The sequence below is a fragment of the Symphalangus syndactylus genome, chromosome 11 (genome assembly GCF_028878055.3).
Source record: "Symphalangus syndactylus isolate Jambi chromosome 11, NHGRI_mSymSyn1-v2.1_pri, whole genome shotgun sequence".
Lineage (NCBI taxonomy): Eukaryota > Metazoa > Chordata > Mammalia > Primates > Hylobatidae > Symphalangus > Symphalangus syndactylus.
Window position 1 is genome coordinate 24,261,955 of NC_072433.2, and position 575,558 is coordinate 24,837,512.

General features: G+C 44.9%; 11 protein-coding genes, 3 non-coding genes and 4 pseudogenes across 45 annotated transcripts in view; 10 read left to right on the forward strand and 8 right to left on the reverse strand.

Annotated features, from left to right (window-relative positions):
• Nucleotides 1-2,496: 2,496 nt before the first annotated feature.
• On the forward strand, nucleotides 2,497-38,384 carry TERF2 (telomeric repeat binding factor 2). 3 transcript variants are annotated; one of them, XM_055297787.1, is made up of 10 exons: nucleotides 2,497-2,911; nucleotides 3,011-3,106; nucleotides 3,775-3,905; nucleotides 16,849-16,935; nucleotides 18,569-18,715; nucleotides 21,470-21,576; nucleotides 23,367-23,759; nucleotides 29,087-29,172; nucleotides 36,388-36,431; nucleotides 36,894-38,384. In XM_055297787.1, exons 1-10 carry the CDS (start codon nucleotides 2,533-2,535, stop codon nucleotides 37,050-37,052), a joined length of 1,629 nt encoding a protein of 542 aa, XP_055153762.1. In that variant the 5' UTR covers nucleotides 2,497-2,532; the 3' UTR covers nucleotides 37,053-38,384. The 3 variants fall into 3 exon arrangements, 2 of the variants coding, with proteins under 2 accessions (XP_055153762.1, XP_063467723.1); XR_010114153.1 differs by having other exon boundaries at nucleotides 2,520-2,911; nucleotides 36,344-36,431; nucleotides 36,894-36,952; XM_063611653.1 differs by having other exon boundaries at nucleotides 2,520-2,911; nucleotides 36,391-36,431.
• A 138-nt stretch (nucleotides 38,385-38,522) lies between these two features.
• On the forward strand, nucleotides 38,523-51,758 carry TMED6 (transmembrane p24 trafficking protein 6). The gene is made up of 4 exons (XM_055297796.2): nucleotides 38,523-41,698; nucleotides 43,885-44,011; nucleotides 45,591-45,739; nucleotides 50,576-51,758. Exons 1-4 carry the CDS (start codon nucleotides 41,486-41,488, stop codon nucleotides 50,807-50,809), a joined length of 723 nt encoding a protein of 240 aa, XP_055153771.1. The 5' UTR covers nucleotides 38,523-41,485; the 3' UTR covers nucleotides 50,810-51,758.
• LOC129457976 (U6 spliceosomal RNA) lies at nucleotides 47,903-48,009 on the reverse strand. The gene has a single exon (XR_008649491.1). It is a non-coding gene; the product is annotated as a U6 spliceosomal RNA (small nuclear RNA).
• Nucleotides 51,106-54,882, reverse strand: NIP7 (nucleolar pre-rRNA processing protein NIP7). Of its 2 annotated transcripts, XM_055297797.2 has the most exons (5): nucleotides 54,636-54,882; nucleotides 54,430-54,516; nucleotides 54,190-54,328; nucleotides 53,219-53,359; nucleotides 51,106-53,006 (listed from the first exon to the last, which is right to left on the reverse strand). In XM_055297797.2, the coding sequence occupies exons 1-5, from the start codon at nucleotides 54,689-54,691 to the stop codon at nucleotides 52,887-52,889; spliced, it is 543 nt and encodes a 180-aa protein (XP_055153772.1). In that variant the 5' UTR covers nucleotides 54,692-54,882; the 3' UTR covers nucleotides 51,106-52,886. The 2 variants fall into 2 exon arrangements, with proteins under 2 accessions (XP_055153772.1, XP_055153774.1); XM_055297799.2 differs by lacking the exon at nucleotides 53,219-53,359 and having other exon boundaries at nucleotides 54,636-54,850.
• Nucleotides 54,867-66,207, forward strand: COG8 (component of oligomeric golgi complex 8). Of its 6 annotated transcripts, XM_055297780.2 has the most exons (6): nucleotides 54,867-55,350; nucleotides 57,834-58,041; nucleotides 59,188-60,015; nucleotides 61,962-62,130; nucleotides 63,733-63,909; nucleotides 65,646-66,207. In XM_055297780.2, the coding sequence occupies exons 1-6, from the start codon at nucleotides 54,887-54,889 to the stop codon at nucleotides 65,801-65,803; spliced, it is 2,004 nt and encodes a 667-aa protein (XP_055153755.2). In that variant the 5' UTR covers nucleotides 54,867-54,886; the 3' UTR covers nucleotides 65,804-66,207. The 6 variants fall into 6 exon arrangements, with proteins under 6 accessions (XP_055153755.2, XP_055153759.2, XP_055153756.1 ...); XM_055297784.2 differs by lacking the exon at nucleotides 63,733-63,909; XM_055297781.2 differs by lacking the exon at nucleotides 65,646-66,207 and having other exon boundaries at nucleotides 63,688-64,015.
• Nucleotides 66,208-70,324: 4,117 nt separating this feature from the next.
• VPS4A (vacuolar protein sorting 4 homolog A) lies at nucleotides 70,325-84,629 on the reverse strand. 2 transcript variants are annotated; one of them, XM_055297788.2, is made up of 11 exons: nucleotides 84,338-84,629; nucleotides 79,761-79,872; nucleotides 79,501-79,648; nucleotides 76,605-76,666; nucleotides 76,380-76,499; nucleotides 75,780-75,936; nucleotides 75,042-75,190; nucleotides 74,597-74,678; nucleotides 74,093-74,312; nucleotides 72,667-72,807; nucleotides 70,325-71,154 (listed from the first exon to the last, which is right to left on the reverse strand). In XM_055297788.2, the coding sequence occupies exons 1-11, from the start codon at nucleotides 84,356-84,358 to the stop codon at nucleotides 71,053-71,055; spliced, it is 1,314 nt and encodes a 437-aa protein (XP_055153763.1). In that variant the 5' UTR covers nucleotides 84,359-84,629; the 3' UTR covers nucleotides 70,325-71,052. The 2 variants fall into 2 exon arrangements, with proteins under 2 accessions (XP_055153763.1, XP_055153764.1); XM_055297789.2 differs by having other exon boundaries at nucleotides 76,605-76,663; nucleotides 84,338-84,587.
• A 2,295-nt stretch (nucleotides 84,630-86,924) lies between these two features.
• Nucleotides 86,925-211,345, reverse strand: SNTB2 (syntrophin beta 2). Its single transcript, XM_055298445.2, has 7 exons — nucleotides 210,698-211,345; nucleotides 148,158-148,371; nucleotides 133,600-133,810; nucleotides 126,983-127,125; nucleotides 113,495-113,691; nucleotides 96,256-96,440; nucleotides 86,925-95,195 (listed from the first exon to the last, which is right to left on the reverse strand). Exons 1-7 carry the CDS (start codon nucleotides 211,275-211,277, stop codon nucleotides 95,103-95,105), a joined length of 1,623 nt encoding a protein of 540 aa, XP_055154420.1. The 5' UTR covers nucleotides 211,278-211,345; the 3' UTR covers nucleotides 86,925-95,102.
• LOC129457613 (small ribosomal subunit protein eS6-like) lies at nucleotides 105,309-109,118 on the reverse strand (annotated as a pseudogene).
• Nucleotides 128,968-129,691, forward strand: LOC129457614 (zinc finger CCHC-type and RNA-binding motif-containing protein 1-like; annotated as a pseudogene).
• Nucleotides 211,346-223,553: 12,208 nt separating the features above from the next.
• Nucleotides 223,554-223,660, forward strand: LOC129457977 (U6 spliceosomal RNA). The gene has a single exon (XR_008649492.1). It is a non-coding gene; the product is annotated as a U6 spliceosomal RNA (small nuclear RNA).
• A 6,962-nt stretch (nucleotides 223,661-230,622) lies between these two features.
• Nucleotides 230,623-269,475, reverse strand: UTP4 (UTP4 small subunit processome component). 12 transcript variants are annotated; one of them, XM_055298433.2, is made up of 17 exons: nucleotides 269,352-269,475; nucleotides 268,424-268,530; nucleotides 264,869-265,060; nucleotides 263,852-263,936; nucleotides 261,869-261,958; nucleotides 258,586-258,797; nucleotides 250,725-250,896; nucleotides 250,528-250,619; nucleotides 247,772-247,868; nucleotides 246,996-247,060; nucleotides 245,471-245,593; nucleotides 244,221-244,377; nucleotides 240,684-240,790; nucleotides 237,671-237,766; nucleotides 234,331-234,516; nucleotides 232,678-232,788; nucleotides 230,623-230,823 (listed from the first exon to the last, which is right to left on the reverse strand). In XM_055298433.2, the coding sequence occupies exons 3-17, from the start codon at nucleotides 264,968-264,970 to the stop codon at nucleotides 230,707-230,709; spliced, it is 1,812 nt and encodes a 603-aa protein (XP_055154408.1). In that variant the 5' UTR covers nucleotides 264,971-265,060; nucleotides 268,424-268,530; nucleotides 269,352-269,475; the 3' UTR covers nucleotides 230,623-230,706. The 12 variants fall into 12 exon arrangements, with proteins under 12 accessions (XP_055154408.1, XP_055154407.1, XP_063467709.1 ...); XM_055298432.2 differs by having other exon boundaries at nucleotides 268,424-268,584; nucleotides 269,352-269,446; XM_063611639.1 differs by having other exon boundaries at nucleotides 247,772-247,820; nucleotides 269,352-269,445.
• On the forward strand, nucleotides 269,429-284,347 carry CHTF8 (chromosome transmission fidelity factor 8). Of its 2 annotated transcripts, none has more exons than XM_055298455.2 (4): nucleotides 269,429-269,560; nucleotides 280,864-280,921; nucleotides 281,187-281,304; nucleotides 281,708-284,347. In XM_055298455.2, exons 2-4 carry the CDS (start codon nucleotides 280,899-280,901, stop codon nucleotides 281,930-281,932), a joined length of 366 nt encoding a protein of 121 aa, XP_055154430.1. In that variant the 5' UTR covers nucleotides 269,429-269,560; nucleotides 280,864-280,898; the 3' UTR covers nucleotides 281,933-284,347. The 2 variants fall into 2 exon arrangements, with proteins under 2 accessions (XP_055154430.1, XP_055154429.1); XM_055298454.2 differs by lacking the exon at nucleotides 269,429-269,560 and adding an exon at nucleotides 269,813-269,955.
• DERPC (DERPC proline and glycine rich nuclear protein) lies at nucleotides 281,929-284,347 on the forward strand. The gene is made up of 2 exons (XM_055298453.2): nucleotides 281,929-282,250; nucleotides 283,837-284,347. Exons 1-2 carry the CDS (start codon nucleotides 281,929-281,931, stop codon nucleotides 283,911-283,913), a joined length of 399 nt encoding a protein of 132 aa, XP_055154428.1. The 3' UTR covers nucleotides 283,914-284,347.
• On the reverse strand, nucleotides 283,644-304,648 carry HAS3 (hyaluronan synthase 3). 7 transcript variants are annotated; one of them, XM_055298449.2, is made up of 5 exons: nucleotides 303,426-304,648; nucleotides 296,954-297,056; nucleotides 292,696-293,331; nucleotides 288,778-288,879; nucleotides 284,666-287,979 (listed from the first exon to the last, which is right to left on the reverse strand). In XM_055298449.2, the coding sequence occupies exons 3-5, from the start codon at nucleotides 293,329-293,331 to the stop codon at nucleotides 287,056-287,058; spliced, it is 1,662 nt and encodes a 553-aa protein (XP_055154424.1). In that variant the 5' UTR covers nucleotides 296,954-297,056; nucleotides 303,426-304,648; the 3' UTR covers nucleotides 284,666-287,055. The 7 variants fall into 7 exon arrangements, with proteins under 7 accessions (XP_055154427.2, XP_063467704.1, XP_055154424.1 ...); XM_063611633.1 differs by having other exon boundaries at nucleotides 296,954-297,059; XM_055298452.2 differs by lacking the exons at nucleotides 284,666-287,979; nucleotides 296,954-297,056; nucleotides 303,426-304,648 and adding exons at nucleotides 283,644-284,007; nucleotides 296,425-296,610.
• A 13,471-nt stretch (nucleotides 304,649-318,119) lies between these two features.
• The window catches only part of TANGO6 (transport and golgi organization 6 homolog), a 263,274-nt gene continuing 5,835 nt past the window's right edge, over nucleotides 318,120-575,558 (reverse strand). Inside the window, exons 2-18 of one of the 5 annotated variants that reach the window (XM_055298415.2) lie at nucleotides 562,659-563,299; nucleotides 559,508-559,624; nucleotides 555,972-556,113; nucleotides 548,206-548,342; nucleotides 545,215-545,377; nucleotides 542,704-542,786; nucleotides 521,141-521,253; nucleotides 519,160-519,336; nucleotides 513,772-513,904; nucleotides 511,960-512,151; nucleotides 501,369-501,503; nucleotides 491,747-492,262; nucleotides 489,535-489,592; nucleotides 444,193-444,333; nucleotides 389,431-389,582; nucleotides 368,376-368,489; nucleotides 318,120-319,828 (exon numbers count right to left, since the gene is read on the reverse strand). In XM_055298415.2, coding sequence (XP_055154390.1) covers nucleotides 319,652-319,828; nucleotides 368,376-368,489; nucleotides 389,431-389,582; nucleotides 444,193-444,333; nucleotides 489,535-489,592; nucleotides 491,747-492,262; nucleotides 501,369-501,503; nucleotides 511,960-512,151; nucleotides 513,772-513,904; nucleotides 519,160-519,336; nucleotides 521,141-521,253; nucleotides 542,704-542,786; nucleotides 545,215-545,377; nucleotides 548,206-548,342; nucleotides 555,972-556,113; nucleotides 559,508-559,624; nucleotides 562,659-563,299 — 3,191 coding nt within the window. In that variant the 3' untranslated portion in view covers nucleotides 318,120-319,651. Of the gene's footprint in view, nucleotides 319,829-368,375; nucleotides 368,490-389,430; nucleotides 389,583-444,192; nucleotides 444,334-478,467; nucleotides 479,485-480,266; nucleotides 482,658-489,534; nucleotides 489,593-491,746; nucleotides 492,263-501,368; nucleotides 501,504-511,959; nucleotides 512,152-513,771; nucleotides 513,905-519,159; nucleotides 519,337-521,140; nucleotides 521,254-542,703; nucleotides 542,787-545,214; nucleotides 545,378-548,205; nucleotides 548,343-555,971; nucleotides 556,114-559,507; nucleotides 559,625-562,658; nucleotides 563,300-575,558 lie in introns of those variants that run through there. The other 4 variants (XM_055298416.2, XM_055298418.2, XM_063611558.1 and 1 more) reach the window with 4 other exon arrangements.
• LOC129457615 (deoxyuridine 5'-triphosphate nucleotidohydrolase, mitochondrial-like) lies at nucleotides 381,400-385,328 on the forward strand (annotated as a pseudogene).
• Nucleotides 408,199-408,298, forward strand: LOC129457877 (uncharacterized; annotated as a pseudogene).
• Nucleotides 492,877-492,940, forward strand: LOC129457891 (U7 small nuclear RNA). Its single transcript, XR_008649432.1, has one exon. It is a non-coding gene; the product is annotated as a U7 small nuclear RNA (small nuclear RNA).

Here is a 575,558-nt window from a genome sequence, read left to right on the forward strand (position 1 = left end):
AGGTTACACAGCTAGCAAGTAGAGGAGTTAGAACTGGCTGGGCGCAGTGGCTCACGCCTGTAATCTCAGCACTTTGGGAGGCCACAATGGGCGGATCACTTGAGGCCAGGAGTTCGAGACAGCCTGGCCAACATGGTGAAACCCTGTCTCTACTAAAAATACAAAAATTAGCCAGGCGTGGTGGCACATGCCTGTAATCCCAGCTACTCAGGAGGCTGAGGCAGGAGAATCACTTGAACCTGGGAGGCAGAGGTTGCAGTGAGCCAAGATTGTGCCACTGCCCTCCAGCCTGGGCAACAGAACAAGACTCTGTCTCAGAAAAAAAAAAAAAAGTTAGAATTGAAAGGCAAGTGATTTGGCACCAGGCATAGTAGCTCAACCCTGAAATCCCCAGCACTTTAGGAGACCAGGGTGGGAGGAGTGCTTGAGGCCAGAGTTCGAGACCAGCCTGGGCAACATGGCAAGACCTCTAACTCTACAAAAAAAAATTTCAAATTACCCAGGCATGGTGGCACATGCTGATAGTCTTAGCTACTCAGGAGGTTGAGGCAGGAGGATCACTTAAGCCCAGGAGTTCAAGGCCGCAGTGAGCACGATTGCGCCACTGCACTCCAACCTGCATTACAGAGTGAAACTTTCTCAAAAAAATTAAAATAAAGGCAAGTGATTTGGTTCCTGGTTAAGGCAAGCAGGCTGGAATGGAAAAGCAGCTATGGGCCGGGTGCGGTGGCTCACGCCTGTAATCCCAGCACTTTGGGAGGCTGAGGCGGGCGGATCACGAGGTCAGGAGATGGAGACCATCCTGGCTAACACAGTGAAACCCCGTCTCTACTAAAAATACAAAAAAGTAAGGCCGGGCGCGGTGGCTCACGCTTGTAATCCCAGCACTTTGGGAGGCCGAGGCGGGCGGATCACGAAGTCAGGAGATCGAGACCACGGTGAAACTCCGTCTCTACTAAAAATACAAAAAAATCAGCCGGGCGGGGTGGCGGGCGCCTGTAGTCCCAGCTACTCGGAGAGGCTGAGGCAGGAGAATGGCGTGAACCCGGGAGGCAGAGCTTGCAGTGAGCCGAGATTGCGCCACTGCAGTCCAGCCTGGGCGACAGAGCGAGACTCCGTCTCAAAAAAAAAAAAAAAAAAAAAAAAAAAAATACAAAAAAGTAGCTGGGTGTGGTAGTGGGCGCCTGTAGTCCCAGCCACTCGGGAGGCTGAGGCAGGAGAATGGCATGAACCCGGAGGCGGAGCTTGCAGTGAGCCGAGATCATGCCACTGCACTCCAGCCTGGGCGACAGAGTGAGATTCCATCTCAAGAAAAAAAAAGAAAAAAGAAAAAAAAGAAAAGCAGCCATGATCACCAAAGATTAGTCAGACTTAGAGGCCTCTTCTCTCATCCCGGAACGTGTACTTCATGGAACTTTTGGCTTTCCAGGATACTATACATATTAAGGTCCTGATATAATTAATTCACAGGTCCAGCATGGGATTCACATCCTCAAGGACATGGCCACCTGCCCTTCTGAGTTGTCTTTGATTGGCCCCAAACTGGATCTTTGCAGGTTCCAGACTAGTGGGGGTGGTAGGACAATATTTGAAGCTAGACCAGTTACTGGGCCTCTCAGGAAGAGGCACCCACAACCACCATCCTGAACTAAGGTCTGAGCTGGAGGTTCTCCATTTGGTCAAGTGCCGGTTGGTGAATTCCAAGAGTATCAGAGATATCTGAAAGTGACTCAGACCCCCTATGGCACTATGGGTGGTCCTTTTGCTTATTTTTCTAATTGTTCTACAACAAAATGTGTTATTTTTGTGATTACAAAGAGTATATGTCTAGAGGCTGGGTTGCCAGGTGCATTCTATTTATTGGTATCACACTGGTCTTTGCTTTATAATTATAGTATTTGTTAAAATACAAATTTGTTTAAAGACTTTCCTCTGTGTATGCTCTTTTCCACAATTTTCAAAGTGCTTAATAAGGTGCACATATTTGGTTTTCTTTTTTTTTCTTTTTTTTTGAGACGGAGTTTCGCTCTTGTTGCCCAGGCTGGAATGCAATGGCGCTATCTCGGCTCACCGCAACCTCCGCCTCCCGGGTTCAAGCGATTCTCCTGCCTCAGCCCCCGAGTAGCTAGGATTACAGGCATGAGCCACCACGCCCGGCTAATTTTGTATTTTTAGTAGAAATGGGGTTTCTCCATGTTGGTCAGGCTGGTCTCGAACTCCCGACCTCAGGTGATCCACCCGCCTCAGCCTCCCAAAGTGCTGGAATTACAGGGGTGAGCCACCGAGCCCGGCCTGTTTTTCAGTCTCTAATACACTGTTCCGCGTCCCTAGCATAGTAGCTGTTTTCTGTAAATTCGGAGCGAAGTTGACTGCAAACCCCGCCGGGTTCACCGTCCTGGGCGGCGTGGACTTCAAGCCCCAAGAGGCATTGCGGCCGGCACATGGGGAACTACGGCATCTGAGAAGGGGGCCGGGCCCTCCGGTCCTTTCCCTCCCAGAAGCCCGCGGGCGGCTCGGAACGCTGTTTCTATCATGGCCGCGGGAGCCGGGACGATGCGCCCCGCTTCCGGCCCGGGCGTCGTGCGTGACCCAGCGGCGTCACAGTCGAGGAAGCGGCCGGGCAGGGAGGGCGGGGAGGGCGCGCGGCGATCGGACGCGATGGCGGGAGGAGGCGGGAGTAGCGACGGCAGCGGGCGGGCAGCTGGCAGGCGGGCGTCCCGCAGTAGCGGGCGGGCCCGGCGGGGGCGCCACGAGCCGGGGCTGGGGGGCCCGGCGGAGCGCGGCGCGGGGGAGGCACGGCTGGAAGAGGCAGTCAATCGCTGGGTGCTCAAGTTCTACTTCCACGAGGCGCTGCGGGCCTTTCGGGGTAGCCGGTACGGGGACTTCAGACAGATCCGGGACATCATGCAGGGTGAGGGCCGGGCCGGGGGAAGGGGGTTGGAGCGCCGGGGAAAGGGGGACCGGGAGTCGGGACTGGGGGTCGCCCAGTCAACGATGTCTTCTCTCCCAGCTTTGCTTGTCAGGCCCTTGGGGAAGGAGCACACCGTGTCCCGATTGTTGCGGGTTATGCAGTGTCTGTCGCGCATTGAAGAAGGGGAAAATTTAGGTATGGCTATTTTTGTGTTCTTCTCTGGGCTTACTTGCGTAGGGTTTTGTTTTAAAACTTGTATCTGGAACTGAAGGATTCCAGGTTAAAGTGCGATAGTTTCCATCAGAGTGGTCTTTTCCATTCTACGATGGGTCTGTTTTCTGTCTCTACCGGCTCTAGTTTTCTCCGGTTAAGGTTGTCTTGGCTGCTTTTCTGTGTTTTTTTAAATTTTCTCCCACCTGTTAATTGCTCACCCCAACTTTGCTCCTATCTAAAGTGAGTTATGTTCATATGGACATCTGTTTTCCCCCATGGTAGAGTGTTTTTCAGAGTAGAAGTACATTTTTCCCCTCTGAATTTAACTTGAAAGCTATTTAGCTGTTGTCATTTTCTTGCCACTCGTATCTGAGGAGGATGGGTATATTCTGAATTTGAGCGGCAAATGCATGTATTTAAAAATAATTTTTTTGCCTGTCTTGACAGGTATTAAAAAATGGTCACGTTAAATTCATTGATTTGAATTTGGACCCTTATTGGGTATATCAACCTGTAGCAAATATGTCAAAAAATTAAATGCAAATCTTACCATATTTGCATGCTCCATTTCCATAAATATATATAATTTTTGGACATAACTTTTTTGCCCTTAGAAAAGAGCTTAAAATGAAAACTGTGCTTTGTCCTAGACTGTTCCTTTGATATGGAGGCTGAGCTCACGCCACTGGAATCAGCTATCAATGTGCTGGAGATGATTAAAACAGAATTTACACTGACAGAAGCAGTGGTCGAATCCAGTAGAAAACTGGTCAAGGAAGCTGTAAGGCTCTATTTTTATTTATTTTTTCTTTGACCAAAAATCAGGGGTCTTTGAGGATACAGCACTTACTCTTTACTGTGTGGGGCGGAGGAAAACAGGAATGGGGAGAGATTGAGCAAGCAAGAAAGCACACACACAGACATTATCTCTTCAGGTGTCTCCTTTCCCACCCAGGCTTGGGAAGTAATGGCAGGTGCTCAGTTTTTGTGATTTGGGTGGTCTTCCTTGTGGCTTTGGCATTGAAGCTCTGACATTTTGGAGGTTACTGCACCATTCGGGAGCACTCTGTAAGGGCCTTAAGTAACTCTGGCCTAGGGTTTGGTCACCCTTGTTTATAATAAACCAAGGAGATAAGTTGGGGCCTTGGAAAATGTGGTACTGACTGAGTTCTTTCTGTCTGCAGAAAGAGGGGCTTAGAGAGCATTGCTTTTGAACAGATAGATTAGAATCAGAGGTGCTGGGATAATGAGCCAGCTAGTAAAATAGTAATGGTAGAAGAATGATAGAAAGCTGGCACAGGCAGTGTTCTTGAATTCAAGAAAAAAGCTAATGGAGTGTCTAGGAATTTGGGATTGTCACTGTGTTGTGGCTCAGGTAGCTTCAAACAGTAGAAATTATTTTAATTTAAAACATAGAAGTGGCTGTGGGAACCAGTCAGAAAAAGATTTTTCTTCCCCCAAAACCAAGGCTGGGGGGTGTGGAAGCAGATGCAGAGGTGAAGATGGAAAACATCAGCTAAGCATTGCCCTGGTGGTAGAAAGTAGGGAAATGGTTAAGAAAAGAGCACCCCTAGAAGGATGGGATCCCAAAGATGGGGGTGGGGTAGAAAGAGAAAACCTTGCTTCGCAAGGAAAACCTTCTGTCTCTTGGCTGTGTACAAGGTACTTGGGTACCCTATTAAAAAACAACTAGTGTGCATGAGGTGCACATATTTATTTAATTAAGGACCTTGGGCAGATACTACTTTTGGTCTTGTAAAAAATGCTTAAATATTAGTCATTTCCAAGGAATAATAATTTCAAGAGTACATTTTTAGTATAGGAAAATCAGGTTTAGGTTGAGGGGGGGCATATACCAGAAAAGACATTATCAAGGGAGGAGAAATTCGTGCCTACTTTCAGAACTGTTAAGGATCTTTTGAATGGGTACCAGTTCAGAGTAATTCATTTAACTTCTATTAAGTACACATTGAGTATCCCTTATCCAAAACGCTTGGGAACAGAAGCATTTTGGATTTCAGATTTTGGAATATTTGCATTAAATTTAGGTTGAGCATCCCAAATCCAAAAATCTGAAATCCCAAATGCCCTCAAATCTGAAACTTTTGGGTGCCAACTTGGCGCTCAAAGGAAATGCTCATTGGAGCATTTCAGATTTTGGATTTTCGGATTTAGGATGCTCAACCTGTAGCAGCTCCTTTAGAACACAAGGGCTATAGATTTGCCATCTGGCCCCTTTTCTGGAAGAGTCTTTGTGGGCTTTCATCTTTCAGCTGCGTTTTTATTATTATTATTTAGGCTAATAGAGCTCCTTGTTTGGGTGGTTCATTAGGAAAAATCTATTAGAAAAATCTAAGCTCTCAAAGTAGCCATTTTCTTAGGTTGACTCTGTTCTGCTTTTCCAGTCTCCACCAGGTACTAGATCTTATGCTTATTGTTACTGCAGTGTAACAAGTTACTCCAAGACTAAGCAGCTCAAAACAGTTAATACTATCTTTGAATTTCCGAGGATCAGGAGTCTATTCGTGGTTTAACTGAGTGGTTCTGGCTTGGGGTTTCTCATGAGGTTACAGTCAAGCTGTCAGCTAGGTTTGCAGTCATTTCAAGACTCAACTGCTTCCATACTCACATAGTTGTTAACAAGACTCACTTTCCTACTGGCTGTTGGCTGGACACTTCAGCTCCTGGCCTCTCCACAGATAAGGCTGCTTGCAACATGGCAGCTTTCTTCTCCTAGAGCAAATCATGCAAGAGAGCAAGAACCCAAGACAGAAGTCTAATTCTTGTATAGTCTAATCTTGGAAGTGACACATTATCACTTCCGCCATATGCTCTTGGTCATACAGACTAGACTCACTCTGGTAGAGTGTGTGAATGGGACTCCGCAGGAGGTGAGGCGCATTGGGGGCTGCCTTTGAGGTTGGCAACCACAATTACCTTGATCTCCTAGTTGTTAAATGATATTATTTCATCCATCTCTTCAATTTACTTTGTAAAAGTTTCTCATTTAGAGTCACGGAATCTGTTAATGATCGGGAAAATTCCACAGACGCCTTGGTTCAGTGAGCCTTGTTCATGCATTTAAGCTCTGTAAAGTGCCAAAACTATTTATTTAAAAGTGTATTGAATCTTCCGCAAAGTTTATCAAGTAAGTTTTTTGTTAAGTTAGAACCCTCAGTGCATGGTCTAGGGATCTCTGGAGGTCCCCAGGACCCTTTCAGAGAAGCCATGAGGTCAAAACTGTTTTCATAAGCAAAATCAAAACATTATTTGACTTTTTCAATGCATTGGCATTTGCACTGATGGTGCAAAGCAGGGATGAGTAAAATGGGTGATTCCTTAGCATGATCAAGATGGTAGTAATTGTACTAGTAGTCATTGTATTCTTCACTGCCACAATTTTTTTTCCTTTTTTTTAAAAAAATTTTATTATTATTATACTGTAAGTTTTAGGGTACATGTGCACAACGTGCAGGTTTGTTACATGTGTATACATGTGCTATGTTGGTGTGCTGCACCCATTAACTCGTCATTTAGCATTAGGTATATCTCCTAATGCTATCCCTCCCCCTTCCCCCCACCCCACAACAGTCCCCAGTGTGTGATGTTCCCCTTCCTGTGTCCATGTGTTCTCATTGTTCAGTTCCCACCTATGAGTGAGAATATGCGGTGTTTGGTTTTTTGTCCTTGTGATAGTTTGCTGAGAATGATGGTTTCCAGTTTCATCAATGTCCCTACAAAGGACATGAACTCATCATTTCTTATGGCTGCCACAATTTTTTTTAAAACTACCAATTTTAATTAAGAATGTTAGTCACAGTTGTTTAAAAGCCCAGAACTCCCATTAAAAAAAAATTTTAAAAAAGAAAGAATGCCTTTGGTAAAGCAGCAAAAACTGGATGAATTTTATTAACTCTAGAGCCATGAGTAAACATCTTTTCAGGATTTTGTGTGTTGAAATAGAAAGTATGGGCCAGGTGCAGTAGCTCATACCTGTAATCCCAGCACTTTGGGAGGCTGATGTGAGTGGATCGCTTGAGCCTAGGAGTTCCAGACTAGCCTGGGTAACATAGTGAAACCCTGTCTCTACAAAAATACAAAAAGTTAGCTGGGTGTGGTGGTGCGCACCTGTGGTGCCAGCTACTTGGGAGGCTGAGGCAGAAGGATCACCTGAGCCCGGGAGGTGGAGGTTGCAGTAAGCTGATATCACACCACTGTAGTCGAGCCTAGACGACAGAGTGAAGACCCTGTCAAAAACAAAAAAAAAAAGAGGAAGTATGCCTAAAATGTTTCTGCTGCATGCCAAAACATGATGGTTACCAGGAAAAGCACTTGTGTTATTATTAGAGTTGCATGCTGAACTAGCTGCTTTTTTTATGGAATACTATTTTACCTGAAAGAACAACTGACAAATTATAGTTGTTCACACTTGGGTATTTGGCAGTCATTTTCTTGAGAATGAGTAAAGCAAACCTGCCACATAAAACAAGTGACAGTATTTGTTGCCAGTGATAAAGTTTAAGCTTTCTAGTGAAAAACAGAATTTTGGAAAACTTGTATTCGTGTGCGTGATAGCTTCCCAATACTTAGTCTTTTCTGAAGATTGGTAATATTAACAAATGACATTTAAAAAATATTTTTTAGGCTGGGCGTGGTGGCTCACGCCTGTAATCCCAGCACTTTGGGAGGCCAAGGCAGGTAGATCACCTGAGGTCAGGAGTTCGAGACCAGCCTGGCCAACATGGTGAAACCTTGTCTGTACTAAAAATACAAAAAAAATTAGCCAGGCATGGTGGTGGGCACCTGTAATCCCAGCTACTCGGGAGACTGAGGCAGGAGAATTGCTTGAACCCAGGAGGAGGAGGTTGCCGTGAACCGAGATCACGCCACTGCACTCCAGGCAATAGTGAGACTCCATCTCAGAAAAAAAAAAAAAAATTAACGAATGTGCCAACATTTGAAGATCTTCGTAACTCAGTGAACCAGTAGTTTCCAGATGACCAATGCATGATGTTAATGAAGTCATCCACGGATGAAAGATCTATTTAAACACAAGATAGACTGATGGATTTTTTTTTTTTTTTTTTAGATGGAGTCTCTCTCTGTCACCCAGGCTGGAGTATAGTGGTGTGATCTCGGCTCACTGCAAGCTCCACCTCCTGGGTTCAAGCAGTTCTCCACCTCAGCCTCCCAAGTAGCTGGGATTACAGGCGCCCACCACCACCCCTGGCTAATTTTTGTATTATTATTAGAAATGGGTTTCACCATCATGGCCAGGCTGGTCTGGCACTCCTGACCTCATGATCTACCCGCCTTGGCCTCCCAAAGTGCTGGGATTATAGGAGTGAGCCACGGCTACCAGCTGACTGATGGATTTTAATGTGACAGATAAAGAAAAGTTTACTTACTGCAGTTTCGTGTAGAATTAAACAAGAATAACCACAGTTTTCTGAAAAAGCTATTAAAATACTCCTCCATTTTCAACTTCGTATGTGTATAAAGCCAGATTTTTAAAAATGCCTTAACCATCGGTAGGGCATGGTGGCTCACACCTGTAATCTCAGCACTTTAGGAGGCTAAGACGGACGGATCACTTGAAGTCAGAAGTTTGAGACCAGGCTGGCCAATATGGTGAAACCCTGGCTCTACCAAAAATACAAAAATTAGCTGGGTGTGGTGGCACGGGCCTGTAATCCCAGCTACTCGGGAGGCTGAGGCATGAGAATCGCTTGAACTCAGGAGGCGAGGAGGCTACAGTGAGCTGAGATCACATCACTGCACTCCAGCCTGGGTGACAGAGCAAAACTCTGTCTCAAAAAAAAAAAAAAAAAAAAACCCCACTCTGGCCGGGCACAGTGGCTCACGCTTATAATCCCAGCACTTCGGGAGGCCGAGGCGGGCGGATCACAAGGTCAGGAGATCGAGACTACGGTGAAACCCCGTCTCTACTAAAAATACAAAAAATTAGCCGGGCGTGGTGGCGGGCACCTGTAGTCCCAGCTATTCGGAGAGGCTGAGGCAGGAGAATGGCGTGAACCCGGGAGGCGGAGCTTGCAGTGAGCCGAGATTGAGCCACTGCGCTCCAGCCTGGGTGAAAAAGCAAGACTCTGTCTCAAAAAAAAAAAAAAAAAAAAAAAAACCCCACTCTACTGAAACAACACATCACAACAGATTGAATACAGAAGCAGTTATGAAAATCCAGCTATCTTCTATATTAAACCAGATATTAAAGAGATTTTCAAAATGAAAAACAATGTCACCTGTCACCCTTCTCATTAAACTTTTATCTCAGTAAATGCCGTAATTTTTCATAAAAATGTTATTTATGTTACCCTGTAATGAGTTTATTGTTATTTTTAATGAATTAATAAATATTTAAAATTTTCTGATTTATGTTTCTAATACAGTGAATATCAACAAATATAACCTACATAAACAGAAAGCTCTTTGAGGGTCTACATTAATGTTTTAAGAGGAATATAAAAGAATCTTGAGACCAAAAATTTGAGACCTGCTTCTGCAAGTTGTTAATTATATCAAGACTATATTTGTTTTCTCCTCATAACTAAAGGAGAGATTGATCTGTTAGGTTTCTTTGGAGAACAAGGGGTAGCAACACACATAGCATGTCCTTGAAGCATTTATGTGTTGCTTTTTACTATGCAGCATTGTCCCCTACACCTTTGGCAACAGCAGCTTGATGTTCTTTGAGGGCCTTAGCCCATTTGGGGTGCCTGTATATCAGATACACTCTCTTAGAACTTTACATTTGAAACAAAAATATTTGTTGAGGCTTTTTAAACATTGCTACTTCCCAGGACAGCCTTGCTTCTTTTTGCATCTGCTTCTTTGTTCTTCAGTTCTGTGAGTTGTGGTCTTCTTCTCTTCCTTTGTTCATATATGTGCTTTCTGGCATTTCTTCCCAACATAAACCTACCTTACCTATTTTGAAAATCTGTGCTTGGAATTTCCCTTTTGTTTAACTTATCCAGAGACCATCGATATTGCTTATACCCTAGAAACCGTAACAAATACGTAAGAGAAGAAACTATACTTACTTCTGAGAACTGCCAAGTGAAAAAGCAGTGATTCATCTTTTTAATTTTTTCCCCCCACAGGAAATTAATACATAGTTTTAAAAGATAAGCTCATAGCACAACCTTTGAAGCAGACTTCTACATTTCAATTTGAAAGCATTCGTATTTCCTTTCTTGCTTCACACATTAAATATAGAAGGGTATGTGTTCCAATTCTGGAGAACATAGAGTAAACATACTCTCTTCTGTCTCTCCCTCTTAATGTAATTATAAGTCTTGGACAGAATGCATGGAGTAGCTATCTGAGGATTCTATCTGGAAATAGGCATATAGGGAAGGAGACCAGAATTTGAAGTTCCACCAAACCAGTGATGAATAGTTTACCATTTTTTCCTTCTCGTATCACCCAGCCCAGACTCAAAGGCAGCCTGAAACCTGGAAGTGCACTCCAGGTGTGAACAGAAAGAGCACCAAGAGAAGCTTTCTCTTTCTGGTCTGAGGAGCAAGGAAGGATCTCTTAAGGGTCAGAGATTGTGAAAGAAATCCCAGTTTTTTTCTCTTTTTTCGCTTCTTTCTTGTCCTGGCCCCCAGGCAATACTATCCTGGTGGCAGCACCTGCCTAGCAATGACAGTGGCAACAGGGCAGATATCTAAAACTGAAGGAAGATAACTCTTTTTCTCACCAAAGGAGCTGTGATCCCCAGAACATGGAACAAATTCCATAGCCTTCCACTGTCTGTCCTGCTGCTTGGCCCTGGATGCAGATGCAGTTAGTGTGTGACAGAGTGGGGAAACCAAAGTCCAGGAATGCAAAGCTGCTTCAGTATTTGAAAATCAATCAGTCTAGTCCACCATATTAAGAGAAAAACCATATGATCATATAAATTGATGCTGAAATTGACAGAATTCAACATTAGTTCATGGTAAAAACACTCAGCAAACTAGGAATGAAGGGAACTTCCTCAACCTGATAAAAGGTGTCTACAAAAAGCCCACAGCTAACATTCTTAATGGTAGAAATTGGAATGCTCACCACTTGTATTCAACATCATACTGGAAGACCCAACCAGTGCAATAAGGCAAGGGGGAAAAAGCATACAGAATGAAGAGGAAATAATAAAATTATTTCTTTTTGCAGATGGCAGGACTATACAGAAATCTCATGAAGTATACAAAAAAAAATCCTGTCCTAAGTTTAGCAAGATCAACACAAAAATCCGTCATACATCACATGAAAACAGCATTTTAAAGTAAAAAAAGAAAAGTCAGTCATATTTCCATACACTAGCAGTGAACAATTCAAAATGAAATTACCAAAACAATGCCATTTACAGTGGCTTCAAAACAGAAAGAAAAAGAAATACGTATAAGTCTAGCAAAATGTGAAGGAACTGTATATGGAGAAATGTAAAATGCTGATGAAAGAAATTAAGGCCAGGCAGCACTTTGGGAGGCTGAGGCAGGCGGATCATGAGGTCAAGAGATTGAGACCATCCTGGCCAACACGGTGAAACCCTGTCTCTATTAAAGATACAAAAATTAGCTGGGCGTGGTGGCATGCGCCTGTAGTCCCAGCTACTTCGGAGGCTGAGGCAGAAGAATCGCTTGAACCTGGGAGGTGGAGGTTGCAGTGAGCCGAGATTGCACCAGTGCACTCCAGTCTGGCGACAGAGCAAGACTTCATCTCAAAAAAAAAAAATTAAGACCGAATGTTCATGTTCATGGATTGGAAGACATAGATTAAGATGTCACTTACCTCCCATTGCTGTATAGAGTTAATACAATTCCAGTCACAATCTCAGCAGGATTTTCTTTTTCTTTTTTTTTTTTTTTTTTTTTTTTGAGATGGAGTCTTGCTCTGTTGCCCAGGCTGGAGTGCAGTGGCACAATCTCAGCTCACTGCAACCTCTGTCTCCTAGGTTTAAGCGATTCTCATGCCTCAGCCTCTTGAGGAGCTGGATTTACGGGTGTGTGTCACCACACCTGGCTAATTTTTGTGTGTTTTTAGTAGAGATGGGGTTTCATCATGTTGGCCAGACTGGTCTCAAACTCTCAGCCTCAGGCAATCCGCCTGCCTTGGCCTGCTGGGATTACAGGCATGAGCCATCACACCTGGCCTAGCAGGATTTTCTTTCTTTTCTTCATCTCTTTCTCTGTTTTTTTTTTTGTTTGTTTTTTTTCTAGATGAGACAAGGTCTTGCTCTGTCACCTGGGCTGGAATGCAGTGGCATAATCATGGCTCACTGCAGCCTCGACCCCCTGGGCTCAGGTGCTCTTCCCACTTTACCCTCTTGAATAGCTGGAACCACAAGCATGTGCCACCTTGCCTGGCTAATTTTTTTTTTTGTTTTTGGTAAAGATGGGGTCTCCCTATGTTCCCATATTGCACAGTCTGGTCTTGAACTCCTGGGCTCAAGTGACGCTCCCACCTCAACCTTCCAAAGTGCTAGGATTGCAGATTTGAGCCACCTTATCTGGCCTCAGCAGGATTTTCTACAGATACAGACTGGCTGATTCTAAAATTTATATGGAAAGGCAAAGGAATTTAAATAACCAAAAAGTGTTATATTGAAAGAGAAAGTCGGACTCACACTACCCAATTTTAAGAATTATGAGAAACTTAACAGTACTTACAACTATAGAGACTAGTAGAACAGAAGAGAGCATCTAAAAACAGACCCACACAAATATGACTAATTGATTTTTGACAAAGATATGAAGGCTATTAAATGGGAAAAGGATAGTCTTAAACAAATGGTGTTGAAACAATTGAATGTCCATATGCAGAAATGAACTTTGACCATAACTCACATCTTGTACAAAAATTAACTCAAAATTATAATCTAAATGTAAAATGTGAAACCATAAAACTTAGAGGAAACATGAAGGAATCTTTATGTCCTGGAGTTAGGCAAAAAAATCTTAGATAAGAATTTAAAAACATCCATAAGAAGAAAAACTGATGAATAGGACTTAATCAAAATTTTAAACTTTTGCTCTGAGAAAAACACTGTTAAGAGAATGGAAAAGCAACCTACAGATTGGGAGAAGATATTTACAAATCACACCTGACAAAGAACTGATATCTAGAATATATAAAGAGCTCTCAAAAGAAACAAGCCTATACAACCCTAGTTTTAAATGGGCAAAAGGCTCACCCAAAAGAATATAGATGGTAAAAAAAAATTACATGAAAAGATGTTCAACATCATTTACTCATTAAGGAAATACAAATTAAAACCACAGTAGATTCAAATACCAATTAGAATGGACCAAACTTTAAAAAATACTGATAGTGGGGCGTGGTGTCACATGCCTGTAATCCCTGCTACTTGGGTGCCTGAGGTAGGAGGATTGCTTGAGGCCAAGAGTTTGAGTTCAGCCTGGGTGATATAGACCCTATCTCAAGAAAAGTTAATTTAAAAAACTAACTGTAAAAAGTGTTAGTTACATATTTCAAAACATCACGTTGTACATAAGTATGTACAATTGTCATCTGTTTTTTTAAATAGAGATGGGATCCCACTGTGTTGCCCACGCTGGACTTGAACTCTTGGGCTCAAGTGATCCTCCTACCTTGGCCTTCTGAAGTGCTGAGATTACAGGCTTGAGCCACCACACCTAGCCTATTTTTTAAAAAGCACTAGTGAGGATGTGGAGCAACTGGAACTTTCATATATTGCTGATGGGAATGCGGAATGATACAGCTACTCCAGAAAGTAGTTTGGCCATTTCTTATAAACACATTTTCCATGCGACCATGCAATCCTATTCTTGGATATTTACCTTAGAGAAATGAGAAGTTCTATTCATATCAAAACCTGTACATAAATGTTTTAGCATCTCTATAATAACCATGAATTGCAGACATCTCAAATGTCCTTCAGTGGATGAATGTATAAACTATAGTACATCCATGGAATGGAATACTGCTCAACGACAAGAAAAAGTGAACTATTGATAGTGCACCAACATGGATGGACCTTAAAGGCATGATACAGAGTGAAGGGAGCCAAGCTCAAGGCTGCATCCATTAAAAAAAAGTCCTACATACTTAACGGCTCTTTTGTTGTTCTTGTTTTTTGAGACAGATTCTTGCTCTGTTGCCCAGGCTGGAGTGCAGTGATGCAATCTCAGCTCACTGCAACCTCTGCCTGTCAGGTTCAAGCAGTTCTCCTGCCTTAGCCTCCCAAGTACCTGAGACTACAGGTGCACACCACCATGCCCATCTAATTTTTGTATTTTTAGTAGAGACAGGGTTTCACATGCTGACCAGGCTGGTCTTGAACTCCTGACCTCATGATCTGTCCACCTCAGCCTCCCAAAGTGCTGGGATTACAGGCGTGAGCCACTGTGCCCAGTCCTTTTTTTTTTTTTTTTTTAAAGAGAGAGAGCGTCTTGCTTTATTGCCCAGGCTGGAGTGCAGTGACATGATCATAGCTCACTGCCGCCCTCAAATTCCTAGGCTCAGGTGATCCTCCTACCTCTGCCTCCCGAGTAGCTAGGACTACAGGCACACGCCACCATGCCTGGCTACTTTTTTGTAGAGATGGGTTTTCACTGTGTTGCCCAGGCTGGTTTCAAATTCCTGGCCTCAAGTGATCCTCCTGTCTCAGTCTCCCAAAGCACTGGGATTACAATTATGAGCCACCAGGATCAGTGGTTGCCAGGGTTAGGTGTGACTACACAGGACAGCCAAGGCAGGTTTTTGGATCCTCATTGTAGTGGATGATATAGGGGTCTGCATGTGTTAAAATTCCAAACCAGATGCCCTAAACAAGTTAATTTTGTTGTATGCAAGTTAAATAGAATTTTAAAACATAGTAAGATCTGTATGATTAAAAAAGTAAAAACTTTGTATTCAAGAATGCAAGTATAGTTTGAGCATATGTTTTTCCGCTGAAAGTGACATATAAATGGATATGGTCATCTGAGTAAAATGAAGACTTATTTTGTACCTTCCCTGCGCAGCAAGAACTTACGGTTGTGCCTGCATATTCAAGGGCATTTGACGTCAGTTGCCTTCTGCCCTGTATGGCTGTGCTCAGCACGTTGAAGATAGAAGCAACAGAGAGTAGTACTTCATGGATTTCCTTGCTATTCTTCCCCTTAGTCTGTGTCTCTGTACATTCTTCTGTGTGAAGATCGAAAATATCTATGAACCAATTTTCCTTTTATTGTTTGAGATGGGGTATCGCTCTTTCACCCAAGCTGGAGTGCAGTGGTACAGTCACTGCTCACTGCAGCCCCGATCTCCCAGACCCAAGTGATCCTCCTACCTCAACCTCCTGAGTAGCTGGGACCACAGGCACACACCAACATGCCTGGCTAGGTGGTGTTTTTTTGGGGAGAGACAGGGTCTCCCTGTGTTCCCCAGGCTGGTCTCAAACTCCTAAGCTCAAGTGATCCTCCCACCTTGGCCTCTCAAAGTGTGGGAATACAGTTGTACAGTTGTAAGCTACCACACCCAGTCCGCTTGCCTTTTTTTGTATGGTGGTCTTTTTAAAGAATCTGTGTCTCTCTCAGACAGGATTTGAGGTAGCTACTTTATTCTATCATATAACTTCAAATACTCCCAATTTTTTGTTGGCTTTTCTAATTTTTAAAAATGTTCATATATATTATAACTTCCTTGTAAATGTTCAGTCACTGTTATTTTTCCTCAAGAGAACCTCATTCTCTTGAGGTTTCTTTATGGAAGGACTCTACTTTCTCTCTGTGGCTGATGAGACCTTATCTTACCTGGAACTTTGCCCTTTTTATTTGCTGCTTATGAATGACCTGGGTTTGTTGGCTTCAGTAGTTCCCTAGATGCTTTAATTGAAGTTGCCAGCTGGGGTTTATGGTAGTAAGGGGTTGTCCTTTCATTCTCCTACAGAACTAGCCTTAGGCCTTTCCAGAATGGAACTAGCAGAACTCTGTGGTCAGCAAATCCCTTTTTTTCCCCCTACAGTGTGTCCTCCCTCCCTCATCCCCCCTCCCCCTTGCTTTAAAGCTTTTGCATCCAAAAAGAACAGCATCAATTGTTCTGGGGACCTGAAATTACAGGACGTAGAATGACTCCTGTCCATTCTGTCTTTCCTCAGGAGGCCCTATTGAAATTGGTTAAATGGTCTGTAATCCAAGGGATCAGATTTTGCTCTATCAGCCATGTAACAAAAGCCATTGTATTGTTGAAAAGCGACAACCTTACAAGCAGAAGGAGACAGCTTCCAATGGTTCTTAACACTTGAACAATAATTGTTAGTTGTTTTTTTTGTTTGTTTTTGTTTTTATTTTTTTGAGATGGTGTTTTGCTCTTGTTGTCCAGGCTGGAGTGCAGTGGTGCTATCTCGGCTTACTGCAACCTCTGCCTCCCGGGTTCAAGCAATTCTCCTGCCTCAGCCTCCCGAGTAGCTGGGATTACAGACATGTGCCGCCATGCCCGGCTAATTTTGTATTTTTAATAGAGATGGGGTTTCTCCATGTTGGTCAGGCTGGTCTCGAACTCCCGACGTCAGGTGATCCACCCGCCTTGGCCTCCCAAAGTGCTGGGATTACAGGTGTGAGCCACCGAGCCTGGCTTAATAATTGTTAGTTTTTAAGTACAGAAATTTGATATGATGTGAGAGAGTTATTTTGATGTTTGATATTCTGATTACACCTGTCATTACAAAAGTAAAAAAAGATTTTTCCCCTTCTTTTTAGGCTGTCATTATTTGTATCAAAAACAAAGAATTTGAAAAGGCTTCAAAAATTTTGAAAAAACATATGTCCAAGGACCCCACAACTCAGGTAAATTTGATACATTTTTGCTCCTGTGACTTAAATTCATCTCATTGCTTTTTGTGGGGAAATAGGGAAAGGGTTCTTGGTCAGGAATATTACCTAAATAGTCTCCTTTCAACATGTAACACCTGCAGCAAGTTTTCTTTTATATCCAAGATAACTCACTGTAAGATTGGCTTTTCAAAATTTAGTTTTTATTAGAGAAATTTACATAAATTATTCACTTGCCTTATTTCTGTCTAGTTTATAACAGAACATTGATTTAAATGATCAGCACCAGGTATGGAGCTGACAAATGTAGTGCTTCTAACTTTATTTACATTAAATGTTGACCCTGCAGGTGCGAGGAAACTTCTTTGGTGAGAACATAGCACCTGTTTCCTGGTGTCAAAAGTTCTGTTGGTCCCCTGCTTTTATTTTTTCTTCTTCCTTTTTATTCATTTGTTTATTTATTTATTTTTGAGGCAGAGTCTCGCTTTGTTGCTCAAGCTGGGGTGCAGTGGTGCAGTCATAGTTCACTGCAGCCTCAACTTCCTGAGCTCAAGCAGTTCTTCCACCTCATCCTCCCCAGTAGCTGGGTTCACAGCTGCATGCCACCACACGTGGCTAATTTTTTAAACTTTTTGTAGAGACAGGGTCTCTTTATGTTGCCCAGGCTGGTCTGGAACTCCTGGGCTCAAGTGATCCTATGACCTCGGCCTCCCAAAGTGCTGGGATTACGTGAATCATCATGCCCAACCATTTATTTCTTCTATATACCTTTTTTTTTTTTTTTTTTTGAAATGGAGTCTTGCTCTGTTGCCCGGGCTGGAGTATAGTGGCTCAATCTTGGCTCACTGCAACCTCTACCTCCCAGTTTCAAGCAGTTCTCTTGCCTCAGCCTCTGGAGTAGCTGGGATTACAGGCATGTGCCACCATGCTGGGCTAATTTTTTTAAGTTTTTAGTAGAGACGGGGCTTTAACATGTTGGCCAGGCTGGTCTCAAACTCCTGACCTCAAGTGATCTGCCTGCCTCGACCTCCCAAAGTGCTGGGATTACAGGTGTGAGCCACTGCACCTGGCCTCTATATAAATTTAAATTTTATTATTTGAAAAGGTAATACATGTACCTAATACAGAATTCAAAAGGTATAACCAAAGAATTTGGTGAAAATACTCTCATCTGTGACCCTCAGCCATCTTCTTCCCTTCAGAGGCAACCAATTTCTTTTTTTTTTCTTTGATCCTTTCAAAGATCCTCTATGCATGTGCAAGCAAATTGTGTGTGTGTGTGTACAGACATCCACGTAGATCCATTTTCCCCATTCTTCTCATACACATACATGATTGCATATCCTACACACTAATGTGAACACTTTTCTAAATTGCTTTTTTCACTTAATATTATATCTTGGAATCATTCTGTGTTAGCATATAAGGAACTTCTTTATCTGTTTTTTATAGCTGCATAGTAACCCACTGTGGCTGAACCTGATTTATTGACCAGTCCTTTGTGTTGGGCTTCCCTTCCTGTATGTGTGCCAGTGATTTGCATTGACGGCATTGCAGAAGTTCTCATAGTGTCTGTCTCACCTCATCATCATTGAATTTTTACTGGAGTTCTACTTTCTCATGTTGCAAATATCGGTCCATTGTGTAGAAGCTGAGAAATGATCTCCTGAATATTATTCGAGAAAAGAACTTGGCCCATCCTGTTATCCAGAACTTTTCCTATGAGACCTTCCAGCAGAAGATGCTGCGCTTCCTGGAGAGCCACCTGGATGACGCCGAGCCCTACCTCCTCACGGTGCGCCTTGGCCCTTCTCCCATAACCATGGTGTGCCCTTGAGGATGTGCGGGGAATCAGAATATATGAAGTGAAAAGAGTCGATGTGTGAAAAAGACATTGAATTGTATGCACTAGCTTTCTTTTTTTTTTTTTTTTGAGACAGAGAGTCTTGCCCTTTCTCCCAGGCCAGAGTGCAGTGTCACCATCTCGGCTCACTGCAAGCTCCACCTCCCGGGTTCACGCCATTCTCCTGCCTCAGCCTCCCGAGTAGCTGGGACTACAGGCACCCGCCACCGCGCCTGGCTAATTTTTTGTATTTTTAGTAGAGACGGGGTTTCACCGTGTTAGCCAGGATGGTCTCGATCTCCTGACCTCGTGATCCGCCTGCCTCGGCCTCCCAAAGTGCTGGGGTTACAGGCATGAGCCACTGCGCCCGGCTGCACTAGCTTTCTTAATTAAATACCTTAAAAATGCAAAAGCAGGCCAGGCACAATGGCTCACGCCTGTAATCCCAGCACTTTGGGAGGCCCAGGCGGGTGGATCACCTGAGGTCAGGAGTTCGAGACCTGCCTGAACAACATGGTGAAACCCCATCTCTACTAAAAATATAAAAATTAGCTGGGCATGGTGGCACGCACCTGTAATCAGCTACTTTGGAGGCTGAGGCAGGAGAATCGCCTGAACCCAGGAGATGGAGATTGCAGTGAGTCAAGATTGTGCCATTGCATTCCAGCCTGGACAACGGAGCGAGACTTCGTCTCAATAAATAAATAAATAAATAATACAAAAGCAGAGATACTGGCAGAGGCAAATGGAACACACCTGGTCTCTCTCATCTACCATTTTTATCTCCTTTACACATGGTTAATCTGCCATGGTTGAAGTAGAACATTCGCTTGCAATCGATGGTGGTTCCCAAAGGCGATGACTTGTGAACTAAGTTTGGAGGAAGAGTGGTTTGGTAGATGTGGTACGATGGAGTTGCTAACAGGAAGAAGGCATGGTGTGGAGAAAGGTGTCACTGAAAGTAAAGTTGAAAGAAGCCAAATGAAAACATTCTTTAATTGGATCAAAGAGATAAAAGAATGGAAGCAGTGAGGCTCAGGACAGCCTAGGGAAGAACTAGACCCAGCTGTCATAGGTGGGAGACTGTGGTGAAGGAACACTGAGTGAGAGTGGTTTTGTTTTGTTTTTGAAACCAGGGCTTTGGCCAAGTGCAGTGGTTCACACCTGTAATCCCAGCACTTTGGGAGGCCAAGGCCAGCAGGTTGCTTGAGCTCAGGAGTTCAAGACCACCCTGGGCAACATGGTGAAACCCCGTCTCTACAAAAAATATGAAAATTAGCCAGGTGTGGTGGCGCGCGCCTGTAGTCCCAGCTACTTGGGAGGCTGAAGTGGAAAGATCACTTGAGGCTGCCAGTGAGCTGTGGTTGTGCCACTGCACTTCAGCCTGGGCAAAAGAAACCAGGACTTTGAGAATGTGGAAAATATTCTGTCTCATAACAGATCTGCCAGGCCCATATTAGGATAGGATTAAGATCACTCCATGATCTTAGCAGTCGTTTGGCAAATCTCAGATTATTTATAAGCAGGTAGTTTGGGGTATTCAGGGAGCAGGTGTCAAGATAGTTGAGCCTGGCCTAGGGTCCTTTCTTTTCCATTCCAGGTAACTGGAAAATATCCTGCTGTTGTCTGTGTGTGTGGACAGAACTCTTGGCTTTTAGGACACCACACATTACAGATAGACATAACCGAAACTGAATGACACTGGACTGATTGGAAATGTCTAAAACTTAAGCCAGAGGGAGACAGATGAACAGATGGAGTTAGAGCAAGATTAGCCTACTCAGGGCTCTTTGTGTTATATAGGTAAGGATTCTCAAACAGTTGTTAATAGGCCGGGCGCGGTGGCTCACGCCTGTAATCCCAGCACTTTGGGAGGCCGAGGCGGGCGGATCACGAGGTCAGGAGATCGAGACCATCCTGGCTAACACGGTGAAACCCCGTCTCTACTAAAAATACAAAAAATTAGCCGGGCGAGGTGGCAGGCGCCTGTAGTCCCAGCTACGTGGGAGGCTGAGGCAGGAGAATGGCGTGAACCCCGGGGGGCGGAGCCTGCAGTGAGCCGAGATCGCGCCACTGCACTCCAGCCTGGGTGAAAGAGCGAGACTCCGTCTCAAAAAAAAAAAAAAAAAAAAAAAAAAACAGTTGTTAATAAGGCAAAACATTTGTAGAAACAGTTATAAAAAATTCTATACACAAACTGGAAGATACTAGTATAAACATTTATTGCTGGGCATGGTGGCTCATGCCTGTAATCCCAGCACTTTGGGAGGCTGAGGTGGGCAGATCACTTGAGGTCAGGAGTTCGAGGCCAGCCTGGCCAACATGGTGAAACCCCGTCACAAAAATTAACTGGACATGGTGGTGGGCGCCTGTAATCCCAGATACTTGGGAGGCCGAGATGGAAGAATCACTTGAACCCAGGAGGTGGAGATTGCAGTGAGCCGAGATCGCACCACTGTACTGCAACCTGGGTGACAGAGCAAGACTCCCTCTCAAAAAAAATTTATTAGTTATCTTAAGTTTGAATAAAAAAAGCTTGATTTATAAGCCTTATAAGTTCTCTCCCATTTTATGTCCTTCGTTTTATGCCTAGATTGGATTTGTAAGTGAACTTGTTTGCATATTGAGTATATTCTTGGTGAAAGAAGCAGAGAATTAATGCAATTCTGTGGCCTCTTCTTCCTGATGACATCCTTCCTTTCCCAGATGGCCAAAAAGGCTTTGAAATCTGAGTCCGCTGCCTCAAGTACAGGGAAGGAAGATAAACAGCCAGCACCAGGGCCTGTGGAAAAGCCACCCAGAGAACCCGCAAGGTAAGAAGATGCTCTCTTGTGATCTTGGGTAAAACACTGGGGTGGTCGCTGGAAGCAGTCTCCTCCTTAGGCCAGGATCAGTTCCTCTCAGCAGTCTGACCTACTAACGTGTTACAAGGTTACTCATACAGGGCACTGTGGGAGACAGCACACCCTGGGAAGATGAGGAAACAGGATGCCTGGGGTCCCTGACAACTTCCTGATTGGCCATTCCTCAAAGGCTCTTTCACCATTTCTGTCTCCTTGCCTCCCCCATATTGACTCAGTACTTTTCTTGTGGACACCTAATCTTTTAATACATTCAGGAAGCACTGTTCAGATCTGTGAGTCGAATCCCAAAACCAGTTCCTAGGCCGGGCTCGGTGGCTCACGCTTGTAATCCCAGCACTTTGGGAGGCCGAGGCGGGTGGATCACGAGGTCAGGAGATTGAGACCACAGTGAAACCCCATCTCTACTAAAAATACAAAAAATTAGTCGGGCGTGGTGGCGGGCGCCTGTAGTCCCAGCTACTCGGAGAGGCTGAGGCAGGAGAATGGCGTGAACCCAGGAAGCAGAGCTTGCAGTGAGCCGAGATTGCGCCACTGCACTCCAGCCCGGGCGACAGAGTGAGACTCCGTCTCAAAAAAAAAAAAAAAAACAGTTCCTAAAGCAGGGGTCACAAGCTTAGATGCCCTTTGAGGGCCTGGTAGGAAACCTAAAGGAACAAAGTGGACCTAGGCTGAGAGCATGGGGCTGGGAACCAGGGGATGTGCTTTTCAGCTTCTTGTGGTTGTTGCTCTGTGGGAGTATCCAAGGATGCTCAGGCTTCAGGTACTCAGATTTTTGTATGAGATGTCCAGGGTTTTCCGTGAGATTTCCCAATTTTTGGATGTTGACAGTTGATCCACTTTAAAATTTTTTTTTTCACGTGGGTTAGACAACAAGACAGGTTGCCAGATGGATTTGGCCTGCAGGCTGCCAGTTTGCCCCCCTCCTAACAGTTTTTCCCTAAAACATACGAACTGTTCCAAATGATAGATGAACTTTATTTTTATTTTTATTTTTTTTTTTTTTGAGACGGAGTCTCGCTCTGTCACCCAGGCTGGAGTGCAGTGGCGCGATCTCGGCTCACTGCAACCTCCGCCTCCCGGGTTCACGCCATTCTCCTGCCTCAGCCTCTCCGAGTAGCTGGGACTACAGGCGCCCGCCACCACGCCCGGCTAATTTTTTGTATTTTTAGTAGAGACGGGGTTTCACCGTGGTCTCGATCTCCTGACCTCGTGATCCACCCGCCTTGGCCTCCCAAAGTGCTGGGATTACAAGCGTGAGCCACCGCGCCCGGCGAACTTTATTTTTAAAAGGCAGTTTCTCATTGTTCCAAGACTGTGTGGCATGCCTTTTACACAGAGAATTCTCAAGATCCTGCTCATAAGTGTGTTGTAGGCTGGGTGTGGTGGATCACGCCTGTAACCCTAGCACTTTGGGAGGCCGAGGTGGGCGGATCGCTTGAGCCCAGGAGTTCTAGGATACAGTGAGCTGTGTTCGTGCCACTGTATCCTATCTCTCTGTCCTATCTGCTGTCTAGGACAGACCCGGACCCTATCTCTAAAAATAAAATGAGAAGTAAAATAAAGGTTCTCTAACTTGGAGTTTTAAATTCATAATACAACTTACATACTACATTTAAAGCCTCCTCAATTGGAGGAGTCCTCTATCTAATTTGAAGCTTCAAACTTCAAAAAAGTTGTGGCTGTTTGGATGAGCATCAACAGTGGTGAAAAAGATCTTTGTGCCTATGCTTTATTTGCAGGCAGCTACGGAATCCTCCAACCACCATTGGAATGATGACTCTGAAAGCAGCTTTCAAAACTCTATCTGGTGCACAGGATTCTGAGGCAGCCTTTGCAAAACTGGACCAGAAGGATCTGGTTCTTCCTACTCAAGCTTCCCCAGCATCCCCAGCCCTCAAAAACAAGAGACCCAGAAAAGATGAAAACGAAAGTTCAGCCCCAGCTGAGGGTGAGGGTGGCTCGGAACTGCAGCCCAAGAACAAGCGCATGACAATAAGCAGATTGGTCTTGGAGGAGGACAGCCAGAGTACTGAGCCCAGCGCAGGCCTCAACTCCTCCCAGGAGGCTGCTCCAGCGCCACCATCCAAGCCCACCGTTCTCAACCAACCCCTCCCTGGAGAGAAGAATCCCAAGTATGAAGACCTTCTTTGTAGAAATTTTGGGGCTGGTTGGTGGTCCCGGTTGGGCCTGGTATTACTTCTGTGAATGAAGTAACTTTCAGCTAAGTTACTCACCACCAAGGCTTGCTCAGACTGCTAGAATGTGACGCAGGAGTGGGCAGTGACGACGTAGCCATCCCTGCCGGTTCTGAAGCCCCACATGTGGGCTTCCAAGCCTTGTACTAGGGCATGAGTGGGGATGGAAAGGTTTCAGAGCCTCCTACTCATCGCTGCTTTCATTTTTAGCAAACATCTGAGTGTCTTGACTTCTAAACATTAGTCTTGTGTGTTGAAAGAAATTTGTTTGCATTGGGCCACATTATACTTTGACCCTTAAAAAGAGACTGATGAATATGTATAATTTTGCACCCTTCTGAGCATTTGAGACTTGGCAAGTTCAGTAAATACTTACTAATCTCCCATATCCTGCTAGGTACTGTGGGGCAGTGGCTAGAATACTTTAATTTTGCTCCCCATTGTGATTCTCATCCTGGCTTTGAGTTTTGCTTCCCTTTGTGTCCTGTGGCGGATCCTCCCTCCAGGCAGACTGGCCTGCTTGCTGTCTGGAACACGTTGTTTGTTTCTACCACTGTACTTTTGCTTCCTCTCATTCCCCACAGTGGACTGTCATCCCTTCATCATTGCTTGTCCAAATCCCATTTGTCCTTTAAAGGGAAGAAAAGCCATTGTTGATGAAGTGCTTTCTGGGGGCAGAGCACTTTCATGTATCATCTTACTGAGTCGCTACAATCCTCACTCTGTGAGGTGATGATATATTAGCCCCGTTACACAGAGGAAAAGGGCTCAGAAAAGTTCTTAGCTCACCTGAAGTCACTGAGCTAAAAGTGGCAAAGATGGGCTTTGGATTTTTAATCCAAGTCAGTCTTGACAGAAAAGCCCGTGGCCTGTATACCATGTACAACAAGTTGCCTCTCTTAAAATTCTCCTTCCTCAGTCTGGGTGCGCGGGCTCACGCCTGTAATCCCAGCACTTTGGGAGGCTGAGGCAGGTGGATCACCTGAGGTCAGGAGTTTGAGACCAGCCTGGCCAACATGGTGAAACTCCGTCTCTACTAAAAATACAAAAATTAGCCAGGCGTGGTGATGGGCGCCTGTAGTCCCAGCTTCTTGGGAAGCTGAGGCAGGAGAATTACTGGAACCTGGGAGGCGGAGGCTGCACAGTGAGCCAAGATTGCACCACTGCACTTCAGGCTGGGCAACAGAGTGTGACTCCATCTCAAAAAAACAAAAACAAAAACAACTTCTCCCTTCTCCATAGATTCCTCCCTGGTCAGCACTTCCCTGCTGTAAGTGATCCACCTTATGGATCTCCCAAGGCCACCTCTGCCTCTGCTCTGTGTTGTATTATTTGGGGACCTGTGGTCTGGCATGCATTGGACTTGGTGCCCCAAAGGGCTGTGGCATCTGATAAGTGATTTATCCTCAGGCACAGATTTGCAGTATGTCACCACTACTTGTATGTAGAAGTGAGTCACCGGCTGGCAAATGGTCATAGCTGCTGGGCAGTGGATGCAGCTCTATGCACGTTATTCTCATTTGATACAGGATCTCATTGGCTTCTCACAGCAATCCTGTGCAGCATAGGTATTGCTCCCGGGAACAGATGAGGAAACAGGAGAGTGCGAGATTCCAGTAATTTTGTAAATGGGAGGATTTGTGAAGGTTTCAGACATACACCCTCTCTCATATGTCAAGGATATGAAGTCTAATGAATCCCCTAAAGCAGCAGGGGTTGGCAAGCTGTGGCCCTGGGGCCAAATCAGCCTGCTGCCTGTTTTTGTAAATAAAGTTTTATTGGAACACAGTCACACCCATCATCAATGTATTATCTAGGGCTGCTTTCTGTTCATTGGTAGTTTGTTGAGTAGTCACAGCAGAGACAGTGAGGCTTGCAAAGTGAAAAAACTATCTGGCCCTTTACAGAAAAAAAGGGTCAGTGTCCCTGCTCTAAAGAAGTATGTGTGAGGTGCCCTGGCCGCTTGTGGGAAGAAAAGCTGAGCCTACTCAGCAAGATTTTAGGTGGCTCAGATCTTGTAGAGGAACAAACATTGAGCTGGCCTGGGAAGGATGAGCAGAAGGTCGTCGAGCGTGTTGGGGGCTGGGGGACTCTAGGCAGTGGGAGCTCCTTACATACAGGCATGAGAAAGCCTGGTGTGCCCCTCAGAGTGCCATGGAGCCTATGGTAGGAGAACACGGTGCACAGGAAAGAGTGAAGGTAGAAGAGTCTGCATGCTAGATGGGCCAGGCCTGAGATTTTTGTGGTCTAGTGTGTCAGGCAGAGGCTCTCAAGCTGGGCTTCATGACACAATGACCTGTAGAATGCTCAAAAAATACATAATTCCCAGCTCCTGGCTACTGAATTAGAAGAGGCAGGAGAATGCCCTTTAATCTGCTTTTTAAACCATGCCCCAGATAATTCTAATACAACAAATTGGAAGGCCTGATGAGACCCCACTCAGGGAAGGGAGGAAGGGAGGAAGGCTGGAGACTGGAGACCGCTGCCAGGGAGCAGGGAGCATCAGTGGGATCAGGAGGGAAGGCAGGGTTGGCAGTGTCACCTGGACAGGGCCATCATGCCCTGATCTTGTATCTCCCACAGCACCTTGCACATAGCACGTGTTTACTAGGTATTTATTCACCAAGTAAAATGAGGATTCTTTGTTCTTGCATTTTAAGGAGTGACACCCAAAACACCTGTAAAAAGCCAGCAGAGGGTAACATTTTAGGCATTTTGGGCCACGTGAGTTGTCTGTCTGTTCCATATTCTTTTCTTGTTTTTTCTTTTTCTTTTTTTCTTGAGACAGGGTTTCGCTCTGTCACCTGGGTTGGAGTGCAGTGGCACAATCTCGGCTCACTGCAATCTCTGCCTCCTAGGTTCAAGCGATTCTCCTACCTCAGCCACCATCCCCGCCCCCATCCCAGTAACTGGGACCACAGGTACGTGCCACCGCACCCGGCTAATTTTTGTATATTTTGTACAGATGGGGTTTGACCATGTAGGCTGGTCTCGAGGTCCTGGACTTAAGCGATCCACCTGCCTGGACTTCTCAAACTGCTGGGATTACAGACGTGAGCCACTGCTCCCGACCATCTTTTTTTGTTTTTTGTTACAACCCTTAAAAAATGGGCTTGCCATTCTCACCCCAAGCTTCATGGTACACAAGCCACAGCAGCCAGACCGTAGCTTGGCAACACTTGCTAGACCATTGCTCTTCACGTTCAAACTGCCAGTCAGGAGCACAAGGACCAGGAAGTGGCCTGACTTGGCCAGGACCACTCAGCCCATTACAGTTAGGAGGAGCAGCCAGATCTCAGCCCCGTCCACATGGGAAGTCAGGAGAGGTAGTGAACATATCACCTGAAAGTCAGAGGTCTTGCAAAATCACCACCAAAGCATGTATTTGTACAGGTAATAGTGCTGAGAGTTCAACAGAGGACAGGGAGAAGGTGACCTGTGAAGACTGCAGGGAGGGAGGACAGCCACTCAGGGAACATGACGGACCAGCTGGGGACTGAGGTTCCAATTGGTTTTATTCCAGCACTGGGATAAGCACATAGAAAACAAACTAACCCCATCTGATTTTTATTTATGAATAGTCATTAACACAAGAATATCCTGAGAAGGAAAAGCCTCCTGTAAAATGTTTTCACTTTGTCTCAAGCAAATTATTCTCAAGTAACATTTGGGGATAAGATCCAATGTAAAAACAAGAGAAAGTTAGGTCTACCATTTGTCTCAGCCACTTAAGTAATTTCATAGAAAACTTATGGAACTCAAGGAATTTTTTCAAGCCTATGTACTTACTCATCAACTTGCTTTTATTATTCATTTACAAAATACCCAAACAGCATTAAAAATAAGTTTTTTCTTCATGGCGGGCAAAGAATGCAGAAATTTGTCTCTACTCTTGGTTAACTTTTGCGGGTCATTTGATTTATATAAATTCCTCAAGACTCTGAATTCAGACACCTTCCATGTTTGTAAAAGATGTTATAATTCTGAGGTCAGATTTGTGCTTTGCTCTGTTCCCAGGGCAGTTATTAATCAGGTAAATGCAAAGTTGATTAGAAGAAATGGGCTATAATTTTCATTGAATAATTTGGGTTTGGGGTTATTTTCAGCTTTTGTACTTTTTTTAGCCATACCCAAGCACTTAACGTTTCATGTTCACAGAAAGGATTCTTGTTTGCTTTTTACTGTAATCTTTGATGGTATAACTCCCTTGTGGCTCTCTGACAATCGCAATGTTAGTTCAGCTAATATGTCTGCAGCTCACATTGGGGTCTGTGTTACTGTACTGGGTGTGCTATGTGTTTGGGATGGACAAAGGAAGATGTGGCCCCCGCCTTTGAGGCAGTCCTGGTTAGGGGCACACTGCAAAGTGGCACTTGGTGTGGTGGAAACAGAACTGCAGGTGGGAGGAGAAAGGCTTTCTGTGTGTGTTGGGGTTGGTAGTTAGAGGAGGCTTCACTGAGAACCATGGCCTTGAAAGATGGATGAGATGTCACTTAGCAGGGAAGGGACTCCCAAGCAGAGGGGCTATGGGGAGGCAGGAAAGTACAGAGCTTATGGGAGGAAGAAAGAGCAGAACAGTGTGGCTGTGCTGTTTGCACAGGTGTGGGCATCGTGGGGCGGTTGGTTAGAAACTGACAGGCCAGACTGGATGGTCTGGACTCCCCCATACAGGCCTGTAGATGCCATTGTTCAGGCAGAGAGAAGCCATTAGAGAATAGAAGAGGCATGTGGTAATTTTAGAATGATTGTCCTAAAATCATCTTTGGCTTTGGAAGGGGAAGAGGCTAGCGGCAGAGACTCTAGTTAAGAGGCTAGTGGAATACTGATGAAAGGCGCTGTGAGCTTGAACAAGGGGAATGGAAATGGAAAAATCAGTCCAGATATAGGAAGAAGGCATGTCCAAGGAAGAGAGGGAGGAGTTTGCAGGTTCTAAATCAGAAAAATACTGAGACCTTTAAAAAGAGTCAAAACCAAACAAGCAAAAAACAGGAAAATGAACAGATTTTTTAGAGGGGTGGTGATGTGCTTCATGTACTCAGTGCTGAATTTGAAGGGTGTCCTGCAACCTGAGGGGTGTTACGTGGAGATGCCTGGCCAGCCAGGAGAAAGGACAGTGGCTTTGGAAGGTGCATGCAGGCGAACCTCGATTGTGGTCACAACGGGACAGGAAGGAGTACAGGGCCAAGAGTGAGCCAAGGCCAGAATCTGGGACAATCCAGGATGAATCTGTTTTACACCTCGTGCTCTCCTTGATCTCCCCTCAGAGTACCCAAAGGCAAGTGGAACAGCTCTAATGGGGTTGAAGAAAAGGAGACTTGGGTGGAAGAGGATGAACTGTTTCAAGTTCAGGGTAAGCAGAAGATTCTCCTTGGCCTCTTCTTGATGCTTGCTGAAGTACAGATGCATGTTACTGTCATGTTAATATTCCAGAAGCTGCTTGTCTCCAAACTAGAAAAAGTTCAGTAAGTTCCCGACCTCATTTTAGTTCATGAAGAATCAGTTTTGTTTTGTTTTTCCCTTTTCAGACAGGGTCTTGTTCTGTCACCCAGGCCGGAGTGCAGTGGTGTAAACATGGCTCACTGAGCTTCAACCTTCTGGGCTCAAGTGATCCTCCTGCCCCAGCCTCCCAAGTAGCTGGGACTACAGGTGTGCACCACCACACCTGGCTGTTTTTTTCACTTTTTGTAGAGATGGGGTCTCACTTTGTTGCTCAGGCTAGTCTCAAACTCTTGGGCTCAAGCGATCCTTCCACCTCAGCCTCCCAGAGTGAGTCACTGTGCCCTGGTCAAGGAGTCAGTCTGATGTCCTCTCCCAGTAAATAATGGAGACTGTCAGAGTAACACCTTATGTTTAAAGAGAGTTCTTGGTTTTGTCTTAATAACACTTATGATATTTAATTATAGTTGATGTTCTTCCTAAAATCCTTCAATTAGATGCGGTAGTAGGGGGGTCGTTCCCTGCATTTCTTGTTTAAAGAAAAAAAAATCTTAACAGTTTCTATATAGAAATCCTTTTTTCTTTTTTTTTTGGAGACAGGGTCTCACTCTCATCCAAGCTGGAATGCAGTGGTATAATCTTGGCTCACTGTAGCCTTGACATCCTGGGCTAAAGCAATTCTCCCATCTTAGCCTCTGGAGTAGTGGGCACTACAGGCCCTTGCCACCACGCCCAGCTAATCTTTTTTTGTATTTTTAGTAGAGACAGGGTTTCACCATGTTGGCCAGTATGATCTCAAACTCCTGGGCTCAAGCAATCTGTCCGCCTCATCCTCCCAAAGTGCTAGGACTATACTTGTGAGCCACCATAACCTGCCAAAATTTTTTTTCTTTTTTTCTTTTTTTGAGACGGAGTCTTGCTGTGTTGCCCAGGCTGGAGTGCAATGGTGTGATCTCAGCTCACTGCAACCTCCGCCTTCCAGGTTCAAGCAATTCTCCTGCCTCAGCCTCCTGAGTAGCTGGGATTGCAGGTGTGTCACACCATGCCTGGCTAATTTTTGTATTTTTAGTAGTCGGGTTTTCAGCATGTTGGGCAGGCTGCTCTCAAACTCCTGACCTCAAGTGATCTGCTCGCCTCAGCCTCCCAAAGTGCTGGGACTACAGCTATAAACCACTGTGCCCAGCCCAATTTTTTTTTTTTCTATGATAAGAAACTTTTCTAGCTAGGCATGGTGGCTCACGCGTATAATCCCCAGCACTTGGAGAGGCTGAGGTGGGAGGATTGCTTGAGCCTAAGAATTAGAGACCAGTCTGGACAATATAATGAGAACCCCAATCTACAAAAAAAAAAAAAAAAAAAATTAGCCAGGCATGGTGTCACACACCTGTAGTCCCAGCTACTTGGAAGACTGAGGCCCAGAGGTTGAGGCTGCAGTGGGCAGTGATCATACCATTGCATTCGACTGGGTAACCGAGTGAGACTTTGTCTCAAAAAAGAAGGAGAGAAAGAGAGAGAGACAGAAACTTCCATAATTAATAACTTCATAGCATTTGCATTAGAATCTCTTCCCGCCACATTTTGCATTCTAATGGAAATATCTAAGGGCTAAACCTTAATGTAGGGAGTTGTAAAGACTTTTGTAACATAGCAACAATAATCCTTTGCCAGTCCCAGAGGTTTTGTCCTTGACAATTACCTTCATTGGCAAAAATGTAGTTGGCAAGATAAGATCATGTGGAAAGTGGGGGAAGTAACAGAAAAGCAAGAAAAATTACATTAAATATTTAAAAACAACAGGATATAAAACTTCTAGAAGCTGTGCGCAGTGGCTCACACCTGTAATCCCAGCACTTTGGGAAGCTGAGGCGGGCAGATCACCTGAGGTCGGGAGTTTGAGACCAGCCTGACCAACATGGAGAAACCTCGTCTTTACTAAAAATACAAAATTAGCTGGGCATGGTGGCACACACCTGTGATCCCAGCTACTCGGGAGGCTGAGGCAGGAGAATCGCTTGAACTCGGGAGGTGGACGTTGCGGTGAGCCGAGATCCCGCCATTGCACTCCAGCCTGGGCAACAAGAGCAAGACTCTGTCTCAAAAAAAAAAAAAAAAGTTCTAGAAAAGAGCAACTTCTAATGCAGTCCAGATTTGTTAGCTTTAGAAACCTGCTTTCACTGTATATGAAGTAGTTCATAATTTAAAAGTAATCTGTTCCTGGCCAGGCGCGGTGGCTTACACTTGTAATCCCAGCACTTTGGGAGGCCGAGGCGAGTGGATCACCTGAGGTCAGGAGACCAGCCTGACCAAAATGGTGAAACCCTGTCTCTACTAAAAATACAAAAATTAGCTGGGTGTGGTGGCGCATACCTGTAATCCCAGCTACTCAGGAGGCTGAGGCAGGAGAATCACTTGAACCTGGGAGGTGGAGGTTGCAATGAGCCAAGATCATGTCATTGCACTCCAGCCTGAGTGACAAGAGCAAAACTCCATCTCAAAAAAAAAAAGTTAATAAAAATTAAAAAAAAAGTAATCTGTTCCTGTCAGTGTCCCTTTTCCAGAGCATCTTCTTCCATTGTTTAGGAGATACTGCTTAGGACATCGGCATCTGCTGAGATAGACATTCTAGCAGGTTTCATGTTTATGTAATGTTCCCTTTTCTTTTTTTTTTTTTTTTTTTCTGAGATGGAGTCTCGCTCTGTTGCCCAGACTGGAGTGCAGTGGTGCAATCTTCGCCCACTGCAAGCATCGCCTCCCAGGTTCACTCCATTCTCCTGCCTCAGCCTCTCCAGTGGCTGGGACTACAGGTGCCCACCACCATGCTTGGCTAATTTTTTGTATTTTTAGTAGAGACGGGGTTTCACCGTGTTAGCCAGGATGGTCTCAATCTCCTGACCTCATGATCCACCTGCCTTGGCCTCCCAAAGTGCTGGGATTACAGGCGTGAGCCACCGCGCCTGGCCTTTTTTTCTTTTTTTGAGACAGAGTCTCACTCTGTCGCTCAGACTGGAGTGCAGTGACGTGATCTCAGCTCACTGCAACCTCTGCCTCCGAGGTTCAGGTGATTCTCCTGCTTCAGCCTCTCCAGTAGCTGGGATTACAAATGCCCGCCACTATGCCCGGCTAGTTTTTTGTATTTTTAGTAGAAACGGGGTTTCACTATGTTAGCCAGGATGGTCTCGATCTCCTGACCTCATGATCCCCCCGCCTCGGCCTCCCAAAGTGCTAGGATTACAGGCGTGAGCCACCGTGCCTGGCCTTTTTTTTCTTTTTTTGAGACGGAGTCTCACTCTGTCGCTCAGACTGGAGGGCAGTGACGTGATCTCAGCTCACTGCAACCTCCGCCTCCCAGGTTCAGGTGATTCTCCTGCTTCAGCCTCCCCGGTAGCTGGGATTACAGGCACACACCACCATGCCCGGCTAATTTTTGTATTTTTAGTAGAGACGGGGTTTCACCATGTTGCCCAGGATGGTCTTGATCTCCTGGCCTCGTGATCCGCCCATCTCGGCCTCCCAAAGTGCTGGGATTACAGACGTGAGCCACCATGCCCAGCCCTTGCAGCTTTTTAACTGGCTCCCATTGGCTTCAAATGGCATGTCTTTTATACTTGTATACCATCTCCCATAGCCCTCTGGTGTTTTATTTATTTATATATTTTATTTTTATTTTTTGAGACAGAGTCTCCATCTGTCACCCAGGCTGGAGTACAGTGGTGTGATCTCGGCTCACTGCAACCTCACCTCCTGGGTTCCAGTGATTCTCCTGTCTCAGCCTCCCAAGTAGCTGGGACTACAGGCGCCTGCCACCATGCCCAGCTAATTTTTGTATTTTTAGTAGAGAGGGGGTTTCACCATGTTGGCCAGGCTGGTCTTGAACTCCTGGCCTCAAGTGATCCACCCGTCTCAGCCTTCCAAAGTGCTGAAATTATAGATGTGGGCCACCACACCCAGCCTCCCTCTGGTCTTTTAAAAAATCCAGAGGTTGCTGGGCGCGGTAGCTCATGCTCACTGCAAGCTCCGCCTCCCGGGTTCACGCCATTCTCCTGCCTCAGCCTCCGAAGTAGCTGAGACAACAGGCGCCCGCCACCACGCCTGGCTAATTTTTTGTATTTTTAGTAGAGACAGGGTTTCACTGTGTTAGCCAGGATGGTCTCCATCTCCTGACCTCGTGATCCGCCCGCCTGGGCCTCCCAAAGTGCTGGGATTACAGGCGTGAGCCACCGCGCCTGGCATGATCTCTTATCTATAGGGTGAGAAGGGGAGCTTGAGCAGATCTCAAGCTTCCTCTTGCATGGAAGTGGAAAGCAATAATTATTATCCCATTCTTCTGTTTAGGGAACTGAACCAAATTGTACTTTTTTTTTTTTTGACACAGAGTTTCGCTTCTTTGCCCAGGCTAGAGTGCATTGGCGCGATCTCGGCTCACTGCAACCTCCGCCTCCCAGTTTCAAGTGATTCTCCTGCCTCAGCCTCCCCAGTAGCTGGGATTACAGGCATGTGCCACCACACCCAGCTAAATTTTGTGTTTTTAGTAGAGACAGAGTTTCACCATGTTGGCCAGGCTGGTCTCGAACCCCTGACCTCAAGTGATCCGCCTGCCTCAGCCTCCCAAAGTGTTGGGATTACAGGTGTGAGCCACCACCCGGACCCAAATTGTACTTCTATAAAATGAACAAGGACTTGAAAATTCTAGGCTGGGCGTAGTGGCTCATGCCTGTAATCCCAGCACTTTGGGAGGCCGAGGCAGGCGGATTCCTTGAACTCAGGAGTTGGAGACCAGCCTGGGCAAGATGGCAAAACTCCATCTCTACAAAAAATACAAACAAAAAAAAAATTAGGCCAGGAGTGGTGGCTCACACCTGTAATCCCAGCACTTTTGGAGGCCGAGGCAGGTGGATCACAAGGTCAGAAGTTCGAGACCGGCATGGCCAATATGGTGAAACCCTGTATCTACTAAAAATACAGAAATTAGCCAGGCGTGGTGGCGGGCGCCGATAGTCCCAGCTACTCAGGAGGCTGAGGCAGGAGAATAGCTTGAACCCAGGAGGTGGAGGTTGCAGTGAGCTGAGATTGCACCACTGCACTCCAGCCTGGGCAAAAAAATAAAATAAGAAAAAGATTAAAAAATGAAGGAAAAAAAAATTTTAGTACAAAACAGCAAAACCATATTTTTTTGTTTGTTTGTTTTCGAGACAGAGTCTTGCTGTCGCCCAGGCTGGGGTGCAGTGGCGCGATCTTACCTCACCGCAACCTCCGCCTCCTGGGTTCAAGCGATTCTCCTGCCTCAACCTCCCAAGTAGCTGGGACTATAGGCATGTGCCACCACGCCCAGCTAATTTTCATATTTTTAGTAGAGAAGGAGTTTCACCATGTTGGCCAGACTGGTCTCGAACTCCTGACCTCAGCTGATCCGCCCGCCTCGGCCTTCCAAAGTGCTAGGATTACAGGCGTGAGCCACCGCACCCAGCCAAAACCATATGATTTCAAAACAGTGGTTAGCAAGGGGTTATAATGCAGAAATTATACATATAAACACACCTATAGTCATGTGCCACATAACGAAGTTTTGGTTAACGATGGACTGCATATATGGTGATGGTGGTCCCATTAGGTTATATATAGAGCTGAAAAATTCATATGGCCTAGTGACATTGTAGATGTCATAGGCATTGTAACATTGTAGTGCAGTGCATTACTTTGTCTATGTTTAGATACACAATATTTACCATTGTGTCACAGTTGCATGTCACACGCTGTACAGGTTTGTAGCAGAACGATAGGCTACACCATATATCCTAGGCATATTCCTTTTTTGCAGAGGTTGGCTAAGGTAATAGTAATCGGTAAGATTAAGGGGAGTAGGACTGTTATAACAGTGGAAGAATACATGTTTGTTACTTTTATTTGGAGTTGCACCAATGTTTTTGGTTCCTAAGTCCAGTGGATGACTCTAGTCCTTTAAAAGTTGAGAAAGCCATGTTGTTAGACATGGGGACCTGAGTTAGCAGTTGTCAGATACTTTCTTGGTAGATAAGAAGTTGCAGTCTAGAGCCTAGGCTCTACCATCTAGGTTTGTGTAAGTCACACAAGGATGAAATCACCTAACGATGCATTTCTTAAAACATACCCCCATTGTTAAGCAACATACGACTGTATGTATACATACACACAGTAATACCTATATGTATATGTTGACATACATATACATAAGGGTTTTAAATATGACCTTCCCTCAGTAATTTTAGAAAATGATGTTGGGGCCGGGCATGGTAGCTCACACCTGTAATCCCAGCTCTTCGGGAGGCCGAGGTGGGTGGATCACTAGGTCAGGAGATCGACACCACCCTGGCTAACACAGTGAAACCCTGTCTCTACTAAAAATACAAAAATTAGCCGGGCATGGTGGCTTATGCCTGTAATCCCAGCACTTTGGAAGGCCGAGATGAGCGGATCATGAGGTCAGGAGATCGAGACCATCCTGGCTAACACGGTGAAACCCCGTCTCTACTAAAAATACAGAAAAATTAGCTGGGCATAGTGGTGGGCGCCTGTAGTCCCAGCTACTCGGGAGACTGAGGCAGGAGAATGGCGTGAACCTGGGAGGCGGAGCTTGCAGTGAGCCGAGATAGCGCCACCGCACTCCAGCCTGGGCGACAGAACGAGACTCCGTCTGAAACAAACAAACAAAAATTAGCTGGGCGCGGTGGCGGACACCTGTAGTCCCAGCTACTCGGGAGGCTGAGGCAGGAGAATGGCGTAAACCTGGGAGGCGGAGCTTGCAGTGAGCCAAGATAGCGCCACTGCACTCCAGCCTGGGCGACAGAGCGAGACTCTGTCTCAAAAAAAAAAAAACAATGTCGATTTTACTGAGGAGCTTGAAACCCATCACTAGCCAGCATTTACGGATGCCTGTTTGTAAAGCACTTGCATTGTACAGGTTCTCATAGGCTGAAGTGACTGGTGTTTGCAAATAAAGGAGAAAAGTAAATTATCCTTTAGTGATATGCTTTCTCTTCTCAATGCTTGTGAAATTTGAAAAAGTTTTCCCTTTGGGGACATTCCGTGTCTTTTTCTTGTGGTTTGTGCAGAGAAAGGTGAACTCTGAAATGAGTCTACTTTTAATGTTTTCCAGCAGCACCAGATGAAGACAGTACAACCAATATAACAAAAAAGCAGGTAATTTAAAATTCTCATTTCTGATACTGGTTATGTGGGTAGAGCAGAGGTAAAATAAGCCCCCTGTCTCATAGGTATAGACTGGTTACGTACCCAGTAAAAACCTTTTTTTGAGATTTTCAGATAATCCAAACTAAGTTAAAGTAATAATTATCTTCTGGAAGAAAAGCCTAGGAAGACAGATGACACATTTTCCGGAACATGAATGATGTAGATATGTTTGCAGTTTGGAATGCAGAAGTGATTGTTACTTAAGGATCAAATGGCAGGACATCAAGAATTCCTGTGTCCAGATCCACAGTGCTCATATCCTGTCCATTCCATGTTTTAAAAACATAAGCTGTGCTTTCAGGTTCAGATGATCCTCCTGGGATTCTTGAGTTTACCTTATCACTACATTGGAGAAAATGTAAGTAAGTGGAGAGGAAAGGTGGTGATAAATCTTTTGGTTTTCTTTTGCAGAAGTGGACTGTAGAAGAAAGCGAGTGGGTCAAGGCTGGAGTGCAGAAATATGGGGAAGGAAACTGGGCTGCCATTTCTAAAAATTACCCATTTGTTAACCGAACAGCTGTGATGATTAAGGATCGCTGGCGGACCATGAAAAGACTTGGCATGAACTGAAACAGGCTTTCATTTCCACAGAATTCACAGGAGCATGGTTCCTAATAATAGCCCCTGATAGTCTGCTGTTTCTTTTCTTTTTTTTTTTTTTTTTTTTTGAGACAGAGTCTCGCTCTGTCACCCAGGCTGGAGTGCAGTGGCGCAATCTCAGCTCACTGCAAGCTCTGCCTCCCAGGCTCACGCCATTCTCCTGCATCAGCCTCCCGAGTAGCTGGGACTACAGGCGCCCGCCACCACGCCCGGCTAATTTTTTGTATTTTTAGTAGAGACAGGGTTTCACCGTGTTAGCCAGGATGGTCTCAATCTCCTGACCTTGTGATCCGCCCACCTTGGCCTCCCAAAGTGCTGGGATTACAGGCATGAGCCACCGTGCCCGGCATCTGCTGTTTCTTTCGGAAGCTGGGCTGGGATGAGAATTTTGGGCAACCTCCTTTGACGTGGGGGAGGTCCCAGTTCCACTTCATCACTGTTGGAGATCATGGAGCTAAGAAGCAGAGCCAAGTCCACCCATGTCCTTGGCAGAGATGACAGGCACACAGCTTTTGCAGTGCCAGAATATCATTAGTGTTTCCCTTCTTTAGTGGTTTGCTTAAATTTAAATCCCTGGTAATCTGTAGAACCTTCTCCTAGGAAATGGTGAAGTCGATTAGGAGCCACTTGTGACTCCATGACCTGTTAAAACCAGCAGTGTGAGTATTATTTGGAGTAAATTTGTTCCACGTCAAGTTCTGGCCTTCTGATGCAAATGCAAAGGAACTTAGTCTGTTATGAACCCAGGTTGATGACAGACCAATCCTTGTGGAATAAGATTCCCTTTAAAAACTCTTTAGCCAGTCGTGACATCAACCCTAGACCTGTCTGCCTTGGCATTTGCTCTCAACATCTGCTGGGCTATGTAGGCAGGTTTATCCTCCACTTCTCATGTGGTTGAACCAGTGTGTTTTTTGGTAAAATGGTGATTGTAGATAAGCTTAGTTCCCCGATCCCCTGCCCCCTGTCCCCTGCCTCTTTTCCCAATTCCCTTCCTTATACTGGACTTTTAAAGCTTAAAAAAAAATCCTGATTGAATATAAATGCCTAATTTCATTCTTTGTGAAATGGTTGCTTCCTCCTGATTCCCTAATTGTGCTGTGTTCGTGTCTTGCACTGGAATTCAACATTCCCTTCTCCTTTTGTACTGTGTTGTGCTTGCTGTCTCTCCCGACACCCTTAAAGACTGTCTTTTTAGCAAAAAATTTCAGTAAAGTGTTTTCTGTAATCTTTTTTTAAAAGGTGAGAACTAATTATTGTCCATACTTGTAGCATTCTTCATTAAAGTCTTGCTTCTCTCAACTGTAAGTAGCTGTTTAATTGCAGCACAGCATGTATTCACAGAGGGAGGTAGCAAAATGTTGAACAAACTTTGCTGAACTATTTTGATCAAGAAGCTGATGTCAGACTTTATTGAATGTTTTAATCCTTGGAAGCTATGTCAAACAGATGATGTGGAAGTTTCCTCTTAACCTTTCAGTTTCGTCATATATCATTTCTGGGGACAAAAGAATTCCCCCTTTCTCACTTCTGGGTGAGTGAAAGGCAAGGTTTAAAGAAATGCTACAGTTTTAAAATTCATCCATTAGGCCAGGCATGGTGGCTAATGCCTGTAATCCCAGCACTCTGGGAGGCCAAGGCAGGAGGATCACTTGAGGTCAGGAGTTCAAGACCAGCCTGGCCAACATAGTAAAACCCTGTCTGTACTAAAAATACAAAAATTAGCTGGGCTTGGTGGCGAGCGCCTGTAATCCCAGCTATTCAGGAGGCTGAGGCAGGAGAATCACCTGAACTCGGGAGATGGAAGTTGCAACGAGCCAAGATCATGCCATTGCACTCCAGCCTGGGCAACAAAGCGAGACTCTTATCTCAAAACAAAACAAAACTGGCTGGGAGCAGTGGCTCACCCCTGTAATCCCAGCACTTTGGGAGGCCAAGAAGGGTAGGATCACCTGAGGTCAGGAGTTCAAGACCAGCCTGGCCAACATGGTGAAACCCCATCTCTACTAAAAATACAAAATCTTAGCCATCCATGGTGGCAGGCGCCTGTAATCCCAGCCTCTCGGGAGACTGAGGCAGGAGAACTGCTTGAACTTGGGAGCCTCTGCCTCCTGGGTTCACACCATTCTCCTGCCTCAGCCTCCTGAGTAGCTGGGACTACAGGCACCCGCCACCATACCTGGCTAATTTTTTGTATTTTTCGTAGAGATGGGGTTTCACCATGTTGGCCAGGATGGTCTCGATCTCCTGACCTCAATGATCCGCCCTCCTCAGCCTCCCAAAGTGCTGGGATTACAGGCGTGAGCCACCGCGCCCGGCATCAGTGTTTCTTAAACTTGAGAATGCTTATGTTCATTAATATTTTTTCACATAATTCAGTGTTGTTTTTATTACAGTTATTGAAATGTATACAAAGATAAAACTATGCTTACAGCTTCTGTAGAACTATAAAACTTACTATGAACTGACGATTGTTTCGCCGAAACCAAGTCACTGCTTATGACGTGACCAGTACTAGGACTGCGACGGTGGTGCGACTCAGGTGGGGGATGCCTATGCCACGTGTGCTGATAGAAGTTCCCAGACTCTTCTGTCACTTGAGCGAGACTGCCACAGAGCCACTGTGCTCCCAGAGTGCTGTGATGTCATTTGGCCGTTGCTAGAACTGAACCACACGTATAGAGTCTGTTTTCTGCCTACTTAGCCTGTGATGCTTTGAGTCAATGCAAATAATTGCTGGAAGGTGTTAATGCTGTTTTGTGTTTTGTTTTTAAGGTTATGACTAAGGCTAGGCGCAGTGGCTCCACCTGTAATCCTAGCACTTTAGGAGGCCAAAGCATGGGGATCACTTGAGCCCAGGAGTTTGAGACCAACCTAGGCAACATGGCAAAACCTCATCTCTACAAACAGTACAAAAATCAGCCAGGTGTGGTGATGCACTCCTGTGGGCCCAGCTACTCAGGAGGCTGAAGTGGGAGGATTGTTTGAGCCCGAGAGGGTGAGGCTGCAGTGAACTATGTTTGTGCCACTGCACTCCAGCCTGGAAGACAGAGTGATACCATCTCAAGGAAGCAAAAAAAAAAAAAGATATGACTAAAAAATGTTTAGGCAGTGTCAGAACTCAGAGACTGAGAGCTTGAGAATGAGAAACACTGGCCTGCCTGGTGGTTAAGAGCATGAGCCTCCACCAGGGACCCAGCTCTGCCAGGTATGCTTGTGGGAGCATGAGCCACCACTGGAATCTCCGAATGTCTGTGTCCTCATCTCTAATGCCAGAGCTCACAATACCTCCCTTGCAGGGCTATTGTGAGAATAAAATAAGATGCAGTTAAATCTTAGCTCAGTGCCTGCCATGAAGGAGGTGAGTGTTGAAATCATGAATAAAAGAATAAAGATTAAGGATGTGAATAATATAATTGTCTTTAAGTGGGTTCTGGATAGCTTTTTCCCCCCATGGGTGCTGAAGAAGACCTGAATAAAAGAAAGATCAAGGCCGGGCGCAGTGGCTCATGCCTGTAATCCCAGCACTCTGGGAGGCCGAGGCGGGCGGATTACTTGAGGTCAGGAGTTTGAGACCAGCTTGGCCAACATGGTAAAACCCCGTCTCTACTAAAAATTCAAAAATTAGCCGGGTGTGGTGGCAGGCACCTGTAATTCCAGCTACTCGGGAGGCTGAGGCAGGAGAATCGCTTGAACCTGGGAAGTGGAGGTTGCAGTGAGCAGAGATTGTGCCACTGCACTCCAGCCTGGGTGACAGAGCTACACTCCCTCAGAAAAAAAAAAAAGGAAACATTGAGGCTTTGGATAATGTAATTCTTTCGGTGGGTTTGGATAGCTTTAGGTGACTGTTAGGTGGAAGGCATCAGGACAAGGACTGTCAGTGGAGGGGTCTGAGCACCATCCTGGCACTATATTCATCCATTTACACCTTTGCGCACACATGCTGTGATTTGCTCTGAGTTGCAGCATTGGGCATAGAGAAGTGTTGCCCCATGTGTTTATAGGAGCAATTTGATGTAAGAGAACAATCTCCCCAGCCAACTTTTTGTCAGTATATTCAGAAAGTTGTAAACTTATCCAGTATTATATCCCCAAGAAGCAGGAACTAAAAAATGACAGCCCTAATGAAGGGTGGAAAGACCTCTTCTGAGGTGATAGATTCTCTGTAGCACCCATGAAGTAGGTTTGGTAAGCCACTGAGTTTTTGAGGTGAAAGCAAAATTTCCTACTGTGAGCCAAATATGGGAGTATCATGGCAGTTCTATTATGAATATCTATGTGTGGCCCTGAAATGGGCCTAAATGTGACTTGTGGAGTTAATCATTAGCCCAGCAGTTGTCTGAACGACTTGACTCCCTTGGGCTGCGAGCAGTTCACCTGCAGAGGAGGCTCCAGAAAGCGGCATGTCCCCCTTGCTCTTTGGGGCTGGGCTGGTCGTTCTGAATCTAGTGACGTCTGCCAGGAGCCAGAAGACAGAATTTCTAAGTGGCTCTAGGGACCAGCCACTCTTCCGTGGAGCTGATCGATATGACTTTGGCATCGTGATGCCTCCAGGAGGCACGGAATGCTTTTGGCAATTTGCCCACCAGACTGGATACTTCTATTTCAGTTATGAGGTACGTGGGTGACTGGCCATATTGGGTTTTTTTTTTTTCTCCTTTGCTCATAAATTGGGTCAGATTTTAGGCCAAAACAAGGTCTGGTTGCCTTTATTGTGCTGTGATTCCCCACCTGTTAATGAAATGGACCTGCAGTTAGAGGGAAACTCCAGCTGGGTGAATAATCACCAACAGGAGCTAAAACATATGGTTTGGCTTCTCACATCAGGGGCCACTCTTAAAGCCATGGGGCACTCTCCCTGAAGAGGTAATCATTACATGTACTTGGATTTGGGGATGAGAGGGGAGAGAATACATTTTTAATATATTAAAACAAAATGTTGGCCGGGCGCGGTGGCTCACGCTTGTAATCCCAGCACTTTGGGAGGCCGAGGCGGGCGGATCACGAGGTCAGGAGATCAAGACCACAGTGAAACCCCGTCTCTACTAAAAATACAAAAAATTAGCCGGGCGTGGTGGCGGGCGCCTGTAGTCCCAGCTACTTGGAGAGGCTGAGGCAGGAGAATGGTGTGAACCCGGGAGGCGGAGCTTGCAGTGAGCCGAGATTGCGCCATTGCACTCCAGCCTGGGCGATAGAGCGAGACTCCGTCTCAAAAAAAAAAAAAAAAAAAAAAAAAAACAAAATGGATAATGGTGCTTTGGAGACTGATCCAGAGATTTCAAAGAAAGCTGCTTCAGCTTATGGGGGTGGGGGAGTAAAGGCTCTGCTGCCTTTAGGAGCAATTCTGGCAAATCAGAGATTCACTAGCTCAAGTTTTCTGTATTCAGCCAGTTAATCCTATTTTTTTTTTTAGGACGGTAAGTGTTTTCAAGTTACCTATTCAAAGGTCAAGTACTTTTATCCATACTATGGTTTTATATCATGCTGTCCAAGGATGGTGAACTCCATATGAAAGTTAGAGGCTGTTCATTTCCTTTGCTCTTTATCTTAGAAATCTGTTAACTTTCTAATTTTTGTTTACATAGTAATAGAGTTTGTTGATCTTACTCCACTCCAGTGTAACAACATTTATTTTAATAAACTTATCAGAGACTTTTCTTACCTCTGAATTTCTATTAGAACAGCAGCCACTACTAAGCTCACTATGGCCTGGGCTAATCAAGATCTAGCTTGGGAGCGAGTGTCCATGGAGTGCTTGCTGTAGGTGTGCACTGCCAAGCAGCAAATGCCCAAATCTGGGACATCATTGGGGAGCTCAACCACCAAGCAAGTTCATTCAAGAACTTTACAGCCAGGCGGGGTGTGGTGGCTCACACCTGTCATCCCAGCACTTTGGGAGGCTGAGACAGGCGGATCACCTGAGGTCAGGAGTTCGAGACCACCTTGGCCAATATGGTGAAACCCCATCTCTACTAAAAATACAAAAATTAGCCAGGCTTGGTGGCGTGTGCCTGTAATCCCAGCTACTTGGGTGGCTGAGGCGGGAGAATCACTTGAACCTGGGAGGTGGAGGTTGCAGTGAGCCGAGATCGCGCCACTGCACTCCAGGCTGGGTGACAGGGCAAGACTCCATCTCAAAAAAAAGAATTCTACAGCCAGAATCGTACTTTTTTTTTTTTTTTTAGACAGAGTCTTGCTCTGTTGCTCAGGCTGGAGTGCAGTGGTGCGATCTCGACTCACTGCAACCCCCGCCTCCTGGGTTCAAGCAATTCTCCTGCCTCAGCCTCCAAAGTAGCTGGGATTATAGGCGCATGCCACCATGCCAGGCTAATTTTTGTATTTTTTAACTAGAGACGGGGTTTCACCATGTTAGCCAGGCTGGTCTCGAACTCCTGACTTTGTGATCTGCCCGCCTTGGCCTCCCAAAGTACTGGGATTACAGGCGTGAGCCACTGTGCCCAGCCCAGAATCATACATTTTAACGGATCCACACCAGCTGTGTGGTCCCAGCAAGGCATATCTTCTTCACACGGGTGCTGTTGGCATTCTGGGCAGTTCTTTGTCCTGCTGTACTGTTTCTTACATTGCAGACGTTGAGCAATGCTGTGCTGCCTCCCCTTAACACCATCACTGTGACACCTCAGAATCCTCCAATCAATTCCAAACCCCAGCAGGGGGTTGGGCAGTCCCACCCCAGACAGAGACCGCTGTGCTCATGACTGTTGGACGTCACTCTTACCAGTCAGCTGGCTTCCTCGCGATGTAGCAGGGGTTCTGCTACCTATTTAATGTGTCTTGGCAGGTTCAGCGGACAGTGGGGATGTCACATGACCGGCATGTTGCTGCCACGGCACATAACCCACAGGGATTTCTCATAGACACCTCCCAGGGTGTCCGGGGCCAGATTAACTTCTCTACCCAAGAGACAGGTCTGTTTTCATTACCATGGCTATTATAATAATCATAGGGTCCTATGAAATTAGAGAAATAATGAGGAAGTATACAGAGATGTTTAAACAGTAGGAAAAAAATTCAGCCTTTAACACCAAAAACCAGTGTTCCTGGAGACTGCTGACCTCCAAGGATGCCAAGTGGCAGTCTACTGACGATCTGGGGGCAACACTCCAGGTGAGCATTCTAACTCTAGGGTTCAGCAGCTCAATTTTATCTCATCATCTCCAGTTGATCAGATTCTGGGAAAGTAACCAAAAAACAGAGACCCATTTATAATACAGAATTCCAATTAACATGGATTACAGGGAAGCATTTCTTTCCAGTCATCAGAATATTTGAGTCAGTTACTAAAAGCAGATTCAGAACCAAAGACAATGCATGATATCCATGTGAGATATCCACACTCCACAACAAAGCACTCCTCCAGCCAGTTCAAGCCTGTTCCACTTTGGACAGCACCAGTGTCTTAACTGCCCTCTTTCATAGCCAGCTGCACTAAAAAAGACATTTTCTCAACAGGGACATCAGACAGTCCTTCACTATGAAGCACAGGATATGTATCAGTGTTAAAAGATCTTGAACAGGCCTGGCGCGGTGGCTCATACCTGTAATCCCAGCACTTTGGGAGGCCGAGGCGGGCAGATCACCTGAGGTCAGGAGTTCGCAACCAGCCTGACCAATATGGTGAAACCCCATCTCTACTAAAAACACAAAAATTAGCTGGGCATGGTGGCAGGCGCCTGTAATCCCAGCTACCCAGGAGGCTGAGGCAAGAGAATCGCTTGAACCCAGGAGGCAGAGGCTGCAGTGGGCCGAGAGCGTGCCATTGCACTCCAGTCTGGGTGACAGAGCGAGACTCGTCTAAAAAAAAAAAAAAGATATTGAACATCTTTGGCCCCTACATGCCAGTAGTGCCTTCCAATCATTTTGACTTTCACACACTGCCAAACCTTTCTAATCCCACCCCACCCATCTTCCACAGGTCCTCTCCACCTCGATCCTTCCCGTCTGCCACCCCCTCCCGCCCCCGCACACACAAAAGGAGGCAACCCCAGCCCCAACAGATGTCCCAAACCATGAGTCACTGCACAGACCGCCTTGGAGGCAATCACTCCAGGAGAGCTGCTTTCATGCACTATGCATCCATTTTTTTTTTTTTGTCTTTCCTAATTTCAAGTTCAAGATGGTGTCCCTAGCTCTAATGGTGTACAAGGACCAGGCAAACACTGTGCTCTTAACTTCAACTCAATCTGTTGAGCAGGAGTTCCTTAATACAAGATGTGGGAATTATATGTTGGAAAAGAGAAAACGTTGTTTGCCACTACCCAGTATGGAAAGAACTAGTTACTAAAATTTGGCCAAATATAATAAGTAATATTTAGCATAAGTTTAACATAAAGTCCGTGTCTTCTGTGTCAAAAACGGGATCTTTGTACTTTCCAAGTAAAAAGGTCCTGTAGTAGAATCCCAAAACTAGAGGACAGATACCTCCAGGGAATCCTTAACAAAGGGGAGGAGACCAAAGACTTGGTAATGATCTCAGAAATCCTACAGGTTTTTATCAGCTTTGTCTAAGTAATCAGCATAATCACTTCGGTTCTGTGCAAGTGTACCTCAACTTTGGAGTCTTCTATGAGGGCCCTGAGACTGACCACAAACAGAAGGAAAGAAAACAACTGAATGATACTCTGGATGCAATAGAGGTAAGGAAGTGTTTTGTGGAAGAGAAACATCTGTGGAAACTGATTTTTAACTTCAGAGGGAAGATGACTTCATTTAGGTAGAAACCAAACAGGCAAGGGGATGTGAATTTCTTAATAAATTATGACTTGGCTGGGCACGGTGGCTCACGCCTGTAATCCTAGGACTTTGGGAGGCCGAGGCGGGCAGATCACCTGAGGTCAGGAGTTTGAAACCAGCCTTGCCAACATGGTGAAACCCTATCTCTACTAAAAATACAAAAATTAGCCGGGCATGGTGGTGCGCACCTGTAATCCCAGCTACTTGGAAGGCTGAGGCAGGAGAATCGCTTGAACCCCGGGAGGCAGAGGTTGCAGTGAGCTGAGACCACACCACTACACTCGTCTGGGATACAGCGAGACTCCGTCTCAAAATAAATTATAACTCGAGGCTGGACGCGGTGGCTCACGCTTGTAATCCCAGCACTTTGGGAGGCCGAGGCGGGCGGATCACGAGGTCAGGAGATCGAGACCACGATGAAACCCCGTCTCTACTAAAAATACAAAAAATTAGCCGGGCATGGTGGCGGTCGCCTGTAGTCCCAGCTACTTGGAGAGGCTGAGGCAGGAGAATGGCGTTAACCCGGGAGGCGGAGCTTGCAGTGAGCCGAGATCGCGCCACTGCACTCCAGCCTGGGCGACAGAGCGAGACTCCGTCTCAAAAATAAATAAATAAATAAATAAATAAATAAATAAATAAATAATAACTTGAAGCTCTTGAAATTCCATCTTCGTTTTATACCAAGGGTTGGCAAACTATGTATGGCTGACAGGCCAAATCTGGCCCATTGCCTGTTTAAATTGAGATATAATTTATACACCGTAAACCATCTAAAAGTATATGTCAGTGGTTTTTTAGTATATTCACAAGGCTATGCAACTATCAGCATCTAATTCTGGAAGTTTATCACCCACCCACCCCCCAAAATCCCACTACCCATTAGTCATTCTCCATTCTATTACCCCAGGCCTGCCTATCACTGTTCTACTGTCTCTATAGATTTACCTATTCTATACTTAATTTTTGAGACAGGGTCTCACTCTTGTTGTCCAGGCTGCAGTGTGCAGTGGCTTGATCACAGCTCACTGCAGCCTCAACCTCCTGCACTCAAGCAATCCTCCCACCTCGGCTTGCCAAAGTGCTGAGATTCAGCACTTTAAGCCACTGAGCTGAGATTACTCAGCATTTTGAGCTACTGCGCCGAGGTTAATCAGCACTTTGAGCCACTGTGGCTGGCCTATATACACTTTATTTAAGTGGAATCACACAGTACATGGGATTTTGTGACTGGCTTATTTTTATTATTTTTTGAGATGGAGTTTTGCTTTGTTGTCCAGGCTAGAGTGCAATGGCGCAATCTCAGCTCACTGCAACCTCCACCTCCAGGGTTCAAGTGATTCTCCTCCTCCCAAGTAGCTGGGATTACAGGCACCTGCCACCACGCCCGACTAATTTTTGCCTTTTTAGTAGAGACAGGGTTTCACCATGTTGGCCAAGCTGGTCTCAAACTCCTGATCTCAGGTGACAGGCCTGCCTCGGCCTCCCAAAGTGCTGGGATTATAGGTATGAGCCACCGCGCCCAGTCAAGACTGGCTTAATTTAGCATGTTCTCAACGTTCATCCATGTCGTAGCATGTATCAGTACTTTTCTTTTTATGGCTGAATAATATTCTCTTTTATGGATACACATTTTATTTATCCATTCATCAGTTAATGGACATGATGGACATTTAGGTTTTTCCACCTCTTGGCTATCATAATGCGGCTATGGACATTTGCATGGAAGTTTTTGTGTTAGCATGTTTTCATTTGTGTATACCTGAAAGTGGAATTACTGGAGACTGTTTACCACAGTGGCTAAACCATTTTAAACTCTTGCTAGCAGTGTATGAAAGTTCTAATTTCTTTTTTTTTTTTTTTTTTTTATTATACTTTAGGATTTTAGGGTACATGTGCACAATGTGCAGGTTTGTTACATATGTATCCATGTGCCATGTTGATTTCCTGCACCCATTAATTCGTCATTTAGCATTAGGTGTATCTCCTAATGCTGTCCCTCCCCCCTCCCCCCACCCCACAACAGTCCCCGGAGCGTGATGTTCCCCTTCCTGTGTCCATGAGTTCTCAAAAATATGGAACGCTTCACGAATTTGCATGTCATCCTTGCGCAGGGGCCATGCTAATCTTCTCTGTATCGTTCCAATTTTAGTATATGTGCTGCCGAAGCGAGCACGAAAGTTCTAATTTCTGTACTTCCTCATCAACACTTGTTATTGTCTTTTTTGTTACAATCATCCTAGTGGGTGTGAAATGTTATCTTGTGGTTTTGAGTTGCATTTCCCTAATGATTAATAATGTTGAGCATCTTTTCACGTGCTTATCGGCCATCTCTCTATCTTCTTTGGAGAAATGTCTATTCGAGTCCTTTGCCCATTTTAGGCTAGGCCATTTGGCCCAACACCTGTAATCCCAGCACTTTGCGAGGCCGAGGTAGGATAGCTTGAGCCCAGGAGTTTGAGACTAGCCTGGGAAACATGGTAAGACCCCATCTCTACAAACAAAAAAACTTTTTAAATGACCCGGGTGTGGCACATACTTGTGGTCCCAGCCACTTGGGAGGCTTAGGTAGAATTGCTTGAAACCAGGATGTCAAGGCTGTGACAGTGAGACCCTATCTGAAAAAAATGAAAATCCTTTGCCCATTTTAAATTTTTTTTTTTTTTTTTTTTTTGAGAGAGTCACTCTGTCATCCAGGCTGGAGTGCAGTGGTATGATCTCGGCTCATTGCAACCTTTGCCTCCTGGGTTCAAGTGATTCTACCTGCCTCAGCCTTCTGAGTAAGTGGCATTACAGCCACGTGCCACCACGCCCAACTAATTTTTGTATTTTTAGTAGAGACGGGGTTTCACCATGTTGGTCAGGCTGGTCTTGAACTCCTGACCTTGTGATCTGCCCACCTCAGCCTCTCAAAGTGCTGGGAATACAGGCGTGAGCCACTAAGCCCTGCCTGAATTGTCTTTTTATTGTTGAATTTTATTTATATATTCTGGATACAAATCCCTCCTAAAATATGTGAGTTGCAGATATTTTCTCTCATTCTGGCAATGTCTTTTCACTTTTTTTCTTTTTTTGAGATGGAGTTTCATTCTGTCTCCCAGGCTGGAGTGCAGTGATGTGATCTTGGCTCACTGCAACCTCCGCCTCCCAGGTTCAAGCGATTCTCCTGCCTCAGCCTCCTGAGTAGCTGGGACTACAGGCGTGTGCCACAATGCCCAGCTAACTTTTGTATTTTTATTTATTTATTTATTTATTTATTTATTTATTTTTGAGACAGAGTCTCGCTTTGTCACCTAGGCTGGAGTGCAGTGGCACAATTTTGGCTGCCACCTCCGCCTCCCGGGTTCAAGTGATTCTTATGCTTCAGTCTCCCAAGTAGCTGGGATTACAGGCGTGTGCCACCATGCCTGGCTAATTTTTGTATTTTTAGTAGAGATGGGGTATCACTATGTTGGCCAGGCTGGTCTTGAACTCCTGACTTCAGGTGATCTGCCCAACTTGGCCTCCCAAAGTGCTAAGATTAACAGGAATGAGCCACCATGCCCAGCCACTTTTCACTTGCTTTTTTTTTTTTTTTTTTTTTTTGAGACACAGTCTCTCTCTGTCGGCCAGGCTGGAGTACAGTGGCACGATCTCAGCTCACTGCAACCTCCGCCTTCTGGGCTCAAGCAGTTCTCCTGCCTCAGCCTCCCGAGTAGCTGGGATTACAGGCGTGTGCCACCACACCCGGCTAATTTTTGTATTTTTAGTAGAGACGGGGTTTCACCATGTTGGCCAGGCTGATCTCAAACTCCTGACCTCAGGTAATCTGCCCGCCTCGGCCTCCCAAAGTGCTGGGATTACAGGCGTGAGCTACCGAGCCCAGCCACTTTTCACTTTCTTAGTAATCTCTCCTAAATGCACAAAAGCTCACTGCCTGTTTTTGTAAATGGAAGTTTTCTTGAAACACAGCCATACTCATTTGACAATTACATATTGTCTGTGGCTGCTTTTGTACTACAATGGCAGAGTTCAGCAGTCACAAGGGCCTGCAAAGCCAAAAGTATTTACCATCTGGCCTTTTAATAAAAAGTCCACAGGCCCTTGTCTTCTACCATATACAGAGAACATAAAACATCACCTGGAATGGTAACGACATGCTGAGTACATCTAAATCTAGAGGTTCTCTGGAAGAGCTCTCTAGTTTGAGAACTGAAGTTTTCCATTCTTTAAAAACAAAACAAAACAAAAGGCCGGGGCAGTGGCTCATGACTATAATCCCAACACTTTGGGAGGCCAGTGTGGGTGCATCTCTTGAGCCCAGGAGTTCGAGATGAGCCTGGGCAACATGGCAAAACCCTGTCTCTACAAAAAAAAACAAAAACAAAAACAAAAACAAAAATTAGCTGGGTGTGGTGGCATGTGCCTGTAGTCCCAGCTACTAGGGAGGCTGAGGTGGGAAGATCACTTGAGCGCAGAAGGTTGAGGCTGCAGTGAGCTGTGACTGTGCCACTGTACTCCTGCCTGGGCAAACAAGTGAGACCCTGTCTCATAAGACAAAAACAAAAATTTTAAACTCAAGTCCAGACCATATTTCATACATAGCAAACACAACATTTATCAACAACTATAATAGTACTGTACATCTTAAAATCATATGGGTAAATTATTTGATTTCCAGATAGGTTAGTGCTGGTGAGCACCCAGGTGAGGCTAGATGGAGGGGTTTGGAAGAATCCCCTTTAAAATTTTCTCTCTCACAGGACAGCACACAAAAGGTGCAGAACAATATCTTTCACATGTGGCGATACTACAACTTTGCCCGGATGAGGAAAATGGCTGACTTTTTCCTTATCCAATCAAACTATAACTACGTGAACTGGTGGTCGACAGCCCAGAGCCTCATTATTATTCTTTCTGGGATCCTGCAACTGTATTTCTTGAAGCGTCTCTTCAATGTTCCAACAACTACAGACACAAAGAAGCCAAGATGCTAAGCTAAGGTGACTATAGCACCCTGGCTCTTTTCTTCTGGGGCTTAGCCGAATCAGCTTTGTAATGTTATGGGACAAAAATCAATTTATCTCATTAATGCTTTAGTCTGCTGCACACATCTAAAAAAGCAAAATGGCAATAAAATAATAACAACGAAAAAGTTCTGAAGAAGTATGTATTAAATGTATGCATCAAAATACTGTTCATCATATAGCAGTCCCTTAGCCTTCATTGAGTCTACTTAAAGGCTAACAGAAAATCTTAGAAGGAAGACGAACTGAAAGAGGCCACAATCAAGTTTGCTTACATATAAAAGCAGGAGTTGGTAATGTTTTATTCTTAAAGACTTCACCTTTGGAACTTAAAATAAGCAATATATTCATTAAAGAAATAGTTTAATTTTGCAATACAGGTAGTCTTTAAATTTTTTGTCTATAAAATATTAAAGAAATATTCTAAGGATCTTAAAATAACTTTGGGAGGCATGGGGAAGGACAGAGGAACTGAATTTTTTTTTTTTTTTTTGAGACGGAGTCTCGCTCTTTCACCCAGGCTGGAGTGCAGTGGCGCGATCTCGGCTCACTGCAGGCTCCGCCCCCCAGGGTTCACACCATTCTCCTGCCTCAGCCTCCCACGTAGCTGGGACTACAGGCGCCTGCCACCTCGCCCGGCTAATTTTTTTGTATTTTTAGTAGAGACGGGGTTTCACCGTGTTAGCCAGGATGGTCTCGATCTCCTGACCTCGTGATCTGCCCGCCTCGGCCTCCCAAAGTGCTGGGATTACAGGCGTGAGCCACCGCGCCCGGCCAGGAACTGAATTTTTATGTTGCGGTCTCTGATCAGTGCTTTTAGTCCAATCCAGTCAAGTAAGTAAAGTAAAGGTTCATAGAAAAAATTATGTTTTATAAAATCATAGTGATGAAAAAAACTTTCCAGCCTAGGATCATCCCATCCAAGAAAAATACTGAGAAAACAGCGTGTAAAAAAGAAAGTAATATAATCAAATTATACTCATAAAACTCTACACTTAATAACAGGAATACATTATATAATATAAAAATAATTCTTACCATTTATTCCATATTTATCATTTCCAAGGCACTGTACACTGTACTAGATGCTTTACAATCAGACGGAGTCTCACTCTGTTGTGCCCAGGCTGGAGTGCAATGGCACGATCTCAGCTCACTGCAACCTCTGCTTCCCCAGTTCAAGCCATTCTCCTGCCTCAGCCTCCCAAGTAACTAGGAACACAGCCATGTGCCACCACACGGCTAATTTTTTTTTTTTTTTTTTTTTTTTTGTAGAGATGGGGTTTCACTACGTTGGCCAGGCTGGTCTAACTCCCAACCTCAAGTGATCCGTCTACCTTGGCCTCCCAAAGTGCTGGGATTACAGGCGTGAGCCACTGTGCCCAGCCTACAGTCATGATTTCTAATTCCAAAAATCAGAATTTCGAATTCTCAGGTAGATGGCCAAAGCTGTTTTTTAAGTTTCGTGTCTTTTTAAGCAGAAGAAAATGAACCTTATTAAAGCTGAATGACTCATTCAAGGCCATATAGCTGGTAGGTGGCAGAAGTGGGGTTTGAACCCGTTTTTCTTCCATACCACACACTAATTACTGTATAGAAAAATAGCTGAATTGCTCTTATTAGCCAAATTTCATTTTTAAAACCCCACATGTGGTTTATTATTCTGTTATGGCAATGTCTATGTTGCATATTAATAAAAAAAATCCTTGTGTTTAGAAAACAAAGTGTTATCACAGATAACAATAAGCTATTCTTGTTCCTAGTTCCAATGATTTTGAACCTATTTCTCAGAACAAGAAGCCCTCTGATTCAAATATGAAACAAGAGTATTCTATTTCGTCACAAAGATCTGAAACCCCATTTTTGAGCCATCTCTGTATATAATAAGAATCCAGCCTGCATTTGTCAGTGATCGAGAGTACAGTAAATAAGTCCCTGAAGAGGTCAGAGTGTTGACAAACTTCAACATGATGGTGGAGTCCACACAAACACAGGAAACAAAGCTCGGCCCTTCCACACAGCCGTCTGTCCTTGCAATGACTTCGTTTTAAGTCAACGTCTCTTCATGCCGCACATATTCCCCAATGTCTGCTTGATGAAATACCACAATCGCCATGGGGTCTACTTTTCTGCAGTCTTGTGTAGATTTTGCTGCCACCCCAAAACCCTGGGATTCAAAAGAAGAGACACTAACTCACTGAAGTCATTCAATATGCCCATATTGAGGGCTGGAAATAACAAAGACGGAAAAAATACAGTTCTGGTCTTTCTGGGATTCAAAACGTGCTGAGAATTTATTCTCTCAAGCACTCAGATTGAAAACATATCCTTCTTGAATAAGAGTACTTGAGTTCTGTAATGCCTACCATCTCTACTCACCAAAGGGATGTCTGCCATGGAGTACACCACCACGCCCTGGTACTGAGAAGTACTTTCAGTGATTCGACCCAGACCAGATTTCAACACATGGTTCCCATACAGGAAGGACTGCTCTGCACCAGGCTTTATCCAAACTTTATACTATAAGAGAATTAAAATCCAAGAAACATAAAAACGTTACTATTTCTATCCATGCAGACAAGCTAGCTGCCGGATCTGTGAATAATTTTCTGAATAATTTTAAGGGAAACAGAGACTCATGTTTTCCTCAAACTGTCCATCTCCTGAACAGAAATGCAGGAAGTTGCCCCGTGCAGTGGCTCACGCTTGTAATCCCAGCACTTTGGGAGGCCGAGGCAGGTGGATCACTTGAGGCCAGGAGTTCGAGACCAGCCTGGCCAACACAGCGAAACACTGTCTCTACTAAAAACACAGAAAAAAACAGCCAGGTGTGGTGGCACATGCCTGTAATCCCAGCTACTGAGGCACAAGAATCGCTGGAACCTGGAAGGCGGAAGCTGCAGTGAGATCGCACCATTGCACTCTAGCCTGGGCGACAGAGTGAAACTGTGTGGGGAGAAAGAGAAATGAAAAGAAAAAACAGAGCGAAAAAGAAAAAGAAATGCAAAAAGTTATTTTCTCAACTCTACAAGGACCATCTTCTATGGCCAGGTTAACAGCTCTTTTTCTGGACCCCGTTGTCTTCATTGCTGCCACTTATTTGCTTTCTCATCTCTAGCTGGGTCTGCCTAGGCTTTTCTACTTCGCTGGAGAAAACTAACCCTACGCAGCCACATAGCATTCCTATCCCATAGCCCTGACCATGCCCAAGCTGCAAGACCTCTACACATCTCCATGTGCTGACACTCCTCCAAGCACACTGTCTGGGACTCTGGGAGAGAAGCTGCCGGACAATCTGCCTAATCCTTGACTTCATCGCCCGTGGCAGAATTGGAAACCACCCCACAAACCTTGGCATAAGGTGCAAGGTAATCCAGAGCTGTGACGTGCAACCGAAACTTGTGGGTTTTAGTGAATTTTCCAAAGCAGGTCCCCAGCGACACCAGCTTGTCCCCGGAAATATTGGCGGCCAGCTTCATAATCTTCTCACTAAAAGGGTAAAGGGAAAGCAAGGTTGCGGATGAAGGAGGCTGGTGGGACCCAGGACCCCCCTCCCCTGGGTCCATGCTGCCTGCCCGGCCCCGCCTCACCTCACATAGTACACCCGATCGTTGTGCAGACGGAAACAGTAGGTGCCATCGGGCCGGTCCACCAGCAGCTGAAGATTCTCCCCAATGCTGAAGGCAAAAGGAGGACTGGAGGCCGCGACCGAACGGAGCGGTCTGGGCACCGCGCCCCCACTCCACCCCTGGCCACCACGCCCACACACTCCCGCGTCCGCCCCGCGCGCTCTTACTATTTCGCGATCTTCTCAAACATGACACGGGTCTCCTCTTCAGTCAAAGGCCGCATTTTTCCCCCGGGTTGGAACACCGGATCCTCGTGCCTTGCTAACCGGAAACGGAAGTCGGTCGCTCGCTGCTCCCCGGCAACCCCACAGCCTTCCTCTCTAGCCCCGTACCAATAGTTCCTCTCGCTAGCGCCCAATAGTCTGGACGACCGCCGGGGAAAGCAAGCCGGCCGGATGAGAAAACGTAGAGACCGGAAATGTGCCTGTTTCTTCCTGTCCTAAATTCGGAGTCAGCGCCCCCTGTGGTCCGGAGGGGAAGTGACGTTGTTGCTGGGAAGATGGCGACCGCGGCGACTATCCCATCGTCAGCCATGGCCACGGCCACGGCAGCGGCTCTTGGCGAGGTGGAGGATGAGGGGCTCCTGGCGTCGCTGTTCCGGGACCGCTTCCCCGAGGCCCAGTGGCGCGAGCGGCCCGATGTGGGCCGCTACCTCCGGGAGCTGAGCGGCTCTGGGCTGGAGCGGCTGCGGCGCGAGCCCGAGCGCCTGGCGGAGGAGCGGGCGCAGCTGCTGCAGCAGACGCGCGACTTGGCCTTCGCCAACTACAAGACCTTCATCCGCGGCGCCGAGTGCACCGAGCGCATCCACCGCCTGTTTGGCGACGTGGAGGCGTCTCTCGGCCGCCTGCTCGACCGCTTGCCCAGCTTCCAGCAGAGCTGCAGGTGCGATGCGCCTGGCGCTAAAGGGGCTTTTAACTGTAAAAGCTGACGTTTACGATGGTAGAAATAACTAACACTTATAAAGCGTTTACCACGTTCCAGGTTCTCTGCTGAGCGCTTTATTAATCCATTTAAACCTCACAACAGCCCTCGAGGTAGGTACTGTTATTCCTTTTTTTTCTTTTTTGAGACGGAGGCTCGCCCTGTCGCCAGGCTGGAGTGCAGTGGCGAGATCTCGGCTCGCTGCAACCTACCTCCGCCTCCTGGGTTCAAGTGATTCTCCTGCCTCAGCCTCCTGAGTAGCAGGGACCATAGGCGCGCGCCACCACGCCCCGCTATTTTTTTGTGTGCTTTTAGTAGAGACGGGGTTTCAGCATGTTGGCCAGGATGGTCTCGATATTTTGATCTCGCGATCTGCCCGCCTCGGCCTCCCAAAGCGCTGGGATTACAGGCATAAGCCACCGCGCCCAGCCCTGTTATTTCCATTTTACATATAAGCAAGTCAAGACAGAGATTAGTGACGTCCAAGGACACAGCTAGGAGGTTTCGAATTCAGAACTGGTTGCCCAGAAGCACGTCCCTCCCTCGAAGGGCTGTTGTGGGCACTAAAGAAAAAGGATTCATGCAAAGCTCTTATTAGCGGGTCTGACATAGTTAACATTATAGGTGTGAGCTGAATATATGTGCCCATTTATATACTTATTTTATACGAAAGCTTGGACCGGAGGTCATCTGCTTCAAAACTTCCATTGATGGGAAGCTGACAAGGAAATCCTCCCATTTGAGGGCATCAGATATCAAAAAGTCTCTCCATTTGGACGGCTGGATGCAGTGGCTCAGCCTGTAATCCCAGCACTTTGGGAGCCTGAGGCTTGAGCCCAGGAGCTCGAGAGCAGCCTGGCCAACATGGCAAAACCCTGTCTCTACAAAATAAAAAATTAGCTGGGCGTGGTGGCGTGCGCCTGTAGTCCCAGCTACACAGGAGGTTGAGGTGGGTCAGTTGGGCCCGGGAGATTGAGGCTGCAGTGAGCCATGATTGTGCCACCGCACTCCAGTTTAGGAGGTCGAGGCTGCGGTGGGCTCTGATTGTGCCACTGCATTGCAGACTGGGTGACAGAGTGAAACTGTGTCTTAAAAAAAAAAAAAAGGCTGGGCGTGGTGGCTCACACCTGTAATCCCAGCACTTTGAGAGGCCAAGGCAGGCGGATCACGAGGTCAAGAGATCGAGGCCATCCTGGCCAACATGCTGAAACCCCTGTGTCTACTAAAAATACAATTAGCTGGGCGTGGTGGCGCGCGCTTGTAGTCCCAGCTACTCGGGAGGCTGAGGCAGGAGAATTACTTGAACCTGGGACGCGGCGGTTGCAGTGAGCCAAGATGGTGCGTGCCACTGCACTCCAGCCTGGTGACAGAGCAAGACTCCGTCTGAAAAAAAAAAAAAAAAAAAAAAGTCTTTTGTGAGTCATATTCTGTCTCCATAGATCCTCAGTCCATTATCCCTAGTTTTGCCTTCCAGCTTTTCATGATTAAAGTTTAATTTTTCTTTTGAGCCTTTGGATATTTGACAGCAGCTTTTGTACCCTTCCATGCTCCAGAATAGATAGGGGACTTGATAAAGCAGGTCTCTGCAAATATGGAGAAGTGTTGAAAGTAGACTGTGGCAGGAACTATGGTTGAACATTAGCATAGGAGAAGATGAAGACCTGAGGGAATATGGGGAAAGGGTGTGGATTCTAGGCAGTTAGTGCTTCATTATGAAAATAATGATAGCTATTGTTAAATATTTAATTCTGTCTCTTTTACTATTTTTACTTTGACGCATTCGCTCTGTTTCAAGTTCTGTGTTAAATGCTTCACACACATCATCTCATTTAGTTCTTACACACTTATGAGGAGGGTCCTATGTACTTTTTTTTTTTTTTGAGATGGAGTCTTGCTTTGTTGGCCAGGCTGCAGTGCAGTGGTGCCATCTCTGCTCACTGCAACCTCCACCTCCTGGGTTCAAGTGATTCTCCTGCCTCAGCCTCCCAAGTAGCTGGGACTACAGGCGCGTGCCACCACGCCTGGCTAATTTTTTGTATTTTTAGTAGAGATGGGGTTTCACTTGAACTCCTGGCCTCAAGTGATCCGCCCACCTCAGCCTCCCAAAGTGCTGGGATTACAGGTGTGAGCCACTGCGCCTGGCCCTATATACTGTTTTACCAATGAGGAAATAGGTTCAGAGAGGCCAAGTACCTTTCCACAGCCAGCAAGTGGCATATCTGGATTTCCATCTGTTAGATTTATTAATTGTATGTTTTTGGACAAGTTGCTTAACCTCTCTGGGATTAAAAATCTCCTCAGTTGTAATAATACTTACCTTATAGGTGGGGTGTGAGGAATAAATCAGATCATCCAGCCCAATGTTCATAGCAGGTGCTTGGTAACTGTAGCTAAGGTTTGGGTACAGAGCAGTGAAGGACCAACATTCTCCTGATTATTACTAGGAACTTTGTGAAGGAAGCTGAGGAGATCAGCTCCAACCGCCGGATGAATAGCCTGACCTTAAACCGGCACACAGAAATTTTGGAAATACTGGAGATTCCTCAGCTCATGGACACCTGTGTCCGGAACAGTTATTATGAAGAGGCCCTGGAGCTTGCAGCCTATGTACGCCGACTGGAGAGGAAATACTCTTCCATCCCTGTCATCCAGGTAGCCAACTTGCCCAGAGAGGACTCAAAGTAATGTTCTTGTAATCATTTATTCTGTGGTCAAGACTGAAGCTTTAGGTAGAAACGCTTGCATGTTTCACATCAGTTTCTGCTAGCCAGGCATGCCTGAACGGAAAACATTCATTTGTTCAAAATACATACTAATCATGTGCCAAGCACTGCTCTATATGCTGGGGATACAGTGTGAATAAAGTGGTCCTGGCTCTCATGCAGCTTACGTGCTAATAGGAAGTCTGATAATTGACAAAGAAATAAATGATATCATTTCAGATAGTGGTGTCTGAAGAAAAAAACAGGGAATGGGGTAGAGGGGGTCTAGGGTAGGTTTCTTTAGGGTGATCAAGAAAGACTTTTCTGGGGAGGTAATATTTAAGCTGAGACCTAAATGAGAAGAAGGTGCCAGCCCACAAAGATCTGGGGAGAGAGCAAACCAGAAAGTGCGAAGAACAAGTAGAGAGAGCTGAAGTGGGCAGAAATTGAGGTGTTTAAGGGATACAGAGGCAGCCAGGGTTAATGGATTGTAGCAGTGGGAGAGCACTAGGAAGCAGGTGAAGATGAAGAACGAGGTAGGGCCACCAGTGTAAGTCCCAACAAGTGGTTGGAATTTTCTTGATTGCAGTGGGAAGTCACTGGAGGATTTTAAGCTTTTTTTTTTTTTTGAGACAGAGTCTCGCTCTGTCGCCCAGGCTGGAGTGCAGTGGCGCGACCTTGGCTCACTGCAACCTTTATCTCCCAGGTTCAAGTGATTCTCCTGCCTCTGCCTCCCAAGTAACTGGGATTATAGGCCTGCACCACCACACCCACCTGATTTTTATATTTTTAGTAGAGACGGGGTTTCACATGTTGGCCAGACTGGTCTCAAACTCCTGACCTCAAGTGACCTGCCTGCCCACAGTGCTGGGATTACAGGTGTGAGCCACTGCACCTGGCCAAGTTTTAAGCTTTTTAAGCAAGAGAGTTAACTAACCTGATCTTTGTTGGTGAATGTACAGGCATCAGCTTTAGGAAATTACTTCATATTTCAGGAAAGCCATGGGAATGTTGGTCTGCAGTCGTCAGAGTTAGCGGAATGGGTTCTAGAAAGCATCCTTCCCAGCGCAGTGTGACTCTCTCTGTGTATTGTCAGGGCATCGTGAACGAAGTGCGCCAGTCCATGCAGCTGATGCTAAGCCAGCTGATCCAGCAACTGAGGACCAACATCCAGCTTCCCGCCTGCCTCCGTGTCATTGGCTACCTGCGGCGCATGGACATCTTCACTGAGGCTGAGTTGAGGGTGAAGTTTCTTCAGGCCCGAGATGCTTGGCTCCGGTCCATCCTGACTGCCATTCCTAATGATGATCCCTATTTCCATATCACAAAAACCATCGAGGCCTGCCGTGTCAATCTCTTTGATATCATCACCCAGTACCGTGCCATCTTCTCAGACGAGGACCCACTGCTGCCTCCTGCCATGGGTGAGCACACTGTGAATGAGAGTGCCATATTCCATGGCTGGGTGCTACAGAAAGTCTCACAGTTCCTGCAGGCGCTGGAGACTGACCTTTACCGGGGCATAGGCGGCCGCCTGGACTCTCTGCTGGGCCAGTGCATGTATTTTGGGCTGTCCTTCAGCCGGGTGGGAGCTGATTTCCGGGGTCAGTTGGCTCCTGTTTTCCAGCGGGTGGCCATCAGCACTTTCCAGAAAGCAATTCAGGAAACAGTGGAGAAATTCCAGGAAGAAATGAACTCCTACACACTCATCTCAGCTCCAGCCATCCTGGGCACCAGTCACATGCCTGCTGCTGTGCCAGCCGCCCAGCCGGGGACGCTGCAGCCACCCATGGTGCTCCTAGATTTCCCACCCCTCGCCTGCTTCCTCAACAATATTCTGGTCGCCTTCAATGATTTGCGCCTCTGCTGCCCTGTGGCCCTGGCGCAGGATGTGACTGGGGCCTTGGAAGATGCCCTTGCCAAGGTGAGCACATTCTGTTGGTTTTCTGCTACCCTGGACCTTCTCTGGTAATGGGTGGCCAGATTTTTGTAATAAACCCATCTATTTGACAGTGGTGTCTGCTGACATGGAGAGGTCTAGTGTGGTTTTGGAGGTTCTCCTGATTGAGCAGCTCTGGCCAGTTGCCCTTCATGGGACCTAGGACAGTCCATGAAGTGACTTGCCTATAGTAACAATTCAGTAATGCACGTATTAGCTTTCCAGTGCTGCATAACAAATTCCCACAAACTTAGGAGCTTCCAGCAACACATTTATTACTTCCCAGTTTTGGTGGGTCAGGAGTCCAGGCACAGCACAACTGGGTCCTCTCTGCTCAGGGTCTTACAGGGTTGCGTGTTGGCTGGACTATGGTCTCATCTGGAGGTTGGGGCTCCATTTCAGACTCATTCAAGTTGGCGGGGGTCAGTTCCTTGCAATTGCAGAACTGAAGCCTCAGCTCCTAGAGGCTGTCCACTCCATAGGCAGCTGACAACATGGCTGTTTGCTTCCTCAAGGCCAGCAGGAGAGCTCCTCTCTTGCTTGAGTCTCTTCTTTTTTTTTTTTTTGGAGACGGAGTCTCGCTCTGTCGCCCAGGCTGGAGTGCAGTGGTGCGATCTCGGCTCACTGCAAGCTCCACCTCCTGGGTTCACACTATTCTTCTGCCTCAGCCTCCCGAGTAGCTGGGACTACAGGCGCCCGCCACCACGCCCGGCTAATTTTTTTTGCATTTTTTTTTAGTAGAAACGGGGTTTCACCATGTTAGCCAGGATGGTCTCAATCTCCTGACCTCGTGATCTGCCCGCCTCGGCCTCCCAAAGTGCTGGGATTACAGGCGTGAGCCACCGCGCCCGGCTGAGTCTCTTCTTTTAGGTACCTCCTTTTAAAAAATTCATTTGATTAAGTCAAATGATTAGGGACTTTTAATTACATCTGCAAAACCCTTTACCTTTAGCATATTCTTTTATTTTTATTCTTAAAAGTGTTTTATTTTACAGAGAGGTAGTGTCTCCCTATGTTGCCTGGGCTGGTCTCAAACTCCTGGACTCAAGTGATCCCCCTGCTACAGCCCCTCAAAGTGTGGGATTACAGGTGTGAGTCACTTGAACCCAGGAAGTCCAGCACCAGAGTCTGTGTTCTTACCCTGTCGCCATGCCACATATCTGTAGTGTCAGCTAGGCTGCTCTGTTGGTTTTGAAACTTCTCTTCCCTAGCTGTTTTCTTACAGTTTTCCAGTGGTTCTAGCTTTCTGAAACCTCAGAGGCTTAGTAGAAACCTTGCATAGTTTTGCTTCATTTTCCTGGATCCAGCACAGTTCTGGTTGGTCCTCCATGGAAGTTAAGAACCATGTATTGGGCCGGGTGCAGTAGCTCACACCTGTAATGCCAACAATTTGGGAGGCTGAGGCAGGAGGATCTCTTGAAGCCAGGAGGTCCAGATCAGCCTGGGCAACAAAGCAAGACCCTGTCTCTACAAAAAATTTTAAAACTTAGCCAGGCGTGATGTTGCAGGCCTGTAGTCCCAGCTACTTGAGAGGCTAAGGCGGGAGTATCCCTTGAGCCCAGGAGTTCGAAGCTACAGTGAGCTGATTGTGCCACTGCACTCCAGCTTAGGTGACAGAGCAAAATCCTCTCTCTAAAAAAAAAAAAAACCCAAAACCATGTATTCTCTATAGTTTTATGACACTCCTCCACTGGAACCGGAAACTATACCCGTAATGTAACAAGTTGGGTCTGAACTTCACATTAATAAAGTGACACAACTGTGGAGAACGACCATAATTCTGAGTTTAAATGAGACAGTAAAATAATGTACTGTTAAATTACTTTGTTCAGGAAAACTTGAGGGGTATACCTTTTTTTGCCTAGTTTCATGCACTGCTGTCCCGGTGGTGATAGGCTGTCCCAGTGATTGACGGTGCCTTTGTCTCTTAGGTAACTAAAATAATCCTGGCCTTTCATCGCGCCGAAGAGGCTGCCTTCAGCAGTGGGGAGCAAGAGCTCTTCGTCCAGTTCTGCACTGTCTTCCTGGAAGACCTTGTTCCGTATTTAAATCGCTGTCTCCAAGTCCTTTTTCCACCAGCTCAGATAGCACAGACTTTAGGTAAGAGAATGAAAATTTTGTAAACTGCCTTACTGATATGTAATTCACATACTAAATAATTCACCCATTTGTGCAAGTCAGTGTTTTTTTGTAAATATGAATCCAATTTTAGAATATTTCCATCACTCCAAAAAGATCCTTCATGCACGTTTGTAGTCATTCCTCGACAGCATCCTTAGCCCCTGGCAACCTACTTTCTGTTGCCATAGATTTGCCTTTTCTGGACATTTCATAAAAATGGAATCATATATTATGTGGCTAAGCGGAAGAAGCCAGTCACAAAAGAACCACATACGTATGATTCCATTTATGTGAAATGTCTAGAGAAACGGTTTTTACAGTCTTTTTTTTTTTTTTTTGAGGCGGAGTCTCGCTCTGTTGCCAGGCTGGAGTGCAGTGGTGCAGTCTTGGCTCATTGCAACCTCCACCTCCCGGGTTCAAGTAATTCTCCTGCCTCAGCCTCCCGAGTAGCTGGGACTACAGACTCGCACCACCACGCCCAGCTAATTTTTGTATTTTGGTAGAGACAGGGTTTCACCATGTTGGCCAGGATGGTCTCAATCTCTTGACCTGTGATCCGCCCGCCTTGGCCTCCCAAAGTACTGGAATTACAGGGGTGAACCACCACGCCCGTCTGAAAGTCTTTTTTCCAATTCACTTTCACTTCCTTGTCCTCTTGTGATGGGAGAGGGGCTTGGTTGAGGCGCAGCTTCTCAAAGGGCAATGGGTCAGTGCATCACACCTGCAAAGCCTGGCTGCCCTCTGCTTTTTTCCTGGTGCTACCTGAGGTCTGGGTTCCTGCTGCAGGCGCCCTACACTGCTGCTCCGTTACCTTCTGCTTCACAGTATGGCTTCCCGTTCCCTGTGACAAAGGTGGTTTTTGCTGTATTGAAACATAGTAATTGATAGCTGGGCGCAGTGGCTCATGCCTGTAATCCCAGCACTTTGGGAGGCCGAGGCGGATGGATCACCTGAGGTTGGGAGTTTGAGACCAGACTGGCCAACATAGTAACCCCGTCTCTACTAAAAATACAAAAATTAGCCTGGCGTGGTGGCAGTGGGCTGTAATCCCAGCCACCACGCAGGCTGAGGCATGAGAACTGCTTGAACCTGGGAGGCAGAGGTTGCAGTGAGCAGCAATCACGCCACTGCACTCCAGCCTGGGTGACAGAGCAAGACTCTATCAAAAAAAAAAAAAAAATAGTAACGGCTTCTGTTTTCTTTTCTCTTAAATTCTTTTTTTTTTTTTTTTTGAGACGGAGTTTTGCTCTTGTTGCCCAGGCTGGAGTGCAATGGCGCGATCTTGGGTCACCACAACCTCCGCCTCCTAGGTTCAAGCGATTCTCCTGCCTCAGCCTCCCAAGTAGCTGGGATTACAGGCATGCACCACTACACCCGGCTAATTTTATATTTTTAGTAGAGATGGAGTTTCTCTGTGTGGGTCAGGCTGGTCTTGAACTCCCGACCTCAGGTGATCCGCCCACCTCAGCCCCCCAAAGTGCTGGAATTACAGGCGTAAGACACCGCGCCCCGCCTCCCTTAAATTTCTTTATTGAGTTTTATTAACTTTTTTCCATTTTGCTTTCCCCACGTCTGGGTCAGGCATTCCTCCCACTCAGCTCTCCAAGTACAGTAACCTCGGGCATGTGAACATTGGCGCCATTCAGGAGCCCCTCGCCTTTATTCTGCCAAAGAGAGAGACGCTCTTCACCCTGGATGACCAGGCGCTGGGGCCCGAGCTCACAGCTCCAGCACCAGAGCCGCCCGCCGAGGAGCCACGCCTGGAGCCCGCGGGCCCAGCCTGCCCGGAGGGAGGGCGAGCGGAGACGCAGGCGGAACCGCCCAGCGTGGGGCCCTAGCCGGCGTCCCCTGCCTCCAGAACGCGGTGCGTCAGGTGCCCTGCGCGGGGCGGCCAGGACTGCCTCGCCCTGGGAGGTCCAGGGCGGGCTCCGGAGGCAGGAAGGCGCTCCCGGGAGGAGAGCGGAAGGGGGCGGTGCTCACTGCCAGTCTAGGCAGAAGGCGGAGATCTAGTCGCGGCTTAGTTGTTCGCTGGCCGACGGCGCTTCCCGGCGTGCCCGGCGCTGCGCCCGGAAGGGGCGGGCCGAGTTACTGTTGCGGGGGCCGCCATGGCTCGGCTGTGGGGCGCGCTGAGTCTTGGGCCACTGTGGGCGGCCGTGCCGTGGGGAGGCGCGGCATCCCTTGGTGCCCGGGCCTGCAGCTCCACGGCCGCCCCGGACGGCGTCGAGGGCCCGGCGCTCCGGCGCTCCTACTGGAGCCAGCTGAGGCGCCTGGTGCTGGGTCCTCCCGAACCGCCGTTCCCGCACGTGTGCCAGGTCGGGGATCCGGTGCTGCGCGGCGTGGCGGCCCCCGTGGAGCGGGCGCAGCTGGGCGGGCCCGAGCTGCAGCGGCTGACGCAGCGGCTGGTTCAGGTGATGCGGCGGCGGCGCTGTGTGGGCCTAAGCGCGCCGCAGCTGGGGGTGCCGCGGCAGGTGCTGGTGCTGGAGCTCCCCGAGGCGCTGTGTCGGGAGTGCCCGCCCCGCCAGCGTGCGCTCCGCCAGATGGAGCCCTTCCCCCTGCGCGTGTTCGTGAACCCCAGCTTGCGAGTGCTTGACAGCCGCCTGGTCACCTTCCCCGAGGGCTGCGAGAGCGTCGCCGGCTTCCTGGCCTGCGTGCCCCGCTTCCAGGCGGTGCAGATCTCAGGTGCGGGCGGCAGGGGCCGGGGCGGCTGGAGCAGCGCGCGCGTCTCTTCTCCCGACTCCGGCGAGAGCGCAGAAGTGGTCGCGGTTCATACGCCGGACCTCCCGCAGAAACGAAGTGGGACGCGGGAGCGGGGAGGCCTCAGGACAGATAGAAGCTCCTGTGGGGCAGAGCCCGCTCAGATAGGACGCAGGAGCGAGGAGAGGTCCCTTAATTCCACTGTTACCTGACAGCCTGGCGTCTGCTTTCTGCTCCCTTGCTCTCTGAGGCAAACACCCTCTTTGGCCCCAGTTAGATGCGCCACGGTGGAGTTGGAGAAGTGAGGGTTAGCCCCCCAGCCTGACCCAGCCCAGGGGGCTAGGCCATTCCCCCTGTGGTACCACAGGATGTCTCGCGGAATGCGGGCTCTGCTGGGATCGGGGTGATTGTTCCTGCAGAGCAAGCCCGTCGGTTCAAGAGGGTCAGAAAAACAGTGGGGTCTCAAGCTGCAGAACGTCTGTTAGGAGTTGAGAGCCCACAGGTCCCTCAGAAGTGGGCGGAGTGTTCGGAAGGGTCGCACCGTAGAAAGATGATTTCTCATGTCAGCTCTACAGTTAGCTGGATAACCTAATTACCAGAGTTGGGAACCAGGTTGAACACTTGGTAATGGGCCGAGATGAGGCACGTTTTCCAGTTAAAAGAGGAGCTGCTGTCTATATTTGCCATTTGCTGTTGCCTCTTGTCAATGGGAACAGCCAGGGCCGGGGGCAGGGGTAAGGAGGTTGAGGATGATGCAGTTCAGCTGCTCCCACTCAGCAGAGCTGTAACTTCCTTTGCAGGTCTGGACCCCAATGGAGAACAGGTGGTGTGGCAGGCGAGCGGGTGGGCAGCCCGCATCATCCAGCACGAGATGGACCACCTGCAGGGCTGCCTGTTTATTGACAAAATGGACAGCAGGACATTCACAAACGTCTATTGGATGAAGGTGAATGACTAAAGCTTTGTTATTGGGGCTGAGGATTCCGGATACCAAGACGCAAACACTTTCACTTTGAGCTGGGCACATCTTACTTGGCATCAACTTGGATGGCTCGCATATGACAGGAAACTGGATTGCCAAGGCATGGCAGACTGAGCTGGAGGAAGATGTCAGGAATGTTTGCCCTGAAATCAGTTATGGACGAAATGTTGTCTACAACTTGAGGAGAAAAATCACCCCCAAAGGAGTGGACATTTCCTAACAATTGTGTATGGAGGAAGGTGGGGTAATTGCATTCGTCTGCAGTAGACACGAGTTCCTCGGACCTGTATGATCTACTCCCAAAGCCAAGGTTTGGTAATAATGTAGTCCCCAAATATCTGAAAGCTGTCTTTAAAAATGCAGGTAAGCATGTGACTGGCCATTCGTGCCGAGTTCTTATTTTTACAGAGGGCTTGTGGCCTTGGACGCCAGTTTGCTTATGGAAATGAAACAGGACAGAATAGTCCCTGCTCAAGGATGTGTTTCATGACAGCACGAGTGTAAATGAGTGCCCACACATTTTAACAGCCTTGGGTAGGATTTTGCTGCTGAGATCCCTAGAGCAGCTGGTTCTTGGCTCATTCTTGGGGTAGAGGCCATGGATCAGGGCTGGGGGCAGGGGTGACAATTGAGAAGTGCACTGAGCCCTTTCCTGTTAACAATTGGGACAGACACAGAAAGCAGGACTAGTACTTCCTGGTTATACACTTATTTTGTAAAAATAGAATTAACATCACACCAACCAATGTGTAGATTTAAGAAAGTGGCCAGGTGGAGTGGCTCACGCCTGTAATCCCAGCACTTTGGGAGGGCGGGGTGGGTGGATCACGAGGTCAGGAGTTCAAGACCAGCCTGGCCAAGATGGTGAAACCCTGTCTCTACTAAAAATACAAAAATTAGCTGGGCGTGGTAGTGAGTGCCTGTAATCCCAGCTACTCGTGAAGCTAAGGCAGAGAATTGCTTGAACCCAGGAGGCAGAGGTTGCAGTGAGCCGAGATCACGCCACTGCATTCCATCCAGCCTGGGTGACAGAGCAAGACTCAAAAGTACGATTCTGGCTGTAGAGTTTTTCTTTTTTTTTTTTTTTTTTTTTTTTTGAGACGGAGTCTTGCTCTGTTGCCCAGGCTGGAGTGCAGTGGCGCCATCTCGGCTCACTGCAAACTCTGCCTCCCGGGTTCACACCATTCTCCTGCCTCAGCCTCCCGAGTAGCTGGGACTACAGGTGCCCACCACCACACCTGGCTAATTTTTGTTTTTGTATTTTTAGTAGAGACGGGATTTCACCGTGTTAGCCAGGATGGTCTCGATCTCCTGACCTTGTGATCTGCCTGCCTCGGCCTCCCAAAGTGCTAGGATTACAGGCGTGAGCCACCGTGCCTGGCCAGAGTTTTCTTTTTTTCCGTCTCAAAAAAAAAAGTGTCAGCTTTGTCAAGAGGTGAAGGAACTTGTTTTATTCTTTTATTATTATTATAATTTTTTTTTTTGAGACGGAGTCTTGCTCTGTCGCCCAGGCTGGAGTGCAGTGGCGCAATCTCAGCTCACTGCAAGCTCCGCCTCCCGGATTCAAGCCATTCTCCTGCCTCAGCCTCTCCGAGTAGCTGGGACTACAGGCGCCCACCACCATGCCCGGCTAATTTTTTTGTATTTTTAGTAGAGACGGGGTTTCACCGTGGTCTCGATCTCCTGACCTCGTGATCCGCCCGCCTCGGCCTCCCAAAGTGCCGGGATTACAAGCGTGAGCCACCCCACCCGGCCTTATTATTTTTTTAAGATAGAGATGGGGGTCTTAACTGTGTTGCCCAGGCTGGTCTCAAATTCCTGGTCTCAGGCAATCCTCCTGCCTCGGCCTCCCAAAGTGCTGGGATCACAGTTGTGAGCCACAGTACCCAGGCAAACTCCAGTTTTAGTTAAATTGTTTCAACTCATTTTTATGCTGAGTTCTGTAAAGTAGGTATTCTTGCTAAACAGAGTCCTGAAAATCAAACTATACAAGTAATAGGAAGTCCAGTAAGCTGTCTAGAGGAAAAAGTGTTTTAAATGGCAGTTAAATGAACGCAGCAAAGACCCGTCCTCCTCTGTGGCTTTCTCTGAGGCCCCATGAGGCCAAGCAGAAGCAGAATGGCTCTAGGCGCAGCCAGACTTTGAAAAGGAATCCTGGCCAGACTTGGTGGTTTATGCCTGTAATCCTAGCACTTTGGGAGGTCAAGGCAGGCAGATCACCTGAGGTCAAGAGTTCAAGACCAGCCTGGCCAACATGGCGAAACCCTGTTTCTACTAAAAATACAAAAATTAGCTGGGCGTGGTGGTAGGCGCCTGTAATCCCAGCTACTTGGGAGGCTGAGGCGGGAGAATCGCTCAAACCTGGGAGGCAGAGGTTGCAGTGGGCTGATATCTTGCCACTGTACTCCAGCCTGGGCCACACAGCAAGGCTCCGTCTCAAAAAAAAAAAAAAAAAAAAAGAATCCCAACCAGGTACTGGTGCAAGGTCAGAGACGTAGCCAATGGAGAGATTTATAGAAAGCTCATTGATGCTGAAAACATGGGTCTTTAAGAAAATTAGAATTCAGTTGAGACTACTTTCATTTGGGCAATGTTCATAAGCCCTTGCAGGGTGCTATGGCGATATTTTGATGCTGCTTATAGTCTTCTGAGGTTAACGCTTTTGTGGTGGGCACCGGTAGCAATAAAATGCAAATTTTATTGCATTTCTAATAAAATCTCTCCCACTTCAAGCAGGAAGCACTCACAAAAAACGCATATACATGTCAACATTGTGAGCTAATCAAAGTTTTTTTTTGTTGTTTTATTTTTTTTTTTTTTTTTTTGAGACAGAGTCTCGCTGTGTCACCCAGGCTGGAGTGCAGTGGCGCAATCTCGGCTCACTGCAAGCTCCGCCTCCCGGGTTCACGCCATTCTCCTGCCTCAGCCTCTCCGAGTAGCTGGGACTACAGGTGCCCGCCACCACGCCCGGCTAATTTTTTGTATTTTTAGTAGAGACAGGGTTTCACTGTGGTCTCGATCTCCTGACCTCGTGATCCGCCCGCCTCGGCCTCCCAAAGTGCTGGGATTACAAGCGTGAGCCACCGCGCCCGGCCGCTAATCAAAGTTTTAGAAATCAACTTCCACAGTGAAAGCCAATGTAGGCAGAAGGTTTATAACAGAATCCCCAGGCAGAGAAGTGAATTTCAGAGCATTTCAGGGAGGAAACTCCTCTGCACATGTCAGCATGTTTAACATTGATGATGGCAGGTTGTGTGCTGGCAGCTAGAGTCTGAGGCCACTGTCCAGGGTTCAGCATCAGTGGTTCCTGTTGCTGGTCATGGAGAGAGACAACTGGAAAGTCAGGTGTCTTCACGCTCTAACTAGAGCACAGGGATGGAGCATAGCCGTGCTAACCTTTGTTAACCCCTAGGACTTGTCAAGATGTTTAAGCAGTAGGAATGAGGAAACAACGTTGTGATTCAAGTAAGTGTAACTAGAAGTAAAAATTTTAAAACTTGTAAGCTCACTAAAGTGAAGCTCTGCAGACACGGTTCATATCCTGGTGGCTGAGGGCACATAACCAAGAACTTACACAAGCAACCCCAAGCCACAAAGATCCCAGCTGCTATGGTTGAGGGGTAACCCGCCAGCGCTGGAGCCAAGTCTTGGAGCTGCTGATCCAAAGTTAGCTCACTTCTGCAGAGGCTCCGAACCAGAGCAAAGAAATGGCCCAGTGCAAGGCCAGTGTGAGCCAAGAGTTGGCCATGTAATCAGTTCTGGCCCAACCAGGTTTGAAAGGTAGAGGAGCAGTACTGAGTTTTGGAGAGGGAAGGTTGGAACAAAGCCCTTTGCAGGCTACAAGCTTCATTTACTAGGCCAGGTCTTTCTGTGTGACTGTGCTTTGACTTTGGTCTGTTCATATGCATGGGGTAAATGTGGGACAGCCTCTGCAGCTTCACTGCCTGCTGGACGTGTGTCCAGGGCTGCCAGCTCTGGGCCCTTGGTCTGTTGGGGGTCACAAACTGAAATGGCCACAGGGCTATCTGGGCAGGCAACATAGATGACTGGGAATGGGGGACCCCTTCCGCACAGAGCAGGCTCTACTTAGTGGCTGCTGACAGGCTGCCCCATGAGGACGAAGGCCCAACATTACCTAATTTAATCTTCTAGAAGTCAGAATTCTGAATTTTTATGTCAACTCTAGACTTTTAAATGTTAGCCGCAGACCAAACCACAGCTGCAGGACGGGTCTGGTACGCAGGGCTCCCACTTTGCAGTCTCTGATCTGCAGGCTGAACGGCAAGAACTGTCTGGATCCCACAAACACCCCCAGCCAAACTTCTGAGGCCTTAAGGGGAGGAGGCCTTGCACACCTGACTGGAGAACAGGCCTAAGAACTGCAGCGTTCCTGTTTCCTGCTCTGCTTTAGAAAAGAGACAGAAAACCAGAGCGTCTTTTAATTGGAAGCAAGGGTGGCCCTTCAGAGTCTCAGTTAAGAGTCAAAGGTGAGATCACTTGGGTAGCTCAAGAAGGGAAAAGGATTTATTAGACCATTTCCAGGACAGGGACCAAGGGGCAGTGGCTGGGTTCAGTGTTCTCACACTCAGAGGAAGAAAAGGCAGTGGTGAACACCCGCCTGACTGCCTTCCCCTGATCTAAATGACACCATCTTCTTCCCCAAGGAAGACACGGCCCTGGATGCGAACCTAGGAGGGTGGGAATGGCTTATGTCACTCGGTCTTTGAGGCAGAGCTTGGGCTGGGGTTGCAGGGGCATCAGCCAATCTGCTCTCAAGGAGCAAAACTTGGGCGTAAAAGGAGTGGGCAGGGGGGCTAGCCGGCTGTCTGGAGGTCTGGGTGACCTGGCAGCATGGCTGCTCCCCCTACCCCACTCCTTGACGCTTCCAGGTGATTTTATCTTTATAAACAAGATGAAAATCCAAGCAGCATTAATTTAGGGGAACAAAAGATGGAAAAAAGGGGGGGGCAGAAGGAGCTGATGAGCATCCAGGAGAGGAGGAGGAAGGAAGAGCCCGTGTCCACGGTGTGCACCAGGGCAGCAGAGTGTCTCTGTGGCTGCAAGGCCCTTCCTTCTGGCTCCCTGGCAGGCGGCCAGACAGCAGAGGGGACTCTGTATTGACTTTGGGACAAGCCCTGGAGCCCTGTCGGGCTGTTGACATGGGGAGTGCCTGGATTTGCCCCAGTCAACCTCCCACCTTCACCATTGCCCAAGTGAAGGAGCTTTTAACTCTCTTGCCCAAAGTCCTCTGAGAATTTCTTCACTTTCAGGAGGTCGTCTGCGTTCACCGTGGGCCGGGTGGTGGCCAGAGACCGCAGCATGTCTGACTGTGAAGGCAAGAGTATGTGCCTGAGCAGGAGCCAGGCTCCAGGTCCCCAACCTCCCCTCAGCACACAACAGGCACAGTTGAGGGTGGGAAGAGGTCTGCCTTCAAGGCCACCCCAGAGGCCCGCTTGAATCTGCCTATGGCAGGGACCCTCTTCCCTCTCGAGGCAGCTCAGATGGGCCTCCTCCTGGTCTCAGAATCTAAGCTCCATCATCTCCTAACTCCCCTTAGGAACTTGCTTGCCTTTTTTTTTGAGACGGAGTCTCACTGTTGCCCAGGCTGGGGTGCAGTGGCACGATCTTGGCTCACTGCAACCTCCACCTCCTCGGTTCAAGTGATTCTCGTGCCTCAGCCTCCCAAGTAGCTGGGACTACAGGCATGTGCCACCACACATGGCTGATTTTTGTATTTTTAGTAGAGACGGGGTTTCACTGTGTTGGCCAGGCTGCTCTTAAACTCCTGACCTCAGGTGATCTGCCCACCTCGGACTCCCAAAGTGCTGAGATTATAGGTGTGAGCCACCACGCCCGGCCAGTAGCTTTCTTAACTGCATACCCCTAACACCAACCATAAGGGCAGACACTTGCCAGGATGGCACAGGCCTTAATGAGAAGGCCAGGCTATGCAGATGAGGGGCTGCCTTTGCAACTACATCACAGTAAGCCGTCTTGACACATTCACTGCCTCACTGCACCACAAAGCCAAACCCATGGATTGATGTATTATCTGGACCTGACTTTACTTGCTAAAGAATATAAAATGCAGGCTAGGTGTGGTGGCTCATGCTTGTAATCCTAGCACTTTGGGAGGCCATGTTGAGAGGATCACTTGAGCCCAGCAGTTTGAGACTGGCCTGGGCAACAGGCGAGGCCCTGTTTCTAAAAAAAAAAGAAAAAAAAAAGGAAAAAGGAAAAATTAGCTGGGCATGATGGTGTGTGGCTGTTGCTACTCAGGAGGCTGAGGTGGGAGGATTGTGTGAGGTCGAGGCTGTAGTGAGCCATCACTGCATCCAGCCTTTCTCTAGATGTACAAAATGCTAATGCTGCCACCTGCATCCTGGGCCCCCAATGAGTGTAATGCCAGCTTCCCTGAGCTACAAAGGCCATTCTCAACAGCCCAGGACATAGAAGAAGACTATTTTTTATTTTTGAGACAGTCTCGCTCTGTCACCCAGGCTGGAGTGCAGTGGCCCAATCTCTGCTCACTGCAACCTCTGCCTCCCAGCTTCAAGAGACTCTTCTGCCTCAGCCTACCGAGTAGCTGGGACTACAAGTGCACACCACCACGCCCGGCTAATTTTTGTATTTTTAGTAGAGACGGGGTTTCTCCATATTAGCTAGGCTGGTCTTGAACTCCTGACCTTGTGATCCGCCCACCTTGGCCTCCCAAAGTGCTGGGATTACAGGCATGAGCTACCATGCCCGGCCTGGAGAAGACTCTCTTTATTCTGGACCCATGCCCCCAATTTTCTGGGCTCTGTGCAGCCCTCTTCCCTCCCCTGCCAGTCACTTACCATGCAAACCACAGGCTCTAAGAGTTTGTCCCCAGGGACATCCATCCAAGTCATCTCCATGGCTCCTGGGTCCCCTGGTGAGCATGGAGTCAGGAGGTCATCAATCATCATGCTGGGGTTGGTGCGAGAGGGGCCACAGACCTGAAACCAAATGGATCTGACTGGAGCAGCTGCCCCTCAGTGTCAGAGGGGCTGGACCCCCTGGGTCTCTTAAGGAAGTCCCAAAGAGAATGCTCTCTGGGTCCCTAGCATCTGAGGAGGACGGGCTCCTTCAGAACTCGGGCTGGGTGGTCTGAGCGACTCATGATTTGCATGCGATTCTGGCAATCTGTAGCCCGGATGCCTTGATGTCTTCCTCATTAATACTGTCACGTCTCACCAGGAATACAGTGACATTAAACGTGTGATATGGTTTGGTTGTGCCCCCACCCACATTTCAACTTGAACTGTATCTCCCAGAATTCCCACAAGTTGTGGGAGGGACCCGGGGAGGGGGTAACTGAGTCATGGGGGCTGGTCTTTCCCGTGCTATTCTCGTGATAGTGAAGTCTCACGAGATCTGATGGGTTTATCAGGGGTTTCCACTTTTGCTTCTTCATTTTCTCTTGCCGCCAGCATGTAAGAAGTGCCCTTGGTCTCCCACCATGATTCTCGAGGCCTCCCCAGCCATGTGGAACTGTGAGGCCAATTAAACCTCTTTTTCTTCCCAGTCTCGGGTATGTCTTTATCAGCAGCATGAAAATGGATTAATACAAAGTGGTTTTCCAACTGAAGTCCGCTGCCTTGGCAAAACATTCCCCCAGTGTCCACAAGGCTCATTCCTTCACCCCTTCACCTCCTGTCTCAGGTATCACCCCAGTGCCATCTGCCCTTCCCTCCATGCCTGAGACACCTCTCTCCTAACCCTGCTCCATCCCCATCCTCCTCTGAGAAATTCACTGTTGATTGTCTCCCCCCCAAGAACAGAGGGTCTAGGGTTTTTGTCTGTTGGTCACTCATATCTTCCCAGCACTTAGGACAGTGCCAGGCACACAGGAGGACCCACAGCAAACACTCAGCAGAGATCTGCTGAATGAATAGACAGGTCTTCCTGGTCATTTTATATCCAACACTTTCCAAACACTGATGATTTGGTGTCCACCCCGCACAAGAGCACACAGTGCTGACGGAGGAGGCCGCAGCAGGGTTAAGACGGTAAAGTGGCCCTGTCCTCTGCTTTCACACACCCTGAGATGGCCACACTCCAGAAGAGCTGCAGGGAGGGGACAGTGGGTGCAGCCCCCATGGCACTGGCCCTCAGCTCTCCAGGAGGCCTCAGAGACTGTGTCACCTGAGCAGCTGGCGAGCAGGACCAGGAGCTGGGGAAAAAAAATGAACATCCCGCTCATATTATGAGATTTTCTCAGCAGTGGCCGCAGGCACTCACCTTTTTGAAGTGTGTGGCCGACTGCACCTTCCTCACGGGCTGCATGAGGGAGTCCCGCACGATGATGCTGATGTCTGCGCCCGAGTAGCCTTCCGTCTTCCGGGCCAGCTCGTGGATGTTTGCATCCGTGAGGTTGTGGGGAGTGCTCCCGAGATGCAACCGGAACATCTGGGCGCGGGCAGCTTCCTCCGGCAGGGGGATATAAATGCGCTTTTCAAACCTAGAGGGCCCAGCACACGGCAGGAGTTGACAGCTGATGATGGAATGGTATTCACGGAAGGGAAGGCACAAAGATTTGAGTGAAATGGACGCACTTCATGGGCCAGTGATGCTGGCGGCACATCCTCAACAAGCCAGCCTCACAAAGGGCTCTGCTTGGCAGGCAGACGGGAAGACTCCAAGGAAAAGGGGCCAGGGCCAGGCCGCACCCAGGCTGCCAGCAGCAGGCAGACCATGACCGTGGCGGGAGGAAGCCTCCAGCCCTGGCTCCTGGGGAAGACTCACCTCCTCCTGATGGCCGAATCCAACACCCATGGGATGTTTGTGGCTCCAAGAACCAGAGTCCCATCATTGTTATTCCCCACCCCTGTGGAGAAAGGAAGACAAAGATCCAGACTCTGGACACCTGCACGGGTTAGTTGAAACCTGGGGACAGACCCCGGGGGCTTTGTGTGTCAGCAATTGAAGGCATCCCTATGCCACCCACCACTGGCAGGGTCCCAAGTGAGATTAAACCACGTCTTGGTCTGGCTGTGCCAGGTGAGACCTATGGCACTGCCTGCCATGGAAGAGGTGGAGTGGCCCGCGAGGCAGAGGCCTCAGGCACCTCTTGGGAATTGAGGTCCACTTGTGGCCTGAGGACAACCAAATCCAGCCGCAGCTCAGAATAAAGCCCAGGGTTGGCTTTAGGTGCAACAAGAACCAAGGAGGCCCTGGGCCAGGCACACACCCTGCATCTGGACCAAGAACTCCGTTTTGATCCTCCGGGCAGCCTCACTCTCATTTTCATTTCGGGACCCGCAGAGGGAATCCACCTCGTCGATGAAGATGATGGAAGGCTTGTGCTGCCTGGCCAGCTCAAACAGGTTCTTGACCAGCCTGTGAAGGTGTGAAAGGGGGTGAGGACAAGACGTTCACGTCCGTGCCCGCCTGGGCTCCTGGCACTTCCCTCTTCTCACCCTTCCCACAGGGAGGCACAGGCCACGGTCATGCTGGGATTGCGCAAAACATGGTGAGGAGCCCTCGGGCCACACTGCACCAAGAGGAGGAGCACACCTTGGTGTCAGCCCCAAACGCAGAGCCTCAATCCCAGGAGCCCCATGCGCTAGCTCTGCACTTGGGACACGTCAGTCCCCTTCTTCCGAGCCTGTCTCATCATATGCAAAACAGGAGTCTGTGGGGAACCATGTCCCTCACACATTGCCCCAACAGGGACCACTACCCAGACCCCAAAAATATCACTTCCTTTCCCTTCTCTTCTAGAGCACTTCACCTCTCCCAGGTCCCTTCCACCTTCACTTGTCTTTGTTGGGACAGTGTCTCAGCCAATAAGCTAGCGACACACTGCTCTTGGGTACCCTCCCTGAAAAGCAAACCGCTCCTCCGGGAGGTGATTCTACAGGGTGGGCTGCTGGGTCACTAGCAGTGCCGGGGTTGCTGGCAGAGCATGGCCTGGTGGCCGACTTACTTTTCACTCTCCCCCAGCCACTTGGACATCAGATCTGAGGAGGACACAGAGAAGAAGGTGGAGTTGTTGGCCTCTGTTGCCACGGCTTTGGCCAGGTAGGATTTGCCTGTGCCAGGGGGTCCGAACAGCAGAATCCCCCGCCAGGGGGTGCGCTTGCCTGCAACAGAGAATCCACAGAAGTGAGGCCTCCTGACTAGGGAAAGGAATAGGAAAAGAAGAGGGTCTCGAGTCCCATACATACAGCAAGAGAGGGCATTCTGTGAAACAACGGACTCTACCAGCAAACGAGTGATAGAAGCTACATTCCCTGCTGTGCCCTGTGCTATGACCCCAATACCTTGCACAGTGCCCCTGCTGTGACCCCATGACCTTGCACAGTGACACCGGCTGGCACTGCTTCCTGATCCTGCCCACCCTGTGAGGTAATCGTCATCTCATAGCTCCAGCCACAGCAGTGTCGTGGACACCAGCGAGCAGCCAGGCCTGGCCCTCTGCAGGCCATGGGAGCTGAGTCGCCACTGACTCCCAGGTGCCTCGGAGTGGCAGCCCTGCGGAAGCCTGGAATTTTTACACTGGGGCTTGAAATGGCTCAACTCTCACCTGTGAACAAGTGTGGGAATTTGATTGGCAAAATGACAGCTTCTTTGAGGGCCTCCTTGGCCCCCTCCAGCCCGGCCACGTCGTTCCACCGTATGTTGGGCTTCTCCATCACAACGGCACCTGCAAGAGGGAGGCCAGCCCGGACCCGGCCAAGGGGCATGAGCCAACCCAGCAGCAGACCCACTCGCATCCCCTGCCGCTGCCACAGGGCCGCGAGCCACTTACCCATCAGCTGTTCTTGCAGTTTCTTTTTCTCCGGATTATCCCCTTCACTGTCACTGTCACTGCTGGGAAAGGAGACGGAAAGTCACAAGCTGGCCCTTCAGCCTGGAGCACAGAGGTGTTCCCAGCAAGTCCAGGTTCTGCTGCCTGCACGCTGGTTAAGGAACGAAGCCTTCCTGGCTTAACAGTGCCGTGTGGCCGGGCGCGGTGGCTCACGCTTGTAATCCCAGCACTTTGGGAGGCCGAGGCCGAGGCGGGCGGATCACGAGGTCAGGAGATCGAGACCACGGTGAAACCCCGTCTCTACCAAAAATACAAAAAAAATTAGCCGGGCGTGGTGGCGGGCGCCTGTAGTCCCAGCTACTCGGAGAGGCTGAGGCAGGAGAATGGCGTGAACCCGGGAGGCGGAGCTTGCAGTGAGCCAAGATCGCGCCACTGCACTCCAGCCTGGGTGACAGAGCAAGACTCCGTCTCAAAAAAAAAAAAAAAAAAAAAGAAAAACAGTGCCGTGTGACCCACAAGCAAGTACTTCAGTGACATTTGGGTGGATGCTCTCAGCAGCTCACCTCAGGACCCCCCCAGCAAACACTCCTATAACCCGCCCTGTTTCTTCGTGGAGGGGATGGGAATCCGGGTCGGCCTTCTCCTGAAGACCGTAAGGGAAATGTGCTTCAGCTGGACCTAAAGAGCAGCCCAGGCCAGGTGCAGTGGCTCACCCCTGTAATCCCAGCACTCTGGGAGGCTGAGGCGGGAGGATTGCTTGAGCCCAGGAGTTTGAGACCAGCCTGGGAAACAGCAAGATCCTGTCTTTACAAAAAACACAAAATTAGCCAGGCATGGTGGCACGCACCTATGGTGCCAGCTACTTGGGAGGCAGAGGTTGCAGTTAACCAAGATCGCACCACTGCACTCCAGCCTGGGAGACAGTGAAGCCCTGTCTGGGGGGGAAAAAAAAAAAGAGCAGACAGTCAAGCAACGTAGCTGCCAGAAGCCTTTTTTTTTTTTGAGATGGAGTGTTGCTTTGTTGCCCAGGCTGGAGTGCGATGACACAATCTCAATCTCAGCTCACTGGAACCTCCGCCTCCCGGGTTCAAGTAATTCTCTGGCCTCGGCCTCCCGAGTAGCTGGGATTACAGGCACATGCCACAATGCTTGGGTAATTTTTTTTTTTTTTCTTTTTTTAAGATGGAGTCGGCCGGGCATGGTGGCTCACGCCTGTATTCCCAGCACTTTGGGAGGCCGAGGCGGGCGGATCACGAGGTCAGGAGATCAAGACCATCCTGGAGAACATGGTGAAACCCCATCTCTACTAAAAATACAAAAAAAATTAGCTGGGCGTGGTGGTGGGCGCCTGTAGTCCCAGCTACTCGGGAGGCTGAGGCAGGAGAATGGCGTGAACCCGGGGGGCGGAGCTTGCAGTGAGCCGAGATCACGCCACTGCACTCCAGCCTGGGAGACAGCGAGACTCCGTCTCAAAAAAAAAAAAGTCGGAGTCTCACTCTGTCGCCCAGGCTGGAGTGCAGTGGCTCGATCTCGGCTCACTGCAAGCTCCGCCCCCCGGGTTCACGCCATTATCCTGCCTCAGCCTCCCGAGTAGCTGGGACTACAGGTGCCCGCCACCATGCCTGGCTAATATTTTGTATTTTTAGTAGAGATGGGGTTTCACAGTGTTAGCCAGGATGGTCTCGATCTCCTGACCTCGTGATCCACCCGCCTCGGCCTTCCAAAGTGCTGGGATTACAGGCATGAGCTACCGCGCCCGGCCTATTTTTTTGTATTTAAATAGAGACAGGATTCACCATGTTGGCCAGGCTGGTTTTGAAATCCTGACCTCAAGTGATCTGCCCACCTCGGCCTCCCAAAGTGCTGGAATGACAGGTGTGAGCCACCGCACCCCGCACCAGAAGCTTTTTGTAGAGACTTAGGGACAGCATGTGCCCCTGACTCCAAAGCAGCCACTGCCAAAGGACAGAGGAGAAGGCAAAACCGAAATCAAAAGGGAACTCCTGGGGAGAACGCAGCCACTGCTGTCACCCAGGGCTCCTTCCTCCCTGGATGGAATTTGTCATCCTCAAAACTTTAATCCTTCTTGGAGATCTCTGGCCTCCACCCCTGCCTCGCCAGACCTCTCCCTCTGCGGATGAGAACCCAGTGTGGACCCTCCATCCAGGAGGAGGCCTCACCTCTGGTGAGGCAGCTGACACCACCCACCCCTCTCCTGCCTGGGGGACCCCCTTACTTCCCCTCCCACGCCTCTGAGATACCACCAGCATTTGTGTTCACATGACTAGGATCACCGTGGTGGGCGAACCCGGGACCTGGGGTGAGAGGCTGTGGAGTGGACCCTGGGTGGGGAATCAGGGCCACCCACCCTGCATTGGGGGTCCAGGCTCCACCCTGTGCCACCTCGGCAGGGCTCCTAACCCAAGCAGGCCGTCCCACCTGTTGGAGGCAGGTGACTCTTTGACAGTCACAGCAGCTGGCACTCTGCGTGCTCTCGTGTGCCAAGCTCCAAGGGCACTGCCCACGTCATCTCACTGCTCCCTGCGGCAACGCTCGGAGGGGAGTTCCACGACCTCCCCCCTTCCAAGATGTGGAGATGGTAGGCACACGGGGTCCTGGCACTAGGCTGGGAGGCGACAAAGCTGGGGTCCTGTCCTGAGCGGCTCTACGATCGGCACCAAGCTCCCCGTCTCCCCATGGCTTGTGGGTCAGATCCAATGAGAAGGAGAACACCGAAGGGCTCCAGGCCATGCTCCCTGAAAGGAGCTGCTGGCACTGTCATCCCTGCACTACAAGGACCATTCCCACAGGGAAGTCCAAGGCAGCATGAGCACCAGGAATGATGGGGAGCCGTGAGGAGGGCGCAGGCGCCTGGGCAGACACCGCAGACACTCACCCCTTGCCCTCACTCTGGTTCTCTTTGACTGGCTTCTTGCCGTGTTTCTCTTTGCTTCGTAAATAATCCTTCAGCTTCTCAGCCCGGTCTAGGTACTGCACGCATTTGGCTCGAATGCTCTCCTTGGCCTTGTCGCTGTGGGCCTCATCTGTGAAAGGGAACACAGAGGGGTCCCTGTGAGGCTTATGCGCCACCCCCTCCCCTCCCCTCCCCTCCCCTCTGGAGTGCGGCAGCCTGAGGACCCCGCGCACGTGACTCACACTTGATGGCATGGAGGAAGTACTCCACCGCATGCTGGTACAGCCGCAGCGCCTCCTCGTAGTTCTTGGCTTTGTCCTCTTCTGTGGCTTTCGTCACCAGATCAATGGCTTTCTGGAAAGGCAAAGCAAATGGCTCAGTGCTTCCTCGGAGACGTGGAAAGTCCCTGGGGTCACAGGCATGGGGATGAAACATGATGAGGGATGCCGCTGGGCCTGTGGATTTATTGCTTGCGGGCCGTTTCATTGGCCTACTTTTTCAACATCGGCTAGAAAGGCCTTCAAAGGAGGCTTTAAAAACCAGCCGGCCGTCTTCACAATAAGTTCAGACGGTTAAAAGCCACGCTCTGGATTTCAGCAAGTGGAAACCTGACCTAATATCTCAGGTCAGGGCTCAAGGGGCGAGTTCACGGAACCTTCTATTCTGCTGCCTCAAGGGAAAGAGAAACAGACCCGAGCTGAGAGCCTGGCAGAAGGGACATGCGGGAGCAAGTGGCTGCTGGTTTGTTTAGCAAGGAGGCCAGAAACTGCACCCGGCCTTGGCCAGAGAAGAGCCAGCCAGAAGGAAAGTCCTGCCCAGACTGCAAGTTTGTACAGGATACACTGAAAGCCCTCTCTCCTCCTCCTACTGGCTCCACGCAGCTTGCTTCTCCAGGCTGCAGAGAGAAGATAGTTTCCTTCGCTGTCTAAAGTGACACCCCGGGAAGGGACGCTTACACACAAGGCTCCACATAGCAGTAGCTCCAGTAAGAAAAGTACTTGCTTGCTCCGTGCTGCCAACAGAAGGGAACTATGTCCCTCTGGAACCTTCTAAGAGCTCTGTAGAGTGAGTGTTTTTGGGAATCTCATAAATCCTGTAGGCCAGTGCCCTAGGCTGAACTGAAAGCACCTACGTGGTTTTATTTATTATTATTATTTTTTGAGACAGAGTCTTACTCTGTCATCTAGGCCAGAGTGCAGTGGTGTGATCTCGGCTCACTGCAGCCTCCACCTCCTGGGTTCAAGTGATTCTCCTGCCTCAGCCTCCCCAGTAGGTGGGATTACAGGTGCCCACCATCACATCGGACTAATTTTTGTATTTTTAGTAGAGACAGAGTTTCACCATGTTGGCCAGGCTGGTTTCGAACTCCTGACCTCAAGTGATCCACCCGCCTCAGCTTCCAAAGTGCTGGGATTACAGGCATGAGCCACCGCGACCAGCCAATAAAGCACCTACATGGTTTTAAAACCTGGTTTTAAAAACCACAGCTTCACCAACGCCTGCAGGAAGCATGACCAGAATTCTCCTCCTCAGATCCCGGACCAGTTACCAGGCAGACAATCCCACCACAGACCCACAGTTCCAGGCACAGCAAACAATAAACCTCCTGACCGGCTCTTGGCAGGGCCGGGGCATTTGTTCAGCCCTCTCTCATCTCCAAGGAAGAAGTCTCCGAAAGAAACACACACAGACAGTTCAACAAAACAGGCCGGGGGAGGCTGGGCCGGGCTGATGTGAAATGAACTCAGTGGATTGAAGAGATGAGAAGAGGGGTGAGTGCTGGCCATTATTTTCAAGCCTCTGCCCCCTCTACTACCTATAATGAATGGCTGGGAGCCCCAGACCTTCTTGGAAATGAGCTTAGGCACAGGCTGCCCCTGTCTGCCCTCTTCTGTGTGATATTCCTTCAGATGAGACAGGAAGGCAGTGCTCCTCTCCCTGGTAGCTTCTTTTCTCCAGAACAAACATCCCCAGTACCTTGGACTTTTTCACTCTCCGTAGCTTCATGCTTGGGTCTATCCTTAGAACAATACTGAAGGTGTTCTTTGTCCCATAAGGAGCAGCACTGACCCATCCTCTCCCTCATTCTGGAAACTCTAGTAATGCACCTAAGAGTGCACTGGGGCTGGGCGCGGTGGCTCATGCCTGTAATCCTAGCACTTTGGGACACTGAAGCGGGCGGATCATGGGAGGTTAGGAGATTGAGAGCATCCTGGCTAACACAGTGAAGAATCATCTCTATTAAAAATACAAAAAGTTAGCCGGGCGTGGTGACGCGTGCCTGTAGTCACAGCTACTTGGGAGGCTGAGGCAGAAGAATTGCTTGAACCCGGGAGGCGGAGGCTGCAGAGAGCCGAGATCGTGCCAGAGCGAGAGTCCATCTCAAAAAAAAAGAGTGCACTGGACTTTTCTGGCAACCACATACAGTTTTTCACACATAGGGGGGTCCAAGTTTCAATGGAGAGAAACAGTTTTACAGAACAGGAGGGTAAGGTGACAAACTGCCAGCCCCGCTGCATCTCTAGTAACACGTATGGCAAAAGATGAGGATGAAAGAAAAGAGTGCTAATGGGGGCTGGCAAACGCTTACTGTAAAGGACCAGATGGTAAATAATTTAGGATTTGCCAGCCAGCCAATCTCTGTAGCAACGACTCAACTCTACCTTGGTGGCACAAAAGCGGCTGTAGACAGTATATCAATAAATGAACAGGGATGTGTTCCAATAAAACTTTATTTATAGACCTTGAAATGTGAATTTCATAGGATTTTCATATGTCATGAAATACTTTTTTTTCAAGCCATTTAAAAAATGTAAAAACCTATGACATTATGTTAAGTCATCATGAAAGAAGCCCGCCACAAAGGACCACCTATTGTATGACTCCATTTATATAAAGTGGGTTTCTCTGTAGGCAAACCCACAGAGAAAAAAAGTAGATTAGTGGTTGCCCAGGGCTGGGAGACAGAGGTGTTAGGGGTGAGGGGTTGCTTTTGGAGGTGATGAAAATGTTCTAAAAAGTGATTGTGGTGATGGTCACACAACCATGAATATACTAAAAGCACTGAATTATACACTGTAAATGGGTGAGTTGCGCTGGGCAGTGGCTCATATCTGTAATCCCAGCACTTTGGGAGGCCGAGGTGGGCAGATCACACTTGAAGTCAGGAGTTCGAAACCAGCCTGGCCAACATGGTGAAACCCGTCTCTACTAAAAATACAAAAAAATATTAGCTGGGCATGATGGCAGTGCCTGTAATCCCAACTACTCGGGAGGCTGAGGCAGGAGAATCACTTGAACCCAGGAAGCAGAGGCTGCAATGAGTTGAGATTGTGCCACTGCACTCCAGCCTGGGTGACAGAATGAGACTGTCTCAAAAAAAAAAAATTAATAAAAATAAAAATATATAACGGGTGAGTTATACGATAAGCATGCAAGTTATACCTTAATAAAGCTGTGTTTAGGCCAGGCCCGGTGGCTCATACCTGTAATCCCAGCACTCTGGGAGGCCGAAGTGGGCATATCACCTGAGGTCAGGAGTTCAAGACCAGCATGGCCAACACGGTGAAACCCCGTCTCTACTAAAAATACAAAAATTAGCCAGGCATGGTTGCGGGTGCCTGTAATCCCAGCTACTCAGGAGGCTGAGGCAGGAGAATCGCTTGAACCCGAGAAGCGGAGGCTGCAGTGAGCCGAGATCACACCACTACACTCCAGTCTGGGCGACAGAGACTCCGTCTCAAAAAACTAAATAAATAAAATTAAAAAATAAATAAAGCTGTGTTTAAAACTGAAAAACATTCTTGGTTCACAGGCCATAAAAAACCTGCCTGGGCAGACGGGATCTGCGGCTTCTGCTGGTGGATGGTGGGATCTGCCTATGGACTCTAATTCCTAACCTGGTACCCAGCTCACTCCATGTCTGCTCCTATTTCTGCCCTCCTCCACCTCCAGGTCTCTGCTACTGGAACTCTGATGTCCCTTTTTCCATGAAGTCTTGCCTAACTCTCCCAGGCACTTTGTTGGTTGTCACTTAATGGACACCTACTATGTGCCAGCCATACGTCAAGAATGCTTTACCGTAATTATTCAATTTAAAGCTATCATCACAACAACCTAGAGGGCATTACCCCATTTTACAGACCAGGAAACTCGAGAACCGAAGATGAAGAAAAAAAAAAAAAAAAACTAGCCCAAGGTCACTTGCTGGTGAGTGGCAGAGCTGAGATTCAAACCCCAGGATGAGGCCTGAGCATGTTGATCTCTTCTGGCCCCGCAGGACTGACAGCACCTACAGGGTGGGTCAGTCGTTCACCCAGGTGGCGCCATCCCAGCACCACCCTGCAGGATCTAGGGAATGAATGAAGGGTCGCTGGCCGAGAAGAGGAAGTCGAAGATTGGGGAAGGGCCGGGGCTTGTTCGAAGTGGAGTCGAGGGACTTCCAGGACCCGGGACAGGAGAGGAGGGAGCGAGCATCGCTGTATGAGCGCCCAGCCGGACCCCGGGCAGAGCTTCCCAAGGGTGCCTGTGCGGCTCGCGTGAGGCTGATCCCCACGGCGGTACCGGGGCGCGGGGTACACGAAGCGGCCCTAGGGCTGGGCCAGCCGGGCAGGGCTGGAGGGCCTGAGGGCGGAGATGCCACCCGGCTCCAAGCGCGTGGAAACAGACACGGGCGGAAGCGGCGAGGGGGCGGACGGGGCGGGGTCGCGAGGCCGGGGCTGGGAGGCGCCCACCTGACCACCCGCCCGCCGCCCGGTTCTGCGGCCCACAGGCCCCGCTGCCTTCGGCCTCCGAAGTCGGGCCGGGCCGCACCAGGTACCTGGAGGGTTGACGTTGTCATTTCATCTCCTGGGTCCGCCCCACACCCCGCGGCGCTGCTTGCGGCCTCGGTCCGGCCCCGGGGAGCCGAGGTACTGGGTCCGGCGCGGGGAGCCCAGCTGTGGGCGCTGAGCGCGGTGCGCGGGCAGGGCGGCCGCTCGCAGCGGGAGCCGAGTCCGAGGGCAAGCGAGGAGAGCAGCCCAGAGCGGTCGGGCCCGAGCCGAGCGGCTGCCCCCTAGCGGCCCCGGCCCACACTGCAGGCACCGCTCCCTGCCGCGGCGAGGGCAGGGGGCGGTTCGAGAGGCGGGACGGACTGGGGGCGAGGAGGTGGGACTAGGGCGAAACGGACAGGGGGCGGGGACGCGGTGGGTGGGACAAGGCCGGGGCGGGGCCTGGCGGGACCTACGTTCTCAGGGTGGGGCCAGGGGCGGAGCGGGGTAGAATCCGGAAATCCTGACCTCGCTCGAAATAACAACGCACACTGGGCAGTTTTATTCTCACAATAAAACGAACTTATCAGAGCTTTGGTTTCTCCATGTTTAATACTGCACGATCATAATTAGCACCTGCCTTGTCTGGCCTTTGTGGGGAATAAATGAGCTAGCTAATGTAAACAGAGAGTGCCCCACACTGGTGGGACGCCGCTAAGTGTTCAAAGCCAGTTTTGTTTTGCTTTGATTGGTTGACTATTGATTGATACGGAGTCTTGATAGTGGCATGATCTTGGCTCATTGCGACCTCTGCCTCCTGGGTTCAAGAGATTCTCCTGCTTCAGCCTCCCGAGTAGCTGGGATTACAGGCATGCACACCTACTGTGTGCAGCGTTGTGTGCTAGTTTCTGGGGATACAATGATCAAAACAGTCCTAGGGCTGGGTGTGGTGGCCCACGTCTGTAATCCCAGCACTTTGGGAGGCCGAGGTGGGCGGATCACAAGGTCAGGAGATCGAGACCATCCTGGCTAACATGGTGAAACCCCGTCTCTACTAAAAATACAAAAAATTAGCCAGGCATGGTGGCAGGTGCCTGTAGTCCCAGCTACTTGGGAGGCTGAGGCAGGAGAATGGCGTGAACCCGGGAGGCGGAGCTTGCAGTGAGCCGAGATTGCGCCACTGCACTCCAGCCTGGGCGACAGAGCGAGACTCCGTCTCAAAAAAAAAAAAAAAAAAAAAAACACACAAACAAAAAAAACGCAGCAGAGACAAGTGATCCATTTGTCCACAAGTCTATCCTGTGAGAGAAAAAAAATGGAGGGCAACAAACATCCAAGTTGAGGCTGGGTATGGGGGCTCATGCCTGTAATCCTAACACTTTGGGAAGCCAAGGCAGGCCGATTGCTTGGGCCTAGGAGTTCGAGAACAGCCTGGGCAACAGATGAACCCCCATCGCTACAAAAAATAAAAAATGTATCTCGGCATGGTGGCGCACACCTGTGTCCCAGCTACTCTTAAGCTGAGTTGGGAGAATTGCTGGAGCCTGGGAGGTCGAGGCTGCAGTGAGCCGTGACCGGGCCACTGTAGTCCACTATGGGCAATGAAGCAAGACCCTGCCTCCAAAAAAAAAAAAAAACCAAAAAACTGGCACACCTTAATGTCTCTTCACAAAATGCTAATTAAATACAAAGGAGAGGCCAGGCGCGGTGGCTCACGCCTATAATCCCAGTACTTTGGGAGGCTGAGGCGGGTGGATCACCTGAGGTCATCAGGAGTTCAAGACCAGCCTGGCCAACATGGTGAAACCCCGTCTCTACTAAAAATACAAAATATTCGCCGGCCATGGTGGCAGGCGCCTGTAATCCCAGCTACTTGGGAGGCTGAGGCAGGAGAATTGATTGAACCTGGGAGGCAGAGGTTGCAGTGAGCCAAGACCACACCATTGCACTCCAGCCTGGGCGACAAGAGAGGAACTCCGTCTCTAAATAAATAAATAAATACAAAGGAGAAAACAATGAGGACATTAGCTTGACTAGGCGACCGAAGGGAGCACCCCGGGTGGTGGGATGCGTGGCCCTCGTGTGTCTCCCGACATGATACCCTGAAGAGAGCATGGCATCATGGCATCTCTGCCAAGAGCGTATGACACAGCCTGGTTGTGAGGCAACACCGAACAGAGCCAGCTGGAGAGCTGTGCTGCAGGATCAAAGCCCTGTGCTGAGACTCAGGCCCATGCCAATTAGAGTGAGGCTGAGGAACATTCCAGACTGAAGAACTGATGAGACACGACGACGAAAGGCATGAAAGTGGTAGTGGCCAGGATCCAAGGCCAGAGAGGAAAACAGGACATGGCCGGGATGGCTGTATCATTTGAATGTGGTCTATGGAATGAGTGGTGGTGTGCCAATGTTGATTTCTTGATTAGGAGGGCTGTATGGTGGCAATGCAGGGACTGTCCTTATGTTTTGGAGGTCCTCACTAGATAATTTAAGGGTGCTAGGGAATCATATTAGAAAAAGACAAGGTAATGGAATAAATATGACAAAGTGTGAACAACTGGGAGATTTGGGTGAAGGAGATTTGTACTGTTTTTGTGACTTTCCTGTAGGTTCAAAACTATTTCAGCATTTTTAAAATTGGAAAAAAGAAACCCCACGTGACTAAATCAACTTTTTTATTTACAGTATAAAGGTTACAAAGGTATATATGTATTTATATATATAATACCCTTAAGTTACACATTTTCATTGTAATGTACAATGCTGTATGTTGATGTGCTACTCAAGGGGAAGTGTTGTTTATGCATCTATATTTATAGAGTATACATAAAGCTTTTTAAAATTAGGAACACAAATACTGCCCTGTTTTACGCGTTGGGTTTTTGATTTGGTATCCAGAAGATCTGAGACTTAAATTTCAAACAAGACTTAAAAAGAAGTCTTGTTTAAATACAGGGTTCTAAAAAGAAGGAAAAAACCCAGAACATCACATACTTTTAATTATTTGTAAAAGCATTATTCTAGTTTTCTAAGTCTTATACTTAAAAATGAAAGCAGTGTGGGAAAGAATCCACATAAGCAGGTATCATCAGCATTTGCACAGATTAGCCAAAACAGGCCTTCAATAGGTAGTGGTTTTCCACATTATCTTCCAAAAGACCTCAGGTTTGGTACCAAAAAGGACACAGATTTTTTTGGGCACCAAGGTCTTATAATGCTGCACTCATCCAATGGATTGTAAACATAATACTGGAGTCGTATAGTGGAGGGAAAATTCTGAAACCTGTTCTTACGATAAGGGCAGATTTGCTACAAAGTGAGAATATCATCGAGAATGATGATTGTGCCAAACCTGAAACTTAATTTACATCATCATTTCCTCTCCCCCCAATTCTATTAATTCACAAATCGAGGTGAAAAGACACAACTGACACCCGCTTTAACAGGACCCAGATAGAAGGAAAAGCATTTCTTCCAACCTGGGAGGAACACACATTTACAATACTTATGTGCTGGTTTTAATAATACACAATCATTAGCACCTGATTGTCAAAGGGCAGGTTTAAAGAACAAGACACTGAAGGCATGACCTAATTTTTGTACACAACTCCAAGATACTTGAAAACCAAGGGGAGGGCACCCATGTGGTTCGGTTTCCTGTGCCATTCCAATCACTGATAGCTTAGGTACCTTCTGGGCAATGACTAAGGATGTTGCCTGAAAAGCTAACCCTAGAGATAAATGGAAGGCAAGCTGGATAGAAAGGGACTGTTATTGTGTGAAAATTATGGAAAACATTCAGTCAGCCTTATTTTCTTTAGGTGCCCTTTTCACTGAGTCCGAATGCCAGCGTGTCCTGGAATAAGTGAAATTTTAATTTTTATTTATTTTTTAATGTTAAAAAAAAATTTTTTTTAAAATTTTTTAGATGGAGTCGGGGTCCCACTGTGTTACCCAGGCTGGTCTGGGCCTCCTAGGCTAAAGTGATCCTCCTGCCTTGGCCTGACTTTGTTAACTTTTAAATATCTTCATTTTGATCTATCATTAATGGAGAAATAATCCGTCTACCAGGTATATAAAGGACTTTCAGCATATGAAATGCTTAAATAGTTTAAGGGTGGAAATGAATACAGCAAAATTTAGAAATAAGGGGTTGATAAAACATGCATTTAGTTTTGCTCTTATAGTTAAAGAAGCATTTTTTAAGGAAGACTTTCTCATTTATCTACTTTGGGCAATAAAACTTAATTTTTGTTGTGATTTATCTTACAAAGGATAATGTATACTGTTCTCTTTCCCAGACTAAAGTCTAAATTTGCATTAAAAAAAATCATGCATGATGAAAAGACCAGCCTACTTAAATGTGCTTGGAGTCCTTTCATGTTGGCATGGATCAAAGCCTGAGTATCCCTTCAAATATTTTCCAGTTTGCCAGATCCAGATAAACAGACTTGTAAATATACTTTGGTAAAAATATTAAGTGATGAACTACTTAACTGCTGAATGATAAACAGATGGCATGGTGTGACTGACAAATAATGGATTATGTGCTACTTGAGGGCAGGAACTTTCTTTTGGACCCTTCAGAATGCCTGATGTAGAACTATACATTAATGAATGTTTATTAGGTGAAAGAACACATGAACATGTCATTAATTAGCTTTCCAGTTTCAAAATTAGTGTCAATAGCATGGATGTAAGATTATTGCAAACTGAGAAAGGTACTTAGAGGACTCAGAAATTATAAATCTTTTTCTTCTTTTCCTTTTTTTGGAGATGAAGTCTCACTCTGTTGCCCAGCCTGGATCGTGCAATGGCACGATCTCGGCTCACTGCAACTTCTGTCTCCTGGGTTCAAGCGATTCTCCCACCTCAGCCTCCCGAGTAGCTGGGACCACAGGCGCGCGCCACCACGCCCAGCTAACTTTTTGTATTTTTAGTAGAGACGGGGTTTCCCCATGTTGGCCAGGCTGGTCTTGAACTCCTGACCTCAGGTGATCCATCCACCTCGGGCTCCCAAAGTGCTGAGATTACAGGCATGAGCCACCCCACCCGGCCAGAAATTATAAATCTAACCAGGATTCCCAAACATACAATACAATGAAATATCATTTCTCTCTTATAGGTTTTTGGTTTTAACCAATCTATTTTAAAAGGGGCAATTAAAGGATTATAGCTTATATGGTGGATTTCTGTTGAATATGATCAAATGTTCACTGGAGAACAAGCAATAATTTGCAAAAGGCATATTTATGCATTACATTAAATGTGGATCCTCTTTTCTAAAACTAGAATAAGCTTCAGTTCAGTCGCTCAACTTGGGAAGAAAGAATAGAGGTGGCAAGAAATGAAGCACAAGTTTATGTTTTGAAACAAAAGAAGAAACTTATTAAAAGATTCTTCTGAGTTACTACATAACAACCATTCTTCTAGTTGGCAGTTTAGCTAGTCAAAGAGAGACAAAAAAAAAAAAAAAAAACAACAAAAAACAAAAAACAAACAAAAAAAACAGATGTGCTCTATGTGCCTATTTATTGTACCTTATCCTTAACTTGAAATTCTATCCTTTAAGAGAATGAATTTGTGCCACTCATCTGCCAGATGTTTTTGTTTTTTTAGAGAAAGCGTTTCAAATCAGCCACTTAAGCAGTCTATTATTAGTGTAAAATAAATTCCATTTAACATCACAGCATAGGAATAATGATATTGCTCAAAAATACATAACCCTGATATATAGCAAATTATTTTAGAACTATCATCACACATTTATCGAGTGTCTATGTATCCAGCACAGTGAAAGATTTAGCTTAAAGGGTGGAGGGGGGCAGATTGCTACAACTGGTTTTTAAAAACAGTATGTGGAAAGTCAGAATAATTTTAGATTACCAAGCAATTAGGGGGCACAGAGAAAGAACAGCAGGAGATGGCAGACTGCTCTACTTCCATCTTCAGTGGGGTTAAAAAAAAAAAGCCACAATAACAACGGAAATTTAACTGAAAGTGATTTCCAAACTCAAAGTAGAGTATAATACCACCTGGTACTTAATGTCATACCTGACAGAGATATATAAAAAGAATGAATATGACTACAGTCAAATTCAACTTTAAGCAGAATCCCAAATTTAAATAAGTCTCTTTTCATTACATAGATATTTGATCTGATCAGAGCAATTTGCTTTGAGACCAAAGAGATCTGGCATTTTACTTATTCATTAGGGATTGAAAAAAGAAGACCTTTGGCTTTCTAACCAGCCATTTCATTCATGGCATCAACAGCCGATGGCAGCCACATGGAAATGTATGCTGGATATTTGGATAGCTTAAATATTATGTACAAGGAATAGCTTATAACCAGTGAAAATAATAAGAACATAATTCAGCGTAAGTGTCCAAGATAAGATACAAAAAAGCAGAGAAAGTGCTTGAGTCTACAGGTCTTCCCTGAAAGTTTCAAAAATGTTTAACTCTTAAGCAGGTAGGGCTTTTAATAGAATTTGCATAGCAGCATATAAGGTAATTTGCATTAAAATATATGAACAGAGATTCTTCCATGGCTTTGAAAACAAATATATCCACATGCATATAAGTTAAGCAAGAAGACCTGGAGTTTCTCACAAAATAAAAAAAAAAAATCTATTATAACCTTTTCTCACACTTTTGTCCATCAAAACCATTTAGAGCAAAACCTGTTTCTAGGAGAAACATAGCCTTGTCCAGATTCCACACAGCTTAAATCTTTTTTTAAGCATAACTTCTGGGGCCAGGTGCAGTGGCTCACATCTGTAATCCCAGCACTTTGGGAGGCTGACGCAGAAGGATTGCTTGAGCACAAGAGTTCAAGATTAGCCTGGGCAACATGGCGAAACTCTGTCTCTACAAAAAAAAAAAGAAAAAAAAAACGCATAAAAATTAGCCGGGTGTGGTGGCACACACCTGTGGTCCCAGCTACTCAGGAGGCTGAGGTGAAAGGATCATTTGAGCCCAGAAGGTTGAGGCTGCAGTCAGCTATGATCATACCACTGCACTCCAGCCTGGGTGACAGAGTGAGAACCTGTCTCAAAAAAAAAAGAAGAAGGAAAAAAAAGAACAAATTCTGGTTTATCAGCTAAGTGCATTCATTCAGCTCGAAAAGCTTTGTTACCATTCAACTTAGGAGGATAAATTAGAAAAACAATCAGTAATAATGTTAGGTATTTGTTGTTTAGAAAGATTTTTTTACTTATAAAAATATAAGAAATAAATAATCCAATCTCTCCTGCCCTGCAATAATTTTCAGTAACAAAGTTTGTGAGAGTACAGAACATAAAAACAGCCACTATCAGACCTTCTTTGGCCTAAAAAGTGCTAAAACATGGCTTTAAAATAGGTGAATGACATTTAAAGTAGTATTTTTGACTGCCTATGTATGTTCCAGTATTTAACCTGAAACTCTTATCTACTAGGAAGGTGAGTTTACAGTTACAACTATCTAATAAATACTGTAGGAACATATATTTAAGTATTTCTTCATATAAAACATTAGAAACTAATTTCCAGATAATGTTTCATTTGATGACTTCAGGAAAGGACTTACCTTTTTCAGAAAAAGAAAAACTGAATGTTTTTCTTTTGTTCCTTTCCTTTTCTTTTTATGGAGAGAAAGGAGAGAAGTTTTAGGAGAAAAGGTGGGAGACTTTTCATATACCAACTCGCTGCTCCTAGGCATCTGTGTGGAATGTGGAGAAGCTGTCGAAGCCCCGGGTCTGGGGCACACAGGAAGCAGTCCCTCTGAATGGGGAGCAGACACTATTCTGCAGTTCCCTTTCCATTCCACACACTGGAACCCACAACTTCCTCAACAATTTTCTTGATTCAAAATGAAAAAGAAATGAAAAGTGAGCTGGTTCTATAAAAAAGGTAGAATATCGAAAATGCCCACTTGTAGTTATCATTTGGAAATAACTTGCCATACTTTGTCATCTAAATATAAATACGTATTTATCATGGTGTCCCATTCATTACAGAGCACTTCATTTGTGGACTGAAAATCCCACAAACACATTTGATTGAAGAACAACCTTGGTCATCATGATTGGAGAGTTGTTAGGTATGTAAGACAAGCAGCAAAAGGGTTCAGGTTCTTCGGGCTGCTAATGGACAAAGGAAACCTCCCATACTTTCATTTCACACCAAGACTCAAAAGATATTATTAAGAACCCTACAGACCTCAGTGCTATACGTGTCAGTTTAACCTTGACCAAAATGAATGAAAATGCATAACATGCCTTGCCTTCCCTGCTCACATTTTAATTCCACATCTTCATATAACCAACGAGCAGGGTGGTTCAGAAGCTCCCCTGCAAATCTCAGTGGCTTAGCCTTTCACATTAACACAGAAAAACCTCAGCCAAATGGCTTTGCTGCTGAAGTCTGTAAAGGCATCGTTCAACATCTCATATTAATAATGCTCTCACTGCATAGAGGGTTCAAGATTGCCTACCTGAGGGTATTACATATTGAAATTCTGATTCCAGAAATCATTTCTGGACCTCCAAGAGATTTTTTTCCTTCCCTGAAATGAAAATTTATTGTGGGCCAGGCATGCTGGCTCACACCTATAATCCCAGCACTCTGGGAGGCCAAGGCAGGTGGATCACTTGAGGTCGGGAGTTCAAGACTGGCCTAGCCAACATGGTGAAACCCTGCCTCTACTAAAAATACAAAAATTAGCCAGGTGTGGTGGTGGGCAGCTATAATCCCAGCTACTCAGGAGAATCACTTGAACCTAGGAGGTGGAGGTCGTAGTGAGCCGAGATCGTGCTACTGCACTCCAGCCTGGGAGACAGAACGAGACTCCGTCTCAAAAAAAAAAAAGAAAAGAAAATTTATCTCAGATGGAGCCAATCTTAGGTTTATGAATTTTCAAAACATGAAAAGCTCTTGAAAGACATATTCTTGTCTAGATTTTAATTTCCAGTTTTAAGCAGTTCAGATAATTCATTTTTGGAACTTCGACAATTACATGAAGCTGGGGGAAGAACAGGCATCTCTCCCCAACCTCTGCATATTGTTGGTTTCACTGTAATGAGGAAGGGGGACTGACTTATGGGTGAAGGAGGACAATGGAGTTACAATGTTGACCTAGAACTCTCTCTGCTCATGGGTCCTCCCCATCGGTCAGGCTGCACTGAAACCAAATAGCTCATTTTGCAGACAGGTGTGTTTTTCTCTTCTTTTCTCCCCCTGTGCCTGCCCCATCTGAAGTGACACCCTACTCCACCCTCCATAGCGCTCACATTCTTCTATGGCACTCTTGATCAATCAAGCAAACAAGAACTTTCCCTAGACCTTTCTTCAGACAGCATAAAGAACATCCAAGTCAATATTACCTATTCTTTGAGATCCAGGGACTGTGCTAATTTTGACATTTTATATTGATATTATACCATTTTAAATGTTTGCAGATATATACCACCTTCAAAATTAGGAAAAACAAGCTGAGTGTGATTTTCTAACACTACAAAATCAGCATTCTTTCTGCTACTGTGTCCTAATGATATCTGGCAATCTTAACCAAAAGCAGGTAGCTGTTCCATGGTCTCATCACCCTGCTCACTGTAGGGTGTGCTGTGAAGCCAACAGTAAGTCTTGAATTAGCAGTTGCTTGTCCATGCCACTGCTGCCACAAAGGGCCAGGCCACAGCCAGGATGCTGCATCCTGTTGTTTTTGGGCAGCCCAAAACAACTCAACATGATGTTTGTGTGGAAGAGCTGGCTTCACCCACCAAGTCTACTCCTCAAGCAGGCTGGCTCTTTAGGATTTATCTTGCTCAAAGAGATCTGCCTACTAGAAGAGATGCCATTAAGGAAACCCACCTCAAAGACTATTCCTCAAAACTAGGATAGGTGATCGCCTTGAAACGGCAGTGATTTCCAGTTATTCAAATAGTGACTAATAAAGCTCCACTAACCCTAACCAAAGGCACATTTGGTAAGCAATAAAAAAAATGGCTTAACCTAGGAAGAGGATTTTCATTTAAAATAAAACTTATAATATCCCCTGGCTCCTAACAAAAATAAAATGGGAAAAACCTAAACCAAGCAAAACTTTTCTTTCAAAGCAGTGGCTTCCAACTTGCTTTTCCACTCAGTCACCACTAGAAAGGAAGTAGAAGGCAAGGCAAATCAAATTTGCAAGTTCTAAGTCCTAGAGACAGCACTTAAGAGTGGCAAAGCTTGGGATAAGGTGAGAAGTGATGGCCAGGCTGAGATAGAGGGAGAGCCAGAGCAAATGGAACAACCCTTTGGTGATACAATTCAAGGACTTCCTATGGTGGAAAGAGCTAGTGACAACAGTAAATTCCAAGACATACGACCTATCTGGAATGCTCACGAAGCAACAGGCTGCTGCAAGCTAGCACTTGGGAAGGGACAATTGTTCTGAACAAGAGATCAAGGCTAAGCACAACACAAATCCTACAGGGAGAAGAAAAAGAAAACAATGCTTGGGTATTTGATTATGTCTAAAAATGAAAACAATAAAAAAAAAGAAAACAATGAGCCATTCATTTTAGCAGGAGAAATAAACCTAATTACTCATAAACCATACTATGAAACGAGAATAAATCAACAGCTTCATTTTGGAGCCTTTTAGAGTCCTAGAATATCTGGCCAAGGTAGACTGTGAAAGGTAGGCTCTTCTTTAAACATGGTTATGGTTCAGCAGTGATTTGCAGGTCCTTGGGAAGGCACTGTGCTGAAGGAGAGCAAAGAGTTTTCTTTTTGTGCTTTTTTTTTTTTTTTTGAGGTGGAAATATTTCTTGTGACAGTCAAGGCTCTTTTCTGATTTTTTGTTGCTCACACAAGCAGTCCCATACGAGTGACTTTGGCCGATAAGAACGTGTGCAACACAAATACAATCGGCTTCGGACAAGAGTGCAGGTCCATGGTCTGTGGAGAAAGGACACTAAGTATCACTACCTCACTACCATATACAAACAACTTAATAAATGAAGATGCAAAGTAAATTTACTTTTAAGGTAGGTAAAGAATGTGCCAGGGCTATGGAAACTCTTGGGAACTTAAAGCCACAGGCAAAAGTGCACTATGGAGTAAGGTTATTCCATGTCATAATACTGGTGTGAGGTTTCACATCCCCAATTAGGAGACAACTGGTGGTGTACTGGGTTCCACCATGCCTGGTAGGAAGAACTAAATAGTAGAGGATTTAAAATCTAAGGCCAGGCGTGGTGGCTCACGCCCGTAATCCCAGCACTTTGGGAGGCCGAGGCGGGCAGATCATGAGGTCAGGAGATCGAGACCATCCTGGCTAACACGGTGAAACCCCATCTCTACTAAAAATACGAAAAATTAGCCAGGCATGGTGGCACGTGCATGTAATCTCAGCTACTTGGAAGGCTGAGGCAGGAGAATTGCTTGAACCAGAGAGGCAGAGGTTGCAGTGAGCTGAGATCATGCCACTGCTCTCCAGCCTGGGCGACAAAGCGAGACTCCGTCTCAAAAAAAAAAGAAAAGAAAAATGACAACAACAAAAACCAACACCCAATGCCATCTTGAAAACTAAAGAACAGCAGATACAGTGGCTCACACCTGTAATCTCAACACCTTGGGAGGCCAAGATGGGAAGATCACTTGAAGCCAGGAGTTCAAGACCATCCTGGGCAGCAAAGCGAGACCTCATCTCTACAAAAAATACAAAAATTGGCCAGGTATGGTGGCACACGCCTATAGTCCAGTCTCAGTTACTCGGGAGACTGAGGTGGGAGGATCACTTGAGCCCAGGAGGTATAGGCTGTAGGGAGCTATGATTGCACCACTACATTCCAGCCTGGGCAACAGAGACCCCATCTTTAAAAAAATTTTTTTTAATTTAAAATTTCATGGTTTTAAATGGAATGTCAGTCCATGATTTTGTATATAAGGGGTAAGAAGTAATGAGAAGGAAAGAGAACATCTATTAGATAAACATGTGTTTCAGAAACACTCTTACCAGTTCTCCCTCAGGACCACCAAAATCCAAGTATAGATTTCGGATGCCATCATCAGCAGACATCTTCAGCCTTTCAAAGGGGTAGCGGTACAGTATGCTGCTGGAGCCTCCATTTTCCCTGGAGATGGTGAACCCATTTTCATAGTGAATAGTAAGCCTCACCTCTTGGCCATTTAACATGCAGCCTGTTGAAGAAAAGCAAAAAACATTAGTTGTAAAGTTGCTATGTCAGTTATCAAGTGAAAAGGGATTCTTCTGACTTCAAAATAGGAAAAATATTTTCTTCAGAATGTGTGATACCTAACCTATATGGAACCTTCTAAAGTGTGTTTTGTGCTGGGCACGGTGGCTCACGCCTGTAATCCCAGCACTTTGGGAGGCTGAGGCAGGCGGATCACAAGGTCAGGGGTTCGAGACCAGCCTGACCAACATGGTGAAACCCTGTCTCTATTAAAAATACAAAAATTAGCTGGGCGTGGTGGCGGGCGCCTGTAATCCCAGCTACCCAGGAGTCTGAGGCAGGAGAATTGCTTGAACCCGGGAGGCGAAGGCTGCAGTGAGCCAAGATTGTGCCACTGCACTCCAGCCTGGGTGACAGAGCAAGACTGTCTCAAAAAAAAAAAAAAAAAAAAAGTGTGTTTTGTTTTGGTCACTGAGATGAGCAGAAATGACCATAACTCTCCTTGACATCTGTTCAATTTAATTCCACAAGTACCCACTGAACACTCGTAATGGCAAGTGTGTGTAGGCTGTGCACGGCACTGGAGAAGTAAGAGGCACAGTCCCTGCTCTCAAGGACTTTACATAAACAGGAAATCCCCAACTGTGTAAGGCAGAATGTACAGAACACGAGCAAACACCAAACTGAATGAGGCCAAAGTCAAGAAATGTTTCCTGGAGGAGATGGGCCTTCAGATAGGCCCTAAAGAATTGGTAAAACTGGCCAGGTACAGTGGCTCACACCTGTAATCCCAGCACTTTGGGAGGTCGAGGTGGGCGGATCCCTTGAGGTCAGGAGTTAGAGACTGGCCAACACGGCGAAACCCCGTCTACTAAAAATACAAAAATTAGCCAGGCATGGTGGCACATGCCTGTAATCCCAGCTACTCGGGAGGCTGAGGCAGGATAACTGCTTGCACCTGGGAGGCAGAGGTTGCAGTGAGATGAAATCACGCCACTGCACTCCAGCCTGGGTGACAAGAGCGAGACTCTGTCTCAAAAAAAAAAAAGAATTGATTAAAACTGGACAGGCAGGGAGGAAGAGGCAGAAGGACTGAACTGGGCAAGAAGGAACAACCAAAGGAGCAAAGGCAGAGAGGCCTTTCAGGAGCCGTGACATGGTTTGGTTGGCATTTGGGATGAAGATAAAGATTATGTTCATCAAAGTTAAAGGCTATACTCAGCAAAAGTCACACAGTCAATGCTATCAAAGATATAATTCAAAGGACACCTCTGAATTGACAGGATACAAACAATTTTGGTCATCAAGACTGGCAAATGCCCCACGTGTGGTGGCTCATGCCTATAATCCCAGCACTCTGGGAGGCTGAGGCAGGAGGATCACTTGAGGCCAGGCGATAGAGAACAGCCTGGGTAAAATGGCAAGATCTCATTTCTATAAAAATAAAAAATGTAGCCGGGCATGGTGGTGTGTGCCTATAGTCCCGGCTACTCAGGAGGCTGGGGTGGGAGGATCACTTGTGTCCAGGAGTTCAAGGCTGCAGTGAGCTGTGATCATGCCACTGCACTCTAGCCTGGGTGACAGAGCAATGTCTAAACAATTTTAAAAAGATTTAGAGATTCTTTTTTTTTGTTTGTTTTGAGACGGAATCTCCTTCTGTCACCCAGGCTGGGGTGCAGTGGCGTGATCTCAGCTCATTGCAACCTCAGCCTCCTGGGCTCAAGCAACTCTTCTGCCTCAGCCTGCTGAGTAGCTGGGATTACAGACGCACACCATCACGCCCGGCTAATTTTTTTGCATTTTTAGTAGAGACAGGGTTTCACCATGTTGGCCAGGTTGGTCTTGAACTCCTGACTGCAAGTGATCCACCACCTCGGCCTCCCAAAGTGTGGGGATTATAGGCGTGAGCCATCGCACATGGCTTTTTTTTTTTTGAGACAGAGTATCGCTGTCGCCCAGGCTGGAGTGCAGTGGCGTGATCTTGGCTCACTGCAACCTCTGCCTCCCAGGTTGAAGCGATTCTCCTGCCTCAACCTCCTGAGTAGCTGGGATTACAGGAGCGTGCCACCACACTCGGCCAATTTATGTATTTTTAGTAAAGACAGGGTTTCACCATGTTGGTCAGGCTGGTCTCGAACTCCTGACCTTGTGATCTGCCCGCCTCGGCCTCCCAAAGTGCTGGGATTATAGGCATGAGCCACTGTGCCCGGCCTCCCTTTTTTTTTTTTTTTTGAGGCAGAATCTTGTTCTGTCACCTAGACTGGAGTGCACTGGCACAATCTCAGCTGACTGCAACCTCTGCCTCCCGGGTTCGAGCAATTCTCATGCCTTAGCCTCCTGAGTAGCTGGGATTACAGGCGGGCACCACCACACCCAGCTGATTTTTTGTATCTTTTAGTAGAGACAGGGTTTTGCCATCTTGCCCAGGCTGGTCTCAAACTCCTGAGCTCAGGCAATCCACCTGCCTCGGTCTCCCAAAGTGCTGCGATTACAGGTGTGAGGCACTGTGCCTGGCCTGAGAGATTTTTTTTTTCTTTTTTTTTTTGAGATAAGAGTCTCACTGTCATCCAGGTTGTCGAGCAATGGCGCAACCTCGGCTCCCTGCAACCTGCACCTCCTGGGTTCAAACAATTCTTATGCCTCAGCCTCCCGAGTAGCTGGGATTACAGGTGTTCACCACCACACCTGGGTAATTCTTGTATTTTTAGTAGAGACAGGGATTTCACCTCGAACTCCTGACCTCAAGTGATCTGCCCACCTTGGGTTCCCAAAGTGCTTGGCCCTTGAGATTTCTTTTTTCTTTTTTTTTTTTGAGACAGAGTCTCTCTGTCGGCCAGGCTGGACTGCAGTGGCACGATCTCAGCTCACTGCAACCTCCATCTCCCGGGCTCAAGCAATTCTCCTGCTTCAGCCTCCTGAGTAGCTAGGATTACAGGCATGTGCCACCACGCCCAGCTGATTTTTTGTATTTTTAGTACAGATGGGGTTTCACCATCTTGGCCAGGCTGGTCTCAAACTCCTGACCTCAGGTAATCCACCCACCTCGGCCTCCCAAAGTGCTGGGATTACAGGCATGAGCTACCACGACTGGCCTGAGATTTCTTAAATGTTCTGTTTTGGATTGTTTCCCCTGGAGAAGGAAAGAATGGAAAGCAAATGTGACTGTGTGTGATTCTGTGTGTGTGTGTGTCAAACTTAATGTATTTAGGTCTAGATATTGAGCTTGTTTTAGTTTAAATTTTTATTTTATTTTTTTTTTGAGACAGAGTTTTACTCTTGTCACCCAGGCTGGAGTGTAATGGCATGATCTCAGCTCACCACAACCTCCGCCTCCTGGGTTCAAGCAATTCTCCTGCCTCAGCCTCCCAAGTAGTTGGGATTAAGGCATGCGCCATCATGCCTGGCTAATTTTTTGTATTTTTAGTAGAGATGGGGTTTCTCCATGTTGGTCAGGCTGGTCTCGAACTCCCGACCTCAGGTGATCCACCCGCCTTGGCCTCCTAAAGTGCTGGGATTACAGGTGTGAGCCACCATGCCCAGCCATAGTTTAAAATTTATAATTAATACCAGATTCTTCTGAATGAGACCGTGACCTGGTCATGTAAATTGTGTGCCAAATAGAACCAATTAAACAGTTTTTCCCTAAACATTTAGTAGATCACACAGGTGAGGCAATGATGATTAAGTGCCTGACACCCCTTACCCTTTTAGGAGTAATGAACCAAAGGGAGATAAGGGAAATAAGCCTTTTACTCTGATTTAACAGCTGTGTGTGTGTGTATGAGAAGTGGTTTTTTTTTCTTTTTCAGTATAAATTCCCCATTTAGCAAGAGGAGTGGCCCTTTTCTGATGGGATAGCATCTGGGGCTTATTAGTGGAGCTGTTGCAGCTGGCTCATTATGTCTTGGTTCACTTAGAGTGCTTTTGGATGGGTATATATCCACTATGCACTCCAATTTATAGATAAGTCAGTAAAAAATTCAGTATGTTGATTTTGTTTAACAGGGTTGTTACCAGAAATAGAAAAAGACACACAATAGCAGCACAATAGTAAGTACTGAAGTTAAAGGGGTAAAAAACTAGTTTTGGCTGGGCGCGGTGGCTCACACCTGTAATCCTAGTACTTTGGGAGGCCGAGGCAGGTGGATTGCCTGAGCTCAGGAGTTCGAGACCAGCCTGGGCAACATGGTGAAACCCCATCTCTACTAAAATACAAAAGAAATTAGCCAGGCGTGGCGGTGTTCGCCTGTAATCCCAGCTACTCGGGAGGCTGAGGCAGGAGAATTGCTTGAACTTGGGAGGCAGAAGCTGCAGTGAGCCGAGATTGCACCACTGCACTCCAGCACTCCAGCCTGAGTGACAGAGCAAGACTCTGTCTCACAAAAAAAAAAAAAAAATCAAAAACTACAATTCTTCAGGTATCAAGAGAGGAAGGTACATAAACACAGGGCTCTGCAGTGGGTGCTTTTATTTTTATTTTAGATGGAGTCTCGCTCTGTCGCCCAGGCTGGAGTACAGTGGCATGATCTCGGCTCACTGCAACCTCCACCTCCTGGGTTCAAACGATTCTCCTGCCTCAGCCTCCCTAGTGGCTGGGACTACATGGGCACACCACAACGCCCTGCTAATTTTTGTATTTTTTTTTTTCAGTAGAGATGGGGTTTTGCCATGTTGTCCAGGATGGTCTCGAACTCCTGACCATAGGTGATCTACCCTCCTCGGCCTCCCAAAATGCTGGGATTACAGGCATTAGCCACCATGCCCAGCCTGTAAAATTCTTTATAGTGATAAAGAGTTTCAGTGTATGGGACTGATGGCTCTTTAGTCAAAAAATAATTTTTTTTTCCTGATGATACAAGCATGATATAACTTTAAAAATTCAAACAACTGGCTGGGCACAGTGGCTTATGCCTATAATTCCAGCACTCTGGGAAGCTGAGGTGGAGGACTGCTTGAGGCCAGAAGTTTGAGATAAGTCTAGGCAACATAGTGAAATTCTATCCTTACCAAAATTACAAAAATTAGCCAGGCATGGTGGCATGCACCTGTAGTCCCAGTTACTTGGGAGGCTGTGGTGGGAGGATCGCTTCAGCCTGGGTAGTCGAGGATGCAGTGAGCTGTGTTCGTGCCACTGCACTCCAGCCTGGGAAACACAATGAGACTGTGTCTCTAAAAAAAAAAAAAAAAAAAAACAACAACAACAACAAAAAACAGAAAATAAAAATTCAAACAATGTAAAAGTGGCCTATAACTGCAGTTGGATTTAGGGATGGAGAAAAAGCCAGGGATGTCTATGGCCCAAATTACTGAGCAGTAAAAGGCATTGTCCACTTCAACAGCCAAGATAGGCTCTACATCTTCCTCCGTTGTTTCTTCTCTTCCATCTGTCCCTCTTTCAGGCTAAGGCCAATCCCCTCACATCTGCCTTGGATTGCATCTACCTCCACCTTCCTAGAAACTGTGCAAGACTGATTACTCCTTCTACCTCCTGTGTTTTCAACACGTCCCTCTGAATCAGATCCCTCTCATTCACTTTTTATTTTTATTTATTTATTTATTTTTTTTTTTGAGGCAGAGTCTCGCTCTGTTGCCCAGGCTGGAGTGCAGTGGCGCGATCTCGGCTCACTGCAAGCTCCACCTCCCGGGTTCACGCCATTCTCCTGCCTCAGCCTCCCAAGGAGCTGGGACTACAGGCGCCCGCCACCACGCCTGGCTAATTTTTTTTGTATTTTTAGTAGAGACGGGGTTTCACTGTGTTAGCCAGGAAGGTCTCGATCTCCTGACCTTGTGATCCGCCCGCCTCGGCCTCCCAAAGTGCTGGGATTACTGGCGTGAGCCACAGCACCCGGCCCCATTCACTTTTTAAATGCTCAAGCCTCTCTCATTATTAAAAGAAATGCCACTACTCAACTCTATAGCTTACCTCCAAGGACCACTCCCCCTCTCTCCTCCTCTTCATATCAAAATTTCTGAAAAGAGCTATCTACTCAGTTTGCCCATGATTCACCTCATGTCCACTCCTCACACCTCTGCAATCTGCCACTGCCATCACATCGTTTTGCATCTCTCCCCAAGGGCATCAATTATCTCCATATTGCTAAATCCAACCTGCTTTTTCAGCCTCATCCTACTTGGCACTTGTAGTACTAATTGTTGGCTGTCTACCAGCTTCTATTTCTCTATTCTTCTTTACGGGCAAACCCCAATTTTACTCAGGTTTTTACTGTGTCCTAATGTGTTTCAGGGAAGGGTACTCCCGACTTGTGGATAGACAGCTTCTGGGCCAATCAGAGCATGGGTTTCCCCTGGTGATTGTTCTGGTTCAGACTGGACATATGAGCCAAACTGACTCAATCAGATTGAAAAGATCTAAGACTAGGAAGAGAAGGCCCCTCTCTCTTTCACTCTTGCTCTTTTTTATGCAAGATATTTAATATTTATTCTAGTTTTAGTGGCCATGCCCTATTATTTTTAGCATAAACCATCCCAACTGATACATTTACTCCTACTGACTTTTCCTCCCTTGAAATATCTTCCTTTGGTTTCCATGGCCCTTACCATCCCCACCAATCCTGGTTTTCCTTCTACTGCTCTGACTACTACTACTCAGATTCCTAAGCTGGGGATTATGGGGTGAGGCATTGGCTTTTTCACACAACGGGGATGTTGTTAAGTATAAAACATACATTAGAGATGGCTTTCTAAGAAGTTCCCTGATAGTAATTTAATAAAGCTAGGAGGAAAACTTACTCAATAAATAATAAATAAAAAAATTGGTGTTATAATAAGGTGAACACTGGGCCGGGCACGGTGGCTCATGCCTGTAATTCCAGCACTTTGGGAGGCCAAGGTGGGTGGATCACCTGAGGTCAGGCGTTCAAGACCAGCCTGGCCAACAGGGTGAAACCCCGTCTCTACTAAAAATGAAAAAAAAAAAAAAAAATTAGCTGGGCATGGTGATGGGCACCTGTAATCCCAGCTACTCAGGAGGCTGAGGCAGAGGTTGCAGTGAGCCAAGATCGCACCATTGCACTCCAGCCTGGGCAACAAGAGCGAAACTCCGTCTCAAAAAATATATATATATACATATATATATATATACACGTATATATATATACACGTATATATATTTATAAATATATATATTATTAAATATATATATTTATAAATATATATATTATTAAATATATATATTTATAAATATATATTAAATATATATAAATATATATTATTAAATATATATTTATAAATATATATTATATATTTATAAATATATTATTAAATATATATTTATAAATATATATTAAATATATATATTTATAAATATATATTATTAAATAATATATATTTATAAATATATATTAAATATATATATTAAATATATATATTTATAAATATATATTATTAAATAATAAATTATATTATATAAATTAAATTATATAATAATAAATAATATTATATATTATTAAATAATTAAATTATATATTTATAAATATATATTAAATATATATATTTATAAATATATATTATTAAATAATATATATTTATTTAATAAGGTGAACACTGGTAAATACAACCAGTGTTGTATTTATCCACTTTGTGTAGATAGTACAACCAGTGTATATGTTATCCACTTTGTATCTATGTATTTATATTTATTTTTTTGAGACAGAGTCTCACTCTGTTGCCCAGGCTGGAGTGCAATAGCGCAATCTCGGCTCACTACAAGCTCTGCCTCCTGGGTTCACGCCATTCTCCTGCCTCAGCCTCCTGAGTAGCTGGGACTACAGGCGCCCACCACCACACAGGCACCCGCCACCACACCTGGCTAATTTTTTGTATCTTTAGTAGAGACGGGGTTTCACTGTGTTAGTCAGGATGGACTCGATCTCCTCATGATCTGCCCGCCTTGGCCTCCCAAAGTGCTAGGATTACAGGCGTTAGCCACCGTGCCCAACCTATTTATTTATTTTTGAGACAGGGTCTCACTCTGTCGCCCAGGCTGGAGTGCATTGCTGCAGCCTGGACCTGCAGGACTTAAGCAATCCTCCCACTTCAGCCACCTGAGTAGCTGGGACTATAGGCATGTGTCACCATGCCTGGCTAACTTTCAAAATTTTTCATAGAAACACGGTCTTACTCTGTTGCCCAGGCTTATTTTATTTTTTATTTTTATTTTCTTTAGAGACAGGGTCTCATTCTTTTGCCTAAGCTGGAGTGCAGTGGTGTGATCATAGTTCACCGCAGCCTCAAACTCCTGGGCTCAAGTGATTATCTTGTTTCAGTCTCCCAAACAGCTGAGACTACAGGTGCATGCCACCATGCCCAGCTCATTTTTTTTTTAAATAGAGATGGGGTCTTGCTGTGTTACCCAGGCTAGTCTTGAACTCTGGTGTCAAGTAATCCTCCTGCCTTGGCCTCCCAAAGTGCTGAGATTACAGGCATAAGCCACAGTGCTGGGCCAACTATGTGTTTATTTAAATGAGAACTGCTGGTGGTTATCAGTGTGTCATAAGGGACAAAGAACCTAATGACAGAGTTCTATGCTACAGGTCCTGTTTCTGGGGCTCTGGGGGGCTCTATCCAGTGTTTCCAGCAAGTCCCCTGACCCATCTCTCTCGCAGCCATAGGACTGTGTGTGTTATACTCAGAGCAACTCAGAAGGGAGTAGGTCTTTCAGGTTAGACCTGGCCTGACTGCCCAGAAATGTCTCAGAGAAAGGCTGGACCATCCTTCCCAGTGACTGCACATAGGAAAAGCCAGCCCATCAGGTATAAGCAACAGGCTCATCATGCCCAGGGTCACAGAAAAGAACATGACACTGTGTTCTTCTCTTATTGCTATTTGGTCAAAGGCATGAAGTACATCTTACTTATTTTTTTTTTTTTTTTTTCCGAGTCTGATCTTATTTGTTACTCAAAAAATCTTATTTCTGACTGGATTCAGACTTAGAAGTAGAAGCTCGCAGAGAGGAAAGTCTGCGTCTCTTCGCAGTTTGTTCCTGGCGCTTCTCCTTAGCCTCCTTCATTCTCTTGGCCAAAAGTTTAGCATATTTTGCAGCCTCTTCCTTATTTTTCTCAGTAGGCTGCTTCTTCAGAGCAATACGCCGCCGTTTGTGCCGCAGTACACGTGGAGTAACAAGACGCTGAATCTTGGGTGCTTTGGTCCTAGGTTTCTTACCTTCTTTGTTTAAGGGCTTTCTTACAACATACTGGTGGACATCATCTTCTTTGGAGAGACTGAAAAGTTGGCGGATTCTGCTAGCTCTTTTGGGGCCCAGGCGGCGAGGCACTGTAGTATCAGTCAGTCCAGGAATATCCTTCTCTCCTTTTTTTACAATAACCAAGTTGAGAACGCTCAGATTTGCATCCACAATGCAACCACGAACTGATTTTCTCTCTCTCTCTCTCCAGTTCTCCTTGGTCTGTAACAGGAATGACCTTACTCAGTAGCAGGCACACAAGGCCATGGGTCAAGACACCCTGCTTCATGGGGAAACCTTGTTTGTCATTCCCACCACTGATTCGGACCACATAACCCTTCCATTCTTCACCCAGAGCGTCAGCAGCAACTTCTGTGGCCATACGCTTCTCATAAGAAGTACGAAGTTTGCATTCACCATCCACTTCAATGAGTTTCTGGCAGCCAGTGGCTAGGAGGGAGATGTTCAGCTTTATCTTGAAGCAGCTGAATGCCTCCGAGGCGCCGTGGAAAAGAGCTATTTTTCTTTTATTACAAAGCACGGCACTTGATAAATACTAAAACACTCAGTAAATAGGTATTAACTTAACAAATTAGACTGATATTGTATGTCCTTCAGAAGTTTAACCTGGTCATAAGTATGAGTCATTTAGAGAAATTCAGGGCTTAAGGCTCTAGTTTTGGAGCCCAAAAAGGCCCCAATTCAAGTCCTAACCATACTAACACCAGTTCCCATATCTTGAAAATGCAGGTGACAACATCTGCCCCAGAGAGTTGTGTGTGAAGGTTAGATGATGCCTGTATTTCATTTATGCCTTATGACAATCCTGATACATACCTATTATTCTTTTGGTTTCTGTCCTTCCTACTTGAAAAATAGGGGCTATGCTTACCTTATTTTATTACAGCTAGTAAAAGCACATAGTATATACTGAAAAATATTTGCCAAATAGATGAGTAAAAAGGACTCAAGATAATTTCTAAGAAATGGTGAACAATATGGTCACAGAAAACTGTTTCCTCATATATTTTAACAATATAAATCCTTTTAAATGCCTGTTTTTCTTCTCTTCTCCCAGATTTTCTTCATTTTTATTAATGTAATTCCTACATATATTTACTGCTTCTTAGTCTTCATATCATCAAAACTACAGACATATATAAAGTACCTTCATAAAGTTCTTGTATGACTTAAAAACTTTAATGGCTTAAATAATTGGTATGATGAAAATAAGCCTTTAAAAGTATACTATACAATTTTTAAAATAGTTTCAAATCCTGTGACAAATGGAAAATGGCTTTATGTACTTGAGAAAGAGAGCTGCATTCTATGCCTACTCATCTTGAAGTTCATATTTGCAAGGAGGAGAAAGTCCTTCTGTACCAGAGGGATCACTGATAGCTCTACTATAGTTAAGCTTTACTTAACTATAGCCTAATCAAGGTTTAAAACTAAATGAACATTAGGAAGATTATGTATTGCATTTACTTGTCACATTTTGTAGGTACTGAAATTTTTCTAGATGGGTAAACTATAACCAAAACATAGAGACAAGGAACAGCTTAACTGATTTATTTTTGCCAACTATAGTTTTAACAGACAGTTCTGAATCTCCCAACAATTTTTTTTTTTTTTAGACAGGGTCTTGTTCTGTTACCCAGGCTGGAGTGCAGTGATGTAATCACAGCTCACTGAATCCTTGACTTCTCGGGCTTAAGCAACCCTCCCACCTCAGCCTCCTGAGTAACTGGGACTACAGGCACACACCACCAGGCCTGGGTAATTTTTTTATTTTTTGTAGAGACGGGGTTTCGCCATGTTGCCCAGGCTGAGCTCAAGTGATCCACCTGCCTCAGCCTCCCAAAGTGCTGGGGTTATAGGTGCGAACCACAGTGTAATCTTTTTTATATTACTATGTAATATTTGTATATATCTTAGGGGTACATGCGATATTTTGTTAGCTGATACTTTGTTACATGTGTAAAATGTGTAATGATCAAGTCAAGGGATTTAGGATATCCATCACATTGAATATTTAACAATTCTATGTGTTGGGAACATTTTAAGTCCTTTCTTCTATTTGAATTATACAATGCATTATTGTTAACTATAGTCACCATACTCTGCTCTTGAACATTAGAACTTATTCCTTCTTTCTAATTGTATGTTTATACCCATTAACCAACCCTTCTTCACAGCCCCTCACAACACACCCATCCCAACCTCTGGTATTTATCTTGTACTCCCTACATCCATGACATCAATTTTTTTTTTTTTTTTTTGAGACGGAGTTTAGCTCTTGTTGCCCAGGCTGGAGTGCAATGGTGCGATCTTGGCTCACTGCAACCTCCGCCTCCCGGGTTCAAGCAATTCTCTTGCCTCAGCCTCCCGAGTAGCAGGGATTACAGGCATGCATCACCACGCCTGACTAATTTTGTATTTTTAGTAGAGACGGGGTTTCTCCATGTTGGTCAGGCCGGTCTCGAATTCCTGACCTCAGGTGATCCGCCTGCCTTGGCCTCCCAAAGTGCTGGGATTACAGGCGTGAGCCACAGCGCCTGGCCACTTTTTTAGCTCCCACATAAGCGAGAGCATGCCATATTTGTCTTTCTATGCCTGCCTTATTTCACTTAACATAATGACCTCCAATTCCATCCATGTTGCTACAAATGACATGACTGCATTATTTTTTATGGCCAAATAGTATCCCATTGTATATATATACCATATTTTCTTAATCCATTTGTCTGCTGATGGACACTTAGGTTGATTCTGTATCTTTGTTATTGTGAATAGTGCTGCAATAAACATGGAGGTGCAGGTATCTTTCTGATACCCTGATTTTTCTTCTTTTGGATAAATAGTAGTAGGATTGCTAGATCATACAGTAGTTCTATTTTTAGCTTTTTGAGAAATATTCATACTGTTTTCCGTAATGGCCATACTGATTTACATTCCCACCAACAGTGTATAAGAGTTTGCTTTTCTCTGCATCCTCGCCAGCATCTGTTATTTTTAATCTTTTGAATAATAGCTATTCTAACAGTTACCAAGGTAATATTAAAATACAGCTGTATGGCTTTAAAGGGAAGCTGATTTAAAAAAATACAGCTGTGAATAAGAACAAAAAAGTTTAAAATTACCAAAAAATATGTTTCTTTTGTCTATTTAAAAATATAAGGAACCAGCTGGCCCTCACTCTTCCTTTCCTCTAGCCATCATATTTAAACAACTATGAGCCTGGGAAGCTTTATCCTGCAAAATGAAATTTAGCTGCTAGACACCAAAGAAACAACATGAACTAAAAGATGCTGAAAATCCAAGTTGCACTCTTGATTTTGGGAAGCATATCCCCTTGAATTCTTGAGGACAATACAGTGACCCCAGATGGTAGCAAAGGGCATGAGTGTGCTGGCCTCACCCCTCGACTGCCCACAGGAACACAGAGCATCCCAGTGTGATTCCGGTGTAAGCCACCATGCCCCACCTCCAATACTGTATTTTTTTTTCAACCTCATTTACTTTTTTTCAGTAGAGATGAGGTTTCACCATGTTGCTCAGGCTGGTCTTGAACCCCTGGACTCAAGTGATCCGCCCACCTCAGCCTCCCAAAGTGCTGGAATTACAAGCGTGAACTACCCTGCTTGGCCCAACACACATACACACACACACACGTATTTTTTTTTTTTTTTTTGAGACAAAGTTACAGAGTTTCCCACTGTTGCCCAGGCTGGAGTGCAGTGGTATGATCATAGCTCACTGCAGACTCCACCTCCCAGGTTCAAGCAATTCTTGTGCCTCAGCCTCCCGAGTAACTGGGACTTCAGGCATGTGCCACTATGCCCAGCTAATTTTTGTATTTTTAGTAGAGATGGGGTTTCACTATGATGGCCAGGCTGGTCTCGATCTCCTGGCCTCAAGTGATCTGCCTGCCTCGGTCTCCCAAAGTGCCGGGACTACAGGCATAAGCCACCGCTTCCAGCGTTTCTATTTTTGGAAACAGTCTCACTCTATCTCCCAGCTTGGAGTGCAGTGGCACGATCTTGGCTTGTTACAACCTCCTCATGCCTCGGCCTCCCAAGTAGCTGGGATTATAGGTGCCTGCCACCACTCCTGGCTAACTTTTGTATTTTTAGTAGATATGGGGTTTCACGATGCTGGCCAGGCTGGTTTGGAACTCCTGACCTCAAGTGATCCACCCTCCTTGGCCTCTCAAAGTGCTGGGATTACAGGCATGAGCCACTGCGTCCAGCCCCAGCCTGTATTTTTTTTTTTTTTTTTTTTTTGAGACGGAGTCTTTCTCTGTCCCCCTGGCTGGAGTGCAGTGGCGCGATCTCGGCTCACTGCAAGCTCCACCTCCCGGGTTCACGCCATTCTCCTGCCTCAGCCTCCCAAGTAGCTGGGACTACAGGCGCCTGCCAACACGCCCGGCTAATTTTTTTTTGTATTTTTAGTAGAGATGGGGTTTCACCGTGTTAGCCAGGATGGTCTCGATCTCCTGACCTTGTGATCCGCCCACCTCGGCCTCCCAAAGTGCTGGGATTACAGGCTTGAGCCACCGCGCCCGGCCTAACCCAGCCTGTATTTTTAAAGGTTTTTATTTTGTCCAAAGCCAAAAACAATTAAAAAAAAAAAGAAAAAAATTTGCAAATATCTATATGTATACATACATGTAAATATATATAAAACAATACTCCATGACAACTAACCACAAGAGGGCGCTTCCACAATGGAAAGAAACCACCAACCTTATTTCCTTTACTTATTTGAGTAAGTGTTGGGCACACATTTTCAAACTTTTGTAGAGTAACTCCTATTTCAAATCCTTTATTTTTCCATAGCCATAAGCTTGCTAGATACTCATATTTTAAGGGCGTCTATCCACAACTTAGATTTCAATCTTCTTAATTGGAGAGTCCATGTATCTAGTACTTGGTAAATGAGTCCTTACATTATTTTTTCTTTTAAGAGACAAGGTCTCACTATGTTGCCCAGGCCGGAATACAGTGGCTATTCACAGGCTTGATCATTGTGCACTACAGCCCTGAAATGGGCCCAAGCAATCTTCCCACCTTAGCCACCTGACCAGCTGAGACTACGGTGTGTGCCACTATGTCTGGCTATTTTTTTTTCATTTAATTAAATTAATTTATTTATTTTGAGACTGGTTCTGGCTCCCATCACCCAGGCTGGAGTGCCATAGCACTATCACAGCTCACTGCAGCCTTGACTTCCTGGGCTCAGGTGATCCTCCTACCTCAGCCTCCTGAGTAGCTGGGACTACAGATGTGTGTCACCACTCCCAGCTAAATTTTTGTATTTTTAGTAGAGATGAGGATTCACCATGTTACCCAGGCTGGTCTCAAACTCCTGGGCTCAAACAATGCGCCAGCCTTAGCCTTCCAAAGTGCTGGGATTACAGGTGTGAGCCACCGTACCCAGCTTCATTTTTCATTGTAGAGATGGGGTCCTCAATATATTGCTCAGGCTGGTCTTAAAACTCCCAGCACTTTGGGAGGCCGAGGCAGGCGGATCACGAGGTCAGGAGATCGAGACCGCGGTGAAACCCCGTCTCTACTAAAAATACAAAAAATTAGCCGGGCGTGGTGGCGGGCGCCTGTAGTCCCAGCTACTCGGAGAGGCTGAGGCAGGAGAATGGCATGAACCCGGGAGGCGGAGCTTGCAGTGAGCCGAGACTGCGCCACTGCACTCCAGCCTGGGCGACAGAGCGAGACTCCGTCTCAAAAAAAAAAAAAAAAAAACTCCTGGCCTCAAGCAATCCTCCTGCCTCAGCCTCCTGAGTAGCTGGGATTACAGGTGTAAGCCACCTTGCCTGGCTAGTCTTTACACTATTAAATGCAGATTAAATGACAACTGGCCTGGCACAGTGGCTTGTGCCTATAATCCTAGTTACTCAGGAGGCTTAAGACCAGAGAATAGCTTGAGGCCAAGAGTTGAGACCAGCCTGGGCAACACAGTAAGATGTCATCTCTAAAAAAAAATAATAATAAACCGAAGGCCAGGCATGGTGGCTCACGCCTGTAATTTCAGCACTTTGGGAGGCCAAGGTGGGTGGGTCACCTGAGGTCAGAAGTTCAAGACCAGCCTGGCCAATATGGTGAAACCCTGTCTCTACGAAAAATACAAAACTTAGCTGGGCATGATGGCAGGTGCCTGTAATCCCAGCTACTCGGAAGGCTGAGGCGGGAGAATAGCTTGTACCTGGGAGGCAGAGGTTGCAGTGAGCCGAGATCATGCCACTGCATTTCAGCCTGGGCGACAGAGTGAGACTCCATCTCAAAAAAATAAATAAGTAAACTGAAAAGGCCAGGTGCCACCGCCTGGAATCCCAGCATTTTGGGAAACTGAGGCAGGAGGATCTCTTGAGGCCAAGAGAGTTTGAGACCAGTCTGGACAACAAAGTGAGGCCCATCTCTACTAAAAAAAGAAAAAATTTTGTTTTGTTTTAATTAGCTGGGTGCTGTGGTAGGCACCTGTAGTCCCAGCTACTCGGGAGGCTTGAGGGAGGATCACTTAAACACAGGAGAGTTCAAGGCTGCAGTGAGCTCGCATCACATCATTGCACTCCAGCCTGGGTGACAGAGCTAGACCCTGTCTCTTTAAATAAATAAATAAATAAATAAATAGAAGCTCAAAGCTGCTGCAGTGAGCTATGATGGATCATGCCACTGGACTCCAGCCTGGGTGATACAGATCTCCACTCTAAAGAAAAAAAAAGAGATGAACTCTTCATTCATAAAAATGTCATGTTGTACATACGGTATTATAAATGTGCTTCGAGTCATATACTAGGCTTAAAAAAACTTTGCTAGTAAAATAGAGAAAAAACCAGGTTTCTTTCTATCATTATCACTTTTAGCTGCCATACTTTAGCACATTTTTAAGTCTGGCACAAATGATTAATAGTTTTACTTTAAAACAGATTATGATACAGTCATGCATCACCTAATGACAAGAATATGTTTGGAGAAATGCGTAGTGCATCATGAGATGATTTCGTGATTGTATGAACATCATAGAGAGTACTTACATAAGCCTAGATGGCATACCCCACTATACACCTAGGCTCTATGGTATTGCCTATTGCTCTTAGGCTACAAACTTATATATTATGGTACTGTGCTGAATAATGTAGGCAACTGTAACACAATGGTAAGAATTTGTGTATCTTTTTTTTTTTTTTTTTTTTTGAGACAGGGTCTCACTCTGGTTGCCCAGGCTACAGTGCAGTGGTATGATCTCAACTCACTCAGTCTCCCGAGTAGCTGGGACTATAGGTGCACACCACCACCCTCAGGTTTGTTTTTGTTTGTTTGTTTGTTTTTGAGACGGAGTCTCACTCTGTCGCCCAGGCTGGAGTGCAGTGGCGTGATCTTGGCTCACTGCAACCTCCGCCTCCAGAGTTCAAGAAATTCTTCTGCCGCAGCCTCCTGAACAGCTGGGACTACAGGTGCATGCTGCCACGCCCAGCTAATTTTTTGTGTTTTAGTAGAGATAGGGTTTCACTGTGTTGCCCAGGCTGGTCGCAAACTCCTCAGCTCAGGCAATCCACCCACCTCGGCCTCCCAAAGTGCTGGGATTACAGGCGTGAGCCACTGCGCACGGCCTATTTTTTTTTTAAGTAAAGACGGGGTTTCACCATGTTGCCCAGGCTGCATTTGTGTGTCTTAACATATGTACACTTAGAAAAGGTATACTAAAAATATAGTATTACAATCTGAGGGGATTGCTGTCATATATGCAATCCATCACTGACTGAAATGTCATTATGCAGCACATGACTGTATAACAGTTCCATTTAATTACTACTAGAAATAAAAAGTCAGCATCTCTACCTAGAGAGACTTCCTTGATCAGCTCAGCAGCAGCATGGCAACCCTGAACAAGTATCCTGGTCCAGGATGACAGATCCCGATGTGTCTCCACCCTGAAGAGATGCATCTCAATGCCCTGTCGAGAGCCTGTCCTGGTAGCAAATGTAAGGTCAGATCCAAGAGAGGGGGATCGACATCCGGAGCCAGAATGAACCAACCTAGGACCACAAACAGAGCAGAGATCAAAAGTAACTACATTATCAGACGAAAATGTCAGGAATTTGTGCTCATTGATAAGCAGAAACTTATAAAAGCAATCAGTAGTTTTTGGATATAGATATTTCAAAGCAAGATTATAGTCTGTGAAATACAGACCATTCTGTTTTCCCATAAAATGACCCCTGGTGTCACAGTCAGACAAGATACCAGTCTTGAACTCCTGGGCTCAAATAATCCTCCTGCCTCAGCCTCCCAAAGTGCTGGGATTACAGGCGTGAGCCACTGGGCCTGTCCAAGATACTGGGCTGGATGAACCGTGGCCCTAATTTTCCATGAGCTCCTCTATGCTCCCAAGAGGTTATGTGTATCAACAAGATATGATTTTGATTAGGAAATAAGTAAATTAACAGTAATAACTTCAGAGGAAAAATACGCTTCTGTAAGAAAAAATGGATAGCTAACAGCGTTTCAAACATTTCAGCCAAAGAGCTTAAAAAATATATATTTTTAACGTCAATCTCTTGTCCAATCACCAAAGAACTTCCAATGGTAGAAGGCAGTGAATATCTCTTCTGGGGAGATGCAGCTAGTAAAGATGCACAGTGAACATAAAGTCGGGTTTTATCTAAAAATTCATGCTGCTTTTGCATTTGACTCTAGAATTCCTTGGCCTGTGAAGAAATGTGTGAAAAAAGTGATTCCAAAATAAATAAAACTGTCTTTGTTTGCAAATGACATGACTGTCTACATTTTTAAAATCCCCCAAAACAGACAAAGGAAATAAAACATCTGGATGCCTGCAGTGACTCACACCTGTAATCCCAGCACTTTCAGAGGCTGAGGCAGAAGGATCACTTGAGCTCAGGATTTTGAGACCAACCTGGGCAACATAGAGATACCCTGTCTTTACAAAAACAAAACAAAACAAAAACCAAAAAACAAAAAAGCTCAGCATGGTGGTATGTACCTGTGGTCCCAGCTACTTGGGAGGCTGAGGTAGAAGGTTGCTTGAGCCCAGGAGGTTGAGGCTGCTGTGAGCCATGATTATGCCACTGCATTCCAGCTTTGGCAACAGAGTGAGACCCTGTACACAACTCCTAAAACTAATAAGCAATTATAGCAATGTTGCAGGATATAAGATTAATATACAAAAGTCAGTTGCTTTGAACAATTGAAATCTGAAATTCAAAACATACCATTTATGTCAGTTACCATAAAATGAAATGCTTAAGCATAAGTCCAACAAAATATGTATAGAATCTCTATGAGAAAAACTTCAAAACTTTCCTGAAAGAAAGCAAAGATGATCTAAATAAACCAAGAGATATTTTACATTCATGGGTAGAAAGACTCCATATTAAGATGTCAGTTCTCTTTTAGGTGATCTACAGATTGAATGCCATCCCATTAAAATCCCAGCAAGTTATTTTGTAGATACTGATAAACTGATTCCAAAGTTTGTATGGAAACTCAAAAGACTCAGACAGTCAACATAATACTAAAGAAGAACAAAAGTTGAAAATAAATCTGTATACTGGCACCACTCAACTTTGACTTACTATAAAACTACAGTAATCAAAACAGTGTGAAATTGGCAAAAGAACAAACAAATTGATCAATGGAGCAGAATAGACAGCCCAGAAATAAACCCACACAAATACAGTCAACTGATCTTCGACAAAGAAACAAAGGTGATTCAGGCCGGGCGTGGTGGCTCATGTCTGTAATCCCAGCACTTTTTGTTTTTTATTTTTTATTTTTAGTAGAGACGGGGTTTCACCATGTTAGCCAGGCTGGTCTTGAACTCCTGACCTCAGGTGATCTGCCTGCCTGGGCCTCCCTGAGTGCTGGGATTACAGGCATGAGCCACCGTGCCCGGCCAATCCCAGCACTTTGGGAGGCCGAGGTGGGCAGATCACTTGAGGTCAGGAGTTTAACTCCAGCCTAGCCCACATGGTAAAACCCCATCTCTACTAAAATAACAAAAATTAGCCAGGCATGGTGGTGGGCGCCTGTAATCTCAGTTACTCGGGAGGCTGCGGCAGGAGAATCGCTTGAACCCGGGAGGTGGAGGTTGCAGTGAGCCGAGATCACGCCACTGCACTCCAGCCTGGGCAACAAGAGAGAGACTCCCTCTCAAAAAAAAAAAAAAAAAAAGAGAGAGAGAAACAAAGGTGATTCACTGGAGAAAGAATGGTCTTTTCTTTTTTTTTTTTTCTTAAGATGGAGTCTTGCTCTTCTCACACAGGCTGGAGTGCAATGGCACGATTTCAGCTCACTGCAACCTCCACTTCCTGGGTTCAAGCGATTCTCCTGCCTTAGTCTCCCGAATAGCTGTGATTACAGGCTCCCGCCACCATACCCAGCTAATTTTTGTATTTTTAGTAGAGACAGGGTTTTACCATGTTGGCCAGGCTGGTCTTGACCTCAGGTGATCTGCCTGCCTGGGCCTCCCAAAGTGCTGGGATTACAGGCATGAGCCACCGCACCCAGCCAAGAATCGTCTGTCTTTTCAACAAATGCTGCTAGAAATAAGTAGACGTCCATATGCAAAAAAAAAAAAAAAAAAAAAAAAAACAGACCTTACATACTTTTCACAAAAATTAACTCAAAATGGATCTTTGACCTAAGTGTAAAACACAATACTAAAATTTATACAAAAATTAGCCGGGCGTGGTGGTGGGCGCCTGTAATCCCAGCTACTCAGGAGGCTGAGGCAGGAGAATCGCTTGAACCTGGGAGGCGGAGGTTGCAGTGAGCCGAGATTGCGCTATTGCACTCCAGCCTGGGGGACAAGAGCAAGACTTCGTCTCAAAAAAAAAGAAAAAAAAAATTTCTATAACATAGGAGCAACTCTAGATGATCTAAAAGGATATAACATCAAAAGCACAATCTCTGAAGAAAAAAATTGGTAAGCTGGACTTCATTAAAATTAAAAACTTCTGATTTGCAAAAAATACTGTTAAGAGAATGAGGCTGGGTGCGGTGGCTCACGCCTGTAATCCCAGCACTTTGGGAGGCCAAGGCAGGTGGATCATGAGGTCAGGAGATGGAGATCATCCTGGCTAACACGGTGAAACCCTGTCTCTACCAAAAATACAAAAAATTAGCCAGGCATGGTGGCGGGCGTCTGTAGTCCCACCTACTCGGGAAGCTGAGGGAGGAGAATGGCGTGAACCCGGGAGGCAGAGCTTGCAGTGAGCCAAGATTGCGCCACTGCACTCCAGCCTGGGCAACAGAGCGAGACTCCATCTCAAAAAAAAAAAAGAGAGAGAGAATGAAAAGACAAGCCACAGACAAAAAAATTTTGCAAAACACATATCTGATAGAGGACTGGTATCCAAAATATATAAAGAACTCTTAAAACTGAATGATAAGAAAACCACCTAGTTAAAAAATGGGCAAAGGACAGCCAGGCGGGGTGGCTCACACCTGTAATCCCAGCACTTTGGTAGGCCGAGGTGGGCAGATCACGAGGTCAGGAGATCGAGACCATCCTGGCTAACACGGTGAAACCCCGTCTCTACTAAAAAAATACAAAAAATTAGCCAGGCATGGTGGCAGGAGCCTGTAGTCCCAGCTACTCGGGAGGCTGAGGCAGGAGAATGGCATGAACCCAGGAGACGGAGCATGCAGTGAGCTGAGATCGTGCCACTGCACTCCAGCCTGGGTGACAGAGTGAGACTCCGTCTCAAAAAAAAAAAAAAAAAAAAAAAAAACTGCAAAGGACCCACTTCTTGGCATATATCCAAAAGATCTCAAAACAAGATCTTGAAGATATTTGCACACCTATGTCCACTACAGCATTATCCACAATAGCCAAGAGATGGAAGCAACTTAAATGTCCACTGACAAAAGAAAGGATAAACACGATTTGGTATAAATATACAATGGAACATATTATTCAGCCTAAAAAAGGAAATACTGTCATAATCTACCACACTTAGCCAGTCACAAAAAGACAAATACTACATGAAGTCTATTTACATGAGGTATCCAAGGTAATCATACTCATAACAACAGAAGGTAGAATGTGGTTATCAGGGGTTGAGGGAGAGATGGAAATGGAGAATTGTTCAATAGATACAAAGTTTCTGTTTTGCAAGATAAAGTTCTAGAGATCTGCTACACAACAATGTGCACAGAGTAAACACTAATCTACTGTACACTTAAAAAGAATTAGATGGCAAATTTTGTGAGTTTTTTAAAATAAAAATTTATCTGCTAAGGCTCTGTCATCCATGTTACGAGTTTTTTTTAGTATATGTGCTGCCGAAGTGAGTACACGTTACGAGTTTTTTAACACACGCACACACACACACACACCATTTCCCACCTCTGTCCATCAATAAACAATAACCAACCCAATAGCAAGAAGTGTCCTTAGTGCCCAGATTGAAATCATTCCCTCCCCCAAAAAGATGGTGAAGCTTCTTAGGAAATACATAAGACTGCAATATTGGCTGGGTGTGGTGGCTCATGCCTGTAATCCCAGCACTTTGGAAGGCCAAGGCAGGCAGATCACCTGAGGTCAGGAATTTGAGACCAACCTGGCCAACATGGCGAAGCCCCATCTCTAATAAAAATTCAAAAATGAGCCGGGCATGGTGGTACACACCTGTAATCCCAGCTACTTTGGAGGCTGAGGCAGGAGAATTGCTTGAATTTAGGAGGCGGAGGTTGCAGTGAGTCGAGATTGTATCACTGCCCTCCAGCCTCAAGACTCCATCTCAAAAAAAAAAAAAAACCCTACAAAAAACAGTGAAGTATACATATAGGAAAACCATAAGAAAAGTAATTTTCCAGGCCGGGCGCGGTGGCTCACGCTTGTAATCCCAGCACTTTGGGAGGCCGAGGCGGGCGGATCATGAGGTCAGGAGATCGAGACCACAGTGAAACCCCGTCTCTACTAAAAATACAAAAAATTAGCCGGGCGTGGTAGCGGGCGCCTGTAGTCCCAGCTACTCGGAGAGGCTGAGGCAGGAGAATGGCGTGAACCCGGGAGGCGGAGCTTGCAGTGAGCCGAGACTGCGCCACTGCACTCCAGCCTGGGCGACAGAGCGAGACTCCGTCTCAAAAAAAAAAAAAAAAAAAAAAAAGAAAAGTAATTTTCCTTAAGGTCATGAAACTATTCAGTATTTTGCTTCATAGTTTATTCACTTTTTTAAAATTTTTCTGACAAAAGAAAGGATAAAGACAATTTGGTATAAATATACAATGGAACATATTATTCAGCCTAAAAAAGGAAATACTGTCATAATCTACCACACTTTTTATATTTTCTTTTTTTAAATTTTCATTTTGAGACAGGGTCTCACTCTGTCCCCCAGACTGGAGTACAGTGGCACAATGTTGGCTCATTGCAACCTCCACCTCCCCGGCTCAAACAATCCTCCCATCTCAGCTTCCTGAGTAGCTAGGACTATAGGCGTGCACCACCATGCCCAGCCCATTTTTATATTTTGTGTAGAGATGTGGTCTCATTATGTTGCCCAGGCTGATCTTGAACTCCTGAGCTCAAGTGATCCTCCCACCTCAGCCTCCCAAGTAGTTGGGACAATAGGCGTGTGACGCCGTGCCTGGCTATATTTTTTTTATCTTGTGTAGAGACAAGGTCTCATTATGTTGCCTAGGCTGATCTTGAACTCCTGGGCTCAAGCGATCCATATGCCTCAGCCTCCCAAAGTGCAGGGATTACAGCATGAGCCACCACTCCTGGCCTCACTTTTTATATTTTCCCTATTTTAAAGAAGCATTAAGTAGATCAGTGTTAACAGAACAAAATATTACCTCATTTATAAGGATTCACTCACCTGACAATGTTTTCTATACAGCATTTTTTAAAATTTGGTGAGGAATGTACATCAAAGAGAAATAAATAAAATCTCTTTAATGTCTAGCTTAAAAATAGCTGAATTTTGACATCTGCTTCAGCATTCTATTGTAATACACAGTTACAGCCTCACATAGATATGTAGTTGGAAAAGGGAAGAGTATTTTAATAGCCCATTTAGATCATGTGGATAGCCTTCTGCCCACAGAACCAAAACTCAACAAGTGGTTTGGTAAAGATTAATTGCAATGTGGAATCTGAAACCTTATCAATAGTTTCTGTATCATGTTTACATTAAAAATCAACTGGTTTCTCTTGAAATTTCAATGGATCTTTTTTATGCATGCATAACTTTGCAACATCATATATCATTCATTTGGAAAAATATTTGTTCATTGAGTTACACAGATTTTCCATGTTAAAAATGGTTCCTTATAAAAGATCAAAAAAATCTCATTTGGTATTACCACTAATCTCCTCAGAAAAGCAAGTACTGGGAAGCTGTCAAGCTCACAGTAGCAGATATGAGTTTTCTAGCATTCTAATTTTTGCTTGAAAGCTACAATTTTATCATTGGCAACAAATACTATCAGTGTTTTCCTTAAGTTACAGACTTATTTTGGTGATCTGACAAATACCCAAGTCTCACTAAACGTGTTTGTCAATCAGTCATTCTTTCAAGTAAAAAATGATGTTTCCATGAAAAAGCATGGAGTTCAGCTGAGAATTCAATCACACGTGTGCTTTTCCTTGAGACAACAGTCATTCTTCAGTATGTAGCAGAAGTGCTCCACGAGTACTTCCCATTTCATCACATAGAATGTTACAAAGATGAATACTCAAGGGTCAAGATTAAATAAAATTAATATTTTTTACTATTTCAGCAGAGACATTTTGAAGTTAAACTGGCATTTTTTTCCCTCTGCAAGTCCACGTGGGGACGGATACAATGACTCCCAATACAGTTTGGTGCCAAATGCCTTGATTCATGCTAAGGTGCCAGCAATTTTACCCATCCTCGGTGTAAATGTCAATAATATGAAAAAAAGCAAATTACATTTTAGTATTACTATGAAAATAGCTTTGAACTCACAAGGCCCCTGAAAAGGGGATCCGCAGAGGTCCATGAAGTATACTTTGAGAACTGCTTTACTGAGCTGATTCCCAAAAAACCAACATGCCAATTAAACATTAGCTACCTCAGAAAGAGTTAAATTAAGTTTCAAAATTACTCCACATATGATCCAAGTAAGACAAAGTGTTGGGGAAAGCAATAGATATTCTATCATATTCAGTTTGAACACTAATCCCAAAACAGACATTAAAAAATATAAAGTCTAAGAGAATTTTTTCCTACCGATTTGATTATGAAATATTTGGCAAAGGGAATCTAATTCAAACCAGATGCTGGACTCTTGCTGAGCAGCGGTTGGTTGGGAACACTGCTAAAAGGCCCCCCTTTTGTGGAGAGGCCAGATGAGTTCATGGAAAGGCATTTTGGCAGCTTTTGCCCCACAAGTCCCATAAGCACAGCACTACTCAATATTCCACATTCTAAAGTCACCACACTATTTTTTTTTTTTTTTTTTTGAGATCTTTTTTCTCTTCCAAAGAAAGCTTATAGGAAAAGACAACAAAATCCATATCCTGAAAAATCCAGAGCACCTATAAAACCAGTGTCTTTCTATCTGTGTCGTGTATCTGGTTTTAATCTCAAGAAATGTGTAAAATAAAAATCCTCTTCATTTATCACTTTCATGCTTTACTTATTCCTCATTGGCCTGAACTATCAGCTATTAAAACCCATGGGCAGAGCTTTGGTTTAGAAGAATCAATGTGCAATCCAATATAAATGGCAGCTCATGGTTAATTTACATTACTCTAAGGATGTTATTTGATTTTGAACTACAATCAACTCTTAATTTTTCAGGGTTTATCTACTTTTTTTAACATAATAAATGTCCTTAATTTCTTTTCCTTACCTATGTGTTTATGCAATCCTTTTTTATTCTGTCTCATCCACTCATAAGAACATGGTCCAAAGTATTAACAATAGAATTAGGGAAATTAAACATTCAGCCCTTTCTCATTACTCACTTAAATCTCAAACACTCCCTTTCCCCTACATTAAAAACACTTTCTGGCCTTGCCTCCCTCTGCAGGATACCTCCTGGTCTGGTTTCATCTTCCCGTCTCTCTCAGGGTTACCCTTTACCCGCCTCTGGTCGGTAGAGGATGATTAAGCCCCACTTAATTCTATTGTGCTGTGACTTCAACCAATTCTACCTTGCCAACATGGCCACATGGAAAAACTAAACCTTTCATCTGTCATTTTTTATTCTAATCCACCAGTACTTCCAGAACAGAGTAAAGAATCTCTGTTGTTACATTAATTAAACTTAAGAAACAACATGAACTGGTATGGTGGCTCACACCTGTAATCCCAGAACTTTGGGAGGCTGAGGCATAAGAATTGTTTGAGCCCAGGAGTTTGAGACCAGACTGGGCAACACAGCAAGACCCCACCTCCACAAAAAATTAGCCTGGCATAGTGGCTTATGCCTATAGTCCTAGCTACTCGGGAGGCTGAGGTGGGAGGATGGCTTGAGCCCAGGAGTTTGAAGTTACAGTGAGCTATGATCCTGCCACTGCACACTCTAGACTGGACAACAGAGTGAGAGTTCATCAGAAACAAAAAAGAGAAGGAAGGAAGGAGGGAGAGAGGAAGGGAGGGGAGAAAAGAAAGGAAAAGGAAAGGGAAGGGAAGGGAGGGAAGGGGAAGGGGAAGAAAAAGGAAAGGGAAGGAGGAAGGAAGTCAGACAATCAGTCTAGGAAGCTCTATTAAGACCAACCCATTTAATTAATGGTGAGTTTAATTTGCATGAATGAGCATGTTTGAATTCCTCACCTTTAATATGAAACTTTGACTATCTATAAAAATTGGTGGCAGATCAAAAAACTGCTCCTTTTCCTTTCTTTTAATTTTTTTGAGACCAGAGGTCTCACTAGCCCAGGCTGGTCTTGAACTACTGGGCTCAAGTGACTCTTCCAGCCTCCCAAGAAGCTGGGATTACAGGCATGTGACATGGCACCCAGCTGAGAGCTCCTCTTTTTTTTTTTGAGACGGAGTCTCGCTGTTGCCCAGGCTGGAGTGCAGTGGCGCCATCTTGGCTCACTGCAGGCTCTGTCCCCTGGAGTTCACGCCATTTTTCCTGCCTCAGCCTCCTGAGTAGCTGGGACTACAGGCGCCTGCCACCTTGCCCGGCTAATTTTTTGTATTTTTAGTAGAGACGAGGTTTCCCTGTGTTAGCCAGGATGGTCTCAATCTCCTGATCTTGTGATCTGCCCACCTCGGCCTCCCAAGGTGCTGGGATCACAGGCGTGAGCCACCACGCTGGGCCAGAGCTCCTCTTTTAACAATGACCAAATTAAACTAATTATTATACTTTTTTTTTTTTTTTTGAGATAGAGTCTTGCTCTGTTGGCCAGGCTGGAGTGCAGTGGTGCAATATCAGCTCACTGCAACCTCTGCCTCTGGGGTTCAGGCAATTCTTCTGCCTTAGCTTCCCAAGTAGTTGGGATTACAGGAGCGTTCCACCACACTGGGCTAATTTTTGTATTTTTAGTAAAGACAAGGTTTCTCCATGTTAGTCAGGCTGGTCTCAAACTCCTGACCTCGTGATCCGCCCGCCTCGGCCTCCTAAAGTGCTGGGATTACAGGCATGAGCCACCGCACCTCGCCTAATTATTATGCTTTTTACAAATAATTCTTCTAGGGCATAATTTTCATTTAATAATAAATATTATAATTAAAGCAGCTAACACTTGAGCAGTTACAATGTGTCAGGCACTATTCTAGGCAATTTATTAGTATTAACTAATTTAATACTAACACCCACCCTATCTCATTAGGGTGCACTTAACAAATGAAAAATATGTGACACAGAAAGGTTCAGTAGCATGCTATCACTTACTTAGTATAACATTTAGTTTATTACGAATCAATCTTAGTCTCTCTTTTCAATCTTGTTGGGTTTAATTATTTTATTTAAATAACTGAATTATTAAAATATAATTCACACACCATACAATTTATCCCTTGAAGTACAATGGTCTTTAGTATATTCAGAATTTTGCAACCATCACCACATTCAATTTTAGCGTATTGCCATCATCTCAAAAAGAAATCCTGTACCCATCAGCCCCCTCCCCCTGGCAACCACTAACCTACCTTCTTTCTATCTTGGGTTTGCCTATCCTGAACTTTTCATATAAATGGAACAATACAGTATGTGGTTGGTTGTGTCTGGCTTCTTTCACTTAGCATAATGTTTTCAAGATTCATCTACATTGTAGTGTGTATCAGAACATTATTGTTTTTAACTGCAGAATAGTATTCCACTGTGTGGATATGTCACATTTTATTCATCCATTCATCAGTTGATGGACACTTAGGTTGTTTCCACTCTTTGGCTATTGTGAATAATGCTACTATGAACAGTCATATATAAGTTTTGATGTGGACATAAGTTTTCATTACTCTTGGGCATAACTTAGGAATGGAATTGTGGGTCACAGGGTGACTCTATGTTTAGGTTTTGAGAAACTGCCAGACTGCCTTGCACAGCAAGTATACATTTTACATTCTCACCAGCAGTGTATGAAGATTCCATTTTCTCCACGTCATTGTTCACACTTTTTATTTTATCTATCTTTTTAATTATAGCCATCCCAGTGGGTGGGAAATGATATCTCACTGTGGTTTTGATTTGCATTTCCCTGATGGCTAAGGATGCTGAACATCTTCTCATGTTCTTATTGGCCATTTGTATATCTTCTTTGGACAAATACCTATTCATATCATTTTCCCATTTCTTTTTTTTTTTTTGAGATGGAGTCTCGCTCTGTCGCCCAGGCTGGAGTGCAGTGGTGAGATTTCAGTTCACTGCAACCTCCATCTCTGTGTTCAAGCAATTCTCCTGCCTCAGCCTCCCAAGTAGTTGGGATTACAGTCCACACCACCATGCCTGGCTAATTTTTGTATTTTTAGTAGGGAAGGGGTTTCACCATGTTGGTCAGGCTGGTCTCGAGCTCCTGACCTCAGGTGATCCACCCGCCTTGGCCTCCCGAAGTGTTGCGATTACAGGCGTGAGCCACTGAGCCCAGCCCCATTTCTTAATTGGGTAATTTATCTTTTCATTACTGACTTGGAATAATTATCTCTTTTTTGTTTGTTTGTTTTTTTGAGACAGAGTCTCACTCTGTCACCCAGGCTGGAGTGCAGTTGTGCAATCTCAGCTCACAGCAACCTCTGCCTCCCATACCCAAGCAATCCTCCTGCCTCAGCCTCCCGAGTAGCTGGGATTACAGGTGTGCAACATCACACTGGCTAATTTTTATATTTTTAGTAGAGATGGGGTTTCGCCATGTTGGTCAGGCTGGTCTTGAACTCCTGACCTCAGATGATAGGCCTGCCTCAGTCTCCCAAAGTGCTAGGATTACAGATGTGAGCCACCATGCCCGGCCAAGAATTCTTTATATATTCTAGATACAAGTCTCGTCAGATATATGATTTTCAAATATTTTCTCCCATTCTGTGAGTTATTTTTTCACTTTCTTGATGGTGATATTTGAAGCACAAGAGCTTTTAAGTTTCTTAAAGTCCAATTTATCTTTTTCTCTTTTTAACTGTGCTTTTGGTATCATATCTGAGAAGACTCTGCTTAACCCAAAGTCATGAAGATCTACTATATTTTATTCTACGAGTTTTATAGTTTTAGCTCTTAAATCTTGTCTATATCTTTTCCCTACTTGCAAATTAATACCACTGACAGTACATACACCACCCCATCTCCTTCTTTAGTACCAAAGTGCTTTGGTGGTCCACGCCTAATCTACTCTATAGCCAAGAAATTATTTCCTTATGGCATTATAATTTCTAGTATTAAACAAAAGCTCATCTATGGAATGTGGTAAAATTTCATGCTTCCAGGTGCACACATTTTAAAAAAGAATAAAGCTACCCTCCTTGCATTCTATGATCAGAACCAAAGTGTAGGCTGATTCTACAAAATTTAAACTTAAGGATCTCCACAACCATATTCCTAAACTCTAAATCTTTGGAAAATATAAATAATTGCTCTAATTATAATTACTAAGACATGGTCACATATTTTTGTAGAATTACTGTCAAGTTCCTAATGTAACCATGACAGAGAAACTATAACTTAAGAATTTAATTCAACTAAGATTTATTGATGGACTACTACATGCAAAGCATTGTGGGAAGTGCTGAGACGACTAAGAGTTCTTGACTTCGAGGAGGTTATAATTTAGTGGGGATTTAAAAAACCAAATATTAAGAAATTTACAATAAACAATAGTGTATATCTTATTTTTCTTAAAGAGAAACTGAGAATTCAGTCTTTCTGCAGGACTATTCTGTCTTGAAGGAATTAATGAGGGCACACCTCCCTAATACTGAGGCTCAGCAAATCCTTTATTTCATTCTGTGATCTAGGAGATCCAGCTCTAAATTACGGAGATACTACTGGAAGGCCATGTGAAAATTATATTTTTTATAAAAAGAATAATATATGTAAGGGAAGAATAATACATGTGGCAAGTTAAAGGAAATCTTTTAAAGTGAAACTTTTCCTGTAATGCAAAGAATACTCCGCTTTACAAGAATCTTTGTCTCCTCAAAGCAGGAAATCCCCGCTATTCCCACTGGGATATTCCAGATAGTTTCATCATTTAGCTCTTTTGACTACTGGCGCTCTTCTTTAATGTGTAGTTTTTGAGTTATATCAACACCTGATTCTTTTGTAAGTCCAAAAAAATTTGAATTTGGATATGTTTTCTAGTTTCACAGTTATGATCCCTTAAGACACCTTGGCTCCCAAGTCTAAATTTCTCTCTTATTTTCCCTTTCAGCCCTGCATATCTAGAATGCTAGAAACACTCTGTGGCTTCAGGTCAAATCAATGTTTATTTCATAGACTCAAAATGATGTGTTCTTACATTAGAAAGAGAAGTTGAAGAATATTTTGGCTGAGTTACGTGGTTTATCCACAGTACCACATTCTGGTACTGTTTCATCACTCAGTCAAAAGGCTGCCACAGTTTCAGTGGTTTTCTAGTCACAGTCAATAAAATAAAGAAAAAAAAACCCCTATAATCTTCATGACTAAGCAAGTCTTGAAAGGGAACAGTTAGGAAGTTCCTTTGACAACTTAAAAGGTACACACAAAAACGCTCATGATAAAAACAATTTATTCTGAGCTAGGAGCTGCAAAATGATCAATAAGGTTGTAAAAGAAAAAATTTTTGTCTGCATCAACTATATCCACTACTTAAATGCTCTTTTAGGCACCTAAGATAACAGAATTCACTTTAAAATTCTTTTGTAGATTTAGAGTAGGATAAATATTTTACTTCCTTATCTTTAGTCTTACCTTGTGGCAACAAGTGGGTAGCTGTGGCATGGTGATGCCCAGGCATCTCTTGTCCACGGCATACAGTCATAGAGCAGCAAATCCTTCTCAGTCACAGCCATGAGGACAGGTCTCCATTGCTCTCTTCCACCATCTAGTTTTGCCTGTTACAATGGAAAAATTCAGAAATCAGGGCTAACTATAATCATATGTCTTTGTAAAAGTTCCTTCAATGATGGCCTAACACAATGGGTCTCCATTTTGTTTTCCCAACCTGATGGACTTGACATACAGGAAACATTTCACCAAGTTTACACTGTTAGTGACTCTCCACTGGGAGGTGTAAAGCGGCGTGTGTATTAGAGCTATAAACATTATCTAGTGATACAACATAGTTTTTCCCCATTCCATAATAACCGAACATTGCCAATTCTGTTTTTTCTTTTTTTGAGATAAGGTCTCACTCGGCTTCCCAAAGTGCTGGGATTACAGGTGTGAGCCACACGTCTGGCCAGTATTGTCAATTGTGATTAAATATATAGTAATATGTTCAAAATTATAAGTTTCAGAATGTCTGATGTGTAATATCTTCTAAACATAGGACAGAAACTCCTACTACCAAATAAATCTGTATAATCTAAACATCAAAGTTTTTTTTTTTTTTTTTTTTTTTTTTTTTTGAGACAGAGTCTTGCTTTGTCACCCAGGCTGGAGTGCAGTGGCGCAATCTTGGCTCACTGCAAGCTCCGCCTCCCGGGTTCACGCCATTCTCCTGCCTCAGCCTCTCCAAGTAGCTGGGACTACAGGCGCCCGCCACCACGCCCGGCTAATTTTTTGTATTTTTAGTAGAGACGGGGTTTCACCGTGGTCTCGATCTCCTGACCTCATGATCTGCCCGCCTCGGCCTCCCAAAGTGCTGGGATTACAAGCGTGAGCCACCGCGCCCGGCCCGACATCAAAGTTTTTGATCAAGACTTACAATAAGAAATACAGTTTACATTGCAACCCAATATACATATACATAGATAGTTGAATACAATATTTTCCAAATAACACAACTCTCTTATTTTGTGCAATGTAATCTGTTAATGTCTTTTTTTTTTTTGAGACAGTCTCGCCCTGTCACCAGGCTGGAGTGCAGCGGCACAATCGTGGCTCACTGCAACCTTCACCTCCTGGGTTCAAGCGATTCTCCTGCCTCAGCCTCCCGAGTAGCTGGGACTACAAGTGTGCGCCACCACGCTCAGCTAACTTTTGTATTTTTAGCAGAGACGAGGTTTCACCATGTTGGCTGGGATGGTCTCAATCTCCTGACCTCATGATCCACCTGCCTTGGCCTCCCGAAGTGCTGGGATTACAGGCATGAGCCACTGTGCCTGGCCCACCTATCGTATTTTTTAAAACACAGATCACGATTCACCACGCCTGGCTAATTTTTTGTATTTTAGTAGAGAGGGGGTTTCACTGTGTTAGCCAGGATGGTCTCGATCTCCTAACCTCATGATCTGCCCGCCTCAGCCTCCCAAAGTGCTGGGATTATAGGCGTGAGCCACTGTGCCCAGCTGTTTTTTTTTGTTTTGTTTTGTTTTGAGACAGGGTCTTACTCTGTCCCCCAGGCTAGAGAGCAGTAGCACAAACACTCACTGCAGGCTCACAAGACTCACTGCAGCCTCGACCTCCTGGGATCAAGTGATTCTCCCATCTTAACCCCTCGAATAGCTGGGACCACAGGTGCCCACCATCTCTCCTAGCTAATTTTAAAAAAACTTTTGTGTAGAGATGGGGTCTCACTTTGTTACCTAGGCTATTCTTGAATTCCTGGGCTCGAGCGTTCCTCTCTCCCGCCTCCCAAAAGCTGGGCTTACAGGCATGAGCCACTGTACCTGGCCTTTGGCTTTTCTAATTAACACCCAGGCCTGGGTCTCCCACAGTCGCGAAGAGGCACTGCTGCTGCTACTATCTTGTCTCTGCACCTGACCCTTCCCAGGACATGTGACGCCAAGGCCATTGTGAGGGGCAAAAAAGTCAGGATTTAGCCCCAGCTAAGCCGACGGCTCTCGCTCTTCTGGTCTCCTGGGTCTGCCCCACCTGAAGACATGAGTGGTGAGTTGGCTCCAAGTAAAAGCACAGAGCATGTATCCACCTCGCCCGTTCCCTGACAAATAATGACTTATATTGCGTATTTTCCAAGCATGGCAAAGTTGTAAAGGTTACTATAATGAAATATAAAGATACCAGGAAGAGTAAAGAGGTTGCATTTATTTTATTTTTGGATAAAATACTCTGCACAAAACAGTACTAGGGCAATAAACAACGGTTATTTGGTAGAGTGATAAAAACAAGCATCACTATTGACAACAGAAGAGTAGCTGAGTTCACCCAAAGGCAGAACTACCTTGATGAATCTAAGTGTTATGTTTGTGGGAAAAGTGGACACCTAAGTTACGCCTGTCCGAAAAATATGCTTGAAGAATGTGAACCTCCAAAGAAGAAAGAAAAAAAAGAAAGTTCCTGAACCAGTAGAAGAAACTGAAGAAGTAGAAGACAGTGAAGATTAAGGGGAGAATCCTACTCTTTGACAGCCTTATGCCACAGCATTCCAGCAAGCCAAAACTGAGGAAGAAGAAAAAAAGAAAATCCAGTTCAGGAGGTCCCTCAACATCAGATGATTCAAGACGTTCAAGAATAAAGAAAAGCACATATTTCCGTGATAAGGAAGAACTTAAGTGATTAAAATTACATTTCTTGGCCGGGCACGGTGGCTCACGCCTGTAATCCCAGCACTTTGGGAGCCCGAGGCGGGCGGATCACGAGGTCAGGAGATCGAGACCATCCTGGCTAACATGGTGAAACCCTGTCTCTACTAAAAATACAAAAAATTAGCCGGCGTGGTGGCAGGCGCCTGTAGTCCCAGCTACTGGGGAGGCTGAGGCAGGAGAATGGTGTGAACCCAGGAGGCGGAGCTTACAGTGAGCCGAGATTGCACCACTGCACTCCAGCCTGGGCAAGTGAGACTCTGCTGCAAAAAAAAAAAAAAAAAAAAAATTACATTTATTTTGTATATATCACTAAAATTAAAAAGTCTTGGCAAACAAAGTTAAAAAAAATACTCAAATGCTCAAAAAAACTCATTTAATAGATAACACATGTCCTCCATTTGGTGGACTCAAAAAAATTTCCTTTTAAGAATATAACCGGCAGGGTGCGGTGGCTCACACCTGTAATCCCAGCAGTTTGGGAGGCCGAGGCAGGTGGATCACTTGAGGTCAGGAGTTCGAGACCAGCCTGACCAACATGGTGAAACCCCATCTCTACTAAAAATACAAAATTAACTGAGCATGGTGGCACACACCTGTAATCCCAGCTACTTAAGAGGCTGAGGCACGAGAATCGCTTGAACCTGGGAGGCGGAGATAGTAGTGAGCCAAGATTGCACCATTGCACTCCAGCCTGGGCAACAAGAGCGAAACTCCATCTCAAAAAAAAAAAAAGGACATACCCAGGCCGGGCACAATGGCTCATGCCTGTAATCCCAGCACTTTGGGAGGCTAAGGTGGGAAGATCACCTGGGCCCAGGAGTTTGAGACCAGCCTGGGCAACACAGTGAGATCCTCTCTCTACAAAAAATAATTTTAAAATTAGCCTGGTGTGGTGGTACGTGCCTGTAGTCCTAGCTACTCAGGAGACTGAAGTGGGAAGACTGCTTGGGCCCAGGAGGTTGAGGCTGCACTGAGCCATGATTATACCACTGCACTCCAGCCCAGGTGAAAGAATGAGACTCTGTCTCAAAAAAAAAAAAGTAGAATGGAATGGTAGTTCCTAGAGGCTGGGATAAGGGGTGGATGGGGAAAGTGAGATGTTGGTCAAATGATACAAAGTTTCAATTAAACAGGATGAATAAATTCTGGTAATCTTTTGCATAGTATGGTGACTATAGTTAATAATAATGTATTGGCCGGATCCCAGCACTTTGGGAGGCTGAGGCGGCTGGATGACCTGAGGTCAGGAGTTCAACACCAGCCTGGCCAACATGGTGAAGCCCCATCTCTACTAAAAATACAAAAATTAGCTGGGCATGGTGGCATGTGCCTGTAATCCCAGCTGCTTGGGAGGCTGAGGCAGGGGAATTGCTTGAACTTGGGAGGCAGAGGTTGCAGTGAGCCGAGATTGCACCACTGCACTCCGGTAGCCTGGGCGACAGAGTGAGACCTCATTTCAAAAAAATAAATTGTATATTTCAAAATACATTAAAATAAAAAACTTTAAATGTTTTTACCACAAAGAATGATAAATATTTGAGGTGATGGATATGTTAATTAGCCTGATTTGAGCATTCCACAATGTATAGAGTTATCAAAACATTATCCCATATCCCATAAATATACATAATTATTTGCCAATTAAAAGAAAAACAACACTGTAAACATGGAAATTAAACGAAACAAACAAAAAAACAAAAACCAATATAACCAGTTAAAGGGTAAAATCAGTCACATAAAAATTAGTATCAACGACCCGGGAGGCAGAGCTTGTAGTGAGCCAAGATCGCGCCACCGCACTCCAGCCTGGGCGACAGAGAGAGACTCCATGACAAAAAAAAAAAGAAATATCCCCTACCCACTGAACTCTCACTATCCAAACTTAGGAACTGATGTGAACCTTTGGATAAATCCCTTACTAACCAAAGTTTTACTATTTGCTGTCAGAAACTTAAGAACTGAATATATGCAGATAATGTTGATATCCTTATCTGATCTACCTGGACATAGGAGCCAAAGGATCTGGACAGTGCATGTGTGAAAGGACACAGGTGCATGCCACCACACCCAGCTCATTTTTTATTTTTAAATTTTTTGTACAGATGGGGCCATATTGACCAGGTTGGTCTCAAACTCCTGGTCTTAAGCGATCCTCCCACCTCAGCCTCCCAAAGTGTTGGTTTTACACGTATGAGCCACCACACCCTGCCTCATATTTTCTTTCTATTTGCATAAAGAAACTCTCAAAAGATTCAATAGAAAGGAATAAGAGTTGCTACCTTTCCAGGGCAAAGGGCATAACAGATGGATAGGTAACGGTAATGAGGGCAAGACTTTTCACCCATTAATTTTTTGTTTGATTTTTCAACCACGTGAATGTGTTACCTTTTTAAAATCATGAGGATTTTGAACAATGCCAAAAGCACAGAACAATTACCATTCAATTCAGTTTTTCAACTAGCATATAAAATACACAAACAATGATAAATACAACTAAAATGTTAAAATTTTCAAAGTCATAAGTACTTATACCATGACTTTCATTCATTATTTATTCTAATTATGCCTTATAGAAATGATCACTGTACTAATATTACATTCTCATTTATTATAATTTTATTTGAAATGTTCATAAAAAGTTGAGAAGAGGCAAAAAATTAAATAAAAAAATTACCCTCACTGGTGACCAAAAGTGGCTCCTCAATTCCACAATTACTTGGTACCACCAAGATCACCAGGCACCACCACAGACCTACCACATCAGAACTGTTTTGGGGACAATATCCTCCTCAAATAAATAAAATCAATCTCAACTTAAAAAAGTTAGAACTATGTTGGGACGGAGGGTGGGAACCAGTGGGAAACTGTACTTGAAAAGAAAAAAATCAAAAATGAAAGAACAAAATCCTTCCTGTGCCGATTCTGCTTTTTTGGAAACCAGTTATTTAGTCCACTCCCTGGCCCTTTGCACGCACAACTAGGATTCAAAACGTAAGTTTCGAAAAGACTCAAAAGCAGTGAAAAACCGAGCTAGCACTTAAACACTCATCTCTGAACCCCCTAGTCCAGTCCTTTTTTTTCAAGCCCCTCTAGCCTAGTTGATGGTGAAGAAAAAAGATATAACATAATGTCACATAGAACTTTTACTCTCCTTTTGTCAAACCTGGGATCTAAAATAACTTGGGTTTTCAAGTTCTTCTTTTCCTTTCACTCAACATCCACTCAGGCTTTCTTGTTTCTCTTTTTTTTTTCACTTTTCAGTTATGAAGACAAATGTACCTCTGTCTAATTGTAAAATATTTTGTATATTTTATACTTTTCCCAGAGCAGGGGAATCAACTACAGCCTGCTGCCCCTAGAAGCTCTTCCAGTAGGGAACAAGGGTTGGGACACTATGACCCTTGGGCCAGATCCAGCCAACCACCAGTTTACTTGTTTTTGTAAATGAAGTTTTACTGAAACGCAGTCACACCTGTTCATTTTCCTATTGCCTATGACAGTTGTCTTGCTACAACAGAAGAGTCAAGTAGTTGTGATGCTATCTTGCCCTTTACAGAAAAAGTTAGCTGACCCTGATCTAAAATCATGAAAATTATCCTCTGTCATTAAGGATAGAGATAGTAATAAGAACTTCTTTTTAGTAACAGTATGATAGTGATTATTATGTCAGCTACTTCTGGTTGAGTGGATAATTAGCAACAAATAGCCAAAGGTCGAAGGAGAAAAAAGGAGGTGAAACAAAATACCGAAAAACAAAAGATCTGCAAGCTAGATATCCAGGACCTAACTGCATGGTAAGTATTACAGATATATTAAATGAGGAACCATCCTGGCACTGAATGCTAACCAGGTGATACTCTGCCCTGCCTCCCAGCCTACCTGTTCTGCCAGCCAGGCAATATGCTTGACCTCCTTACTGCCTCCTGCTGTACTGGTTGCCCCAAGCATGGCGTTGAGTTCAGCCAACACCTGTGGGAGGAGAGCCATTATGTTGGTGTGGATAGCTACGAACCAGGAGTGTGCTGTGGCTGTATCTTTGCAGCGTAGGATCAACGTGTTCCTGCTATCAGGAGAATGTAGCTCTATCAATCTGTGTGGAAAAAGAAAAAAAAAAAGTGAGCTAGGACAGAAGTCACCAAACCTGCCAGGTTTAAAATACATAACTGCAAATCTATTTTAATTTTGCATTCTTCAAATAAATTTGTATACTCAAATAAAGATACTTTCTCAGCTGGGCACGGTGGCTCACGCCTGTAATACTAGCACTTTGGGAGGCCAAGACAGGCGGATTGCCTGAGCTCAGGAGTTCGAGACCAGCCTGGGCAACACGGTGAAACCCCATCTCTGCTAAAATATAAAAAATTAGCCAGGCATGGTGCTGGGTACCTGTAATCCCAGCTACTCAGGAGGCTGAGGCAGAAGAATCGCTTGAACCCGGGAGGCAGAGGTTGCAGTGAGCCAAGATCACACCACTGCACTCTAGCCTGGGCGACAGAGCGAGACTCCATCTCAAAAAAAAAAAAAAAGATACTTTGTCTTAATCCCCTAGAGTCCAATTCCAAAGAAAACAACATATGGAAAGATGAAAATCAGAGGCCAGGCACGGTGGCTCCCTCCTGTAATCTCAGCACTTTGAGAGGCCAAGGCAGGCGGATTGCCTGAGATCTGTAGTTTGAGGCCAATCTGGCCAACACAGTGAAACCCTGACTCTACCAAAAATACAAAAAATTTAGCCAGGCGTTGGGGTGTGCGCCTGTAATCCCAGCTACTGGGGAGGCTGAGGTAGAACTGTTTGAACCAGGGAGGTGGAGGTTGCAGTGAGCCGAGATCCAGCCTGGGTGACAGAGCGAAACTCTGTCTCAAAAAAAAAAAAAAAAAAAAAAAAATCAGAAAGACCAACTTGGGCTAGTTACTGAACCTGAGAAAAAATTAAAAAAAGAAACACCAACTGCTGGATCTGTCATTTCAGTGTTAATGTAATAAGCTGAGGGAACCTACTGTAGAGTCTACAGTAGATCACTTTGCCTTAATTTCTATGTCTAAGAAATGAAAAGCATGCTTGCTGAACCACATAGGCACACTATAAAGAAGGAACTGATACCCTTTTAAACATTTAGGAAATTCTGGTATAAAGTAGTGCCAGCTTAAAAAGGTGTACTGCCATATAATGAACTGAAATTTACATTATGTGAAATAAATAGAAAATTAGCGGCCAGGCATGGTGGCTCACGCCTGTAATCCCAGCACTTTGGGAGGCTGAGATGGGCAGATCACCTGAAGTCAGGAGTTTGAGACCGGCCTGACCAACATGGCAAAACCCCATCTCTACTAAAATATACAAAAATTAGCCAGGCGTGGTGGCACATGCCTGTAACCCTAGCTACTCGGGAGGCTGAGGCAGGAGAATTGCTTGAACTCGGGAGGCTGAGGCAGGAGAATTGCTTGAACCCAAGAGCCGGAGGTTGCAGTGAGCCAAGACCGCGCCACTGCACTCCAGCCTGGGCGACAAAGCGAGACTCCCTCTCAAAAAAAAAAAAGAAAGAAAAAGAAAAAAGAAAATTAGCAGAAGATTATTACTCTTCATGAAAATTTGGAACTGTGTTTGGGTACTTTTATATGATTACACCTCTAGTGAGTTATGGTAGAAAAATAGTTAAGAGATCAACACTATGACTGCTCTGTATTAGTTAATGCTCACCGAGAACAATCTATATTTCAAAAGTAACCTTTAGAAAATAGCTAAAATATTTTAAATATACATTGAAAAATTATTTATAAAGCAATCTATTGAATATTGTTTTGTGTTTTAATCAAAGTTCTTACAAAGATGAATTTTAAAAGTCAAATAAATAAATAAATGACTAATACATATAACTGCTGTGAGTATATGTATGTATGTATCTTTTAAAATGGAAAAAAAAAACCATTAGGAGTGTTTTTCATGGTAGGCTACAAATTGACAAACTGCCAATGACCAGGGAGAGAGTTTTCTTTGCATTATTTTCTGAAGACAGATTTTGCTGCCTAAAAGCACTATCATCAGATTCTATGCCACTTGTCAAAAAGATAAGCAATTTACAAGTACACTAGCATTTCTGCTTTGAAGCTCTTTTTGTCAGTTTCTAAACCCTTTATAATTCCAAATACTTTAAGTTGTAATATTTTGTATTGCAAATATTCATTTTCATTTGAATTCCGGTTGGTCTATCCTTTCTTAAATAAACATTTATTGAGCACCTACTATATGCCAAATATTGTGTTAGGCACTGGTACTGGAGATACAGTGATGAAAAAAGTAGATCATCTAGCTACTTCCAGGCCTACCTATCAGTCTATCCATCTTTTATATGCTGTCAAAATTCTATGGTAACAGCAAAATAGGACAAAAGTTCTAGAAAACAGAAACATAAAATAAGAGTTGTGAACAGCCAAAAGGCTTAAGAAAAGTCCATATTTGAAAGGTCATATTACTCAGAGGAAAACCTTTAGATACCAAGTTTTAAGCTATTTGCTTTTTATTTAGATACAGTTCCGATGAGCTCTTTATTTGATTTCCTATTCTATACCTAAACATATTAAGACGTAGCTTGGTTCCAGAATTTAGAGGGTCTTGAATAGCAGGTTAGGTCTGAATATTAATTGGTAACTTTTTTTTTTTTTTTTTTTTTTGAGATGGATTCTCACTCTTTGCCCAGGCTGGAGTGCAGTGGCACGATCTCGGCTAAAACCTCTGCCTCCCGGGTTCAAGCGATTCTCCTGCCTCAGCCTCCCAAGTAGCTAGGATTACAGGCACACGCCACCAAGCCTGGCTAATTTTTGTATTTTTAGTAGAGACAGGGTTTCACCATGTTGGCCAGGCTGGTCTCGAACTCCTGACCTCAAGTGATCCGCCTGCCTTGGTCTCCCAAAGTGCTGGGATTACAGGCGTGAGCCACTGTGCCTGGCCTTAACTGGTAACTATTAGTAACATAGAATCACTTAGAATTCTCAACAGGAGGGCAACATGATCAAAACAATGAACTTAAAAACTAATTTTATGAGACATTTGTACACCCATGTTTATAGCAGCATCATTCACAATAGCCAAAAGGTGGAGGCAACCCAAATGTCCATCAATGGATGAATGGATAAACAAAATGTGGTATATACATATAATGGCATTATTCAGCCTTAATAAGGAAAGAAATCCTAACACATGTTGCAACATGCATCAACATTGAGGATATTATACTAAGTAAAATAAGCCAGTCACGAAAGAAGAAATAATGTATGAGCCTACTTTTATGAAGTATCTAAAGCAAACTCACAGAAAGCAGAATGGTAGGTGCCAGGAGCTGAAGGAAGGGTGAAATAGGGAGTTTTTAAATCAGTAGAGAATTTTAGTTTTGCAAGAAGAAAAATTTCTGGACGTTGGTTGTACAAAAATATGAATATTTAACACCTCTGACCTGTACACTTAAAAACGATTAAGAAATTTTATGTGTATTTTACCACAATTTAAAAAAATTAGGCCAAGTACAGTGACTCATGCCTGTAATCCCAACACTTTGGGAGGCTGAGGCGGGGAAATCACTTGAGGCCAGGAGTTTGAGACCAGCCTGGGCAACAAAGTGAGACCCCATCTCTACAAAACTTTTTTTTTTTTTTTTTTGAGACGGAGTTTCGCTCTTTCACCCAGGCTAGAGTGCAGTGGCCCGATTTTGGCTCACTGCAACCTCCGCCTTCTGGTTTCAAGTGATTCTCCTGCTTCAGCCTCCCGAGTAGCTGGGACTACTGGTGCCCGCCACCGCGCCCGGCTAGTTTTCGTATTTTTAGTAGAGACGGGGTTTCACTATGTTGGCCAGGCTGGTCTCGAACTCCTGACCTCATGATCCACCCGCCTCAGCCTCCCAAAGTGCTGGGATTACAGGTGTGAGCCACTGCACCGCCCCGCACCCCAACCAATTTTTTTTTTTTTTTTGAGACAGAGTTTACCTCTTGTTGCCCGGGCTGGAGTGCAATGGCGCGGTCTCAGCTCACTGCAACCTCCACCTCCTGGTTTAAGTGATTCTCCTGCCTCAGCCTCCCAAGTAGCTGGGATTACAGGCATGTGCCACCACATCTGGCTAGTTTTTGTATCTTTAGTAGAGAGGGGGATTCACCATGTTGGTCAGGCTGGTCTGAAATTCCTGACCTCAGGTGATCCACCCGCCTCAGCCTCCCAAAGTGTTGGGATTATAGGCATGAACCATCATGCCTGGCTCCCACAAAATCTTTTTTTTTTTGAGATGGAGTCTCGCTCTTTCGCCTAGGCTGGAGTGCGGTGTCGTGATCTCGGCTCACTGCAAGCTCCGCCTCCTGGGTTCACGCCATTCTTCTGCCTCAGCCTCCAGAGTAGCTGGGACTACAGGCGCCCGCCACCACGCCCGGCTAATTTTTTGTATTTTTAGTAGAGACGGGGTTTCACCGTGTTAGCCAGGATGGTTTCGACCTCCTGACCTCGTGATCCACCTGCCTCGGCCTCCCAAAGTGCTGGGGTTACAGGCGTGAGCCACTGTGCATGGCCCTCAAATTTTTTTTTATTAGCCAGGCATGGTGATATACATCTGCAGTCCTAGCTACTAGGGAGGCTGAGGCGGGAGGATCTCTTGAGCACAGGAGTTCAAGGCTAGAGTGAGCTATGAGAGTACCACTGTACTCTAGCCTGGGTGACAAAGGGAGATCCTGTCTCTAAAAAATAAATAAATAAAATAAAAATAATAATAAAATAATTTTATGGTGGGATGTGAGATGAATTACATAAAGACAGAAATGGCCTGGTGAGATTTAATTCAATGCAAGAAGAATAAGACTACACACAGAAGTCATCAGTAGGGACACAGATTACTGGGCAGAAATTCTTCCATCCTAAGAGACCATTGCAGCCATGACCATACAGGTCTCAAGTGATCCTTCCACCTCAGCCTCCCAGTTAGCTGGGACTACAGGTGTGCACCACCACACCCATCTACTTTAAAAAAAATTTTTTTTTTGTAGAGATGGGGTCTCACTATGTTGCCAGGCTGGTCTTGAACTCCTGGGCTCAAGTGACCCTCCTGCCTTGGCCTCCTAAAGTGCTAGGATTACAATCATGAGCCACCATGCTTGGCCCCTCTGTATATTCGGGATACCAGTCTTTTATTGGATATGTATTTTGTAAAGATTTTTTCCCAATGTGTGGCTTGTCTTTTCATTCTCTTAAGTGTCTTTTGCAGAGCTGAAGTTTTAAATTTTAAAGCAGTTCAAGTTGTCAGTTTTTTCTTTATGGATTGTGCTTCTGGGGTTGTATGTAAGAAATTACCACCAAACTAGAGGGGATTTTTTTAAAAGCATAATCTTACAAATCCAAGAACAGGAGAGGAGTGACTAAAACAAAATTTTGGAAGCTAGTAAACAGACGAGTTAAATGACTTAGCTGACTTAAGAAAAGTGGAAAGAGCCAAATCCCAGCCAATCCATGTTGGAGAATCCCTAAGAGGCCGGGGAAGCGGTGGTACCAGTTACCTCTGGAAGTGGGAGTAAAGCATGCAGCTTTACTCTACGTGGTATGGTTGAAAGCCTGTCAGCATTCCCCATGAGTGGCCAGTGACTGCCCCACCCTCATTCTAGCAGAAGATTCAGAATCAGCCTCATCCACCAAACTGGGTGGGGGAGGCAATGATGTCCTTATTTCAGATAATATATCTGGCTGACTATTTTCTAGACGGACTATTTATTTCCATCTAGTTGCTTTGGCACTGTAACCAGTATAACATCTTTTAAGCACATGCTAAAAGTTCAGCTGCAAAACCTTGACCAGAAATTTCCTTCACTCCTCCTACTGACCTACTTAGCACTACAGATAGCAATCAGTTCATCCTTCTTGAGGCACAGAATGTTCACCTTCTGAAAGTCTTTACACATCATACAATTCCTAGGACAATCTCTCAGACATTTCTCCTTTGACACAGTCTGAGTTCTGAAAATCCTGATGTCTCAGATCCTAGTTATTAATAACTGGAAGAATGGAAAATAAATCTGTTATAAAATAAAACTAAGCCTGATTAAACACAAGTAGATGCCGGGACCACTGGGCTGAAAAAAGATGATAGTAGACAGTAAGTTATTTCCCACTGACAGTTAACCAGTTTTTTGTTTTTGTAATGCCTGGCCAGTTAATCAATTTTTTATGAAAAGAAAAATTTTGTGATTTTTCTTGAAAAGGGATTGCGAAATAGAAAATTAAATTAGAAGAAACAGAAAAGAAGCTCCAAAATAGGACTGATGAGTCTAGGATCCAAAAGAGTCCACCTTTGAAGAAACCATTAAAACTGACAAAGGGGGCCAGGCACGGTGGCTCACGCCTGTAATCCCAGCACTTTGGGAGGCCAAGGTGGGTGGATCACAAGGTCAGGAGATCGAGACCATCCTGGCTAACACAGTGAAACCCCGCCTCTACTAAAAATACAAAAAATTAGCCGGGCGTGGTGGCGGGCGCCTGTAGTCCCAGCTACTCGGGAGGGTGAGGCAGGAGAATGGCATGAACCCGGGAGGCGGAGCTTGCAGTGAGCCAAGATCATGCGACTGCACTCTGGCCTGGGCAACAGAGACTCCATTTCAAAAAAAAAAAAAAAAAAAACTGACAAAGGGGACAAAGTAATTTGTAAAGCCTACTGCTATTTTAAAAGAAAATTCCAATGAAAACTTTGCTAATAAAAATATGGAGACAATCTGCCAGTAATCATTTGGGTCCACAAGGGAGAAGAAGAGACAGCTATAATGTGTGAAGTTTTGGCCTCTTGTCAAAGCAGACGATTTTCTGAGAAATGCAATTAACATTTTGATCAGATGAATCAAATCAGTGTTTAGGTACACAGGATTCTTTTTTTTTTTTTTGAGACGGAGTCTCGCTCTGTCACCCAGGTTGGAGTGCAGTGGCGCGATCTCGGCTCACTGCAAGCTCCGCCTCCCGGGTTCACGCCATTCTCCTGCCTCAGCCTCTCCGAGTAGCTGGGACTACAGGCGCCCGCCACCATGCCCGGCTAATTTTTTTTTGTATTTTTAGTAGAGACGGAGTTTCACCGTGGTCTCGATCTCCTGACCTCGTGATCCGCCCGCCTCGGCCTCCCAAAGTGCTGGGATTACAAGCGTGAGCCACCGCGCCCGGCCAAGGTACACAGGATTCTGTAAGTCTAACTTACTTTACTTCTGTTTAGCAAAGTCTTTGATATAACTTATGTGTTCAACTCAGTAATAATCATATAATTTTACACATTATAAAGGCAAAACTTACCCTTTACATGGAAAATAGCCAATGTGAAGATGACTGAGGCACTGTGAACCAGTGCAAAGAACACGGATTTACATTTCCGAAAGGAGTGTTTAAGAACACCTTGTTCTTCCTAAACTTCACACTGGCTATAATACTGATTGCTAAGGAAAGGGCTCATGTTCTCTCCTTGGACTTCATCATTATTTAATAAGTGTTCGTTTTCCAGAATGAAATACTTATAATTACCAGATGCATCAAGATGCATCCAGCGAGGTCTTGAAAACTCAAGGTAGAGGAAGGGAGTAAAATTCCTCTTCCCCTGTACTTACTCATTCTGATCATTAGCACTTTTTACTTTTTCTCAGCTCTATGAAACTAAATCAAAGTAGTAAGGCAGAAAAAAGGGTATTTCCCTCTAATATCAAACACATTTTTAGTTTAGAAAGTGAAGGCTTTAGATAAGAATGAAGGATGAGCCACAAAAAGATTCCACTATGCACCCATCAGAAAGGTAAATATTAAAAAGACTGACACCTTTTGGTGAGGATGTGGAGCAATGAAAACTCTCATATATTGGCATGAACATAAAATGGCACAATTACTTTGGAAGAAAGTCTGGCAGTTTACCTTTTTTTTTTTTTTTTTTTTTTTTAGCAGAGATGGGGTTTCGCCATGTTGGCCCAGCTGGTCTCAAACTCCTGACCTCAGGTGATCCACCCGCCTCGACCTCCCAAAGTACTGGGATTACAGGAATAAGCCACTGTGCCCAGCCTGGCAGTTTGTTGTTGTTGTTGTTGTTTTTGAGACGGAGTTTCACTCTTGTTGCCCAGGCTGGAGTGTAAGTAATGGTGCAATCTCAGCTCACCGCAACCTCCGCCTACCGAGTTCATGCGATTCTCCTCCCTCAGCCTCCTGAGTAGCTGGGATTACAGGCATGAGCCACCATGTCTGGCTAACTTTGTATTTTTAGTAGAGACGGGGTTTCTCCACGTTGGTCAGGCTGGTCTTGAACTCCTGACCTCAGGTGATCTGCTCACCTCGGCCTCCCAAAGTGTTGGGATTACAGGCGTGAGCCACCATGCCTGGCCTAGTTTGTTTTTTTTTTTTTTTAAACTAAAACATGCACCTATCCTTTGACCCAGCAATTCCACTCTTACGAATTTACCCAACAGAAATGAAAATGTTTCTGAGGCCTTCAAACCAGAAGGAAAACAAAAAAAAAAAGGAAAGTACAAAAATATTCAGTAACTTTATTAATACTAACTCCACACTGGAAATTGTTCAAGTGACCATCAATAAAAAACAGATAAACAAATGGATATTTCCTTTAACAGAGCTGAGATAAATTTAAGGACCAATGAGCTCCAAGTTATTTTATTATTTTATTTTTATTTCTTTTTGAGACAGAATCTCACTCTTTCACCTGGTGTGTCCAGGCTGGAGTGCAGTGGCACAATCTTGGCTCACTGCAACCTCTGCCTCCCAGGTTCAAGAGATTCTCATGCCTCAGCCTCTTGAGTAGCTGGGATTACAGGTGTGTGCCACCATGCCTGAGCAATTTTTTGTTATTTTTAGTAGAAACAGGGTCACAAACTCCTGGCCTCAAGTGATCTGCCTGCCTCGGTCTCCCAAAGTGCTGGGATTACAGGCATGAGCCCCCAGCCTTGAGTTATTTTATAGATATTATTCTCATTCTGAAGTACATAGTTGAGCAGATATTATGTCCATTCTACAGAGAAAACAGGGGGACAGAGAAATTAAGGAACTTATTTAAGGTCACAAGGACACTAACAATGCCTATAATAATAACTTGAGAACTTACTGATTCTACAATTATTGTCTTATTTAATCCTCCTATAATCTTATTTTATACAGGGGAAATGCAAGGCTTGTGGAAAACAAGTAGCTTGACCAACATTACGAAGCCTATCTTCCTAACTTCTATCTTCTCTCATAACTGAGGTCTAATTAGTTAATGGTTCTGTACATTTTTTCTGCCAAGACACACAGATGTTCACATTCCCATGAGTATAGCCAAAGTTATGCATATTTTTTGCAAACTCCTTGTAATCCTACTGCTTTTATGACTAAAAAGCACATGGAAATGCAAGTATAAGTGGTATCAGCATAGGAATAACCTTGAATCTCTTCCAATTTATATTTTACAAAAAGCAAATCATTTGCAGCATTTTTTATTTAAAAAAAATTTTTTTTGAAACAGAGTCTTGCAAAGTGCCGCAATCTCAGCCCACTGCAACCTCCACCTCCCGGGTTCAAGCAATTCTCCTATCTCAGCCTCCCGAATAGCTGGGATTACAGGTGTGCACCACCACACCTAGCTAATTTTTGTATTTTTAGTAGAAATGGGGTTTCACCATGTTGGCCAGGTTGGTCTCGAACTCCTGATGTCAAGTGATCCACCCGCCTTGGCCTCTCAAAGTGCTGGGATTACAGGTGTGAGCCACTGCACCCGGCCAAATTTTGATATCTTAAGTAAAATTAGAACAAGTTACTTTGCAGCATTAAGACTGAGAATCTCAAAACTAGCATGGATCTTCTAAGACCTTTCCTTATATAGTATGCCATGGTCAAGTAGACAGATCATTTACTGAAAAGGAAGGTATAATAGTACAACTCTTGTAGCCCCAAACTGCCCTCTCCGTTTGGTTCTGAAAATCTATTTCACATCTGACCATCACCAAATGTCTTTAGTGTATAAATATGTCAAAGAGAATTCAGCCCCCAAGTTTTAACAAAGACCAAGGTTAACTGGACTTCAATCCTTAGTGAATGATGAAGTAGCACAACGTTTAGCAATACAGCCAAGTCATATCATCTTCTTCCTTCCTTCTTTGCCCACTCCCACAACTCCGGGTTTCTACAGAAACTTTATAACGTTTTTGCCTGCCTGCCCTCCCTCCCTCCTTCCCTCCCTCCCTCCTTCCCTCCCTCCCTCCTTCCCTCCTTCCTTCCTTCCTTCCCTTTCCTCTTTCTTTTCTTCCCTCTGTGGCCCAGGCTGGAGTACAGTCGGCTCGCTGCAGACTCCCTGCGTCTGGCTCCCGTGATTCTCCTGCCCCAGCCTGCGGGCTGCCTGGGATTGCCGGGGCGCGCCACCACCCCTCCCTGGTTTTTCTCCCTTGGCTGGAGGCGCGGTTTCGCCATGTCGGCCAGGCTGGTCTCCAGCTCCTGACCTCGAGTGGTCTGCCCACCTCGGCCTCCTGAGGTGCTGGGACTGCAGACGGAGTCTTGCTCACTCGGTGCTCAGTGTTGCCCGGGCTGGAGTGCGGTGGCGTGGTCTTGGCTCGGTGCAGCCTCCGCCTCCCAGCCGCCTGCCTTGGCCTCCCAGGGTGCTGGGATTGCAGCCTCTGTCCGGCCGCCGCCCCGTCTGGGAGGTGAGGAGCGCCTCTGCCCGGCCGCCACCCCGTCTAGGAAGTGAGGAATGTCTCTGCCTGGCCGCCCATCGTCTGGGATGTGAGGAGCCCCTCTGCCCGGCCACGCATCGTCTGGGATGTGAGGAGCGACTCTGCCCGGCCGCCACCCCGTCTAGGAAGTGAGGAGCGCCTCTGCCCGGCCGCCCCGTCTGGGAAGTGAGGAGCGCCTCTGCCCGGCCACCCCGTCTGCGAAGAAGTGAGGAGCGTCTCTGCCCGGCCGCCCCGTCTGGGAAGTGCGGAGCGCCTCTGCCCGGCCGCCCATCGTCTGGGAAGTGAGGAGCGCCTCTGCCCGGCCGCCCATCGTCTGGAATATGAGGAGCGCCTCTGCCCGGCCGCCCCGTCTGGGAAGAAGTGAGGAGCGCCTCTGCCCGGCCGCCCCGTCTGGGAAGAAGTGAGGAGCGCCTCTGCCCGGCCGCCCTGTCTGGGAAGAAGTGAGGAGCGCCTCTGCCCGGCTGCCCCGTCTGGGATGTGGGGAGCACCTCTGCCCGGCTGCCCCGTCTGGGAGGTCTACCACAGAGGCCAGAAGCAATGTGGGGGCTGAACGTGGTGGCTCACGCCTGTAGTCCCAGTACTCTGGGAGGCCGAGGCGGGTTGATCACTTGAGGCTAGGAGTTCGAGACCAGCCTGGCCAACATGGCAAAACATATGAAAAATACGACAAATCAACCAACCAACCCAGCGACGACAAAACAGGTCTACCCTGGAGTCATACTCTAATTTTTTCTATTTTCCTCCCTTTCTGATCCTTTATCCCACTTTCTTTTTCTTCCTCTTCCTTCTCCTTCTTCTTTGTCAAATAGAGGATTGAGTTATTATCATTGATCCATACAAAGTCCCTCTCTCATTTATTTTCTTTAATTCCCACCCCCCATTTCTATTCCCCGTCTTCCCATGTGCAACCTTCCTAATATGTTTGATATGCATCTTTTTGTTTGTATGTACTTTCAGAAAATGTTTATTGTTTTGTGTGCAAAAAAAAATTAATAAAATAAATAAATAAAAAAAGAAACTTTATAACGTTTTGTCTTTTTCTTCACTACATCAGCAGCACTATAGGTACCTATTCTCAGAAATGATTTATGGCCGGGCGCAGTGGCTCATGCCTGTAATCCCAGCACTTTGGGAGACCAAAGCGAGTAGATTGCTGGAATCTAGGGAGTTGGAGACCACTCTGGGCAATGTAGCAAAACCCTGTCTCTACAAAAAATACAAAAATTAGCTGGGCACAATGGCATGTACCTGTAGTCCCAGCTACTTGGGAGGCTGAGGCAGGGGAATTACTTGAGCCCAGGAGGCAGAGGTTGCAGTGAGCTGAGCCCATACCATTGTACTCTAGCCTGGGCAAGGGGAGTGAAGCCCTGTCTCAAAAAAAAAAAAAAAAGAGAAAAGAAAAGAAATGATTTATAACAAAATTGGCTGTGTACTTTTCTCAGCCTGACAGCTAGTTGACAAATGTAGTTGCAATTTGTTCTTCTTTATCACATTGTTTCTCTATTCTATTTAATCCTCTATGGCCTCTAACTTAAAAAAAAAAAAAAAAAAAAGCCCATGATTAACAGACGAAGGGCTCTCTCTCTCTCTCTCTCTCTATATATATATAATATATCTCTTTTTATATAAAAATATATCTCTTTTTTTCTCTCTCTTTTTTTTTTTTTTTTTTTTTTTGTAGAGATAGGGTCTTGTTATGTTGCCCAAGCTAGTCTTAAACTCCTGGCCTCAAGCAATCCTCCTGCCTCAGCCTTCCAAAGTATTGGGATGATAGGTGTGAGCCACCACCGTGTCTGGCTCAAATGTATCTGATTTGTTTATTTATTTATTTTATTTTATTTGAGACAGAGTCTCGTTCTGTCACCCAGACTAGAGGACGCAATCTTGGCTCACTACAACCTCTGCCTCCCAGGTTTAAGCAATTCTCCTGCCTCAGCCTTCCAAGTAGCTGGGATTACAGGTGCCTGCCACCACGCCTGGCTGTTTTGTATTTTTAGCGGAGACAGGGTTTCACCATGTTAGCCAGGCTGGTCTCGAACTCCTGACCTCAAGTAATCCACCTGCCTCAGTCTCCCAAAGTGCTGGGATTACAGGCATGAGCCACCTCGCCCAGCCCAAATTAAATTCTTACTTTATGAAAAGAATATAAAATTCCTTTAAAGATCAACCTGTGTTGCACTTAGATGATTCAACATACACACAACCTTCCAGAAATAAACCTATATGTAGCACAAAGTAATTTCTACAATGTCTTGAAGTTTTAAAACAAAGCCAACAATTTAAATATATCAGAATATAATTTTCAAAATGTGTTTACATAGTAGTCAGTTAAGACTTTTCTTAAGAGACAGGATATTGTTCTGTCACCCAGGCTACAGTGCAGTGGCACAATCCTAGCTCACCGCAGCCTTGAACTCTTGTGTTCAAGTGATCCTCCCACCTCAGCCTCCCAAGTAGCTAGGACTACAGGTACACGCCAGTATGTCTGGCTAATTTTTTTTAAAAAATGCTATAGAGGCGAGGTCTCACTATGTTGCCCAAGCTGGTCTTAAACTTCTGGCTTTAAGCAATTCTCTAACCCTGGCCTCCCAAAGTGCTGGGATTACAGGTGTGAGCCATTGTGCCCAGCAGAGTTAAGACTTTTTAAAAATACTATTTCTTGAGAACCTACTGTATGTGCTTGGCTCTGTGTAAGGGCCTTTATAGGTGCCATCTCATTTAATCTGCACACTAAGTACCATTACCCCTTTTTTACAGATGATGACATGGCGGTATATGGAAGTGAAGGGACTTGCTCAGAACCTTACTTTGAGCAGGTGACCTAGTTGGGATTCAAACCAAGGTCTGTCTGACTGCAGAGCTCAGTTCATTCCAGCAAACCACGTAATATACTACAGAGCAGAAGCTTTAAAGCCTTTAACACCCAAGGAGGCCTTAAAAACCCAAGGAGGCCATTCAGTTTCTTGGTGTCTTCTGTGTTCCATTCCATCCTGATCAGGGACCTGGCTGTGCATTAAGATCAGAGGAGACCATAATAGTGAAAACACATTATAAAAAGTCTGTCCTTAACTATGTCTTTGGGAAAGTTATTTTCATCTTATTTTTTCCCCTAATCTCTAACCTAACATTCGGTCTACCAGTGCCACTTCACTGAGTTAATGAAGATAAAGTTATAGAACACATATGATTATAGAACTAGGACGGACATCAGAAATTATCCAATCTAATTTTCTCATTTTGCAAATCAGGAAACTGAGGTCAAGGGAAGCTAACTTGCCAGAGTCACACTGCTGGTTGATTCAGCCAGAACCATAATGCAGACCTCTAACTCTATACTACCTACAGTATAAGGAATTTCCATCTAAGGAGATATTTAAAAATTTCTCTTTAACAAGACTTCTTTCAATTATAAAGTAGTACATATTCATAGCGAAAAAAGTATTAACATTACAGAAAGATATAAAAGGAAGAGAAGATGCCCCCTCTTTCTTTTTCTCCTTTAATCTTATTTGACACCCTAGAGGTAAAGCCATTAATAGTTTCTTGTGTGTCTGTCCAAAATTTTTTCTACACATATACATGTATATATGTAGAATAACTTAAAATGTGGAACCCCCAAAATGCATCTCTCACCTCAGACTCATGTTTTCCTCTGTATAACTGAGTTAACAGAGTCATATAATACTGCAACATGTCCTTAAATTTGTAACGCTGTAGGTACGATGTTCTTGTTAGGTACACCTCACCTGTTTTCCAGATCCGGCATGCTTAGGTTTCTAGCAGCAAAGCACATTTTGAGAGGGATGATCTTCCTGTCCTTGGTGCTGTTCTGGTGTTTTGGCGAACCAGAGTCCTCACTGCCACTAAAGCTTGGTGACTGGGGGGCTGCACCTTCCCACGGCAGATCTGACACTAATGATGGCTTCTTGATATATGGTGTTACTTCTCGGATGAACTTGACTATGAACAAAAAAATCAAAGAAGAAGGTTAGTAATTTTGCTTCCTATAATAAGCGATAACTAAAGTATTCACATACATGCTATATCTATAACAAAGTGGGGGAAATGGCTGGGCACGGTGGCTCACACCTGTAATCCCAGCACTTTGGGAGGCTGAGGCGGGCGGATCACTTGAGGTCAGGAGTTCGAGGCCAGCCTGGTCAACATAGTGAAACCCCGTCTCTACCAAAAATACAAAAAAGTAGGTGAGTGTGGTGGCATGCACCTGTAGTCCCAACTACTCATGAAGCTGAGGCAGGAGAATCACTTGAACCCGGGAGGCAGTGGTTGCAGTGAGCTGAGATTGTGCCACTGCACTCCAGCCTGGGCGACAGAGCAAGACTCTGCCTCAAAAACAAACAAACAAACAAAAAGTGGGGGTAAAAAAGTTAAGTTAAGGCTGGGCACGGTGGCTCATGCCTGTAATCTCAGCACTTTGGGAGGCCGAGGTGGGCAGATCACGAGGTCAGGAGATCGAGACCATCCTGGCTAACACGGTGAAACCCCGTCTCTACTAAAAAAATAAAAAAATTAGCCGGGTGTGGTGGCGGGTGCCTGTAGTCCCAGCTACTCAGGAGGCCGAGGCATGAGAATGGCGTGAACCCGGGAGGCGGAGCTTGCAGTGAGCCAAGATCGTGCCACTGCACTCCAGCCTGGGCGACAGAGCAAGACTCTGTCTCAAAAAAAAAAAAAAAAAAAAAAAATTTAAGTTAAAGAGCCATGAATCCCCTGGAGATAGATTCTAAGACAGACCTATCTAGGCTTTAGATGACTCAACCTTTAGAAACTTCTCCATACTTCTACCCATTGGTTCCCTGTCTTCTCAAGCCATATAGAACAAACTTAATCTCTCTTCTACATGAGAACTCTGTAATTATCTGAAGACAGATTTTTCTCTTCTCTCTCCTCCCCATACTAAGCTAAGTATTTCTATTTCCATTCAACTCAATCAACTTTTATTAGCTACCTATCAAGTGTCGAGAATTAGGCTAGCCAGTAAAGACACAAGGGCAAATGAGCCATGGATTCTATCCCTCAAGGAATGCCCAGCCTTGCAGAGGAGACAGCTATGTAAACAGGTCATTACAGTTCTTAAAATCAGTGCAAAAATAAAGTATATTCAAGACAAGGTATGATTAATAAGCACAAAGCCAACTCAACTGATCCCCCTTGCTTGTTCAAAATACTCTATTTCCATTAATGTAGCCCCAAATGAAAATCAAGCTTTAAGTAGATAGGAAGCTTTTTTAAGTTCAATTTTAAAACTCACGAAATACTTCTTTTACTTCAGTCATGACTACAATTACTGTCACTTGAGGCACGGTGTTCTTGTTTCAAAAACTAGACAAACTGGCTGGGCACAGTGGTACACACAGTTTCTCCTGTGAATAGGTAATACATGCACATAAAACAAAACTCAAGAGGTATAAAAGCTTTTATAATAAAAGTCCAGATTTCTAGCTACCCTGTCTCCATTCCTGGAGGCAACCATTCAAAGAGATGCCTGGTATGCTAAGCATGTATGAAAATAAACACATACACGTGGGTGTATATCTGATCACACGTATGGTGGTATATTATGCTTACTGTGCTGCGCCTTAGTTTTTTATTTAATAAGGCTGATAGTCTTTACAGGCCCAATAGTTGACAGCTCATTCTACAGCATAATGTGGTCATAGAGATGCCTTTGGCATCAAGAAGACCTGGTTCAAATCCTAACTGTGCTTGCTACTCAAAGCTATGTGACCGCACTTAACTGTTCTGAGGTCCTCATCTACAAAATGGGAGTAACACTAAGCAAATAAAAATTTCAGGCACGTACTAAACATTCAATAAATACAGTAGGTACCTTTCTTTTTCCTTCACTAAATTAGAAAGTTAGAGAAGAATTAAAAAATTGTAATGGTAATCAGTAGAAGAACTAAAGTTATTTTCTTATACATTATTAAAAAAGATTTACTGAAATGAAGTATAATAATAAAAAATTTAACAATTCCAATACTGGAATTTAGATGTAATAGAGCTCTGTGCTTTTTGTGCGTAGTTATAATACCTGTGCTTCTGGGTAGAGTAAAAGCTAGTTGCCTCAGGTCACCAAGGAGATTTTTTTACCCTAGAAAAATCAGCAGGAGTGCAGTCAGTATATGCCTTGAGCAGCTGACTCAGGCATTTTAATACATACTTCAGCTTTATGCTTTGAAGGACTTTGGCAGAAATTCCTAAGGTTTCCAGTTACTGCAAATGGCAGAGGCATGCTTTTTGAACATTTAAGGCAGTACACTATTGGGCTACCAACTGGAGGAAATTAAAGACATTCTAAATGAATTCTTGAATAATATAGTGGTTGGAAAAGAACCCTTAATGATCTACTCAGAAGTTCATTCAATCACACAGTAGCATCACTGAACTGATTACTACACACATCCTAAAACAAAAACAGATATACACATACAATTTATGTATTGCCTCATTAAAAGAGCAATGAATTTTATCTGAGTTGATGGCAATGCAGTCCATACCCCCATCTAATTAGCCATCCAGAATGGCTGAAGAGCTGTGGATGGACATCTGTTTCTATGTTTGGGAATGGCGAAAAGTTAAGTCTTCTGTTTCAGTCCTATGTTAAGGCCTTAACCTGGACACGTGGCTGGATAAGCAGAGCCTTTACACCCCCACATGGAGCTTTCAGTTCAACTCAGAACCCGCAACGTATTTCAGAATCATTTCATTTTTCCTGATAGTTGAAGATAATCCTTAAAATATTTAATCAAACACTGATGTTTACAAACTGTTTTGAGTGTTCAGATGCTGAAGCTAATTTTTTCTTCCATTTAGGTATCCCTTTTTTTTTTTTAGATGGAGTCTCACTCTGTCGCCCAGGCTGGAGTGCAGTAGCACGATCTCAGCTCACTGCAAGCTCCACCTACTGGGTTCATGCCATTCTCCTGCCTCAGCCTCCTGAGTAGCTGGACTACAGGTGCCCGCCACCACGCCCGGCTAATTTTTTGTATTTTTAGTAGAGACGGGGTTTCACTGTGCTAGCCAGGATGGTCTCGATCTCCAGACCTCGTGATCCGCCCGCCTTGGCCTCCCAAAGTGCTAGGATTACAGGCGTGAGCCACCACGCCTGGCCTCACGTATCCCTATTACTGAACATGAAGGTGGCTTCCTCCCACCCCAAAAGCATTACTGTGATCCCTTCTCTTCTTTAGAGTGACAAAAACACATACATGTACTGCACAGATGTACCTGTAAAGATGTCTGGAAGGAACTTAATCAAAATATCAATAGTGCTTACATACAGGTGTAGGATTGCATTTTTTTCTTTATGTCGTTCTGTATATTTAAAAATTTTGTAAGTCCATAGTATTTATTTTAAACATTTATTTAAGAAATGAAGAAAATTTATTTTGAGACCTTGTTCAAACTCTGTCTTAATTTTATTTTTGAGACAGGGTCTCACTCTGTCCCCCAGGTTGAAGTGCAGTAGCACAATCATAGCTCACTGTAACCTCAAATTCTTGGGCTCAAGTGATCCTGCCTCAGCCTCCTGAGTAGCTGCAACTACAGGCACACACCAACACATCTGGCTAATTTTTTAATTTTTTTGTAGAGACGAGGTCTTGCTATTTTGCCCAGGCTGGTCTCAAACTCCTGGCTTCCAGCAAGCCTCCTGCCTTGGCCTCTCAAAGCACAGGGATTACAAGCATGAGCCACCACCCAGCCTCTTGCTCAAACTTTAAATATGAAAGACATGTAAACTGAAATCTTGTTGAGGCTTCAAAAACTATAATGCACTGGATGGGATCCAAAATCCAACTGATTCTTACTGAATTCTAAGCTCTAATGAATAAGGTTATGAAGAGTTCCATGTTTGGGGCATCTGATTTTAAGCTGAATGCAAGTGGCTTTTTTTTTTTTTTTGAGACAAGGTCTGGCTCTATCACCCAGGCTGAAGTGCAGTGGCATGATCTCAGCTCACTGCAACCTCTGCCTCCTGGGCTCAAACCATCCCCCTATCTTTCCTGAGTGGCTAAGACTACTGGTGCACACCACCATACCCACCTAATTTTTGTATTTTTAGTAGAGACAGGGTTTCGCCATGTTGCCCAGGCTGGTCTCTAATTGGTGAGCTCAAACAATCCACCCGCCTTGGCCTCCCAAACTGCTGGGATTATAGGTATGAGCTACTGCACCCCAACTGTCAAGTGGCTTTTTTTTTTTTTTAGTAGAGACGGGGTTTCACCGTGTTGGCAAGACTGTTCGCCAACTCCTGACCTCAAGTGATCCACCCACCTCGGCCTCTCCCAAAGTGCTGGGATTACAGGCCTAAGCCACCACGCCCACCCTGGCTTTTTAAAGCTTATCTAGGCCAGTGCTGAGCGTGGTGGCTCACACCTGTAATCCCAGAACTTTGGGAGGCCGAGATGGGTGGATCACAAGGTCAGGAGTTCAAGACCAGCCTGGCCAAGATGGTGAAACCCCGTCTCTACTAAAATATAAAAATTCACTGGGTGCGGTGGCAGGCACCTATAATCCCAGCTACTGGGGAGGCTGAGGCAGGAGAATCGCTTGAACCCAGGTGGCAGAGGTTGCAGTGAGCTGAGATTGTGCCACTGCACTCCAGCCTGGGCTAGAAAGTAAGACTCCGTCACAAAAAAAAAAAAAAAAAGCTTATCCAGGCCGGGCACAGTGGCTCACACCTGTAATCCCAGCACTTTGGGAGGCTGAGGCCGGTGGATCACTTGAGGTCAGGAGTTCGAGACCAGCCTGGCCAACATGGCGAAAACCCATCTTTACTAAAAATATAAAATTAGCCGGGTGTGGTGGTGGGTGCCTATAATCCCAGCTACTTGGGAGGCTGAGGCAGGAGAACTGCTTGAACCCGGGAGGCAGAGGTTACAGTGAGCCAAGGTCATGCCATTGCACTCCAGCCTGGACAACAAGAGCAAAACTCCATCTCAAAAAAAAAAAAAAAAAAAAAAAAAAAAAAAAAAAAAAAAAAAAAAAACAAAAACCTTATCCAAAAAGATATATAATAGGGCAGACAAAGCCTATGGCTGCAAACACACATATTTGGATAAATGGATCAACCTCTTTTATAAACATCAACTTCTCATATAATCGTTACTTTCCTCTTATCTCTAACTCTTACCTTTTTCATGCCCCAACTGGTGATCTTTACTATGAGTTTAAGTGAAACTAAGTCACACAACATTATTTCCCCTGCTTTTGCAAGCAAGTTTGTTCCTGGATTATTCTCAGAGTGGAAGATCTGGCTATGCATTTTACACAGGAATGAGTTATGTTGACAGTCACTGTTAAAGTATTCTCTCAGGAGGATTCTCTCCAACCTCATCCCAAGCTCCTCTCTCAAGTCAGGAGGCTGATAAATGACCACCAAAAACATGAGGAAGGAACTGCTTTACTTTGAGTAAAAAGCCTTTTACATTCTCAACTTGCAGGTGTCTTTCAGCTCAAGTCTCCTGGCCATTTGGGGTTTGAGTAGAACGCAGTCTAGAGTCTGGTGACATGAACCTTGAATGAGTTCAGAGTGACTCTTTTCACTCTTCCTCTTCATTCTAAAATAACATAGCAAATCACTAATTTATTGAGCTCCTACTATATACCAGAAATTGTCTTAGGCATGTAGAATTCTTAGCCAGTGAATAAAATATGCAAAAAGTAACAATGTAATTAATAATTTAATGAAATTCTAGAGAAATGAAAACTTACATTCACACAAAAGCCTGTACACTAATGTTCTTAGCAGCTCTATTCATAAGTACCACAACTGGAAGCAACCCGAATTTCCTTCAATGGAAGTGAATGGATAAACTGTGATACAGCTATAGAATAGAACACTATTCAGAAATAAAAAGGAACAAACTATTTATAACTCTGTAACTTAGATGAATCTGAAAGGCATTATACCAGTCTCAAAAGTTATATGATCCCATTATTGAAAAGAAAAAACTATATGATGAAAAATTCAGTGGTTTCTAGCCAGCCGCCGTGGCTCATGCCTGTAATCCCAGCACTTTGAGAGGCTAAAGTGAGCAGATCGCTTGAGGTTAGGAATTCAAGACCAGCCTGGCCAACATGGTAAAACCCCACCTCTACTAAAAATACAAAAATTAGCCAGGCATAGTGGCGCACGCCTGTAATCCCAGCTACTCAGGAGGCTGAAGCAGGAGGCTTGAACCTGGGAGGCGGAGGTTGCAGTGAGCTGAGATTGCGCCACTGTGCTCCAGCCTGGGCAACAGAGCAAGACCCTGTCTTGACAAAATAAATAAATAAATAAATAAATAAAAATAAAAAAATAAATTCAGTGGTTTCTAAGGGTTAGGGGTGAGAAGGGATATGATTATAAAGGGATAGCACAACAGAGTTTTCTGAAACCATGGAACGGTCCTGTATCCTGATTGTGGTGACAGTTACAAGAATTTATGTACGTGTTATTTATGTATGTGTCCAGATTCAAAGAACTGTATACCTTAAGGGCAAAAAATTCAATTGTACAGTATGATAATTACAAAATAAAATAAGTAAATTATACAGTATATTAGAAGATGTTAAGTGTAATGGGAAAAGGAAACACAGCAAGCGAAGGGGTCAGAAATGCTGCCTGGGATGTCAGTTTGTAATTTTAAATATGGTAGTTAGGGTAAGCCATTAAGAAGATGTTTGAAAAAGACTTTAGGAGATGGGGGAGTTGGCCATGCAACTATCTGGGAGAAACATTCCAGCCAGGGAGACAGCGTTAGGACAGTAACAGGAGTTACTAACAGGAGTGTTAGACAGTAAGGAGACCCAGAGTAACTGGAGCTGGGTAAGTGAGGGGGACAGAGTAGAAAATGGGGTCACAAAGGTAACAGGGCTGGGAGGCAGACCATGTATGGCCTTTTAGGTCATGGCAAGGACTTTGGCTTTTATTCTGAAACAGGAAGCTTTTGGGAGATTTTCAGGAGCAAGTGACCACTATGTTGAAAATAGAATGAAAGAAGGCCAAGGCAAAAAGCAGGAAGACCAGCTGGCAGGTTATCAGGGATGAGAGATGATGGGAGTTGGACCAGGGGAATAGTAATGGAAGTGGTGAGAAGTGGTCAGATTCTACATCAGATTACATAAGGGGGTGGCAAAAAGAAGAGTCAAGGATAATGTCAAGATTTTTGTCCTGAACAACTAGAAGGATAGAGTTCCCCTTGACAGGTTTAGAAGAAAGATTAGGAACTTGAGACATACATTAGACAACCAAGTCTAACAGGCAGCTAGATATATAAGTCTACAGTTCAGGAAATGGGTGTAGGCTAAAAACGTAAATTTGGGAGCTATTAGCATATGGTTGCTATTTAATGCCATGAAACTGGATGAGATCACTGTATCAGTCAGGATCCCAGCAGGAAACGATAGTAAGGGATTTAATAAAGGGACAACTTATGAAGGTGTGGGCAGAGTGCAGAAAAACCACATGGGAAAATAGAGTGTAGTATCCCAGGGCTATTAGCTATTTCCACACCTAGGCCCGAAGGAAATAGGAAACAAAGTAGGTACCAAACCCAGAAAAGAGCCCTATAGAGACCGACGTGAGAGGAGCAGTGACTCAGTCAATTCGGCCAGATTGCAGTGACCTGCAAATTGGGTGCCAAAGGGATAAATGCTCCAACCTCACCCTCCTTCTTTCCCTCCAATGTCCTATTGGGGCTCTACATCAGCCAAACCCAACAAAAACCAAAGGCCAAGGAAGTCTGTTGATGTTGTCCATGCATGTCAGCATCCTGGGACAGATGGCATGTACAGAAGGAGTGGACCTAGAAGGGCCAATGGAAGACTTCCAGCACAAGCAAGGAAGTGAGTATGGAAGAGAAAGCAGACACTCCACTACCAAAGGGGAGAAAAGAAGGAGGTAGGCAGAAGATCCACGAAACACAAGTACTCCATAGAAATACTGGCTTAACGGGCATGGTGGCTCACACCGGTAATTCCAGCACTTTGGGAGGCCGAGGCGGGCGGATCGCCTGAGGTCAGGAGTTCAAGACCAGCCTGACCACATGGAGAAACTCCATCTCTACTAAAAAAATACAAAATTAGCCGGGCATGGTGGCACATGCCTGTAATCCCAGCTACTCAGGAAGCTGAGGCAGGAGAATCACTTGGACCTGGGAGGCAGAGGTTGCAGTGAGCTGAGATCGCGCCATTGCACTCCAGCCTGGGTAACAGAGCAAAACTGTGCCTCAAAAAAAAAAAAAAAAAAAAAAAAAAAAAAGAAAGAAAGAAAAAGAAATGCTGGCCTAAAATAGTACCAAGTTTACCCAAACTGAAAAAGCACTCCCTTGACCTGATGAACCCAGACTTGGCTCTTCCCTCCCTTCCCCATTCCTTGAAAATCAAAACAAAACAATTTCTGCTTATTGTTTCTATTTTCTCCTTTCACTCCTTAATCGCTTCTGAATTAAAACAGCATTCTAAAGGGCCAGCAATGTTTTCTTACCCAATCCAAAGGCCCTTTCTCAATCCTTATGCTCGACCATTCCAATATGTACAGCAATGCACTCTACCAGCTGTTTTGTATTCCTTCTTTCTGGCCATTTATTTTTTAGTGCCTTTTTTCTCCTCTTATCCCTATAATCTAGGTGTTCCCTAAGGCTCTGATTTTAGCACTTCTCACTTTATCCTCTCATCCCTGTCAGCTTTCTGTTGGATCTCCAGTTTAACACAGCTCTCTAGAACCAATATCTCCTGTTGGCCCCAATCCCACCACCTGGGTGCTGCCCCATCCTTCAGATTCAACACATCCAAACAAGAACTAATCTTCATTATCCTTTATCCCCTGCTACTGTGCTCACTCTTGTAGTTATTAGGATTAGCATCATCATCTTTCTCGCCAGGGAGGATCTAAACCAGTACTATAGTTAGCCTGGTGTGAAGTACACTCTTCTGCATTTTATTAAAGGTTGCCCAGGTGGTTAATTCTCATGCTCAACCAAGGTTTGGAAAATGCTTCTCTAAACCTTTGCAGACCACTCCCTGTCCCTACCCGCTACATCTAATCAGGTGCCAAACCACATCTGAAACTGTTCTCTAGCCTACCTACTCCCCTCAGTTTCCACTGCCCACATGCCTTGGTTAACCTAGACGGGCCACAGTAATGGCTGCTGCTGCTGCTACTTCATTTTGTTTTGTTTTGTTTTTGTAATTGTAAAATATACACAACATAAAGTTTACTATTTTAATCATTTTTTTTACACGTACAGTTCAGTGTATTAAGTATTCACATTGTTGTGAAACCACAACCACCAGCCATCTCCAGAACTTTTTCATTTTCCCAAACTGAAACTCTATACCCACTGAACAATTACTCCCCATTCCCCTCTCCCCTGGCAACCACCATTCTACTTTCTGTCCTTATGAGTTTGACTACTCTAGGTACCTCACATAGGTGGACTCATACAATAGTTGTCCCTTTGTATCTGTACTGGCCTCTTAACTGATCTCCTTGCCTAGACCCTCTTCCCTTCTCTCATTCCTTTACACAAGGTTGCCAGGTTGATTATCCTAGACCCCAACTCATACCAGGCCACTCCCGATTTAAAAGAGTCTGTATGGTTTGCTATTGCCTAAGGAAATAAAGTCTTGTGTAAAAATTCATCTTTCCAGCCATCTCTTCTCTTCTGTCCCCTCAAATATCTTACTACTTAAACTGCTTGCACAAGAAAACCCACCAAAAGATTTCAAGCACAAGCACAGGCCACCACAACCCAGTAAACTACTTGCAGAAAGGTATATTCTGACTTTTCCTGTGTCCTTATTTATGTTGATTCCCTCATTTCTTCACTTCCATGTGTCTAAATCATACCCATTTCCCAAAGCACATCTCAAATTCCACCTCTATTTCCTAATGCAAAAGTAATGGGAGCTTACTAAGATCTAGCACAGATAAACCAATAATTCTATCTATCTAATGGGACTGCATCCACACAACTCTAAGAACAGTTGTAGAAGTTGTAGCTAACGGGTTCAAACTCACCACAATTCCAGGATATTTGAAGAAACTTAGTACAGCAGCTGATGTGCCCCTGATATTGGTCAGACAGAAATTTCCTCATTATAGGCCTGAAAGCAGAGAAAAAAATTCCTGGTACTATGTTGTTAGCCCTGGGGATACAGCAGTTTGAAGCTGTCATATTGGTGCCAGGGTTTTTTGTTTTGTTTTCTTTCTTTCTGCTCCTCACTTCCCACCTTTCTTCCTTTCCCTTCCTTTTAGTTCCCCAGTCCCCGACTTTGGTCTCATTTCTAGGACTCTCGCAGGTATTCTGAAGGACATTTACAGTGATTAAACTCTCTAAAAAACTTCACCTTTCTCCACCTATATAGAAACTACAGAGAAAAGCCCAGTGTTCTGAAAGGCAATCACACTGGCTAATGCTTGAACAAGATGTTACTCAATATTGTTTCTATAATATGGATACACACTACAGGGGTTTTGAGATACCACTAAACATTTATGCTTAGAATAGTTCTAGGCCCAGGAAGTGAACAAGAAGGGAAGACACCCATTCACCTATTCTACGTAAAATTAAAACTGGCTAAGATGTTCCAAACACTCATCAGAACCAAGCTGAAGGTCGGGCACGGTGGCTCATGCCTGTAATACTACCACTTTGGGAAAAAAAAAAATTAGCCGGGCATGGTGGCGTGTGCCTGTAATCCCAGCTACTCAGGAGGCTGAGGCAAGAGAATTTCTTGAAACCAGGAGACAGAGGCTGCAGTGAGCCAAAATTGCACCACATACTCCAGCCTGGGAGAGACTCCGTCTCAAAAAAATAAATAAATAAATAAGTAAAAAACCAAGTTGAGAGCCGGGGCAGTGGCTCACACCTGTAATCCCAACATTTTGGGAGGCCAGAGTGGGTGGATCACCTGAGGTCAGGTGTTCGAGACCAGCCTGGCCAACATGGTGAAACCCCGTCTCTACTAAAAATATAAAAATTAGCTGGGCATGGTGATGGGCATCTGTAATCCCAGCTACCTGGGAGGCTGAGGCAGGAGAATTTCTTGAACCTGGGAGGTGGAGGATGCAGTGAGACAAAATCATGCCACTGCACTCCAGCCTAGGTGACAGAGCGAGCAAGTCTCAAAAAAAAAAGAAAAAAAAATACCAAGTTATATAACACATAACGTCTTCTGCATCTCTGTACTCCGGTTTTGTTCCTTTCCTTATCAGTTGTTTGAGAACAGCCATTAAAGCTAATCTTTATTGGCTGGACTTATTCTTTCCTTTCAGATAATTAAACTGGAAATACTGAAAAGAAAAAGAAAATAAATACAAAAATTCCTAATTACACTGTATTTTCTTCCAGTCTGTTTAGTCCCACACTTAACAAATGAACAAACATTTCTCCATGTTATACAAACTCTTCACAAGTATCATTTAAAAATAGCTATATAGTATTCCATATTGTGTGTTTACCATAATTTATTTAGGCATTCCCTAATTATTGGGCACTTATTCTTGTGAGACAAGATCTCACTCTGTTGCCCAGGCTGGAGTCAAGTGGCATAACCATGGCTCACTGCAGCCTCAATCTCCCAGGCTTAAGTGATCCTCCCACCTTAGACTCGACAGTAGCTGGGATTACAGGTGCACACCACAGTACCCAGCTAATTTTTGTAACTTTTTTGTAGAGACAGGGTTTTGCCATGTTGCCCATGCTGGTCTTGAACTCCTAGGCGCAAGCAATCTGCTGCCTCGGCCTACCAAAGTGCTGGGATTATAGGCATGAGTCACCGTGCCTGGCCCTCTTTTTTTTTTTTTTTTTCCTTTTTTTAAAAGAGACAGAGTCTCATTTTGTTGTCCAGGTCGGAGTGCAGTGGCACAATCATAGCTCACTGCAGCCTCCAACTCCTAGGCTCAAGGGATCTTCTTGCCTCAGCCACTGGAGTAATTAGGACTACAGGTATGCACCACTGTACCTGGCTAATTTTTTTGGTTTTTTGCAGAGACAGTGGGGTCTCGCTATGTTGCCAAGGCTGGTCTTGAACTTCTGGCCTCAAGTGATCCTTCTGCCTTAGCCTCCCAAAGTGCTGGGATTACAAGTATTGAGGCACCACACCTGGCCAGGGAACTTAGTTTAGTTAACACTACACTGAACATCTTTTTCAGCAGATAAATTACTGGGTCAAAGTAACATTTAAGCATCATGGTAAGTACTGCCAAATTCCTCCCCCCTAAAATCTGTACCTTTTATGCTCCCACCTGCAATATATAAGCATGTCCATGTCAGTACACTTGCCAACATGAAGTAATCCCACTTAAAATAACCCTTGCTATTTTAATAGGTGAAAAATGGTATATATGCCCACCCAATCTTGATCTCCTGTCTCAACAAATGCAGGATATTATTATTTTCTTCTACTTAAAAGCAGGAAATCCATGTCTCTTAATGCTTTTATTTTGTCTGAAGAACTGGGAGGGGCGATTTGTGATAACAGTGGAGAGTTACAGGACAGTCACCAGAACCTCATATCTCACACAAATTGAATTTGAGTTCTTGATGTAGCAGCATATCTAAAGTCACACTTAATTTCCTATTATTGCCTTGTCGTTTAACTCTGTGAAGTTAGTTCCTTTCCTCTTGCTAGGCATGAGGGGAGAAAAGTCGTCAACAAGAAAACCAAGCATGCCCTAAGAAGCAGTAGTGTTTCCCAGATTTATAAGATGTGATTTAGGTTTATGGTGATCTTGGAATTTTCAGTTCAGTTCATTATCCATCTTTCCTTCTCTGTTCCAACTTAAGCTCTGGTCCAAATCAATAAAAGTAGGAGAAATATCCTTTTTTGAAGATCTCAAATTACTACTGGGATAACAAAAAAATTCAAGTATAATTTTAAACTTCTGAGCTATAGTGAAATAAGTCCAAATAAACCAAAAAATAAGGTAGCTCTGAAATTTGTCCCCAGCAATTAAAATTTCAGGATTTAAAAATTATGGCCTTTTGGCCGGGGGCGGTGGCTCACGCCTGTAATCCCAGCACTTTGGGAGGCTGAGGTGGGCAGATCACGAGGTCAAGAGATCGAGACTACCCTGGCCAACATGGTGAAACCCCGTCTCTACTAAAAATACAAACATTAGCTGGGTGTGTTGGCACACGCCTGTAGTCCTGGCTACTCAGGAGGCTGAGGGAGGAGAATCGCTTGAACCCGGGAGGCAAAGGTTGCAATGAGCCAAGATCAGGCCACTGCACTCCAGCCTGGTGACAGAGCGAGACACCATCTCAAAAAAAAAAAAAAAAAAAAAAAAGGCCGGGCGTGATGGCTCACCACTGTAATCCCAGCACTTTGGGAGGCTGAGGCGGGCAGATCACAAGGTCAGGAGATGGAGACCAACCTGGCTAACACGATGAAACCCTGTCTCTACTAAAAATACAAAAAATTAGCCGGGCGTGGTGGCGGGCGCCTGTAGTCCCAGTTACTCGGGAGGCTGAGGCAGGAGAATGGCGTGAACCTGGGAGGCGGAGGTTGCAGTGAGCCAAGATCACACCACTGCGCTCCAGCCTGGGTGAAAGAGCAAGACTCCATCTCAAAAAAAAAAAAAAAAAAAAAGAAAAAATTATGGCCTTTTACAATTAATTTATACAAACTGGCAAAAAAAAAAAAAAAAAAGCCCCAGTATTTTTTAGGCCTCATCAAAGTCTAACTTGAATATCTATTACTTTTATACAAAAGTATTAGCCTTCATGCTTTTACATATAAAAATGTAGAATAACAAGGAAGACTGAAATAATTTGGGGCTTTAGACTATCTACTGTATAAATTCTCCTTGGTAAACTTCTTTAACTACTGATCTAATATGGTAAACTAGTTCTTGGTCATTTATAAAGTAAATATTTCTTAATTGAATTTAAAAAGTGTTTTTCTTTGGAATGTTTCCTCAAACTACAAAAGAATATGCAAGCTTCTCAATTTTTTATAAAAAATGTTTTAAATATCTTGAGTTTGCATTTTTAAATGTTTTTGTAAGGAAGACAGCTACCGGCAAATTTCCCTGTGGAAATTGCCATATAGTAGATATGTTTGTTTAAAATTCTTTATATAATTAATTGAAAATCTGGGAGACACTACATCTGAACAATCACTTCAAATTACATATTTTTCTTAGGTTTTTAGTATTAAGATTTATATTTATTTTCTAGGCTACATCTGTTTTGTTTGTTCGTTTTGAGACGGAGTTTTGCTCCTGTTGCCCAGGCTGGAGTGCAATGGCATTATCTCGGCTCACCGCAACCTCCGCCTCCCGGGTTCAAGCAATTCTCCTGCCTCAGCCTCCCGAGTAGCCGGGATTACAGGCACGTGCCACCATGCCCAGCTAATTTTGTATGTTTTAGTTGAGACGGGGTTTCTCCATATTGGCCAAGCTGGTCTCCAACTCCCGACCTCAGATGATCCGCCTGCCTCAGCCTCCCAAAGTGCTGGGATTACAGGCGTGAGCCACCTCGTCCGGCGGGCCACATCTTTTTAAAAAGTGAATTCAACCCTGTATACTTCTGTCCCCTAAAAAGCAGCACTGCTTTATGTGAAACAATGTTACAACTTGTTTTATATCCTTCTGCCTACTTCAAAACACACAAAGCAAATGAGAGGATTGTTGACAGTGACAGTAAAAAAGTTTATTTAGGATTAGAACAGATAAGACTTAATTTAATTTCATTTTCACTAAGGCAGCAGCAATGAAAAAGGCAGTTTGCATAAGAAACAGGTTGGTGCTGGGCGCGGTGGCTCATGCCTGTAATCCCAGCACTTTGGGAGGCCGAGGCGGGCGGATCACGAGGTCAGGAGATCGAGACCATCCTGGCTAACATGGTGAAACCCCATCTCTACTAAAAATACAAACATTAGCAGGGTATTTTGGCGCATGCCTGCAGTCCCAGCTACTGGGGAGGCTGAGGCAGGAGAATGGCGTGAACCCGGGAGGCAGAGCTTGCAGTGAGCCGAGATCATACCACTGCACTCCAGCCGGGGCGACAGAGCGAGACTCTGTCTTCAAAAAAAAAAAAAAGAAAGAAAGAAAGAAAGAAATGGGTTGGTTAGGAATAATTTATATTCCTCTTAGTCTCCTGCTCAGATTATTAGAGGTTACTTTTTGAAAAAATGAACCCGGCCAGGAGCAGTGGCTCATGCCTGTAATCCCAGCACTTTGGGAGGCTGAGGTGGGTGGATCGCAAGGTCAGGAGTTCAAGACCAGCTTGGCCAACGTGGTGACACCCCATCTCTAGTAAAAATACAAAAAATTAGCCAGGCGTGGTGGTAGGTGTTTGTAATCCCAGCTACTCAGTAGGCTGAGGCAGGAGACTCGCTTGAACCTGGGAGGCGGAGGTTGCCGTGAGCCGAGATTGCGTCATTGCACTCCAGCCTGGGAGACAGCGAGACTCCATCTCAAAAAAAAAAAAAAAAAAGACTCATATACTATAAAATTAAGGGTATCAGAGTTATTGGTCAGTGATTAAAGCAAGCTCTAAGTTTTATATATTTAAAAAAGTATATATAGATCAGTATGTTAATAAAGTGCTCAAGAAAACATGCCAATTTGCTAATAGTGGTCACATTTGTGAGTGCAATTACAGGAACTTCCGTTTTAGAAATTAGGCATTTCTATAGCGTTTGGACTTTCTATAATAAACATGTGCTGTGTAATAAATTATTATAAAGTTAACTTTTAAATACATGCCATCAGGCCAGATGCAGTGGCTCAGGCCTGTAATCCCAGCACTTTGGGAGGCCAAAAAGGGAGGACTGCTTCAGGCCAAGAGTCCAAGACCAGCCTGGGCAATATAGTAGGACCATGTATCTACAAAAAGTTTAAAACTAGCCAGGCATGGTAGCACATGCCTGTAGTCCCAGCTACTTGGGACATTGAGGCAGGAGAATCCCTTGAGCCAGGAGTTCAAGGCTGAAGTGAGTTTTTTTTTTTTTTTTTTTTTTTGAGACAGGGTCTCGCTCTGTCACCCGGGCTGGAGTGCAGTGGCACGATCTTGGCTCACGGCAACCTCTGCCTCCCAGGTACAAGTGATTCTCCTGCCTCAGCCTCCCAAGTAGCTGAGACTACAGGCGTGCGCCACTACACCCAGCTAATTTTTGTATTTTTAGCAGAGACAGGGTTTCACCAGGCTGGTTGGTCAGGATGGTCTCAATCTCTTGACCTCGTGATCCGCCCACTTCGGCCTCCCAAAGTGCTGGGATCACAGGTGTGAGCCTCTGCACCCAGCCTGAAGTGAGCTATTACTGCACCACTGCACTTCAGCCTGGGTGACAGAGTAAGACCATGTCTCTTAAAAAAAAAAAAAAAAAATTCAGGCAGGCCACAGTGGCTCACACCTGTAATCCCAGCACTTTGGGAGGCTGAGGAGGGTGGATCACTTGAGCCCAGGAGTTCAAGACCAGCCTGGGCAACATGGCAAAATCCTATCTCTACAAAAAATTAAAAAAATAGCCAGGTGTGGTGGCACGTGCCTGTAGTTCCAGCTACCCACGAGGCTGAGGTGGGAGGATCACCTGAGCCTGGGTGGCTAAGGCTACAGTGTCTTGATCGTGCCACTGCACTCCAGCCTGAAGGACAGAGTGAGATCCTGTCACTAAATAAATAAATAAATAAATAATAAAGTGCCATCAAATAATAATGAAAAAAATTATTAGAAAAGTAATTTCAGAAATAGATTCAATAGCAAAACAATACAATGTCGGGGGAGTCACTCTTTAATAAATACTGAAGAAATAAGGGGGTATCAGTATGGAATTGCCTTACATCTATCTGTATCTTATACCCTATAATGAATTTGCATTAACCTACGATTGATGCTTTCTGGATATTTTTTGTAAAATCATTAATGCATAGCAACAAGCTTTAAAATCAAATGAACTGAACCTCAGCTCGTCTTGATATTACCATCTATCTGTTGGGAGGTTTGAAGATTACCTCTGAGCCTCCGTTTCTCATTTGCAAAACATAACATACCACCCTTAAAGTGCTGTTGTGGGGGATTAAATGAGATAATGTGTGAAAGGTACATAGGCCTGTGCTTGAGGGTTGTAGGCACTTAGTATGTGTATACTTACTTAGTGTGTATGTATAAATATACTTAGTGTGTATGTACATAATTAATAGAATATGCTTCAGAGAGAGTATAGTATAGTGGACAGAGTCAAAGATGTGAAACTAAACAGATCCAGATTTTAATTCCAGTTCTGCCAATTGCAAACTTTGTGATTTTGGACAAATAATTTCACTTTAAAAATCTCAGTTTATAATCTATGAATTTTTTTTTTTTTTTTTTGAGATGGAGTCTCACCCTGTTGCCTAGGTTGGAGTGCAGTGGCATAATCTCAGCTCTCTGCAACCTTTGCCTCCCAGGTTCAAGCCATCCTCCCACCTCAACCTGCCAAGTAGCTGGGATTACAGGTGTGCACCACCACGCCTGGATAATTTTTGTATTTTTAGTAGAGATGGGGTTTCACCATGTTGGCCAGGCTAGTCTCGAACTCCTGACCTCAGGTGACCCACACTCGTCCACCTCCCAAAGTGCTGGGATTACAGGTATGAGCCACCGCACCCGGTCATAAACTATGAAATTTTAATACTAACCCTAATACTAACTTTACCAAGTAACTGAGACGTTAAAGAAGCTTAACTAATAAAAGTAAACTGCTTAACAGTGTCTGAAAGACATTAGGCACTGAATATAACCTACAGAGTGAGGTTATTATGTACTATATCATTAAAGAACATCTAGATGTGGTAATTAAGATATCTCCAGAAAAGCTGGGCATAGGGGTGCACACCTGTAGTCCAAGCTACTCAGGAGGCTGAGAGGGGAGAATTGCTTAAGCCCAGGAATTTGAGGCTGCAGTGAGCTATGATCATGCCACTGAACTCCAGCCTGGGTGACAGAGTGAGACCCCATCTTACTTATCTTAAAAAACAAACAAACAAAAAAATCCAGAGAAACAGCAAGCTAACCATTCTTTGTCTCCCCTTCAGGAAAAGACCAATTTTAACAGAATAAAACCTTCCTCATCTATATTCCTCTAACACTCTACATATCACTGACATGGCATCTGCCATATGTCACAGTTTTTGTTTTGTCTGTCTTTTCCACTTGACCAATGGGACACTGAAGGGATTAAAACTCAAGACACTATAAAAGTCAACAATAATTACAACACATCACTTCTACAGAGTTTATTCATAGTCTTTTAACTTTTCTCCTAGTCACCCTTCAGAACTGTGTTGCAGTTTGTATAGAGCTATTAGGCCTTGAATACATTCTTTTGCACATTCATAAGGCAAAATTCATGTCTTTTTCCAGTCTACACCCAATATTTCTGTGACAGTGGCTTGAAATTAATTATGGTTGTTTCTAACCTCTTAAAGCAAGGTGAACCCCACTCTATATGGCATCACTGTAACAATATGCATACAGAGGTGTAGCACAAATAAATTTTATACATTGGTCAAAAATTGTCAGTGCATTCAGAAACAGTTCATAGCAGGAACCACTAATGCACAGAAGATGTACAGTCATTATTGATTAGATGAATTATGAGAGATTCTACACAAATACAGATATACTTTTGCAGTCCTAATTTGTCTGTCCTAGTGAAATTCTCAGAAATATTTGTGGAATGAGTAACACAATTCAGTTACATGTTGTTGCTAATTGCTCTAGATTAAGGATTCTTGCAACTATTTGAATAAAAGGCCCTTGGTCAGCCCCACTATGTGCTTACGAATATTTGGGACACGGTCACTCTCTCCATATACTGAAGGTTGTCACATAGACTCTATATGTATAATCTTATCTGCTGAGGGGGTTAATTCAGCTAAATTTCTTATTAAAACAAATCTGCCATAAGAGCAAAATTCTCCTTAGTAAACAATTATAAGCTTAAACAAATGGCTTCTGAATGAGCAGTTTGCTCCTGCAGTAACATAAAAACATAACCTTAGGGCCAGGCACCATGGCTCACACCTGTAATCCCAGCATTTTGGGAGGCCAAGGCAGGATTGCTTGAGCCCACAAGTTCAAGACCAGCTTGGACAACATAGCGAGACCCAGTCGTTACAAAACAATTTAAAAATTAGCCTGGTGTGGTGGCATATGCTTGTAGTCCCAGCAACTGAGGACACTGACGTGGGAGGACTGCTTGAGCTTGAGAGGTCGAGGCTGCAGTGAGCCACAATCCCACCACCACACTCCAGTGTGACAGTGGGAGATCTTGTCTCAGAAAAAAGCAAGAAAGATAAATGAAATCTTATCGTAAGGAGCACAATAATGGATTAAAATATTCTTATTAGAAAGTCAGTCCTTGCCTCACAAACCCAACATATAGGCTTTTATCTATCGCTAGCACATATGATAGGAAACGAAGCTTTTTTTTTTTACTTTTAAGAATCATAGGGTGGGCATGGTGGTTTACGCCTATAATCCCAGCACTTGGGGAGGCTGAGGCAGACAGATCACCTAAGGTCAGGAGTTCAAGACGAGTCTGGCCAACATAGTGAAACCCTGTCTCTACAAAAATACAAAAATTAGCTGGTCATGATGGCGGGTGCCTGTATTCCCAGCTACTCAGGAGGCTGAGGCGGGAGAATTGCTTGAACCCAGGAAGCAGAGGTTCCAGTGAGCTGAGATCACGCCATAGCACTCCAGCCTGGGCGACAGAGTAAGACTCCGTCTCAAAAAAACAAAAAACAAAAGAATCATAGGCCGGGCATCTCATGCCTTTAATCCTAGCACTTTGGGAGGCCGAGGCGGGCAGATCACTTGAGGTCAGGAGTTTGAGACCAGCCTAGCCAACATGGGGAAACCCCATCTCTACCAAAACTACAAAAATTAGCCAGGTGTGGAGGCGGGCACCTGTAATCCCAGCTACTCAGGAGGCTGAGGTAGGAGAATCACTTGAACCCAGGAGGCGGAGGCTGCAGTGAGCTGAGATCACACCACTGCACTCCAGCCTGGGTGACAGAGTGAGGCTCCAACTCCAAAACCAAAAAGAGCTACAACGTTCCCCCTTTTCAACAACTCTCTCCTATGTGCAAAGCGCGTGGATCTTTAAAATGTTTGACACACAAATCTCGTCCTCAAGTTGTTTACTTGAGGAATAAAAGGAAGACATGTGTCCCCTAAAATAGGCCAACTAATAAAGTAGAACTTATAATAAGGCAAAACATGATACATGCTATAGAGGTGTAAATACAATGTTATACATAATTGGATGTAACAGCAGCAAATAAAATGAAATAACTGAAAAATACTTATATAAAAATACTAATGCTTTTCCACTAGACAACAAAACTTCCACTAGACAACGAAATTTCCACTAGACAACAACAAAAAAACCATAGCCGTTCAAGTGCAAGGAAATCCTTATCCGTATTTCTGTTGCTAAGTGGATATGTTCTGGACTAGCTGGATAAACCGGATGCTTTGTTTTAGATCAGCACCCTGAATGATAAACTATAGACGGAAATACAATATTAACCCAGCACAATAGCTGTGTTCAAAGGGTCAGCAACCACTCCATCCTGAACATCCAGTCAGAGTCACCACTTAGGAACAAGTCCTCTAAGTTTCCATGTCTTTAAACACTTGATAATTTTCTTTTCTCTTTTTTGTATAAAAGAAATGCTCTAAGTAACTGCCAGGCCTTCACTGTTATTAGAGCTTTTCAGACCAAATAGGCAGAATTAACTGAGTTCAGGAAAAGAGAAAAGACAAAGATGTCTTCATGTTCTTTCCCTCTTCATTCTTACATAACACATACTAATGATTTCCACTGTAGTAAACTGAGAACTGTCAGAGTTAATAGCAATCAACTACTGCATGTTAACTAATATTGTGTGACACTGGTCAACCCACATACTATAACTTTATCCACTGATAATTTGTTTTATTAATTTTCTTAATGAAAAAGTAATAAAAACAAAAGCTGGAACAATTTGAGCACCACAATAAATAACAGTAATACAGGATTATAACCCACAGAATAAAATAAATATCCAGGAGTCCACAATAATATAAATAATTTAATAAATACATAAATGGAGGAGAAGGGTCAGCTCTTTCTTTTTTTTTTTTTTTTTGAGACGGAGTCTCGCTCTCTCACCCAGGCTGGAGTGCAGTGGCACAATCTTGGCTCGCTGCAAGCTCCACCTCCTGGGTTCACACCATTCTCCTGCCTCAGCCTCTCCGAGTAGCTGGGACTACAGGCGCCCGCCACCACGCCCGGCTAATTTTTTGTATTTTTTGTAGAGACGGGGTTTCACCATGGTCTCAATCTCCTGACCTCGTGATCCGCCCGCCTCGGCCTCCCAAAGTGCTGGGATTACAAGCGTGAGCCACCGCACCTGGCCAGTCAGCTCTTTCTTACAGAAGAATTCTCATTAGTAAGTGTAGCAGGCCAGAGAAAAATAGAAAATCATCATTAAAACACAATAGTAATAATTGTTGCAGTCAAGATCCACTGATTTATGCTAAAATTACTGGGCAAAAGTTTAAAGAACAACTGTGTGTTTGCATAATCTCAACATATTTTCCAAGATATTTATTAATTACAAAGGAAACAGTGGCTCATGCCTGTAATCCCAGTACTTTGGGAGGCCAAGGCAAGCAGATCATGAGGTCAGGAGTTCGAGACCAGCCTGGCCAACACAGTGAAACCCCGTCTCTACTAAAGATACAAAAAATCAGCCAGGCGTGGTGGCGCAAGCCTGTAATTCCAGCTACTAGGGAGGCTGAGGCAGGAGAATCGCTTGAACCCGGGAGGCAGAGGTTGCAGTGAGCCGAGATCACACCACTGCACTCCAGCCTGGGCAACAGGGTAAGACTCCGTCTCAAAAAAAAAAAGAAAAAAATTACAAAGGAAAAATAGTAACTTTATGTGGAGAAACATGACAGTAATCAAGGTTTATATGACTAGATTAAGAAATATTGAAGTCATACCCAACCCCTGCCCAATATGATACATCACTTCTCTGGTTTCCTTCCCAAGAATGCGGTAACCTCCATATATTCATGATGAAACAAAGAGACAAACCCAATTGAGGGGCCGGGCGCGGTGGCTCACACCTGTAATCCCAGCACTTTGGGAGGCCGAGGCGGGCGGATCACGAGATCAGGAGATCGAGACCATCCTGGCTAACACGGTGAAACCCCACTTCTACTAAAAAACACAAAAAATTAGCCGGGCGTGGTCGCGGACGCCTGGAATCCCAGCTACTCGGGAGGCTAAGGCAGGAGAATGGCGTAAACCTGGGAGGCGGAGCCTGCAGTGAGCCAAGATCGTGCCACTGCACTCCAGCCTGGGTGACAGGGCGAAACTCCATCTCGAAAAAAAAAAAAAGGAAAGCCAAGACTGAAGAACTGTCGGCCAGGCGCAGTGGCTCATGCCTGTAATCCCAACACTTTGGGAGGCCGAGGAGGGTGGATCACGAGGTCAGGAGATCGAGACCATCCTGGCTAACATAATGAAACCCTGTCTCTACTAAACAAAATACAAAAAAACTAACCGGGCGTGGTGGCAGGCGCCTGTAGCCCCAGCTGCTTGGGAGGCTGAGGCAGGAGAATGGCGTGAACCCGGGAAGCAGAGCTTGCAGTGAGCCAAGATTGCACCACTGTACTCCAGCCTGGGCAACAGAGCGAGACTCCATCTCAAAAAACAAAACAAAACAAAACAAACAAACAAACAAAAAACTGTCACAGATTGGAGGAAACAAAGGAAACATGACAACGAAGTGTAATGTGGGATCCTGGAACAGAAAAAGGCCATTAGTGGAAAAATGGGTGAAAACCATAAAGAGACTGTAGTTTAATAATATCATACTAATATTGGCTGGGCATGGTGGCTCACGCCTGAAATCCCAGCGCTTTGAGAGGCTGAGGTAGGTGGATTACCTGAGGTCAGGAGTTTGAAACCAGCCTGGCCAACATGGCAAAACTCTGACTCCACTAAAAATACAAAAATTAGCCAGGCGTGGTGGCTCTGGCGCCTGTAATCTCAGCTACTTGGGAGGCTGAGGCAGGAGAATTGCTTGAACCCAGGAGGCAGAGGCTGCAGTGATCCAAGATCGCATGATTGCACTCCAGCCTGGGCAACAAGAGCAAAACTCTGAATCAAAAAAAAAAAAAACTTCTTAGTTTTGATAATGCTTATGTAAGATGTTAACATTAGGGGAAATTGGAAACTCTGTATTATTTCTACAACTTTTAAGTCTAAAATTGCTTCAAAACAAAACAATTGTAAGTAATAAGAACAAAACGGCTAGGCATGGTGGCTCACCTGAGGTCAGGAGTTTGAGATCAGCCTGGCCAACATGGTGAAACCCCATCTCTACTAAAAATTAAAAAAATTAGCTGGGCGTGGTGGCATGTGCCAGTAATCCCAGCTACTCGGGAGGCTGAGGCAGGAGAATTGCTTGAACCTGGGAGGCGGAAGTTGTAGTGAGCCAAGATCACACCACTGCACTCCAGCCTGGGCAACAAGAGTGAAAACTCCGTCTCAGAAAAAAAGAAAAGAAAAGAAAAAAATCACAGAAAATCTGGAAAAGAGATAAAATAATCATCTTTATTGCCAATAAAACGTATCTTTCCTTCTAGTCTTTTGTCTATGTCTTTTTTTGTCTAGGTATTTTAATAGCTATAATCATACGCAGAATTTTTATCTTGCTTTTTAACAAATCTTATAAAATCTTTTTTTTGTTGTTTTGACAGTCTTGCTCTGTGGCCTGGGCTGGAGTGCAGCGGCATGATCTCGGCTTACTGCAACCTACACCTCCCAGGTTCAAGTGATTCTCCTACCTCTGCTTCCCGAGTAGCTGGGATTACAGGCACACACCACCATGCCCAACCAATTTTTGTATTTTTAGTAGACACGGGGTTTCACCATGTTGGCCAGGCTGGTCTCGAATGCCTGACCTCAGGTGATCTACCCACCTTGGCCTCCCTAAGTGGTGGAATTCCAGGCGTGAGCCACCACACCTGGCTGATAGCCTTTTAACTATTACTTGATTGTGCTTTGTAAAAGCTATATTTATCACTTAAAAGATAAACATTAAAAAATTTACAGTTGGTATTTTTTATGTTGTATGTCACAGAAAAGCAGAAATAATAGAAAATATTGCGAAGAACTTGCAGTATGAGACAATTAATTTAAAACGATACCATAAATAACTATGATTTAAAAACCAGTTTGCTTTTCTGGACTATCTAGGAAAAGATCTTTTGGAAGTTTTACAACAATGTTGTTCATGGCAAATAATACCTAAACATTTGAGTTTAAATGTCAAGTATGCAGTGTCAACAAAGACTCAAGCTTTGTGCTATTTTGCAACCAGAGGCTTCAGTAGGTTTTGTTTTGCTTTGCTTTATATCTATCAGCTCATACCTGAGTTCCATGAGTCTTCTAGTAGAGACAGGTATTACAGGTATTAACCAAGATCTGAATTCAAGCCCTAGATACACCACTTATTTGCAAAGAGAATTGTTCTACACTGACATAACAAATTTCTTTTTTTTGAGATAGAGTCTTATTCTGTCATCCAGGCTGGAGTACAGTGGCATTATCTGGGCTCACTGCAACCTCCACCTCCTTGGTTCAAGCAATTCTCGTATCTCAGCCTCCCGAGGAGCTGGAATTACAGGCGTGCGCCACCATGCTTGGCTAATTTGTGTATTTTTAGGAGACAGGGGGTTTTGCCATGTTGATCAAGTTGGTCTCAAACTCCTGACTTCAAGTGATCTGCCCACGTCAGCCTCCCAAAGTGCTGGAATTACAGGTGTGAGCCACCGCACCCTGTCTGACATAACACATTTCTTATACAGAAGTTTCAAGATTTTTGGTAGAAAATTTCTAGCCATTCTATTAGTTTCTTATAAGTAAAACAGAGAAAACAATACCTATAAAACTCAGGAATTAGATAAAAATTTTAGAGAATTTTTCGAAAGAAACACATCATCCATCACTAGAAAATCATGTATCAAGCATTTATTACATTGTAGAAGCAATGTGTTAGGTGTTCAGGAATTCAGGTTTAGAAGGAAGTGGGACACGTAAACACTAAATGCAATGGAGTATGTAAGTGTGAACTATCAGTATTCGTTACTACAAAGTTTACTTTTAGTTTCAAATGTTTTAAACCTTTGTATTCTTTTTTTTAAAACATGAAATGCCCACAATAAGTGCTACTATATTGTATTTGTAAACGTTCTTCAAATCTGACTTTCTTACCAGAATCAAAAGGCTACATACTGTGTGAGTCCACATATATGACAATCTGGAAAAGGCAAAACTATAAAGGCAGAAAACAAAGTAGTGGTTGCTAGAGACTGGCTCTTGTTGGAGAAAAGGACTAACTACAAGTGAGGAACAGGGGAACTTTTGGGGGTGATAGAAATATTATCTTAATTGTGGTGACAGTTATAGACCATATACACCCATCAAAGCCTATAGAACTGGGCCGGGCACAGTGGTTTATTCCTGTAATCCCAGGGCTTTGGAAGGCTGAGGCAAGTGGATTGCTTGAGGCCAGGAGTTTGAGACTAGCCTGGGCAATATAGGGAGACCTTTTCTCTAAAAAAATTTTTTTAATTAGCCAAGCATGCGGTGGCATGCATCTTTAGTCCCAGCTACTAGGAAGGCTGAGGCAGAAGGATTGCTTGAGCCCAGGAGTTCAAGGCTGCAATGACCTATGATTGTGTCACTGCACTCCAGCTTGGGTGACAGAGTAAGACCCTGTCTCAAAAAAAAAAAAAAAAAAAAAATGGAACTGTATGCCTAAAGAGTGGATGTTACTGTATGTAAATTATATCTCAATAAATCTGACATTAAAAAATCTGACTTTCTTGGCCAGGCGCGGTGGCTCACACCTGTAATCCCAGCACTTTGGGAGGCCGAGGAGGGCGGATCAGAGGTCAGGATATCAAGACCATCCTGGCTAACACGGTGAAACCCCACCTCTACTAAAAATACAAAAAATTGGCCGGGCATGGTGGCGGGCACCTGTAGCCCCAGCTACTCAGGAGGCTGAGGCAGGAGAATGGCGTGAACACAGGAGGTGGAGCTTGCAGTGAGCCGAGATCGCGCCACTGCACTCCGGCCTGGGCGACAGAGCGAGACTCTGTCTAAAAAAAAAAAAAAAAAAAATCTGACTTTCTTGCATTGGAACATACATTTTCTAAATACTTACATAAAACCATCAAGAAGCTTAAATAAGTTATAGGTACCTTCACTTAAAAATGCAAAATCTGGGGCTGGGCACAGTGGCTCATGCCTGTAATTCCAGCACTTTGGGAGGCCAAGGCAGGCAGATCATGAGTTCAGGAGATCAAGACCATCCTGGCCAACATGGTGAAACCCCCGTTTCTACCAAAAATACAAAAATTAGCTGGGCGTGGTGGCACATGCCTATAATCCCAGCTACTCGAGAGGCTGAGGCAGGAGAATCGCTTAAACCAGGGAGTCAGAGGTTGCAGAGAGCCAAGATCGCGCCACTGCACTCCAGCCTGGTGATGGATGAGACTTCATCTCCAAAAATAATATAAAATAAAATAAAATAAAATAAAATAAAAATCTGGTTTCTATGACTATTGGGTACAAACTATTAAATAATTGAAGAAATTTACAACCAAATGAGAGGGGCTTTTTAAATATACTAGAATCATATTCATTGCCTCAGAGAACTGAGTTCTTTTCTTTTCCCCTCTTGCACTATTACTGACTCACGACATGGACTTAAGCAAATTATTTAGTCTCTAGGCTTGTATTCTAATCATATGTGTAGTAATGACTGTTAACTGCCATTACATGCACTTAAGATTCTCAGCTAAACATAAATCATCACATACTGCAATACTATTTGTTCTGCCTTTGGAGGGACTGCCTCATATTCCAGAGATATATTAGAATATTCTTTGAGTTGACATCTCCAGTGATCCAGCCATTAAATTAACATCTCCCTATTCCCCAGCTCTTCCATGATGGCCCTGATCTAATTTTCCTTAGGTTATTTAATCTTCCCTAATATCAACCAACTGCAGTTCCATGGTTCATAATATGGTATTTATGGCTAAATAATGAAAAGTTCCTGAATCAGACCTGATGTCTTACGGGTACTGCAAACTTAACAAGTCTGTACTAGACACTTGGATGGCTAATCCAATACCCACTCCCAATCCTCCTCTCTCTCCTATCTATCTTCACCATAAAGTTAAATACTCATTGGCCAGGCGCAGTGGCTCACGCTTGTAATCCCAGCACTTTGGGAGGCCGAGGCGGGCGGATCACGAGGTCAGGAGATCGAGACCACGGTGAAACCCCGTCTCTACTAAAAATACAAAAAATTAGCCGGGCGTGGTGGCGGGCGCCTGTAGTCCCAGGTACTCGGAGAGGCTGAGGCAGGAGAATGGCGTGAACCCGGGAGGCGGAGCTTGCAGTGAGCCGAGATTGCGCCACTGCACTCCAGCCTGGGCGACAGAGCGAGACTCCGTCTCAAAAAAAAAAAGTTAAATACTCACTTCTCCAATGCCCCTTGCAGTTACTGGTAACCATTCAACTAGTTATGGCCAACAAGATGTAAGCTAAAATCTGTAAGGGGCATCTAGGAAAGCTTTTCTTGATAAAGAGAACAGACCCAACCAGTATCTTTCCCTTTGCCCTTCTTCCTGCTTTGAATTTATGCCTCAAGGCAGCTTTGGATATGATGTCTGGAGTTGCAACCATGAGATAAACAACCTTATTATGAACAACAGAAAAAACATGATATCATAGAGTGCTGCATCAGTCCTAAAAGAGTCTACCTTCAGACCTCTTATGATTTGAGATTTTAAAAAATTATTTGTAGCAGGCCAGGCACAGTGACTCATCCCTGTAATCCCAGCACTTTGGGAGGCTGAGGCGAGTGGCTCATGAGGTCAGGAGATCGAGACCATCCTGGCTAACACGGTGAAACCCTGTCTCTACTAAAAATACAAAAAATTAGCCAGGTGTGGTGGCGGGCGCCTGTAGTCCCAGCTACTTGGGAGGCTGAGGCAGGAGAACGGCGTGAACCTGGGAGGCAGAGCTTGCAGTGAGCCAAGATCAAGCCACTGTACTCCAGCCTGGGCAACAAAGCAAGACTCCATCTCAAAAAAAAAAAAAAAAAAAGAAAAGAAAAGAAAATTGAACCATCAATGCTTTGAAAACATCAAATAATACTGTCATTTTAGAACCATCTACATTTAATTCCAAAATTCCATGACAAATATTCTTGTCAGGTAATATTAATACTATAGAGCAGCTTTGGATATGTGGAAGTTTGCCCTTGCAACTGACAGCCAAATATGTGTTAATATTAGCTTCCTATAATCAGTAAGCATGCTTATCCAGTGATTATATTTATCTTTATGCATGCTAAATCCTCCTCTCTCTCCTGGAGCTTATTCTAGGAAAGAAGAAAGATTCACCACTATAATACATATACATGAATTTTAGAGCTATACCCAAATATAGCCTAGTTAAATTACCATACTTAGAGAAGATTAATGAAATAACTATTAATTCCAAGTTTATTGTGTTTACCACCTGCCCCTCCACAAGCGAAGTATCCTGTGCACAAAGACAATAGATAACAGAATTTCAGAGCCACAGGAGACCTTAGTAATAATTCAGTCCAATAGTTCATTTTTACCTAAAATTTTTTTCATACAGCTCTCTCAACAAGGATAAGAGACTCCTACAACATGCTTATTTATAAAGATGTTTAAACTGAAACCTAAGAAATCTGAGGCCTAAAGAAATCAGAAAACTTCTTCTAAGTCACATTCAGTCTATGGCAAAGCCATGGCTAAAAACCCTTGTCATCTGCTCCTGAATTTATCTCCAATCTTCAATTTGCTTTTTTAAGATAGCATAAAATCATAAAGCACTATTTGTATAGATTACTCAGCAGCCAGTACAAATGAGTCAGAACTCAAGTTTGCCCACCAGGTCTTTATAGTTAAAAACTGAAGCAGTCAGCTTTTATCTAAGATTAACACAAAAGTCTCACCAGTTATGAGAGTAAGTGAGCATTTTAAAATTTTTAATTTTATTTTTTTGAGACAGGGTCTTGCTCTATTATCCAGGCTGGAGTGCAGTGGCTTAATCATGACTCACTATAGCCTCAATGTCCTGGGTTCAAGCAATCCTCCCACCTCAGCCTCCCAAGTACCTGGGATTACAGGCTCATGCCACCATGTATGGCTAATTTTTGTATTTTTTTGTAGAGACAGGGTTTCACTATGTTGCCCAGGCTGGTCTTGAACTCCTAGGCTCAAGCAATCTGCCCACCTCGGCCTCCCCAGTGAGTGAGCATTTTAATTCATGTTTTAAAAACCGGAAAAAAAGGAATAAGAAGGGCCAAGCATAGGCCTTGGCTAATAATCTAACAGAAGGCTACATTTTATTACTTTACCATTAACATACTGTAAAAATTCAGGCCACAGTCCTTTCACTCGGAAGTAACTCATTTTTTCTATGTCAGATAGCCAGACTTAAAAAAAAAAAAAAAATCAGAGATCAAGATTTAAGTCAGTAGGCTTCCCACTCTGGAAGCAAATGGTGGTTTTTGAGCCATTGGAAGCACCAAGAAGCCTGGACAGTCACAGCCACACTCTCCTTCCCACTCATGGGCTTTGCAGCAATGACAGGGGAAGAGCATGGTTAGAAAAGTGGCACAGCAACCCCAGCCAAACTAAAAGTAGATAAATGGCACCAGAGAAGAATAATATTTTTCAAAAGAAGTTTATTACTTTTTAGAAGAGATTGTGCTTCCCATATGTCCATCCCTTCAGAGCTTAAATCCATGTACGTGGTTTAATTCCATTACTTCTATTTTTTTCTTTTTTTTCTTTTTTTTTTTTTTTTGAGACAGGGTCTTGCTCTCTCACCCATGGGGCTGGAGTACAATGGTGCAATCACGGCTCAATGCAGCTGTGACTTCGCGTGCATAAGCGATCCTCCCATCTCAGCCTCCTGAGTAGCTGAAACTATAGGTGCACACCATGCTCAGTTAATTTTTTTTTTTTTTTAATTGTAGAGGTGGGATTTCATCACGTTGCCCAGACTGGTCTTGAACTCCTGATCTCATGCAATCCTCCCACCTTGCCTCCCAAAGTACTGGGATTACAGGCGTGAGCCACTGTGCCCAGCCTGATTTCAATTTCTTTATATATAAAATCGTAATACCTATCCTTAGGGAATTATTATGAAGATTAAGTGAATTAACTTGTGAAAAGTAATTTTAAAAATTGTGAAAGCCATACAAATTTGAGGTATTACCATTTGAAAGCCATACCAATTTGAGGTATTACCTAATTCAGCAGAACTTGACATTTTCATGGATTTCGGACATTGACGGGGTACATGGTAAAGAGCAGGAGCTCAGTGTTTATTGAATGAATTAACAAAATAATTAGAACCTCCTTCCAAGCAGTATTATCGTATATACATAATGGGCTGAGTGCAGTGGCTCCTGTCTGTTAATCCCTGCACTTTGTAAGGCCAAGGACGGAGGACAGCCCAGAAGTTCGGGACCAGCCTGGGTAACATAGTAAGACCTCCCCACCCTCATCTCTACAAATTTTTTTTTTAATTAGCCAGGCACAGTGGTGCATACCTGTGGTCCTAGCTACTCAGGAGGCTGAGGTGCAAGGATCACTTGAGCCTAAGAGTTTGAGGTTGCAGTGAGCTGTGATCACGACACTACACTCCAGCCTGGGCGACAGATCAGGACCCTGTATAAAAAACAAAAGAAAAACCTCTGAGCCTTTCTGAATCTGACCTATGCATGCAATAGAACTGCTGTGACGGTTAATGAGATAAAGCACATAACGCAAGCCAAGACTCTAAAGAAACATGCTCCTCTCAGCACCTTCTTAAATATATGAGCCTGTCACATTAACATCATAAAGGCCAGAAAAAAGCTGAAAATTCAAGTTGTAATAGCTTTGGTACCAACTGCACACACATCTACAAATCTTTAAAACGCCCCAGTGCTCTAATTTAATAATTAAGTTTTTATTTTCTGTTGGTGGAAATCCTGGAAGCAGAAGAAAGGTAAACAAACATTATCTCAGTAACAATGCAAAGAAGTACCTGGAACGAGTAGGAGAACATACACGTATGAACCATAATGGCTTCTTTAATAGGAAACATCTCACTTTTCTTTTTTTTACTTTTAGAGACAATCTTTGTCACCTAGGCTGAAATGTAGAGACACAATCCCACAGCCTCGAATTCCTACAGCCTCAAATTCCTGGGCTCAAGGGATCCTCCCACCTCAGCCTCCCATGTAGCTGGGACAACAGGCACGCATCACCACACCTGGCTAATTTTTTAATATTTTCATAGAGACAAGGTCTCACTGTGTTACCCAGGATGGTAAGTAACCCTTACTTAAAGTTAAAATAGGCCGGGCACAGTGGCTCACGCCTGTAATCCCAACTCTTCGGGAGGGAGTGGGTGGATCATCTGAGGTGGGTGGATCATCTGAGGTCAGGAGTTCAAGAACAGCCTGGCCAACATGGTGAAACCCCATCTCTACTAAAAATACAAAATTAGTCAGGCATGGTGGCACATGCCTGTAATCCCAGCTACCTGGGAGGCTTAGGCAGGAGAATCACGTAAGTCTAGGAGGTGGAGGTTACAGTGAGTCGAGATTGCACCCTGCACTCCAGCCTGGGTGACAGAGCGAGACCATATCTCAAAATTAAATTAAATTAAATTAAATTAAATTAAATTAATATTAAGATAAAAAACAGGCCAGGCGCGGTGGCTCATGTCTGTAATACCAGCACTTTGGGAGGCTGAGGTGGGTGGATCACCTGAGGTCAGGAGTTCCAGACCAGCCTGGTCAACATGGTGAAACCCCGTTTCTACTAACTATACCAAAATTAGCCAGGCGTGGTGGCAGGCACCTGTAATCCCAGCTACTCAGGAGGCTGAGGCAGGAGAATCACTTGAACCCTGGAGGTGGAGGTTGCAGTGAGCCAAGATCGTGCCACTGCACTCCAGCCTGGGCGACAGAGTGAGACTCTGTCTCAAACATACATACATATAAAATATATGTTTATTAGAGTTGTATATATGTTGAAGCCACAACACAGTATACAAAAACTCTAAAATAAGACCAGGCGCAGTGGGTCACGCCTGTAATCCTAGTACTTTGGAAGGCCGAGGTGGGCAGAACACTTGAGGTCAGGAGTTCAAAACCAGCCTGGCCAACATGGTGAAACTCCGTCTATACAGAAAAATACAAAATACAAAACAATTAGCCAGGCGTGGTGGTGCACACTTGTGATCCCAGCTACTTGGGAGGCTGAGGCAGGAGAATCACTTGAACCCGGGAGATAGAGGTTGCAGTGAGCCAAGATCACACCACTGCACTCCAGCCTGGGCAACAGAGCGAGACTCTGTCTCAAAAAAAATAAATAAATAAAAATAAAAAATAAAAGGCTGGGTGTGGTGGCTCACGGCTGTAATCCCAGCGCTTTGGGAGGCCGAGGCGGGTGGATCACGAGCTCAGGAGTTAAGACCAGACTGGCCAAGATGGTGAAATTCCATCTCTACTAAAAACTACAAAAAAATTAGCCGGGCATGGTGGCAGATGCCTGTAGTCCCAGCTACTTCGGAGGCTAAGGCAGGAGAATCACTTGAACCTGGGAGCAGAGGCTGCAGTGAGTCGAGATCATGCCACTGCACTCCAGCCTGGGTGACAGAGTGAGACTCTATCTCAAAAAAAAAAAAAAAAACAAACTCTAAAATAATAGTATTTTATCAGCTGGGCACAGTGGCTCACGCCAGTAATCCCAAAACTTTGGGATGCCAAGGCAGGTGGAACACAAGGTCAGGAGTTCCAGACCAGCCTGGCCAGCATGGTGAAACCTCATCTCTACTAAAAATACAAAAATTAGCCGGGCATGGTGGCACGCACCTGTACTCCCAGCTACTTGGGAGGCTGAGGCAGGAGAATCACTTGAACCCAGGAGGCAGAGGCTGCAGTGAGCCGAGATCATGCCACTGCTCTCCAGCCTCAGTGACGGAGTGAGACTCCATCTCAAAAAAAAAAAAAATAGGCCGGGCGCGGTGGCTCACGCTTGTAATCCCAGCACTTTGGGAGGCCGAGGCAGGCGGATCACGAGGTCAGGAGATCGAGACCACGGTGAAACCCCGTCTCTACTAAAAATACAAAAAAATTAGCCGGGCGTGGTGGCGGGCGCCTGTAGTCCCAGCTACTAGGAGAGGCTGAGGCAGGAGAATGGCGTGAACCCAGGAGGCGGAGCTTGCAGTGAGCCGAAATTGCGCCACTGCACTCCAGCCTGGGTGACAGAGCGAGACTCCGTCTCAAAAAAAATAATAATAATAATAATAAGAAGAAGAATAATAGTATTTATCATAGTACAGACTATTAGAATGAAAATTTTTTTCAAAGTATGTAAGTCAGAACATACAGAAAAGTGGGTGTGAAGATCTCATGGTAGTGGACAATTATCAACCCACTGAGTAAGCATTTTCTGAAGAAACCTATCATAGGCAAAATACTGAGAATAAAACACATTCTATGTTTTCAAGAAGCCAATATAAAAGAGGACACACATGAAATCACCCCTTCCACTACCAATTTAACATGCAATATATGCCAAAAACAGAGGTAAGTGCTTTGCTTTATGTGTATAATTTCATTTAATCTCACAATAACCTTATAAAATGGGCACATTATTACTCCCATTTTACATATGAAGAAACTAAGGTCTTAATGATTAAAAAAAGACTTGCCACTGTCACTCTGCCATTAAATAGCAAAGATGTAAAGATCAAGCATGTAATCAACTATTATACTCTACTAATGAATAAATAATTACAACTTAGTATATTAAGCACTATTATAGAAATACATACAAAATATACAAAGTAAAAAAATAACATAGGCTGGGCAAGGTGGCTCATGCCTGTAATCCCCAGCACTTTGGGGCCGAGGCGGGTGGATCACCTGAGGTTGGGAGTTCGAGACCAGCCTGACCAACATGGAGAAATCCCATCTCTACAAAAATACAGAATTGGTGGTGGTGCACGCCCCCCACCAGTAATCCCAGCTACTCAGGAGGCTGAGGCAGGAGAATCTCTTGAACCCGGGAGGGGGAGGTTGCGGTGAGCCGAGATCGTGCCATTGCACTCTAGCCAGGGCAACAAGAGTGAAACTCCGTCTCAAAAAGAAAAATAAAGGCTGGGTGCAGTAGTTCACACCTATAATCCCAGCACTTTGGGAGGCCAAGGCGAGTGGATCACCAAGTCAAGAGATCGAGACCATCCTAGCCAACATGGTGAAAACGCATCTCTACTAAAAATACAAAAATCAGCTAGGCCTGGTGGTGCACGCCTGTAGTCCCAGCTGCTTGGGAAGCTGAGGCAGGAGAATCGCTTGAACCCGGGAGGTGGAGGATGCAGTGAGCTGAGATCACACCACTGTGCTCCAGACTGGCGACAGAGCGAGACTCTGTCTCAAAAATAAATAAATAAATTAATTAATTAATTAATTAATTAAATAAATACAGACACAAAGGAGTGCTCAACTTTGAAGTGGGGGCGGTAGGGTGGAGTCAGTCAGGAAAGGTTTCACATAGGACACTTTGATCATTAAAAGACAAGTAGAAGACTCTCAGGCAGATAACCTAGAAATAAGCCTGTCTGGCTGGTGTTACAGCACAGAGGCAAAGACTTAGAGGCAAGGGGAAAGAGAAACATTCAGAGAAATGAAAGTAGCTAGGAAAGGCTACAGTGTAGGATTCAAGGTAATAGATAATCAGGGAGTTACTGTTGAAAGGTTGTTGATAGTCAGTTAAGGGTTGTAAGACATCATGAAAGGTAGTCTTGGCTGTTAGGGATTATTCCTCCTTAAAGAGCTACCAAGATAAGTACACAAAGGAAAGAAGTACCCTAAAACCTATAAAAGACTTTTTCCTTAAAGCAGAGCTTAAGATCACGACCAAAATACAGATTGCAAACTTCAGAGGATAATGAATAAGGGTCTATTTTTGAAGAACTTAAAGAAAGGACACAACGTATATCTCACTCATGTATCAAACACATCACAACCTTGTGACCAGGATGTTGGTATAAGGTGTTTGCTAAGGGGGCACCACCCTCAAGTAATAACACATACTCTAGTAAAGGCATTTTCTGTGTATTCCAAAGACAGCTGCTCAAGTTATCCCAAATTTGGCCCTAGCTTTAATCTATAAATCCACTTAAAACAAACAAACCAACTAACAACAGAAGGCACATAGGAAATCTTTTTCACTTCCACCTGTTTTTCTTTTCTTTCCTTTTTTTTTTTTTCCTTGAGATGGGGTCTCATTATGTTGCCCAAGCTGGACTTAAACCTCAAACTCCTGGGTTCAAATGATTCTCCCACCTCAGCCTCCTGAGCCAAGTAGCTGGGTCTATAGGTATATGCCACCATGCCTGGCTTTGTTTCCTTTTTTAAATTCAAGTTTATGTTGAAGAGTAAAGAATGATTAAATGGTATTGGGATATTTACATTTGAAATGGTTAATAAAACAACTTTAATACATACACTCAAAAGTACTGGGCATGAAATTAAAATTATAGAAGTTGTTTCTCTCCAAAGTGTCCCAGAATATTACCCTAAGCTTTGGTCCAATTAATAGATTTTTTTTTCATTGCTTTAAGGCAATTTTATATTTATTGGGATTTTTTAAATTAGCATATTAAATTTTTAAAATTTAATTTTTTTTAATTAACAGAAATTGGACACTTTGGGAGGCCAAGGTGGAAGGAATGCTTGAGGCTAGGAGTTCAAAACCACCCTGGGCAACACAGCAAGAACCTGTCTCTACAAAATAAATTTCTCTTTTTTTGAGACAGTCTCGCTCTGTGGCCCAGGCTGGAGTGCTGTGGTGCAATCTCGGCTCACTGCAACCTCTGCCTCCCAGGTTCAAGCGATTCTCTTGCCTCAGTCTCCCTAGGAGCTGGGATTACAAGTGCACCACCATGCCCGACTAATTTTTGTATTTTTAGTAGGGATGAGGTTTCACCATGTTGGCCGGGCTAGTCTGGAACTCCTGACCTCAGGTGATCCGCCCACCTCAGCCTCCCAAAGTGCTGGGATTACAGGCGTGACCCACTGTGCCCGGTCTACAAAACATATTTCTTAAAAATTAGCCAGGCAGGGTGGCACATGCCTGTAGTTCCAGCTACTTGGGAGGCTGAGGTGGGAGGATCCCTAGAGCCCAGAAGTTCCAAGCTGATCACGCCACTGCACTCCAGCCTGGGCAACAGAGTAAGAGCCTGTCTCTAAAAACATAATATGGCCGGGTGCGGTGGATCACATCTGTAATCCTAGCACTTTGGGAGGCCGAGTCAGGTGGATTGCCTGATATCAGGAGTTCGAGACCAGCCTGGGCAACATGGTGAAACCCTGTCTCTATTAAAATACAAAAACTTAGCCGGGCATGGTGGCATGCGCCTATAATCCCCCAGCTACTTGGGAGGCTGAGACAGGAGAATCGTTTGAACCTGGGAGGCGTAGGTTGCAGTGAGCCAAGATTGCGCCACTGCACTCCAGCCTGGGCAACAGAGCGATACTCCATCTCAAAAAACCAAAACCAAAACAAAACAAAACAAAAAACCGTAATACATTTTTTTACATTTCTCTACTAAAAATACGAAGTTAGCCAGGCGTGGTGGTATGCACCTGTAATCCAACTACTTGGGAGGCTGAGGCAGAAGAATTGCTTGAAACCAGGAGGCGGAGGTGGCAGTGAGCCGAGACTGCGCCATTGCACTCCAGCCTGGGCAACAAAAGCAAAACTCTGTCTTAAAAAAAAAAAAAATTAAATTAAATAACAAAAATCAGAATGTCAGAATGTCAAACTTACCAAAATGAAGAAATTACAATAATGGGGATCTCTAAGATTGTGCCATGTCTACACTATTTTGCTAAACTTTTAGCATTTTGAATGGGAACTTTGTGAGTACACTACAAGATCTATATAGTTTAAACATCTTGGAATGGGGGACTCATTCTGTTATGTAAGAAAAAGATGTCTTTGTACTGTATCTCTCCTTCTAAATTAGATATAAGTTTAAACGCAGCATGAAGAATTAAGAAGCAAATTTCCTTTTTTTTTTTTTTTTTTTTTTTTTGAGACGGAGTCTTTCTTTGTCCCCCAGGCTGGAGTGCAGTGGCGCGATCTCGGCTCACTGCAAGCTCCGCCTCCCGGGTTCACGCCATTCTCCTGCCTCAGCCTCCCGAGTAGCTGGGACTACAGGCGCCCGCCAACACGCCCGGCTAATTTTTTGTATTTTTAGTAGAGACAGGGTTTCACCGTGTTAGCCAGGATGGTCTCGATCTCCTGACCTCGTGATCCGCCCGCCTCGGCCTCCCAAAGTGCTGGGATTACAGGCTTGAGCCACCGCGCCCGGCCCTTTTTTTGTTTTTTGAGACGGAGTCTCGCTCTGTCGCCCAGGCTGGAGTGCAGTGGCGCGATCTCGGCTCACTGCAAGCTCCGCCTCCCAGGTTCACGCCATTCTCCTGCCTCAGCCTCCCGAGTAACTGGGACTACAGGTGCCCGCCACCGCGCCCGGCTAATTTTTTTGTATTTTTAGTAGAGACGGGGTTTCACCGTGTTAGCCAGGATGGTCTCAATCTCCTGACCTCATGATCTGCCCGCCTCGGCCTCCCAAAGTGCTGGGATTACAGGCGTGAGCCACCGCACCCAGCTAAGGAGCAAATTTCCTAAGTCATTCAACAAAAACTTATCTTGAGCAAAATCATGTGCATTCAAGTAGACTAAAAACATATTAAATATAGCTATTAAAATATGAGCTATTGTGATAGCTACAAAAACTGTTTAAAATATTTCCACCAATGGCCAGATTTCAAACAAGCATCTCTGCAACAGTGACTAATATGTAGGGGATGTTCATTCAATGTCTGCTGAATTAAATACTGGTTGAATTACCATAAAGCAGAGTATTTCAAAATAACAAATTTAATCTGATGTCAAACTTTTAAAACACAGAGAGAAGCAATGATATAACACTTCTAGACAGAATTAAACATACCAAGCTTATAGTAAAAGGCATGTATACACACAAATAATAATGGAATTGGTAGAAGCAATAATACAGCAATGATAGTTCAGGCTAATTTCAATAATATCTTCCCAAACAGCATGGGAAAGAGAACCTAAAAGTTGATATAAAACATTCAAAAATTTGGCCAGGCGTGGTGACTCACACCTGTAATCCCAGCACTTTGGGAGGCTGAGGCAGGCAGATCACGAGGTCAGGAGATCGAGACCATCCTGGCTAACACAGTGAAACCTGGTCTCTACTAAAAATACAAAAAAATTAGCTGGGTGTGGTGGCAGGCACCTGTAGTCCCAGCTACTCAGGTGACTGAGGCAGGAGAATGGCCTGAACCTGGGAGGCGGAGCTTGCAGTGAGCCAAGATCGCACCACTGTACTCCAGCCTGGGCGACAGAGTGAGACTCCATCTCAAACACCATCTCAAACACACACACACACACACACACACACACACACACACACAAATTCAAAAATTCATCTAGTTTCTCAATCACCTCTTTGTTCATACAACTAACAAATATTTGAATAAGGTACTATGCTAGGTATAGAAGGAAATATGTGTATTTCTGGTTCTTGTACTTCAGATGTGTTTTTTTTTTTCTTTTTTGTATTTTTAGTAGAGACTGGGTTTCACTGTGTTAGCTAGGATTATCTCGATCTCTTGACCTCATGATCCGCCTGCCTCGGCCTCCCAAAATACTGGGATTACAGGCGTGAGTCACTGCGCCCGGCCTAGATGTTTTTTACCAAGTAAAATAAGCAAGGTTTTATCAAAATATTTGTTTTATTCTTCACTGTTTTAAAGATCTTTTCTTTTTTAATTCTGTGCCTCTGGCAAATATAGAATCTCTCTCTGAACCTCTTCTACAGTAGAATGGATAAATTGTGAAAAATTCAAAATATGCAGTATAACAATAAGAATAAATAAACTACAGGTATACACAGCAAATGGTTTAAGCTCATAAAAGTAAGCTAAGGAAAAGAAGCCAGACACAAAAGAGTACATACTATACTATATCTTCTTTTTTTTTTTTTGAGATGAAGTTTCACTCTTGTTGCCCAGGCTGGAGTGCAGTGGTGCAATCTCAGTTCACTGCCACCTCTGCCTCCTGGTTTCCAGAGATTCTCCTGCCTCAGCCTCCCGAGTAGCTGGGATTACAGGCATGCACCACCATGCTCAGCTAGTTTTGTACTTTTAGTAGAGACAGGGTTTCTCCATGTTGGTCAGGCTGGTCTCGAACTCCCGACGTCAGGTGATCCGCCCACCTCGGCCTCCCAAAGTGTTGGGATTACAGGTGTGAGCCACCGTGCCTGGCTTCTTTTTTTTTTTTTTTTTTTTGAGACAGAGTCTCACTGTGTCACCCAGACTGGAGTGCAATGGTGCAATCTCGGCTCACTGCAACCTCTGCCTCCCAGGTTCAAACAATTCTCCCATCTCAGCCTCCCCAGTAGCTGGGATTACTGTCATGCACCACTACGCCTGGCTAATTTTTGCATTTTTAGTTGAGATGGGGTTTCACCATGTTGGCCAGGCTGGTCTCGAACTCCTGACCTCAGGTGATCCGCCTGCCTCAGCCTCCCAAAGTGCTAGGATTACAGGCATAAGCCACCACACCCGTCCTATTTTTTTCATTTTTACATGAAGTTCAAAAACAGGGAAAACTAAGCTACAGTATTAGAGGCTACCCTTGGATGGGAGGTGAAGTGTCTGAAAATGTGCATGAGTAGGATTTTAGGTTTTGATAATGTTTCCTGATCTGGGCACTGCTAACAAAAAGTATGCTCGGCCTGTGAAAATTCATCCAGCTGTATGTTTTTATGATTTGTGCACTTTTCTGAAGGTATGTAATAAATCAAAAATTATTTTTAAAATATGCATTTAAACTGAATCTCGACGATGGCCGTTTTCTTCATCCAGCTGTACATTTTTATGATTTGTGCACTTTTCTGAAGGTACGTAATAAATCAAAAATTATTTTTAAAATATGCATTTAAACTGAATCTCGACAATGGCCGTTTTCTTATTTTCTTATCTACTTTATAGTCAGTCAACATAAAATGTAAGATCAGATAAAATTTTGATTTTGAAAAATCTATACTTTGACCAGGGGCGGTGGCTCACGCCTGTAATCCCGGCACTTTGGGAGGCTGAGGCAGGCGGATCACCCGAGGTCAGGAGTTTGAAACCAGCCTGGCCAACATATAGTGAAACCCCACTCTACTGAAAAAATACAAAAATTAGCTGGGCATGGTGGCACACGCCTATAGTCCAAGCTACTCGGGAAGCCGAGGCAGGAGAATCACTTGAACCCGTGAGGTGGAGGTTGCAGTGAGCCGATATCGCGCCACTGCATTCCAGCCTGGGCGACAGAGAGAGAGACGTCATCTAAAAAAAAAAAAAAAAGTACCGGATGTGGTAGTGTGCGTCTGTAGTCCCAGCTACTCAGGAGGCTGAGGTGGGAGGATCACCTGAGCCTGGGAGATGGAGGCTGCAGTAAGACACGATCATGCCACTGCATTCCAGCCTCTGTAACAGAGTGAAACCCTGTCTCAAAAAAGAAAAAAAAAATTCTAACAGTTCATAAAGTTCACAGCCTACATTTAGTAGTAACTACCATACTATTTTCTATTATAAACTAGGAATGTATGTTTGCTCAAAGTAATGCCTACTAACTAGGGACATATGAGGAGTTACTCCTTGCTTTCTTTATAAGCCTTAAGACACAAGTTAGGAAGCACACGAACAATGAGAAAGCCTCCAAGTCAGAGAACAGAGGAGACAGGGCCAGAGACTCCAGCCCCTTCACTAAACAGTAAGTGACTGCACAGAAGTTTGCCTCAGTCATGGTTAAATGTGAAGGGATAACTGAAAGGCTGGGGACAAAAAGGTATAGCTAAACATTACAGACACTCAGGTAATAGCTGAAATTAGAGGTGCAGATGACCTAAACATCAGGTGTAAACAAGAAGAATGAGTCAGGGCCCTATCAGCTTGTGTTGCTTCACCGGTCTGCTCCTAAACTAAGCAGCATTCGTTTCTCCAGACATGCAGACTGATATCCTGAAGCAATTTTCCATCCAGGTATGAAGCATAGAAGAAGAGAATTATCAATTTTAGAGGCACTCAAAAATAATAATAATAATACTATTGAATTCTCATGTTTTAACCAAACTCAAAATTATTACCCTCCCAATAAGAAATCTAAAATAACTATTCAAACTCTTTTTTCTGACAATCTGAGAATAATTTCTCAAATATTTTTGGTTTTTTGGTTTGCTCTGGGCTTTTTGTTTTGTTTTCTGAGAAGTGGTTTTTTTTTTTTTTTTTTTTGAGACGGAGTCTGGCTCTGTCGCCCAGGCTGGAGTGCAGTGGCGCGATCTCGGCTCACTGCAAGCTCCGCCTCCCGGGTTCATGCCATTCTCCTGCCTCAGCCTCTCTGAGTAGCTGGGACTACAGGCGCCCGCTACCACGCCCGGCTAATTTTTTGTATTTTTAGTAGAGACGGGGTTTCACCGTGGTCTCGATCTCCTGACCTCATGATCCGCCCGCCTCGGCCTCCCAAAGTGCTGGGATTACAAGCGTGAGCCACCGCGCCCGGCCTGAGAAGTGTTGTTGACAATAAGTATAATCTAACAAAACTAACATTCCTTTCAGCTGTACACTGTATCCAAACCTGGCTAACACCCAATGATTTAGCAACAGTTACCCACCCTCAATTTTAAACATACATCTCCTTCATAAAGAATTTTAGATGTCTTCAAATGGATAAAATACCTTACTAAGCAGTATTAAGGGATTTTATGTTCCCACCTCCCTAATCCTTTCTATTTTGCTATTTTTTTTCCTATTCAGCACCACATCAACATCACATAAATAAGTTGGCCTGCTGCTTTAAATACAGAGCTCCATTTAAGAGTTTTACAAGTTATAAGATGGCAACTTTTTGGCTTAGTGCATTCTCTCCCATTTATTGGTGTTAATGAGGTGTCCTTCTAGTTCAGTGACATTAATACTATTTCAAGGCTAACAATATACAAGGTGCTTAAATAAAAGGTAAAGAAGGCATCAAAATCCATTAAATAAGCATCCGTTCACATGTAATATTTATTATTTCAGGTGGTAACTTTTAGGCCAGGATGCTGTTTTCCTATGGCTTTCCTGAATGTTCTGCTTTCAAACCAGGCCCCTGGAGGCCCTGAAAGTATGATGAGGAGTAATTATTTTAAAAAACAGAGAAATGGCCGGGCGCAGTGGCTCACGCTTGTAATCCCAGCACTTTGGGAGGCCGAGGCGGGCGGATCACGAGGTCAGGAGATCGAGACCACGGTGAAACCCCGTCTCTACTAAAAATACAAAAAAAAAATTAGCCAGGCGTGGTGGTGGGTGCCTGTAGTCCCAGCTACTTGGAGAGGCTGAGGCAGGAGAATGGCGTGAACCTGGGAGGCAGAGCTTGCAGTGAGCTGAGATTGCGCCACTGCACTCCAGCCCGGGCAACAGAGCCAGACTCCGTCTCAAAAAAAAAAAAAAAAAAAAAAAAAAAAGGCAGAGAAATGACTTGATTTGTCTGAGATTTCAGCGACATATAAACGAATTGGCTGCAGCAACTCGGTCAAGTGTTTGGTAAAAGTTACAGACCAGTCTTCTGCCATTACCCCACAAGAAGGAAATAATGAGTATCTCTCAACTTTATCAGTCAGGCGAGGGTAAAGTAAAAGCAAACAAAAATAGATTCAATATACAAAAATTACTTCAGGATGGATCACAGGGCCAGGCTCGGTGGCTCACACCTGTAATCTCAGCAATTTGGGAGGCCAAAGCTGGAGGATGACTTGAGCCTAGGAGTTCAAGACCAGCCTGAACATCGTAGCAAGACCCCCATCTCTATTTAAAAAAAAAAGCAAAAATAAAATAAATAAACAAAACAAAACAGAGTACAATATAATGAAAACTCACGTACTCAATTTTATCAGTGTTAACATTCTCAGTTTTACTAACAAAAAACCCCCATCAACCTCTCCTTGACTCCATTTATCTTCCTCCTGCTCTAGCAGTTATATCCTAAATTTGATGTATCACAAATGTGTTGTTTTTCTTACATTTCAATTGATGGTCCTGAAAAATAAAGCATATTCCAAAAGCATTTTTAGGTTATTTATATTTTTAATGATCTTTTCATACCTGTAATCTGATGTATATTCCACCCTTCTAGTGGAAGGATGGTACAGTCTGGAGGAGCAGAATGCCTGACAGAAAAATAATTTCATACTAGCGTGCTGATGCTAAGAAATAGGTATTAAATTTCTGTAAAAGAAATTGATTCCCCACTTTGTCAAAATACGCCTAATATCTAAATTCCTAAACTCACTGTGAGCAAATGTGCTTGACAACAATGGCCAACACAAATAAGTATAATATTTATGTTAAAAACGTTCCCCTCCTTTGGGAGACCGAGGCAGGTGGATCACGAGGTCAGGAGATTGAGACCATCCTGGCTAACATGGTGAAACCCCGTCTCTACTAAAAATACAAAAAAATTAGCTGGGCGTGGTGGCACACATCTGTAGTCCCAGCTACTCAGGAGGCTGAGGCAGGAGAATCGCTTGAACCTGGGAGACGGAGGTTGCGGTGAGCTGAAATCGCGCCACTGAGCTCCAGCCTGGGCGACAGAGGGAGATTCCACCTCAAAAAAAAGTCCCCATCTTCCCAGTAATAGCATGGATCTAAAATAAAACATTTTTTAAAAGTCCCCCTTTCTCCTAATTTTTCACACTAAAAAGTGGAAGGAATTATTTGGCATCTAAGTCTTAAACTTTGGCCTTTCTTTTCAATATTCATTAAGATTGCAAATCTTCATTATGAGAGTCTTGCCCATTCACTAAAGAACAAATGAAGACACCTCAAGGTACACAATAATCAGTGACAAAATTAACTGCAATCTAGATTGCTCAATATTTCTCTCTTTGCTAAGCAATTCATCTGTGCTTAAGAGGAAAAGATCAACTTTTTTTTTTTTTTTTTTTTTTGAGACAGCTTTTCACATGTTGCCCAGATCTGGAGTCCAGTGGTGCAATCATGGCTCACCAAAGCACCCACCTCCCAGGCTCAAGTGATCCTCCTACCTCAGCCTCCCAACTAGCTGGGACTACAGGCGTGAGCCACTGCACCAGGCCAACATTGATTTAATGAATGCTGCCTGTGTCGATTTGAAGGAGATTAGCTGCTAGTTAAAATGAAAGGTGGAAGAGCAAAAGCCGATTTATCTGCAAATCTACAACATAAAATATTTTATCTGGCACTTCTCCACATCTTTAGCCCAATAAATGAAGCTCACAATAAGGTATTGTAAATCTTGAGGTTCCATCTGAATCATCAAACTAAGATTCAATTATAGCTAAAATATTTTTAGTGTTAAAAATCATTATTACAAGCCAGGCGCAGTGGCTCACGCCTGTAATCCCAGCACTTTGGGAGGCTGAGGTGGGTGAATCACCTGAAGTCAGGAGTTCAAGACCTGCCTAACCAACATGGAGAAACCCGTCTCTACTAAAAATACAAAATTAGCTGGGCGTGGTGGCATGCACCTGTAATCCCAGCTACTCGGGAGGCTGAGGCAGGAGAATCACTTGAACCTGGGATGCAGAGGTTGCAGTGAGCCGACATTGTGCCATTGCACTCCAGCCTGAGCAACAAGAGTGAAACTGTCTCAAAAAAAAAAAAAAAAAATTATTATATTCTAAATCTCTGACAATCCATGCATTTGTGTACAGTCAGTTCATATTAACTCTTCATTCTCTATTTCATATTTAGAATTGTAAAATATGAGCTGGAAGGGATCTTATTTTTAATAGATAAGAAACATACTGCTTATAATGCTGAAATTATTTTTTGCCAAGGTCACACACAGTTAACAGCCATCCGAAATGTTTTGCTGTATTTTTTCCCAAGAAAAATCAGGTAATTTTTGTAACTACATCCAGATGTTTGGAAATGTCTTAACAATCTCAAAGATTTCTTTTCAGACCCAAGCACAGAGGAAGTAGGACAGGACATGAGAAATAAAGAGAATAATGGAAGGAAACATGTAAGTGGTAGAGGAATAAGAATGGACTACATCTTCCTACCAACCACACACAAACTCCTTAAAGCAGAGGAAGAATGTGCAATGAAGTCACTTCTCTTGTCAAAAATATACATGTGAAAAACAGGCCAGGCATGAGGGCTCACATCTGTAATCCCAGCACTTTGGGAGGCTGAGGCTGGTGAATTGCCTGAGCTCAGGAGTTCGAGATCAGCCTGGGCGACATGACGAAATCGTCTTATCAAAAATACAAAAAACTAGCTGGGCGTGGTGGTGTAAGACTGTAGTCCAAGCTACTCAGGAGGCTGAGGCAGGAGAATCTCTTGAACCCAGGAGGTGGAAGTTGCAGTGAGCCAAGATTGCCACTGTACTCCAGCCTAGGCAACAGAGAGAGATTCTGTTCCCCTACCAAAAAAAAAAAAAAAAAACAAATCAACTCTGTTACATTGTAAAGGACAACAGAGATCAATATCAAAACATCTCTGGTGAAGAATGGTTTTCAGAAATTCACTTTAGTCTTTTATTGTTGTTTTTAGCAGAATTTATATTTGCCCAGAGCCAGTTTAATTTTTTCAATTACTTTCACTTAATGTTCATTGTAAAAAATATGTATTTTTATCCTAGAATGTAATTAATAATCTTTGAAGAGACAATACAGAATATTTATCCATAGTCCTCAAAAATATTATCTATACTACTAGTGGTTTTCTAAAATGTTGCCATCCCTTACTGCAATGAAAACAGAGTTAACAATGTAAATACTTTTACTGGTCAACAATTACAGCAAAATAAGGAAGCAAACTGAAGACATTTAGTGTTCAGTAAAACAGATTTTGTTTCATTTGGGCAAAGATTTACTTGTAAAGATGACTATACTTTGGAGAATGCTACTTTGTTAAAAGTGGTGTTTTCCAAAAGTAAAATAACATAGTAATATATCAAAAGTAAAAGCAGTAACAAAAAAAGTTTGGCTAGAATAATTACAAAAGAAAAATTAATTTTTACATTACAAAACAGTTTGCAGATAATGAATACAATTATTACAAGATATTTCAGAAGTCAGTTATATTACTAATAAAATATTTAAATTATTTTTAAAAAGGGGTACAGAGCCTTGAAAATGGGCTATTTCATCAAATCTGTTTGCTGAAGTTTGAACATCACTGCTTGTTCCAGTCTTTGCTCTCTAGACATGCCTTTCCCCTCTAAACATGCCCTCCATCCTTCCCACCTCCCACACCTATTCCATGTCCCACCCTTCTCTCACCTGACCCAAAATACATTCCTACTACTTGCTCACTTATTCCAAGTTCTCTCAGCATTTGTCTACCACTTATGATGTATGAAATACTTTGAATTCACTTATGTGCAGTTTATTAGTATTTACAAACCCATTTTGGGTAATTCTTAAAAGTAAAATCTTTGGGGCTTATATATTCTATTTCTCTCAGAGTGTCTAACAGAGTGTAGTTATTCAATATGAGTTGATTAATTATATACAGCTTTAGGTCCAGCATGAAAAAAAAATGAGGAAAAGACTGGGAGACATTAACTGGATAACCTCCAGATAGATGCAACAACACAGAATCCAAAGCACAATTTTCCTGAAAATTAAGCCAATCATAACAATAAATCCTGTTAGTCTTTAGACTTGCTAGCTTCTTAACCCAAACTGATCTACCACAGAGGCAGTCTATTATAATGGTTAATATCAAAGGCTGTGTAGTTTGATAAATCTGAGTAACTAATCCTGCCTCTATCACCTACAAATTCTATAACCTTGCACTGACTGTTTAATCTTCCAGGACTCAATTTATTTATATTTTATATGGGGATGATGCCACCTGACTCACAGGGCTGTTAAAAGAATAAGTTGTGGCCAGGCACAGTGGCTCACGCCTGTAATCCCAGGACTTTGGGAGGCCGAGGTGGGCAGATCACAAGGTCAGGAGTTCGAGACCAGCCTGACCAATATGGTGAAACTCCATCTCTACTAAAAATACAAAAATTAGCCAGGCATGATAGAGTGTGCCTGTGATCCCAACTACTCAGGAGGCTGAGGCAGGAGAATCACTTGAACCCAGAAGGCAGAGGTTGCAGTGAGCCGAGATCACGCCACTGCACTCCAGCCTGGGCGACAGAGCCAGACCCCATCTCAAAAAAAAAAAAAAAAACAAGAAAAGAAAAAGTTGTGATAATAAAGAGCTTAGCAGAGTAAGTTCTCCGTGTCATTATTATTTTGATTTCCTTTTGTTTTTAAAAATTTACAACTTAGCTACTTTTTTTTTTTTCTCTTTTTGAGACAGGGTCTTGCTCCATTGCCCAGGCTGGAGTACAGTGGCTCAAACACGGCTCACTACAGCCTCAATCTCCCGAGCTCAAGTGATCCTCCCACCTCAGCCTCCCAAGTAGCTGGGACCACAGGCACTCGCCCCAACACCTGGCTAATTTTTTACATGTTTTGTAGAGACAGGGTCTCGCCATGTTGCGCAGGCTGGTCTTGAACTACTGGGCTCAAGTGATTCCACCTGGACCTCCCAAAGTGCTGGGATTACAGGTGTGAGCCAACATGCCCGGCCAAAATTATTGTAAGCTCTATAGCCTGTTATAGTGAACATAAGTTAACCTAGCAACCACCCCACTCCAGATTTCATAGTCTGGTGAGGCTGCCAACCTCAATACACAAGGGATGGGCACGTGACACAGGTCTAGATTGCAGTCTCCATCATTCTGGTAATAGTGATAGGTCCGATGAACTGGCAAAGCAGAACTACTGGAGTCCTTCCTATCTCCAAACTGATAATGTGAGTGGTAAAAGAACCCTCCAGTTTTTCTTACAGGGGTTAGTTATTAAGTTAAGGCAATATATTCCTACAGCTGCAGGCACCATCTTAGCTGACTATACAGAATTAGACCCTCCACAGCAGGAGATGTTGCAGCCAAGATAATTTGAGCCTTTGGATCCCACTGAACCTAAACCTAGATCCACCCCCAGTCTCAGGAGTTACATAAGGCAGTACATTCCACTTCTGCTTAAATTAGTTGGTTTTGGGTTTCTGCAACCAAAATAATTCTTACTAAAAAAAAAAAAAAAAATGCAAGCCAGGAACAGTAGTTCACACCTGTAATCCCAACTACTCCAGAGGTTAAGGCAAGAGGATCACCTGAGTCCAAGAGTTCAGGGCTGCAGTAAGCAATGATCATGCCATTGTACTCCAACCTGGGCAACAGAGTGAAACCCTGTCTCCAAAAAAAAAATAATAACAATAAATAAATACTTTTAAAAAATTAAAAATAAATTATATATGTCTATTTTGATAAACAAAGATTTTTCTCCATCTCCGACTTCAAAAGCTGCCCCTGAGCTCCATATACTTTTGTTGAGCTCTATATACTTTTGTTGTTCTACCTATAAAAATATGATCTTAATGCACACTTACAAAGTTGCTTGAAATTCATAGAAATGTGATGTTCAAAATACCAATAAAGTACTGAAAATAATTTATTATTCACTTGACATGTGAAGCATTTTTTAAAAGCTCCAACAAGCTCACCTGTACCTAAGCAAATTTATTATTCTGACTTTCATTTTACAGCTGTCTATAATGTTTCTAAATCTCTTAATATGGTGGTTTCTCATTTAATCTATATTATCATCTTCTGATGGTTTTACAACAATGTAATGAATGTCTGCTATTTATGCTTGCCTAGCATCCATTCCCCCTTCTTCTGTTAACATCACCTTAATTCTCCTTTGAGAAACCCCCACTTTCAGTCCATGTGGTTCTAGGAAAATTGCCCCATTCCCTGGGTACAGGTCTGAGGTGACCTGATACACGCCTGGCCAAATAGAACATCTGGTACCCCTCAGCCATATGATTGGAACATGAATGAGTCAGGCCCAGTATTTTTGGCTGGAATGACTGGGAAAGAGATATTACAAAGACATCAGTTCTCTCCAAATTAATTTACAGATTTTATATAATTTTAATCAAAATCCCAGAGGATTTAAGAATGATAAAATCATTCCAAAATTTATCTAGAGAAATAAGTAACTATACTATACCAGCCAGCAATTGTCTATTGTTACTTTTCAAATTTTTCTTGGCTGGTAGAGTCCACTTGAATTACCAGATATTAAATGTTACAGCTACAAAACACAGTGTGGTATGTTACAAAACACTAAAATGGAATATAATAGAAACTCCAGAATCAGAGCAGAGAATATAAAAAGTGCTATTTAAAAAGGCATATTTAAAATCAATGAGGAAAGGACAGGTCATCTCATCCCAAGAGGGGCAGATGTATAGCATGCATATTGCACCCCATCCTCAGGCACACCCATTGCAGACATCACTAATTAAGCATAGCACTTGTTACTGCTGAACCCAGATATGGCCTTGGATCTTTCCCCATATCGCACTCTAGGCAGCCACCACCAAGCTGTCAGACCAAGCATGCAAGAGGATTATTTGACAAATAATGCTGAGGCAATCAGTTAACTATTTGGAAAAATAAATAAAGTTAAATCTCTACTGCATACCATATGCCAAAATAAATTCTACATAGATTAAGAAGTTAAATGTAAGAATTGAAACCATAAAAGGACTAGAAAAAAGCTGTTGCAAAAGACATTCTCAGACAGAAACAGAGAAACTGCAATGAGAAGAAATGGGAGACAGTAAGAGCAACTGTCCTCAGTACTGCCTTAGGTTCATGACATTTCTGAGGCGCAGCTCTTCCTGAAGTCCTGAGACCTGTCTGGTTCTTTATAATATCTCCATCCTTTTATATGAACTAGTTTAAATGGGTTTCTGTGTTTTGAAACCCAAGGGGCCTTGAATAAGGCATGTGCATTTTCTTTCTTTTTTAAAATTTTTGTTAGTTGGTCAATTCATTTTACTATAAATTAGTCTAGGCTGGACATGGTGGCTCACACCTGTAATCCCAGCACTTTGGGAGGCCGAGGCAGGTGGATCACCTGAGGTCAGGAGTTTGAGACCAGCCTGGTCAACATGGAGAAACCCGGTCTCTACTAAAAATATAAAAATTAGCCAGGCATGATGGCACATACCAGTAATCCAAGCTACTTGGGAGGCTGAGGCAGGAGAATTTCTTGAACCCAGGAGGCGGAGGTTGCAGTGAGCCGAGATGGTGCCTCTGCACTCCAGCCTGAGCAACAGAGCGAGACTCTGTCTCAAAAAAAAAAAAAAAAAAAAAAAAAGTCTATGCCATCTGAGTCTCTTTCAATGAGCAATTTTTTTTTTTTTTTTGAGACGGAGTCTGGCTCTGTCGCCCAGACTGGAGTGCAGTGGCACGATCTCGGCTCACTGCAAGCTCTGCCTCCCGGGTTCACGCCATTCTCCTGCCTCAGCCTCTCCGAGTAGCTGGGACTACAGGCGCCCGCCACCATGCCCGGCTAATTTTTTTTTTGTATTTTTAGTAGAGACGGGGTTTCACCGTGGTCTCGATCTCCTGACCTCATGATCCGCCCGCCTCGGCCTCCCAAAGTGCTGGGATTACAGGCTTGAGCCACTGCGCCCGGCCTCAATGAAAAATTAAAGCTTCCAATTTTTCTAAGTGTAAGGTGTAACTTTTTTTTCATTTTTAAAATACAGATGGGGTCTCACTAGGTTGACCAGGATGATCTTCAAGTGATCCTACCGCCTCTGCCTTCCAAAGTGCTGAGATTACAGGAATGACCAACCACACCTGCCTAGGTGTAACATTTTACATGAAAGACAGATTAAATTCAAAAACACACTGCTCAACTTTCTCATCTATTTCATTAAGTTTACTTTCCATGACACATTCAAGACAATTTACAAATTTTAAAGCAAGAGGGTCAGAAGACAGCAGAAAGAAAAATGTTGTAGAAAAATCAAAGCAAAAAAAAATTGCATTTCACATATTCTCAACTAATTGTAGCATTCTAGCATTGTCTTGGGGGCCAGAAATAAAGCCAAGTTTGAATTTTATAATTCTTTTATTATTTTAAAAGGCAAATCTATGATACCATAATCACTAGCATTTTGTTCATATATAAAATTATTTCATAAGTTTTGTTTTTATACTAAAATCAAACACAAATTTTATTAAGGAATCGGTGCATTTTCCTCAGAAAGACACTTAAATAAAGTAACCAAATCAACTGTATTTCTCCAGGCACAAAATATTAAACATAAGTGACCATACCATCATTTCTCCAAAGGAATTCAAAAGCTCTTTTCTCTAATCTAGAAAAAAGACCCTTTAAAGGAAGAATATGCTCTCATTCCATGTGACCAGATATAGTATACTGTTTATAAACTAAAATTTTTCATCTCAAACCCCAGAGACAGCAGACAGAGTTACATGGCTTAAGTGCTTTACAACAAAGCTGAATAGTATGAGGGTAACACTCTCCAAATTATTCCACTTTTCCACTGATAACCATTCTTCTCCTGTCCCTGGATAGAAATCTCAGGGCTAATTCACTATATCCAATCAACCACTGTATCCTATCATTTCTTTCTTTGAAACAGTGTCTCTCAATTTTTTCCACACCAATGTTTCTAAAGGATCAAACACCTGTGCCAGTAACAAAAACTCACTGCAGGAGATTCTCTGTAAGTATCAAATTTTTGGATGCACGGGCAGTTGGAAGGAGACTATCTAGGTAGGAAAAACTTCTCAGTGGACTCTACTATGTCCCCTGATAAGCATCAACTGGTTTAAAGTATTTCTTGAATTGAATCCTCCTCTCTATTCCCACTGCCACTACCATTACCAGCTCCAAAGGTGATCACCTCTGGCTTGGATTACTTTTCACTACAACAGCTGCTGTTTTTCCCACCTTTGGTCTTTCTTCTTTGCACTGCATCCAGTGCTTCCACTGCTGCCAACCCAAAATTCTGTTCCCATCACATCACTTCCTGGATCAAAAATGAATTGCATCAGTTTCCCACCTCTTCTATCTCTTCAACCTCTCACTCTTTCTGTTGGCTGGCCTTTTCTCTTGCTATACAAATCTGTACCAATTGTTTTCCCATTTAAAGCAAAACAAGGCCGGGCACGGTGGCTCACGCCTGTAATCCCAGCACTTTGGGAGGCTGAGGCAGGCGGATCACGAGGTCAGGAGATTGAGACTATCCTGGCTAACGCAGTGAAACCCCATCTCTACTAAAAATACAAAAAATTGGCCAGGCATGGTAGTGGGCGCCTGTAGTCCCAGCTACCCAGGAGGCTGAGGCAGGAGAATGGCATGAACCCGGGAGGCGGAGCTTGCAGTGAGCTGAGATCGCACCACTGCACTCCAGCCTGGGCAACAGAGTGAGACTCTGTCTCAAAAACAAAACAAAATAAAAAAAACACCAGTAAATAAAACCTTTCTTGGATATTTCATTCAAATTTAGTTACTGCCTTTGCTTTTTTTTTTTTTGAGACAGGATCTTGCTGTTGTCCAGGCTAGAGTACCATGGCACAGTCACCACTGTAGCCGCGACCTCCTGGGCTCAAGCAATCCTCCCATCTCAGCCTCTGAGTAGCTGGGATTATAGGTGCATGCCACCACACCCAGCTAATTTTTGCATTTTCTGTAGAGATGGGGGTCTTCCATGTTGCCCAGGCTGGTCTCAAACTCCTGGCCTCAAGTGATCGTCCCACCTCAGCCTCCCAAAGTGCTTGGATTACAGGTGTGAGCCACTATGCTTAGCCGCCTTTGCCTCTTTCATTTTGCTGAGAAGCTTTTTAAAAGCATACCCTAGACCAGGCATGGTGGTCCACGCCTGTAATCCCAGCACTTTGGGAGGCTGAGGCGGGCAGATCACAAGGTCAAGGATTGAGACCATCCCGGCCAACATAGTGAAACCCCATCTCTACTAAAAATACAAAAAAATTAACTGGATGTGGTGGCACACAGCTGTAGTCCCAGCCAATCGGGAGGCAGAGGCAGGAGAATCGCTTGAACCTGGGACGCAGAGGTTGCAGTGAGCCGAGATCATGCCACCGCACTCCAGCCTGGCAACAGAGAGAGACTACGTCACAAAAAAAAAAAAAAAAAAAAAGCGTAGTCTACTCACTGCCTTCTGCTCCTGTCACTGCTGAAACTGCTCTTATGGGGACGGGGACTCCAATGGTCTTGTATGTTAATGATCAAACCCAATGGACTTCTTAGCTCTCAGCTTTCTTCGCATCTGTAATATCTGAAGATGCCAATCACCCCCACCTCCTCGAAATTCTTGTCTGTCTGACTACTACTGCACACTTTTCTCCAGATTGTCCTCTTACCTCCTCGACCATTCCTTTCCAGATTCTTCTTCCTTCACCCTGGCTCTAAATGTAGGGGTTCTGCAGGATTCCATTCTGATTCTACTTCTCAATTTGCACTACTTTTTTTTTTTTTTTTTGAGACGGAGTCTCCCTCTGTTGCCCAGGCTGGAGTGCAATGGTGTGATCTCAGCTCACTGCAATCTCCACCTCCTGGGTTCACGCCATTCTCTTGCCTCAGCCTCCCAAGTAGCTGGGCCTACAGGCACCCGCCACCACGCCCGGCCAATTTTTTTGTATTTTTAGTAGAGACAGGGTTTTACCCCATTAGCCAGCATGGTCTTGATCTCCTGACCTCGTGATCTGCCTGCCTCAGCCTCCCAAAGTGCTGGGATTACAGGCATGAGCCACCATGCCTGGTCTACTCTCTCAATGATTTCATCCACACTCATGCGTCAATTACCACTTGTACCCTGATATCTCCTAAATCTTCATCTCAGTTGACATTTCTCTTGATTACAGTCTTGAACGTCCAGCTGGCTACTGACCTTTTCCACCAAGATGTCACACAGGTAATTCAAATTCAACATGCCCCAGACTAAACCTATCTTCACTCAGAAAACTAGCTTGCCCTCTGTTCATTTTGGTTTCATAGTTACCCAGCTTCTCAAGCCAGAAATCCAGGAGTTAGCCTCCGTTTCTTTCTCTTAAGACCTCAAACATTTAGGCCTGTTGTTTCTATCTCACTATTTCTCTGCTTTATACTGTCCTATCCAGTCTCACTATACTTATGCTGTCACATAGCCTCCTAACTGCTTTCCCTTACCTCATGTCTGGAGCTCCTATACTCCATCTGCCACTCTCAACTTTCTAAAACATTTTCCCTCATTTAAAGCACCTTGGCAGCACCCTGTGGCCTAAAACTTTTTCAGAGCACATGCACATCAGTAAAAATTTGAGTATATGCCCTCAATCTATGAATATTTATTAATGCATATATACTATAAACCATATGTAAAATACAGAAACCAAGAAAGACTGAGATACAGAAAAATATATAAGATATAAACATAATCCAGATGAAGTCATTCTATCATTAGCTACTATACGACTCAAAGTACAATACATTCTTAAGGTGAAGTTCATTATCAATGATAATGTGTATATATATCCATATTTCAAATAGTCTTCTTGACAATTTCATTTTTTAGGCTGACTCCTTGACAGATATAATTACCTTGAAATGTGACAAAGAGCTCCCACCAGGAGGAGAAATGTCAGTTCTACCTTTTTGTTACTGTTTGCAGTGTTAAAATTATCTTTAATCTACTATTTCTTGAGCAAATCTCTACGCCACTTGTCCATTTTGTGAAGATTAATGTAATTAAATGCAGATAATATAAATCCACTCAACCAGGCTCAAGTAAACTGCAATAAGTTGCATTCTGATAATGGCAGCCAAACTAGTAAGGTAAGGTCACCACTGTCAATTCCTCGGCTTTATGAAGCTTCTGTTCCTGTCACTTTGCTGAAATTGCTCTTATGAAGACTCCATCATAAGACATCAGCTTGTATATCGAGTGTGTAATGGCACCATCTTAAAAGACTGAGAGAACCAGTGTTATCTATATATTAAATATTAATAAAGCTCAATTTCTGTTTTTCAAGTTGAAAAAGTAAATATAAACCTCATTTAGAGACAATTGCTTAGCACTACATACAAGGCTCTCGATGACCTGGCCTCTGCTCATCTTTCCAGACTGCTCTCCTGGCACACACGTCCTGTACCTTACCACACTTTACTTCTCTCAACAAACCCGCTACTTATCACTTTCTTTTTTTTGAGACGGAGTCTCGCTCTGTCACCCAGGCTGGAGTGCAGTGGCGCAATCTCGGCTCACTGCAAGCTCCGCCTCCCGGGTTCACGCCATTCTCCTGCCTCAGCCTCTCCGAGTAGCTGGGACTACAGGCGCCCGCCACCACGCCCGGCTAATTTTTTGTATTTTTAGTAGAGACGGGGTTTCACCGTAGTCTCGATCTCCTGACCTCGTGATCCGCCCACCTCGGCCTCCCAAAGTGCTGGGATTACAAGCATGAGCCACCGCGCCCGGCCTACTTATCACTTTCTTACCTTCGACATGCTGTCTCCTTTGCACTCCTACCTCCAGTGCCCCGTGTTCTCACCTCTATTAAAGCATCTATCACAACCTGCAATGACTGTTCCTTACTAGCCTAAAAGGGCAGGGATTACTCCCAATTTGGAATTCCCAGCATCTACCACAACACTTTGTTTGCAGTAGGTACTTAATAAATGTTGGGGCCAGGCATGGTGGCTCATTCTTGTAATCCCAGCACTTTCGGAGGCCGAGGTGGGTGGATCACGAGGTCAGGAGTTCGAGACCAGCCTGGCCAGGACGGTGAAACTTCAACTCTACTAAAAATACAAAAATTAACCAGGCGTGGTGGCAGGTGCCTGTGATCCCAGCTACTCGAGATGCTGAGGCAGGAGAAGCACTTGAACCCAGGAGGCAGAGGTTGCAGTGAGCCAAGATCACGCCACTGCACCCCAGCCTGGGTGACAGAGCAAGACTTCGTCTAAAAAAAATTAGTAAATAAAACTAACTAAATAAATAAATGTTGACAGAATGAAAATGGTCTAAATTCCTCTGGTTGGCTTTCAATAACTTGCATAATCTGGCTTCAATCTATCTACTCAACTTTATTTTCTTCCCACAAGTCCATACCAATCAGCCATTCCCCTCACTTTGTATCATATGTCTTGCTCATTTTGGCTTTTGTTCAGGCCATCCCCTCAACCTGAACTGACTTCAGTCTACAGAGAAGTAGCCTGTCCCTCAAGCCTGAGATCAAATCTCTTTTCCCTAGGAAGTCATACTCAATTCTTTCATCCCCCAATTAATCATTCCCTTTAGTGAACTCTTGAAGAGTGAGTTTACACACTTCAGCAACTATTTTCTATGGGGTAGTTTTTCTTTTCTTTTCTTTTTTTTTTTTTTTTTGAAGACAGGGTCTCGCTCTGTCACCCAGGCTGGAGTACAGTGGTGCAATGTGCAACCTCCACCTCCTGGGTTCAAGTGATTCTCCTGCCTCAGCCTCCCGAGTAGCTGGGATCGCAGGTGCACGCCTCCACGCCTGATTGATTTTTGTATTTTTAGTAGAGATGGAGTTTCACCATATTGGCCAGGCTGATCTCGAACTCCTGACCTTGTGATCCGCCCGCCTCAGCCTCTCAAAGTGCTGGGATTACAGGTGTGAGCCACCGTGCCCGGCCAGTGGGGTACTTTTCTTTCCCTAGTTTCTCTCTAATGATTTGATGCCAAGGACCATCTTCATTTTACTTTGCACATTGATCTCACAGCACACTGCAACATAACAAAACACAGGAGATGCTAAAGATATGACTGATTAGTTGTAGGTAGCCCAGTCCAGAGGAGGAAGCACTGGACTGGGTTTTAGTCCAACTTCTACCAACTAATTTGTCAGGTGACCCTAATCATGTCACTTAAACTCTGAGCGTTCATTCCTTATCTACAAGATCAGACATTACCAACTTTAAACAATCCAGGTAAGATATTTCTTCTAGTCCAAAAGAAAAATTAAAAATCTTCCCTAAAAATCAAGAGAAATTCTGAGACCTTCAGTAACTCATTTACTTTTGGTGAAACTCGGTTTTAATCATTTATACAACAAATATAAACAGCCTATCTCAGAGGACTGAATAAAAATCCAATGAGAGGCCGGGCGCGGTGGCTCACGCTTGTAATCCCAGCACTTTGGGAGGCCGAGGCGGGCGGATCACGAGGTCAGGAGATCGAGACCACGGTGAAACCCCGTCTCTACTAAAAATACAAAAAAATTAGCCGGGCGTGGTGGCGGGCACCTGTAGTCCCAGCTACTCGAAGAGGCTGAGGCAGGAGAATGGCGTGAACCCGGAAGGCGGAGCTTGCAGAGAGCCGAGATCGCGCCACTGCACTCCAGGCTGGGTGACAGAGCGAGACTCCGTCTCAAAAAAAAAAAAAAAAAAAAAAAAAGAGAAAATATAGATATAGATAGGCCAGGTGCATTGGCTCATGCCTATAATCCCAACACTTTGAGAGGCTATGACGGGAGGATTGCTTGAGCCCAGGAGCTCCAGACCAGCCTGGGCAACATAGTGAGACCCTGTCTCTACAAAAAACAAAAAATAAAAATAAAAACATTAGCCAGGCTGGGCACAGTGGCTCACGCCTGTAATCCCAACACTTTGGGAGGCTGAGGCGGGCAGATCACAAGGTCAGGAGATCAAGACCATCCTGGTTAAGATGGCGAAACCCCATCTCTACTAAAAATACAAAAAAAAAACAATTAGCCGGGCGTGGTGGCACACGCCTGTAGCTACATCCCAGCTACTCAGGAGGCTGAGGCAGGAGAATCACTTGAACTCGGGAGGTGGAGGTTGCAGTGAGCCGAGAATGCACCACTGCACTCCAGCCTGGGCAACAGAGCGAGACTCAGTCTCAAAAAAAAAAAAAAAAAATTAGCGGGCATGGCAGTGCACACCTGTAGTCCTGCTACTTAGGAGGCTGAGGTGGGAGGATCGCTTGAGCCCAAGAGGTTGAGGCTGTAGGCAGTGAACTGTGATTGCGCCACTACACTCCATTCTGGGCAACAGAGAGAGGCCCTGTCTCGAAATAAATAAAATGCATAATTTTAAAATCCTGATTAAAATGTAAGGCATTATTATACTATTTAGTGGAAGATGCAAGCAAGCAGCATTATTTGTTGTCCACTTGGTTACCACAGTATACTAACCTAGCCAGGAACACTGGATCCTCGAAAAGTCAGCTGATAACAGCAAAACACTGTTCTACTGCACTCCAGCTAAGCAACAGAGCAAGACTCCGTCTCAAAATATTTTATTTACTTATTTATTTATTGGCAGTGTTTCTGTTCACCCAGGCTGGAGTGCAGTGGTGCAATCATGGCTCCCTGCAGCCTCAACCTCCTGGGGTCATGCGATCCTCCCACCTCAGCCTCTCAAGTAGCTGGGACTACAACTGCACCACTACACCCAGCTAATTGTTTTACTTATTTTTTTTTTTCAAGTTTTTGTACAGACAGGGTCTTGTTATGTTGCCCAGGCTTGTCTCGAACTCTTAGCCTCAAATGATCTTCCTGCTTTGGTCTCCCAAAGTGCTGGATTACAGGCATGAGCCACCACACTTGGCTTTTTTTTTTTCTCTTTTCTTTCTTTTTTTTTTAAAGCTAGTCAAGTGAAGCAGTCAGAGTGGAGAAGGAACAAATAATCTGTAACTAGTTGTGATCAATTAGTTGTAAACACCACTGCACTCCGACCAGCGAAAACTCATTCTTAACCTAATCACCTAAAATAATTTTTATCATGTATTCTTCTTCAGGTAAAAACAGAGCCCTGGATGTTATTTTAACGACTTGCCATCCTGGCTATTTTGAGAGTGTCTTTGTTAACTCGTGGCATACCTTCGTGACCCGGTCCTACCTTCCTCATTCAGACCTGTGCTGTTCATTGCTATATTCCCAGTCCCTTAAAAAGTACTCAACACGTGAATTGTAAAATGAATTAACAACTTTGAGGGAGGTGTTATTATCATCCTGGCTTTACAGATGAGGAAACTAAGGTTTAGCAAGATTAAGTAACTTGCCTAGGGGTTACAAACCACTAGCCAGAAACAAACCCATATCTGACCACAAAGTCCTTGCTTCTACCCTACCCTACCCTGCTTCTAAAAAGAATAACTTTTTAATGTCTTGCACTTCTGTGTCTTTACTGGCGGCAGCTCTCTCTTCTAAAGGAGAAGCTCAATTTAAGCTTCATCAAGCTGGGCATCCTCAACCTCTGATTCCCATGATGGACCTATATAGGCCTCTGTCTCCTTTCAGTTGTGCAAACTTCTATTAAAACAGCACTTTTAGTCCTCTGCTGTACTTATTTACTTCTCCTCCGTTTCCCGACATCTCAACTCTAAACTTCCTGAGGACAGGAATCAGGTACCTTCAAGTGCCTCTGGCATGAGTTAAGAGTTAAGTAAATATCTAATGAATGAATAAATAACTCCTGCAAATCCCTGAGATAAAAAGGAAACTTTTAACTCAATTCCCTAACCACAGGCAACCAAAGACTATATAGCTTGCCCTGGTGTGGGATTGGCAAAAGCGTGCCTGAAAAAGCGTGCCTGAAATTCCCTGCCCACACCACAAAAAAGCATCACTGTGCAATGATATGGCAGTTTTTCAAGTTTTGAGACATCTAATGGAAGGACAATATGGTACAGCCTGAAAACTTTATAGACTAAACTTAAAATCTATCTTTTAAAAGTGGCCTACCTGGATGGGACACCAGCTCTCAATTTTAAATAATGTTTGACTAGTTCAATTAAATAATCTTTTTCAGTGGTTTTACATATTTTGAGTAATTTTATTTTTGCACGCAGTGGCTTGAAAATGCAACGTCATAAATCTACTATATTGACTTCCTCACAACTTGTAAGAACAAAAACTGCTTGTCTTGTACAAAGTGGGAAAATAAAGTAGAACCTGTGTGTTAGGTAAAAAGGCATTCAACAAACATGTTATTATGCTGCCATCTTTCTAAAAGCGCACGTGGCCTATTTTAGCCCAATAAAGACTGGGAAGCATTTACTACAAGGTTTTCATTTTACTGGTCTGAATACTAGGTTCAAACGATACCTATACAAAAAGTGGGTTGTTTGTTTTTGAGACGAAGTCTTGCTCTGTCATCCAAGCTGGGCATCCAGGCTGGAGTGCAGTGGTGAGATCTTGGCTCACTGCAACCTCCACCTCTGAGGTTCAAACGATTCTCCTGCCTCAGCCTCCCTAGTAGCTGGGATTACAGGCATCTGCCACGACGCCTGGCTAATTTTCGTATTTTTAGTAGAGACGAGGTTTCGCCGTGTTCTCGTGACCTCAGGTGATCTGCCCACCTTGGCCTGCCAAAGTGCTGGGACTACAGGCATGAGCCACCACGCCTGGCCAAAAGGTTTTTTTTTTTTTTTTTGAAATATGGTGTAAAAGGTTCAACTGTCTGCCCATCACAACTGAGGACTACATAAATAGTACTAAATTCAATATTCTGGATGTAAGAATTTATAACCAAATGCTTAGCTAGACCAATTTCAAGGTACACGTTTAGAGTAACAATTTTTTTTTAGACACACACCCAAACCACAATCTATAATTTTACTCCTTCTATTAACACTAATTTCCGAGCAGTGTCTAGCCCCACCTAGACGTGCAACATAAATAAGGTTTATAAATAGGATATCATAAAGGTGGCACACTGGAATTTCACAACTGGTGTACATGAAATCATTTCTGGTAAACCAGTATTTTTCCAAATATTCACAAGCTGATTTATAAGAAAGTGAAAATCCATTGTGCCAAGTTGGACTTCTGGCCTCTCGGTTTGATGATTGGTCCTTCTTCACCAGCAGCCCCCAGCCCTTCCCTTTTGTCCTTCCTCTGCCAGGAATACCCTCCTGACTCATCCCTGCCTGCCTGTGTCCATCACTTCCTTGGAGACCTGGCTCAAGATTCAGCTTCGGGAAAAAGTCCTCCCTGGCTAATTCCATCTCCACGAACTATTTTCTAACTTTGTATTCCTTTGGCATTTAAATATAGTTTGCACGACGTAATCACCAACTTCATTCCTTTCCTCCCTATAAGTTGTTTTGTATTTTTCTATCATTTCTCCAACTAGAGACCAAGTAGGGACAGCATCTTCTTTTATATTCTTTTTAACACAGCTAGCAATCACCACCAGTGAAAGAAAGCTGACCGCTCAAAAATTTCTGAAGAAAGCAACTGACTTTTCGTTTATAATTTACAATACTCTATCACCTCCAACATGCATGAGTCCTTAGAGGAGAAGAATTTTATTTTTGCCTTAGTTCAAATTCATCATGAAAGATCCAATTTACAGATCACATACATATAACTTAATGTAAAGAATAATCCTGGTTATTGAAACCTATCGTGATTTGCCATTTCAAGTTTCTTACAAAAACCCTAAGAGTCTTGAAGCAGCGCGCCTGTGAGTGGTAGGAAGCTGGCAGCAGATTTGCAAAAGGGGCAAAACTCTAGTTGGCCGTAAATGTTCAAACACGTGAGCCTCCACTGTTGAACAAGGTTCATTAACCACACAGACTTGCTGTTTCAGCTTTCTGGCTTCAATGAAATGCTATGATCTCCTTTGGTTATTGTTGAGAGCCAATGATGGGTTAAATTCCCATAAATTAACCAGCGCTTTGGTGGTTTGCCCGAGCATACCGCTGGCATCGGTGTGGATGGACTTTTTTTTTTTTTTTTTTTAATAGACCCGCCCGCCCCGAGGAGCCAGAGGTGAGTGAGTTAAGCGCCAACCCGGCACTTCTCAGCGGGCAAACGGAGACAGACCCACTCGAGCTGTTCGCTCTCCCTCAAGTTCTTAGTGTCAGCTTATCGGGCCGAGGTGGGGCTTCATAGGCAGCTGCTTTTTACTCAATTTCAGCCAAGACTTCCCTAGGGGCTGCAAGCCACACTTCGGCGGCTGCCCAACTTTTCCTGCAAGAAGCATCCGTTTTTCCACACTGAAACCTCCAGAAACCCGAGTTTGGGGACAGAGGGGAGAGAACCGGCTTGCCCCGCCGGCGGGGCAGGAACAAAGTGAGCTCCCGCGAGCCCAGGCCGCCGCGGCCCGCCCACCCTCCCGCCCGGCCCCGCTCACCCTCCCGCCCGGCCCCGCTCACCCTCCAGCAGCACCTCCTTGCCCGCGCGCTTCAGCGCCTGCACGGCCTGGTCGTGGGTGGCCTGGCGCAGGTCGGTGCCGTTCACCGACAGGATGGCGTCGCCCAGCCGCAGCGCCCGGCTCTGGTCGGCAGCCAGCCCCGGGAAGATCTTGGAGATGAGGATCGGCATCCGGTTCTCGCGGCCGCCCTTGATGCTGATGCCCAGGCCGCCCGCCTCCTGCTTCACCACCCGCACCCGGCGCACGGGCGGCGACGCGCCCACCTCACCCGCGGGGCCCCGAGGCGGCGCCGGCGGGCTCGGGGGCCCCAGGCCGCGGCTCGGGCTCCCGGGCAGCGAGTCGCCCGCGCCGCCGCCGTTCGGGAGGCCGTTGAAGGCGGCGGCCGCGGGTCCCAGAGCGGGCTCCAGCTCGGCCGCGGCGGCGTCGCCCGTCAGGCTCAGGCTCTCCCCGCTCAGCTCGGCCACCACTCGGACCCAGCGCTCCCTCAGGAGCAGCTCCACCAGCCCCGCTTTGGTGGCCCGCGTCCACACCGCCATGGCCGGCCCCGCTCCAGCCGCCGCAGTCGCCGCAGCTACCCTCATTCCAGTCAGGCAGCCTCGGCGCTTCCCTCTTCCCGCCCGGAGAGGCGGGCCCGGCCCCTCCCCCGCGCGATTCATTATTCATGAGGCCACGCCTGCCTCCGGAGGGGCGGGGCCGGCGCAGCCGCTTCCGGGAGGTGCAGAAGTTGTCCGATCCCTCGCCTCTCGCCGGACGTGGGCAACCCGAATGCGGTGAGACTGCATTTCTCATCCTCCTTCCATTGGCTCCCCACGGACCCCCCAGAAACTTCTGACCTCTACCGTGCAATTCACGGGAGCTGCCCGGGCACGGAAAGCAAAATCAGCTTGGAGAAACACTTTGCAAGCCTGCAAGACCCGGTGGCACGTTCATTCTTGCATTGATTGGTTCGTACCCTGTATACTGAGCGCTTAGCCCTGTACTCCGGCTCCTTTTGAGGCCCTGTACTTAAGCTCAATAGTACCAACAACAGCTGAGAGTTTGCGGTCTAGTGGGGAAGGCAAATGCAGAACCAACCAACTAGGTGTGATACTATGTGGTTAAGTGACATGCAGAAAACGTCCCCAGAACAGCATAAAAGGAACATTTGGTTAGGCCTGGGGTTAGCTTCACAGAGGTAACAACGGACAGTGAACAGCTCAAGCAAAAGTCCAACAGCATGATCCAAGCCTTTGTCAATGTTTTGTAATCTCGTTTACTTGCCTGTAATTCAAGAGGGAACGATGTCTTCTTAAACCCCGAAGCCACAATTGGCAGGCCTCAAGGATATTTGCAGAACAATAGTGCCTTAGGGTTCTTCAGAGAAACCAACTAATAGGATATATAGAGATATATAAATTTATTATTATTATAAGGGACTAGCCACGAGATTATGGATGCTGAGAAGTCCCACAATCTGCCATCTGCAAACTGGAGACCCAGGAAAGTTGGTGGTGCACTTCCAATCCAAGCCCAAAGGCCTGAGACCCAGAATCAGTGGTATAAACCTGAGATTTAAAGTCTGGGCTGGGCGCGGTGGCTCAAGGCCAGGCAAGGTGGCTCAAACCTTTAATCCCAGCACTTTGAGAGGCTGAGGTAGGCGGATCACCTGAGGTCACGAGTTCGAGACAAGCCTGACCAACATGGAAAAACCCCATCTCTACTAAAAATACAAAAAATAAGCCGGGCATGGTGGCACATGTCTGTAATCCCAGCTACTTGGGAGGCTGAGGCAGGAGAATTGCTTGAACCCGGGAGGCAGAGGTTGTGGTGAGCTGAGATGGCACCATTGCACTCCAGCCTGGGCAACAAGAGCAAAACTCTGCCTCAAAAAAAAAAAAAAAAAAAAAGTCTGGGCCGGGTGCAGTGGCCTACACCTGTAGTCCCAGCACTTTGGGATGCCGAGGTGGTGGATCACCTGGGGTCAAGAGTTATAGACCAGTCTGGCCAACATGGTGAAACCCCGTCTCTACTAAAAATACAAAAAAATTAGCCGGGTGTGGTGGCAGGTGCCTGTAATCCCAGCTACTCAGGAGGCTGAGGCAGGAGAATCGCTTGAATCCGGGAGGCAGAGGTTGCAGTGAGCCAAGATTGCACCACTGCACTCCAGCCTGGGCAACCAGAGCAAAACTCCACCTCCAAAAAAAAAAAAAAAAGTCTGAGAAGGGGGCCGCACGTGGTGACTCACTCACGCCTGTAATCCCAGCACTTTGGGAGACTGAGGCAAGCAGATCACTTGAGGTCAGGAGTTCGAGTCCAGCCTGGCCAATGTGGTGAAACCCCCGTCTCTACTAAAAATACAAACATTAGCCAGGCATGGTGGTGGGCCCTTATAATTCCAGCTACTCGGGAGGCCGAGGCAGGAGAATTGCTTGAACCCAGGAGGTGGAGGTTGCAGTGAGCTGAGATCGTGCCAGTGTACTCCAGCCTGGGTGACAAAGCGAGACCCTGTCTCAAAACAGAAAGTCGAGAAGGGGGTGAGGGTGGGAGTTGGGGCGGGGGGACAATGATGTAAGTCCCCGTCCCAGCGCCAAGGCCCGAGGGCCAGATTCACCAAAGTCTGAGGGCAGGAGAAGATGGATGTCCCAGCTCAGGCAGAGAGTGAATTCCCCCTACCTCTGCCCTTTGTTTTGCTCAGGCCCTCAACTGATTGGATGCTGCCTGCCCACATTGGTGAGGGTGATCTTCTTTAGAGTCTACCATGGAAATGCTAATCTCTTCCTGAAACACCCACACATGTATACCCAGAGGTTATGTTTTACTAGTTATGTGGGGATCCCTTAGCCCAGTCAGGTTGACACAAAATTAACATCACAGATGGTTACTTAGGAAGATGCCAGAATTCCAATGTGAACAGAGGATAGGGTCAGTGGAAATGGGAGGATATGAGTGTGAAAAGCATCTTTTTTTTTTTTGAGACAAGAGTTTCACTCTTTTTGCCCAGGCTGGAGTGCAATGGCGCGATCTCGGCTCACTGCAACCTCTGCCTCCCAGGTTCAAGCGATTCTCCTGCCTCAGACTCCTGAGTAGCTGGGATTACAGGCATGTGCCACCAGGCCTGGCTAATTTTGTATTTTTTAGTAGAGACAGGGTTTCTCCACGTTGGCCAGGCTGGTCTTGAACTCCCGACCTCTGGTGATCCACACGACTCGGCCTCCCAAAGTGCTGGGATTACATGCATGAACCACCGCACCCAGTCGAAAAACATCTTATAACAAAATACCGAAGAGTTTGGACTTGACTTTATAGATCTTTTTTTTTTTTTGAGATGGAGTCTCATTCTGTCACCAGGCTGGAGTGCATGGCTTGATCTCAGCTCACTGCAACCTCCACCTCCTAGTTTCAAGCAATTCTCCTGCCTCAGCCTCCCAAGTAGCTGGGATTACAGGCGCATGCCATCACACCAGCTAATTTTTATATTTTTAGTAGAGGTGGGGTTTCACCATGTTGGTCAGGCTGTTCTCGAACTCCTGACTTCATGATCCGCCCGCCTCAGCCTCCCAAAGTGCTGGGATTACAGGCGTGAGCCACCGCGCCTGGCCACAGATCTGACTTTCTTAGCCTGGAGGCCGTGGCCTTTTGTTGGGGCAAGTGTACATGGGCATTCCCAAAAATTGTATGCAAAATTTGGTCTCTAAGGTATTTTTTTGAAGCCTGTGATTCATCCAGTTGTCAGGAAGTTTCCCTGACCAAAGGCCATGAGCCACTGCTGTGCACATTGCAGAGCCTGCAGTGGCTTTTATCCAGACATGAATGATAAAACCCACCCACCTCCTCCAGTTTCATGGACTAGAAGAGCTAAGAAAACTGAGGGCCAGAGAGCCAAAGACCATGGCCCAAAGTCCATAGGAAGGAGGCAGAGACAACTCAGGACTCCCAGCCTCTGGATCCAGGGCTATTTTCACTATACAGTACCCTTCAGACCTCCAAAATAAGGGTCCAAGCTGGGCACAGGGCTCACGCCTGTAATCCCAAAACTTTGGGAGAGTGAGGCAAGCAGATCATTTGAGGTCAGGAGTTCAAGACCAGCCTGATCAACATGGTGAAACCCCATCTCTACTAAAAATACAAAAAACAAACAAAAAAAATTAGCCAGGTGTGGTGGTACACACCCCTATCTCAGCTACTCAGGAGGATGAGGCACAAGAATCTCTTGAACCCAGGAGGCAAAGGTTGCAGTGAGCCAAGATCGCACCACTGCACTACAGCCTGGGCGACAGAGCAAGAGTTTGTCTCAAAAAAAAATAAAAATAAAAATAAAATTAAAAAAAATTAAAAATAAACTAAGGGTCCAGAAAGCACACTGTTAAGAAAGCAAGTGCTCAGCAAAATCATGAGGTCAGGGTGTCCTCTAACTTTTCTTCAGCAGTAGTAGCAAAAAATCCCTGTGTTTTCATGTGGGCAGGGACAGGGGCAAGCAGAGGGAATGTGCACCAATTCCTGTAAAAGGGGCTGTAAACTTGCTTGCTCATGAAGTGCACGTTGAGGCTTGTAAACTGTGGTCATGCACCACTCTGTGAATGCATGTTCACGTGCGGGCAGAAACTTCTGAAGAGCCTCCTGTAATAGAAGTTAAAATAATAAATGTAGAGGCTGGGAAGTGTCCAAAGCCCAAATGAAGAAAGAATTCAAAATGAGAAAAGTATCTTACCAAAAAAAAAAAAATCATTACAGCAGAATCCTCTTTGCAATTAGTGGAGTCGGATTTTCCAAGCTGCAAATGTCAGCAAAAGCTCAACCCTCCAGCCCTCTCCTAAATCGACTGCAGAGGCCAGCTTGCTGTTCCAGCAGGTCCCAATGTGCCCAAGTGCACCTGCGGTCACAGACATTCTGGCTTTGCTCCAGCTGAGGCGTGAGCCCCCAGAGGCCTGAGTTATGTGAATTTTCTGCTTATTAGAGAGTGTTTGGCAGCTGATTCCTTAGAGTATGAGTGCTATTTTAAACACTTTTGCATTTGTAATCACCCAGGAGTTGGGCACTTGAGGACACCTTTATTAGCAAAAGGGAAGTGCTGGGAATTCTCTGCAAGACTATCAAGACCTTTTTGCCAATAGAGTTGGAGTAAGTCACAGATCTGCTAACTAATAGTGAGGGCACTTACATAACGCAGCAAGTTATATAACAAAATATTTAACCCTGGAAGTAGCTAATGGAGATAGATTGGTATTGGGATTACTTGAGAATTTTTCCTTTAAAGATTATTTTCAGGCTGGATGAGTTTGCTCACGCCTGTAATCCCAGAGCTTTGGGAGGCCGAGGCGGGCGGATCACGAGGTCAGGAGATCCAGACCATCCTGAGCAACATGGTGAAACCCCATCTCTACTAAAAATACAAAAATTAGCTGGGCGTGGTGGCATGCACCTGTAGTCCCAGCTACTCAGGAGGCTGAGGCAGGAGAATCACTTGAACCCAGGAGGTGGAGGTTGCAGTGAGCCGAGATCGTGCCACTGCACTCCAGCCTGGGTGACAGAGCAAGACTCCATCTCACAAAAAAAAAAAAAAAAAAAAAAGAAGGCCGGGCGCGGTGGCTCACGCCTGTAATCCCAGCACTTTGGGAGGCCGAGGTGGGCGGATCACGAGGTCAGGAGATTGAGACCATCCTGGCTAACACGGTGAAACTCCGTCTCCACTAAAAATACAAACAAAATTGGCCGGGTGAGGTGGCAGGCGCCTGTAGTCCCAGCTACGCGGGAGGCTGAGGCAGGAGAATGGCGTGAACCCCGGGGGGGCGGAGCCTGCAGTGAGCCGAGATCGCGCCACTGCACTCCAGCCTGGGTGAAAGAGCGAGACTCCGTCTCAAAAAAAAAAAAAAAAAAATATTATTTTTAAATATGTCCATAAAAAAAAATGCCCCAACTGTCAAGCTGTATCTGCAAGGCCTTCCATCAGAACCGAAATGAACTTTTCAACATTGCCTTTCATCACTACCTTCAGATGAGCCCAACTCATTCAGTCAGTGTCTCCCAATGATGTTTTGCATGTTGTCTAAGTCCTTCTTTCCAGACACCTCCTGCCTCCTCCGGCTGAATTCCCTTACCACCTAGCAAGCTTTCATTTCAGCTTGGCCTGACTACTCAGTTCATTGGGAATTTTCTTTTGAACAGTTTAATTCTGTTCCTGGCTTGTCTGGCCAAGTAGATTATAAACTACAGGAGGGCAGGGACCACCCATCAACTTGTATTTATTCCCCACTATTCCAAAAAGATTACCTTGCAGAGAAGGAACTCATTAAACATATGATTGATTGAAATTCAGTGCCTTCTGCACTATAGTCCTTTCAAATAATTCCTCTGAAGGTTATTGGTTCCTTGCAGAGTGAAAATTACCATCTAGGAAATCTCAAGGAGGCCGGGCGCGGTGGCTCACGCTTGTAATCCCAGCACTTTGGGAGGCCGAGGCGGGCGAATCACGAGGTCAGGAGATCGAGACCACGGTGAAACCCCGTCTCTACTAAAAATACAAAAAAATTAGCCGGGTGTAGTGGCGGGCGCCTGTAGTCCCAGCTACTCGGAGAGGCTGCGGCAGGAGAATGGCGTGAACCCGGGAGGCGGAGCTTGCAGTGAGCCGAGATTGCGCCACTGCACTCCAGCCTGGGTGACAGAGCGAGACTCCGTCTCAGAAAAAAAAAAAAGAAATCTCAAGGAGTCAGTGGAAATCTACATACTGTGGATAATGAAATCTGAAATAAAAAGAGTGCACATCTGTTTCCACAGTTTCTTAAGGACAGTGAGACAAGCTACGATCATCCTTTTAAGAGTCATGTTACTTTACCTCTAAAAAAAGGAAATGGCGGCCGGGCACAGTGGCTCACACCTGTAATCCCAGCACTTTGGGAGGCCGAGGCGGGCAGATCGCTTGAGGCCAGGAGTTTGAGACCAGCCTGGCCAGCATGGTGAAACCTTGTCTCTACTAAAAAATACAAAAATTAGCCTGGCGTAGGGGTGCATGCCTATAATCCCAGCTACTCAGGAGGCTGAGGGACAAGAATCGCTTGAACTGAGGAGGCAGAGGTTATAGTGAGCCGAGATCACGCCATTGCACTCCAGCCTGGGCAACAGAGTGAGACTCTGTCTCAAAAAAATAAATGAAAGGGCTGGGCACGGTGGCTCACACCTGTAATCCCAGCACTTTGGGAGGCCAAGGCGGGTGGATCGCAAGGTCAGGAGATCGAGACCATCCTGGCCAACATGGTGAAACCCTGTCTCTACCAAAAATACAAAAATTAGCTGGGCGTGGTGGTGCGTGCCTATAATCCCAGCTACTCGGGAGGCTGAGGCGGGAGAATCGCTTGAACCAGGGAGTTAGAGGTTTCAGTGAGCCGAGATTGCGCCACTGCACTCCAGCCTGGCGAAAGAGCGAGACTCCATCTCAAAAAATAAATAACAAAATAAAAATAAAAATAAATGAAAAATAAAGGCTGGACACAGTGGTTCACACCTGCAATCCCAGTACTTTGGGAGGCTGAGGCGGGCTGATCACGAGGTCAGGAGATCGAGACTATCCTGGTTAACATGGTGAAACCCCATCTCTACTAAAAATACAAAAACCCCGTTTCTACTAAAAACACACAAAAAAATTAGCCGGGTGTGGTGGCATGCACCTGTAGTCCCAGCTACTCGGAAGGCTGAGGCAGGAGAATTGCTTGAACCTGGGAGGCGGAGGTTGCAGTGAGCCGAGATAGTGCTACTGCACTCCAGCCTGGGCAACAGAGCAAGACTCCATCTCAAAAATAAATAAATAAATAAATACCCATTGCTGTTATTATTACCAGTTGACTTTCAGCAGCACCAACAATAAAACCTTTGATAGAAACTCTTGGCTGGGCAAAGTGGCTCAAGCCTATAATCCTAGCATTTTGGGAGGCCAAGGCAGGAGGATCACTTGAGCCTAGACCGGGCAATGTGGCAAAACTCCATCTCTATAAAAAATACAAAAATTAACTGGGTGTGGTGGTGGGTACCTGTAGTCCTAGCTACTAGGGAGCCTAAGGTGGGAGGATCACTTCAGCCCAGGAGTTCAAGGCTATAGTGGGCTGTGATCAGACCACTGCACTCCAGCCTGGGTGACACAGTGAGACCCCTGTCTCAAAAAGAAGGAAGGAATGAAGGAAGGGAGGGAGGGAGGGAGGGTGGGAGGGAGGGAGGGAGGGAAGAGAGAGGAAGGGAGGCAGGCAGGGAGGGAGGGAGGGAAGAGAAGAAAGAGAGAGGAAGAAAGGATGGAGGGAAGGAAGGAAAGAAAGAAGGGAAGGAAAAGAAGGAAGGAAGGAAGGAAGAAAAAAAAAAAAGAAACTCTCCAGCTGCTAGTCTATACTTTATCTAGGAATGAGTATGCCATAACACCATTTGATTCCATGCTTAAAGGGCAAATGGCCAAATTAATTTCGGCGACAAACAGATCTTGTATAAAGCTACACTTTGGCTGAAATACAGTATAGATTGCCAAGAGTCCGTCAAAGGAAAAGAATTAGTGGATCTGGGGCTGGTTCCAAGGTTTGAGTGTTGTGTAATTTCATAAGGAAGGAGGGCCTCAAGCAAAATTGCAGCCCTTAGCAAGCCTGAAGGTCACTACCACAAAGGTGGCCTGATGCCAGACGAACAAAAGCAGGAGCCACTCAATTACTACTAAGGAAGAAGCCAAAGGGAGAAATAAGCTTATAAAATAACTGATCCAACATCCAGCTTTGAAAAATTATCTATGCATAACTCTTCCCCACTTAGAAGACAGCAGTATCAGTTATCTTTTTCAACGAATAGTACTACTTTACCTTCCAGTAGAAATACCCTGCAATATATTTTCACTCCAGCACAAACATGTCACGAAAGAGAGAAAGGTGCATATGTCCTTTAGCTGATGCAAGCACATTTTTTAATTCATCCCACCAAGATAAATCACTAACCATCTGAAACCTGCAAAAATGGATTAACGATCTCATACAGCATGACTATGAAAACCCACATCTGCTAACCACATTCCTAATAAGAAGCAGCTGGTGACAGTTTTGTAGCACTGTGACTTTTTAAAGGAAAATATTAGCAAGGACACACTAAATAGAAGTTTAGTTTCACTGAATCCACTTAGTTACAGAAAATCACCAGTGTTTTTTCTTTTTTTATTGACAATCATGGAAATTATGTAATTTGTCATGAAATTCAAATAATATCTAAAAATAAAAGTCAGCCCAGCATGGTGGCTCACATCTGTAATCCTAGCACTTTGGGAGGCCGAGGTGGGTGGATCATTTGAGGTCAGGAGTTTGAGACCAGCCTGGTCAATGTGGTGAAACCCTGTCTCCACTAAAAATACAAAAATTAGCCAGGCATGGTGGCAGGCGCCTGTAATCCCAGCTACTTGGGAAGCTGAAGCAGGAGAATCGCTTGAACCCGGGGGGCGGAGGTTGCAGTGGGCCATGATCATGCCACTGCACTCAAGCCTGGGTGACAAAGTGAGACTGTCTAAAAAAAAAAAAAAAAAATTAAAAGTCTACTTTCTCCCTTCACCAGTTTTTTTTTTTTTTTTTTTTTTTTTTTTTTTTTGAGATGGAGTCTCGCTCTGTCGCTCAGGCTGGAGTGCAGTGGCCTGATCTCAGCTCACTGCAAGCTCCGCCTCCTGGGTTCACGCCAGTCTCCTGTCTCAGCCTCCCGAGTAGCTGGGACTACAGGCACCTGTCACCATGCCCCGCTAATTTTTTTATTTTATTAGAGACGAGGTTTCACCGTGTTAGCCAGGATGGTCTCGATCTCTTGACCTCATGATCCGCCCACCTCGGCCTCCCAAAGTGCTGGGATTACAGGTGTGAGCTACCATGCCCGGCCTCTTTTTTGTTTGATTTTTTGTTTGAGACGGAGTCTCGCTCTGTCGCCCAGGCTGGAGTGCAGTGGCGCAATCTCGGCTCACTGCAAGCTCCGCCTCCCGGGTTCACGCCATTCTCCTGCCTCAGCCTCTCCGAGTAGCTGGGACTACAGGCGCCTGCCACCACGCCCGGCTAATTTTTTTTTTGTATTTTTAGTAGAGACGGGGTTTCACCGTGGTCTCGATCTCCTGACCTCGTGATCCGCCCGCCTTGGCCTCCCAAAGTGCTGGGATTACAAGCGTGAGTCACCGCGCCCGGCCTTTTTTTTTTTTTCTTTTGAGATGAAGTCTCCCTCTTGTTGCCCAGGCTGGAGTGCAATGGCACCATCTCGCTCGTTGCAACCTCCGCTTCCCGGGTTCAAGCAATTCTCCTGCCTTAGCCTCCCGAGTAGCTGAGATTACAAACGCCTGCCATCATGCCCAGCTAATTTTTGTATTTTTAGTAGACTTGGGGTTTTACCATGTTGGCCAGGCTGGTCTTGAATTCCTGACCTCAGGTCATCTGCCTGCCTTGGCCTCCCACAATGCTGGGATTACAGGTGTGAGCCACCACACCCAGCCTGGAGATCGAATCTTTAAAGAGGTAACTGAGTTAAAATGAGGCCACTGGGGTGGGCCCTAATCCAGTTTGACTGTTTTCCTTATAAGAGGAGATGAGGGCGGAGACATATGCATAGAGGGAAGACCATGGGAAGATGAAGGGAGAAGATGGTCATTTACAAGGCAAGGAGAGAGGCCTCAGAAGAAACCAATCCAGCCTGGCGTGGTGGCTCATGCCTGTAACCACAGCACATCCGGAGGCAGGAGGATCACTTGAGTCCAGGAGTTCGACACCAGCCTGGGCAATATAGCAAGACCTCGTCTCTACAAAAAGATAAAAAGCAAGAAAAACAAGGCCAGGCATGATGGCTCACGTCTGTAATCTCAGCACTTTGGGAGGCTGAGGCTGGCCAATCACTTGAGGTCAAGAATTCAAGACCAGCCTGGCCAACATGGTGAAACTCCGTCTCTACTGAAAATATAAAAATTAACTGGGCATGGTGTTGCATGGTTGTAATCCCAGCTGCTCAGGAGAATCACTTGAACCTGGGAGGCGGAGGTTGCAGTGATCCAAGATCGCTCCACTGCACTGCAGCCTGGGCAACAGAGTGAGACTCTGTCTCAAAACCACCACCACCACCAAAAAAAAAACCAATCCTGCTGACACCTTGATCTCAATCTCAGACTTTTAGTCTCCAGAACTATGAGAAAATAAATTTCTGGTCTGGCACAGTGGCTCACACCTGTAATCCCAGCACTTTGGGAGGCCAAGGCAGGTGGATTGCTTGAGTTCGGGAGTTCTAGACCAGCCTGGGCAACATAGTGACACCCCATCTCTACAAAAAAATAGATCCTTGATTAAAAAAATAAAAAAGAAAAAGGCCAGGTGCAGTGGCTCGCGCCTGTAATCCCAACACTTTGGGAGGCCGAGACAGGTGGATCACTTGAGATCAGGAGTTTGAGACCAGCCTGACCAACATGGTGAAATGCCGTCTCTACTAAAAATACAAAAATTAGCTGGGTGCGGTAGCACACACTTATTACCCCAGCTACTTGGGAGGCTGAGGCAGGAGAATTGCTTGAACCCTAGAGGCAGAGGCTGCAGTGAGCTGAGATCATGCAACTGCACTCCAGCCTGGGCATCAGAGTGAGACTCTATCTAAAAAAAAAAAAAAAGAAAAAGAAAAAATGACAGTTTGGGCTATTAAAAAAAAAAAATTAGCCAGGTGTGGTGGCGCACACCTGTAGTTCTAGCTCCTCAGGATGCTGAGGCTGGAGGATTGCTTGAGCCCAGGGGTTAAGGCTGCAGTGAGTCAAGATCGAGCAACTGCAATCCAGCCTGGGCAACAGAGCCAGACCCTGTCTCAAAAAAAAAAAAAAAAAAGAAGTTATGTTGTTGAAGCCATCCCAATAGTACTTTGTTATGGCAGCCCTAACATACTTACATAGACCCCATGTCACCTACACAACAGCCTGTTTTTTCCCTCCCTAATTTCCAGTCTCTTCTGCCCCTTACACAAATGGGCATTTTTATTGTCATTCCATTGAATGTGTGAGTGACTCACAGCTGTGTTTTCCACTGAATGAAAATTCTGGACCACAGACTGGAAGGCCCACCCCAACTGGTCTTACTTCTTACTACATGTTGGCTCAAGAACTCTGTATCCAAAACAACTTGTCTTTTCCACATACTTTCCTAAACTGCTTAGCTTCCTTCTGTGGAAACCACTCTATGGTATGGTGTGTGTGTGTGTGTGTGTGTCTGTATGTCAGGGTCTTGCTCTGTTCTCAGGCTGGAATGCAATGGTGTGGTCCCGGGTCACTGCAGCCTCAACCTCCCAGGCTCAAGCAAGTCTCCCACCTCAGCCTCTCAAGTAGCTAGGAAACACAGGCATGTGCCACCACGTCTGGCTAATATTTTAAAAATGTTTTCATAGAGATGGGGTCTCACTGTATTGCCCAGGCTGGTCTTAAGTTCAAGGAATCCTCCTGCCTTGGTCTCCCAAAGTGCTGGAGTTACAGGCATGAGCCACTGTGCCCGACCTCACATAGCATGACTGATCTACTTGCTTCTCTCCCCAGCTAGGCGTTATAGTTCTTGAGGGCTGAGGCCATATTTTTCTTCTGTTTTTGGTGAGTTGCATATAGTAGCAACTCAATAAATGTGTAACTGTTACTAAATTCTATAACTTCCTAAAGACAATGAACTGACACAAAGCTAAGCCTCAATGTCTAGATCTGTGCTGTTCAATATGAAAGCCATTAGCACATGTAGCTATTTAAATTAAAATTAAAAATTCTGGCCAGGCACGGTGGCTTACACCTGTAATCCCAGCACTTCGGGAGGCTGAGGCAGGCAGATCACCTGAGGTTAGGAGTTCCAGCCTGGCCAACATGGTGAAACCTTGTCTCTACAAAAAATATAAAAATTGTGCTCGCTTCGGCAGCACATATACTAAAATTGGAACGATACAGAGAAGATTAGCATGGCCCCTGAGCAAGGATGACACGCAAATTCGTGAAGCGTTCCATATTTTTTGCAAACCATCCAAAAGACCACCACCCGCCGGACAGTGGATGGCAAAGTGGTGTCTGAGACCAACGACACCAAAGTTCTGAGGCACTAAGCCAGCAGAAGCAGGGTACCCTTTGGGGAGCAGGAGGCCAATAAAAAGTTCAGAGTTGAAAAAAAAAAAAAAAAATATATATATATATATATAAATTAGCCGGGCGTGGTGGCGCATGCCTGTAGTCCCAGCTACTTGGGAGGCTGAGGCAGGAGAATCGCTTGAACCCAGGAGGTGGAGGTTGCAGTAAGCCAAGATGGTGACACTGCACTCCAGCCTGGGCGACAGAGTGAGGCTGTGTCTCAAAAAATAAATAAAACAGAAATGTTTTCTATTTGTGCTATGCCGTAAGATAGTTACTAGGCACATGCGACTACTGAGCACTTGCAATGTTGCTAGTGTGACTAAGAACAGAATTTTTTTTTTTTGAGACGGAGTCTTGCTCCGTTACCCAGGCAGGAGTGCAGTGGTGCGATTTCGGCTCACTGCAACCTCTGCCTCCCAGGTTCAAGCGATTCTCCTGCTTCAACCTCCTGAGTAGCTGGGATTACAGGCACACGCCACCATGCCTGGCTAATTTTTGTATTTTTAGTAGAGGCGGAGTTTCACCACGTTGGTCAGGCTGGTCTTCAACTCCTGACCTCGTGATCCGCCCACCTCAGCCTCCCAAGGTGCTGGGATTACAGGCATGAGACACCTCATGCTGGCTTCGAACTCCCGACCTCATGATCCACCCGCCTCGGCCTCCCCAAATGCTGGGATTACAGGCATGAGCCACCGTGCCCAGCCTTACTTATTTATTTTTGAGACGGTGGTCTCACTCTGTCACCCAGGTTGGAGTGCAGTGGCATGATCTCTGCTCACTGCAACTTCCACCTCCCAAGCTCAAGCAATTCTCCCACCTCAGCCTACCAAGTAGCTGAGATCATAGGCATGCGCCACTACATCCAGCTAATTTTTGTATGTTTTGTAGAGACGGGGTTTCATGGTGCCTAGGCTGGTCTCAAACTCCTGAGCTCAGGTGATTCATCTGGCTTGGCTGCGATTACAGGCATGAGCCACCATGCTTGGCCTACTTTTCTATCATCACAGAAGGTTCATTGGACCGTGCTGATCTACATCATAAAATACCTTGAAATACTAAAAGAAAAAGACAACGCGGCTGGGCACGGTGGCTCATGCCTGTAATCCCAGCACTTTGGGAGGCTGAGGTGGGCGGATCACGAAGTCAGATCGACACCATTCTGGCTAACACAGCGAAACCCCGTCTCTACAAAAAATACAAAAAATTAGCCGGGCGTGGTGGCGGGCACCTGTATCCCAGCTACTCAGGAGGCTGAGGCAGGTGAATGCCTTGAACCCGGGAGGCAGAGCTGGCAGTGAGCTGAGACTGTGCCACTGTACTCCAGCCTGGGTGACAGAGCGAGACTGTCTCAAAAAAAAAAAAAAGAAAGAAAGAAAAAGACAACACATTAGGGAAAAAAAGGAGAAAGGGTTATGAATATGTAATTCGTGCAATTGGCCAAACAGCCAAACACATAAAGTGAGCAACCTCATTAGTAAACAGGCAAATGCAGAGTAAAATGAGATAGCATTTTTCACCCATTGGATAGGCTAAAATTAGTCTGCCAATACATTGGTAAGGAATAAGGAAACAAATACTTTCAAACACTGCTGATGGGAAAACAGCCAGTACGAAGGCCAAATAAAAGTGAAAGAAAATGGACACAGTATGAGCCACACCCAGGAATTGGCCCAAGAAACACCCAGACATGAGCACCAGGAGACAATGTCCTACATTGTACATTACTACACTCTATATGACTAACACAAGAGACTGCCCACATAACTCAATGTTACAGCTAGATCAAGTGCTCAAACACCTTCCCTGTAGCCTACGAAATGGAAAATCCTTTGTGTATCATGCCGGCTAATCACCATGTTACAGGAAAGGGGTCCCAATCCAGACCCCAAGAGAGGGTTCTTGGATCTTACGCAAGAAAGAATTCAGGGCGAGTCAGTAAAGTTGAAAGCAAGTTTATTAACAAAGTGAAGGAATAGAAGAACGGCTACTCCATAGACAGAGCAGCCCCGAGGCTTGTTGCCCATTTTTTTTTTTTTTTTTTTTTTTTTTTTTTTTTTTTTTTTTTTTTTTTTGAGACGGAGTCTTGCTCTGTCACCCAGGCTGGAGTGCAGTGGCGCGATCTCGGCTCACTGCAAGCTCCGCCTCCCGGGTTCACGCCATTCTCCTGCCTCAGCCTCTCCGAGTAGCTGGGACTACAGGCGCCCGCCACCACGCCCGGCTAATTTTTTGTAGTTTTGGTAGAGACGGGGTTTCACCGTGGTCTCGATCTCCTGACCTCGTGATCCGCCCGCCTCGGCCTCCCAAAGTGCTGGGATTACAAGCGTGAGCCACCGCGCCCGGCCTTGTTGCCCATTTTTATGGTTCTTTTTTTTTTTTTTTTTTTAGAGACAGAGCCTCACTCTGCCGCCAGGCTGGAGTGCAGTGGTGCGATCTCGGCTCACTGCAACCTCTGCCTGCCCAGTTCAAGTGATTCTCCTGCCTCAGCCTCCCTAGTAGCAAGGACTATAGGTGTGTGCCACCATGCCCAGCTACTTTTTTTATTTTTTTTTAGTAGAGACGGTTTCGCCAAGTTGGCCAGGTTGGTCTGGAACTCCTGATCTCAGGTGATCCACCCACCACGGCCTTCCACAGTGCTGATATTACAGGCATGAGCCACCGCACCCAGCCTTTTATGGTTATTTCTTGATGATATGCTAAGCAAGGGGTAGATTATTCATGCCTTCCCTTTTTAGACCATATAGGGTAACTTCCTGACGTTGCCATGGCATTTGTAAACTGTCATGGCGCTGGTGGGAGTGTAGCAGTGAGGACGACCAGAGGTCACTCTCGTGGCCTTCTTGGTTTTGGTGGGTTTTAGCCGGCTTCTTTACTGCAAACTGTTTTATCAGCAAGGTCTTTATGACCTGTATCTTGTGCCGACTTCCTATCTCATTCAGTGACTTAGAATGGCTTAACTGTCTGGGAATGCAGGCCAGTAGGTCTCAGCCTCATTTTACCCAGCTCCTATTCAAGATACATTTGCTTTGGTTCAAATGCTTCTGACAATCATATTTATGATTGGGTACCTATAACTGAGATAGTAGGGGAATAAGCTGAAGAATGCCACTTTGGCCTCTAACAAATCACTGTGTGACTATGGGAAAAATTACCTCTTCCCTTCTTGGTCTCCCATTTCCACGACTGTAAAAATGAGACTGGCCGGGTGCGGTGGCTTACACATGAAATCCCAGCACCTGGGGAGGCCGAGGTGGGTGGATCACTAGGTCAGGGGATTGAGACCATCCTGGCCAACATGATGAAACCCCGTCTCTACTAAAATACAAAAAATTAGCCAGGCATGGTGGCCGGCACCTGTAGCCCCAGCTACTGGGAACTGAGGCAGGGGAATCGCTTGAACCCAGAAGGCGGATGTTGCAGTGAGCCGAGATTGCACCACTGCACTCCAGCCTGGTGACAGAGCAAGACTGTCTCAAAAAAAAAAAAAAAAAAAAAAAAAAAAAGAAGAAAAAAAAGGAAAAACAATGAGACTGAGAGTCACATTTCTTTTACAAACTCCTGCTTTATCTCCACCCAATAGGAATAACTTCATTTTTATCTACAGCATACATTGTGGTTCAGTATTAAGTACCATTTAAAGAAAGGTTGATGCTCAAAAGAAAGCTTAAACACCCCCAAATTTGATGGTCTCTATCTTCCAATATTCCAAGATTTTAGTTCTTCTTAGTTGAATTTGCTATACTCTCCACGGTACATGTGAATTATCCATTCAGAGATTAGTTTACTAACCAGTACATGAGAAAAGTGAATTTTTAAAGCATTTGAGTCAGATTGGCAAAAGAGACCTTTCCTGGGCTGGTTTCAAATCAGAATTTTTCTGTACAACCTAAGAATGAGCAGAGGTATGCAAAATGGCCAAAACAGAAACATAACGCCAAGAGGGAAAAGTTTTAAATATCTAGGTTACACAAACCCCCAAGTAAAAACACCCTGAAACCCATGCACTAAAGCAGTCCCCTTTTTCAATACGGGTTTCCCTTCCCTTCCCCTCACATCCCCTCCCCTCCTCTCCCCTCTCCCACAGTCCCTTCCCCTCACATCCCCTCCCCTCCTTTCCCCCAATTTCTCTAACTTGCCCTAGTCAGTTTCTGCTTCATTTGTATTCCAAGTTTTCTACTTCGGAAGAATTTCAAGGCCCAAAGCACTTACTTCCCATACCATTTAAGGAAGTCCAAATCACTGGCTGGAAAAGTTGAAAAGGAATGCTTTCTACTTTCAGAACTTCTACTTCCTCATTCAGATGATCTGTGGGCTCTCTCTGTGAGAATTACATCCTCCACAACCCACAAGATTTTAGAATTTAAGTAAGTCAAGCCATAAACTAGATTCCAGTTGACAAGGATTCTCTGAATTTACAGCTCTACAACTAGTGAAAAGCAAGTGAGTTAATTTATTATTTTATTTTAAGATGGAGTCTCACTCTGCGCGATCTTGGCTCACTGCAACCTCTGCCTCCCAGGTTCAAGCAGTTCTCCTGCCTCAGCCTCCCAAGTAGCTAGGATTACAGGCACGTGCCATCATGCCTGGCTAATTTTTGTATTTTTAGTAGAGACGGGGTTTTGCCATGTTGGCCAGGCTGGCTTGAACTCCTGACCTCAAGTGATCTGCCTGCCTTGGCCTCCCGAAGTGCTGGGATTACAGGTGTGAGCCACTGCACCAGGCCACAAGTGAGTTACTATTTAAGGCATCCTAGCCTCCATCTGTTCACAAGCATTCAATGTAGACGAGCGACTTGAACTTGTCATTTCAACCACTTAAAACATTTCTTAGAAAGGACAGGATCTTCAGTAAACTAAAAAGGTCCCTAATAGTCCAATCTAATCCAGATTGGAAAAATATACCTTACAGAAAAAAATTTATTCAACAAGAGGCGAGTTTTTTTTACACAGGTGACCTAAAAAGTTGCAGGTATTTTGTTTTGTTTTCTTTGAGAGAGGATCTCAAAAAAATCTAGGCTGGAGTACCGTGGCGTGCTCAGGGATCACTGCAGCCTCTTCCTCCTGGGCTCAAGCAATCCTCCCACCTCAGCCTCCTGAGAAGCTGGGACTACAGGTGCTTGCCACCATGCCTGGCTAATTTTTGTATGTTTTGTAGGGATGGAGTTTCACCATGTTGCCCAGGCTGGTCTCAAAGTCCTCGGTTCAAGCTATTTGCCAGTCTCAGCCTCCCAAAGTGCTGGGATTACAGGCGTGAGCCATGGCGCCTAGCAGGTATTTGTTTAAATTACTCCTATCACTGTAAAACCTAACAGGTGGGGCAGAGGCAAAGACATCCATTATAAACCTTATCATATCTGTTCTTTCTTATCAAACCTAAAATAGACTGTCCTTTATGTGATAAATTATTGGGCTCTGTTTATCTCTTATAACCTCTCTCTGTTAATTCTCCCCCCAAACATCTACCTTAACTCCTCATTTATTTTCCCTTTCCAGAATGGAGGGTGGGGCTAATCATAGCAAAATGTTTTTCACCGACCCTTCATTCATGATGTCATCAGAACCCACACACTCCTCTGCCCACACTTCAGCCCTCCATCCTCAAAACAAACAAACAAAAACCACACCAACTGGGTTTACACAGGCATGCAACAGAATACATCCCAAGAAGGGAAAGAAATCTATCTGCTCAGTTCAGTTAACTAGAGTTCTTCACTTTCTAATTTTAAAGATCACATTAAAACTGGTCAGTTGATAACACACGTGGGAATAACAATGTCAGAGCAGGTAGAAGAGAATGAAAAATGTGAAATACATGGTGGGCTCTCGGGTCCCCACCTCTACTCTTACTCCCTAACAAAATTCCTGCCCAGTGTTTCCTTATCTTTTTTTTTTTTTTTTTAAAGAGACAGGGTCTCACTATGTTGCCCAGGCTGGAGTGCAGTGGCACGATCTCGGCTCACCGCAGGCTCCACCCCCCGGGGTTCACACCATTCTCCTGCCTCAGCATCCCAAGTAGCTGGGACTACAGGCGCCCGCCACCTCGCCCGGCCAATTTTTTGTATTTTTAGTAGAGACGGGGTTTCACCATGTTAACCAGGATGGTCTCGATCTCCTGACCTCGTGATCCACCCGCCTCGGCCTCCCAAAGTGCTGGGATTACAGGCGTGAGCCACCGTGCCCGGCCTCATATTGTGTTTCTTTAGAGATAGGGTCTCCCTATGTTGCCCAGGTTGGTCTCTGGACTCAAGTGATGCTCCCACCTCGGCCTCCTAAAATGCTGGGAATACAGGCATGAGCCACCATGCCTGGCCCTTCCATACCTTTTGAAACCAGCATATAACAGGTAAAAAGGCAGTAAATGGGACTGATAATCCAAGCTTTTTTTCCTTTTAAATAAAATTAACGGCTGACTGCCAAAGGTCAAAGGCATCTATTTTTTAGATGGAGCACTCCCTTATAATGCTGGAGTTGAAATTCTTCCTTGAACTCTAAGGCTGATTATGGTTATTAGTGGTCAGGCTATCCTGGGTAAGTAATTACGGTCCTCTGCCCTCCAAGGCGAGGATGGGCAGATTCCCACGCAGTTGCACAGGCTGGGGGCTGGCAGGAAGTGAAGGCTATCAGCTCTCTGAAGCCTTAGGCATGTAATAGGGAACAGAACACAAATATCTTTTCTTCTGAGATTGCGGCCTACAGAATAAGCAGGACTCAATCAACATTAGATGAGTTTGTGGCTACTCAGCACATTATCCCAAATACAAATACCCCATTTGGAATTTCCATTCATTTTCATTCAATGAAGGGAAATGACTGTCCATTATTTTGGAAGAAAACATTTATAATGACTAGTCGTCAAGAATAACTTGTTTTATTACCATGATTTGTGAAAAGCAACAGGGTAGACAGTTCACAGAAGGACACAGACAGTGCCCTGTTTTAGGTTCCAAATTTCTTCTTTTTAATGGGTGGTGGGAGCTGAGCAATGATGTCATCCAGAGGCCGTTCTACTGCCACGAGTGTTCTTTCATCCAAAAGATCCATGAAGAGTAGAGGCTGCAGAGGGATGATAATTATTCTATCAGGACTTAGGATCCAGGGCTAGGCCGGGCGCAGTGGCTCACGCTTGTAATCCCAGCACTTTGGGAGGCCGAGGCGGGCGGATCACGAGGTCAGGAGATCGAGACCACGGTGAAATCCCGTCTCTACTAAAAATACAAAAAATTAGCTGGGCGTGGTGGCGGGCGCCTGTAGTCCCAGCTACTTGGAGAGGCTGAGGCAGGAGAATGGTGTGAACCCGGGAGGCGGAGCTTGCAGTGAGCCAAGATTGAGCCACTGCACTCCAGCCTGGGTGAAAAAGCGAGACTCCGTCTCAAAAAAAAAAAAAAAAAAAAAAGGATCCAGGGCTAGTCCTGAACGAACTGACTCTAGGTAGACACCATCTAGGCTAAAAGGTTAGCCTAGTTCAAGGCTCAAATGATTTAAATTTCTTGACAAACTTTCCTGCCCTGGGACTCAAAATAGTTGGAATGCATAAAAGCTTTTTTTAGACATGATCAACATGCACTGAAGCCATGAACTCCTGGGCAATCATCCTGCCTCAGTCTCCTGAGTAGCTGGGACAATAGGTAGGTGTGCACTGCTGCGCCTGGCTTAAGATTGGGAGCTTTTTTTTTGAAACAGAGTCTGGCTCTGCTGCCCAGGCTGGAGTGCAGTGGCACAATCTCGGCTCACTGCAAGCTCCGCCTCCCGGGTTCACGCCATTCTCCTGCCTCAGTCTCCCGGGTAGCTGGGACTACAGGCGCCCGCCACCATGCCCGGCTAATTTTTTGTATTTTTAGTAGAGACAGGGTTTCATCGTGTTAGCCAAGATGGTCTCAATCTCCTGAACTCGTGATCCGCCCACCTCGGCCTCCCAAAGTGCTGGGATTACAGGCATGAGCCACCGCACCTGGCCAAGATTGGGAGCTTTTAACTAAGTTCACTCATAAAAGGTCTCAGCAGGATTTTTTACATTTCTCTGGACAGAAAATCTATGCTTCTTCTATCTCAAGAATCAGTGTTAAGCAAGGACTTCAAAGCCTAAGTTCTTTTTTGTTAAGACAGAATCTCGATGTCACCCAGGCTGGAGTGCAGTGGTGTAATCATACTCACTGCAGCCTTGAACTCCTGAGCACAAGCTATCCTCCCATCTCAGCCTCTTGAGCAGCTGGGACTACAGGCATGCTCCACCACACCCAGCTTATTTTTGTGTTTTTTTTTTGTAGAGACAGGGTCTCGCTATGTTGCCCAGACTGGTCTTGAACTCCAGCCTCAGCCTCCTAAAGTACTGAGATTACAGGCATGAATCACCATACCCAGCCTAAGGCAACTGACAACTGGCAAGTTACAAATGCATCAAGAAACTAATCACATTTGAGTAATTTACAGAACTCTGCCTTTTTTTTTTTTTTTTTGGTTAATAGTGATGGGGTTTTACCATGGTGCCCAGGCTGGTCTTGAACTCCTGGGCTGAGGAGATCCACCTGCCTTGGCCTCCCAAACTGCTGGGATTACAGGTATGAGCTACCAAGCCCAGCCTGCTTGACATTTATCCTATGGAACACTCCAACAAGTACAATTTAAAGCCAGCTCTCACGCCAACAAAGACTCTACCCTCAGCGCCAACATTTCTCACTACTTATGCATTTCATTTTGGTTAAGTATGATGTGCCTGCCTCTAACCTACTCAGGCAAGAACAACAAAACATATACAAGGGACAGCCAGCCTCAAAAAGGTGACTTGTCTCCCACAAGCCAGGTTCTCTGCATGGAAACTGAAGGTGCTCTTATCTTCCGATTGTGGAGTTTATTACATTTTGATATCACAAAGGAACCAACTATCCAGAATAACAACACAAGATGTTTTACCTTATATATCTTAGAAATTTTAAAAGCATGAGCTGTGCGCCTCCGGACGACATCTGATTCATTCGTGGGAGGAAATGGATTGTAGAGTAAGGTTTTGTCATTTGGAAGGGGCTAAAAAAACAAAGACACATTGTTTAAATTGTTACTTTTATTGGGCTTCTGCAGACCAAAGATGCGTAGTGCATTTTGAGCCCAACATCATCTTCTAACCATCATATATATTCAGTACCTCCCTGACATTCGTTAATTCAGGAAAACAGCTGTAGCCATGATACCTCTATTCAGAAAAACACGGGGGGAAAAAAAGAAGAAAAGGAGAGGGAGAAAGAGCTGAAGCTACTCTTGCAGCCACACTGCAGAGGGTGGGAGTATGAGGCAAAGAGAGCTTGTTACTCCAGGCAGCAAGATCAAAGGGCCCTTCTGGGGCTTCTGGCCCGTCTCATCAGTAACACTTTGTCAGAAAGGAACAAACTAGCAAGTGCAGGAGCTCAGCCCACACAGGCTCTGTGCTTTCTAGACTCTCCCCTAACCAGATCACAGACTGGACAAGTGACTGAAGTTCTCCCCAGGCTAAACCTCAACACAAACCACCCCTGCTGATGTCACTGACACCTCGAGGTGGCCTCTGGCCAAAGAAATGATATTTTGTCTCTGACTTCCTGGGAAATAGCTATGCCTACTATAAGGAAGCGATGAACTTAAAGCCAGTGCTTTGGAAAAATGATCTGGGCTCAATTACAAAGAGGCAAGAGAGTGGGAGGGGCCCTTCCTGTATCACTCATCTTGCAGAAGGCACTTGTCAGCCAGCTCCGCTTCCCACACCCAGAGGTCGCAGGGCCCACGAGATGATTCCAGTGACACATCCCCGTGCACACCTCCTATAGAGCCATCTGCTGCTTTCCCCCATGTTTCTTCCACCCCCACCTTCACAAACACACCAAAACACCGTGTGATGGTTGTAATTTAAGCCCAAAGTACAGGACAGGCATGGCCACAATGCTCCTAGGAAACAAAGCACCTGCCCAGAAAAGCCATATAAATTCAGGGTGAATCAAAACAGCAGCTGGCGAAAGGGACGGAATCTAGAACTGAAGAAAATGCTCGTATCTCATCTAAATCACAGCCATGAAGAACTTTCCTAGCAGGGTTTTTCGAAGATGTTAAGACCAGTTCCTCAAGCCTGCAGACAGCTTTTCAGCAGCTTCAGCCAAGGGGCACAGAGGTCAAAACCTCAGCCTGTACCTCCTTTAATGAAACCATGTTATTCAGATACCTCAGAGTTCACAGTTGAAAGCAAGTTAGCCAAATCAATGATACTTCCTGATGAGGGTCACCTTCTGAATACTGGCCTAATCACTTTTCTATGTAAGATTTATGTGCTTACTCGCAAAGTAGAGAAATAGTCAAATCAGCAAAAGCCAGTACACAAAGGCCAGCCCCTTCCCTGAGAGCCTCCCGAAGAACTGTGGAAACACAAACCAGGGAATCTGTAAAACAAAAGCCCCTCTCCTCCAAGAAACGTACTAGCTACCTTTATTCTGATTTACTAGCTACCTTTATTCTGAGTCTCCGTCCTCTTACCTTATTGTACTTGTTGCTTTTAGAACTTTAAGATTCAGAAGAATATTTCGGAGGTAGCAGTGAAAAACTCACCAATGACTTGTCAATGATGCAGAACATGTAGGCATCATGGAGAAGGATGTGCATCGGTCTCTTGGGATGAAAACTGATGTGTGTGATAGGAGTATCCCTTTGGAGCCAAAGGTGGTGAAAGCCCTGCTTCTGGACAGTCCGGCTCCAATCTGTATACTGTTTGTCTGGGATGCTGTACTCAAATACCTGAGGAAGGACATGACACAGAGAAATGCAGGCTGGTACTCAGACCAGAAGGGCATTCTCATTCCTAACCAGAAAGTATCTATACAAACTTTCAACTATATTATATTCATTCTATGCTCTCCCAACACTTTTTTTTTTTTTTTTTTTTGAGATGGAGTCTCGCTCCATCGCACAGGCTGGAGTATAGTGGTGTGATCTCCGCTCACTGCAAGCTCCGCCTCCCGGGTTCAAGCCATTCTCCTGCCTCAGCCTCCCAAGTAGCTGGGACTATAGGCGCCCATGAGTATGCCCGGCTAATTTTTTGTATTTTTAGTAGAGACGGGGTTTCACCGTGTTAGCCAGGAGAGTCTCAATCTCCTGACCTTGTGATCTGCCTGCCTCGGCCTCCCAAAGTGCTGGGATTACAAGCGTGAGCCACCGCGCCTGGCCCATCTTTTCAGAGCTATTTTATTTACATAATACAGTGTTCTGTATTTTGCTTTTCTTGCTCAGTGTTATATCATGGAGACTGACCCACATTAATACACATATATATCAGTCATGCCCATTCTGAAACACAGAATAGTCCACTCATTTTATCCATGTATCATGATTTACTTATCCACTCTGCTTAATGGATATTAGCTTGTTTCATATCTTTGTCTACTACAAACAAAGCTGCAATGAACTGTCTCTGTATAAATGTCTTTTTGCACAGCTAAAAGCATATATATATCTATAGATATATATACACACACATATATATCTATAGATATATATACACACACATATATATCTATAGATATATATACACACACATATATATCTATAGATATATATACACACACATATATATCTATAGATATATATACACACACATATATCTATAGATATATATACACACACATATATCTATAGATATATATACACACACATATATCTATAGATATATATACACACATACCTATAGATATATATACACACACATATATACCTATAGATATATATACACACACATATATCTATAGATATATATACACACATCTATCTATAGATATATATACACACATATATATCTATAGATCTATATACACACATATATATATCTATAGATCTATATACACACATACATTATCTATAGATATATATACACACATACATATCTATAGATACATATATATACACACACACATATATATCTATAGATATATATATACACACACATATATATAAAAAGAATGATTAGAACTGAAATTTCTAAGTCAAAGACCATGTGGACTTTAAAAATTTTTTTTTTTTCTTTTCTTTTTTTTTTTTTTTTTTTTATTATTATACTTTAGGGTTTTAGGGTACATGTGCACAATGTGCAGGTTTGTTACATATGTATCCATGTGCCATGTTGATTTCCTGCACCCATTAATTCGTCATTTAGCATTAGGTGTATCTCCTAATGCTGTCCCTCCCCCCTCCCCCCACCCCACAACAGTCCCCGGAGCGTGATGTTCCCCTTCCTGTGAAAATTTTTAAGGTATTGCCAAAATGTCCTCCAAAAGGGTTAGGATAATTTACACAATGTATGAGAGTACTGTTTCCCTATACCTTCAGAACACTGTATATTATCAAGTCTTTGATCTTTGCTAATCTAACAGATATAAAAAACTTCCCATCAGTTTTACTTTCAGAAGCACTTAAGGGACTAAGTGCCAGTAAAAGGTGTCGTGGGGGAAATTATCATTATGTGTGACAAAGGCAAAGATGTGTGGCTTCGCTACTCTTTCAGTCTTTGGTCAAGGACTCAAATCTATAAAACTGAGAGATTTCACTTTTTGGACAGTGTGTGTGTGCATGTGTGAGTGTAAAAACGGACCATCGGCCGAGTGCGGTGGCTCAAGCCTGTAATCCCAGCACTTTGGGAGGCCGAGGTGGGCGGATCACAAGGTCAGGAGATCGAGACCATCCTAGCTAACACGGTGAAACCCCGTCTCTACTAAAAATACAAAAAATTAGCCAGGCGTGGTGGCAGGCGCCTGTAGTCCCAGCTACTCGGGAGGCTGAGGCAGGAGGATGACATGAACCCGGGAGGCGGAGCTTGCAGTGAGCGGAGATCGCGCGACTGCACTCCAGCCTGGGTGACAGAGCGAGACTCTGTCTCAAAAAAAAAAAAAAAAAAAAAAAAAAAAAAAAAAAAAGCCAGGCGCGCTGGCTCATGCTTGTAATCCCAGCACTTTCGGAAGCCAAGGCGGGCGGATCACGAGGTCAGGAGATCGAGACCACGGTGAAACCCCGTCTCTACTAAAAAATACAAAAAATTAGCCGGGCGTGGTGGCAGGCGCCTGTAGTCCCAGCTACTCGGAGAGGCTGAGGCAGGAGAATGGCATGAACCTGGGAGGCGGAGCTTGCGGTGAGCCGAGATTGCGCCACTGCACTCCAGCCTGGGCGACAGAGCAGCGAGACTCCGTCTCAAAAAAAAAAACCCAACCATCAAAGCAGTAAGCATCATTTGCCTAGCAGGCTACTTAAATGTGCTTCCTGGATTACATTTAATCTTCCCAACAGCTCAGTGAAGTAGATATTAACATCTCCAATTTTACAGATGAATTATTGATAACTTCCTAATATAATTATTGATAACTTCCTAATATATTCTGCAGCCCAGGTTTTTTTTTTTTTAAAGATCTCCTTATAATCACAATCTCCTTACAAACTGGTATAGAAAAAAGTAGATTAGGTTCTAATTTTGGCTGAGATTACATATCTGATCTTATTAGGGCTTGATTTCCTCATCGGAAGGGTAAAGGTGAATGATACAATCTTTTAGTCACTTTCAACTCTCAAAATCTTATTCCAACCCATATCCAGTTTAATACCCAAGCCCATTTCATCTCTCCTCTAAAATAATCAGGAAAATGAGTACTTCAAAATTCCTCCTCCCTCTTGTGATTCTTTACTCTAGAATCTTAGTGCTTCTCCATTTAAATTGCATCCCATCAAACCAATGCATACTGCTGGCCTATGATGAGCCCAGACAGGAAACAAAGCTTTACTTCACACAGGAGAAAACTACCTTATATCCTCCAATACCTTCAAAAAAAAACTCCCCGCAACTGCCCAATATTCCAGCTTCTAGGTTACTATCCAGCAGGAAGGGATTAGAAAGCACTGGAATCTCCCTTACCTGCTGGTCCGAATGAGCGATGACAAGGTTGTTGGTATTGGGGGCAACGGCCATAGCAGTCACTGGGAAATTGTAAGCAGGCACCGTGCAGTGAAGCTGGGAACGAATAACACACACAAGGGGCAACTCTAAGTGACACTTTTCCGCAGCAAAGATTGAATGGTCTAGGTTGGGGGTTTAAATAGCGCTCCTCATAATTCAAAAGGGTTCTAGGGAAGTTCCATAAATTTCAGGCATTTCCCCAACCAATGAACCTTCATTTCTTTTTTTCTTTTTTTTTTTTTGAGATGGAGTTTCGCTCTTGTCACCCAGGCTGGAGTGCAGTGGAGCGATAATTAGCTCACTGCAACCTCCGCCTCCCGGGTTCAAGTGATTCTCCTGCCTCAGCCTCTCAAGTAGCTGGGATTACAGGCGCGTACCACCACACCCGGCTAATTTTTTGTATTTTTTTTTTTTTTTTTTGAGATGGAGTTCCACTCTTTCTCTCAGGCTGGAGTGCAATGGCATGATCTTGGCTCACTGCAACCTCCACCTTCTGGTTTCAAGTGATTCTCCTGCCTCAGTCTCCTGAGTAGCTGGGGTTACAGGCGCCCGCCACCATGCCCGGCTAATTTTTGTATTTTTAGTAGAGACAGCGTTTCACCATGTTGGCCAGGCTGGTCTCAAACTCCTGACCTCAGGTGATCCACCCACCTCGGTCTCCCAAAGTGTTGGGATTACAGGCGTGAACCACCGCACCTGGCTTAATTTTTGTATTTTTAGTAGAAACGGGGGCTCACTATGTTGGCAAGGCTGGTCTTGAACTCCTGACCTCGTGATCCACCCACCTCGGCCTCCCAAAGTGCCAGGATTACAGGCGTAAGCCATCGCACCAGTCCTCATTTTCTTAAAAAAATGCCTATTGCGGGCTGGGCGTGGTGGCTCACACTTGTAATCCCAGCACTTTGGGAGGCCGAGGCAGGCGGATCACGAGGTCAAGAGATCGAGACCACGGTGAAACCCCGTCTCTACTAAAAATACAAAAAAAATTAGCCGGGCGTGGTGACGGGCGCCTGTAGTCCCAGCTACTCGGAGAGGCTGAGGCAGGAGAGTGGCATGAACCCGGGAGGCGGAGCTTGCAGTGAGCCGAGATTGCGCCACTGCACTCCAGCCTGGGCAACAGAGAGAGACTCCATCTCAAAAAAAAAAAAAAAAAAAAAAAAAAAAAAAAAAAAAAATGCCTATTGGTTGGCCTGGCGCGGTGGCTCATGCCTATAATCCCAGCACTTTGGGAGGCCAAGGCAGGTGGATCACGAGGTCAGGAGTTCGAGACCAGCCTGGCCAACATGGTGAAACCCCATTTCCACCAAAAATAAAAAAAATCAGCTGAGAGTGGTGGCGTGCGCCTATAATCCCAGCTACTCAGGAGGCTGAGGCAGGAGAATCACTTGAAACTAGGAGGCAGAGGTTGCAGTGAGCAGAGACTGTGCCACCACACTCCAGCCTGGGCAACAGTGCAAGACTCTATCTCAAAAAAAAAAAAAAAAAAGCCTATTGGCTGGGCGCAGTGGCTCACACCTGTAACTACAGCACTTCGGAAGGGCCAGAGCGGGAGGAATGCTTGAGTCCAGGAGTTCAAGACCAGCCTGGGCAACATAGCAAGACCTCATCTCTACTAAAAAAAAAAAAAAAAAGATTAGCTAGGTGTGGTGGGACTCGCCTGTAGTCCCAGCTACTCAGGACACTGAGGTGGGAGGATCGCTTGAGCCAAGAGGTCAAGGCTGCAGTGAGCTGTGACTGTGCCACTGCACTCAGTCTGGGTGACAGAGTGAAACCCTGTCTCAAAAAAATAAAAAGCATATTTAACCGCTTACAAAACTAACAGCATTTGTGGAGAACTGAGAGTAAAGCCTTTCCCTCTGAGTAAATCCATCTGTACAAACTGCTTATAAATGTGTCATTGCATAGTGAGTCTACAGGTCTACACTAAGTTTAAAAGAAATTAATGCCTAGGCATGGATTTTTATGTACGATTGCAAAGCATGTGCATGCTACACACAAACACTCTTTAAATGCCAGGCAAGGCTCAAAGACAAGTGCTCAGTACATGCTCCTACCATAATGCAACAAAGGTTACACTATGCAGTTAACAGGTAAACCCATTAAGTGTTGCAGTTTGATGTTCTTCTATACACTTTTAATGCTTATTTCAAGTTTTGGGTAGTTCGAATTTGATTCTTATAATGAAGATGAGGACTTGTAAGGGATCACTAATGACTCAATTTATGACTGACAGCATCATTACTGATTAGTGAAGAATGTTTTCCCAGTATTCTTTTTTCGAAGTTTTGATTATGTTTGCCTTGAGATTACAAGGCAAGCCATGAAAGGAACTCTTATTATCTGCAACCATTTGTCTGTGTATATCAGAATTTTCCTCCTGAAAATACAGAAAGAACCTGGATGTGTTTACATCACCCACAAATCATTAATTTCAAATTTCCAGGTATGAATGGGTTTCACTGTTTCCATTAGCTGCTTTTAATGTTACACAGTATAGCTTCTGGGTTCCATAAAAATAAAACAGGATTCCAAACCTGGAAAAATTATTGGTTAAAAAGAAAAAAGTCTGGCCAGGCGCGGTGGCTCATGCCTATAATCCTAGCACTTTGGGAGGCCGAGGTGGGCGGATTGCCTGAGCTCAGGAGTTCAAGATCAGCCTAAGCAACACGGTGAAACCCCGTCTCTATTAAAATACAAAAATTAGCCGGGTGTGGCGGCACACACCTGTAATCCCAGCTACTCAGGAGGCTGAGACAAAAGAGTCATTTGAACCCGAGAGGCAGAGCTTGCAGTGAGCGGAGATCGCGCCACTGCACTCTAGCCTGGGTGACAGAAAGACTTCGTCTCAAAAAAAAAAAAAAAAGTCTAATAAATTTCCAGGTCATGCCAATCTGCCTTGAATCTTGTAACTGCAGGGTGAACTGGCTCCTGTACAATGATTCAAACTGCTGCCATGAAACCCTATGCTCACCTTTAGCTGTTTTACATTGTAGACATGGACTCCAGCACTGGTACCTGATGCAGCTAGCCAATTCCCATCTGGACTGACTGCCAAAAGACACATGGCCTCCACTGTTCCTGTGAGGACAAAACAGTTACATCTCTGAATTCACACAGTGTCCACAGCCAGCCCTGCCCTGGAGATGATGGCAAAAGCCAAGGAGACCCTCAGAGTTTTAAATCACTGCCAGGATAATTTGCTGATCACTGTGCAAATTACTTCTAGATGTTAATGTTTCTACTTTTTTCATCTACTTATTTAGCCATCCCGCCTGTAAAGAAGGTCCAGAGAGATAAAACAGAAGTTATTACTTCCTCAGGCCTAAGACATTGCTTACTATAGGAATAGAGAATGACGGCAGCATCTGCCACTAAAACATACACTTTAATTGTTACAAACTCCTTTCCTACCAAATGGTTTTTTTTTTTTTTTTTTGAGATGGAGTCTAGCTCTGTCACCCGGGCTGGAGTGCAGCGGCGGATCTCCGCTCACGCCAACCTCCAGCTCCCAAATTCAAGTGATTCACCTGCCTCAGCCTCCTGACTAGCTGGGATTACAGGCGCCCACCACCATGCCTGGCTAATTTTTGTATTTTTAGTAGAGACGGGGTTTCACCATGTTGGCTGGGCTGGTCTTGAACTCCTGACCTCAGATGATCCTCCCACCTTGGCCTCCCAAAGTGCTCAAAGTGCTGGGATTATAGGAGTGAGCCACCACGCCTGGCCTCTTTTTTTTTTTGTTTGTTTTTTGTTTTTTAGACGGAGTCTCACTCTGTTGTCAGGCTAGGGTGCAGTGGTGCAATTTCAGCTCACTGCAACCTCTGCCTTTCAGGTTCAAGCCATTCTCCTGCCTCAGCCTCCCAAGTAGCTGGGACTACAGGCGTGCACCACCACACCCAGATAATTTTTGTATATTTAGTAGAGATGGGGGTTTCACCATGTTGGCCAGCATGGTCTCGATCTCTTGACCTTATGATCTGCCCACCTCAGCCTCCCAAAGTGTTGGGATTACAGGCGTGAGCCACTGTGCCTGGCCCCAAAATTTTTTTTAAATCAAAATTATGGACAGGCCAGGTGTGGTAGCTCACACCTGGAATCCCAGCACTTTGGGAGGCGGAGGTAGGTGGATCACCTGAGGTCAGGAGTTCAAGACCAGCCTGGCCAAGATGGTGAAACCCCATCTCTACTAAGAGTACAAAAAAAAATTAGCTGGGCGTGGTTGTGGGTGCCTGTAATCCCAGCTACTCGGGAGGCTGAGGCAGGAGAATCACTTGAACCTGGGAGGCAAAGGTTGCAGTGAGCCGAGATGGCACCAACGCACTCCAGCCTGGGCGACAAGAAACTCTGTCTTTTGAAATTCTGTCTCAAAAATAAATAAATTAATAAAAAAAGAAAGTTATGGACAAACAGCAAGTTCAATAGACGAAGCGTATCTTTAATTTATTGGGTGCGTGCTATATATTTAGCACTAAGGGAGGATGGGCACGTCTGAGCCATCTTTGTCATCTAGAGACTTTAAACCAATCTGGCAACACAACAACTAGTGTGGGATAAAAATTGGACAGTGATGCTCTATGCCAAAATGCGTGCTGCATGTAACGCCCCCAAACGATAACATGGCTTTATAACAAGCGTAACCCAGCTGCCAAAGGATGGGTGGGGATGAGGAAAAAAGGATGGGGAACAGTGCAAGCTAAGTGACGAGGACTAGAATATGCAGGTTTGAGAGCTGTGAAGAAACCAGCTTGACTACAAGGGGAAGTGAGATGAGAGAAGTGGAAAAAATAAAGTCATATACATAATGCAGAGCCGAATCTCAAGGAGTGCTAGATATAAGATAAACAGCCGGCCGGGCGCGGTGGCTCACGCTTGTAATCCCAGCACTTTGGGAGGCCGAGGCGGGCGGATCACGAGGTCAGGAGATCGAGATCACGGTGAAACCCCGTCTCTACTAAAAAATACAAAAAATTAGCCGGGCGCGGTGGCGGGCGCCTGTAGTCCCAGCTACTCGGAGGCTGAGGCAGGAGAATGGCGTGAACCCGGGAGGCGGAGCTTGCAGTGAGCCGAGATTGCGCCACTGCACTCCAGCCCGGGCGACAGAGCGAGACTCTGTCTCAAAAAAAAAAAAAAAAAAAAAAAAAAAAGATAAACAGCCTAAGTTTTGTAATAAAAACATATATAGATAATAAATAGTCAGTTTGATTTATCTGACCCCTAACTTGTGGGTTTCTTCTCCTATAGGCTTCTGGATCAGCTTATGAACAGTGAGAGTTGAGGATAAAAGAGTTGACTTTCACTAGGCATGGTGACTCACACCTGTAATCCTAGCACTTTGGGAGGCCGAGGCAGGAGTATTGCTTGAGCCCAGGAGTTCAAGACCAGGATGGGCAACACAGTGAAACCCTTTCTCTACAAAAATACAAAACTTAGCTGGGTGTGGTGGTATGTATACTCCTGTGTACTTGGGAGGCTGAGGTGGAAGGATTATCTGAGCCTGGGGAGGGTGAGGCTGCAGTGAGCCATGATCGCACCACTGCACTCCAGCCTCGGCAACAGAGTGAGGCTGTCTCAAAAAAAAAAAAAAAAAAGTTGACTTTCCAGGCTGATGGGAGTGTAAATGACAGTGAAGCAGCAGCTAAAATCCAGGACAAGGGAGAGGGGAAAGGCTCATAGGAAGTATCCAAACAACTACTAGCTTAATTAATCTGGAAACTGAGTCTAAGTCCTTAACAGCCATAGCTAGCTACATAGCCACACTTGTTCATTAATACTCACATTCTCAAGGAAAACAGAAAAATTCTCAGGAACATTAAATGAACACAGATAATTAAACTGTATGTATAAGAATACTTTTGGGCCAGGCACAGTGGCTCATGCCTATAATCTCAGCTGGGAGGGCAGAAGGGGAAGATCACTTGACCCCAGGAGTTCAAGACCAACTTTGTCAACATAATGAGACCCCATCTCTACAAAAAAAATTAAAAAATTAGCCGGGCATAATGGTGGGCATCTGTAGTCCCAGCTACTCAGGATGCTGAGATGGGAAAGATAACCTGAGCCCGAGAGGTCAAAGTGGCAGCGATCTATGATTATACCTTTTTATAAACAAACAACCAAAAAAGGCAACATGCCCACAAAATACTTACATACAAATACGTATTAGAAAATATCAAAATATTAATGGTAGCTATTTCTGGGTATCATGATTGCAAATAACTTTAACTTTCTTCTTGTTCTGCTAACAAACTAAGGATGATGAAACTTCTCTGGCCCCAAATAAGGAATCAAAAACCCAGTGAGAAAAGAGTAGGTGTGAAGAACATTGCAGATCTCATCGAGAGTCTTCATCTGCCAGCTATCTCCTCCTACTTGAAACTGCAAACATGTGAGTGAGTGTATCTGCAGGGTAGGAGGAACATGAGGGAACCCCTGACATGGAGGCTTAAAAGCAAAAAAGTTACATCTTAGACAGGACAAGTCTCCCCATGGCCAGTTACCAGATTCCCACCTGACTGAGGCTGGAAAGCATGCAGGTGCTTGAAGCTTCCTCCTGACAGCTGAACAATATGCAGAGCTCCTTGATTTGATGCTACAAAGAGCTTTGTTGAATCTTCAGAAAACAAAATCTGAAGGGCAGAGCGAAGGAATGCTGGCATTTTGGAAACCTTTGGGTGAACCAATAATAACAGCCAGTGAGAGAAGGGAGACCTACAGCCCAACAGAAACAATCACAGCTAGGCTTAAGGTACATTAATGCTTCCTGTCTCTAAGTAAGCCAACTGACTCAGGGCACAGAACACTGGTTTCTCTCCAGTAACCTATACATCCCCCTTTTATCTCTTTAGTAAATATTCACTTCTCTATCAAGGAAATAACTAAGTCACACGTGAAACCACTAAACAGAAAAGCTTTAATTTTATTGCCTGTAGGGCATTACCCTATCCCGCTAAGAACATACCTCAATTTCAAAATGGAAATAAAGGCTGGGTGTGAGCCGGGCGCAGTGTCTCACGCCTGTAATCCCAGCACTTTGGGAGGCTGAGGGGGTGGATCACCTGAGGTCAGGAGTTCAGGACAGCCTGGCCAACGTGGTGAAATCCCATCTCTACTAAAGATACAAAAATTAGCCAGGCCTGGTGGTGGGCACCTGTAATCCCAGCTACTCGGGAGGCTGAGGCAGGAGAATGGCTTGAACCAGAGAGGCAGAGATTGCGGTGAGCTGAGATGGTGCCACTGCACTCCAGCCTGGGTGAAAAGAGCGAAACTCGGTCAAAAAAAAAAAAAAAAAAAAAAAAAAAGGCTGGGTGCAGTGGCTCACGCCTGTAATCCCAGCACCCAGCACTTTGGGAGGCTGAGGTGGGTGAATCACTTGAGGTCAGGAGCTCAGGACCAGCATGGCCAACGGGTGGTGAAACTCCATCTCTACTAAAAATACAAAAATCAGCCAGGCGTGGTGGTGGGCGCTTGTAATCCCAGCTACTCAGGAGACTGAAGCACAGGAATCGCTTGAACCCAAGAGGCGGAGGTTGCAGTGGGCCAAGACTATGCCATTGCACTACAGCCTGGGTGACAATAGCAAAACTCCGTCTCAAAAAAAAAAAAAAAGGAATAAAACACTGTTTCATAACAGCCCTCTCCAAATCTCCAAATAGTTTTTAACTGAGCAAGGATTCATATCCAGTTGATTTCCACTTCACACAAAAATGACATATTCAGGAAGTTTCCTCTTATGTGACCAGACACTGGGCTATCACTTACCCTTTTGAGGCTTATGTTGTCGTGTTCATAATTCAGCCGATAGAGAAAAAACCGAGAAACTGTAGAATAGGCTATCCAACTTCCACATGGGGAGATACAGCTACAGATAATGTTCTCAGGACCCTGGCAATATCACGAATCAAGATGAATGTGCAATTAAACTTCACATAACAAGGTGCACTGGGACATGACGCCTCAAGCTCTTGCCACTCTGGACATATCCACAGATATCTACACATAATCTCGATCCACGTGTGGTCTGCATTAATATGATTATTTCAGAGGCAGAGCACCTAAAAGGCATGGCTTTGATTTCCAAATCCGAGAATGGAGGTCTATTCCTATTTTGGGCCTTTGAATACTTCATAGATGGCCTCATACTAGACCCCAACTTCAGAAACCTGAGCAGGGAGGCATCTACTGAAAGAAAGCTTGGGAGGATAGGTGGTTTGAAGTACTTATTTCCTGTTTTGTCAACGACATTCTGCTTTAAAGACTTCTAAGAAATAGCAAATGAAAAACATTTGAAGGCCAGGTACAGTGGGTCATGCCTGTAATCCCAGCACTTTGGGAGGCCAAGGTGGAGGATTGCTTGAGCCCAGGAGTTCAAGACCTGTCTGGACAACATGGTGAAACCCTGACTCTACAAAAAATTAGCCGGGCATGGTGGTGCACACCTGTAGTCCCAGCTACCTGAGAGGGTGAAGTGGGAGGATCATCTGAGCCTGGGATGTTGAGGCTGCAGTGAGCCGTGACCGTGCCACAGCTCTCCAGCCTGGATAACACAATGAGACCCTGCCTCAAAAAAGTAAGCAAACAAACAAAAAACCAACCAACTAATCAAAAAAAAAAAAAAAAAAGAATCTGGAGAATAAAGAAAAGTTGAATGTAACATTTATGTAGTTTTTAAAAACTCACAAAACAAAATGATTTTTTTTTCATAGTATACCCTTTTGTACTATTTGAGTTTTTAAAAACATGCACATGGCTGGGCACGGTGGCTCACGCCTGTAATCCCAGCACTTTGGGAGGCCAAGGCGGGCGGATCATCTGAAGTCAGGAGTTCAAGACCAGCCTGACCAACCCCATCTCTACTAAAAATACAAAAAATTAGCCAGGCATGGTGGTGCATGCCTGTAATCCCAGCTACTCAGGGGGCTAAAGCAGGAGAATCGCTTGAACCCAGGAGGCGGAGGTTTTGGTGAGCCGAGGTGGTGCCATTGCACTCCAGCCTGGGCAACAAGAGTGAAACTCCGTCTCAAAAATAAATAAATAAACAAATAAACAAGTAAATAAATAAATAAAAGCACATTATTTTCATAATAATATCAAAAGAAGAGAAACCTATTTCCTGTATACATCCATCTAATAAATCCTCAACGTCCTACTTATAATCACAGGAAACCCAGGCCTAGTGACACAGTCCTTCATTCAAATAGTTTTAGAATTTATGCAAACTAAGTAACCTCAAAATTCAGAATGGGAAAAACGTTCTAGAATTCAGAGCCTAAACAAACTTCCTTACCTTTGTCTTTAGGTGCAGTAAATGATCTGCATTTTTAGAGAGTGGAAGAGTATCTCCATTCTTGCCTGAAACGAGAAACTTCCCTGAGATTTTTCTTATGAAAGAAAGAGTATTTGTATATTTTTTCTTCTAAAAAGTCACTCCTTGGAAGAATGGAATCTCTATCAGTGGGAAATCAGAAAAATGCAAGCTCACTGAGTAAGCTCACAATTTTTGAGGGGTATATGAAGAGGAAAGCAGTACTTCCTTTGCTTCTATCCTCTGATAAATCACTAATTCCCTGAAGCTCTAGTCCATAGCCAGGCATGCAGGTGGAGTTTGTGTGGCCTCGATTTTAATCCACTGCAAACGAGAGAACTCAAACATCTCCTTAATAAGTCAAAAAGGCCACTAGGCTGTCACTCCAATAAGATCCATGTGATCTTCTTTTTCATACAGGATTATCATTACCCATCATTAAATCTTGTTGTTTTTCAACAGTCTGTTTTCACCTCAGTTAAGCTAGTGCAAACTACGATTCTTCAACCCTCGCCTTGACTACACCCTGCAGCGCACCACCTAGAGCCATAAACTTTTAAGAGATGACTCAATATCCTGCTAAAGATTCTAATACTCTAAACAACTTATTTGCTTTATCTAATGGGTGGGAAAACCATTAGTTAAAATGGACACAAAAGTCTACTTCAGTTTTTCTGTAATCAGAATTCCAACTGCAATTCTGATTTCTGGCTTCTCTCTCCAGTTTTCTTATTGAAAAAAACGTGCTCCCATCTTACCTGTTGCAACTGTGGATCCCAGTCGCCAAAGTTCCAAGTGATGAGCAAACTGGAAAAGGAGAAGCTGCCTCTTTTTAGAACAGGAAATGAGACGTCGCTATATCCAAGAATCAAAAAGTTAAAAAATAACTCAGGGTCATCTACTGCCTCAGTACCAGATACAGCAGCACCACCTTAGCACGTTTTTTTACTGCTGAAATCCATTCCCTTGATAAATATGTCCTAAGTACTCCCATATGCCAGGCACTGCCCTGGGATCTACGAACACAATGATGAATTAAAACATAGCTACTGCTCTCAAGATGCTTCTAAAGGGGTGACACAAAATTAAATCAGCAATTAGACTTCAGTGTGCCAAGAATTTTAACACGGCTAAACACAGTATGTACTGAAAAAGAAGGAGAGAGGACATCTAACCTAGCCGTGTGGTGGTAAATACAGAAGCCCAGAAGAGGTTCACCGGGAAAGACCAGTCAGGCGAAGGAGGCAGGGCAGAACGTTCTGAGGAGGGCGATGGCATGTGACATAGCTCAAAGGTAAGAGTATTCGAGGGAACAAAAAGACCTTGAGAATGGCTAGCCTGGGTGAGGGTGCTACAAGCAGGAGAGATGCAAAAGGAAGCTGAAGGGCCAGGCCTGGATGGAGGTTCTATAAGACACACTAAGGAAACTGTCTTTATGCTGAAGCCAACTGGGATAACTAGAGGCTTTGAAGCATGGAGCGATGACCAAAGTTGCTTTAAAACAGATCAATGGGCCTGGAGCAGTGGCTCATGCCTGTAATCCCAGCACTTGGGAGGCTGAGGTGTGAGGACTGCTTGAGACCAGGAGTTTGAGACTGGCCCGGGCAAGACAGTGAGATCTTGTCTCTATTAAAAAAAATAAAAAATAAAAAAATTAGCTGGGCGCAGTGGCTCACGCCTGTAATCCCAGCACTTTGGGAGGCCAAGGCGGGTGGATCACCTGAGATCAGGAGTTCGAGAACAGCCTGGCCAACATGGTGAAACCCTGTCTCTACTAAAAATACAAAAAATTACCCGGGCATGGTGGCGGGTGCCTGTAATCCCAGCTACCAGGGAGGCTGAGGCAGGAGAATCGCTTGAACCCAGGAGACTGAGGTTGCAGTGAGCTGAGATCGCACCATTGCACTCCAGCCTGGGCAAAAAGAGCAAAGCTCCGTCTCAAAAAAAAAAAAAAAAAAAAAAAAAGAAAGAAAAAAGAAATTAGCTGAGCATGGTGGCGCATGCCTGTGGCTCCAGCGACTCGGGAGGCTGAGGTGGGAGGATTGCTTAAGCTCAGGAAACAGAGGTTACAGTGAGCCAAGATCACACCACTGCAATCCAGCCTGGGTGACGGAGCAAGACCTTGTCTCAAAAAAACAAAAACGAATAAAATAAAATAAAATAAGATCAATGAAGAATAGGGTAGAATGACACAAATGGAAATAAAAGGACATGATTAAGAAGCTACTGTAAAGGAACCCAGATGAGAAAAGACATTGATCCAAACTAGGGTGATGCCAGCGTAGACAAAGAGAAATGAATGACTCGATTCAAGAGATTATTAGGACTATGTTCAACCTCATCAAACTATATGCATTAAATATGTATGGTTTTTAATATATCAAATATGCCTCAATAGAGTTGTTGATCTATCTATCTATATCTATAACATATGTATAAAGATACTGATGAGTAGACTCAATGAGGTTTACTGCTTGAATGAATGGGACAGTAGGTGTGGGGAGCAAGTTTTCTAGCTTGGGAAGACGGTACCATTTACCTAGAACACTGGAAGCCTGGGTTTTCCTGCTCCCACCCAGAATAGAACCTACCCTGAAAGACAAACTAACAAAATTCTCACAACCCACAACTATTTGGAAAAGGGAAAAATTTCCCCAGAAACTGAACTAGGTGTGCTGCTGCATATCTCCTACCCCCATAAATGTCTTTGCAGTGGCTTGCCTCAAAAACAGAAAGAATGAAGAAGGTGGCTACAGAAAGTCCTAGAATATCTCCATGTCCCAGATGGTTAAAAAAAAAGGGGGGGGGCTGGGCGCGGTGGCTCACGCTTGTAATCCCAGCACTTTGGGAGGCTGAGGCGGGCGGATCACGAGGTCAGGAGATCGAGACCATCCTGGCTAACACAGCGAAACTCCGTCTCTACTAAAAATACAAAAAATTAGCCGGGCGTGGTGGTGGGCACCTGCAGTCCCAGCTACTCAGAAGGCTGAGGCAGGAGAATGGCGTGAACCTGGGAGGTGGAGCTTGCAGTGAGTGGAGCTGTGCCACTGCACTCCAGCCTGGGCGACAGAGTGAGACTTCATCTCAAAAAAAAGAAAACGACTACAAGACTGAGCACGGTGGCTCACGCTTATAATCCCAGCACTCTGGGAGGCCGAGGCGGGCAGATCACCTGAGGGTGGGAGTTCTGAGACCAGCCTGACCAACAAGGAGAAACCCAGTCTCTACTAAAGATACAAAATTAGCCAAGCGTGGTGGCGCATGCCTGTAATCCCAGCTACTCAGGAGGCTGAGGCAGGAGAATTGCTTGAACCCGGGAGGTGGAGGTTGTGGTGAGCCGAGATCGTGCCACTGCACTCCAGCCTGGGCAACAAGAGCAGACTGTCTCAAAAAAAAAAAAAAAAAAAAAGTCCTACAAACTTGCCCAGCATGAGCTGTGCTCAGAGCTTATGGGACAGGGGGACACAGGGATGGGGAGATGAGGGGTTAGCAGGGGCTTGGAATGGACACTTACGTGGGGAAAGGTGATTTTTCGGAGAGCGGCATCGTAATTCTTTACCTCCACCTTCTCCATGAGAGGACGAATGACTAAGTGGGTGTCAGTCCCTGGGAAAGCAGGGGAGAAGGTGTACAGAATTAGAAGTCGTCCTGCATGAGAACAGCCAGAACCGGGCAGGGTAAAGCAGCAGCCTCGCCAGGAGGGGAACCCACCTCCAGATATCAGCGCTGTTGGGCTGTGGGCCACAGTGCGCACGTCGTGAGTGTGATGCTGGAACGGTTTTGTCCGCACCCACTGCTTCTCACTGCTGTTAGATGTCACAGGGACCAGCTGAAAATGGAAGACTGTTCCCTCGGCTGTGCCCACCACGAAACTGTCTTCTTGCTGAGGAATTAAATCATGAGGGAGGTACACATAAGCAAAACAAGGCCTGGATGGAAAAATATTCCCTGAGGTTTTCAGTCTCGGCAGCTTAGGGGTAAACCTATGCCCAGAATCAGTAGGAAAGTTACAAGGGTCTTTTCCTTCCATAAGCTAAGGATTCCCATCAGAGGAGCAATCTCAGACACTGGTAACAATGCGCCCCCTACTGACAAAATTAACAATGTCTACAGTAGGAACAATACAGCAATGCTTCATATACCCAACATAGACCTCCTTAGAATAGCATTGAGAGAGATAAAATACCTAGGACCTACTTGAGAAATTTAAATCCTTCGAAAGAACGTAAGAGAAAACCTAACAAAGAAATCCATACCATGTTATTTAATATGAATATTTAACATGATCAAGCTATTATCGCTAAAGAAATGTATTAAGCCAATAAAAATACTGATAATCTTTATTTGGAACTAGAACAGGTGTTTCTTAATAACGTTTATTTCATTAAAAACATCCAAGAAACATCAGCCAGGCATGGTGGCTCACTCCTATAATCCCAGCACTTTGGGAAGCTGAGCTGGGTGGATCACTTGAGGCCAGGAGTTTGAGACCAGCTGGCCAACACGGTGAACCCCGTCGATACTAAAAATACAAAAATTAGCTGGGCGTGGTGGCGCATGCCTGTAATCCCAACTATTTGGACGGCTGAGGCAGAAGAATCACTTGAACCTGGGAGGCAGAGGTTGCAGTATGCCAAGATCGCACCACTGCACTCCAGCCTGGGCAACAGAGCGAGACTCTGGCTTAAAAAAAAAGATAAAAAAATGCAAGAAACACCAATAAAAAAAGAGTTTCTTAAATAAATGAGGTGGGCAGAGCAGCATAAACCTGTAGTCCCAGCTACTCCGGAGACTGGGCAGGAGGATCACTTGAGCCCAGAAGTTGGAGACCAGTCTGCACAACATAGTGAGACCTCATCTTTATTTTTTATTTTTTTGTTTTTATTTTTCGAGATGGAGTCTGGCTCTATCACCCAGGCTGGAGTGCAGTGGCATCATCTCGGCTCACTGCAACCTCTGCCTTCCTGGGTTCAAGAGATTCTCCCACCTCAGCCTCCCAAGTAGCTGGGATTACAGGCACACACCACCACACCTGGCTAATTTTTGTTTTTGAGACAGAGTTTCACTCTTGTCGCCCAGGCTAGAGTGCAATGGCGCGATCTCAGCTCACCGCAAACCCTGCCTCCTTGGTTCAAGCCATTTTCCTGTCTCAGCCTTCTGAGTAGCTGGGATTACAGGTGTGTGCCACCATGCTTGGTTAATTTTTGTATTATTAGTAGAGACGGGATTTCACCACGTTGTCCAGGCTGGTCTCAAACTCCTGACCTCAGGTGATCCACCCTCCTCGGCCTCCCAAAGTGCTGGGATTACAGGTGTGAGTCACCGCACCCAGGCTTGTATTTATTTTTCAGTAGAGACAGGGTTTTACCATGTTTGCCAGGCTGGTCTCAAACTCCTGACCTCAGGTGATCCACCCACCCCAGCCTCCCAAAGTCTCATCTTTAAAAAGAATGGAAGAAATAAGAAAAAACAAAACAAAACAAAAAAACACAACTCACAACACAAACAAAAAACCCAAGCAAGAGTAGTAATGTGGCTGGACGTGATGGCTCACATCTGTAATCCTGCACTTTGGAAGGCAGGAGAATCACTTCAGCCCAGGAATTTGAGACCATCCTGGGCAACATGGTGAGACTGCATCTCTACAAAAAATGTTAAAAACTTAGCCTGCTGGTGCATGCCTGTAGTCCCAGCCACTTGGGAGGCTGAGGTAGGCGGATTGCTTGAGCCTGGGAGGCAGAGGCTGCAGTGAACCAGGATTACACCACTGCACTCCACCTGGCTGACACAGCAAGACTCTGTCTCAAAAAAAAAAAAGTAATGAAGATATACATCCAAAATAATTGAAGGATTGAAGGCAGGAACTCAAACAGCTATACTAATACAGATTGAAGATTCCTAATCCAGGGCCGGACGTGGTGGCTCAGGCCCGTAATCACAGCACCTTGGGAGGCTGAGGCGGGCGGATCACTTGAGGTCAGGGGTTAGAGACCAGCCTGGCCAACGTGATAAAACCCCGTCTCTATTAAAAATACAAAAATTAGGCTGGGCGCAGTGGCTCACACCTGTAATTCCAGCACTTTGGGAGGCCGAGGCGGGCGGATCACTTGAGGTCAGGGGTTAGAGACCAGCCTGGCCAACATGATGAAACCCTGTCTCTATTAAAAATACAAAAATTAGGCTGCATGCAGTGGCTCACATCTGTAATTCCAGCACTTTGGGAGGCCAAGGCGGGCAGATCACGAGGTCAGGAGATCGAGACCATCCTGGCTAACACAGTGAAAACCCGTCTCTACTGAAAAAAAAAAATACAAAAAATTAGCCGGGTGTGGTGGCGGCCACCTGTAGTCCCAGCTACTTGGGAGGCTGAGGCAGGAGATTGGCGTGAACCAGGAAGGCGGAGCTTGCAGTGAACGGAGATTGTGCCACTGCACTCCAGCCTGGGCAACAGAGCAAGACTCCGTCTCAAAAAAAAAAAACACACAAAAACAAAAATTAGACAGGCGTGGTGGCATGAGCCTGTAGTCCCAGCTAAAATAATTTTAAAAAAAAAGGATTCCTACCTAATCCAAAATCCGAAACTTTTTGAGTGCTAACATGACACCACAAGTAGAAAACTTCACATCTGACCTCATCTGCTGGATCGCAGTCAAAACTGCGTTTCATGCACAAAATGAATAAAATATTGTACAAAATTACCGTCAGGCTACGTGTATCAGGTACATATGAAACATAAATGAATTTCTTGCTGGGGTCCTATCCCCAAGATATCTCATTATGTATATGCAAATATTCCAAAACCCAAAAAAAGTCCAAAATCTGAAACACTTCTGGTTCCAAGCAGAACCAGATCAGAGACACTCAACCTGTACTTGTACCTCAATGTTCAGAGCAGCATTATTATTTTTTGTTTGTTTGTTTGGAGACAGCTCTGTCGCCCAGGCTGGAGTGCAGTGGGACGATCTCAGATCACTGCAACCTCCACCTTCCTGGTTCAAGCGATTCTCCTGCCTCAGCCTCCCGAGTAGCTGGGACTACAGGCGCACACCACCACGTCCAGCTAATTTTTTTGTATTTTAGTAGAGACAGAGTTTCACCATGTTGCCCAGGCTGGTCTGGAACTCCTGAGCTCAGCCAATCCACCCGCCTCGGCCTCCCAAAGTGGTAGGTTTATAGGTGTGAGCCACCACGCCCGACCTATTATTATTATTTTTATTTTGAGCTGGAGTTGCACTCTGTTGACCAGGCTGGAGTGCAATGGCACGATCTCGGCTCACCGCAACCTCTACCTCCCAGGTTCAAGCAATTCTCCCGCCTCAGCCTCCCAAGTAGCTGGGATTACAGGCACGCAGCACCATGCCGGCTAATTTTTGTATTTTTTGTAGAGACAGGGTTTCATCATACTGGCCAGGCTGGTCTCGAACTCCTGACCTCAACTGATCCACCTGCCTTGGTCTCCCAAAGTGCTGGGATTACAGGCACCTGGCCTAGAGCAGCATTATTTACAACAGCCAAAAGATGGAAACAACCCAAACATCCATTAATAGATGAATGGATAAACAAAAGACACACGCAAGTATTATGCAGTCTTAGTAAGGAATGAAATACTGGTAATGCTACAAGATGGATGAACCTTGAGAACAATATGCTAAGTAAAATAAGCCAGATACAAAATAACAAATGTTATAAGCAAATTCACAGGGACAGAAAGTAGAATAGAGGTGACCAGAGGCTGAGAGAAGGGAGGAATGAGGAGGCAGTGTTTAATGAGTACAGGTTTCTGTTTGTGGTGATGAAAAAATTCTGAAAATGGATAGTGGTGATAGCTGTACAACAACGTGAATGAACTTTATTCCACTGAAATGTACACTTTTAAAATAGTTTAAAAGTAAATAACGTGGGGAGAATTACAAAACTAATGGTAAAAGGACTAAAGTTTGGAAACTCTTTTATTTTTTTTTTTATTTTTTTGAGACAGAGTCTCTGTTGCCCAGGCTGGAGTGCAACGGCACAATCTTGGCTCACTGCAACCTCTGTCTCCTGGGTTGAACTGCTTGAAATATCTTACTGGTTCCTTCATTAAGGAGTTACAGAAAATCTGACTTATTTCCATTTCATACTTGTATGAATCATGATTATAACTTTTCTGCCTAATCATCATTTAGTAACCTTTTTCACAGATAAGGAAACCAGAGCTCCAAAGGGTTTAAAGGCATGACAAACACAGCCATCTGGCCCCAAAGCCTGTGCTCTGGGCACACCACACTGCCTTAACCTTATGCCAACTCTCTTGCAGGGTCATGACTGTGTAGCAGAAAGGAAAGCATTTTCCAAGGACAGCACATAAGGTGGCCCTGAGGAGCCTCTCCCTCATCTCTAAAGACACTACTTGAAAACCATTAGCCTAAGACAAAAGCAGACATACCCAGCAGCTTAGGAACTCAAACACTTCCCCACCTCCAACTACACAGTTTACTTACTTTACAAAAAAAAAAAAAAAAAAAGAAAAAGAAAAAGCCAGGGGCGGTGGCTCATGCCTTTAATCCCAGCACTTTGGGAGGCCAAGGCGGGTGGATCACCTGAGGTCAGGAGTTCAAAACCAGCCATGGTAAAACCCAGTCTCTACTAAAATTACAAAAATTAGCCTGGCGTGGTGGCATGCACCTGTAATCCTAGCTACTTGGGAGGCTGAGTCAGGAGAATCGCTTGAACCCAGGAGACAGAGGTTGTAGTGAGCCGAGATTGCACCACTGCACTCCAGCCTGGGCAACAGAGTGAGAGATTGTCTCAAAAAAATTTTTTAAAAAGGTTAGTTTTCTCAAAGTCCCATCCAGAGAGAGATTTGGAAGGCAAGGATTTCTCCTTTACTCTGTATTCTCTTTCTCTTAAGTGAAATCATTATTATTATTATTATTATTGTTATTTGAGATGGAGTCCCACTTTTGTCGCCCAGGCTGGAGGGCAATGGCATGATCTCGGCTCACTACAACCTCCGACTCTCGGGTTCAAGTGATTCTCCTGTCTCAGCCACCCAAGTAGATGGGATTATAGGTGCCCACCACCACGCCCAGCTAATTTTTGCATTTTTAGTAGAGACGGGGTTTCACCATGTTGATCAGGCTGGTCTTGAACTCCTGACCTCAGGTGACCTGCCCGCCTTGGCCTCCCAAAGTGCTGGGACTACAGGTGTGAGTCACCACGCCCAGCCAATAATTAACTCAAGTATAATAATTACAACTGCTGTGGATTAAAACTCTTTTTTTTTTTTTGAGACAGAGTCTCGCTCTGTCGCCCAGGCTGGAGTGCAGTGGCACAATCTTGGCTCACTGCAAGCTCCGCCTCCCGGGTTCACGCCATTCTCCTGCCTCAGCCTCTCTTGAGTAGCTGGGACTACAGGCGCCCGCCACCATGCCCGGCTAATTTTTTATATTTTTAGTAGAGACAGGGTTTCACCATGGTCTCGATCTCCTGACCTCGTGATTCGCCCGCCTCGGCCTCCCAAAGTGCTGGGATTACAAGCGTGAGCCACCGCGCCCGGCCTAAAACTCTATTTTCAAGGGGGAATTTATCCCACCCATTTCAATTTATACCACTATTATCACTTACATGTGACATCTATGTTTTTTTTTTTTTTTTTTTGAGAGGGAGTCTCGCTCTGTCGCCCAGGCTGGAGTGCAGTGGCGCAATCTCGGCTCACTGCAAGCTCCGCCTCCTGGGGTCACGCCATTCTCCTGCCTCAGCCTCTCTGGTAGCTGAGATTACAGGCGCCTGCCACCACACCCGGCTAATTTTTTGTATTTTTAGTAGAGACGGGGTTTCAGCGTGGTCTCAATCTCCTGACCTCGTGATCCGCCCGCTCGGCCTCCCAAAGTGCTGGGATTACAAGCGTGAGCCACTGCGCCCGGGCGACATCTATGTTTTTCAGGGCTTTAACATACATCAAACTGTTCTCAAAAAACATGTGATATGGAATAGGAACACTACGCTAGAATATGGATGTTGGCACGTGGGATAGCACATCATTCTCAAACTAAGGAGATAAAGAATAAAGGAGCTAGTCAACAAATAAAGTCACTTTCCATGTGTCACTGCTAAAATACTCAAAGGTTTCTTTTTTTTTTTTTTTTTTGAGACGGAGTCTCGCTCTGTCGCCCAGGCTGGAGTGCAGTGGCGCAATCTCGGCTCACTGCAAGCTCCGCCTCCCGGGTTCACGCCATTCTCCTGCCTCAGCCTCTCCGAGTAGATGGGACTACAGGCGCCCGCCACCACGCCCGGCTAATTTTTTTTTGTATTTTTAGTAGAGACGGGGTTTCACCGTGGTCTCGATCTCCTGACCTCATGATCCGTCCGCCTCGGCCTCCCAAAGTGCTGGGATTACAAGCGTGAGCCACCGCGCCCGGCCACTCAAAGGTTTCTGAATGAGAATTCATGTTACCATTCTTCTATAATATTTATGTCATAGAAAATAATAGGCTGGATGTGGTGGCTCACGCCTGTAATCTCAGCACTTTGGGAGGCCGAGGCAGGCAGATCACTTGAGGTCAGGAGTCAGACCACCCTGGCCATCATGGTGAAAGCCTAAACATATAAAAATCAGCTGGGCACGGTGGCGGGCGCCTGTAATCTCACCTACTCCGGAGGCTGAGGCAGGAGAAATTGCTTGAACCCAGGAGGCAGAGGTTGCAGTGAGCCGAGATTGTGCCACTGCACTCCAGCCTGGGTGACAGAGCTAGACTCCAAAAAAAAAAAAAAAAAAAAAAAAAAAAGAGAAAATAGGCCAGGCACAGTGACTCACACCTGTAATCCCAGCACTTTGGGAGGCCAAGGTGGGTGGATCACTTGAGGTCAGGAGTTCGAGACTAGCCTGGCCAACATGGTGAAACCCCATCTCTACCAAAAATATAAAAATTAGCTGGGTGTGGTGACAGGGGCCTGTAATCCGAGCTACTGGGGAGGCTGAGGCAGAAGAATTGCTTGAACCTGGGAGGCAGAGGTTGCAATGAGCCTAGATCGCACCATTGCACTCCAGCCTGGGTGACAAGAGTGAAACTCCGTCTCAAAAAAAAAAAAAAAGAACTACTACTAAATAAGACATTTTGGCCAGGTGCCATGGTTCCTGCCTATAATTCCAGCACTTTGGGAGGCTGAGATGGGAGGATCCCCCCAGCCCAGGAATTTAAGACCACCTTGGGCAACATAGGGAGACCCCATCTCTATTTTTTTTTAATTAAATTAAAAATAAATACATAAATACAAAGGTATAAATATAGCGCTTCTCAAGATTCTTCTAGGCTGCTGCGCCCTATCTACAATCAGACAAGATGAACTGGAGGTGAGCAGTGTTTAAAGAAAATCTCCTGCTAACTAATCTCTTGGAGCATCCTGTATTCTCTAACCAATTGTTAGGTACTATGGAAACAATGTGAGTTTTCAGATGCATTTTCCTAAACTCATCTTCCTCCAGTACAACATCAGGATCAGGAACCAGTGTTCGTGGCACGTCACTAAGGCTGCTTTCTCTACTCACCCCCAAGGGTGTACATCAACCACTCTAAACAGGGACTGTACTCACGTCAGCTACAGCAATGGACTGTACATCAGCATTAGCGATGAGATGGCTCTTCACAAGTGTCCCAGTGGCTGAGTCCCAGAACTGCACCTTCCCAGCAGAGTCCACACTTATGACAGTGCCGTCGGACAAGAAGGCGACACCCCACACGATGCACTTCCGCTTAGACACGCCCATATACTGCCTGTCCACAATCATCTTATGAACAGTGCTGCCTGAAAAATCAAAAAAGCACACCTTCAAATGGTACTTATTTCTCTGTCTTCAAAATCTGCCTGTGGCCAAAGTGGAAGGACTGCTTGAGCCCTGGAGTTTGAGGCCAGCCTAGGCAACAAAGTGAGACCTCATCTCTACGAAACAACATAACAAACCCGCTTGTGGTAAGCATGATATGGTAGGTGGGCTGACTGAACAGCCTATAAATGGTAGTTCTGGTGAACCTGATCTCGGAACTCCAAAATGGTTACCTGAAGAGAAGGGGTGTTGGGAGAGCCTAACAGGAATGGGATAGAAGGTGTGAGAGAGGGAGGAAGGGAGGGAAGAGAATGAGAACAGAAACCCCTTTGGGGGGGTGAAATGGAAAGAGACATTTGGGACATTCACTTAAAGCTGGTCAACTGCACACACACATTACACACTCTGCTCTTTTCCAAAATCCCACAGGATAGGGAGAGAACAGTGACAAAATTTGGGGAACTGGAAAGCAGACAAGTAGTGGCAACTGACTTAGCAGAGCCCTGAAACTAAGTCCCAGGTCAGCAGAGAGGAAAGTCAAGAAGCCACCTGATTTATACTATGGAATCCTTGGACTCAGGAATTGGGGACCCCAGATATTCTAGAAAAGGAGTAAGTGGGGCTTCAAAGAGGGATCCATTAACAGCTGGTAGACCCCTCAGATAGCCATGCCCTGACTAAGAAGGTGGGAAGCTCCCAAAATGCACGTCAGCAGAATACTGGAGACGCTGTCTGAGAAGGGCTATCAGGCAGAAGCAGTATATAAAAACCAGGATTAAGTGAACGTTTCTCACTGAATGTTGAGAACACCATTCTTTTTTTCCCCTTAGAATGCTGATAGCCAGGCCAATACTCACCAGGCAGGAGAATGAAAAACCATTTCTGAGGAACATAACTGGCACAAAAGAAAAGATCTGAAGATTCTGGCTTCAGGGCTACCCCAAATAAGCAGTCCAGCCAGATCATTCTTCAGTGAAACCCAAGCTCAGTAAGCCACATGATGCAGTGATGAGATGATCACCAGACATGAGGAATGCCTTTAACGTGAAAGGCAGAGGCCAAACGGACTAACAGAAACAAATAAATGAATAACAGGGAAGAAACAGGCAGAGTGAAAAACACTTGACAATTATTAATAGCCTTAGAAAGAGAAGAGTTTCTGTATAATGAAACAAAAAGAGAATGCTATAAAAAAGAAGATTCACGAAACAAAAAAAGAACTCTGGAAATGTCAAAAATGAAAAACTCAATAGAGGATTCGAAGATAAAAATGACAAAGTCCGAGAAAGCATAGTAAAAAGACAAAGAAATGAAAAATAAGAGTAAAAGAATTTCCCCCCAGAACTGAAGGACATGGGTACTGGATTAAAAGAACCTACCAGGTGTCCAGAATAATCAATTGATCCACACACCAGGAAACCTAATTATTACATTTCATAACAGTAAGGATAAAACATCCTAAAAGCTCCTGGGGGAAAAACAAACAAAACAGGTCCTATACAAAGGGATAACTCTCAGAATGGCATCTGATTTGCTAATAATATGGGGAGCTGGAAGACAGCGGAGCCAGGGCTTCAGAATTCTAAGGGAAAAGAATTTCCAACCTAGAATTCTTTCTCATGCACTCTTACTCAGGATCCACCAAAGGATAAACCAAGAAAGTGAGTAACACAGAAATAGGAGATCCTATCCGATAGGGAAGCAAAGGAGATCTCAAGAACAATGGAAAAATCAACCAGAGTTCCAGATCTCACAGTTGTGCAGCAGGCCCAGGGTGGCTAAGCCAGATGGGAGCGGGTCAAAAGGCACCGGGAGGGACTTATTCACAAAGATAAAAGTGGAGAAAGAAAATCAGATGGACTTGAATCTCATTTATGCAACTGGAAAAATGTGGGAATGTATCATAAGACAGAGAGACAGAGACACTATTAAACAATAAGTATACAGGAAAAGAAAGGAAATTGACTACGTGAGTAGTATATACATAGTCAAAATAATGAAAACATCAACTACTAATCTGAACAAAGTTATAATATGACCATACTGGGAGGATCAGGAGAGAGTGTGGATACCTGTGGCAGATGGTAGAAAAAGAGGGGCAAGTTGTAGAAGTCAGTAAAAAATGGTCTAAAGCTGAAAAATCAAAATGTAGCATAAAAAGCATGCTAGGTTCTGCAGTGATAGATACCAAAAGAATCAGCTAAGGGTCACAAGTGGTTGCCTCGAGGAGAGTCAGAGAGATATAGAAGGACTCCTTTTTTGTAATAAGCTTAAGGGATTTTTTCTTTTTGAGACAGAGTTTCACTCTTATTGCCAGGCTAGAGTGCAATGGCGCGATTCTCCTGCCTCAGCCTCCTGAGTAGATGGGATTACAGGCATGTACCACCACCCCGGCTAATTTTGTATTTTTAGTAGAGACAGGGTTTCTCCATGTTGGTCAGGCTGGTCTTGAACTTCCGACCTCAGGTGATCCACCACCTCAGCCTCCCAAAGTGCTGGGATTACAGGTGTGAGCCACCATGCCCAGCCAACCTGTTTTATCTCTGTATCTCAGACGGAGGTACAGACATGTCCACCTAACAAGTTGAGATCAACCCCATCAATGAAGGATTCTATGAAGCCAATTTTCCAGGCCAAGAACAGAAAATATCATGGTTCTCTGCTTTTCTGATCTCATGTTTCACCAATTATGCTATGAAAATCTTATGTTCCTCAATGACAGAAGCCCATTTTTACCAAGGACTGGGATCTATAAATAGGTAATTCTACCGTTTATAGTACATGAACGTACTAGTTCAGAGTATTTTATTGTGAATTCTTATTATGATAAATGAAAAACACTGTATTTTACTGAAGATCCAAGATTCCCCTAAAAGCAGTGGTAGTAATCCAAGAAAGGAGTAAAATTCATTGTGGACATCTCAGAAGATTAATGACATGTTAGGCCACAAAGGTCATGAAACCATGACAAAGGCTTAAGCTTTTGAAAACCCAGAAATGTGAATCTGACAAACAAGACCCACACCCCAAATGAACTGAGAAAAACAATCACCTGATTTGACATCAAACACACTAATGTAGTCTATGGAACCAGCTGCAGTGTGGGTACCAGAGGGATGCCAGCTGAGACTCAGGATGCGACCTTGGGAGTTGTACAACAAAAAAAGAAAGTGACATACACCTAAATATACAAAGAGTAACTGAGCTCTCTTCCCACAACTATCTCTAGAGTGTTCTACAATCTTAGCTCTCTCATCTATAGTACTTCCTGAAGCATCGTTTTATGTATTCATTTATTTTTATTTTTATTTTTTGAGACGGAGTCTTGCTCTGTCACCCAGGCTGGAGTGCAGTAGTGCAATCTCGGCTCACTGCAACCTCCGCCTCCCAGGTTCAAGTGATTCTCCTGCCTCAGCCTCTCTAGTAGCTGAGATTACAGGCACTTGCCACCATGCCCAGCTGATTTTTGTATTTTAATGGAGATGGGGTTTCACCATGTTGGCCACGCTGGTTTCGAACTCCTGACCTCAAGTGATCCACCCACCTCGGCCTCCCAAATTGCTGGGATTACAGGTGTAAGCCATCGTGCCCACCTGAGACAACTATTTTCTATTTCATACTTGGCAAAATGTATGAGATTTTTAAAAAGCATTGTATTACCTTTGTAATTGAAAAAGAACACCCAGGCCGGGCGCGGTTGCTCATGTCTGTAATCCCAGTGCTTTGGGAGGCCGAGGTGGGTGGATCACAAGGTCAGGAGTTCAAGACCAGCCTGGCCAACATGGTGAAACCCCGTCTCTACTAAAAACACAAAAACTAGCTGGGCGTGGTGACACGCACCTGTAGTCCCAGCTACTAGGGAGGCTGAGGCAGAAGAATTGCTTGAACCCAGGAGGCAGAGGTTACATTGAGCCAAGATCACATCACAGCACTCCAGCCTGGGTGACAAAGCAAGACTCCATCTCAGGAAAAAAAAAAAAAGAGCACCCAAGATATATTAAAAACGAAGCAAGAATCTGATCAACAGAGGGTATTACTAATGGACACAGAGGACAGTTGCTATTCTAGAAGATGGGTCACCAAACTGTGGCCCACAGGCCAAATCAGGCCCACTGCTTGTTTTTGTAAATAAAGTTTTTACTGGAGCATAGCCATGCCCATTAGTTTCAGTATCGTCTATGGCTGCTTTTGCACTACACTGATAAGGCTGGCAGACAATGTAGGTTTGGCAAAGCCTAAAATGTTTACTATCTGGTCCTTTATGGAAACAGTCTGCCAACCACTGTTCTTAAGGGTCAATGCCAATTCAGCCCAGGTGGAGCCCAAGGATGGGCAATTGTTTATAAACTCCCTCATTCAACTTGATGCACCAGAAGCATTAAGAACCACAGTTCCTTGGCCAGGCCAAGTGGCTCAGGCCTGTAATCCCAGCACTTGAGGCCAAGGCAGGTGGATCACTTGAGTGAGACCAAGAGTTCGAGACCAGCCTGGCCAACATGGTGAAATCCTGTCTCTACTAAAAATACAAAAATTAGCAGGGCATGATGGCACATGCCTGGAATCCCAGTCACTTGGGAGGCTGAGGCACCAGAATCACCTGAAGCCGGGAGGCGGAGATTACAGTGAGCCGAGATCATGCCACTGCCACTGCCAGCATGGGTGACAGAGTGACACTCTGCCTCTAGAAAAAAAAAAAAAAAAGAACCACAGTTCCTAATGACAAAATTGTAGTTCAAGACTTCACGTATGCTTGTTAAAACATCATAAAAGTGATAACTAACAAATTGACTTCCACAGAAACACTAGCTTTCCAATTTTAGATTTCTGGTTTTCTATATTATTACTTAACCAAGCAGTCACAACTATGCTATACAATGGGTAAAGCCTGGGCTGGGGATGGCTTTTAGCACATACCCTCCTTGTACCCAGTAGAGATAAAATATTACCTGGATTCATGGGAAAATATCCCATCCCCAGTGGCACAGAAACTTAACTTCTTAAGGCTATTTACTGCCCCACAAAAAATGACCCTTACTTTTCTGCCGATCAAAATTTCTTTCAAACTGGATTTTGTCTGGGGTAATTTGAAATAGTTTCACAGATCCATCTTCACAGCCAACCTATTTGAGAAAGAGGTAGTAAACAGAAAAGATCAATAGTAAACATTTTATAGGACTAAACACACACGCGCGTGCACACACACAAACACACCACACGCACACTGTCTATTCTCTCTTCCTCCTTAAAGCTATCAGTTGTCCTGAAAAAGAAAAATCATTTGTGAGAGAAACAATGTACTAGTTATCAAGAAACTAATAGTGTATTCTCAGTAGCCTTCATATCCTAGACAGAAAACAGACTGATATTAAGAGTTCTAATTAGTGGCCCCATTCCTGCATATGACATGGATTAGAAGTAGGATTTCACAGAATACTTCTGCTAGAGACCCTTGGCCTAAATAAAAGACCTACTAACATTATAACCTAAATGGAAACACCTTAAGATACTGTGCAAATTAGTGCAGATCAAAAAGAATCAGCCTCATCACAGAGAATTAAAGATCTGGAAGCACCCATTCTAATGGTAATTATGGAAAGGGTCTCAGTGTGTGGTCAAATTTTTGAGAAACACTGTGCTGAAACACAGGTGCACAGGTTAACTTGCTGAAGGGACTCTCAGAACTCTTCATGTACCGATGTGCATTGTGAATTTACAGCAGGATTAAATATGCTGTATTTCTGAAATGAAATTTACCATAAAACACAAAACATACCAAAACAAAAAAACCTCTACATCTCCAAATTCCACAGAACACAGTTTGGGAAATGTTGAACTGATGTAATCATCTCATTTCATAAATGAATCAACAAGGTCCAGACTAGCAGCAAAAAGAATGCTAGGGATTTTTAAAATCTTCAGTATCAATTCCAATCTTGTAGTTGGGGTTGCCACATGCCATAATAGATCATTACTCTCCTATGAGCACAGGGAAGAAAGTTTGAGCAGGCCCAAGAAAAATTTTGGTTTGAATTACCAATAGTTGCTTACTAACCAGAAGTTGAGAGCCACTGGGGCTGGCAGCCATGCTCCAAATAGGTCCTCCAAAGGCATCCATAGCATACTTGATGTTTAACGCCTGTAAATCATACTCCATAATCTCACCATTGAGCCCAGCACTAAAGAGTCGCTGTCCTTCTGCCCAGCACAGAGCTTCAGTAGCCCGAGACTCATGACCTGGGAAAAACTGCAGAAACACCATAACTTTTCAACATTCCCACAAATTCATCAGGTACCGGTACTGAGTGGTCACAGGCAACATGGTAAAAACAACTTCCCCATAAATAACTAGTGTGGGGTTTTATGCCACCAGATCATGCCTAATGACATTTTCATTTTTTCAGCTCAAATTCTAATTACTTTTATACAGTTAAATTTGTTTCTTTTACTAGGACTAGTTCAGCAAAACATTTTCAGCAGAAAAGGTGTGAACTGCACTCCAGCCTGGAAGACAGAGCAAGACATTGTCTCTAAAAAAATATAAAAAGTAGCCGGATGTGGTGGCACACACTTACAGTCCCAGCTACTACAGAGGCTGACGGGGGAGGATTGTTTGAGCCTGGGAGACAGAGGCTGCAGTGAGCCTTCGCCTCCCAAAGTCCTAGGATTATAGGCGTGAGCCACTGCACCCAACCCCAAAGTTTTCGTATCAAGGCATTATATTCTTAGACCTGCTTGACAAAAAAGGAACTAAGTAGGTATCATTTTTCCTATTTCAACTTGAAAAGGCCAAGATATACATAGGTTAAGTGGGTCGCCAAAAGTGCCAAAGTCAATTGCATGAGGCGAATGAAGGTCTCCTTACTCCTAGCTCATATGCTCATATTCTTTCACTTTTTTGTTTTTTTGGAGACGGAGTTTCGCTCTTATTGCCCAGGCTGCAGTGCAATGGTGCAATCTCAGCTCACTGCAACCTCCAACTCCCAGGTTCAAGCGATTCTCCTGCCTTAGCATCCTGAGTAGCTGGGATTACAGGCATGTGCCACCATGTCCTGCTATTTTTTTTTTTTTGTATTTTTAGTAAAGACGAAGTTTCTCCATGTTGGTCAGGCTGGTCTCGAATTCCCGACCTCAGGTGATCTGCCCACCTCGGCCTCCCAAAGTGCTGGGATTACAGCCATGAGCGAGCCACCATATTAGGCCCACATTTATTTTTTTTTTGAGACAGGGTCTCATTTTGTCACCCAGACTGGAGTGCAGTGACACGACCTTGGCTCAATGTAGCCTCAAACTCCTGAGCTCAAGCGATCCTTCCGCCTCAACCCTCCAAGTAGCTGGAACTATGGGCATACAACACCAACCTACCTAATTTATTTATTTATTTTTTTAGAGATGGGGTCTCACTATGTTGCCCAGGGTGGTCTTACACTCCTGGGCTCAAGTGATCCACCTGCCCTGGCTTCCCAAAGTGCTGGGGTTACAGGTGTGAGCCACTCTGCCCTGCCTCTTTTCCCTTTAACATACTAATTTTTTCTTGCTCCGAGAGTCACTGACAGAGCTAAGCAATCGTATCTAGCAGGAAAGGGAATATAGGGAAGCAGGAAACTAGCCTGAGTTAATTAATTGTTGAAGAATAAAGAAAACAGATGAAGGAGAAAAGAAAATAAGGAACACGCCGGGCGCGGTGGCTCACGCTTGTAATCCCAGCACTTTGGGAGGCCGAGGCGGGCGGATCACGAGGTCAGGAGATCGAGACCACGGTGAAACCCCGTCTCTACTAAAAATACAAAAAAAAAAATTAGCCGGGCGCGGTGGCTGGCGCCTGTAGTCCCAGCTACTCGGAGAGGCTGAGGCGGGAGAATGGCGTGAACCCGGGAGGCGGAGCTTGCAGTGAGCCGAGATTGCGCCACTGCACTCCAGCCTGGGTGACAGAGCGAGACTCCGTCTCAAAAAAAAAAAAAAAAAAGAAAATAAGGAACACTAGGCAAAGAATGGTTGACTTATCCATTCAACAAACATTAACTAAGCAGTGGCTTTGTATGAGGCGCTTGATAAATGGTGGGAATGCAGATGTGAGTATCACTGACATGGTTCCTATTCTCATAAAACTGGAAGTTCAGCATGGAAGAAAGACATTAAACAAACACACAAATTATATAGTTATAACTGTTATAAATGACAAACAGAAAAATCACAATATAGCCATGACCGTTAAAAAAAAAAAAAAAAAAAAAAAAGAAGTACAAGACCAAGAAAAAGATAATCAGTCTGGTATGGGGGCTCACACCTGTAATCCCAGCACTTTGGGAGGCTGAGGTGGGCAGATCACTTGAGGTCAGGAGTTCGAGATCAGGCTGGCCAACATGGTGAAACCTCGTTTCTATAAAAATAAAAAAATTAACCAGGCATGGTGGTGCACACCTGTAATCCCAGCGACTTGGGAGGCTGAGGCAGGAGAGGGAGGCAGAGGTTGCAGTGAGCCAAGATCACACCACTGCACTCCAGCCTGGGTGACAGAGCAAGACTCCGTCTCCAAAAAAAAAAGAAAAAGAAAAAGAAAAAAAATCACAGGATGCAATAAGCACACGTCAGTGCATGTTCTTCATACCACAGAATGTAACCCATTTGTGGTGGTCCTGTAGTTTTTACCTTCTGATTAGTTCTTCGGGGGTGAGCTCAGTAAATCATCCCTTTCCACATTTCCTAAACCCACCTCTCAGGGAAGGCAATTCTCCATGAAGGTTCTACGCCTGTGTTTCGGTTTATCGTATTTATTTTACAGGTTGGAAACTGTACACTTATCTTTCTCCCACTGGTCTTTGAGCTCTGTAAAGGTAGGGCCTCTGACATTTGTCTTAGTGCCCAGTATTCGCCACTCATTCACCAAGAAACATTTACAGAATGCCTAAATTCCAAGTACCAGGCTGCTGGGCACTGAATTCACTCATTTGCCCATCTATTCATTTATATCACAGCACCCAGTATATAACAGTCATTCAACATGAACTAAGATGTTGCACCCGAAGAAAATCACTAGTCAGTGCCCTTGGAGAAGAGAAGAAAAAGGACTAATAGACCTCCGCATACACCCAAAGGACATTTTACCTAATTTTAAATCTCCTTTACTCCCAAATGTAGACATGTAGGTCTACATTCTCTCAGACAGATGAACTTTGGAATCCATCTTCCTGCCATCACATCACCAAAAAGTTTGATATTAAAATGTGTTATCATTTTTTCTGAATTGACAATGAAACAGTACTGATACTCCCTGCAGGAAATTTTGCTTACCAAAGCTGCAACGGTGTTGAGACTGATAGACCAACAATTTCCCTTCCTGTGGCCAAAAGATCCAGCAAACCTCAGTTTCCAATGACAGGCAGTGAGATGACACATTTCTAGGTAGGACCCTTCTAATCAACATTACACAGATTGAAACTGAGCTTCTCTCATCAGTTAGACAGGAGATCTCAGAAGTCTGGTAGTTCTAAGTAACTTAAGAGGGGCTAGGAAGTCACTCAATCAGTTTGATTATAAAAGACATACAAGTTTCTTGAACTTCAGAAGAAATTAACATCAAAACAGCATATCAGACTCCCAAATGACTTACTTTCTCCTGAAAGTAGTTTGCTGACAAGTTATAAATTTCCACAGTGCCATCTGTTCGTGAAACAGCCAATCTGTTTGACTGGTTATTGTAAGCCACACAGCGGATTCCTGATGGAACATAATTAAAGAAACGTACTCGATGGACCTTAAATTCACCCATTCCTAGGGGGCGAAAAGAGAGTCATTATTGTTATATGTTAACTGCAGTATGTCACATATAGTATTCAGTTCCTTAATATCACTGTTCTGGCTGGAAGTCTCCAACAACATCTCCCTGAAGTTCATTTCCAAATGGCTGCTAACAATGCCCCCCACAAGAATTGCTCAATCTTCAAAAGCTCAGGATGGCTTGAAAAATAAGCAGGCTTCAGCAAAAAATCAAAAAGGGTCCTACTCCATAGCTCCAGTGTTCCGATCTCGGCGCGCCTAGGAATCCGCATTTTAGCAAGCATCTCTCCTCAACTCTATTGCTAAGTTTGCAAACAACAGACCTAAACTGAGGTAGTGACAGTGAGGCTGATGGGGCAGGCAGAACCGAGCTCCTCTTGAGGAAGAAATGACAGGGTTTGACTTACTCTGGCTGCCTGGTCTGATGTCTGTCACTTACCCTACCCCGTCCCCCCGACGCCCGCCAACATATATACTGGCCGAGAGTAGAGGCCGGGTCTTGTTCGCCCCTCACTCGTCTAGCTTCAAGGTTAGGAAGCCGCAGACAGAGCAGGCGCGTTCGGTCGGGCCGGGGCGTCTTAGGCGCGCGCGGTCTTCGCCTCCCCTTCCCTCTCCCAGAGTCTACAGAGTAGCCCCCACCCAGCCTCGGGACAAGGAGACCCTCGGGACAAGGAGCTCAGCCGGACGCCGACCCTGGGCCGGCCCACCTTGTAAGACACCCAGCTCTCGCAGCCGCTTCCCACGCCCCTTCCCCAACTCACCAGCTGCCCCACGCTCGCCTTCCCGGTGCTCGCCTCTCTCCGCCCCGGCCCCACGTGCGCGCGCGCTCTCAGGCTCTGCCCCGGAAGTGCTCCTGGCGCATAGTCGGAAGTGCGCAGGCAGTGCTCGCGGCGGCGGCGGCGACGGCGGCGGGAGGTTCGGTTGTCGCCCGTTGGCCGCGCGGCGCCGCGCTCGGCGGCCGCCATTGCAGGTCAGGCCGCGGGCGGGGGGCACGGGAGGCCGCGGGGAGCGAGGGCCGAGCCGGGGATGGGGGCGAGGGCGCGAGGGAGCGGGAAGCTAGGGAGCCGGGGCCGGGCGGGGCGCGCGGCTCGGAGAGAAGAATGGCGAGCCGAGGGGCGGGGAGCGCGGGCGGGGGAGGGGTGGCCGGGAAGGGGGAGGGTGGCGGGAGGGCGGCGCGGAGGTGGGGACGAGCCCGGAGGGGCCTCCGGGGTGGGAGGGCCGGGAGTGTGGGGGAAGGGAGCGGTGTGGAGACGGAAGGCGGAGAGAAGGAAGGGAGCGAGCGGGGCGGAGCGGGAGAAGGGCGGAAAGGGTGGCCGAGCGCGGGCGGAGGACGGAGAAGGGGGCGGCGCGGGCCGGAATCTCGAGGTACGTGCGGGAAGGGGCTCTTCCCGGGGTTGGGAGGGAGCCCAGCCCGCTATGCTTGCGGGAGCGGAGTAGAACTGGAACCTAGGAAGTAGCGGGAATAGCAGAAATGGGAGTTCGGGGTGGGGGGTTAGGACCGTGAGGTTTTGTTCCAGGGAACATTTGTAATCGTGGAGGGGGGAGGCTTCTGGGAGAGGTAATTGGAAGGGTGGTTGGAGAGTCATTCCAGGTTGTTTGGTGGGAGGGAAGCCGAGAGACGAGTGGGGTGGGGGTGGGGTCCTGGAGGAGCGGAGTACTTGAGAACCGGGAACAATTTGGAGAACGAGGGTGGTAGAGAAAGGACGTTTAAAGAGTAATCTTTGGGAGGAGGGTGAACGGTTTGGAAGACCACTCCGGTGGGTGGTGTGGAGGAAGGCGGTTTAAATAATAGTTTCCTTGGGAGGCAGGAAAAAGGGTTAAAACAGCTTGTAATTTGGAGGGGGGTGGAGAAGAGGGGGGAAGCGGATTGAGAAGTCCCAGAAAGTGGGTGGGACTAGAAATAGGAAGTGTTTGTAGCTCTAGCAGAAAGGGTGGGAGGGGGCCGAGAGGGAGTGGGTGGAGAAGATGGGGGTGGGTGGGAGGAAGAGCACAGAGGGAGACTCTACGCCGGGCTAGAAAGGAAAGGGTTTGGGGGAGTACAGGGGGCCGTACCATTAAGAGGAGGACAGGCTAAGATGGGGCTGCAGAGTAGCAGAAGATGGAGAAAACTGCAGTAACTCAGATCGACTGAAGCCATCTTTTCCACCCATTGCTACAAATACCAGTAATTGATTCCCTCCAACGTGGGAATCCTAAAATGTGATGGGAAGTATCACGTGTATGCATAGCATCCACACCCGTTTTTGAACACACTCTTCACTAATGTAAAGTTTGGAAGCATTCAATTCCACCAACCCTCCATAAGCCCCGTTTTGGAGGGGAGCAAGATTCTCATTTGGAAACAGGATTTTAGACTTAGTAACATAAGCCTTTCAAGAGACAAGATCCCCTTCAAAAGTATAGACCTGTCCCCTTCAGTTACAAAACCACGATAACACTACAAATAAAAATAATCTGTATTCAGTTGTATGTAAAACGTTCTGAGTTGTTCACTTAGTAGAAAGGCACATAGAGACAGTCATCATATTTAGAGAAATTACCTTCCAGAACTTAATCCCTGAAGCAGTTTGGTGAACCACAACTGCCATGTTTGAATTCTTCTACTATTATGAAAACTTGATTTTATTCTGATGACCTGCTGCTTTCATAGAATGCTGTAGTCCGTTATAAACAATATGTTAACACAGTGTAGTATTAAGACATTCTATTGGATGAATACTAAGAAAATGCCACCTTTCTCTGGGAAATCGATAGCTTGACCCTGAAGGCTTACCATGTGTCAGACAATGTGCTAAAAGCTTTACATTCATTACTCGTTCTTGCAACAGCCTTTTGAAATAGGTGTTTATGCCCAGTATATTGTTAGGAAAACACGTGAGGTTAAACTACTCACTGTCACATACGGGGTAGGTGGAAAAATCACAGAATCCAGGTCTGTATGACAAGCGAGTGCTTCACTATATTCCTAAACAAAGTATCCACTCTGGGATCAAAAAGAAAAGCTCAATAAATGCCAACTGTTGGCCTAGCAAAAAATAGAAAATTGTGAATATTTACACTCTAAAATAAGTGATTTCACCCCAGTTTAGAAAAGAATGTTTAAGGGTTGAGAATTTAAAGCCTTGGTTTCCTGTCTTAAAAAAAAAATTTCTAAAACGTTGTTTAGCTTTATTAAAATTTAGTTATTTGTATTGAGGTTAAACCATTGAGTTAAAGCCTCTTTTTTTGCTATAAGCCATATGTTCGGTTTAATTGGATACATATCACACTTTCTTCTGCCACATTTTATTTTGAAGGATTATGAGGATCATTGCTCAGGCTGTTCTGTTCTCTGTAAGACAGTAATCTTTTAACAATCTAATATTTAACAATTCAGAAACCAGAGGATAAAAATTAAATTCTGTGGAAGATTAAAATGAATACTTGACAAAGAATGTCCTCTATTCTCTTGACTTTCACACTCAGGAGCAGAGGGTAAAGCTTTGCGTCCTAGGGGTGGCATTGAGTAGATTTTTCTAAAAGTTTCAAAAACTGAAACATGTCAATTGGGTATGATAAAAAGCAAGCTGCTGCTTTGTTTTTAGCTGCCTACCCCACAGATATAATAGTTACTTAGGTGGCAAGTTACAAGGTCTTTCCATAGGTTACTTTGCCATTTTGTAAGAGATGCTGTGAGAACGAGGCTAATATTTGTAAAGCAAGGGAAGTTCTCATACAGAGGTGCTTTACAAGAGGGGGCTGTGTGAGGAGAACTGCAAGAGGGGCCAGATTGTGGAGGGCTTAGGGTTCCTATCCCAGCTCTCCACTTAAGTAGCTGTGTGACCAGTTAACATTTAGCTCCTCTAGGCCTGTGGAGTGAGAAGACCATGCTAAAATCATAGGGTGTTAGGGTGAAATAAGAGGATACAGATAAGTGTTTGAGGCTAGCTATGTGAGAAATGAAGCCTTTCGTATTATAAAAATAATGTTCTGCCTGGACTTTACTTTTCTTCCTTTTGTTTTTTTTTTTTTTTTTGAGACGGAGTCTCGCTCTGTCACCTAGGCTGGAGTGCAGTGGCGTGATCTCGGCTCACTGCAGCCTCTGCCTCCTGGGTTCACGCCATTCTCCTGCCTCACCCTCCTGAGTAGCTAGGACTACAGGCACCTGCCACCATGCCCGGCTAATTTTTTGTATTTTTACTGGAGACGGGGTTTCACTGTGTTAGCCAGGATGGTCTCGATCTCCTGACCTCGTGATCTGCCTGCCTCGGCCTCCCAAAGTGCTGGGATTACAGGCGTGAGCCACCACACCCGGCCTCTGCCTGGGCTTTTCTTAAGAAATCGTGGTGGTGCTTTGATTGGCCAGGTTTTTTTTGTTTCACTTTGTTTTTTGAGATGGAATCTCACTCTGTCGCCCAGGCTGCAGTGCAGTGGTGCAGTCTCGGCTCACTGTAACTACCGCCTCCCAGCATCAAGCGATTCTCCTGCCTCAGCCTCCTGAGTAGCTGGGATTACAGGTGAGCGCCACCACGCCTGGCTAATTTTTGTATTTTTCGTAGAAACGGGGTTTCACCGTGTTGGTCAGGCTGATTTCGACCTCATGATCTGCCCGCCTCGGACTCCCAAAGTGCTGGGATTATAGATATGAGCCACCGTGCCTGGCAGGTTTTTTATAATAATAGTTACTAATTTCAAAAGAGAGAGAGAAGCCAAATGCTGGTTAAATAAGGTATATCCTAGAGTGGTCTGATTACAGCAAAAGCTTTTTGGTTTTAGGTAGGGTTCCCATTGTGGGTCAGGATTGATTCTTTGAATGCTGGTACCTTTTTAAGGGGAAAAAAGTTTCCTTTACTGAGATAAAGTCATTTGACTAACTTAGGAATACAGAATTTATGTATTGTTTAGTTCATTTAGCTGTGTGAAGGCCCATAAAGATCAGGTAGAAAACTTTTTTCCCTCCTCATGAGACTGGGGACAGGATACATAATTTATTGCAGGGAAAGGTTTGGTTTTCTTTATACCTTCTTATCTCTCCAAGGCTACACATGAGTTGTGGCCTATGAGTCTGATACCACACTGTAATATAATGAATTTAAATCTTTTTGAAAAGCTACATCACAGAAGTCTCTCCCTGGCTCTGCAGTTAACCTTGTCAACCTGGAATTATTGTTCCTAACGAAAGACGTTAGTCCTAGCCAGATCTGGGATTGAACTCTGCTCTTAAGAGATAGTTGGCCGGGCGCTGTGGCTTATGTCTGTAATCCTAGCATTTTGGGAGGCCAAGGCGGGTGGATCATGAGGTCAGGAGTTGAAGACCAGCCTGACTAATATGATGAAACCCCATCTCTACTAAAAATACAAAAATTAGCAGGGCGCAGTGGCAGGTGCCTGTAATTCCAGCTACTCGGGAGGCTGAGGCAGGAGAATCCCTTGATCCTGGGCAGCGGAGGTTGCAGTGAGCCGAGATTGCGCCACTGCACTCCAGCCTGGGTGACAGAGTGAGACTCTGTCTCAAAAAAAAAAAAAAAAAAGAGAAAGTTGGCTGGGCACAGTGGCTTACGCCTGTAATCCCAACACTGGAAGGCCAAGGTGGGCAGATCACTTGACGTCAGGAGTTCGAGACCAGCCTGGTCAAGATGGTGAAACCCTGTCTCTACTAAAAATACAAAAAGTAGCCGGGTGTGGTGGCGGGCACCTGTAGTCCCAGGTACTTGGGAGGCTATGGCAGGAGAATCACTTGAACCTGGGAGGCAGAGGTTGCAATGAGCTGAGATCGAGCCACTGCACTCCAGCCTGGGCAACAGAGGGAGACTCTGTCTCACAAAAAAAAAAAAAAAAAAGTTGCCGGGAGAGCTCTTTTTAGTTTCTTGACTTCATGTATAGTGTATTCATCAAATTGTGCCTTCAGATGCTCTTTATAGAGCTGCAGTTTCTAAACAAGCCACATCTTAGAACAAACAACTAGAAATTGCTCTAGTTGTCTTTCAGTGTTGCTGGAATGAATTGAGACTGAAGACGTAGACATATTCTTATACAGATAATTTCTATTGTTATGCTTGTTATTTCTAATGGGGATTTATTTGTATTATACTTCTTCCCCACCTCTTGTTTCTACTCACTCTGTCTACTCTCAGGGGGATGGGGGCACATTGGGTTGCATGTTCTCATATGCTTTTTTTTTTTTTTTTTTTTTTTTTTTTTTTTTTTTTTTTTTTTGAGACGGAGTTTTGCTCTTTGTTGCCCAGGCTGGAGTGCGGTGGCACAATCTCGGCTCACTGCAGCCTCCGCCTCCCAGGTTCAAGCAATTCTCCTGTCTCAGCCTCCCAAGTAGCTGGGATTACAGGCACCTGCCACCACGCCTGGCTAATTTTTGTATTTTTGGTAGAGATGGGGTTTCTCTATGTTGGCCGTTTTCAAACTCCTGACTTCAGGTGATCCGCCCGCCTTGGCCTCCCAAAGTGCTGGGATTACAGGCATGAGCCACCGCGCCCGGCCTCATACACTTTTTAATCAATTCTACACTGAATGAAATATATACTCCCTGCCACCTCCATCAGGTGTGTCCTCAAGGGAGTACTCAGGGATCCCTACCTACTGTGCCCTACGAACAGTTGTGTGGAGTAGAATCTCAAGGAGCAATAAAAGAAATAACAGAATTCAGGTGTTACAGGATATTTTAAGGTGCTAAAGTAGAATTTTAAAATTCATTAAAGGATGCCCTCCTCTACATTCCTGACTAGTAGTAAATACACCCACGTGCGTATAAATTACCTAACTGTAGCCAGAGCAGTCTAAGTTCCTGTGAACTAAACTCTCAGAAGCTAGGCTCGAACTTCATTTCTACATACATCTGCAGCATCCCAATAGTTCTAGGATAAGACAAGTTTTTACCGGCCTGACTGAGTATGGTGGTAAGATGCTGAGGGCTGTGGGCCACAGAACTATTTGCAGGAGCATTGCTAGATGTCTGGTAATGCCATAGATGTACACAGGCAGAGCCTCCTGCATCAGTGTGTAAAGGTATGCATTCTTATTGAGGCATGGGGGATTGGTATGCAAGTACAGCTGTGCCATCCCAGCAACCAAATGTGTTTTCCACACCATTGTTCTGAATTCCTGTTCAGACTGTCCAGGAAATGGAGAATGCACTGAAAATATTTTGGCATTTTTCTCAAGCCCATGGTCACAGTGCTTAACAATTGATTTTGGTTGTCAGGAAGTAGGCTCTGTCTCCTTCCCTGCCTTGATCTTCCTAGAATATACCGTGTACATATGTGAACACCTTATTGCTTCTCTAAAACCACCTGTATTTTACTGTCAACTTGTACCCATCCAGGAAAATATACTACATCATCATCAAAAGCATATTTGCAAGAGCCCCTTCTATGCATTATTGAGACTTTTTTTGATTCGTGGCTAAAATGTACCATTCCTTAAATTGTCAAAATTATGGGTCAGAATGCTAATTTTCTTACCTCACTGTCTCAAAAAACTTAGTTCATCTCAATAGAACTTGGGGTCTTTAAAGCACCTTAGCATATGTTATCTTTGGTCTTTGCAATAGTTTAATAGGACATAATCTAGGTGTCATAGTCACAAAGTGACTTGTTCTTGACTACACAGTAAAGAGATCCACACTTGCAGGAGAGCTGAATTTAGGCCTTCTGATTTTAAATTGTTATCCTTCTTCAAGAAACCTTATACAAGGATTTTTAAAGTGCTTTTAGTTCTGTTGAAAGTAGTGGTAGGGCCTCTTTTGGAAATGTTTGGGTTCTGAGCTTGGGTATTACCCCTTTTCCAGTGGTTCCACAACCTGTGCTGCTGCAGAAGGTCTGACTCAATTCAGGGATGCTCTCTTGATTCCATATTGCCCTTCTGACCAGCTCTTGCATGTACTCGATGCCTGCCTGATGCCTTGATTCCTTTTCGTTCTCATTAATACTTTTTTTCCTTTGGGAAGGCAGAATTGTGTAGTGATTATGAGTGTAGATAGTCAGATGGCCCAGATTTCTACTCTGTCACATAGCAGCTGTGTGTGTCCAACATACAAGCAAGTGACTTCATCTGTGTATGCCTCAGTAGTCTGATCTGCAAAATAGGAATAAATACCCATATCATAGACTTGTTATAATGGTTGAATGAGAAACCACCTATATATGCACAGTAAAAATTCAAAACATATTAGCTGCTACTTACATTTGAATTTAAAAAGTTAGTGAGTTGGCCGGCCACAATGACTCAAGCATGTAATCTCAGTACTTTTGGAGGGCAAGGTGGCGTATCACCTGAGGTTGGGAGTTCGAGACCAGCCTGACCAACATGGAGAAGCCCCGTCTCTATTAAAAATACAAAATTAGCCGGGCATGGTGGCGCATGCCTATAATCCCAGCTACTCGGGAGGCTGAGGCATGAGAATTGCTTGAACTCGGGAGGTGGAGGTTGCGGTGAGCCGAGATCACGCCATTGTGCTCCAGCCTGGGCAACAGGAGCGAAACTCCGTCTCAAAAAAAGTCTAGTGAGTTGACCAATTTCATGTTCCCAAAGTGTTTGGTGCTCTAGGAGTAGAGTCATACTATAAGGTTGGAGATCCAAAAGGAAGATTAACATACTGATAAAGAAATCTCAAGCTTGCACAGTGTCTCACGCCTGTAATCCCACCACTTTGGGAGGCTGAGGTGGGAGGATCCCTGGAGCTCAGGAGTTTGGAACCAACCTGGGCAACAGAGTAAGACCTGTCTCTTAAAGAAATCGGCTGGGCGTGGTGGCTCACTCCTGTAATCTCAGTACTTTGGGAGGCTGAGGTGGGTGGATCACCTCAGGTCAGAAGTTCGAGACCAGCCTGGCCAACGTGGCAAAATCCCGTCCCTACTAAAAATACAGAAATTAGCCTGGCGTGGTGGCGGGCGCCTGTAATCCCAGCTACTCAGGAGGCTGAGGCAGGCGAATCACTTGAAGCTGGAAGGTGGAGGTTGTGGTGAGCCGAGATCATGCCACTGCGCTCCAGCCTGGGCAACAGAGTGAGGTTCCATCTCAAAAAAAAAAAAAAAATCTGTTTAACATTTTAATCGGGTGTTCGCTAAGCAATTATAATACCTATTAACTTTCCATACTACAGTTGGTAAACATTGAACTAATAACCTTCCACTAAACTCCGTATATACATTGACAGTACTTAGCCAGAAGCTGTAGTTTTATCCCCGATCCTATCAGCACCCCATGAATCTATCCATCACAGAAAGTGAAGCCAATTATCTTTAGGCAAAAATGTCCAGTTCTTATAAAGTACTCCAAATTTGCCACCAGGTGGTGCTGCTGCTGTGTAAAATGAAAGCATATTATCCTTTTTTTTCCCCCCTTTGAGACAGTCTTGCTCTGTTACCTAGACTGGAGTGCAGTGGTGTGATCTCAGCTCACTGCAACCTTTATCTCCCAGGTTCCAGTGAGTCTCATGCCTCAGCCTCCCACGTAGCTGGGACTGCAGGCGTGCGCCACCGCACCTGGCTAATTTTTTGTTTTGTTGTTTTTTTTTTTAGTAGAGATGGGGTTTCATCATGTTGGCCAGGCTGGTCTCAAACTCCTGACTTCAGGTGATCCACCCACTTTGGTCTCCCAAAGTGCTGGAATTGCAGGCGTGAGCTACTGCTCCCGGCCAAAGTCTGTTATCTAATTGTCTAAGATATTTTCATATCTAAGTGAAAGGTGAAAGCTTTTGATAAGAATCACATCAGAAGTCAGCTTACCATTCACTAAAGATGTTGGAGGATTTTTTCAGTTCCCTTGGATTTATTGATTGATTTATTTATTTTTTGAGACAGTCTCACTCTGTCGCCCAGGGTGGAGTGCAGTGGAACAATCTTGGCTCACCGTAACCTTTGCCTCCCAGGGTTCAAGCGATTCTCTTACCTCAGCCTGCCAAATAGCTGGGATTACGGGCGCCTGCCACCACACCCGGCTAATTTTTGTATTTTTAGTAGAGACTGGGTTTCACCGTGTTGGCCAGGCTGGTCTCGAACTCCTGACATCAAGTGACCCAACCGCCTCAGCCTCCCAAAGTGCTGGGAACACGGGCCTGAGACACCGCGCCTGGCCCCCTTGGCTTTATTTTTAAAGGGAGACCCTTTGAACCTTGATAACCAAGGAGGTAGACTTGAAGCTTACATCATTAGCAAAGAAAAAAGTAAAATCTTAAGAAACTCCATAGGCTTTTTTAAGAAACATGTGGCCGGGCGCAGTGGCTCACACTTGTAATCCCAGCACTTTGGGCCCAGCACTTTGGGAGGCCGAGGTGGGCGGATCACGAGGTCAGGAGATCGAGACCACGGTGAAACCCCGTCTCTACTAAAAATACAAAAAATTAGCCGGGCGTGGTGGCGGGCGCCTGTAGTCCCAGCTACTCAGAGAGGCTGAGGCAGGAGAATGGCGTGAACCCGGGAGGCGGAGCTTGCTGTGAGCCGAGATTGCGCCACTGCACTCCAGCCTGGGCAACAGAGCGAGACTCCGTCTCAAAAAAAAAAAAAAAGAAAAGAAAAAAGAAACATGCAGAGTAGGAAATAGACTACCCTAGGCTGGGCACAGTGGCTCACACCTGTAATCCCAACACTTAGAGAAGCTGACGTAGGAGGATCACTTAAGCCCAGGAAGTAAAGGCTTCAGTGAGCTATGATCTTGCCGCTACACTCCATCTTGGGCAACAGAGTGAGACCCTGTCTCAAAAGAAGAAAAAAGAGGCCGGGCGCAGTGGCTCAAGCCTATAATCCCAGCACTTTGAGAGGCCAAGGTGGGCGGATCATGAGGTCAAGAGATCAAGGCCAGGTGTGGTGGCTCATGCCTGTAATCCCAGCACTTTGGGAGGCTGAGGTGGGTGGATCACCTGAGGTCAGGAGTTTGAGACCAGCCTGGCTGACATGGTGAAACCACATCTCTACTAAAAATACAAAAATTAAGCCAGGTGCGGTGGTTCACGCCTGTAATGCCAGCACTTTGGGAGACCAAAGTGGGTGGATAACCTGAAGTCAGGAGTTCGAGGCCAGCCTGGCCAACATGGTGAAACCCCGTCTCCACTAAAAACACAAAAATTAGCCAGGCATGGTGGTTGTATGCCTGTAATCCCAGCTGCTCAGGAGGCTGAAGCACAAGAATTGCTTGAACCCGGAAGGCGGAGGTTGCAGTGACCTGAGATCATGCCACTGCACTCTAGCCTGGGTGACGGAGTGAGACTCCCTCTCAAAAAAAAAAAAAAATTAGCTGGGTGTGGTGACATGCACCTGTAATCCCAGCTACTCGGGAGGCTGAGGCAGGAGGATCGCTTGAACCCAGGAAGCAGAGGTTGCAGTGAGCCGAGATGGCGCCACTGCTCTCCATATCTGGTGACAAAGCGAGACTTGTTCTCAAGAAAAAGAAAAAAAAAAAAAAAGAATATCCTTAGAAAAGCACGTTAGCATAGTGAGCAAGAGTATGGTCTTTGCAGTGTATGTCTTCGGTTCATATCATCTTTGCCTTAGTAGCTATGTGCTCTTGATTAGTTTCGCACATACAGTTGACCGTTGGTGATCTTAAGCAACCCTATCTCATATGTACAATATTGGTTGAAGAACACTTCCCACTTAGGGCATTGTTAGAGGAACAAGATAAAATGTGTCTAAAGGACTTAGAAAAGTACCTAGCACACAGTAAGTAATAAATATTAGTTGTTGGTCAGGCATGGTGGCTCACACCTGTAATCCCAGCACTTTGGGAGGCTGAGGCAGATGAATCACGAGGTCAGGAGTTCAAGATCAGCCTGGCCAACATGGTGAAACCCCATCTCTAGGGCCAGGCATGGTGGCTCACGCTTGTAATCCCAGCACTTTGGGAGGCCGAGGTGGGCGGATCACGAGGTCAGGAGATCGAGACCATCCTGGTTAACATGGTGAAACCCCATCTCTACTAAAAATACAAAAAAAATTAGCCGGGCGTGGTGGCGGGCGCCTGTAGTCCCAGCTACTCGGGAGGCTGAGGCAGGAGAATGGTGTGAACCCTGGAGGCGGAGCTTGCAGTGAGCCAAGATCACACCATTGCATTCCAGTCTGGGTGACAGAGTGAGACTCCGTCTCAAAAAAAAAAAAAAAAAAAAAAACACCCCATCTCTACTAAAAATACAAAAAATTAGCTGGCCATAGTGGTGGGTGCCTATATTCCCAGCTACTTGGGAGGCTGAGGCAGGAGAATTGATTGAACCCGGGAGATGGAGGTTGCATTAGTTGTCATTATTAGTTGTTATTATTACCCTAAACTCTCTTTCTTTTTTCTCTACAGCTTGTTTTCACTTGCTTTTTAAAGACAGAAAGCTCATGGTGCAAATAGTTATTTCTAGGTGAGTACATTTTGAGATTTTAAAATTTGGCTTGAAATGATGAGGGCTATAGAGGTGTGCCATGTGTCTGGAAGAATCAGGGTCCTTAGGTGCATCTTGCACAAATCCTTGCATTCTGATCTCTAGTTCCATGCCTAGCACTGCCCAATTTCCCAAGAACTTGACATCCAACAAAGAGGTCCTTTGGGCCTCGAATGGTGGTGTGAGGACACTATTCATCCTTCACCCCTCAAAAATATTGTAACCGCCAGCCCTTTGCTTGCAGTGCGAGGGCTGGAGGCCTGGCAGAATGGGTGCTGATGGAGCTACAGGGGGAGATCGAGGCTCGCTACAGCACTGGATTAGCTGGAAACCTCCTGGGAGACCTACATTACACCACTGAGGTGAGGGGGCTTTTCTTTCCCTGCCTAATGCCTCAGGAAAGCAAGCTACACCAAGGTGGTGCTCCCAGGACCCAGAGTGAGGACTGCCTCAGGTTTGTTATTCAAGGCCTAGCTAATCTGCGATGCTCTCTGCTTGTTCTCCCCCTACCTCTGCAGTAGCAGGGAAATTTAATTTTGGGGAATCTGGAAAGCTCACATTTCTAAAAGTAGAAATTCTCTTATGTGGGGCTAGAAAGTAAAAAGGGCACATGGGTGGGTGGTCCAGTGTGGCTGCTCAACAATGGCAGAGCCAGACCAGGGATTGGAGGTGCCAGCATAGCCTGCCAAGAGCAGCTTTAGGAGGCGCCTGAGTGTTATGGCCTTGCCCCGGAACCTCAGGAATCTCGTTCTTGTTCTGCCAAAGGGAATCCCTGTGCTGATCGTGGGGCATCATATCCTGTATGGGAAAATCATCCACCTGGAGAAACCTTTTGCAGTCCTTGTCAAACACACTCCTGGGGATCAGGACTGTGATGAGCTTGGCCGCGAGACTGGCACCCGGTACCTGGTGACAGCACTCATCAAAGACAAGATCCTTTTCAAAACCCGCCCCAAGCCCATTATCACCAACGTCCCCAAGAAAGTATGAAAGAACCTCGGATTTTCCCTAGAGAGCGGCCAACTCCTTGGACTCGTGCTCCGCTGCCACCTCGAGGACGGCTCGACGGTTCCCTGGGACCACAGGGGGGTCCTGTTCTGAACACAGGCCACCCACTGGGTGTGAACTCGGATCCCTTCCTTATGGCGGCTGGTTCTCTTGGTGGAAATCTGACCCCATTTCCAAGGAACCCATCTCCTTTTCCAGCTTCATCAGGCTCATTGGCTTCAAATCCAGCACCTTTCCCGGCTGGTGCTCGTGACCCAAGTATGGCTTCTTTTCCAAGAGGGATGAATCCCACTGGCACAGGTGCAGTTTCTTTCCCAAGGCCTGGTGGCCTCTTGGGGCCAGGCCCAGGCCCAGGCCCAGGCCCCACCCTAAACCCTAGGACAGGGGCTCTGCCAGGCCCAGGGCCTCTGTCTAACCCCAGGTTAGGGGGTCTCCCAGGACCAGGTCCTATGTCCAACCCAAGGGCAGGTGGTCTCCTGGGAGCAGGTCCTGACCCCAGAGGTGGTGGTCCCATGGGCCCTGGATCTGGACCTAACCTGAGAGCCGGTGTTCTGTTAACCTCTGGGAATGGTCCTCCCAATCCTAGGCCAGTTGGCTTGGGCCCAGGACCAAACCCCAATCTGAGATCAGGCTTTTTAGGGACAAACCCTGCCCCCAGGTCAGGTGTGTTTCCAGGCCCAGGCCTTGGGCCCAACCCAAGACCAAGTGGCCTGGGCCCGGGCCCTAATCTAGATGCCAGAGCAGGTGGCCTCTTGGGCACAGGATCTGGTCTTAACTTAAGAATGGCTGGACCTCAAGGCCTCGATCTTGCCCCCATTCTAAGAGCAGCAGGTCTTTTAGGAGCAAATTCAGCTTCTTTCTCACAGGCTTCTGGAAACATGGGCACAAGCCCATCCTCCATGGCAAGAGTACCTGGCCCCATGGGCCCAAACTCGGGTCCTAGCTCTCGGGGAATTGGCCTTCCAGGGCCAAATCCGTCTCCCATGTCAAGGGCTCCTGGCCCCGTAGGCCCTAATTCAGCTCATTTCCCAAGGCCAGGTGGCCCCATGGGGGTAAATGCCAATCCCTTTCCCAGGGGATCGGGTTCATCTGCCTTCTCTCAGTCTTCTGGCACATTGGCATCAAACCCAGCTACCTTCCAAAGGTCCGCTGGCCTCCAGGGCTCAAATCCAACCATTTTCCCAAGAGCCTCTGGGCCACTTGGCCCCAACCCAGCTAACTTCCCAAGGGCCGCTGGCCTGCAGGGCCCAAGTCCAACTACCTTCCCAAGGTCTACTGGCCCATTAGGCCCTGGTCAAGTTACTTTCCCCAGGCCAGCTGCCGGGCATCTGGGCCCTTCTCCAGCTGGCCCTGTGGGTATCAACCCAGCTCCTTTCGCAAGGCCAACTGGGACCCTGGGTCTCAACCCAGCTTCCTTTCCAAGGATGAATGGCCCTGCAGGCAAGAGTTTCGTCCCATTTCCTAGAGTGGGGAGTCTTCCTGGCACAAACCCAGCTGCTTTCCCCAGACCAGGGGGTCCAATGGCTGCAATGTACCCAAATGGAATGTTACCCCCTTAAACACCATTTTCCCTCCAGGACCACCTTGGTTTCTAGGCACTGTGGTTCTTGGCAGGGGCTGTCTTAGGTAAAAGGGTAGTTGTGGAGCTACAGTCTGAAGAACATAGCTCGGGCTCAAGTTCAAATGAGCCATCTTTTTCCTTTGCGTTTTTCTTGACTGAAGGTGAGATGTTATTGTGTCATGTGAACTGTGGCAGGTGGGAATAATCCTGCCCTTGAGAGAAAGGATCTCCAGCCTCCCAGAAGCCTGCTGTGCTTTCGTCCCACAGCTTTCTGCCCATTGTTTCTTACTAGTTTCTTGAATTGTTCTTGTGGACTTTTCCTCAGGGATACATTGGCCTGCAGGTCCCAGTTCACATGTAGTCCCCTGCTCACCATTGGAGAATCAGCTCACTGCTCTCTAGAAACGTGGCGTTGGTGAACGGACCATGCTTCCATAGCTCTGACCTGGGCAGCTTGGACCTGGTCATCTTCTACTGCCATGCCTTTCCCTGGGGGCTTGAACACAGAACAGGGAGATGGACAACCACTTCAAAGACCCACCGAATGCAGTTTCTGCTTGACTGACTGGGCCTGCAGCTCCCTTCTCCTGGGACTTAGAGGTGGCCAGATTTAAGGCCCCTCTACTCATCCAACTCCCTCTTCACTGGTACTCCCAATCAATCAACCTCAAAATTTAAACTGATGTGGAGGGGAATATGGGAATTGGGGTGGGGGTGGGGGATGAAGGGAAGAAATCACTGTGCTTTGTTCAGCCTGGTGTGCAAGGATGGTTGGTGGTTTTCCTGCGTTGTATCATCTTTTCTTACTGTTTCTTTAATAAATGGGATGAGAGGGCTGCTGGTGTCACTGTGTTTTGTTACCTGTGTTTCAGCTTGGCTATAGTCTTACATCATGTCGGCTAAAATGCTTTTGCTCCAAGAGGAAGCAAGCTTTGGTTTTTAGCCTTAGCAAGGGCCCATTCATCTGCCAGTTATTTCACCAAAGACCCTCTACACTAAAAGTTAAGCCCCCATGGGTGTAGTTACTAGGATGGACATACTGCCCAGGTCTTGAGTCCCACCTGACTAAACTTTCTATTTTAAGTCCCTCTTTGGAAACTGGAATAAAGAGCTAGCTTTCAGTAAGTAAGTACAAATAAGTAGTAGTTCCGAGATAACCAGCATATGTGAGAATCTTTATTTTGACAAATAAGTGCAGTATAAAAAACTTGACCTGAAAATTAAAAAAAAAGGGTAAAAATAAATATGTTTACAAATTATTGTAGAAACAATACAAAAGAGGATTCGAATTCTCAGTGACGAAAAACCAAAATGTATCCAATTGTATAAAGGCTCTTCCCTTGCAAGAAATGGGGATAAAGCTGAAGACCCAGTTTGGTTTTGCTGCTGAAAAATGTACAAAATAACTTAGAAAAACCAGTCGAGGTCAAACGTTGTGAGCCCATTACCTGTACCTGCCTGTTTTGATTTGAGGAAAGTTGATGACCACAGTGCAAGGCAGAGCTGATGGTAGGACAGCCAGGAGAGCCTGTCCTCCTACCTTAATCATCTTCAAGTAAATGCTGAAGAAAAACAAGCCCTTAGCGAAGTCTGAACTCTGCACTTGGCTGACCAGATTTCCTCCATTCTAATGCTCAAAATAGTTTAGTTTACTTCTTGGCCAGCAGAACGATTGCCTGGATCAGCTGCCTTAGCAAATGCCTGCTGCCTTCCAGCCTTCATGGGTTGGGTCTGATGTCAACCAGCAGTCTTACCAGAAACTCGAGGTCTGTGTGATGTGGCAGCTGTTAGCTACACTTGGAAAACCCTTGAGTTCATGGGAGATGAAGGAAAGCACCAGGGTTTGCCCATCTGTGGCTCAGAGCACACCTTGCGTCTTTGTAGGAAGCACTAGGTACACTAGAGGCTTGCCCTCTCGTCTGCTGTCCACCTTAGTGCTGGTTCTGCACGGGTTAGCTGGCCCCTCTGAGAAAGGACATTTGGAGGGCAAGCAAGCAACCCTTAAGTCAAAGGCTTAGTCAGGATCCCAGGTTTTAAACTCAAAACGCTGAGAACAGCCTGGATTGCAAGTCACTGGAAAATGGTTTCCCCTCATTCCCCAAAAGCAGCAGAGGGAAAACAGCCAAAAACAGCCTCAGGAGGCATGAGAGAGAAAGCAAGAACCTTAGGATGTAGGAACCAGTTTCATCTCCTAGTTTGGTTTCTGGAAAGAAGCAAGCAAATGCAGTGACTGTCACAACTTGGCTGTAAGAATTCCCTGGAGAAGCCACTGAGGAGAATGGATGGTCTCAAAGATAACCATTTTGGATTTGAGAGTTCACTTTGGGAACACTGAAAAGCTTTCCATGGGAGATGATTGTCAAGAACAGTAGCCTGAAAGTCACACATGCTAACCCGGCTGCCAAGGAATCCGTCCAAGCAGCTCCAAGATTGTAGCCAATTTGATCAGAGGCTCCTCATAGTTTCCATATGTGCTGAGAACACGCTTGCCTCCTGCTGAAGCTTCTGTAAGAGCCGGGGCTCCGCCCCAGTTGCCACCTTGAAAAACTTCTTACCCATGATGATGAGGGTAGAAGAGGTGACTGCAGTGATACCTCAAAAAATGTGGCTTTGAAGAAAGTGAAGTGAGGAGTGTGTCTTAGCCTCAGATCAGAGCTGAATTTGAGAGGAATTCAAGAGTATACGGGTTAAAATACCCAAGACTTCACTTCTTTTCTGAACATGTTGGGGCTTAATCTTTTTATCTCCCCAGCAGAGATCACAGACAAGCTAAGAACCCATCTAGACGTCTGAGCAGTTTCCAGGTGGAACACCCAAGGCCTCTGTATTGCTTATGGCCTCCTTTAGCACCACCACAATCTCTTTGTTCCTCCTGGCAAACTTTCCTTTTTAATGTACACTTTTAAAAGCAGTTCAGTGCTAACTCCCTGCTGGTTTGGCTCATCCCTGGAATGTTGATGTGGAGTGGGGTATCTCACATGAAGCACCATTCCTGGACCCTGTTTTCTGATGCCCAAAGATCAGGCTTCTGGGCCTTGTATCTCAGGCGCAATCTTATTGCATTGATGACTACTGAGGGGTGGGGTGGGGGTGACATACACTAACCGGCCCAGCTCGCTCAATAGAAATTCTCCTGCCACCTCTGGTTGTGTTCAGATGGGCTGGGAGAACCTCCTTCCACAGGTTGCCATCACTCAGGTACCTATCACAAGTTGCCACTGAATGGGACTTACTTGGTTTAGCACGCTTCTGAGTGCCCTCTGGAGCCCAGGGGGAGGCTACTGCCTATGTGCAGATGCAAGCAGACAGGCAGTCTGAAAACAGAATCGCCTGCAGCCCTGCACCTGGGGGATCAGTGTTGCCTCCTCTAAACAGAGCTGTCAGGCCATACTACGTCACCGTTCTTTGCATTTTAGATTTGTCCTTTGGACCATTAAGAGACTAAAACACAGCACTCCCTCCTCCCTCCCACCCCGTCTTTTCTTTTCCATTCCCTTTCCCTCCCTTACCCATTGCACTTTACCCGCTCTGCTTGGGGGCCATGTCACACCTCAGCAAAAGCCAAGCTATACTGCTCCGGCTTCTTCCCACATCGTCGGGCGATGATGGCCAGATACAGCATGAGGAGGGCCACCCAGTAGCAGCCATACAGTATAGCCCCAGAGACAAGGAAGGCTAGCTCCGTCTCACTGAACAGGTCCTGGCAATAAGCTGTGTAGGCCAGCCCTCCCAGGAGAACTGCCACCCAGATGGACACAGGGATGAGGCCGATGAAGTTCACCACAATGGTTTTTCGGCCAGAGGTGCCCCAGCCAGACTTGTTGATGGTAGCAATGGCAAAGATCTTGGCTGGCAGAAGGCTGGACATATAGAGGAGGGAGTAGAGGGACATGAAGATCATCTCTGCATTGCCCCGAAGGAAGCAGGCGTAGGTGGCCTTGATAATGCCCACCAGCTGCACCGTCAGCAGGAAGAGGAGAATGTTCCAGATGCGGCCCCGGTAGAAAAGCTGTATAACCGTGGCAATGAGGAAGAAGGGGAAGAAACCCGTGACCACTGACTCGTAGGTCATCCAGAGGTGGTGCTTATGGAACCACAGAGAGTTGTAGAGCCACTCCCGGAAGTAAGACTTGCTCCAGCGGGTTTGCTGGTTGAGCCACCGGAGGTACTTAGTGGGGGTCTCTGTGAGGCACTTGGAGCGTGCGGTATACTTAGTTCGGTAGCCAAGGCTCAGGACTCGGTTGGTGAGGTGCCGGTCATCCCCGAAGCTGCACTTGCTGCCTAGGAACTTCTGATGGTACCAGTCCTCCAGGAACTGCTGGAGGAGGCTGTTGCGGTACATGCCCAAGGGCCCGCTAATACACTGCACACAGCCAAAGTAGGACTGGCAGGCCCGCTCCACGTTGAAGGCCATCCAGTACCGCACGCTGCTCAGGAAGGAAATCCATGAGTCGTACTTGTTGAGGATCTGCAAGGGAATAGAGACGCTGGGCCTCCTCACCTAAGGATGCACGTCCGGAGGACAGACATCAGAGACCACGAGGCCTCCTTACCATGGCTTCTGTGGCCCGCTGCTCAGATTCCTGGCCATTGGTTCCTTCGGAGCTGGGAAACCTGAGGCTCAGATTGCCACATGCAATCCCTGTCCCCAGCACCAGCTCTGCCTCCCTACTGTGTCATGTTATCTGCAGAGATATTCCCCACTAAGTGGCTCTAGCAGTCAAAGCCACCTTCAGTCTCAGGAGGCAGCCTGTGGTGGTGGCAGAGAAGGGGGCTTGGGAACAATGCAAAACACCACCACAACCACCTGTCCTGAGCTTTCTGTGGTTGGAAAGTTCTAGGGGACCTGGGATGCTGCTTCAGTATCTCTGGCAGATTGGGCCCCTTATTCTTACTGTACTGACCAGAGCCCTTCAGCCTATCCCCTAAGAGCAAGGGCTTCTCAAGGATCTGACTTTGGAGCTACTTGCTGCACCACCGGCCAAAAAGGAAGTACCTTCTAGGATGTATGGCCTCAAAATACTGTGCCCCTCCTGCAGTACAGACTCTTCTCCATACCTGTTAAGTGACTTCCCCTCATGTGGAAGAAGAGCCAGAAAGGGGTTGGGCAGCGAGGGGGGCGAGCTCTTTGGTGTCAGTGAAAACTGCCAGCAAGGAACCTCCCCCCAAATACTAGGAAGTCGACACCCATTTCCCAGGCATATCCAATTGGATTAGGAAAAAGAGTCCCGACCCCTCCCCATAGATATCCCTGGTCTCATCTTACTTGGACATCTCCCCCGACTCCCCCTACTTGGGGATCCTCCTCCAGGACTCGAAGCATCTCGATGGTGCAGGCTGGATCCAGCACAGTGTCAGAGTCGCACACCTGCAGAGGGAGTACGTCATCAGCCCATTCTGACCTCAGACCTGCACACCCCACACCCCCACCCCACTGCCAGGCTGCTCACTGCCTGAGAGACATAACCCCTTCTCACGTGACTCACTTCCAGCCTCTAGCTAAGAGATCTGTACTACCAGAAGGTGCCAGAGGTAAAATGAAAGTTAGTAAAAGTGTTCAGCTACCAGACTTGACAGCCACTAGGCTGAGAGGGAGCAACCTTGAAGACAGCAGGTGCCAGGCGTGGAGAGAGAGACATGCTTAGCACTGGACACAAAAAATTCCTCTGGGGTCCTTCAGCAGAAGGGAAACATGTCACTGAAATCAGATGGCAGGCACGGTATGGTGGCCCAGGACTAACAGGCTACATGTGGCCTTAAGTGACCCCACAGAGTTAACCACAGGGGTCCCCGCGTCAGCCTCTGACCCCTTGGACAACCTGCAGCCCACTGGTGGTTACCAGACTACCTACTTGCAGGCACCTCTATGAGACCAGTAACAAGGCTGCTGGCCTCTGCACCCTCAACAGACTCCCTTGGCCGAGCCTCTCAGACCAGGGCACGGTATGGCTGAGGGCTCCCCCTGGAGGCTGCTCTGAATAGGCATGGAAGCTGCAGCAGCTGCCTCCAGGTCGACCCCAGGGCCAACTGCCCAGCTCTTGGGAGGCTTATGGCCTGATTCTAACAGGTGGTCTCATTATGAGTTGAACCCAGGCCACTAGTTGCCCTAGTGGCTGACTCCTTTTCTGTTTTCTAAAAAATTACTGAAGTACAAAGAATCCAGTAAGCATTGGCCAGGAGAACTGGTTTACAGACCTGATTTACTCTGTGGTCACTGTTAGGAGAGCAACGAAGAGATCCACAGATAAACCAAAACCCTGTTCTGTAGAAGCCTAAGATCCTTGTATTAAAGTTGCTGAGTAAGATTCCTGCAGGAAAGGAGGCTGCCTCTGACACCACAACCCCACCCAGCTTTCTCTATGTTGGAAGACAGGGTGGCCACAGATAAGCAGTAGAAGGCTAAGGCGGAATCAAAACAGCCTCAGCACCAGGCTGAGTCCCTCATATGTGCTTCTTCCCACCTCCCCACCAGGCATATCCTTACATCCTGGTCCATGCCTGGGAGGGGCCCAGGAAGCCTTAGGCCAGACTCGCAGAGCCTCCTCCACTTACAGGCCAAGACTCCCAGCACTGCTGCTGTTGCTGCTGGTCTCACTGCTCCTCCGTGCCCCTGCCCTAGCCCGTTCTTTATATGCTGCTTTGCTTCCTTCAGTCCAGGGATATCTTTCTAACTGCGCAAGGTTAGGGGAAGAGGAACTCTCGTGCTGCCTGGGTTTCCCCACCGGCTGGGGCACAGTTCTGCCTAGGAGGGAGAGAGACCTCCGCAGCAGGCGGTTAGAAGAGAGGCTGAGATCCAGCAAGTGCTCACTGGCTCTGGCCCAGGGCGACCTTATGCAGTGATCCCAGGGCCATAAAGAGACAGCTCAGGTGTGTGAGCCTGTTTGCTGATCCACCAGAACCCAGATGGCCAGGAAAGGGAGATGGCGGGGTGGGGTGGGGATGAGATCCTATGCTTGAAGGGAATAGATGACAAAGTCACTGTGGCTTGAGCCTGTGCCAGGCAGGGCTCAAGGGGTCTCCCCTAAGCATTTGGGTCCCCAGGAAAGTTTCACAAGGTCCCATGACCCCAAGTGAACTGCAGTCAAACAGCCTGCTAAGCTCTCCTCACTCCCTCCATGACTGAGGAGGTCCTGGGCCTAGGAAGCCAGAAAAAGATAAACATATAAACCCCATGCAGAGACAACTGTCAAAAAAGCCAGACACGCAATCTGAGTGAGCTAATTTTAGGTGGGTACACCAGAGAAAACTTAAATTGTATTAGAGGACTCAAAATGCTGTCAGCAGACTGAGTTGGTACACAGGTGGGCTGGCAGGACAGCCACTGTGCCTTCAAGCACTGATTAAGTGATGGGCAGCACCCTGCTCTGGCAGGCGTGGAGGTCAGAGAACAGTCAGGAAGAGGCAGCGTGGATGCCATCAAGAATCCTGGCCTAGGCCAGGCGCGGTGGCTCACGCCTGTAATCCTAGCCCTTTGGGAGGCCAAGGTGGGTGGGTCAGCTGAGGTCAGGAGTTCAAGACCAGCCTGACCAACATGGAGAAACCCTGTCCCTACTAAAAATGCAAAAAGTAGCTGGGTGTTGTGGTGCACGCCTGTAATCCCAGCTACTCTACTCAGGAGGCTGAGGCAGGAGAATCACTTAAACTTGGGAGGCAGAGGTTGCAGTGAGCCGAAATTATGCCACTGCACTCCAGCCTGGGCAACAGAGTGAAACTCTGTCTCAAAAAAAAAAAAAAAATCGTGGCCTAGAAATCCAGGGTCCTAGGGTTTCTACTTTGTACTGAAAGATGTGGTCTTTAATCTTTTCAACTCTTGAGTTTTTTTTTATTTGAAGATGGAAACCATATCAACCTAATACAATTTCCAGGCTTATGTCAGTGATTGCTTTGACCAAAGCTGGGCAGGGTTTAATCAGGGTCCCGCCCCTGCCGATGCTCCTACAAAATGAAGCTAGTCATTCGCACCTGTCTCTCTCACCTCCCAGACATGACTTTGACACTAGGAAGAATGGGACTTTTTGGCCATAACTAGAAATTTTTTTTTTTTTTTTTTTTTTTTTTTTTTTTTTGAGACGGAGTCTTGCTCTGTCGCTCAGGCTGGACTGCAGTGGCACGATCTCGGCTCACTGCAAGCTCCGCCTCCCAGGTTCACGCCATTCTCCTGCCTCAGCCTCCCGAGCAGCTGGGACTACAGGTGCCCGCCACCACGCCCGGCTAATTTTTTGTATTTTTTAGTAGTGACGGGGTTTCACCGTGTTAGCCAGGATGGTCTCGACCTCCTGACCTCGTGATCCGCCCACCTCAGCCTCCCAAAGTGCTGGGATTACAGGCGTGAGCCACCGCGCCCGGCTCATAACTAGAATATTTTGAGTGATTTTGAGGATGGTTTCTTTTGCACTTCACCACGCTTTCTTATGAAGAGGTTCAGCCCCACATTGCCATTGCTGAGGCAGTGCTGCATCACAGGTAAGAGAAGACTTGAGATGGCCTGGGCGCAAATCCTGGCTCTGCACCCTACTAGCAATGGGACATTAAGCAAGTTACTTAGCTTCTCTGTGCTTTGCTTTCACCTTCTGTGAGTGGAGATAATAGTACTTCTCCTTGGGAGTGTTAAGAGGATTAAAAGGGCTAACATGGAGCTGCATGCAGTGGCGTATGTGCCTGTAATTGCGGCTACTAGGGAGGATGAGGTGGGAGGACTGCCCAAGGCCAGGAGTTCGAGGCTATAGTGCATATTGATCATGCCTTTAAATAGCCATTGCACTCCAGCCTGGGCAACATAGTGAGACCCTTTGTCTTTAAAAAATAATAATAAGGCCAGGTGTGGTGGCTCACTCCTTATTCCCCAGGAGCCATTCTCCTGCCTCAGCCTCCCGAGTAGCTGGGACTATAGACGCCTGCCACAACGCCTGGCTAATTTTTTGTATTTTTAGTAGAGATGGGTTTTCACCATGTTAGCCAGGATGCTCTTGATCTCCTGACCTTGTGATCTGCCCGCCTCGGCCTCCCAAAGTGTTGGGATTACAGGCGTGAGCCACCGCGCCTGGCCACCTTATTGCCTTCTTAAGTGCAGAGGTGTGTGCACAACCCAAGGGACCTAGACCAGACCTCAGATTCTTGGCGGAGAGTTTGCCAGGCTGTCCAGACTCGTCCCCGTGTACACACGCTCCTAGGGAGGTGCCCTTACCTGGATGTAGTCCACCGAATCGCCGAGGGCCTTGAAGGCCGTGTACATGACCTCGCGCTTGCCTCCCCACTTCTGCATGATGCACGAGAAGGTGCTGGCCCGCACCACGTCCCGCACACGGTCCATGCCCTCCCGCAGGCTGGCCTCCGTCTCACCCTCGCCTGCCTCATGGAAGTTGCTGCGCCACACAAAGAAGCCGGCCTGCTCGGTGCCACCCAGCACCTCATGGAAGATGTCCAGCATGTAGGCGTCCTCCTGGCGGTTGCCATCCACCACCATGACCACCTTGAGGTCAGGGAAGGAGATGCGCTGGGCCGAGCGCAGGCACTTGCGCAAGTAGTCAGGGTCCTCCTGGTATGCGGCAATGCACAGTGCCACCGAGCCCCGCCGCGGGGAGGGCAGCTTCAGGGCTTGGCCAGCACGCCGCATGCGCCGGTGCTCCAGGAAGGCAAACAGGCTCTGAATGAGCAGGTGCAGGCCCAGGATGGCGCCATACAGGCCGAAGGACAGGTAGTGCTTTTCTGTGTGGATGAACTGGTAGCCCGTCACATAGGCTGCGAGGATGCCACCCAGCACTGCCAGGGCAAACAGGCTGGTGCCCACCACACGCAGGGCTGTCGTCAGCTGCACCGGCATCTGGCGGGAGAAGGCAGGAGATGGAGGGTCAGGCAGGAGGCAGCATTTCCGGTCCGTGGGAGCATGGGCGTTCTCTGTTACTAGTGGACATGACCCACTAATCAAAACCGTTACTGCTTACTGAGTATAAGACTTGGTAGACTCAGAAGCCAGACTACTGGGGTTCAGATCCCAGCTCTGCCACTTGATGTCTGTGCCCCCTTAGTCACGTCATCTGTAAAATGTGGGTTGCAGGACTAACCTCAAGGCATCTTTGAGGGTTAAATGGGCGACATATACAAAGCCCTTAGTGTAGCACTGGGGTAGACAAGCCAAGGCCCAGAGGGTCACGTGACACCTGGCTGGTGGGTGGCAGAACTGGGCTCTACCTGGCCCAAAGCGCTGAAGAGGTAAGCTTCAAGGGCGTGAGCCTGAGGCAGTTCTGGGCACCTGAGGGCCAGGGAGGCAGCCAGTGGCCTAAGAGCTTCCACCTACCCTGCACCCACTCCTGGAGGGGATATTCACCAGTAAAGCGCAGCCACCAATAAGACCCAAGAAGAAAGTACAGGAGCAAAAGAAACAGCAAACAAAGGGGCATTGGGAAAAAGCAGCAGCTTCCCTTTCTCAAGACAGTTATTAGTCAGAGAAACTTTCCCTGTGTCCTCCACTTTCTCACCTTTTACTTGAGAGGCAGGAAAGAAAGGGAAAGCAGAGGGAGAGTCAGACCGGGAAATGCAAGCTGGGGAGTGGACAGCCTCCTAGAGCCCAGGGCTGAAGAGCACACAGGGAACTGCAGCCACCACTGCAGCAGCCTCCATGGTGGCTGCCTGGGCATCCCATCTGCTTGGTCCTAGTGCCCGTGCAGCATGCGTCTCTGTGCGTGTCCCCGTGCCCAGCCACTCCTGGAAACAATGCCCGGTTTCCATTTGCAACTAAGTCAGGGCTCCTAACATCTGCCCTGTTGGAAACAGCTGTATTTTATAAGAAGAGCCCAGGACTTGGCACTAGAGACTTGGGTTTAAGACAGCACTTCTGCCTCCTGGCTGCCTGACCTTGCCCCCGTTCTCTGAGACTTGGTCTCCCCATAGCACAATGAGAGTTCTAATGGATTCCTGCCTCATGTCTCAGGTAAGTCATTTCCCTATAAACGGAAACACTTCCGGCCCCGAAGAGCTACCCTAGTGGTGAGGCTGACTGTGGTTTCCTCCAGAGCAGGTGGGGAGGGGGATGTGAGGGAGGGGAAAGAAGAGGTGACAAGGATGGCTGCCGGCCTTCCCATTCTGACCCACATTATCTTCTCTCTGCCACCTGCCTGATCTAGAGAACCCCATGTTCACTGAGGTCTACAGACATGATGCCTCACTTTCAAGCTTTCTCCAACTCTAGGTCTCAGGAAACGGAGCCCCCAAAACAAACACACTTTCCTGTCGGGACGCCTCTCACATAGAAGGGGCGAAGAACACGCAGTCACTGCCTAAATCGACCTGAGACTCCGGCACTAGCAGCCCTCCAGCAGCGTTGGCCAGGAAAGAGCTGCTGGCAGTCTAGCCTCTCCGGGAAGCGCGGCCTCCGGGCGCTCTGCCCCACCGTCCCAGGGAGCCCGCCGTGTGCTTCCTTCACAGGACTCCCAGTCCTCCCTGTTCCCACCCTACTGCTCGCGCCTGCGGCCCAGGAGTCCCCAGGCCTGCATCCGCAGCCCAGGAGCGCCCCCATTCCCCTCCGGAGCTTACATGCTGAAGGGGTGCGGCGGGACCCCCCTGCCTGCCTGCCTGCGCTCTGGGTAGGGGAAGGGGGCGCCAAGGCCAGCCCGGCAACCTGGGCGCTGGCGCCCCGTCTCGGTGCAGTGCCGGAGGCGGCGCCCACCAGGTCAAAGCAGCCGCGAACGCACTCGCCACGCTTCTCATCCCGCTCGAGCCTCGCCTCTTGGCAAAGGCGGCGCCGGCCACACCCACGTGCCGGTTTCCCACGACCCAACCGGGAAGGAACGGAAAACCCAAGGAATCCTAGTCGGACCAGGCCCTGCTCTTCCCGGAACCCCAGCTACCTTGGCAAAGTGTGCCTGTAGACAAAGGCGCATCCCCGGTGTCGCTGGCCCTCTCCTTCCCTGGGCGGGACCCCTCCCCCGCAGGAATTAGAGGCATTACCCAGGTTACTACTCCCACCCCCAAATAGAGGCCCCCAAAATGTTCCTCAACCAGATACCCCACGTGCAATCAGGCGCTGGTGCAGGCTGTGGTCGAAGTTCTCCTGCCCAGACCTGGGGCGGGGGGCTGTGTCACCCCAAACCGGCAGAGGCTGTGGGGTGATCCTACAGCCTGGACCGCCTCCTCCTCATGCCCTTCACTCATCCACGGGAGCCCAGCCCAGGCAAACTAACGCGCATTCGGCTTTCAAGGGCACAAGGTTGGGGGCGCTCTCAAGTCCGGCTCCCAGGGCTACGGAAGGAGAACCCCCAGTCAAGGACGCACGCTTCTCCATCCAGCCTCCGAAACTTTGAGGGGCTGCTGGTGTGCAGCGTCCCTCCCGCTGACAGGTGCGCCCCGCGGCAGGGCCACACGCGGCGGCATGGAAACTTGTGCGCCCAGCGGGGCTCCTCCTCTTGTGCCCGGCCGCCCTCCGGGCCCCTCCAGGCCGGCCAGGGTAGGGGAGCCCAGTCCCCCGGACACGTGCTGCCGCGCGGCCCGGCCAACCCGCAGGAACGTGGGCGCCTGGTACCTTGGTGCCCGGACAGGTGCGAACCCCCGGCAGGTCGTAGGAGGTGCGGGGGAGGGGTACCCCAACCAGCTGGGAGCCCCGCACCGGCGTCCGCCTCCTAATTCATTCACAAAACAGGAGCCGCCGGGGAGGAGGGAGGCGAGGCTGGATGAGGAGAGGATGCAGGAAGAAAGGGAGGAGGGGTCAGTGGGGAAGGGGCTGCGGGAACGGCCGCCGGGAAGCCCGGGGCTGCCGCCGCCCCCAACCCGCCTCCCCGCGCCGGACGCGGCGCCCGCAGGGCTGGGAGCTGGCCGGGTGCGGGGGTCTCGGGGAGAGGCACCCCTGCCTCCCGGCGCGCCCCGGCCTCGGCGCAGCCCCGCGCGGCCCGCCCCTCCTGTGTGCCGGCCGGCCCGCGCTCACCGTGCCGCCGGCTGCCGCGCTCCGGAGCTCAGCAGGCCCGTGGCGGCTCCATGCCCCTCCTCCCGCTCCGCTCCGCGCCGCCGCGCGCTGCGACTGCTGCCTGCCCAGCCGAGCCGCCCTTAAGTACCCGGCGCGTGCCCGCCAGGAGAGGCGCCTCCCCCGGCCCTGGGGCCGGGAAAGTTGACCAGAGTGGGAGGGCCCCCGAGGGCGCACCCCCGACCCCGCGCGGTCCCAGGGAGCGCCATGAGCCGGCGCTCGGCGGGGACGCCTAGTCTCGGGTGGACGCAGCTCCGGCTCACAAGACTCGCAGCCCCTGCGCCCTCTCCGAAGCTGGGTTCCCCTAGTGGCGCCGAAGGCCGCGCGGCTCCGCAATCGCCCTGGGACCAGCTGACAAGGCGAGACGGTCATTGGGCTCAACCTAGAACCTGAAGGGTCGTTAACTTTCCAGATACCACGCAGGGACTTCCAAAATTGTTACTCTCCCTCTCCGCCCCCACGCCCCGCTCTCTAACCCGCAAAACCTACTCACCTTGCAAGGAAGGCGAGCTGAGAGCACTCTTCCCCGACTTCTGCACGCAAAGGGGCCGTTCGCTGTCTAGGGGGCTCCCTAAAGCCGAGGCAGCAAAACCTTCCTGCTGGCAAGAAAGAAGCGCAGAAGAGAATTGTCAAATGTAAAAAGGCTGGTCAAAGAAGGTGTTAACAATTGTGACAGCTTAGCTTTGAATTCCGCAGTGGGGCGCTGATGACTTTAAGGAGGTTTGCAAAAGCTGCAAATGGTTTTGTAGGAACCTTGGAGGTTCCGGTGTCTTAAAGCCAAAACAATTCCTCCTCTTCTTTTTCACACCTTTATTTCCGACATCCATGACCTCCTAAATTCCCAACTGACCTTATCACCAGTAGTTTTAAGGTCCCTAAAAGATGGTGCTAGACTCGAGTAAAGTGAGATGAAGTGAGTTGGGGTGCACTGGGGTGGGGTGAGATCGAGGAGTGGGGAGAGTTGTTACCAGAGACAGAAGTTTAGAACCAGCAGAAGGCGCTGAGTTTTTACATCTCAGGAAAACTTGAGGCCGGGCGCGGTGGCTCACGCCTCTAATCCCAGTACTTTGGGAGGCCGAGGCGGGCGGATCACGAGGTCAGGAGATCGAGACCATCCTGGCTAACACGGTGAAACCCCGTTTCTACTAAAAGTACAAAAAATGAGCCGGGCGTGGTGGCGGGCGCCCGTAGTCCCAGCTACTCGGGAGGCTGAGGCAGGAGAATGGCCTGAACCCGGGAGGCAGAGCTTGCAGTGAGCCGAGATTGCGCCACTGCACTCCAGCCTGGGCGACAGAGCAAGACTCCATCTCAAAAAAAAAAAGAAAAAAAAAACTTGAAGAGAAATTATAATTAATAACTAGTTTTTTAAAAATGAGTGGCCGGGCGCCATTGCTCACGCCTGTAATCTCAGCACTTTCGGCATTACTGGCACCATGCCTGTAATCCCGGCTACTCAGGAGGCTGAGGCAGGAGAATCACTCGGACCCCGGAGGTGGAGGTTGCAGTGAGCTGAAATCGCACCACTGCACTCCAGCTTGGGCAGCAGAGCAAGACTCCGTCTCAAAAAAAACAAAAACAAAAACCAGTTTACCTGTTTTCCAAATACACCTGATATAATTTCTATCACTTCTTCCCAAGCTGCAACAAATTTATAGGCACTTGAGCTGCAGTCTATAAACTTCTCCTCTCAGAAGTTTTAGGGGCTCAGGGACTTGCCTGCCCACCATTGCTCAGTCTGGGCCACAGAGCTCACACCTCAGTCCCCGCAGGCAAGCAAAGACCCAGGCACACCTACTCCACACAATCCCATCTTACATTATTGGCCAGGCACAGTGGCTCACACCTGTAGTCCCAGCACTTTGGGAGGCTGAAGATGGAGGATCGCTTGAGGCCAGGAGTTCAAGACCAGCCTGGGAAACAAAGCGAGACTTCCCCCATCTCTACAAAAATTAAAATTAAAAAATTAGCCAGGGCCGGGTGCAGGCTCACGCCTGTAATCCCAACACTCTGGGAGGCCGAGGTGGGCGGATCACGAGGTCAGCAGTTAGAGACCAGCCTGGCTAATATGGTGAAACCCTATCTCTACTAAAAAATACAAAAATTAGCCAGGCATGGTGGCATGTGCCTGTAGTCCCAGCCACTGGGAAGGTTGAGGCAGAAGAATCGCTTAAACCCAGGAGACGGAGGTTGCAGTGGGCCAAGATTGTGCCACTGCACTCCAGCCTGGGCAACAGAGAGAGACTCCATCTCAAAAAAAAAAGGAAAATAAAAGAAAAAAAAAAAAAACATTAGCCAGGCATGATGGAGTGCACCTGTAGTCACAGCTACTCGGGAGGCTGAGGCAGGAGAATTGCTTGAGCCCAGGAGGTAAAGGCAGCAGTGAGCTATGATCAAACCACTACACTCCAGCCTGGGTGACAGAACAAGACCCTGTCTCAAAAACAAATTCCTGGACTCCAGCAGCCCTTCTGCCTCAGCCTCCCTAGGAGCTAGTCCTATAGGCATGCTATCCAGCCCAGCTGCCAATGTGTTTTGAACTTCAGATGGCCTGAGGGGCCCTACCAGAGCCATTCCTACTTACACAAAGATGGAGAAGAAGCCTTAGGTTGGTGGAGGGGAGGGCTCTAGAGTCTGCCAGTAAGCCCTAGTGTCTTCATCCCAGAGATGGGATTGCTAGGTGGACTGATAGGAAGTTTGAAGAGATTGACTGAAGGTAAGTGCTCAGTAAGTGTTAGTTAACCTGAGAGCATCATCCTTTGCCCATGCCACGGGTTCTACATGGCCATCCCTCTAGAGCACTCAGTGACAGCAAGTTCAAGGATCAGTGTTTGAATAAAAGAAAACTGCCTGGCCGGGTGTGGTGGCTCACACCTGTAATCCCAGCACTTTGGGAGGCTGAGGCGGGTGGATCACCTGAGTTCAGGAGTTCGAGACCAGCCTGGCCAACATGGTGAAACCCCATCTCTACTAAAAATACAAAAAATTATCGGGGCGTGGTGGCGGGCACCTGTAATCCCAGCTACCCAGGAGGCTGAGGCAGGAGAATCACTTGAACCCAGGAAGCAGAGGTTGCAGTGAGCTGAGATCGTGCCACTGCACTCCAGCCTAGGCAACAAGAGGGAAACTCCATCTCAAAAGAAAGAAAGAAAGAGAAAGGGAGAGAGAGAAAGAAGGAAAGAAAGAAAGAAAAAGAAGAAAAAAAGGAAAAGAAAGAAAAGAAAGGAAGGAAGGAAGGCAGGAAGGAAGGAAGGAAAGAAAGAAAAATGTCTTGTCTCTGTTGCATTATGAACCCCGGAGCCCTGGGCTACCTCCTGCACACCCAGAGGTATGACAGACCCCTGGAGTTGCTGCAGACAAGGATATCTCTGATCCTTCCTCCTTCCCAGATTTGCAATCTGCAACATCAGAGAAAATAAGCAGGGGCTTGGCAAGGGCAAAAATGAGTGCATCAGCCTGGTGGAGAGCAAACACTCCATTTAGAGGCTCATCTCCCTGTGGAGGGAGGGCCTCGTGTGGCCAAGTGCTCTGTTGTCAAGAGAAGCCAGAAATCCAGATTTTGTATGTGAAATCTCCTAATTTTTTTAAGCATTGGTAATTCAAATGTTGAAGGAAACACACACACACACACACACACACACACACACTCCGCAGGCCAGACATAATGTGTCTGAGTCATATCCAGCCAACTGGCTACTTGTAAGTGACCTGTTTAGAAGCCCAAGGAATGGAGAAGCCACTTTGGAAGGATCCCTTCTGTCCTCACTCAGCAGCAACATGACTTCTCTGGGTGCAAGTTTGTCTCCCTGGGGCTGGGCCAGGATCATCTCATGCCTAGTTAGTTTCTTAGACTCCAACTGTGTCCCAAGGCTTATTGCCCTTCTCAAACCGCCAGCTCCACGGAGTTTTTCAGGTGGTGGAGCTGGTTCAGCACAACCTCACGAGTCCATTAAAACCTCCTAAACCAACAGTGGGTCCAGGTAGAACCTCATGAGGACAACAAACACCCTGCCCGTACCAATTAATTGGCTTTGCCCCCTAAATGGCCTGCCCTAGGGAGCACTCTTTTTCTGAACTGCAGGGCCAGGGACCTGGTGTTATCAGGCAGATAAGAGAGTCTTTACCTTTATGGCAGTCTATGCCAGGGAGGATTTTCCTGTAATTAGCATCCAGTTTGTGGTGTCCTATTTGCATTCATCTCTTCATGGGGAGGTGGGGAAGGGTTTCTTTAAGGGGCTGCTACAATCAAGCTCGAGTTTATCTCTGCTTACCACTGGGGATTTAGAAATAGGGCTAATTCCACACCCAATCACTTAAAAACATGAATTCAGATGTTGCTGAATTGGCTTTTCCACAGGTTCCAGAGGATAAGCCTTCCTATTTGGCTCAGTAGTAGAAGATTCATGCTGCACTTACAACACTCATTTAACAAACACTGAAGCCCTGCTCTGAGTAGAGAACAGTGCTTTGGCACCTGGAGATCTCAGGCTGGTCCCTGCCGTCTAGAACGTTACCCATTTTGAAGACAAATGTGCTTGAGAGTACAAGTATAGGCCGGGCGCAGTGGCTCACGCCTGTAATTCCAACACTTTGGGAGGCCGCGGCAGGTGGATCACAAGGTCAGGAGTTTAAGACTAGCCTGGCCAACATGGTGAAACCCCGTCTCCACTAAAGATACAAAAAATTAGCCGGGTGTGGCAGCGTGCGCCTGTAATCCCAGCTACTTGGGAGGCTGAGGCAGGAGAATCATTTGAACCCGGGAGGCGGAGGTTGCAGTGAGCTGAGACTGCGCCACTGCACCCCAGCCTGGGCGACAGGGCGAGACCCCATCTCAAAAAAAAAAAAAAAAAGAGTACAAGTATAAACTGTACAAGGCAGTTTATAATTAAATATTGATGAGAGAATCCAACGTGAAAAGTTTGAGGATTTCAGGAAAGGTCTCTGTGAGCTGGAACGGGCTGGGCAGAGTTTCATGGGGAACCTGAGCTGCTGTGTAGAAAGGGAAAAACATTTTAGGTAGGAAGGATAGTTTAAGTACAAGGCCAGGTGTAGGAATGGGGGACGTGTGTTTAGAGGACAGCCAAGAGAGGTCAGGGTGGAAAAAGAAATCTACGCTAAAGTTCCACCAGCCTGACCAACATGGTGAAACCCATCTCTACTAGAAATACAAAAATTAGCCAAGCGTGGTGGCACATGCCTGTAATCCCAGCTACTCAAGAGGCTAAGGCACGAGAATCCCTTGAACCCAGGAGGCGGAGGTTGCAGTGAGCCGAGATGGTACCACTGCACTCCAGCCTGGGTGACAGAGTAAGACTTTGCCTCAAAATAAGAAATAAAAATAAAAATAAAGGAGCTTCCAGCAGGACCTGCTGTGTAGGAAGTGCCTGTTACCCTCTAGCTGCTATGAGGAGGAGGATGCTAGGGCCGGAGCGGAGGACCTGGAGTGACCAAATAAGGAGTTTGAATTGTATCCAGTAGGTTATGGAGAATTACCGAACATGTCTGAGCAAGATAGGAGTAGACTGCAAGTGCTGTTTGGGGAAGGTTGGGCTGGCAGCATTTTGGGGTAAGGACTAGGAATGGGGTATGGGAGATCTGTTAGGAGGCAGATGGAACAATAAAAGGCTGAGGAGAAGCCGCGAATGAGAAGTGTGGGTGCTGCCTTCTGGAGGTGGAGGTGAGCGCAGGCAGTGACAAGGAATAATACTAAACGAGTGCCTTGCACACCAGGAATAATCCTCCAACACTGGAGGCATAACCAAGAGAAAAGTACTTGACAGTGCGGAGAGTTCAAGGGGCCTTTCTCAAAGCTTTGTCAGGTTGGAGGTAACTGAAGCTGACAGTTCCACAAAGATTTCACCTTTCAATGAAATTTCAAATCCAAACTCACGAAATGCTCAAATATCCTGCACCTGTAACTTCTCTGTCATCGCCAGTGCCGGAAGCTGCAGAGCAACCCTGCCAGGACCCAGGTGCTCCTTCATCGTCCCACGGTTCTGCTCCGCTGTCTCCTAGTGAGTGGCTTGAGCAGGGGAGGCGGGAGGAGGGGCATCCGAGCTCTATAGGCTGCCCCCTCACCCTCTGCCCTTACGCTTCACTGCTCCTCCCTGGCATCCAGCCCATCACATCCAGCAAAGCAAAACAGAATGCAGGATGGCAGCCAAGCTACCCAGGCTGCCTCCAACCCTCCAAGTTTCATCCCCATCCACTTTCCCTGGGCTGACCACCATGAAAACCTCTTGAAGCTAAGGAGGGCCAACTGAAAATGGCTCCTGAATAGCAGCAGGTTATGTTCCCCCAGCTGCCCAAACAGGGTTTTCTCTTCAAGGCGGCTTCAGCTGCAATGCTAGTTAATACATAATTCAAAGTGGAAAGTGTGTGCCTTGACTACAGCAAGGCAGCTACTACCAAACAAAGTTATTCTTTCATAACTTTCCCCTCTTACTGACAAGCACTCTGTAATCAGGACCATTTCCAGATGCTATGTTTGAAGAAGCAGGCTTAAGGACTTTCCTGTGCTGCCGTTAGAATGGTTCGATTTTAACTCCAGTCTCTCTCTCCTTTGATGGAAGAATTGTTTCATTTCAAATTAAGGGGCCTCTGCTCTGCTGGAGTCAAAGCGGTCAGTCCCTGCTAAGGGGCCAGGTTCTTTTATGCTGGCTTGAAGGTCAGGATTAGGAGGGGCACACTAGACTGATAACCGAGTATCAAATCAGACCTGGAGATGCTTTTCTCAGAATCCTAAACAGAAAAAGCTCTTCCCAGCCATCTTTCTTTTCTCTCCCTCCCCTAGGTGAGTGCAGAAAAAAAAAACCCAGAAGGCAATTTTCAACACTTATCTATCTTTTTGGTGGAATATTGTGCAGCTACTAAAAAATATGTTCATGAAGACAATGGAGGAATACTCCAGACACCTATGATGCAGTGTTAAGTAATGAACAGGAGACACAATTGTTATGTATGCATACCTGCATTTACGCTGTTGTTTTCTTTAAAATTGTATGAATTAGGCTGGGCGTGGTGGCTCACGCCTGTAATCCCAGCACTTTGGGAGGCTGAGGTGGGTGGATCATGAGGTCAGGAGATCGAGATCATCCTGGCCAACATGGTGAAACCCCACCTCTACTAAAAATACAAACATTAGCTGGGCGTGGTGGTGTGCACCTGTAGTCCCAGCTACCTGGGAGGCTGAGGCAGTAGAATCGCTTGAACCCGGGAGCAGAGGTTGCAGTGAGCCCGGGAGCAGAGGTTGCAGTGAGCCGAGATCGTGCCACTGCACTCCAACCTGGCGACAGAGCAAGACACCATCTAAAAAATATATATATATATGAATTAAAGGCAGGTGAGAAGTTCACCCAAATATCAAGGTCAGGTTTGATCATTAAGATCAGGTTTAGGCTGGGCACAGTGGCTCACACCTATAATCCCACTTTGGGAGGCAGAGGCAGGCAGATCACCTGAGGTCAGGAATTCGAGACCAGCCTGACCAACATGGAGAAACCCTGTCTCTACTGAAAACACAAAATTAGCTGGGCATGGTGGCGCATGCCTGTAATCCCAGCTACTTGGGAGGCTGAGGCAGGAGAATCACTTGAACCTGGGAGGCGGAGGTTGTGATGAGCCGAGATTGTGCCACTGCATCCCAGTCTGGCCAACAAGAGTGAAACTAAAAAAAAAAAAAAAAAAAAAAATCAGGTTTAATAATATATTAATAGGTTTGATATTAAAATCAAGTGGTAGAACAATGGATTCTTTTTCCCTGAAATTTCTATTAATAAGTAAAACAATTTTGTGATAAAAAGGTATTTTAAAGCCAGGCACAGTGCCATGTGCCTGTCGTCCCACCTACTCAGGAGGCTGAAGTGGGAGGATTGCCTGAGTCCAGGAGTTTGAGACCAGCCTGGACAACATAGAGAGACCCCATGTTGTAAAAAAAAAAAAAATGAAGATAAATTCTGAGTCCACAGGATTTCCTTATAAGCCGGGGCAGGGTGGGGTGCAGTCTCTATCATATATGGATTCATGTGAAAAAGGTTTCACAACCTCAATTTACGATGAAAGCAGTAAATAAAGTGGGAGGGCCAGGATTTAGGATCACTGGTAGCCAAAACCGGAGTGATTTCCTTTATTTAAATTCCTCCCACTAGGTCTACCACGGAGGCCAGAAGCAATGTGGGGGCTGGACGTGGTGGCTCACGCCTGTGGTCCCGGCACTCTGGGGGGCGAGGCGGGTTGATCACTTCGGGCTAGGAGTTCGAGACCAGTCTGGCCAACTTGGCGAAACATGAAGAATACAACAGACAAACCAACCAACCAACTCAATGACAACAAAACAGGTCTACCCTGGAGTCATACTCTAATTTTTTCTATTTTCCTCCCTTTCTGATCCTTTATCCCACTTTCTTTTTCTTCCTCTTCCTTCTCCCTCTTCTTTGTCAAATAGAGGATTGAGTTATTATCACTGATCCATATAAAGTCCCTCTCTCATTTATTTTAACTCCCACCCCCATTTCTATTCCCCGACATCCCATGTGCAACCTTCCTAATATGTTTGATACGCATCTTTTTGTTTGTATGTATTTTTAGAAAGTGATTATTGTTTTTGTATGCAAAAAAAATTAATAAAAAAAAAAAAAAAAATTCCTCCCACTGTTCCTTTGAGAGAATTTAGCAGGGAAAGGCGGAGTCTGCAGAGCTAGGCCAGCTCTTCCGGCACCTTTGAGGGAATTATAAAAAGGCACGTGGCTTGGCTGGCACACCCCAGCCGGGGCAGCCCACACTCACCTACTTCTCGAGGACCACAGTGGTCCTGGGCAAGAGGGGGAGGCACATGCTAAATATGGCTCTAGGATTCCCCTAGAAGGAGGCTTTTCCCTGAAGAAAGGATTTCCAAGCCTAGTGATGTCAGCAGCAATGTCCTCCCACCCAGGGAAGTCCCAGGGCGAGGTTCTCTCCTGTGTGCATTGTAAGCCTACTCCCACGCAAGTGTCTGCACCACACACGTGTACAGTTATGTGACACAAAATGGACACACAAGTGCATACTCTTTCCCAGACTAGTGGAACACAATCCCTGTCTACACTTAAGGTAAGCTTGTTCCGAATTTGTTGGGCTCTTTTTTTTTTTTTTTTTTTTGGAGACAGAGTCTCGCTCTGTCACCCAGGCTGGAGTGCAATGGCCTGATCTTGGCTCACTGCAGCCTCTCCCTCCTGGGTTCAAGCAATTCTCTGCCTCAGCCTACCGAGTAGCTGGGATTACAGGCACCCACCACCATGCCTGGCTAATTTTTGTATTTTTAGTAGAGACGGGGTTTTACCATCTTGGCCAGGCTGGTCTTGAACTCCTGACCTTGTGATCCATCTGCCTCGGCCTCCCAAAGTGCTAGGATTACAGGGGTGAGCAACCACACCCGGCTTGTTTGGCTCTTGTTACTATAACATCAACCATAATTCTTTTTTTTCTCCATCTTGCTCTGTTGCCCAGGCTGGAGTGCAGTGGTGCAATCACGGCTCACTGCAGCCTCAACTTCTCGGGCTCAAGGGATCCTCCCACCTCAGCCTCCTGAATAGCTGGGACCACGTGCCACCGTGCCCGGCTAATTTTTGTATTTTTTGTAGAGATGGGGTTTCACCATGTTGCCCAGGCTGGTCTCGAACTCCTGGGATCAAGCAATCTTCCCACCTCAGCATCCTAAAGTGTTGGGATTAGACTGGGCGTGGTGGCTCACATCTGTAATCCCAGCACTTTGGGAGACTGAGGCGGGCAGATCACGAGGTCAGGAGATCAAGCCCATCCTGGCTAACATGATAAAACCCCGTCTCTACTAAAAATACAAAAAATCAGCCGGGCATGGTGGCACTCGCCTGTAGTCTCAGTTACTTGGGAGGCTGAGGCAGGAGAATTGCTTGAACCTGGGAGGCGGAGGTTGGAGTGAGCCGAGATGGCGCCACTTCACTCTAACTTAGGTAACAGAGTGAGACTCAGTCTCCAAAAAAAAAAAAAAAGTGTTGGGATTACAGGTGTGAGCCACTAAGCCTGGCCCCACAATTCTTTTTTTTTTTTTTTTTTTTGAGACAAAGTCTCCCTCTGTCATCCAGACTGGAATGCATGGTGTGATCTTGGCTCACGGCAACCTCCGCCTCCCAGGTTCAAGCAATTCTCCTGCCTCAGCCTGCCAAGTAGCTGAGACTAGAGGTGTGCACCACCACACCTGGCTAATTTTCAAAAAATATTTTTAGTAGAGACAGGGTTTCACCACATTAGCCAGACTGGTCTCAAACTCCTGACCTCAAGTGATCCACCTGCCTCAGCCTCCAAAGTGCTGGGATTACAGGTGTGAGCCACCATGCCCGGCCATGTCCCCACAATTCTTTTTTTTTTTCTTGAGACGGAGTCTCACTCTGTCGCCCAGGCTGGAGTGCAGTGGCGTGATCTCTGCTCACTGCAGTCTCGGCCTCTTAGGTTCAAGTGATTCTCTTGCCTCAGCCTCCTGAGTAGCTGGGATTGCAGGCACGCACCACTGTGCCAGGCTAATTTTTTGTATTTTTAGTAGAGATGAGGTTTCACCATGTTGGTCAGGCTGGTCTCAAACTCCTGACCTCAAGTGATCCACCTGCCTCAGCCTCCAAAGTGCTGGGATTACAGGGGTGAGCCACCATGCCTGGCCATGGCCCCACAATTCTTAATTGTGCTGGCACTTCTGCTTTGTCTTCTTTCTTGATGAAAGACATCATTAGTCATTGTCACACAGGAGGTCCAAAGTTAGACCCTTTATAAAAGCAGTTAGAGCAAAGCTGAGGGTAGGGGCCATTCCTATCAGTGCCTTTGTTGGAGGGGACCCCCTGCCAAAATATGTCCTACTTGCAGAAGTTAATTTTTTTTTTGGCTAGGACCCCCACTCCCCGACTTTCCTTTCTCATCAGATAAGCCAATGTAGTGATTCCCATGTCTGGCAGGGTGTTGCACAGTAGACTTTGAAAACCTGTAGAGCTTTTTAAAAACCACGAATGCCTGGAACTCATCAATTTAATCAGAATCACTGGGGGTGGACCCGAGGCTTGAATTAAAAAAAAAAAAAAAAAAATTCCCCAGGCAATTCTATTCTTCATCCAGGGTTGAGAACACAGCTTGAGGGTTTTCCTCAGCTGAGACTTACAAATGCATTTCTGGCACCGAGAGGCCAGTCAAGAGCCAGCCAGTCAGGCGGTGAGCTCTAGAGCACGTAGGAGTGTCTGTCCATTTTCCTCCAGCACCAGGCCTGCCACGGTGTTGGCACCTGTTTAATTGACTGACCTTAAAAACTTACCAATGGGCTGGGCGCAGTGGCTCATGCCTGTAATCCCAGCACTTTGAGGGACTGAGGCTGGTGGACCACTTGAGGCCAGGAGTTCGAGACCAGCCTGGCCAACATGGCGAAACCCTCTCTCTAATAAAAATACAAAAAAAATTAGCCAGGCGTGGTGACGCGCACCTGTAATCCCAGCTACTTGGGAGGCTGAGGCACAAGAATCCCTTGAACCTGGGAGGCATAGGTTGCAGTGAGCCGAGATTGTGTCACTGCACTCCAGCCTGGGTGACAGAGTGAGACACTGTCTCAAAAACAAAAACAAAAAAGTTAACAATGGACTAATGAGCTGTCAAGTCAGAAGGAACAAAATAAAAGAAGGAAGGATGTGGATTTGAGCTGGAAATTAGGAAGGAGAGCCGGGGAGAAACAGAGGAACAGGATCACATGGACGAGATGAGTCCCCAGGTCTCTCCGATACACCTGGAATTAGATTTCAACAACCGTTTTGTTCACTAAGTTGCTGTCTGCCTTTTTCCAGAACTGCGAAAAACCCAGCCAGCCCTTGTCTGTAGGAGGACAGAGCTGTCAAAACAACTTGGATTCACTTTGTTTTCTAAAGGACAGAACTTCTGGACTGTGGGGCTTTCCCCACCCAAAGACATGGGGAAGGGTAGTCTCTAGAGACTCAGGAGGGGTCTGAGCTGCTCTCTTTTGGGGAATGGAGTCCCCATTACTCTGTCTCTCACACCGCCCTGGTCTTGTCCACAGAGAAAGACCCACAACTTAGCACCTGTCCTTTGAAATCTCGGAACAGCAAAAACCTCAGGTCTTTGAAACATTAGCATTCCCATTCTCTTCTCTTCATAGACAGCCTATTTTCAGGCTGGCCCTTCTCTAGGATTAACATGGTCGCCAAGTTTTGAAGTTTTGAAGGTGGTGTGTGGTCCAATGAAGGCGTGTGTGTGTGGTGGGGGTGGCTCTAGAGACTCTGGGAGTGCAGAGCTGGCTGCTTTGTTCTCCCCAGCGCCAGGTGGCTACCTGTGTGTGTGATAATACATTAGAAAAACCCCACCCAGTAGCTCTTCTGAGCTGGCTCCTGCTCTTAAGGTAGACAGTAAAGATGAAATCTGACATCATTTAATAAACCACTTAAAGGCCCAGTAGCTTTCCTAGTTCTCCAGAAGAGGTGCTCCTGTGCTCCGGCACCACACCTGCTCTGCAAACCACTCTCTCCTGAAATCAACAGCTCCTGCCCTCAGCCTCCTGCAGCTCCGTGCTGGAGTTAGGGGCTGGCCAACTGATTGACTTTTTATTTGCAATAATTGACCTCTCTGGACCTTATTTTCCCCTTCTCCAAAGAGGGCCATTAACCCAGCTTCTTTTTCCTCTCTCAAGGAATGGTATGGGAATAGAGCTATTAATGTATTTGTGCTTTGAGCTTCTTGCAAGGAATAACTGTTAAAAACTATACACTGTAGGCTGGGCGCCGTGGCTTATGCCTGTAATCCTAGCACTTTGAGAGGCTGAAGTGGGCGGATCACCTGAGGTCGGGAGTTTGAGACCAGCTTGACCAACATGGAGAAACCCCGTCTCTATTAAAAATACAAAATTAGCCGGGTGTGGTGGCACATGCCTGTAATCCCAGCTACTCCGGAGGCAGAGGCAGGAGAATTGCTTGAACCCGGGAGGTGGAGGTTGCGGTGAGCCGAGATCACGCCATTGCACTCCAGCCTGGACAACAAGAGTGGAACTCCGTCTCAAAAAAAAAAAAGATACACTGTAGGCTAGGCTCAGTGGCTCATGCCTATAATCCCAGTACTTTGGGAGGTCAAGGTGGACTGATCTCTTGAGGTCGGAAGTTCAAGACCAGCCTGGCCAACATGGTGAAACCTCATCTCTACTAAAAAATACAAAAAGTAGCTGTGTGTGGTGGCATGCGCCTGTAATCCCAGCTACTCAGGAGGCTGAGGCAGGAGAATCGCTTGAACTCGGGAGGTGGAGATTGTAGGTGAGCTGAGATTGCACCACTGCGCTCCAGCCTAAGTGACAGAGACCCCGTCTCAAAAAACAAAACAAAAAACAAACAAAAATGATACAAGGTTATTCTGAGAATGATATCTGAAAATTGAAGCCCTGCTTATAGGAACTGGATGGGAAAGCAACAACCTTCAAAGAAGACATTTCTAGAGTTCATGGGAAGACTTGCTACACTTTCTATGTTGCACATTTGCCACATGGCTTTCTGCCTCCTCTGTTCCCAGGAAGGCAGTCTTAGATGTTTACTATCTTGGCCACTCTACAAACGAAGCCTTTCCATAAGCAATTTACCAAAGCTGCCAAAGTGCAGGAGCAGGTGGGCTGCGGAGCTTTCACACACCTCCTTCCAGCTTCTGGGCAAACTACAAGGTCAAACACAAGAGGTATAACAAATTTTGGTGTCTGAGGTTGTTTCTGTGGTTGTTTTCCCAGAGATTATTTTGCTATGTTGCCCAGGCTGGCCTCAAACTCCTGGGCTCAAATGATCCTTCTGCCAAGGCCTCCTGAGTAGCTAGGATTACAAACCACCGTGCCTGGCTTGAGGTTGGGTATTGATGTACTAGGACACTCTTTTGAGGCTATTTGGGTTAAAGCTTAAGTTGGCACAGGTGTTCCATTTAAACAAGCAGGGAATCACTTTTTTTTTTTTTTTTAGACGGAGTTGCACTCCGTCACCCAGGCTGGAGTGCAGTGGCACGATCTTGGCTCACTGCAACCTCTGCCTCCTGGGCTAGTGATTCTTCTGCCTCAGCCTCCTGAGTAGCTGGGACTACTGGTGCATACCACCACACCTCACTAATTTTTACATTTATAGTAGAGATGGGGTTTCACTATGTTGGCCAGGCTGGTCTTGAACTCCAGATCTCAAGAGATCCACCTGCCTCGGCCTCCCAAAACGCTGGGATTACAGGCGTGACCACCACGTGGGAACCACTTTCTTTATCCACACTTATACTAAGAACAGATTTTAACAATTTGGAAATACAGTATCTATGTATCGGTAGTAGCAAGCACGGTGGGAAAAAGCACAGCCTTTGGAGCCAGACTGCTTGGGTCCAGTACTGATTTGGCTGCTTCTTACCGGCTATGTAATCTGAGGCAATTAGCCTCATGTGTGCCTCAGTTTTCCTATCTGTAGAACAGGGTCATAGTAAGACCCATCTTACAGGCCCAGTGTGAGGGCTAACGGGATTAATATGTGTCAAGTGCAGAGAAGGGCATAATAAGCTTTTTAGAGTGTCAACTGTAATTGTGATCTTGACATACAGTGATGCAGAGGTACAACCATTCAACCTGGGCTTTCCAGATGAACCCAGTACTTTAAGGGGCCATCAGACCTTATGTCCTAAATCTGGTGTGGGAAATATAGTCATTATTCTAGGGACATTCCAAACCCCAAGAGAAGGCATACCCTATACACTAAGGGCAGAGTCTCAGAGACGAGAAACCTCTTTTAAATAGACCTGCAGGGGCTCAAGATTTCTCTCCCAGATGACTACTTATAAGCCACTAACTAGTAATTATAAGCCACTAATTAGTATTTGCACCTGGGACACGGCTGCTGGTGGGTGTAACTTGCAAAGCATATTAGCGTGTCCCTGTTGGTGGTTTTGGTACACAGAAAACTCCAGCCCTGAAGATTTCCTAGTCCTGAATTATTTAGAGAATGGTATCAACACTGCTTTGAGACTGAACTTTGCATTTCATGGGTGTTAAAACAAAGTCAGCTGAGGGTGGGGGAATGTAGATTGGTACAAACTTTTGGGGGACATTTGGTACTAACATTTGAAATGGTTATATGCTTTTGATCTGGCACTCCAACCTCTTAAGACCTATTGCATAGAAACATTTCGGTATGCAAAGTTATGTTTGAGAATCATTGAAAAACCATTAGAAATTAGAAACAAGTCAACGGAACCATCAATAAACAAATACATAAGCTGCAGTTTACCCAAACAATGGAAGCCATGCCATCATCACAAAGGAAGAGATCTGTGAGTACTGATATGAGTGTCTCCAAGGTATATGACTCAGAAAAAATGATGCGGGGCACTATTTGGGGTAATAAAATATGGTAATAAATAAAGATCTAGAGGGATTTTGCACCAGTTGTCAGTGCTAATCTTGGGCAGGAGTTGAGGTGAGATCGTGGGAATTTTCCTTTCTTTGGAAATATGGTATCTCTTGGGTAGCAGCAATGCACAGTGTAAAAAGCACAGCCTTTGGAGCCAGACTACCTGGGTCCAAATACTGGTTTGGCTACTCCTTACTGGTCATGTAATCTGGGCAAGTAATTTGCCTCCTGTGTGCCTCAGTTTTCCCATGTGTAGTCATAGTAAGACCTCTCTCAGAGTGTGAGGGTCAAGGGAATTAATATGTATCGTGCTGGGCGCAGTGGTTCATGCCTGTAATCCCAGAACTTTGGGAGGCCGAGGCAGGTGGATATTTTGAGCCCAGGAGTTTGAGACCAGACTGGGCAACATGGCGAAACCCTGTCTCTACTTTTTTAAAAATACGAAAATTAGCCAGGCGTGGAAGCATGCCCCTGTAGTCCCAGCTACTCGGGAGGCTGAGGCAGGAGAATTGCTTGAACCCGGGAGGCAGAGGTTGCAGTGAACCGAGATTGCACCACTGCACTCCAGCCTGAACAGAGCAAGACTCCGTCTAAAAAAAAAAAAATTAGCTGAGTGTGGTGGTGCACGTCTGTAGTTCCAGCTACTCAGGAGGCTGAGGTGGGAGGATCACCTGAGCCTGAGAAACAGAGATTTCGGTGAGCTGTGATTGTGCCACTGCACTCCAGCCTGGGCGACAGAGAGAGACTGTCCCCCCCAAAAAAAGTGCCAAGTGCACATATTACAAACTACATATACATTAAACTTGTTCTAAGTCACATCACATATCATCTGAAAATGTACACAAATACGCACAGCAGCCAGGCATTGTACCTGCGGGCTATACCGCTCCTCAGACTGGAGGGCAGAGGGCCAGCACGGGGGAGGTTGTAGGCAGCGCCCACCATGTGTCAGGGAAGCGCAAATGCCTTCTTGGTGGGCCCCACATGTTGGGGTTCATGTGTATATGTGAGTACCTGAGTTTGCATCCCAAACTCTACTCTGCTTGAAAGGCTTTTACTTCTGTACTCACTTTGTGGGGGAGAAGCTCCATTGTATTCAACAGATGTTCAAAACATTTCATGGAGGGTCTTCCGATGTAGTAAACAGGCTCCTGGCTGCAACCCAGCAGACTTGGAGCCAAATCCCACCAAGGGAGGATGTCAAGAGCCTGCCTCCCTGTTCTTCAAGATTGTTGTGAGAATCAGACAAGCTTATGGATGGAAAATGACTTTCCAAAATAAAGGAAATGCAAACACTGATCTTGCAACACTGTGTTACAAAGAACCGCAGAGGGCACTCTGGGGGGGGTGGGGGGCACAAAAACTGAGGCCTGGTAGCGTGGAGCTACAGACTCCTTGTGAAGAACTGGGGAGGACAACAGGGGATGACCTCCCTAATGATAAGTTTCAGCTTTCCAGGGCCGAAGGTGGGGTCTGCATTCCCCTCTCACCTTGCCAGCCTGTGCAGAGGGCGCTGAGCACAGCCCTGAGCTCTGCCTGCAGGAAAGAGGCAGCACCGGGTATTGTAAAGAGCAACACAGGTTCCCAACCCCCAAGCAGTGATTCAGTTCCAACAGAGTGGAGCACGGCAGGCAGAGGTGCTGCACACGGCAGTGTGGCTGCTGCATGTGACTGCAGCATGTCTGTGGCTGCAGAGCTTGCTGAGGACACAGCCAGGCCCTCTGAGGTCAAAGCTGCTGCTGGGGGAAGGGGCGTATTGGGGAAGACGACCCCTCATGGTCAGGGAAATGTGGCACTTCTCACAGCTCGGGTTTCTGACTCTCTCCCTTTGCCACAGAAATTCCAGCCGAGATTTTAGATTTCTGTGCAAAGACTGCAGAAGCTTATCTGGTTTTGCACAGGTCAGATGACTCATCTCTTGACTTATCAGTTGATCCACTTTCACATGTTGTAGCCAGCCCTCCAATGCGGCAAACGGTTGGGCAAGAGGCACAGTCAGGTGGCAGGCAGCGCTTCATTCAGTCACCCTCGCAGACAAAGAGACAAAACAGGTGGATGGACCCAGCATAGATCAACATGCTTGCTCTCCTCTTTTGAGCCAATGAGGAGAAACTGCTGCTACCAGAGAAGAGGAGCTGAAACAACAAAGCCACCGAGGCCAAGTTGGGGTAGCATGAAAAGGGCTGGGGAATCACTGCTTCCTTTTTATGGAGGGGAAAAAACTGGCTGGGTATGGTTATATGCATTTCTTTTATTTTTTCCATTTTGGAGACAGGTTCTCACTCTGTCGCCCAGGCTGGAGTGCAGAGGTGCAGTCACAGCTCACTGCTGCCTCAAACTCCTGGACACAAGCAATCCTCTTACTTCAGCACCCCTCCCTCCTGAGACCTGCTCTTACCTCTGGGCCTTGGCACTTGCTGTTCCCATTACCTGGAACACTCTTTCCCCATTATTTCAGTGCTCATTAATTCACCTCCTGATCCTTATTCAAATAGCAACTTCTCAGCGAGGCTATCTCTGAACAACAAATCTCAACTTACTGTTCCACGCTCCTCCCTCCTATTTTCTCCATAGCATCTCTCACCACTTGACTCTTTTTTCTTTTCTTTTCTTTCTTTTTTTTTTTTGAGACGGAGTCTTGCTGTGTCATCCAGGCTAGAGTACAGTGGCACGATCTCGGCTCACTGCAACCTCTGCCTTCTGGGTTTAAGCGATTCTCCCACCTCAGCCTCCTGAGTAGCTGGGATTACAGGTGCGCCCACCCACACCTGGCTAATTTTTGTATTTTTAGTAGAGACAGGGTTTCGCCATGTTGGCCAGGCTGGTCTCAAACTCCTGACCTCAGGTGATCCGCCTGCCTCGGCCTCCCAAAGTGCTGGGATTACAGGTGTGAGCCAATGCGCCCGGCCCCACTTGACATTGTTTATCTTATTTGTTATTTGTCTCCCTCCACTGCCTCATAAGCTCTTCCCGAGGGTAAGAGTTCTGTTTTGTTCACTGTTGTGTTCTCAGGGCCCAGTGCAGCATCTGGTACGTAATAGGTGCTCGATAAATTGTTGTCATTGCTTATGGTTTGCTTTCCTACACCCCAGTCCCTGGCACACTGATTCTTACATGTGGATGGGCAGGCAAAGCCATAGGAAAGCAAAGAAGTGGAGGAGAGGGGTGAAAAATGAAGCAAGGGCCGGGTGCAGTAGCTCATGCCTGTAATCCCAGCACTTTGGGAGGCCCGCCGAGGTCAGGAGTTGGAGACCAGCCTGGCCAACATGGCGAAACCCTGTCTCTACTAAAAATACAAAAAAATAGTTGAGCATGGTGGCAGACGCCTGTAATCCCAGCTACTTGGGAGGCTGAGGCAGGAGAATTGCTTGAACCCGGGAGGCGGATGTTGCAGTGAGCCAAGATCGCACCATTGCACTCCAGCCGGGGCAACAGAACAAAACTCTGTCTCAAAAAAAAAAAAAAAAAGCCAGGCGCAGTGACCCATACCTGTCATCCCAGCACTTTGGAAGGCCAAAGCGGATGGATCATGAGGTCAGGAGTTCAAGACCAGCCTGGCCAAGATGGTGAAACCCTGTGTCTACTGCAAATACAAAAAGAAAAAAAAAAACAAAAAACGAACAACGAAGCAAGGGACATGGAGGAGGAGATTGGGAAATCTGGGAAATTATGAGTGTGGAGAGATGATAAGGAGCAAAGCAAAAGTTAAGAGATTTCTGATTAAATAACAGAGAACTTGGAGAAAGGCAAGTTTGTGCCAAGGAGGAAGAAAAACAAAGCAGAGAGGGGAAACTCTCCAGAATGTTCAGGAAGTCTAACCTGAAAAAGCAGTTGAAGCTTGGGCAGAAGCCTGGAGTTTGGCTGTAGCCACAAGTGGGGCCTCTGCATGTCTCCTGCGGCTGAGCCATCCCCTGTAGAGCAAGGGGGTGGTGGATGGTGGGCCTGGGAAGAGGAGTAAGAGCCTAGGAGGGGAAAAAGGAGAGGAAGAGGCACCGGGCCAAGCAGAAGGCTGAGTGCCACAGAGGAGTCTAGGAGAGAGGCTGCTGGGTGGTGGAGGACGCTGAAGGTGAGGGGCCAGCAGAGCCTCAGCGAACCAGGTAGAGGCAGCAGCAGAAGGGGTGGTGGGAGGTGGGAAGGTGGTCTCTGAGGGAGAAGAGCAGGGTGGGGGTGGGAGGCAAGACACACTTCACAGGGTCCATGCAGGGAAGTGTCACTTTTGTTCCCGTGTATTTAAGTTTTTGTGCTTTTATTTTTTGGGTCAGAGTTTCGCTCTTGTTGCCCAGGCTGGAATGCAATGGTGCAATCTCGGCTCACCACAATCTCTGCCTCCCAGGTTCAAGCGACTCTCCTGCCTCAGACCCCTGAGTAGCTGGGATTACAGGCATGTGCCACCACACCCGGCTAATTTTGTATTTTTAGTAGAGACAGGGTTTCTCCATGTTGGTCAGGCTGGTCTCGAACTCCCGACCTCAGGTGATCTGCCCACCTCGGCCTCCCAAAGTGTTGGGATTATAGGCGTAAGCCACGGTGCCCGGCCGTTTTTGTGCTTTTATTATCCTAAAGTTTTAACATTCTTTCCCAAGGACTATCATTCATACACACACACGCACATATATAATTTGGAAAATCTGAAAATTTTTAATAATTTGGTCATGTTTAAGAGGATTACATTAGGGCCCAGTGTGGTGGCTTACACCTATAAACCCAGTGCTTTGGAAGGCTAACGTGGGAGGATTGCTTGAGGCCAGCAGTTCAAGACCAGCCTGGGCAACATAGCAAGACCCTGTCTCTACAAAAAAAAATTAGCCAGGTGCAATAGTACACACCTGTGGTCCCAGCTGCTTGGGATGCTAAGGTGGGTGGATTGCTTGAGCCCAGGAGGTCAAGGCTGCAGTGAGCTATGATCATGCCACTTCACTCCAGCCTGGGTGACAAAGTGAGACCCTGTCTGTTAAAAAGAAAAAGAATAGTCCAGGCATGGTAGCTCATGCCTGTAATCCCAACACTTTAGGAAACTGAGTCAGGAGGATTGCTTGAGCCTAGGAGTTTGAGACAAGCCTGGGCAACACAGCGAGATCTCATCTCTGCTAAAATTTTAAAAATTAGCCAGGCATGGTGGTGCACACCTGTGATCCCAGCTACTCGGGGGCACTGAGATGGGAGGATTCCTTGAGCCCAGGAGGTCAAGGCTGCAGTAAGCCATGACTATACTACTCCATACCAGCTTGGGCAACAGAGCAAAACTGTCTTAAAATAAAGACCAGGCGGCCGGGCGCAGTGGCTCACGCTTGTAATCCCAGCACTTTGGGAGGCCGAGGCGGGCGGATCACGAGGTCAGGAGATCGAGACCACGGTGAAACCCCGTCTCTACTAAAAATACAAAAAATTAGCCGGGCGTGGTGGCGGGCGCCTGTAGTCCCAGCTACTCGGAGAGGCTGAGGCAGGAGAATGGCGTGAACCCGGGAGGCGGAGCTTGCAGTGAGCCGAGATTGCGCCACTGCACTCCAGCCTGAGCGACAGAGCGAGACTCCGTCTCAAAAAAAAAAAAAAAAAATAAATAAATAAATAAATAAAAAATAAAGACCAGGCACGGTGGCTCATGCTTGTAATCCCAGCACTTTGGGAGGCCAAGGTGGGCAGATCACCTCAGGCCAGGAGTTCGAGATCAGCCTGGCCAACATGGAGAAACCCTGTCTCTACTAAAAACACAAAAATTAGCCGGGCATGGTGGTGTGCACCTGTGGTTCCAGTTACTTGGGAGGCTGATGCTTAAGCCCAGGAGTTGGAGGTTGCAATGAGCCGAGATCATGCCAATGCATTCCCGCCTGGGTGACACAGTGAGACTCTGTCTCAAAAAAAAAAAAAAGAAAAGAAAAGAAAAAAATAAATCAATAAAGAGCTAGGCATAATGGCACCTAACTATAATCCCAGGTACTCAGGAGGCTGAGAGGGTAGGACTGCTTGAGTCCAGAAGTTGAGAATAGCCTGGGCAATGTAGTGAGACCCCACCTCAAAAAAAATCAATAAAGAACAGATGTTTTTAGCCACTTGCCAAATAGTTCAAATTAAGAGGTGATCTATAAAGGTACCAGGATGCTTCATGAGGCACTCGAAGGTTTGGACTAGTGTCTTAGATTAATCAAGGTGGTCAGTCAGGATCTGTCCTCAGAACTGGAATGCAATTAATGCAAATGAAGTTGTAAGTGAAATGGATTGTGCAACACATTAGATCTGCTGATCTGAAGTGGGTTGTGTGGAGTCTAGTTAAAGGAAGGCCAAGAAACAAGCATTTTTATTGTATATCCAGCTGGCCCAAAGGAGATTCTTCTTAGATTTGAAAGCCACAATGCCCATTTTCTAGACATCCTTCATTTGGAGAATAGAAATTAATCCAGCTACACTAGCTGAATGGAAATATTCCTTAAACACACCTAGCTAGATTTGTTCTAATTCTCTGCTCACTAAGCTCTCTTGTGATCCTGTTCATAAGATGGCCTCTTTAAAGGGATGCCACCAAGGAAGTTCTGACTCAGAACCATGTCTGTGATCTGGCCAGAGAGAAATATCCTGTTGTTAACTAACAAATAGCCACGTTTGTGTGTAGATCCTTCAGTCACTCGAGCTTTTGGAAACTGCGTTTTGGTTCCTGTGGGTCTGGTCACCCCAGAGAGTGTGATAAAATCCTGTGATAAAATTCTGTACCTAGCCCTGCAAAGCTGAGGACTGATCAAGCAGCTCTGGGTTGGCTTCATCAAGGTGTTGACAACAGGGAGAGCTAATCTGAAGCAGCCAGCCAGTATCTCCTTTCTGTTATCTCTTTTAGCTGCAATCAAAATGCAGCAGCCAAAATATATAAAGAAATAAAGTGGAGACCACAGTGTTATATCTGAAATTGTTTCAACAGCCCTGGCATTAGGCCACCAGCATGCATTCTTTCCAGCCTGCATTCAGTGTGAACCCATTGTCTAGGCATTCATCTTTCTGAAGGAGCAGAGGACAGAAGGCAGGATGTAAACTCTCTGGATGCTTGTGGTTCTTTTCTCCTGATAATCAGGGCAACTCTCTCCAAACAGCAGCAGAGGGAGTGAAGAAAAATGGCCTGGGAGGACAAACACAGGGCTTACCCTTCTTCTCTGGAAGAGTCAACCAGCTTGATTGTCCTTTCTGGGCATCAGAGCCTCTTCAACTCCACAGTTTTCCATCTCGACACCAGAGGACCAGATTTAGCCCTGTTGTTCTTTCCATCCAAGATAATTTTATTCCATTTTGCATTCTTTGATAATTATTTCCTTCCCCTCCCCACCTCCAACTGCATCTCCTACTCCGAAATGCCTCTTGAGCAGCCAAGGACGGCCAGTTCTGCTCCTCATTTTCCTGAGGAAGAAGAATCTCAGCCTGAAAGAACATAGAGCTGGGTGACATATGGGTGGCCAACCTCTTCTCCTCAAGTTCCAAGAGAGTGGGCAATTAGTGAAATTCCATCAGTCATGTTAAAATATACTTTCACCAGGTAGACATCCTTCTCTCAATGCTAGACGACAGTGAAAAATGTACAGATTAATGAGATTTGTAATTGTTTTCTCTTAACTGCACACCCTTCAGGCTGAATGTGGGAGTGCTAAACAGATGCCTTCGGAAGGGACCCTGAAGACGCAAGTGACCTGCACCATAAAACCACCCTGAGGGTCAGCCATGCTGCCAGCACTCAAGAAGCAGCAGGGCCACCTGCTGGAAGACCTGGGCATGGCTCTGGGTGCCTGGCCCTTCCTGCCTCCTCCATGTCCTTGGAGCCAGGTCTATGGCAGGACCATGATCTTCTTCTCCAGCTTCTGTGGAGGGAACAGGAAGTTTTTCATGATGTCATCCAGCTCTTCTAGGGCCAACTGGGCATGGAGCTTGGCCACGTCATCGGGTTCCAGACGCACCACGTGCTTCAGCAGGTGGTAGAGATCCTTGAGGACGGTGCTCAGCACCTGCATGAGAGAGACAGCCATGACCGCCTGTCTACTGTGCCGGCATTTCTCAGTACGACTGAACTGCCCTCTCCTCCTGACTGAGGAGATCTGTGAGGACATCCACAGACTTCCTGAAGATAATGTGGCTAGGTGCAGTGGCTCATGCCTGTAATCCGCACTTTGGGAGGCCAAGGCAGGTGAATCACTCGAGTCCAGGAGTTTGAGACCAGCCTGGGCAACATGGCAAAACCCCATCTCTACAAAATACACAAAAATTAGCCGGGTGTGGTGGTGCATGCCTGTAGTCCCAGCTACTGAGGAGGCTGGGGTTGGGAGGATCATCTGAGCCTGGGAGGTCAAGGCTGTAGTGAGCCATGATTGTGCAAAAAAAAAAAAAAAAGAAGATAATGCATTGCCATCTTGGGTTGGAGAAGGAGGCAGGGGTGGCGCTAGCCCTTGTACTGAGATAGTTTTCCCATTGTGTTTCTCACCCACCCCATGCCTAGCTACATGGCCTTGGGGCTTCTGCTCCCCTTTACTCCCAGGCCCAATCATAGTTCCCAGACTCCTTTATTCAGTCCCAAAGCATGGCAGAGACCTCAGGACCACAGACAGGCAAGACTGTCCAGACATGGTTGCTCCCAGAGCAAATGATTACCAGCATTCTCCTCCCCACCTCCCCATAAAGCCCTCTGCTGCCACCCACAGAACGGGCAACTATCTTATGAAACCCAGGAGGCTGGTTTTTTTTGTTTTTGAGACGGAGTCTCACTCTGTTGCCAGGCTAGAGTGAGGTTGCATGATCTCGGCTCACTGTAACCTCTGCCTCCAGGGTTCAAGCAATTCTCCTGCCTCAGCCTCCTGAGTAGCTGGGACTACAGGTGCGCACCACCATGCCCAGCTAATTTTTGTATTTTTAGTAGAGACGGGGTTTCACCATGTTGGCCACGATGGTCTCAATCTCTTGACCTCGTGATCTGCCTGCCTCGGCCTCCCAAAGTATTGGTATTACAGGCATGAGCCACCGCGCCTGGCCTAGAAGGCTATTTCTTGAGCAATCATGCCTTTCCTTGTCCCTACTTTAAAAATCTGTCAACAGGCCGGTGCGGTGGCTCATGCCTGTAATCCCAGCACTTTGAGAGGCCAAAATGGGCAGATTGCTTGAGATCAGGAATTAGTGACCAGCCTGGCCAACATGGTGAAACCCTGTCTCTACCAAAAATACAAAAATTTGCCATTTGTAGTCCCAGCACTTTGGAAGGCCGAGGCGGGCAGATCATGAGGTCAGAATAGTTTAAGACCAGCCTGGCCAACACAGTGAAACCTTGTTTCTGCTAAAAATATAAAAAATTAGCTGGGCGTGGTGGCAGGCACCTGTAATCCCAGCTACTTGGGAGGATGAGGCAGGAGAATCACTTGAACCCAGGAGGCGGAGGTTGCAGTGAGCTGAGATCGCGCCACTGAACTCCAGCCTGGGTGACAGAGCTAGACTCCATCTCAAAAAAGTGGCACACGCCTATAATCTCAGCTACTCAGAGGGTGAGGCAGGAGAATCACTTGAACCCAGGAGGCGGAGGTTGCAGCGAGCCGAGATCGAGCCACTGCACTCCAGCCTGGGCAACAGAGTTAAGTGAGACTCTGCCTCAAAAAAAAAAAAAAAGTCTGCTACTACAGTTTCCATTTTTCATGACCAATGCTCCAATTTTATGGTCTGATATGGAATTGGGAGGGTGTCAAAAGTACCTACTCACAGGAGCTCCTACTTCCCTAAAAAATCCTCCTGGCTTGGGAGCTAGAACTTCTAGCAAGAAAACAGGTTTCAAAGGAACAGGGAAACAAAAATAAGGGAACTGAGGCCAGGTGTGTTGGCTCAGGCCTGTAATCCTAGCACTTGGGAGGTCAAGGTAGGTGGATCATTTGAGGTCAGGAGTTTGAGTCCAGCCTGGCCAACAAGGTGAAACCCCGTCTCTACTAAAAATAAAAATTAGCAGGTGTGGTGGTGCGCACCTGTAATCCCAGCTACTGGGGAGGCAGAGGTTGCAGTGAGCCAAGATCACGCCACTGCACTCCAGCCTGGGCAACAGAGTGAGACTCCACCTCAAAAAATAAAACAAACAAACAAAAAAAGTAAGGAGATTTAGGGACCAACTGGTCCAATTAGGTACAGGAGGCAATTGGGCCACAGGAGGCAATTGGGCCACAGGGGGTCATGTGACTTGTCTGCAGCTACTTGTAACATTACTTCTGGTCCAGGGCTTTTAGCCTCAAATACTACTTTTTGGGTCAGGTACTATTTTAAGTACTTTCTATATATGATCTAATTTTTCTGCCAGTCCTATAGAGAAAGGTTATTTTTATTTATTTATTTATTTTTGGGATGGAGTTGTGTTCTGTTGCCCAGGCTGGAGTGCAGTGGCACACTCTTGGCTCACTGCAAGCTCCGCCTCCTGGGTTCATACCATTCTCCTGCCTCAGCCTCCCGAGTAGCTGGGACTACAGGCGCCCACCACCACGCCCAGCTAATTTTTTGTATTTTTAGTAGAGACAGGGTTTCACCGTGTTAGCCAGGATGGTCTCAATCTCCTGACCTCGTGATCTGCCCACCTCGGCCTCCCAAAGTGCTGGGATTATAGGCGTGAGCCACCCTGCCTGGCCTAGAGGAAGGTTATTAGCCCCATCTTATATTTGCAGAAACTGAGGGTTAGAGGGTTAAGGTTACTCAGCTAAAAAAATGATGGAGCCAGCCGGGCGCGGTGGCTCACGCTTGTCATCCCAGCACTTTGGGAGGCCGAGACGGGCGGATCACGAGGTCAGGAGATCGAGACCATGGTGAAACCCCGTCTCTACTAAAAATACAAAAAAAAAAAAATTAGCCGGGCGTGGTGGCGGGCGCCTGTAGTCCCAGCTACTCGAAGAGGCTGAGGCAGGAGAATGGCGTGAACCCAGGAGGCGGAACTTGCAGTGAGCCGAGATCGCGCCACTGCACTCCAGCCTGGGCGACAGAGTGAGACTCCGTCTCAAAAAAAAAAAAAAAAAAAAAAAAAAGATGGAGCCAGGTTTCCAACATCCAGAGCCTGTGTCCTTATTTTTTTTTATTTTATTTTATTTTATTTTATTTTATTTTATTTTATTTTTTTGAGACAGAGTCTCGCTCTGTCGCCCAGGCTGGAGTGCAGTGGCGCGATCTCGGCTCACTGCAAGCTCCGCCTCCCGGGTTCACGCCATTCTCCTGCCTCAGCCTCTCCGAGTAGCTGGGACTACAGGCACCCGCCACCACGCCCGGCTAATTTTTTGTATTTTTAGTAGAGACGGGGTTTCACCATGGTCTCGATCTCCTGACCTCGTGATCCGCCTGCCTCGGCCTCCCAAAGTGCTGGGATTACAAGCGTGAGCCACCGCACCCGGCCTTATTTTTTATTTTTATTGAAAAGATAATACAGTACAAAAGAGTACATATTAAAAGGTAAGGCTCTCTTCTACTCCAGACTCCTAGCTGTTTCCCTTCTCAGAGAACATCATTCATATGAAGACATTTTCTCAGTGTTTACAAGCACACATGTGTATACTTCTGTTTCTTGTCCCCTCTCCGTTTTTTTAGACAGGGTCTCGCTCTGTTGTCCAGGCTAAAGTACAGTAGTACAATCATAGCTCACTGCAGCCTCAAACTCCTGGGCTCCAGCAGTCCTCCGTCTCAGCCTCCCAAGTAGCTGGGACTACAGGCATACACCACCACGCTTGGCATTTTATTTTTTTGCTATGTTGCCCAGGCTGGTCTTGAAATCCTGGGCTCAAGCAATCCTCCCACCTCAGAGGTTGGGATTACAGGCATGAGCCACCAAGCCCAGCCTTCCCTTACCTTTTTAAAGTACAAAATTATATTCTACACTTTGTTGTGTACCATGATTTTCCCCCCACTTAATATATTTTGTAGATCTTTTGTATAATTGGCACATATGGAAATAACTTATTTTTTATAGCTGCAGAGGATGAATGTGATGCAATTTATGTACCCATCTTTCCAATGAAAGTAATTTAAATTCTTTTTTATCTTTTGCTATTGCAAATATTGCTGCAATAAATATTTTTTTGAAGATGGGGTCCTGCTATATTGCGCAGGCTGGTCTTGAACTCCTGGCATCAAGTGATTCTCCCACCTCAGCCTCCTGAGTAGTCAAGATTAGAGGCATAAGCCACTGTGCCCAGTGCAATACGCATTCTGATACTTAAGTCATTACAGACATGTACAAGTATATCTGTAGGACAAATATCTAGAAATGGAATTTCTGGCTCAAAGGATAATGTGCATTACAATTTTGATAGATATGGCCAGAGAGGTTCCAATAATTTACACTTTCCTCAAACACTATGAAAATTCCTGTTTCCCCATATTCTTATCAGTGCCACATATTGGAAACTCCTTATTTTTGCTAATCTAGTAGAAAAAAATAGCATTTTGCTGTTATGAATTTGCATACTTCTAACAAATATATAAACATAAATTTGTATTTTTTTCTGGTATGTATAATTCAGCTTCTCCTTAATGATTTGTAAAAACTCTTTTTTTATTTTATTTTATTTATTTTTTTTTTTTTTGAGACGGAGTCTCGCTCTGTCGCCCAGGCTGGAGTGCAGTGGCGCGATCTCGGCTCACTTGCAAGCTCCGCCTCCTGGGTTCACGCCATTCTCCTGCCTCAGCCTCTCCGAGTAGCTGGGACTACAGGCGCCCGCCACCACGCCCAGCTAATTTTTTTTGTATTTTTAGTAGAGACGGGGTTTCACCATGGTCTCGATCTCCTGATCTCGTGATCCGCCTGCCTCGGCCTCCCAAAGTGCTGGGATTACAAGTGTGAGCCACCGCGCCCGGCCAAAAACTCCTTTTTTAAAAAGTCCATTATCTATCATATGAGTTGCAAATATTTTTCTCCCAGTTGGCATTTTTTCTTTGCAAAATTTTTTATTCTGGTGAAGAAATTTCCATTTTTGATGTAGTTAAATTTATCAAATGTTTTCCTTTGTGGTTTCTGGATTTTGTATTTTGCTTTAAAGAAATAGGGCCTATAATCTTAGCCATTATACTATGCAATGTTTATTTTCTTTTATATTTATTTATTTATTTATTTATTTTTGAGACAGTTTTGCTCTTGTTGCCCATGCTGGAGTGCAATGCGCGATCTCGGCTCACTGCAACCTCCGCCTCCCGGGTTCAAGCGATTCTCCTGCCTCAGCCTCCGGAGTAGCTGGGATTATGGGCATGCGCCACCATGCCCGGCTAATTTTGTATTTTTTTTTTTTAAATAGAGACGGGTTTTTGCCATGTTTGTCAGGCTGGTTTTGAAATCCTGACCTCAGGTGATCTTCCCACCTTGGCCTCCCAAAGTGCTGGGATTACAGGCATGAGCCACTGCACCCGGCCTATTTTTTATTTTTGAGACCAAGTCCCCCAGGCTGCAGTGCAGTAGCCAAGACGGGCAGATCACCTGAGCTCAGGAGTTCGAGACCAGCCTGGCGAACATGGCAAAACCCCATCTCTACTAAAAATACACAAATTAGCTGGGCGTGGTGGTGCATGCCTGTAATGCCAGGCTGAGATAGGAGGCTGAGATGGGAGAATCACTGGAACCAAAGAGCTGGAGGTTGCAGTGAGCCAAGGTTGCAGTGAACCAAGATTGCACCACTGCACTCCAGCATGGGTGACAGAGCAAGACTCTGTCTCAAAAAATAAAAATAAAAATAAAATAAAATATAGAAACGTATATTTAACTTAGTCAACTCTACGCAAAGATTTTGTAAGGCCATTTAACTATGGAAACATCTAGGCCGGGCGCGGTGGCTCATGCTTGTAATCCCAGCACTTTGGGAGGCCAGGCGGGCGGATCACGAAGTCAGGAGATCGAGACCACGGTGAAACCCTGTCTCTACTAAAAATACAAAAAAAAATTAGCCGGGCGTGGTGGCGGGCGCCTGTAGTCCCAGCTACTTGGGAGGCTGAGGCAGGAGAATGGCGTGAACCCGGGAGGCAGAGCTTGTAGTGAGCCGAGATCGCGCCACTGCACTCCAGCCTGGGCGACAGAGCAAGACTCCATCTCAAAAAAAAAAAAAAAAAAAAATGGAAACATCTAGATCTTGCCTTTAAAAGGCTTCTGGTCTAGTGGGATGAATAAGAAGATATTCACGTAAAGACAGACAATACAGAATAGAACATGGTAAAGGTCACAGGGAGCAGAGAGAGAGTGATGAGACATCAGAGAAAAGAGAGGCCACATTTTAGGAATAGGAAAGTGCACTGGAGATGGCGAATGGAAATGATGGGAAATAGTTAATTCAGCGGATAACAAGCACATGGTCTGGGCCCAGGGTCCCCTGAGCATTCCACCAAGTAGACTGTGTCTAGCACCACGTGTCTTGGACTTGCTGTAAGAAGAGAGCAAGAGCCTTTCCATCTTTTGATGTTCCTGATCAGCATGGACACTGGGGAGTGGAGGCAGGAAGTCAGGGGAAAGGGCTACATAGAACAAGCTCCCCAGGCTGACCCTTCCCCACAGCGGGCTCCCTCTGGCCGCCTGTGCTCCAGCTGTGCCGGCCTTCTTTCTTTTCTTGCCTGAACAAAGCTCCTCTCAAGGCCTTTGCATATGCTAGTTCCTCAGCCTGGGAGGCTATTAATATTTTGCTTCCTCTTCCTAGGACTCCTATATCCTTGGCCTCCGGGATTCTCTCCCTAACCCCCACACCTAGGTAAGTCTTCCTGCCCTTCCTGGAGTTCTGTTTGTAGCCCCTATCAGGACTGTAATGTAAATATTTATTGTAGGGCAGGCACGTGGTGTAAAAATAAATAAATAAAAAATAAAATAAATATTTATTGTGTACTTTAAAAAAGGCTTTCCTCTCCAGATGGTAAGTACTATTGACATTGAGGCCATGTTTTGCCTTTTTTTCTTGCTCTGTTGCCCAGGCTTGAGTGCAGTGGCTCTATCTCAGCTCACTGCCAACCTCCGCCTCCTAGGTTCAAGCGATTCTTGTGCCTCAGCCTCCCGAGTAGCTGGGATTACAGGCGACCACCACCATGCCTGGCTAATTTTTGTATTTTTAGTAGAGACAGGGTTTCACCATGTTGGCCAGGCTGGTCTCAAACTCCTGACCTGAAGTGATCCACCCATGTCGGCCTCCCAAAGTGCTGGGATTATAGGCATGAGCCACCATGCCTGGCAGCCTTGCCTTTTTCACTCTGGTATAGCCCCAGTGCCTCAGAAAGTGACTGGTACATTGCTCATACCTAAAAAAAATTACAAATGAATAAAGGCATTCATGCGTGCTACTCCTGGCTAGTCTCTCAATTGGTAAAAGCAGAAACTCCTAAGAATGTCGACTGAAACACTGCCAGACAACCAGGGTTGCGACCTGCAGTCACACAAGGTCCCATGCTCAAGAGGGCCAGGTTTACTTGGTCTAATGATCTGCTGTTGCCATCCTAAAATTCTTCCAGCCTGGATAACATAGCAAGACCTCATCTCTACTGAAAAAAAAAAAACAAAAAACCATTAGCCAGGCATGGTGGCACACGCCTGCAGTCTAGGGCTTGGAGGCTAGGGCTGGAGGATCCCTAGAGCTCAGGAGTTTGTGACTGCAGTGAACTATGAAAACGTGCCACTGCACTCTAACCTGGGAGACAGAGTGAGACCCTGTCTCAAAAAAAAAATCATAATAATCTTATTTTTGAATTGTGTGTGTGTGTGTGTGTGTGTGTGTGTGTGTGTGTGTGTGTGTGTTTTGAGACAGAGTCTTGCTTTGTCGCCCAGGCTAGAGTTCAGTGGTGCGATCTTGGCTTACTGCAACCTCCGCCTCCTGTGTTCAAGCGATTCTCCTGCCTCAGCTTCCTGTGAACCTGTGTTTTGTAAATGAAGTCCAATGGGACAGGGAGCATGAATGTCAGTGGAGGAGGTAAGATTGTGTTCACTCCTCTTTGCCAGAGCATTTGCATCTGGAGTTCACTGTGCCCCATAAGCACAGGATTCTGGTGGACTCGCCATATGGGGGAGGACAACAAGGCTAGAAGCAAGTACAAGGCAGGCATGGCTGTTACATTTAAGAGTGGGCAACTGGAGGCCCCAACAGCTTGGAGAGGCGACACTTTTCATGCACTTACCATGCGTTGCTTTGAACACAGAAAGAAGGCAATGGCTTTCTAAAAAACACAGAGGACCATGGAACCCAACTGCATCTTTCTTACTCATTCACTTCCTTGTTTTAGCCAATCATTTACACTGAAAATAATGGCACAGCAGGGCAACCCATTGTTCTTGTTCCTTTCTGTCCTTTCTTATCAGTAAATCAAAGGTAGACAGTGTTGGCTGAATGTAAATGTATCAAGAAATGAGGCTGGGCGTGGTGGCTCACGCATGTAATCCTAGCATTTTGGGAGGCCGAGGCAGGCAGATCACCTGAGGTCAGGAGTTTGAGACCAGCCTGGCCAAAATCGTAAAACCCCGTCTCTACTAAAAATACAAAAATTACTGGGCGTGGTGGTGGGTGCCTGTAATTCCAGCTACTTGGAAGGCTGAGGCACGAGAATCACTTAAACCTGGGAGGCAGAGGTTGCAGTGAGCCTAGATCGTGCCACTGCATTCCAGCCTGGGAGACAGAGCAAGACTCCATCTCAAAAAAAAAATAAATAAATAAAAGGCCAGGCGCAGTGGCTCTCGCTTGTAATCCCAGCACTTTGGGAGGCCGAGGCGGGCGGATCACGAGGTCAGGAGATCGAGACCACGGTGAAACCCCGTCTCTACTAAAAATACAAAAAAAAAAAAAATTAGCCGGGCGTGGTGGCGGGCGCCTGTAGTCCCAGCTACTCGGAGAGGCTGAGGCAGGAGAATGGCGTGAACCCGGGAGGCGGAGCTTGCAGTGAGCCGAGATTGCGCCACTGCACTCCAGCCTGGGTGACAGAGCGAGACTCCGTCTCAAAAAAAAAAAAAAAAAAAAAAAAGAAATGAAATAAAAATGTTGAATTCAGGCCAGGCGCAGTGGCTCAAGCCTGTAATCCCAACGCTTTGGGAGGGCAAGGTGGGAAAATCACGAGGTCAGGAGATTGAGACCATCCTGGCCAACATGGTGAAACCCCGTCTCTACTAAAATACAAAAAATTAGCTGGGCACAGTGATGCGCGCCTGTAGTTCCAGCTACTTGGGAGGCTGAAACAGGGGAATCTCTTGAACCTGGGAGGCAGAGGTTGCAGTGAGCTGAGACTGAACCACTGCACTCCAGTCCGGGTAACACAGAGTAAGACGCTGTCTCAACAACAACAACAACAAAAGTTGAATTCAGCGGGGTGCAATGGTTTATGCCTATAATCCCAGCACTTTGGGAAGCCAAGGCAGGAGGATTGCCTGACTCCAGGAGTTCAAGAGCAGCCTGAACAACATGGTGAAACCCCATCTCTACAAAAAGTACAAAAATTAGCCAGGTGTGGTGGGGTGTGCCTGTAGTCCCAGCTACTCGGGAGGCTGAGGTGAGGGGATTGCTTGAGCCCAGGAGGTTGAGGCTGCAGTGGGCCATGATCTTGCCACTGCACTCTGGCCTGGGTGACAGAGTGAGACCCTGTCTTAAAAAAAAAAAAAGTTGAATTCGTGTTGTGTAGAGTTTCTACTGATCTGCTAAGAAGGAAATACATATGCATGTGCAAGCTATGAAATACAAATTGTGTAATTTCAGTGATTCTGTGTAGGAGCTAATGCTCTTACATTTGCTTTTAGAATTGGCATTGCACAATGTAAAGATGAACAGTAAAATTCATGCTAATAATTTAACATTTTAATTTTTCTCCAGCAAATAATAAACATCATGACAAGTTGAGAGACAGACTTAGACCCCATCTCTTAAAAAAAAAAAAAAAAAGCAGACTTTGGAAGGAAAAAAATTATATTTCCGGCCAGGCACAGTGGCTCATACCTGTAATCTGTGCACTTTTGGAAGGACAAGGTGGGTGGATCAACTGAGCTCAGGAGTTCGAGACCAGCCTGAGCAACATGGCAAAACCCCGTCTCTACTAAAAAATTAGCCAGGCGTAGTGGCGCATGCCTGTAATCCCAGATACTCGGGAAGCTGAGGCAGGAGAATCACTTGAACCTGGGAGGTGGAGGCTGCAGTGAGCCAAGATGGCGCCACCACACACTAGCCTGGGCAATAGGACAAGACTCTGTCTCCAACAAAAAAAAAATATATATATATATATATACGTGTGTATATATATGTATATGTGTATATATATATACACACACACACATACACACATAGGCATTCTAACCAGAGTGACTCCATTTTGAGTGAGGGCTGGGAAAATGAGGCTGAGACTTGCTGGGCTGCATTCCCAGAAAGTTAGGTATTCCTAATCTCTAGATGTTTATGGTTCAGGGAACAAATTAATAATGTTTACTAAATAGACCCAGACTTAGGAGTGTCCACATATCCCGATATCTGGAGAACAAAGACATTCCTAATTTTGCTTTAAAGATGATAATATTGATTCTTGCAAAATATAGTAATTAGTAATTAAGAAAATTAATCCTTTATCACAAGTCCTTGTAGCAGAGGACATCTCCCCATATATATGAGTATTGTATCTAGGGTGGTCACGTTCCTCCTCTTACTTTCGGGAACGTCCTACTCTGTCTATGGAACAGCTGTTCTTTCACTACTTTACTCTCTTAATAAATTTGCTTTTATTTTCCACTGCAGACTCGCCCTGAATTCCCTCTTGCACGAGATCCAAGAAGCTTCTTTTGGGGTCTGGATCGGGACCCCTTTTCTGTAATACACACACACACACAGCACTAATGGTACTTTCTTCTTGTTGTTTTTATTTGTTTTCCCTAGCAAGGAGCCCTGCATTGTAATCTGCACTGGGACCCACACATTATACAGTCAGCCTGCAAACAACCCTCAATGCTCCTAGCCCAGTGTCACCATGTGAAGCGCCTGAGTCCTGTGAGCAAACCTCAAGAAGATGCTGCCTGGTCCCTGTTGGGCAGTTACCTCCTGGGCTTTCTCAGGGAGCTTCTGAGCCACAGTCAGGTCTCCTAGGTCAGGGGCCTGACTCTGTGGCCTCACCCAAGTGCCTTTTTTTTTTAAGATGGAGTCTTGCTCTGTGCCCAGGCTGGAGAGCAATGGCGTGATCTCGGCTCACTGCAACCTCCGCCTCCTGGGTTCAAGCGATTCTCCTGCCTCAGCCTCCCATATTGCTGGGATTACAGGTGCCTGCCACCATGCCGAGCTAATTTTTGTATTTTTAGTAGAGACGGGGTTTCACCATATTGGCCAGGCTGGTCTCAAACACCTGACCTTGTGATCTGCCGGCCTCGGACTCCCAAAGTGCTGGGATTACAGGCGTGAGCCACCAGGTCCAGCTTCGAGTGCCCTTTCTAACCTGTCTTTGGGCGAGGAAGTCTTATCTTTCCTGAGGCTGGCAGCATGAAAATGAGCTAATTCCTGGCAGAGGATGACTCTCCACCGCTATTGCCTCATGATTACTCACTCATTCAATAATCAGTACTATGTGCCTCTGTCATGCCCAGGCAGTGTGCTGGCGATAAAAAAGATGAATAAGGCACGAACCCTCCCAGGTGGCAGCTACAGCCCTGTGGGGAGGCAGTACACACACCCTACATGGAGTGATCTCTGTTCTAAAAGAGAAACGCAGGCAATTTTGTAGAAGCAAAGGAAGTCATTTCCGTCTCTGGAGGTGGGTGGAGGAAGAGGAACCTGTACCTGCTCTGTGAAAGTGCCTTCACTCTGACATTTATTCCCAGCCAATGGGTGGCACCAAGGAAATAGCTTGGGGGAACTTTAGTAAGTCTTCTAGCTCCCAAGCCACCACAAAAAAAAAGGCAGTTTCTTTCTTTCTTTCTTTTTTTAAAAGGCAGTTTCTAAGCAAAACCAGCATTCTTGCTATGCAGGTACAGCCTAAAGACAAATCTCCTAACACTCTCTCCAATGGATTACAGCCCAAAGCATCTCTATATATAGAAATTCTAGAGCTTCCACTTTTTTTTTTTTAAAAAGAGGGTCTCACTCTGTCACCCAGGCTGGTCTCATGGCTTCCTGTGCCCCATCCTCCAGTGTTTGTTACAAGGTCATCTTTTTTTTTTTTTTTTTCCTTTTAGAGGAATCTTTCACTTAGAAGTATCTTTGAGATTTTTTTGCTAGAGCCTCCTAACATTCAAAGTAAAGTCAGCTTTTACTTGTTAAAAAGGGATACTCACAGGTATTCTGTTCTTTCTCCGTGTGGGTAGGAATTTCCCCCTGGGCACTGCTGTGTCCTTAAAATAACAATACTGCCTGTGCAAAACCCACTCCACACTTGAGGGGTGCTGAGCTCCCTGTTATCAGTTACCGGATCTCTGTTTTTAGTAACTGAGTGTTAAGCAAAGGCTCCTGCTTAATTAATGGGTCTATCTTAGCAACCCACCCTGGTATAGAGCTTCTTCCCAATCCCTGTGACTCTAGGGATCCCACACATCACAGGACTTCCTCTGGACTCCCCAAGGATCAAAGCTTCCTGCCAGCCAGAGATTGTCACCAAATCCCATGGATCAGGGGCTGAATACAAGGAGAGTTCAAAGGTAAACTTACAGGAACCTCTGTGGGGGGCAGGATATAGGCAATCCCACAGCGGAAACCTCTCATTATGAGTTCAGCACACCTGCTGTTCATCCCCCGACTGTATCAGGCCCAAGGACTCCAGGGCAAGGTGGAGTGGGTATGGCTGTGAGTAGGCTGGGTGCGTCTCATTCACAGGAAAGCTAGTTTAGATGCTTGCAGTCAGTGGTTGAAACAAACACTTTCACCATCTGAGAAGCTTAGGCCAAGGATATCTTAAAGAAGTACCCAGACTCCTGGTCTGAAAACTCTTTGGAAGGGGGTGGCGTTCAGGTTCTTTATCAAAAGAATTTAGAGAGCGCATGTGACACACACACACACACACACACACACACACACACAGTCTCCCTCTCTCTTCACCCTCCCTCTTTCCAGGCGCCAGTTGGCCTGAAACACACAAAGCTGAAGCTTCAGGGACAAGGCTTTAGGGTTAGACGTGGCTCAGAAAGGACCAGAAGAGGCTTGGCAAACTGAAAAGGGAAGGTGCGAGTAAAAGACTGCCTTGGGCACACAGGTGCACTTTCAATGGAAAAGCAGGAAGACAGTGTTTGACTCTTTCAGTGAGCTTGACCTGGAACATTTGCAGAGTGGTTGTATCTTTAAGATCAAAAGAATAAATAAATGGCAAATATCTTTCTTCTCTTTACTTCCTAAATTTATTTGTTTGATTATAAAAGCCATATTACCACAATCCAGAATATATGAAAATAGAGGAAGAAAAAAGGCTCTAGTTAGACTACCTCTCTAACACAAGCTCCATAAGTAAAGACAGTAACGAGTAGATTCATTTACACTTAAAAATTATTTTAATATTTTAAAGGCTTTTAAATTTCAAGGTGTTTTTTACTACTGAAACTTGGTGAATGAAATGGCTATTCTGTTCTTATTTTGTGAGATCAACAAAACACAACACGAATGGTCAAAAATAAGACATTTACAGAACAAGGACTCTGGAAACAGTGATCTAGCAGAGGTTTTTCCATCTATAACTTCTTAATAGGAAAATGAGTTGCTAAATATAAAAGGACAAAAATGTTAAATGCTAGCATACACTCATTGTGTCAGAGACGTTAAAACCAGAGCGACTGCATTTTGAGTGAGGGCTAGGAAAATGAGGCTGAGACTTGCTGGGTTGCATTCCCAGAAAGTTAGGCATTCCTAACCTCTAGGTGTTTATGGTTAAGGGAACAGATTGATAATGTTTACCAAACAGATCCAGACTTGGAAGTGTCCATATATCCCAGTATCTGGGAACAAAGGCATTCCTATTTTTGCTTTAACAAAGGCATTCCTAATTTTATGGTGGCTCACACCTGTAATCATAACACTTTGGGAGGCCAGAGGTGGGTGGATCACCTGAGGTCAGGAGTTTGAGGCCAGCCTGGCCAACATGGTGAAACTCCGTCTCTACTAAGAGTACAAAAATTAGCTGGGCATGGTGGCGGGCACCTGTAATCCCAGTTACTTGGGAGGCTGAGGCAGGAGAATTGCCTGAATCTGGGAGACAGAGGTTGCAGTGAGCCAAGACCACCCCATTACATTCCAGCATGGGCAACCAGAGCGAAATTCCATCTCAGAAAATAATAATATTGATTCTTGCAAACTATAGCAATTAAGCAAATCCTTTATCACAAACCCTTGTAGCTGAGCACATCTCCCCAAGATCTTTTGTGTGTGTGTGTGTTTTTTTTTTTTTCTTTTTTGAGATGGAGTCTCCCTCTGTCACCCAGGCTGGAGTGTAGTGGTGTGATCTTGGCTCACTGCAACCTCTGCCTCCCAGGTTCAAGTGATTCTCCTGCCTCAGCCTCTCAAGTAGCTGGGATTAGAGACAAGCGCTTCCTTGCCTGGCTAATTTTTGTATTTTTAGTAGGGACTGGGTTTCACCATGTTGGCCAGGCTGGTCTTAAACTTCTGACCTCAGGTGATCCACCTGCTTTGGCCTCCCAAAGTGCTGGGATTACAGGCGTGAGCCACCGCGCCTGGCCCCAAGATCTTTTTCTATGCGCCTGGCCCCAAGATCTTTTTCTATCCTATATATATAAGCATTGTACCTAGGGTGGACGTGTTCCACCTCTTACTTTCGAGAATGCCCTACTCTGTCTATGGAGTAGCTATTCTTTCACTACTTTCTTTTCTTTTCTTTTCTTTTTGAGAAGGAGTCTCGCTCTATCGCCGAGCCTGGAGTGCAGTGGCACGATCTCGGCTCACTGCAACCTCCGCTTCCTGGCTTCAAGTGATTCTCCTGCCTCAGCCTCCCGAGTAGCTGGGATTACAGGCGCATGCCACACCTGGCCTTTTTTTTTTTTTTTTTTTTTTTTTTTTTTTTAGTACAGACGGGTTTTTGCAATGTTGGTCAGGCTGGTCTTGAACTCCTGACCTCATGTGATCTGCCCGCCTCAGCCTCCCAAAGTGCTGGGATTACAGGCATGAGCCACTGCACCTGGCCCACTACTTTATTTTCTTTTTTTTTTTGAGACAGAGTCTCACTCTGTCACCCAGGCTGGAGTGCAGTGGCGCGATCTCGGCTCACTGCAAGCTCCGCCTCCTGGGTTCACGCCATTCTCCTGCCTCAGCCTTTCCGAGTAGCTGGGACTACAGGCGCCCGCCACCACGCCCGGCTAATTTTCTGTATTTTTAGTAGAGACGGGGTTTCACCGTGGTCTTGATCTCCTGACCTCGTGATCCGCCCGCCTCGGCCTCCCAAAGTGCTGGGATTACAAGCGTGAGCCACCGTGCCCGGCCGTACTTTATTTTCTTAATAAACTTGCTTTTACTTTGCAATGTAGACTCGCCCTGAATTCTTTCTTGCACGAGATCCAAGATCCCTTTCTTGGGGTCTGGATGGAGACCCCTTTCCTTGTAACAATTGTATTTAGAAATTCAGTCTTCTATAGAAACAAGAGATGAAGCAAACAAAGATCAAAAAGAAAGAAGGCTGCATTCCACACAATCGTATCAACCGCCAATTGTGACTCCCTTTGTGGTTGAGAAATAAATAAGAGGCACAAAGACAAAAACAGAGGAATAACAGGGAAGTTATACACTGAAATAATAAGGTGAAGACGGGGGAAAGAGGTGAACTGGAGCTGGTGGCTGGAGATTGTCCTGGGAGAAAAAAAGATTCTCTAGATTGAGGTCCAGAAGAGAAGACTCCAGGATCCGACTAGTTCTGTTTAAAAACATGTTGGAATAAGCATTAGGTGTGGTATGAATCTGTCAGAAAGCAACAGTCCAACTTCTAAGCACCTTCATCTTGCCCAAGATGTGATTTTGTGGCTAAGAGATGTGAGAGGGAACAGATGAGACTATTACGGGGCAGAAAGTCAAGAATCGTCAGTAGAGAACAACTCAGCAAAATTTCCCACATTGTGTGCAGGAGACTAGGCTAAGTATTCTGCTGAATGGCTCCCACACCCCGGAGCTCACACCCTGTTGGGGAGGCAGACACACAGAATTAAGCCTAATGGTCAGGAGGCAGGCAAACTGGGTGAAGTGGACCCTAGAGCTCCTAATTATTAGCTAGGGAATCTTGAATAAACTACTTCACTTCTAGGAACCCCAGTGATCTCATCTGTAAAATGGGAATAAGTTTGCCTCCTGAAGGTCGCAGTAAGAATTAATGTATCTAAAGATCCAAGAACATGGCTGGGTATGGTGGCTCATGCCTGTAATCCCAGCACTGTGGGAGGCTGATGCAGCTGGATCACCTGAGGTCAGGAGTTCGAGACCAGCCTGGCCAATATGGCAAAACCCCTTCTCTACTAAAAATAGGAAAAAAATTACCTGGGCATGGTGGTGGGCACCTGTAATCCCAGCTACACGGGAGGCTGGGGCAGGAGAATTGCTTGAATCTGGGAGGCGGAGGTTGCAGTGAGCCAAGATGGCGTCCCTGCACTCCAGCCTGGGCGACAAGAGCGAGACTCCATCTCAAAACAACAACAAAAAAAACAAAGATCCAAGCACAAGGACTTGCAAATGGTGGGTGCTAAAGAAGTGATGGTTTGTCAGTGAAGACTGTGACCTCTGTGAGGGCCAGGACCATGTCCATCCTGTAACTCTTACATCACTGAGGCCTGGAAGAGAGCCTAACATGCAGTAAATCTTTGAAGAATGAATGAATGGCAACGGTAGCTAATCCTTACATAGTACTTGGTATATGCCAGGTATGATTCTAGGCATTTTGTCTACATTAACTCAATCCCCACAACACAATTAACATTTCCAATTTGCCCAGGTTCACACAGCTGGTAATGGGTAGATCCAGGATTCAAACCCTGGTAGCCTGACTCCAGAGTAGTGTTCTTTATTAATCATTATACTGTACTGTCTCTCAAAGCAGTTATTATTATGACTATTATTATTATTGAGACAGAGTCTCTCTCTGTACCCAGGTTGGGGTACAGTGGCACGATCATAGCTCACTGCATGCAGCCTTGAAGCTCAGGTGATCCTCCTGCCTCAGCCTCCCAAGCAGTTGGGACTACAGGTGTGCATCACCATGCTCAGGTAATTTTTTTTTTTTTCAAGACAGAGTCTTGCTCTGTTGCCCAGGCTGGAGTGCAGTGGTGTGATCTTGGCTCACCGCAACCTCTGCCTCCCAGGTTCAAGCAATTCTTCTGCCTCAGCCTCCCGAGTAGCTGGGACTACAGGCATGCACCACCATGCCTGGCTAATTTTTGTATTTTTAGTAGAGACAGGGTTTCTTTTTCTTTTTTTTTGAGACAGAGTTTCACTCTTGTTGCCCAGGCTGGAATGCAATGGCGCAATCTCGGCTCACCACAACTTCCGCCTCCTGGGTTCAAGCGATTCTCTTGCCTCAGCCTCCCGAGTAGCTGGGATTACAGTCCTGTGCCACCACACCCAGCTAATTTTGTATTTTTAGTAGAGACAGGGTTTCTCCGTGTTGCTCAGGCTGGTCTCGAACTCCCAACTTCAGGTGATCCACCCGCCTCGGCCTCCCAAAGTGCTGGGATTACAGGCATGAGCCACCGTGCCTGGCCAGTAGAGACAGGGTTTCACCATGTTGCCCGGGCTGGTCTCCAACTCCTGACCTCGTGATCCGCCCGCCTTGGCTTCCCAAAGTGCTGGGATTACAGGTGTGTGCCATGGTGCCCAGCTTTTTTTTTTTTGAGATGGAGTTTTGCTCTTGTTGCCCAGGCTGGAGTTCGGTGGCGCAATCTTGGCTCACTGCAACCTTCACCTCCCAGGTCTCCAGGTTCAAGCAATTCTCCTGCCTCAGCCTCCTGAGTAACTGGGATTATAGGCACCCGCCAACACGCCTGGCTAATTTTTTGTATTTTTAGTAGAGATGGGGTTTCACCATGTTGGCCAGGATGGTCTCGAATGCCTGAACTCAGGTGATCCACCCGTCTTGGCCTCCCAAAGTGCTGGGATTACAGGCATGAGCCACTGTGCCCAGCCTCAGCTAATTAAAAAAAAAAAAAATTGGGCCGGGCGTGGTGGCTCACGCTTGTAATCCCAGCACTTTGGGAGGCCGAGGCGGGAGGATCACAAGGTCAGGAGATCGAGACCACGGTGAAACCCCGTCTCTACTAAAAATACAAAAAAATTAGCCGGGCGTGGTGGCGGGCGCCTGTAGTCCCAGCTACTCGGAGAGGCTGAGGCAGGAGAATGGCGTGAACCCGGGAGGCGGAGCTTGCAGTGAGCCGAGATCGCGCCACTGCACTCCAGCCTGGGCGACAGAGCGAGACTCCGTCTCAAAAAAAAAAAAAAAAAAAAAAAATTTTGTAGGCCAGGCACAGTGGCTCATACCTATAATCCCGGCACTTTGGGAGGCAAAGGTGAGAGGATTGCTTGAGCCCAGGAGTTTGAGGCCAGCCTGAGCAACATAGCAAGACCCTTTGTCTACAAGAAATAATAGAATTAGGCATGGTGTCACTCATTTGTGGTCCCAGCTACTTGGGAAGCTGAGGAGGGAAGATCACTTGAGCCTGGGTGGTTGAGGCTATAGTGAGCTATGATTGTGCCACTGCATTCCAGCCAGGGTGACAAAGCAAGAAAGACCCTATCTCAAAAACAAAAACAAATTTTTCGTAGAGATGGGGTCTTGATATTTTGCCGAGGCTGGTCTTAAACTCCTGGCCTCAAGCAATCCCCCCGCCTCAGCCTCTCAAAGTAGTTATTATTTTCACTACTATGGAGTGGGAGGCATGAGGCACATATAACCACCTACCTTACGAGTATATTGTGGGGATCAAAAAAAGATAATGTATGTGAGAGTATTTCACTATCATCAGCAAAGTGATAAATAATTCAAAGTATTGTTATTATTACCACCACATTAAGAAAATTGGGTTTACCACCAAGGAATAAGAATAGGAGGGGAAGTCCGGGCGTGGTGGCTTATGCCTGTAATCCCAGCACTTTGGGAGGCCAAGGTGCGCAGATCACTTGAGGTCAGGAGTTCAAGACCAGCCTGGCCAACATGGTGAAACCCTGTCTCTACTAAAAATACAAAAAAATTAGCTGGCCATTGTGGTGTGTGCCTGTAATCCTAGCTACTCAGGAGGCTGAGGCCAGAGAACTGCTTGAACCTGGGAGGTGGAGGTGGCAGCGAGCCAAGATCACGCCATTGCACTCCATCCGGGGCAACAGAGCGAGACTCCATCTCAAAATAAATACATAAACAAATGAATGAATGAATGAATAGGATGGGAAAAGGCACAGCTCTGAAAACAAAGAATAGAGAGCAGAAGCCAAAGGCAGAGTGGCTGGGCAGATGAATAAATGAAGGAGAGTGAGAGGAAGTGGGAGGTGGCGTAGATGCGGGGAAATGAATTTAATGTAGTCTGAACACAGTATCGGGCCAGCGCAGGTCAGATGATGTTGGTAGCTGGCACACTGGAAGCTCTGATCAAGCTATGCCGCAGAATGGAAAGCATCAGGAAGAATTCTGCAGGGCAAGCAGAAAGGGGCCAGACTCCAAGGTCTTTGAGGCGAGTGGCCTCTCTAAGATAATGGGCAGGAAACAAATAAATTGGGGAAGCAGAATGGACACACAATCCAGACCTCATTCAGGAGCTCTGGACTGAAGAAGAATAATGCTTTCCTGATAAAACCCAAACTTTCACTTTGATGGATCTATGAAAAAGAAATTAGGGCCAATTCAAACCTGAAAGACCAGGCTTTTGAGACACTTCACTGAAAGCGTCGGGACGGTCAGTAAAGAAAGGCAGGATTACTAATGTCTAAGAGATTTCTACCCATGCCTGACAGATAGAAAATCTCAAACACACTGAGAAGTTCACAGTGGCATTATTATTAACTGGAGGTTACTGAGGTTTTCAAAAACCTTTTATTTTAAAAGTATTTTTCTCTGCTAGACCTAGAGATAAATGGCAGTTTTACCCTTTCTGGATTGTGTCTGGCTGCTAAATGGGGAGAGCATCTAAAGTGCAAATTGGAGATGGGGTGGAAAGGGGATGAGGCGGGTATCATGTGTGGTTTGCACTGAGAAAAAGGGAGAAATATTTAACTGGTCAAGTGCCAAAAATGCTACAGGGACATGGACAGTTTAGGTTGTTTAGGGACAAAGACAAAGATGGTGGGTAGCAGTTAACCCTTGGGAGGGATGATAGCTCAGGGGTCCTAAACAAAAAATAGGCGGCCAGAACTCCCAACACCTAATAGTGTGTGCTCCCCGGCTGGCTTATGCTGAGGCACGCTGCCCAAAGGCTGGAGTGGTCAGTGACCATGCAGCTCCCTGCAGCTGGGACAGGAGTGGCAGCTGTGGTGGCAGGAGCAGTGGTGGCAAAATGTTTCAGAATGTCTTTAAATAGCAACCTGAGGAAGGCGGCAGCTTTCCTACACCCCCACAGGCCCTGAAATAGCACAAGGCAGCAGGGAAAATGGTCGGAGTGTGTGCAAAGGCAGCAGGCTACTGCTTATGAGAAAAGAGATTGGGAGCGTTGTCCTGAGAAGGTGAGTACAACCCCAGCTTTCAAACTGTACTCAATGATCACATATGGGGGAAGAGGCTTCATTGTTTCCAGTCCTTTAAGATCTCCATGCAGACACACCCCGCTGAGGGCACCACAGTTCTATTTCCTTTCTGCATGGAAAGCCTCCCACGTGGGATTAGATAGCATCTGAAAAAGGCTCACTACTACTGCTGATTGAGTGTTTACTACATTTCAGTCATTGTGCTAAGCCCTGGACACACATTATCTCATTTAACCCTATGAGGCAGGTATTATTAGCCCCAGTTTATGAATTAGGGCACAGGAGGTTAGGGAGGTTTAGAGATTTGCTCAAGGACAAATAGCTAGAATTCAAATCTGCATCTGTCAGATCTAAGTTCACAAACCTTGCTTTTCATATGTGCATTACTAGGAAATCCAATATGCATGAGGACACCATGCAGAGAATTTGATCTTCCTCCTGCACCATCAAAAGTTGTTTATTTGGATGGTGCCTGGCTGGTGAGAGAAGATAGGGAGCAGCAGACGGGCTGGTGGCTGACTCCATGGTTTAGGCTTCCTTTAGGATGCCACTTTGCTTTAGGGCACCCTGAATCACCTCAGGCTTGCCCTGGTCACACAGCCTCAGGTCATGCCTCTGTGGATAGGGGAAGTGCAGACTGCAATCCTTAGGGCATTTGCTCACTGGAATTCAATGCTCTGTGCAAGATGCTTCAGGAACATAAGGTGCTACAGTAGGATCAAAGGCCAAAAAACCGAGTCCCTGACACATCAGAAGCTGTGGTAAGGGTTTGTATTATGTGCTAATATATGCACGGCATGGACCAGACTGGAAAAAACAACCTCCCACCCACACCAGAAAAGTATGGCTATAGAGCCGGGCGTGGTGGCTTATGCCTGTAATCCAGCACTTTGGGAGGCTGAGGCGGGCAGATCATTTGAGGTCAGGAGTTTGAGACCAGCCTGGCCAACAAGGTAAAACTCCGTCTCTGCTAAAAATACAAAAATTAGCCAGGTGTGGTGGCACATGCCTGTAATCCCAGCTACTCAGGAGGCTGAGGGAGGGGAATTGCTTGAATCTGGAAGGCAGAGGTTGCAGTTAGTTGAGATCGTGCCATTGCACTCCAGTCTGGGCGACAGAGGCTCCATCTCAAAACAAAATAATAATAATAATAATAATAATAATAATAATAATAATAATAAAGGAAGAAAGAAAAGTATGGCTTCACTGCCCAGAGTGAATACCACTGCCTCTGAATGATACCATCATTCTAGTTAATGATTTTCCATCCTCACTACTCATTAAAATCCCCTAAAGAACTTTTTTTTTTTTGGAGGTGATGTCTAACTCGGTTTCCCAGGCTGGAGTTCAGTGTCGTGATCTCGGCTTACTGCATCCTTTGCCTCCCAGGTTCAAGCGATTCTCCAGCCTCAGCTTCTCCAGTAGCTGGGATTACAGATGCCCGCCACCACACTGGCTAATTTTTTTTTTTTTTTTTGAGACGGGGTCTCTCTTTGTCGCCCAGGCTGGAGTGCGGTGGCGCGATCTCGTCTCACTGCAAGCTCCACCTCCGGGGTTCACGCCATTCTCCTGCCTCAGCCTCCCGAGTAGCTGAGACTACAGGCACCCGTCATCACACCAGGCTAACTTTTTTGTATTTTTAGTAGAGACGAGGTTTCACTGTGTTAGCCAGGATGGTCTTAATCTCCCGACCTCGTGATCCGCCTGCCTCGGCCTCCCAAAGTGCTGGGATTACAGGCGTGAGCCACTGCGCCCGGCCCCAATTTTTTTTTTTTCAGAAGAAGTCTGGCTCTGTCACCTAGGCTGGAGTGTAATGGCGCGATCTTGGCTCAACCTCCGCCTCCTGGGTTCAAGCGATTCTCCTGCCTCCGCCTCCCAAGTAGCTGGGACTACAGGCATGCACCATTATGCCTGGCTAATTTTTGTATTTTTAGTAGAGACGAGGTTTCACCATGTTGGCCAGGTTGGTCTTGAACTCCTGACCTCAAACAATCCACCTGTTTCGGCCTCCCAAAGTTCTGGGATTATAGGCGTGAGCCACTGCGCCCAGCCAAGTTTTTGTATTTTTAATACAGACAGGGTTTCACCATGTTGGCCACGCTAGTCTCTAACTCCTGACCTCGTGATTCACCACCTTGGCTTCCCAAAGTGCTAGGATTACAGGCATGAGGCACTGCGCCTGGCTGATTCCTTTTTTTTTTTTTTTTTTTTGTTTAAATTTCTTCTTATGGGCCGGGTGCGGTGGCTCATGCCTGTAATCCCAGCACTTTGGGAGGCCGAGGTGGGTGGATCACGCAAGGTCAGGAGTTCCAGACCAGCCTCGCCCACATGGTGAAATCCTGTCTCTACTAATAATACAAAAATTAGACAGGCGCAGTGGCAGGTGCCTGTAATCCCAGCTACTCGGGAGGCTGAGGCAGGAGAATCGCTTGAACCCGGGAGGCAGAGGTTGCAGTGAGCCAAGATCATGCCACTGCACTCCAGCCTGGGTGACAGTGTGAGACTCTGTCTAAAATAAATAAATAAATAAAAATTAAAATTAAATTTCCTTTTATGCTCCCCAGGTAACTCTTACAATCTAATAATAATAAGATGCTCCCCAGGAAACTAATAATCTAATAATAAGGATGCAGGATGGTAGGAAAAAATACTGGCTAGGAGACCGCAAGAGAGATACCATGGTTTCAAAAGGAGAGGTCACTTTTTCATAGACTTTGCCTATGAAAAATCTAAGCCTCAGGTATAGGCAAAGTGATTTGGACATAACCTATTGCACTTCTTCGAATTTTCTGAATTATCAACAATGATTTTATTTTCCAGAAGGCAGGCAGTCAGAATAAGTTTTGACCCACAAATTAAAATTGCATCTTTTCCCCAAAAATATTTTTAAAAATTTGTTCTTAAACATATGTATGTGAAGTATGATTCTGAAGATAGAGAAAGTCACAGGCTACCGAAATGCGTTTTTTTTTCCTTTTTTGAGATGGAGTCTCGCTCTGTCGACAAGGCTGGAGTGCAGTGGCACAATCTTGGCTCACTGCAACCTCCACCTCCTGGGTTCACGCCATTATCCTGCCTCAGCCTCCTGACTAGCTGGGACTATAGGCGCTCACCACCATGCCCGGCTAATTTTTTGTATTTTTAGTAGAGATGGGGTTTCACCGTCTTAGCCAGGATTGTCTCGATCTCCTGACCTTGTGATCCGCCCACCTCGGCCTCCCAAAGTGCTAGGATTACAGGCATGAGCCACCACGCCCGGCCGGAAATGCATTCTGTAGGAAGATGAAAAGATAAGATAAATGCAGTTTCCTCCTTGGCTGGGAGCAAGCATTATGGCAAAAACCTCTGCCTAGAGGGGACAAATTAAAGGAAATACATATGCTAAAATTTTGACAGCTAAATAAACAAATATAAATATAATGGGAAGATGGCTTTTTTGTTTTTGAGACAGAGTCTCACTCTGTCACCCAGGCTGGAGTGAGGTGGTTCCATCTCGGCTCACTGCAACCTCTGCCTCCCAGGTCCTGCTTTCAGCCTCCTGTGTAGCTGGGACTACAGGTACATGCCACGACACCCCGCTAATTTTTGTATTTTCAGTAGAGATGGTTTCACTATGTTGGCCAGGCTGGTCTCAAACTCCTGACCCTCAGGTGATCCACCTGCCTCGCCCTCCCAAAGTGCTGGGATTACAGGCGTGAGCCACCACGCCCAGCCAGAAGCCAAATTTTGAAAAGCAGAGTGATTCTAGCCGGACATCAGTATTCACTCTGTCACTCTGCCTCAGGACTCCTTCACTCAGCTGATTTGGTGATAGCAGGTCCACAACCCAACTGCAACAACAAAAAAACCCAGTAGGTGTTTCCAAGTAAGGAGGCAAAATTCCCTCCTTAAGAGATCTTAAGAAAACTTGTTCAGGCAACTTCTGCTCTTGGGCAACCTGAACACTATACTTTGGAAGTCCCAGAATTCCCAGTTTTTTTTTTTTTTGTTTAGACGGAGTCTCCCTCTGTAACCAGGCTGGAGTGCAGTGGTGCTATCTTGGCTCACTGCAACCTCTGCCTCCCAGGTTCAAGCGATTCTCCTGCCTCAGCCTCCCGAGTAGCTGGGACTACAGGCGCGTGCCACCACGCCCAGCTAATTTTTGTATTTTTAGTAGAGATGGGGTTTTACCATGTTGGCCAGGATGGTCTCGATCCTTGTGACCTTGTGATCCTCCCGCCTCGGCCTCCCAAAGTGCTGGGATTACAGGTGTGAGCCACCACGCCCGGCTTAGAATTCCCGGTTTAAGATCAAGATCTAAAAAGTCATTTATTGCAAAGGTGGGTACGAAGAAATTTAAGAGCAATGTTCTATGCCTCTTTTTTTTTCTTTTTCTTCTTTTTTTTTTTAGAGACAGAGTCTTCTCTGTTGCCTGGGGTGGAGTGCAGTGGCACAATGATAATTCACCCTAACCTTGAACTCCCGGGCTCATGTGATCTTCTCACCTCAGTTTCCAAAGTAGCTGGGACTACAGGCATGCACCATTATACTAAGCTAAATTTTTTATTTTTAGTAGAGATGAGGCCTCGCTATGTTGCCCAGGCTGGCCATGCCTCTTACAGAAATGATTTCATTCACTCATAAACAGGGCAAAGTACTAGCTTTTGGGAATTTAAAAGTGAATGGAGGCTGGGGGCAGTGGCTCACACCTGTAGTTCTAGAACTCTGGGAGGCTGAGATGGGCGGATCACTTGAGCCCAGGAGTTCAAGAGCAACTTGGGCAACATGGTGAAACCTCATCTCTATTACACTTTAATTAAACTTAAAGAAAAAAAAAGCCTTTTCACAAAGAGTGTAACATGTAGTGGAGTCCTACAGGATTAATACAAACTCATCAGATGGATAGCTGGGGGAAGGCAGGCATTTGAGGCATAAGAAACAGTATGGACCAAGATGTGACCAAGATGTGGAGGCAGGAATCAGGATGGCAGATTATTCTGGGGCTGCCGTGAGCTTCTCAGGGCATAAGAAGGCAAGCATGGGACAGAAAGTCACAGAAGGCAGGTGGGTTCAGTTTACAAAGGGCCTTGTATGTCATGCAAAGTAGTCTGATCTTCATCTGATAGACCACAAGAAACCACTGAAAAATTATTAGTCAGGACCAGACTTCAGCAGATTTGCATCTCAGAGAGATCTCTCTGGCTGTAGTTCCCTTACCATCCCTGGGTAACTAAGTACCTGTTGACCCAGGAGAATTAAATAGTAGAAAAGTGGCCAGGACAACATGGTGAAACCTTGTCTCTACTAAAAATACAAAAATTAGCTGGGCGTGGTGGTCTCAGGCCTGTAGTCCCAGCTACTCGGGAGGCTGAGGCAGGAGAATCATTTGAACCCGGGAGGCAGAGGTTGCAGTGAGCAGAGATTGTGCCATTACACTCCAGCCTGGTGACAGAGCAAGACTCCGTCTCAAAAAAAAAAAAAAAAGAAAAAAGAAAAGTGGCCAGGCGCGGTGGCTCATGCCTTTAATCCCAGCACTTTGGGAGGCAGAGGCGGGCAGATCACCTAAGGTCAGGAGTTCGAGACCAGCCTGGCCAACATGGTGACACCCCCTCTCTACTAAAAATGCAAAAATTTCTGGGCATGGTGGCTCATGCCTGTAGTCCCAGCACTTTGGGAGGCCAAGGCAGGCGGATCACTTGAGGTCAGGAGTTCGAGACCAGCCTGGCCAACATGGTGAGACCCCCGTCTCTATTAAAAATACAAAAAATTGGCCAGGCGCGGGGGCTCACGCCTGTAATCCCAGCACTTTGGGAGGCCGAGGCGGGCGGATCACGAGGTCAGGAGATCGAGACCATCCTGGCTAACACAGTGAAACCCCGTCTCTCCTAAAAATACAAAAAATTAGCCGGGCGAGATGGCGGGCGCCTGTAGTCCCAGCTACTCGGGAGGCTGAGGCAGAACAATGGCGTGAACCCCGGGGGGCGGAGCCTGCAGTGAGCCAAGATTGCGCCACTGCACTCCAGCCTGGGCGACAGCGAGACTCTGCCTCAAAAAAAAAAAAAAAAAAAAAAAATTAGCCAGGCATGGTGGCGTACGCCTCCCAGATAATTGGGAGGCTGAGGTGGGATAATTGCTTGAACCTGGGAGGCGGAGGTTGTAGTGAGTCAAGATAGCGCCAATGCACTCCAGCCTGGGCAACAGAGCAAGACGTCTCAAAAAAAAAAAAAAGAAATTAGCTGGGTGTGGTGATGGGTGCCTGTAATCCCAGCTGCTTAGGAGGCTGAGGAAGGAGAATCACTTAGACCCGGGAGGCAGAGGTTGCAGTGAGCCAAGATTGCACCATTGTATTCCAGCCTGGGTGACAAGAGCAAAACTATGTCTCAAATAAAAAAAAAGAGTAGAAAAGTCCAGTGGTTAAAGACCATCCTGGCTAACACGGTGAAACCCCATCTCTACTAAAAATACAAAAAAATTAGCCAGGCCTGGTGGCGGGCACCTGTAGTCCCAGCTACTTGGGAGGCTAAGGCAGGAGAATGGCATGAACCTGGGAAGCGGAGCTTGCAGTGAGCCGAGATCACTCCACTGCACTCCAGCCTGGGTGACAGAGCGAGACTCCATCTCAAAAAAAAGAGAAAAGTCCAATGGTTAAGGAAGCAGAAGTCCCAGGAACCCAGGTTTGTCCTAATACACTTGTAATACTTCACCTCTTCCTCAAGTATAATCTCAAGCCAGTTCTAATTAGTTCCTTCAGAACAGCCAAGCTGGCAATAAGATAGCCTGGGTTTGCATTCAGTTCTCCTGCTTACTGGCTGCATGGCATCCGAATGTAAACCTTCTGGACCTGAATTTTCTTATCTGTAAATAGAGTTAATAAGCATATGTCTCTCACAAGGTTGTTAGGGGGACTCAGTGAGATAATAATGTAAATAATTTAGCACTCTGTCTGGCATACAATAAACCCTTAATCAGGGTTAGTTATATTACTATTAAGTATCAAACCTTGGAGGACATGGAATTTATTTGGTGCAGATTTGCTATGAGCAAACAATCCATGGGGTGATGAGCAATGAGCTGGAACAAACCCCAGAGCATCAATCCAGGCTGTCATTTCGTGTCACCCCAAGGTGGGTACACTTAGTCAGAACTCCTCCCTTTCAGAGGATGGAGCAAAGATAAATGGGTTTTGCAATCCGTAGGCCCATCTGATTATCAGAAGAATCACTCTCTGGGAAGAAATAATCCCTGAATCAGGTTGTAGACAAGGAAGAAAAGTCCCAGGACTGACTCCTCAGCTTGGCAGCCCTGAAGGTGTCTGGTCTCTTTCAGTTTTTCTCTACCCCATGCTTTTTTCAGTTTTGCGTACATTGTGGGAAGTTGCTGGATAGCGTAGTCTGTGGTTGGACTGTGCTTTTGGCAAGAGGTAGGGGAGCATGAGGAAGGGTAAAAAAAGAAGCCAAGGTTGTTTCCTGCTTTTGCTCTCTTACAGAGCTCCTGCTGGCAGGTCCTGGGAGGTCAGGAAACCCGGGTGCCTGAACACTTTCCCATCACTGTCTCATCATTCTCCCGGGCTAGCAGTAAATATGCCAAAGGGATGTGGTCTGGCCTCTTTTCCTTTTGGATACCATGGTTTCTGGGATTGGAAGCAGCCCTCTGTTGGCCATGATATGTGCAGGGAATGCCCAGGTGACTCAGAATTGGAGTCCTTCAGGTAACAGGGACATAGAAGATGGTGTGTGAGCTCTGGAGCTGCACTGCCTGGGTTCATCTACTGCCCTGCCACTTAATAGTTGTTGAACAAGTTACTTATCTTCTTCGTCTTAGTCTCCTCATGTTTAAAATAGGGATAGTAGAATTCTGTGAGCCTATTTGGCTTAGGAAGCTGGCTGTAAATAAAAGAAAAAATAGCGATAGTAATCGTACTGAAATGGGGTTACTGTAAGGATCTGGTGAATTAATTAATGTAAAGCACACAGATATAAGTGCTGTCATATAGTAAATGCCTAAATAAAAGTGTTTTTGTATAGTTTTAATTTATACTCTATTTTTCAGAAACACAACTACCATATAAACTGAGAGAATATTTTTATTTCTTTGGGATTTTACAAAGAGCAATTTACCATTTTTGAAAATCAAGCCATTCACGGGAACCTGTAGTTCCAGCTAATCGGGAGGCTGAGGCAGGAAAATGACGTAAACCCGGGAGGCGGAGCTTGCAGTGAGCCAAGATCACGCCTCTGCACCTCTGCACTCCAGCCTGAGCAACAGAGCAAGACTCCATCTCAAAAAAAAAAAATGAAAAAATGAAAAAAAAAAAAATCAGGCCATTCAAGGCTGGGCGTGGTGGCTCATGCCTGTAATCCCAGCACTTTGGGAGGCCCGGGCGGGCGGATCAAGAAGTCAGGAGATGAAGACCATCTTGGCTAACACGATGAAACCCCGTCTCTACTAAAAATACAAAAAAATTAGCTGGGCGTGGTGGCGGGCGCCCATAACCCCAGATACTCAGAGGTTGAGGCAGGAGAGTGGTGTGAACCCAGGAGGTGGAGCTTGCAGTGAGCTGAGATCGCGCTACTGCACTCCAGCCTGGGTGAGAGAGTGAGACTCCGTCTCAAAAAAAGAAAAAAAAAAAAAAAGAACAAAACAGAAAATCAGGCCATTCAGTGTCTCTCATGGTACTCCTGAGTTGACAATATAAGACGTCTAAATCAATTTGCATTTGTAGGCTGGGCGCGGTGGCTCATGCCTGTAATCCTAGCACTTTGAGAGACCGAGGCAGGCGGATCGTCTGAGTTCAGGAGTTCGAGAACAGCCTGGACAACACAGTGAAACCCCGTCTCTAATAAAATACAAAAAATTAGCTGGGCGTGGTGGTGGGCACCTGTAGTCCCAGCTACTCGGGAGGCTGAGGCAGAAGAATTGCTTGAACCCGGGAGGCGGAGGTTGCAGTGAGCCGAGATTGTGTCACTGCACTCCAGCCTGGGTGACAGAGCCAGACTCTATCTCAAAAAAAAAAAAAAAATTTGCATTAGTAGCAGTTACATTCATGGCCACTCTCTATATAAAAGCAACTGAATAGTTCATTATATCTTAGAGTTAGCCTAGACTTTTACACATTAAAATGTATAGTATTTTATTGCAAATGACTATCTTTTTATTTCTTCTTGATGTTACAATTGATGTTACAAAAAAATGTTTATTTTTAAAATATGCATGTGGGTTAAGCTATAAATTTTATTTTGGGAAAATAAATAGAGCACTACAAAATACTGGTTATAATAATTTGTTATAATAAAAGTACACTGGGTCTGATGTACAGAAGGAGGCTGATGGAGTACACTTTCCCAAACCTGGTGCTTAATTTGTCCTCTAACTCACCTTAACGATGTTACCTAACATACCATGGATAATCAGACAAACCTTCTTCCAGATGAACAAGATGAAGGAGTGAATTAAGTAAGAGGAAGAAGAGGGAAGGTATTCTATTTCATTAGTACTTGGCCAAGGTAAGTTGCCAGTAATAACTGGTAACTTGCATTGCTAATGAGTGCTAATTCTTCCTGGCATTAACTTTGGAAAATTATAAACTATTGTTTCTTCATGAGCTTTAGTTACCTAATTCATAAAATAAGACGGTTGCATTATTTCCCAAAGTATCTTTCAAGGAACTTGGCCTGCTTATGATGAAAAAAGGGTTCTTGGTAAATGAATTTAGGAAATTGTGGGTTTTTTTTTTTTTTTTTTGCTGCAGGACTTCGCAGACTCCTTAATAGGCTAACATGTACTGAGTCTCCAAGAGGAGAATGTCTAGTTGTATACAGCATTTTCTAAGCTTATTTGACCAGGAAGACCTTATTTCAAAGGAGCAGCTCATGAAGTTAGTGTGCCAGGGACATTTCTGTGAAATATAAATTAAATATTCTAAGTCCTCTTCCACTTCTTTTTTTTTTTTTTTTGAGACGGAGTCTTGCTCTGTCCCCCAGGCTGGAGTGCAGTGGCGCATCTCGGCTCACTGCAGGCTCCGCCTCCCGGGTTCACGCCATTCTCCTGCCTCAACCTCCTGAGTAGCTGGGACTACAGGCGCCCGCCAACACGCCTGGCTAATTTTTTTGTATTTTTAGTACAGACAGGGTTTCACCGTGTTAGCCAGGATGGTCTCGATCTCCTGACCTCGTGATCCGCCCGCCTCGGCCTCCCAAAGTGCTGGGATTACAGGCTTGAGCCACCGCACCCGGCCAGTCCTCTTCCACTTCTACCATCCTAAAATTCTGTGACATTAAATGTTTAAATGAGAAACTCTTGGCCATTTTAAATAACAATCAGAAGAGTAAAGCAAAAGCTAGCCTACAGAAAATAAAATACTGTAAGTCTGATGCAGAAGAGGAAAACAAACCAAATTCTAACACATGTAGATCTATGTAAAAGATTTTGCAGAAGAGGCAGAAAGGGAATAGTTTTAAATGTTAGAGTTTCTACACTGTCCCTTATGTCATCACTAACAAAGGTTGAACATTTATAGCTTAGCAATCTCAGCAAGGTACTGAGTCCTCATCTTTTCAGCTTTAATTTTCTTTTTTCTTTTTCTTTTTTTTTTGAGATGGAGTCTCGCTCTTGTTGCCCAGGGTGGAGTGCAATGGCGTGATCTCGGCTCACTGCAACCTCCGCCCCCTGGGTTCGAGCAATTCTCATGCCTCAGCCTCCCAAGTAGCTGGGATTACGGATGCCCACCACCATGCCCAGCTAATTTTTTTGTATTTGCAGTAGAGACAGGGTTTCACTATGTTGGCCAGGCTGGTCTGAAACTCCTGACCTCAGACAATCCACCTCTCTTGGCCTCTCAAAGTGCTGGGATTACAGGCGTGAGCCAGCATGCCCTGCTCAGCTTTACTTTTCAAGCCCATCACTAACATCATATGGATTTGGCCAAGTTACTGTTGAGGAAATCTATGGGATTATTCCCTAGTCCTAGGCACTGGCCCCAGCCTGACTTTGCACAAATGACTATGGTGGTGGCTGAACCTGATTTTACACAAACCAGCAACCCCACACACCACACCTGGCCCAGCCAAGTTGGCTGATCTGGGGATGAACATGTAGTCTTAGTTAGAACATTAAGCCTCCTTTCTAGAATTTTTGCATTTGGGTCTAGAAAGGGAATCTGAGTGTTGGATATAACACTGGGCCACCATCAGTGGTTACGTTGCTGCCACAGGAAGAAAGCCAGATTCCAGGACAGGGGACTGAAGGTGAAATGAAAGGGAAGCAGGGACAGGAGATGGAGTATTCCAGTTTGTGATTCTGAGTCGCTGACCCCCCAGCTCTATCTCTGCTTTTCCCACAACGTGGTTGTTCAGCCCTTCTTTGGATGCAACAGGCTAAACGCTCCTTTTGCTTAAGCTTGTTTAGACAAGGTTTCTTTTACTTAAAACCAAATAACTCTGATTACAGTCACACAGCCCCTTCATACCTACTTTCTCCATTGATAAAGAGGGAAGAATGAAGCCTGTCTCCTGAAAGCTGGTGGACTGAACATATGCACACATCACTGCTCTCTCTTGAAATCCCACTAAAATTATGTAGAGGGATAAAAAAAAATTGGCATCTTTAAGTTACCAGAACAAAAAGAACTTACAAGACAATAGCAACAAAAGTTTTGATGCTAGAAAGTAGTTGGACGAATCCTAGGGTCATGGTCCTGATTTGCCCAGGATAATATATTTTATGCCTGATGCCCTGGTAATAATTATTAATAGTATCCTCTTTCACCTTCAAAAGTGTCCCAGTCTGGATGATAAATTGATTCATTAAGCGTAAGAGTCCCAGAAGCAGGCCTAACGTACCACAGAATCTCAGAAAATTTCAGGAGTTGATGGCATCATGCCTCTTAAAAGCAGGGTGAACAGAAGACCTGGTTGAGAGTATGTCTGAGTAGCAATCAGGTCCCCTGAACCCTCTTCTACTACTCTCTGCATCCAGGTAACTGCCCCTCCCCAACCAGCAGAAGCCTGGAGTGTTTACCCTTTGGAGGGTCCTACTAGAGAGACTCTGGATAGGTAGACATTAGATACAGACACAGATGAGAGTGCGACGGTAAAAACAGGAGGATAAGTGAAAGTCTACATACTGAATGGTGAGACCTCCATCCTTCCCTTTCCACTCATCTTCCGGAACCCTCCAGCAAGGATTCTATTCTCTATGGGAGACCAAGATTGTTTATTTTTTATTTATTTATTTATTTTTTTTGAGACAGAGTCTCCCTCTGTTGCCCAGGCTGGAGTGCAACAGAGTGATCTCAGCTTACTGCAACCTCCGCCCCTGGGGTTCTAGCGATTCTCCTACCTCAGCCTTGCGAGTAGCTGGGATTACAGGCCCCTGCCACCACGCCTGGCTAATTTTTTGTATTTTTAGTAGAGACGGGTTTTGCCATGTTGGCCAGGCTGGTCTGGAACTCCTGATCTCAGGTGATCCACCCGCCTTGGCCTCCCAAAGTGCTAGGATTACAGGCGTGAGCCACCGTGCCTGGCCGAGACTAAGATTCTTTTCTGCCAAGCCCCCCAAGAAAGACTTCAACATAGTCACAGTACGGAGTCTCCCAATGAAATCACCTGGCCAGATCATCACCCTCTTATAAAGTCCTCTAGTCCATAAATAAGTACCTGTATACAGAGTATCATCAGCTTTTGAGTGCTCTGTTCTTAAATATTGCAGTAGGCTTAGAAGTAACCAGTTCAGACAAGAGCAGTGGATGAAGGCTTATAGGAGACATGCCTCCAAGAAGATGAAGCTGTTAGATTACCTGATGTGTCTGAACCTTTTATGAGATTTATAAACTTTCAGCAAAGATTGGGGATGAATTAATGATAGGTTCATAGAAAAGTAACAGATGTAAACATGAGACATTTATTAACTTCAGAGAAAACTAAAATTCAAACAAGAAAGGAAATGTGATCATAGAATAGATAACAGTTATAGTCATAATAATATAAACACTGAATGCTGATATTAAAAAACTGTCATGTAACTAAATAGGGAGAATGGGGAGGGGGAATATATATATTTGTGAGAGCATGTTAATAATAATAATAATAATGAATACATATTGAGCTTTTAGAACCTATACATTCTAAATGCTTTTCATAGATAATTAATTCTTTTTTTTTTTTTTTTTTTTTAAGAGACGGAGTCTTGCTCTGTCGCCCAGGCTGGAGTGCAGTGGCGCAATCTCGGCTCACTGCAAGCTCCGCTTCCCGGGTTCACACCATTCTCCTGCCTCAGCCTCTCCGAGTAGCTGGGACTACAGGCGCCCACCACCACACCCGGCTAGTTTTTTGTATTTTTAGTAGAGACGGGGTTTCACCGTGGTCTCGATCTCCTGACCTCGTGATCCGCCTGCCTCGGCCTCCCAAAGTGCTGGGATTACAAGCGTGAGCCACCGCACCTGGCCAGATAATTAATTCTTATAACAACTCTGTAAAGTGGTACTATTATTTTTATTTATTTATTTTTCGAGACCGAGTTTCGCTCTTGTTGCCCAGGCTGGAATACAGTGGCGTGATCTCAGCTCACTGCAACCTCCGCCTCCTGGATTAAAGTGATTCTCCTGCCTCAGCCTCCTGAGTAGCTGGGATTACAGGCATGCGCCACCATGCCTGGCTTATTTTGTATTTTTAGTAGAGATAAGGTTTCTCTATGTTGGCCAGGCTGGTCTTGAACTCCTGACCTCAGGTGATCCACCCACTTCGGCCTCCCAAAGTGCTGGGATTACAAGCGTGAGCCACCGTGCCTGGCCCAGTACTATTATTATTATTTCCATTTTATAGATGAGGAAGTTGAGGAGAAGAGAGGTCAACTAGTTTGTGCAGGGTCTCACTGCCAGCAAGTTGCAAAGCTGGGATTTCAGCCAGGACATCCACCTCAGAGTCCATATTTGATGCCAAAGCCACTGGACTGTTTCTTCATACCTCCTACATAGGCCAGTTTTTCCACCTTTGGAACAGAAGCTGAGGGGGCCCACTTTTATACATCAGATCTACTAGGAGGTCAAGTGAACTGAAAAATCAACTGCTGGGTGCAGTGGCTCACACCTGTAATCCTATGACTTTGGGAGGCCCAAGTGGGCAGATGGCTCGAGCTCAGGAGTTCAAGACCAGTCTGGGCAACATGGCAAAACTCTGTCTCCACAAAAAATACAAAAATTAGCTGGGTGTGGTGGTGTGTGCTTGTAGTCCCAGCTACTCGGGAGGCTGAGGTGGGAGGATTGCTTAAGCCCAGGAGGCTGAGGTTGCAGTGAGCTGAGATTGTGCCACTACACTCCAGCTTGGGAGACAGAGCAAGACCCTGTCTCCAAAAAAAAAAGAAAAAGTCAAGGCCTGAGAGCGATGGCTCACACCTGCAATCCCAACATTTTGGGAGGTCAAGGTGGCAGGATTGCTTGAGCCTAGGAGTTAGAGACTAGCCTGGGCAATATAGGGAGATCCCATCTCTACAAAAAATTTAAAAATTAGCCAGGTGTGGTGGTACACACCTGTAGTCCCAGCTACTCAGAGGCTATGGTGGATTGCCTGAGCCCAGGAGGTCAAGGTTGCAGTGAGCCATGATGGTGGTACTACACCACTATTCCCACCTGGGTTGACAGAGCAAGACTGTGTCTCAAAAAAAACAAAAAAAAAAAAAAAAGAAAAGAAAAGAAAAAAGGAAAATCAAGAAATAACAGTATAAACATACCATCTGTAAATATGGAAATATATATATATAGATATATATAGATATATATTTTTAAATTTTTTGAGAGTCTCGCTCTGTTGCCTAGGCTGGAGTGCAGTGGTGTGATCTTGGCTCACTGCAGCCTCCATCTCCTGGGTTCAAGCAATTCTCCTGCCTCAGCCTCTTGAGTAGCTGGGATTACAGGCACATGCCTGGCTAATTTTTGTATTTTTTGTTTTTTGAGATAGAGTTTCACTCTTGCCAACCAGACTGGAGTGTGACGGCGCAATCTCAGCTCACTGCAACCTCTGCCTCTTGAGCTCAAATGAGCATTCTGTCTCAGCCTCCTGAGTAGCTGGGATTACAGGCGCCCAATACCATGCCCGGCTAATTTTTGTATTTTTAGTAGAGGCAGGGTTTCACCATGTTGGCCATGTTTCACCATGTTGGTCAAACTCCTGACCTCAAGTGATCTGCCCACCTCAGGCTCCCAAAGTGCTGGGATTACAGGTGTGAGTCATTGTGCCCGGCCTTTTGTATTTTTGGTAAAGATGGGGTTTCATCATGTTGGCCAGGCTGGCTTTGAACTCCTGACCTCAAGTCAGGATCCACCCACCTCAGCCTCCCAAACTGCTGGGATTACAGGTGTGAGCCACTGTGCTCAGCCGGAAGTAAATTTAAAAACCAAAACAAAACAGCAAAACAAGTGGAAAATGGTTGCCAATGGGGAATAGGAACACTGAGCAAGAAATAAGCTTTGTAAAACTATTGTTTTAAAAATACATATATTTATGTAAATTTTTATTTTACATAATATTTAATTACATTATATTTTAAATTATGCAATCAATTTAATATGTAATTTAATTACATAATATTTTTATCTGGGGGAATAAAAATTAAATTAGAAAATAAATAAACAATAAAGACAACCCAATTAAAAAATGGGCAAAGAAACTGAATAGACATTTCTCCAAAGATGATATACAAATAGCTAAGTGCAATGGCTCACGCCTGTAATCCCAGCACTTTGGGAGGCTGAGGCAGGAAGATTACTTGAGCCCATGAGTTTAAGACTAGCCTGGGCAACATAGTGAGACCCCATCTCTACAAAAAATACAAAATTAGGGCCGGGCGCGGTGGCTCACGCCTATAATCCCAGCACTTTGGGAGGCCGAGGTGGGCGGATCACGAGGTCAGGAGATCGAGACCATCCTGGCTAACACAGTGAAACCCCGTCTCTACTTAAAAATACAAAAAAATTAGCCGGGTGAGGTGGCGGGCACCTGTAGTCCCAGCTACGCGGGAGGCTGAGGCAGGAGAATGGCGTGAACCCCGGGGGACGGAGCCTGCAGTGAGCCGAGATCACGCCACTGCACTCCAGCCTGGGTGAAAGAGCAAGACTCTTTCTCAAAAAAAAAAAAAATCCCAGCACTTTGGGAGGCCGAGGTGGGTGGATCACAAGGTCAGGAGTTCGAGACCAGCCTGACCAACATGGTGAAACCCTGTCTCTACTAAAAATATAAAAATTAGCCTGGCATGGTGGTGCATGCCTGAAATCCCAGCTACTCAAGAGGCTGAGGCAGGAGAATTGCTTGAATACGGGAGGCGGAGGTTGCAGTGAACCGAGATCGCACCACTGCATTCCAGCCTGGGTGACAGAGCAAGACTCCATCTCAAAAAAAAAAAAGAAAAAAATTAGCCGGGCATGGTGGCATAGTTTAGGAGACTGAGGCGGAAGGATTGCTTGAGCCTAGGAGTTTGAGGCTGCAGTGAGCCATGATCGTGCCACACCACCCCAGCCAGGATGACCATGAGACCCCATTTCAGAAAAAACAAAAACAAAAACCTAAGAAGCTCAACATCTTTAGCCATGAGGGAGATGCAAAATCTAAACCTTATCACCTCATACTTGATACATGCTAGAATGTATGATGGACAATAACAAGTGTTCGTGAGGATATGGAGAATTTGGAAACCTCATGCACTGCTGGTGGGAATGTAAACTGGCGCAGTCACTTTGAAAACAGTCTGGCAGTTCCTCAAAAGTTAAACATAGAATTACCATGTGACCCAACAATTCCACTCCTAGGTATATACCCAAGAGAAATGAAAACATATATTTACACAAAAACTTCTACACAGATGTTCATAGAAGCATTATTTAAAATAGCCAAAAAGCAGAAACATCCTATATGTCCATCAACTGATAAATGGATAAACAAATGTGGCATACCTATACAATGGAATCTTATTCAGCTGCAAACATTAAGCTCTGATATATGTTGCACCATGGATGAGCCAGGCAGGGCATAGTGGCTCACACCTGTAATCTCAGCACTTTGGGAGGCAGAGGCAGAAGGATTGCTTGAGCCCAGGAGTTCAAGACCAGCCTGGGCAACATAGTGAGACCCCATCTTTATAAAAAAGAAAAAAAAAAGCCGGACGTGGTGGCTCATGCCTGTAATCCTAGCACTTTGGGAGGCTGAGGGGGGGCGGATCACTTGAAGTCAGGAGTTTGAGACTAGTCTGGCCAACATGGCGAAACGAAACTATCTCTACTAAAAACACAAAAATTAGCCAGGCATGGTGGCACATGCCTGTAATCCCAGCTACTCGGTAGGCTGAGGCAGGAGAATTGCTTGAATCCAGGAGGCAGAGGTTGCAGTGAGCTGAGATAGGGCCATTGCATCCCAGCTTGGGGGACAAGAGTGAAACTTTGCCTCCAAAAAAGTGAAAGAAAAAAAATTTTAAAGAAAGAAAACATAGGTGAGCCTTAACCATATGATACTAAATGAGTAGAAGGAGGCAGACACAGAAGGCCACCTATTGTATGACTCATTTATATGAAAAGTCTAGAATAGGCAAATTCTTTTTTTTTTTTTTTTTTTTTTTTTTTTTTTGAGACGGAGTCTTGCTCTGTCGCCCAGGCTGGAGTGCAGTGGCGCAGTCTCGGCTCACTGCAAGCTCCGCCTCCCGAGTTCACGCCATTCTCCTGCCTCAGCCTCCCGAGTAGCTGGGACTACAGGCGCCCGCCACCGCGCCCGGCTTATTTTTTTTTATACATTTAGTAGAGACAGGGTTTCACCATGGTCTCGATCTCCTGACCTCGTGATCCGCCCGCCTCGGCCTCCCAAAGTGCTGGGATTACAAGCGTGAGCCACCGCGCCCGGCCGAGAATAGGCAAATTCATAGTGAGAAAGTAGATTAGTGATTGCTAAGGGCTTGGGGGAGAGGAGAACGGGGGAGAGGAGAATTGGGGAGTGGAGTATGGAGTTTCTTTTGGGGGGCAATGAAAATGTTGTGGAATTAGATATTGATAGTTGCACAACTTTATGAATATGCTAAAAATGCAGAATTATATACTTTGAAAGGGTGAATTTTATGCTATATAAATTATATCTCAATTTAAGAAACTGTGGGCCGGGCGCGGTGGCTCACGCTTGTAATCCCAGCACTTTGGGAGGCCAAGGCGGGCGGATCATGAGGTTAGGAGATCGAGACCATGGTGAAACCCCGTCTCTACTAAAAAATAGAAAAAATTAGCCGGGCGTGGTGGCGGGCGCCTGTAGTCCCAGCTACTCGGAGAGGCTGAGGCAGGAGAATGGCGTGAACCCGGGAGGGGGAGCTTGCAGTGAGCCGAGATTGCGCCACTGCACTCCAGCCTGGGCGACAGAGCGAGACTCCGTCTCAAAAAAAAAAAAAAAAAGAAACTGTGACAAGAAATACAAGGTAAGGGGAAGAGGGGGCTCTGGTGCTATTGATGAAGAGAGCACACTCATTTTACCTCTTTCGGGTCAGCAGCAGCAGCCTTGCAGAAGGCTGGTCCCATCTGCTGGGCCTGGCTTTGACTTTCTGCTGTTCATCAACTTCTCTCAGCTTGGGTCTGTCCCCAGCCTAGTACTGCTCCTTTTCCGACACCCTTTTGGCCCTGCTCTCTCAGGACCCTGACTCAAATCCTGAGACAAGTAAGCCCCTGAAATCTCTAGGAGTTAACTCTTGTAATTCAAAAAGCAGAGCATCATATACAAACCATTTATTTTCTTTAGCCAGGGTTTGCCTTCTCTCTCACAGAGAAGTAGGAGAGTAATCTCCAGTATTAATGGTGAACCCACCATTCATAAATAACCTTATTAGGAAGAGGTTTCAGCCATCAGAGTCCAATACCGAGCTCACGTGATTAAAAATCATTCCTGCGTGGAGGCCTGAGTTTTCCTCAGAACTTAAAACAGCCATCAATTAATAATTAATCCCTGGGAGGCTAAGGCAGGAGGATTGCTTGAGCCTAGGAGTTTCAGGCTGCAGTGAACTCTGATCATGCCACTGCACTCTAGCCTAGGCGACAGAACAAGACATCCATCTCTTAAAAAAAAATTAGGGCTGGGCGCGGTGGCTCACGCTTGTAATCCCAGCACTTTGGGAGGCCGAGGCGGGCGGATCACGAGGTCAGGAGATCGAGACCACGGTGAAACCCCGTCTCTACCAAAAATACAAAAAATTAGCCGGGCGTGGTGGCGGGCGCCTGTAGTCCCAGCTACTCGGAGAGGCTGAGGCAGGAGAATGGCGTGAACCCGGGAGGCGGAGCTTGCAGTGAGCCGAGATCGCGCCACTGCACTCCAGCCTGGGTGACAGAGCAAGACTCCGTCTCAAAAAAAAAAAAAAAAAAAAAAAAAAAAAAATTAATCCTGGCAGGGCACAGTGGTTCACACCTGTAATCTTGGCACTTTGAAAGGTAGAGATGGGCAAATTGTTTGAGGTCAGGAGTTTGAGACCAGCCTGGCCAACATGGCGAAACGCCATCTCTACAAAAAAAAAAAATACAAAAAATTAGCTGCGCATGGTGGCGTGCGCCTGTAATCCCAGCTAGTCAAGAGGCTGAGGCACAAGAATCGCTTGAACCCAGGAGGAAGAGGCAGCAGTGAGCTGATATTGCGCCACTGTGCTCCAGCCTGGGCGACACAGCAAGACTCTGTCTCATAAAAAGAAAAAAAAAACAAACTCCCAAACTCTTCCCCTAAAGATGCTTCCAGGCTTGGCTTATTTTTGAAGAAACAACCTGATGTTAAGACTTTTTATCATTTTGAAGGAATTAATTCTAAAGCTGAATACTGATCTCCCACTAGACAGAGTAGAGAATAGATTATTCTTTTGTCATTTAAAATTAGGGATTACAAGGAAGAAAAGCTGCTCTGGGAATTATCTTTTAATACTAAAAAGCAAGGGAAAGAGTTTCAATATAAAATGCTGCCATTTTATATTGTGGCTATATATTATATTAGCCACTATAAATCCATGTGCAAAGTTCTCAAATATTTCATAGTTCTTCTAAAAAGTTAACTTTCAATAAACTATGTAGAGGGCTGCAGCAGTAGTTACCTTGATAAATCAACCCCCAATCACTCATTTTTTTAAGATCAACTTTTTTTTCCAATTGTATATATATTCAATTCTCATTATTTGTGGTAGTTATGTTTTATAAAGTTGCTGTGAGTGCTGCATTAGCAGATATTGAACCACTGCTCCTAGGGGAAATGTAAGATTAGGGTCCTGAGAGCCTCTGGTCACACCAAATCACTCACCTTTTTTTTTTTTTTCTTTGAGACGGACCCAAGCTGGAGTGCAATGGTGCGATCTTGGCTCACTGCAACTTCTGCCTCCCAGGTTCAAGTGATTCTCTAGCCTCAGCCTCCCGAGGAGCTAGGACTACAGGCGACCACCACCATGCCTGGCTAATTTTTGTATTTTTAGTAGAGATAGGGTTTTGCCATGTTGGCCAGGCTGGTCTCGAACTTCTGACCTCAGGTCAGATCCATCCACCTTGGCCTCCCAAAGTGCTGGGATTATAGTTGTGAGCCACCGCGCACAGCCTAAAATCACTCTTTTTTTTTTTTTTTTTTTTTTTTTTTGAGACGGAGTCTTGCTCTGTCGCCCAGGCTGGAGTGCAGTGGCACAATCTCGGCTCACTGCAAGCTCCGCCTCCTGGGTTCACGCCATTCTCCTGCCTCAGCCTCTCCGAGTAGCTGGGACTACAGGCGCCCGCCACCACGCCCGGCTAATTTTTTTGTATTTTTAGTAGAGACGGGGTTTCACCGTGGTCTCGATCTCCTGACCTCGTGATCCGCCCGCCTCGGCCTCTCAAAGTGCTGGGATTACAAGCGTGAGCCACCGCGCCCGGCCAAAATCACTCTTTTTTTTGAGACAGAGTCTCACTCTGTTGCCCAGGCTGGAGTGCAGTTGCACAATCCCTGCTCACTGCAACCTCCGCCTCCTGGGTTCAAGTGATTCTCCTACCTCTTAAGAAGCTGGGATTATAGGCACACACCACCACGCCCAGCTAATCTTTGTATTTTTAGTAGAGACAGGGTTTCACCATGTTGGTCAGGCTGGTCTCAAACTCCCGACCTCAGGTGATCCACCCACCTCAGCCTCCCAAACAAAGTGCTGGGATTACAGGCGTGAGCCACTATGCCTGGCCTAAAATCACTCATTTTTTAAATCATTTTTTTCTAGTGCTCTTTCAATTCACTTATTCTTTTCTTGCTTAATTCCATTTAGTGATTTTTTTTTAAGTCATTGTAGTTGTAGTTTTTAGTTCTAGGACTTCCATTTGGCCCTTTTAAAATCATTTCTATTTCTTTTCTGAGATTTCCCATCTTTGCAGAAATATTTCTCCTCTACTTCATTGAGGATAATTATAATATTTGCTTTAAAATCCTTTTCTGGCCGGGTGCGGTGGCTCATGCCTGTAATCCCAGCACTTTGGCAAGGAGGCCGAGGCGGGCAGATCACCTGAGGTCGGTAGTTTGAGACCAGCCTGACCAACATGGTGAAACCCTGTCTACTAAAAATACAAAATTAGCCAGCTGTGGTGGCACATACCTGTAATCCTAGCTACTAGGGAGGCTAAGGTGGGAGAATCGCTTGAACTGGGAGGCAGATGTTGCAGTGAGCCAAGATCGCACCACTGCACTCCAGCCTGGGCAACGAGCAAAACTCCATCTCAAAAAAAAAAAAAAAAAAAAATAGTTTTCTGATAATTCTAACATCAGGATTACCTTGAGTTTGGTCTTAGTTGATTTTCTTCTCTCTAGGGAACATGTTCCATTTTCCTGGTTTTTCATATATTGAGTAATTTAAATTGGGTTGTATACATGAGTTGTATCCTGGACATTATGAATGTTAAATTATTTTGACTCTGAATCCTGTTCTGCAATGAGTGGTCTATTGGTTTTTTCTTTAATTTTAATTTTTTTGTTGTTTTGTTTTGAGATAGAGTCTCGCTCTATCACCCAGGCTGGAGTGCAGTGGCATGATCTCGGCTCACTGTAACCTCTGCCTCTCAGGTTCAAGCAATTCTCCTGCCTCAGCCTCCTGAGTAGCTGGGATTACAGGTATGTGATACCACGCCCAGCTAATTTTTGCGTTTTTAGTAGAGACAGGGTTTCACTATGTTGGCCAGGCTGGTCTTGAACTCCTGACCTCGTGATCTACCTGCCTCAGCCTCCCAAAGTGCTGGGATTACAAGCGTGAGCCACTGTGCCCGGCCTAATTTAATTTTTTGTTTATTTTTATGTTTATTTTTCTTTTGAGATGGAGTCTTGCTCTGTTGCCCAGGCTGGAGTGCAGTGGCACGGTCTCAGCTCACTGCAACCTCTGCCTCCCAGGTTCAAGCGATTCTCCTGCCTCAGCCTTCTGAGTAGCTGGGATTATAGGTGCCTGCCACCACGCCCAGCTAATTTTTTGTATTTTTAGTAGAGATGGGGTTTCACTATGTTGGCCAGGCTGGTCTCAAACTCCTGAACTCGTGATCCGCCCACCTTGGCCTCCCAAAGCACTGGGATTACAGGCATGAGCCACTGCATCCAGCCTATTTTTTTTTTTTTTTGAGATGGAGTCTCGCTCAGTCACCCAGGCTGGAGTACAGTGGCTTGATCTTGGCTCACTGCAAGCTCTGCCTCCCAGGTTCACGCCATTCTCCTGCCTCAGCCTCCCGAGTAGCTAGGACTACAGACACCCGCCACTACACCTGGCTAATTTTTTGTATTTTTAGTAGAGACGAGGTTTCACTGTGTTAGCCAGGATGGTCTCGATCTTCTGATCTCGTGATCCGCCTGCCTTGGCCTCCCAAAGTGCTGGGATTACAGGGGTGAGTCACTGCGCCTAGCTTTTTTTTTTTTTTTTTTGAGACAGAGTCTCACTCTGTCGCCCAGGCTGGAGTGCAGTGGCACAGTCTCAGCTCACTGCAACCTCTGCCTCCCGGGTTCAAACAATTCTCCTGTTTTAGCCTCCCGAACTGGGATTACAAGTGTGCCACCACATCCAGCTAATTCTTTTGTATTTTTAGTAGAGACAGGGTTTCACTATGTTGGTCAGGCTGGTGTCGAACTCCTGACCTCAGGTGATTTGCCCGCCTTGGCCTCCCAAACAAAGTGCTGGGATTACAGGCGTGAGGCACTGCGCCCAGCCTTTTTAAATTTTTTTTTTTCTTTTTCAGATGAGGTCTTGCTTATGTAGCCCAGGCTAGTCTTGAACTCCTGAGCTCAAGCAATCTCGTGCCTCAGCCTCTTAAGTAGCTGAGACTATGGGCATGTGCCAACACACCCTCCTTTGTTTTTGTTTTTGAAGCAGGCAACTACCTTGCTTGGTTCAGGGGTTAGCCTAAAAAGTAGGCAGAGAGAATTGTGGAATCTTCTGTTTGGATCTTTCCCTTCCAAATTGCCTCTCTTCCTCCTGCAGCTGTGGTTTCCCCAGACTCAATCTCCTGGTTCCACAGGCCCGAAAAGCTGTGATCTCTCTGCCAGTGCCCCTACTATATTGCATGCCTTGCCAAGTATACTTGTCCCTAGGTTAAAACAAGCAAATGGAACTCATCGTGTGCATCACCTCTCCTCTAAGCATGAACTCGCTATCAGAACTGACCTGCTTCTAATCCCTCTCCAGGGATTTCAGGTAGCCCACCAAAGTGCTGGGATTACAGGCGTGAGTCACTGCACCCGGCAAAAATAAGTTTTTCAGTAACAAAGTGAATGCAGGGCCATGCACAGTGGCTCAGTTGAGGTCAGGAGTTCGAGACCAACTTGGCCAAGATTGTGAAACCCTGTCTCTACTACAAATATAAAAATTAGCCGAGCCTGATGGTGCAAATCTGTAATCCCAGCTACTCGGGAGGCTGAAGCATGAGAATTGCTTGAACCTGGGAGGTGGAGGTTGCATTGAGCCGAGATCATGCCACTGCACTCCAGCCTGGGCACCAGAGTGAGACTGTCTCAAAAAAGAAAGTGAATGCAGTATTTCCCTCCAATGTGGATATTGTGTTGACTGCACAAAACTCTGGCTACGTTCAAATGGGAAAGAGGTAAAAACTGCCTCCTGAGTTAGGGGCGTTGATGTTTCACCACTCTGATCCCATGCTATCTCCTGAACCCCTACCTCCTTTTCCAGCTGCCACAACCACAGAGGCCCTTGGCTGACGCATCCACAAGCAACAGAGAATTCACTGAAACCTGGTATTATCTTTTGGCACTCTATAGCTTGAGAGACGGTGATTAGAAGGGGGAAAAACATAGAACTTCATCAACAGTGTGGCATTTTCACTTCAGCTGTTCCTGGGGGCATAACAGAGCCATAAAGAGAAATTCCAGATTGAAAGCTTTGTGGTTATCTCCGCTTCTCATTAAAGTGCCCCTGATTATAATCACACCTACGATTACAAGATTTAACACACCTGGTCTCAAGGATGTACCAGGAAGAGGAATCATCTGTTTATCCCTTCCCATTTCCTTTTCTTTATTCACTAAGCACAACTTATGAATTTCAGTGAGTGCAGACTAGAGACGGTTTGGAGAACAGGCGGAGGTTTTTCATTCACATGGGTTTGAAAGTGACAAAAATCTTCCATGGTCACAAATTATTTTAGTACTGGTGAGACAAGCAGTGTTGGTTTCATTGGCTACACACAGATGTGAGAAATCTGGATAGGGTTTCTATTTCTTCTCTGACTTTGCTAACCAGACATTTTCCTCTGCTACACACACACACCCCCACACACACACACACTTGCTCTGTCTCTCGCTCGCTCTCACTTTCACTCTCTCACTCAGTAAGGGTGTATGCACTTACAGAGTCTCTCTCTGTTGCCCAGACTGAAGTGCAATGGCGCGATCTTGGCTCACTGCAACCTCCGTCTCCCCAGTTCAAGTGATTCTCCTGCTTCAGCCTCCCGACTAGCTAGGATTACAGGCAGATGCCACCACACCTGGCTACTTTTTTGTATTTTTAGTAGAGACAGAGTTTTGCCAGGTAGGCCAGGCTTATCTCGAACTCTTGGGCTCAAGTGATCCACCCACCTCAGCCTCCCAAAGTGCTGGGATTACAGGTGGTGAGCCACTGCACCCGACCAACTTGTATTTTCAAATACATTTTTGCTTTGAAATAATTTTAGATTTACACAAAAGTTGCAAAGATAGTACAAAGTCCCTGTATACCCCTCCATTCCCCTACTGTTAAAAACTTACTTAACAACATCTCCGCCAAGAGTTTTGTAGATCTTAACAATGGATGAAAAACACTGATTCTTCTTAACTCCCTCTCATACAGTGGATTCTCAATAAGAGCAATGTGTGTTATTGTCCCTATAGCAATTTATTTAATTATATGAATTACTGAGCTATGATCTATATGTCCCCCATCCCCATCAAGGTCCTAAGTAAAACCCTGGAGCCTCCATCCTTCCAGGTGAGTGCTCCAAGTTAATGAGCAAGTCTGTCCCTATAGAAGTTTTTTGTTTGTTTGTTTTTTGAGAAGGAGACTCACTCTGTCACCCAGGCTGGAGTACAGTGGTGCAATCCTGGATCACTACAACCTCTGCCTCCCAGGTTCAAGTGATTCTCCTGCTTCAGCCTCCCGAGTAGCCTGGATTACAGGTGCCTGCCACCACGTCTGGCTAATTTTTGTACTTTCAGTAGAGATGGGGTTTCACCATGTTGGCCAGGCTGATCTCAAACTCCTGACCCCAGGTGATCCACCCGCCTCAGCCTCCCAAAGTCCTGGGATTACAGGCATAAGCCACCGTGCCTGGCTACAGAAGTTTTTATGAGTCAGCCAGATCTTCCCCATATTCCTCTGTGTCACTATTAGTTGCCAGCCTAATACCCATTTCCTGCCATCTTCCTTGCTGACTAAAATTCAATTTCATTCAGAGTAGCAATGTGCCAACTAAATACATTGTCAGGCTCCTTTGCAGCTAGAAACAATTGTGTGACACAGTTCTGGCCAACAAGATAGGAATTCTCCTGGGGGGTTCTGGGAAACTGTCCTAGTTCCCCAAAATAAGAAACAAAAGCACCAAGGGCTGTCCTTCTCTTATCTTCTTTCTCATTTAAATCATTCACAATGGCCAGAGCTGCAGCAGCTATCTTGTAGCCATGAGGCAAAGGCCACAAAGATTATAGAAATGTTGGTCCTGTTGATACTGAGCTGCTAAACAGACACCACCTACTTACATATTTCTTGTGATGTGAGAAAAATCCTTATTTGTTTAGGACATTGTAGTTGAAGTTTTTCTAATTTGTAGTTGAACACGCTCATAGCAGATAAGTTCATTCAATCCAAACCTTAACCTACACAAGGTGGAGGAGAAAGGGGAGAAATGCAGCTGAGGGTAAAGCACTATTCCCAAAGCACTGGGAAATCCAATGGCCTCGCTAGTGAGCTGCAACAACAGCAAGTCGCTAAGTAAAGAGAAAAGGTGGCTGTGTAGGAAAGGAACGGGATAACTACTGAGTCCACGCCTGGACAAAAATGGCATCAGAAATTCCATATGGTAGGTAACATTCTAGGATGAATAAAGCCCATGTGTGTGTGTGTGATAAAACAATCACTTTTTTTTTTTTTTTGAGACAGAGTTTCACTCTTGTTGCCCAGGCTGGAGTGCAATGGCGAGATCTCGGCTCACTGCAACCTCTGCCTCCCGGATTCAAGCAATTCTACTGTCTCAGCCTCCCGAGTAGCTGGGATTACAGGCATGTGCCACCACACCTGGCTAATTTTGTATTTTTAGTAGAGGTGGGGTTTCTCCATGTTGGTCAGGCTGGTCTCAAACTCCTGACCTCAGGTGATTCACCTGCCTCGGCCTCCCAAAGTGCTGGGATTACAGGTGTGAGCCACCGAGCCTGGCCTAAAACAATCACTTTTATAATGGCTTCACTGACACTTGGTTAAATACCGATGTGTTAGCCACAGATGAGCACTGTGGATACTGAGTGGTAAATTATTAATGCAAATTTTCCATAGGAAGTCAACTGGGAATGTGTTTCCATTAAAATCAAGAAGAAAATTAATTTAGAGGTCACTCATTCTCAGCACACATATGGCTTTATATATATATATATATATATATATATTTTTTTTTTTTTTGAGATGGAGTCTCGCTCTGTTGCCCAGGGTGGAGTGCAGTGGCACGATCTCAGCTCACTGCAAGCTCCGCCCCCCGGGTTCAGGCCATTCTCCTGCCTCAGCCTCCCCATCAGCTGGGACTACAGGTGCTTGCCGCCATGCCCAGCTAATTTTTTGTATTTTTAGGAGAGACGGGGTTTCACCGTGTTAGCCAGGATGGTCTCGCTCTCCTGACCTCGTGATCTGCCCGCCTCGGCCTCCCAAAGTGCTGGGATTACAGGCGTGAGCCACCGCGCCCAGCCAACCATATGTGTATGGTTATATATATATATATATATATATATATATATATATATATGTAAATATATACTTTCTTCCTGTATTGGCCATACGCTGGGGAGAAATCCAGCCAAACCCACTTGAAGGAGGAAGAAAATTTAATTTATGCAGCACCTAACATGTCATGGATTGAACTCAGCTAGAAAGGAAACATCTTCAATGAGGCCCTTTAGTAATTCAGCATGAACAATTAAATGAGTCAGAAAGGCAAGTCACTGAAGTTCAGGCTGCAGAGGCAGGGTGAGTGTGTTCTGTCTAGCTTACCTTGGAACAATGAGGACAATGCCAGGATTCAGGGCCTTAATCTATAACCTTGTGCTCTGGTTATTCTTAGTATATAGTTTGGCCAATATGTTACTGAGGTAATAGAGACATACACTGAAGATACAAACAAGGTCATTTTCCTGCTACAAAATCCCTGTTGATGGATTCATTTGGATGAATCCATCGAGGGAAGAGGTCTGAGGCCTTCCCTGGTAAAAGGAAGATGGAGAAATAGACAAATAAAAGAGGTGGAGAAATTGCAAAGGGCGAGAGACTGACTGACCTCAGTAGCTTTCTGGCTGAGTCCCTGAAGCAGCAGCACGACCACATGTATGGCAGCTCTGCGTACTTGAACTTCACCGTCTGTTTTGGCCACAGCTATCAGGCAAGCTGTTACCTAGGAGGATGAAGGAAGATGAAGTTGATAAGAATCAGAGTTGCATAATTACCTATAACCTTTCAACTGTATTCCACTTACTACACATTCATCAAGAGCAATCTGGCTTAGAGAGGGCTGGATAGTTGCTTAATCCTCAACAAAGAGGGTGAGATCTAGTGGGAGAGATCTTGATGCAGTCTGGCTTTTCTGGTAGAGGACAAAATCTGGTTTGGAATTCAAGAACAAGATTAGAGTGGAAAGGAATATGTGTACTGTATATTATATGTATTTTTTAAAAGGTAAGGTCAAATGCTAATATTTCCACAAAAGTGAGAAGAACTGTTAATTGTCCCCCTTTAAGAACATCAAATCAAAGGAAAAAAGATGGTCCAAACCATAGCTGTTTCTAGAGACTGAGGATCATGGGGATTTAGTTAAGGAGACTTCAGAGTTCACAGCCTGGCATGAACGTGAATGTACCATTGATGAAAGTTTCAGCCCAGGGATAAAGAATTACAGAAATATTCTAACTAATCTTCTTCAGCATGTCCAGATATTCGAGTCCTACAAATGTAGCGTACACCCGATGTGAGTCAGCAGGGGTCACTTTCAGAGACTTCCTGAATATGGAATAGGTCTTTCTGTGCTCAATTACTTTATGTATTTTTTCTGTTTTGTTTTGTTTGAGACAGGGTCTCACTCTGTCACCCAGGCTGGAGTGCAGTGTTGCAATCAGGGCTCATTGCAGCCTTGACCTCCTGGGCGCAAGTGACCCTCCCACCTCAGCCTCCCAAGTAGCTAAGACTACAGGTGTGCGCCACCATGCCTGGCTAAGTTGATTATTTTTTGTAGAGATGAGGTTTTACCATGTTGCCCAGCTGGTCTTGAACTCCTGGGCTTATGCAATCCTCCTGCCTTGGCCTCCCAAGGTGCTAGGATTACAGGTGTGAGCCACCGTGTCCAGCCTGTGCTCAGTTACTTTTTTTTTTTTTTTTTGAGACAGAGTCTCGCTCTGTCACCCAGGCTGGAGTGCAGTGGTGCAATGTCAGCTCACTGCAACCTCTGCCTCCTAGGTTCAAGTGATTCTCCTGAGTAGCTGGGACTACAGATGCACACAACCATGCCTAATTTTTTTTTTTTTTTTTTGAGACAGAGTCTCACTCTGTCGCCCAGGCTGGAGAGCAGTGGCGCGATCTGGGCTTACTGCAAGCTCCGCCTCCCGGGTTCACGCCATTCTCCTGCCTCAACCTCCCGAGTAGCTGGGACTACAGGCGCCTGCCACCACACCTGGCTAATTTTTTGTATTTTTAGTAGAGACGGGGTTTCACCATGTTAGCCAGGATGGTCTCAATCTCCTGACCTCGTGATCTGCCCACCTCGGCCTCCCAAAGTGCTGGGATTACAGGCGTGAGCCACTGTGCCCGGCCCACCTAAATTTTTGTATTTTTAGTAGAGATGGAGTTTCGCTATGTTGGCCAGGTTGGTCTCGAACTCCTGACTTCAGGTGACCTGCCCGCCTCGGCCTCCCAAAGTGCTGGGATTACAGGCATGAGTTACTGTGCCTGGCCAGTGCTCAATTACTTTAAAAGACCATACTATCACAGGAAAGAAAGACTGGAAATTACTTGCAAAACTCATATATAGTTAATTATGTCATAAAATCAAACAGTTGAATGTAACAGCCACTGTACCCCTGCCTGGCTCCTGGTAGGCAGAAAAATGTTTTAAAATCTCAACGAAGAGATACAATTAACAAGAATGACAACAAACCTTTCTGAGGCATTCATGTAAGATTTAAAAAGAGAAAAAAAAATTTTTGAAAGTGTGACCAATGGCAGCAACAATCTGAAGGTATGTCTAACTTATTCAACTGGTCTCTCATATACTTTTTTTTTTTTTGAGACAGGGTCTTGCTCTGTCACCCAGGCTGGAGTACAGTGGTACAATCTTGGCTCACTGCAACCTCTGCCTCCTGGGTTCAAGTGATTCTGGTGCCTCAGTCTCCTGAGTGGGTAGGACTACAGGCGCATGTCACCATGCCCGGTTAATTTTTTGTATTTTTTGGTAGAGGCAGGGTTTCACCATGTTGGCCAGGCTGGTCTCGAACTCCTGACCTCAAGTGATCTGCCTGCCTTGGCCTCCCAAAGTGCTGGGATTACAGACGTGAGCCACCGCGCCTGGCCTCTCACATACTTTTGTTATTGGACTTACTGTGTGAATATATTTCTTGGCCAGTGAGTGGAAGGATATCTAATTATGATAGGAAAATAGCCAGTCTGTGTTTAGAAACACGTGCGAATACAAATCATGTTTAAAGAATGGTGAATATGAGAACAAGTGAGGAAATAGGCTTGTGCAGAAATTTTAACTACACAGGTTGTATTTTTCACAGCTTTCAAACAATTGGGCATAGTTCAAAGTATCTAATTAATCAGTGATGGCAGAGAGATTAGAAGAACTAGCTCGTTCTTAAGTATAATTGCGTCTGTGATGCACGGGCATTTAATCAAGTTGTGCATCTATCAGACAAACATGCAGCTTGCAAGTGAAGGAAAATCCCAGAGGAGTCCAACCCTTTGGGGGCTGTTTTCAGTAAGACCCAGCAAGCTGTTCTGCCTTTGACCTGGGACCCCCGACCCTAAGGCCAGCAGTGGCTTCCATGCCTCTGGCATTAACAGTAGAAGCAATTCAGTCCTAAGAGGAATTCCTTGGGCAACCTCCAAACAGGCAACAATATAATAGCTACCTCCACTTAGTATTTACAAGGTAAGAGCTGAAACCAGAGAAACAAGTTAGAGCTAGGTCTGAGTCCCTCTTGACACAGGGAAGTAAAATTTATTTGGTCTGATGGCTAAATTATGGAAGCCAGCCTAAGGCCATGGACCGAGCAGAGGGTCTTAGGCATTGTGTTTGCTCTCCTCTACATTTAGCTTTGGGCCCCTGCTTCCACGTTTGGCAGACCAAGGCTCCCTGGCCTAGAACCATGTTGGTGTCTGCCTTTGTCACCTCTGTTCTGCCTCTCTTTGCTGAGCGGGTCATGCTTCTGCCTCAGCTCTCAATGTAAGGCCGGCTCTCACAGTTGGGCATTTGGGCATTAATCCCACAGTTGGGATGTCCAGGCAGAAGCATCCTGCCCGGAAAAGGGCTTGCCCTTCAAGGGCAATCCTTTTTTTTTTTGAGATGGAATCTCACTCTGTCGCCCAGGCTGGAGTGTAGTAGCACGATCTCAGCTCACAGCAACCTCTGCTTCCAGGGTTCAAGCAATCCTCCCACCTCAGCCTCCCTAGTAGCTAGGACTATAGGCATGCACCACCATGCCCAGCCTTCTTCTTCTTCTTCTTCTTTTTTTTTTTTTTTTGAGACAAGGTCTCACTGTGTCACCCAGGCTGGAATGCAGTGGCATGATCTCAGCTCACTGCAGCCTTGACCTCCCAGGCTCTGGCGCTCCTCCCACCTCAGCCTCCTGAGTAGCTGGGACTACAGGCGTGTACCACTACGCACAGCTAATTTGTGTAGTTTTTGTAGAGATGGAGTTTTGCTATGTTGCCCAGGTTGGTCTCAAACTCCTGGACTCAAGTGATTTGCCTGCCTCAGTTTCCCAAAGTGCTGGGATTCCAGGCATGAACCACTGCACCCCGGTCAAGGCCAATTCTTGAATCCCCGTGCTACCTTGAAGGTATGACTGAGACAGGAGCTAGTTATGACAAGCCTTGCTGAAATCAGCTGAAATAGCCTCCTGTTTGCTATGGGCTGTTAGTGACTTATGCGCCAGACTCTACCAAACCCATCTGCAGTCAGCCATCCAGGACAATCAGGAAAAGACCCGAGAACAGAAAAGCATTTGGGAAACTTCCTCAACCCCTCTGTCACCAGGACCAAATCATGTGAAATGTATAATGGTCTGTCACGCAAAATGCTTTTTGAGGATCAGAATTTTAATATGGTCTTACGGATATCATCTAAAGATAAGAACAGCCTTCAGTTCAGGTCAAGCACCCATAACCAGCTTGTAATGCTGCTCTCCAGCAGACCAGTGGGACAGACCCCTTGTCCAACACTAGAAGTGGGGAGGATGTAGGCCACTCTCTTCTATGTATCCAGGCTGGAAAAGTCGCTTCATGGCTAGTCTCTCACCTCCAACCCCAACGACATAATGAACACTGAGTTCTACCTCTAAAAACCTTGGTGAAATAGATAGATGATGTAAGGTCTTTACTAATTTACGAATTGGTGTATTATTTCTATTCTCTAAGTCCTCTCAGAGGGCAGAAATCCAATCCTTTTTTTTTTTTTGAGGCAGAGTCTTGGTCTGTAGCCCAGGCTGGAGTACAGTGGCGTGCTCGCAGCTTACTGCAACCTTTGCCTCCTGGGTTCAAGTGATTCTTGTCTCAGCCTCCTGAGTAGCTACATGTGCCTGCCACCACACCTGGCTAATTTTTGTATTTTTAGTAGAGAGAGGGTTTTGCCATGCTGGCCAGGCTAGCCTCAAACTCCTGACCTCAAATGATTGCCCACCTTGGCCTCCTAAAGTGTTGGGATTACAGGCGTGAGCCACTGTGCCCAGCCAGAAATTCATCCTTTTGTCACCTGCTCTGAGTAAACCATACTATGGAAAGCTTTCTCTTCACTGGCTAAATCAGTAAATTGTGTCCACTTCTGAAAGCCATCCAGAGAGAAAGATGCTGATTGCTTTGGAAGCATTAAAGGTCAGTTTCAGCAATTTAACACTTAATAAGAGCCAAGAGAAATAAGGAAAAACATCACTCCCAAAACAGCTGGCACACACCAAGCATAACCAGAACTATATAAATAAAGATAATACAAATGGCAAGATTACCAAAAACTGACTTTGGAAAATTCCAAGTGAGAAGTTGCCAGAATTGAGATATGTATCAAGGAAGCATGACTTTAATTTTCCAACTGCATCTTCATCCATTTTCCTAAAGCTTCCTTTATTAAAATTCAGTTGGTTTGCTAACTTGTCTGCAACTTTGCCATCTATAAACCAGGAAACCTTAACAGCAAAGACAGTGTGACCAGTCATTCTCAGGAGCTTGGCTTACTCAACCTGCCATGAAAGAAACCATGGCAGATACTTTAGCTTCCTTGGGGTTTCCCAGAACATCTATCTCAGGCCTCATCTCAGGGGTCTACGTATCCTCCAACTGCACTGATTGTGGCAAAACTGGTAATAAATTCAGGTCATTCCATGGGATCAGAGGCAGTGGCTTTATATCAGCCCCCAAAGCTCAGGTACGTGGAATTCTGGGCACCATGTTAAAAGGAGACTGGACTTGTCACCTGGGACACATCTTATTTGCTGTAGTGAGGACAGGCCTCTCACTGTGGTTCACTTAAATCATATTTACTTCTCATAGAGAGTGATAAAGATGAAGAACCTATCAAGATTTGGTTTTAAGCGACACAAACTTTGACAAGAACAAGGAGAAATTGAAAAAAAAAATGTTATCTACAGGTTAATTCTTGACATCAACAGAGAGGAAAAACCTGAATTCCTAGTACAGTGACTGTGGAAGGGTTGAGCCTATACTTTATATTCCTTCCCGACCAGCTGGCATCATCATAGCAGACAGTGCCCAAATCTGGATTACCCAATAGTTAGGATAACTTTCTTCAGCTGCCAAAGAGCTATAGCCAGAGAGGAAGGGCACTGATGCCCCCAGACCACATCACGTTAGAAGGGACTACGGTGGCTGGTTTGTTCAATTTCATTTTCTTCTGCTTATTATTTTTAATAGGTGTAATTCACTTTATTATTCTTGTATGAAAGCTTATGCTGTAACCACAGCTGGAGCCTGGGTCCTCTGCATGGAGGCTCTGGTGTGGGTCTTGATGAGATGGTCAGTGCATTCCTGACAGGGAGGCTTGGTGAATAGTCTCTTTCCAGAGGTTGGGGGTCAGGCAGCTATAGGTCCTGGAGATGGCATCAAAGGTGGCCTTGGTGAAGTTGTCCAAGGTGGCAGTGCAGCCCCTGGCTGAGGTGTAGCAGTTGTCAATACCAGCCATCAGCAGCAGCATCTTGGGCACAGGAGTCAAGATGATGCCATTGTCCCTGGGGGCAGGGATAAGGTGTACTATCCCAGAGCTACAGCAGCCTGTCACCATACAGGGGGTGGTGTAGGACTTGCTGACCTTGTTCCTCCAGTAACCTCTTCACATAGGGACAATGGAAAGCTTGGCCAGGATGATGGTCCCTTGGATGGCAGTAGTAACCTCCTTGAAGCACTTAACACCTAGAACGATGTAGCTATCATAGTCCCTAACAGTAACAAATGCCGTGAATCTGGTGCGCTGGCCAGTGTGGGTCTGTTTCTACACAAGCATAATCTTCAAAACCTCACCCATGAGAGATGCCCCCTGCAAAAGGCCAATGATATCACACTCCTCGATGGGCAGGGAGAAGACATAGGTCTCCAGGGACTTGATCTTCATGTCCTTGACCAGAAGGCCCAGCTTGGTGATGGGTATCCACTCCTTGGCCTCAGTCATGCCTCTGTGAGTTCCATAGCCTCAACTCTAGCCTTGACCATGGCCATGAGCCCAGTCCTGCATGCTTCTACCAAAGCCTCTGAGGAAGCCATGGCAGTTTTCCATTTAGGGTCTCCAGGGCCTCCAGGACCTCCCGCCACACTGGCGTCATCCTCCAGTTTGGTGATTTCTCAGAAAGGAAGCTGTTCAATTTTATCTCAAAACAGATTATGCTTCTCCTCTTCCTCTGCTTGGCTAACACTTGATCAACATAACCTTCTTGATGCCCTGACAAGTTAACCCAGGGTCCCAGCTCTGGGTCCCCCAGTGCTTGGTGCTGGCTCTATTGTGTCACTCCTATCCACTGTCAATTTACTCCTCTGCGTTTCACACATGCTACTGAGACTTCCTTAAGGGAAGAGATTGGGTCCTTTATTTGTGTCTTCTAGCATACTTGCCAGATAACAGATGCTCACGAAGGAGAATTCCTTCTGTTCGCAAAGACAAGTTTCCCAAAGCTCAAGTTCCTTCTCTACTAGCACACCCTGGAACTAAGCAATTCTGAGACTTCAAGAGCTTTCATGGTACACTGAAAGAACTTTCCTAGAAGAAGCCACAGTAACTTCTTATTTTATTTACTTATTTTTGAGACAGAGTCTCTCTCTGTTGCCCAGGCTGGAGTACAGTGGTGTGATCTCAGTTCACTGCAACCTCTGCCACCTGGGTTCAAGTGATTCTCCTGTCTCAGCCTCCCGAGTAGCTGGGATTACGGGTGCCTGCCACCAAATGGGGCTAATTTTTGTATTGTTAGTAGAGATGCGGTTTCACCATGTTGACCAGGCTGGTCTCCAACTCCTGACCTCAGGTGATCTGCCTGTCTCGGCCTCCCAAAGTGGTGAGATTACAGGCATGAGCCACCACGCCTGGCAACAGTAACTTTTTTTTTTTTTTTTTGAGATGGAGCCTTGTTCTGTTGCCCAGGCTGGAGTGCAGTGGTGCGATCTTGGCCCACTGGAACCTCAGCCTCCGAGTTCAAGCAATTCTCTGCCTCAGCCTCCCCAGTAGCTGGGATTACAGGTGCCTGCCACCATGCCCAACTAATTTTTTGTATTTTTAGTAGAGACGGGGTTTACCATCTTGGCTAGGCTGGTCTTGAACTCCTGACCTCAGGTGATCCACCCGCCTCGGCCTCCCAAAGGGCTGGGATTATAGGCATGAGCCACCGCACCCGGCCAACAGTAACTTTTTAAAAGAAGTTAGATCGGCTGGACACTGTGGCTCATGCCTGTAATCCTAGCACTTTGGGAGGCTGAGGCGGGTGGGTTGCCTGAACTCAGGAGTTTGAGACCAGCCTGAGCAACATGGTGAAACCCTGCCTCTACTAAAAATAGAAAAAAATTAGCTGGGCATGGTGGTGCATGCTTGTAGTCCCAGCTACTTGAGAGGCTGAGGCAAGAGAATTGCTTGAACCCAGGAAGCAGAGATTGCAGTGAGTTGAGATAGCACCACCGTACTACAGCCTGGGCGACAGAGCGAGGCTCTGTCTCCATAAATGAATGAATGAATAAATGAATGAATGAGGCAGGGCACGGTGGCTCACGCCTACATCCCAGCACTTTGGGAGGCCAAGATGGGTGGATCACGAGGTCAGGAGATTCAGACCATCCTGGCTAACACAGTGAAACCCCATCTCTACTAAAAATACAAAAAAATTAGCCAGGCGTGATGGCAGGCGTCTGTACTCCCAGCTACTCGGGAGGCTGAGGCAGGAGGCGAAGCTTGCAGTGAGCCAAGATCACGCCACTGCACTCCAGCCTGGGCGACTGAGCGAGACTCCGTCTCGAAAAAAAAAAGAAAGAATGAATGAATGAACGAATGAAGTTAGATCATTTCATTCTTCTGCCCTGGCTTCCCATCTCACTCACAGGGAAAGCCAAAGTCCACACAAGGCTCCACTGGGACTGGCCACTGCCTTTCTGGTGCCAACTCCTGTTCTTCTTCTCTGAAGCCACACTGGCCTTACTGTTCTCCAGCACGTGAAAACTGCACCTGTCGCAGGGCCTCTGCACTCACATCTCCCTCCACCTGGAATGTTCCGTCCCTAGGTTTCTGGATCAACCAACCCATTGCTTCCTTATATCTTTGCTCAAAGGTCACTTCTCAGCTGGGCACAGTGACTCATTCCTGTAATCCCAGCACTTTGGCAGGCTGAGGCGGGCAGGTTGCATGAGCTCAGGAGTTTGAGACCAGCCTGGGCAACATGGTAAAACCCCATCTCTACTAAAACAATACAAAAAAAATTAGCTGGGTGTGGAGGCACACGCCTGTAGTCCCAGCTACTTGGGAGGCTGAGGCAAGAGAATTGCGTGAACCCAGGAGGTGGAGGTTGCAGTGAGCCGAGATCACACCACTGCACTCCAGCCTGGGCGACAGAGCAAAACTGTATCAAAAAAAAAAGTCACTAGTCAGGAAAGCTTTTCCCGTCCATCTGAGACAATAGCAAACTCCCTTTGGGCCCCTTATCTTACTAAATTTATCCCGAGTAGCGTGTGCCACCACACCTGGCTAATTTTTGTAGTTTTTGGTAGAGATGGGATTTGACCATGTTGCCCAGGCTGGTCTTGAACTCCTGACCTCAAGTGATCTGTTCACCTTGGCCTCCCAAAGTGTTGAGATTACAGGTCTGAGTCACCGTGCCCAGCCTTGCTATGATTATCATTGAAACACGTAGGAACTAGCCTTCCCAACCATCCTTCTCCGCTCTTCATTCAATATTGTATTAATCAGCCAACACCTAGCATCCACTATGTGATAGGTACTAGGGGGTATGACAAGGTGAATCAAGATGGGTTCTGCCCTTGTTGTGCTCACAATTTACTAATGACCATGAACATTCCTGGGATTGATTCTGTAGAAACAGTCCAGGTCTCTAGAAGTGGGGCAGGATCACTGGACAAGAGGTTTGCCAGGAAGACACCCCAAAGCAGCAGCTCCTCATCTCAGGTTTTTTTTAAAAAATTTTAAATTTTTGCCGGGCGCGGTGGCTCACGCCTGTAATCCCAGCACTTTGGGAGGTCGAGGCGGGCGGATCACAAGGTCAGGAGGAAGAGACCATCCTGGCTAACAGGTGAAACCGCGTCTCTACTAAAAATACAGAAAAATTAGCCGGGCGTAGTGGCGGGCGCCTGTAGTCCCAGCTACTTGGGAGGCTGAGGCAGGAGAATGGCGTGAACCTGGGAGGCGGAGCTTGCAGTGAGCCAAGATGGCGCCACTGCACTCCAGCCTGGGCGACAGAGCGAGACTCCGTCTCAAAAAAAAAAAAAAAAAAAAAAATTTTAAATTTTTAAAATTTTATTTTATTTTATTTTTTGAGATCGAGTCTTGCTCTGTTGCCAGGCTGGAGTGTAGTGGTGCGATATTGGTTCACTGCAACCTCCACCTCCCGGGTTCAAGCAATTTTCCTACCTCAGCTTCCTGAGTAGCTGGGACTACAGGCGTGCACCACCATGCCCAGCTAATTTTTGTAATTTTTTTTTTAGTAGAAACGGGGTTTCACCATGTTGGCCAGGATGGTCTCGATCTCTTGACCTCGTGATCTGCCCACCTCAGCCTCCTAAAGCGCTGGGATTACAGGCATGAGCCACCACGCCTGGCCCTCACCTGTTTTAAGTTGAAACACAAAGGACATCCTAGGGTCACAAACGGTGCTTTTCTTTGTGTCAGCACCCATGGTAGGCAAACAACCTACTACCTATTTGCACTTCATTTCCAAAGGCTAAATAAGCAATGCTTGATTCTTGCTGTGAGCCAGGAAGCCATAAAGTAACATGGCCTTTCATAATGTGGCCCCTACCTGCGCTTTCTTGCCTTAGCTTCTGCCACCACTAACCCCCCACCCCTTCACTCCAGCATTTGGAACCTTCCTAAACATGTCAGGCCATCTCATGCCCTTTGCACAGCTGCTCCCTCTGCTGAAATGCTCACCTCTGCCTTTTTTTACCTGCCTAATTTCTACTTGTTCTCTGGATTCAGCTCCAAGGATTTCTTCCTCCAGGACATCTTTGCCAATACCCAAACTTGACCAAGGGACTCCTCAAAGGTGCTCCCATAGCACCTATCCCAGTGGACTGTAATTGTAATCACTGATGTCTGTGTCCACCAGATTACCCATACCCAGAAGGCAAGGTGGTATCTGACAGGGTTTTGTATCCTCAGCCCCTAACCCGGCAGTTGTTTTGAAAACATATGGCTGGGGACAGCTGAGGGACACTGATCACTCTGTTCTTCTTATTTCCTTTTTTTTTTTTTTTTTTTTTTAGACAGGGTCTTGTTCTGTCGTCCAGGCTGGGGTGCAGTGGCCAGCCTGGTCTTGAACTCCCAATCTCAGGTGATCTGCCTGCCTTGGCCTCCCAAAGTGCTGAGATTATAGGCGTGGGCCCTCTGCACCTGGCCTGAATTGTACACCTTAAATGGATGAATTGTATAGTGTGTGAAGTGTATCTCAGTAAAGCCATTATTTAAAAATAATAATATTGGCCGGGCGCGGTGGCTCACGCTTGTAATCCCAGCACTTTGGGAGGCCAAGGCGGGCGGATCACGAGGTCAGGAGATCGAGACCACGGTGAAACCCCGTCTCTACCAAAAATACAAAAAATTAGCCGGGCGTGGTGGCGGGCGCCTGTAGTCCCAGCTACTCGGAGAGGCTGAGGCAGGAGAATGGCGTGAACCCGGGAGGCGGAGCTTGCAGTGAGCCGAGATTGCGCCACTGCACTCCAGCCTGGGCGACAGAGCGAGACTCCGTCTCAAAAAAAAAAAAAAAAAAAAAAAAAAATAATAATATTTGGAGGGCTGGGCGAGATGGCTCACGCCTATAATCCCAGCACTTTGGGAGGCCCGAAGCAGGTGGATCACCTGAGGTCAGGAGTTCAAGACCAGCCTAGCCAAGATGGTGAAACCCCGTCTCTACTAAAAACACAAAAAATTACCCGGGCATGGTGGCAGGTGCCTGTAATCCCAGCTACTCGGGAGGCTGAGGCAGGAGAATCGCTTGAACCCGGGGGGTGGAGGTTGCAGTGAGCAAAGATCGCGCCACTGCACTCCAGCCTGGGCGACAGTGAGGCTGTCTCAAAAAAAAAAAAAAAAAAAAGAAAAAAAAAATTACAAATATTAGTCGGGTGTGGTGGCAGGCGCCTGTAATCCCAGCTACTTGGGAGGCTGTAGCAGAAGAATTGCTCGAACCCGGGAGGCGGAGGTTGCAGTGAGCCGAGATCACGCCATTGTACTCCAGTCTGGGCAACAGAGCGAGAATCCGTCTCAAAAAAAAATTGGGTTTGGTTCAGATCATGGACCAGCAACTTGTTTTAGTACTGTTTACAGTTCAGTTTGGTTTGGGTTATGTGAAGAGACCAAGAAAATAGGGAAAAAAAATGTGGGAATCATTTCAGTATCTGACCCAGAAAAGTTACACTAGTCTGAAATCTTCAGACAATATAACCAAATAGACCCATAAAAGCCTTCTCTTAAGTGTTACAAGTTAATACTACTAAAGAACAAGAGATTTGCTAAGTCCATCTAAAACAGGATGAGATGCCTAACGGTTCACATATATTAGAACACTTGGGTTTTAAGTAGGTACTTAAAGTTATTGTTTCTAACTTACTAAAAAAAAAAGAAGATACAAAAACTGAGGAACAGGGTGTCCCTGGTGATCCCTCAGAGAACAGTTAAAGGGAAGGAAATAACTGATATATATGTAACTTTCCTGAAAATCCTAGGTTGAAATTTAATGAAAAGAGTAGCCCTTATAACCAAATAAAGCAAAATATATGAAGCTGAAGAATCAGGAAATACTATAAATTCAAGTGTATGCATACATCTGTGAGTGTGCTTCTCTGCTTATTGATATGACACAACTGCCAAACATTGAAAGAAATTCCCTCTCAGGCCTGGGTGCGGTGGCTCATGCCTGTAATCCCAGCACTTTGGGAGGCAGAAGCACGCGGATCACTTGAGGTCAGGAGTTCGAGGCCAGCTGGCCAACATGGCGAAATGCATGTTTTGTATTTTGTACTAAAAATACAAAAATTAGCTGGGCATGGTGGCTCATACCTGTAATCCCAGCTACTCAGGAGGCTAAGACAGGGGAATTACTTGAACCCAGGAGGTGGAGGTTGCAATGAGCCAAGATCGCACCACTGCACTACAGCCTAGGGAACAAAGCGAGACTCCATCTCAAAAAAAAAAAAAGAGAAAATTCCCCCTCAGTAGGTCATTCTTAAGATTTGATCCTCTCATCCCTGGAACCTGGGAGGTGGAGGCTGCAGTGAGTCAAGATCACACCACTGCACTCCAGCCTAGGTGATGGAGCAAGACTCTACCACAAACAAACAAACAAACAAACAGATTTGATCCTCTCCTCTACTCACCTTCTCACTCTGCCATGCCCTGCTTTGATAAGACACCTGCCATTTCCCCCAGCTAGCAGGCCTGGCCTACAGAGGAGGGCAGCATGCAGCTCGCTTTACCTGGCTCTCTGAACACCCCATGGCCTCAACCCAGGGGTCCATGCAGGCTGCAAGCTATGACCTATACAGTGCCTATGATGATACAATACCACCTACAGAGAAAGCAAGCTATGACCTATACAGTGCCTATGATGATACAATACCACCTACAGAGAAAGCTCTTGTGAAAATGGACACTCTCCTTCCTTCCTTCCTTCCTTCCTTCCTTCCTTCCTTCCTTCCTTCCTTCCTTCCTTCCCTCCCTCCCTCCCTCCTTCCTTCCTTCCTTCCTTCCTTCCTTCCTTCCTTCCTTCCCTCCTTCCTTCCCCTCTCTGGCCCAGGCTACAATCTACTCGGCTTGCTGCTGCCCGCGCCGCGGACGGCCTGGGACTGCCGGCGCCCGCCACCGCTGCCTGCCTTTTCTCCTTTGGATGCAGGCACGCGTTCGCCATCTTGGCCATGCTGGTCGCCAGCTCCTGACGCCGAGTGCTCTGCCCGCCTCAGCCTCCCGAGGTACTGGGACTACAGACGGAGTCTCGCTCACCCAGTGCTCGGTGTTGCCCGGGCTGGAGGGCGGTGGCGTGGTCTGGCCTTGCGGCAGCCTCTACCCCGCGGCCGCCTGCCTTGGCCTGCCAGGGTGCTGGGATTGCAGCCCCTGCCCGGCCGCCGCCCCATCTGGAAGGTGGGGAGCGCCTCTGCCCGGCCGCCCCGTCTGGGAGGTGAGGAGCACCTCTGCCCGGCCGCCCCGTCTGGGAAGTGAGGAGCGCCTCTGCCCGGCCGCCCCGCCCGGGAAGAAGTGAGGAGCGCCTCTGCCCGGCCACCCACCGTCTGGGAAGTGAGGAGCGCCTCTGCCCGGCCACCCACCGTCTGGGAAGTGAGGAGCGCCTCTGCCCGGCCGCCCCGTCTGGGAAGTGAGGAGCGCCTCTGCCCGGCCACCCACCGTCTGGGAAGTGAGGAGCGCCTCTTCCCGGCCACCCACCGTCTGGGAAGTGAGGAGCGCCTCTGCCCGGCCACCCACCGTCTGGGAAGTGAGGAGCGCCTCTGCCCGGCCACCCACCGTCTGGGAAGTGAGGAGCGCCTCTGCCCGGCCACCCACCGTCTGGGAAGTGAGGAGCGCCTCTGCCCGGCCGCCCTGTCTGGGAAGTGAGGAGCGCCTCTGCCCGGCCACCCACCGTCTGGGAAGTGAGGAGCGCCTCTGCCCGGCCGCCCCGTCTGGGAAGTGAGGAGCGCCTCTGCCCGGCCACCCATCGTCTGGGAAGTGAGGAGCGCCTCTGCCCGGCCACCCATCGTCTGGGAAGTGAGGAGCGCCTCTGCCTGGCCACCCTGTCTGGGAAGTGAGGAGTGCCTCTGCCCGGCCGCCCCGTCTGGGAAGTGAGGAGCGCCTCTGCCCGGCCACCCATCGTCTGGGAAGTGAGGAGCGCCTCTGCCCGGCCACCCATCGTCTGGGAAGTGAGGAGCGCCTCTGCCTGGCCACCCTGTCTGGGAAGTGAGGAGTGCCTCTGCCCGGCCGCCCCGTCTGGGAAGTGAGGAGCGCCTCTGCCCGGCCACCCATCGTCTGGGAAGTGAGGAGCGCCTCTGCCCGGCCTCCCATCGTCTGGGAGGTGAGGAGCGCCTCTGCCCAGCCGCCCCGTCCGGGAGGAAGTGAGGAGCGCCTCTGCCCGGCCGCCCCGTCCGGGAAGAAGTGAGGAGCGCCTCTGCCCGGCCGCCCCGTCCGGGAAGAAGTGAGGAGCGCCTCTGCCCGGCCGCCCCCGTCCAGGAAGAAGTGAGGAGCGCCTCTGCCCGGCCGCCCCGTCTGGGAAGTGAGGAGCGCCTCTGCCCGGCCGCCCCGTCCGGGAAGAAATGAGGAGCGCCTCTGCCCGGGCGCCCCGTCCGGGAAGAAGTGAGGAGCGCCTCTGCCCGGCCGCCCCATCCGGGAAGAAGTGAGGAGCACCTCTGCCCGGCCACCCATCGTCTGGGAAATGAGGAGCGCCTCTGTCCGGCCACCCACCGTCTGGGAAGTGAGGAGCGCCTCTGCCCGGCCGCCCCGTCTGGGAAGTGAGCAGCGCCTCTGCCCGGCCACCCCGTCCGGGAAGAAGTGAGGAGCGCCTCTGCCCGGCCGCCCCGTCCGGGAAGAAGTGAGGAGCGCCTCTGCCCGGCCGCCCCGTCCGGGAAGAAGTGAGGAGCGCCTCTGCCCGGGCGCCCCGTCCGGGAAGAAGTGAGGAGCGCCTCTGCCCGGCCGCCCCGCCCGGGAAGAAGTGAGGAGCGCCTCTGCCCGGCCGCCCCGTCTGGGAAGAAGTGAGGAGCGCCTCTGCCCGGCCACCCATCGTCTGGGAGGTGAGGAGCGCCTCTGCCCGGCCACCCATCGTCTGGGAGGTGAGGAGCGCCTCTGCCCGGCCACCCATCGTCTGGAAAGTGAGGAGCGCCTCTGCCCGGCTGCCCCATCTGGGAAGTGAGGAGCGCCTCTGCCCAGACACCCATCGTCTGGGAGGTGAGGAGCGCCTCTGCCCGGCCGCCCATCGTCTGGGAAGTGAGGAGCGCCTCTGCCCGGCCACCCATCGTCTGGGAAGTGGGGAGCGCCTCTGCCCGACCACCCATCGTCTGGGAAGTGAGGAGCGCCTCTGCCCGGCCACCTATCGTCTGGGAAGAAGTGAGGAGCGTCTCTGCCTGGCCGCCCCGTCTGGGAAGTGAGGAGCCCCTCTGCCCGGCCGCCCCGTGTCTGGGTAGAAGTGAGGAGCTCCTCTGCCTGGCCACTCCGTCTGGGAGGTCTACCACGGAGGCCAGAAGCAATGTGGGGGCTGGACGTGGTGGCTCACGCCTGTGGTCCCGGCACTCTGGGGGGCGAGGCGGGTTGATCACTTCGGGCTAGGAGTTCGAGACCAGTCTGGCCAACTTGGCGAAACATGAAGAATACAACAGACAAACCAACCAACCAACTCAATGACAACAAAACAGGTCTACCCTGGAGTCATACTCTAATTTTTTCTATTTTCCTCCCTTTCTGATCCTTTATCCTACTTTCTTTTTCTTCCTCTTCCTTCTCCCTCTTCTTTGTCAAATAGAGGATTGAGTTATTATCACTGATCCATATAAAGTCCCTCTCTCATTTATTTTAACTCCCACCCCCATTTCTATTCCCCGACTTCCCATGTGCAACCTTCCTAATATGTTTGATACGCATCTTTTTGTTTGTATGTATTTTTAGAAAATGTTTATTGTTTTTGTATGCAAAAAAAATTAATTAAAAAAAAAAAAAAAAAAGAAAATGGACACTCAGATAGCCCTTCCTTCTGGGTGTTATGCAAGAGTGGCTCCATGGTCTGGTTTGGCTGCAAAACACTTTCTAGATGTAGGAACTTGTGTCAGAGAGAAAGATTATAGCGTAAATGTTGATAGTATACTGTTTATTTTGGCAAAAAAAAGTTTGAAGTCAGTGGGGCGTGGTGGCTCACGCCTGTAATCCCAGCACTTTGGGAGGCTGAGGTGGGCGGATCACTCGAGGTTAGGAGTTTGAGACCAGCCTGGCCAACATGGTGAAACCCTGTCTCTACTAAAAATACAAAAATTAGCCAGGTGTGGTGACGGGCACCTGTAGTCCCAGCTACTTGGGAGGCTGAGGCAAGAGGATTACTTGAACCCGGGAGGCGGAGGTTGCAGTGAGCTGAGATCGTGCCACTGTACTCCAGCCTGGGCAACAGAGTGAAACTCTGTCTCAAGGAAAAAAAAAAAAAAAGGAAAGTTTGAAGTCAGGAAAGGTGATCAAATTGCATAGCTCATTTGTGAACTACATTTTTTTTTTTTTTACCAGAAATAGAAGAAGTTTAAGATTTGGATGACACTGAAAGGGGTTCAGGAGGTTTTGGTTCCACTAGAGAGAATTAAAATTTATGCCAAGAATAGAAAATGAGAAATCTATTTTATTTTATTATTTTTTTTTTTTTTTGAGACAGAGTCTCGCTCTGTCACCCAGGCTGGAGTGCAGTGGTGTCATCTCGGCTCACTGTAAGCTCCGCCTCCCGGGTTCTCGCCATTCTCCTGCCTCAGCCTCCCGAGTAGCTGGGACTACAGGCGCCCACCACCACGCCCGGCTAATTTTTTGTATTTTTAGTAGAGACGGGGTTTCACCGTGTTAGCCAGGATGGTCTCGATCTCCTGACGTTGTGATCCTTCCGCCTCGGCCTCCCAAAGTGCTGGGATTACAGGCGTGAGCCACTGCGCCCAGCCAGAAAATGAGAAATCATATCTTGTCTTAAAAATAGGCCGGGCGCGGTGGCTCACGCTTGTAATCCCAGCACTTTGGGAGGCCGAGGCGGGCGGATCACGAGGTCAGGAGATCGAGACCATGGTGAAACCCCGTCTCCACTAAAAATACAAAAAATTAGCCAGGCGTGGTGGTGGGCGCCTGTAGTCCCAGCTACTCAGAGAGGCTGAGGCAGGAGAATGGCGTGAACCCGGGAGGCGGAGAGCTTGCAGTGAGCCGAGATCGCGCCACTGCACTCCAGCCTGGGTGAAAGAGCGAGACTCCGTCTCAAAAAAAAAAAAAAATAAATAAAGAGTTTTTGCTTAAAGTGAAAAAAAAAAAAAAAAAAAAAGGCCAGGTGCAATGGCTGATGCCTATAATCCCAGTGATATCTACAGGAGGCAGCCAAATGCCTAGGCAGATAGGGGCAGGTACCCAGTGCAACCCTGCCTCCAAGCTGAAGACAGTTTAAAGCCCGAAAGCTAAGCTACAAGTTAAATTCTCAGACTGGATTGAAAACTTGTCTTCCTGTTTGGCACACTTTCCTCTGATTGGTCCCCACCCTTCACCTATTTTACATATACCTACCATTTCCTAATTGGTTTTCTATACTATTGGGCCCACCTTTGAGTGGTGCCTTGTTTTAACCTTTTTTGCATACTTACAAACCAATCAGCATGCATCTTGTGCCTATGAAGACCCCAGACTCAGTCAGTAGAGGGGGAAATGGGTTGACTCCAGGGAAGAGACAACCTGATTTTGGGGAAGACAACCTGCCCTTCGCGTCCTCTCTCCAGCTCCCTTCTCTGCTGAGAGCCGTTTCATCGCTCAATAAAATTATTCTCCGCCCTCCTCACCCTTCAATGTCCAGTGTATCCCCACTTTTCTTGGGTGCGGTATAAGAGCTTGGGAACCACTGAATGTGGTACAAGCTATAACACAGGTGAGCTGGGGCACGCCAGCATGGCCAAGTGAGGCCAGGGTCGGGCATTCCCAGAGAGGTCCCTGGCTTGCAAAGTGACTGAGAAGAAAAATCCGACATCACCAGCACTTTGGGAGGCTGAGGCAGGAGGATCACTTGAGTCTAGGAATTCAAGACCAGCCTGACCAACATGATGAAACACTGTCTCTACTAAAAAGATAAAACTTAACCAGGTGTGGTGGCACACGCCTGTAATCCTAGCTACTCAAGAGGTAATGTGGGAGAATCACTTGAACCTGGAAGGTGGACCTGGGCAACAGTTAGAGACTCCATTTGAAAAAAAAAAAAAAGGTAATTTAAACTGTATTTCACTTACTTATTTATAATTTATAAGGCATCTTCTTCCAAAAGAAAACTTAAGATGGTCATGTACATTGGTAGTAAAGACTCCTGGCCACATGTTAACTAGTCTTTTTCTGTCTATCATCATCTGTAAATAGCAGAGTAGGTGCACACAGCAGATACTCAAGATATACACTGATATATTGATGAGTACATAAATACAAGGCAAAGGTACAATTTAAGAGGCTAGAGGGGCCAAGAGGGGTGGCTCACACCTGTAATCCCAGCACTTTGGGAGGCCGAAGCGAGCAGATCACAAAGTCAGGAGTTCAAGACCAGCCTGGCCAACATGGTGAAACCCCGTCTCTACTAAAAATACAAAAATTAGCTGGGCATGGTGGTGTGCGCCTGTAATCCCAGTTACTCGGGAGGCTGAGGAGAACTGCTTGAACTGGGACCTCGGAGGCGGAGGTTGCAGTAAGCCGAGATCGTGCCACTGCACTCCAGCCTGGGCTACAGAGTAAGACTCCGTCTCAAAAAAAAAAAAAAAAAAAGGGTGGGGGAGGCTAGACAAAGATACTCATAGATGCCAGGGGCAAGATGCACATTTCATTAATTAATAAACTCTGAGTTCAGGTGTGGTGGCTCACGCCTGTAATCCTAACACTTTGGGAGGCCGAGGCAGGTGGATCACCTGAGGTCATGAGTTCGAGACCAACCTGGCCAACATGGTGAAACCCTGTCTATACTAAAAATACAAAAATTTGCCAGGTGTGGTAAAACATAGTCCCAGCTACATGGGAGGCTGAGGCAGGAGAATCGCTTGAACCCAAGAGGCGGAGGTTGCAGTGAGCCATGATTGCACCACTGCATTCCAGCCTGGGTGACAGGGCAAAACTCTGTTTCAAATAATAATAATAATAATAATAATAATAATAATAAACTCTAAAACCAGAAAAGCTTCTGGCCCCAACACCTTGTATGGCTATCATTTTGATGGTTCACCATTCATCTTTTCAATAATTTACTGATTGCCTACTACATACCAGGCACTGGGTGTGAAATGCTGAGAAAAATATGGAACTAAAGTGTTTTTTTTTTTTTGGTAAACAACACCATCCCCCTGAATACAGGGTGCCTTGGCCAAAGAGGGTCAATTAGAGTATTTGCCTGAGATTTTTCTGTGAGTGGAGATAAGACTCACAGATTGGCCGGGCGCGGTGGCTCACGCTTGTAATCCCAGCACTTTGGGAGGCCGAGGCGGGCGGATCACGAGGTCAGGAGATCAAGACCACGGTGAAACCCCGTCTCTACTAAAAACACAAAAAATTAGCCGGGCGTGGTGGCGGGCGCCTGTAGTCCCAGCTACTCGGAGAGGCTGAGGCAGGAGAATGGCGTGAACCCGGAAGGCGGAGCTTGCAGTGAGCCGAGATCGCGCCACTGCACTCCAGCCTGGGCGACAGAACGAGACTCCGTCTCAAAAAAAAAAAAAAAAAAAAGACTCACAGATGGCCCAGAGACTCAGGGTAAAGCTCTATCTACTTTTCCTAAAGGTTTCTCCAATTCTGTTAGTTACACCAGACTCTTTATGATAAATCCTCTTTTATTGCTTAAGGTAGGTTAAGATGACTTCCTCTCAGCTGCAACTATGAAATTCTTTTTTTTTTTTTTTTTTTTTTGAGACAGAGTCTTGCTCTTTCGCCCAGGCCAGAGTGCAGTGGTGCGAGCTCAGCTCACTGCAAGCTCCGCCTCCTGGGTTCACGCCATTCTCCTGACTCAGCCTCCCGAGTAGCTGGGACTACAGGCGCCCGCCACCGCGCCCGGCTAATTTTTTGTATTTTTAGTAGAGACAGGGTTTCACCGTGTTAGCCAGGATGGTCTCGATCTCCTGACCTCGTGATCTGCCCGCCTCGGCCTCCCAAAGTGCTGGGATTACAGGCATGAGCCACTGCGCCCGGCCCTTAAAACTATGAAATTCTTACTAACATAATTTTTTGTTTTTGTTTTTTTTGAGACAGAATCTCGCTGTGTTGCCCAGGCTGGAGTGCAGTGGCATGATCTTAGCTTACTGCAACCTATGCCTCCCGGGTTCAAGTGATTCTCCTGCCTCAGCCTCCCAAGTAGCCGGGATTATAGGCATGTACCACCATGCCTGGCTGATTTCTATATTTTTAGTAGAGATAGGATTACGCCATGTTGACCAGGCTGGTTTCAGACTCCTGGCCTCAAGCAATCCACCCGCCTCAGCCTCCCAAAGTGCTGGGATTACAGGCGCAAGCCACCATGCCCGGCCCTTACTAACATAACTTTCAATATACATGTGAGACAGATGAAGCCTTGGGAAGTTCAATGACTCACTTGCCCCGTCTCACAGGGAGGCAGTGGCAGATCTGCAAAAGGAGCCCAGGTCTCCTGACTCCCAATCTCAAGACGCATCATAGGTCCAAGTGAAAACACGCTTTAGAGAAAGGAATTAAAATACAGTACCTCATGGACCACGGAGCCCAGCAGGAAGTCCAGCCTCCGGCACAGCTCCCCAAGATTGGCCAAGCTGCTGGCCCTGTGAGCACCATCGGGATCTCTCACTCCCCTCAGGAAGGTGTGGATCAAAGGTTCTCGGTACTTTGAGACCATGTCTCCTATAGGAAAAAGGAAGAAATCAAAACCCCTTAAAACAAAATTTCAACTTCTTAAAAAAGGAAGAATTGGCCAGACACGGTGGCTCACGCTTGTAATCCCAGCACTTTGGGAGGCCAAGGCGGGCGAATCACGAGGTCAGGAGATTGAGACCACGGTGAAACCCCGTCTCTGCTAAAAACACAAAAAATTAGCCAGGAGTGGTGGCAGGCGCCTGTAGTCCCAGCTGCTCGGAGAGGCTGAGGCAGGAGAATGGCGTGAACCCAGGAGTCGGAGCTTGCAGTGAGCCAAGATCGCGCCACTGCACTCCAGCCTGGGTGACAGAGTGAGACTCCGTCTCAAAAAAAAAAAAAAAAAAAAAAGGAATAATTATATTTCCATGGTTCACTGCATGATGTCTTATTCTTTTTATTTTTGTTTTTATTTTTTTTTTGAGACAGCGTCTTGCTGTGTCGCCTAGAATGGAGTGCAGTGGCACAATCACAGCTCACTGCAGCCTTGACCTCCCAGGCTCTGGTGATTCTCCCACCTCAGTCTCCCAAGTACCTGGGACTACAGGTGCATGCCACCATGCCCGGCTAATTTTTGTATTTTTTGTGGAAATGAGGTTTCGCCATGTTGCCCAGGCTGGTCTTGAACTTCTGGGCTCAAGCTATCCATCTGCCTTGGCCTCCCAAAGTGCTGGGATTACAGGAGTGAGTCACCGTACATGACCAATGTCTTATTCTTTTCAAAGTACTTGCATAACCATTAAAAATCATGCTCCAAAAGAATATTTCATGTTATGAAAAATATTCATGATATATAGTTTTGTGAAAAAGCATGTAGAATCTCAATTTTATTCTCAAAAGTCTACATGTAGAGATAAAATATGTGAAGATATTCCCCATAGTGTTACTAGCAGTTATTTCAGTCTTATTATAGAAAACTTAAAAAATTTACATATACATACAAAAAATGTATATATCATAAATATATAGCTTAATAAACTTTCACAAACCCAGCCCAACTATAATTAGCCCATGGTTACACAAACAACAAGTGTGGCCCTCAGGCTAGACCCTAGACCCCAATCATCAGCCTACTTTTCCCTGTCTTATCCTGCTGTCTGCTTGGATTAGCAAATTGAGTAAAAAACAATCAAGGCGGCCGGGCGCGGTGGCTCACGCTTGTAATCCCAGCACTTTGGGAGGCTGAGGCGGGCGGATCACGAGGTCAGGAGATCGAGACCACGGTGAAACCCCGTCTCTACTAAAAATACAAACAAAAAATTAGCCGGGCGTGGTGGCGGGCGCCTGTAGTCCCAGCTACTGGGAGAGGCTGAGGCAGGAGAATGGCGTGAACCCGGGAGGCGGAGCTTGCAGTGAGCCGAGATTGCGCCACTGCACTCCAGCCTGGGCGACAGAGCGAGACTCCGTCTCAAAAAAAAAAAAAAAAAAAAAAAACAATCAAGGCATTTGGGTCCTGGAGAAAGAGAACTATGATTATTAGATAAATATTTAACGAGAGGCCTAGTATGTGCTAAGCATTGTTCCAGATGCTTGGCATACGCTGCAAAACAAGAGACCTTGATTCCCGCCCTTCTGTGGCTTATATTCTGGTGTAAATTAGATAGAATGTTAGAAGGTAATACATACTATAGGGGCAAAAAAAGTAAAACAGGTAAAGGAAATAAAGAATAATGGGAATGGTGGCCAACTTCAGGTTTTAAAAAGGTGGTAAAAGTAGGCTTCATTGAGAAGGTGACATTTAAACAAAGACTGGAAAGTGAGTGTGTCAGTCATGTGTATTTCTGGGAGAAGAGCATACCAGGAAGAGGGAACAGCCAGTGTAAAAACCCTGCAGAGAAGCACGCCTGGCATGTCTGAGAATACCAAGGAAGCTCTAGATGAGGCTAGAGAAGTAAGGGCAGGGATAGGGAGGTGGGGTAGATCATGAAGGGCCTTGCAGGACACTGCAAGGACATGAACTTTTTCTCAAAGTACAATGAGAGGCCTTTGGAGGATTCTGAGCAAAGGAGTGCAAAAAGATCACGCTGGCTGCACTGCTGAGAACACATTGTTGGGTACCATGTATGTCCAGGGTGGAACAAGGGTCCAAGGTAGAAACCTACTACAGTAAGTGGCTAGAGAGACAATAGTGATTTGAACAGTAGAGGTGGTGATAAGAAGATTCTGCATATGGCCGGGCGCGGTGGCTCACGCTTGTAATCCCAGCACTTTGGGAGGCCGAGGCGGGCGGATCACGAGGTCAGGAGATCGAGACCACGGTGAAACCCCGTCTCTACTAAAAATACAAAAAATTAGCCGGGCGTGGTGGCGGGCGCCTGTAGTCCCAGCTACTCGGAGAGGCTGAGGCAGGAGAATGGCGTGAACCCGGGAGGCGGAGCTTGCAGTGAGCCGAGATTGCACCACTGCACTCCAGCCTGGGTGACAGAGCGAGACTCCGTCTCAAAAAAAAAAAAAAAAAAAAAAGAAGATTCTGCATATATATATATATATATATATATACACACACACACATATACACACACACACACACACACATATATACATACATACATACCTCCATATATAGAGGGGGGGTGGATCTTGCTCTGTCACCCAGGCTAGAGTGATCACAGCTCACTGCAGCCTCAATCTCCTGGGCTCAAGTGATCCTCTCACCTCAGCCTCCAGAGTAGCTGGGACCACAGGTGTATGCCATCGTGCCTGACTAATTTTTTTATTTTTTTGTAAAAACAGGGTCTCACTATGTTGCCCAGGCTGGTCTTGAACTCCTAAACTCAGTGATCCTCTTGCCTCTACCTCCCAAAGTGTTAGGATTACAAGCATAAAGTCACCTATTTTTAATCACCAAATGATGACCTATATTGATAAATCACTGACCTGTCCTACCAGGCCCAGTTCAAATGCCACTTTCTTTGTGGAACCTGCCTCTTCCCCTCAGTCAGCTTCAATTAGCCCTCCTTGAAAGTCTCACAATACTTTGTGCTTAAGTTGCTTTGACTTAAATCACATTTGTCACTCATGCCCTGGTTCCTAAATGTTTCAAGCCTGTATCTATTTCTCCCATAAGACTATAAATTCCTTGAGAGTAGAACTTTGACTCCCTCATCTCTGATCCCACCAGGTCTTAGCAGTCTTTGCATATACAGTCATGAGCTGCATAACAATGCTTCAGTCAATCATGGACTGCATATACAACAGTGGTCCCATCAGACTGTAGGGCAGCACACATTTAGAAACCTGATTAAGTTGGGGATCAAGTTGGGGAAATAATTAGTATTAGATCAAGTTGGGGAAATAATTAGTATTCAGTAATGGTGCTGGGACATTTGATTTTCTGTATGAAAAAATATATATAAATACAATATCATCTAGGTTTGTGCAGGTACATTCTATGATGTTTGCACAATGACAAAATCACCTAACTACACATTTCTCAGAACGTATTCCCATTGTTAAGCAATGCATGACTGTACTACGTACAGGAAATGGTAATATTGAATTGAATTCATTCATTTATTCAACAAAACATAATTATGTACTAGGTATCATACTAATATTCTAGCAATACAAGAATTGATGAAATATTATTTTTACCCTTTAAGAAGCCCAAAGTAGGCTGGGCACGGTGGCTCATGCCTATAATCCCAGCACTTTGGGAGGCTGAGGCAGGAGGATTGCTTGAGCCCAGGAGTTCGGAGACCAGCCTGGGCAACATAGGGATACTTTGTGTCTACAAAACTAAACTAAACTAAAATGAAATAAAATAAGGAGAAAAGAAGATGCCCAAAGTTTAAGGAGTACATATAAACAGGTAAGTACTGACAATTATAGAACTCTGTGGCAAATGCTGTCATTAGAGTCAAGCAGAGGTTGCTCGAAAGCATTACTTTGCTAGTCTCAGTCCCTTGGAAGGAAGAGGACGAGGAAGTTTTTTTTTTTGTTTTGGTTTTTGTTTTCCCCTCAAGGTCCAAAACACAATATACCTTCCATACAGTATAAGAAAAAGATAAAGGAGTAATTTCTCCAAAATGCTCCCAATTCCTAACATACTACATGCAGTCATAAGACTCACCTCTGTCCTGTTAACGTCAATGTATGCTGCCAAAACTAAATCATTGATGACCTAGACATAGCCTATTTTCAGAATAGAAAAGAGGAGATTTGAATTGTCATCTCAGACTCTTTGACTCAGTCTTTGCACTTCTAATTATCTATCCTAGAGAGGTAGTTACATATCTGCCCAAGGACATCTGCATCAAGAATTTAGTGAATTGTAATCGTGAAAAATGAGAAGAAATAAACTAAAAACTTCATATAGGAAAGGTTAAATAACCATGGTATACTCATATTACGGATTACTGTGCAGTCATTAAAAGGAACATGACAGAATTATATATACTGACATGGAAAGCTCTCCTCAAGACATTGTTAAAGTGAAAGAAACTAACAGAACCAGTATTCCCATTTATGTATGCAAATATGCACACATACAACTTTTCCTACTACTAACAAATCAAACATACAGATTTATTTATTTATTTATTTTTTTTTTTGAGATGGAGTCTCACTGTGTCGCCCAGGCTGGAGTGCAGTGGCATGATCTCGGCTCACTGCAAGCTCTGCCTCCTGGGTTCATGCCATTCTCCTGCCTCAGCCTACTGAGTAGCTGGGACTACAGGCGCCCGCCACCACGCCCGGCTAATTTTTTTTTATATTTTTAGTAGAGACGGGGTTTCACCGTGTTAGCCAGGATGGTCTCGATCTCCTGACCTCGTGATCCGCCCACCTCAGCCTCCCAAAGTGCTGGGATTACAGGCGTGAGCCACCGCGCCCGGCAAACATACAGATTTAAATATGTACATTAAATATTCAAATGCATAGGAAAAAAGAGAAAGGACATATACTAAGACAAAGGAGTTAACTTGTTTGAAGAGTAGATAGAGCTGGGATCAAACTTAAATGGTCTAATACTTAATTCCTACGAGTTACCTATGAGTAACTCCTACGATATATTGCATTTAAGAGATTTCCGTCTGGGCGCGGTGGCTCACACCTGTAATCCCAGCACTTTGGGAGGCTGAGGCGGGCGAATCACGAGGTCAGGAGATCGAGACCATCCTGGCTAACACGGTGAAACCCCGTCTCTACTAAAAATATAAAAAAAAATTAGCCGGGCGTGGTGGCGGGCACCTGTAGTCCCAGCTGCTTGGTAGGCTGAGGCAGGAGAATGGCGTGAACCCAGGAGGTGGAGCTTGCAATGAGCCCAGATCACGCCACTGCACTCCAGCCTGGGTGACAGAGCGAGACTCTGTCTCAAAAAAAAAAAATAAATAAATAAAAATAAAAAATAAAAATAAATCTAAAAAAATTAGCCGAGCGTGGTGGCGGGGTCTGTAGTCCCAGCTACTTGGGAGGCTGAGGCAGGAGAATGGCGTGAACCTGGGAGGCGGAGCTTGCAGTGAGCCGAGATTGCACCACTGCACTCCAGCCTGGGCGACAGAGCAAGACTCTGTCTCAAAAAAAAAAAAGATTTCCAACGGCTGGACACGGTGGCTCACCATGGCAAAACCCCGCCTCTACTAAAAATACAAAAATTAGCCAGGCCTGGTGATGGGCTCCTGTAATCCTAGCTACTTGGGAGGCTAAGGCAAGAGAATTGCTTGAACCTGGGACGCGGAAGTTGCAGTGAGCCGAGATCATGCCATTGCACTCCAGCTTGGGCAACAAGGGTGACTCTGTCTCTCAAAAAAAAAAAAAAAAAAAAAAAAAAAAGATTTCCAATTAAGACTGCAATATACTTTTCTACTTTTGTTACAGTGCTTTCTCTTTCTGGAGTTAGGAAGGGGGCTTGCTCACTCTGCAGTGGGAGATGAGGATCCAGAGTAAGAGATCTGTGTTCTAGGGTTGGCCCTGCTGCCAACCAGCAGAGTGACCCTTGGGCAATTCACTTCGCTTCCCTGGACCAAGTGGAGATGAGCCAGTGAGACAAGATGACCTCTCAGGCCCCTTCCACTTCTTTTTTTTTTTTTTTTTTTTTTTTTTTTTTGAGACAGAGTCTCGCTCTGTCGCCCGGGCTGGAGTGCAGTGGCGCAATCTCGGCTCACTGCAAGCTCCGCCTCCCGGGTTCACGCCATTCTCCTGCCTCAGCCTCCGAGTAGCTGGGACTACAGGCGCCCGCCACCGCGCCCGGCTAATTTTTTGTATTTTTTAGTAGAGGCGGGGTTTCACCGTGGTCTCGATCTCCTGACCTCGTGATCCGCCCGCCTCGGCCTCCCAAAGTGCTGGGATTACAAGCGTGAGCCACCGCGCCCGGCCAGGCCCCTTCCACTTCTAAGTGTGTGAGTTGGTGAGTCACTCTCAGTTTAGTCATCAGGAAAATGAGATTTAGGAGACTGGGGAAGGAAGAAAAGGCACACATTCATGAGCCCTGGAGTGGGAGGCTGTTGTGGTTAAAGGAAGAAGATTCCTTGTCAGGAAGGAAGGCACATAAAAAATGAAGGAAGTTTGGAAATCTACAAGCAGGGGAAATTGCAGGTTGAAAAGGGTAAGAACACAGGAGAAACATGTTAATGTTTACTAATATAGGGGCTTATAGTTAAAAATAAATGATAAAGAAAGAAAAGGCATATTAAATTAACTTATCAAATTATGATTAAGTGTGTACTATGTGTCTGGCACCGTGCTAGGCCCTGGGGGGCTAATCATAAGCAAGAAAGATACAGTCCTTGCCCTCATGGCAAAACCTAATAGGGAAGAGGAAAAATACTGACCAAGCAATAACAATGGAGTGAGATGTGCCAAAATGGTGACGGAGAGGGACTTTTATGAGTAATGTTTGATCTGGTTCCTATTCTATTAACAACAGCTCCAGTATTATCTTATTTGCTCAGACTCTAAAGTGTGTTCAATTTTTTTTTTTTTTACTACTCCCTGTTACCCTTCAATTAGTTCACTTATTATTATTCAGTCTTCATTTACTTCCACACAGGATTTGAAGCAAGTTACAATAAATAACGTTGAAACCATGTGTCATTAAAATAAACATTTTAGGCTGGGTATGGTGGCTTACGCCTGTAATCCCAGCACTTTGGGAGGCTGAGGTGGGCGAATCACCTGAGGTCAGGAGTTTGAGACCATCCTGGCCAACGTGGTGAAACCCATCTCTACTAAAAATACAGAAAAATTAGCCAGGTGTGGTGGTGCCCGCTTGTGGTCCCAGCTACTCAGGAGGCTGAGGTTTAACCCAGGAGGCGGAGGTTGCAGTGAGCTGAGATCGCACCATTGCACTACAGCCTGGGTAGAGACTCCATCTCAAAATAATAATAATAATAATAATAATAATAATAAAATACATAAAATAAAATAAATATTTTAAAAGCTCTACAGTAAGTGAGAGAAGTGCAGACATCCCAAGCTAAGAATGGCTACTGCAAATAAACCAAGAGTTTAGTAGTTTAATTTTACAATTCTTGGTAGCTAAAGCAAAAAAGGAATTAGAAAAAAACAGCTCTCATTATCCAATAAAAGAAGGAACATCCTGAAGAGAGAGAAACTTCAGGAAGGACGCTAAAAGGTGTCTCATTCATTCATCCAGCAAATCTTTTTTTTTTTTTTTTGAGACGGAGTTTCGCTCTTGTTGCCCAGGCTGGAGTGCAACAGCGCGATCTTGGCTCACTGCAACCTCCCCCTCCCAAGTTCAAGTGATTCTCCTGCCTCAGCCTCCCGAGTAGCTAGGATTACAGGCACGTGCCACCACGCCTGGCTAATTCATCCACCAAATCTTAATTGAGTGCCCACAGTACTCCAATGTGCCAACGTTCTCAGTACTGAGGACAATATGGCATGAACAAGAAATCAAAGCTCCCATCTTCATGATGCCTACTTCTAGCGGGGAAAAAAGACAATAAATAATAAAATTTCCAGCAGCAATGAAGGCTACGAAAAAAAATAAGGAGCAGGGGAGTAGACAATGTGGGTGAGGGCTTAGGGAAGAGCTCTCAGAGGAGAAGACCTCAAGGAACAAGTCATGTGAGGGCCTGGTGGAAAAGTGAAGGAGAGAGTGGGCAATACAAGCTTTATATTCAATGCAGAAATCATATGCTGTTTCTTATACTGCCTGGCCACATAAGTCAAGAGCATATCACTATATTAACAAAACTGCAACTTAACATTCCATTTATGTAAATTCCTGCCCTAACTGAGCTCCAGCACTCCTTTGAAAATGAGCATCCACTGGCTGGGTGTGGGGGCTCACGCCTGTAATCCCAGCACTTTGGGAGGCAGAGGTGGGTGGATCACGAGGTCAGGAGATGGAGACCATCCTGGCTAACACAGTGAAATCCGGTCTCTACTAAAAATACAAAAAATTATCTGGGCGTGGTGGTGGGCGCCTGTAGTCCCAGCGACTCGGGAGGCTGAGGCAGGAGAATGGCATGAACCCAGGAGGTGGAGCTTACAGTGAGCCGAGATCACACCACAGCACTCCAGCCTGGGCAACAGAGCGAGACTCTGTCTTAAAAAAATAAATAAATAAAAATAAAATAAATAAATAAATAAATAAAATAAAATGAGCATCTGTTAAACTACATGCTCCAGCAACCCATCCCAGCTGTACCTGAGAACCCAAGAAGCCAGTGGGAGTGTCAGCATCTCAGACCTTGCATTGTACCTTGTCAGCTGGCTCTGGGCTCACTTGCTACCTTGTATTCCAGGTGTTGGAGTGGAAGAACTGGAACACTCACGGCATCCACTCTGCATTTCTCAAAAGGCCCTGCCTCCACGTTCTCCGGGACTGGACCTCTCTTAGGCCTCACATACATAGCCTAGATCTGTCACATACTTGCCCAAACCCGGTCTTCTTTGGGGATTTATGACCTTGCCTTCATTTCTTGGGGCTCTCCTACCCTCTGACTAATCTTCCCTCCCTTCTGATCTTGTGATAGGGGTGTATTGTACCTCAGGACTGTATTGTACCCTAGACTCCAGGTGGGAGTTGGCTTGAACAGGTTTCTATGGAGAACAAAATGAATGAATGCACATAGTCAAAGAATCTTCCAGGGCTGCAATTTGGCATAGGCATTGAATTTTAAGATCCTACATAAGAGGTTCTTTTTCTTTTCTTTTTTTTTTTTTGAGACAAGGTCTTTTTCTGTCACCCAGGCTAGAGTGCAGTGGTGAAATCATAACTCACTGCAGAATCAAACTCCTGGGCTCAAGAGATCCTCTTGCTTTATTTAGCCTCCTGAGTAGGGTGGGACTATAGAAGCACACCACCATGCCCAGCTGGTTACAGTTTTTTTTTTTAATAGAGATTGGGCCTTGCTATGTTGCCCAGGATGGTCTCCAACTCCTGGGCTCAAGCGATCCTCCTGCCTTAGACTCCCAAAGTGCTGAGATTATAAGTGTGAGCCACTGTGCCCAGCCCAGGGGTTAATTTGAGCTTTAGGGATTCCTATATGTCAAATTTTGTATACATCTCACGGGCATTTTCCCACTCTTCTTTACAAACAGTACATTAATTTTGTTCAAGTATCCACCTATCGCCACCCCTCCCCATGTGATTCAGGCTACAGTTTCCATTGGTCTAAGTGAATCATGGTGGACATCTCCCTTTGCTTTAACTGGTTTAGGCATGGGCATGTGACCCAGTTCTGGACAATGAGTTGTGAAGGAAAGTCTACTAGAAGACTCTCAGAAAACCTTTTGCCTTTGGCTATCATAAGGATATATGAATTAGGGTTGCCTTAGAGTTGCTGCAACCAACTTGAAACCATGAGGAACTAAAGGATAAGGCCCATAAGCTGTCATTGACAGAGGAGAAAGATGAAAAGAATATGGGTCTTCAATGATGTCACTGAGCTAGAGAATTAGCAATCCTGGAATTTTTGTTATGTGTGATAATTCATTCTTTGTTAAGCTACTTGAGTTGGGAATTCTGTTCCCAACTCTATATATATACTCTTCATATATAAAGTTGTAGAACACCTCAATGTCAATCCTATGTCTATCAATGCCAAACATCAAAAAAGTTAGATTTGTCAAAACAAAGGAACTCGGGGGCCGGGCGCGGTGGCTCACGCCTGTAATCCTAGCAGTTGGGGAGGCCAAGGCAGGCGGATTGCCTGAGCTCAGGAGTTCAAGACTAGCCTGGCCAACACAGCGAAACTCTGTCTTTACTAAAAATATAAAAAATTAGCTAGGCATGGTGGCACATGCCTGTAGTCGTAGCTACTCGAGAGGCTGAGGCACGAGAATTGCTTGAGCCCAGGAGATGGAGGTTGCAGTGAGCCAAGATCGTGCCACTGCACCCTGGCCTGTGCGACAGAGTGAGACCTGGCCTTGAGAAAAAAAAAAAGGAACTTAAGGTAGCCTCGCCTTATTTTTTGGAGACAGGTTCTTGTTCTGTCGCCCAGGTTGGAGTGCAGTGGCGCAATCTCAGCTCACTGCAAGCTCCGCCTCCCAGGTTCACGCCATTCTCCTGCCTCAGCCTCTCCGAGTAGCTGGGACTACAGGCGTCTGCCACCACGCTCGGCTAATTTTTTGTATTTTTAGTAGAGACGGGGTTTCACTATGTTAGCGAGGATGGTCTCGATCTCCTGACCTCGTGATCCACCCGCCTCGGCCTCCCAAAGTGCTGGGATTACATGCGTGAGCCACTGTGCCCGGCCAGTTATTTCTTTTTTTTTTCTTTCTTTTTTTTTTTTTTGAGACGGAGTTTCGCTCTTGTTGCCCAGGCTGGAGTGCAATGGCACAAACTCGGCTTCCCGCAACCTCCACCTCCTGGTTTCAAATGATTCTCCTGTCTCAGCCTCTCGAGTAGCTGGGATTACAAGCATGCGCCACCATGCCCGGCTAATTTTGTATTTTTAGGAGATGGGGTTTCTCCATGTTGGTCAGGCTGGTCTCAAACTCCCGACCTCAGGTGATCCAACCGCCTTGGCCTCCCAAAGTGCTGGGATTACAGGCATGAGCCACTGTGCCCAGCCTCTTCAGGTATTTCTACAAAGCTTCAGAGAAATGAACACAGTAAATCCAAGCCCACTTTTAGAAACTTACTCCAAGGCCGGGTGCAGTGGCTCATGCCTGTAATCCCAGCACTTTGGGAGGCCGAGACGGGCAGATCACAAGGTCAGGAGATCGAGACCATCCTGGCTAACACGGTGAAACCTCGTCTCTACTAAAAATACGAAAAAAGAAAAAAAAAAAATTAGTCAGGCGTGGTGGCGAGTGCCTGTAGTCCCAGCTACTTGGGAGGCTGAGACAGGAGAATGGCGTCAACCCAGGAGGTGGAGCTTGCAGTGAGCCGAGGTCACGCCACTGCACTCCAGCCTGGGTGACAGAGCAAGACTCCGTCTCAAAAAAGCAAAAAAAACAAACAAACAAAAAAAAGAAACTTACTCCAGTAGATTCTAATGAGTGGGGTTTATCTTAGCTTAGTTCTAATGGCTTCTACTTTGTGCAATGGTAATGACAACACCTGGCTATTTGCAACACCTGGCTATTCTCAGGAAGTCAGCACCAATCAACCTTATTGAGAAGCAAACAGCTGTGTATTCAAGAAAGCCAGTGAAGGATCTAGATTTGTTTGAACAAACTTGATAAAAACGAGTTACTTTGGAAGGTGAACAATCAAGTGAGAGAGCTGAAAAAATTTTAACCTGCCTATGACTTGCCTATATCAATTCTGGAATTGTGAAAAGATTCTTTTAACAAATTAGAATTTGGAAGATTTGCCGGGCGCGGTGGCTCACGCCTGTAATCCCAGCACTTTGGGAGGCCGAGGTGGGCGGATCACGAGGTCAGGAGATCGAGACCATCCTGGCTAACACGGTGAAACCCCGTCTCTACTAAAAATACAAAAAAAAAATTAGCCCGGCGAGGTGGCAGGCGCCTGTAGTCCCAGCTATGCGGGAGGCTGAGGCAGGAGAATGGCGTGAACCCCGGGGGGCGGAGCCTGCAATGAGCCGAGATCGCGCCACTGCACTCCAGCCTGGGTGAAAGAGCGAGACTCCGTCTCAAAAAAAAAAAAAAAAAAAAAAAGAATTTGGAAGATTTTTCATTAAGCTTTTCAATGGTACTCTGAAGTCTAGAGTGATCGATTCATTTATGCATATTAGATCCTATCTTTTTCCAGAAAGGATCTGAAATGACTTGCAACAAGAGATGCTTACATAGCAGAGGGGTGCTGTCAAATCTGAATTAACAAGCTTTGGGCGGCTGAGGTGGGAAGATGGCTTAAGGCCAGGAATTCAAGACCAGCTTGGGCAATATGGTGAAAGCTTGTCTCTAAAAAAGGTATTTTAAAAATTAGCTGGGTGGCCGGGCGCGGTGGCTCAAGCCTGTAATCCCAGCACTTTGGGAGGCCGAGGCAGGCGGATCACGAGGTCAGGAGATCGAGACCATCCTGGCTAACACGGTGAAACCCCGTCTCTACTAAAAATACAAAAAATTAGCAGGGCGTGTTGGCGGGCGCCTGTAGTCCCAGCTACTCGGGAGGCTGAGGCAGGAGAATGGCGTGAACCCCGGGAGGCGGAGCTTGCAGTGAGCCGAGATGGCGCCACTGCACTCCAGCCTGGGGGACAGAGCAAGACTCCGTCTCAAAAAAAAAAAAAAAAAAAAAAAAAAAATTAGCTGGGTATGGTAGCACGTGCCTGTAGTCCCAGCTACTAGGGAGGCTGAGGTGGGAGGAGCACTTGAGTCCAGATGTTCGAGGACTGCAGTAAGCTATGATTGCACGACTGCACTCCAGCCTGCATGACAGAGCAAGACCCTTTTTCCAAAAAAAAAAAAAAAAAAAAAAACACTAAATTTTTGGAGTCAGAGGACCTGCTAATTTCTTTTTTTTGTTTTTTTTGAGATGGAGTCTCGCTCTTTCGCCCAAGTGGGAGTGCAGTGGCGCTATCTCGGTTCACTGCAAGCTCCGCCTCCTGGGTTCACGCCATTCTCCTGCCTCAGCCTCCCGAGTAGCTGGGACTACAGGCACCTGCCACCATGCCCGGCTAATTTTTTTTTTTTTTTTTTTTTTTTTTTGAGACAGAGTCTCGCTCTGTCGCCCAGGCTGGAGTGCAGTGGCGCAATCTCGGCTCACTGCAAGCTCCGCCTCCCGGGTTCACGCCATTCTCCTGCCTCAGCCTCCGAGTAGCTGGGACTACAGGCGCCCACCACCGCGCCCGGCTAATTTTTTTTTTTTGTATTTTTTAGTAGAGACGGGGTTTCACCGTGGTCTCCATCTCCTGACCTCGTGATCCGCCCGCCTCGGCCTCCCAAAGTGCTGGGATTACAAGCGTGAGCCACCGCGCCCGGCCATGCCCGGCTAATTTTTTGTATTTTTAGTAGAGACAGGGTTTCACTGTGTTAGCCAGGATGGTCTCGATCTCCTGACCTCGTGATCCGCCCGCCTTGGCCTCCCAAAATGCCGGGATTACAGGTGTGAGCCGCTGTGCCCGGCTAGACCTGCTAATTTCAAGGACTCAATAATTCCCCTAGTTCACTAAAACAGGTCATAAAAGTGAAATTGAGAAAAATAAGTAAGAAAAAGAATTCCACTCTGCCAAATTCTTATACCATTCTTTTAAAACTCTATTATTAATACATGGGGGCTCTCTTCCTTCTCCTCCTGCCCCCCCCCCTTTTTTTGAGACACACATGTGAACACAGATAAAACCATTCCTAACTGCTCTCTTCATGTTCTACCAAGAATAAGTAACTAAAGAATATCTTATCCTGCAGATTAAGGTACTGCTGGCTAAAACGAATTATATTTTCCAAAAATTGAATGATCACTTACAGCCAGCACTCCTCTGTAATCAGAACTTTACACACATTCTGAATAATGTTTTACTCCAATGTTTCTCAAACACAAACATGGGCATTAAAATTGTGCAATGCAACTTGATTGTAACGTGGATCCTGGTGATTCAGAATTATTATTAAAATGAAAATACAATATTTTAAAAATTATTTTAGAGAATACACATAGTCCTGAAAATATATCAGAATTTCCAAACTGCAGTTTAAGAAATATCTTTCCATCTAGCCAATTCAATGAAAACAATGAATGTATACATACTATGTGCAAGGGATGCCATAAGGCACTGGAGATTGAGAGATGATGGAGATTTTGTCCTTACTTCTAGGAAGTCAGAGGTACTAAGCAGGATGAGAGCAACAGGACGCGTGATATCTGTTCTTCTTGGGGAAGATTTCATGGAGGAGGGAGCACTTAAACCTAATCTTGAAGAATGGTAAGGATTCTCACAGGGGCAGACAAGAGGAAGATTGCTTCAGGTAGACGGAGCTGTGATAGCAGAGGCAAGGTGGTGGCAGGGGTAGAGAGACAAAATGTACGGCATATTTAGAAAACAGCAGCTGTACCAGGTAACTACAATGAAGGGCACAATGAGAGGTGAACATGATCAGAAATAGGCAGTATCAAATCACAGAGGGTGTGAAATTAAAGATGTAAACAATGTAGAGCTGATAATGCTTTTTTGAGCAAGGAAATAGCTTAACTAGAGCTACATTCTTGGTGGATTAGAATTTAGATAATGTGTTCACTGAGGATGGAGGTCTTTGTTTTATAATACAGAATGAGGTTTTTAATCTCCAGTAGATCATTCTACTGCAATGCCTTTAGTATAACATTCCTCTGGTGCAAAGTCACTGTAATCTCACTACAGTTGAAGAGTATGATAATCTTTTGGGAATCAAATCTCTCTTCCAAATGAATGATGGCACAAATAGTACTGGGACTGATCTATTTAGTGAGGGTAGCAAATAGAATGATAAGATACACAGAGTGATTGAAAACTTTCTAGATACTTTGGCAAGAGAAAGTCTTTCTCTATAACAGTCATAGAGGAATCAGGTCATCAATAGCATAGTTATTTAGCGGGTGGCCTCACCAGCTTAGCAGTGCGGACACCCATTTCACTCTCAGTACATGCATGAAATAATTTAATTCACTTCAAGCAACTGATGTATCCTAATATGCCCTTCAGTTCCTGCCACCAAATGCCAAAAGTAAGTATTCAGGTTAGCAATGAATATTTTTTTTTTTTTTTTTTTTTTGAGACGGAGTCTCGCTCTGTCGCCCAGGCTGGAGTGCAGTGGCACAATCTCGGCTCACTGCAAGCTCCGCCTCCTGGGTTCACACCATTCTCCTGCCTCAGCCTCTCCGAGTAGCTGAGACTACAGGCACCCGCCACCACGCCCGGCTAATTTTTTTGTATTTTTAGTAGAGACGGGGTTTCACCGTGGTCTCGATCTCCTGACCTCGTGATCCGCCCGCCTCGGCCTCCTAAAGTGCTGGGATTACAAGCGTGAGCCACCGAGCCTGGCCAGCAATGAATATTCTGAATAAGAAAACAATTCCATTTGCAGTTGCATTGAAAAGAATAAAATAGGAATAAATTTAACAAAAGAGGCCAGGCGCGGTGGCTCAAGCCTGTAATCCCAGCACTTTGGGAGGCCGAGGCGGGCGGATCACGAGGTCAGGAGATCGAGACCATCCTGGCTAACACGGTGAAACCCCGTCTCTACTAAAAATACAAAAAATTAGCAGGGCATGTTGGCGGGCGCCTGTAGTCCCACCTACTCGGGAGGCTGAGGCAGGAGAATGGCGTGAACCCCGGGAGGCGGAGCTTGCAGTGAGCCGAGATGGCGCCACTGCACTCCAGCCTGGGGGACAGAGCAAGACTCCGTCTCAAAAAAAAAAAAAAAAAAAAAAACAAAAGAAGTGCAACACATACTCTGAAAACATTATTGAAAGAAATTAAAGAAGACAAATAAATGGAAAGACATCCCATGCTCATGAATTGAAGGACAATATTACAATGGCAATATTCAAAGTTGATCTACAGATTCAACACAATCCCTATCAAAATGCCAGCTGCTTTTGTTGTTGTTGTTGTTGCAGAAATTGGCGACCTGATCCTAAAACTCATATAAGAATGGAAGGGATCCACAACAGCGAAAAAGTTGGAGGACTCATTCTTCTGATTTTAAAACTTACTACAAATCTACAATAATCAAGATAGTATATACTGGCCTAATAATAGATAAATCAATAGAATAGAACTGAGGGTCAAGAAATAAACTCTCGGGCCGGGCGTGGTGGCTCATGCCTGTAATCCCAGCACTTTGGGAGGCTGAGGCAGGTGGATCACCTGAGATCAGGAGTTCGAGACCAGCCTTATCAACATGGAGAAACCCCATCTCTACTAAAAATACAAAATTAGCTGGGCATGGTGGCGCATGCCTGTAATTCCAGCTACTCAGGAGGCTGAGACAGGAGAATCTCTTGAAACCAGGAGGCGGAGATTTCAGTGAGCCGAGATCGCACCACTGCACTCCAGCCTGGGCATACAGAGCAAGACTCCGTCTCAAAGAAAAAAAAAAAAAGAAACTCTCCTGTTTATGTTCAATTGATTTGTAACAAGAATGCCAAAACAATGGAGAAAGAATGAGGCTGGAACAACTTGATAGCCACATGAAAACCCCTTCTTAACACATGTACAAAATTAACTTCAGCCGGGCTCGGTGGCTCACACCTGTAATCCCAGCATTTGAGATGGGCAGGTCACCTGAGGTCAGGATTTTGTGGCCAGCCTTATCAACATGGCAAAGCCCCATCTCCATTAAAAATACAATAATTAGCCAGGCATGGTGGTAGGTGCCTGTAATCCCAGCTACTTTAGAGGCTGAGGCACGAAAATTGCTTGAGTCTGGGAGGCAGAGGTTGTGGTGAGCTGAGATCGTGCCACTGCGCTCTAGCCTGGGGAACAGAGTGAGACTCCATCTCACAAAAAAAAAAAAAAAAAAAATTAACTTCAAATGGATCACAGATTTATGCATAAGAGATAAAATTGTAAAACTCTTAAAACATACGAAGCCAGGTGCAGTGGCTTACGCCTGTAATCTCAGCCCTTTGGGAAGCTTAAGTGGGAGGATTGCTTGAGGCCCGGAGTTCAAGACCAGCCTGGGAGTGATGGCTTTGATCAACATAGCAAGATCTTGGCTGTACAAAAAACAAGAAAACAGGAGTAAATCTTTGTGACTTTAAGTTAGACAAAGCCTTCTTACATATGATGCCAAAAGCAAAAGTGACAAAAGAAAAAATGCATACGTTGGGCCGGGCGTGGTGGCTCACGCTTGTAATCCCAACACTTTGGGAGGCCGAGGCGGGCGGATCACGAGGTCAGGAGATCGAGACCACGGTGAAACCCCGTCTCTACTAAAAATACAAAAAAAAAAAATTAGCCGGGCGTGGTGGCGGGCGCCTGTAGTCCTAGCTACTCGGAGAGGCTGAGGCAGGAGAATGGCGTGAACCCGGGAGGCGGAGCTTGCAGTGAGCCGAGATTGCGCCACTGCACTCCAGCCTGGGCGACAGAGCAAGACTCTGTCTCGGGAAAAAAAAAAAAACAAAAAAAAAAAACAAAAAAAAGAAAAAATGCATACGTTGGACTTCATCAAAATTAAAAACCTTTGTGCTTCAAATGTCACCATCAAGAAAATGAAAAGAATTTTGACAGTGAAGGAGGCTGTATGGTGGGGAGGGAGCATATGGAAACTCTCTCGATTTTCTGCTCAATTTTTATGTGAACCTAAAACTGCTCTAAAAAAAAGTCTATTTTTTCTGAAAGAAAAAGTCTATTCTTTTTTTTCAATAAAAGTGAAAAGACAACCCACAAAATGGAAGAAAATATTTGCAAATCATATAAGTGTAAGGGACTTGTCTCTTGAATCTATAAAGAACTCTTACAACACAAAAAAGGAAGACAACTCAATTGAAAAATGATCTGAATAAACGTTTCTCCAAAGAAGATATATGAATGTCCAAGAAGCACAGGAAAAGGTGCTCAACATCATTAATCACTGGGGAAGTACAAATCAAAACCATAATGAGATATCATTTCATATCCACTGGGAGGGCTGTAATCAAAAGGGCAGATAATAACAAGCTCTGGTGAGCAGAAACTGGAACCCTTCCACACTGCTGGTGAAAATGTAAAATGGAAAACTTTGGAAAACAGTTTGGCAGTTCCTCAAAAAGTTAAACATAGAGTTACCATATGACTCGAGAGAACTGAAAACACATTTCCACATAAAAACTTGTACACAAATATACATAGCAGTTTTATTCATAATAGCCCAAAATTCACATATCCATCAACTGATGAATGGATTAAAAATGTCGCATATCCAGGCCGGGCACAGTGGCTCACGCCTGTAATCCCAGCACTTTGGGAGGCCGAGGCGGATGGATCACGAGGTCAGATCGAGATCATATTGGCTAACACAGTGAAACCCGTCTCTATTAAAAATACAAAAAATCAGCAAGGTGTAGTGGCACGTGCCTGTAGTCCCAGCTATTGGGGAGGCTAAGGCAGGAGAACTGCTTGAACCCAGGAGGCGGAGGTTGCAGTGAGCCGAGATCGTGCCACTGCACTCCAGCCTGGGTGACAGAGCGAAACTCAGCCTCAAAAGAAAAGAAAAGAAAAAAGAAAAAAAATGTGGCGTATAAATACAATGGAATATTATTCAGCAATAAAAAGAAATGAATTACCAATACATGCTACAACATAGATGAACTTTGAAAACACTGTGCTTGCCTCAGCAGCAAATATACCAACACTGCAATAATACAGAGATTAGCATGGCTCCTGTGCAAGGATGACAGGCAAATTCATGAAATGTTCCATGTTTAGGCCGGGCGCGGTGGCTCACGCTTGTAATCCTAGCACTTTAGGAGGCCGAGGCAGGCGGATCACGAGGTCAGGAGATCGAGACCACGGTGAAACCCCGTCTCTACTAAAAATACAAAAAATTAGCCGGGTGTGGTGGCGGGCACCTGTAGTCCCAGCTACTCGGAGAGGCTGAGGCAGGAGAATGGCGTGAACCCAGGAGGCGGAGCTTGCAGTGAGCCAAGATCACGCCACTGCACTCCAGTCTGGGCGACAGAGCGAGACTCCGTCTCAAAAAAAAAAAAAAAAGAAATGTTCCATGTTTAAAATAAAAGAAAAAGAAAACATTATGCTAAGTGAAAGAAGTCCACATGGTGTGTTTCGTTTATATGAAATGTCCAACTCTAAGTAAACTCTTAAAGCAGCAAGTACAGTAGTGATTGCTCGAGTGGGAATGGGTACAAGGTTGCTTCTGGGGTGATGAAAATGTCCTAAATTGATTGTAATGGTGAGCATACAACCCTGTGAGCATACAACAACAACAACATTGAGCTGTACACTGTAAATGGTTGAATTATATGGTATATGAATTCTATTTCAATAAGTGTGTTTTTGTTTTTGTTTTTTTTTTTGAGACAGAGTCTCGCTCTGTTACCCAGGCTGGAGTGCAGTGGTGCGATCTCAGCTCACTGCAACCTCCGCCTTCCAGGTTCAAGGGATACTCCTGCCTCAGCCTCCAGAGTAGATGGGATTACAGGCGCGTGCCACCATGCCTAGCTAATTTTTGTATTTTTTTTTTTTAGTAGAGACGGAGTTTTGCCATGTTGGTCAGGCTGGTCTCGAACTTCTGACCTCAGGTGATCCACTTGCCTTGGCCTCCCAAAGTGCTAGGATTACAGGCATGAGCCACTGCACCTGGCCAGAAGTCTGTTTTTTAAAAAATGAAATTTTGCGAATGGAAGGGTCAGAACGAGGACTGGAGAATCTATTTTTCAGTGAAGCTGGAAAAACAGAAGCAATATATAAAAATATTCACATACTAGAAAAGAAGCAGTCTATGTGTGTAAGCACAATCTGATATGAAACACATCCCTGCCTCCCAAAAACTCAGAGACCAAAGGCTTGGGACTAATCTCACAGACAATTCACAACCATTGCTCCCCTCAAACAGAGGAGGCAGGAGATGTGGATTCTTCGGTGATCTGCCCACTATAGAAACTGAGTCCTGCCTCCACCACCAGCCAAGCAGAACCCAGGGCTTTCGCACTGCTTTCTGACTGGCATTGCTTCTGCCAGCTCTTTCCTTATTTGTCAGTAAATGATGATGACAATATAATTTCAGTCTTTACTGCTTCAGAGCCGGCCATTTAATGAGTAACATTTGTAAAAGCCTTCTAAATTTTCATTGTTTCTGTTTTTGAAAAAATATTAGTATTATTTAAAAGTTTCTTGGCCGGGCGCGGTGGCTCACGCTTGTAATCCCAGCACTTTGGGAGGCCGAGGCGGGCGGATCACGAGGTCAGGAGATCGAGACCATGGTGAAACCCTGTCGCTACTAAAAAATACAAAAAATTAGCCGGGCGTGGTGGTGGGCGCCTGTAGTCCCAGCTACTCGGAGAGGCTGAGGCAGGAGAATGGCGTGAACCCAGAAGGCGGAGCTTGCAGTGAGCCGAGATTGCGCCACTGCACTCCAGCCTGGGCGACAGAGCGAGACTCCGTCTCAAAAAAATCAAAATAAAATAAAAGTTTCTTAACAGAGGCAAGAAAAACACTGCAGATTCAGACTCTTGGAGGTCCTTATGTCAAAGGCATTCAAACCAGAGTGACTCCACCTTGAATAGGGGCTGGGTAAAATGAGGATTCAACTTGCTACCTTTTTTTTTTGAGATGAAGTTTCATTGTTGTTGCCCAGGCTGGAGTACAATGGCACAATCTCAGCTCACTGCAACCTCTGCTTCCCGGGTTCAAGTGATTCTCCTCCCTCAGCCTCCTGAATAGCTGGGATTACAGGTGACCAGCTAATTTTTGGTATTTTTAGAAGAGACGGGCGTTTCACCATGTTGGCCAGGCTGGTCTCGAACTCCTGACCTCAGGTGATACACCTGCCTTGGCCTCCTGGGATTGGCCTCCTGAGATTACAGGCATGAGCCACCGTGCCTGGCTGCTACCTTTCATTAAATTTCGATTTTGGATTCTCTGTTCTTTATGTTGGGTAGATGGGAAAGTGGCCCTAAGACCTCTGGCTTGGGAGCCTGACTGCAGCCTCCCATTGTCTGGGTGCCCCAGATGGGAGCACATCTGCCTGGCCACTTACTTAGTAGCCCACCCTGTCACCCCTTCTCTCTGACATTTTCTCTTTAGTTTCTAACAATTGGCCATTTTACTTTTCTGCTGTTACTTTCAAATTGCATGCTTATCCTTTTTTCTTTGTCACGTTTGTAGTTTTTGCTTTGGATAGTTGAGCAATTGGTTAAAGCAAGACACTTGGTTGTGAGTGGTCCCCCACTGTGTTGATCCTGGGATGCCAGAGTCATGTTGTATTGTGGCCCCCAACTGTGTTAAGTCTCATGCCTTTGGGGTTCACTGTTGGACACTCCCAAGATGCTCTGGGGTTTTCAGCATTTGGTACTGTTTGTCATCCATGCCAGATGCTCTGGGGTGTTCGGAATTGGCATTCCCTCTAGAATTGTGGGTTAAAGTCCCACCCTAGGGGAATCCTGTTCTTGCTTTTTCTTGTTTTCTACCCTAAAGTTATCATTTTCTGTAACAGCATTTTCTTGCCTTATTGTCACTTCATTTAATGTCTTGATGCAGGAGTGAGAATTTGCAGGGGTAGATAACTGGATAGAAAGACAGATAGAAACAGTTCTATGTCTAGTAAAGATCCTTGTTAGACATGGGGACAATAGTCCTGAAGGATTTGCTAAGGTGCCTTTTAAGCAACTGGAGCAAATTCAAAGTAGCAAACAAAGTTTAGCCATGTGGGCAAGTCCCGATTTTGTCAGATAAATAATTTGGGGCTGGGTGCAGTGGTTCTTGCCTGTAATCCTAGCACTTTGGGAGGTCGAGGCAGACAGATCATGAGGTCAGGAGACCAGCCTGACCAACATGCTGAAACCCCATCTCTACTAAAAATACAAAAATTAGCTGGGTGTGGTGGCAAGGGTCTATAATCCTAGCTAATCAGGAGGCTGAGGCAGGAGGATTGCTTGAACCCAGGAGGCGGAGGTTGCAGTGAGCTGAGATTGCACCATTGCACTCCAGCCTGGATGACAGAGTGAGACTCCATCTCAAAAAAAAAAAAAAAAAAAAGAAAGAAAAATAATTTGGATTTAGCTATCTTTTATGAAACAGTGAGTTTGTATTACTATCTCATGACTAGAGTTTCAAGATAAAAGCTGTTGGATCTTTATGTGTGTGCATACATGTCTAGGTGCGTTTATGTGTATTTACATTTATTATGTTATATATTGTCTACAGGGTAACAAAACAAATTGACTTATAAGTAAAAGAGCACTCATAAATTAAGTAAATAAGTCCAAGCATTTTTCAAGTTCATTTAAACTCATTAAAATTTAGGATTACTAAAAATTCATATATAATTCTGTATGTAAAATGTGCCAAAGAAGATATGCTGTTATTGAAAAAACAATTTTTTTTTTGCCAATTCAGATGTTATTTAAAGTGGGGTTTAAAATGTGGATGTAGGAAGAAAATAGAAACAAGATAGAAAAAAAACAGTAAGTAGGGGAAAGAGATGAGTAGAAAGTTATGGATATGAAGATGTATTTTTGGTAAGGAAGGCTATAAAGAAAAGAAATTTTATGTGAGAAAGGATCTTCTATGGTAAATTCTCGTCCTAAAGTAGAATGACTGATTATTTAGGAAAGAAGAAAGTATAGGACAAGTCAAAAGGTCCAAGCATGTCATAGATGGTCTATGTAAGTAATGATAAAGTTCATAAAAGATAACTTATTAAATTTTTTATATAATTAAATAAACCACAATGAAAGAAAATTAATTTATAACAGTCTATCTAAATTTTGGTCCCCTATGTTAAAACACGTTTTTTAAAGTATTGGTTTGCTTTCAGTAAGACTGAAAGAAATACTGGCTTTTAATTCTAAAATCTGTTTTCTTTTCCCTTGAAAAGGTATGTTCTTCACAAGCTCAAAAATGGCTGCTCTAGACTCCTGGGAAAAACAATACGGTGCTTACCTTCTGCTGTAGCTCAGTAGCTAAGGCTTTGCTCTTTTGTGATGGTGGCCTGGGTTAAATTCCTGGCTTAGGGAATGAGTTCCTTTTGATTTGACACTTGTGGGACTTTTGCCATTTATTTATTCTTTTTCCCTCTATGGGCAGCTTCTGATTTCCTGACTTGAATTTTCTTTTCTCTGAGCTACCTTAGGCGTGATTCTAGATCTTATAAAAACTGCTTGCCATCTCTTTGGAGACACCTCATGCGTCCATGGTTAAATCATAACCTTCGTTAAGGCTTTTTTGTTTTACTTGGAAAAATACCTTTGAGGGGGGAAAAAGGGCCTAAAAGCCAGAGGTGTCAGCTGCTTGTCCTGGCTAAAGTCTAATGATAAAAGATGTAAAAACTTTTTTTTTTTTTTTTTTTTGAGCTGGAGTCTTGCTCTGTCACCCAGGCTGGAGCGTACTGGCACCATCTCAGCTCACTGCAACCTCTACCTCCCGGGTTCAAGCGATTCTGGTGCCTCAGCCTCCAGAGTAGCTGGGACTATAGGCGTGTGCCACCAGACCCAGCTAATTTTTGTATTTTTAGTAGACAAAGGGTTTTACCATGTTGGCCAGGTTGGTCCCAAACTTCTGACCTCAGGTGATCTGCCCGCCTCAGCCTCCCAAAGTGCTGAGATTACAGGCATGAGCCACTGCAACTGACCCAAAAGGACTTTTTTAAAAAGTGCTCTATGGTTAAAAGTCAGCTTAATTAAAAACAGATACCCAATGTATTAGTCCATTTTACACAGCAGAGACTGGGTAATTTATAAAGAAAAGAGGTTTAATTGACTCACAGCTATGCAGGCTGGGGAGGCCCCAGGAAACTTACAATCATGGTGGAAGGGGAAGAGGCTTGTCTTACATGACAGCAGGCAAAGGGAGAGCAAGCAAGAGCAGGGAAAACTGTCTTATAAAACCATCAGATCTTAAGAGAACTCACTCACTATCCTGACAACAGCATGGGGGAAAACATCCCTATGATCCAGTCACATCCTACCTGGTCCCTTCCTTGATACATGGGGATTATGGGGATTACAATTCAAGATGAGATTTGGGTGGGGGCACAGAGCCAAACCATATCACCCAAATTATATACATACATATATATATAAAGGGCTTTATGCCTTTTCTTGGATCTTATTTTTTTGGTTTGTTTTTCTTCTCAGTCAACTGAATTATTTCTCCAGTCTGTTTTCTTGTTACCCTTGATGCCCACATGAGAGGACCTATGGTAATTTCTGACAGCCTGGGACTCCTTGGGAGAAAAATAGATGTCACAGATCCTGTTTTGGAAGAAAAAGCTGTTTTCCTCATGGAACTCCAAGAACTGTAAGTAGACAGGTCCCTCTCAAAATCTAAGGCTCTGCTCTGTTTTGCATCACATTACTTGATCTTTTTTTTACTTTTGGGAGTATCAGAAATTATTTTGCATTATGAGAGAACTTTTAGCCTTGGTGTATAACAGCTAGGTAGGACATATACTTTTAGGAACAGCTGATGGCAGTTGCTTACAGTGAGCGGTTATTACTACAGGCCAATACTTCTTTCTTCTCATATTTAAATGAAAAAAGTGTGCTCTTGGGTACCTAAAAAGTATGAAATGGGGAATGGGCAGATTGGCTTTGGGTTGGCCACCAGCCTCGGGGGAACGCGTGAAATGCATGGTAAAAGCATTGCATTGTCTGGTCCCATGGTGTTCCTTTCTTTTTAGGAATCTAGAATCTAGTGTAAAAATGGGATCCTTGATTTTTGGGGATCTGTTTTGCTTTCTAGCTGTGCTTGCTTATTTGGCCCTAGAAATGCAGGCTTTAATGAGAAACTTAAAAACTGGCAAATGAGAAAACCTACAGCTACTGAATCTTCTGTCTGTCTGTGTATTTATATGTGTTGTATGTGTGATGTTTATATAAAAGAGCTCTAAATAATAGGCACAAAGAAAAATAAGACTTAAATACTTCGTTAAAAGAATAAAAACTTGCCAGGCGCAGTGGCTCACGCCTGTAATCCCAGCACTTTGGGAGGCCAAGGTGGGCAGATCACGAGGTCAGGAGATCGAGACCATCCTGGCTAACACGGTGAAACCCCGTCTCTACTAAAAATACAAAAAGTTAGCCGGGCGTGTTGGCGGGCGCCTGTAGTCCCAGCTACTTGGGAGGCTGAGACAGGAGAATGGCGTGAACCCGGGAGGCAGAGCTTGCAGTGAGCCGAGATCGCGCCACTGCACTCCAGCCTGGGGGACAGAGACAGACTCCGTCTCAAAAAACAAAAATAAAATAAAATAAAAATAAAAACTTTAGTGTCTTTTAGTGTGCATGACTAATAATCTTTTAAAAATAAAGATAGTTTAAAGATTACTGGTAAAATAAAATAAAAATGTCTTCAAAATTTGGTTTGCTGAACGCTTTAAGGTCATAAACTATTTCTATGACTTTTGGTAATTGTTCAACTTACCTGCATTAGAGCCATTTAATTCAGGATAAGGCCTGGGAATACAGAGGGTGAGCCATTTCCCCCTAACTGTGCTGGAAAAAGTCAGACTTTATAGGCAGTTCTGTCCTGTATCCTAGGCTCTGCACATGGTATGTAATTAAAATTTCTTACACTAAAGAAATTAAAATTACATGTTTTTGGTAAAAAGGCATGAGAATGTGTTTTTTCTTCAAAAAATAAAGTAATTTTGTCTAATTTAGAGGGTGTAAGAATCATTTTAAATTTAAAAATATAGGATAAAACTAAAGGCTTAAACAAGTTGTAGAAAGTTTGTGAAAATTTAACCTTGTAAAGAATTGTGTGGGAGCAAGTTGACTAAAATTAAAAGAATATTGGTCAGGCTTGGTGGCTCATGCCTGTAATCCCAGCACTTTGGGAGGCCAAGGTGGGCAGATCACTTGAGGTCAGGATTAAGACCAGCCTGGCCACATGGTGAAGCCCCGTCTCTACTAAAAATACAAAAAAGTAGCCAGGTATGGTGGCACGCACTTGTAATCCCAGCTACTCAGGAGGCTGAGGCAGGAGTACTACCTGAACGTGGGAGGCAGAGGTTGCAGTGAGCTGAGATTATGCCACTGCACTCCAGCCTGGGTGACAGAGTGACAGCCTTTCTCAAAAGAAAGAAAAAAAAAAAAGGAAAGATTTTTGTTTGCCTTTAAAATAAACTATAGAAAAAAAAGAGGAGAGAAAAGAGATTCAGTTGGCCTCATGTTGTTTTTATTGGATCTTGTCTGGAAAGCTAAGTCTTCTCTTTATCAATGAGTAAAAGTTTTTGTCTTTTTGAAATCTTTGAGTTATTTAAGCTAAATAAACGACCAGTGATTCTATTTTATAATATCAAGTGTTTTAAGCCTTTGATATTTGACAAGTTCCCAAAATCAAATTCTAAATTAAGTCTTTTGCTGACCCAATTATTCCTTTTAGATATTAGGTCCCCTAAAGTCCAAAAATGACATATTTGGTATATTAAAAGCATATAGGAAGCACTGTTAAATATACAATGGTGGCCGGGCGCGGTGGCTCACGCTTGTAATCCCAGCACTTTGGGAGGCCGAGGCGGGCGGATCACAAGGTCAGGAGATCGAGACCACGGTGAAACCCCGTCTCTACTAAAAATACAAAAAATTAGCCGGGCGTGGTGGTGGGCGCCTGTAGTCCCAGCTACTCAGAGAGGCTGAGGCAGGAGAATGGCGTGAACCCGGGAGGCGGAGCTTGCAGTGAGCCGAGATTGTGCCACTGCACTCCAGCCTGGGTGACAGAGCGAGACTCCGTCTCAAAAAAATAAAAAAAAATAAAAATAAATATACAATGGTATTTGAGTTTCTTTGGGCTGTATTTGTATAAATGTGTTACTGGGATCGCTTCTCGGCCTTTTGGCCAAGATCAAGTGTATAAATGTGTTACTGGTATGTGTTCCAAAATTATGTGAAACTTCTATAATTCTGATATGACTTAGTGTACATTATCAACAATAATTAGAATTGTTCTGCTAAATTATTTTCTGCCACAGAGGTAACCAAATTTCCTTGCTAATTGTCTCTTTGACTGTGGCTGCCCTAAGACATTTTGTCATCCTTAGACAATTGTCTTGTTTTGATCCTCTGCAAAAGATGGTTTGTAATCAGCTATAGGACTCTGACAAGCACTCTTCAATATACATCTCTGATAACTTTGGAAAGTGTGCTACTAAAACAGAGAAAAAAACTTTCAAGACTCTCTTGGCAAGCTAATGTGTTTATAGATATCGAGCAAAACAGGAATTAATCGCATTGATTGAACTAATAAAATACTAAAATAATCTTTTTATGATTTTTTGCTTAAAACACTGCTGATCCTTTGTTTTGTTTTTCAGAGTCAAAAAATCTTTTGAGCTATTTATAGCTTTCAACAATTGAGTAAAGTATACTCCTATAAGGAGTATAAAACAAAGTTTTTGTCCAAAAACAAAATATGGAGCATGTTTCTCTCTATCTGATTTCTCCAAAATTTGGAAACTATTTGTGAGTATTGTTAATTTATGGCAATGTCATTATTTGAATAAGTGTAATAAGAATCTGTTTTCTTTTGTAATGGGACACAACTAGAGACACTGGTTATTTTACCAAGGTTTTGACTGGAATGGCGTGCTTTCAAATATAAACAGACTGTTTAAGGGATCAAAGTTGACTTATAGAGCCAATAAAAGCCCCTTAGGAAAAGTGGCCTCATACCTTATCTACACAGTCCCTGTACAGAGTTCCTGACCTGCAGTAAGTAAAAAATGTCACTTTCTGACAGGCCCAAGGGATACAGGTTATCTTGGGATCTCAAGAAAAGAGGAATTTACCCAACTCATATAAGTATCTGTAGGCACAGATGAATTTGTGGCTGGACTCAAGGCTTATACAAATCTGAGAAGGCTGGGCATGGTAGCTCATGCCTGTAATCCTAGCACATTGGGAGGCCGAGGTGGGAGGTCACCTGAGCTCAGGAGTTCAAGATCAGCCTGGGCAACATGGCAAAACCCTGTCTTTACTAAAAAATACAAAAGTTAGCCAGGCGTGGTGGTGCACACCTGTAGTCCTGGCTACTCAAGAGGCTGAGGTGGGAGAACTGCCTGAACCTGGGATGTTGAGGCTGCAGTGAGCCAAGACTGTGCCACTGCACTCCAGCCTGGGTGACAGAGTGAGACTGGTCTCAATCAATCAATAAAGTCTGGGATTCCTATGGAACAATGTTTCATCAAAGACAATTTAAAAAGGAGTTTCTATGGCAAATAATTATTCCTGCTGCACTTTATATATATGATCAGGCCAAGTTTAATAAGACTAAAACTTATTTTGCAAACAAACTGGTTCTTTTTTTTTTTTTTTGAGATGGAGTCTCACTCTGTTGCCCAGGCTGGAGTGCAGTGGCACAATCTTGGCCCACTGCAACCTCCGCCTCCCAGGTTCAAGCAATTCTCCTGCCTCAGCCTCCCAAGTAGCTGGGATTACAGGTGTCCACCACCACATCTGGCTAATGTTTTGTATTTTTAGTAGAGACAGGGTTTCACTATGTTGGCCAGGCTGGTCTAGAACTTCTGACCTTGTGATCTGCCTGCTGAGGCCTCCCAAAGTGCTGGGATTACAGGTGTGAGCCACCGTGCCCGGCCTGCAAACAAACTGATTCTACCATGATTTGTCTTTAGTAAAAATGAGAGACTGGAGAGAGAAAAATTATGATTAAAAAACTATGGTATACCTGTTATTAGGTTCTAATCGCATCCATTGTTTTTGAATTTTTTCTGCAATTTAGACTGATCTTGCTTACTCCTGTGAACCAACCAGTGATCTCTAGCTGCTGCTCAGAAGAAACAATAGGGATGGGTAATGTGAAAATCTGGATGAGTATTCTAATTCTGGGCATGACCTCATATCAGCTTGGTTACAATTGCTCAGTTCATGAAAAGCCTTCTTATTTAGTTTACTTGAGATAATTTCACTTATTTTGCTTTACTGCTGTGGAATATATTGTCATTGTACTCTTTGTGTAGGAATGCAGGATAAGCCTACTCAACATTTTCTTAAATTGAACACTTATTAATCTTCCAGATTATACCTTCTGTTGAGACTCAGTTATGAATGGCCCTCACCATACCAACACTTTCTCATTGAGCTCTTCTCTACCTTGAATACAAGAGACCCTAATAATTAGGTAAGAATATCATTGCCCCTGTTCAGCCTTAAGAAGTTACAGAAGATGGATCTTCATCCCTTTACAACCCTTAGGATTAAGGGTGCCCTTGTAAAAGAGAAGGAGGAAATATGTCAGAGGTGTTTTAACCAGAGTGACTCCATCTTGAATAGTTGCTAGATAAGATGAGGATGAGACCTGCTGGGCTGCATTCCCAGGAGGTTAGGCATTCTTAGTCACAGGATGAGATAAGAGGTCAGCGGGACTGGTTTCACAAGATACAGGTCACAAAGACCCCACTGATGAAATGAGATGTGGTAAAGAAGCCAGCTAAAACCCACCAAAAACAAAATGGTAACGAAAGTGACCTCTGGTCATCCTCACCGCTCATTATACACTGATTATAATGCATTAGCATGCTAAAAGAAACTCCCACCAGTACCATTACAGTCTATAAATGCCATAGCAATGTCCAGACATTATCCTATGTGGTCTAAAAAGGAGAGGAATCCTCAGTTCCAGAACTCCCCAATCCTTTCCTGGAAAACTCATGAATAATCCATCCCTGTTTAGCATATAATCAATAAATAACCGTAAGTATAGTCAGTCAAGTAGTCTGTGCTGCTGCTCTGCCTATGGAGTAGCCATCCTTTTATTCCTTTACTCTTCTTAATAAATTTGCTCTCACTTTACTCTGTCGGCTCACTCTTGAATTCCTTCCTCAGTGAAGCCAAGAACCCTCATGGCCGCCTAGGCTGAACCCCAATTTTGGGATTCACCCTGTGACACTTAAACACAGTGGGCCATTTGGTCCAATATTCCATAGTTTCCACGTATAGCTGCATCAAATCACATTTGACAAACATTAACCTACAGATGTTAAGATCTTATGCCAGAAGTTAAAAACCTTTGTGCGGCCGGGCGCGGTGGCTCATGCTTGTAATCCCAGCACTTTGGGAGGCCGAGGCAGGCGGATCACGAGGTCAGGAGATCGAGACCACGGTGAAACCCCGTCTCTACTAACAATACAAAAAACTAGCCGGGCGTGGTGGCGGGCGCCTGTAGTCCCAACTACTCGGAGAGGCTGAGGCAGGAGAATGGCGCGAACCCGGGAGGCGGAGCTTGCAGTGAGCCGAGATCGCGCCACTGCACTCCAGCCTGGGCGACAGAGCGAGACTCCGTCTCAAAAAAAAAAAAAAAAACACCTTTGTGCTCCCATCTTTTTGTTTCGCCCAATCCAAATCTCTTCTGTTCTTTATTTCATTTCCTCTATGGACCAGGTTGAAGTAGAGATGAAGAACTGGAGTCTTTTTCTGTGTGTCTTTGAATTTTAATCTTCTTTCCAGGCTCCAGGATCTCAATTAGAGTGTTTAAATCCTCCCTGTAATCTAACTAGTTGAAGTATGCTCTTCCTTTCTCCAGGACTGTACTCTGTGTACTTTCGGTTTGATATTAAATATTTTGGGGAGAAAAAAGGTAAAAGCATAAAATGGCCAAAGGATGCAATACATATTTGACCTCCTTAAATCAGTTACTGAAAAAAGGGATCCAGATAAACTACTTTTCCTCCTGTCTTGGATGCCATTTATTTGGGTACTAAAGTGTATGGATCTCTAGGGATAACACCCCGGAGAGCCACATGCCCTCAGCAGAAACATCTTGTTGATCCAGTCAATGAGGAAACAGGAGACAAAATATAGATCTGACTGTTCATGTGCCCTTTTATTGTGCTCGTTAAGATCTACTCTTTTTTCCCTGAATTTCAGGGCCTAGAACTCTACCTCACTACTGTTAAGAAATATAATAGAAGAATCACTGGTTTCTTGTAACATTTCATGAATACAATTTATTGCCACGTGTGAGCCAGAGTCAACACAGTTTACAATTTCTGTCAAGGTCCAAAGGAAATTAGATTGACATGGCAGATCCTGACAGGCAGGATTTCCTCTACAAAAGCCATTTAGAGAATTAAATAATTTAAATGCAATTAATTTTTGATGAAATTCATTATTAAAAAATTCGTAGGTAAATTTTGATCTATTAGCAACAGTTACTTTTCAGCCTTGAATTTCCCCTGCAGCTCTGGGGAAATCATCTCTGTTCTGACTTCAGTTTCCCTCCTCACATAGCCCTTTATGAACAGAAGAGGGATCTCAGTCAATATAATGTATGCAGCTACAATGCAGCCCAGACATAAAATGCTGTGGGATAAAACAATGCTGTGTGCATTTGTTAGCCTCTTTATCTGCAAAATACTTACATGTCTATTATCTTGTTTGAGCCTCACAAGAATCTGAGATAGGTAGAACAAAATATTATTAACCCTGTATCACAAATAAGAAAGTAAAATTTAGAAGGGGCTCATCCCTTTTAAGTCCTAAAACAAAGGACTTAAATGCAGCCAACTGATTGTCCCACATCTCTGACATTTCAAGGTCCTTGCAATTTTCATCTTTCTTTATTTAACTTCGTAAGGCCTGGGTAGAAGAGAAGCCAGTGACTTAGTCTTAAAATGGTACATAAATAACAGGGTACAATGGATATAAGTTCTAGTCCATGGGCAAATACCAAAATTGGCACTGAGTAGTCTTGGTTAAGGGCTGGAATCCTATTCATTCTAGCCTGGAGAGGAGAAAAAATTCCCCTCTTCTTTCCCAGTTTCAAAAGTGCAAAGAACAGAACCCTTCCGATTTCCTAACCATAAAGGATGACTGCTAATGGCCTTGTGAAAGCTGTTAAAGCCCTATATGGATGCACATATTAGAGCACTGCAGTGTTGGAGCCAAAGCCATCTTCTGGTCTTGATGGGGCTTGCCAGGCACACAGGTCACAATAGTCACTGGGCAAGAATGCTGGGTAGTCCCTGGATAGATTTCCCCCCCACTGGTGTCTACATGTCAGGACCCATTTTTCTCCCTAAGGGTAATTGTTGATCTGCTGCTTTTGCTTTTTCATTCATTTCCTCTTTAAGGTAATATAACCAAGAGGTGACCCTGAACTAGGAGTGGGTTAGCAAAGATTTCAGGGGCTCTTAAGCTTTCCCTTTCCAGTCACACACAGACCACCCAAGTAGGAAAGATATAGATGCAAATTATATGTAAATAGACTTTGACAGGCTTAGATTGGGACCATGAGAAGATCCCTATGGGACAAGTTATTAAACAAAAAGAAACTTGATAGTGGAACTATTGTTGGTGTAAGTAACCTACCAAGAATGTTTTAAAGAGACAGAGAGATCTTCTTATCTCCAAATACTTCTTCTATTAGCAAATTGTATTGCCTCAGATTATACTTAATCATTCAAACTTTATTCCTTTGGATTAAATAGTCTCCTTATTGAACACACAAAATAAGCTGGGTGTGGTGGCTTATTCCTGTAATCTCAACATTTTGGGAGGCTGAGGCGGGAGAATTGCTTGAGCCCAGGAGTTTGAGATCAGCGTGGGCAACATGGTGAAACCCTATCTCTACAAAAAAAAATTTTTTTTTTTTTAATTAGCTGGACGTGGTGGTGTGCGCCTATGGCCCCAGCTACTTGGGAGGCTCAAGTGGGAGGATTGTTTGAGCCCAGGAGGTAGAGGCTGCAGTGAGCCATGATAGTGCCACTGCACTGCAGCCTGGGTAACAGAGCAAGAACCAGTCTTTAAAAAACAAACAAACAAAAAATCCCAGGAATGGCCACACAATAGGAGGCTGCCATCACCTCTTAGCAAATATTAGTATATCTGCTACCTGCTTCTTATAGGCTGGGAAAGAATAAGAGAAAGATTTGAAGGTAGGGCAATGTCTGAAATTTGATTACTTTCTAGAGATGGTCAAACCTGGGTAAGGACCTGCAGAGGCAAGTTTTAAATGGGAGAGGAGAAGAAAAAAGAGGTAAGTGAGGGGCACTGAAGAAAGACATAGAGGCCCTACTTTACACTTCGACTTGCAAAAGGATGTTTTCTTTCTGTTTCTTCAGAAAACAGAGTGATGTGCAAACAAAAACCATAAATAAATATCTTTCAGAGTAAAGCAATGTACAGGAAATGCTTTGTATTAGTGGATTTTTGGCAACTCAGTGAACTAAAATAACACAGATACATAGACAATTTGAAACAGGAGATGCCAGGACTTCTATAGTTACGTATTAACTAGATTACTCATTCCATCTCAACAGCTCATTGAACTCCAAGATTGGCTTAATCAGTGCATAAGCTTTCAGTTTACACAAAGTTACCCTATGAGGAAAATCTACAATAACTGACTCTATCCTAGTGTGTTACTAACAAGACAAACAGATTGGTTCTCCTGAAAAGTGTGCTCCAGACAGTAAGTGCCTCCAGGAACTTCCTTGAAGGGTGAAATTGTAACAAAGTCCAGAAATGTAATAATCAGGAAGGAAAAATTCTAGGTTTATGGTAACTTATTTTAAAAACTGAAAGAAGTAGCTGGGCGTGGTGGCTCACGCCTGTAATCCCAGCACTTTGGGAGGGCGAGGCGGGCGGATTACCTGAGGTCAGGAGTTCAAGACCAGCCTGGCCAACATGGTGAAACCTCGTCTCTACTAAAAGTATAAAAAAATCAGCCGAGCGAGGTGGCGGGTGCCTGTAATCCCAGCTATTTGGGAGGCTGAGGCAGGAGAATCACTTGAACCCGGGAGGCAGAAGTTGCAGTGAGCTGAGATTGCACCACCGTACTCCAGCCTGGGCAACAAGAGAGAAACTCTGTCTCAAAATAAATAAATAAATAAATAAATAAATAAATAAATAAAATAAAATAAAAACTGAAAGAAGAAAAAAGTCCTAGATATTTTATTTTATTTTTTATTTATTTATTTATTTTTTTTTTTGAGACAGAGTCTCGCTCTGTCGCCCGGGCTGGAGTGCAGTGGCGCAATCTCGGCTCACTGCAAGCTCCGCCTCCCGGGTTCACGCCATTCTCCTGCCTCAGCCTCCGAGTAGCTGGGACTACAGGCGCCCGCCACCGCGCCCGGCTAATTTTTTGTATTTTTTTAGTAGAGACGGGGTTTCACCGTGGTCTCAATCTCCTGACCTCGTGATCCGCCCACCTCGGCCTCCCAAAGTGCTGGGATTACAAGCGTGAGCCACCGCGCCCGGCCAGAGTCCTAGATATTTTAAATGAAGGAGACTCTCTTTACAATTCTGTAATCATGAAAGTATTAAAACTATTCCAGTGATCTGATTAATTTAATTAGATATATAAAAGTTCAAACTCATTAAAGCATGCCCAAGAGTTAGCCTCATAATATTGACAAACACAAATCAGGAAGCCTGTGGATTCAGACTATAACTTCATGTTTAAATTATTAACAGATCATCCATTCCTCAAGTGCTATGAATCAATTCCTACTGTATCAAGCCTTGGAGAGGAAAACTAAGTAACACTGTCTCCTAAAAGGAATACTGTATTTCAGTTACACTGTCGGTTTACTCTCTTGCAAGTCCGTAAGTCAAAATGAATGCAAAAATCTATTTCAAAACTTGCAAAGAAAAGAGAAAATCAGGTGCTTCATTATTCTGTGTTCTTTTTCATACATATATTGAAGTAGAATCCAAATGAATGCTTTAATTTATTCTGAATTAGAATAGTGAGATGAGAAGACAAAAGTATGAAGACACTGAAAATAAAAATAACAGCAGAATAAAATGCTGAAACATCTAAGCATAATATGTTGTTATCTTTAAAGAAAGAACCCCTTGCCAATGACATCTTGTGTCTCCTAAGCCAGTGATTCCTGCAGCTGGTGATTTTTAGAAAAGAACGGCAATATCCACTTGAATCTATTTAAAGAGATCTAATTATAAAAGATAAGATTTCTGCTTTTTTTTTTTTTTTTTTTTTTGAGACAGAGTCTCCCTCTGTCACCGAGGCTGGAGTGCAATGGCACATCTTGGCTCACTGCAACCTCCGCCTCCCGGGTTCAAACGATTCTCCTGCCTCAGCCTCCAGAGTAGTTGGGACTACAGGCACGAGCCACCATGCCCGGCTAGTTTTTGTATTTCTAGTAGAGACGGGGTTTCACCATGTTGGTCAAACTGGTCTTGAACTCCTAACCTCAGGTGGTCCACCTGCCTTGGCCTCCTAAAGTGCTGGAATTACAGGCATGAGCCACTGCGCCCAGCCAGATTTCTGCTTTTTAACATAGAATACAAAGCTTGATTTAAGAGGGAAAAAGGACATAAGAATGACTTGGAAAGATGAGTAATTTCCAAAGAATCTCTGTTGAAAAGCAAACAAGGAAGAGCTGTCACAGAAACAAATACATGTACTTGGATTTTTATCCTGGAATAGAACAGGATGATCACACATTTTACTCAACTGAAGGGCTACTTACTAGGGTTGGCTTTTGCCTTGGGATAATGCAGCAATATGAGGTACTCACTCAAAAATAGCAACAACAAAAAATAGCAACCAACATTTATTCACCCCTCACCATGAAAGACACTGGTTCTGAACACTTAACGTATATTATCTTATTTAATTTCATTACCATCCTATCAGGTATTTAATAGAATTATCCTCACTTTACAGATAAGGAACAAAGAAGTTATGTAACTTGTCCATGCTACTAAATGTTAGAGTCGAGATCAAAACTCAGTTAGTTATGACTCCAGGGTCACAGATAGCACTTCTGTTAAAGAAAACTAAAACGCATTCCAAAGTTAAGTCCACATGTCGAATTCTTATTTACCTGCCCAGTGGCTGCCACTGTAGATGGTCCCACCTCCTTACTTTGGTATCTGGCAACCCTACTAGAAGACTAAATACAGTGATAAACAGATCTCTGTGATGATACTCATATATTTATAAGCGATTTCATATATACTACTTCATTTGAGCCTATCAATAGTTCTGTGAGAATAGTTGCTGGGTGGATTATAACTCCGTTTTCACTAAATGTTTATAAAAAAAAAGGATGATGGTCTCTCATTTATTCCTCTGAACTGCCTACAGTATTCACATTTTCTCACCATTTTCACAGCCATTCCTCTAACCAAAATCCTCATCTCTTTGTGTCAAGGAATACCACAACCACCTCCCAGCTTTCTCTCCGGCTCCACGCTCTCCTTTCTTTTTTATTTTTATTTTGCAAGACAGTCTTGCTCTGTCACCTGGGCTGGAGTGCAATGGCACGATCTCGGCTCGCTGCAACCTCTGCCTCCCTTTAATCGGGTTCAAGCGATTCTTCTGCCTCAGCCTCCCGAGTAGCTGGGATTACAGATGCATGCCACTATGCCCATCTAATTTTTGTATTTTTAGTTATTTATTTATTGATGAAATCTCACTCTGTCGCCTAGGCTGGAGTGTACAGTGGTGCGATCTTGGCTCACTGCAACCTCTCCCTTCTAGGTTTAAGCAATCCTCCCACCTCAGCCTCCCGAGTAGTTAGGATTACAGGAGTGCACCACCACACCTGGTTAATTTTTCTTTTTCTATTTTTAGTAGAGGCAGGGTTTCACCATGTTGGCCAGGCTGGTCTCGAACTCCTGACCTCAAGTGATCCACCCACCTCAGCCTCCCTAAGTGCTGGTATTACAGGCGTGAGCCATCATGCCCAGCCCCGGCTCTCCTTTCTTCCACATCCTTCATGTCCCTGCCAACCACACATCTATACATTTATCATCATGCTGTTTCCTTTAAGAATCTACAGTGATTCCCAAATGGCCATCATGGCAAGTCTAGACTCCTCTGCTCAGCTCTCAGAGCTGTCTGTGGTATGGCTCTACCCTGTCTATCTAGCCTTTCTTCTCCAAGGTACCTAACATAGCCTCAACAGAGGGACAGGTTAAGTCTCAGTTCTTCCTTCTCACCATGTACATCCCACTTCTGTTTTGTTCTCATGCTTTCTTTCCTATCTGGGGACATCTTTTTTCTGTCTTTATCACGTATCAGCCTTTGTTCAAGATCTACCATCATCTCTTGCCCCAACAACATCCTAATAGGTCTCTCTGCTTCAAGTCTTGTCCCATTCTAAATCATCCTTCACAGAGTGACCGAAGTAATTTTGCCAGAATATAATTATTATTACTTCTTTCCTCCTTAAAGTGTTTCAATGGCTCCCATTTTATAAAATCAACATAAACTCCAAATCCGTTAACACAGCATATGTATCCTTTCATGATCTTGACTCCCTGAGCTAAGCCAGCCCATGGAACCTAGTTTAAATTCAATGATGAATGAGAATGGTAGCCAGGCATGGTGGCTCATGCCTATAATCTCAGCACTTTGGGAAGCTGAGGCGGGAGGATCACTTGAGTCAAGGGGTTTGAGATCAGCCTGGGCAACATAGTGAGACCCTGTCTCTACGAAATATACAAACAAATTAGCCAGGTAATATAGTTTGGCTGTGTCCCCAACCAAATCTCATCTTGAGTTGTAGCTCCCATAATTCCCAATTGTTGTGGGAGGGAGCTGGTGCGAGATAACTGAATCATGGGGGTGGTTTCCCCCATACTGTTCTCGTGGTAGTAAGTCTCACAAGATTTGATAAAGGGAAACCCCTGTCTCTTGATTCTCATTCTCTCTTTACCTGCCACCATGTGGCAAGATGTGGCTTTGCTCCTCCTTGCCTTCTGCCATAATTGTGAGGCCTCCCCAGCGATGTGGAACTGTCGGTCCATTAAACCTCTTTTTCTTTATAAATTACCCAGTCTCGGGTATGTCTTTATTAGCAGTGTGAGAACAGACTAATACACCAGGTGTGATGGTGCATGCCCGTGATCTCAGCTACTCAAGAGGCTGAGGTGGGAGGATCACTTGAGCCAGGAGTTTGAGGCCGCATTGAGCTGTGATCGCACCATTGCACTCCAGCCTGAGTGACAGAGCAAAAGTCACACACACACAGAGCGAGAAAGAGAGAAAAAGAGAGAGAATAAGATTTCATCTCTTTTAATTTTATGTACTCCAAAGCAGAAAACAAGCAGGACGAAGATCACGAATAAGATAAAGATTCAGGTGGGTGAATATAGTGCCCTATTTTATCTCTTGGATCTCAGAAAAATGTGCTAAAATTCACCACGCATAGAGTAGACTCAAAGCAGCATGCAGCTAAGGCTAAAAGAACTGAACTGAGATTTGAGCTGTTGCCCAAATGGCATGACAAAGTTTGCCATTTCAGCCTAAGTTAATTGCCTGTTGAAACAAAAATTTAACACTCTTCAGGGTATTATATCAGAAACCACAGTTTCTGCAACATGATATTCATAATGTCTAGTACAGAATCCAAAACTTCTAATTATGTGAAAATATAAACCATCCTCAAGGAAAAAGACAATCAACAGAGGCCAACACTGAAATGACCCAGATATTTTAGTTATCAGATAAGGATTTTAAAGCAGCTATTATAACTATGCTTAATGAAATAAAGGAAAATACACTTCTAATGAACGAAAAGATAGGAAATTTCAACAGAAAAACAGAAAATAGAAAGGGACCAACTACAAATTCTAGAAATGAAAAATACAGTATCGAAAATAAAATATTCACTGGATGAGTTAAACAGTGAAATGGCAATGACAGAGGAAAGAGTCCATGTACCTAAAGATAGATCAGTTGAAACTATTAGATCTGAAAATGAGAGAGAAAAAGATTGAAAAAAAAAAAATTGAACAGAGGCTGTTCTTGTAGAACAAGAACAAAAAAATCTAATATATGTGTAAAGTCCTAGAATGAAGATTAAAAAATTAAACAGAAGTAGAGCTATTAAGCCAAAAATGGAGATTAAGAATCATGGGCTGGGGGTGGTGTCTCATGCCTGTAATCCTAGAACTTCGGGAGGCCAAGGTGGGCAGATCACTTGTGCCCAGGAGTTCAAGACCAGCTGGGCAACATGGTGAAAACCCATTTCCACAAAATATACAAAAATTAGCCAGGTGTGTTGGCATGTACCTGTAGTCCCAGCTACTTGGGAAACTGAGGAGGGAGGATCACCTGAGGTGGGAGGCCGAGGTGCAGTGAGCTGTGATCATGCCTTTGCACTCTAGCCTGGAAGACAGATTGACATCCTGTCCCCACACAACCAAAAAACAAATTAGCTGTACATGGTGGTGCACACCTGTAGTCCTAGCTACTTGGGAGACTGGGTGGGAGGACCACTTGAGCCCTGGAGTTTCAGGCTGCAGTGAGCTGTGATCGTAACACTGTACTTCAGCCTGGGAGACAGAGCAAATGAGACCCTGTCTCAAAAAAAAAAAAAAAAAAAAAGAGAGAGAACTTAAACTCTAACCATTCACCAAACACAAAAATTAAATTGAAAAATTGAAACAGGTCATAGACTGAAACATAAAAGCTAAGATTATTAACATTCTAGAAGAAAAAATGGGAGAAAATAGGTAAACAAAAATTTCTTAGGATAAGAAAAGTATAAACTTTTATTAAAAACACTTATAAAATGGGCTTCATAAAAGTTAACGTCTTGAGTAGCACTACGTGCATGGAAGAGAGAAGAGGACCAAGGGCAGGGCCCTGGGGGACTCCAAACTTGAGAGATCTGTTAGTGGGGGCGGAGCCAGCAAAGAAAACTGAGGAAAAGCAGCTCTGAGGTGGCAGGAGAAATAGGTGAGTCTATTGTCAGGAAGGCCTGAAGAAGAAGGTGTTTCAAAAAGCAGGAGTGGTCAAACATATCAAGTGCTACTGGAAAGTCGAGTCATATGAGGAGGAATAACTGATCACTGGCTTGTCAATATTTAGGCGGATAAAGGAATGTTGGGGATGAAAGACCCATTAGAGTGACCTGGGAAGAGAATGGGGAGGGAGAAAGTGGAGGCAGCAAGGCAGACAGCTTTTCCAAGAATTTTACTCTGGAGGAGACCAGATAACTAGGGTGAGAGTTAGAAGATGTGGGGTCAAGAGAGGTTCCACTACATATAAAGAACCCTCGCAACTCAGTAATAAGAAGATAACTAGCCCAATTAAAAAATGCAAAAAGATCTCAGTTACTTCACAAAAGAGATACATGAATAGAAAATAAGCATATGAAAAGTTGCTCAGTATAATTAGTCACCAGGAAAATACAAATGAAACCCACAAAAACAAATTAGTTTCTCACAATGCAATCAGGACAAACAACAAAATAATATAAAAGGACTTTCTTCATCCATTCACTTTGAACAAACACAGTTTTCAAAAGATATTTTTCTTTATTTGACAAAAGACACAGCAGATGGCTTTAAAAGCCCCATGTCACTTAAAATTTTAGGAAAAGATCTGTTAGTATATAAACAATTTAAAGGCTGGGTGCAGTGGCTCATGCCTGTAATTCCAGCACTATACTTCAGCCAAGGTAGGCGGGTCGCTTGAGCCCAGGAGTTCAAGACCAGCCTGGGCAACATGGCAAAACACTGTCTCTATTAAAAATGCAAAAGTTGGCCGGGCATGGTGGCACATGCCTGTAGTCCCAGCTACTCGGGAGGCTGAGGCATGAGAATTGCTTGAACCCACGAGGCAGAGGCTGCAGTGAGCCAAGATCATGCCACTGCATGCCAGTCTGGGCGACAGACCAAGACTGTCTCAAAAACCCCAAACGACAGCAACAACAACAAAAAACAATTTAAAACATAAATAGCCTATGACCCAGTAATTCCACTTTGGTGGAAATCAACCGAAAAGAAATAAAGGTTCTAGCACTTTAACATGTACATGTATACAAGATATACACATATAAAAATATATTTTTATTAGCACACATAGATGAGAATTTATATTGCAGAGCTGTATATCATAGGAAAAAAAAATAGAAAAAAGTGGATACCCATCCACAGAAGAATGGTTGAATAAATGATGCCAATTGTGTTATGGCCAGCCTATAAAATATGCAGCTGTTTAAAACTTCCTCCCCATCTTAACTACCAGGTGAAGCCAATTGGAACTCACAGTAGCCTGCTAGACAAACCCAATTATTCAATTTTCCTTTGTTTTCTCCAGCTGGCTGGAAGAACGTATCTGTCAGAGCAGAATTTGGGGCTGAATTTTCTCCACTCTAGACAGATGACAGGGGTCTCGCTCTGTCCCCAGGCTGGAATGCAGTAGTGCAATCCTGGCTCACTGCAACCTCTGCCTCCCAGGTTCAAGCAATTCTCCTGCCTCAGCCTCCTGAGTAGCTGGGATTACAGGTGTGTGCCATCACACTTGGCTAATTTTTTTATTTTTAGTAGAGACGGGGTTTCACCATATTGGCCAGGCTGGTCTCGAACTCCTGACCTCAAGTGATCTGCCATCTGGGCCTCCCAAAGTGCTGGGATTACAGGCGTGAGCCACTGCGCCCGGCCCAGATGACAGATTTTCTAAATTCGATCATGGCTTCATTCTGGAGCTGCATGAACCATTAGAGACCTGGGGCCATCCAATACTCATCACTTGGATGAACTGAAGGGGTAAAGTGATTGCTAAACTAAAACACAAAAATCAAGCAGGTGAAATGGAAAAGAGTTGACAAAGCACATTGAATCAGGGTGTTTTACAGCCGGAAACACCCCGTAAAGCCTAGGACTCACCCTTTTCCCTGGAACATAGGGTAATCTGAGGAGCTGCTTTGCCTCAGGATTCCTGGGGGTCACTCTACTTACTGTGGCATACAACAGAAGAGATCAGAGATTTAATTCCCACCCCTCAGTCCTCATTCAAAATATGAATCTCTCCTAAAAGCAAACTCTTCAGATGGAGTAACATGAATCTGGCTATTTTTGTTCTGACTTTTAGACGTCTCTGGCCTAGAGTAAACTGGAACTTGTCTTAGCTTGCTGATTACAAGGCTACATTCTGCCTCTAAAAATAATTAAGAAGTACTGTTCTTTGTACGTCATGATGACACCACCAGCTCTGAGTTGCTCTTCCAGGGATGCAAAGGGTTCACACTGAGTCATGTATCCCTCAGTCCCTCTCTCCCCTCTTCCACCCACCCACCTCCTCTGACAGGTTCCTTGATTCTGGGAGCAAAGCTGCACATTTTGGAGATGGCTGGTCAGGGTTAAACATTTAGTTTATACCAAAGGTGTCAGAAGAGAAAGAAAAAAGGCAAAACAAAACCCAAAAAACATTTAGTCTGAAGCTACGAAATAGTTTTTCTCTATGAGATATTAGCAGTTTAATTCACTGCTGAAAAGACTGTACATTTCTGGAGGACAGCTTGGCACTAAATATCTTTTAAAATTAAATTTTAAAAATGTGTTTTTTGAGACAGGGTCTCACTCTGTCACCTAGGCTGGAGTGCAGTGGCACAATCATGGCTCACTGCAGCCTTGACCTCCCGGGCTCAGGTGATCTTCCCACCTCAGCCTCCTGAGTAGCTAGGACTATAGATGTCTGCCACCACGCCCCCAGCTAATTTTTGTATTTTTGTATAGAGATGGGGTTTCGCCATGTTGTCCAGGCTGGTCTTGAACTCCTGGGCTCAAGCGATCTGGCTGCCTCAGCCTCTCGAAATGCTAGGATTACAGGCATGAGTCACTGCACCCGGCCGGCGCTAAATATCAAGAAGTATATGTTGACCTAATAACTTCCCTTGTAGAAACCAATCCCAAGGAAAGAACCAAAGAATCACCAAAAGGAGTTATATGTAAGAATAATCAACAGCACACTTGTCATAATCAGTAAGAAACTAGAAACAACCTAATTAAACAATATGTTCCCAGAGATAATTAAAGTATAATAAATTCAGGTAGTTATATAATTAGATTATAACACAGTCTATATTATATTTTCAAGAAATAGGCCAGGCATGATAGTTCACACCTGTAATCCTAACACTTTGGGAGGCCGAGGCAGGAGGATCACTTAAGCCCAGGTGTTGGAGTCCAGCCTGGGCAACATAGTGAGACACCATTTCTATTAAAAAAAAATTAACAACAACAAAGAAATATTTAATGACATAGGAAAGTACTTACAAATAATGTTAACCAAGAAAAAAAAAAGCAGTATATATACATACTACAATTCTGAGAAAAAAAAAAAGCTTGAAGAAAATACATCAAAATGTAAACAAAGAGTAGTTACTTCAAAGTGAAATTATAGATGATTATTTTCTTTTTCATACTTTTAAATATCTTTCAGGGCCAGGTATGGTGGTTCACACCTGTGATCCCAACACTTTGAGAGGCTGACACAGACAGATCACTTGAGCTCAGGAGTTTGAGAACAGCCTGGGCAAAATAGTGAGACCCCACATCTACAAAAAATAAAAAAATTAGCTGGGCATGGTGATGCATGCCTACAGTCCTAGCTACTCGGGAGGCTGAGGTGGGATGATGGCTTGAGGCCAGGAGGTGGAAGCTCTAGTGAGCCAGTGATGGCACCACTGCACTCTAGCCTGGGCAACAGAGCAAGATCCTATCTTGAAAAAAAAAATCCAAACTGTCTAATATAAGTAGGAAGTATAGTTCAATCTATAGACTTTTCCCTTCTCCTTATTATATCAGTAATAAGTTATAGCCATCCAAAAATTGATGTGAGAAAGAATAAGAGAAACAGGAATGGAAAAATGGTTACTTAGTCTGGATTTCAACCTTCAATTCTGGCCATATTAGTATTTCCATTTATATTAATATTAATGTTTGTTGAATTGAACTACACTGATGCCAGCCTAGGCAGACTCGGCAAGGAGCATTTCATTTGATCCTGAGTTTTGATGAAAATTTCTTCTTTAAAAATATGTGAGCTCTAACGCTTGACTGTTGCTTATTGCTGCTGAAATCCATGAATGCTAAACTCCCAGACTGGTATCAATTATTCACACTTCCAACCTCCCTTTTCACCTGAATTTAAGCCTGTGCTGTGAAATGGAAATCTCTGAAAACTATCATACAAAAGCTATTTTTCTTTTTTTTTTTTTTTCTTTTTGAGACGGAATCTTGCTCTGTCACCCAGGCTGGAGTGCAGTGGTGTGATCTCGGCTCACTGCAAGCTCTGCCTCCCAGGTTCATGCCATTCTCCTGCCTCAACCTCCCGAGTAGCTGGGACTATAGGTGCCCGCCACCATGCCTGGCTAATTGTTTTGTATTTTTAGTAGAGATGGGGTTTCACTGTGTTAGCCAGGATGGTCTCGATCTCCTGACCTCATGATCCACCTGCCTCGGCCTCCCAAAGCGCTGGGATTATAGGCGTGAGCCACCGCGCCTAGCCCTACAAAAGCTATTTTTCAAAAACGGAACTGTTGTGCTGTGATGACGATGAGGAACTTATGTAGCCTTGTAGCACACTGCCACACTCAACTGCAGGGTTTGGAGAAGAAAAAGGACAGACATGACCATTTCTTCTGTGCCCCACAATACTCTATACAGGCCTCTCCCTCCATGGGCCGGGCTTCTTACCAATACAATTTGTGTATGAGTTGACCTCTCCCTCTAAATGATAAGCTCCTTGCAGGAAGAGACTGTTGCTTTTTCATGCTCCTGTTTCCAGGTACAGGCACAGAACCCAACCACTCAGTAGCTACTCAATTAACGTTTCTGAACTGGACTACATTAATGTCCCATCCCCAGGATTAAGAAAAAAAAAAATAAGCGTTTTCAAGATAAAGAATTTTGAGCATTAGAAACAGCAACCAAATAACCCAGGAATTTATATGACTTAGAAATTGACAAAACCAGGAAACTAAATTAGAATTCAGAGAGTATTTGGGTGTTACTATGGGCAGAGGTGGACATAAATTGTTTTTCCATCAAGGATTTCTGACCCAAGCTGGGGATCCAAATGAGAGCCACATACAAATAAGATGTAACTTCAGCCCAGTGTGGTGGCTCACATCTGTAATTCCAGCACTTTGAGCAGCCAAGGCAGGAGGATCATTTGAGGCCAGGAGTTTGAGACCAGCCTGAGTCTCTAAAAAAATTCGAAATAAAAAAAAAACAAATAACAAGATCTGCAAATCTGAGGCATCCTGAAGTGATGCAGGAGCAACACAGCATCTAAAAAAAAAAAAACTTCATTTTCTCTTCTGATCCCTTTGGAGGAGAAATAAATATTAGCAAGGAACATTAAATATTCTCTAAATACAAAGGATAATCTAAAAATATACTTTAGTTCATTTTATGGTCTATTAAAAGGAAGGAAATAAAGGGTAAGAGGCATGTATACGAAGATTCTATTAGAGGTGAAACAGGGCACCGTGGCTCATGCCTGTAATCCCAACATTTTGGGAGGCTGAGGTGGGAGGATTGCTTGAGCCCAGGAGTTCGAAACCAGCCTGGGCAACATAGTGAGACCCTGTCCCTACAAAAAAAAAAAAAAAAAAAAAAAAAAGAAGGCCGGGCATGGTGGCTCACACCCGTAATCGACCCTATCTCTACAAAAAAAAAAAAAAAAAAAAAATGCCGGGGCATGGTGGCTCATGGCTCATGCCTGTAATCCCAGCACTCTGGGAGGCTGAGGTGGATGGATCACCTGATGTCAGGAGTTCAAGACCAGCCTGGCCAACATGGTGAAACCCTGTCTTTACTAAAAATACAAAAATTAGCAGGGCATGGTGGCAGGCGCCTGTAATCCCAGCTACTCGGGAGGCTAAAGCAGGAGAATCGCTTGAACCCAGGAGGCGGAGGTTGCAGTGAGCCAAGATTGCACCACTGCACTCCAGCCTGGGTGACAAAGTGAGACTCTGTCTAAAAAAAAAAAAGGTATGAGATAGGCTAGAATTTAGTCAGGGCCAGCAGGATGACTGCATAGGTTGTATATTATACAACTCCAGGGCATGCCATTCATATAATGAGGCCCCTAGGAGTTTATACAGCAGTGAACAACCTGCATAATTATATGTGGCAGCCCTGGATTTAACACATTTGAGAGAAACAGAATGGCCCACGTGGGCTCTAGAACAAGGTGTTTCAACAGAGGTCTTACTGCCATTTTGAGCCACATCTTCTTTGTTGTAGGTGGCCATCTCATGCATTTTAGGATGCCTGGCAGTATCCAGGGGCTCTACTACATGCCATAATAATCCCCTCCCCAGCCAGTTCTAACAACCAAAAGTGTCTCCAGACATTGCCAAAGAAAGAGAAGACATAGGTTGAGTATCTCTTTTTTTGTTTGTTTTGTTTTTTTGTTTTGTTTTTTGTTTTTTTTTTTTTTTGAGACGGAGTCTCGTTCTGTCGCCCAGGCTGGAGTGCAGTGGCGCAATCTCGGCTCACTGCAAGCTCCGCCTCCCGGGTTCACGCCATTCTCCTGCCTCAGCCTCTCCGAGTAGCTGGGACTACAGGCGCCCGCCACCACGCCCGGCTAATTTTTTTGTATTTTTAGTAGAGACGGGGTTTCACCATGGTCTCGATCTCCTGACCTCGTGATCCGCCCGCCTCGGCCTCCCAAATTGCTGGGATTACAAGCGTGAGCCACCGCGCCCGGCCCCGAGTATCTCTTATCTGAAACACTTGGGACAGAAATGCTTTGGAGTTTTTCAGATTTTGAGTTTTTTTGGAGTTTGGAGTATTTGCAGAATATATACTGGTTGAGCATCCCTAATCCAAAAATCTAAAATGCTCCAATAAGCGTTTCCTTTGAGTGTGTCATGTCAGTGCTCAAAACGTTTTGAATTCTGGAACATTCCAAATCAGGCATCAGGCATATGTGAGAAAGGAGTGTGGTCTACAGCAGATCGGATTAATTCTCTAGGCAATGGCAAAAGGAAATACCCACAAAGATGCATTTAATAATCCCTTTTGATTTAATTCAATTTGCCAAGTAACATCTCAATGACCAATTCATTACCTCGGGTGCAGTAATAGTAATATCAGGAACATATTACTATACAGAAAATATGTTATATTTTAAGAAAAGTTCTAAGAAATGCAATGGGTTGGGTGCAGTGGCTCACGCCTGTAATTCCAGCATTTTTGGAGGCCGAGGCAGGTGGATCACCTGAGGTCAGGAGGTCGAGGCCAGCCTGGCCAACATGGCAAAAACCCATCTCTACTAAAAATACAAAAATTAGCCAAGTGTCGTGGTGCATGCCTGTAATCCCAGCTACTCAGGAGGCTGAGGCAGGAGAATTGCTTGAACCTGGGAGGTGGAGGTTGCAGTGAGCCGAGACCATGCCACTGTACTCCAGCCTGGGCAACAGAGCAAGACTCTGTCTCAAAAAAAAAAAAAAAAAAAAAAAAGAGAAAAAAGAAATGCAATGACATGTAACAATCCACAAGTTATTGTCAACATTGACATTGGACCACATAAGAGGAAACAGATGGAAAAACATTTGGAATGATTGGTAATTTAACAACGTGTTAAGATTAAATTTCTAGGAGTACAAAAACTCCTAAATTGTTCCTTAAATAAAAGAGACTGAACCAAAATCTTTCCACAATTCTTTTTTTTTTTTTTTTGAGATGGAGTTTCACTCTGTTGCCCAGGCTGGAGTGCAGTGGCACGATCTCGGCTCGCCACAACCTCCGCCTCCGTATTCAAGAGATTCTCCTGCGTCAGCTTCCTGAGTAGCTGGCACTACAGGCACATGCCACCATGCCCGGCTAATTTTTTGTATTTTTAGCAGAGACGGGGTTTCACCGTGTTAGACAGGATGGTCTGGATCTCCTGATCTTGTGATCCATCCACCTCGGCCTCCCAAAGTGCTGGGATTACAGGCATGAGCCACCTCGCCCAGCCTCCTTCCACAATATTTTCTACATTGAAAAGTAGACATAAAAATATATAAAGCCTCGCTGGGCGTGGTGGCATGCACCTATAGTTCCAGCTACTCATAACAACCTCAAACCCCTGGGCTCAAGAGATCCTTCCACCTCGGAGTCCTGAGTACCTGGAACTATAGGTGCAGTGGATCATGTGCATAATCCCAGCTAATCATGGGGCTAAGGCAGGAGGACTGCTTTAGCCCAGGAGTTCAAGTCCAGCCTAGGCAACATAGCAAGACCCTATCTCAAAAAAAAAAAAAAAAAAAAAAAAAAAAAAAAAATATATATATATATATATATATAGAGAGAGAGAGAGAGAGAGAGAGAGACAGACAGACAGACAGACAGATAGATTCATACTTATGTAATCCTGGTTTGGGAAAGCTGTTTTCTATATAAGAGAAAAATCATAAGGGAAAAGATAGATTTACCTTCATTGAAATTAAAAACTTCTGTGTGTCAAAAACAAAATGAAAAAGAAAATATGAACAAAACTAAAAGAAAATATTTATGATATAAATGTCAATGGTTCAAGATCTTTAAATACATAAAACTTTTAAAAATCAAAAAACAAGTGCAGGGCATGGTGGCTCACGCCTGTAATCCCAGCACTTTGGGAGGCCAAGGAGGGCGGATCACGAGGTCAGGAGTTCGAGACCAGCCTGGCCAGCATGGTGAAACCCCGTCTCTACTAAAAATACCAAAAAAAATTAGCCAGGCATGGTGGCACATGTCTGTAGTCCCAGCTACTCAGGAGGCTGAGGCAGGAGAATTGTTTGAACCTGGCAGCCGGATGTTGCAGTGAGCTGAGACTGAGCCACTGCACTCCAGCCTGGGCGACAGAGCGAGACTCTGTCTCAAAACAAAAACAAACAAACAAACAAAAAAAGTCAAAAAACAAAATTGATACCCTAATGAAAAAACAACGGACTAGAATATGTAATTCTCACACACACATGCACACCCTCCACATACACAGAATCTTAGCTAGTCAATATATGGAAAATATTTAACCTTATCAATTGAATAAATGAAAATAAAAACAAGATAGCATTCCTTTATATATCTCCTTGATAAAGATTTTTAAAAATGATAATACATAGAATATATCATACTTTTGAGGGTACAAACATTGATAATATAAACTGGCACAACTTCTCTGGAAGACATTTTAGCAATAAATATCTTCGAAAATATTCCTGGGCCTGGCGCAGTGGCTCACGCCTGTAATCCTAGCACTTTGGGAGGCTGAGGTGAGTGGATCACCTGAGGTCAGGAGCTTGCAACCAGCCTGGCCAACATGATGAAACCCCATCTCTACTAAAAATACAAAAATTAGCTGGACGCAGTGGCATGTGCCTGTAGTCCCAGCTACTCGGGAGGCTGAGGCTGGAGAATCCCTTGAACCTGGGAAGTGGAGGTTGCAGTGAGCCAAGATCACACCACTGCACTCCGGCCTGGACGACAGAGCAAGACTCCATCTCAAGAAAAAAAAAAAAGTTCATATACTTCAGGCTGGGTGCTGTGGTCTACGCCTTAATCTCAGCACACTGGGAGGTGGAGATGGGAGGATCGCTTGAGCCCAGGAGGTCGGGATCAGCCTGGGGAACACAGCGAGACCCCATCTCTATAAAAAATTTAATAAATAGCCGGGTATGGTGGCGCACACCTGTGGTCCTAGCTACTCGGGAAGCTGAGGGAGGCAGATCAGACTGACAGGTCAAGGATGCAGTGAGCCATGATTGTACCACTGCATTCCAGCCTGGGCAACAGAACGAGACCCTGTCTCAAAAAAAAAAAAAAAAACATATACTTAATATACTTTACTGTATATATGTATTACCTCAATTTTTTTTAATGGAAAGAAAAAAAGCTCCTGCTGATTTTGCACCATGATCTAGTGGCAGGAAGACAAGTAGGTGTGGCTAGGGAACTAGCGTGATGCAGAGAGGTAACATAGTGTACTGCACCCTGCTCCCACGGGTGGGCTGCATTCTCCCACCAACTCCCACCACTGCAGAGAAGAGGTGGGGGGGGAGAGAGCAAGGCCTAGGCTGATGGAACTAGGGGACTTATTAGAGAAGCTTTACCAAGTGGCTGTTCATAGCATTTCCACAACACTAGAAAACAAAGAATATTGAATATGTTGTCAAATTGGGCTTTAATGTTATTCAAAGGATTTCAATACACCACTTCATCTATGCACCAGGACAAGTTGATGATATGAAACAGAAACTAGCAGTTAAAGCTAAGGCTATGTTTACAGTTGGACACTCTGAAGAGTAGGCTACAGAAATAAGGGAACTTTGAGAATTAGTGGAATTTGCTTTGAAATGCCAGAAGGCTGTTTTGGAAATTGGGCTAATTACAAGAGTATGTAAGGAGGAGTAAGGCCTCTCAACTCTATGCAGCCCTTCATCCCCACCTCCACTTTCACCCCGGGAAATGATTTGGACTGGCCAATGGGGACTCTGAAATATGTACTTTTAGTGTTTATCATCCCAAAGGTAGAGGTCTACCAGAGAAAACACATGTTATGCTGATGTTGTCTATGTATGGTTTATATTCTTCTCAGCTCTGATAATCCCAGTGGTATACCCTTCACACCTACTATGAGAGAATGATTTATTATAATGGTGTACTTGTCTGGCATGTTTTAGATCCAAATTCAGAACTAAGGCAAATATAGAAAGTTCATCTTTCTTCTTAGAAAAAAAATGTATTTTTAAATTTCACTCTCATCTGGGTGCAGTGGCTCACACCTGTAATCCAAGCACTGTGGGAGGCCAAGGCGGGCGGATCACCTGAGGTCAGGAGTTCGAGACCAGCCTGTCCAACATGGTGAAACTCTGTCTCTACTAAAAATACAAAAATTAGCTGGGCATGGTGGTGTGGGCCTGTGGTCCCAGCCACTCGGGAGGCTGAGGCAGGAGAATCGCTTGAACCCAGGAGGTGGAGGCTGCAGTGAGCCAAGATGGCGCCACTGCACTCCAGTCTGGGTGACAGACATCTCTTTTTTTTTTTTTTTTTTTTTTTTTTTTTGAGATGGAGTCTGGCTCTGTTGCCAGGCTGGAGTTGCAGTGGTGAAATCCCAGCTCACTGCAACCTCTGCCTCCCAGGTTCAAGAGATTCTCCCGCCTCAGCCTCCTGAGTAGCTGGGACTACAGGCACGTGCCACCACGCCCAGCTAATTTTGTATTTTTAGTAGAGATGGGGTTTCACCATGTTGGCCAGGATGGTCTCGATCTCTTGATCATGGTCTCGGTCTCGTGATCCACCCGCCTTGGCCCCCAAAGTGCTGGGATCATAGGCGTGAGCCACCATGCCCGCCTAAGACTCCATTTCAAAAAAAAAAAAATTAAATAAATAAATAAATAAATTTCACTCTCTGTGACATGAATCCATTGGTCAGGAAAAAAACAAAAAAACAAAAAAAAACAACAAAAAAACAAAATAAATTTCACTCTCAAGTAATTCTCCTTTCACTGATAAAAGGATTTAAGTGGTTGGAGACATAAGTTCTACCAACCTTAGCCAGAACAGTCACCTAGAAATTAGGAAAATTAAGGGCTATGTCCATACAAACAGTGCATGGCTATATGGAATTTCTATAAATCCTCTGACGTGCTGATGAAGGAGGAATTCAGTGTGATCTCCTGATGCAAGTGGCAAAAAGCTACCCCACCTCCACTTTGTTCTCCAAAATCTTCTCCTACTGGATAAAGAATAAAATTTACAAGTTTTACTATAGCTCACAGACAAATTGCCCAAGCTGAAGCTGAGATATCTTCTTTTTCTGCCTTAGATAATAGGCTAGTGAGTATATGATGGAATTACTAAAAAGCCAAGGACAAATACAGCAGTACCTAAGAAGTGCTGATATCACTTAAAGAATAGAAGTGTGGCACTGTTATTAAGCCAAATATTAACCACCAACAGCTATACTTTATAACACAATCTGATATAGGCCATGCATGACAAGAACACAGCCCTAAAATGGAACCTCATTCTCAAAATTCAATATGGCCGCTAGCTGGCTCAAATGGATACTGTACACCACTGGCTCTCACCTGTATGATTGATTTGCCTTATTTTAAGGCTTCTAGTGATATTCAGTGTGACAGCTAATGGTTAAGTCTATGGAGCACAGGTTAAATAAATGAATCTTCTCTCAATTCTATGTTATACAGCCCAGTATAAAAATATTCAAAGTGTACTTGCTGGCTTATGGAGAAATTCATCTTAATTTAACCCCTCTCTTCAGAATGAACTATTGTTTTCTTTGTCCTTGTTCCCTAGGGTCCCACCTCCTAGCTTCATATGAGCACTCAATAAACAGCAAAAAATATTTGTTTTCCTTCATTTTTAACCTTTAAAAAATGTTTAAATCTTTTTTACGTAGGCAAAAATAAAATTTTACTGAGCCCTTATTGTATGCCAAATACCATCATAAGAATTACCTTATTTAATCTTTACAACAGCCCTATGAGTTAAGTGTTATTAATATCCTCATTCTGGCTGGGTGCAGCGGCTCATGCCTGTAATCTCAGCACTTTGTGAAGCCAAGGTGAGAAGACTGCTTGAGGCCAGGAGTTCAAGACCAGCCTGGGCAACATGGTAAAACCCCATCTCTACAAAAATACAAAAATTAGCCAGGTGTGGTGGCATGTACCTCTAGTCCCAGCTATTCAAGAGGCTGAAGTAGAAGGATACCTTGAGCCTAAGAGGTCAAGGCTGCAGTGAGCCATGACCGTGCCAATGAACTCCAATGTGGGCAACAGAGGGAGACCCTGTTGCAAAAATAACAACAACAACAACAACAAAAACCAAACCAATAATATCATCATTTTACACATTAGAACGCTCAGGCACCCAAGGTTAAGAAACATTCCCCTCAGCTGGGCGCGATGGCTCACGCCTGTAATCCCAGCACTTTGGGAGGCAGAGACAGGAGGATTGCTTGAGCCCAGGAGTTTGAGACCAGCCTGGGCAACATAGTGAGACCTTGCCTCTACAAAAAATAGAAAATTAGCTGGGTATGGTGGCATATGCCTGTAGTCCCAGCTATGTGGGAGGCTGAGGAGGGAGGATAACTTGAGTCCAGGAGGTTCAGGCTGCAGTAAGCCGTGAATGCACCACTGCTCTCCAGCCTGGGTGACTGAGTAAGACCCTGTCTTGAAAAAAACAAAACAAAAAGAAAAGAAAGAAACATTTCCCTGATCACACAGCCAATAAGAAGCAGAATGGCTCATGCTTATAATCCCAGCACTTTGGGAGCCTGAGGTGGGAGGATTGCTTGAGTCCACGAGTTTGAGACTAGCCTGAAAACATAGTGAGACCCCACCTCTACCGGGAAAAAAAAAAAAAAGGCAGCGGCAGTTCAGGATTTCAAGTGAGGCAGTGTAAGTCTAGAGCCTATCCCTTAACTACTATTGCCAGCTTATACAGCCTAGAGCAACTTCCTTCAAGTTGGTGGTTCAATTCTCAGCACTATCACTTACCAGCTGAATGAGTCTTGGACAAATTGCTGAAGATGTATGAACCACAGTTTCTTCATCTGTAAAACAGGTTTAGTAACAGCCTGTTTACAAGATTTGTTGGGAAATTAGATGAGATTATATATATGGACAACCTGGCACACAGTAGACATTCAGCAAGAGTCAGCACTCTTCCTTCCCTGCTTGACATTCCTCTTCTTTTTTTTTTTTTTTTTTTTTTTTTTTTTGAGACAGAGTCTTGCCCTGTCGCCCAGTCTGGAGTGCAGTGGCGCGATCTCGGCTCACTGCAAGCTCCACCTCCCGGGTTCACGCCATTCTTCTGCCTCAGCCTCCCGAGTAGCTGGGACTACAGGCGCCCGCCACCACGCCCGGCTAATTTTTTGTATTTTTAGTAGAGACGGGGTTTCACTGTGTTAGCCAGGATGGTCTCGATCTCCTGACCTCGTGATCCACCCGCCTCGGCCTCCCAAAGTGCTGGGATTACAGGCGTGAGCCACCGCGCCTGGCCAGACATTCCTCTTCTTTATTTCTGAGTCTCACTCTGTTGCTCAGGCTGGAGTGCAGTGGTACAATCATTGTTCACTGCAGCCTTGACCTCCCAGGCTCAGGTGATCCTCCCACCTCAGCCTCCTGAGTAGCTGGGACTACAGATGTGTGCCACCACTCCCGGCTAATTTTTGGTAGAGATGGGGTTTTGCCATGTTACCCAGGCTGGTCTTGAACTCCTGCCAGGCCTAAAGCGATCCTCCCAAAGTGCTGAGATTACAGGTGTGAGCCACGGTGCCCAGCTGACATTCCTCTTCCTTTTGTGCTTGCTGCTGCTCAAGTGTGAGACTTCTAATTCCAGCTCCATTGAAAATCAGGGCCCAACACAGCTCCCGGGGAAGGAGACTAGGCAGTTTTTTTTGTTGTTGTTGTTATTTTTGAGATGGAATCTCATTTTGTTGCCCAGGCTGGAGTACAGTGGTGTGATCTCGACTCACCACAACCTCTGCCTCCCAGGTTCAAGCGATTCTCCTGCCTCAGCCTCCTGAGTAGCTGGGATCACAGGCGTACACCACCACGCCCAGCTAATTTTTGTATTTTTAGTAGAGACAGCGTTTCACCATGTGGACCAGGCTGGTCTTGAACTCCTGACCTCATGTGATCCATCCGCCTCAGCCTCCCAAAGTGCTGGGATTACAGGCAGGAGCCACCAAACCTGGCCAGAAACTAAGCAGTTTTAAGAAAAAGGACATTGTTGCTTTCAGTCTCATAGTAGGCATCTGAATATTTCCTAAATTCCTAAAGGGGTACTAGTTCATCCCAGCCCTCAAACTACCCTCACCCGCTAGTGGAACAAGCCCCCAGGTACATACATTTTGGTTTCAAAGTCAAACTGATCCTCCACCCTTTTCCAGGTGGATGGAACAAGAAAACTCACCTAATGCCCTGACGATTCGCATAAGGACTTCCCCGACTTTCATTCTGGTCTCTGGTGTGTGCTTGTCTTTGCTGCTGTCATATTGAGCCAACAAGTCCGGCAAGATTTTCTCAGGATAGACGTCTGAGAGCAGGGCAACCCCTGGGGTTGAAAACAAAAAGAAAGGATTCATTACTCTTTAGGATCGAAAATCAAATAAACCAGTCACCCTGTGATGGGATGAACACAGAGATGCTGAAAACCATCTCTACAGCTCTCCCAGCAAGGGCTGCCTATTGTTTGGAGAGTCAGCATAGTGAGTGGAACGAAGATGGGCCTGGTAGTTGAGACTCCTGCATTTGTCTAGTCCCAGCCTGATATGATCTCTAAGGTCACTCCCAGCACTGACGTTCTATGATCCAGGCAGTGCCTCCTGCCTTTGCTGCAGTTCTCCATTCCTGTATAATTTCCCTCTGTAGAACTGCCAGTGATGGGAGCAATTTCCACAAGGAAACATTTTCAAAGCATCCTGGACATGATCAATATTAGATCTAAGCTCATGGCTGAGTTTCCTAATTAACAGAAATAGGGAAGACCCTGACCCTGAGTCCCCCTTCGTAGGACTTGCTGATCCTCTCTCCCATCCACAGCAGCACCTTCCAGATGTGTAGCCTGGGAACAGTGTTATCATAATCTGAGCCCAGCCCCATACTCAGCAACCTTTTTAGGGGTGGCAGGGAGGTGAGAGATGACCAGACAGATCCAGAACAAAACCCCTGGTCGGCCTCAAAACTATGTAACTACAAATTCTACGATTCATGTCTATACTGTTGTTTATTCCTATTTTCTTTCATTAGTCTTTAGCAGAGAACAGGAAAACGGTTACACACTATAAAGAACAGTGACAAAAAAGAAAAAAAGTAAAGAAGGAATAGGTAGAAATAGGGGTTCCAGGATGAGAACCCACTTCTACCCCAAGCACCCTGGCCCATCAACTCTGCTTTGGGTTTCTCCAATAATCTACTCATTGGTCTCCCTGCTTCTACCCTTTTCATCCATTGCAGATGGAGCTATTTGGTTTGAATAATAAGTCTGGGCCCTTCATTCTTCTGCCCAGACCCCTCAGTGGTTTCCCTTCTCCCCTGAATATGAGCAGTCCCCACCCCCTGCCTTCCTTTGTTCTCTCTCTGATCTCAGCTTTTAACACTCTCCCTTGCTTCCTGGCCTCCTTGCTATTCTCCAGTAGACCAAGTGATCCTGGCCCAGAGGAGGCGGCCTCACTTCCCCTCTGCATCGGCTGCTGCTCCTCCTGGTGGCCTCACAGCTTGCTCCCAAACCCTATCATGTCTCTGCTCACAGATCACATTTGTCACATATAAAACAGCAGCCTCCTTCCCCTGCCACTCTACTCCTCTCACCCTGCTTCGTTTGTCTTAGCACTTAATATCACCTGACAGGTTGTGTATTTCCTTATTGTCTGCTCTCCTTCTTGGAATGTGAACTCTATAATAAAATCAAGGATTTTCTTTTGTTCCCTGCTGTATCCCCAATGCCTAGAAGAGTCCTAGCACGTGTCAGGTGCTCAGTAACTACCTACTAAAGGAATGAATGGATGAACGGATAGATGAGTAAAAAGGGTTCAAATATACAGTCCTGATATAAATTTCAGGAATTAAGAAAGAGAGAATGGGGAAGAAGTAATATAAATACTTGAGAAATCCATACTTATTTTTCATTTAAGTTTACCATTCTTGTGTTTAAACTGACAGCCTTGCAGGCAAAGTCTATGTGCAGTTTTTCATGTTATAGGTTGTGATTCCATTCTCTTCTAAATCACATCCACACTCTTCACTGGCTTCTTAAATCCACTGCATCTGCTGAGCTGTGAAGGCGGAGCACCTGCTGAGGGCCGCACCTGTCTGCCCATCCTCCTTTCTGCTCTCCCCACCCCCACCTTTTCTTGCTTCCAAAGAGCCTGGGAAGTCTCTGCATGTGGTCCTAAGCCAACACCTCTGCATGTGGTCCTAAGCCACACCTCCAATCCAGAGTCCATCTTAAGACTTCAGTCCTAAAATGGGCTCCAATCTTACGCAAGCAGAAGCTCTGCTCTTGAGAGATTCAGGCTGTGGCACAACACTGTTGCCAAAATGTGACACTGTAGTTGTAGTTCACTCTATTATATAAAATGACGAAGAAGTGCTTGGAGGTTCAACACGGAGTTATGGAATATTGTAGCACAGAAAAAAATGTCTGCGTCGGCTGGGTGCGGTGGCTCACGCGTGTAATCCCAACACTTTGGGAGGCCGAGATGGGCAGATCACTTGAGGTCAGGAGTTCAAGATCAGTCTGGCCAACATGGTGAAACCCCGTCTCTACTAAAAATACAAAAAGTTAGCTGGGTGTGGTATTGGGCACCTGTAATCCCAGTTACTCAGGAGGCTGAGGCAGGAGAATCGCTTGAACTCGAGAGGAAGAGGCTGCAGTGAGCCGAGATTGCACCATTGCACTCCAGCCTAGGCAACAATAGCGAAACTGTGTCTCAAAAAAAAGAAAAAAAGAAAAAAATGTCTGAGGCCTAAGGGTAAATGAATTGTTTGCTAAGAGAAAGAAGAGGGGGTTAGGTGCAGAGGCTCACACCTGTAATCCCAGCACTTTGGGAGGCTGAGGTGGGAGGATCACTTGAGGCCAGGAGTTTGAGACCAGTCTGGGCAACATAGGGAGACCCCATCTCTATAAAAATATCTTTTAAAAAATTAGCCAGGTGTGATGATGTGTGCCGGTAGTCCTAGCTACTCGGAGGCCGAGGCAGGAGGATTGCTTGAGCCCATAAGTTCCAGGCCGCAGTAAGCTATGATTGCAGCATTGCACTCCAGCTGGGTGACAGAGTGAGGTCTCAAAAAAATAAAAAAGAAAAACAGAAATAGCCTCCAACTTCTAAAAGACCTCCATAACTGCAATTCTGGCAGGTGTTATATCACTGATATATTACAAGGCCTGGTATATATTACAGATTTGCAGCTATCATAACTTTTTTTTTTTGAGATGGAGTCTTGCTCTGTCACCCAACTGGAGTGCAATGGCGTGATCTCGGCTCACTGCAACTTCCACCTCCCGGTTCAAGCAATTCTCCTGCCTCAGCCTCCCAAGTAGCTGGGATTACAGGTGCCTGCCACCACACCTGGCTAATTTTTGTATTTTTAGTAGAGACGGGGTTTCACCATGTTGGCCAGGCTGGTCTCGAACTCCTGAGGTGATCCGCCCTCCTCGGTCTCCCAAAGTGCTGGGATTACAGGCGTGAGCCACTGCGCCCAGCCCATAGCTACTTTCTAAAATCAGAAGTTCTCAACTCAGAAAATCTGGTGGGTGTTTCCTTTTAGGAATGTAGTCATGACTTTGCAATGGAAAACAGTGGAAAAATGGGATTTGCTTTATAAAACTTTGATCTATTTCTAGCTTTTCTGAAACCTATTACTAAAGTCCCTCCTACTGTTGTTTAACATAGTCTTTTTTTTTTTTTTTTTTTTTTTTTTTTGAGACAAAGTTTTGCTCTTGTTGCCCAGGCTGGAGTACAATGGCGTGATCTCAGCTCACTGCAACCTCCGTCTCCCGGGTTCAAGCGATTCTCCTGCCTCAGCCTCCTGAGTAGCTGGGATTACAGACATGTGCCACCATGCCCAGCTAATTTTGTATTTTTAGTAGAGACAGGTTTTCTCCATGTTGGTCAGGGTGGTCTCAAACTACCGACCTCAGGTGATCCACCTGCCTCGGCCTCCCAAATTGCTGGGATTAAAGGCGTGAGCCACCATGCCCAGCCCTTACTGTTGTTTATTCCTATTTTCTCTCAGTCTTTAGTAGAGAACAGTCATTTACTTCTGTGAACATACTATCCTGGCCAAATGAGCTCTGGACTTCCTCTCTGTAGTGGGCAGACATGTGATTACACATAGCATCTACTCTCTCTTCTGGTAACAACACCATGGTGTTCTTTTGGAGAAATATCCCTTTCTTACTCTCAGTCTGTGTGGTTTGAGTGGGCTAACTATACCACTTTTTCCCCCTCCAGGTGTGAACTTGTATCCCAGGCTGGCCAGTTAGGATCTTCCATTCCATCCCCACCACCATGATTGGTTCACGAACGGGGAATGAGATTCGATCCTGAAACCCACATTGACACTACTGGGAAAGATAAATTCCCCTCCCCACCACCCGTTGAAGAGACTAACCTGGAGCTGCCAGTGGCCACCACGTGGAAAAAGCCCACCCAAGAATGACACCAACACAGAGGAGAGCCAGCCCAAGAGGGAGGGAGAAGAGGAAGAGATCCGATGGCATATTTTCATCTCCGGGACCCAGGTGTACTCTACCCCCTCCACTTTCTGGATACAAAAGCCAATAAACATCCTCTAATGCTCATGCCAGTTGGACTGTTTTTCAATTAAAATAATCCTAACACACCCTTTTTCAGATTAACAATGATTTTTCAGATTTTTTTTGCTTTTCCTATAATGCTAAACTTTAAACTCATTAGGGAGCTTTTAGTTCTCCCAGTCTTCCATAAAAAGGTTGCTAAAGCAAAGCCAAGTTTCCTTGCTTCCCACAGTCCCAGATCTAATAGCAATTGTTTATCTTCCTGCTGGCCTGTTCCACGGACGGCTGCCAAATGGCTGGCTGTTTGAGTTTTACCTTCTAGGATACAGGTGCCACCTATGAGTTTATAAATCCCTGGAGAATAAGAGCAGTTCCCCCTTTACCTACCAAGCAGTGAAGAGAGTCATACCTGATGGTTAAGATTGTATAAAAATGAAAGGGATGAGATTTTGTGTGGCTGTTTTTATTTATTTCGAAAAAACTTTCTGTACTTTGACACTCTGTGGAAGCATGGCCATAACCTTCACATGACCATAGGCCCATCACACTTGATAATTCCTTTGTGACTTGAAAATGGGGTAATTTCTGGGTCAGCACAAGATCCAAGAAAACATCACACATCAATCCCTTTGGCAATGAGACCCAAAGGATTGTGTGAGAGAGACTTCTTTCTGCTCTGATTGTAGGAAACTGCATTTTAGGATGTGGTGCAACAGATGAGATACAGACAAGGTAAAAGTGAATCCAAACTGGGAAGAGTTCACAGAAGCATTCTGAACTTTTTTTGGAGGCAGTGCATAGAATATTGGTGAATTAACATAACTAAAAAAATGTTAGGCAGCCGGGTGCGGTGGCTCACGCCTGTAATCCCAGCACTTTGGGAGGCCGAGGTGGGTGGATCATGAGGTCAGGAGATTGAGACCATCCTGGCTAACCCGGTGAAACCCCCTTTCTACTAAAAATAGAAAAAATTAGCTGGGCGTGGTGGCGGGCGCCTGTAGTCCCAGCTACTCAGGAGGCTGAGGCAGGAGAATGGCGTGAACCCAGGAGGCGGAGCTTGCAGTGAGCAGAGATGGCACCACTGCACTCTAGCCGGGGCGACAGAGCAAGACTCTGTCACAAAAAAAAAAAAAAAAAAAGTTAGGCTGGGTGCAGTGGCTCATGCCTGTAATCCCAGCACTTTGAGAGGCCGAGGCGGGTGGATCACCTGAGGTCAGGAGTTCGAGACCAGCCTGACCAACATGGTGAAACCCCCGTCTCTACTAAATACAAAAAATTAGCGGAGCATGGTAGCAGGTGCCTGTAATCCCAGCTACTTGGGAGGCTGAGACAGGAGAATCACTTGAACCCGGGAGGTGGAGGTTGCAGTAAGCCAAGATTGAATCATTGCACTCCAACCTGGGCAACAAGAGTGAAAACTCCATCTCAAAAAAAAAAAAAAAAAAAGGCCGGGTGCAGTAGCTGAAGCCTGTAATCCCAGCACTTTGGGAGGCTGAGGCGGGTGGATCACGAAGTCAGGAGTTCAAGACCAGCCTGGCCAATATGGTGAAACCCCATCTCTACTAAAAATACAAAAATTAGCTGGGTGTGGTGGCGTGCGCCTGTAGTCCAGCTACTCAGGAGGCTGAGGCAGGAGAATCTCTTGAACCCAGGAGGTGGAGGTTGCATTGAACCGAGATGGCGCCACTGCACTTCAGCCTGGGCGACAAAGTGAGACTCTGTCTCAAAAAAAAAAAAAAATGTTATTACAATAACTACATGTAAGAAAACAGACTGTCAACTTTGTAAAATAACTGTTTTTTTTCTTCCCCCAAGACTTCCCTGAAAGCCACAAACATATTTTGATCAAAACAGTGTTGACTTCAGGATGATCCCACAACATGTTACTCAGTGATTCTGAGTAGCAAAAGGAGTTTGCGTGTCGTGTACTTTTACTTAGTACTCTTGCATTAACAGGAAAGTCAGTCTAATTCTAAAATGTCTTTGCTAACTTGCTCTATCCCAGGGAACTGCTAAGCCATTACTACTTCAAAACTAACCTGCCTCATTTCTCCTGGGCAGATAACAACCTCCCAAAATACTCACAGCAACCCGGAAAACCACCTACTCACTTGAAACTCACAGATATTTCTGCCAACAAAACTGCAAGAAACACAAAAACCCACACATTGTATAATTCCATTGAAATGAAATGTCCAGAATAGGCAGATCTTTACATAGGAAAAGTAGATTTAGTGGTTACCTAGGGCTGTGGTAGTTTGAGAAAGTGGGGAGTGACTGCTAATAGTTATGAAGTTTCTTTCTGGGGTGATAAAAACATTCTAAAACAGGGGTCCCCAACCCCCAGGTTGTGGACTGGTACTGGGCATGGCCTGTTAGGAACGGGACCACACAGCAGGAGGTGAGCAGCAAGGGAGCATTACTGCCTGAGCTCCGCCTTCTGTCAGATCATTGGAGGCAACAGGTTCTCCCAGGAGTGTGAACCTTATTGTGAATTGCACATGCAAGGGATCTAGGTTGTGTGCTCCTTATGAGAATGGAAAGTCTGATGATCTGAGGTGGAACAGTTTTATTCTGAAACCATCCCCGCCCTCCCAACACCGCCCTGTCCATGGAAATATTGTCTTCCATGAAACCAGTTCCTGGTGCCCAAAAGGTTGGGGGCCATTGTTCTAAAATTCCAGCCTGGGCAACATAGCCAGACCCCATCTCTACAAAAATTTTAAAAATTAGCCAGATAGGCTGGGCAGAGCAGCTCACACCTGTAATCCCAGCACTTTGGGAGGCTGAAGTAGGTAGATCACTTGCGGCCAGGGGTTTGAGACCAGCCTGGCCAACATGGCAAAACCCCATCTCTACCAAAAATACAAAAATTAGCAGGGCATGGTGGTGCATATGTGTACTCTCAGCTACTTGGGAGGCTGAGGCAAGAAAATTGCTCGAACCCACAGGGCAGATGTTGCAGTGAGCCGAGATCGCGCCACTGCACTCCAGCCTGAGTGACAGAGCGAGACTCTGTCTCAAAAAAAAAAAAAAAAAAAAATTAGCCAGACATGGTGGTGCACGCCTGTAGTCCTAACTACTTGAGAGGCTGAGGTAAGTGGGTCACTTGAGCCCAATAATTCAAGGTTTAGTGAGTTAGCACAACACCACCGCACTCAAGCCTTTGTGACAGAGGGAGACGCTGTCTCAAAATTTTAAAAACTTCTAAAGTTGACCGTGGTGATGGTTACACACTCTGAAGATATACTAAAAACCAGTGCATTGTTTATTTCATTATTTCATTATTTATTTATTTATTTTATTTTTTTTGAGATGGAGTCTCACTCTGTTGCCCAGGCTGGTGTGCAGTGGTATAATCTCAGCTCACTGCAACCTCTGCCTCCCGGATTCAAATGATTCTCCTGTCTCAGCCTCCCAAGTAGCTGGGACTATAGGCGCGCACCACCACACTTGGCTAATTTTTTGTATTTTACTACAGATGGGGTTTCACCATGTTGGGCTGGCTGGGCAATCCGCCTGCCTTGGCCTCCCAAAGTGCTGTGATTACAGGCGTGAGCCACTGCACCTGGCCTCATTTTTTATTTTTTAACACAGAGTCTTGCTCTGTCGCCCAGGCTGGAGTGCTTTGGTATAATCACAGCTCTCTGCAGCTTCAACTTTCCAGGCTCAAGTTATCCTCTCACTTCAGTATAGCTGGGACTATAGGTGTGTGCCACCACACACATGGCTAATTTTGTTTATTTTTTGTGGAGACGGGGTCTTACTATGTTACCTAAGCTGGTCTCAAACACCTGGACTCAAGTGATCCTCCCACCCCAGCCTCCCGAAGTGTTGGGATTACAGGCGTGAGCCACTACACCTGGTCTGAATTGTTCACTTTAAGTGGATCAATGGTATGGTATGTGACTTATATCTCAAAAAGTTGTTATTAAGAAACTATAAGAAAATATTTCATATCTGCCCTTTTAGGTTTTTATTTCTTATTTTAAAAATTTTATTATTATTATTGTTACTGTCTCAGGCTGGAGTGCAGTGGTACAATTGCAGCTCACTGCAACCTCCAACTCCCGGATTCAAGCAATCCTCCTGCCTCAGCCTCCGGAGTAGCTGGGATTACAGTTGCATACCACCACACCTGGCTAATTTTGTATTTTTAGTAGCGACGGGGTTTCACTATGTTGGCCAGGCTGGTCTTGAACTCCTGAGCTCAAGTTATCTGCCTGCCTTGGCATCCCAAAGTGCTGGGATTACAGGCGTGAGCTACCACACCTGGCAGGTTTTTAAAATAGAAGAAAAAGGAAGAAAACAATATAGCATATCTTAAATATAAAGGGAAATCCACTGCCAAGAGCAGAGCTTCCTTTTGTATCCAAATCTGTTTTGGTTGCCCCTGCAGGGTGAGAATAGAAAGAGGGGGGAAATGAATTGTAACCTGTTACTTGATTAAAAAAGAAAATCAAAATTAGCCGGGTATGGTGGTGTGTACCTGTAATCCCAGCTACTCAAGAGGCTGAGGCAGGGGAATTGCTTGAACCAGGGAGATGGAGGTTGCAGTGAGCCGAGATCGTGCCACTGCACTCCAGCCTGGGTGACAGAGCAAGACTCCATCTCAAAAAATAAAAAAGAAAATCAAGTATTTTGCATTTCATAGAATGTCTTGCATTCATAAGAAAATGGTGTATTACATTTAAAAGTCTAAATTCTGTGGTAAGCCAGAAATTCTACTCTAGAAATCTATCCTAATAGGTATATTAACACAGCAGGAAATTACTTATGTACAAAATCATCACTGTAGCACTATTCGTAATAGAAAAGACTGGAAACAAATTTTCATCAACAGAAAATTGATTAAGCAATGGTCATTCATACAATGGAATATAAGGCATCCATTTAAAAAATGAATAAGGCCAGGTGCAGTGGCTCACGCCTGTAATCCCAGCATTTGAGAAGCTGAGGTGGGTGAAAGAATGCCTTGAGGCCAGGAATTCGAGACTGGCCAGGCCAACATAGCGAAATCCCGTCTCTACTGGAAAAAAAAAAAAATTATCTGTGCATGGTGATGCATCCCTAGAATCCCAGCTACTCGGGAGGCTGAGGCAGGAGACTCACTTGAACCCAGGAGGCAGAGGTTGCAGTGAGCCAAGATCGCGTCACTGCACTCCAGCCTAGGCGACAGAGTGAGACTCTGTCTCAAAAAAAAAAAAAAAAAAAAATTAATATGTTTTTAAAGAACTGTCATGAAATGAATTCTAAGATCTATTGTTAAGTAAAAAGCAAGATGCAAAATCATCTCTATTGAATTCAACTATTTGTGTACAAAGGGGAAATATACACTCATTGAATAATTCTGGAAGGATACTCAAGAAACTAATAATATTGATTACTTCTGCAGAGGGAAACTAGGTGGCAAGGGGATAAATGTGAGAGAGATACTTTTTATTTTTGTATCTTTTAGTAAGTTAAAAATTTTTTTCTTTTAATTTTTTAATTGGCAAATAATAATTGTACATATTCATAGGGTACATGGTCATGTTTCAATAGATATAGCGATCAGATCAGGGTAACTAGCATATTCATCACTCAAATGTTTACCATTTCTCTGTGTTAGGAACATTTTGAATTTTGAATGATATAAATAAAATGTTTTTAAAAATCTGTGATAAATTTTAAAATTTATGTTTAAAACATTTTAACAAATTTGTCTTTCAAAGTAGAACAGCTACTCAGTAGTTACCTCTACTCAGCTGTTCTACTTTGAAAATAAAAAGAATTGCAACTAACATAGCAGAATGACCACAAACATTGGCATCCTCTTTCTCCTGAAATCTCACTAAAGTGACAAGGTGTAAAAAAGGTATGAATCCACAACCAAGGAAAAAGACAATGGGATAGGTGTCAAAGGCTGAAGTCTAGGTAAATAAAACAAAACTAGAGCAAAATTATGATATGTGCATGATAGAGTTGCTGGATCTTTGGAAAATATATCAGTAAGTACACAGAAAAGGAAGCAAATGTGCAGGGAAGGCTGATTACTGCACTAGGCTCAGCACTGAATAACATCCACGTGGTCAGCAGTAAACAGTGCCCAATGATTTAGCCAAAAGTTGTGATGGGAAATGGCAGAAGTTGTTTGAGCACGTGTGCACCTACGCGTGTGCACCAAGTCCACATCTAACATGTAGAAAGTGAGTAGGTCATGTCCAAAATTTTTTAAATCAAGAGAGGTCTGTGTAAGCATTTTATTTAGAAACAGAGAAATAATTACTGGAAGAAACTACTTTAAAAAGGAGGGGTATGAAGATGGCAATCTCTGGGGATTGGAACTAGGGTGTAAAAAGTAGGGCAAGGGGCTGGGCATGGTGGTTCACACCTGTAATCCCAGCATTTTGGGAGGCCAAGGTGGGCGGATCACTTGAGGGTCAGGAGTTCAAGACCAGCCTGGCTAATATGGTGAAATCCTACTAAACATACAAAAATTAGCCAGGCGTGGTAGCCCACACCTGTAATCCCAGCTACTATGGAGACTGAGGTGGGAGGATCGCTTGAACCCGTGAGGTGGAGGTTGCAGTGAGCTGAGATTGCATCACTGCACTGTATCCTGGGTGAGGTGACAGAGTGAGACTCTGTCTCAAAAAAAAAAAAAAAAAAGCACAAGGACAAGCTTTTTTGCCTTTTTTTTTTTTTTTTTTTGAGACAGAGTCTTGCTCTGTGCCCAGTGCAGTGGCGTGAACTCGGCTCACTGCAAGCTCTGCCTCCCGGGTTCATGCCATTCTCCTGCCTCAGCCTCCCGAGTAGCTGGGACTACAGGTGCCTGCCACCATGCCAGGCTAATTTTTTTTTTTGTATTTTTAGTAGAGACAGGGTTTCACCATGTTAGCCAGGATGGTCTCGATCTCCTGACCTCGTGATCCACCCACCTCGACCTCCCAAAGTGCTGGTATTACAGGCATGAGCCACCGTGCCCAGCCGCTTTTTTGACTCTTTATTTTACTATTATTATTTTTTTGAGACAAGAGTTTTGCTCTTGTTGCCCAGGCTGGAGTGCAATGGCGCAATCTTGACTCATCACAACCTCCGCCTCCCAGGTTCAAGCAATTCTCCTGCCTCAGCCTCCTGGGTAGATGGGATTATAGGCATGCACCACCACACCTGGCTAATTTTGTATTTTTAGTAAAGAAAAGGTTTCTCTATGTTGGTCAGGTCTCGAATTCCCGATCTCAGGTGATCCGCCCTCTTTTTTGACTCTTTAAAGACTATGTTTGGCTGGGCGCGGTGGCTCATGCTTGTAATCCCAGCACTTTGGGAGGCCAAGGCGGGCGGATCACGAGGTCAGGAGATCGAGACCTAGGTGAAACCCCAGTCTCTACTAAAAATACAAAAAGTTAGCTGGGCGTGGTGGCGGGTGCCTGTAGCCCCAGCTACTCGGAGAGGCTGAGGCAGGAGAATGGCATGAAGCCGGGAGGTGGAGCTTGTAGTGAGCCGAGATCGCGCCACTGCACTCCAGCCTGGGTGACAGAGCGAGACTCTGCCTCGAGAAAAAAAAAAAAAAAAAAAAAGACTATGTTCAAAGTAATCAATAAAAATAAGTTCATTTAAAAAACTAGAAAGAAGATATGAAAATGTATATTAATCTCTAGTGGAAGCTCTAATTAAAGAGAATAACAAATGATGGTTAACAGAAGTGGGAAGGCACAATAAAATTTTCCTCCTGACTAAGAAAAGAGAATCACCAGTCTGATTGTCCTGTCTTGCAGATCTAAGTCACAAAGATAATAAAGAACTCTAAAGAGAAGGAAATACCACCCTTTAGCAGGATACTTCAGTTGTTACGCATGTGAGACCTTTTATTACGATGGAAACTAACAATAATTTTAGCTCTAAGAATTCAGGAAGTTGCACAAACTGGGGAAGTTGGCTATTAAATAAAGGAAGTATGGGGAACTCAACTGAATAGCTGGGCTGTCTTTGTAATTAGAGTAAATGATTACGTCTAGCATGCCAATTTGATATTTAGTTTCTCTAAAGCTCCAAAGTTGTGTTAACTGTGGACAGGCCCCAACAAATTTATATTCAGGATAAGTGAATGTTACTTAGGCCTGAGGAAAAAACAGGGTTAGACTAAAGAGCTACTGAAGCATCCTGCTAAAGGGTGATGTTTTCTTCTCTTCAGAATACTTTATAATCTTTGTGACTTAGAGCTGCAAGAGAGGAAAATTACAGATTGGTGATTACCTTAATCAGGAGGAAAATTTCTTTGTGCCTGACCACTTCTCTTAACCATCACTGAGTGTTCTCTTGAAAATTTGTAAGAACCATACCCAGAGTCTGTCTCTTTAAATCAAGATCCAAATAATATATCTGAACACTAAGATGATGCCAATATATTTCCTTAAAGTGTTTTCTAATTCCCATTTTGGAGGGGAAAAAGTAAAAACGTGAATAATCTATATTTACTGACAGCCATATTTACTGGAAGCCATTTGGATCATGAAATATTAATAAATAAAAACATAACAGCAAAGACACTAATACTGAATGTTTTCAATATGCCATGTACAGTCCTAGGCGCTTTACATGCATTCATCCATTAATGTTCCCAATAATCATTTGAAGTAGATATCACTTGACAGAGAAGCTGAGGCACAAAGAGTTGAGGAACAGAGAGGTGAAAATATGGCCCAAGATGACAGAGCTGCCATTTGGTGGGGCAGGACTGCAAACCTGCATGCTCAATCACTCTGCTACATGACAGCCCACCTGGCAGCAGTGCCTTGCAGAAAATAAACTACTGGAATCATACTAGCTTTGCAAATCCTAACTCTCAAGATAGCAAACCTCACAGTTTCAAGTATATAAGGTCAGCCTCACTCCAAAAAAAATCTCCTTTCTCATGGACTCCAAAGTTAGCATAAGGAGAGGAACTCTGCATCCCACATGCACAGCCAGCATCCTCCACTGTGGCTAGCTGGGCTTCACAGGGACTGCTTTGTTCCTAGTTGATATCTTTGTTTAGTATGTGGAAAAGGGAGGTAGTAATGTTAATGAAATTCACGAATGATTCTAACTTGAGGTGCTGCCAACATTAGGGATAATGGAAAAGCTATATGAAAGAAAATGAAGAACTTGGATTTTAATGAGTTTCAGCTTTTTAACCAGTGATTCTCAAACACCTCCACTCCACAACATCTTTATAGGCTACTGCAAGCCCCCTAAATCTCTTGTTCTACTACACTCAAACAAATAAAATAGAACAAATCCAAAAACACAGCTGGAGACACAGTGGCTCATGCCTGTAATCCCAGCACTATGGGAGGTTGAGGTGGGTGGATCACTTGAAGCCAGGAGTTTGACCAGCCTGGCCAACATGGTGAAACCCCGTCTCTACTAAAAATACAAAAATTAGCCAGGCATGGTGGCGTATGCTTGCAATCCCAGTTTCCTGGGAGACTGAGGCAGAATTGCTTGAACCCGGGAGGAAGAGGTTGCAGTGAGCCAAGATTGTGTCATTGCACTCCAGCCTGGGTGACAGAGTGAGACTCTGTCTCAAATAAAATAAATAAATAAGTAAAAATAATAATTAATTAAATAAAAAATAAATTAAAAAACACCACTGGAAAGCTTACAGGCAGCTGTGCTGGGCTGCCTCTATCAAATACCTGTGAATGAATCCCAGAGGGGAAGGAGTGAGAGAGCAGAAGTCAGGAAAACTGTGCCTTAAGAACACCATGATAATCAGGGTTCTGGAATACGTACAGAAAAAAAAAAAAAAAGCTGCCCTAACTGAAGGCATAAAGAAGGAAGGGAAAGAAATGGCAATTACCGCTGCATTGAAAGTAATCACTGCCCTAAGCATTCAGTGAAACTTATAATTCAGCTGATCACAGGTAAGAAATAAAGAAGACAGGCGTCATTCATTTAATTTTCTTTATGTAGCTTTCAAAGAGTGAAAAAGCACATATATATTCTCTTTATGCTATCAAAAGAAACAGTTACCGGTAAAAAGAAAAGAGGGGCTTCTGATATCCAAGAAAATAATGGGTACTTCTCTGTCAGCCAAATTTAGGTAAGAAAACAAAACATTCCTCACATCTCCTAAAAATCTTGAGATGGGTGGTCCAGGTAGGAGGAGAACCACCTGAACTTCAGGTTTATTTTTCCCCTAAGTTTTCTACTGACATTTCACCTCAAGCCTATGCAAAGAAAAGCTGCAGAATCAGCAGAGCTGACTGACCTGTCAGGTTCTCACTAGTTTAGAAAAAGCCAAAGGCTTCCACGGAGAGTTGCCACCTGGCCTAAAGTTCTGGCAAGACAGGGCTGATCTTTCACATCCTCCAAGTGTCCTGAGAAAAGCTTGGTGGGCTAGGAGATGTGCCCTGTGTCTGGGGCACCAGCCAGTGACAGAGGCAAGGTGGAAACTCTTCCTCAATTCTCCATTTTTTATTTATATTTATTTTATTTTATTTTATTTTATTTTATTTTATTTTATTTTATTTTATTTTATTTTATTTTGAGATGGAGTCTTGCTCTGTAACCCAGACTGGAGTGCAGTGGCGTGATCTTGGCTCACTGCAACCTCCACCCCCTGGGTTCAAGCAATTCTCCTGCCTCAGCCTCATGGCCTCCCAAAGTGCTGAGATTACAGTCGTGAGCCACCGCACCCGGCCCATTTTTTCCTTATTTAACCCTAACAGATGTCTTGATGACATGATTAGGCAAGTCTTTGTGATAGGTGCTCCAGGCTAGCAGTGGCTTGGAAAAAGTGATCATTGTGAAATGAGCAAACATGACATGCAGGACTTTAAAGCTGTAGTGTCACATGGAAACCAAACAGAACTACTGTAAAACTCTTCCAAAGAGTTCTTTCCTAAAATATGAAAATACACACATAAACACTCTGCCTATAATTTCAGGGAGTTATCCAACCTAATCAGGCACCCTGTAGGGTTCTACACAGGGGTTAACTTGACATTAACCCCTCAGGTTAAAATCCTGTGTTTAGTTAGATATAACAGGACACTTGTTTTTTTAAATTTAGAGACAGGGTCTTACTCTGATAACCAGACTGGAGTGCAGTGGCATGATCATGGCTCACTGGAACCTTGAACTCCTGGCCTCAGAAGATCCTCCTGCCTCAGGCTCCTGAGTAGCTGGGACCACTGGCAAGCACCCTGCTAAAATATTCAAAAATGCTTCGTAGAGACAGGACCTTGCTATGTTGCCTAGGCTGGTCTTGAACTCCTGGTCTCAAGTAATCCTCCCCCATCTCAGTCTCCCACAGCGCTGGGATCACAGGTATAAGCCATTGTGCTCATCCTGGACATCTATAAATAGAGGGAAAGCCTCTTAAAAATCTGTTTCTGCAATTAAAAGAGGTTTTTTTTCTTTTTCTTTTCCTTTCTTTTTTCTTTCCTCCCTCCCTCCCTCTTTCTCTCCCTCCCCTGCTTCCTTCCTTCCTTTCTTTTTTTTTTTTTTTTGAGATGGAGTTTCGCTCTTGTTGCCCAGGCTGGAGTGCAATGGCGCGATCTCAGCTCATCGCAACCTCCGCCTCCCAGGTTCAAGCAATTCTCCTACCTCAGCCTCCCGAGTAGCTGAGATTACAGGCATGCACCACCACGCCCGGCTAATTTTGTACTTTTAGTAGAGACAGAGTTTCTCCATGTTGAGGCTGGTCTCGAACTCCTGACCTCAGGTGATCTGCCCGCCTCACCCTCCCAAAGTGCTGGGATTACAGGCGTGAGTGACTGCACCCGGCTCATACACTGAAATTTTTAATTTAATTTGATTTTTTTTTTTTTGAGATGGAGTTTCCCTCTTCTTGCCCAGGCTGGAGTGCAATGGTGCAGTCTTGGCTCACTACAACCTTTGCCTCTCGGTTCAAGTGATTCTCCTGCCTCAGCCTCCCAAGTAGCTGGGATTATAGGGGCCTGCTACTGTGCCTGGCTAATTTTTGTATTTTTAGTAGAAACGGGGTTTCACCGTGTTGGCCAGGCTGGTCTCGAACTCCCTGACCTTAAATGATCTACCCACCTCAGCCTATCAAAGTGTTGGGATTACAGGCGTGAGCCACTGCATTTGGCCTGAATTTTTAATTTTAGTTATTCTACTTTTTACTTTAAGACATTCCATTTCATTTTTCAAATCTATTAGATAATTGTTGTTTCCTATTCCCTGAAGATATTTTCAAACTTATCTTGTATTTCTATAAATATAATAAGTATGGTTACTTCATAATTTGTATGTGACAATTCCAACATCTAAAGTCTTATGCTTGCTGGGCATGGTGACTCACGCATGTAATCCCAGAATTTTGGGAGGCCAATGTGGGCGGATGATTTGAGGTTGGGAGTTCGAGACCAGCCTGGCCAACATGGTGAAACCCAGTCTCTACTAAAAAATCCAAAAATTAGCCAAGCATGGTGCTGGACACTTGTAATCCCAGCTATTCAGGAGGCCGAGGCACAAGAACTGCTTGAACGGGGGAGATGGAGGCTGCAGTGAGCCAAAATCGCACCACTGCACTCCAGGCTGGGTGAGAGAGCGAGACACTGTCTCAAAAAAAAAAAAAAAAAAAGAAAGTGTTATGCTTGGTCATTTTGTGACTATGTACTAATTATTAGCCTTAAATAATTATATGGGAGAAGGAAGAAATGGGGAATTATTGCCTAATGTTACAGAGTTTCTGTGTGGGCTGATGAGAAAGTTTTAGAAATAGTGATAATGACTACATTATCAATACAACTAATGACATTGAATTGTAGATTTTTAAATAATTAAAATGGCCAACTTTATGTTGCTATACACACATGCATGCACACACACACAAAACTACAATAAAGTATTTTTTAATTATTAAAAAATTTAAAAATTAAAGTAAAAATAAAAAATGACAATGAGGATTCTTCAAGATCTAGGATGAAGGAGCCTTCTTCCATAGGAGATATGCTTTCATCTCTGCAAGACTCTTATAGACACTACAGGTGTAGAAACATTTTAAATTCTAATTCCCTGCTTGAGATTTCCTGAATCCCAATAAAGCAAGTCAGCAGAAGAGGTCCATTCCGTGATCATAACCTCTCAAATGTAGGTTTTCTTTTTCTTTTCCTGTTTTTTCTTTTGAGACAGAGACTTACTCCATTGCCCAGGCTGCAGTGCAGTGGCACAATCTCAGCTCACTGTAACTTCTGCCTCCTGAGTTCAAGTGATTCTCCTGCCTCAGCCTCTCGAGTGGCTGGGATTACAGGTGCCTGCGACCACGCCCGGCTAATTTTTCTATTTTTAGTAGAGTCAGGGTTTCACCATATTGGCCAGGCTAGTCTCAAACTCCTGACCTCAGATGATCCAACTGCCTCAGCCTCCCAAAGTGCTCAGATTACAGACATGAGCCACTGTGCCCGGCCTCAGATAGAGGTTTTCTTTCCTTATTCCCTCCTGCTCTGCTTAGTGCCAAGACAAGTCTACTCCCAGACCCTTGGGAATAGGTGAAGGTACTTGAAGGTACACCTGGAGGCGTATTCCTTAGAGGGTCTAAGCTTAATGTTGGAGGGCTTTCTGTTAGACTCCTACTTCAAACTGGGTCTGGGCTTTCATTTCTGCAACTTGCCCTTCAAGGCCATGAAACCCACAGCTTAATTTCTTTTTTTTTTTTTTTTTTTTGAGACGGAGTCTCGCTCTGTTGCCCAGGCTGGAGTGCAGTGGCGCAATCTCGGCTCACTGCAAGCTCCGCCTCCCGGGTTCACGCCATTCTCCTGCCTCAGCCTCTCCGAGTAGCTGGGACTACAGGCGCCCGCCACCACGCCCGGCTAATTTTTTGTATTTTTTAGTAGAGACAGGGTTTCACTGTGGTCTCGATCTCCTGACCTCGTGATCCGCCCGCCTCGGCCTCCTAAAGTGCTGGGATTACAAGCGTGAGCCACCGCGCCCAGCCAAACCCACAGCTTAATTTCAAGCAAATGCCCTCAGAGTAAATGCAGGTTCTTATGTTCAGTTCACCTCATAGAGTTCTAGTTTTCTCTTTAGATGCTGGCTTGGTTATTCCCTGTTTTCTTATGAGCTCTTTAGTGCTTTTAAAGTGTTTTAAATATGTTACCCTATATAATAGTTGTTTTTATTTTTTGTTTTTTTTTGTTTTGTTTTTGTTTTTGAGACAGAGTCTCATCCCACTGCGCAGGCTGGAGTGCAGTGGTGCAATCTCGGCCCACTGCAACCTCCGCCTCCTGAGTTCAAGCAATTCTCCTGCCTCACCCTCCCGAGTAGCTGGGATTACAAGTACCCACCACCATGCCCAGCTAATTTTTGTATTTTTAGTAGAGATGGGGTTTCACCATGTTGGCCAGGCTGGTCTCGATCTCCTGACCTCAGGTAATTCTCCTGCCTTGGGCCTCCCAAAGTGTTGGGATTATAGGTGTGAGCCACCATGTCTGGCTTATATAATAGTTATTTTTAGCTGAGTTATTATTACTGGAAGTGGAAGGCAGATATCTATTTTTTTATAGAATATGTATAGTTTAAATTTAAGATTTGTATGTTTTAATCTACCTGACAAATATGCTGCATGTTAAGGTTTCTTTGTATTAGTAATAGTATATCGGACTTTCCACTGATAAATTCTATCATCCTAAACAAGTATATTCACTCCTGAATCTTTCTCCTTTATACTGTTGTCTCACTGAGTAATTTAAATTGAATTTATTTTCACATTTTCACGTACAATTTTTGACCCAGTGACCCAACTGATCGTCTCAGCATCTTAATAAGTGCTGCAAGTAACAGCTTCTAATAAGTACGAGTGAAAGATCAAACACCACTGTGCCACTGCAGTCACAGTAAGGAGCAGAGCAGGGTTGCTCTATGAGCTGTCATTTTCCTTGTATGTCCTCTGTTATGAATGGCATCTGGATAGATACATCCTGGATGAAATTCTGCTCCTAGCTTAACCATTTGATTGCTGAATTGCAAGACAAATTAGATACATTCAATTTTATCTAATTAGTATTCTCTGACTTAATAATTTTGCGAACTGAATCACTTTACAAACTAAATATAGAAAAGTTATTATTATGGTCTGGTTTCCAAGCAACCATTTCATTAAGAAAAGCTCCACTTGGGAAAAACATCTGTTTGTCAGTTAGGTTTCTGCTGTCATATAATTTCACAGTGAAAAAGCCATGGTCATTCTGTGCTTTAGTAATCCCTAGTTGTGAAAAGGTCAACAGGGGGTACTACACCGAGGGAAGCCATCTGTTTCAATCTGTACTAGTCCCTGAACCTTGTTATCATGAAACAATTCAGTTTCCCTAAACAGCCATGTAATTTAAAAAACATTCTCTTCTTATTATAAAAGCAATACATGTTCATATTAGAAAATGTGAAAAATATAAAGGACACAAGAAAATAAAAATCACCTGAGTTTTTTATGCCTTCATGTTAGATCTCATTTGAAAATGGATTCCACTGCTAAAAAATTACTTAAAACCCACTGGCCTAAAATAATGCCATATGGTTTTACCTTTTTCATCTGCAATTAGGACATTTTTCATAATGGTTAAGGGCTGTGTGTTGGACAACCAAGCTCAGAAATTTGTACAGATATCCAAACATTCTCATTGCATTTCATGAAAGTAGGCTTAAGGAGAGACTGAATTCTCCATCACTGGTGAAGAGGTGAGGAAGGGTGTGTGTGTGGCATAACACATGAAATGTGGTATAAAACTTTCTTGCTAGGCAGGTACATGGCCTGACAGTGAGTTCTCTAATCTTTTTTTTTTCTTTTGAGCAGCAGAACTTTGTTTTTCCATGAAATCTTAAGAGAGGGCTTGATGAAAGAGAGAAAAGGAGAGCCATCTGGTTAGAGTGGGTTGCCTGATGCTCCAAACCCACTCACCCATGCCCCTCCTCACTGATCCTAAGGGTCTGCAGGGCACAGGTGTTCAGGCAGTTCTTGTCTCCTGCTCCTCCCTGCCGTAGTCCTGCTGCTTTGCTGTTCCGCATCCTGCAACACTCTTTACGCCTTCCTTTTTTTTTTTTCGAGACAGAGTCTTGCTCTGTTGCCCAGGCTGGAGTGCAGTGGCACGATCTCAGCTCACTGCAACCTCTGCCTCCTGGGTTCAAGCAATTCTCCTGCCTCAGCCTCTCAAGTAGCTGGGATTACAGGCATGCACCACCACACCCAGCTAATTTTTTTTTTTTTTTTTTTTTTTTTTGTATTTTTAGTAGAGATGAGGTTTCACCATGTTGGCCAGGCTGGTCTTGAACTCCTGACCTCAAGTGATCCACCCACCTGGGCCTCCCAAAGTGCTGGGATTACAGGCATGAGCCACTGTGCCTGGTCTCCTTCCCTTCTTTACTAGGTTAATTCCTAATTACCCACAGATCTTAGCTGATAGGTTACTGCCTTGTTCCCTCGCTGTCAGGGAAAATGTCCCTAAAACATGTTTAGTGAAGCAATTAAATACATCTTAATTTCATGGTTTCTGGGGCTCATTTCAAGTCCTTCTCCTCCTATTCATATAGACTAGCTGTCACAAAGGCAGGTCTCACGACCAAGAAGGCAGTGTGAGATACCTCCAGGTAGAGTCAGTTGCTTAAATGTCTACTTTACAAGCTATTAAGGAGGTATAAGTATCTTCCCTACAGAATAGCTATTTAAATTTTGCCCTGGAGCCACGCTTTCTCTAGTAAAGCTGGAATTTGAAGGCAAGTTAAGGAGGATGGAGTTAGTGAGAGAGCACCATGTGACTTTTATTTAGAGCACCTGTCAAAAACCATGTTTTACATTTATGTGATTTTGTATCATTTGCTCTTCTCCAACTGTAAACTCCAAGAAGGCAGGACATGACTGTTTTTCTCAGTGTTGTACCTTGCACAAAGGTGAGCGCAGTGGCTCACGCCTGTAATCCCAGCACTTTGGGAGGCCGAGGCAGGTGTATCACCTGAGGTCAGGCATTTGAGACCAGCCTGGCCAACATGGCGAAACCCTGTCTCTACTAAATACAAAAAACTAGCTGGGTGTGGTGGTGCCTGCCTGTAATCCCAGTTACTCAGGAAGCTGAGGCAGGAGAATCGCTCGAACCTGGGAGGCAGAGGTTGCAGTGGGCCAAGATGGTGCCACTGCACTCCAGCCTGGGAGACAGAGCAAGACTCCGTCTCACACACACAAAATAATAATAATAACAATAATAATAATAATAATAATATCTGTTGAGTGAATGAATAAACATTTTAAGCCATTAACAACAACAACAAAAAGAAAACCCTAATTGCCAAAGATAATATTTTACAATTCTCTTTTTGTCCCTATTTAAAGGTTATCAATAGTGGAAAACAAAAGTTGAACACAAAGTACAAAAGTGGTTCCAAAACAGCTTTCTCCTAAGAAACACCTTAGCAATCATGTCCCAGCAGGTGGACAGAGAGATGACCTAACGAGGTCTTTGGCAGCTCAAGGAGTTGTGATTCATTCCCTGAGGCTCAATTCATTCCCAACCTTCAATCTTCCTCTGGGGCAGCAGAGATACCACAAGGTCAGGAAGCACAAAAGCCTAATGTAAAAATCTAAAAACGTGTTGCCCAAACTGTACAGACACCATTTAAGTGTACTTTCCACCACTGCCAAGATCTCAACGTGACCTGAGAGGGGGTAATTGATGTTTCATTCAGTTAAAAATTTTAAAGTTATGATTCACCAACAAAAGGAACTATGTCAGTGTTAATAAAAAATATAATTGGGCTTACTAAGTGTGTGAACAGCTTCAAGTATCATCTTAATCACATCTGGTGAGATTAGGAATTTTAATTTGTATTTGAGATGAAGGGTGACATAGGCTGCTTGCTCTTTAGTTGGGGAGGGAAATGCAAAAGCAGGGTGCTCCTCCAGCTGATACTACAATATAGCTCCAGTAAAAATCATGGATTCCTTAGAGAGTGTGGGATGCTGTACTTAAGGAGAAGTATGAAGAGGGACTTGCTGTTTTACTTACAAGCTCTCTCACTACTCTATCCTCCTTAACTTGCCTTCAAATTCCAACTTTACTAGAGAAAGGGTGGCTCCAGGGCAAAATTTAAATCGCTGTTCTGCAGGGAAGGTACTTAGACCTCCTTAATAGCTTGTAAAGTAGACATTTAAGCAACTGACTCTTTACCCGGAGGTATCTCACGCTGCCTTCTTGGTCATGAATCCTGCCTTAGTGACAGTTAGTCTATATGAATAGGAGGTGAGGGACTTTAAAGGTGCCCCAGAAGCCATGAAATTAAGAAGTATTTAATTGCTTCACTAAAAATGTCATGATCCATGGTTCCACGGTTTAATTTTACTATCCATAAGAGCAGAGGCTGGCCGGGCGCGGTGGCTCACGCCTGTAATCCCAGCACTTTGGGAGGCCGAGGCGGGTGGATCCCACGGTCAGGAGATCGAGACCATCCTGGCTAACATGGTGAAACCCCGTCTCTACTAAAAATACAAAAAATTAGCCAGGCTTGGTGGCCGGTGCCTGCAGTCCCAGCTACTCGGGAGGCTGAGGCAGGAGAATGGCGTGAACCTGGGAGGCGGAGTTTGCAGTGAGCTGAGATCGCACCACTGCACTCCAGCCTGGGCTATAGAGCGAGACTCCATCTCAAAAAAAAAAAAAAAAAAAAAAAAAAAGAACAGAGGCCATGATGTTTTGACAAAGGTGAGAAAATGAAATGGAGAAAGGAAGGAAGTACAGAGGCATAAATAAGGGCCTTGGCTTTGGAGTTGAATCCAGCCTCTATCACATACTGGTTGACCAAGCAGTAACCTCCTAGCCTTGGTCTCTTTGTCTGAAAAATGGGAGATGAAGATACCGACTCCTATACCTTGCCTTCATGCCCATTTTGCTCCACTAACAACCAGAACTGCTTCCCTTCCATTATACTTTATATTTGCCCCCACCTTTTTTTTTGAGACAGGGTCTCTGTCACCCAGGCTGGAGTGCAGTTGTATGATCACAGCTTGCTGCAGTCTTGACCTCTTGGGCTCAAGTGATTCTCCCACCTCAGCCTCCAGAGTAGCTGGGACTACAGGCATGCGCCACCACACCTGGCTAATTTTTAAAATTTTTATAGAGACAGGATTTTGCCATGTTGTCCAGGCTGGTCTTAAACTACTGGGCTCAAATGATCGCCCACATCGACCTCCCAAAGTGCTGGGATTATAGGCAGCAGCCACAGCACCTGGTCTGGCCCCACTCTTGAACATCTTCCTACCTTTGCTTTTCCCTCAGCTTCAATCCCCTCACACTCATTTGAGTGTCTAAATCCTGCCCACCCATCTTTCATAGTCCTGAGAGCTCCATAAAAAACAACAGTACTGTTCTGAGTTTTTAATGTTATTTTTAAATTTTTTAAATTTACTTTTTTTTTTGAGATGGAGTCTTGCTCTATTGTGTAGGCTGGAGTACAACAGTGCCATATCAGCTCACTGCAACCTCTGCCTCCCAGGCTCAAGTGATTCTCCTGCCTTAGCCTCCCAAGTAGCTGGGATTACAGGTGCCTGCCACCACACCTGGATAATTTTAGTATTTTTAGTAGAGATGGGATTTCACCATGTTGGCCAGGCTGGTCTCGAACTCCTGAACTCGTGATCGACCCACAGCCTCCCAAAGTGCTGGGACTACAGGTGTGAGCCACTGCGCCCGTCCTAAATTTTAAGACAGAGTCTCGTTCTGTCGCCCAGGCTGGAATACAGTGCCGCGATCTCAGCTCACTGCAACCTCCGCCTCCCAGGTTCAAGCGATTCTCCTGACTCAGCCTCCAGAGTAGCTGGGATTATAGGAACCCATACTATGCCCAGCTAATTTTGTATTTTTAGTAGAGATGGGGTTTCACCATGTAGCACCAGGCTGGTTTCGAACTCCTGACCTCAGGTGATCTGCTTGCCTCGGCCTCCCAAAGTGTTGGGATTACAGGCATGAGCCACCACGCGTGGCCTTTAATTTTTTTAAGTGTACAATTCAGTTAGTTTTAGTATATTTACCAGGTTGTGCAATAATCACCACTATCTAATTCGAAAACATTTTCATCTCCTCACAAAGAAACCTCATATCCATTATCAGTCACTCCCCACTCCTCCATCCCCCGCATCCTCTGACAACTATTACTCTACTTTCTGAATTTATACATTTGTCTGTTTTGGATATTTCATACATATAGGAATCATACAACACATGGCCTTTTGTGTCTGGCTTCTTTTCTTTACCATATTTCCAAATTCATCCACGTTGCAGTATGAATCAATACTTCATTCCTTTTTATTGCCAAATAATATTATACTGTGTACATATATCAGATGTTATGAATCCATTCATCAGGTGGTAGATATTAATATTTATGTTGCTTCAATTTTTCAGATATTATAAATAATGCCTATACATATAAAAATATAAACTTTTGTGTGGACATATGTTTTCATTTCTCATGGGTATATACCTAGGAGTGGAACTGATAGGTCACATGATAACCATGTTTAACCTTTTGAAAATGGCCAGGCTATTTTTCAAAGCAACTGTACCATTTTACATTTCTACCGGCAACATTTCTTCACATCCTCATAATTTGTATTATTTTAAAGTAAGCTTTTTTTTTTTTCTTTGAGACAGAGTTTCGCTTGTCTCCCAAGCTAAAGTGCAATGGTGCAATCTCGGCTCACTGCAACCTCCGCTTCCCGGGTTCAAGCGATTCTCCTGCCTCAGCTTCCCAAGTAGCTGGGATTACAGGCACCGACAATCACGCCCGGCTAATTTTTGTCTTTTTAGTAGAGACAAAGTTTCACCATGTTGGCCAGGCTGGTCTGAAACTCCTGACCTCTAGTGATCTGCCTGCCTCAGCCTCCCAAAGCGCTGGGATTACAGGTGTGAGCCATCATGCCTGGCCAAAGTAAGCTATTTTTAAATGCCATTTATTGGCACCCGAAATAGAACAGATCTCAAAAGTTCTATACAGAAAGCTACGTGCTTACTTAACTCACGCTCTCAGTAAACTGGATAAATCCCAGGATTTATTTATTTATTTATTTCTCTCTCTCTCTCTCTCTTTCTTTCTTTCTTTTTGAGATGGAGTTTTACTATTGTTGCCCAGGCTAGAGTGCAATGGCGCAATCTCGGCTTACCGCAACCTGCCCCTCCCAGGTTCAAGTGTTTCTCCTGCCTCAGCCGCCCAAGTAGCTGGGATTAGAGGTATGCACCACCATGCCCAGCTAATTTTGTATTTTTAGTAGAGACGGGGCTTCTCCATGTTGGTCAGACTGGTCTCAAACTCCCGACCTCAGGTGATCCGCCCACCTTGGCCTCCCAAAGTGCTGGGATTACAGGTGTCAGCCACCGCACCTGGCCACCCAGGATTGATTTCTGAAGCCTCTTTCCTAATGCTCCTAAAACAATGCTGATATTTTCAATGCTGAAACACTAATGATTGTCCTGAGGAAGAAGGGTGGGCAGTGTGTGAGGTAATACATACTCACAGTCCATGTGAAAGATGAGTTTCAAAGATACACACAGAGATTGCTTAAAAATTAACACTTGACACATTGCCAAGTTAGCAAAAATAAAACAAAAATCAAGCATGAGGTCAGCATACTATTAAGTTATAAACAGGGTTGATATGTAGTGAAAGAATTTTCCAAAGGTAGGCCTGGTTCTCCTATACTTGAGAACACTAGGAAACTCAGCCCTTGCATCTTGGGAACAGAAAGAATGAGGGCACTATGATTGATTATTTTTACCTGTGGCAAAAATGTAGACTTCAGAGCCAGAGGCACAAATCCAAATCCTGATGTTGTCATGAGGTATTTGAGTCACTTTGGGCCAGTTACTTAACATCCTTAAGCCTCAGTTCCCTCATCTGTAAAATGAGGAGAATAATTCCTAACTTGCAGGGTTGCTGTGACTAGCACATAGATACTCAATAAATGCTAACTTGTCATAATAAATGACAATAATTACTTACTGTCATTTCTCTTTACATCCAAGGCAATCTTGGAAAGTGAAAATAGCTAACAGTGAAGTAGCCAGTTCATCTTTTACTTACATGTAAGTACTAAACTGTTAAACATTCTGATGCAAAGTTGAATGTATCAATCTTTGATTAATAGAGGAAACCATTGGACAGATATTCCAAAAACGAAGCTAGTGTAAAACTCAAGTGTTGGCCGGGTGCAGTGGCTCACGCTTGTAATCCCGGCACTTTGGGAGGCCAAGGCGGGCGGATCACGAGGTCAGGAGATCGAGACCAGGGTGAAACCCTGTCTCTACTAAAAAAATACAAAAAATTAGCCGGGCGTGGTGGCGGGCGCCTGTAATCCCAGCTACTCGGAGAGGCTGAGGCAGGAGAATGGCGTGAACCCGGGAGGCGGAGCTTGCAGTGAGCCGAGATTGCGCCACTGCACTCCAGCCTGGGCAACAGAGCAAGACTCCGTCTCAAAAAAAAAAAAAAAAACTCAAGTGTTGTGGGCTTTGAAATGCAATCTCTGGCTTGGGACAGGGAAAGGAGGCATTTTATATATATATATATAATCACCTGCACTGTAGTAAGATAAGGTACAACAGACTGGGAATCCCTGTAAAATGGCTTGATCCCAGCTCCATCACTCTCCCAACTTTTGTGACTGTAGGCAAGTCAATTCTTCAGTTATAAAAGATGAGTTGTAGGCTGGGCGTGATGGCTCACACCTGTAATCCCAGCACTTTGGGAGGCCAGGGCAGGTGGATCACCTGAGGTCAGGAGTTTGAGACCAGCCTGGCCAACATGGTGAAACCCCGTCTCTACTAAAAACACAAAAATTAGCTGGGCATGTTGGTGTGCGCCTGTAGTCCCAGCTACTTGGGAGGCTGAGGCGGAAGAACTGCTTGAACCCAGGAGGTGGAGCGTGCAGTGAGCTGTGATCACGCCACTGCACTCCAGCCTGGGCAACAGTGAGACTGTCTCAAAAAAAAAAAAAAAAAAAAAAAGATGGGCTATAATATCTAGTCTTATTATATTTCAGGCTTGTTGACAGAAGCAAAGCTTTCTAGATAAGTAAGCATTATTTCATTTTAATAAATATTATTGACGATCATAATACATCTTTTTAATTTTTTTTTTGAGACGGAGTCTTTCTCTGTCGCCAGGCTGGATGGAGTACAGTGGCACAATCTTGGCTCACTGCAACCTCCGACTCCCTGGTTCAAGCAATTCTCTTGCTTCAGCCTCCCAAGTAGCTGGGATTATAGGCACACGCCACCATGCCTGGCCAATTTTTGTAATTTTAGTAGAGACAGTTTCACCATGTTGGCCAGGATGGTCTTGATTTCCCGACCTCGTGAGCCGCCCGCCTCGGCCTCCCAAAGTGCTGGGATTACAGGCGTGAGCCACTGCGCTCAGCCTTTAAATTTTAAAGATACAACAACATGGCCAATTTCTATCATCATTTGAAAGTTCTAGAGAAGTAACCTAGTATACTGGGGGAAAAATAAGATTAAGATTAAGATTAAGAGACCAAGAACATGGTTCAAATTATTTGCAGTGTAATCTTGAAAAAGGAACTTATGTAGGCTTAGAATTTTCACCTATAAAATGGGGATATCTCACATCACATCCAAAAATTAGCTCAAAATGGATCACAGACCTAAATGTAAGAGTGAAATCTGTACAACTCTCGGAAGTAAACACAGAAATAAATCTTCATAATCTTGGGCTAGGCAATGATTTGTTAGAAATGATATCAAAAGTGCAAGCAATGAAAGAGAAATTAGGTGGGGTACAGTGGCTTACACCTGTAATCTCAGCATTTTGGGAGGCTGATGCAGGCAGATTACTTGACCCCAGGAGTTTGAGACCAGCCTGGGCAACATGGCAAAATCTTGTCTCTACAAGAAATACAAAATTAGCTGGGCATGGTGGTGTGCACCTGTAGTCCTGGCTACTTGCTACTTGGGAGGCTGAGGTGGGAGGCCAAGGCTGTAGTGAGCCTGGGGAGATCAAGGCCGCAGTGAGCCAAGATGGCGCCACTACATACCAACTTGGGTGAGAGTAAGACCCTGTCTTAAAAGAAAAAAAAAGGCCACACGCGGTGGCTCACACCTGTAATCCCAGCACTGTGGGAGGCAGAGGCAGGCGGATCATGAGGTCAAGAGATCGAGACCATCCTGGCTAATACAGTGAAACCCTGTTTCTACTAAAAAATTACAAAAAAATTAGCTGGGCATTGTGGTGGGAGCCTGTAGTCCCAGCTACTCGGGAGGCTGAGGCAGGAGAATGGCGTGAACCTGGGAGGCGGAGCTTGCAGTAAGCCGAGATCGTGCCACTGCACTCCAGCCTGGGCAACAGAGCAAGACTCTGTCTCAAAAAAAAAAGAAGAAGAAGAAACAGAAATTAGACTTCATCGAAAGTAAAAACTTCTGTGTTTCAAATGACACCATTATGTAAGAGAAAAGACAATCCACAGAATGGCAGAAAATATCTGCAAATCATGTATCTGATAAAGGACTTTTCTCCAGAATATATAAAGAACTGTTATAACTCGATGATAAGAAGGAAAAAAAAAATTTAAGAATGGGCAAAAAGGCTGGGTGCAGTGGCTCATGCCTATAATCCTAGCATTTTGGGAGGCCAAGGCGGGGGGATCATCTGAGGTCAGGAGTTCGAGACCAGCCTGGCCAACATTGTGAAACCCCGTCTCTACTAAAAATACAAAAACTAACTGGGAGTGGTGATAGGCATCTGTAATCGCAGCTACTCAGGAGGCTGGGGCAGGAGAATTGCTTGAACCTGGGAGGTGGAGGTTGCAGTGAGCCAAGATCATGCCGCTGCACTCCAGCCTGGGCAGCAGAGTGAGACTCCATCTCAAAAAAAAAAAAAAAAAAAAGGCAAAGAATCTGAATAGACACTTCTCTAATGAAGATTTACAAATGGGCAATGAACTCAAAAAAAGATCTTCAACATCACTAGTCATGAGAGAAGTGCAAATCAAATCACAATGAGATACCACTTCACACCCATTAGGGTGGCTATGTGAAAGCTGATCAAACAAATTCGGTCATTTGTCATACCCAACTAAGAGTTGAGAGGCCAGGGAAACAAAGCATGCAGTCACTGCACGTAATATTGCCCCAAAAGTGTAATTCCCTACAAGCCCGGCTGCTGAAACTCCCTATTGTGACCTAAAACCAAGAAATAAAAAAAAAAAGAAAAAAGAAATTTAAAAAAGTAACCTAAGATCAGTTTTATCTCATAGCTACTGAAACAAACTAGCTGCAACTCTAACACTAGTTTTACCCACCACTGTCACTCCTCAGAGCTTGTCAGCTGCTCAAAACTTTACTAGTGCCAATGAACTTTCATTCTGGATTAGTATGTAACATTTCTCCTTTTTATAAAATCTCCAAACTTCTTCCTCTTCTTTTTTTTTTTTTTTTTTTTTGAGACAGAGTCTCGCCCTGTCACCCAGGCTGGAGTGCAGTGGCCTGATCTCAGCTCACTGCAACCTCCACCTCCTGGGTTCAAGTGATTCTCCTGCCTCCAGAGTAGCTGGGATTACAGGTGTGCACCATCACACCCAGCTAATTTTTGTATTTTTAGTAGAGATGGGGTTTCACCATGTTGGCCAGGCTGGTCTCAAACTCCTGACCTCAAGTGATCTGCCTGCCTCAGGCGTGAGCCACCGTGCCTGGCCAAACCTCTAAACTTCTCTTTGTTCTTCAGACATATGGAAGACCATCCTGCCTGTGTATGCCCTGAATTGCAATTCTTGCTTCTGCAAAAATGTTTTAAATTTAGAGATTTGTTCTTATATTTTATTTGATTTTGACATACGTGGTGTCAGAGTGGGATTCCAAAGCTGACTCACCTTGGGAAAAATCATCGGCCCTTAGAACTATGACATAAGGTACTACATTGAGGGCCTTTGAGCACCCTCTCTACCACGAGTCAGCTAGGTGTTCCCTGGTGAGTCTCCTGGATGGCACTCCTGATTTGGGTAAAGTTCTGTTTTGTTTGGGATTTGCTTAGAGAAGGGTCTTTCCTCCTCTTGTTTGGCGGGAGGTCTCTCTGGTTGGGAGATCTCCTGTTGGGGAGGACTCTTTTCCTCCTTGCAGACCTCAGCTGCGAGGTCTGAGTGAAGAGCTATTTTTCCTCCAGGTTGAGGCCTGGGTGAAAGGATTTTTCCATTTCCCTTCAGTTGGGAAAGGCAGCCGATCGTCCTCTTGGTAAGTACATACTTTATTTTCCATCAGCACTTGCGTTTATTTGGCTTTTGCATATTCAACACTTACATTTAATTGGCTTTTGTATATTCAACATTAAACCGAGTCACCTAGATAAGTTTAATTACAAATGGGCTCTCAAAGTTCAAAGACATGCCAAGATATATTTTGAGATTCCAGCTGGTAACATGTTCAAACATTATAGGGATCATGCAGTCTGTTGTTCTTAAAACTAAAAGACCATGGCAATAAAATCATACATTCCAAATAAGACTCATATCTCAAGGGATATCTTGAGGCTAAAAAAACAAAACCCAACCCGTACTCAAAGACTGACTAGCTATAAAATACTATCTCAAAGTTGGTTGAGACTCTCCTCTTTGGAGCTTACCCCTCCCCTTCTTAGAATTCCTTCTTTCTCTCTTGCTCTAAGCTAACTCTTTTTCCAAAACTCCTCAGCGAGGCTGGCATGCTGACTATTTAAGTAAAAAACATGTAAAAACTAGCAGATATTTTTAAAAATACTATTTTGACCTTCGTGCTATTTCTTAAAAGCAAAAAATAAAATTCTCATATAAAAGACCCCCTTCCCATACTAAAAGGAATGAGGAGATTCTTATCTTAAAGGGCAAAAAATTGAGACCAAGACAGTACTTTATAGACAATGTTGAAAAAAAAAAAATCTCTTGGCTGGGCGCGGTGGCTCACACCTGTAATCCCAGCACTTTGGGAGGCCAAGTAGGGCAGATCACGAGGTCAGGAGATCGAGACCATTCTGGCTAACATGGTGAAACCCCGTCTCTACTAAGAAATACAAAAAATTAGCCAGGCGTGGTGGCGGGCGCCTGTAGTCCCAGCTACTCGGAAGGCTGAGGCAGGAGAATGGCGTGAACCCAGGGGGCGGAGCTTGCACTGAGCCGAGATTGCGCCACTGCACTCCAGCCTGGGCGACAGAGCGAGACTCCGTCTCAAAAAAAAAATTTTTTTCTCATATTCAGGTTGCAGTGAGCTTTAATCATGCCACTGCACTCCAGCCTGGGTGACAAAGTGAGACCCTGTCTCAAAAAATAAAAATAATAAAATAAAATAAAGAACAAAAGAAAAAATAAGAATATAAATATAAATAAGGCCAGGCATAGTGGCTCACACCTGTAATCCCAGCACTTTGGGAGACCGAGGCAGGCTGATTGCTTGAGCCCAGGAATTTGAAACCAGTCTGGGCAACATGGCAAAATCCTGTCTCTACAAAAAACACAAAAATTAGCTGGGTATGATGGCATATGCCCGTAGTCCCAGCTACTTGGGAGGCTAAGGTGGGAGGACTGCTTGAACTCCAGGAGGTGGAGGTTCCAGTGAGCTGACATTGTGCCACTGCACTCCAGCCTGGGTGACACAGTCAGACCCTGTCTCAAAAAAAAAAAATTAAAAATTAAATAAATGAAATAAAATTTCTCAGATTCATATTTCAGAGGCTCCACTTTTGCAGTATCTTGCTACATGGATTTATAGGTCACACATCACTGCATTTAGCATTTTCTCCCCTTAAAAAGGCCAGAGATAACTCTCTCCTTCAACTTTGTCATCAGCTCCTGAAACTTTTCTCCAGTTCTAACTCTGCCATTATGGCCTGACACGAAAATGTTTATCTTAATGGCCTAAAAAAGCAATGTTTTCCTCCAATATAATTTGATTCTGTATTCCTCACTTTCCTTGATGTATCTAAATTGTTACTCTTATAACCTAGACCCATTCTTCCTATGTCAGATAGAATTCAAACAATCTTTTCATCAGGTTTGACTTCCAGGTTATCTAAATGAGATTCCCTTTAGAAAAAACAATCACACTGTAAGAGGTTTTTCTTTACCTTTTTGGTAAAGAAAAAGAGTTTACATTTTACCATGATAATTTTCTGTATTGCCTTTATTATGTTTTTGATCACTTTAAAAAAACTGAGCTTTAAAAGGATTAAGGTTTTAACATCCATGTAACTTTTTTTTTTTTTTGAGATGGAGTTTTGCTCTTGTCGCCCAGGCTGGAGTGCAGTGGCATGATCTCAGCTCACTGCAACCTCCGCCTCCCGGGTTCAAGAGATTCTCCTGCCTCAGCTTCCCAAGTAGCTGGGATTACAGGCACCTGCCATCATGTCTGGCTAACTTGTATTTTTAGTAGAGATGGGGTTTCGCCATGTTGGCCAGGCTGGTCTCGAAATCGTTACTTCAGGTGATCCACCCGCCTCAGCCTCTCAAAGTGCTGGGATTACAGGCGTGAGCCACCGTGCCCGGCTCTACATTACTTTTAAAGTCTTTTGATTATCACGCTGGTTAAATAAATGGCTATAATTTTACAGTAACCTGTAATTCTGTTTTTTTCCCCCCTTTCTTTCTAAGAGATGGGAGGTCTTCCTATATTGCCCAGGTTGGCCCCAAACTCCTGGGCTCAAGAAATCCCCCCACTTGGCCGGGCGCGGTGGCTCAAGCCTGTAATCCCAGCACTTTGGGAGGCCGAGGCGGGCGGATCACGAGGTCAGGAGATCGAGACCATCCTGGCTAACACGGTGAAACCCTGTCTCTACTAAAAATACAAAAAATTAGCCGGGCGTGTTGGTGGGCGCCTGTAGTCCCAGCTCCTCGGGAGGCTGAGGCAGGAGAATGGCCTGAACCCGGGAGGCGGAGCTTGCAGTGAGCCGAGATCGCGCCACTGCACTCCAGCCTGGGTGACACAGCAAGACTCCGTCTCAAAAAAAAAAAAAAAAAAAAAAAAAAAAAGAAATCCCCCCACTTTAGCCTCCCAAGTGGCTGCAACTACAGGCACATGCCACTATGGCCAACTGTAATTCTGTTTTTATCAAATATTTTCAGCCTTTTAATATCTTTGAGAAACTTACCCAAAATCAAACCTAAGTTGTCTTTTTTTTTTTTCCCTCAGAGACAGTCTTGCTCTGTCACCCAGGCTAGAGTGCAGTGTGCAATCTTGGCTCACTGCAGCTTCTAACACTCAGGTTCAAGTGATTCTCCCACCTCAGCCTCCTGAGTAGTTGGGACTACAGGAATGCACCACCATGCCTAGCTAATTTTTGTATTTTTTGGTAGAGATGGGGTTTTCACCATATTGGTCAGGCTGGTCTTGAACTCCTGTCCTCAAGTGATCCACCCACCTCATCCTACCAAAGTGCAGAAATTACAGGTATGAGCCACCATGCCCAGTTCTGGTAACTTTAAAATCAACAGACTCAATACAAATTTCCAAGAGGCTAATAAAAAAAACCTGATAGATTCATAAAACTACTAATAGAGATCAAATAGTAGTTAATTATGAGATTAAGTAACTAATGTTTTATGACTTTTATTTAAAACGTTGTTACTTTGGCCGGGCGCGGTGGCTCACGCCTGTAATCCCAGCACTTTGAGAGGCCGAGGCGGGCAGATCACGAGGTCAGGAGATCAAGACCATCCTGGCTAACACAGTGAAACCCCGTCTCTACTAAAAATACAAAAAATTAGCCGGGCGTGGCGGTGGGCGCCTGTAGTCCCAGCTATTTGGGAGGCTGAGGCAGGAGAATGGATTGAACCCGGGAGGCGGAGCTTGCAGTGAGCCGAGATTGCACCACTGCACTCCAGCCTGGGCGACAGAGCGAGACTCTGTCTCAAAAAAAAATAAAAATAAAAAAAAATAAAACATTGTCACTTTATGCAAATATTTTGTTTCCTCCATTTAAAAAAAATTTCTCTTAAGCTATGTATCATTTCCAACAAGTTGATAAAGTGTACTTTTGTAAACAAAGATAAAAACATATTTTTTCTTTTCCTTACTTAATCCCTCCAAAATTCAAAAACTATTTCTAAATATTCTTAGGACAATATGGTTATTTACATAAACCCAATAAAATTCTGCTCTTAAATGTTAGTTATATTACCAAGGCTTTGACTAAAATGTCATATTTAAAAATACACATAAAATGCCTGACTTCAAGGGTTCCCAGCCTTATAGTAAGTAAATAAACCTGTCACTTTCTGGCAGGCCCAGAAACTTTAAGACTATAAATAAATGTAAAGTCTGCCTTGGTTTGGCTTCCCAGCCTCAAGATCGTTTAAATGTGAGATTCCTATATTTCAATAGGAAATATTTTATTTTTCAATGTAAAAAATAAATTATGTTCCCAAAAGAAAGCTATAATATATGCCTGTTATTAGAATATAACTCTGTACATTGTTTTCAAGTTATCGTTACCTGTTTTTGAGTAGTCTAGGTCCTAAAATCTCCCAAGTTCCTACAATCCAAGTTTCTTCCATAAAATTACTAAAATGGGAATTGCTCTGTTCCTAAAGCCCTATAAGCTAAAACCTGAGAAATTTTTATAAACAAGTTTTGTGCCTGTCAGCCTGATGTTTAGGCCACATAGAAAGTTCACCAAACTGTCCAATGTCCTAACCAGTGACATTCAAACTACAAACCAGTATGAGAAGTGGACATTGTCCAGGCTGCAAACAGCTTTCCCTAAGATATCAAAACAAGACTCCACATCATCATGAGACCCTTACTTCCCTTAATGCTCCCTTTTCATTTGATAAGATGCTGTAATTAAACTTTCACAGTCAATAACTGTTACTGATAACCTGACAAAACCTGACCTAAACAATCCTTTTAGGACTAGGCTTGGTGGCTCATGTCTGTAATCCCAACACTTTGAGAGGCCATGGCAGAGGGTAGTTTGAGTCCAGGAGTTTGAGACCAGCCTTGGTGACATAGTGAGACCCTGTCAAGAAAAGAAAAGAGAAGAGAAGAGAAGAGAGAAAGAAAGAAAGAAAGAAAGAAAGAAAGAAAGAAAGAAAGAAAGAAAGAAAGAAAGAAAAGAAAAGAAAGAAAAGAAGGAAGGAAGGGAGGAAGGAAAAAGAAAAGAGAAATGAAAGAAAGAAAAGAAGGAAAAGAAGGAAGGAAGGAGAGAGAGAAAAAGAAAGAAAGGAAAGAAGGGAAAGAAAGGAAATAAATAAGGTAGGAAGGTAGGAAGGAAGGAAGGAAGGAAGGAAGGAAGGAAGAGAGGGAGGGAGGGAGGGAAGGAAATTAATTACATTTTTAAAAAAATCCTTGTAGTCAGACCAAATCAGAATCCAGCTCAGGTGCTACACAGTTTATGCCTGACCCTAAGCTCATGAATAACAAGCAGTCCCACCCAGAAGATGTAGATATGTACGGCACACTAGAAACTGAAGCAGACTGCAAAGAGAGACTGCATAGACAACTATGAGATGTGTGAAGTTGCAAATAATTATTTTAAAAATCATGTAATCAAGATATGAACACCAATGAGATTAAAATCTGAAAATATGTACGTGTGTATATACATACACATATTTATACATATGCACATGTATATCTGCTCTAGCTTTTCTGAATTAATGTCAGTTAAATTGGAATGGTACGTGGAAAGATGTGTTCCCTGTTTCGTTTTGTTTTTTTCCGTTTCCTAGAATAAAATATCCATGCTTTATGGCAAAAAAAAAAAAAAAAAAAAAATCCTTTTCGTCCACCTAGCAGAAAACTTGTACAATATCCATAACACAACTTACTGTTCAAATTGTACTGGTGGTCCCTTTTCTAAAGTCGGCAATTTTCTGTTTAATGCAAGCAAGTCATAAAATACTACTTAATGACAACTACAGGTCTCACCCAGTTTCCAATATGGTTTTTGTTTTTGTTTTTGTTTTTGAGACAAAGTCTCGCTCTTGTCCCCCAGGCTGAAGTGCAATGGCGCGATGTTGGCTCACTGCAACCTCCACCTCCTGGGTTCAAGCGATTCTCCTACCTCAGCCTCCCGAGCAGCTGGGATTATAGGCGCCTGCCACCACACCCGGCTAACCACCATGGTCTTTTAATTTGTTTAGTTTGTTGCCCTTAGTCTTGGGCTCTTAGTTCAAAAGCATTTTACAAACTAAATTTATTATATTGTTATTTTTTATATTATAACTTTTAAGGTTTTTGTTGTTGTTGTTATTGTTGTTTGCCTTTTTTTTTTTTTTTTTTTGAGACAGGGTCTCACTCTGTCACCCAGGGTAGAGTGCAGTGGTGTGATCATAACTCACTGCAGCCTTGACCTCCTGGGCTCAAAAGACCCTCCTGCCTCAGCCTCCCAAAGTGTTGGGGTTACAGGTGTGAGCCACCATGACTGGCCAGCTTTGTTCTTACTGCTTGTTTAATCTTTATAATGCCAGCTCTCTCAACGAAGTAATGTTAACCCAATCCTTCAAGATGATTGCTAATGCTTGCAGAATTGTTAAGACACAACTTGATAAATGACTCTAGAACAATGTACCCTAAGAACACTCTTCCTTCTGGACTCTGTTACTCAAATGTGGCCCAGGTCGCTGACATAAGCCCCCATACTTCCCCGCTGATATGGGACAGAGACAATCAGAACAGGTCCATCCTAGCTCCGAGGGACAATTAAGCTAACTTATAAGTAGTTAATTGGCAATGCTTTCAAAAAAAGATCTCAATCAAAAGGGGAAAATGTGAAAGTGGATCATATTAATTGGGTCATGCCTCTCATATCCAACTAAAATGGAGTTGAGAGACCAGGGAAGAAAAAAACAGGGCACATAACATTGCTCCAAAAATATAATTCCCTACAAGCCTGGCTTTTTAAACTGCCTGTTGTAGCCTAAAGCCAGTTTTATCTACTAGCTACTGAAACAAACCTACTGTGACTCTAAGGACTCATTTTACCCACTGCTGTCACTCATTAATCAGAGCTTGCCAGATCTCCAAAACTTTGCTAGTCCCAATGATCTTTCTCCAGAACAATATGTAACATTTCTCCTGTTTACAAAACCTCCAACCTTCTCATTGTTCTTCAGACATATGGAAGACCACTAGGTCTGCGTGTATGCACCAAATTACAATTCTTGCTTCTCAAATAAGATGTTTTAAATATAGAGATTCACCTTTATATTTTATTTTACCTTGACAGCTTTGATAAAAAGACAGACAATAACAAGTATTGGCAAAGCTGTAGAAAAGTTGGAACACTCATACATTGCTGGTAAGGATGTAAAATGGTACATCTGCTTTGGAAAATAGTCCAGCAGTTCCTCAAAAGGCTAAATATAGACTTACCATATGACCCAGCAATTCCACTCCTAGCTATATGTATATACCCAGGGGAAATGAAAACATATGTTCACACAAAAACTTGTACACAAATGTTCCTAACAACACTATTCATAATAGCCAAGTCTATGGCGATACCACCCCAAACGCACCCGATCTCGTCATAATAGCCAAAAAGTGGAAACAATCCAATTGTCCACCAATTAATGAGCTGGATAAATAAAACATGGCTAAGCAATACCATGGAATATTATTCAGTCACAAAAAGGAATGAAGTCATAAAAAGGAAACCTCAAACCTCAAAAACATTATGCTAAAGTGAAAGGAGCCAGACAAAAAAGACCGCATATTGTATAATTCCATTTATATGAAATGTCCAGCATAGGCAAATCCACAGAGATTAAAAAGTAGATCAGTGGTTGCCAGGGGTTGGGGGAGTGAGCAAGGGGAAGTGACTTTTCATGGGTGTGAAATGATAAAAATGTTTTAAAATTATATAGTGGTGATGGTTGCACAACTCTTTAAAGACACTAGAAACCATTGACTTGCACGTTTTAATTGGGTGAATTTTAGGGATGTAAATTACATCTCAAATAAGAAGTTTTAAAAATGGAGATAATGTCTACTTCCCAGAACTACTTAGAGAATTTACCGAGAGAGCATATATGAGAGACGTTCTCTAAATGCTTATTTGTTAATTAAGTGGTACAGAAACCAGGTCAGGATGTAAAAGAAATGTTCCCTTTTCCAGGACATAAATGGAGATGATAAACTTCGCAAGACTGCATTCCAAATTTCCATGCCAGGTCCAATTAGATGATCCTTCAAGGGATAGAATTATTTTCAGTTAATGGTTTCTCAACTTATTTTATTTGAGGTAGAAATCTGAGAATGAGATAGAGATTCAGTCCCTGACAAGTTAAGACTTGTAATCCTGCTCAATTTGAAACTCTGTGAAAACAATTTCATCTTGTATCTACCTTCCCCTTTCTGGGCTTTTGCCTTCCCTCGGCTCAGCTCTTTTGCCAGAAATGAAAGCTCTTCTCTGAAAGGAAGAGGGTGGAAGAGCTAGTGTGATTTGTTTGGGCATGTCAAGATGGCTAGATCTCTTCACTCTACACACTGGCATGCTTTCACCTCCCATGGTTGGCCCACAGCCCAGGTAGTTTTTTTTTTTTTTTCTTTTAAAAGAATGCTGGTAGTTTTATCCAAAGATCCTTCTGACACTGAGAGGGACCACTTGGATCCCTGAAATGCATCTGTTGCTTTCAAAATACCCTTTAAATAATTGAAAGTGACTGAGAGGACATATGAACAGATATACAGTATAGAAATAATCTGGCTATAGGCAGGGTGTGGTGGCTCATGCCTGTAATCCCAGCACTTCAGGAGTCTGAGGCGGGCGGATCACCTGAGGTCAGAAGTTTGAGACCAACCTGGCCAACATGGTGAAACCCCGTGTCTACTAAAAATACAAAAAAATTAGCCGGGCATGGTGGTGGGCACCTGTAGTCCCAGCTACTTGGGAGGCTGGGGCAGGAGAATTGCTTGAACCTGGGAGGTAGAGGTTGCAGTGAGCCGAGCCCATTGCATTCCAGCCTGGGTAACAAGAAAGAAACTCCGTCTCAAAAAAAGAAAAAATGAAAGAATCTGGCTATAATGTCTTATTGAAGAATATCACTTATTTATCATTTTCATTATTGAACATCTATTTCAAAACTAAAATATGAAAAAATGCCCAAACATCTAATGTACACTATGGGAATCTCAAGGATGTATCCTTTATTTTCTTTTTGAGATAAGGTGTCACTCTGTCACCTAGGATAGAATGCAGTGGTGCAATCATGACTCTCTGCAGCCTCAACCTCCTGGGCTCAAGTGATCATCCCACCTAAGCCTCCTAAATAGTTGGGACTACTGGTGCACACCAGCACACCTAGCTAATTTTTATTTTTGTGTGTGTGGAGACAAGGTCTCACTATGTTGCCTCGGCTGGTCTCGAACTCTTGGGCTGAAGCAATCCTCCCACCTCAGCCTCCCAAAGTGTTGGGATTACAGGCATGAGTCACTGCGCCCAGCCTTCAAGGACATTTTTCTAACTCCCATTTTCGAAAAAAGAAGGGCTTCTGCCTTTTACCTTATATACTTCATTCTTGTTGAAATTTTTTAAAAACATTGAGAATGTATTACTTGTATAATAGTAATGATAAAAACAGTGAAGAAAGAATATACAAGGAATACAAAAGGGGAGACATTTATCTTGGTCTGTCTAAGATTAAGTTCTCTATCTGTAAACTCTGTAGGGTAACTGGAACTCAGCGACTTTATACATAATTGTCTGCCTGAAGAAGCTGTTATTGAGTACCTGGGAGAAGCTGCTAGAATGACTAAGTCAACCACTGCTTCTCAGTAAGAATAAACAGAGATATACACAGTTTTTCCTAAAATTAAATTGAACTCCTAGGGTATTTAGTTCTCAGATTGCTGTGATACATAATATAGACATCAGAAATTTCTAAGTCAGGCATCAATATACAGCTGTTGAATGAATTGCTGTATTTTATTCTCTTCTGCTCTCCACCTAGACTGCAAAGTTGGTAAGACTTTATAAAAGAAATATAAAACATCAATAAATTAAGCAAAAAGTATACTATAACTTCCACATGGAGCCATTTGGGCAGCTCAGAAAAGGAAAACTAAAAATACACAGTCCCCACAACTGAATGCTACTCAAACCACAACCAGGCACTCCCCACCCTGTACTACAGGACAAGTGGGCTGGTCTTGTCTGACTGGGAGCCCAGAATGGCTTTGTTCCTGTAGTGCTTTAGGCCCAGGCAAACTACATTGGCAATGCAGGTGGGAAAATTCAGTTTTTTTCTTTCTTAATGGGAAACTCATCTGAAGCCTTGGCTTTTAAGTGCATATTACAAACACCAAAAACATCAATTAGTTCAAACTTGTCCATCATCTTGGGGAGCTGAGAACAGAAATTACGCCTCTACCCCTCATGTTCTTCATCACCAAATTAGCTAGTAACTGATTTGCACACCAATGAAAATTACTAAAAACAAACACAACACCAACAACTGCGATTTTGATAGCAGGCCCTAGAGGCTAATGAGCTCAGTGGGTTAATCAACTAAGATGCTTATTCCAAACAGCAAGGTGGTCACATTAGAATGACATGCCACCCATTCCCAAAAATCCAGTCTTAAAAAAAATAAATCAATGAAAAACATCTCCTTGACAGTAGTACAGTTTCTTGGGGAAAGTACATGATGACTTGTGTTCTGAGACTTCTGAATTATAAGCACCTTAGATTCTTGCTTCTTTGATTTATCTGACTTCCATAAGCACAACTTATGGTCATGTGGCCTCCTGGACCCCCAGGCCTATCTCAATTCCTGCCCTCTTTGGCCTCTCTGCTGCAGGTAATTACTTTCTCTCTTGAAACCCATTACTCTTAGAGCTTTCGTTCTCACCTAGTTGTCTTTTACCACGTTGGGTGGTCATTTTGTCTCTTTGAAGAATCCTCTTTTTGCTTTTGAACCTAATCACAACTTGCAGTTAATCTAAAGTGTTTTGTATATAGGAGATATACAAAATTTTTGTTGAATAAAGAAAGAATTTGGCTGGGCACAGTGGCTCATGCCTGTAATCCCAGCACTTTGGGAGGCTGAAGTAAGAGGATTGCTTGAGTCTAGGAGATTGAGCCTGGGCAACATAGTGAGACCCCCATCTCTACAAAATGTTTTTTAAAAAATTAGCCTGATGTGTGTTGGCATGCATCTGTAGTCCCAGCTACTCAGGAGGCAGAGGTGGTAGGATTGCTTGAGCCCAGGAGTTAGACGTAACAATAAACCATGATCATGCCACTATACTCTACCCTGAGTGACAGAGCAAGACTCTGTCTCTAAAAAAAAAAAAATTCCAGAATTCCAAGGCTCAGGGCTTCTTCGCTATATGATTTCCCATCTGCATGCTCTCTTAAGCTTCAAGTACTAAGTCTGTATAGAGCATATCCACATTAAACTCTGAAAGAACTAGCCAGTAAGAACCTGCACTTACCTTTGTGCTCACTGACAACCTTGCCTCTGGGAGGTAAACAGAACACATCAACGTGAAGAATGGCATTACTGCATCAATGCCCTTTGCTACGTGACTTGGTAGTGGGTCCCACTAACGGGACAGCATATATTTCTCTATCCCTTGACTTTTGGGTTGGGCCTCATGACTTGCTTTAGCCAACAGAATAAGGCAGAATGATAGGATGTCCGCTCCGAGTCAGGCCTGAGGAGCCTCTGGAATTTATGGTTTCTCTTTGACACTTCATGGTTCTCACCAGGAGCAGAACAAGCCCTGGTAAGCTACTGGTTCAGGGATGATCAGGAACATATGAAGCACAGCTACCACAGCTAGCCTGAGACCTGCTGGGAGGGGCCAGCCACCCAGCCAAGCCCCACTGAACCTTCAGCGGGTCTACAGATGTGTGAGTGATAATAAATGATTGATATTTCAGGTTACTGAGTGTCAGGGTAGTTTGTTGTTGTTGTTGTTGTTTTCTGAGAAGGAGTCTTGCTCTGCTGCCCAGGCTGGAGTGCAGTGGTGCGATCTCGGCTCACTGCAACCCCCGTCTCCTGGGTTCAAGCAATTCTCCTGCTTCAGCCTCCCAAGTAACTGGGACTACAGGCACACGCTACCATGCCCAGCTAATTTTTCTATTTTTAGTAGGGACAGGGTTTCGCCACGTTGATCAGGCTGGTCTCAAACTCTTGACCTCAGGTGATCCACCCACCTCGGCCTCCCAAAGTGCTGGGATGATAGGCGTGAGCCACAGGGTAGTTTGCTAAATATCAATAACTGACAGAATCGACCTACTCAGGCTTCAGAAGTGAGAAGTTACAGAGATCACCACATTATTACCTAGTCATCCAACAGTAGATGTAATAGTGAAGATTCTGATGATGATAACAACACTAAAATATTAATAGCTAACACATATTGAACACTGTATGCTAAGCAGTTGCAAGAAATTAACTCATTTAATCCTAACGTTAAGCCCCCTTTTTATCAATAAACATTTTATGATAGAATAGTGAACTAATATTGACACTTTATTATCAACTGAAGTTTATAATTTACTCAAATTTCCTTAGTTTTCCCCTAATGTCCTTTTTTTTTCTTTTTTTTTTTGAGACGGAGTCTCACTCTGTTGCCCAGGCTGGAGTGCAGTGGCATGATCTTGGCTCACTGCAACCTCAGCCTCCTGGGTTCAGGCAATTCTCGTGTCTCAGCCTTCCAAGTAGCTGGGATTACAGGTGCCCGCCACCACACCTGGCTAACCTTTTTTGGTGTTTTTTTGTAGAGACGAGGTTTCACCATGTTGGCCAGGCTGGTTGCAAACTCCTGACCTCAAGTAATCTGCTTGCTTCGTCCTCCCAAAGTGCTGGGGATTACAGGCGTGAGCCACTGCTCCCGGCCCTAATGTTCTTTTTCTGTTTCAGAATCCCACCTATCACATTACTTTTAGCCATCATATTTCCTTAGGCCGTGACAATTTTAGCCCTCTCCCCTCTTATTAAATTTTATTTTATTTTGGCCAGGCACGGTGGCTCATGCCTATAATCTCAGGACTTTGGGAGGCCGAGGTGGACAGATCACCTGAGGTCAGGAGTTCAAGACCAGCCTGACCAATACGGAGAAATCCTCGTCTCTATTAAAAATACAAAATTAGCCAGGTGTGGTAGCACATGCCTGTAATCCCAGCTACTCGGGAGGCTGAGGCAGGAGAATCGCTTGAACCCGGGAGGCGGAAGTTGCAGTGAGCTGAGATCGCGCCATTGCACTCCAACCTGGGCAACAAGAGCGAAACTCCATCTCAAACAACAAAAAATATTTTTTATTGTATTTTTTTGATAATAGTTTTATTGAGCTATAACTCACATACCATACAATTCACCTATTTAAAGTTCATAACTCGGCTGGGCGTGGTGGCTGACACCTGTACTCAGGAGGCTGAGACACAAGAATTGCTTGAACCCAGGAGGCAGAAGTTGCAGTGAGCTGAGATTGCACCACTGCACTCCAGCCTGGGCGACAGAGTGAGACTCCATCTCAAAAACAAAGTGCATAACTCAATGGTTTCCAAGCATACTCACAGAGCTGTGCAACTGTCACCACAATGAATCTTGGAACATTTTCATCACCCCAAAAAGAAGTCTTGTATCCTTTACCTATCACCCTCAATTATTTCTCCTTTACTCCAGCCCCAGGAAAGTACTAATCTATTTTCTGTCTCTAAAAAATTGCCTATTCTGGACATTTCATATAATTGGAATCATATAAAATGTAGTATTTTGTGGCCAGTTTCTTTCACTTACCATGTTTTCAAGGTTCACCCATATTGTGGCATGTATCAGTCCTTCATTTTTATAGCCAATAATATTCCATTGCATGTATATACCACATTTAGTTTATCCATTCATCAAATGATGGTTGTTTGAGCTATTTCCACCTCTTGGCTATTGTGAATAATACTGCTGTGAACATTCACACACAAGGTTTTGTGCAGACATATGTTTTCATTTATCGGGTATATTCCTGGGAGTGGAATTGCTGGGCCAAGTAGTAACTCTATGTTTATCTTTTTGAGGAACTGCCAGACTGTTTTCCAAAGTGGCAGTACCATTTCAAATTCCTATTTAGTTGCCTTTTCACAGATAACAAAAAATTAAAGCCCACAGGGATTAAGTAATTTGCCAACGCATGGGAATGGGGTGGCCCACCCAGGTGGTCTGCCGACTGTACCTCGCTGATGGAGCCAAGGGAAACTGAGTTAACTCTGACCTCACCATGTCTGCTTCTGGACCTTTTGGGAAGGGTGCCTTATTCTCTACATCCTCTCTAGATTTGGAGCCCACAAGTCAAAGGGGATGTGGAGAACAACAAAGAACCATAAAAAGAGAAATAAAGTTACTGCAAAAAAATGTTTTGATAAGAAAATATTTAATACCCTGAGTTCTTTTAGCTTAATGAGAGAGCAAAGGTGCATATAGACAGTAGTTGAGGCTGGGCGTGGTAGCTCACGCCTGTAATCATAGCACTTTGGAAGGCCAAGGTGGGTGGATCACTGGAGGTCAGGAGTTCGAGTCCAGCCTGACTAACAAGGTGAAACCTTGTCTCTACTAAAAATATAAAAAATTAGCTGGGTGTGGTGGCGGGTGCCTGTAATCCCAGCTACTTGGGAAGCTGAGGCAGGAGAATCACTTGAATCCAGGAGGCAGAGGTTGCAGTGAGCCGAGATCACACCACACTCCAGCCTGGGTGACAGAGCGAGACTCTGTCTCAAAAAAAAAAAAAAAAAAAGACAGTAGCCAACTAACATAAAAGGTTAATGTGGTAAGAGCTCATGTGTGAGTCATTCTTTACCTCCTTGAATTAGAGGAAATAATGATTTAATCTATAGAATAAGTAAACATTAATAAAAACTTCCTCATCATTATGAGACACCGAAACTCTATAGGGACCCTTTGGAAACCCTCCAGGAATATTATTATTATGACTTAAAGTGTCCTAGCTAGGAGGCAGGAAGATGGACAAAATGACCTGGCCCTAGGACTTTAGAGATTTTGTGCAAATAAACACGATACAGTCTCTGGTCCACAGACTTAAAGTCCTTTAACCAGGACTGACTTACCCTGAATTGCAGATAGATATACAAAAGTGTCTTCATGTTCCAAGTTTTCCAAGAATATCTGGAACCACAAAATACAGCAGTGATAAGATTTACAAAGAATAAGGAAGATTTAAGAGGCTCCCTTATCAGCAGCTCAAAGGAGTAAATGCTTTGCTTCTTGTTTTTCTTAGCTAGAAACTGGTCTGACAGAGTTTTGTAGGGGAAATGGCATATATGCTTAAGTCTCATTTTTATAACCATTAAAAAAGTATAGAGACTGGGGGAGATACTTGTATTCTTCCAGCAGTAGTCCTGGAAACCGATGGAAGAACAATCCTCAACATTTTTCCATGACAGCCATGGTGAGTAACATTCTCACATATGGCATGACAGACTATGGGCTGTGACACACAAGAGACAAGGTTTGGGGTTATGTGCAATGGATGGCACATTTGCTGCAATTTGATCCTTTTCTCTTGCACTCACAAAGCATATGGAAGTGCAAGTGAGATAGAGATGTTATTATTGAGATAACTTTGAATCTGTTCTAATTTATTTTTGAAAATCTTGTAAATTTCAGCACTTTAATTAACATTAGTAACAAATTACTCTCAAAATATCTTACAATTTAGGAACCTATCAGGGGTATCAACTACAGTGAGTACAGCTTATCTGGAAAATACTACATGATATGTTAGCTTTAGGCCCCAACATGAAAGCCAGAGAAAGGAAGACGGAAGTGTCTGCTCCATATATAATGCTGTGTTCTTCGCTGGCACAGTAATTCTTGACACCAACTTGATGCTGCTGGTCTCTACATCTGAAGTATGTAGGGAGAGCCTAAAATTATCCCAGTTAGGAGGATGGCCAGTTTTGAAGGTAGGGAATCTTTTATGGAGTAAGCAAGGGAAGCTTAATTTAGGGTAATGGCCATGGAAATAAAGAGGATAAGATACATTTGAAAGACTTCTTGGAAAAAAGAATTGACAGGACTTGGTGACCAATTATGTACAGCAGAAGAACGTTTAATGAAGCTAAAAAAAAAATTCCAAGATGTTCATTGCATTCACCTTCAAATAAGTGTATAAAAGGATATTTAAGGCCAGGCATGGTGGCTCATGTCTGTAATCCCGGCACTTTGGGAGGCTGAGGCGGGTGAATCACCTGACGTGAGAAGTTCAACACCAGCTTGGCTAACATGGTGAAATCTCATCTGAACTAAACATACAAAAATTAGCTGGGTGTGGTGGTGGGCACCTGTAATCCCAGCTACTTGGGAGGCTAAGGCAGAAGAATCACTTGAACCCAGGAGATGGAAACTGCAGTGAGCTGAGATCGCACCACTGCACTCCAGCCTGGGCGACAGAGCGAGATCCTGTCTCAAAAAAACAAAACAAACAAAACAAAAAACAGCTATTTCACCACGATGAAGGGAGAGAAGAGGGGAGGAGACCCAGTTTTGCCCAGTGCCCACTAAAGATGCCCAGAGAAAACAGGTGGCTTATCTGGGCTGGGTCACAGTGCTGAAGCAGACTTATTTACCACAAAAGGTACTTTCCCATCTCTGGGAATTTGCTCATGCTGTCCCACCCCTCTTTCATCTGCTCAAACTTTACCATTTTGTTATGGCCATATTAAGATCTACATCCTCCATAAGATTTCAACTTTCTCTTTTTCCTGACTGCCCACAGCATTTCTTCCATGCAAAAATTTTGAAGGATGGGCGTGGTGGCTCACGCCTATAATCCCAGCACTTTGGGAGGCCGAGGCAGGTGGATCACGAGGTCAGGAGATCAAGACCATCCTGGCTAACATAGTGAAACCCCGTCTCTACTAAAAATACAAAAAATTAGCCAGGTGTGGTGCCAGACACCTGTAGTCCCAGCTACTCGGGAAGCTGAGGCAGGAGAATGGTGTGAACCTGGAAGGCGGAGCTTGCAGTGAGCCGAGATTGCGCCACTGCACTCCAGCCTGGGGAACAGAGCGCGATTCCGTCTCAAAAAATTGGCACTCGGTTCATATTCAATTGAGGAGTTTAAGTCTTTCCTGTGTCTAAATAAGTCTTTCCTGTGTCTAAGTGTTGCCTCCTCACAAAATTCACAAATTTCTGGAGGGTGGTCCAGAACAGCTCTTGACACATAGTCCAGGCTCCAAAAATACTTGAGTTGAATGAATGCTCCTGGACGGCTGCCCCACCCTGTGCTCATGTGTCTTTACAGTGTGTTCTACTCACCTTGAGAAGCTTCTCTTGCATCTCAAGGGCTTTTGCTTCTCTCTGCTCTATCCAGCGGGAAAGAGTACGCAGGGCAGCAGCCCGTGTTGGAATTTGAGGGTCATAAGCTGACAAAAGAACCTCTTGGAGTTGTTCTGTGGTTACGCTTCCAGATTTCTGACTTGTAGTAGAGCTGGGCTCATTGACTCCTTGAGGAATGATTGGAGCATTTGACTGCAGGCCTGTCTGGGGGGCTATCTCATGGCTCTGCTGTTGTTCAAGGTGGCTATAAGCTACATCAGTGGGTCTTTCACGACTGGTTTGTTGCTGCTCTTCTATTTTCCCTTCCAGATCTTTTCTGTTCAGTGTACTTCGGGCAGCCATGCTGATGGCCTCAGTGGCAAAGGCTCCATGGGTAGAGATGGTGATGCGGAGATCAACAGCGAGTTCTTGGATGACAGGATCAGGGTATGTGTTGGATACATTCTCCAACAGAGGCAGCAACTGCTTCAGAACAGCAAAATCACTTGACTTCAACTACAAAATGAAATAAAAAACATGTCAAACCCAAATTAACACAGCAAATTTCAATATGACCTGAGCACCGGGAAACATATTCTGAAAAAAAGGGGTAGGGATCAAATCTTGCTCATGGTGTAATCAGTGTATTGCCTGGGTCCAGCACTGAATACCATTTGTTGAATAATCATACCTAACATTTATTGGACACTTATCATATACAGGTTCTTTTCTAAGATAAAACACACACACACACACATTCATATCCCTGTGATATAATGACTATTATTATCTATATTTTAAACAGGTGGAAACAGAACGGTTAAGTAACATGCCCAAGGTCACAAACTGGAAGATAGTAAGATGTGAACTCAAGAAACTGGGATCAGAGCCCACACTCTCACCCAATACCCTACACAGTCTCCCTTGCAAAGATAAGGCTGTTCTTAACTACATGATCTAAAGTGGCCAGTCAGTATACAAGTGCACCATAGATCTGGAAGGGATCAGGGAGAAAATGGGAAGAAAGGGATTTCTTCTGGAAAGTGGAAGTGAAAATTATATAACATTTTATTCTCCATGGAAGCTTTGTCCGAATAATGTCATATGCCTTACTACTAAGAAAGGTGCATGAGTGTTACAGCTCTTTTAGAATTTGTCTAGCAGGTTTTCTAGTCTTCACTGGAAAGCACCCCCCTCACCTACTGCCACCCAAAAGGTGTATGTGCAATCAATGAAAAGTAAGAATCAATGGTAATACTTTTCTGTTTGAAAACACTGGAGAAATTATCAGATGAGGCTTCAGGAGGCCCTGAAAATTTGAATACCTTAAGGATCTTAAATCCTTTTTATTGGCCAACATGGCGAAACCCCGTCTCTACTAAAAATACAAAAATTAGCTGGGCATGGTGGCGTATGCCTGTAGTCCCAGCTACTCGGGAGGCTGAGGCAGGAGAATCGCTTAAACTCGGGAGGCAGAGGTTGCACTGAGCTGAGATCACGCCACTGCCCTCCAGCTTGGGCAACAGAGTGAGACTTTGTCTCAAAAAAAAGAAAAAAAAATCCTTTTTATCTTTATTTTTTTCTTTTATTTTTGGAGACAGAGTCTCGCTCTGCTGCCTAGGCTGGAGTGCAATGGTGCAATCTCGGCTCACTGCAACCTCCACCTCCCGGGTTCACGCCATTCTCTTGGCTCAGCCTCCCGACTAGCTGGGACTACAGGCACATGCCACCATGCCTGGCTAATTTTTTATATTTTAGTAGAAATGGGGTTTCACCATGTTGGCCAGGCTGGTCTTGAACTCCGAACCTCAGGTGATCCACCCACCTTGGCCTTCCAAAGTGCTGGGATTACAGGCATGAGCCACTGTGCCCAGCCAAGACATTTTCAAATAATTGTACTAGTATTATCATTATGCTAAACTTCATTCAGTGCCTCTGTTATATTGTGGACTTTTTTAAAGCATCTAAAATGAGAATAATTTATCTATAGTCTATTTGGCCTCTTTTTCATTTCTCTTCTATATAACAATTTCTTCTAAAAAAAAAAACCAGCCAAGACAAATAGATCAATGGAACAGAATAGAAAGGCCAGAAATAGACCCAGATAAATAGAGTCAACTGAACTTTGACAAAGGAGCAAAGGCTTTAAATGGGAAAAAAAAAATACAGTCTTTTTTTTTTTTTAATTGGAACAAGTGTCAGTAGAAAAGAAAGTTTTCTCAACAAATGGTGCTGGAACAACTGGCATGCACATGTGAAAAAATGAATCTAGACACAGACCTTGCACCTTGCACAAAAGTTAACTTGAAATGGATCATAAACCTATCAAATACAAAACTATAAAACTCCTACAAGTTAACATAGTAGAAAATGGAGATGACCTCTTAAAAGCAATGACCTTTTAAATACAACACTAAAGGCATGATCTATGAAAGAAACAGTTAAAAACCTGGACCTTATTAAAATTAAAAATGTCTGCTCTGCAAAAGAAACTGTCAAGAGAATGAGAAGACAAAGAATGAGAGAAAATATTTGTAAAGACTTACCTGAAAAAGGACTAATATCCAAAATATACAAAGAACTCTTAAAACTCAGTAAGAAAATGAACAACCTGACTTAAAAATGGGCAAAAGACCTAAACAGATAGGTCTACCAAAGAAGAACACCCTACCAAAGAAGACATACAGATGCAAATAAGCATAGGAAGACATACTCAGTGTCGTAAGTCATTAGGGAATTGCAATTTTTTCTTTTCTTTTCTTTTCTTTTTTTTTTGAGACAGAGTCTTGCTGTCACCCAGGCTGGAGTGCAGTGGCGCGATCTTGTCTCACTGCAGGCTCTGCCCCCCGGGGTTCACGCCATTCTCCTGTCTCAGCCTCCCGAGTAGCTGGGACTACAGGCGCCCGCCACCTCGCCTGGCTAATTTTTTATATTTTTAGTAGAGACAGGGTTTCACTGTGTTAGCCAGGATGGTCTCGATCTCCTGACCTCGTGATCTGCCCGCCTTGGCCTCCCAAGTGCTGAAATTACAGGCATGAGCCACAATTTTTTTTTTTTTTGAGACAGAGTCTTGCTCTATGGCCCAGGCTGGAGTGCAGTGGCACAATCTTGGCTCACTGCAACCTCCGCCTCCCAGGTTCAAGCGATTCCCCCACCTCAGCCTCTTGAGTAGCTGGGACTCCAGGTGCGGCCACCATACCTGGCTAATTTTTGTATTTTTAGTAGAGTCAGGGTTTTGCCATGTTGCCCGGGCTGGCCTCAAACTCCTGACCTCATGTGATCCGCCCACCTCAGCCTCCCAAAATGCTGGGATTACAGGCATAAGCCACCACACCCGGCCTCCCACCCACCCCTCTTTGCATCCACAGAGTTCTCAATCCTGGGCATGGCAGAAGCACCTTGATCCCTCCCTGATCAAGGGTGTGACCTGGGATCCCTGGCCTCGGGCTGGACAACCAGGTGCCCACATCCTGCATGGGGGTATTTACTCATTGAACATCCAGCCCCTGGGGTTGTCCAGGGAAATGCACTGGGTGGCAGCAGATATCTGAGGAGTTTTTTTATTTTTTTTGAGATGGAGTTTCGCTCTTGTCACCCAGGCTGGAGTGCAATGGCATGATCTCAGCTCACTGCATCTTCCACCTCCCAGGTTCAAGCGATTCTCCTGCCTCAGCCTTTCAAGTAGCTGGGATGACAGGCGCCCGCCACCACACCTGGCTAATTTTTTTATATTTTTAGTAGAGATGGGGTTTTGCCATTTTGGCCAGGCTGGTCTTGAACTCCTGACCTCAGGTGATCTTCCCACCTCAGCCTCCCAAAGTGCTGGGATTACAGGCATGAGCCACCATGCCCAGCTGAGGAGCCTTTTTTTTTTTTGAGAGGGAGTTTTGCTCTTGTTGCCCAGGCTGGAGTGCAATGGTGTGATCTCGGCTCACTGCAACTTCCGCCTCTTGGGTTCAAGCGATTCTCCTGCCTCAGCCTCCCGAGTAGCTGGGCTGGTCTGGAACTCCTGACCTCAGGTGATCCGCCCACTTTGGCCTCCCAAAGCACTGGGATTATAGGCGTGAGCCACTGGCACCTGGCCAAAGCTCTGAAAATCTTTAACGATGTGTATAAATGAGCACAATGAAGACAATTCCAGAAATAGATGGTTTAATCTCAAAAGTAAAAAGAATTATAGAGAACTAGTCAGCTTAGTTAACTGGAAAGTCATTTTCTTTTTAAACTGTAAAATTGGAGGCACTGGGGTTTGCAAGTAAGGGCTTTTTTAGCCAGTTTGATCACCTGCATACAAGCAGTTGAAGGATGCCTCTCCACTCTAGGGAAATTCTGAGAAAAGACTGGATTACCTAGAGGATAATCAAGTGAAAGCCTGTGAAAACAGGAAGCATGGCTCTCCTTTGCCCCTGATAACACATGACTAACATTCACAACACTCCCATGGGTGTGCCCAGATCTGGAGGTTGCTCACTATGGGTGAGGGCAGTGTTCTTCAACTTTTTGAGCCCATGCCCTTTTGAAAAAACAAAACAAAACAAAACAAAACAAATCATGCCTCCTTCATTAGACATCATCTTTCCTTTCTTCCTTTTATTCTTTCTTCCTTCCATTTATCCATCCATTCAAAAACTGTCAATTAAGTACCTACTGTGGCAGGTTTATTAAATATGGCAGAAAGTAAGACATCTCTAAATGAGGCTGCTTGAAAGCAACGGCAATTAAGGATTGTCTGCTCTTTGGAGTTCTATATAACACTTGAAATAATGGGAATTTTCCCAAGCAGTTCTATAGAGCACCCAAATTGGGCTCGGTGAAGAAGAGAAAGGACAGCATTCTAGCACAGGAACTGATTCAACCAATTCGCCTCACCAGCATGCAACAGATTTCAGCGGCTCTTCCCTCTCTCCCCTTCCTCCATTCTGCAATAGACCTCTAGCTTGCTTACCACTACGTCTACCCCAGCCTCTAATCGTTTGCAGTGATTCTAATATTTAAGTCAACAGCACCTAAAACACAGTCCATGCTCATGGCAACCTTTCTGCCAAAGAGTCTGAGCAATGGCCTTTGATCAAAAACATGACCTAAGCAGGCCGGGTGCGGTGGCTCACGCCTGTAATCCCAGCACTTTGGGAGGCCGAGGCGGGCATTGATCACCTGAGGTCGGGAGTTCGGGACTAGCCTGACCGACACGGAGAAACCCTGTCTCTACTAAAAAAAAAAATACAAAATGAGCCAGGCGTGGTGGTGCATGACTGTAATCCCAGCTAATTGGGAGGCTGAGGCAGGAGAATCACTTGAACCCAGCAGGCGGAGGTTGTGGTCAGCCAAGATCGTGCCATTGCACTCCAGCCTGGGCAACAAGAGCAAAACTCCGTCTCAAAAAAAAAACAAAAACAAAAAACAAAACAAAACATGACCTAAGCAGTGTAGAGTAAGACCAAGCTAAAGACTCCTTCCCCTTTAGAGAAGAGATGCACCTTTTCTCTCCCAATAATGGGCCCCCACCCCAGTAGAATCTAGATTTAAAGATTTGGAGCCCAGCTTTTAGCCAGAGGCTCTGGTGCCTCCCTGGAACAACATGGTTTTGGTTTTTCCTAAAGAAGGTCTAGAATGGTCTGCTCAGCTTCGTGCTTTAGAGACCAACGGACAATGCAACATCATGCAGAAACTGCTTCTTGAGGGGACAGGGAGGAGTAACCAATGTATAATACTTTTAGTGGTGACTAACTCTGAAATTTAGAAAATGAGCCTGGAATTACAGTTATCTTGTCAGCAGTCTTTTTTTTTTTTTTTATAAATTTTTGTGTTTGTTTGTTTTGAGATGGAGTCTCGCTCTGCTGCCAGGCTAGAGTGCAGTGGCACAGTCTCTGCTCACTGCAACCTCCCCCTCCTGGGTTCAAGCGATTCTCCTGCCTCAACCTCCCAAGTAGCTGGGATTACAGGCACGTGCCACCAAGCCCAGCTGATTTTTGTATTTTTAGTAGAGATGGGGTTTTACCACGTTTGCCAGGCTGGTCTTGAACTCCTGACCTCGTGATCCGCCCGCCTTGGCCTCCCAGAGTGCTAGGATTACAGGCATGAGCCACCGCGCCTGGCCTTTTTTTTTTTTTTTTTTTAATTTTTTTTTTTGTCGTCAGCAGTCTTAAATATATGCTTTTTCCAAATTAACTCCTCTTCCCAGACACAATGTTCTAATAATCACTTAGATTACATAAATTAGAAAGAAAAAAGGTTCAGATGATGTTAGATTCTTTTTTAATTAGCTGAAACAACGAATCCTAGTAAGAAATGGGAAAAAACAGTATATTGTTAGCCTGACAATGATTAACTGAAAACACAATTCAGAATCATGACATTTTTTCTAATACAAAGAAAGAAAATCCAGCATTACTATAGAAGCCATTTACAAATCCATGATTCAAACAGAAAAAAAGTAGTAGATCTAGGGCAAAGATATAGGGGGTGACGTGCTTATGTTCACTTAGAACTAACTGCAAAGTCAGAGGAATGCCGGATGTAACCAGTGAGTCAGGATGGCTCACAGAAAGGCAGGGGCCTGCAAGGTATAACCTTGACATCAGTCAGGTGAGTCTGTCTTAGAACACAACTAATGTGCACAGCCAGCCCTCCAACAATGGGCTTCTAGAAAGGGAAATGGAGATTTTTGTGATCTATCTTCCATTTGGGATGTGGTTTGAAATGATAAGTGTGAAGTAAAGAGAAGCCAAAAAAAAAAAAAAAAGCACACTCTTACCTTGTGGAAAAAGACTATTCAAATTAATATTCAACCAAAAAAACCAAAAATCAATTTGGCCAACTAAATCCAATAAGAATACAACCTAAGAAAAATGATTCCGGCCGAGCGCGGTGGCTCATGCCTGTAATCCTAACACTTTGGGAGGCCGAGGCGGGTGGATCACCTGAGGTCAGGGGTTCGAGACTAGCCTGGCCAACGTGGCAAAACCCTGTCTCTACTATAAATACAAAAAAATAGCTAGGCGTGTTGGCGCATGCCTGTAATCCCAGCTACTTGGGAGGCTGAGGCAGGAGAATTGCTTGAACCCAGGAGGCAGAGGCTGCAGTGAGCCGAGATTGTGCCACTGCATTCCAGCCTGGGTGACAGAGTAAGACTCTGTCTGAAAAAAAAAAAAAAAAAAAGAAAAGAAAAAAGAAAAATTATTCCATCGGTGAAACTTTCCTTTTTTTTTTTTTTTTTTTTTTTTTTTTTTTGAGACGGAGTCTCGCTCTGTCTCCCAGGCTGGAGTGCAGTGGCGCGATCTCGGCTCACTGCAAGCTCCGCCTCCCGGGTTCCCGCCATTCTCCTGCCTCAGCCTCTCCGAGTAGCTGGGACTACAGGCGCCCGCCACCACGCCCGGCTAATTTTTTTGTATTTTTAGTAGAGACAGGGTTTCACCGTGGTCTCGGTCTGCTGACCTTGTGATCCGCCCGCCTCGGCCTCCCAAAGTGCTGGGATTACAAGCGTGAGCCACCGCGCCCGGCCGAAACTTTCCTTGATAGTTCTTTTTTTTTTTTTTTTTGAGACGGAGTCTCGCTCTGTCACCCAGGCCGGAGTGCAGTGGCGCGATCTCGGCTCACTGCAACCTCCACCCACTGCAACCTCCGCCTCCCGGGTTCACGCCATTCTCCTGACTCAGCCTCCCGAGTAGCTGGGACTACAGGCGCCCACCACCTTTTTTTTTGTATTTTTAGTAGAGACGGAGTTTCACTGTGTTAGCCAGGATGGTCTCGATCTCCTGACCTCGTGATCCGCCCACCTCGGCCTCCCAAACATTGATAGTTCTAACAGCAAGGGTATACTATGGCTCTAGAAACTGAACCAAAAGGTTTTTCTTTTAAACAATATGGAAAATATATTAGAAGTGCTTGGCCGGGCGCGGTGGCTCACGCTTGTAATCCCAGCACTTTGGGAGGCCGAGGCGGGCGGATCACGAGGTCAGGAGATCGAGACTACGGTGAAACCCCGTCTCTACTAAAAATACAAAAAAAAAATTAGCCGGGCGTGGTGGCGGGCGCCTGTAGTCCCAGCTACTTGGAGAGGCTGAGGCAGGAGAATGGCGTGAACCCGGGAGGCGGAGCTTGCAGTGAGCCGAGACTGCGCCACTGCACTCCAGCCTGGGTGACAGAGCGAGACTCCGTCTCAAAAAAAAAAAAAAAAAAAAAAAAAAAAAAAGAAGTGCTAAGTAAATCTACCAAGAAATGGGCTTCACACTAATAACAGGCCCAGATAAAATTCTCTTTCCTTCTAGACAGGCTAGTGAAAGGTATACTCTAATACATCAAGAATCAGAGTCAGATTTGAATCCTCAAGCTCAAAAATCCATTCCCAGAGGGTATCCTACTCATTGTTAAGGGTTATGAGCAGGCTGGCTGCAGGGTAGATTTCATAAGACTCACACTAAGCCTATTCTGCTTTCCTGCAGGCTCCTCACCTAACTTGGTATGTAATCAGCCAGTCACACACACATGCATGGTCTAGCCCTTGACTATCTTTTGTCCTTGCAGGCATGCTCTTCCCCTTGGTCTCTACAATTCACCAACAACAGCCTTCTATCAGTGTCTCAAGTATACCAAGCTCTTTGCTGCTTCTAAGCCTTTGTACGTGATGTTTTCCTTACTTGGAAGAGTTTCCTTTAAATCTTAGCTTATGCTTACACTTCCTCGGTGGAAATCTTCCCAGCCTAGGTTAGATGTTATGTGCTCTTGGTACCTGCCACTTCTCTTTTGAGGCCCTTCATTCAATTCTAAGTATATTTCTGAACAGTCATTTAGTGTCTGACTTCCTTACTGGACTGCAAGTTTCATGAGGGTCTGCCCTGTCCCCTGCTGTATTCCCAGCACCATAGCTTAGTATGTGTGGCACACAAGTATGCAATATGTAGGTTTTTTTGTTTGTTTGTTTTTTTAATTTTTTTTGAGATGGAGTTTCACTCGTTAGTAGAGACGGGGTTTCACCATGTTGGCCAGGCTGGTCTCAAACTCCTGACCTCAGGTGATTCACCAACCTTGGCCTCCCAAAGTGCTGGGATTACAGGCTCAGTGAGCCACCGCACCTGGCCAATATGTAGTGTTTCAAAAAATAAATTTAAAAATTATAAATTAGGTAATGTAAAAGACATATACACTTAAAAGTGGCTGGAAGCAAAGCTTTAACATGCTACCTGACATGGGATGAAGAATGAATCCTGTGCTAAAATGGAGCATTCAAAATAGATGAATCCTATGCAACCAGCAGGTTACTAAGGACTTTCCCCAACAACAGTAGCAGAAACAAGGGCTGAGCTTTGGAGAGTGAGAGCCAGAAAATCTAGTATTCACCACAGATGCAAAACACCAGGCTAGATGTTCCCAAATTAAGATTGTAACAGGTAGAAAGGACCCTGCCCTTCTGATAGTGAAGTCTATTCAGGTGACAGAGTAGAAATGGTGCAACTTTCTTGTTCTCCACTTTGGAGAGAATTCTCATTAACAAACTAACTACTTTATCCAGGTTCTCCTATGTACAATATCCATTCTTATTTCTCACAAGGGTATGGAAGGAAAACAACTGGTATTTCGCTTCTCCCTTCCCTCCATTCAAGCTTACCTCATGTCTACAACTCACCTGAACAGCTCCTCCTAGCATGACAGCCACCAGCCCCATGGACATGCTCAGCGTCTGTGATTCCACAGTGCTCTCTGCCTGATGGGCCAGGCTTGCACAGGCTCTCTGCAATGTTGCTGCTACAAAGTCCACCACCTACCAAAAAAAGGGAATTGAGAATCAATCGGGAATGAAAAAAAAAAATCAAAATTCTCCTTACATCTTATGTCTACATCCTCATCTTCTTCATCTACATCATGATAGCAAGAACCATCCAGAACAACTGCTATTTACCATGCAGGTGTGATGTTCAGTGTTTTGCTTTTTGTTTTTTAAACATTTACCGGTTTATTATAAAGGTTATTACAAAGGACGCAGATGAACAGATAGATGGATAGGACAAGTGGGTGGGGGTGTAGCTTCCATGCCCTCTCTGGGCTAGCCTCACTCCCAGCATCTCCACATGTTCAGCAAGCGGGAAGCTCCCAAGTGTTTCACATGTACAATCTCATTTAGTTCTCATATCAACTCTACGAGGTCAGTACTATTATCCTCATTATGAAATGAAGAATCTGAGAATTTAAAAGGTTGTTTGTTTAAGGCCATACACTTAATAAATGAGAAAGCCTATTCATACTTTTCCAAATGTTTTAATATGCTACTCCAACTTCCTTTACTTTTCATGAATTTTGCCTGAAAATTAAAAAGCAAAATGACTTGTAAATTAACTCAAAATGGATCACGGACTGCAATCAAAATACAAAATTATAAACTCCTAGAAGATAACATGAAAAATCTAGATGATCTTGGGTATGGTGATGACTTTTCAGATACAACACCAAAGGCACAATCCGTGAAAGAAAGTAATGATAAGCTAGACTTTACTGAAGTTAAAAATTCCTGCTCTGCGAAAGACACTGTCAAGAGAATACAAAGAGAAGCCACAGACCGGGAGAAAATATTCATCCAAAACAGTCTGACAAGAGACTGTTTTCCAAAATTTACAGAGAACTCTTAAAGCTCAATAATAAAACCTGGGTTGAGCACGGTGGCTCACGCCTGTAATCCCAGCACTTTGGGAGGCCCAGGTGGGTAGATCACTTGAGGTTAGGAGTCGAGACCAGCCTGGCCAACATGGTGAATCCTGTCTCTACCAAAAAATTATCCGGGCATGGTGGCGCACCTGTGGTCTCAGCTACTCGGGACGCTGAGGTGGAAGAATCGCTTGAACCAGGAGGTGGAGGTTGCAGTGAGCTGAGATAGCACCACTACACTCCAGCCTGGGCAAAAGAGGGAGACCCTATCTCAAAAAAAAAAAAAAAAAAAAAAAAATTAGCCAGGCATAGTGGCAAGTGCCTCTAGTCCCAGCTACTCAGGAGACTGGGGTGGGAGGACTGCTTGAGCCCAGGAGGTCAAGGCTGCAGTAAGCCATGATGGTGTCACTGCACTCCAGCCTGTGTGACAGAGAGAGATCCTATCTTGAAAAGAAAAGAGCCCAATTTTTTTTTTTTTTTTTTTTTTTTTTTTTTTTTTTTTGAGACGGAGTCTTGCTCTGTCGCCCAGGCTGGAGTGCAGTGGCGCAATCTCGGCTCACTGCAAGCTCCACCTCCCGGGTTCACACCATTCTCCTGCCTCAGCCTCTCTGAGTAGCTGGGACTACAGGCGCCTGCCACCACGCCCGGCTAATTTTTTGTATTTTTGGTAGAGACGGGGTTTCACTGTGGTCTCGATCTCCTGACCTCGTGATCCACCTGCCTCGGCCTCCCAAAGTGCTGGGATTACAAGCGTGAGCCACCGCGCCCAGCCTAAAAGAGCCCAATTAAAAATGAGCAAAAGTCCTGAACCGACATCTCGCCAAAGAAAATATACAGATGGCAAAAAAGCATATGAAAAGATGCTCCACATCCTATGTCACTGGAAAACTGGAAATGAAAGCATTGGTGATATACTGTTACACACCTAATAGAATGGCCAAAATCCAGAGAACTGATTTCACCAGGAATGCTGGTGAGGATGGAGATCAACAGGAGCTCTCATTCATTCATTGCTGCTGGGAATGCAAAATGGTACAGCCACTTTGGCAGACAGTTTGGCAGTTTCTTACAAAACTAAACATACTTTCACCATACAGTCTAGCCATTGCTTGCCTTGATATTTATCCAAATGAGTTGAAAACGTATGTCCACACAAAAACCTGCACATAGTTGTTTATAGCAGCTCTAGTCATAATTGTTAAAACTTGGAAGTAACTGCCGGGCGTGGTGGCTCAAGCCTGTAATCCCAGCACTTTGGGAGGCCGAGGCGGGCGGATCATGAGGTCAGGAGATCGAGACCATCCTGGCTAACACGGTGAAACCCTGTCTCTACTAAAAATACAAAAAATTAGCCGGGCGTGTTGGCAGGCGCCTGTAGTCCCAGCTCCTCGGGAGGCTGAGGCAGGAGAATGGCCTGAACCCGGGAGGCGGAGCTTGCAGTGAGCCGAGATCGCGCCACTGCACTCCAGCCTGGGTGACACAGCAAGACTCCGTCTCAAAAAAAAAAACAAAAAAAAACTTGGAAGTAACCAAGATGTCCTTCAGTAGGTGAATGCATCAATAAACTGTGATACATCCAAACAATGGAAAAACAGCACCAAAAAAATGGGCAATCAAGCTATGAAAAGACATGGAGGAAACTCGAATGCATATTACTAAGGGAAAGAAGCCAAGCTGAAAATGCTACATGCTGTATGACTTCAACTATATTACATTTTGGAAAAGGCAAAACTATGCAGACAGTAAAAAGATCAAGGGTTGCCGGGGTGAGGAGAGAGGGAGAACAGAACAGGTGGAGCATAGAGGATTTTTAGGGTGGTGAAACTATTCTGTATGATACCATCATGGTAGATACAGGGCATTACAAATTTGTCCAAATCCATAGGCTGTACAACACCAAGAGTGAGCCCTAGTGTAAACTATGGACATTGGGTGGTGATGTGTCAATGTAGACTGATCAGCTGCAAAAAATGCATCACTCTGGTGGGAGATGTTGACAATGGAGGAGGCTATGTTGTGTGAGTGCAGGGAGTGCAAGGGAAATCCCTGTCTCTTCTGTTCAATTTTGTTGTGAATCTAAAACTGCTCTAAAAAAAAACTCTTTATAAAAAATGACCTGTTACTTTCTCACTATGTCAGAGGGTCCTGGATCTGCTTCTCAAAAGGAGGTTTCCTCCTCAGGGATTCCTGCCCTGACTCACTCCCGACATTTTGACAGTCTCATTCTAGAAAGTAAAGAATGGAGGGGTAGTGTTCAACTTCATCTAGAAGCCAGTGTCTTCGAACCATCTGTGCAAATGATTGACAGTAGCGATCCCCAACCCTTTTGGCATCAGGGACCGGTTTCATGGAAGACGATTCTTCCACGCACCGGGGTTGGCAGGGGCGGGAGGGGGAGAGGGGCGGGGAATGGTTTCAGGATGAAACTGTTCCACCTCAGATCATCAGGTGTTAGTTAGATTCTCATAAGGACTGCACAACCTAGATCCCTCACATGCACAGTTCACAACAGGGTTCGTGCTCCTATGAGAATCTAATGCTGCTGCTGATCTGATAGGAGGCGGCGCTCAGGTGGTAAAGCTCACTTGTGCACTGCTCACCTCCAGTTATGCGGCCCGGTTCCTAACAGGCCATAGAACAGTACCAGTCCATGGCCTGGGGGTTGGAGACCCCTGATCTAGAGTCTTTTTTTAAGTATTAAATATTTGAAAGGATTAAGACTGTTCCTAGACAAGATTTTATATAGCATTTGGCTAACAACTAAGCTTTAAATAGAATTAATATGGTCAGCATCATTTTCAATGCATTTGGATTAATCACCTTAAGTAAAAACACCTTTGAATAAATGACAGCACACAAATACACATGCATGCACACACACACTCATACTTAGGATTAATGACTCAAAAGAGAGAAATCATTTTAGAAATGGAAAGGCTGAGAAGGTCATAATAAGCCTCCAAACAACATGCAAGCTTGCATGTTTAATTCTCTGGACAAATCACATGCTGTGCTAGAATCTTTATTGCAAGCTTAAAGTCAGGAGAATGGCTTGTTAACACTTGTCTTCTGAAGCAACGCAGGAAACTAGAAAGGTTATTAAAAGTTCCACTTACTGAAATGAACAATGCTGTTTATGGCAGTTTTCACCACCTCCTCCATCCCTAAGATTTTATTCATACTAGAAGATAAGGACACTGGCCCTTTCTAGAGAAACTAGGTAGAAACTGTTTCTACTATCTTGGGCCAACTATTTTGCCTCCAGGGAGTTTTCTAAAGCACTCCTTAGCTGGGCACAGTGGCTAACGCCTGTAACCTAATACTTTGGGAGGCCAAGGCAGGAGATCACTTTAGGCCAGGAGTTCAAGACCAGCCTGGCAACAAAGTGAGACCCTGTCTCTACAAAAAATTAAAAAATTAGCCAGGTACAGTGGCACACATCTGTAGTGCTGGCTACCCAGGAAGCTGAGGTGGGAGGATTGCATGAGCCAAGGAGTTCAAGTTTGCAGGGAGCTATTTCGCCACTGCACTCCAGCCTGGGCAACAGAGTGAGACCCTGTCTCTAACAACAATAACAAAAAATATATAAAGCATTCCTAAATTACTCAACTAGGACTATTTAGCCTTCCAACTTTTTCTAAATGCCTTTCGGCTTTTTTTTTTTTTTTTTTTTTTTGAGAGAGGTTAGCTCTGTTACCCAGGCTGGAGTGCAGTGGCGTGATCTTGGCTCACTGCGACCTCCGCCTTCCGGGTTCAAGCAATTCTCCTGCTTCAGCCTCCCAAGTAGCCTCCCAAAGTGCTGGGATAACAAGCATAAGCCATTGCATCCGTCCTCCACTATCTATATGTGTGTGTGTGTGTGTGTGTGTATGTGTGTATGTGTGTATACAGATATAAAAACAAGTAGTATGATCCTATTACTAAAATAGACACTTTCTATGTTTGTATGTATGTTTTAAAAAAAATTCAGGGAACTGTTAACTGTAAAGAGATAGCCAACAATCATTGTCATCTATGAAGTACTCTTTCCGCCAAACTTTCTTTGTGTTAACCCCAAAACCCCCTACCCATTTGGACAGCAGCTCCTCCCCCTACTATACATTTCCTGTGATTTTGGTGGGGCTTCCAGCCACAAGAATAGGTGTGTGACTGAAGCCTGTTCTAAAATTTATATACGTTGTGGAGAGTGGGGACAGATCTTTACTTTTTACTTAAAACTTCTTATAAACGTACATAATTTTAAAAGCCAAATATTCCTGAAAGCTTATAGTGAAAAATAGCAGTGCCCTACTTCATTTCTTCCCATCTGATTCAGGCTGTACAGAAGCAACCACTTTTAGTTTGGTTTAATAATAAACTGTTTAGTTTATTAATAACATTAAGTCCAGGCGCAGTGGCTCATGCCTGTAATCCCAGCACTTTGGGAGGCTGAGGCAGGCAGATCACCTGAGGTTGGGAGTTTGAGACCAGCCTGACCAACATGGAGAAACCCCATCTCTACTAAAAATACAAAAATTAGCCAGGTGTGGTTGCAGGCACCTGTAATCCCAGCAACTCTGGAGGCTGAGGAAGGAAAATCGCTTGAACCAGGGAGGCAGAGGTTGTGGTAAGCCGAGATCGCGCCATTGCACTCCAGCCTGGGCAACAAGAGTGAAACTCCGTCTCAAAAATAATAATAATATTAAACATTTACTATTTACCAAGCACAATTCTGAACACGTTACACGTATTAACTCATTTAATCCTCATAGTAGTCCTATGGGGGTGTCTAAACCTGCTGCCAAGACTCTGATACCTGAATGGAAGGGGTGGAGGCCTCATTTTTGAGGACGCAGACTTCAACTTATACCTCCTATTTTTCAGTTCTCCTCTCCCACCCAGTTCAGAGTCCCTTGGGCTCAACATCTCTCAAGAGTAAACCTCCAGTCTTTTGCTGGGAAGGGGAGGTGGTTGTACAAAGGGAAGGAACGAATGAAGGAATTTACTGAATCCTATACAGCCTTTCAAACTGTTTTAAGCTCTAAATTCAACTCCATTTTTAGAGCTTATCTGGTGCTTCCTGTCCATCCAGGGTTCTGCAGTAAAAAGGAGCCTGCTCCTTTTTTTCTTATTTTTCTTTCAAAAAAAAAAAAAAAATTTAGGCCGGGCACAGTGGCTTACACCTCTAATCCCAGCACTTTGGGAGGCCAAGGTGGGTGGATCACCTGAGGTCAGGAGTTTGAGACTAGCCTGGCCAACATGGTGAAACCCCATCTCTACTAAAAATACAAAAATTAGCCAGGCGTGGTGTTGGGTGCCTATAATCCTAGCTACTCGGGAGGCTGAGGCACGAGAACCGCTTGAACCCGGGAGGCACAGGTTGCAGTAAGACGAAATTGCGCCGCTGCACTCCAGCCTGGGCGACAGAATGAGACTCTGTTTCAAAACAAAAAACAAAAAACAATTAGCTGGGCATGGTGGTGCATGCCTGTAGTCCCAGCTATTTGAGAGGCTAAGGGGGGAGGATTGCTTGAACCCAGTGGGTGGAAGGCTGCAGTGAGCTATGATCTTGCCACTGAACTTTGTAACATTTGTTATTACCCTTTTTTTTTTTTTTTGAGTCTCACTCTGTCACTCAAGCTGGAGTGCAGTGGCGCAATCTCGGCTCACTGCAACCTCCGCCTCCCGAGTTCAAGCATTTTTCATGCCTCAGCCTCCCAAATAGCTGGGATTACAGGCGCTTGCCACCACACCCTGTTAATTTTTTTTTTTTTTTTAGAGATGGGGTCTTGCTATGTTGATCAGGCTGGTCTCGAACACCTGGGCTCAAATGCTTCGCTCACCTTGGCCTCCCAAAGTGCTGGGATTACAGGCGTGAGCCACCACACGTGGCTGGCTATTACCTTTTAGGTCTCTTCTCTGCTGCTCTGTTGGTCCCTGTGGCTTCCAGAGGGAGCAGATAAACATGTGTTCACGGCCGGGCGCGGTGGCTCACGCCTGTAATCCCAGCACTTTGGGAGGCCGAGGTGGGTGGACCACAAGGTCAGGAGATCGAGACCACGGTGAAACCCCGTCTCTACTAAAAATACAAAAAATTAGCCGGGCGCGGTGGCGGGTGCCTGTAGTCCCAGCTACTCCAGAGGCTGGGGCAGGAGAATGGCGTGAACTCAGGAGGCAGAGCTTGCAGTGAGCCAAGATCACGCCACTGCACTCCAGCCTGGGCGAACAGAGTGAGACTCCGTCTAAAAAAAAAAAAAAAGAAAAAAAAAAGAAAAAAAAAAAAGTGTTCAGTACACTGTCTTTCACCAGAAGTCCCTATTTTTTACATTATGAACTTCCCTATTGTTTAAATGTTTTTTGTTTTTTGAGATGGAGTTTTGCTCTTGTCACCCAGCCTGGAGCGCAGTGCAGTGGTGCGATCTCGGCTCACTGCAACCTCCGCCTCCCAAGTTCAAGCGATTCTCCTGCTTCAGCCTCCCAGTAGTTGGGATTATAGGCACGTGCCACCATGCCTGGTTAATTTTTTGTATTTTTAGTGGAGATGGGGTTTCACCATGTTGGCCAGGCTGGTCTCAAACTCCTGGCCTCAAGTGATCTGCCCACCTCAGCCTCCCGAAGTGCTGGGATTCCAGGCGTGAGCCACTGCACCCGGTCTAGTTTTTGTATTTTCAGTAGAGGTGAGGTTTTGCCATGTTGCCCAGGCTGGTCTTGAACTCCTGGGCTCAGGCAATCCTCCTGCTTCAGACTCCCAAAGGGCTAAGATTACAGGCGTGAGTCATAGCACCCAGCCAAGATGTAATTTTCTAGTTTTCTTTTTGAATTTTTAGCTGTGATTCTCCTATAAAGAAAGATTTTCCTTCATATACCATTTGGTTACCCTGACATACAATTCCTACAGGAAACACAAGACAAATGCTTTATTCTTTCCCTTTACTTATCCAGGTACAAAATAATGAGTTGATGCCCTGGCAATCGCAAAGATGTCCTATGAGGGTTTTTTTCTTTGACTCAGATTTTTATATCTTTGATGTACTTCAACCGTTGCAGGCATTATTCGTTTTAATGATCTAATTGTCCTATCTATGGCAATGGGAGTCCCTTCAAGTTGGCTCCAGTGTGCTACAGATATGATCCCATTCATCTTAGGTCGTTTCCTTGTATTTAAGCACAACAAGATGCCTTGAGGCTTATAAATGTATGATTCCTGCCTGCCTCAGACTTTGAATCAACCTTATTCCATATAGAGCTTAGAATTCTTTTAGTAGAAAATGGTATTTAGAAACTATAAATTGGGCTGGGCACAGTGGCTCATGCCTGTAATCCCAGCACTTTGGGAGGCCGAAGACAGGTGGATTGGTTGAGGTCAGGAGTTCAAGACCAGCCTGGCCAACATGGCGAAACCCCGTCTCTACTAAAAATACAAAAATTAGCCAGGCGTGGTGGCATGTGCCTGTAATCCCAGCTACTTGGGAGGCTGAGGCAGGAGAATCACCTGAACCCGGGAGGTGGAGGTTGCAATGAGCCGAGATCGCACCACTGCACTCCAGCCTGGGCCGATAGAGTCAGACTTGGTCTCAAAAAAAAAAAAAGAAACTATAAATTGTCACTAAGAATGCTTATTGCCACTGGGTTGTCATTGCTTCTTGGGATTGACAATGGACTGAGCTGGAAATATCTATTTTTTAAAGAGAGAAAAATAAATTATGAGTTCATACTAATATTTCCAACTGAAATTCAATATTACAGGGTTTTAAGCTAGGCACGGTGGTGTGTACCTGTGGTCTCAGCTACTTGGGAGGCTGAGGTGGGAGAATCGCTTGAGCCCAGGAATTCAAGTCCAGCCTGGGCAACATAGCGAGACTCTGTCTCTTAAAATAAAATAAAATAAATTATAGGGTCTTTGCTCTGGTTCTTTACTTTATACCTCTTTTTTTTATGCTAAAAATATTGATTCCTAATAATATTCACAAAATTATATTAACTTATTTTCTTCATCTATATGTGTGTTTCAAAATAATATACCAATAATGGCTGGGCACGGTAGCTCACGCCTGTAATCCCAGCACTATGGGAGGCCAAGGTGGGTGGATCACCTGAGGTCAGGAGTTCAAGATCAGCCTGGCCAACATGGTGAAACCCCATCTCTACTAAAAATACAAAAATTAGCTGGGCACAATGGTGTACACCTGTAATCCCAGCTCCTTGGAAGGCTGAGGCAGGAGAATCGCTTGAACCCAGGAGGTGGAGGTTGCAGTGAGCTGAGATTGCGCCACTGCACTCCAGCCTGGGCGACAGAGAGAGACTCCGTCTCAAAAAAATAAAATAAAATAAAACAATATACCAATATTATCACGAGCAGTGACATTACCCAGTGCAATTTAATATTTCCTTGTGGTTCTTTTTGCCCTGATACATTTTAACCTTAGCTGAAAGATAATTTAATGGGACAAATCATTTTTGTACCAGCCTGACACCATTGTTCCTTAATTAGGAGTAAAGGGAGCTAAGTGCAAAAGCTCAAGTCATATCAGTTTTTAGACCATTTCCCCTTCCAACTAGCATCCTGAGACAAAAACATAAGGTCTGGATGAAAAAGTCTTCAGGTAATGGATATAAACACAGGAGAAACAGATCACCCTACTGAGTAACACGGGGTCAGTGAACTGAAAGAATAAGAGGCCAGGAAAGAAATCATGAGCATAATTCTCATTAAACAGGCATGGTAAGTCAGAGCTGACAGGCAGCTGCAAATTTTCTCAGCAGGAGCTATAGTGAAATGCTGCTTAGCAACACCCGAAGGCAGATGACAATGACGACCATACAAAGAGCTGGAGAATCAGATTTAAGCGTGACAATCATGCCATCTTACAACTGCCTATTGACCAACCAAGCAACAACTAATTCTAGTTAAGTGGTAGAATCTGGCAACTGTACTGCCTTTGCTTTATTACTTTTATTTCCTATCTTTTTTAAAGGTGGGAAAAATAATGTCTGAGCCAATACAATTCAGGCACTGACTCACATAGTGATACTCCTCTAAAAGCATTTTTTAAAAATCTTAAAACTTTACAGAATGTTGTGGAGATAAGCTGTTAGACAACCTATAATAAAATTCAAGGTGATCTCATTATTATTAGTGATTTCTTCAAGTTGAGTGTATAATCATTTTCAAGTTTTGATACACCTTAGAATCATCCATGGAGCTTGAGTAGGACAAAGATGCCCGGGCTCTAATGCAGACATGCTGAATCAGAATCTCTAAACGTGGGCTGGCTATCAATATATTGAAAAAGATCCCAGATAACTTTTTTTGCACCCAAAGTTGAAAACTACTATAACATAACATATAAACATTTAAGACAAAATTTTACTTGCATGAGAATCACCTCGGGAGCTTCTTAAACGTGTGGAGTCTCAGGACACTGGAACGTTTTGGATTCAGTGGCCTGGTGTGGGCTGTGTAGTTTCCATATTTAACCAGCATTCCAGGAAACACCTCATGATCCAGGTGTCATCAAATCACACTCTCAGCAACATTTTTAAACTTTATTTTTTGGAAAGAAAAAAAGGCTGGGGTCCAGAATGTGGCAACTACTGACCTGAGTGATGTTTGTGAATATCTGCTCAGACATTCTCTCGCACAGAATAGCCACCAGCTGCAGGACAAGCAGCTTCCGCTCTTGGCCTTCCGCAAGAAGAGTCTGATGTTGCTCTAATTCCAAGAGGCTCTTGCTGGAGAAGGGCTCAGTTTTTAACTCTGTTTCATTTTCCGAGGCCACATGAGTCAACTCCTACAAGCATGGCAGGAAAGAAAAAGTGAAGATATAAGCCAGTAGAACTAAGGCCTTCTCAAACATAAGTAGAAAACTTTGTTTGAACTGCATGTTTAAAGAAATAGTCTGTTTGTTGCAACATTATTTATAATAGCCAAAACTTGGAGACAAGCTAAATGTCCAGCAATAAGAAAAAATTATGATGTATTTACTGTATCACAGCAGTTAAAATAAATGAATTAGATTTATATGGTTATCAATATAGACAGATCTCAAAAACACTACTGAGTGAAAAATCTAAGTTGCAGAATAATATGTACAGTATGATACCATGTATATAAAAATTTAAAATCTCATAATAAAACACACACACAAAGAAATGGTTTGACAAGCTTTCTGCTTTGTGGGTATTTTTATTTTTTCTACTAGTGGCCTTCCTTGAACTGAGACCTCAGATCACCTCACATTCTCAAACCCCTTTTGGAGACCATGAGATGCCTCCAGCACTACAGCTCTTTTCCTCTAAGATACTTAGAACTAACTTCTAAGAAATCATGTATTACTGTGGGTTTTGTAGGCTATTCACCTACCCTTTTTGGCTCACTGAAACCTCTGCCTCCTGGGCTCAAGTGATCCTCTCACCTTAGCCTCCCAAGTAGCTGCGACTACAGGCACAAGCCACCATGCCAGGCTAATTTTTTTTTGTATTTTTGGTAGAGACGGGGTTTCGCCGTGTTGCCCAGGCTGGTCTCAAATGCCCGAGCTCAGGTGATCCACCTGGTCGGCCTCCCAAAGTGCTGGGATTATAGGCGTGAGCCACCTTTTTTTAAGTATACAATTAAGAGCGCATCCCCTTGGAACATTATTTAGAAAGAGTATTGCTGGGCATGGGGATGGGTTTGAACATGGGAGGTAAGAAAGCATCAAAAAGTGTCCCCTATTTCAAGTTCTTGAAATGTTAGCCCTGATTCCCTCCTTGAATTCTCCCATAGCCACTTAAACTCTCTTAGAGTTCTTTTAAAGTAGACACTTTATTTAGGGGAAGAAGCTGAGAAAGCAGAGCTGGAGGTCACTGGCTTATGATGTCATACAGTGCAACAAGGAGTAACATTATGGGGTACAAGTTACTGTCAGAGTACAGAAGAAAAGCAAGCAAAGCACAACCACTGGCACTAAGAAACAAACCCGGAAAAGGCTTCAAGTGCCTGCAAAATGAAATGAAGGAGGCAGAATTGCTAAATCTCCTTTGCAAATACCTGACAAAACAACAGTCAGAAAGGATAAGGGATTACTCTATAGCTGTAAAACCTGCTATTAACTTCAAAAGAGTTCTTACTGTCAACACGGAGCAAAGATTAACCCTTTCATAGATGGAGGGTTTTGCTTTGTTCATCTCTAAACTGTCAGTGCCGATTACTTGGAGAAGTAGTAGATAACATGAGTACTAGTGAAGAAAAGTTTCTTCTTTTTACCAATCCAAAGGCTACTAAAAAATAAATTCCTTTATGTCCTCTGACCATTTTCCTTAAATTAGGGCCTACATTTTAGGACCTAAAATTATAAATGCTTTGAAAATTCAAAGGGTTTCCTGGAACTCCCCTGGAACAACACTGACCAGGAACTACAGGTAGTTCTTACTTTCAAACAGAAGATGAAGAAGTCTCCTGCCAAACCGCATTCCTGGCAGTGGGACAGCAAGTCCCCGAGATGCTCCACCCGGCCCTGCTCTGAGGATACCTTCTTGTACAGGGCTTCATCTTCATCTTCATCACTGCAATGCAGGGTAGAATTTATCTTGGCAGTGTCACCAGAGATACACATAATTTTAAACCCCATAACAATCTTCTAAAGTAACATGTTATGTCCAAACAGTTAACCATTAAAAAGATCCCCCAAATTTATTTAACTTATTTTATTATTTCTCCATTCTGAAAAAAGTATTGATTATCAGAAACTAGGCTGTTATGGGCCAGGCACGGTGGCTCACGCCTGTAATCGCAGCACTTTGGGAGGCTAAGGCGGGCGGATAATGAGGTCAGGAGATCGAAACCATCCTGGCTAACACAGTGAAACCCCGTCTCTACTAAAAAAAAAAAAAAAAAAAAAAAAAAAAAATCAAGGTCTGGGTGAGGTGGCTCACACCTGTAATCCCAGCACTTTGGGAAGCCAAGGCGGGTGGATCACCTGAGGTCAGGAGTTTGAGACTAGCCTGGCCAACATGGTGAAACTCCGTCTCTACTAAAAAATACAAAAATTAGCTGGGCGTGGTGGCTCATGCCTGTAATCCCAGCTACTTGGGAGGCTAAGGCAGGAGAATCGCTTGAACTCAGGAGGTGGAGGTTGCAGTGAGCCGAGATCGTGCCATTGCACTCCAGCCTGGGTGACAAGAGCGAAATTCCATCTCAAAAAAAAAAAAAAGAAAGAAAGAAACTAGGCTGTTATGTCCTGCGTGGTCATGAAGATGGATATTAGCCAGGCACAGTGGTGCACACCTGTAGTGCACTAGGAGGCTGAGGCAGGGAGACTGCTTGAGCCCAGGAGTTTGAGGTTGTAGTGCATTATGGTCACAACTATGAACAGCCACTGAACTCAAGTAACATAGACAACATGGCAAGATCTCATTTCTAAAAAAAAAAAAAAAAAAAAGATGGATGTTGGAGAATTACTATTACTTCTGCAAAAGCAAGGAGGAATTAAAGTATAAGTCATACGCAGATATTCTGGGTCCTGAGGAAAAACAAAGAGAAGGCTGCAAAGTAAGGCTAGATCACAGAGGGCCTTGGATATCATTCAAAGGAAATTTGACTTTTTTTTCTGATGAGCCACTGAAGGGTTATGGGCAGCAGAAAAAGACGTGATCATCATGGGAGGACATGCAGTCTCAACTGAAAGGAACCAATTAGCTGAGGTAAGAAAATGCATAAAGGTTCAGAAAAATGAGTAGGTTGAACATGATTACCAAGTTATAAAATCTGGCTAAATCAGTGCTATGATTACTGTGAACATTTCTATATTTATTTATTTGAGATAGAATCTCACTCTTGTTGCCCAGGCTGGAATACAATGGCGCGATCTTGGCTCACTGCAACCTCCACCTCCTGGGTTCAAGTGATTCTCCTGCCTCAGCCTCCTGAGTAGCTGGGATTACAGGTGCCCGCCACCATGCCCAGCTAATTTTTTGTATTTTTAGTAGAGACAGGGTTTCACTATGTTGGCCAGGCTGGTCTCAAACTTCTGACCTCGTGATCCGCCCACCTCGGCCTCCCAAAGTGCTGGGATTACAGGCGTGAGCCACTGTGCTCGGCCATTTTTTGTTTTTTGTTTTTTTTAATTTTTGAGACAGGGTCTCACTCATTGCCTAGGCTGGAGTGCAGTGGTGTGATCATGGCTCACTGCAGCCTCAACCTCCCAGGGTGAGGCAATCCTCCCACTTCAGCCTCCTAAGTAGCTGGGACTACAGAGGGGCACCATCACAACCAACTAATTTTTGTATTTTTTTGTAGAAACCGGGTTTTGCCACATTGCCCAGGCTGGGCAAGAAATTTTTGTACTTTCTCATGAGGTACTATGGCTTTTAGTTTTTAATTCTTCTGACAAGTGAAGAGACAAAGATACTATGTATACATATACATATACCTGTGTGTGTACTTACTATTAATTTTTTTTTTTTTGAGATGGAGTTTCGCTCTTGTCACCTAGGCTGGAGTGCAATGGCACGATCTCGGCTCACTGCAACCTCCACCTCCTGGGTTCAAATGATTCTCCTGCCTCAGCCTCCTGAGTATCTGGGATTACAGGTGCCCGCCACCATACCTGGCTAATTTTTGTATTTTTAGTAGAGACAGGGTTTCACCATGTTGGCCAGGCTGGTCTCAAACTCCTGACCTCGTGATCTGCCCACCTCAGCCTCTTCCAAAGTGCTGTGATTACAGGCGTGAGCCACTGTGCCTGGCCCCAATTTTATTTTTTTGAGACATAGTTCCATTCTTGTTGCCCAGACTGGAGTGCAATTGCGCAATCTTGGCCCACCACAACCTCCGCCTCCTGGGTTCAAGGAATTCTCCTGCCTCAGCCTCCCAAGTAGCTGGGAATACAGGCATGCGCCACCATGCCACCAGGCCCGGCTAATTTTATATTTTTAGTAGAGATGGGGTTTCTCCATGTTGGTCAGGCTGGTCTTGAACTCTTGACCTCAGGTGATCCGCCCGTCTTGGCCTCCCAAAATGCTGGGATTACAGGCATGAGCCACTGTGCCCGGCCTTTTTTAAGAAATGGGGTCTCGTTATGTTGCCCAGGCTGGTCTTGAACTCCTGGCCTCAAGCAATCCTCACACCTTGGCCTCCCAAAGTGCTGGGATTACCAGTATGAACCACCATAACCAGCTCAAGATACTATATTATTATACCGTATCATCATATAAACAAATACAAAGGCATTGAAGATGCACTAAAAAGCAAAACACTAAAATAATGTGAACAGGAAGTAAGATACTAGTTGACTTTTGTTTTCCTCTTTATGTGTTTTTTGTACTACACAAAGAATATGTGTTATTTCAGTGACCAATGACATAAAATTTTTTCAGACTAAATTGAGAAAAAAAATGACGGATGTTTCTTCATCTCATTGAAAAGTACAATTATTAATTTGGCAGACCATTTCATCGGGCAGTATGTCTCAATGTGCCAGGCCGGGCACGGTGGCTCACACCTGTAATCCCAGCACTTTGGGAGGCCAAGGCGGGTGGATCACGAGGTCAGGAGATCAAGACCACCTTGGCTAACACGGTGAAACCCCGTCTCTACTGAAAATACAAAAAAATTAGCCAGGTGAGGTGGCGGGCGCCTGTAGTCCCAGCTACCTGGGAGGCTGAGGCAGGAGAATGGCGTGAACCTGGGAGGCGGAGTTTGCAGGGAGGCGGAGTTTGCAGTGAGCCGAGATGGCACGACTACACTCCAGCCTAGGCACCAGAGCAAGACTCTGTCTCAAAAAAAAAAAAAAAAAAAAAGTGCCAGTTCACTAAGAACATGGACTTCATATTCCTCTAATAGAATGAATAACCTATACATTTAGCTTAAGATATTTCTTGTATTATCCCAGAATCTTCCAGAGTCCTTCAGATCAGTCATGTTTTCTCCACAACATTCTATGTTAAAGGAAAAGCCAAAATGGATAAACGTCACTTCTAAGCTTCTGTGAGCCATTTTGATTGTGAAAATGAAGTACTGTATTCAAATACTCCTAAAACAACATGACGTTAGCCTGGCATGGTGGCGCGCGCCTGTAGTCCCAGCTACTCGGCAGGCTGAGGCAAGAGAATTGCTTGAACCCAGGAGGCGGAGGTTGCAGTGAGCCAAGATCATGCCATTGCACTCCAGTCTGAGCAATAGAGCAACACTCAGCCCCAAAAAACAAAACAAAACAAAAACACATGACAATTATCTTAAGAAGCACTACTTTAGTCACTCTTAAAAATTCAACGATAAAGAGTAAATTCCAAACAATTATATTTAATTCCAGAAAAGTAAAAACTCTGGATCTAAAGATCATAAAATCCAAGCTGCTCTTATAGAGTTTCTTTAAATAAACTTCTTCCTTTTTTTTTTCTTGAGACAGTCTCGCTCTGTCACCTAGGCTGGAGTGCAGTGGCGCAATCTTGGCTTACTGTAACCTCCATCTCCTGGGTTCAAGTGACAGTCCTGCCTCAGCCTCCCGAGTAGCTGGGACTACAGGCGCCAGCCACCACAACCGGCTAATTTTTGTATTTTTAGTAGAGATGGGTTTCACCATGTTGGCCAGGCTGGTGTTGAACTCCTGACCTCAAGTGATCCACCCACCTCGGCCTCCCAAAGTGCTGGGATTACAGGTGTGAGCAGCCACCACGCCTGGCCCTTCTCTTTTTTTTTTTTTTTTTTTTTTTGAGATGGTCTCGCCCTGTTGCCCAGGCTGGAGTGCAGCGGTACGATCCCAGCTCACCGTAACTTCCACCTCCCGATTCAAGCAATTCTTGTGCCTCAGCCTCACAAGTAGCTAGGTCTACAGGCATGCACTACCATGCCTGGCTAATTTTTGTATTTTTAATAGAGCTGGGTTTTACCATGTTGGCCAGGCTGGTCTCAAACTCCTAACCTCAGGTGATCCACCCGCCTCAGCCTCCTAAAGTGCTGGGATTACAGGTGTGAGCCACCGTGCCTGGCCAAAAACATCTTCTTGATAACTGCTGCTGGGCAGAATAGCAGCTTGAGTTTGTACTGATAATTCTGTTTGCAATCTATGTGTTTTTCTATTTTCCTCAAGTCCATCAAACTGAAGGGGTGTTTTAAAACTTTACCAAGTTAACCATGAATATATAATTATATTTCAACACTTCAACAAACAGCAGCACTTTGAATGTGATGTGAAATCCAAACAGGATAGCAGTCACCCGTGAATATTACATGGACTATGACCAACAGGAATTTACGTTCTGAGGTAATAACATTAGATCATCCAGAAAGTGGAAATAATTTAAAATATGCAATTGTGAGATGTTGGAGAAATAAATGATCCATTCCACTAATATTTATTAAGCACTTTCTAATCAATCCCTATAAGAAACAAATTTCCATCATAAAATTACCATAAAAGATAGCTATCAGACAATTTCCCTCAGGAATAAGTCTGACTATAAACACACACATATACCATTTTGAGAGTCAGAAAGATAATTGGATTATTATGGTGTTAAGGGTGAACATGTGTTTGCCCTTTACTCTGATTAACTGGCAAAGACGGTGGAGTAAGTGGGCTTGTTGTGATGCAGAGCTGTGAGGCTCCAGTAAATTGCACCAATTATTAGCAGGCATCTTGGGAAAAAACCTGGAGGGTTATTTAAGGCTCACGTTTCATTTAGAGAATATAAATAGCAGGCACCTCAGCCACTTGAGTTTCTGATTTCTTTTCTATCAGCGCCCCTTAGTGGTTGAATCACTGAATGGCCTTTTGGGTGGAACTAAATCTGAAGAGACAGTAATGGATGGGTGGACTCACCTAATGGCCTCTTTGATGGTAATCATAATGCCACCTTGAGTGGCAGCTCTAAACTGACACAGAGAATGGAGAGAGGGCACAGCTTTGTCCAACCCTGCAAATCCTTTCAGGCTGGCAATTGCCTTCTTCCTTTCCAGCTTCCCCAGAATCCATAATAAGATTTCTTGGCAAAGTGACCTGGCAGAAAAAGCAGTTATGAATGAGCTTGTCATCTTACTCCATGCATCTAACAAGCTAACATAAAAAAAGAAAGAAAGGCTGTCAGGTTCCACTGCATTTTAAATGCTGGCACGATCTCCTAGTACTACTGAAATGCAGAAGTGGAAAGTGTGTTTCTTGTGAATTTCAGAATGCAAATATGCTGAAATTCAATGAGTGACTGACTAATCCTTGGCTCTGGCAGCAACCCTGATTTGCCACATGAGCCCCACGTGATTTCTTTTTTTTTTTTTTTTTTTTTTTTGGTAATTCCAAGTGTACTACTGCCTTTGCATCAGGCACTGTCAAAGAAAGTATACACGGATAAAAATCATCTACTCTCAGCAAGACCAATAGCTGGAGACCAAGAAACAGCATACCAACAAAATATTGCTGATTCCTCAACCCCTTTCATCTGTGCCAATTAACTAGAAGAGGAACTAAATCACTGTTCACATGTTCCTTGTCAGTCTCTGATGAGGACATGACAGTGCTGTGAGGACTTGAGTTTTAAAACAAAAACAAGAGGCCAGGTGCGGTGGCTCACGCCTGTAATCCCAGCATTTTGGGAGGCTGAGGTGGGTGGATCACCTGAGGTCAGGAGTTCAAGACCAGCCTGGCCACATGGTGAAACACTGTCTCTACTAAAACTACAAAAATTAGCTGGGCATAGTGGAAGGTGCCTATAAGCCCAGCTACCCAGGAGGCTGAGGCAGGAGAATCGCCTGAACTCAGGAGGCGGAGGTTGCAGTGAGCCAAGATCATACCACTGCACCCCAGTCTGGGTGACAGAGTGAGACTCCACCTCAAAAAAAAACAAAAACAGGAGTTATTTTATGGACTGTCCCTTGAAACCAAGTTCACAGATGTGCAGCCTCCCTCTTCCAATGCATTCTCTCTTGTTGCCATTGCCGCTGTGGGATACAAGGATGTGCTGACTCAAGCTGAAGAGCCAGGGGCACTATGTAAGCTTTGAATAGTACAAAAGATGGTGTTTTCCTTCACCACTTAGCAATGGTGATAATGATAGCTACCATTTATTGAGCTTACTATTTGCCGGGGACTGTACTAAACACATTAATGCATATTTAGTCTTCACAATAACTCTGTGAAGAAGGTACTATTATTGCATATTGGATTACATGTGAGGATCTCCAAACACCAAAAATCATAATTCTGTAGGACTTGAGATAACTCTTACCTGGAGGAAGAAACAACATAAATTACTGTGAAAATAGAGCTGATACAAAATGAATCCTACTTAAATTCTACGACAAAGGAGTATTTTCTGGATGACTAAGAAATCCCTTCTTTCTAAACAACACACTGCATCACCAACACCAAATCCCAGGCTAAATTACAAAGTGCCACATTCAGATCTAGATTTTCCAAATGTGTTTTCTAACTCCCCACAAGGTCATTATGATCCATCCCCTATTTCCTTCTTCCTAGACATGTAATTGCAGTATTTCTCACTGATTGAAAAGTGGCATATTTACACATGTAAACAGAGATTTTGTCTTTGAGATTTAGGACAGAGGCTGAGGAAAGTCATTCTAAAAACTGTATCCAATGCCCTGTGATCTTCAAAATTCTTGTTCTCTTCTAGATGAGCAAAATAGGAAGATCCCAGTGTTTTCCTGACTTTGAAAGGAAATGATAATTTCAAAGTGGCAAATATAAATTCAAAATAAGAACAAAAACAACATGCAAAAAAGACATTACAATTTATAAACAAATAAGTTTCTATTTATAAACAAATAAGGGTCCCTTGATTGTTTACCTTATGTGAGACACACTCTGCTTAGTAAAACAGTAGAGAAGAAAAAGCACCCCCAGGACTGGAAGCAGGGAATCCATCAAAACTGTTAAAGGTTCATTCCCAACCACGTACACCTAGAAAAAAGGAAATGGTGAAGAATAATAATCCCATGACTGCCTGGCCAGAGCAATGAGAATCACACACCAAACACCTAGCAGGGCTCAGCGTCTTAAGCAATATCTCATCTGAATCACACCATTTTAGCTCCAAAGATGTGCTCAGATATGGCAATGAAACCATTTGAGTTTGGCAGATAGGCTGAAACAAGACAGTGAACTGGAACAGCACCATTTCATGTGTGCAGTCCCTAGAACTGCCCAGAATAGGTCAACTACCCTGCTTTCTGACCTCTTCCTTTCCTACTTTTGGCTATGTCTGAGTTTCCTAATCTACCTATTGTTTAACTAGATGATAACTGTCCTACTGCTGAAGGCCCTGCTATTAGGAACAAGTAATTACTACCAAAGGGAAAAACTTAAAACTGGATTTGGAAAATCAAACCAAACCCAAAACACTGCTTATTCCAGTTTCATCACTCTTAAGATGTGACCACCACATGGACATGTCCTATTCTCCCTAATTCTATAAATGTTCAAAGAAATTATCCTGTAGGGCTGGGCACAGTGGCTCATGTCTGTAATCCCAGAATTTTTGGAGGTCATGGAGGGAGGATTGTTTAAGGCCAGGATTCAAGCCTAGCTGGGCAACATAGTAAGACCCCATCTCTACAAAAAAATTTAAAAATTAGCCAGGCTTGGTAGTGCACACCTACAGTCCTAACTACATGGTGGGCTGAGGCAAGAGGATCGCTTGAGCCCAGGAATTCAAAGCTGCAATAAGCTATGATCAAGCTACTGCCCTCCAGCCTGGGTGACAGAGTAAGACCCTGTCTCAAAAAAGAAGAAAAGTAATTGCACTCTTCACCTAGATCTGTACTGGCTCTACATGGTTAAGTGTGTGAGGATGTTGACTACTGCCTGTGGAAAAAAAAAAAAAGTGTGTGAGGATGGTGACTTTTATTAATAATCATAATGTTGCATGTTTTAGTTGTATCTTTCAATAAGGCTAGCACAAATGCATTCAATTCAACAAACTTTTACTGAACGCTCACTGGGCTCAAAGCACTGTTTTAGGTACTGTAGTGAATATAAAAATCAGTAAGGGTCATAATCCTTCATATTGCTTGTGATATATGGGAAGAATAAAAAAAGTAAACCTATTATTATATTTGAAATGTGGTCTCTCTCACCCAGGTTGGAACGCAGTGGTGCAATCACAGATCACTGCAGCCTCAATTTCCAAGCTCAAGTGATATTCCCATCTCAGCCTCACGGGTAGCCGGGACCACAGGCACACACCAGCATGCATGGCTAATGTTTTGTATTTTTAGTAGAGATGGGGTTTTGCCATGTTGCTTAGGCTGGTCTCGAACTCCTGGGCCCAAGCAATCCTCCTGTCTCGTCCTCCCAAAGTGCTGGAATTATAGGCATGAGCCACTGCACCCAGCCAAGTAAACCAATAATAATAATAATAAGGCAGATAATTGAAAGTATCTTAAGAAGTACAAAAATGTTATTCAAAACTCCAATTAAACACGATAGGATTTCAAAATGTAATTCTGTTATAAGAAGTTAATTAAAACCTGATAGTATGGACAGTGATAATGGTAAAAAGAGAAAGAAAATGAGCTGACAATGATTATGCTCATGGTACATGTTCTGGGAATCATAATAGGTTTTTATCTTCCAAGTACTATGCTAGATTCTTTAAAGAGCTAGCTTGTTAAAATTATAACAATCTCACAAAGTCACTACTAGCGGCCCTATTTTGAGAGTGAAAGGGGCCCAGTATGATGGCTCACAACTGTAATCCCAGCACTTAGGGAGGCGAAGGAGGGAGGATCACTTGAGCCCAGGAGTTTGAGAACAGCCTTGGCAACATGGTGAGACCCCATCTCTATAAAAAATAAAATAAAATACAATACAATAAAAGGAAGGGAAGGGAAGTTCAAAGAGGCCCTTATTTATAGAAAAGAGTTTTGAAGTAGGAATCAACGTTGTTCATGAAACTAAAGATCATGGAGGCACTTTCATGAGCTGGAAAAATCTCTGTACTTTTCCAGTGAATCCTGTCTCTTAAAAATCAACCCTAATTTTTCACATCCCTTAAGCCTCCTGACTCTTCTCTGGAGCCTGTTAGCCAAGGAGCCAGCTTCCTGTGCATGATCTAATCTCCATAAGCCCAGCTAAATGAAGTGCTGTGTACAGCAGCGTTCAGAAGTCATGTACAGGCCTAATGATGATATCACCAATTACAGGAGGCAAAAGAAGAGATTCTTCCAGATAACGTAAAGACCTATTGTTTGGCTTTGGATCCTGTGTTCTCAGAGGTAATCCCTGTGGAGCCATCCTTCCTTACCAGGATTTTTTGTACAAAAAATAATAAGCCCCCATACAAGAACAAAGAAAACAAAAAACAAATGGAGTTAAGTCTTCATTATTTACTGGCTTGATAGGGCCAAAGCACCCCAAACTTTAACAAGAACTCAACTGAGCACATTCCTCAGGGGTATATGTTGTTGCTGATAAATTCCTCTAATTTGGCCAGGGGTGGTGGCTCACACCTATAATCCCAGCACTTTGGGAGGCTGAGGCGGGTGGATCACCTGAGGTCAGGAGTTTGACATCAGCCTGACCAACATGGTGAAACCCCATTTCTACTAAAAATATAAAGTTAGGAGTGCATGGTGGCACATGCCTGTAATCCCAGCTGCTTGGGAAGCTGAGGCAGGAGAATTGCTTGAACCCGGGAGGCAGAAGTTGCAGTGAGCCGAGATCGTGCCACTGCACTCCAGCCTGGGCAACAAGAGTAAAACACCATCTCAAAAAAAAAAAAAAAAAAAAAAATTCCGCTAATTTTTTGTGTGTTTCTTCCTTATACTTTTCTGTATCTTCTTATAATGAACAAGTACTACTTGTGCCTAAAATTTAGGAAATAACGTACAGCTATTTATACATATATATTATTTTTATATAAAGATTCAACAAATGTTTATTGAGTGCCACTTTTGTGCTAGCACACTTGCAGCCCTGCAGATACGGTGCTGAACAAAGTATCTGCTTCAAGGAGCTAACATTCTAGTCAAGGAGACAGGCAAGAAACAACAACTATATAATACCAGGTAGTGATGAGTACTAGGAAGAAAAATAAAGCAGGTTAAATGGATAATGATAAGGGGAAGAGCATGCAGAAAGAGAAAGAAAAATTAAGAATAGCCCTTATCAGCTGGGCACTGCGGTTCACGACACCTGTAATCCCAGCACTTTGGGAGGCGGTGGGCGGGGGGGGGGGGGGGGTGTGGATCACGAGGTCAGGAGTTCGAGACCAGCCTGGCCAACATGGTGAAACCCGTCTCTACTAAAAATACAAAAGTTAGCCAGACGTAGTGGTGCACACCTATAATCCCAGCTACTTGGGAGGCTGAGGCAGGAGAATCGCTTGAACCTAGGAGGTGGAGGTTGCAGTGAGCCAAGATCATGCCATTGTACTCCAGCCTGGGCAATAGAGCAAGACTCTGTCTCAAAAAAATAAAAAAGAATAACCCTTACCAATTTACCAACTAGTATCTATCAAGTTCACAGACAGAAACAGAGAAATAGGACTTTTTTTTAAGTGAAAAGATTTAGAATTAAGGTTTTCTTTTGGTTCAATCTGATAAATAAATGTTTTCTATAGTATCTTAAAGAATGTCAATGGCCTCTCCTTGATCTATACACAATTGCCACCTCCCTTCCAACACTAATAGTAAATTTCTTCTGTATTGAGCTCAAATCTACCTCCCTTTAAACTTCCTTGATGGAAGTACATGTATCCTTTACAAGTTTTGGGCTGGGTGCAGTGGCTCATGCCTATAATCCCAGCACTTTGAGGCTGAGGTGGTAAGATCACTTGTGCCCAGTTCAAGACCAGCCTGGGCAACATAGCATGACCCCATCTCTACAAAAAATAAAAATTAGCTGGGCATGGTGGTGCATGCCTGTACTTCCAGCTACACTGGAGGCTAAGGCAAGAGGATCTCTTGAGCCCAGGGGCTTGAGGCTGCAGTGAGCCATTGCACTCCAGCCCGAGCAACAGAACAAGATTCTGTCTCTAAAAAATTAATTAAAATAAAAAATAAAAGTTTTGGGCTGGGTGTGGTGGCTCACATCTGTAACCCCAGCACTTTGGGAGGCTCAGGAGGGAGGATCACTTGAGTCCAGGAGTTTGAGACCAGCCTGGCCAACATGACAAAACCCTGTCTCTACTAAAAATGCAAAAACTAGCCAGGTGTGGTGGGGTGGGCCTGTAATTCCAGCTACTCAAGAGGCTGAGGCATGAGAATCATTGCTTGAACCCAGGAGATAGAAGTTGCAGTGAGCCAAGATCGCGACTACTGCACTCCAGCCTGGGTGACAGAGTGAGACATTCCAGCCTGGGTGACAGAGTGAGACACTGTCTCAAAAAATAAAATAAAATGAAAATTAAAAAATTTTGGACTAGTCATCTAAAAACAATATTCAAAATCAGTTTCACATAACTATGTACAATTATGTGTCAATTAAAATTTTAAAATAATAAAAATACATAATTTTTAAAAATACAGTTTCTTTTATCTGCCTTAAGCACTGCTATGCATCCTAATGACCAGATTGATTTTGGAGATGAAAGATATGCAATGGTACTTATTAAATTGATCCAGCACAAGTTCTGCCTCCTCCATAAGCCTGCCATATATTTACTCTTCAACTGTTCATTCATTCATTCACTCATTCATTCAAATATTGAGCACCTAACCACTATGAAATGATTTTTCTTCTTTAAATTCCAATTGCACTTTAGAGCCTGTGACATATAACTGGTCCAGGAATATAGTACATAGTTATCTCCCAACTCCTGAACTAGCCTGGAAGGCAAAAGTCAAGCTCCCTTTTTCAGCACCTATCAGAGTAGATTATGAAGTAGTGTTACCTGAATTTTTGGTGAATAGGCAGTAAATACAGTAGTACACAATTTAAAGGAAGCCCACTGTTACTGCTCTTATTTTTTTATTTTATATTTTTATTTTTTGAGACAAAGTCTTGCTCTGTTGTCCAGGCTGGAGTGCAGTGGCATGATCTCAGCTCACTGCAACCTCCACCTCCCGGGTTCAAGCGATTTTCGTGCCTCAGCCTCCCGAGTAGCTGAGACTACAGGCACATCCCACCATGACTGGCTAATTGTTACTGCTTTTATGAAGCAAACAATAACTGCCATGTACTGCATTCCACTCAAGAGTGAGCCAGGTATTCAGCCAAACATTTAACATACAGAAAGTCTTCATAAGAGGAGTCCTGCAGGTGAAGCATTTTTGTTCCTGTTCTAAAAATGCAGAAAACTGAGGCTCAGAGAAGCAGTCGGTCAGTTGAGCAAAGACACATTGTTACCAAATGGCAGAACCAGGATAAACCCAGATCTGTCTGAGACAAAATCCATTCACAATCCACATAGAGGGAAAGCAGATTAGTGGTTGCCAGGGACTCGGAGGAGGTTAGAATGGGGACTGATTGCTTCATGGATATGGGAGTTCCATGTAGAGTGATGAAAAAGTTCTGAGACTAGATAGTGCTGATGGTTGGGCAACATCGTGAATAAACTTAATGCCACTAAATTATAACATTTCAAATGGTTAAAATGTAAATCTCATATGTATTTACTACAATATTAAAAATCCCCAAACACATACCCCTGGCCTCTCAATACTTACCTCCTTCCTCTATGCATAATGAGATTTTCATTGCTTCAGTTCCTAGCCTATACCAATTTTATCCCAGCTGTCCCCACACTCAGAGTCAGTATGCCAGCTTGTCAGGCGTTTAATAACCCTAGTCCTGCAAGCTCCGTAAGCTGGAGCTGAAGTGTCCATGTGGCACCATGGACAGCGGCTTCTGTAACACCTCCCCTTCCTCCTACTTATACAGCTCCCTTTTCTTATACGGCCCCCTTCTATTAATACCAAGTTTTCCAGTAGATCTCCAGGGGTATACTCTTGCCAGATGCTTCCAAGGACAGCCCCCTTCTTCCAATCTCTTGCCTAGTACTGAACTCCTATGCAGGTTAAAGTTCAGTCTGCACGTGACATCCAACATTACCCCATATTTACACTCCCAAAGTAGAATCTGATCACTTCCCCCTTATCGTCCCCTGATCATTGGCTTATATTTGGAGTTTGGTAACCTATTCAGGGAAATGAGAGGCTGGACTGATTCAGCCAATGCTGCATTTCGAACTCAGCCAGCACTTACAATAGCCAAACAATGCACTAAAAAGGAATAATCCTTCCCATGAAATCATACTACACATGGAAGAAATGGTTGGGGTAGTTCCTTCCAGCCTCCTCCACATTGGACTGGTGACGGTATGGACTGAGGAAGCAGCGAAGGCACAACAGACAAGCTGTTCCTGCCACATGGAGGTCAGGGCCTGATTGCTCCATCTCTGTGCCCCAACGTCTGGGTGTTGTATGATTTCCTTGGACTGTGCTTATGTTCAGTCTCTTTCTAGTTGGGGCGGGGTGGGGCGGGGGGTGGGTCTTCCCTGATCACGTGGAGGCAAAGTGAGATGAGAATTCAAGTTCTGAAACACAATACGATACTTCACGTGTTATTTTTCTTTTCCTTTTTTTTGGGGGGAGGGCTTTTTTTTTTTTTTTGAAACACAGTTTCACTCTGTCGCCCAGACAGGAATGCAGTGGCATGATCTTGGCTCATGCAACCTCTGCTTCTTGGATTCAACCAATTCTTGTGACTCAGCCTCCCAAGTAGGTGGGATTACAGGTGTGTGCCACCATGCCCGGCTAATTTTTGTATTTTTAGTAGACACGGTTTTGCCATGTTGGCCAGGCTGGTCTCAACTCCTGATCTCAAGTGGTCTGCCAGCCCCACTTCCTAAAGTGCTGGGATTACAGGCGTGAGCCACTGTGCCTGGCCACTTCATGTATGATTTCTACCTACGATAAAAATGTTCCTAAGAAGCCTATCACTGAAAGTTCCCTTTTTTTTTTGAGACAGAGTCTCGCTCCGTCACCCAGACTGGAGTGCAGTGGCGCAGTCTCGGCTCACTGCAAACTCCGCCTCCCGGGTTCACGCCATTCTCCTGCCTCAGCCTCTCCGAGTAGCTGGGACTACAGGCGCCCGCCAACACGCCCGGCTAATTTTTTGTATTTTTAGTAGAGACGGGGTTTCACCATGGTCTCGATCTCCTGACCTCGTGATCCGCCCGCCTCGGCCTCCCAAAGTGCTGGGATTACAAGTGTGAGCCACCGCGCCTGGCCTCCCTTTTTTAATAGTATAATGGTTGGGTATGTCTTACATAGAGTTATTTATTAATATTTCCACTGACCAGTTGTGTGACTTAACACAAATCAGTGGACTTCTCTGAGTCTGTTTCCTTATGTGTAAAACAAGGTTGGATGAATGGTGCTGTAAGGCCTCTTTCGTATCTCATCTATGATTCTCTGACTTGACTGCAAGTTTGCTCATTTCCTTCATTCCCTTTTGGTACCTCAATCATTAAGAGGTGAGACTAGTTGAAAAAAATTAACCACCCCTCCAAAAAAAAAATGCAAAACAACTGAAGCTTCAACGTGACCAGATGTAACAAGTTTCTAACCCTTCCTCATATGCTTTCTGTTATGCTATCAGTCCTGAAGTTAGTCCTTTAAAGATGACATCATGTTCAGTTGAAAGGTTTTCTGGTTACTCTAGGTATTTCCACAACTAGGGATCCCCAAACAAAATACCAAGATATGGGAAAGCTGAAGCAGTGAAGGGAGAGACCTTACGGTAGCTTTTCTTTTTTTTTTTTTTTTTTTTTTTTTTTTGAGATGGAGTCTTTCTCTGTCCCCCAGGCTGGAGTGCAGTGGCGCAATCTCGGCTCACTGCAAGCTCCGCCTCCCGGGTTCACGCCATTCTCCTGCCTCAGCCTCCCGAGTAGCTGGGACTACAGGCGCCCGCCAACACGCCCGGCTAATTTTTTGTATTTTTTTAGTAGAGACGGAGTTTCACCGTGTTAGCCAGGATGGTCTCGATCTCCTGACCTCGTGATCCGCCCGCCTCGGCCTCCCAAAGTGCTGGGATTACAGGCTTGAGCCACCGCGCCCGGCCACCTTACGGTAGCTTTTCAATTGCGTGGTGTGATAAAAGCCTCTCTGGGGTTAAGTGAAAGGATGCCTGGAAGAAAGGATGAACCTGGCCCGGGCACGGTGGCTCACGTCTGTAATCCCAGTACTTTGGGAGGCCAAGGCAGGCAGATTGCCTGAGGTAAGGAGTTCAAGACCAGCCTGGCAACAATGTGAAACCCTGTTTCTACTAAAAATACAAAAAATTAGCTGGGTGTGGTGGTGGGTGCCTATAATCCCAGTTACTCGGGAGGCTCAGGCAGGAGAATCCCTTGAACCTGGGAGGCGGAGGTTGCAGTGAGCCGAGATCACGCCACACCACTGCACTCCAGCCTGGGCGACAGAGACTCCATCTCAAAAAAAAAAAAAAAAAAAAAAGAAAGAAAGAAAGAAAGACTGAACCTTCACTTACCTGTGGCTTTTCAAATACAAACATGTAGCATGTAGCAAGAGCTGAGGGGCAAAGTCAGAGGCCAATGTGGGTCAATGAAAACAGATTAGGCAAGGATACAGACTGGTACCAACAACCCCAGTGGCAGTCTGGGGATTTCCACATTTCTTCCTGATTGCACCTCGGCTTTCTTTTGCAGATCCAGCCAGCTATGATATGAGGCGTCTGCGGTTAAGACTTAAAATCCTTCATCTAAGCTTAGAGGGCTGCTCTGCAATAAGCGATAGGATGATCTTAGCTATGGCCCACACACTACTGTAACTCTTTGTCTACTTGACTAGGAACGCCTTGAAGGCAGCAGTTGGCTCTTAATCATTTCTGTATTTGTGAACCTGGCAAAGTGTCTGGCTTTCAGTAAATACCTGATAAATGTTTTTGTGACTGATTGAATCAAAGAATAAATGAACAAAGTAGGCTGCTATTTTCCAAAAGCTCTATTTTTGTGTAGAAATTACAATGCCCTATGCATTTCCTTTCTCTTTCCCTCCCTCCCTGCCTTCCTTCCTTCCTCTCTCCCTCCCTCCTTCCCTCCCTCTTTTCTTTCCCACCCTCCCTCCCCCTTTCCTTTCCTTTCCCTCCCTCCCTTCCCCACTCCCTCCCTTTCTTCTTTCCTTCCTTCCTTCCTTAAGCTGTAGCTACAGGTGATTCCATCAGTGCTAACTAACAGAGCAGAATCATAGAACTTCAGCCATGGAAGGGAGAGCAGACTGAGCAAAGCTGGACTGTACATTGGCTTGTATAGCATCTAACTTCAATATCTGGAGGATGGAATTTTTCTGGAAGGATTGGCTAGAAATTTAAAAGAGAAAGAAAAAAGTGGGTGGAATCAAAATGGTCAAAAACATTAAGAATAAACGTGTTTCTGTTTCAAAGCAAACAAAATAAAACAAAACAGAATGGAGTTCTCACATGCTCCATTTCTTTCTTTTTTTTGAATTCTTGAGAGGGAGCCTTGCTCTGTCACCCAGGCTGGAAAGAAGTGGTGCAACCTTGGCTCACTGCAACCTCCGCCTCCCCAATTCAGGTGATTCTCCTGCCTCACCTACCCGAATAGCTGGGATTACAGATGCCCATTATGCCCAGCTAATTTCTTTTTTTTTTTTTTTTTTTGAGATGGAGTTTTGCTCTTGTTACCTAGGCTGGAGTGCAATGGTGCGATCTCGGCCTACTGCAACCTCCCCCTCCCAGCTACAAGTGATTCTCCTGCCTCAGCCTCCTGAGTAGCTGGGATTATAGGTGTGTGCCACCACACCTGGCTAATTTCTGTATTTTTAGTAGAGATGGGGTTTCACCATGTTGGCCAGGCTGATCTTGAACTCCTGACCTCAAGCGATCCACCCACCTCGGCCTCCCAAAGTCTTTTTTTTTTTTGAGATGGAGTCTCCCTCTGTTGCCCCGGTTGGAGTGCACTGGTGCAATCTCGGCTCCCTGCAACCTCTGCCTCCCAGGTTCAAGTAATTCTCCTGCCTCAGCCTCCTGAATAGCTGGGATTAGAGGCACCTGCCATCACATCCAGCTAATTTTTTTTAATTTTTTTGGTAGTAGAGATGGGGTTTCGCCATGTTGGCCAGGCTGTTTTTGAACTCCTGACCTCAGGTGATCCAACTGCCTTGGCCTCCCAAAGTGCTGGGATTATAGACATGAGCAACCACGCCTGGTCTAATTTTTGTATTTTTAGTAAAGATAGGGTTTCACCATATTGGCCAGGCTGGTCTTGAACTCCTGACTCAAGCAATCCACCCACCTTGGCCTCCCAAAGTGCTGGGATTATAGGCGTGAGCCACCACACCCGGCCATGTGCCCCGTTTCTCATTTCATAGACTTCCATGACATTGCTAAGCATGTCCTTTAGAGACTACTGCAGAGTAGTTGAAAGAGCACAGGGAAGTCAGTAGTCAGGAAACTTGGATGTTAATTTTGTTTCTGTCACCTTTGTGACTGCCCCAAATTACACGTTAAATGAGTGAACATGGATAAGACATTTAAGTCTCTCTCAGTCTCCATTTTCTCATTTATAATGTAGGCATCAAGCCTTTGGCATAAGGACCAATTAAGATAATTCATGTTAAAAGATTTTGTGAAATATACACCCCATACAAATGTTAGATTTCTTCCTAAATGTTTTATATGTTTGATGCTATTGTGAACGGAAATATTTTCTTAACTTATGGGCTTATCTTTTACAGGGATGTACATGTGTGGGAATACAAACATGATGGGCCTATTCGGAATCAAGCTGACTGAATCCTAACACTGAAATTCAGTACAGGCTGGAACTTGATTTTACACCTCCTAAAGATTAAACTAGTCAAATACAGCCTTCTAAAACATTACAGTGATCTTTCTGAAAGTAGTGTTCCAGAACTTCTAATGCACTTGCTGAGTGTAATTAAGACTTGTGAGAGGAAAAAAGAACAAGGCAAGTTACCTAATATAGCAAGTATTTTGCACTGTGCATGCTTTCAGAACATATTGCATAAGATCGTCTTTTTAAAAAACAAGTTTCCCTGAACCAAAAGAGAACTGACAGTTTTTTAAGCACTTATGTGCTACAATATGCCATGAACCCACCAAGTTACCTTATTTCATCCTCACAAATCAAGTGTTAAATAAGTTACCTAAAGTTGCATGGACAGTCAACTTTGGAGCCAGATTCCAACCTAGGTCTGTCTGGCTCAAAGATGCTACACCATACCAGAAAGTCTGAACCAAAGCATTTAGAAAAGCTAACATTTGCAATTCCCACAGCCTTGAAGATACTTCTTTCGGTCTTTTGCTTGTAATTCAAGGTCACAGTTCAATTACACATGGATGTTTCCAGAAAGAATTATTGCCAGTGCAGGGAACCAAGATTAGAAAGAGACTAACTTTTCACTATAAAGTTTTTTGTCCTCTTAAATTTGTAGCATGTGCAAATATGATCTTTTCTAAACACAGAAAGGGAGAGTGAAAGGGAAGGAAAGATTGGTTCCTGGACCTGCTCTGCCACTCCCCAGCTGTATGATTTGGAACAAGTCACTTCACAAAACCTTTTGGATTTTATATTCTTTACTACAAAATGAGGGGTTAATCTGTCAAAACTCATAGACTACACAACTCCAACAGTGAACCCCAATGTAAACTATGGACTTTGGATGATACTGAGGCATTAAGGTGGGTTCATCAATTGTAACAAATATACCAGGCTGTCTGGAGATAGATATATGGGAACTCCCTGTACTTTCCACTTAATTTTTCTGTGAACCTAAAACTGCTCTTAAAAAATAAAGTCTATTGGTAGGCGTGGTGGCTTACGCCTGTAATCCCAGCACTTTGGGAGGCTGAGGCAGGTGGATCACTTGAGGTCAGGAGTTCAAGAACAACCCAGCCAATATAGCGAAGACCTACTTTTGCTAAAAATACAAAAATTAGCCGGGCATGGTGGTACATGCCTGTAATCCCAGGTGTAATCCCAGCTACTCAGAGGCTGAGGGAGGAGAACCACTTGAACCCAGGAGGCAGAGGCTGCAATAAGCTGAGATTGCACCACTGCACTCCAGCCTGGGCGACAGAGCGAAACTCAGGTTCAAAAAATAATAATAATAATAAATAAAGTCTATTTAAAAAGTGAGAGGTTAGACTAAATTATTTCTGAAGTTCCTCCCAGTTCTAAGATTCTATTATTCTAATTTACTCTGCAAACCTAATTAAAAATTCAGAAAGAGGAGTCAAATATCCAATCTGACTGAATAGCTGTAATTAGAAATTCATTAAGATTAAATGGAGAAAAGACTTGGCTAATTAAAGGCAAGATTCCCTGAATCTGGAAACAGAGAGATAAAATGGAAATGAGAATGGAGGAAATAAACTAATTAAGTGCCTCCTAGTTTTTCCTATCCTAACATTTCTTCTGCTTTTAGGAAGAGTGTCAGGCAAGTACTGTGAAGAATACTACAAGGAAACGTTTTCCCCATTTCAGAATCTAGCCAATCCTCTTACGAGCAAAAAATGTCCAAATAAAAAGGAATTGCAACTCTCTTACATTGTCCTACCCAGAACCAATCTCTGTGCAGTCTAGGCCTCCCTTCACCTCTCTAGACAAAGAATACACTATTAATCCTTCTCATACCAGGGAGGGCAAATAATTTAAGCATTCTAGGGTTTGGGCCCCAGGCATTCAGAGCAGAAGGACAGAATGGAGAACCACTGGACTAAAAGTGTTTTGAGCTGCATATCCCCTTTATGTCTTAGATAATTTTACCAGATAGAAGGTACATACATAGAGATGAGAATCATTTATGCAGATGAAGTACACGTGGCTATGCTAGGTTTTCAATTCAATTCACCTAGCACCTATGAATGCACCTACATGCGGAGAACTTTCCTCCTGGCCCCCCAGAGCCATCAGAACCACCTGCTCTACTCCCTGCTGGAGTGAAGGATGCAAGAGTAAAAAGCCCTTCCCCTATAATTTTTCCCATCATAAAATTTTCATTCAGAGCATTGAGGGTTTATTCTTTTTTTTTTTTTTTTTTAGACAGAGTCTCGCTCTGTTGCCCAGGCTGGAGTGCAGTGGCACGATCGCGGCTCACTGCAACCTCTGCCTCCCCGGTTCAAGCGATTCTCCTGCCTCAGCCTCCCAAGTAGGTAGGATTACAGGCAAGAGCCACCACGCCCGGCTAATTTTTTTGTATTTTTAGTAGAGACAGGGTTTCACCATGCTGGCCAGGCTGGTCTTGAACTCCTGACCTCAAGTGATTTGCCCGCCTTGGCCTCCCAAAGTGCTGGGATGATAGGCATGAGCCACTGTGCCTGGCCCTAGAAGGAAATATTTCTAATATGCAATCCTTGCCTTTTTAAACAAAGTATATTGGACATACCAGCCCCAACAAACTTTGCTTTTCAAATTCTTATGCCCTTTTTGAGTAGTTTTTTGGTGTTCTTTCTTGTTCCTCTCTGCTGGCATTCTCTTGTCATTGTGCCTTATTTAGTCTAACTTCTATTTTTTAACTTTGAATTCTCCTATGGTCTAAAAAATCAGATAACCTGCAGTCTGATCAGGATAATGTATAAAGGTGACACGGGCTGCTCTGCAGCTAGTGCACAGCCTCTGGGGTGGCCACTGGGTGGGTGGTGGCAATGGTGCACATGACAGGGGATGTCAAGGTGAAAATGCCAAGTGAGGCACCAAGATACAATAGACCTACACTCCAAAGGAAGACACCAGACTAAGATGAGAACAGGTTGGGGATTATAAAAACTGCTCTTCCAGAAAGAGGGGAGAGAAGGATCAAAAGTATGGAAGGGCCGAGCATGGTGGCTCATGCCTGTAATCCCAGCACTTTGGGAGGCCGAGGCAGGTGGATCACCTGAGGTCAGAAGTTTGAGACCAGCCTGGACAACATAGCAAAACCCCATCTCTACTAAAAATACAAAAATTAGCTAGGTGTGGTGGCTGGCGCCTGTAATCCCAGCTTCTTGGGAGGCTGAGGCAAGAGAATCGCTTGAACCTGGGAGGCAGAGGTTGCAGTAAGCCGAGATCGCACCACCGCACTCCAGCCTGGGCGACAGAGCGAGACTCGGTCTCAAAAAAAGAAACTATGGGCCAGGTGCAATGGCTCATGCCTGTAATCCCAGCAGTTTGGGAGGCTGAGGCAGGTGGATCACCTGAGGTCAGGAGTTCGAGACCAGCCTGGCCAACATGGTGAAACCCCGTCTCTACTAAAATATACAAAAAATTAACCAGGCGTGGTGCCAGGCGCCTATAATCCCAGCTACTGGGGAGGCTGAGGCAGGAGAATTGCTTGAACCCAAGAGGCGGGGGTTGCAGTGAGCTGAGATCATGCCATTGTACTCCAGCCTGGGCAATAAGAGCAAAACTCTGTCTCAAAAAAAAAAAGTATGGAGAGACTGAGATGAGATTGGTGAGGAGGATTTCTCTGGAGTGAGCTGTTTGTTAAGCCAGGAGCCCATCCCTCAACTCATCAATAATGAAAAGACAATAACCCAATTTAAAAATGGACAAAAAATTAGCCAGGTGTGGTGGTGCACACCTGTAATCCGAGCTACATGGGAGGCTGAGGTAGTAGGATTGCTTGAACCTGGGAGGCAGAGGTTGTTGCAGCGAGCTGAGATTGTGCCACTGCACTCCAGCCTGGGAGACAGAGCAAGACTGTCTCAGAAAAAAAAAAAAAAAAAAATGGACAAAGGGCCTTAATAGACATTTCTCCAAAGAAGACATGAAAATGGCCAATAAACACATGAAAAGCTGTTCAATATCATTAGCCATTAGGAAACGTAAATCAAAATGACAATAAGATACTACTTTACTCCCACTAGGAGGACTATAATAAAAAAGGCAAGACAGGTAAAAAATTTTGGCCAGATGTAGAGACACTGGAGCCCTCATATATTGCTGGCGGGAATGTAAAATGGTGTAGCTGCTTCAGAAATGTTTGGCAGGTCCTCAAAAGGTTAAACATACAGTTACAATATGATCCAGCATTCCACTCCAAGGTATATAGGCAAAAGAAACGGTAACAGGCTCACACAAAAACTAATAAAGTACACCAATGTTTATAGCAACATTATTCATAAGAGCTAAATTGTGAAAACGACCCAAATATCCATCAACAGATGAACAGATAAGTAAAATGAGGTATATCCATATAATGACATACTTTTTGGCAATAAGAAGGACTGAAGTATTGCTTCATGCTGCAATACAAATGAACCTTAAAAACATCATGCTCCAGTGCAGTGGTGTTTACAACTAATTAATCACAACCAGTTACAGATTTCTTTGACCCCTTTCCGCTCTGACTGCTTCACTTGACTAGACTTGAAAGAAGCCAATCACAAAAGACCATAAATTGTATGATTCCATTGATATGAAATGTCCAGAATAGGCAAATCTATAGAGACAGAAAATAGATGAGTGGTTGCCTAAGGCTATGAGCAGAGTGGGGAGAATGGAGAATGACAGCTAATGGATATGGGTTTCTTTTAAGGGGAACAAAAATGTTCTAAAATTAGACTGACGATGGTTGTAAAACCCTATGAACATACTACAAAACACCGAGCTGTACACTTGAAATGAGTGGACTGTATGTTATGTGAATTTTTGTCTTAATAAATCTGTTAACAAGAATAAAAAAAGAGAGAGAGAAAAAAAAAGAACTGGAAATGTTCCCAAATGCTTCTCTAAAATTAAACACTCTTTTGTTATCCTCCATGTTACCTAGTGAGCAGCTGGATCAATTTACCCATCCCCGATATTTTCCTTATTTCCTGCCTTTGAGCTGTACTCTATAATTTAGTATTAGCAGAAAGTTAATAGACACAACACATCCTTTGTTGTTAAATTTTACCCAGTGTTTACCATTTTCCTCCAACATACACATTTCCTGTTTTCCCACTGCAGCTGGCTGCCAAAACCTTGCAGAGAGAATAATTACCCTTCCACCCCTCTTAGTTTCACCACAGTGCCAATCCTTGGTGCATAACCAAGTGTCTACAGAAAACTAATGGTCTGCTTGCCTCTCCAGGGGGCTTTAAATTCGCCAAACTGTTGACCAAACTATGAAGGTTTCCTCCCTCCTTTTTGGGGACCAAGAATAGGAGAAATGGCAGGATTCATGATTTCCAGATCTCTCTCTGTTTTTTAGAGGATAACTCCCTTGCTAGAAAGAAATTATCTGTTTGCTTTTTTATTCACCCTCTAAATTTACTGGCTTCTAAGGCATACCATAAGGGGTTTGCAACAAAATTTAGTCACAATTAGTCTTACCCCTATCCCGACAGTACTTTCAACTCTTTCCAACATTCCAAACCCAACCACTTGGCAGTTTTTCATCATGCTATTTCTTAGATGGGACATAGTCTTTCTGAAAGTTAGTAGGCCACTGTTCTCTAATTTAGAACATCTGCTTTCTAGACTGCTCTAATAATTTCTTATCTCTCCATAATCTGAAAAGTCTTTGCCTACTAATATTCAGAACAGGATAGAAGACCCCTCTTTTCAGGAGTCTATCCATGAGGCATTAAAAAATAAAAACAGCACTATAGTCACATAGTCACCATGTCATCTTTCAATCTCTGGGCAATCTGATTTCATATTTGTGTGCCAGGTCAACCCTCAAAGGGTAGACTCCATTTTCAAAAATAGTGAAATTAAATAAAAGGGTAGTAAATATTTCACTTTACAAATAAAGTGAGTGAGGCCGGGCACGGTGGCTTATGACTGTAATCCCAGCACTTTGGAAGGACAAGGCAGGAGGATTGCTTGAGGTCAGGAGTTTGAGACCAGCTTGGCAAACATGGTGAAACCCTGTCTCTACAAAAAATACAAAAATTAGCTCGGCATGGTGGTGGGTGCCTGTAATTCCAGCTACTGGGGAGGCTGAAGCAGGAGAATCACTTGAACCTGGGAGGTGTAAGTTGCAGTGAGCCAAGTCATCTCACTGCACTCCACCCTGGGTAACAGAGTCAGACTCGGTCTCAAAAAAAAAAAAAAAGCAATAAAGTGAGTGTTATGGAGAATGAGTTTGCATTTTCTTTTCTTTTTATTATTATTATACTTTAAGTTTTAGGGTACATGTGCACAATGTGCAGATTTGTTACATATGTATCCATGTGCCATGTTGGTGTGCTGCACCCATTAACTCGTCATTTAGCATTAGGTATGTTTCTATCTATGAATCTACTAGTATCATGCAGAAAGCTTAAAGCAAAACAAAAGCATCTGCCTTCTTATCTGAAAGAATCGATTCACTTTATACCCTCATATACTGCCGATGGGAATGTAAAATGGTGCAGTCACTTTGGACAACAGTCTAGAAGTGCCTCAAACAGTTAAACAGAGTTACTACATGATCCAGGAATTCTATTCCTAGGTATATACCAAAGAGAAATGAAAACATAAATATATACAATAATGTTTACATGAATGTCCATAGCAGCATTATTAATAATAGCCAAAATGTTATTATGGCTATTACGGAAACAACCTAAATGTCCATTTACTGATGAATAGATAAACAAAATGAGGCACGTTAATACAAGAGAATACCATTTGGCAATGAAAAGAAATGAAGTATAGCTCCATGTTATAATATCATGCAAAGTGAAAGAAGCCAATCACAAAAAAAAACATATTGTACAATTCCATTTATATGAAATGTACACAATAGGCAAATCTTGAGAGAGAGAATACAGATTAGTGGTTGCCTATTTATAGGGGATGGGGGATTGGTGGTGGAGAGATTTGAGAGTGATGGCTAAGTGGTGTGGGGGGCGTTCTTTTCTTTTTCTTTCTGTTTTTTTTTTGTGAGACACAGTCTTGCTCTGTCACCCAGGCTGCAGTGTAATGGCGCGATCTTGGCTCACCGCAACCTCCGCCTCCCAGGTTCAAGCGATTCTCCTGCCTCAGCCTCCCAAGTAGCTGGGATTACAGGCGTGCACCACCATGTCCAGCTAATTTTTATATTTTTAATAGAGACGGGATTTTGTCATGTTGGCCAGGCTGGTCTCAAACTCCTGACCTCAGGTGATCCTCCTGCCTCGGCATCCTAAAGTGCTGGGATTACAGGCATGAGCCATTGTGCCTGGCCGGGGTTTTCTTTTTTGGAATAAAAAGTTCTAAAGTTGATCGTGATGACAGTTGTACATATCTATGAATATACATAAAAGCCATTGATCTGCACACTTTATTTATTTATTTATTTACTTATTTTGAGAGAGAGTCTTGCTCTGTCGCTCAGCTGGAGTGCAGTGGTGCGATCTCGGCTGACCATAACCTCTGCCTCCCGGGTTCAAGTGATTTTTCCTGCCTCAGCCTCCCGGGTAGCTGGGATTATAGGTGCCCGCCACCATGCCCGGCTAATTTTTGTATTCTTAATAGAGACAGGGTTTTGCCATGTTGGCCAGGCTGGTCTTGAACTCCTTACCTCAGGTAATCCACTCACCTTGGCCTCCCAAAGTGCTGGGATTACAGGTGTGCCTGTACACTTTATTTTTAATCTTTTCTTTTTTTGAGGCAGAGTCTTGCTCTGTTGCCCAGGCTGGAATGCAATGGTGTGATCTCAGCTAACTGCAGCCTCCATCTCCCAGGTTCAAGTGATACTTCTGCCTCAGCCTGCAGAGTAACTGGGATTACAGGCACATGCCACCACATGCAGCTAATCTTTGTATTTTTATTTATTTATTTATTTTCAGACAGAGTCTCGCTCTGTTTTCCCAGCTGGAGTACAGTGGCACAATCTCGGCTCACTGCAACCTCCGTCTCCCAGGTTCAAGTGATTCTCCTGCCTCAGCCTCCTCAGTAGCTGGGACTACAGGCGCGTACCACAACGTCTGGCTAATTTTTTGTATTTTTAGTAGAGACGGGTTTCACCACGTTAGCCAGGATGGTCTTGATCTACTGACCTCATGACCCGCCCACCTTGGCCTCCCAAAGTGTTGGGATTACAGGTGTGAGCCACCATGCCAAGTATTTTTTTTTTAATAAAACTGGTTTATTGAAGTATGCTTTAAAAACCATAAAATAATTTATTTTAAATATTCAGTTCAGTGAATTTTAGTAAATTTACAGATTTGCAAAACCATCACCACAATACAATTTTAGAGCCTTTCCTTCATCAAAAGATCCCTTGTGCCATTTGTAATTGCTCCCTGTCCTACCTACTAAATTCACATACAGGTTTTTGTATGAACATTTTTTTTTTTTTTTTTTGAGACGGAGTCTCGCTTGTCGCCTGGGCTGGAGTGCAGTGGCATGATCTTGGCTCACTGCAAGCTCTGCCTTCCAGGTTCACGCCATTTTCCTGTTTCAGCCTCCCGAGTAGCTGGGACTACAGCTGCCCGCCACCACGCCTGGCTAATTTTTTTGTATTTTTAGTAGAGACGGGGTTTCACCGTGTTAGCCAGGATGGTCTCGATCTCTTGACCTCGTGATCTGCCCGCCTGGGCCTCCCAAAGTGCTGGGATTACAGGTGTGAGCTACCGTGCCTGGCCTATATGAACATGTTTTCATTTCTCTTGGGTATATACCTAGTAGTGGAATTGCTGGGTCATATGACAACTCCAGGTTTAACTTTTTGAGGAAATGTCAAACGATTTTCCAAAGCAGCTGTACCTTTTTATATGAAATACAGTTTTGAAAGCTGTTTTCTAATGTAAAAGTGTTCAGCAGTAAATTATTATAAATTTATTAAAATAAACCTTATTTATTATTTTTATTTTTTATAGAGCTCGAGTCTCACTATATTCACCAGACTGGTCTTGAACTCCTGGCCTCAAGTAATCCCCCTGCCTTGGCCTCCCAAAGTGCTGGAATTATAGGCATAAGCCACCACACTGGGCCTAAAATAAACTTTAAAGAATATTTACCCTAATTCCACCTAGCCATAACACAATGAATTTCATTTGTTTTCCAAAAGCATATACCACATATATTTATAAGACTGTGATAATAAAGAACATAACATTTAGATTCTTAGTTTTCATTCTTTTTTTTCTCCCTATGAATAGAAAAGCAAGTTTTCATTCTTGTTATATATTTATGTAGTCATTTGCAGGAATCATTTATTCAGACTTAATTTGTTATGACAGTAATTACTATCAAAAGTTATAAAGTAGATTCAATTATCATACACTTTTAAGAAGGCTATAGTATTGAAAATGCCCCTGTCAATTTCTTTTTTTGTTTGTCTGGAGACAGAGTCTCGCTCTATCCCCAGGCTGAAGTGCAATGGCATCATATTGGCACACTGCAACCTCCACCTCCTGGGTTCAAGCAATTCTCCTGTCTCGGCCTCCTAGTAGCCGGGATCACAGGTGCATGCCACCATGCCTGGCTAATTTTTGTATTTTTAGTAGAGATAGGATTTCGCCATATTGGCCAGGCTGGTCTTGAACTCCGGGCCTCAGGTGATCCGCTCTCCTCGGCCTCCCAAAGTGCTGGGATGACAGGCGTGAGCCACCATGCCCGGCTCCGTGTCAATTTCTTCAATAGACATGCTTTCATCAGTGGCATTTGCCAGTTCGAGAATCTAAACTATTTCAACATTTAGAATAAATGATGTAATTAACAGGGTTTCAAAAATATATCAGTTTTTTCACTTAAAAAGGTCAGCTTGGCCGGGCGCGGTGGCTCATGCTTGTAATCCCAGCACTTTGGGAGGCCGAGGCGGGCGGATCACGAGGTCAGGAGATCAAGACCAAGGTGAAACCCCATCTCTACTAAAAATACAAAAAATTAGCCGGGCGTGGTGGCGGGCGCCTGTAGTCCCAGCTACTCGGAGAGGCTGAGGCAGGAGAATGGCGTGAACCCGGGAGGCGGAGCTTGCAGTGAGCCGAGATCGCGCCACTGCACTCCAGCCTGGGCGACAGAGCAAGACTCCGTCTCAAAAAAAAAAAAAAAAAAAAGGTCAGCTTGCCAGGTGCAGTGGCTCATGCCTGTAATCCCAGCTCTTATGGAGGCAGAGGCAAGAGGATAGCTTGAGCCCAGGAGTTCGAGACCTGCCTGGGCAATATAGCAAGATCTCATTCTCCACAAAAAGGAAAAACGACAACAACAAAAGACAAAACAGGTCAGCTTATAGTTTCTGGTTTTCAAAGTGAAAAGATTCTGACAGCTTGGAGTTTTAGATTAGTCATTCCAATGCTTCAAGTGCTAATTAAAAGGTAAAATTATTTTAAAAGGCTGGGAGCAGTGGCTCACACCTGTAATCCCAGCACTTTGGGAGGCTAAGGAAGGAAGATCGCTTGAGGCCAGGAGTTCAAGACCAGACTGGGCAACGTGGTGAGATCCCCATCTCTACAAAAAAAGAAAAAGTTTAAAAAAAATTTTAAATTTTAAATAAGAAGTAAATAAAAACATTAGTGACTGAGATTACCAACCTTAAACACATCCTCAATGCATCTACTAAGTTCTTCTTCTGTCACCAAAATAGCTCCTGGTACCATGTCACTCTCTGGAAGCTCTAGAAGAAAAACACACAAAATTACCCATATTTAGTGCCTCACTGAATAGGACATACTAAAGCTAAGGAAGAAAGTTTTACTAGAAAGATGGCTCAGTAAGTAACACCTAAGATCAGAAAACTGACATGGTTACCATTGAACAATATACCATTCACACACATTTCATGGAATATATGATGCCATTGATTATAAACATGCATTGTTATTTTATGTATTACTAAGAAAAAACACCACATTGCCAATTAACCTATAGCACATTATCACTTAGAATTTTCATTTTAGGCCGGGCGCGGTGGCTCACGCCTGTAATCCCAGTATTTTGGGAGGCCGAGGCGGGCGGATCACAAAGTCAGGAGTTTGAAACCAACCTGGCCAATATGGTGAAACCCCGTCTCTACTAAAAATATAACAAGTTAGCCGGGTGTGGTGGGGCAGGCCTGTAGTCCCAGCTACTCAGGAGGCTGAGGCAGGAGAATCGCTTGAACCTGGGAGGCAGAGGTTGCAGTGAGCCGAGATTGTGCCACTGCACTCAAGCCTGGGCAACAGAGTGAGACTCTGTCGCAAAAAAAAAAAAAAAAAAAAAAAAAAATTTCATTTTAAACTTAATTGAATAAAAATTGGGGATTGGATGAAATGAAAATGGCAGAGTTGGCCAGGTGCAGTGGCTCATGCCTGTAATCCCAGCACTTTAGGAGGCTGAGGCAGGCGGATCACAAGGTCAGGAGATCGAGACCATCCTGGCTAACACAGTGAAACCCTGTCTCTACTAAAAATACAAAAAATTAGCTGGGTGTGGTGGCGGGGGCATGTAATTCCAGTTACTCGGGAGGCTGAGGCAGGAGAATGGTATGAACCTGGGAGGCGGAGCTTGCAGTGAGCCGAGATCATGCCACTGCGCTCCAGCCTGGGTGACAGAGCGAGACTGTCTCAAAAAAAAAAAAAAAGAAAGAAAATGGCAGAGTTAATAGTTGTATCTAGGTGACAGGTACATAGGAGTTCACTATATATTCTCTATAATATGTGTTTAAAAATTTCCCTTGATTGGCCAGGCGCGGTGGCTCACGCTTGTAATCCCAGCACTTTGGGAGGCCGAGGCGGGCGGATCATGAGGTCAGGAGATCGAGACCATGGTGAAACCCCGTCTCTACTAAAAATACAAAAAATTAGCCGGGCGTGGTGGCGGGCGCCTGTAGTCCCAGCTACTCGGAGAGGCTGAGGCAGGAGAATGGCGTGAACCCGGGAGGCGGAGCTTGCAGTGAGCCGAGATCACGCCACTGCACTCCAGCCTGGGCGACAGAGCGAGACTCCGTCTCAAAAAAAAAAAAAATAAATAAATAAATAAATAAATAAATAAATAAATAAAATTTTTTCTAAAGACAAGGTCTCATTATGTTACCTAGCCTGGTTGCAAACTCCTGGGCTCAAGCGATCCTCCCGCCTCAGCAATCCCAGCACTTTGGAAGGCTGAAGCAGGAAGATCGCTTGAGCCTAGGAGTTCCAGACCAGCCTGGACAATACAGGAAGATCCCATCTCTATAAAAAATAAAAATTAAAAAAAAAGTTTTTAAAGTTTTATAAGTCTTTCTATTTATTTAGACATAGTTTCATCATATATTATTATTATTATTTTGAGCAAGGGTTGCACTCTGTTGCCCAGGCTAAAGTGCAGAGGTGTGATTATGGCTCACTGCAGCCTCAACCTCCCAGGCTCAAGCGATCCTCCCACATCAGCCTCCCAAGTAGCTGGGGCTACAGGCGCTTGCCACCATGCCTGGCTAATTTTTATATTGTTTTTTGGTTAAGACGGGGTTTTGCCATGTTGCCCCAGTGGTCTCAAACTCCTGGGCTCAAGCAATCTGCCCGCCTAAGTCTCCCAAAGTGCTGAGATTACAAGCTTGAGCCACCGCGCCCAGCCATGATTCTTGATTGAATTCTGGATTAAAAAAAAAAAATAGCTCTAAAAGAAATTATTGAAACAATTAGAGAAGTTTGAATGGAATTTGTATATCATATCAAAGCATATGGTATAAATGTTAAATTTCCTGAGTGTGGTAATTGCCTTGTGGTTATGTAGGAGACTGACATTTTTCTTTGGAGATGCATACTGAAGTATTTAGGGGTGAAGTGTTGTGATGTCTGCAACTAAGTCTCAAATGCTTCAGAAAAGATATGTTTATATGTATAGAAAGAGAGAAAGATAAAACAAATGTGGCCAAAATGTAAAGTTATTCAGTCTAGGTGATCTATATATGGGTAGTTCAATATACTCTTCTAGAAACTTGTAAGTGAATTTGTCAAAATAAAAAGTTGGGAGGAGGGGAAGGAAAACTAAAGACACTGATATAACACAGATTTAAATCATTTAAACGTGAAATACTGAAGAAGGTCCTTTAGAGGCACACCCAACCACCACACTTCCTCCTTTACCTGCTGTATTCAAACATCGATGAAGAGGAGCTAACACTGGCTGGAGCAAATACTTTGCTGCCAATTGTGGGCGTTCTCTTGACAAAGTTATAAAGGTAGTGGTGGCAACTCTCTGAAATTGTCGTGCTGTCAATTTATCTTGAAAGTGAAATAAATTCAGAACCTACAAAAAAACTACAAGAAGTAAATACCAGTTTTTTGCAAGGAATATGACATTAACTAAAAAGAAAAAGCATGAATTTCTTTAAGCCAAAAAATAAACTCACTGCAATAACACTGATTCGACAGAATTCTTTTCTTAATTTAACATATCCAGTATCAAAGGGTAAGAGAGCTGAACAGGCAGTGTTTTTATTTTTAATTAAAAAAATCTGTTGGCCGGGAGCGATGGCTCACGCCTGTAATCCCAACACTTCGGGAGGCCGAGGTGGGCGGATCACGAGGTCAGGAGATCGAGACCATCCTGGCTAACACAGTGAAACCCTGTCTCTACTAAAAATACAAAAATCTTAGCCGGGCATGGTGGCGGGCGCCTGTAGTCCCAGCTACTCAGGAGGCTGAGGCAGGAGAATGGCGTGAACCTGGGAGGCAGAGCTTGCAGTGAGCGGAGATTGTGCCACTGCACTCCAGCCTGGGCGACAGAGCGAGACTCCGTCTCAAAAAAAAAAAAAATTTTTTTTTGCCCACCTCTCATACTTGCAGTGTTTTTATTAAATAATTTTATCAAATTTATAAAATAAGGGCTCGTTTTAGGCATACGCATAGGGAGTATTAATTAAGAAAACTCCTTCCACATTTTTCTTTTTTCTTTTTTTTTTTTTTGAGACGGAGTCTTGCCCTGTCGCCCAGGCTGGAATGCAGTGGTGCAATCTTGGCTCACTGCAACCTCCACCTCCCGGGTTCAAGCGATTCTCCTGCCCCAGCCTCCCAAGTAGCTGTGATTACAGGCACGCGCCACTACACCCAGCTAATTTTTGTATTTTTAGTAGAGACGGAGTTTCACTATGTTGGTCAGGCTGGTCTCAAACTCTTGACCTCGTGATCCGCCCGCCTTGGCCTCCCAAAGTGCTGGGATAACAGGCGTGAGCCACCATGCCCAGCCCCACATTTTTCATGTATCAGATTAGCAAAGATCAAAAAACTTTGTAACACATTGTGTGGGTAAAAATGTGGGAAAATAGGTACATAAAGCATATCAATCAAAAATTTAAATGCATAAAACCTTTGAACCAATAATTTCAATTCTAGGAATTTTTCCTATGGTAATACTGGTAGTTATGTACAAAGACTTACGGATATTAACTGTAGTGTAATTTGTAATAGAAAAAGAATGGAAATAACTCAAATGTCCCTCAACAGCAGGCTGGTTAAATAAATTATAGTACATTAATATGATGAAATACCATGTACCCATGAAAATGAATGAAATTATCTCCAAGGTACACTATTTTTTTTTTTTTTTTCAGATGGAGTCTTGCTCTGTCACCTGGGCTGGAGTGCATTGGTGCAAACTCAGCTCACTGCAACATCTGCCTCCCGGGTTCAAGAGATTCTCTATCCTCAGCTTCCCGAGTAGCCAGGACTACAGGCGTGCACCACCACGCCTGGCCAATTTTTGTATTTTTAGTAGAGATGGGGTTTCTCCATGTTGGCCAGGCTGGTCTCGAACTCCTGACCTCAAGTAATCTGCCCACCTCAGCCTCCCAAACTGCTGGGATTACAGGAGTGAGCCACTGTGCCTGGCCAAAGTACACTATCAATGAAAAAAAGCAAAATGAAAGAGGGCATGCTGCATGCTATCATTTAGATAAAAATTAGCACTGGCCTGGCATGGTGGCTCATGCCTATAATCCCAGCACTTTGGGAGGCCGAGGCAGGCGGATCACCTGAGGTCGGGAGTTCGAGACCAGTCTGACCAATGTGGAGAAACCCCGTCTCTACCAAAAATACAAAATTAGCCTGGCGTGGTGGCACATGCCTGTAATCCCAGCTACTCGGGAGGCTGAGGCAGGAGAATCGCTTGAACCCGGGAGGTAGAGGTCATGGTGAGCCAAGATCGCACCAATGCACTCCAGCCTGGGCAACAAGAGCGAAATTCTGTCTCAAAAAAAAAAAAAAATTAGCATTAATTTTACTGTCATGTGTATATGTTGATGTATGTGTGTATGCACATACATGTTAATATACACATACATTAACATATACACATATGATGGTATATGCATAATACACAGAATATCTCTGGAAAGAAATTCATAGCAGTGACTATCTCTGAGGGACTGGAGAACAGGAATGGGAGGGAGACTTAGTTTTCGGTTTACTCTTTTATGCTTTTTAAATTGTTTGCCATGTTAATTTACCTTGTTTATTTAATATCTGCCTTTAATAACTAATTAACAACACATGGAGAGAAAAGATAATGAATAAGATGAAACTTGAGTTTTGTATTCTAGCTCTGAGAGCAAGCTGAGCCAATCATTCAGTAGTAGTGAGGCATTCTTCTTTTTTTTTTGAGATGGAGTTTCACTCTTGTTGCCCAGGCTGGAGTGTAATGGCTTAATCTCGGCTCACGGTAACCTCCGCCTCCCGGGTTCAAGTGATTCTCCTGCCTCAGCCTCTCAAGTAGCTGGGATTACAGGCATGTGCCACCACACCCGACTAATTTTGTATTTTTTTTAGCAGAGACAGGGTTTCTCCATGTTGATCAGGCTAATCTCGAACTCCCAACCTCACATGATCCGCCCGCCTCGGCCTCCCAAAGTGCTGGGATTACAGGCGTGAGCCACTGCGCCTGGCCTTGCCATTCTTAAACTGAACAATTAGGTCAGTCTCTTCCACCCATTTTTATTCATCTATTAAGAAGGCTCCTCACTAAACAATAAACTTAAATATTATATTGCTTTTATCTCAATACTAGAGGAACATTAAAAGTCCTCTTTCTATACATAAGCAGATAATCCTCAAATGATCAACAGAAACAAAAAGATTTACCTGGGGGCAGATGTCCCTGTAGTAATTCTCTGGTGAAAGAGACTGCTGGGGACAAGAGGCCAAAATCTTTGCGATCAGGTCACACTTCTTCCAGTCAGCAGCCGTCACCTCAGCATCACTTCCACCAGCTGCTCCCGCTGGCACAATGGAGACAGATGTCAGCAGCTCATAGCAATTCCCCACAGAAGGTCCCATGTAACAAATTTATCTTAAAATTTAGGGTAAAACGCATTTATCTTTTCTATTGAAAATAGTTTATTTTTTTCTATAAGATAATCTACCCTTCTATATTTTCCTTTTTATGTTTTTTATTTCTTATTTATTTATTATTATTATTTTTTGAGATGGAGTCTTGTTCTGTCGCCCAGGCTGGAATGTAGTGGCATGATCTCAGCTCACTGCAACCTCTTCCTCCCAGGTTCAAGCGATTCTCTTGCCTCAACCTCCCGAGTAGCTGGGATTACAGGCATACACCACCATGCCCAGGTAATTTCTTTCTGTTTTTAGTAGAGACGGGGTTTTGCCATGTTGGCCAGGCTGGTCTCGAACTTCTGACCTCGGGTGATCTGCCTGCCTCGGCTTCCAAAGTGCTGTGATTACAGGCATGAGCCACCGCGCCCGGCCTATACTTTCCTTTTGATGCTAGTTTCTGGGAAATTCAGAGAAAAACTAGCACTTAGTCACTATAATGATATTATTCATATAACTGGAATACTAGCTTCACCATGTTTATTACTATTATTATTCTGTCTCCTTGTATGTATCATTTCATTTAAACTGTCTTAAGCCACAGCCGTAGAGTGACAGGGACCAGAATTACTTTACCATCTTAAGCAATTATAAAATTGGACAAAATATATAAACAATGCTTTCCAGACAATGGACAACAGGCAGCCCAGGACACGGATCCCTGAGAGAAGGGAAGCAAACAAACAGCTTGACGACTGCCCCCGTTCACTGCCTGGAGAGAGTTTTCAGGCGATAACAAAAGCAGCCCAAATGAAGCCTGGTATCTTGTTCAGTGGAAGAAACATAGTTCAGAGTTCAGGGAGGCCAAAGCAGCTGGAATTTTCAGGGCAAAATACCAGAAAGGAGGAAGTTACAGGTAGAAAGAGTTCCAAAGATCTGCAGAAGGGTCCTCTCTCAGGTCTTTGGTACAGTATGATACACATATGTGTGAGGAAAATACCAAAGCCTGGGGCAATAACCACCAGAAAGGAGTAGGGGGGAACAATCCCCACGGTTCATAAAGGCTGGGAAAAGTTGTGTTCCCACTAGCCAGCCTGGGAGGATCTCCTAATACACAGGGCAACAACTAGAATTCTCAGAAGTGTATTATCTTAGTACAATCTGTATTGTTACACTTAGTACAATACACTTAGTATAATACAATAAGGGGTTAAATTACCTTAAAGGTTGCTGTAGAACCACGCTAACAGAACTGAAAAGTCAGGATCAAAGGGACTAAACTAATTCGAAGTAACTTAACTGCATTCCAGAACAAAGTCCAACTAAGGAATATAAAAATCTGACACTCAGCAATGTAGAATAAAAATGTTCAGCATCCAGTCAAAAATTACCAGGCATATCCATATGAGGAAATATTATTCAGTCATAAAAAGGAATAATTTTTATGGAGGACTGATTCATTCATGTTATAACATGACTAAACCTCGGCTGGGTGTGGTGGCTCACACCTGTAATCCCAGCACTTTGGGAAGCCAAGGCAGGTGGATCACCTGAGGTCAGGAGTTTGAGACCAGCCTGGCCAACATGGTGAAACCCCATCTCTACTAAAAATTAAAAAAAAAAAAAATTAGCTGGGTGTGGTGGCACGCACCTGTAGTCCCAGCTACTCGGGAAGCTGAGGCAAGAGAATCTCTTGAATGTGGGAGGCGGAAGTTGTAGTGAGCTGAGATGGCACCATTGCACTCCAGCCTGGGAGGTTGCAGTGAGCTGAGATCACGCCACCGCACTCCAGCTTGGGCGACAGAGTGAGACTCCACCTCAAAAAAAAAAAAGAAAAAAAGTGACTTCTATGGTATGTGAATAACATCTAAAAAAAAAAAAAAAAAATTACCAGGCATGCAAAGAAGGAAAACAATATGGCTTATAATTAGAACAAAAAAATCAACAGAACAGGCTGTGGGCGGTGGCTCATGTCTGTAATCCCAGCACTTTGGGGAGTCCAAGGCGGGCGGATCACCTGTGGTCAGGAGTTCAAGACCAGCCTGGCCAACATGGTGAAACCCTGTCTCTACTAAAAATACAAAACTTAGCTGGGCATGAGGACGCACACCTGTAGTCCCAGCTACTTGGGAGGCTGAGGCAGGAGAATCTCTTGAACCTGGGAGGCAGAGTTTGCAGTGAGCAAAGATCGTGCCATTGCACTCCAGCCTGGGTGACACAGTGAGATTCCATCTCAAAAAAAAAAAAAAAAAAATCAATAGAACAGACCCCAAAAAACAGAGATAACAGAATTAGAAGACGAGACAACTTTTTTTTTTTTTTTGAGACAGAGTCTCACCCTGTCGCCCAGGCTGGAGTGCAGTGGTGTGATCTCGGCTCACTGAAACCTCCACCTCCCGGGTTCAAGCGATTCTTCTGCCTCAGCCTCCTGAGTAGCTGGGACAACAGGCACGCACCACCACACCCAGCTAATTTTTTGTATTTTTAGTAGAGGTGGGGTTTCACCATGTTGGCCGGGCTGGTCTCAAACTCCTGACCTCGTGATCCGCCCACGTTGGCCTCCTAAAGTGCTAGAATTTCAGGCATGAGCCAATGCGCCCGGCCCATTAAGACAACTATTAAAATTTGCCCTTGGCCAGGCACAGTGGTTCACGCCTGAAATCTCAGCACTTTGGGAGGCCAAGGTGGGTGGATCACTTGAGACCAGGAGTTCAAGATCCACCTGGGCAATATGTCGAAACCCTGTCCCTACTAAAAATACAAAAATTAGCTGGGTGTGGTGGCACATGCCTGTAATCCCAGCTGCTCAGAAGGCTGAGGCACCAGAATTGCTTGAACCTGGGAGGCAGAAGTTGCCGTGAGCCAAGATCATGCCACTGTACTTCAGCCTGGGAGACAGAGCAAGACCCTGTCTCTGGGAAAAAAAAATTTTAAAAGACAGACAAAAATAAAAAAGACATAGAGAAAAAAAGACACACACACAAAAAGAGCATTAGCAATTGGCAGGACAACATTAAACATAATATTTGGTATAATTCAAATCTCAGAAAGAGAGATCTCGGCCGGGCGCGGTGGCTCACGCTTGTAATCCCAGCACTCTGGGAGGCCGAGGCGGGCGGATCACGAGGTCAGGAGATCGAGATCACGGTGAAACCCCGTCTCTACTAAAAATACAAAAAATTAGCCGGGCGTGGTGGCGGGCGCCTTGTAGTCCCAGCTACTCGGAGAGGCTGAGGCAGGAGAATGGCGTGAACCTGGGAGGCGGAGCTTGCAGTGAACCGAGATCGCGCCACTGCACTCCAGCCTGGGTGAAAGAGCGAGACTCCGTCTCAAAAAAAAAAAAGAAAGAGAGATCTGAGGGGATCTCTTTTTTTCTCTGCTCTAAAAAGCAGAAAAAAAACATAAAGAAACCAACACCACACCAAGGTACATCATGATCAAATTTCTAAAAACCAGCCATAAGAGAAAAATCTTAAAAGCAGCCAAAGGGAAAAATGGTATATCATTTATAGAGGAACAAAGATAAGAATGATAGCAGACTTCTCGTCAGAAATGACACAAGCCAGAAGACAACGGAATATCTTTAAAGTACTAAAAGAAAAAATAAATGTCAACCTAGAATTCTATACCCAATAAAAAATATCTTTCAAAAAGGAAGATGAAGTAGACTTTTTCAGACAAATAAGAGCTAGAAAACTAATTGCCAGGCCAGGTGCAGTGGCTCACCTCTGTAATCCCAGCACTTTGGGAGGCCGAGGCAGGTGGATCACCTGAGGTCAGGAGTTCAAGACCAGCCTGGCCAACGCGGTGAAACCCTGTCTCTGCTAAAAATACAAAGAAAAAAAAAAATTAGCCGGGCGTGGTGGCTGGCACCTGTAATCCCAGCTACTTGGGAGGCTGCAGCAGGATAATCGCTTGAACCCAGGAGGCAGAGGTTGCAGTGAGCTGAGATCGTGGGCAACAAGAGCGAAATTCCGTCTCAAAAAGAAAAAAAAAAACAACATTCATTGCCAGTAGACCTACACTAAAAGAAATGGTAACTAAAGTTCAGGCAGAAGGAAATTTGCATTGAAATTTTGATCTACATAAAGAAATAAAGACCACCAGAAATGGCAAACATGCAGGTCAGTATAAACCTGCCTCAAACCATTTTGGGGAATAAACAAGGTATGAATAGATAACAACAAATACATACATGCACAAGTTGGGGGAACTCATAGGGAAAAGAGGGTTCTGATCTTCTTATAGCAGCTCTAAAATCTGCACGCCCTTAAGTGAGGTCTAACCCTTCTTGGAAAAGGAAGATGCAAAGACCTGTTTGTAGGGCACAACTTCTTATGGGTAACTGATCATTTGTTATTTCATTGGCCCTAGAAGCCACTGTGGGGAGAACTGAGGGGAGGCAATATTATAGCCACTCTAGACCAAATCTACCAACGTCTGCCAACCACACTGACCTCACTTTTGTCTGATAGGACCAAGGTACATTATGCCAGAAATGAAGTCGAGATTTATTTTTCTAGCTCTCTTCCTTCTTCCCCACATATCCAGGGCTTCATTAAGTTTTGGCAACTCTCCTCCTTAAATATCTCTCAAACCCATTCATTTCTCTCCATTTCCATGGCCACTGCATTAATCCAAGCCTCTGTGATTTCTCAGATGTCTGCCTTTTAACTGATCTCCCTGCTTCTGCTCTTACCCAATCCATTCTTCACAATACCTCCAGATAGATATTTCTAAACTGTAGATTTGATCATGTTCTCTCTTTCTTAAAACCTGTTAATCGTTTCGCATTTCCCACAGAATAAAGTTCAACATCCTGAACTCAGCCTATCAGGCCTCCCTGAGGTGGCCCCCAGCCACCATCCCCGCTCACTGCGCACCACTCTCCCTCCACTCTGCCCTCACTACTCTACCCACGTGGAGATTTCCTCAGAAGCACTATGCTCATTTCTACTTCAGTTCCTCATACATGCTACTCTCTCTGCCTATAACTATCTTCTCTCTCTCTTCAGCTAGTTAATTCCAATTCAGCCTTCAGGGCTCAGTTTAAATGCCATTTCCATAAAAAAGCCACTAAGTTTGTGGTAAGTTGTTGCAGTAACAATAGGAAACTAACAAGCATGGGATAAGGGAGATAAGGGACTGAACACACAAAAAAGGCAAAGTATTCACCAGGATAAAGGTGAAGGGGATCCTTGGATGGCAGCTGAGTAGAAGGTAACCAGGATAGAGTAAAGCAGGTCAGAAGACCAAGAGAAAGATATCTCCAAGAAGACAAAACTGATAGAATATCTGGTGGGTTTTGTTTGTTTGTTTGAGACAGGATATCGCTCTGCCACCCAGACTGGAGTGCAGTGGTGTGATCATGGTTCACTAAAGCCACAACTTCCAGGGCTCCAGCAATCCTCCTGCCTCAGCCACCTGAGTAGCTGGGACCACAGGTGCGTGCCACCACACCCGGCTAATTTTTGTATTTTTGGTAGAGATGGGGTTTCACCATGTTGCCCAGGCTGGTCTCCTGAGCTCAAACGACCCACCTGCCTTGGCCTCCCAAAGTGTTGGGATTATAGGCATGAGCCACCATGCCCAGCCTATTTGATGTTTTTGAATGTATTAAAAGGAGATTTAAACAAAAGAGGGACAGCTTGAGAAAAGATTAGTGATAAGCACATAGAAAACTAATCAGATGTACAAAAAAAAGATTAACTCCAGGAAGTACAAAAGATTATGTAAAAAAAGAAAGTAATCATAATATACAATATTGCTCAGCTGTAAATAATTACAGAGTGACACTAATATAAACACTGAATATTGATCTAACCAAAACTAAGATATAAATATATTACGGAGATGTGAAAATAAAAATGTACTTGGGGGAATGATGGCAGTGTTATGAAAGAGAACAAGATCCTCTTCCACACATGGCGAGAGGTAGACAAATGATGCCTGAAACTGAAAAAATTATGAATTCCCATATATTAGTTAGAAATATAGAGGTAAATGGCCAGGCTCACACCTGTAATCCCAGTACTTTGGGAGGCCGAGGTGGGTGGATCACGAGGTCAGGAGATCGAGACCATCCTGACTAACACGGTGAAACCCCGTCTGTACTAAAAACACAAAAAATTAGCTGGGCGTGGTGGCGGGCGCCTTTAGTCCCAGCTACTCAGGAGGCTGAGGCAGAAGAATGGAGTAAACCCGGGAAGTGGAGGTTGCAGTGAGCCAAGGTCGCGCCACTGCGCTCCAGCCTGGGTGAAAGAGCGAGACTCTGTCTCAAAAAAAAAAAAAAAAAGAAATATAGCGGTAAATACCAGAAAAAACTCACTAAAAGAGTTCAAAGTAGTTGCTTCTAGAAATGGGAAATGGATTGGAATGGTGCCAAGGACTGCTATTTTTCACTATAAGTCTCATAGAACTATTTGACTTTAAATGATGTACATGTCTAATTTTCTCTAAAAAATAAAACAAAAAACATAAATTAAAAACTACTACCATGCTTAGCATTAACTTTTTTCCTATTAATGAGAACTGAGATAATATAATTGGGGAAATGACTCTAAAACTTCATCCCAAAGTTTGCATCTCAAAGGTATTTCTGGCTTCGAGAAAATTATTTTATATTTCACCTTTTTTTTTTTTTTTGAGACAGGGTCTTGCTTTTTTTGTCCAGGCTGGAATGCAGTGCCATGATCATGGCTCACTATAGCCTCGAACTCCTGGGCTCAAGTGATCCTCCTGCCTTAGCCTCCCAAGTAGCTGGGACCATAGGCGGGCACCACCATACCGGGCTATTTTTTTTTTTAATTTTTTGTAGAAACACAGTCTTGCTATGTGGCCCAGGCTGGTCTTGAACTACTGGCCTCAGACAGTCCTTCTGCCTCAGCCTCGCAAAGTGCTGGGATTACAGGTGTAAGCCCCCACACCTGGCTTTATTATTATTATTATTATTATTATTACTGAGACGAAGTCTTATTCTGTCACCTAGGCTGGGGTGCAGTGGCACGATCTTGGCTCACTGCAACCTCCACCTCCAAAGTTCAAGTGATTCTCCTGCCTCAGCCTCCCAAGTAGCTGAGGTTAGGCACCCGCCACCACACCAGGCTAATTTTTGTATTTTAGTAGAGACAAGGATTCACCATGTTGGCCAGGCTGGTCTTGAACTCCTGACTTCAAGTGATCCGCCGGCTTTGGCCTCCCAAAGTGCTGGGATTACAGGCGTGAACCACCGCACCCGGCCCACATCTAGCTGTATTTAACATTTACTTTAGGGTTTTTACTTCAACTTTCTGTGTAATGTTTTCCCCAGATAGTATAAATTATTTGAAATGGCTTACAATATTGTTCAATAAAATAGGCAGTGTATCACAAGTGTTTTAGGAAAAGAGCAAGAGAATTAGTTTCTTTGTAAAAGAAGCTCATTAAGGGCCTCTAAGTTTAACCTGTTCAATCCCTGCAACGACGGAGTTTAGTTTCAGTCAGGTTTTAAAGGTAAATACTAAAGACCAATAATTCACCTCAGACTCTGACTCAAAGGAAAACAGATATCAAAGTCACAGAAACATTTTATTTCTTACCACCCGCTCCTTCCAAAATGCCCCGGACTACTGCCTGGACACCATTAGGTCTCATTAACCTTTCAGAGAGCAGCTGTCCACATAGACGCCGAAGCCAAGCTGGGGCCCGACACCTCATCTGTGTCTTCACATCTGTGCAGGACTGAGAAAAAGAAGGTGTGAATTCTGAATGTCACTGAAATAGATATGATGGCCGGGTGCAGTGGCTCATGCCTGTTAAAAAAAAAAAGGAGAAGTAGCTATGATACGTAGACTTATTTATTTATTTAGAGACGGAGTTTCACTCTTGTCACCCAGGCTGGAGTGCAGTGGCAAAATCTCAGCTCACTGCAACCTCCACCTCCCGGGTTCAAGCAATTCTCCTGCTTCAGCCTCCTGAGTCATTGAGATTACAGGCACGTGCCACTATGCCTGGGTACTTTTTGTATTTTTAGTAGAGATGGGGTTTCACCATGTTAGCCAGGTTGGTCTCGAACTCCTGATCTCAGGTGATCCACCCGCCTCAGCCTCCCAAAGTTCTGGGATTACAGGCATGAGCCACCGTGCCCAGCTAGACATTATTTTTTAAAAGTCCTGAGTCATACTGACAATTAACAGTGTGCTATACAGACTTCAAAAGAGCAACATTTTTTCCTTAAAAAAAAAAAAAAACTTTACAAAACCTTCTTCTGCATTACTTTTGAGAAAGTAAAAAACAGTGCAAGTGAAAAGCCAATGAAATTTCAAACTCAGAAACAGACAAACGGATCAGCAATTAAAATGTAGATCTTCAGAACACAAAGTTAATGCAAACAATCTCTGAATGTAGCCCTGACAATCAAATCCAGCTTCCAAGGGAGATTCTTACGAACGTTATTTGCCACTAAGAGGGTAGTTCACAGCAGGGAGGGAACATTCCAGCCCTTGCCTCTGTGGCATTAGCAACTCTGATTCCTGTGACACAGTTCCAAGAAATAGTTGGATTTCTTTTTTTTTTTTCGAGATGGAGTCTCGCTCTGTCGCCCAGGCTGGAGTGCAGTGGCACGATCTCGGCTCGCTGCAACCTCCGCCTCCTGGGTTCACGCCATTCTCCTGCCTCAGCCTCCCGAGTAGCTGGGACTACAGGAGCCTGCCACCATGCCCGGCTAATTTTTTTTTTTTTTTTTTTGTATTTTTAGTAGAGATGGGGTTTCACTGTGTTAGCCAGGATGGTCTCGATCTCCTGACCTCGTGATCCGCCCACCTCAGCCTCCCAAAGTGCTGGGATTACAGGCATGCACCACCGCGCCCGGCTGGATTTCTTTTGTATTTCTTTCCTGCCTCAGTATGATCTGCAAGAAAGAGGTGGATTTCTTCAAGGGCTCCTTTCTGGGAGTTCTGTGGAGCCACTGTGAATAAACAGACTCGGTGTCCCTTATTGCTGAGGGTGGAGTAAACTCACTTGTTAGCTGGTTTTGGCATACACCTCTCAGCTCGTTCCTCTTCTATCTTTTGAGAGTGACTGCATATTTTGTTCTGCTTTTTCTTGTTGGGTACTTTTCAGAGGCCTATCCCCTGCAGAAGGTGATGCAGTTTTAATGTTCTAGCCCTTATTTTGGGCTAGAACATTGATCATGTTGCTGTCAACCACTGCACTTAAGTATGTAAGCCTCAAAATTAGTAACAGAAATATTTCATCCTAACTCTCCTGTCCTCTCTCTTTTACTGAATTATTACCATTTACTGAGGGATTATGGTGTGCCAGGCACATCATAAGTAACTCCCATATAATCTCAAAAGGGACTTACAAGGAAGGCATTGTAATTATCCCTATCTTATAGGTAAGAAACCTGAAGAATGGAAAGGTTAACAAATTCCAACACCTGCACACGGGGGTTGAATCCCAGAGAGGCCTGATGGAAGGCTTACAGTAAGATTCTAAGGATGAGATGAAAATTACTCAATTAGGAGATACCTTTGTAGCCAGCTTCAGCTGGTCCTTGCTCCTGACCTACAGCTAATTCCTTTGGCTTCTCACTCTTTTTCTTTTCTTTTTTTTTTAAAGGCAAGATCTCACTCTGTTGCCCAGGCTGAAGCGCAGTGACCCGATCACAGCTCACTGCAGTCTCAACTTTCTGGGCCTGAGGAATCCTCCCACCTCAGGTTCCAGAGTAGCTGGAACTACAGGTGCATGCTACAACACTTGGCTAGTTTTTTATCTTTTGTAGAGACAGGGGTCTTGCTATGTTGCCCACTTTGGCCTCAAACTCCTGACCTCAAGTGATCCTCCTGCCTCAGCCTGCCAAAGTGCTGGGTTTACAGGTGTGAGCCACAGTACATGGCTGGCTCCTCACTCTTTACACACCTAAATTCATAACTAAAATGTAGGTACTAAAAGCAAACAGACAATTCCATCTACATCATCAAATTAAATCATTTCAGACAAACTTTTTTTTTTTTCAGATGGAGTTTCGCTCTTGTTGCCCCGGCTAGAGTGCAATGGCGTGATCTCAGCTCACTGCAACCTCTGCCTCTTGTGTTCAAGCAATTCTCCTGCCTCAGCCTCCCGAGTAGCTGGGATTACAGGCATGCGTCACCATGCCCAGCTAATTTTGTATTTTTAGTAGAGACAGGGTTTCTCCATGTTGGTCAAGCTGGTCTCGAACTCCCGGCCTCAGGTGATCCACCCACCTCGGCCTCCCAAAGTGCTGGGATTACAGACGTGAGCCACCGCGCCTGGCCTCAGATAAACATTATTTTTAAGAAACCAAAGAAACTATCTTATCCCTAGCAGAATATATACTACTATATGTTTGAAACAAACAAAGAATAGAACCAATAATATCTCTAGTTTTAATTTCTTAACTTCATATACATTATCTATTCAAAGAATTAGTGTCCAGATACTTGTGCTAAAAAAACATTTTGTCAAACAGCCAAATTTACTTAAAAAAAGAGAAGATCTAGTTTCAGAATGAATAAAATATATCTCACATAAAATTGCCATAAGTCTTTTTTTTTTTTTTTTTTTGAGACTGAGTTTCGCTCTTGTTGCCCAGGCTGGAGTGCAACGGCGCGATCTCGGCTAACCATAACCTCCGCCTCCCAGGTTCAAGCAATTCTCCTGCCTCAGCCTCCCGAGTAGCTGGGATTATAGGCATGCACCACCACGCCCAGCTAATTTTTTTTTTTGTATGTTTAGTAGAGACGGGGTTTCTCCATGTTGAGGCTGGTCTCGAACTCCTGACCTCAGGTGATCTGCCCACCTTGGCCTCCCAAAGTGCTGGGATTACAGGCGTGAGCCACCACGCCCAGCCAAAATTGCCGTTAAGTCTTAAAAAAAGTGATCATCATATTCTTGGGAAAAGTGTCCATCCATTAGAGAAAAGGTCTTTTAAATTATCCTAAGGGTCAGCGTCATCTAGTTTTATAAATATCATTTTATGATCTAAAAGATGAAAAAAGGCTCAACTAGATCATTAAATAGGGAACTAAAGTTATTTAATTTTCCAGAAGAAGACAGAAAACCACACATTATCATTAATGAGTCACCCCCAAGAGTCCCCAGGCCTGAGTACCTGGGGTGGTCCTCCCTGGAGGATAAGCAGTTCCCGGACTGCTAAGGGCTGATAGACTTGATCCAACATGTCTCTCAAGGCCCCCCTGGATAGGGTTCTCTCCTCTTCAGTTAGGACCTAAAAGAAATACGCACTTTTTAGTGGAATTCAAACCAGGCAGACAATAGAAGGTAATGTTTTACAACACTGTACAGAGATACTTGTGAGAGGAGCGGAAGGAAGGCTTCTTTTTTTTTTTTTTTTTTTTTTTTGAGATGGAGTCTTGCTCTTTCACCCAGGCTGGAGTGCAGTGGCGCGATCTCAGCTCACTGCAGGCTCCGCCCCCCGGGGTTCACGCCATTCTCCTGCCTCAGCCTCCCGCGTAGCTGGGACTACAGGCGCCTGCCACCTCGCGCCCGGCTAATTTTTTGTATTTTTAGTAGAGACGGGGTTTCACCGTGTTAGCCAGGATGGTCTCGATCTCCTGACCTCGTGATCCGCCCGCCTCGGCCTCCCAAAGTGCTGGGATTACAGGCGTGAGCCACCGCGCCCGGCCGGAAGGCTTCTATCCTCTCTTGATTTCCTTCCACATGGGGGAAGCTGTACTACTAAAACATTCCTGGTCCTCTCTCCATCTCGCTTACTCCACTTCTGGGCAGGTTATGAGACTGATCTTACTGCTGAGGGTGGAGTAAATTCACTTACTGGCTGGTTTTGGCAAGCATCTCTCAGCTCATTCCTCTTCTGTCTTTTGAGAGTGACTGCACATTTTCTTCTGCTCTTTCTTGCTGGGTATTTTTCAGAGGCATATCCCCTGCAGAAGGTGCTGCAGTTTTCCAGTGCACCTTAAAATGGGTGAGTAGTGAGAGTGTCTAATTCTGAAGAGCACTGTTTTGTCTCCTGCCAGGTGTGGTGGCTCACGCCTGTAATCCCAGCACTTTGGGAGGCCGGTGGGGGGCGGATCACCTGAGGTCAGGAGTTCAAGACCAGCCTGGCCAATGTGGCAAAACTCTGTCTCTACTAAAAATACAAAAATTAGCCGGGCGTGGTGGTGTGCACCTGTAATCCCAGCTACTCAGGAAGCTGAGGCACAAGAATCACTTGAACCCGGTAGGCGGAGGTTACAGTGAGTCAAGATTGCACCACTGCACTCCAGCCTGGGCAACAGAGCAAGCCTCCAGCTCAAAAATAAGTAAATAAATAAATAAGTAAGTAAGCAGGCTGGGTGTGGTGGCACATGCCTGTAATCCCAGCTACTCAGGAGGCTGAGGCAGGAGAATCTCTTGAACCCAGCAGGCAGAGCCTGGGTGACAGAGCAAGGCTCCGTCTCAAAAAATAATAATAATAAAAATAAATAAAAAGTAAAAAATAAAGATTTGTCTCCATCTATAAGCTATATCCTCCAACTTTGCCTTTATGAGCAATAGAGGTAACATTGTTTATCTTTCTTACTCTTCTTAACTCTCTTTTAATTCATTTGGAACTTGGGCAGCAAAGAGGGGTACAATTTTGGGGTACCCTTGAGCCATAACAGTACAATTCTCCTTGGTGATTACTGCTCAGGGTCAAACAGTCAGGGTCCTGCCCATTATCGTTTCACATACTGAGGTATGGGTGCTACTTAGAACACAGCTATTGGTGGGACTTTGTCCAGCTTCATAATGTACACCCAGCATGTTTCCCCTCTGTCAACTCCTTCTCCTGCCTTCCTAATTGGTTCTTTCTCTGTGTTTCCCTTTTCATTTCTCTCTCCTGCCTGAGATCCCTAGGCACAGTTTAGCCTCAGTAACTGTAATAAGACCTGTCAACCTGGGTCACACTACCTCAGGGAAGTGCAGGCAGGAGATGCTGCTAGAAGTGTCAATACGCATAACCCTGCCGGAAGGAGGACGCACTCTGCTCCTATCACATAAAGGCCCCAGGGAGCTGAGAATTTAATGCCAACACTTGGATGATAGTGGCTTTTAGGCAAATGTTTATGAATGTAGGCAGGAGAGAGAAGAGAAAAGGAACAAGGACAAGGGTGACACAGGCAGGTGACAGAGAAATGAGAACATCGTGAAACCTGGCTGTGGAGGCTGGGGAATCACTGCGCCTGGAGGCCGCACTGACCCTTGAGACATTTACATCTTTTTTTTTTTTTTTTTTTTTTGAGATGGAGTCTTTCTCTGCCCCCCAGGCTAGAGTGCAGTGGCGCAATCTCGGCTCACTGCAAGCTCCGCCTCCCGGGTTCACGCCATTCTCCTGCCTCAGCCTCCCAAGTAGCTGGGACTACAGGCGCCTGCCAACACACCCAGCTAATTTTTTGTATTTTTAGTAGAGACGGGGTTTCACCGTGTTAGCCAGGATGGTCTCGATCTCCTGACCTCGTGATCCGCCTGCCTCGGCCTCCCGAAGTGCTGGGATTACAGGCTTGAACCACCGCGCCCGGACAACATTTACATCTTAACGGCTTCTGCTGGCCAGTTCCTATGCTGATGCCAGTGGTCCTCTCATGGCGGGGGTAGTGCTTCCTTCTACGTCATCCCTGTAAGTCTTATCTCCCCAGTCAGCGTGTGAGTTATTTGAAGAAAAGGACCATGTCTTATGTGTCTATGATCTCCACAGCAACTTCTGTAGTCTGGATGCTCAACTGCTTACTTGACTGAGTGACAGCAAAAATGGGCATATACCCCTAACACCTAATAATAACAATGAACATTGACAGAGTTCTGCAGTGTACCAGGTGCTCTATATGTGATATTTCATTTAACCCTCCCAAGCATTTAATGAGGGAGCCATGATACTATTATCAGTAGGAATTATCACTACTAGAGATTGGGCCAGATACTTGACACACATTATCCTTAATCCTCACGACCACCTTCCAAGGCAGGTATTATGATACACATTTTATAGAAGAAACAGAGGCTCAAAGAAAAACAGCCTGCAATAGCTGTTTCCCAAAATGACAAGGGACAGGTGAAATGGACTCTACAGGTGTGCAAAGGATGAGCACCCAATAAATGAAACCTCCGCCCACCCCCAAAAGATTCATTTATCCATTGGATATGCTGTGGCATATCCAGTTCTGAAGAACTAAGAGTTGCCTTTTATAACAACTATCCACAAATATATACACACATTCATACACACACAATCTCTCCCTCTCTCTTTCTCAATGTATATTTACCTCTTCTGCAGGTGTTAGCAGTTTTCTTTTGGTTGGGCAGAATCCCAGTTGGCACAGACCTGCTGCGATATCCCCAAAATGGTGGCAGAAGATCAAGCTCCCCAGAGATGGGTGCTGAGCAACATTCAGAAGGGCCTTGCAGCTGGTGTACAGTCTTCGAGTTGCATCAGGGGCAGCATCAAGACACACCACATCTTGAACGACGGCACCAAACTCAGTTCTATATCTCAAAGGGACTCCAACGCCAGGCATGAGATAGGGGCAGATACCCAAGGTAACTACAAACTGCAAAACAAACTGGACGGTCTTCTGCTGTGAGATACTAAGTGCATCAGGGCTCAGGGCAGGAGCAACTTCTGGAGTCCTAGGGTTTGGTTTACCTGGATTGAAGTTAGCTGCAAGGCGGATCATGGTTTCCTTCAAGCACAAAAGCAACAACAAGGTTTGAGAGGTAAAACTCCAAGTGACATCCACAGAGTTTTGTGGCCATTCTGCGTTATCAGCAATTTTATCTCTTAGGAGTTTCAGATTCTTCCACTGAGGATCCTTCAGAAACTTGTCCTCCAAAGCAGACAGGTTAGATTTTAAAGTAGCCAACAAGACATCATGTTTTGTGACCTGCAGTGAACTTGAGCCTGAGCCTTTTGAAGAAGAAAAAAAGGAGAGATTATACACATAGTAAACAAACTGCACTTCTCCCTGTGGAATGCCCTGCCTACTCCAGTCCATCCTCGCAGGCTGGGCGCCGCTGTCACTGGCTCTGGAAAGCCTCCCCCAGGGGTACCAACCCAGCCTATGAAGAATTTAAGACCACATTTTCTGCCTTCCCACGGCACTTTGCATGTAATTGGAGTAGTGTCCTAACGTTATAGTTCATCTAGTTTGTTTCTACTCCCCACATGTTTTTAGGGCAGAGACCAGGTCTTAATCATCTTATTGGGCTTAAATTGTAGCCAGAACAGAAATTTAAAAGCTGAACATTTAACATAGAACCTTCACTCAGTCCAGCTGTTCTAGGTGCTGGGGATAAAGCACTCAACAGAACAAAGGCTCTGGCCAGGTGCTCTGGCCAGGCTCATGCCTGTAATCCCAGCACTTTGGGAGGCCAAGGTGGGATGGTTGCATGAGCCCAGGAGTTCAAGACCAGCCTGGGCAACACAGTGAGACCCCATTTCTAAAACAACTAAAAGAATCAGCTGGCTATGGTGGTGCGTGCCTGTAGTTCCAGCTACTCAGGAGGCTGAGGTGGGAGGATCGCTGGAGCCCAGGTAGTCGAGGCTGCAGTGAGCTGAGACTGCGCCACCGCACTCCAGCCCGGGTGACAGAGCAAGACCCAGTCTCAAAAACAAAAAAACAACAACAAAAAAGACAGAACAAAGGCTCTTCCTTATAGAACTTACATTCTAGTGAGGAAGATCACAAAATATGGACACAGGACTCAAACATTAATTTAACCACATCGTTTCGCCCCAGAATATGTATTTTCAACAGATATCTATTTCCTATCAAGTATGTTCTCTGACTACAATGGCATTAAGACAGAAAGTATTAACAACAAAACATCCAAAAAGCCTTAAATGTTTGGAAATTAAACAATGTACTTCTTCTAAATAATCTACGGTCAAAAAAGAGATTACAAGATTTCCAACTGAATGCTAACGAAAAACATCAATATTTGTCAGATATAACTAAAGCAATGCTTATAGAGACATTTATAGCTGTAAAGCTTATATCAGAAAAGTAAAAAGGACCAGGCACAGTGGCTCACATCTGTAGTCTCAGTACTTTGGGAGGCCAAGGCAGGAGGATCGCTTGAGCCCAGGAGTTTGAGATCAGCCTGGGCAACGTAGGGAGACCCTATCTCTAAAAACATTAAAAAAAAAAATTAGCCAGGTGTGGTGGTGCACACCTGTGGTCCCAGCTACTCAGGGGGCTGAGGTAGAGGGACTGCTTAAGCCTGGGACATAGAGGCTGCAGTGAAAGAAAAGAAAGAAGGTTTAAAGCATAACTGAGAAATTAATGAACATTATGCCAAAAACCAAACAATATACATGAAATGAAAATATTTCTTGAAAAGTACAACTTATCAAAACTGTCACAAGACAAAATAAAAACCCTAAATAACCCTATATGTATTAGATAGTTAAATTTGTTACCTAAAAATCTTCTGCTGGGCGTGGTGGCTCACGCCTATAATCCCAGCACTTTGGGAGGCTGAGGTGGGAGGATCACTTGAGGTCAGGAGTTGGAGACCAGCCTGGCCAACATGGTGAAACCCCATCTCTATCAAAAATACAAAAATTAATCGGGCATGGTGGCAGGCGCCTGTAATCCCAGCTACTCAGGAGGCTGAGGCAGGACAATTGCTTGAACCCAGGAGGCAGAGGTTGCAGTGAGCAAAGATCGTGCCACTGCACTCCAGCCTGAGTGACAGAGTGAGACTCTGTTTCAAAAAAAAAAAAGAAAAGAAATCTTCCAAGAGATAAAATTTCAGGCCTAGGTGGTTTCACTGATGAATCATTTAAGGAAGAAATAACATCAAGGTTACCCAAACTCTTTCAGAAAATAAAGGAGAAGGAATATTTTTCAATTTATTTTGAGAGGTCATTAGAACACTGATTCCAAAACCTGACCCTGATAAAATCACAAAAAAGAAAATTACTGATCAATATCCCTCATTAATCTAAACTTAATAATCCTTACTTAAAAACCTAAACTTATAAAATAGTACACATGGCAAACAAGCATATGAAAAGATGCCCAATATCATATGTCATTACAGAAATGCAAATTAAAACAACAGCCAGATACCATTATATACCTATTAGAATGGCCAAAATGCAGGACGCTGACAACATTAAATGCTGACAAGGATGTGGAGCAACAAGAACTCTCATTCATTGCTGGTGGGAATGCAAAATAGTACAGTCACTTTGGAAGACAGGTTGGCAATTTCTTACAAAGTTAAACATACGATCTAGCAATTGTGCTCTTGGGTATTTATCCAAATGAGTTGAAAACTTATGTCCACACAAAAAAACTGCATATGTATGTTTATAGTAGCTTTATTTATAATTACCAAAAAACTAGGAGCAACCAAGATGATCTTCAAAAGGTAACAGGATTTTTTTTTAGAAAGAAAAAAAAAGAATGGATAAACTGTGCTACACTTAGACATGGAATATTAATCAGTGATAAAAAGAAATAAGCTATCAAGCCACAAAAGACATGGAGGACCCTTAAATGCATACTTTTAAGTGAAAGAAGCCAGTCTGAAGAGCTGTATTCTGTATAATTCCAACTACATGACATTCTGGAGGAGGCAAAACTATAGAGACAGTAAAAAGATCAAGAGTAGCCAAGAGATCAGGGATGGGGCAGGAAAGAATATGTGGAGCATGGTTTTTCTTTTTCTTTTCTTTTCTTTTTTTTTTTTGAGACAGAGTCTCGCTCTGTCGCCCAGGCTGGAGTGCAGCAGCGCGATCTCGGCTTACTGCAAGCTCCGCCTCCTGGGTTCAGGCCATTCTCCGGCCTCAGCCTCCCGAGTAGCTGGGACTACAGGGGCCCACTACCGTGCCCGGCTACTTTTTTGTATTTTTAGTAGAGACAGGGTTTCATTGTGTTAGCCAGGACGGTCTCGATCTCCTGACCTCGTGATCCGCCCACCTCAGCCTCCCAAAGTGCTGGGATTACAGGCGTGAGCCACCACACCTGGCCAAGGGATCATGGTTTTTTAGGGAGGTGAAACTATACTCTATGAGACTGTAATGATGGATGTATGACATTATGCATTTGTCAAAACTCATAAAATTATATAACACAAACAGTGAACCCTAATATAAACTATGACTTCAGTTAATAACAACGTATCAATATTGATTATCAGTTGTAACAAATGTACTACACTAATGCAAGATATTAATAGGGGAAACTAGGTTTGGGGTAGGGAAGGGAGTATATGGGAACTCTGTACTTTCTGCTCAAATTTTCTATAAACCAAAAGCTGTTCTAAAAAATGGAATCTATTAATAACTTTTAAAAACGCTTAAATATTAGCAAATCAAACGCAGTGATATAGAAAAGAATAATACTTCATTACAAGTGTTGTTTATGCCAGGAATACATAGTTGGCTTAACACTTGACAATCAGTATGATTCATCTTATTAACAGTAGAAGGAGAAAACCCATGTGATCATTTCAACAAATGCAGACAAAGCATTTGACAAAATTCGACACCTGTTCATGACACAAATTAAGAATAAAAGGGAACTTCTATGATCTGATAAAGGGTATCCATGGACAAACCTACAGTTACCATCATACTTAGTGGTGAAGTAAAATAAACACAGGATGTCTATTCTCACATCTATTCAACATATTACTGAAAATCTTTGTCATTGAAATAGGTCAAAAGCAGCAATAAAAGACATACAAGAGCAGAAAGGAAGAAGCAAAATTGTTTATATTCACAGATGGAATCATTGTTTATGTAAAAAGCCCTAAGGACTCTATAAAACAACTACTAGAACTAATAAATGAATTTAGCAAGTTCACAGAATACAATACAAGCAATAAAACAAAAATTAAAAAACAAAAAAAGACATTTTATATTTGCAGCAAAAATTAGAAAATGAAACCTAATTTTTTTTTTTTTGAGACTGAGTCTTGCTCTGTCAAGGCTGGAGTGCGGCAGCACAATCTCGACTCACTGCAACCTCCACCTCCCAGGTTCAAGAGATTCTCCTGCCTCAGCGTCCTGAATAGCTGGGATTACAGGCACCCACCATCACGCTTGGCTAATTTTTTTGTATTTTTAGTACAGATCGGGTTCCACCATGTTGGCCAGGCTGGTCTCAAACTCCTGACCTCAGGTGATCCACCTGCCTCGGCCTCCCAAAGTGCTGGGATTACAGGCATGCACCACCAGGCCCGGCTGAAATTTATAACTTTTTTTTTTCTTTTTGAGACAGTTTCGTTTTGTCTCCCAAGCTGGAGTGCAGTGGTGCAATCTTGGCTCACTGCAACCTTTGCCTCCTGGGTTCAAGCAATTCTTGTGCCTCAGCCTTCCCAGTAGCTGGGACTACAGGCGCATGCCACCACAACTAGGTGATCTCTTGTATTTTAGTAGAGATGGGGTTTCACCATGTTGCCCAGGCTGGTCTCAAACTCCTGAGCTCAGGTGATCCACCTGCCTTGGCCTCCCAAAGTGCTGGCATTACAGGTGTGAGCCACCACACCCGGCCTAAAACTTTAATTTAGGATAAATTTAGCACAAAATATACAAACTCTCTACACTGAAAACTTGCTGAGAAATGTTTTGTTTTATTTTTTTTTTGAGACGGAGCTTCACTCTTGTCGCCCAGGCTGGAGTGCAATGGCGCATCTCAGCCCACTGCAACCTCCACTTCCCAGGTTCAAGCGATTCTCCTGCCTCAGCCTCCCGGGTAGCTGGGCAGTTGCAGTAAGCTGAGATCACGCCATTGGACTCCAGCCTGGGTGACAGAGCAAGACTCTGTCTCGGGAAAAAAAAAAAAGATGGCAATTGTCCACAAATTGATTTATAAAGTCAACGCAATTACAATAAGAATCTCATCAGACCTTTTTGCAGAAATTGATAAACTGATTTAAAAATTTATATAGAAACCTATAAGACCGAGAATAGTCAAGAACAATGTTAGAGAACTTATACTACCCAACTTACTATAGAACTACAGTAATTAAAGACAATGTGGTACTGGCATAAGGACTGTTAGGCAGATTGATAAAACAGAATTGAGAACCCAGAAACAGTCCCACACTTATATGGCTATTTGATCTTCAACAAAGATATGAAATCAATACAACAGGGAAAGAAAATTCCTTTACCGGCCGGGCCCGGTGGCTCACGCTTGTAATTCCAGCACTTTGGGAGGCCGAGGCGGGCGGATCATGAGGTCAGGAGATCGAGACCACGGTGAAACCCTGTCTCTACTAAAAATACAAAAAAAATTAGCCGGGTGTGGTGGCGGGCGCCTGTAGTCCCAGCTACTCAGAGAGACTGAGGCAGGAGAATGGTGTGAACCCGGGAGGCGGAGCTTGCAGTGAGCCGAGATTGTGCCACTGCAGTCCAGCCTGGGCAACAGAGCCAGACTCCGTCTCAAAAAAAAAAAAAAGAAAAGAAAGAAAGAAAATTACCAAATGAGGTTGGAACAACTGGATATCCATAAGACAGAAAAAAAAAAAAAAAACAAGTTTGACCTTTAATTCACACCACACATCAAAATTAACCCAAAATAGATCAGAAATACAAAATCTAAACTATAAAACTTCTGGAAGAAAACACAGAAGAAAGTCTTTTATGATCCTAGAGTAGAAAACAATTTCTTGTTTTTTGTTTTATTTTGGTTTCTTTTCTTTTTTTGCAACAGGGTCTTGCTCTGTCACCCAGGCTGGAGTGCATTGGTCTGATTCCAGCTCACTGCAGCCTTAATCTCCCAGGTTCAAGTGATCCTCCTGTCTCAGCTCCCTAGTAGCTAGGATTACAATTGTGTGCCACCATGCTTGACTAATTATTTATAGAGATGAGGTCTCACTATGTTGCCCAGGCTGGTCTTGAACTCCTATGCTTAAGCAATCCTCCCGCCTCTGCCTCTTAAAGTGCTGGGATTATAGGTGTGAGCCATCGTGCCCAGATAGAATTCTTAAAACATAAAAACCATGAGCCAAAAGGAAAAAAAACTGGACTTCATCAAAATTTAAAACTTATTTTCAAAATATACAGTTCTAAAAATGAAAAGGCAAGACACAGATAGGGAGAAAATGTTTGCAGTACATATATATGACAAACACATTGATCCTGAATATATGAAGAACACTTTACAGCTCAATAAAACAAACTAAAAAAAAAAAGGACAATTATTCAAACAGACACTTCAAAAAAGAAGTTATTCAAATGACCAACTGCATATGAAAAGATGCTCAATATCATTAGTTATCAGGGAAATGCAAATTAAAACCACAATGAGATACCACTACATACACCAGAATAGCTAAAATTTACAAAGATTGACACTACCAAATGACATGAAGCAACTGGAACTCTCATACATTGTTGGCAGAAGTATGACATGATCAAAGCTCAGTTGGTCTGGCAGTTTCTTAGAAAACCAAACATACACCTACCCTATAATCCAGCAATTCCACTCTAACATACTTGTCCAAGAAAAATTAATACACAATATACATTTTCATAACAAAGACTTGTACAAGAATGTTCATAGCAGCACTATTCATAATAGCCCAAAACTGGAAACAGCCCATATAGCCAACAAGATGTTTCTTGTTTATATTAAATTCTAGAATAGGCAAAACTAATCTACGGGTTAAAAAACCCAGAACCAGTTATCTCTAGGGGAGCAGGAGTGGGAAATGATTGTGAAAGGGCAGAAGGGAACTTTCTGGGATAATAGTAATGATGCATATCTGTTTTTTCTTTAGGTTTCTTTTTTTTCCCTTTTCTCACCTGGAAGTAACAATGTGTATCTTGACAGGGGTTTCAATGACAAAAGTATATGCTTTTTTTTTTTTTTTTTAGAGACAGAGTCTCGCTCTGTCACCCAGGCTGGAGTGCAGTGGTACAATCTCAGATCACTACAAACTCTGCCTCCTGGGTTCAAGTGATTCTCATGCCTCAGCCAAGTACATGCATTTTTAAAACTCACTGAATGATGCATGTATTATTTGTGCATTTCATTGTATATAAATTTTACCTAAAACAAATGAACTACAAAAAATCCAAATAAATATTAAACTCTAGTTAATGTTATAATGCTGAAGTGTTTATGGCTAAAATGTACTGATATCTGCAACTTACTTTGAATGCATCAAAAAAAGAGAAAACATGAATTGATGTATGGATAAATGGATAGAAATGTGATCAAGTGGCCGGGCACAGTGGTTCACGCTTGTAATCCCAGCACTTTGGGAGGCCGAGGCGGGCGGATCACGAGGTCAGGAGATCGAGACCAAGGTGAAACCCCATCTCTACTAAAAATACAAAAAATTAGCCGGGCGTGGTGGCGGGCGCCTGTAGTCCCAGCTACTCGGAGAGGCTGAGGCAGGAGAATGGCGTGAACCCGGGAGGCGGAGCTTGCAGTGAGCCGAGATTGGGCCACTGCACTCCAGCCTGGGCGACAGAGTGAGACTCCGTCTCAAAAAAAAAAAAAAAAAAAAAGAAATGTGATCAAGCAAATATAATAAAATGTGAATTGTGGAATCTAAATGATGTGTATAAGGGTGTTCGCCATATAATTCTTTCAACTTTTCTTTTTTTCTTTTTCTTTTTGAGACGGGGGTCTCGCTCTGTCACCCAGGCTGGGGTGCAGTGATGCAATCACAATTCACTGTACCTTTGATTCTTGGGCTCAAGCAGTCCTCCCATCTCAGCCTCTCGAGTAGCTGGGACCACAGTTGCATACCACCCCACCTGACTAATTTTTTCATCTTTTGTAGAGATGTGGGGGTCTCACTATATTGCCCAGGCTGGTCTTGACCTCCTGGGCTCAAGCAATCCTCACACCTCAGCCTCCCCAAAGTGTTGGGATTACAGGCATGAGCTACTGCACCTGGCCACCAGCTTTTTTATGTGTTTAGAAAACAATAATAAAAATTTGAAAATATATATGGACATGCAGCCAGGTCAAATAAACTATCTTTTTTTTTTTTTTGAAAACATAAATATAAGCAACAGACCTCAAAACTAAAGCTAATATACCTTCTAAGAAACAAATTAGAAGGAATCAAAATGTAATTGATAATAACTATGTCCAATACTGTATGATTTACAATAGTGTAAAATTAGAAATGCATGTCCCATAACAGGTGTTTGTTGAGTAAATTATGGTCTAATTCTATCTAACATACTATATGTATGTGAAGTACTTATTTTGTTTATTGTTTATTGTCTTTCTACCAACGAGAATCGAAGCACCTAGAAAACAGGGGTATTGATTTGTTTTGTTCACTGCTGTATTCTCTTTGCCTGGAACAAAGCCTGACAAGTAAAAGCTGTTTAATAAATTGTTGTTAAAGGCCGGGCACGGTGGCTCATGCTTGTAATCCCAGCACTTTGGGAGGCCGAGGCGGGCGGATCACGAGGTCAGGAGATCGAGACCATGGTGAAACCCCGTCTCTACTAAAAATACAAAAAAATTAGCCGGGCGTGGTGGCGGGCGCCTGTAGTCCCAGCTACTCGGAGAGGCTGAGGCAGGAGAATGGCGTGAACCCGGGAGGCGGAGCTTGCAGTGAGCCGAGATCGCGCCACTGCACTCCAGCCTGGGCGACAGAGCGAGACTCCGTCTAAAAAAATAAATAAATAAAAACAAATTGTTGTTGAATGAATAAACAATGGAATATTTTGTAGCCATTAAATGAAGCTGAACATTATTTAATGACATGTTCATAATATATTCTAATGTGAACAAAGAGTATAAAACACTACATGAGCAAAAGATACAGACAGTTTACAGGAAAAGAAATGCAAATGGCCCTTAAACATGAACATATGATCAATCTTGCTCATAATAAGAGAAAAGTAAATTAAAGTTATACTGAAATATCACTTTCCATCTATCGAACTGGCTAAAACCCAAAAGTTTTATAACACATTCTGTAGCAAGTCTGTGAGGAAACACACACTCTCATACATTGTTGGTAGGAACTAAAATGGTACATCCCTAAGGACAGAAATTTGGCAATATGTAGCAAAATTACATAGGCATTTCCCTTTGGCCCAGCAATCCCACTTTTAGGAATCTATCCTATAGATACACAGGCAAACAATGCAAAATTACATGTTTACAAGACTATTCATTGCAGTACTTCTTAAATTAGCAAAAGACTTGACAATAACCCAAATGTCCACTAGTAAAGAACTGGTTGAATAAACTATGCAGCTATAAAAGAGAAAACGGAAGATTTATATGTACCACTGTGTGGCGATCGCTAAGACACTAAGTTTAAAAAGTAAGATGCAGGCTGGGCGTGGTGGCTCATGCCTGTAATCCCAGCACTTCGGGAGGCCGAGGTGGGTGGATCACAAGGTCAGGAGTTCGAGGCCAGCCTGACCAACATGGTGAAACCCTGTCTCTACTAAAAATACAAAAAATAAGGCCGGGCGCGGTGGCTCACGCTTGTAATCCCAGCACTTTGGGAGGCCAAGGCGGGCGGATCACCAGGTCAGGAGATCAAGACCATGGTGAAACCCCGTCTATACTAAAAATACAAAAAATTAGCCGGGCGTGATAGCGGGCACCTGTAGTCCCAGCTACTAGGAGAGGCTGAGGCAGGAGAATGGCGTGAACCCGGGAGGCGGAGCTTGCAGTGAGCCGAGATGGCGCCACTGCACTCCAGCCTGGGTGACAGAGCGAGACTCCGTCTCAAAAAAAAAAAAAAAAAAAAAAAAAAATTAGCCAGGTGTGGTAGCACGCCTGTAATCCCAGCTACTCGGGAGGCTGAGGCAGGAGAATCACTTGAACCTGGGAAGCGGAGGTTGCAGTGAGCCAAGATCGTACCACTGCACTTCAGCCTGGGCAACAGAGCAAGACTCTGTCTCAAAAATAAAAATAAAATAAAAATAAAAATTAAAAGATGCAGAAAAAAATAAATATAGCATGCTACCTTTTGTGTAAAAATGGGAACGAATATGAAATCATAGATTATTTGCATGTCTTTTCAAAACAGAAGCAATTTAAGAATAAATTTAAAACTAACTAAAATAAGTCATCTACAGAGAGACGGAGAGAGCAGAGGAGGAAACATGGATAACTGTATCTAATTTTATTAGTTTTAGAGCACAACAGATGTTTTTCATAGTTAAAAAAAATTAAATCAAAAAGAAAATGCAAAACAATTCCTAAAAATGAAAAACAAACAAATGAACCAATGAACCAAATTCTGTGCTCTATGTCAAAGGTCACCAAACTATGATCTGCAGTCCAAATCTGGCCCACCAACTGTTTTCATGAATAAGGTTTTACTGGAACACAGTTATGCCCGTTTACATATAGTCTATGGCTGCTTTTGAGATACAGTGACAGAGTTGAGTAGTTACAACAGAGACCATATGGGCCGCAAAGCTCAAAATATTTACTATCTGGTCCTTCAGAGAAAAAGTTTACTGACTCCTACTCTATATTAAGTTAGCAGCATAACCACACAGAAAACTATTTTAAGAGACTTGAAATAAAGAATTTTGTATATCCTGAGAACAAAAACCAAACAAAAACCCCTTAAACAGTGGGTTTGTAGTGGTAATGTTGGATTTGTTCTTTGAAAAGATTATAGACGTGTGAGTATGTATTGTGTGATTACACATTTTATATAATGTGAGATTATATATTTATAGATGTATGGGTATATATATGCACATATATAATACATTAACTTCATTAGGAACCAATATTCTCAGATAAAAGAAACACAAATATAAAAATATAAAATACAGGATAAAAGAACAGCTAGAGGCCGGACGCAGTGGCTCACACCTGTAATCCCAGCACTTTGGGAGGCTGAGGTGGGCAGATCACAAGGTCAGGAGTTCGAGACCAGACTGGCCAACATAGTGAAATCCCATCTCTACCAAAAATACAAAAATTAGCCGGGCTTGGTGGCACATGCCTGTAGTCCCAGCTACTTGGGAGGCTGAGGCAGGAGAATCGCTTGAACCTGGGAGGCGGAGGTTGTGGTGAGCTGAGATTCAGCCACTGCACTCCAGCCTGGGCAACAGAGCAAGATTCTGTCTCAAAAAAACAAAAAACAACAACAACAAAAAAGAACTGCTAGAAAGACAAATATGTAATCAAGCAATTACAGTAAAATTGTAACTGTAGAATGAAGGTCACAGTATCTTCACTGTAAAAGTTCTTCAACTTTTCTGTCAGCTTCATAATTTCAAATTTTCATAATGAAATGTTAGAAAAAATTTATAAAATAAAAAAATCCATTATATTTCATTTCAATTGGAAATACTGGTAAGAACTCAAGATTTATTTTCATCTTCTAAAAATCCACATATTTCCTAGCTCTAATCCTTCAAAAAGTCTGAAAGCAATGACAATTTCTTTTTCCTTTTTTTTTTTTTTTTTTTTTGAGACAGGGTCTCACTCTGTCACCCAGGCTGGAGTACAGTGGTATAATCATAGTCCATTGCACCCTCAAACTCCTGGGCTCAGTTGATCCTCCTATCTTAGCCTCCAAAGTAGCGGGGACCACAGGCATGTGCCACCATGCCCAGCTAATTTCTGTATTTTTTAAAATTCCTGTATTTTTTGTAGAGATAGTGTTTTACTATGTAGCCTAGGCTGGTCTTGAACTCCTGGGCTCAATCAATCTGCCCACTTCAGCCTCGCAAAATGCTGTGATTACAGGTATGAGCCACCACATCCAGCCAATTATAATTTCTTTTTTTTTGAGACAGGGTCTCACTTTGTCACCCAGGCTGGAGTGTAGTTGCGCAGTCTCGACTCACTGCCACCTCCGCCTCAGGGGCTCAAGCAATTCTCCTGCCTCAGCCTCTAAGTAGCTAAGATTACAGGCACCTACCATAGCGCTCGGCTAGTTTTTGTATTTTTAGTAGAGACAGGGTTTCGCCATGTTGGTGGAGCTGGTCTCGAACTCCTGATCTCAAGTGATCCACCCACCTCGGCCTCCCAAAGTGCTGGGATTATAGGCGTTAGCCACGGCACCCAGCCCATAATTTCAATAGCAATGAATATCCTGTGTCCACATTGTGGTTTCTAAATACCACTTCTCCTTAGAGAGAGTTGTTTTCAAAAATGGGGCAGGAAATACCTCAGATGAGCCTGGGATATCTTCTGCTTGAGAGCAAGGAGTCGATCAAAGACTATCATGATCATGTCAAA

Bases quoted from the DNA above. Each gene is read 5' to 3' on its own strand.
- COG8 (XM_055297780.2), top strand. From the start codon at position 54,887: ATGTGCCTGTTTCTTCCTGTCCTAAATTCGGAGTCAGCGCCCCCTGTG. The intron at 55,351-57,833 runs GTGCGATGCGCC...GATTATTACTAG, and splicing joins AGCTTCCAGCAGAGCTGCAG to GAACTTTGTGAAGGAAGCTG. The intron at 62,131-63,732 runs GTAAGAGAATGA...CGTCTGGGTCAG, and splicing joins TCAGATAGCACAGACTTTAG to GCATTCCTCCCACTCAGCTC.
- CHTF8 (XM_055298455.2), top strand. From the start codon at position 280,899: ATGGTGCAAATAGTTATTTCTAG. The intron at 280,922-281,186 runs GTGAGTACATTT...CTTTGCTTGCAG, and splicing joins GTGCAAATAGTTATTTCTAG to TGCGAGGGCTGGAGGCCTGG. The intron at 281,305-281,707 runs GTGAGGGGGCTT...GTTCTGCCAAAG, and splicing joins ACCTACATTACACCACTGAG to GGAATCCCTGTGCTGATCGT.
- HAS3 (XM_063611631.1), bottom strand. From the start codon at position 295,214: ATGAGAAGCGTGGCGAGTGCGTTCGCGGCTGCTTTGACCTGGTGGGCG. The intron at 293,332-295,040 runs GTAAGCTCCGGA...TTCTCCCGCCAG, and splicing joins CCGCCGCACCCCTTCAGCAT to ATGCCGGTGCAGCTGACGAC. The intron at 288,880-292,695 runs GTAAGGGCACCT...CTCCCTCTGCAG, and splicing joins ATTCGGTGGACTACATCCAG to GTGTGCGACTCTGACACTGT.
- UTP4 (XM_063611641.1), bottom strand. From the start codon at position 268,582: ATGGGTGAATTTAAGGTCCATCGAGTACGTTTCTTTAATTATGTTCCA. The intron at 258,798-261,868 runs GTGATTGTTTTT...TTGATTTTTCAG, and splicing joins TGTGTTTGATGTCAAATCAG to GCAGCACTGTTCATAAGATG. The intron at 247,061-247,771 runs GTAAGATGGGAG...TTCTCGTTTCAG, and splicing joins GGGATCCACAGTTGCAACAG to GCAAGAATGGAGATACTCTT.
- VPS4A (XM_055297788.2), bottom strand. From the start codon at position 84,358: ATGACAACGTCAACCCTCCAG. The intron at 75,191-75,779 runs GTAAGTCGGCCA...ACACCTTCACAG, and splicing joins TGGCTGGGGGAGAGTGAAAA to GCTGGTCAAGAACCTGTTTG. The intron at 74,313-74,596 runs GTGAGTCTTCCC...TGGGCCCTCTAG, and splicing joins GATTCGGCCATCAGGAGGAG to GTTTGAAAAGCGCATTTATA.
- TERF2 (XM_055297787.1), top strand. From the start codon at position 2,533: ATGGCCGCGGGAGCCGGGACGATGCGCCCCGCTTCCGGCCCGGGCGTC. The intron at 23,760-29,086 runs GTATGAAGACCT...ATCTCCCCTCAG, and splicing joins CCTGGAGAGAAGAATCCCAA to AGTACCCAAAGGCAAGTGGA. The intron at 36,432-36,893 runs GTAATTTAAAAT...TTTCTTTTGCAG, and splicing joins CCAATATAACAAAAAAGCAG to AAGTGGACTGTAGAAGAAAG.
- SNTB2 (XM_055298445.2), bottom strand. From the start codon at position 211,277: ATGAGGGTAGCTGCGGCGACTGCGGCGGCTGGAGCGGGGCCGGCCATG. The intron at 133,811-148,157 runs GTGAGGTGTACC...TTTTCCACACAG, and splicing joins ATGCCGGATCTGGAAAACAG to ATTGATAGAGCTACATTCTC. The intron at 95,196-96,255 runs GTAAGAGTGTTT...CTTTCTCCACAG, and splicing joins GTGGTCCTGAGGGAGAACTG to ACCATGGACCTGCACTCTTG.
- TMED6 (XM_055297796.2), top strand. From the start codon at position 41,486: ATGTCCCCCTTGCTCTTTGGGGCTGGGCTGGTCGTTCTGAATCTAGTG. The intron at 44,012-45,590 runs GTCTGTTTTCAT...GAAATCCTACAG, and splicing joins CTTCTCTACCCAAGAGACAG to GTTTTTATCAGCTTTGTCTA. The intron at 45,740-50,575 runs GTAAGGAAGTGT...TCTCTCTCACAG, and splicing joins ATACTCTGGATGCAATAGAG to GACAGCACACAAAAGGTGCA.
- DERPC (XM_055298453.2), top strand. From the start codon at position 281,929: ATGAAAGAACCTCGGATTTTCCCTAGAGAGCGGCCAACTCCTTGGACT. The intron at 282,251-283,836 runs GTGCAGTTTCTT...ACTTTTCCTCAG, and splicing joins GATGAATCCCACTGGCACAG to GGATACATTGGCCTGCAGGT.
- NIP7 (XM_055297797.2), bottom strand. From the start codon at position 54,691: ATGCGGCCTTTGACTGAAGAGGAGACCCGTGTCATGTTTGAGAAGATC. The intron at 54,517-54,635 runs GTAAGAGCGCGC...TTTTGCCTTCAG, and splicing joins TTTGAGAAGATCGCGAAATA to CATTGGGGAGAATCTTCAGC. The intron at 53,007-53,218 runs GTGAGTAGAGAT...TTTGAATCCCAG, and splicing joins CCATGGCAGACATCCCTTTG to GGTTTTGGGGTGGCAGCAAA.